Source organism: Atractosteus spatula, chromosome 6, assembly GCF_055471065.1.
Source record: "Atractosteus spatula isolate fAtrSpa1 chromosome 6, fAtrSpa1.hap1, whole genome shotgun sequence".
NCBI classification, from domain to species: domain Eukaryota; kingdom Metazoa; phylum Chordata; class Actinopteri; order Semionotiformes; family Lepisosteidae; genus Atractosteus; species Atractosteus spatula.
In genome coordinates, this window is record NC_142711.1 from 62387811 (window position 1) to 62964526 (window position 576716).

The 576716-nt window shown below is 41.8% G+C and overlaps 8 protein-coding genes across 14 annotated transcripts; 3 read left to right on the plus strand and 5 right to left on the minus strand.

Moving 5' to 3' along the window:
- Positions 1–7113: 7113 nt before the first annotated feature.
- LOC148833165 (receptor activity-modifying protein 3) lies at positions 7114–35105 on the minus strand. Its single transcript, XM_088919702.1, has 4 exons — positions 34596–35105; positions 17860–17889; positions 16731–16890; positions 7114–8497 (listed from the first exon to the last, which is right to left on the minus strand). The coding sequence occupies exons 1-4, from the start codon at positions 34645–34647 to the stop codon at positions 8242–8244; spliced, it is 498 nt and encodes a 165-aa protein (XP_088775828.1). The 5' UTR covers positions 34648–35105; the 3' UTR covers positions 7114–8241.
- A 10001-nt stretch (positions 35106–45106) lies between these two features.
- On the plus strand, positions 45107–51881 carry hus1 (HUS1 checkpoint clamp component). 4 transcript variants are annotated; one of them, XM_088918917.1, is made up of 8 exons: positions 45107–45282; positions 45835–45962; positions 46521–46697; positions 47551–47658; positions 47927–48001; positions 48925–49024; positions 49381–49512; positions 51203–51881. In XM_088918917.1, exons 1-8 carry the CDS (start codon positions 45231–45233, stop codon positions 51283–51285), a joined length of 855 nt encoding a protein of 284 aa, XP_088775043.1. In that variant the 5' UTR covers positions 45107–45230; the 3' UTR covers positions 51286–51881. The 4 variants fall into 4 exon arrangements, with proteins under 4 accessions (XP_088775043.1, XP_088775044.1, XP_088775045.1 ...); XM_088918918.1 differs by having other exon boundaries at positions 49384–49512; XM_088918919.1 differs by lacking the exon at positions 47927–48001 and having other exon boundaries at positions 51203–51423.
- A 56775-nt stretch (positions 51882–108656) lies between these two features.
- On the plus strand, positions 108657–116350 carry pdia4 (protein disulfide isomerase family A, member 4). Its single transcript, XM_088919165.1, has 10 exons — positions 108657–109049; positions 110287–110470; positions 110923–111128; positions 111415–111553; positions 111899–112104; positions 112394–112552; positions 113335–113486; positions 113639–113795; positions 113954–114187; positions 115689–116350. The coding sequence occupies exons 1-10, from the start codon at positions 108968–108970 to the stop codon at positions 116102–116104; spliced, it is 1935 nt and encodes a 644-aa protein (XP_088775291.1). The 5' UTR covers positions 108657–108967; the 3' UTR covers positions 116105–116350.
- A 6997-nt stretch (positions 116351–123347) lies between these two features.
- On the plus strand, positions 123348–152697 carry ezh2 (enhancer of zeste 2 polycomb repressive complex 2 subunit). 3 transcript variants are annotated; one of them, XM_088919166.1, is made up of 20 exons: positions 123348–123706; positions 132793–132916; positions 134767–134895; positions 137100–137219; positions 137683–137803; positions 137979–138149; positions 138451–138553; positions 139033–139196; positions 139496–139593; positions 143010–143253; positions 143704–143873; positions 144129–144223; positions 144416–144456; positions 144738–144863; positions 145329–145507; positions 146378–146473; positions 147096–147177; positions 147267–147347; positions 147472–147556; positions 148281–152697. In XM_088919166.1, the coding sequence occupies exons 2-20, from the start codon at positions 132800–132802 to the stop codon at positions 148339–148341; spliced, it is 2283 nt and encodes a 760-aa protein (XP_088775292.1). In that variant the 5' UTR covers positions 123348–123706; positions 132793–132799; the 3' UTR covers positions 148342–152697. The 3 variants fall into 3 exon arrangements, with proteins under 3 accessions (XP_088775292.1, XP_088775293.1, XP_088775294.1); XM_088919167.1 differs by having other exon boundaries at positions 123388–123706; positions 134767–134868; positions 148281–148788; XM_088919168.1 differs by lacking the exon at positions 134767–134895 and having other exon boundaries at positions 123388–123706; positions 148281–148788.
- A 3114-nt stretch (positions 152698–155811) lies between these two features.
- On the minus strand, positions 155812–196912 carry cul1b (cullin 1b). The gene is made up of 22 exons (XM_088918428.1): positions 196356–196912; positions 177821–178199; positions 170789–170966; positions 170057–170224; positions 169255–169305; positions 168530–168620; positions 168015–168178; positions 167271–167433; positions 166131–166261; positions 164399–164506; positions 164166–164272; positions 163349–163397; positions 162950–163081; positions 161989–162106; positions 160853–160929; positions 160338–160469; positions 159033–159125; positions 158408–158455; positions 157874–157956; positions 157388–157493; positions 157194–157307; positions 155812–156552 (listed from the first exon to the last, which is right to left on the minus strand). The coding sequence occupies exons 2-22, from the start codon at positions 177958–177960 to the stop codon at positions 156472–156474; spliced, it is 2334 nt and encodes a 777-aa protein (XP_088774554.1). The 5' UTR covers positions 177961–178199; positions 196356–196912; the 3' UTR covers positions 155812–156471.
- Positions 196913–206092: 9180 nt separating this feature from the next.
- LOC148833170 (contactin-associated protein-like 2) lies at positions 206093–249246 on the minus strand. Of its 2 annotated transcripts, XM_088918617.1 has the most exons (5): positions 249119–249246; positions 243931–244024; positions 215011–215241; positions 212304–212378; positions 206093–211387 (listed from the first exon to the last, which is right to left on the minus strand). In XM_088918617.1, the coding sequence occupies exons 1-5, from the start codon at positions 249179–249181 to the stop codon at positions 211188–211190; spliced, it is 663 nt and encodes a 220-aa protein (XP_088774743.1). In that variant the 5' UTR covers positions 249182–249246; the 3' UTR covers positions 206093–211187. The 2 variants fall into 2 exon arrangements, with proteins under 2 accessions (XP_088774743.1, XP_088774744.1); XM_088918618.1 differs by lacking the exons at positions 243931–244024; positions 249119–249246 and adding an exon at positions 222646–222818.
- Positions 249247–250913: 1667 nt separating this feature from the next.
- LOC148833171 (contactin-associated protein-like 2) lies at positions 250914–294826 on the minus strand. Its single transcript, XM_088918172.1, has 12 exons — positions 294770–294826; positions 294430–294544; positions 293443–293506; positions 292666–292836; positions 291781–291885; positions 291410–291465; positions 290690–290818; positions 275659–275846; positions 274930–275035; positions 260281–260499; positions 255599–255835; positions 250914–251173 (listed from the first exon to the last, which is right to left on the minus strand). Exons 1-12 carry the CDS (start codon positions 294824–294826, stop codon positions 250914–250916), a joined length of 1707 nt encoding a protein of 568 aa, XP_088774298.1.
- A 7914-nt stretch (positions 294827–302740) lies between these two features.
- LOC148833172 (contactin-associated protein-like 2) lies at positions 302741–467431 on the minus strand. The gene is made up of 15 exons (XM_088918173.1): positions 467368–467431; positions 464484–464677; positions 428551–428698; positions 421430–421633; positions 420677–420739; positions 420178–420362; positions 415373–415516; positions 410585–410843; positions 390038–390187; positions 380090–380261; positions 369519–369625; positions 368620–368739; positions 363041–363241; positions 308033–308189; positions 302741–304040 (listed from the first exon to the last, which is right to left on the minus strand). Exons 1-15 carry the CDS (start codon positions 467429–467431, stop codon positions 303749–303751), a joined length of 2460 nt encoding a protein of 819 aa, XP_088774299.1. The 3' UTR covers positions 302741–303748.
- Positions 467432–576716: the final 109285 nt, after the last annotated feature.

Sequence of the window (576716 nt, forward strand, 5' to 3'; positions counted from 1 at the left end):
TATATCACAAAAAAGTGTTTTAAACCTTTTTTTATCTGAATAAAACACAAGATGCTATGCAAGGTGAAGTTTGAGTGTCACCTGCATCTTTCTATACAGTATATATCTTTTCTTCATTGTTGAGCTTTCTTTTTGTGTACTTTCATTCTGATTTGAAGTTGTATTTCTGTACTTAATTAAAGTAAAAATGAGTCGAACTCTTCTCATAGTTGTAAGAGCATTGTGTGTTCAGACAAGATGGCAGGCCTGTCTGAATTACATTTCTCAGGAAGTATCCAGGGAATGAGCTGCTGCTCTCAGTCCTGACCAATTGTCTTCCAGCCTCTCGTCATGTGACTGGGGGCAGCAGCTCACCCCCCCCCCCCAAAGCCACCTGGGAAATGTAGTTCAGAAAAGGCTGTCCTCATGTCCGAACCTGCACTACGTTTACAGAATTAAATGACAGGAAATAGGCTTGGAGACGTTAACATTAGTTATGCAGCTCCCTTCATTAGACACTTCCCTGCTGTTAATAAGGTTCTAACTTTCCCTGCATGCTTCCTGGCTATCAGCTCAGAGGTACGTTTTCTGAAGCTACAGTATATTGCGTTGTTGTGGCATCTAGACAAAGGCATGTATCTAGTGTGGCAGGGCTCAGTGGCACTGAGCGGGTTACCTGAGTGACTTGAAACCTTGAAACCTTGGCAGTGTAGACGTTCTCCCTCAGCAGAAGGACTGGTCTTCTGGTGGTGTTCATTACTGTTAAGGTCAGTGTTTCTCAACCTTTTCCATCCCAGATAGCAGAACTGCAGCACGCTCGGGTGGAGCAACACAGGCCAAGGGAGTGTGCTGTCTGAGCCCACAGGCAACCGTGGTCGAATCAGGACCGGGGCAGAGCAGAACTGCATCTGGCTCATGGGCAATCCAATTGTTTTGCAAAAGATTAATACCTCCCAGTACGTCTAAAAAAGAATTAAATACCAAGAAAGTGAATATGTAATAATCCTCAATCTTATGTCAAATACCTACAGGAAGCGATGACCTTGGTCTGCCCACTTCATGGGGTCGTGAAATAGTACCCAGCTCTGAATTTTGGATGGCCTGTTAAATCATAAATTACTACTTACAGCTATATTGTTATGTAATGCTTTGCTGGATTATGTTCCTAGAAAATGTCCAATAAACAGCATTTTTTTAGTTCTTAATCTTGATTAAATTTTAAGTAGTGTGCTTGTGTTTAAAATGTTGTATACCAGAGCTCATGAGACAAGTTCATCTTGCCTCAGAAACAACAAGCTAAAGTATATCTAGAGATCTCACAGCTGCTTCCTCTCTCATTATTGAGTCCAGCCACTTCTTTTCCATCAAGGTCGGATCGGTCAGAATCCCGTACAGCCTCATGGTTTGCAGAAATCTCACTCCTCGAGTTGGCTTTCATTTCAGCAAGCCATGTGCGTGGAACACATCTTCGTATGTCTACAGGGCAGAGCAAAACACTGAGAAAAGCAAAACACTCTGCGGCAAAGTGTTGCACTCTAGCAATTGATTGATTGATTGATTGATTGATCAAGCTTAGAAATGTTTTGTGTGGATGCCGTGGAAGTTCCAGCTTTGGCTTGCCTGTTGTGAGGAACTTTCCACACCACGTGCTAGTGCCCCAGTACTGGCAGCTTACTGCCTTACCTGCTGTCCGAGTCCTGCAGCATGCCTTCGTCTTCCCCAAGCCCCCAAACTGGTTTCACCCCATCTGGCAGTGGAAAAAATCATCTAGTTTATTTTTATGTTCTCACACGTAGCCACAAGCTCACGTTTGAATCACAAGCGCTGTTGATAATGCGTGCCCAGAACTTGGTGAGACAAACCAGTTCACCAGACTGGCTTCTGCTTTCCCAGGCAAATTGACTGGAAATACACACCTGAATGGAGTGATTGCCTTTGCGTCACTGTTTCAAAAGACTTCGAGAGCATCGGAGAGATTCTCCTAGTAGTACCTCAGGGTCATAAACAGTTTTAGAAAGTCAATAAGAGCCCCCCCTTTAGGTCATGTTAAACTGATGCTCGTTACAAAATACATTTTGGTGTGATAAAGTATGCAAGCAGTATAACTTAATCTACAGTAACTGCTTGTGTTTTAATTGTACTGCTATCGTGGTTTTATACAGCCAGTCTGGAAACTGTTTTGCGTTCTGGGTGCAGTGATAGTCTGCTCTGAAGGCTGAACACAGGTACAGTTATGAGTGAGAGGAGGCTGCTCAGTTCAGGACCACGAAAAAGTCTTTCACCTGGGGGACCCTTCCCTTGAAAGCACTTTCTGGAGATCAGTTCAACCTCTTCAGATAACCTTGGTGCTGCCAGTGAATTTGAAGCAGGCTGGTGTGTCCCAGCCCTGGGAAGCCCTCCTTCCTCTCACTCACCAGAGCCTCTTCAGGGACGGGCAGTCAGCGGCTGTCTCGTCTAGCAGCCCAGCCGCCCCAGACAGATTATCCCATCCTAATCTCACAGGACGGCAAGGGTTCACTGCTTGTGCCCTCACCTCGCACTTCGTACTCATTCTGGCAGGACTGAATCACAGGAACATGCATCAATGTTAAACCATTCACTGACCTTCCAAAAATGTCACAAAAGGATTCCCAACATAGTTCTAATTCAATTTTCAGCATGCTTTAACTTTTTTTTATCTCTGCTTTAACTGTTTAGCTTGGAGCATCAGCTCAGGGAGATAGTACTGTATATGTACAGTGTGTATCCAAGTACATCTTATATTTAAGTACTTTTAATTTACCCTATCATAGTACAATATTATCTTGCGGGAAAGTCTGTTCTCTTCCTATGTGACACGGGCTAAGAAATGTGAGACAAACATTAGCGGTAGAATGCTCATTCCATTAAATCTAGCAGACGACAGCATTTCTTCTGAACACAATGTAGGTCAACAGGCAACGTTGTAGCTGGCTTGGCATGCCTCCAGAGCAGATGTGTGCTCTTGCTTTGTGCTGCCGGCCTTGCAGTGCTGCAGAATGAATTGGGCATAAAGACCAGAGGCCCTTTACAAAAATGCCAATATTTACTCAAGCCATCTTCTGTAACGACGAACTTCCTGAAAGGTGACCTGGGAGAAGTTTAGTCCCTGCTGGGATACTGCTCTTGTACCTTTTTGGAAGCTGCTTTACTCCGACTGCTCTGGTTAAATGCCCAGCTGCACACTTATTTATAAGTAAGCCCTCAATCTGCTGCAGTCGCAGGCTGGAACGATACAGGCTGCTTGGCATGTGATCACGCTCCACAGTTGTTTTCTGAAATGATTTTTAAAGAGTTACACACTATTCACTTGTACCTGCATGATGTTCAGGTACTTCATTCCCTTTTCCCTTGTCCAAAGCACAAAAAAACGTTTAAGCTCTCATATAAGCTCTGGTATTGTGGAATGGTCACAGTTTAGGGATCTGGCATCATGTTTGTCTATTGTAAGATGGGAAAATCATTCCTTGGGAAGTGATAGTTTCAGTTGCTCAACAAACTGCTGTAATTGGATGTTTTTTATTGCTGAGAATTGCACACTGTGAAGCAAGAGGTCATGGAAAACAGCTCTTTAACTCTTGCTATTTCTACGCTGGTGCATTGTGAGGAAAACAAGTTAATTGTTTGAGTTTATCCTGAAATGTCAGCAGTGCATGACTTGTCTGGATACCAGATTTCAGATTTCTATTACTGGGGATCTACCCATGTCAGAAAAAAAGGTTTCTTTCATAATATAATTATTGAATATACTGTAGGTTATCCTGTGGAAACAATCAAAACCACTAAGGAAGCTCTATGCAATTCCACAGGTTAGCTGAACACAAATTGTGCCTGGGAAGACAGAAAATACTTTATATTTCTCATGACTAATGAGCTACACTTTGCTGTTTCTAACAAGGACTGTCAGTTACTATCAATGTGCATTTAATGTGCACTATGTGCATTTAATTATACAGTACTTTTATTGGCTACATTGTTTTATTATTGAAATAAAACATGCTACTTTAACTGATAATAAAATTTAATTTAAAGGACAATCTTTGAGATTAGCACAGATCCTTTGCCTTGAAATTCACATCGTTGGATCATGATTCATTAAGTAAACAGGAAATAAAACTTGCCAGAAGCATTTTGCATGAAAAAAAGTTCCTTTGATTTTAATTCCCTTTTGTATGTGTATATCAGGATGCACCACCCTGATGAGCCTGAGAAAACCCCAATACTTGCTTAAGGAACATATTCAGTACTGCAGACCTTAGAGGTCATTTAATGTCTGAATATTGAAAAGTGAAACTAAAAAGTTTGATGCTGAAAGAAAACATTTTAATTTACTTTTGCCAGTAAAAAGCATACACATTGGTTAAGATTCTCAATCATTGGGTTGATATTAATCTTTGTTTTACATAACAAATATTTTTGGTAAGATTAGTAGGGGGAGGAAAAGTGAACTGAATTTTCATCTACACTGCCTGGCTTCAGAATCACAGGCAAACTGATGATTTGCACAGGTATGAATTGTCTTGAAACTGTGGTCAATTCCATTGTCAATAACATAACTTGTCCACTGTGCTCTCTTGTTTGCTAGACGCCAAGGGCATTAAATCAAGCAGCAATTACATAACCACACAGTTAGGTCCTGAACCGTGTTAACCAACCCCTTATTACAAGCAGCATAGCTTACTGATTCCCTTGTTACTGTAGAAGCAGCAGAGTTCAGTGATCCCCAGTCCAAGGGGGAAAGAGACTTTGAACTTTTAGTCTTTTTGACTATTGCCTGCTGCCTTGGTTTGGCTGGTGAAGTTAAACTCATTTGAAACTTCAAACAGCTCAGTGTAGCAAGGAAAGCTGTATGCCTGTCATAATAGAACAGAATGAGCAAGAGAAAGACAGAGACTAAGCTGGAGATGGTTCAGACTTACAGCACATCAAGAAGAATGGGTCAGGGCTGGACACAAGAAAAACTGACCCACTGACAGGCAGTCCAGCAGACAGAAACGCACCATGAAGATCTCTTCAGAGATGACAAAATGGTATCAGTGTGTTTGGAAGAGCCAGCTGGGTGAGGATTAACAGAAGACGGAAGTTTGTGCAAGGGGATTGGTAAAAACTGATGCTGTTAAGATCAGCATGGACTTGCAGTTTTAGTAGCTGTCGGAAAATAAAATAAGCACACACAGGGTTTCACATAACTGGTACTCAGATAGCCATCTCTGACTGCCTTTCGAGATCATAATAAATCTGGCACAGTGATGGTACAATGGTATGATTTCATGTCTCATAAGCAATATTAAAGTACCCTTTTATTTTTTTCAGCATGCACGTGTCTCAGTGCACCAGTTATTTGAACCCCTCAGCATATCAGGCTGTGCACTGTGATGGCAAGCTTCTCGTAGGACTTAAGTTACCACGGATAGTGTTGATTCTTCAGTGGCTTCTCGGCAAAACAATAACTTACACCAACCATTGTGCGTGTGCAGAACACACAGTAGAAACTCAAGGCCGTTTCCAACACAAAAGGCATACAGTACATACACTGAACCTCAGGTGATCAGGGTGGACTTCCTATGTGTTCTGTTGTTCATAAAGGGGTGAAAGCTTGGCACCTAAACGGTTTCAGTTTCCCATGCAATTATCCCCGAGTAAGTTTGTTCATGTATGTCAAAGGGATACAACAAATTAATTTTGTTATGAATTCCTGAGGGAACGTTTTTATTTAAAAAAAGAGCAACCAGACTGGACAGGGTCCCCGCGGATGGTCATAACCGTAACAGCGCGCAGCGAGGAGCCGAGGCAAAGTAACCTCCACGGCGCACTGGGGGAGAGGAAAAGGAGGTCAGGCCGAGGGCGCGTCTCGAGCAGTGAGGTTCTGTGGGAAGAGGGATGACCCCTGGACTTTGTGAGCGCCGATCTGAATTTAGCCGTTCTGCTTCTCGCCAGGGGGGAGCAGACGCCTCCCTCTCCTGTCCTCTGGCAGGGAGGGGGCCGAACACACGTTGTTCCGGCTATTGTTGGGTTTTTGTTGGGGGGGGGGGGAGGAGGAGGAGGAGAGAGCGCCACCACTGAAAAACACATCTGTTTTTAACACCCGCAGCCCCGCAAGCCCCCCCCCAGCTCCATGTGCCATAAATTCTTGAAGACGCTCGCATCCTTTTGTCTTTCATTGCATGTCCCTTGGAGCACCAAACACACCCCTGGCGGGGGGGGGCGGGGGGGGCGGCGACGAGGCCGGCCCAGCCATAACAATGAGGAGCGGGGAAGTAAGGTACTGTCGACGGTTCCTGTACCACTCTTGGTAAAAGCGTAGCCAGCCCATTTCCTGTAATTCTTCGCCTGCTCTGGGAAAGAGCCTTATATCCTTCCTGCCGTCCAGCTCTTTACCCGATCGGCTCCAAGAAGTCATCCTTAAGGGCACACACGAAGACGGCGCTTTAGAATGCGCCATTGTCTTCTGTTTGTTTCTCCACCACACTTACTTACCATGTCAAGCTATTCCTCGGCCCCCTTCCTCACAAGCTTACAAACTGTACCATTTGGGACAATCGGGTACCGTACGGTGTATGTAATGAAGTTGCAGTCTTCATTCTTATTTTTTCAATGGAGGATCCTGGTGCAGCATTACTGTGTCCACTGGTTGGACTGGAGAGGTGACAGCTTGACAGGGCCGTTTCCTCTGAGCCCACGGCCTTGCAGCCCCAGCTAGAAAGCTGTAGACAGCCACTGTGCTTGAACACTTCACTCTGGCCAAACTGTGGCTTCAGCATAGCAGGAACAGCAACATCAGGCGAACCTGTTCCCGAGAGTGCTGTGTCAGGCTGCTATCTGTATCCTTTTTTTATTCATTTGACTCACAAGTAATAATTTTTTACTCAAAATGCCCCCTCAGCATGGCGTGCAGTAAGGCATGGATATGAGCAGCTGTCACCACCGTGCCCTCGCTCAGGTCTCTCTGCTGGCGATTTGTGTAGTATTCACACCACGAGTCAAGAGGAGCCTTGCGGTTCAGCCACTGTTGTCACACCTTACTCGTGTTGCCAGGCCTTGTGTGTCAGTGCGAATTTCTAAATCTTTGAAAGAAAGAACCAGGACATCAGATGACGGCAATAAAACTCATAGCGATTTGTGCATTCGGTTTTTCTCACTTTAATGAGGCTCTTACTCAGTGTACGGCATCAGATGTGCTAACTAAACACTCGCCTGCGAACATTTCTTTGAGAAACAATTATACAATACATATTGCGTTAGAACAGAGAGTGCTTAAGTCTGGATCTAAAAATCCAGTGGTGTTGTCTCTGATGAATAGTAAATGTTGAAGTGATTACTTCTAAGCAAATTAATTAAAACATTAAATAGTAATACAGTACAGGATTTCATCATTCTTTCTTGACAGAAATCACATACTGGTAGCATACCATACTCTTAAAAATGATCAACACTTACAAACGATTTACAGTGTCTTTGTCTGCATTTTGAGTGATAAAACAGAAACACATTACAGACAGCCTTCAGTGGAAGTCCTGCCGAGTTTCTCAGAAACGCGGAGTCTTGCTGTCTGCTATTGTTCACCGACGTTCCACTGAATCGTAAAAACAACAAGCAAGAGATTCAAAATAGGAAATCCAAGCAGGTCGTGTCTGCAGCTTGGCCATATCCAAATGTATCGCAGTTCCCTCAGGAGGAGCAGGAATGCCCTGCCGTTCCACCCGCGAGGAGCTGCAGGTAGACCTTCCGGAACAAAGCTCCTCAACAAAAGCATCGTGTCCGGGGCTCCCCCTGCAGGCTCAGGGTGTCGGGATGCAGCTCGGAAGAGGGCGGCAGCTCTTAGGTAGCGCCGTCAGTTTCTGCGTTTTCTCCTGTGAAGAGTATCTCACTCCATTTAACGATTAACAAAGGCTGGCCTGTACGACTTCGGCCCTGCTCCAGCTGTGCTCTGGCCCTCTTGTTGAAGACAGCCCTGGTTGTGTCGTCCCCCAACCCACTTCCATTCACCTTGGGTGAGTTACTGTCATTAACCCCCACTGAGGTGATCTAGAGGGTCCGCTTCAGGCACCACAGCTCCAACACGTCGCAGAACACCTGGAGTGTTGTTGTCGTCCATCGTTGAGCAGCTTCTGGGCTTGAAGCTCCCAAGTTCCTGGGCCCGGAGAAGTGTGTTGCCTTGGAGACAGGGAAGGCGGGGCAGGGGGATGGGGGGAGGGGGGGGGGCGTGGGGTCACTGCGAGGGTCGGAGCTGGCGGGGCCCACGACCTACACCAGGATGTCGCTGCGCTTGCTACACCAGACCACCAGGGCCACCATGGCCAGCGTGAGCATGACAGGGACAAGCACCAGGACCGTGAGCGTGGTGTCCGGGGGGTCGAGCAGCACCATGTGGTCCAGGGTGCAGTTCGAGAAGAAGTGTTTGTGGATGGTGATGATGTAGCTCTCCACCTGGGGATTCGGCCAGTAGCAGCCTATCACCTCCGCTTCTTGCTCGGTGCAGGTGGAAAACGAGTAGTACTCCCTGCGGGCGAGAGAGGAATAGCGCGTGAGCTTGGGGCAGAGCCCTCGGGGCCAGGACAGCTGGAGCAGATGTTTGGGAAGTGTAATTCCCCTCTCAATCGAAGGCAAGCAGTTTGAAAGCAGTTGCAACACAAACACAGGTATAAACATGCTTCCCGATAGTCTGCAGGTGCTCGATTAAAAACAGACACCTCTGTTGGCAGTTATCATCTCTTAAAGAAATTCAGTAGCTTGAAAATGAGAAATCCATACAATGGTGTGTGTTTAAAACATTATTTTACAATGTGAGACAAGCACAAAAAAAGTAAAGGTACCAAAAAAACCTCCAATGAATAAGATATAAGAAATTGATAAATTGATAAATTAACCGACATTTCACTGGCCCGGGTTTAGTATTCTTGATGCAACTAAATTAGTAGTTGCATTGTGGCAGGATAAACCGATTTCTGTTTTGTCTGAAAAATGTGGTGGTAAGAATCCACATTTAGGGCTAACCATGGAGAGAAATCATTCTCTTTTAAAATAACTCTGTTCCTGTAGTAATACTACTACTACTACTAATGAAGATGATTTCTTGATATGATTCTCCAATGAGGAAAAGGAACAAAAAAAAAACAAAATTTCATTTCAGGCATGAATACAATTTTCTGTCCACAGACATAAACATTGCAAAATCAGCATTACGTCTCGTTCCGTTTTAATTTTCATCCCATCAGAATCAGATTTTGAAAATAGGAAAGAAAATCACCGACACGTTCTTCTGAGCTCTGAGCTCGGAAGTGAAGTTACAAAACCCAAGGGGAGCAAGGAATACATGGTCTATGAGCCCTGGAAGCACAAGAAATGGATCTCCTCCACCCTTCAGAGAGCAGGCTGCCGTCTCTGGCCTCTGCAATGTGTCCCGAAAGTTTCAATTCAATAGCTAATGGCCTGTTTATTGACAGGAGTGCAGCAGAGCATGTGGGTAGGCTGGGTTCACAAACCCTTTTATCTGGGACAGCTCTGGGCTCTTCTTTTAAATGCCACAGAAAGCAATCAAGTGAGGCTTTTAATGCTCATAGAACCCAGCAGAAGTTATCCGCTATCTGCCTTCTAAATGTCTTCATTTGGTCCTGAAAAATATTCTTCTCAATGCGTTGTGTTGTAAGCCTAAAGTGGCCATTAGCAGGGAGAGCCAACAGGGAGACTGTGCTGTTAACCCTCGCAACGCTGCAGAACCTCAGCGACTACAATCGCCCGATTCGCTCTGCTTATCCATCATCATTAACCTCAATCGGTTAGTATAGAAAATGATGTTGGCAAACGGTCTTAATTTAATTCTCTGCTCTTAAGTAGCTCTAGCAGCTTGGCTCAATCTTGTCCAACCACTATTAGCATCATAATTGGCTACATCACTCTGCTCTCCTCCCCACTGAGAGCTGGTGTGTGGGGAGCGTTCTGGCGCACTATGGCTGCCGTCGCATCATCCAGGTGGGGCTGCACACTGGTGGTGGTGGAGGGGATCCCCGTGACCTGTAAAGCGCTTTTAGTGGAGTGTCCAAAAAAGCGCTATATAAGTGTAAGCAATTATTATTATTATTATTATTATTATTATTATTATTATTATTATTATTATTATTATTATAATTATCTCAGCCCAAAATGCTCCACAGCGGGCACAATGTAATTTGATGTTCGTGTTTCCATAAGGCCAGTACTCTAGTCTGACTTAAAGCCTGCGGTCACACACATTCAAATGAAGTTTCATCCTGTGATTCATCATGTTTTTTTTATGTGAAGGCTAAATGTTTCTACATCCAGCGTTTGCTTTGGATTTTGGGTTGAACTATAATTTCCCTTCTGAAACTTCCCCTTTCCAAGTAATTGGCTTGCTTGTCTCTCAGGGTATGAAAGGGCGCACACAGCTCTAGGTCTCTTGTTCGCTCTGGAACAGTGGTGTTTTGGTTGCCAGATTAACGAAAAAAGAGAGACTGAGAGTGAGAATGTGTGGAAGAACAGCAGTGCTCTTTAGCCGCTGATTAAAGGTCAAAGGAAGGTTGTGCAAAAGCTTAGCGCCTGTCTGCATGTGAGAAAATGTGAAAATCTGCATGTGTAGCTAGAGCTAGTTTTTTTCTGGGAGGGGATTCTGGTATTATAGACCCTGGCTTTGTGCACTGAAAGTCCTGGTAGAAATGGAAGACTCTGTTACTTAGAGGAAACCATTGCTGTGGCTGTTTCTACATCTTACACTAGAAGTGAGCTAAAGGAGTTTGTCTAACAGTGAACACCCCCCCTCCCCATCCCAAAACTGTCCCAACTTAAAAATAAAAAGAACTACACAAATATGCCTCAGAACAAACCGTAGCATAAGCCAAAGTGAAAATATTGACGAAGCAGAGACTGACCCAGAATAATAAAACTAACAGAAATTACAGTAAAACAATCAGATAAACAATCAGATAAAGGAAATTCAATATTTGACTTTAAAAAGCTCTTCTCCATTAACCTGAAAACTAAAGTTACAGCTTAACAGAAATAAATGTAAATTTAAAAGAATGGCAACATTAATTTGAAGTCTGTGATATACTGTAAGCTTGATCCTACCCAGTAATTCTCCTTCAACGCTGTTAATTTGTATTAAGTGTCAGTATGTTTAACTTTTTTTGGAACTACTCAAACATTAATTTTACTTTGGGTCTTGCAGTCATTGTTTTTTTTTTAGACACGGTTGAAAGTCAGCAAAAAAACAGTACTCTCTGAAGCGAACAAGGTTCATTTTAAATTATCTGCCCACTGAAAGAACTCACTGTTGAGTCATAGCCGAAAAATTCAATTCATTCAAACTTGAGGAGTGTTGCACAAACACATTCGGCAAGACATTTAAAAATCACCTTCTGAGCAGCTGTACTTCTTGAATGTGCAGAACTGAAGCAGAGCTACAGCTCGAAAGACAAAGGGACAAATTATCATGTTGATAGTAATATTTTTCCTAACTATTGAAGATGTCTGTATGATAGTTTGTACAAATTCACCAACTACACAGTTTCTGCTTTTATGCCTGTCATACCATACTTATGAGACATTGGATCTTGTGAAGTCAACATTACTGAATTCAATAAATGGAAATGAAAGTGTTTAAAATTTTGCATCCGATATCTGTTGATAGCTGGACTAAGAGAGTTGAGATCTGTGATGTTCATTTTTAGCTCAAGTCTGCTTTTAGAATGATCCTTCCAGTAAACACTGGCATGCCAGTATCCAATTCCTTGAATTTTGTCCCACTTACATTGCAATAGCCTTAAAAAGAAAATTGGCACTAGTTCATATGAGATAGAAGGGATCGCAGCTCATTCACTCCATTGAGGAAATCTCAGGATTCATACAGAAATTAATTCGGTCAGAATGGGTAAGTTTCACAAAATGCTAACAGAATACATCCCCCCAAAATGTGTGTAGCTTCTCATTTATCTTTGAGCTTAATGATGGTGGACGTGGTCCATATTTAATTACAAAGACAAATGTAATGTAGGAACTGGCATTTAAAATAACCACACAGTTTAGTGAAATCCTTTTAAGACAGGAGAACTACACATAACCCTCTGGCATATGGCAAATCACATCATCCATTTTCAAGCAAAAAGCAACAATGGATTTGATCGTCTGACATTTTACCTCAATTACTGTGCTGAAACTATTGTCCTGCCAGTCAGTGTCACTCTTCCCCCTCTCATTCAGAAAAAACTACATTTACTAACTTTACCGGAAGCATTGTTCATCCCTCTCCTTACCTATCCCACATGCTCTAGTCACACAACAGATTCTTCCCGTTTAGTCCGGACTGGATGGATGAATTTCATTCCGCCTGCTTCACTTTTGTTTTTCATTCATCTGAACAACAGTATGTGACCTTAAGATGGGTTTAAAGGCAGGGAGGGCTCAGGAAGGAGACCAGGACATCGATTTCAAACCTGGGCTTCTTTCCGATTTTAAGTCATTTTTGGTTGCTTCGTGTGTCGGGTCCGTACCTTGGTGAAAAACTCAAACCTTCATTCGGGCGTCGCCTTCCAGAAAGTATTGCGTGATGCAATGATTCAGGCTAATTGAAAGGTATCATATTTATACATGCCTTGGCTTTGTTTCCTGCTTCTGTACAGGAAAAACCACCCCAAACCCTGACAACATATTAAACAGCGTCCTTACTCTCTCTCGCACGATACCTCTTCTTGTGTAATATTTCCTTCTGGGGCTGAAATCATGAACCATTGTTTTATCTGACCGCGACACTCTTCCTAATTGCTCCTGTACCCAGTATAATCTTGCGCACACTCCTCGGTGTGTACATTTGGTTTTCTCATCTAGGCAAAGGCTTTTTTGCGCTGCAACTCTTCCTCCTAGATCACGGGTCTACTAGACAGCCCCAGTTCAGCAGGGCTTGTAGATCACAATTTAATCACCAATTCTAAAACATCTGGAAGCATTTTATCACAAGAAACTAAACAGGTGAATTATCAAACTAAATCATTTTCAGATTACTCTTTAGTCCATGTAACCTTCAAAATCAAGGACCTGAGCTCTCTTAAGGGCACAGATTACTTGCTCGATACAGACAATTACTTTTATAATATTAATTATAAAATAAAATTATTGTGTCATATGAATCTGTCCTTTTTATTTTAATTATATTCTTATTGTAAAATAAAAAAGTAATACAACATAAAACTAAAACAGTAGTTACTTTTTAAGAGTTCATTGAAGTTTAAGCATCACGTTTGTTATTATTTATGTCATATATGGGGAAACATTTCCCCAAACAACAGAAGATAAATATAAAATATTTGCACAGGATTAAATATTAATTGCCTTTTCTCTATATCTGTGGGAGCAAAATAAATCTATATTAGTATTTGCTGAATTTATATTATTTCTGTTTGGCATTTCGTAACACTCAAGTGCCAAGTCACAGGAAAAAAATCATCATCTTATTTCTTTCATAAAATCAAAAACGTGTGACATTAGCAGCTTGTCTCTCACATTCTAGGACTAGTTAAATACTATACTCGAATACTGGATCAGTAGATGCAGAAGACAAATGCAACCCATCTTTACACAAGACCTTTGGGTAATACTGTTCAATGTATAGAAAATCAGCACAAGCTTGAGTGGGAATATTTCTATAATTTCTTTTTCAAATTTGGGGATTTAGCCGCAGTTAAAGCTAGGATGTTGATGGAAATGGGTGACATTATTAGACTGTGTTGTTTGGCAATGACTGCTAATGTTATATTCCCACAGTGACATTTTAATATATCAAAGGAGCTGTAACAGACTCTGTCAATAATTGCCTAGAGTATTGAATGTTCTATTTATACTTTTAATCATCTTCTTTTATTCCTCATTTATCCTCCGGTAATTTCACTCTGCTGTTTCAAAGTGAAGGTTTACAGTTTTAATCTGTCCTCCAGTCCTTTTGTTGAGAGCTCGTAGATAAGTAATGATTAGCGGCTAATGTCCCTAATTTATTATAAATGGCTGTTAATGTTGTCTCCAAGCAGTAAATTAAAGGGAGCGTAAACATGCATGATGTGACTTCGATTGAATATGACAAATATCAGACATTTTAAAAAGTTCAAGGCATTTAATCACTTGCAATAAATTTATTCCTAGTTTAACATCAGCTGTAATGTGTTGTTCTGCTCCAGCAGCAGTTGCGCCGAGGACTGAGCCACTTGTTAATCCCCTGCGTTGTACGGCTTTCACATTAACCCAATATTATCAATGAACTTCCTGCCCTGTCATTTATTCTCAGGCATTGCATGACGGTTCAGCGGAAAAGCTTTTAAAGAGAGAAACGTTCACCAGTAAAAATCTAAGAGTCTCCGGGATTTGGTGGTGACTCGTGTCAGCATGCTCCTCACGTCCAAGAACAAGTACATCAGCAACAAATGACTGTACCGCTGGCAAATGACATTCTCCAGGGGCCACAGTGGGCAGCTTTTTAGTTTTGGAAGCAGGTGTCCTTATCCACTGTCAAACAAGGAAATTCCTTGCTCTCATCAAATACTCGCTATCCAGAGAACGCCCAGTCCTGCAAGATGATGATTGGGATCTTGGCCTCTCAGGGCAGCAGAAGACCAATGTTAGCGCTGCACTGGGTGCACTTGTCTGCCCTCCGCTGGCATCCCTGTCCTGTCTTGACATCGTTTATTGGGAGTCTGTCAGAGCCAGCGCACCGTGCCTCTATCAGAGCCGGACCTAGGGACCACCACCCCTGCATGTAGTGTTGTTGGTCTGTTCTCATTTTGTTGTGTATAAAAATGGGAAATTAATGGAAAACTGGTTCACAAAAAAACGTGTGACTGCATGCAGTGCAGTACTGTAGGCACAGAACTGATAGGGATGAGCCAACTACTGTATCTCATGTTTTATCAAAGTAAAGGCTTGTGCATTGTTTGTTACTAGGGGGTTAAACCAGAAAGTAATGAAAAATTAGATAGGAAGTCTTATGATTTTACAGTGCAGGCTGTGCTAGTTTCAAACTAGAAACAATTTGTGGAAATAGTAGTTTGCATATAATTCAATCAAATAAATTCAGAAGTTCCTTTTCCTAATGAAAAATCTCCATGTTTTCATTTGCTTCAGGCGAGCAGCCACAGTCGACTCAGCCCACACTTTGTGTTATAATCACACTTCATACTCTCCTATGCTCATTTGGAAACATTCTGGCATTAAATTAAATGTCATTTATCCTTGTCTGTTTCCAGATGAAGAATCAATCACACGATTTTACAGTAATATTTATTTTTCTGATGCTCTAGGAATAGGTTATTCAAGATCATTTTCGTATTCCGGGAATTTACACACAATCTGAAATTTGTCTCGTATTAAAAGAACCATAAAACCATAAAAAATAATTGAACCACATCTCAAGGTAAACCTGTATATAATAATTGCACAGCTCAGAAGATGGAAGTTTATTCTTCCATCAAGCTAAAGCTACATTATTTCATTATACTACACACAGGCACAAGGTGTGTGTAATTTAGTTAGGGTGCCAGTGATGTGGCTATAACATCACAGAGTTTAAAATTGCAGATAAAATACAGAACCTGTATTGCACTGCAAAAGAGAATCTGAACATTTTTTTTACTTTGCAGAAACACATAATTTTACACCTCGAATGCTTAAGTCTGTTCTGTTTTGAAGGTCCAACAGTCTGCAGGGACTGTGTTGGAAGACTCTAGGTTAGGTTACACATTACATAGACAAGTTTCTGAAACCCCTGGCTATCCTGGGCAGGTTATGAGTATAAACGGTTCAGATTGAAGTTGTCTGTTAATTCCGTGAAGCAGTCAAACTTCTGCCAACGCACACAACACACACTCATACTCTTCAGATATTGCAGTAGGTGCCACCCACTTTTCTCCACTGATAGGTAGGTGAAGCTACTTTACTTTTTTTACAGTACTAATAGAGTGATGTGCAATGTCTTTCTTATTAATAGATAGATAGATACTTTATTGATAGATAGATACTTTATTGATCCCGTGAGGGAAATTGCAGAATAGAGTGATGTGCAATGTCTTTCTTATTAACAGAGTGATGTGCAATGTCTTTCTTATTTTTTTGTAATAGAATAATGTGCAATGTCTTTCTTTTCTTCTTTTTTTTGCATTCTATTTAAATGTACAGGAGTACTGTGTGTCCATCAAAACTTTCCCTCAGGGGACAATAAAAAAATCTTATCTTTTCTTATTTTACTTTTATCTAGGTGTATTACTTAACTATTTTAGACTTAAGAAGGTCAGGTTTCTTTGTAACAAGGAACATTGTGTTTTTGGAGCAAATAATAATAATTTAATAGGTGGGAGAAGTATGACAACTGACGACTCACTTATTCTGCTGCAGGGCACTTGTGATCCAGCACCCAACATCTGACGTGCAAGTGTTAATAATTTATAATAATATAATATACTGGGCATTAGGACCCACGCAGGGTGAGCGCCCCCTACTGGTCCCACTAACACCTCTTCCAGCAGCAACCTCAGTTTTCCCCAGGAGATCTCTCCATCAGGTACTGGCCAGGCTCACACCTGCTGAGCTGCAGGGTGATACAGCTGCTGGCAATGTAGCTGCTGTTACACGGTACGGTACTATAAGTTTGACTGGATTAAAGGACTTCACTTTGGTCACAACAGTGACTAAATATTAAATATGAATTCTGTATAATAATGTGTTTATAATAATAATATTCTTACCAGATAAAATGCGTCAAGTTACACCAGTTCTCCGGATCCACATGCATCATCTGATTCTTAAATTGCTCGCCACAGTCCTCCATCACAAGCAGCAGGGCTGTTTCGTTGCAGAGCTTTGAGTGGGGTAGCTGGGCTGTCTTCACACGTGTGTTTTCTGTTGCTGGAACACATCAAGTAAATCACGTGAATATTGCAGATACCAAAATGTGGGCTAGAGATTCAGCTAAAAAGAAAGCAGTGACAGAGAAATACTCTCAATGTTAATAATTCCTTAATAAGTTAATAATTCTACACAAAACGTTGCCGCATCACTCTGCTTCTTCTGCAGGGTCATGGCAATAATGTGTAACCACACTGTTTGAAACTTAAACAGGCAGAATGACAAGGAAAGAGAACAAGCTAATATGCCATCTGTCATGGTGATGTTAAAATATTGCAAGCTTCAGTACAATGTGGAAAAATATGCAAATACCCAGTTTTACATATAACAGAAACAGAAATCGAAGATGGATTGCTGATGGCACGTTATCGGCTGAAATGTTCCAGCTCTGGTGATGTATTGGTCTCAGAAGCAAAGGTCAGTAAATAAATTATTCTGAGAGATTCTGCTTCTCGACAGGGAGAGTTTCTTGATGGTGTTTCATCCTAGTTTTAGTCACGTTTTATCTTTCCTTTTGAGAAGAGGTCCTAGAAAACCGAGGTCACGACAGGGTAACAGATGAGCAGTTTTGAAAACGGTGGGTTTCGTGTGGTGTGCCTTGTCAAGAAATGTTTCGGGCGCTTGTGTGTCACACACAGCTCTGTAATCCACGGGCTGTGTTAGACACCTTGCTTGCTGAATAGCTATCCAGAGAAAGTCCAGGGAACAGGAGACATGCCACAGAAACGCTAGACTTTGAAACATTAAACTCGATATAAAATTCACTCTTTTGCATGGACTGTGGCATCCTGTCCCGGGTCCCATGTTGTGCCCCCATCCCCCGGGACAGGTTCCAGGTTTCCGGAATCCTTACTGGGAACAAACAGCTTTCTGATCGTGGATGGGTGGATGGGCCTTTGACTAGGTTTAGAGTCACTCCCAGGATCCTGAGAATCCTGTTGATGACACGGCACTATTGTGGATGCTTACCTGACAGCCCACTTGTCAGCAGGGTGTTCACTGCAAAATAAAAACACACCATCAGGTTACAGCACAATCATGCCAACAGGATGGGCAGGCAGTACTAGTGTCCTTGTACACTGCAATAATCCTGATCGCTGCAGTCAAGGAGCCCCCATGTCTTGGGTTTCTTCCCACAGTGCTATATCATGTGTGACTCATACTGTACAAGCAGCCAGAAAAACCCCAGCATCTCGTCATGCTACAGTATTTTGCAAAGAGCCTGTAGCAAATACGATTTTGTTAAATTTAATGAACTTTATCTAGTACGTGCAACAGCTACATACAATTGTGCAGCACTCTCACACTGAACATATGTTATAGCTTTGTTTTCTGAGAAGATGGAGGTGCGACAGTCGTCCTAGAAATTTGGCCTTGTGATATCAGGGAAAACCAGTCTACTGTTGACAAGGTTCTGTAATTACATTTATAATGTATGTTTTTGAATATTAAAACACTTTAAACATATTAACTTGTGTCTAAAAGAGTAAAATGTCTGAAGCTGAAAAATTGCGGGCTGATGTCTGTTCAATATACCACCGAAGAAAAAACAACTACAATGAAATGAGCACACTTTTTAATTAGATTTTTTCCCTTAACGTTTCCAAGATTAGCTCTTTTTTTATAAGATTACCTTTATGTGTGGAAAATCAAGAAAAATAAACTATTGCTATAAAAAGCAGCCTGCGGAAAAGGATACAGATTAGCCAGTAAAGTGTTTGACATGTAAATTGCCAACTATAATTAGTTTTAAAAAGACTGCAATAGACTGTGATGGGATAGTTCTTTTAAAAAATGTCTTTGAATTTCATCCATCTTCACAAAGATGGAGTTTTATACTTAATAATTGTGTGCAATAATTTGCAGAAGTAAAAAGGTCCCTTAACAACTCTAAAAGATCTCAGTGAGTGAACTTTCTTTCTTTAAAGTTTTTTGAAGCACATTATCTCCTCTCTCTCCAGACTGGAATTAATATTAGAAACTTGTGTTTGATGGACAGTCACAAGCAGCATAGCTTTAGGACACAGCCATACAGTGTTTCCACAAACACCAAACTTATTCCCCAGCGGTAGAAGGCTTACCACCCTAACCACAGATTTGATTCCCCATGCTGCATTTTTCTCCATAAGGAAAAAAAATCCTTTGTTCCTTCAGAGGCAAGGCAATTAGGAAGCCAGGCTTTGTCTGTGTGCTCTACAGAGTCCTTCACTATCTACACTGACCTCAGGTGAACATGTCCATCATGACACCTGACATCTCTCTCTAACACTTGATTGTTTCAATGGACAGTGGCGGGTTTCTGTCAGGCCCTCATCCCACCAGATTCCCACACGGAAGCGCACTCGCGCTAATCACACTCCAGCCCCGAGCACTTCTGCCAAACGACACCACTCCTGCCAATCAGCCAACCACGACACTCCATCAATCAGCGCTCCATGAATTCACTCCATGAATCATCAATTCCTCCTCTCACATTACCTAAACCCTCCACTCTTTGCCTGGTATTGGTCATTCTTTGGAGCTCCCACCTCGCCTTTGTTATCTAAACCGGCTCATCGCCCTTCACGATACGAAGCCTAGCCCTCACTTGCTCTGGAAGCTACCTGCTTGTCTCCTGATCACCTAAGGTACCGCACAGGGTCCGTCCTCTCGTTTGCTCCGCGGGTCATTCGTGACAGTTTCTCTGTGGAAGGAAATCTTTAAATAGCCCACATTTCTACAGTGCAGTGGAGATACTATCTCTATAATACACACCTTCAAAGTCGATCAGTGATTGTAATTATATTTTATCAAATTGATTTTATCTACTATTTTAAAGAAAACTTGTAATTTCTGCCCAGTTGAAATATTTATTTTTCATTAATGATACTTCAAAAATACAAAGCAAGCATGAAAATGCTGAATACTGCAAATAAATTTGTAAAATGACAAGATGAATTAATGAGTGTAGAAAATAAGTGTGTCATGCTGTGGAGATTATTATTGAAGGTTAATATGCTGCAAAAAACATAATTGTGCAACACTAAATATAGCAATTTCCTGTCACAGGACATGGCAAATTTCAAAGCTGAAGCCCTTTGATTGTTCAGTGTGATAACTTCAAACAGGGCTCCTTAAAATGGGTGGGGTAGTCACCAAAATAATACTTCACCATGTGAGATCCGTGCTGTGTTTTCAGACTGTGGTAGCTGCAGTTAATCTCAAACTTACAGAAAACTCAATTGCTAAAAACAGAATTTTGAAGCATTCTGAGAAATTGATTTAAAATTTCTCTTGTGTTGGGTGAGCCACATTTCTCAGATACAGCAAATTAAAGTAAAAAAATCAAAGATTTTCTTTTATGTAAATGTCTGTGTACCACACCCAACCACAGATGACTGTCATCTACAGTGCCACTAATTTACTGCCACTAATTGAATGCCTGTCACGATTATAGTCCCCCCTCCTTAAGGGTGCTCCAGCCCTTTCTCTAAGACTTTATTCTCTGCACCTGTTCCCTATTCCCAGCCCACCTTAAAAGCCAGGCGCTGACGCTCATCCGGGCTCTGCATCTGATTTCCATATCGTGCGAGTCCGGGACCAGGAGGCGCCTGGTCCCGTTAAGGTTTTAACCTCGGTTCCCGTTCCTGTTCCCCGTCCGCCGGTTCCGACCCGGTCTTCGTGGTTTTTAATCTTTCTTCTGATGGATCTCCTGGTTTTGGATTTACTCGTGTGTTTTGGATTTTCCCTACGGACTACTCTCTCGGATTGTTCGCCTCGGCCACGCCTCCCCCGTGCACCAGCGCACCTTGGACACGCCCCCCTGTCTTCAGCCCCGTATTCCTGCATGACGTTTCCCTAGTGTTCCCCCCACTCCGTCGGACTGTGTCGTCCGCATAGGGTCCGGAAAGAAATGTTCGTTACAATGCCTTCCACTGCAGCCTGGTGAAGCTGTTATCCTGGAATCTTTATTGATAATAACATGGTGAAAACACTCATTGGAAAGTCTTAAACCTGTTCAGAAAATGTAAAAAAATCTATACCCCAGGAAAAGCACAAAGAAGCAGGCCGTGCAGAGAACCTGGGCTCGGTTCTGGTGGCAAGAAAGGTACCATTCTATTAATGGAACATGCATCGCAGTTCCATTATCACAGCTTTGATCAAATCTGTGGCACATTCTCCCACAGTAGATGTAGAAAGGTTGAAGAAGATGCTTTTACTTTTCCCAGGTTAAAATAGGGCAGTTTTACTCCCTTTATCCAGGGGTTCACAGCAGACAAACCCACTGCCCTTGTCTCTGAACTGCTGACACTATTTAAAACCCTGCCTCCCAGGTCTCATGAAACACCCAGCCCAAACAGTCCTCATCTTTCATTTTCCCAACAACCTAACAATCTGCTGACTCTTTCTTTATTCCCTCCTGCGTGCCTGCTGAAGAGCCCAGAGTGTCCCAGCACTAAAATAGCCTGGTAGCTGTCTTATCTGGTACAGCCTATAAGCTAACCATCACACCAATATTTAATATTTTGAACACCATCTTCGGGTCAACTATAGTCCGTTCTCTTGCTGGAGTGTAGTCAGTGAATTCTCCCTCTATAACCATTGAAGAAACTCTACCGAGAGATGCAAGAATTACCATGTCCAGTCACACTCTGAAGGAATGCAGGGTCACTAATGGAAGTCAGCCTGTATTTTTTTGGTGTTATAATAGTCACGTCAAAAGCGGCGTGCCTTTTAATTGTACAGAGCAAAAACTAAGCAAGCACAGAGAAATGTATTTTCAAAAAGGGTTACAAATCTTATAATTCTATGATTCTGAGATGACAGTGATTCTAAGATGTCTCTACACGTTCGAATTCAAAAGCAACACATCTTATTAGATTCTGTTCAACAATGATATATTCTTTATCACGGGAATAAACAAAGACCTACTAACAAAACACATAAAATAAACATTTTATAAATCAAATCAAATCATTCACTGTGGCTTTGTCTGACTTTTCAGGTTGTTTTTCATCTGTTTGTTCATGGAACTGCTTTGTTTAATCAAAAACACATTATCAGATGAGCATATGGCTGAATTTAACCGGAATAATGCATGCTGGAAAACTTTGTTATTAGAATGAGTGTAATTACGTGTACGTAATGAAAAAGTAGATTTTGGTAACAATTTATGAATGTTCAACAAACTGACTGCTGAAAGCAAAACAAAAGGATTGATGTGGAAAAAATGTTTTCATTGTTTGTGTACGCTTCAATGTGAATGAAAAACCTTGTTTTGTTCAAAACAAAGTGAAATCAAGTTTTCTTACTTCAGATCAGAAAACAAAGAATCACATTGAATGACTTCTTCCTTACTTTAATATGACTGAATTTATTTTGTTTAGCTTTGTCGATATTATGCATAGATGAAAATGCTATTCGCCACAAATATGCTTTCAAAATTAAAATAACTGACTTCATCTTTTACCAAGAATTCACTGTCTGCTTGCAGTGTGGTTCACTGTCTTTGCATAGTCCTTTCTTCCACTTTCCATCAAAACACCAAATGGCATATCTCAAACTTGAATTCTTGAATCTCACTATACTCATGGAACACCTGGCCCAAGCAGTCTGAGGGGGTGTATCCTACTGGGGGGGGGGGGTGTATCAGGCTTGTAATAGTCCAGTACAAGGGGTTTCCCATTAGAATATGTCAATGGAAACAAAAATAGACATGGCCACTTTCTTCGTAACTTACATAAGATCTTGTGGTCCTTCAGTAAGTCTCCATTTTTTTTGTAGTTTCACCACTTTTGCCATTTTTAATTTAAAGGAGGTGACAACTAAATTGGTCATTACTATTATGTAACTGTGTGCAGTTGTTCTCCAGGGAGAAATACTCGCTGAGGTGTGCCACAGGGGTCATTACTAGGATCACTGTTCCTCATTTATATCAATGATCAAGTTTCCGGAGTCGTTGGTAATCCGCTACTCATGTTTGCAGATAATTCCAAATTAGGACGATTGGCAAACATTAATAAAAGAAAAGACATTCAAAAAGATTTAGAAAAAATTCATGACTGAGCTAATGTCTGGCAGATGACATATAGATTAATATAGACAAGTGCAGGGTTTTGCATGCGGGCTGTAAAAACGGTCTACAGTAAATGCAAAATGGGAAAAACTGAGCTGAAAGAGGCTACTTATGAAGAAGACTGAGGTATTGATGCCGACACATCATTTACATTTTAAGATAAGATCACTTTATTAGCCTTATACAATTTCTTGCATTAGGAATTTATCTTTTGGCATACTCCAGCTTGCTCTATTTTCTAGGCAACGTAGGAAAGTAATTAAAAAGGCAAAGAGCAACATGCTAGCACACAGTTAGAAACAGCTTTTTATATGAAGGGATGTAATAGTCTGAGAGAAGGACAAGACCCGGATTCAAATAAAACATCTCCTCTGTTCACCCTTTGGTGCCTGAACGATAATAGGAACATGGATCTTGCCACCCAGGCGTTCTCTTCAAGCCAGTGCCCTGCTTTCTGTTGATTTGCTCAGCATTGTGACACCACAACTATCACTGCCAGACAAGACAGGTCTGTGTTTTTCCCAGCTCCAGTTCTTTCGTGTGCTGGAATTACCCTTTTAAAATGATTTAGCAGCTAGGCCTTCCTGCTGGCAGACTGATTGGCAGTGGGAACCGAATGTGGCGAGAACGTCTGGCTTTCCTGCTGCTGGCTCTGCTCTCCGGCGGGAAACACACAAAGAGGATCCGATTTTCCCATGCCGTGTGCAACGAAGACTTGACCTTCCCCAGTCCCAGACTTGACAGCTAAGGTCCGTTATTCATATTCGCAATGAAGGCAAGCGACAAAGGCCGCTACCCAAGAGGCACTGCTCACCTTTCGCTTTAGAAAAGGAAGAGCGAAATGAACTCCATACGGATATCACTGCAGCCTGCAGAAAAGTAATCTGGTTAATCGCTGAAGGAGAATAAAGCAGAAATAAATTACTTTGCTTTAGTTCTGTTTTGATTTGATTTGTTAACTTTCATAAAATGTATCTTGCAGTTGTTTTTTTTTATCAGAATAATGAAGGCACAGTAGAATGGGCTGTACTCCCTGCATGGAGAAGTGCAAGGTTAAAGCTTTCCCATTGATTCTCACTGCGTCCTCACAGTGGGGGTTCCCAGCTCTTTGGCAGTAGCTGAAAGACTTTCTGGCACTGGGTGTTGTTGTATATAACGAAGTACAGCTGTTTATGGGTTATGTATAATCAAGCGCTCGTTGGAGCCTTCAGAACTATTTTAGTTTAAAAAGCCATTTATCATCTGCAGATTATTGTCATCTTTAAAAATAAGTGAATCTCTCTCTTTTTTTTTTTTTTACTCTCACAGGAAGCATTCGGTTTGGAACAGTTCCTCACGGAAAAGCAAGGTACGAGTTTTCTCGGGGAACATCCTATCGAAAAAAGAAACCAGACGTTCAGCTCTCGGGGGTTCCCACGTGAAAGACCGATGTCTGCCTTGAAGTGCAAAACGTGTCAGGGCTGCCAAAGCACAGTCCCTCCACATTCACCCATCCGAAGCCGCCAGCAGGCTCCCAGCACACCCCTCATCACGGCTGCCAGGAAGGGGCAACGCCTGGTCACGCTCGGGGCTCCTCCGGTGGCAAAGGCCACGTGCTGCAGGTGAATTCCCCAGCAGAATCAGCAGGCAGAATGGTTCTGCATGTCGAGATAAATGCTCGGCACGCAGTCCTTCCTGTGCTCACGGCAGGCAGCGTGTGATCACAAAGGGAGGCAGCAGGACCAGCCTGCCTGGGTGCAGGGAGAGTGGGGGTCCGCTAGATCTCCCACAGTGCTGCAACTTTCTGGGATGAAGCCCTGGTTCTCGAGAGACTGGAAAGTGAGGGACACACTGTAGCATTAGACTTGCATGAGCACAGTCAGAATAATGTTGACTTTGTATTACTGCTATAGTGTGTAATTGTAGGCTTGTTAATTAATGTCAGTAATTATGTTACGTAAATTGCTTAATCTGTATACAAAATGATTGAGGTAATAATGATATCTGATGGAATTTTTAGTTACAACTTAAATGACTATGATCTGTGTCCACTCCTTCATGCACAGGGCTGTGGGAGCAGGGGAGAAGCTGACCCAGCCATGTGGCTGAGGCTTCAAGTTGACATACAGTATGGGGTCAAAATGACACATTCCAAAACAAAACTAAGATTTTTAATGAAAATATGGATGTCTCTTACAATACGGGTTTGACAGATATTACTGCTGTCAGCTAGTGCTCAAAGCCTGACGATCCTAAGCACAGTGGGACCTTTTCGGTCCTCTTTATTTTCATGATAATGGTAAAGAACTACAGATATTCTGTACTTTTAGGAGATTTTTTTTAAAGACGTAAAACAGGCAACTCAGAAAGATTAATATATTTCCCTTCAGAGAACAGCGAATGAAGCTTGTGTTTTCTTGAATTTCATTTTAGCATAATTTCCTGATGAACACAAATTACAACTGACCTGAGATTAAGGCATTAAGTAAAATGTTGTTGTTATTATTATGGCTTTTCACCTACATTTTCCTGCGTATCATGTGGTAATCCAATCATATCATATCTTTGCTTTTATACCTTATTTGGATGGCATTCAAATGTGTGGCTGTTGAAAATGAGACATTAAAAATTAATTTAGGTGTTAAGAAAGGGTTCCTAAATTTGTTTCACCAAGAATTCTAAATTTCTTTTTTTTGACGGAATAACATATGAATGTTTCCAGTTTTAAATCTGCAGGTAAGCCATAATCCTGTACGTTACAGGTAGATATCTATCCTTGTTTATCACCTCAGCTAGCAGAATTACCACAAGGAAGGACAGCCTCTATTTCATCTGAGAGGTCTCCTAGAATTTGTAATCAAAGCACCTTGAAGGGAATTAACATCCATGGTTAACGAAGATTAAGCACCGAGATTACAGCAGAAAGAGGAGCAGAACAAAATCTTGTGCTTTTGAAGTGGCACTGGTGAAAGAGAATCCCGTGCTCTGACAATGTTCCAGTGGATCACTGACAGATCTACTGTCTCCCCTTGCAGCCCTGACAGATCCAACACTCCCTTGAGCCCTTAAATGATATCACTTTGAGCTGCCATCCGACAGAGTACAAGCACACATGAGAACTACAAGCACAAAGCAAAAGGAAAAGAGTATCCACACTAACACAAGACTCTGATGGAAGGCTGTCTTTTTCCACATTCATTTCCCATCAGCTGACAAGCATTTATAAGGTCTGACACAAAAAAAAAACATTTTCAAAAATTAGCAAAGATACATTTTAAGCAAGAAAAGGAATCATGTTTTTCCTGGAAGTGTTTAAAATTCCAAAGCAAAAAGCACCTTTTGCTCCATTGCCATGAGCGACTAATAGTTTTATTTTCGATCAGCAAGATCAGTAAATCTTTTTTGGTTGTCCCGTAAAACTGAAATGTCAAATCCACTTACTGTGAAAGAGCATCAGCTAAGTAAAATAATTTTCCATCCATCCACTTTCTTACTACACACAAAGACACAGACACCCGGCCCAGTCTTCCCAGAAGTCATCTAGCCTATGTTTTCAGACTGTGGGATGAAACCAGAGCAGCCGTAGGAAACTCATACAAATGCGAGGAGATCATACGAACATAGATACCTCAGGTCCTGAACTAAACACAGAGCCATAGTGCTGCAGGGCAGCTATACTGACCACTGTGTCACGGTGCCACCTGTAAAGTATAAGAATAAGAATATAGGGGGCAGGAATGTCGCCTAACTGTTGGGTCTCACATGTGAGCAAGGAAACATCGTGTTTTTTAGCCGCAAAACAAAATCTGAAATTCTTCCAAAGAAACAAAAGGGAAACTTTCAAAATACAGGATCCAGGAACTGCGAGGCATCTAAGTTAACGACCACGACACGGTGTATATTTGAGTCTGAAGGCTGTCATCTCTAAATTTCTAGAACAGCAAAAATGCAAAGAAAAATCCCTTCCTCCCGTTTAGTCCACCCCTTCTAGCGTGACACTAAAGCACCTGTGTGTGTTTACTGACTGCTGTACCTGGGGGTCTCTTGACACCACATCCCTCAGGGCCGGCTGAGACACCTCTCACCGAAACAGGGACAGAACCACCCTCTCCTGGGGACAGAACCACCACCTCCTACTACACATGATCATACAGCGTCTAGTTTTTTTTAAAACAAAAACCAAGAAAAACAAAGCTTTAAAAGTAATTCATCTCAACCAGACAACACAAAAAAATGATGTGATCATGGTCTCACTACATTTTAAAATGTTGAGTCCTTTTTCCATGGTTATGCCCTCCCAATTCAGTAGCGGTAGCAGTTGATGAATTCAGCTTGATAACAAGACACTTCTACTGCACGGTGCGAATGAGGACTTGTTACCGGTCAGGGTTATTCCTCATCTGCAAGGCTCTGTGCTCCCCAGCATCTCCCGGGAGAGTTCGCCCAGCCTGGAGGAGCGGTGCAGCACTGTCGGTCAGCACTGGAGCCTCACAAGTCCCGGGGGTCAGCGTCTGACATCCTCGCCCAGCCAGAGCAGCCAGCCCCACCGGAGCTCAGCCACCTGTGCCCTGACGCTAAGCAGCCCCCGCTCACAGAGAGCCACTGCACCGGCCCACGATCACACAGCTGACATCTGTGCGTTAGGAACAAGTGACGGTTTATTCCGTGCTGAAAAGAAACGAAAACAAACACAACGTTTCCGCTGTGGAGGCTTCCTCAGGTGTGCTTTAGGGCTAAGTCTGAGCTCCAGACAAGCATCTTTAACAGTGACGACTCTCAGAGCCCTGGGGAGACCTGTGTGCTCGGCCAGTAGCTGTGAGCTGTGTTTTGGAAACGTTCGTCCTCTGCCATTGTCCCATAACGACTGATTCGGTTCCCGAAGGCCGGGCTGGCGGAGGGCCCCCTGTCCGAGAACCCCCCCGCCATCTCCTCGCGGGAAGCCTGCACCTGAGCCGCGGGCAGGGGGCCGGACGCCGGCCGAGGGAAAAGCAGGCGCAGGGAAGATGTCGCCGGCCTCACGAAGCGCCGCGCTCTGGCTGGACAAAGGCAAGCCGGCAGAGGGTGTTCACGTGCGCTCAGGGACCGAAAGAGACACAACGAGCCCTGGCTGATCCACGGAGCATCTTCACCAGGAAGAGCAGCGTGAGACCTGCTCTATATCCCTGGGACTGCCAGGCCAGCAAGACGTGGCCAAGAAAGGGAAAACTAGGAATCGCGAGTTTTAAAATAGCCAGGGCGCTGAATTCCCCTCAATAAAACTGAAACCTTTTAAAATGCATTGAGACACACATCCGCTCCTCTTGACTGAAAGCAGAAGACTCCAACCATTTAAGTAAAGACAGCGATCTCCGTGATCCACACTCTCTCCTCTTGGAGAGCAGTGCTTTCTGAGGATGCCTGTCTGTCCATGTGAGGAGTCTCACTTCCTTGGCCACATTGTAAGATTCTAACAGGGTGTCAAATCACAGCCTGCAGAAAGGGTATATTCCCTGCTCAGTGTTAAAGAAAGATACAGACCTCATCACTCATTTCATTACACTACATCACTCACTAGACTAGTGAAAGTTACAAACAGATGTGCAGAAATAGTTCATGTCCTAATTTTAGAGGAATTCAGAATTTAAATGCAGACTGGTGAGAATAAGTCGGTGTTTGTGCTGACTTGGCCATCACCTAGATGTGCATGTTTAGAACAATTTACTAGGGGCGCTGAAGCACACAGGTCAACACAAGCACAGTTGCTTCACAAAAGAAAGACATCATGAAAAGACCATAATACTGTATCTGAGCTTCACTGCCAGCCACAGAAGATGTGAAATTATTTTACACTAAGTACACTAAATAATAAGACTAGCATGCAGACACAAAGAATTTCATCTCTTTATTGTTTAATTGAAACTGACTAGTCTTTAAAATATTTATATTTAACAGCACCATTAGATATCTTACAAAACACTACATCACTCTGATGTAATGTCCTGGAATCCTAATCCAGACTGATCCCTGTACCCTGTTGTAGGGTCTGTGTACGAAGCAATAAAAGAATCAGGAATGAAATGGTTTCAAACAGACTGACTGTCCACAAGATTTACTGCCATATAGGCATGGGAGATCTGTCACTCAGACTGACAGCTCACATGCATGGGGTTTAATAAAACACCACAGGACCTGTCACAGGTCTATGATCAGATCATGAGCTGACTGGGTTTGAGTCAAGTGCCAACGCTAAAATGGCAGCATTAATTCTCTTGCCAAAAACATAATTACATCTTCTTGCAAAAAAAAGATGTATAAAAAACTCTCATTCACTCATGATATCACGCTCATTAAACACCGGCAACAGAGATAAACCCGGAAGAAGTTAGAGGCTGTAAGAGGATGATGTCAACTGCAGCAGACATAATGCAGTGGTTATCTTCTTCTGCCCACAACATTCACTTTACAGGCTGGTCAGCAGACTCCTGTGTGAGAAAATGCACAAGATGTTTATTCTAAGCCTGCCTGCTCATCCAGATGCCGTTTCTCTCTTTTAATTCCTCTGCTTTTTCTTGTGCCTGTTTCCTGGATGATGAGCGTGAAGATGAATTCTACACAGGCAGCACTCCTGGGCCCCACACAAGCTCTTGTTTATTTCAGGATCGCATCTGTCCTAGTTTGACCGTTGATTTGCATATGAACACGTCCTTAAAGACGACAGATACATAGATTACAGATAATGAAATTATGTATAGTGTATAAATTGCAATTTTACAATGCTGAGTGGGGTTGCAGCCTGACATCGGCAACTTTTCACCAGTGAAACAGTCATATTTATTGCATATACACTTTTCCGCTTTTAATCCCAACAAATAAAACGGATACACATGCAAAACATAGATATTAGACCTCGTACCACTTGATTTTAAGTGCTTGAAAAAAATGACTGTAAAAGTTTTAAGCACTTCAAGAGAAAGTGTATTAAGATTGTAAAATTCCTTATGTTCAAACAGTTGTTGTTATTGGGTCTTTCCACTTCAGTCTGATAAACTCTACCATGTTTTTCCATCTTCTAGTCAACCACAAAAACCAAGGACTCACTGAAAGCTGTTTCGGAGCTGTTAAAATTAACGTTGCTGTGAAGCTTCAGAATATATGTAATATCGGGATTACAATCCGTAAACAGGCATTGACACTTTTAAAAGTACACACAGTATACTGCAGTAAGTAACAGTCGTGCCTTCAGTCCTGTAAAAAATTAAATCTAGAACATGTGTTGAATTCCTCTAATTTATTTGCAGATTTACTGTTTGGAGACTTCCTTTCGAAGTCAAAAGAGAAGTTGAACAATTCACAGCCGTCAGAGGGAGAAAGCGACCCATCTGCGGGGCGCAGCGCCGGGGGATGGACAGCCTGGCCGGCCACGGAGATCCACGGAGGGCTGGCGGAGAAAACGAAGAACCGACCGGACACGCAGTCCCGCCGCGGTCCCGCTGCGGATCTCAGAAAAGAGCAGGTCTGGCGGGATCAGGACAAGGAGGGAATATTCGCGGACTGGGAACAGGCACCGGCTTGTGCAGACCACGGAATAAGCTTTGTTTTCGGACGCCCAGAACCTCTCGATCCGGCGAGAGCTACCCGAACAAGGGTATCTGAATAACCGCGCACCGGGGCCGTGGCGAGTGGGGGCTAACTGCCTGGGTCATCGCTGGCAGCAGGTGGCCGGGAGAGATGGCCATACCGGGTCCGGGTGGCGCCGGGCGGAGACGAGCTGCGGGGCGGGCGATTGCGATCGGTCCCCTGGCGACTGGGAGCTCTGGAGTAACAGGAAGGGCTTGCCACAAGAAATCCGCTACGGCGGCGAAACTGAGGGAAAGCAGGCATGGCAAGCATCCTCAATATGCATAAGAAGGGCTACAAAACGGGGGACACCCATGGGCTCGTCTTGCCCCTTTGGTAGTTAGTAGCTACTTTGTCCAAGCGTCTCTCTCAGCTGGTTCTTGAATGAAGCCAGTGGAGGTCATCACGACGGCCGGGCAGCCTCTTCCACACTTGTGTCCTCTGACCTGTGTTTCGCCCTCTTATCTCCTTACGCATGGCGGAGATACAGAAAGTGAGCAGAACATGGGGTTGTAGTAGGAGTTGGGTCGGCAACGTTATGGGCTTCTTGGTGTCATCATCCGAAAGCATACATACACGTTCACACTGATGTAGCAGGTACCCGCTGCATTCCTAACTGTCTATAACTAAGGAAGGGATCGCAAGTATGAGTATGATTTTTTTGGGAGTATGAGCACGATCACAAAAGGGGACCAGGAGTATGATCTCTTTTCTTCTTTCTGGACTGTTTACTGAAGCCTTTTCTGCCGCTGCCTCCGACAGGAAACAACCGTTCGGATAGCCCGCGGCTTGCACAGAGCAGCAGGCCTCCTGGGCTGTCTCTGCTGAGCAGAACGCCAGTACGAACGAAAGGGCTTTCTCCAGCGCTGGTGCCTTCTGCCCTCTCGCTGTGACGGGAAGAAGTGGCTCTGATTTATTGCTCGCTCTCTCTCTCTCTTCGGAACCTCAGTTTGCTCCGTCAAAGCCAACAGAAGCTGCCATCGCTCCCCACTCCCCGCACCGTGACAACTCCGACTCATTTTTCCACTGCTTGTGTCTGAAAGAAAAACCAAGCCCCTCGGGTCCACCTGAAATACGTTTTACATGCCCTGAAAATTCAGTTGCGCTGTAAAAACTTGAGTGCTATTACTTGCTTCATGATGACGGCGTCAGCAGCAGAGATTGTATTAATTTAATCTCTTCCCAACCGCTACATATCAAATATAAATCTATACATATAATTCCTATCACAAAATAAATGCAGATTCTCCTCTCTGAAGATCTGACCAAATGATCAAGATCACGTTTGTTCAGAACATATAGAAAACCACATATTAACAATTGATTAGGAGTATTATGACTAATACCTAGTAAGAACGTTAGACATCTCCATTTGTAAGCCTTAATGTTGCTCGGCAATTCAGGGCTTTCGTCTGTCACAATGATTAAGCACATAACCTTCAAAGTGTTTTAAAACAATCGAAAGGCAAATCAGACACACAAATCCTCTCTGTGGTAGCGTAGCTGCTTTGCAGTTGTTAAATGTAAGAAAGCGAATTTTATACTGCCTCAGGAGACTAGTCAGTCAGATTAATACGGACAGTATTCAGTTTTTGTAGTTAAAAGCATTCGTAATTTTCAACCAATGTGGCATTCACTATTAAGGAGTAATGAGGAAAAAGGTAAAACCGTGTAACAAAAAAAACTCATTTTTTCCTTAGACGCAGTCATTTCCACACCGCTGCGCGTACACGCATTTACCATGTGGCCGAAAACTGGGGCGATGTTTTATTTGATAAAAGCAAAATGTTCTGAGCTGTTCCCTGTTCGTTTAAAGACGTGATGGTGTTGCGCACCACTTGCTTAAAAGGTAATTGGAGCACATCGCGAACTTCTTCATGAGCGTCACCTTAGAGAAACTGGATCACGCTTTATCAGGGCCGGTCCGGAATCATAATTCATGCCCACATAAGAAGGGGAGAATCAGCACAGGGAGTTCGTACAGAATAACAATCCCCTCGGTTTCTGAGGTCTTGCCTGCAGTTCGTTTGACTGCATATCTCACCAACCCCTTTCCAGAGCCATTCAAAAGTGTGTGAGGCGCTCAGTGTGTGTATAAAAATGTGATATTCAGAAACACGCTCCTTAAGGACATTTCATTACCGTGAATAAAACAGCACAGGACAGTTCTGGAGTGCTAAAACGGAATGTGTGAGTTGTAAGCTTTTCATTTTAACTTTCCCCAAGACTTATCCTGGGCTTTAATCCAGCAATACTCTTCCCAACTTTCTGCCAAAGAGTTAAGTATGTTCCTCTGAGCCTCTGAGCAGAGCATCCCCATCGACATCCCTGCCGACTGCGTGATCCCGGCACGCCAAGCGCACTCGCCGGCCAGCAGAAGACAAGGCAGGCTTCCTAACCAAGGGAAGGTCCTAAACTCCCGCGTATGTGTGTTTGTTCTGGGGTGACCTTGAAACCTGAACTCCGATATCGACTTTCGGTGTCTTTTCACCTGATTTCCATTTCATTTCTGTGCAATGCACAGATGTAAACCGTAGTTCTCCCAGAGCTGCACGGACATGCCTTCTTTTGCAGTGAGATGTAACACACAACAGCAGTTTTCCCCCCAATTCTTCAGAATGCAGTGACAACAACGTAAACACTTCATTTCAAAGCACGGAAAACACCGTGATATCTTTATGTTACACGGGTACCTAATGTTAAAAATGAAGTTTTTTTTATTTCTTTGAAAGGAATGAATGTTTCATGTCCTCGTTCATTAACTACAGGGCACGGAGCGACGCACAGGTCTGATCAGGAATCTGACAACGGCTGATTTCATACACAGAGAAATAAATACCAAGCATCGGTGACGTGTTTTAAACTTATTAAGGAATTACAGCATTGATAAATAATTAAAGCATCATTATGATTTGTCGTATTTTTACAGTTTCTCGCATTCATCGTAGCGCGCAGAGCTCCAAAATGATTGATACGAGCGACAAAGTAGCTCTCGGCGCAGGAATCACGAGTGTTTTTGCGTTTAACTCGCAAACAACTGCGGGCTGGAGAGAATAAGATTAAGGTATGAAAAATCCCTATACTGCAGCCCTGCTGTAAACATTTTTTTTCCTATGAGCTACACTAACGAAAATAAGAATACCGAGATAACCTCGACACTGGCGGCAGCCCTCTTCACACAAGCGCAGAGTAGCAAAAGCCTTTAACACAGATGCGAGCTCAGCGTGTCATTCAAAAACTGAAGCAAGACTCGTATCTGTAGCATCAACTACTGTACATGGTAAAAGTCAGGCTGTGTCGATTACAATGATAACAAATTATTATATCCTTACAGAAATCTTACATGTATCGTTACTATTATTTTATTTGCCTATGAGGCTTAACTGTACAAAACACAGTTACCTAATGTAAATGGTATATATCGTGCTCATGTACTCTATTAAAATGACAAGGCTGGCACAAACTGCAGATACACTGCCATTGCCGAACTCGGCTAAATGAAATATTAACATGTATAGCATCACACAGATAGTACGGAAAACAAGTAGCGCTGCGAGCTGCCTGATGGTATGTATCCCATATTTACGGTCAATAAAACCGATAAGAAAGTCACATCGCCTATCTGAAAGTTGAGAGCATCAGTTGCCGATTAATCTCATAACCCCAGTAACCAGATTCTAGAAGGAAGGGGTTCGCAATTAACACTTGTTTAAACGTTTCGTCGTCGGTCCCCGACCACATTACAGCAAATCCTATATGCTGTGACTCGGATTGCTGTATAATCTGAGCAGCACATACAGGGTGCGCTCAAGAAAATGCCTTCTTGAAGTATCGCGGCTTGTGTCGATACCGAGGTTATCCTTTCATTCATGAGAATTGTTCAGATTACTTACAGAACTAGGCGTCGTACCTTTTTCACGCTCCAGTTTATTAAATACTAGACAGGTTAAAGTAAATCAATCTGATGGTGAGGATTTCATCCCTCTTAGGGAGATGATGATCTTAAATGAAACTCACGCCTGTGTGTTCCTTCTGCAATGTGGTCCATGCAACAAAAAAAAAAGACAGTACTTACCTACAATCCCAACAATTAAAAGTTTTAACACAAAGAGAGCATTTTTATCCATTCCGATCAAAATGAGGATCCTGCTTCGAAAAGGATGCGTTCAACACAATTTCAACTAGCCAGTAAATGCCTGTAGCAAAACATAATTCACCCGAGTGGTCAACGCGAGAGCACGGGAAGTTTGTCGTTTGCGTGATCGATTTTCGTCCTTGTTTTTTATTCCAGACTTGTTTCGGGTTTTTCCCCCTTCCTAATTAGGGTCGCGCACAGCAGTCAGTTCCACTAAGTAGTTCAGGGTATTGATGTGCCCATTTTGACGCTTTGGGAAGTCTCCAGCCGACACGGGGAGGTACAGTAATCCTTGAGACTGTGCAGTGAAAGCAGCGGTATCAGGGGGTCGGAGGAGCTCCGCTTGTCCTCCGCCGGCGTGTCTGAGAGCGCTCGCCTGCCCACCTCCCGGGATGACAGCGTGAGGTCCGCACTGGCAGGTCACTGGCGCACAACAGAGAGAGGAAATCACATGGCGGCCAAAATAAACACCAGCCTTTCCTCACCAACGCGACGTCTCGCCGCTCCTGGGCTTGTGTTACGTCCCCTTCCTCTGCCCTCAGCAGAGACGAGAACTTCGTGCGGCGAGTCTCCGCCGAGTGGGAACACCCTAACTGGTGAACGAGCTGACCGCTTTGTAAACCTCGCCTGTGACGAAGTTTCTGTATCTCTGACGAGGTTTCTCTTCGTCGGACCCCTTACATGTTGAGGAGTAAACAAAACATCTGAATGAGCGGCATATATATAAAAAAAACAGACACATGCGACTGCACACTTCCTTTCGATGACGACATGTGCCCAACCGGTTTATCCTTGACCATTACCATTTATCGTTTGATGAACGAATGGTATTCAGCTGCCTGGAAAAAAGGCGAGGCTTGGCATTTTAGCTTGCAGTTAGAAGTTTTAAGAAAACGATTTTTCTTTGCGTCCTGAATGCAGGATTATTTTAGGTTTTGCAGCCAGCTATGCCACCTAGAAATTATAAGGGCGCTGGGACCTTTCTCCCATCTTCCATAGGTCCTTCATAACTCCTGCAACTACCAGTGTACCCACTGGCCAAACAGGACAGCTATGCTACATGTTTATGCCTGTACAGTCTGTCAATATACCCATAACACAAACATTTCTATCAGGCCCTCCAGAGCTCATGTGAGGCCCCCTCATTGTTTGGGAAGAGGGGTAAAACATGTTTTAATGTAAAGACTGGCATGGTGGGAAGATTAAGGCAGGTATTGTGAAACTCCTAAAGGAGGGTAGATTCAGCACTGAAAGCCGTGGACTGTAGTCGAGAGTCGCAGTATGTGGTAACAGTTCCAAATCCAACTCAAGTCGAGAAACAGAGCTGAAGGGTTGAAGTGGGGGACCAGGCACCCTCTCGTAGGGGACTGAGTTCTACAGCTGCCCACCTGTCACACAGAAAATATGAGACCAATTATTCCCAGGGTCCCGGGGCGCACACTCTCCAACCTCCATGTGTCCTGCTCTCCAGCATCTCTGTTCTTTAACACCAGCTGCCTCCTCCTGCCTCAGTAGGATACTGTCCCAGTCCCGGCCGTCCTGATCAGTGTGATCCATTATACACCCCCCCCAATACTCTGATTTTATTAACCAATAATGGCTAGGGGGACGGACGCTGGAGCCTTCAGTTTCCTCTGTTTCACCTTCTGTCTCAGAAACAGATGAAGTTACTCTCTGCACGGGTTTACACTGAACAAGGAAAACGGTACGCCTCAGGGCACCATCAGGTGTAACGATGATGATTCCTTGCATTGATACAATGCATTTCATCTCAAAGGATCCCGGGGCAGATCTCGTACACATAGGAGGGGATCCACTATATCTACTGCTGAAGTTCAGCCCCACCTGGGAGACACACAGTGGCCATTCTGCACCAGCAGCCCCACCTGGGAGACACACAGCGGCCATTCTGCACCAGCAGCCCCACCTGGGAGACACACAGCAGCCCCACCTGGGAGACACACAGTGGCCATTCTGCACCAGCAGCCCCACCTGGGAGACACACAGCGGCCATTCTGCACCAGCAGCCCCACCTGGGAGACACACAGCAGCCCCACCTGGGAGACACACAGCGGCCATTCTGCACCAGCAGCCCCACCTGGGAGACACACAGCGGCCATTCTGCACCAGCAGCCCCACCTGGGAGACACACAGCAGCTATTCTGCACCAGCAGCCCCACTGGGAGACACACAGCAGCCCCACCTGGGAGACACACAGTGGCCATTCTGCACCAGCAGCCCCACTGCACAGTGCCTCAGGTGGAGAAGTGAGATAGTACAGTACTTTACCAGTTGGATTTAGAGGAGCTTTATGGAGCTGAGACTGTATAAGACCAGAGGGGAATTTGTCTAGGACACTGGACTTAAAAACCCCAACTCCTTTAAAAAGTGCCAAGGGATCTTTAAAGATCAACTCCTCGGGATCTTGTTTTATTGGTTCATTTCTCTGATGTTCCGTTCATCAAACAACATTTTCATCAGTCATTTTGGAAAGAAAACTCTCATATGTGCTGAGAACCCTAAATATTTGTAAGCTAAGTTTTATAATGTAGATTTTTTTGTTGTGTCTAAGCGTTTTGCTCTGTAATACCTGTTATGTGTACTGTTTATACTAGAACCAGTAATATTAATTGTATTTTTAATACCTCTCAGAATATATATATATATAATAGAGAGTTGCACCAGAAATAACTGTTTATCAGGTCTTTACATTCTCACCATATTGGAATTTAATTCATTTTTCAGCTGCTATTATTACTTTTTATTATTGCCATTACTTGCTTATTTATAATTTTCTTCCCTTTACTGTTAAAATAGCAAACATCAATCTAAACACCTTTTTAAGTACGACTCAGCATCTGTTTGTGAGTGGGTGTGCATATTATTACTTGTGCCTAAGGAATACTTTTGGATGAAAAAAGTGCTAGTACAGCAAATATTGCTGCAAGTGATCACATCCAGGTGCTCTTTGAAGGGTTTTCATGCCTACAGCAAGTAGATTATGTGGGAGACTATATAAAAACTATATACTGTATAATGTTGTGGGTAAAATATAAAAAACAAGACACTGAGATCATGGTGTGAGGTGAAAATGCATAATTCCCTTTATCTTTGAACAACACTTTATATATTAAAACACATTCACTTCCTTTTATTTTTCTAGATAATTTTATTACTTTAGTTTACACCAAAGTCACAAATTACTCAGCCTGCCCTAAGGACCAGACAGAAAAGACTGTAAATTATAAAGGTAACCATTTTATGCTGAGTGGATTTACATAATATACTGTACAGTACATGCACACCTTCCAGATTTATTCATACCCCCGATGAAACAGGAACAAGAACATCATAAAACAGAATGCATTACAGAAAAAAATAGACGTATGTCACACTGTAATCTTCATAGAGCAAAGTCATATAACTTTTTGTCCAGAAAACATGAGGGTCATATTTTTTCACACTCCCATATTTAGTCTTTTATATTTTTTGTTTGTTAGGGTTTTCTGAACATGAACTTCATCTTTTTTATGCCAAACATAACTCTGATGAGCATGTCCTAAAAGCTCGATTTTTCTTTCATCTGCCCATGACACATGGTTGCGATAGTTTTTCAGGTGCAAACTGCCTCTTTTTCTGGCTTGCCCTCAGAAAAGGATTTTTCCTTGGGACTCATTCATGACTGCCACAGTCATACAGACAAGATCAAATTTCAGTTTTCAACACTCCTCCAATTAAACTACTGTTTATTTTTTTATTTTCCTTTGCAAATACGTAAACGAGTTAACTCAATTTCAGCAGGCCACTATGCATGTTGCCAACACAGGGAAATAACTGCAGTCAATAACATGCTTGACTGTTTTGATTGAACTTGCAATCAGTTCCTGAGCAGTGATGCCATCACAGAGTGATGCCTTTTCACTACATTTCATCCAAAGGGTCACATAAATGTTGATTAAGGGTGCAGCAGGTACTGTAAATTACCAAATGGCTGGATGAGAAGTGATAAAGTTACATCTTTGGGGAAACAGGAAAAAACTAGACTGGAAAAACACAGCTTTCTCTTCCCCTTTTGTTACATTTGTACACACACAAAACATCTCATAGAGGAATTTGTTGTGACCTTTTACAGACTTACTTTGCAAGAAAGCTGCTCAAAGGTCAGAGCAGTTCTTGTAAATGTGTTTTGGGACATTTTCATTCCTGAATTGTCGAACAACAAAGATATCAATTTCTGGACGAAACATTTAATCTCTGGAATACTACGGAGAATGAAATAAAGAGGTCATCTCGAAGGTGTAAATCAGGTGTAAATACTGTATATATATATTTTATGAGCACTGTCATTATTATACAGATATATGATTCAGTGTACAGTATTTTGTGATGATGACCAAATCTCTGAAATGTTCAATGAACTTTATTGTAGGTAATTTGTATTCTTTCCTCGGACCATTTTAAAAGATCACACATATGATGTACTAAACACACCCAATATGATTGGGAAATAATCTGCTATTTTGAAAATATTCTAGAGTTCTGAGGAGGTGACGTTTGTGTGAATCATAGGAAACAAAATCAGAACTATAGAATCTGTGGGTCATAATGCTGAAGGTACAACGCTTTTCACTTTTCGAGTCACAGTGAAAGCGGGCTACAATTAACTTGTGCTTCGTGAAAAAGTTGTTTTAAACAGACACTCAATGACCTGTGTGGCCTGATATATGAATTTAGACATTAATTAGACATTTAATGTTGGATCATTTTATTCAATAAATGCATGAAAAAGTAAATCCTTTTGTGTGTTGTTTGTTTTATTGGGTTCTCTTTGTCTATTTTTATGACTTAGGTGAAGATCTGATCACATTTTTTAAGTCACATTCATGCAGAAATTCAGAAAATTCTAAAGGCTTCACAAACTTTCTAGAACCACTGTAGTAAATAGAGATCCCTCTGTGCACATAGACCCAGTACCCACCTTCTAGATAGGGATTAGCCTGCTCTGGGTGATTACTCGCTGTTCCTAACGCCCTCTGTACTAAACTGCTGAGCTCGTCGCCTCACAACGGGCATAGGAGTGCGTCAGTGCAATGGGGGAAAAAGATGTAACCAGTCAAGCGAGAGCTGTGCAAGACAGGGACTCATTACACCAACCTTGCACACCATTCAAAACAAGGGAACAGAAAGCTGGGTGATGGAAACAGGGGATAAAACAGTGCAAAACCACCATCCGCATGCCTTCTGGAACAGCCAGTAGCAATTCAATTACAGTCTTCATGTCCACTTAATGAGCCCTTGGAATGTTTTCAGCTGAACTGTAGACAGAGACACAGCAGTGAAAAAGCCCAAATTAAGTCAGTTAATGATGTGCTTATAGCATCTGACTCGGCATCACTGAATAGTCTTCTCCTTCTCCACTTAAGTGCTGTTTTTGACAAAGTACAGCATTCTTCTGGATCACACCGAAATGTAAGTAGGAATGACTGGCTCTTCTCCTCCTTGGCTCAGATCCTACTTGGCGACCAGGAGTCAGTTATATTATTTCACACCATGGACTGGGGTTTCTCTGCTGACTACACTCAGATTTATGTGCAAACTAAATCAGATACGACCGCTGCAGTCTCTGCTTCACCGCAGCCTGTCCGATACTATCTGTAGACATACTTGTTAGACGCAACACAACTTTCTTGAGCTTAACAGTGACAAGTCAGAAGTACTGATCATGAGAGAGATCACTTTATTGGCCATATGCAATTTCTTGCATTAGGAATTTGTCTTTTCACAGACCACAGAGCGCAGGGTCAGCCATTCATACGGCGCCCCTGGAGCAGTTGGGGTTAAGGGTCTTGCTCAGGGGCCCAGTGCAGTAGGATTCCTCTGCCAGCCGCGGGATACAAACCGGCAACCTTCCAGCCACAGGCGCAGATCCTGAGCCACAGAGTCACCGCACCACCCCAAGAGCATCATGGGCTCCCAACTTCGGCTACACAAACGTGGTGACTTCAGTGATGCTGGTGGTAGTGCTGATGTTAAACCCTTGACAGAATTTAAGAGCCGGTGCTATTTTTAGTCGGTATTGTCATTACACGTGCATGGCAGGAATGTCAGAAGGGTGTGTTTCTTCAGTTAAAACCCTTGCTCTGTCAACATCAAGCTGAAAAATTGATATGCACTTTTATTTAATTAAAGTAACACTGCTTTAAAACCTTTTTTACTGAGTTGCCTACTAAAGTACTAGATGGAATCCAGAATTCTGTGGTTAAGGTGCTGACTAAAATTACTCTACTCTAGTATTTAACTCACGTCTGCTGTAAATTGCTCTGGCTTCCGATGAAATTTACAAATGGACTAGGTTCTCCTCTTACGTATTGGACACTATAGCTAATAAAAAAGGATTTATTAACATAAGTATAGCCCAAGGGAGGCATGGAGGTGCAGAGGTCAGAGTTGCTGCCTCACAGCACTGGGGCCCTGTTTTCAATCCCAGACTGGGGCTGCTGTCCGTGTGGAGTTTGTATGTTCTCCCCGTGTTTCCTCCAGTTTCCTCCCAGAGTGTGAAGACATGCTGCTTGGCTAACTGGCTTCTGGGAAACCCTGGTGTGTCTGCCCTTAGCCGGGCTGGAGTCCTGTCCCTGGCGCACCCTGGCCTGCGCCTGTTGCTTGCTGGGATAGGCTCCGGCTCCCCCGTGACCCTGAAATGGATAAAGGAGTTAGAAAATGGGAGGAAGGAAGTACAACCGAGGTCTTAATCCGAGACCTGTTGATCTGTGCCTTCTTACTCTGCCGAAGACTGGCTTCCCACAATCGGCACCAGAGCCTTCCTGTGAGCAGCATCGTGCCTGAGGAGCTCACCGCTCATATCCTTTAGAGACTCGGCGACTGCGCACATCTTCAGAACTGTCACTCACATATATATAAAATATACTGTCATTTAGTTTAGCAACCTGGTTTTCCAGGGTCGATGTGTTTATGCTTCTGTTTCTTTTTACTCATGTCCTATTGTAAAGCACCTGAACGTCTTGTGAAGTGCTCACATATAAAACTGTATTCATTGTATTACAATACGAACACCCTTGATTTTATATAACCCCTTTCATGGTACATAGTCTCAGGACACTATAAACAAATCGATATTGCAAAAAGGCCAGTGTCCAAAGAGCACAAACAAGACAGGAGTCAACAATTCACAATTGTGGTCATTAAGAGATTTATTAGTAGTAATGTGGACTTGTAGAAGGTCAAGTAGGTAGAGGTGTCAGCTTATGGTTATATGGATTTGTATCTCTGTCCATCTAATTCATACAATAGATTCTACAAACTAAAAAACATTTAGCATGTCCTCCCCAGTGAAAGACAACTTCACTCAATGAGGATTTTTTCCTGATTGAATGTAATTGCAAAAGGAAGACTGCCATGCCATGCATACAAAAATCACAAAATATTCAGAAATCCCCAGTCTGAGTCTTCTGATCTCATTTGCATGGCTTATCCACTGCCTTCATGCGCACCCCAGGAGTCTTTATTTATTACAACCACTTGAAACTCATAACAAAAGACACAGACTTGTTTATCTATGACATGATGTTAATGTTAATTGTACTTGACTTATTCATCTGGTGGTTACATTTTTGAAGACGATACTCATGATTGTATAATCAGATTTACTTAGTTTTGACATTTATATTTTATATGCCATAAATTACCATAATAAACCATCAGCCTTTTAATCTGAAGTGTTTTTCTAGTCTAAAATGTTTTAGCTGATTTGAGCATTTAACAATCAACTATTTGTACCATCTGCAAACATAATATAAACGTTATACACTCAGAAAATTCATCTGATCCTAATGTAGCAGAGAAAATTGGAAACTCTATATTGAACTTATGTGTAGCCATAGTGGTTGTTAGCAGTTTAAGTATTAAAAAAAATGTTACCATGAAAAATAGATAATCAACTGCAAATACTGACATCAAATATAAACGCTCCCAACTCCTCAGGAAACCTGACAACATTGACCTAAGGTTTCATAAACAGACAACAGACGTTTTGGACGTCTTTAAAAGAGAAACGTCGGAAAGGAGCAAGACGAAATGAAAGCTCTCAGACAGTTCGTCTTCCATCAGTTTCTTTAATGGGAGTGGTCACATTCATTTTCAACAAGAGCCTCGTGTGAAAGTGTGGGGAGTCACAATGGTTTTCACAGAAAACTGGAGACTGGAGATCCTGTCCTTTGCAACTTTCAGCAGCTGGAAGCATCAGACCTCTGATATCTGAGATGGTGATATCCAGGATGTCTTTGGAATTTGTGGTCAGTGTTCTGCTCACATGGAGAATAGAGTCCCTACAGTTCATAATAGCCACCAGATACTGTATGTACACTAAAAGAATACCAATACCTTGGACTCGGGGATATACATGGTTATCTCGTATGTGATACCCTGTAAGATGTTTTTCAAGCTAACCTGTGCAAGTACTGTACACACAGTCTTCTATTTGGCACAGTCAGGAGGCTGTCACATCCTTTGCAGAAGCAAAGCAGCCTGCAAAAAAGCTGGCCCAGAACACTTCTTCCACTTCAATCAACACGGTTACACCCTACTGCGTAAAAAAAAGTTTCTTATTTCATTGTAGCTCTGTATAAAGAGTAATGTCAGACTCAGTTACAGAAGTGGGAAACCACAATTATAATGATATTTCCTTGCATTGATATATCTCATTTCACAGCAGAGATCTCAAAGGATCCTGAAGTGGCTCTCCTACACATAGGAGGAGATTCATTACATCCACCATTGCCTCCAGCACAGTGTACCAGTACTGGTCTACCAGCACCACTTACTGCAGCAACCTGGATTTCCCTGGACATCTCCCACCCCAAACCAGGCCTGTTCATCACGGCATCACGTTTGACATGACTAGCCTTGCTTAGCCCGCGAGATCGGGTGACATCAGGCTACAGGGTGGTTGGGTTGATGCAATGTACAAACTAGAGAAGGATTTTATTAGTCTGAGATTTCTAAGTGTGAAATTTCTAAGATTTCTATGCTGAGACTGCAGTCTGAAACACTCAGGAAGAAAGCGAGCGAGCCTTGAGTCTCACACGAGGGACATGTGGCAAGAGGAGAACTGACAACAACTGCAGAGCGAAACGAGCCGATTAAACAGACAGCGTCTCTGGGGACCAGATCAGTCTGACAGATAACGATGTGTGACCCTGAGGCCAAGCACGTGAAAAAACACAGGGCACCTCTGCCCTCAGAATAGAATAACACTTTTAACATACGATTTTACCTCGACTATCTTCATTTCAAATCTCTGTCGGTCAGTCTCTGTGTGTCCTTGCACGGAACTGTAATGTCGGCACCAGCGTCCTGAAATGTTGAATGAGCTCCCTCTTGTGGACAGATGGTCGAATCATAAAAGTTGAGTTTTATTTAGCTCAGCAGGGCAAATGTTTAATACCTCCATCTAACTGTGACGTAATGATGATGATAAATCTGTTTTTTTTTATTTACGTTATTAATATAACGTATAATATTATTATTAATTGTCAAGCGCCACTGAGCACCACCATACTAATAATAATATTAATAATAAGAGGAGAGCAGAGTGATGAAGCCAGTTCAGAGATGGGGATTATTATAAGGCCAAGATTGGTAAAGGACAGGGGGAAATTTGTACAGGACGCCAGAGTAACACCTCTACTATTTTCGATTGGGAATTGTAATGACCGCAAAGAGTCAGGACCTCGGTGTTTTGTCTCATCCGAAGTACGGCGCTTTTTTACAATATATTATCCCCGTCACTATACTGGGGCATTAGGACCCACACAGACCGCAGGGTGAAGCTCCCCCTACTGGCCCCACTGACACCTCTTCCAGCAGCAGCCTCAGTTTTTCCCAGGAGGTCTCCCATCCAGGTACTGGCCAGGCTCACAACTGCTGAGCTCCAGGGGGCTGCCAGTGGTGAGTGGCAGTAATATAATAATAATTATATTATTATTATTATAATACTTTACCTTTGCCCACTGCCCGGTCTCTCTCACACCTGAAGAAGGCTCCACGGCCGAAACGTTGTGTTCTCTTTCTTCTTTTTTTCAGCATGGAATAAACCTATTACTTGTTCCTTTGCAGCCTACGCATGCTGACGCAGCTATCCACCTAATAATAATAATAATAAACTTTATTTTATATAGCACCTTTAAAGGTGGCTTCTCAAAGCGCTTATGATAATATAGCAGCAGGCAATTATCGTTTTAACTGTGGATGATAATTAGACTTTACGCAGTATTTGTTACGGTGGCATATTTCAAATAGATTAAAATATAAAAATATCTTTTCACAGTTTTGATCATGGATAAATATGTATTTACAAACTGGTTCTCGGATATAGTTGCGCCCGGAACGGATTTTGCCTGTTTGTCCGGCTGTGGAGCTGTTGGGATGATAATCAAGGTAGGACCAGTGGCGCCTCAGTTTGAATTGTCCTCCTATGCAGTAATTTTGTGGGAAAGAGTAGATATACGCTTGTATATATGTCTTTTGTTCGCTAACATTCTGATAAATCAGCTCTCAAACATGAAATTTCGGTCAAAAATTGTTGATGTGGTCTGTCTCCAGCATTTTACACGTGAGTACGATTGTAAATGTTAGACAGCAGTCAGCTATGTAGTTCACAAAACTATTTCTTATATACTGTACATACAGTAGGTATCTTGGTGTATATCGCTATGAGTCACCCGTAGATACCTAATATTTTAGCATGTAGATTGTCGTAGATGTATTATCAGTATACATGTTATTAGCAGTGTATAGTTTATCATTATTATTTCTGTTATAGAAAAAACAGCTTTTAAAATTTGCATGGTTAAATGTCCTTTGGTTGACTTATTATTGGTAGATACTAATCTACGTTATGGTTCATCTGAAATACTGCAGTTTCTTAGTAATAACCCCTTGAATAATTACCAGGGGATCGTAATTCTGAAACATTACTTTTTTATTTTTCCCCTGGACAGCAAGTACAGCTTTTACTGTGAACACTTTAATGAAACGTTTTTAACAACATTCTGATGTGATGCAATATTCTAGGACAATATGTAGTAAAGAGAAACATAACTGCTCAGCTAAGTAAATATTAGTCTATTGCCGTTTGTTCAGCTTTTTTTCTCCACTGGGGTAGGTGTGGTGAATACCATCTCGAAATTGACAAAGACCTGCACCCTGCGGCTCACTACCAGCAACCTGTATTTCATACTGTGTGATAAAGTTGCCAATGGGGGAGTCAGCATGTGGTGTGAGCTGTCTCAGGTAAGCTGTCCTATGTCATCAGTTTTGTCCTCTGGGTTTTGTTTCACTGTTCCCTCTGAAGATCTTCACTGAGTTGACTTTGTCCGTGGCCTTGAGGATGTTTGAAAAATTGAACTGGGTCTTCTTTCAGGATTGTCTGTTCGAGACAAGATTCTGTTCTTTATGTCTGTCAACGAAGAGCTTTCCTTTAAGTCCAGGAATGTGTCTGGGTGCTCTTTTCTGGACTGATTCCTGCACAGCAACATCTTATTTTGTAATGTGTTAACCAAAACAGTAACAGTGTAAACAGTATTTCATATGAGATCTTTGTACGGCATTGTACAATTTTAACATCCTCCCTGTAGATTTAATTTCTACACTTATAACTATCTATCTTCATATTCTTAATGCCTTTTTATTTCTTCCTACTATAATCTAGACACATAGAGTATGTTAACTAATGTCACGGTAAAGAAAAAACGAAGTCATTTCGTACACAAGTTTTTCAAGCAATGTGCTCTCTAGTTGATGTAGTTCTTCATTACTGAAAAATACTGATACGTTTCAATGTGTCACCAGGGCAACTTTTTTGATGAGTTTCAGCTGGAGGGTGTGTCGCCAGATGCCAACGAGATTTATCTAAAGCTTGCTCCCGAGAATCTCTCGAGAGCTCTGAAAACGGCGAATAATGCCAAATCCCTCAAGATCAAACTGACAAAAAAGCACTGTCCTTGCATCACTTTGGCAGTGGAACTGGTAAGACCATACATCCTCTAAATAGCCAATGGTGTTTCTTTAATTGCTCTGCTTGCAATTGATAAATGTAAATGGTCATTTTCTTAAAATCCCAGATACATAGCAGCTTTGAATTGAATCTCAGGGTATCTTGTCATTGAGTGCTGATCATTAGGCACTGAGCCAGAAAAGACATTTTGACAAGTGTTTGTTAATTAAACGGGACAGTTTCAGAGCCTGAAAGAGCTCGGAAACAAAAACTCAAGATAAACCACAGATGCTCTTTTCAACCTTATGTTTGTACCTTTTGAATAAAGAAAATTAGTCTGAAACGCAGCTGCTAGAATGCAAGTAATGTCCCCAGGAAGCTCTGATGTGTGCAGTCTTTTAGGAAGAACTTTAGAACCTTTTTTGTTTTACCTAAGAACATCAGTAAGGTTACAAACGAGAGGAGGCCCTCTTGATGGATCAAAAGTTCTTGTCCGGCCGTTTTCTCGAAGAAGCTGGGGTATCGGCTTCAACAACATAGCTGGGCAGCTTGTTCCACAGAAGTGCCTCGGTTTTAAATGCGCTTCAATCTACTTTTTACTTGGCTCACATTTCACAGCTCTTTCCTATGATGTCTGCTGGGCTGACCTTTTGTGCTTTTTCTAGGATTTAGAATAATTGTATCAGGACCCCTAGTAATCTTCTGTGTTCAGGATGAAAAGAGGTTTTCAAAGTAAATCGCTTCTGCGTTCCCTTACCGCACAGTCAGATGTCCTTTCAGTACTTACTGGTTTGAAGCAAAAGCACACCGTGTTATTGAGACTTGTGATGAGATTGAAGCTAAAGACACCCGTCGGTAACCCAAAGCCTTCTTGTCCTCCAAAAGCCATCCTTAACCACCTCCAGCCGCGTCGTCACGCACGATATTCCTGTCGACGTCATCCCCAGGAAATTCTGGAACGACTTCCAGGAACCGGCAGTGCCAGATTTTGATGTGAGTGATAAGCCTTCACTTCCTTCCAAATGCCATATTTTAATATTGAAAAATAGTTTAGGCAGTAGAAGTATATATTTTCAACAGTGGTAAATATTCCAAGGATATTGTATTTTATGTGTATGTTTTAAGAATATAGTTTATACATTCACAGACCTTATGTTGTGCATATTTTGTCTTTTTGTTTTCAATTTTTGGCTGTTGTTCATTGCTAGGATTTTGTCTCTGTCACATGGAAAGTTCTACCTGTGTGTTCTGAATTCGACAGGTTAGTATCAACCTGCCTTCACTGAAGATAATGAAGAATCTTGTAGACAGAATGAAGAATATTTCCAATTTTATTGTAAGTGACATTGGGGATCATTTCCAAAATGCTTTTTCATTGTAACATTATTCAAGGTAAAGAACATTTTTCTTGTCTAAATTAGCATTTTAATGAGTATGTTAACTCATGTGAAAAGGTTTATATATGTCAAATATAAAAAAACATCATCATCTTCCTCATTAGAAATAGTGTTAAAAGTGTAGCTGAGATATCCTAGAGAAATATGCAAAAGGTACAGTTTGCCATTTCAGCGAACAAACTGAAATCATGTTTGTTCACTGAAATGGAAAGTTAATCGTGTCAGTCATCACGGAGTTTGCAATTTAAGAACGGCATACGTAAAATTAAATTAAAAGGCAAGTTTCTGAACACAGCATTCATACCAAAGTGCCCTTCTCGTCTTTATTGTAGCATCTCATTACGTTTGTATTGTGACTATGTCGTACGTGTAAGATTAAAAAAAAATCTTAACTTAAAATGCTGGGAAATTGTCAAAAAAGATGATTTCTTGTTGTCTGACTTTACCTAGGAATTAACAGTTCCACACCTCTAGGTCACGTGGTGTAGAGAGAGGTACAGAGCCGAGGCACTCGACACTGTGATTGTAAGCGGAATCATTCGTGAGAGTGTATTCAAGGGTCACCCCACTCCCCTCATAAAGTCATGGACCCGCCTTGCGTCTACACAAAACATCAGACGAAGTTCCTAGTTTTAAAATAGTCCCGCTTTGCTTCTGCTTTTTCTTCCAAAATTGTGGATTAATGCATATTAATGCTGTAATTTAACGAGGCAAAAGCAACCTACACCACTTTTAATGGTGCCATTACTAAAACAGAAATATCAATATCGACATCATGGCGTTTTCAACACTGGGTTGGGTTCTGCCAGTGTACGCACTGTACCCTCTGCTGCAGCGCACATACTGCTCCTCTCTTTCACAGGTGCTGGAAGCAAACCGGAACGGCGAGATGAATCTGAAGATCGAAACCGATCTCGTGTCCGTGGCCACACACTTCAAAAACCTTGAAAACCCTCCCTGGGGTAAAGACTTTAGTGGTGGAAATCATGAATACAGTGGGGGGGGGGGGGGAATGTGTTCATATATGTTGCTGAGCAAAAAACCTGAATCAAAGGCACTTGTTAATGTTGGATTGTATGAAGCAAACTAGTGATTTTCCCACCCTTCTGCCCAATGCAGTTCATTGCCATGGCAGCACTCTCGTGTCACATCCTCCGCCGGTGTTTTAGTCAGCAACTGGAGCTAGCTGCTAGTAGCAAGCTACACTTGGCTTTTTCTGGAGGCAGCTTTTATTTTAATATTCATTTTGCAATGCAACCTTGCTGGCTGAGGGTAGAGCCTACTGTTCTTACTCTGGCTTGTCTCTGCCTGCCTGAAGCAGACGGCGACGAATCCCAAGGCCCCAGTCAGGACCGAGACCCCGAGACCATGGCAGAGGCCCGAATCGACATTAGGAAGCTTCTGCAGTTCCTCGCCGGGCAGCAGGTCAATCCTTGCAAAGCGGTGTGCAGTAAGTGTGTTTCAGCTGGCTACGTGTCTGGAGTGGTATTAAAACATTCCTGGCAAGTCCAGAGTTATTTGGTTACAGGCTTGGCTCTAAACTATTTGGAAGGGAAGACAATCACCTGCACTTTCACATATAGATAATACAACTCTTACTAAAAGGCTGGGACACAGTACAGCAGATAGCATCTATTGGGAAGGCCTGGCACTGTGTGTCATGTACTCTGCAGAGTGTGCCATCGTTGACCATGCCTGATGGTAACATTTGTGACACTGGTATGAATATACAGTGGTAAAATAAAGCTGAAGTGTGTTGGGAAGTGCTAATGTTACTACATCAGCATTCTGTATCTTTCCCAGAGAACAAAGGGAAGCGTGGTTTTTACGTCCTATATACTGTATATAGAAAAATAGCACAGGGTTCATGATCAGTAGTTCAGTTCTCTTTCTCCAGTGTACTGTCTGGTCATTTGTATGTGAGAGAAAGTTATTGTGAAAAATAGTTTTGCACAAGCCTGCATGCCCAATGAACTGTAAATAAAGCAGTAGAGTGCCGCTGTCTTTTTCAGCCGGTAAAACTATTTGCTCACGGGTGCAAAGACAAAACTGAAGAAAACCGTTTTCCTCAAAACAATAGTGTAGTGTGTAGGTATCAAAAGCAAGATAACAGTATTTTTTTACACGGTTAGGCATTTAGATTGTTTCCTTGGCCTTAGAAGACTTGCATTGTCTTTCCGCTGGTTGCGCATGACTGCGAGTCTGTAAGTGTGTGCAGACAGGTGCTCCTTCCTGCATAGATCAGAGCTCTCCCAGCCCTTCACACTGGAAACAAGGGCTGGTTCTCACATCCAGCGTCGTTACCTGGAAGCGCGAAGGAGGATCAGTGGCGTGGCTGCTATCTGCATTTCACTTCCTTTCACATGGTAACCTGCTGCAGAGGCAGGTGTTAATGGTTACACTTGCATGCTATACAGTTGAGGTGAAGGCTGCATTTCTTCTTTGCTCAGGAAAAGTAGCTGCGTTTTCATAAATCACACATAAATAACAATTGAACTTTAACTCCTGAAGTCGGGCAGCAAGAATGTTTGTGGAAGTTGCAAGCAAAACCCTTTAAACAAATGTGTAACTTGACAGGAAAGACAGTTCAGTTCAGTTTACTGTCATATGCACAAGTCCGATGAAATGCTTATTTGCATGTGTGCTCCAGTACAAAGACATTAAAGGAATCGCCAAAAACATGAACACAGATCAGCAGCAGCAACATGTTAAATAACATAACAACTTAATAAGATGTCAGACAAGCAGTGTGAGAGAAAAGTGCGAAACCAGAATGACTCATGTCCTCAGCGATACTCCCAGCCTTCCTGAGACAGTGAGTTGTAGAAATGAAGTAAAGGTTTGAGGGCTCACACCCAGAGAAGGCTCCACAGCTGAAACGTTGTGTTTCTTTTCTTCTCTTTTCAGCATAAAGAGAGTTTATTAGCAGAATAAACCTGTTGTTCCATTGCAGCCTACGCAAGCTGGCAAAGCTACCTACTTGAGTTGCAAAAATGTCCACAGTAGAGGGGAGCTGTACTCCAATGACAGACTGGGCCGAGCTGACCACCCCCTGTAATGCCTTCTTGTCAGACAACGAGCTGCAGCCAAACCATTTCTACGAATTACTTACTCTTTTTTTCCCCCTCCTTCTCGCTCAGATATTGTCAGCGGAAGGATTGTGCACTTCATTTTGCTTCACGAGGACGTGTCCCTGCAGTACTTTATACCAGCTGTGGCCTGAGGGAGGTTTTCTGAGCTGGCATGGCTGTGAGGGAGGTTTCTCTGCTCAGAACAATCTGGGTAGGTTCCAGAAGGAATAAGGGGTTTGTTTGTAAAAAGACAGAGTGGAGAATCCAGCAGGCATCTCTTTCAGCAGTTCATGCAGTGTCTGGAAACCTGAATTTTAGACTGCAATGCTTGGAAAAGTTATCAATAACATCATCAGAATAGAAAGGAAGAAGGCTTTTATTCATTATTACCTACTCCTCCAATAGCAAACTCTAGGTCCTGTATCCCTGATTTAATTCATGATCACATTCAGTTTAAATTTATCCATCAGTCCTTAGAAATCATTGACTACGACTTGGAACAGTCAAACATATTTTGATTCTTTGTTTTTTATAATTAATACTCCTTTCACGGATAAATGCATTTGATTGCATAACCCCAATATTTATTTAAGTAACTGCAATTAACTAAATCCACTAGATTTCTTGTGAATAATATTTATCAAAGAGTGAGCAGGTTGGAACTGACTTAGAAACTTTTCTTGTTTTTTTTTTCATTTCGGAGTTCTCTGTACAATATTTATCTTTTGTAAATAAAAAAGATTTTACTTCAGCGTGTCTCTTTCGTTATTTTGATATGAAATGATCTGTATGATTCAAGTGCTTTTTTTGAAGTTTTTAAAACCTACACCTGTGATAACGTGCAAGGTGGTTGTATTAAGTTTTTGTTTCTGACCGCACGTTTATTTTTTATTAGTTACTACGTAGTATTTCTTTGCTGGGGAAAAAAAAACCCAGCACAACTACATTGTGTATAGTTTACCTTTTTAATTCCATCTTCAACTCGATCCCTGTGTAATTCCACATAGCGTTTCACGTTTATTATCCGTGATTAAAATGTGTTTCCCAAGAGAAGCCGCCCTTGTAATGTGCCAAGTACAATAAGCAAGGAAGTCGCCACGGGGTCGTGTCGATTACGGTGCAATCATTCTTGAAACCCTTCTCGCATAGTCCAAGACGAACACGCCTCCTCCTCCTCCTCTCCGTGAGTCTGTCAGGCAGGTGTAGGGATTTGCTCAGGTATTACAGAGCGCGACACGGCCTCTACAAGCAGATGCGAAGTCCTGACTGAAGATTAGTTTTTGAAAAAGAATGAGGTTTGTTTTCCAGGACACAGCTCGCCTCTCTGTTTTATTTTTTCTGACACTGCAAGCTTCGCTCAACAGTGAGAGTAAAGGTGAGTGTTGTAGCATTATGCCCATGTAATGCAACCTTGCTTTCCGGTATTTACCGTTTTAGCCAAAAGACAGCTGTTTAATCGAACGGGAATTTAATAGTTAAAATATGGATACCCATAATAAATTGGAGAACGTTCAAATTCTGTCCGTTTCATTTTGTGTCGTTCCAAACACTTTTCAGGAATGTCTTCTTCCTTCTTGGTGATGAAATTTAAAGGTCAGCAATGAAATTGTAATGACAGTCGTAGCGTGTGGCGAGTTCCAGTTGTTGGTTTATTAAATGTTATGTTTTCCATTTTCTAGCGCTCAAGAGTCAACTCTTTCGATCTCATTCGTTTAACCGTCTAAAAAAACGACCGCATTGTGTGTATTTAATAATGAAAAACTTCTTACATCAAAATTACATTTAAATTGCAAGAAGTTTGGGATAAGATTAACTTTCTCTAGCGGTTTAGCAATCGCTAAGCAATTACATCAGCCTCAGGTTGCACATTATCAAAGCGTAGTTTTTATGACACGACGCTTAAATATTGAGATACGTGGTCATGTACGTTAATGCAGTGCAATTAAACATTTTGTTTAATTCCGAGAGCGGAAATGTAGAAAAGAATTGGTGCGCCTCTCTACAGAGACTTTACTGTTCATTCAGGAAGTAGAAATTTGTCCATTTTTGACACTAGTTCCTTTGAGTAAAGAGGTCTTCGTGTCCAGTCTAACACCATTAATAACTGAGCATATGACCTCGTGAAGTTTCTACTGGCCTTTGAGTGTTGTCTCAAAAGAAAACAGTTGTAAAAGGTACATAACATTTCTCAGCAAAGAGATCATGGGTTTACTGTATCTTAGGGTCGTTTGGGAGAAAATGCCAAAGAAGAATTGTAAATCTTATCACAGTATTATGTACATTAGTCTCTATACAAGTGCTGTGCTGGCTGAGAAAGACTACCTTCAGACCAAGTACAGTATGACTGTGCTTCTGTTTGTTTTCTCAAGCATTTAAACACAGGATGCTGTCTTTCACCTGTTCTTCTCATTGGAACTTTGTACAATAAATATGAATTTCCCTTTGGCTGCCTTCTTGTAATCAATAGGCCCAAATAACCATAAGGCCTAAAGAGTTCCCAACAGTGAACACAGAAATAAAAATATTTATTTTCATTTTCATTACGTCATTTCAACAGAAATGCAGCACTGAAAGCAAATAGTGTATTAGAGTGGAGGTATAACGTTACATTATGGTCACGACAGTAAGGGGAGAGTGAATGACAGGACAAAGCTTATTATTCTGCAGACTGAGGGTATACTTCAGCAGGCAGAGTTGCCAATTAATTTCTACAGGGCTCTCAGTCATCTCCAAGAATTAGTTTTCTGCTTGGTTGACACAGATATGTTGGACTGGAGGCTGAGAGAACGGTCCAGCGAACTGTGAGACCGCTACGTGAGCTGTGAAGTGAGGGTCTGCTTCGACTCCTCAATAAATAGAGAGACAGCGTAGGATGTCGTGCTGACTTTTCAGCGCTGGGAAAGCTGAAAACCAGATTCCCAACCTTTTTACATGCAACTGATTCTTTTTATGAGCTGATGTTAAGAGGTTAAAAACAATTCTACATTGAAAAATGCAAAAAAGGAACAATTAACCCGTAAGTATAAGAAACATTTGGATTATTCAAGTTTAGGTTTGGTCTGTAGCCTTTAAAAGAATGCAGTTCTCACAAGCCTTTTATATTTCTGATATCCTCAGTGACCTCTCAACTTGAGGGATATACTGTTTATTCCTTAGAAAGGTTTAGCTCCATCTCACAACTGATATATCACAATCAAGCTCGCTATAACAAGGCGAAATGGAACAGTTACATTTGGCAATTCCCTTAAAGTTTTCCAGGTGCCATCTTATTAGACCAGCAAATTGGGACCAAACAACATGGCCTCCCTGAAGTCTCGCCTCAATGTAATTGGAGAAACAATATCTCACTTCTGCACCTCATCTGTGGGGCTGCACTTCACGATAAGAGAGACATCACTTTATTAGCCCTATCCAATTTCTTGCGTTAGGAATTTGTCTTTTCACAGACCCCAGCTTGCTCTCCATGAGACACACAGACAGAGAGAGAAGCTTGGGGTCAGAGCACAGGGTCAGCCATTTATACGGCGCCCCTGGAGCAGTTGGGGTTAAGGACCTTGCTCAGGGGCCCAGTGGAGTAGGATTCCTCTGCCGGCTGCGGGACTTGAACCGGCAACCTTCCAGCCACAGGCGCATGATGAAATGGGTCTCCTCTTACATGCCATGCCCCTTATGTGGTTTGGGATATAAAGTGCTAAAAACTGTAAGCCCGACAAGTTCTTTATGGGGAGAATAAGTCTAAGGCTTCAGTGCGTGGTGTTCATTAATCCTGCTTAACGTTGTAAAGGGAGAGTGCCTGAGTGAAGAGAGAGTTTTGTTCTGACGGCTCTTTTTCAGGAAACTATCCTCAGTTACCGTTGTTTTTTGGTGACATATCGGTGATGTGCCGTGAACTTGTCAAAATGAGCTGACATACAAATAACAGCCTAAAGCGAGCAGATAAGTGGATGTGACTGTCTTTAATAATCTCGTTTCACATTGCTGAACAGAGTTCAAACCTGAGTGGAATCTGTCCTCTCTGTTCCTAAGCACAGCTGAGTCTAAACCTTCCTAAAATGGCCTAAAATGAGAAGTGGTGTTTATTTCTTCTTTCTTCCCACTCCATGAAGTTATTTGTCTTTGTATAATTCTTTGAAAATCCGTTATGGTAAGACAGTCATATCTGGATGTTGATATCATCACTCAGGTTTAAAGGAGTGAAGGAGCCGGGAATTTAGTCATACCTCGGCAACAAAGCTGCAACTCTTGTGTGCAAAGGCCTATGAGCTATAGGATGGCAGAGGTCTGTTGGAGGCCAGGGTACTGGCTTCAGCAACATGGCTGTTGCAACTGTGTCGCTCGTTTCACACCCTGACAGCGCTACAGTTTTAAAGCCCCATTTCAGATGTTCAATTCATCGGTGAAATGCAAACCAGAGCATACAAGTGGAAACTGTGTGGAAGCGTTTTTTAAAACGGAGAACAGGAGGCACTTCTTGACCCATGGGTTGTGGGTCGCTACTCAGCTGCGAACCCCCCGGGGAACTAGCTGGGCCCAAGGTGCTCCTCTCCTTTGTAACTTCTCACATGTTCTCATGTTCCAAGAGCAGGTACAATCAATCAATCGATCAATCAAAGTTTGTTTATCAAATCCACAACAATACAGCATGCAGCAGTGGTTGCTGGCAATGAAATGACTTTTCTACGCGCTCACCAAATTAGGGTTACAAAATAAGATGACATAATAATAGATAATAATGCAATAGAAATGGAATAAAATAAACTTGGACAAAACTCAATATAAATAGAGCTGTCCAGGGTGTGTGCGATACATTATGTCCAAGTAGTGCAGTGTGCCAAATACAATGAAAACTGTGTGTCCATGTAGCCATTACGGGTGATTTGCTGAAGGAGCTGCAGGTTGGCTGTTTAGCCGTCTTATTGCCTGGAGGTAGAAGCTGTTCCATAATAACAATACAATAAGCTGAGCAGGAAACAGTGTCCGCTGGAAACTGAAGTGAACAGGCAGAACCAGGTCGCAGGTAGATGAAGACTGAACTTAACAAAGAAAACAAACTGGCACAAGCAAGAGAACATGCTTGGGGAGAATAACAATGAATCACTTAGCTGTGACATCCCGCGAAACGACTGTGAAAGGGGCGCCAGTATTTTAATGAAGTACGCTCATCCCTTGCTACACGAGCACAAACTTTCTGCTTGTAGGTTAAAACTCGTAATATCAATGTTACATTCAGTCAAAGAGAATAAAAACCCCATAACTGTAAGTGAAGATAGAGCATCAGGCTCTCAGGTGATATTGATACTGTGCATTCATGTGGTGCATAATCAAAATAAAACATTTCATAGCAGAAAAGGATAACATTCGTGGATGAATATTACTTTTTTCAAATTATGCATTCAATGTATTATTCCACACCTTAACTCATATAAGACCCTTATAACTTCTCTTAGGAAAGATCAGAGGACAACAGCCGAGAGCAGCGAAAAATAAAAATGGAAGAACAAGCTGCGTGCTTGGAAATGAACTCTTATAACAAAATTATTATATATTGGTGTCAAAAATTTGACCGAGTACTTGGAGGTAAAGTGCTGATTGTATCGGGGGATGAGTGTCTGTGTGTTTTGTGAGCAAACGGGGTTAGTTTTTCCCGGCTGGCAGTCTGACAAGCGGATTTCTGAACTGATCTAAGTGTCCCTGGAAGCCTCCGTCTCCTGAGGTGCGACTTGGCGTCGTTGTGCTCTGTGTTTTTATCCACACAGGCCCGAGGTGGTATCGGGGCTGCTACGAAGGCAGTTCTCTTGGATTCCCTGATGGATGGCATCAGACGCTCACTGACAGAGAGCCAGACCCTGCCTTTTGCTCAAAGCTATGTTTTGACAGGGGGTAAGTGAAATCTATTGAAATGTTTCTTCTTCTGACTCAAGCAAAGACACTGATTCAGTTTTCTCCTTCTGCCTTTTTTTTTTCCTTAAGACTTTTCTGTCCCTCATTTATTAGCAGTAGTAGTAGTCATAGTAGTAGCAGCAGTGTTGTTATTTTCTTGCTGCTTCTAAGCATGGAAGGTATTCAGGAGATACAGACATCTCCCCAGTCAGCAGTGAGTCTCAGACCTTATTACAAGGCAAAGGGACTCTAGAGTCCCGTGTTCATACCTGCTGGTGGGAGCTTCTCCAGAAAACAAATAGATGATGAATACTAAAGCATGTGGAATGATTTTATAGTAGGACTTACAATGTAAAATGCCTCTCATTGTTTCTCAATCAGAATCACTTTATTTGCTAATTAAGTTGCATGTTAAAGGAGCTTGATCTCGCATCTCGGTGCAAAAACATAGAAACAATCAATAATATGAGATTAATTTTCAGCCCTGTCGTGTCAGCTACAATTCTTCCATTTTTAGTACCGTCTAGATATTTAGCAAATTTAAAGATGAGTAGTTAGATGTGTATTTTAGATGTCAAAGTGAAGAGACACAAGTTTTAAAAGGCTATCTGAACTGGGATATTTTTTTCTTGGAAGTGGCACAAACATGTAAGGAGGGACCAACAAAGAGGGTTTATAGCAAATTCAAATACTGTAATCTAATCCCAGCTGCACATTCCAAAACAACAAAGTGCCTTTCAAGAAAAGAGCACAGTGAACTGCTCAACTCTCACTGATAGCTTGGAAAAGCTCAAGTTAGACTCAAAAACACTTTTTAATTCTGGATATTTACAGCAAATCATTTAGTTAATCATTAGGACCAATCACAAAAACCAAAACTGTATAAGGAAAATTGTGAAGTATTTTTAAAACATCCTTACTAATGCAAATTAATATGGGTTTTTTTTGTCTGATTTTTAAGCACTTGCTGTTACTTATATCTCTTCCTTCTGGTACACGATCTCCAGTCTCCCACAGTTATAGCTCCTCCTTCTGGTACATGATCTCCAGTCTCCACAGCTCTGTCAGTTGCCTATATGCTGAATTCGTCCCAGGCCGCGAATACCCCTAAAGGTAAAACAGAGTCACATCATCAGAGCACAGGGTCTGACTTCAGTGTGTTCTTACGACAGACTTCTAGAGACATTGCGGGCTTGTCTAGGCCACAGAGAAGGACACAGAAGGAAAAGCAGTCAGCTCCAGAAGCCAGGGCCTGAATGTGTTGAGATTTTGCCTTCTGCATTCTCCTGCAGTGATCCTAATGAACACAGAGACGCACTGGACTCATGGCTCTCATTACACAAAACATTTTTACTCTCCCGGAATTGTGTCCTTAGGTCATTGGGCATTCCATACCCTCCAGGGGCTGTTTTACACATAACACATAATCGCTGAGATATGTTTTAACTATAAGTTTTACACTAGTTTTACAAGATAACGACCCACCTGTTCAAGATACTCCCCAGAAGGCCAGGGGGTGACATTGTAAGACGCGGCATTTGTCCAATGTGGAGCAAACTGTTCAAAGAGAGGAGGAGTGAATCACCAGAAGCATCTGTACAGGGGTAGCAGAGAGGAAAAAAACCCGTTGATCGACAGACTGATCTTCCTCTAGCATCACACCACTGACCAAAACAAACCCAATCACCCATTAGTTACAATCAATCAAACATGTACTATAGACGTTGTTCTAAGAAGTGCTACAAAGTCAACAATGTAAACTTTAAAGAAAGATAATAACAGGCTAATATAAGACTGTTCTCATTGTGCGATTGTCGATCTTTCACTAAGATATACTATGCTGATACATTGTTTACAATGTTGTATTGTAGAAGTTCCGATTGTATGGTGTTTTATTCACTTGGAACTCGTGTGCCCCATCTTACATTGTCTAATGCTTCTTAAAAAATAAACAGACACTATCAAAATCTATGACAATAACATCAGGCAGTAGGCTAATATCAGCCCATTGTACTATAAGTGCAGAAATGTGGTGTGCTTTAAAAATTACTCAACAGAAACTTTAGAAAACGGATTCACTATAACACACCAATGTGCACCCAGCCTTAGTATCTAAAACATGTTCCCATTAATTAATTTTTCATTTATTGCACTTTCATTATGGTAAGTGTGTATATTGTAATACTGTCAAGATAAAAGTAAGTACATCCCCTTGAACTACTGATGTGTTGCTTTTTATTTATTGACAATTTAATACAAATACCATAGAAACATAAATTATTAACACAGAAAACATCTTCTCTGCTGTGAATGTTCAAGACTTGACCCATCGCAAAGAGCCTGAGCCATCTGTAAGCATGGCTGATTCACTCCAGTGAGCACAGGCAGGTTTCAGCAAGTCTGTGGGTTGGATTTTATAAAACTACCCTTTAATGTTCTGCATTACTCAAAACCATGACAAGGAAAGTCACTAAATTAATTTTCTGATAGATCTTCTTCAGATAAAGCATTTGATAACACTTTATTTTTAGGTATTTTAATTAAAACCTCCTTCACATTCTTTATGATGCCTCCAAAATGAACACGGTCATGGTTCAAATAATGTAATATTAGGTGAGACCTGATAGAAGATGCTATTAGTACTGAAACATTTTAAAGGCTATTTTATAACAGTAAAGACCAATATGTTGTTTCCGCATTTTCTCTACAAAAAATGATGTGGGAAAACAACAAATTTCTATTTTAAAATTATTATAAATGCACTTGCAGCAAAAAAAAAAGACTCACAATCAAAAACTAGCCTTATACAAACAAAAACTGAAAGTAGATTGAAAAAAAATGATATACAGTACAATATGGGGCGAAGCAGCAAATAAAGGCATCAGTGAAACTTGCATAATCCAAATTGGCTCAGGTGTGTCTCCTCGTACAATTGATACTGAGCTCAGCTAGACACAGGTCTCATGCATTAAGGCCGTGTTCAAGAAGAGCAGCTTGGCTAGTCGGGGTCACTACACACATCACTGTGGGATGCAGACACTGTGGGGTCTGTCAGTGGACCCTGCAGAGAGCTGGTTAAGACAAGTGGTGTGAGGCAGGTATATTCCTTAATCCTATGGTGGCACATAGGATAGAACTGCCCTGACATTATCACGTTGTATAAACAACATATATACTGTATGTAGACATATATTATGTTATGTAAAATGTGTCTATTGTGTTGTTTTGCTCTCTGCTGCAGTTCCACATGCTTTCAGTTTCACTTCATAAACCCACTGTGATTCACAATCTCTGTTTGCTAAAATAAGCAGTCCAATCAAAATGATACACAGCACACGTTTTCTAGGATTTGACTGTGTGGTAAATGTAGAGAAAATAACATGGAAATATCAAGGAAAATGTGCTGAAGGCTGAGCCTTGTAGTCCTGTTTCCAATATAATACATTTTTTGCGCTTGACCTTTATTCCAGTCTATAAAGCTTGGTCCAAACAATTATAAACCTCCTTGTTTCTGAAAATGTCACTGTTTAGTCTGTTTTTATAGATGCCTGAGATTGGGGAATTTTGTTTTTTGCCCTTTCCTGATCACACGCCTCTCGGAAATAAGTCGTGATTGAATATTGGCTAGTACTCTGGAGTGCTCGGTGTTAAAAGTCAGTGAATAGTCACAAGCTGTGTATGCTTTTTCAGATATCAGATGGCTGCCTTATCTGGGCAGATGTGCTCCTGCCCCCGGACTGGTGCTGCCTCTCTCGACCAGCCGCTCAACAGCACAGTTAGTCTCAGTGACACCCCTGGAAATAGCACCAGGGGCTGGTGAGTGCTCTGACTTGGTGCATCCTGACCAGATGCACCTGTCATAGGGATATACTGTATACCCTGTGAGTCTGCTTAGTCATTTGCTGATATCTGCTTTCTGCATCTTACCACTATAGACTCGTTACAACTTGTGCTGTTCTCCAGCAGGCAATGGTTAATTTAATTTAACATAGTAAATTCTTGTAAGGGGCTTTTGTGGGAACGTTCTGTACATTTCCGTATTATTCCTGGACGAATTTTACTCAAGCGGTGGCGTTGAAGTGATGAATTTCTCCTCTTTCCGCGCAGCTCGGCTCACTCCAGCGAATCCTGTATGAACGCCAGCCTGTCTGAGCAGGAAAACGCCCCAGCGTCTGAAACCTGTCTTGACAGGTAGTCACCTCTGTTTCTTACAAGGCTAATCAGTGATTTTGTAAGAAACTCAGATTTATTCATATGAACTTTGTTGTTTTATCGTCCCTGCCGTTTTCCACATAACGTGCGCTTTTCAGGTCTTTCGGACAAAAGTAGATGCAATTCACACCGGCACCCTGCTCGAGTCAAAGACTCTGGGTTCCTAATTCAGGATTCATTCAGAACCTACTTAACCTTTCTGAGGTCGAGCTCGCAACAGGAGCTGCTCTTCCGCATGATAAGACGCCATTGAACACTGAACACAGGCATTGCTCTGACGTTCCACAATGACCTTCACATGCAGGTGTGATGGCCGGCTGTGTCTGTCCTATGGGACCCAAGGGAAGAGCTATGCTGTCTACAGCACCCTGGGACCATACATCCGGAACGTCAGCCTGACGCTGGGAGGAGAGAGCGCGTGGGCAGGAAGGCCTTTCACGCTTGAGGTGTCTGGGTATCTGGCTCATTCTTGGCGACAGCCTCTAGGTGAGATCACATTTACTGTCTCTCACTCCCCTGCAGTTGTATTTCCCGGATACCGCACATTCTTCATTAACCTTTCACAAAGCAGTCCTGAAACTCTAAACACAAGGGGAAAGCAAAGAGGTTTTCTGTCTGTAACTGATTGCAGGGGGTTGCAGTGCATTACTGAAATATGGAGTGTTTCCTCCTGTCGGATGAGGTGTGTGTAGCATACCTGACATGCTGTGATGCTCTGTATGTGCAATTTTCAACTTCCATTAAATTCTGGAGCCAAACAGGAGTACTCTAATTTTTACGTTGGTAACCCCAGCTATTGCTGTGGAAAGCAGTAATAAGATATTGAGAAGGTTTTCAAAGTAACTGGAGCTGAGAGGAAAAAATATGAAGGCACAGCTTCTATAAAGAGCATGACAATATCTCAGATCATTTGAAAAAAGCATGGAATCAATTTCAGGTTCAATTTTGTGCAAATGCTGTCTCCCTGTTTGGTTAAACATGACAGAATAATATTATTGTTGGTATAATTTGTGTTGGGTATGATGTTGGGATAGGTTAGATTTAATCCCATTCCTTTCCATTTTTTTAAGGTATCCCAGATCTGAGGCCTGACAACGTCTCTTCGGTTCAGCTTGTGATCAGATGGACTCCTTACTTTCAGAGCTCTCGGAGTGTCGCTGTGCTGGAAAATGGTTTTTTCTCCTGCTCCTCTGTCTGGACATTTCAAGAGCCTGGAATCTATAACATAAGTATGTCAATTATAAGAGGAAAGCTGTATGAAACAGAGGGAACAACAGACACACTTTTATTGTTTAATTTTTGTTTAAATTGCACATTCCATCACTGCATATAAACCAGATGAGAATCTTGGTTTCTATTAATTGTCATGCTCTCTATCTCCCAAAGATAAAGGCCCATGCTCTCTCCTGTCGCTGTGTCTGTTCCACGCCCAGGTGTGACTGTCAGCAACGCAGTTTCGCAGGAGTCTGGGAACGTCTCCGTCCTCACCCTGGTCCCTGAGCCTTCTGCTCTGGAAGTGACAGCGGTGCAGAGACCTCAAGACGTCCCGTCCTGTGTCCCGTTCCCAGTGAGAGGCACCGGATTCCCGGAGAAGGTCTTCCTGGGACGCACTTCCACTTTCAAGGCCTCTGTAGCGATGGGGGAGGATTTGGAATTTTCCTGGCAGTTCAGTGATGACGACTCCACACACCGTTCAGGCCGTGATTGTGACACCCTGTCAGACTGCTTAACTAGCACTGTGGTACGTTCACTGCGTCGTGCAGTTTAAAGTGGCAGCATCGCCAGTTCGGAGGTTTAAAATCACGTGGGGGCATTAAACATTCTGCGGCTCATCTTCAGAGCATATCCAGTACACCTGATGCTTGTGCACAATTACACCTGACTGATTTTTTTTTTCAGAACCATACATTTGAAAAAGAAGGGATTTACCAAATCATTGTGAATGTTTCAAATGCCTATAACTGGATTCGGAGAGTCATCAGCGTGGTAAGATTGGGCGAAAGCTTTCTCATTAGTGAGCTATTTGTTAGAGATTTCTATTAGTGAGCTGAAACGGCTCTAGGACTGTAGAACATTTAAATCACTTTTAACATCAGTTTAGTGAAACTGGAAGGCTGATTTGCGTGTTCAAAAAACTGCTTTTTAAAAAATAAACAACCTGCTTTTAACAACTGAATTCAGAGTGACAGGTGCCTCTTTCAAGACAGCAATCCAGCTCTTCAAACGACAAACAAAGCGCTCAGCCCCTGTTTCTTCTTGTAGGCCGTTGTTCCTCAGGTCCTCTCTAACCTCACCCTGGTGTCCAGGAGCGGCTACGCGGTGGCGGCGGGTCAGGAGGTCACTCTGGAGGTGGGCCTCTTCACCACGGTCCGCCCGCTCCTGCGTCTCCGTGTCAGCCTGCAGGCTGGCGTCTCCCACACGCGCCAGCTGGGGCACAGCTCAAGGCGCCTGCCGTGGGCGGAGACTCTCGGCTGGCCCGGCTGCCAGCTCCGCGCCCAGGTCATGCACCGGTACGGCACAGCAGGCAGCTTCCAGGCCTCGGCGGAGGTGTTCTCCCAGGAGGCCACGGGCCGCGCCACGCTGCCTCGGCCGGTGCAAGTCTACGAGCCCATTCAGGAGGTCCGGCCCGCCGCGCCGTGGGACACCGCCCTGCGCTCTGGAGCGAACTCGACTCTCGCTGTAGTGAGCTCTGCAGACCAGCGGGGCTCGGCTGTGCTGTGGATCGTCTCGAGGGGCAGCTCGGCCTTTCTCAGCACTACCACTCTGGACTGGTCGCTCACCCTCTGTCTTCAGGATGAAGGCCATTACACGCTGCAGGTCATGGCCTTCAATCCCATCAGTAACGCCTCCTTCACCACCCAGCTGCTGGTGCAGGATGTAATATCTGGGCTGTCTATTTTTTCTTCAAGCCCAAAGCACATCAGAACTGGCACCTTAGTCACCTTAAATGCAGCCGTGGTCACCGGCACAAATGTGACCTACAGCTGGAAGTTTGGCGCAAACTCAAGTCTTGTGAGTGACTCGGAGACCGCTGTGCATTTGTACAGCCAGCCAGGAGTGTACATCGTCACCGTGAGAGCCGAGAATCAAGTGAGCTGTGCTTTTAGCAATGCCCTGGAATTCACAGTTCAAGATCCAGTCGGGGACTTTGCAGTGCGTCTACCAAGGACAGTGGCGGTGAATCACGAAGCACGACCGTCTTTTGCCGTCCGGAGAGGGACTGACATGACCGTCACCGTGCATGCCAACGGGACTCTTGTGTACAACGATGACCGCTACGTGCCTGGAAATCTAGTGACCTTGAATTTCACTTTCACTCAGCTGGGGCCTGTTGACTTGGTGCTCAGGGCCACAAACCAGGTCTCTTCAAACAGCAGCACTGCCACGACGCTCGTGGTGAAAGAGATCCATGGGGTCACAATAGAACTGACCCAGCGGCCCGTTGTGGGTGAGAGCGTGACGCTTATTGCCAAGGTTAATGGTAAGCAGAACACACTTGTATCTGTAACAACTCTATTTCTGGTACATCAGGTATTTAGTAAGCCATTGGGAGAACCATATTCTCTTAGTAAGCCCATGGCAGAGAGCCATTAGGTTAAATCATTGCAATAGACTCTCCTTTAAACATGTGTGTTTAGTATGTGAATTTACAGTATTCTGCGTGATTATCAGAATTGGGATGAACTAAGCTCTTAAAGCAGATACTATGTTTGGTGACACTGCTGATGTCATCATCATCACTGCATAGGAATGTCTGGTTTGTTTAAGAGTGAGGGCCAAGCCTGGAAGTATACGTGTCTATAAGGTTGGGGGTTGGCATACTGGGACCCTCCACTGGGTCTTTCAAACTTGGCAGGCCCTGCACTGCACACACACACACACACACACACACACACACACACACACACACAGCCGTCAGGTTCAAACATCATGCCCTTTATTTATAGTGCAGGGAAAAATAAGACAAACCAAAACACCAAAACAAAATCCCAGCTCTTGGAGCTGCTGACTGACTTCTTCTAGTGCTTCTAGTGTCGTGCTGGGCAGCTGAGCGGTGTTCTGGCTTCAAAACAGATCATTCACAAACCCCAGGCTGTGACTGTCGTTTATTCCAGTGTTTGCAAGTGTTAAATATTTCAAACGGAAATTCACATGCAGTGCGTTGTCAGAAAGGCTCCGCAAGGGATAGGTTTAGAAATATAGCCATATCTGAGGTGGTTCAGCCAATATTCTTGACAGACCAGCAGAAAAGGGATAACATGACAAAATGATCCCAGTTAGATTCAAGATGATTATGTGTATTCCCTGGTCCCGCACAGTCTTGATTATATTAAAAAACAGATTTCTGCTTCGCCCAACATCTTTAAATACTCACTTAGGACAAGGGATGTCATTTGAAACTGCATTATGTATAAACAGATTTCTACAGTATATAACCAGCTTTCTATTCTGTACTGTGGATGCCTTTTATTTGACTTCACGGGGCACTAATGTGACATTCACCTGGGACATGGGGGATCAAACATCCTGTGTCAACAAAGGTAATCATGTGTCTCGCATGGGGGAAAAAGCAGAACTGTCCCCTGATGTGTGTGTGTGTGGATGTAGGTATTATCTCATATACTGTAATTGGCACTTCGCTCGGATAGCCTGTAATTGCAATAAAAAGGCCACTAGAGGCCACCCAAGAGTCAACCTCAGTGACTAAATGGCAAATAGATTCAAACTGGGACAGTTCTTACAAGCAGGTTGAGTTTTGTCCGGCGGGGTGGGGGGTATTAAAATCAGACACGTGTGCCATTTGTCATTGTGAATTAAGTGATTTGCGCACTTATTTGGGTTTGTATATTGTTTGTGTCTGGGTCACGTGAAAGGAAGTCAAAAAGGGAGAAGGAGAAGGGAACTTGGTTGTGTTGCTGTGATGAAAAACACATGTTCTGAAGGTTATTGTGTGTCTAAAGTAACAGCACTGGGATCCCTGTGTTTTTGTCCAGAACCCGTTGTATCCCACCAGTTCCTGACTGCAGCGAGCTTCGCTGTCACAGTGAAAGCCCACAACCACCTGGGGAGTGTGACGGCCAGCACAGGAGTCTCTGTGCTCCACAGAATGCCTTGTGAGTTCAGCATCTGAATGTCCTGTTCTGAGCTCCCTTGCGTTTCTGTGTCTTGGGTGCGCACGTTATAGCACACAGCTATTTGACTTCGCTTCACTGCAAAACCAAGCTTTCGATTTGGGTATTCAGTGGCCATTACAAATATTTGTTACAAACAAGCAATCCATCTACAGAAAGGATTGGTTGTTATCACCTTTGCTTCTTTCAACGGATACTTTATGACTACATTCAATAACTAAGTGTTTTATGGATGTTTTGCCACTGCCAATCTTAGTATCATTGCCTATTAGGTATCATAAAATCTCTCCTACTTGGAGAAACAAACCGTCTCAAGTGGTTTCACCTGAAGTGGAAACAGCCTTACTTCCCTCTCACTGTATCGGCTGCGTTGTTCCTGTTCAAATCTCTCTTACGATGATGTGTCCCCCTCTTTCCCGCGCCAGCGGTGGAGATCCGCACGGATAAGTCAGCGTATGCCACCGACAGTGAGGTGGTCTTTGTCGCTGTGACAGAGGAGCCCGGTCCCCTGGAGTTCCTCTGGCACTTCGGAGACAAGTCCCCCGAAAGAACCGTTTCCAGGAGGATAACAAAGAGATTTCCTTCTCCCGGGTGGTAAGGTCATTGTGAAGGTTGTGTACCACAGCCATACAGCACAGAGAGGTAAAACACAATGAGACTGTGGCACAAAACACCTGGAGGAGTGCTGACGCATGAAGCAGACTGTGGAAGGCCAGGTGATCTTTTCAAAAACGCTGGAGGCCTGGAGATGTACATGTTCCCATTATAAAGTTTTTAAAAAACTGTGGAATAAACTAAATAAATGCTCCCTCATAGAAGACATAAAAATATAGAAATCCGCAAGTAGGAATTTACACATCCATCATGTTATTTATTTTACCACGTCATTAAATATTTCAGTAATGCCTTGGTAAGTGTTTTTATGCCATTTGTATTTTCCCGAGTCCCTGAAGAATCAGAAAACAGAAAAGCACTTGAAATATCTATTTATTTCGTCTGTATGCTGTTGGTTGAACAACTGTAAATGTTGAATTTTCTGCAAAAGGGAATTGACGTAGAGCAATCTATTTTATGCTTCTGTAACAAAATGCTTGATTTGCATTTTCCAATAAGGACATTCATTTTTTACTGTGATCACTAAGGGTGTCTTGGGGGTAACGTTCGCACCCTGGATTGTGTTAATGTACTGTGTGCATTGCTGCTTCTCTAGGTACAATGTTATTGTCGAAGCTTCCAACCAGCTCTCCTCCTTCGCCTCGGGCATCTACCCCGTGACCATCCAGAGAGCAGTCCAGCCCAATCGCCTCTTCTCGGACGCCTCTGCACTCCTGAACGCAAACGTCAGCTTTGACTGCAGGATCAATGCCGGGACCAGCGTCTCGTACCGCTGGAACTTTGGAGATGGAAACCGGAGAACGGGAAGGAGCTCTGAATACCATGTATTTAACAGGTATCGCTCTTTCTCCGGCCTGTGCCCATCGGCAGTGTCGTGGGAGAGTTCTGTCTGCGGTGTCAAGCGTGGGTGAAAATACGCCAGTCAGGGAGCAAAGCACTGGTATCTGCCACGACTCCTACAGCACATAGTACGCAAGACAAGGAAGCCACTTCCTCTATACCACATGTGATGTTTGAGCCTGTGGCCATCCTTTCTAACACTTCTAAATGAGTGAATGCTTAGAGCAGGCGGCTCTAAACCTGATCCTGAAGAGCCCCCAGTCCAGCGGGTTTTACATTAAATCACCACATTGTAAAGATGTGCAGAAGGTGCTGGTGTTTCATTAAATGAAGCAACTAACAGGTCCTGTGGCACAAACCTCCTCAGCCTTCAAGGACGTGGCTTCTCTTCAATCAGGGGTCCCCTGGAGGGCTGGCGCAAGTTTTCTGGGTCTCTTTGAAACAGCGGTACCTGCTGCTCCAGTGAAGCCACTAACAAGCTGATTCAGATAGTCACAAGCCCCGATCGTTACAAACCCCTGTAGACACACCAGCCCTCCAGGACCAGGATTGGTGATGCCTGCTTTAAGCAAACAATTTACTAATAGTTTGCAAATGTTCCCAGAATTTCAAAATGAATGATTTAGGTGGCCTCTAAAACATATTGGATTGGGAATCTCCATGAGCCCTGGCTCGGACACAGATGCCCTCTCCTGTGCGCTGTGCATATTCAATTCATGCTGCGCCAAGCTAGTGTCTCTGTGCTTCGTTGATTTGTGTAGGTTACAAGACTGTGGCCTGCGTGACACAAAGTATATCAGTCCGTTTCTGTACCAGGTCGTCTTGAAATCGTTATGAACCAGTGAAATCTGGGCTAAATCACTTCCGAGTTACTGGACTTGCCCTCCCCTGTAGAGAAAGTTAGGAGAAATCACTGAGACCCCAGACACTGGAGAGAATTCACTTTCGTGTAACACCGACCTTAAAGGGGAAACAACAGTGTTACATGCATGGTGGAGGGCCTGCTCCCTCCCGATGAGTATCTTTTCAGCGAGTGGGCTGACAGTTCCATTGCGAAGGGGACGCTGACAGCCTGTTTCCATCTGATTTCAGGACGGGAGAGTTCACGGTGGAAGTGACCGTGTCTAACCTGGTCAGCTCAGCCTCGCTGACCAGACAGATCTTCATCGTTCCTGAGCCCTGTCAGCCTCCTCCAGTCAAAAACATGGGCCCCTTCAAAGTGAAGGTGACGTGCTGTCGTATGCAGATCCTTCGGAGGAATATAAGAATATAGAATGCAGCAGAATTGTCCAGCTACTCTCCTGGTCCTTGTGCATCACAGGGGTTGTAGCTAAGAAGCAGAGTTTAGCCGCATGTAACAAATCCAAGTGCTGATAAGTGCTTCTGATGACTGTAGTTTCTAATATAGTCATGATAGCTTCAATAATAGCTGCAGTAATTACTGGTGATGATGATGACTGCCCGAGAGAGCCTGGAGCTCTGGGCTGTGCGGTTGTGTGCACAGCAGAGCGAAACGCGGCTCCCTCTGCCTTTCGTGACACTCGCTGGAAACGCTGCCTGTCGCTCGGTTGTGCAGGTCAGCCGACACGGGGCCCTGCGCCTGGGGGTGACGTTTGAGGCCGATGTGCAGTGCGGCGGGTCTCGGGCTCTGCTCTACCAGTGGGCCGTGTACGACGCCAGCGGTGCGCCCGTGCTGCTCCCGCCGCTGGAGAGCGGTCGGCAGGTCATCAAAGTCCCGAAACATTCCCTGCACTACGGAACCTACACTGCCGTCGCCAGGGTAAGCAAAGAGACGCCATCCAATCACGGGACTGACGGGTCTGAAGCCGTTGGTTTTGGGGAAAAAAGAAAGACTCTGGAATTCTCTGTAATTTTCTTGACTGCTGTGTTTCTCGGTCTGAACACGTTGCAGAATATCCGCTGAGCTATTTCTGTCACCCCAATCTGAAAAAACGTTCAAGTATTTTGATTGTGTTCATCCACCTAATCCTTCGGGGCACAGTAATCAGGTTGTATGCTATGTGGTGTTGTATTGTGTTTTCCATTATTGTTGACTTTGCGAGGTTTCAGTTGGGGACGTCTGTTTAGACTGAAACTAATGAGCAGTGTTCCAACTCTCCTGCTGCAGAATTAGATGCTTAGATCAGTAAAAACATGAGAATTTAATTCTTGAACTGTTATTTGTAGTGCTGCAGAATCAATTGGAATCAAATCACACTGCTCCTTATACTTTTAAACACTTAGAGAACTTGCAGCAACTGTTTCGTGGTGATGAATTTATTTTTAATCCCATTTTTAATCACAACAGTTTTTTTTTGTCCTGCAGTGAATTCCAACCCAGTAAGTCAGAAAGTGATTTCTCAGAAAGAGTTTTCAAGCTTTGTAGCCAAGAATGATTTATAGATTACAACACAAGCGTCTCATGTTTATTTTCTTCTTTTTCTACTATTCTCGTGTGTTAAAATAAATGTTTCTTTTTTTGTAAGAGCCTCATAATTCTGCACGTAGCCTGTAGATAACAGCAAACCAAGGAAACAACTTTGCAGCAGTATCATGTATTCCTGAGGTTCACAGAGGAACGGTGAATTCTTCACCTTGCTGAAGAATTAGGTGATAGAAATGACAGGTCTCTTTTCCTTCTGTGTTTCAGGTCCAGATCAAAGGCAGCGTAGTTTACAGTAACTACTCTGTGCGCATCGAGGTAGTTCCGACCCCACCCGTTAGCGTCATTATTGGCGGCACCAACATCTTCATCAGCAGCAAGAACGAGTCTCTGCTAACACTGGACGGACAAGGGTCCTATGACCCCGACTACCCTCACAATCCCATGAGGTACAGCAGGCGTTCACAGATCGTAGGAATTGACTTAGTGGACAGGACGACTCGTGTTGCTTTTACTTTTAATTAATAATGCATTGGAATCGCAGGGCATCTCCAGTTTATAATGTCCATATCAACAGAGATGAATACATTTGCCAGCTGAACCTTCCTCACCCCGTATCTTAACATGATTAATTAGAATCTCTGCTGCAATGAATACGAGTCTGCTACATTTCAGAGGGGTTTTATTAACCAGAAGGTGATTTTACAAATCTACGTTCTGCATTCTTGTACAGTAGATGTAGGCTGAGCACAAATTTTAAATATGTCTAGATAACACTACCTATCAGTAAGCATCACGACTGTTTTGTTTGCGAATTTAATTAATTAAATTAATTTAAGCGTCTCCTGCAATAGTTTTCAAGCCGAAAGTCTGAAGAGGCTAAAGTAAATGGCAAAGGGATGTAACTAGCTAGAAGTGATCGCTACCGGACCGCGCGCCGCGGGTATTTTCACCAAGGGAATGACCAGCGGCTGCAGCGTTGCTGAGTGTGTGACGTCTCTCCTTGACGTCGCAGGTACAGCTGGGACTGTGAGCCGGTCAGTGGAGTGAAGTCCTCGTGCTTTGACGGCTCCGTGTCTCTGTCCTCGCCGGTGGTGCAGTTTCCAGCTGGCTTTCTCAAGCGCACGTTCGACCAGTTCAGGTTCGAGCTGAAGGTGCAGAGCGGAGACCGTTCTTCGGTCGCTGAAGTGTTTGTCACAGTCAAAGAGGGTCTGTCAAGGTTAGTCCCAGCGCCAGGAGCAAGCCCATTGACACTTTTTTACTAAATGGATACTAGTGTCGGATTTTTACCGTTATGAAGTTTGCAATTCTCCCTAGCAATTTTCCCAGGCTCCTGTGAATGTAAGCAGTCTTACAGGACAATCTCTTCTCTAGAACTCGAACCCTTGCTTTATCATGATATTACATGTTCAGATTAAGAGTTAAATTAAGAAAGACTTCTGTCCTAGGTTTTCTATTACTTACAGTAAGTAAGAATGTGTTGGCATTTGTACACCTTTGCAGCATCTTTTGGCAGATGTTAGAGATTTGAGCTTCTGTTGAAACAAATCCTTTACATGCTTTTCAGAAAGATAAGAGTGACTTGTCCCAAGTGCAGAGGCAGCACTGTTAATTGGAGTGAGCAGTTTTCTGTTCAGGCTCTTTGTGAAAACTGTGGTGAGAGTGAAAATGTCACATTTACCTGGAATTTGTATTTGGTAAATGCATCTAGCAAGATCGTTCTTGAAGGTAAGAAAATTGTTTTACTTCAGAGTTTCTTTTCAGAGATACAGAATGGACAAAGTTGAAATATTACCAAATGGGGGGAGGGAGACACGAAAGAGAGAAATTGTACAGATGAAAAAGAGGGTGAAGTAGTTCACGTAGGGAGCTGCGTGAACATGTGTAGGTTGCAAAGGAACAAGTAAGGGTTAATCCACATGCTGAAAACAGAAGAAAAGAAATATACCCGAAGAAGGCTCCACAGCCGAAATTTTGTGTTTCTTTTCTTCTCTTTTCAGCCTGGATTAAACCTTTACTTGTTCCTAAAAAAGAGCATTATGTTTTCAGGAAGAGGGATTTAGAAATAATGACTCAGCTCTATGAAGGAGCTTGCTAGAGCTGAAATGTTCAATAGGAAAACTAAATAAATAGATTGACCTTGTTTTTCATAATAGCTATTGATTTTTTGTAAGGCTGTATATTGACTTATGTGAAGCTGCACAATAGCTTATTCCCATGACACGAGAAAGTTTCATTCTTGATGCATTTTTAATAACCGCTGTGTAGCACAGTACCCTGAGCAGAACAGATCTGAGGTTATCTGGGCCGCCGTCCTTTTTCGTGCGTTAACGTTTCTGTAACGGATGTGCCGGGTTTACTCTTAGACAGGCGGTGAAAGAACGTGTATGTCTGTGTGAGGGGCAGGACTTTTATTTTAGGGATTTGGAAGCAAATTCCTTCATCTTCATCCAAGGGCGGGTTCTGTTCCGAACAAGATCTAAAAATATTCTTTGAAAGTTTAGCTTGTTTTTTTTTTTGCCATTTCCTTCCCCAGTTCCTTTCTGCAAGACTCTCGACGTCAGCGTCCCTGCAGGCTTTCTCAAAGAGCCCCCGTCGGCTGCACACACCCCTCCGGCCTCCTCCAGCGCACCTCCTCCTCCTAGGTCTCCCCCTGTCTCTCGCTCCTCTCCTCCCTCTCGGACCTCCTCTGCAGTGTCTGCTGCTCCCACGGGTGCCTCCGTCTCCCCAAAACACCCAGCTGCACCCCTCACGGCGGACACTCCGCCCACAAGCCCGTTGTCCACTTCCGGCCCCTCCCTGACGCCAGTCACCTTCTCCCCCGCGGACTCCCTGCCCTTCCCCTTCCCTTTCCCCGAGGAGGGGGAGCCCCCTGGTGGCCGGCCTCGCCGCGAAAGGTCACCGGCGCCCACAGGTCCGGAGCGCCGGACCAACAGCCCCACTCCCTCGGGCCCGGCTCCAGGTACTGGTAGGACCGGCCCGGAATTATCCCCGTTTTATCTGTTCGGTTTCTTTTTCAGTTTCCTGTTTTTTTTTAGGAAAAATGTGTTGACTGAGTAATTAACCACGACCCCCTGCTGAAATCCATCCCCACCCACCCCCCTCAAAAAAACCCAAAAGCCTGATTTATTATGAGTGAGAAGAGCTGTGCTTGTGTCCACTGAGCTGCAGAGCGCCCCCTAGCGACAGTATAGCAGGCACAGCAGCCGGAGAAAGCAGAGCTTTAACTCTACTGGAAGAACTAAATGATGCTCTGTCTCACAAAACTCTTTGTTGCTTTTTTTTATCTTCACCCATTCCCACACACTAATTTTGTATTGAACATATTGTGCCTACAGGATGAAACACATGTAAAAGCTCACTTTTCACACAGGCTGATTCGAGAAAACGTCAGATTTTTATTTTTTCAGATTGGTTATTTGGAGGCCACTCCCTCCCTTCAGTTGTTTCAGATTCATACAGATATTCAGACAGTCCTTAATAATTCCCAGTAAAATTCAGATCAGTCATTCCGAGACATGTGTTTGTATTACCACGATGGGGAATAACATTATCTGAAGATATTTTATGTGTTTAAAACCACAAAATGCGAAGTAGTTAAACAAGTGTTAGAAAACTTCCTTTAAAAATGATTCATATATAATGAAATCCTGTATTGTCCATTTCAACTGTTTTACACTTTTGAATTTACAATTTTTGAATGTAAATAATGGTTTTGACTGCTAATCATATCCTACCCACGTGTTTAGACCTTAAGAGTAGCAGCTAGTTTGTTTTTTTTTCCTCCTGTAATTTTGATATTTGTATTATATTTTGCCAGACTATGAATTATATTACAATGAAATTGAAGAAGCAGACTCGGGAACCTATGAAGGAAGACCTATAGGTAGGACATTTTCCTGACGGGGGTTGTGTGCACCATTTAAAGCATATTGTTAATTAAAAATAATAACCAGCAAGATTCTAGCCCTTGAGAATATTTTTAATGAATATAGGCGAGGTGTCACTCAGCAAATTTGCAAATTCCCAGGTTACACAACTGTACACAAGTGTTGTTTATTATATTAAACAAGTATACAAATACTTTGAACTAATGACTTATTGAATGCTGTGATTCTATTTTATTTTATGTTAGTTTGTTGAACAGTGGAAGTTGTAGTGTCTAGAGAGCGATGCAGTCAGACTGTGTTGTGATCCCTCTCCACGTCCGTTGTGTGTTCAGTCACATTCACCCCCCCCATGTGTTTCCTTGTCTTAATGTGCAAATTCATATCCTCTGAGCACAATTTTAAAATATCTACACTGATGTTCCGTGGCATGATTCAGGATTTAAGACTGAGGCTTGCGAAGCTGAATGTATTGCCAGTGCTTGATCATGATGTTGAAAGATCCAGAATGGCACCTTGGCATAGTCCAGTTCAGATTTCTGTAGCATTTTCATTTTGCTCCCCTGCGGATATCCTCACGGAATAATCTCCACATTGTTCCAGGGTCTGGGATCAGCATAGAGGAGCCCTGGGGGCCTGAGCCAGCCGAAGGGAACGACCTGGTGGACCCCCACAGCGCCCTCGTTCAGCCCCCCGTTCAAACCCTGCTGGACCTGGACCGGCAGCTGGTGGACAGGACTGTCCTCCAGACCTTCACGCTGAGTGGTGAGGACGCATTCTGCACAGACAGGGCGGCCACTCTGCCAGCACGCTTCAGCGGTTTTATCCGTGTTCGAGGACACAAAACTGGAACCTTGTAATCACAAAAATAGTTTTTAAGGATTTCTAATTTTGCCAAGGTATATAACTGCACAGGAAGAAGACAGATTGGTTTCAAAGATTAAGTTTATTTTTGTTTTTTATAGTCACTTTCACCATTTAACTGGATGATAGGGAATCTTTATCACAAGGTTCTTCTGCAGTTTAAGGACTATTTTAGCATCGTGCTGTATGTGTTAAGAATACCACCAGAACAGTACCCATTTTAGCGTCCTCGCGAAGGTATTTTAAAGGATATCTGGTCTGTTTATTTCAGGGATTTCATCGCCTGTCATAACGTTTAAGCCTTTCATGCTGAAGGCGAAGAGTCTTTACATGCTGGAGGTTACGGCGGGTAAGCCAGACGTCTTTAACCTTTTTACTGTCCAGTACTGTGGTGTTGGATTGTGCGGGCTGACTGTCTGACTCCTTGTTCACTGGGCTGCTGCTCTGAAACCGGACAGGAGTTTGAAAGTGTCCCGTTTCGTCGCCCCATGATTGTTGTGCAAGTGGGAGGAAGGAAATCTGCCGTGTTAATTAATATGTGTTTGTTCTTCCACAGCTTCTAAGGAGAATTCCCTGGGTAAAACCCAGTTCTTCTTCTCCACTAATGAGGTTCCTGATGGTATGACCTGCCAGGTTCAGCCCAGTAAGGGATATGAGGTCCACACAGACTTCAGCATTTTCTGCACTTCAGGAAAAGAGGTGGGAGTCTGGGGTGTGAGACAGTGCAGCTTCCTCCCTGGTGTTCATGTTCTTATCTGACTGCTGTCTCTGGTGACACTGAGGCAGTGATTCAGCGCCAGATTGGAAACACAGCATTACTTCATGACTCACTTCATTTGTCTGTATTTTATAACCAAATTAGTGCACATGGATTTGGGTGTTCAGGTCAGGCTCCTGAGTTCAGGCCTAGAATAGACACAAACAAAACAATGACAAGAATGATTTTGTATCATGTTGGACACGTTTTCAGTTGTTTTATTAATGATAAGAAGTGTGTGAATCACACACAAACACATCATAATCTGTCATTCTGTTCTTCTAATGAAACCTTTTCCCTTGCAAGGGGTGAACTCGTGATCATTACGAAACTCAAACATTTTAGTTAATGGGGATCCTAAATCAGAATCTAGAAAGAGTTTACAGGGCTGTTCACAAGTGCAATGTGTCTTTTTATTAGACAGCCGGTGTGAATGTGGAGTTGTGGTCACGGTTGTGGTATGAGCGCCCCCTGTCTTCTGCTCTCTCCATGGTGTTATACATGTTAAAGGACCTCCTATATGAGTACAGCTTCTCCACTGGCCCCTCTCCGAGGACGGTCCTTTATCGAGGATGGGACTTTCAGTATTACTTCAAGCTTCCTTCCGGAGACCCGGCTGATAACTATAAAGGTACTGAAACAAAAAAAAACGTAGAGAAAGCGTTTTATTTCTTCTATTCGATTCGTCGACGAAGACGACGAAGAGAGATGGCACCGTCTCCGAAATGTCACAGGTGCAAGTCGTGAAAAAATGAAAAGCAGTAAAATAAATAGGAGAGTTTCTGGTGATTAAATGTCATTTGGACGGGCTTCTGAATCAATAAGCTGTTTTAAGGTGTATCATTGAGCAGACATGAATCCTATAGTGAATATTAGATTTAGTGTTTACAAACTCTCAGCTTTAAAAATTTGATTAATCATGTTTTCTACTTTAAAACAATCTTCTATGGTGCACTGTTTATGTGTTTCCAGAAAAGAATATATATATAGTGTATATTGTTTTGGTTTGTTCGTAAACATCAGTTCGTAAGCGTCAGTGTCCGCGTTGTACAGTAACTCACTGAAATATTAAATCAACACAGAGAAAGATCTGAGATTAAATAAAGTATACAGAATCAGATGAATTGATAATATAGCTTTTGTTGCTCTGCTCTTTCATTGTTTAATGTTTAGAGTAACTCATTTTTTTTCAGTTACTATTTACACCGAAATACGCAACAGATTTGGTTCTGCAACCAAGCTGTGCCCAGTGAATGTGACTGTCCTGCCCAGTTTCCGGAGAAACCTGTCATCCATCTACAGTCCTGACCAAGAGCTGTAAGGATTCATGTGTTTAAAGGAAATTGAATTTTTAATTAAGAAAATATAACCATAACGGGTTTCAGGCTCTGATAGCCTTCGGAGGGTCCAATCCAAGAATATTAAATGTTCTGCAGGGGTTGGTGGCCCACGTGTGGCACCCAGCGAAAACTGCCATTCACCAGACGACGTGTTGTTTATTTATATTGTGTCTTGTGAGTGCTGAGTGGTTTCTGTCACCTCTTCGGTGGTGGAGAAACTCTTCACCGACTTTGAGAGGAACCCATTGTGTGTCTCTCTTCTCTTCAGGTGCCTTTAAGAAAGACACAGATCTAGCCACCAGTTATTTCACTACCGGACTGTGAAACTGTGTCAGCAGTTGAATAAAGAACCTGTTGCTGTGGTGTTTGAAGCATTGACCATTTCGATTTGAATAACTTTCATTTCAAGACAGGGCTGTTCTCTGTTTGTGCACAGAGCAGCTGGGGGCTCAGAGAAAGTACTTCACCAGTTGAATTAAGTTGGAAATTTCCAGAGCTCAAACTGGAGAAGCCCAGAGTGGAATTTAATCAGGTTACGTACATTAGCCACCCCACTCTCACAAACAGAGTGCTGGCAGCTTTAATGACTAAGTCAAACAGCAGGGGCATGGATTTGAGACTTTGCATCTACTGTATGTCCCCTACGTGCCCAGCAGCACTACAATAGAGGTCCTAAATACTGATCAAGCCCAGCACTGCTTAACATCTAAGATCTGACACGATCGGGCTTCAACACAGAAATGCTGCTGTCAGTAGGGTCTATCACAATGGTCATTACTTGGTCTCCCAGGTGAAAATGTATTAAAAATATTCTTTCAGGATGCATTATCATTCAGTTCTGTTGTTGCTTGATTTTTGTGGCTTTCTAGCTACGTTGATGGTTTGAGAAACCTTACAGCCCTCCTGCAAATGGGGAACATCGTTGAGACTCGAAACTATGTCATTGTGCTGACCCGCATCCTGAACCGGCTGAGCCCAGGCCCTGCTGCTGTGAGGGAGCTGCAGAGACGGATCAGGATGGCCTTGATCTCTGCAGTCTGCCAGCTTCCTGTGGATGACCAGGTACAGACAAGAGTGTGTTGTCCCCACGGTTCAGGCACTTAGCCTCTCTCTCTCTGCTGCTCCAGGCTAGATGTCCGACGTTACTGGGGCCTCTGTTCAAAACCATGTGAATGTCATTAGTCCGAAGGCTCTTTGTGCAGGCTGGCACAGTGGCACAGGGGTGAGCCTTGGCTGCCTTGCAGCACTGGGGGCCTGGGTTCAGTGCTTTTTGTATTTTTTCCCTTGTTTGCATGGGTTTCCTCTGGGTGCTCTGGTTTCTTCCCACTGTCCTAAAACATGCCGGTGGCTTGTGGGAAAAGTGGCCCTACATGTCAGTGAGGACGTGTCTGTGTCCACTGTCTACGTGTGCCCTTCGATGGGCTCGATGTATACTATGGATGTACGCTGCCCCACACCCATTGCCTGCTGGGATGGGCTCTGGCTCCCCTGTGACCCTGAATTGGGCGAAGTGGTTAGACAATGGATAGGCGACCGTTCCATGATGAATCACGTGACTTTCTTCAGCCTCTGTTCTGAATTGTGCGAATTCCCGAATCTGAAGAAGACGTTGCATCATGTGTGCTGTGAGAGCTGGGATATCTCGTAAGATTCCCTCCGAGGAACCTTTTGAAATCCTGTGTCCGGAACTGGTGGATGGATTTTATGATTTTCCCTATTTTTGCTCAGGCTTTTTAAATCTGTTCAGTATTGAGGCGCAGGTGAAGGGAGCAGTGCTCTGTTAAAACAGCTCCTTGAGGCCAGCACGCCACAGGGGGCTAATGGCACTTTCAGCAAGAGTCTAAAAGAGCTCTGCAGTGAGGTGTGTCCCAGGAGGAGGGCTGCAGTGGTCAGAAACCTGTCTGAAGCTCTGGCGTTGTGCAGAGAACTTTCATTTATCACAATTCGTCTGAAATGATCGCTGAGGAGCAAAAATCCCAAGGGGATCTCTTTTTTAAGAGAGCTGAAAACTTTCTGATCATCTGATTAATAAGAAAGAAAAATGTGCGTTTTAGTGTAAAAAAGTATTGTGTGTATAGTACAGATAAAGCAGCGTGAGAGGGGGAAAGTGTAGGAAAATACTGCAGAATAATGGATTTTGTGTAAAGCGTCAGTTTTGCTTTTTCTTATTGTTAACGAACAGCGTTAATGATCAGATGAGTCTGCTTACTGTGTTGTACAAGCATAAGCCATGCAGATATCATTTGAGCTGAGCCCTATCCTCCAGAGTGAAGAGACATCATGAACGGATCAGATACGTGGGTTAAAGACGGGCCAGATCAGCGCTCCGGTTTCTTGTCTTGCTGACCCTCTCGAGAAGCAGCTCATTAGATTAGAACAGTGACTACCCTTTACTCTTTTTGCAGGAATCAATGATTGATAACCTCTCCATGCTTAAAGATCTCATTCACGTAACTGACCAAGTAAGTACCTTCCCTGTCATGGCGAAGTGCCTCTTCAGATTGTATCAGTGCTCCTCTGTTTGACATATCAGCCATAAAACCTACTGTTGGTCTTACTGAGTGAAAAGACCGAAAAGCTAATTTCCCGCTGGCAAGTCAAATACATCCAGGTGTAGACATTCAGTGCAGGAAAGAGTGTTTAGTAAAAGGTTATATTTGACTTTTTGAAAAATGTTTATTGAATGTTATTTGTTTATGCAAACATCAGCGAGCAGATTATCATTTGAAGTATTTCTATAGCCTTTGTTATGCCTGTGAAAAGCCCCTGAGCATGATGGAATAAATCATCGGTAAAGACCGATTCGTCAGAAATTAAAGATGGCAGGGCTCTGTACACTGTGACAGCCTCTCGCCACCTCGGTCCATTTTCCTCCTGACATCCAGCAGGTTTGATGGCCACATGACTTCTAAACTGATGTGAGGAGACAGACCTGCATTGCAGGAGATTTGTTTCGGTGCTGATCCTTGCTTTCCGAAGAGAATACGTGCATCATTCCTGTTCAGGACTCCGCTGCATCGCTTTGTTTTCGGGGTTTTTTTTCATTGTTGCTGAGCAGAGAAACGTGACCCTGAATGCAAACAATTACACGACTGGAGAGAAGGGACTTCCTAGCCTGTAAACTTGAACTCAGCAGGTTTTACTGAAAACATTGACAAGCCTGAATAAAAGAGTGCAAAACATTTTTTTTAAAAAAGCAAAGGGCAAATAAAAGTTGGTTAGCGTGTTACAAATGCGCCGTGAAACATGTCTTTTGCTGTCCAGTTTCAGTGTCCCAGTGAGTTTTATTCATGCGGATGGCGAAGCTGCTGTTGAAATAACCCCTCACTTGCTGTTGTCTCGATCCACATGCAAGCTCACGCTGGACAGCGCCCGACGTGTCACCAGTCATATCCAAGCCACGGCCGCCCGGCTCCACGAGCCCGGCACCCACACCTCCCTCTCCCTGGACGAGTGGACGACGAACGCGCTGGTGTCTCTGCTGGCCGGGGTCCTGGAGGCCCCGCTCGACCCCGGAGAGGAAGCGATCCGGCTGACCACGGACAGCCTCAGGACCGCCTCGGACCTGCTGCTGGTGAGGCCGCTCCTCGCTTGTCTGTCGACTTCAGGTTCCATGTGATAATTCATAATAATAGTTGCTTACACTTATACAGCGCTTTTTTGGACACTCCACTCAAAGCGCTTCACAGTTAATGGGGACCCTCTCCACCAGCACCAGCGTGCAGCGCCAGTCCGCTCCCCACACACCAGCTCTCAGTGGGGAGGAGAGCAGAGTGATGAAGCCAGTTCAGAGATGGGGATTATTAGGAGGCCATGATTGGTAAAGACCAGGGGGGAAATTTGGCTGGGGTTTTTAATGACCACAGAGAGTCGGGACCTCGCTTTTACGTCTCATCCAAAGGACGGTGATGGTTAATTTGCTGGCAGGCTTATTCTGACAAATCACTAATTCCCAGGTGGAGGGCAGGGATGCGTCCCTGCCTGTTCAAGATCCAGTTTGGAAGATTTTAATTATATTGTGGGGGTCTAATTGTGTGGGATGCACTGTGTGATACTCCCCTCCATCCATTAGTAACGACCCGCTGACCAGGCTGGTCAACCTTAGCTGAAGCTCTTAACATATATGAATACTTTTTTTTCTCAGTGTTTGATCACTTTTGAAGTTGTCAGAGCCAGCAAGTTCTAAATCCTCAGGTCAGCTCAACACTAGTGTTCACAAGGCACCTTTCTAAGGTTTTCTGCTCCAGTTCACGTTTTTCTTTTAACTCCAGCTAATTTTCCAAAGCTATGTTGAAATAAACTGAATGCGTCTATGTACAGCACATATTAAAATAGAATATCGTTTCTATATATTATGTGTACATCTATTTCTGTTTTCCCAGAACTGTTGAAGTTAGGTTTGCATCATTGATTTTTTTCTGTTGTTTTTGGAGAGAAAAAACCTGGCAGTTTCCCATAAACTGTAAACCATGTTGCTAAAAACAATATTGTGGTCACAGCCTCTGTTACCTTTCTCTGACGTCGGTGCACAGGCACCTGGCCATGGAGGTAATCAGAAAGGAAGACTCTGTTACGGACTCCTGGGGAGTGAGATAAGAACATGATCTTGTTGGCAAGCGAAGTATTTTGCTGCTTTTTTCCATTGAGCCAACTGTCTTGTTTAAACCCACTTACCCAGAAAAGGAGCTTCACCAATGCTTCTTTCTTCATGGAGCACAAATCTAATTTTGACTGTTTATTGAAGCGTTCTCGGGGTTATCTCATGCACCTTTTCCGGGCAATTTCTGTGCAGTTAAACTATCGCCTGCCTCCTGACTGTCTCTTGACAGCTGCTGGGATTACTGTAGAGAGAAACCAATTTCCCTCTCCTTCCTTTAGTTATCGAGGCTCAGAAAACACATTCATTATTAGGAAACAACTCTGACCTGTCTAACAATCATGGCTACTCTAACCAAGGACAGGAGGCACTTCTTTATCCAAAGGGTGGTAGGAGTGTGGAACAAGCTACCCAGACATTTTTTTAAGCCGATACCCTGGTTTCCTTCACAACACAGCTGGATGAGATCCCAGGATCAATTAAATCCTTTCTTCCCAACTGGCCAGATGGGTCAAATGGCCTCCTCTTGTTTGCAACAGTTTACATGTCGTAACATGGTGTGAAAAAGAATCTACACCCTCTTACAGTTCCATGGTTTTACATATTAGACAAACTGTATCTGACCCTTACCTAGTCCTCACCACGTCCTGACAGTAGATGGCCCAGGAGCTCCACTGTGTGCAGAATAGCTGCTGCCTTTTCTAAAAACTGTCTCCAAATAAAAGAGCATCTAAACTCCAGGTAACTTTCAAGATGGGATAAACCATATCAAAGTTTATTTTGAACTGTTTTCACCTTACGTTGATAAAAAAATATATTTTTATAAGTATAAATAATAATAATACTCTTTTTCTGTTCACAACATACAAATGCGTCTTTGTCGTGTGGCTAAGTGGGTGACTGTTCTCCCTGAGCAGAACGTTTTCTTGTGGGAAATCAAGCACATACGTACGTATGCGATGGCACCATTTTTCATCGGGGTGATTGTGCAGTAGCAGGGAACAGTTGTTTACATGCTTGCACACAGAGCAACAGAGTGGATCTGCAAACAGGAACGTGCCATGATTTCACCAAATCAGTTGGGTAGTGATTTCTGCGAGCGCAGGAGCAGTCAGCGATTTGCCCTCGGGAGCTCCTCTCAAGCCTGCTCCTGTTGTCCTTTATTCCAGAGGTTCGTTCTTTCCAGCGATGCCGCGGAGCACAGCGCGAGCACCCGCCTGGTGGAGGTGAAGACGCGCCGGCTGGCCCGCTGCGGGGGCACGGTCCTGGGCGCCGGCCCGGCCAGCTTCCGCCTCCCCAGCGCCCTGTCCGGGCACGGCGGCGCCGGCCCCTGCCTGGTCGCCCAGCTGGTGCTCCTACGGCGGGGCCAGCGGCTCTGGAGCAGGCCGCCAGCTCAGGTCAGCTCTCCGGCTGCGCAGAGTTCCGTGGCCCACCGGGGCCCCCTGCTGGCCACTCCGCCGGCACAATCACAGAACGGAGCCGTCTGCTTTCCTTGCTTCGGAGCAGCTGCCCCGCTGATCTGTAATTAATAGCTCTGTACCAGGGTGCTAGTTCAGCTGGATGTGTGGGGGTGCAGGAGGACACCACCCACAAGACGCAGGCGAGTTCCTGAGTTAAAACAAATGGATGGTAGAACCTGCAGATTTACTGGGACACTCAAAGGGAGCCTCATAGAAGATCTTTAAATAGGTTGACTCACCAGTGAAACACAAACCAGGGGTCAAAAATGGAAACTAGACTGAGGTGCACTTCTTCACATAGAGGGGTGTGGAAGTCATGAATGGACAACATACTGTAGCCTTGATACTGAAGGCGATAACCTGACTCCTTTCAGGAGGGATCAGTGAGCTCCTAGCTACTGAACAGACAGAGGCAGAATAGCCTCTTCTACTTTGTAACTGTTCTTGTGTTCTTCTATTAGAAAAGGTCTTAAACGTCTTTGTATTGCAGTCGTTTGTACAACGGTTTTTATGTCTGTTCCCCATGAAATCGTAGCACGCAGTTTTGTCATCTTGTTACAGATCGATGGTGATGTTGCTGACCTACATCTGTATAACTGCACCACCAGGAAAGAGATAAAAGTGCGCTCGCTGTCCACACCGGTCCACATTGAATTTGAGAAGAGGAGGAATAACGTGAGTTAAAAAGTCTGAAAATCCGATTGTCGGCACTTACAGTAGGAGGAATATTCACCGCTGCCTGGGAAGTGAACGCACCAGGTCAATCTCTGTCCTTGTTGCGACAGGGAAGCAGCTCTCCAGAATATTCTCTGCTGCGCAGTCAGATGAACGTCCACGAGTTCAACGTGACAGCAGGACACCAGCAGGAGGCGCTGCAGATCACAGTGCAGCTCACTCGGCCTTCCAGCCCACCGTTTCCCGTCATGCTTTTGTTCAGGTGCGCGAGGACGCTCCCCGGGCACACCTCTGCCTCGAACTCGAGCCGGCCAGGGCAGGCTCATACTGTCTCCCGGATGGGCTCTTCTCAGGCCACCTCCTGATGACGTTCTGTAGTCATGTTGTTTTTTAGCCTGTGAGGCACGCATAGTTTGAGTACTTTTCTGCTGGCTTCACCGCTCTTCAAAACCCACGTTACTGGGCAGGTTCTAAAGTAACAGAATTCAATAAAGAAATGTCACTGTGAGAATCCAGTATACTGTATGCAGCATTAAAAATATTGCCCATGTGTCTTTGAACACGTGTGCTTTATTATCTTTTGATTTTTTTCATTAACATACAATTGGCAACATATTGTCCATCTAACGGGCCATACATTTTTAAAACCTGCATTGTACAGCATATTCATTTCCACATCTATCCATTATATAGTTGACTTTAAAATGCGTTTGATCTCAAAGAAAAGCCTCGGGTCTGTGATGTGCTCGGCTCACTCTCCAGTGTGTGTGAAGTGACATTTTCCTTGTTTCCGTTTCCCATGCAGAATGTTTGAAAAACCAACTCCCAGCTCTTACAATGTGAAGAGGATTCACAGCTGGGAGGGAAATACAGTCCATATTTTCATGCCTCCTTTGTCTGTGAAAGGTTGGTCTTTTCTTTCCTGATCTTCCTACAGTAGCTTAATGTATAAGAATGGCACGGTAGCATCTGCATTCATGTCTTCTGCACACTGGGCTTCTTCCATTTTCGGACAGATCCTGGCAGTTACTATGTGGCTCTCCTCAACGCTGATTACAACAGGACTCCCACCAACAAATACATCGCCAGTGCTGTGAGCTACACCTTGAGCATTGAGTGGACGCAGTGTCTGTACTGGGACGGTGGTAAAGACTGGAGGTCAGAGGGCTGCTCTCCTCTGCAGAGCTGGTCAGCCAGTAAAGTGAACTGCAGGTGAGGCCGTGTTGAAGCTGATATCCTGTCTTCTTTCAAGAAGCAGCTGGCTGTAATCCTCTCGTCCGTTAGCTGCTCACTACCAGATGGGCTAGACGGACCGTATGGCCGGCTCTCGTTTGTAACCTTTCTTCTGGTTCTATAAAAGTTAAAGCTCACATTCTGTGTAAACAGTGAAACTCAACTTTTTTTTTCCGAGTTCACGTTTCACAGAATAGCACGGATCACCTTTTCTGTTCTGTAAACTGTTTGGATTAGCTTCTACAGTACATTCTATCTGGCCTGGTGCCTGTCCAGGTGTTAGTTGTCTGGGCATAACTGGTAAGACCACATGCAGCTAAATAACAATAGTTATTTTTATTGAATAGTATGAGGCACTTCACTCTTTAGTACTTTAGGAAAGAAAAATAAAACCAAATCTTTGGTTGGCAGTGTACAAATAACTATTAATCTCTAGGAAAACAGGCTAGAAAAAAATGTTTATGGCAACACAGATTACCTGTAGAGTATTTGCTTCTGGGTGCTGCATTGACATTGTGCTCTTGCTTCTTGCAATCAGGTATGAAGGTCTTAGGTCTTGTCATGATTTATAAAAATAAAAACAAACAAGTTGCACATAAGATGAGTCACCCTCTGGTACAGTAGATATTCATTAATTCTTTTTGGTAGGGTTTGTGGGGTAAAATGTAGCTGATTTAAATGTAAGTATTTATTTTAGTTGCAACCATCTGACAACTTTTACCATCGCATACCAGGAAATCAGCAGCCATTATTCCTTCACAGATGTGTCCCAGTTTATTAGGTAAGTATGGATGGCAGATTGACTGAGTGTTGAGATAATGAACAGGTAATGAACAGTTCTCTGTATTTTTTACTGAATTCTACATACGTGAATGTACCAGAGATTAATGCCATATAGTGCATATTCCACTCCAGGTTTACAGCACACTAGAGACTCCTTTGCACCACAGTACACAAGCACCTTTAACGGCATCGACAGTCTCACTGGTGATGCATACAGGGCTGTGTTTATCCAGATCAGGTTCAATTCTGCTTCTGTTCTGATACTTTTGTTAAAAGAGGAGAGCAAGCACTCATGTAAAAAATAAACATTTGAATTTCCTGCTCTTTGGATCAAATAAAAATCTGTAAAACATTCGGTATATTTTTCAGCGGTGCTGTGTTCTTTTCCTTCTGTGGAAATACAGCCAGTGTAAAAGTCAGGAGAAGCTGCACAGTGGAAGCCCATGTTTGTCTTGCAGCCTAGTCGATAACCTGGTTCTGTGCAGCGTGACTTTCGTCTTCCTGGGGATCTACCTTGTCCTGGCTGTTGTCTGCAAGCGAGCTGATCTGGCCAGTGAGAGGAGGAGCGGATTGGTCTTCCTGCAGGACAACAGCCCGCTGGACCGGCAGTTCTACGCCATCACCGTCGACACAGGCTTTAGATCCAGAGCCACAATGACCGCCAAGGTACTGTTAGACTCCACAAAGGAAACCACGCATGGTTCGGGTTGTGATTTCTGGATCGCAATAAAGAAAGGAGGTTAACCTTGTCTCTCACTCGCTTTCCTAAGAGACAGGCAACAGGCTTTTATTCTTGAAGATGAGCAAAACTTTCCTACAAAAACATCCGCGTATGATGGGTCGGTAACAGTTTGTTACCTTATAAAGTGTAAACAAGGTCAGAAGGTCAAGGGCAGTTAGGTCAGCCGTGGGCAATTAATCAAGACCCTAATCGGTAGAGACCCCTGTTCGCTTTCATGTTGCTAATCACACGTAGGATACATGAGTTACACCTCCACTTGAGAGACCCTGGGGAAGCTGGGAAAGCACAAAACAGCAAAAGGGCTTAATTTCTAACTCATAAGAGGCATTGGTTCCTTCAGGGCCAGACTAGACAGCTCAGGAAATCCAGAGCCGCAGCCTTTGCTGCTAGGATGTGAACTTTCACCCGTTGTGCTCCGCGATGACACAGGGCTGATGTCTTTCACGGGCCTGGCTTGCGAGGCTGCCATGGCGGGGGAATGGCAGTGGGCTTTGTTTCTGGGGCAGGTCCACATCGTTTTACATGGCGAGGATGGGACTTCGGAGACCAGAGAGCTGAGCTGCTCCGGCAAACTGCTCTTCGGGAGAAATTCAAGACACACCTTCATCTTGAGGTACCTCTCATCTTCCTGCGCCTCTGCTCGTCTGGTGTGAAAGTTTCTCCATTATTTCAGAAACCTTAAAGTTGACAGGGGGTTCCAATTTTGATGTTCTGGAGGAATGAAATGGGATTTGAGTACTGGCAAGACCACAATTTCAGAAACAAGAGGAGAGAAGCCATTTAAGCCATTGCCCTTTAATTGATATTTTTTCCTGTAAAAAAGCAGGACAGCTGGTTAGAACCGAAGGCCAACGTATTAACCAAGTCTTTTACCTGTCTTGGCTATAATGTTCTATGAATCTGGCAGTGACAGCGAGTAACACTCGTGTGATATATACCCCCTACATGTTACATGAGGTGTGTCCAATGGGGCGCACAGTGTCTGAAGGTTTTCTCTACAACAAGCTGCAAATGACCTAAATTGGCTCTTTATTGGCTTAATTGGACAGACTTAACGACTTCTCCCTGCTCTTCGAGTGCTAGAGCTTTAAAGAGGCACAGCAGCCTTCCTGGGCCAGGATGAGATACTGGTGGAATAAGTTTAATATGGTGAACTAAAAGACCAACGCCCATTGAAAAGAGCGCGTCAGGCCTTAGAGTACGGGGACGCGTTCTGCGTGCCTGAGCCGAAGGCTGAAGCTGGACTCTGTGTCTCAGCGCTCCAGACTCCCTGGGCCCCATCTGGAAAGCGCACATCTGGCACGACGGCCGCGGCCGCTCTCCCAGCTGGTTCGTCAGCCACCTGGCGGTGCGGGACGTGGCGTCCGGCACCGGCTGGCTCTTCCCCGCGGAGTGCTGGCTGGCGGCGGACGAGGGCGACGGGAAGGTGGAGCGCGAGCTGACCCCTCTGACCCAGAGCCCCGGCTTCGGAAAGGTAGGCGAGCTGCCCGCCGTGCAGACCCAGGCGCGTTCCTGCGGGACACGAGTAAGACCTTCTGGGCAGCCGGGCCTGTCGTGAGGGCTTTCATTTGTTTGCTCACGTCACTAATAGAGGTTCATTTCGCAAAGTGGAGTGAAAAATTAGCTGCACAGTAAGGTGAGCCATGCAAAATAATTTTTTGTTGGGGCTGAAAAAAAAATAAGACAAAGTAAAAGGCAAGGAAGTTCTGTCTTCCCGATTTTTAGAGCGTACCTGCATGCCGGGCTTTTTCATACAGCATGTCAGATGTGCGCTCAGTTCCAAATACTGTACCATCTGACACCTGTGGTTCATCAAAAGACAAGCAACAGCTTCCATTCAGTCTGTTAAGGTGCACACAGGCAGTGTTGTTGCGCACAGCCTTTTCAAGTTGTTTGTTTATCTGCAGACAGATATTTCCCGATTTGAACGAAACCGTCTATCAATCTTCACGACAGGAAATCTGTATGATTGGTTAATACAAGAAAGCCTGTTGGCAAGTGAAAGACTGACCCTCTCGTGTGCTTTTGAAAGATGATTACCTCATCGATTCGTGGAACTTCATGAGTTTAGTTAGTACTGTGTGAATGAGCTTTCTGGTGTGTCCGTCAGTCGGTTCCTCAGACGTTTTGCAGGCCGCAGCTCTTGAGGAGCTTGGGTCGCAGACGGGGGCTGGGGAAAGGTGCTGAGCTGTCTGTCTTCGACGCCATGCCCCCAGCTGCTGTACGCCACGCTGACGGAGCTCCTGGAGGACTTCCACCTCTGGGCCTCGGTGTGCACGCGGCCTTCCCACAGCCCCGTCTCGCACTCCCAGCGCCTCGCCCTCTGCCTGCTGCTGCTGCTGGGCTACACCGGTCTCAACGCCCTGCTGGTGGGCCTCCGGGACGACCAGGTCAGCCCCCGCTGCCCCTGCCTCCGGGCGCGCTTCAGCATTGTAGTTAAGAGGTATTGAAGGTAGGAAAGTCAGTTTTAAAGGACCTCCTTCTGGAATACTGGGACCTCCTCCTGGAATACTGGGGGACTCCTCCTGGAATACTGCTGTCTCACCTTGGCAGTCCAGACTCCCTGAAAGAAGTGCCCATTTTTTCCCCGCAAACGATATTGACAAACTGCAATATTGTGGAAGTCAGACGATTTTAAATTAGAGGCTGTTCTGGTGCAGTATCCCCCCGAAGACCACAGAAAATCCCTTTGCTTCGATTCAGGTTTATGGCAAATGTGGGAAATAAAATATTAATATAATGAGCACACTGTAAAAAAGAATGCAAGATCTTAAATACTGTAAGCATTAGCTATAAGCTAGAGGGTGACCATTTGACCATCATGCTTAACGGGTTGCTTGTGTCTTCTTAATATGAAGATCCCATCCACATTTTATTTATTTTCTTTCATTTTAAAATTTGCCGTTTTTAATTGTTTCTCCGCGCTGGCAGGAAGACAGCGATGAATCAACACATCGACTGCTCTGGCCCTTTCGCCAGCTGCTCCCTCTGGTGTCTCATGAGGCTCTTTTTGCTCCCCTGTGTGTGGTACCGTCCTCTGTACCTCTGTCTGTCTTCCATTTCGTTGGCCAGATGTCTGCTCAGCCTTGGGCGGGTCTTATTATTCATCAGGGCATTTTATTTCCTCTGTCATACCTACCGTTTACCAACCCTCCTCCTGTGGTGTCTGGTGGAACTGGTTTGTGTGTGAATTCTGAGCAGTGTTTGCTTGTCTTTGTGCCTGATGGGTTTATTTGCTGGCCTGTCTTTGCAGTTTTCCGCTGCGCTGGGCCTCATTGATGTCTCCTGTGATTCCCTGGTGATGGGAGTCTGCAGCACCCTGACTGTGTTTCCACTGGTGGTCCTGGTGTCCCTGCTCTTCCGGTTCAGTGAGGCAAGTCTGGTCACAGGGACTGGCAGACAAGGCCTTTCTACAAGGAACTGTGCCACTGTGAGCTGGGAGTGATCAGTATATGTAGGTTTCCCAGCGTTTCCAAAAAGGGAAATTCTATTTTGAAAATCTACAAGCTTCGGTGGGCTTTTCTTTTTGGGTATCCCAAGTTAGAGTTGAGGCAGATCCTGATGGACGTACTGTAACTGGGTCTTTAGTCCCATTTTCCTTTGCTTCTGAATCCCCGAATTACCTGTCTTGCTGTTCATTTGCTGGGTCCAGGTGGGTCTGGGAGGGAATAGACTGTCCAAGATCAGAAATGCTCTCCAAACAGCACTGAGCCCATCCCTGGGTTCTGCGTTCTCCTGGGGTCAAGTGCAGTTGGGCAAGGGAGACTGGGGGTGTCCTGTTTCTTGAGGATGGTGTGAGGGATGGGGAGGAGTCTGCAGCAGAAACTGGGGTTGTCATTTGAGGTTGTGTTGCCGTTCTGTGTTGATTATTCCCTGCTTCGAATGCCAGGTGACTGATCATAAACATACCAATACTGGAGACCACAGCGCTGGACGAGCATCAGACATCTTCTCCGTGGAAGGTACAGACTCCGGCTATCTCTCGTCACTGTGGTTTTTCTGTCAGGACTGAGTCTGTCAGTGCCTTACCAAGGTGCAGCATAGCGCAGAAATCCACACACAGCCCCACGGTCACCTGCTGAAACAGCCTGCATGTCCATTTCAGCTCACCTGGATGGCCTGCTGGCAGAGGACAGTCTCTTTGAGTCTTACCAATCCTGGCACAGCCTCCAGCATTGGGCTCAAGAGGTCTGGAGGAAGAAGTATGAGGTAAATAGCACACAGTATGAAGTGTGAGGCAAACTCGTGGCCAGAAACCTCAGATCCAGCAGTGATTTCTCCTGCACCTCAGGTAGTGACTGCATCTTACACTTCCAGAAGACAATATGGAGTATAAGGTAAATAACACAGTATGAAGTATTAGGCAAAAAAGCACTCAGTATGAAGTATAAGGTAAATGGCTTTCAAGTGCTTGATTCTATATTTCTGGTGTGAACCTCATAACAGGATAACATTTAATTGATAATTAATGTCGATTCCATCACGATGAAGTTCCACCCCTTCTATGAAGAAGCAAACTGAAACATCCAGGGATCCAGACGGACATAGAGACGGGATCCCACCGAACCTCCCTCTGGTGTCATAAACATCAGTAACAATAATATTCTCAGCATCAGTCCCAGTGGTAGAAAAGTGTGCCTTAAAATAATGTTATTAATTTAGTGCTTTGTTTAACTAAAAATGAATAATTGTATTATTTAACACTAGAAGGAGCGGAATAAGATATATGACCAGTTTCTCTACTTGAACTGAAGACGCAAAGGGAAATTAAGAATATTCTAAGGCCGCAAAGCTCAGAGTGCCACTACCCACCTATGTGGCTAATATCCATAACTATCCATTGTCATTGCACTTGACTGACACTCTCATCCAAAGCATCTTACAAACGTTACAGTGACCTATCTGCCTGTTAGCTGTGATTCTCATTTACCCATCTTGGCAGGCAGGAGCAGTGTGGGTAAAGCACCAGGTCAGGGGCTACAGCAGTGTTTCCCACAACCCTGCAATCAGAAGGGCAGAGTCCTGGCCCCTGTGCCACGCTGCACCCCTCCCTGTGGGCTGACCTGCAACAGGGACATCACGATGGGCCCGACAGCCCCCCCTCCCCCGCCCCAATTGTGACCTTTCCTATGTCCTCTCTGTGGCAGCGCGGCGATCCGGACGGGCGCGCTGCCAGCGTCGTGTCGCTGCCTGGCCGCGGGCCGTCCAGGAGGCAGGGGGGCCAGTGCGGGTCAGAGCGCAGCTCCAGTGGCTTCGAGGACGGCAGTCCTGCGGCCAGAACCCTCCGGTCCAGCAGTGAGCTCTCCTGCACCCCCTCCTCAGGTAGCGACCTCTCCTGCACCCCCTCCTCAGGTAGCGACCTCTCCTGCACCCCCTCCTCAGGTAGCGACCGCGTCCTGCACCCCCTCCTCAGGTAGCGACCGCATCCTGCACCCCCTCCTCAGGTAGCGACCTCTCCTGCACCCCCTCCTCAGGTAGCGACCTCTCCTGCACGCCCTCCTCAGGTAGCGACCGCGTCCTGCACCCCCTCCTCAGGTAGCGACCGCGTCCTGCACCCCCTCCTCAGGTAGCGACCGTGTCCCGCACCCCCTCCTCAGGTAGCGACCTCTCCTGCACCCCCTCCTCAGGTAGCGACCTCTCCTGCACCCCCTCCTCAGGTAGCGACCGCGTCCCGCACCCCCTCCTCAGGTAGCGACCTCTCCTGCACCCCCTCCTCAGGTAGCGACCGCGTCCCGCACCCCCTCCTCAGGTAGCGACCGTGTCCCGCACCCCCTCCTCAGGTACCGACCGTGTCCTGCACCCCCTCCTCAGGTAGCGACCGTGTCCCGCACCCCCTCCTCAGGTAGCGACCTCTCCTGCACCCCCTCCTCAGGTAGCGACCTCTCCTGCACCCCCTCCTCAGGTAGCGACCGCGTCCCGCACCCCCTCCTCAGGTAGCGACCTCTCCTGCACCCCCTCCTCAGGTAGCGACCTCTCCTGCACCCCCTCCTCAGGTAGCGACCGTGTCCCGCACCCCCTCCTCAGGTAGCGACCTCTCCCGCACCCCCTCCTCAGGTAGCGACCGTGTCCCGCACCCCCTCCTCAGGTAGCGACCTCTCCTGCACCCCCTCCTCAGGTAGCGACCGCGTCCTGCACCCCCTCCTCAGGTAGCGACCGTGTCCCGCACCCCCTCCTCAGGTAGCGACCTCTCCTGCACCCCCTCCTCAGGTAGCGACCGCGTCCCGCACCCCCTCCTCAGGTAGCGACCGTGTCCCGCACCCCCTCCTCAGGTACCGACCGTGTCCTGCACCCCCTCCTCAGGTAGCGACCGTGTCCCGCACCCCCTCCTCAGGTAGCGACCTCTCCTGCACCCCCTCCTCAGGTAGCGACCTCTCCTGCACCCCCTCCTCAGGTAGCGACCGTGTCCCGCACCCCCTCCTCAGGTAGCGACCGCGTCCTGCAGCTCCAGGAGGCGGCAGGAGCGCAGGAGCTGACCAGCGGTCGCCAGTTCTTTCAGGATCGTTACTCCGATTGTTTTCAGCTTCACAGTGTAAGGAAGACAGACCGAGGACTGCATTTCGCTGACCCTGCTCGGCAAAATAAAGCAAGGAGTTTGGACGGGAGAGACAATGTCATCAAGTAGTCCCTTCCCTCTTTACTTTGCACTCATGTACAGCTGTTTCATGAGACAGAGCCTGTGAATTTCAGGACACAAATCCCCAGCAGAAATGTATTTTTCTGCACAGTGTTCCAATGCTCTCCTGTTGTGTGTTTCTGTTATTTCCAGAGCAAGGCTGCGGACTTGAACAGCACACCTCTGGAGGCAGGAGAGCTCTGCCTCCCTGGTGCCGTCATGTGGCGTGGGCTCTCTGCTTGTCCCTGTCTGCCACCTGCGCCATCGTCACTGGAGTCCTGGGAATGAAGTAGGTGCCTCTTTATTCCAGGACAGTACCACATGTTCTAATTTTCAGGATCTGAGTCCAGTTCTGAGCTGCTGTAAAACTAAACTGTTTTCATCTTGCATGTCTTATCTTTGTTATTGTAACTGTTATTGTCATTTAATGTCCAGTTAGGTGCATGTATGGACAGGTTATATTGTGGCCATTAACAACATAAAGAGAAATGTCTAAACCTGTGGTTAATATTTTAGCTTCAGACTTATACCTTATTCACTTTTTTGTCTGCAAATTCCTCAGTTTCTAGCATGATATAACAATTGTAACGGAAGAATGATTGCAGCTGTACAATGTGGCATAACTATCACAAATCTGTCCAGATAAGACAGTAGGTTGTGCACTGCTTTGAGGGTAAAAGTTCAAATCTGTTTTTGCTCTTGCTCATATCATGGGTTTGCAAATTATGCCATACATCATTTTCTTGTTGCAAAGTTTCTGTTGTAGAATGTTTTTTTAATCGGAAGATGTTATGCACAGCTGGCAGAAAACTGTCCATCTGGAGAGCGAACCGTAGACACGGTTAGCCACTGGAAAATAAGGAGCATTATCTATGCTGCTTTTAACTGTGCTTCTCTTTCTTTGGTGTTCACTAGGTTTAGCAGTAGCCAGTGTCTGCTGTGGATCCACTCCGTCTTCGTCTCTTTGCTCTTCTGTGTTTCTGTACTGCAGCCCGTAGCGGTGAGTCCTGGTGAAGGATCCAGACTTCCCTCTGCTTTGCTTTGTGTTGTGTCTGAGGCATGAAGGCCGTCCCCTCTAATACATGCTCCCACAGCTCCCGACTCCCCAGGATTACGACACTCCTTCGGGGCCGGTTGCTTTGTCAACTCCTGTGGTGCAGGGAACTGTCATTACACTTGGGCACCTCAAAGACCTTGAGCGGGAGAGTCAGCTGGTACCCTCTGGACCAGCGCCAGATGAGCTGGCACCTTGCTGGGCTGGCCTGAACCCGGCCAAGTAGGGAACCGGTGAAGGCCATGTTCTTACTTGTCCTGGTAGTGTCACAACACGTAGATGGTCTCAACGTCTTTCATGCCACCTTCTCTCCAGCCATCTGTAATAAAAATTACGCATGAGAGTCTGTTTGTTTTTTCCTTCTAGATCTTCATCATGGCAGTGGTGGTGTCGCTGAAGAATAAAGACCGTTGCGACTTTTACAAAGGCCACGAGGAGACGGGCCCTGCTCTTCAGATGGTGCAGAACTGGAGACTGAGGGGAGGCTGCGCCCCTGAGAGTCACCTGTACAGCCCATACCATCACCGGCAGCATGGACACACTCACTTCGACAGGGTAACGCTCTCCTGCTGTCCCGCAGACCAAGCTGGGGACATAAGCGGAGATCTTGGTGCTTCAAAGTAGTGAACATGAAACTCACTGGGACAGCCAGCAGCTGGCTAAATCGAAGTCCGTTTTCCACACATGAAGGTGGGGTATTGCATTGGTGGTATTGTATTGCTCTGATGGTGCAGATTCCTGTGTAGGGTCCTGGGTTGTATGAAGGCAGCTGTGTGACCTCATGCAGCTCCTCATGAAGGCTCTTCAAACCCAGCACAGCCATAGAAGTCCCCTGAGGCCAAGGGCAACCTGCACCTGCCGACAGACTGATCGATTCCTTCTTTTAGGTTCTGACCAATGCAAGCTGTCGTGCCTCGAGCAAACTGCATACAGTATGTTTCAGCTCAACGTCAGTGCTTTTACTGTTGCACAGTAACGTTTGGAAAAGGTAGCTCCTCCAGGAGATGCATGAGAGCCCACAGCCATGAGAGAGCAAAGTGGTTGCCCATTGCTTTGTTTATTAGCATGTGTGAAACTCCATAGCTCTCTGTGGGGTGTTGGAGTCAATTTAATAGTGTCCCTCTTCAGATGCCCCCCTTTAATTAACAGGAAACCCTAGATGAGCTTCAGTTTGTTACCTGACAAGCTTCTTCACCCACAGATTGTAGCGGCTCGGCAGAGAGCCCGGTACCTGCGCCTGGTCAGACCGCCCTCCCCCGCACAGCTGAGGGAGTTGCGAGACAGGATGAAGAAGGAATCCCTGATGCAAAATAATTTCAGGTACAGTGGGGAGTGTCAGTGATGTTCTGGTAAAACTATCTGGTAAAACTATCAAACTATCATACCAATTCAAGCCATTTCCAGAAGACCTCCAGCACAGTAATTCAGTTGCGCAAATTTTGGATGAAATACCACGAATGCCATGGATTTCTTTCTAAACATTTTGTGAAGTAAAGCTAAAGTACATTTTGTGAAGTAAAGCTAAAGTACTTTTCTTACACAGCACAACCAAGAGGGTTCTGACCCAGAGCAGGTGATGTCCATCTCTTCATTGACCTTCCCAGTAGTGTGATGTTTGACAGCCTGAGATTATTCCAGAGGTGTCTCAGGGCTCCATCCAGATGTCTCGTGTCTTGTTTTAGACCAGGGTAGCTTGGAAGGCGTAGACATATCTTCAACTGGCCCATTTCTCCATTTCGAGGCCATGAACCCAGACTCATCTCCTGTGTTGCGCAGCCCAGAAAAGCATCAGGCCTTCCTGGCAGAAGGAGCGAAGCCATGACTCTGGGCGTGAGAATGCTCTTGACAAATCCAGGAGCGGAGAATGGCAGCACCTGACCCCTTTCTCGGTCTCAGACTTTATAACTCCCCTACTCTCCTGCCCTTCTTTAAACTCCATGGCAAACTGTTTTATGAGTCACTGATCCGAGCGTACCCCCAGCAGGTTTCCATCGGGAGTCACATGCTTTTGCTGTTCCAACAGCACACTAAACTGCGGTTTTCCTTCCTGACAGGGAGCTCGTCCTTTGCACGCTCATGTTACTCCTGCTTCTGTTCGTCACTTACGGGAAGTTCTCCAGCAGCCATTATCGACTGAATCATGCCGTCCGGACTGAGTTCACCCGGTGAGTGACCCAACCCGTCCCCCGTGATCAGTGTTAGGCAGAACACATGGTGATTTGCAGAAGAGAGGTTCCCATTTGGCTCATGTAGTTCGCTTGCTTTTTAGTAGCTAGTTCACCTCAGGGTCTTCTACAGCCATGTCTTGAAAGACGTCAGGCATCACCTTCAACAACATGGCTGGGAAGCCTGTTCTTTACTCCCATAGCCCTTTTGTATAAGTAAAGGCACAAGTGTTTCCTAAAAATGTAAAATCTCACATTGGTGAACCAATTTAAGAACATTTATGTTAGGGATCATAAATAATAATTTTTTAAAAGCAATCCAGTTTTTACCAGAGCCATTAGATACACTATTGGAATTGTTATTCCTACTTCTCCTGGGTGATTTAGATGAATGATACACAATTCTGCGCACTTTTATGAGAAATTTCCCCTGTCTGGGTGGTATGTCAGGAGCTCTGTGATGATTATAGTCATTTAAGAAGGTATTCACTCCCTTGTAGTGATGTCTCCGTTTGCTCAATGTGTGTCAGATCTCTAACTTGTGTGTCCGCTGAATAAAATGTTGTTTTGCTGCACAGTATGTCAGCTTTCATTTCTCCTTTTTCTGCTGAAATGAGATTTCAGCTGGCTTTGTGACAAAGTGTGGACTGAGAAGCTGCAAAGACCGGAGTTTGAAAATGAAATGGTTTGTGCCAAACGTTTATGAAACCGAATGGCCCGTACACCCACTGCTCTCTTACCGATTATAAATCGGTGATTGCAGCAGAACCAATGTATGCTCTGTTTTGTACTTTTGAAGGAGTCCAAAGCACCCATTTCTGGAGGTGAAAACACACGAGGACTGGTGGAACTGGTGTCTAACCACTTTCCTGGATGGTCTCTACTGGGATACATGGTACAATAACGCTTCAGCTAGAAACAAGGTACAACTCATCTAAAAGATAAGCTAGTTTAAATTAAATCACAAAACAATCGTTAAGCCACTTATCGTCTCTTCTGGAAATAAAATACACTGCAGGCAGGAGCAGCCCTGTAAACGGGGGTCATCTGGGGACGACAGTCCAGCAGCCTTTGTTGGTCTTGAGGAAGAATGAATTCAACCCGATGAAGCTAATGATAAACTCAGTTGGGCAAAACAAGCCCGGGCAACACTTACAGGCATTTTCTCCACCGACATGCCCACGCCAGCTGGCGTCCCTCTCTTGGCACAGATCCACACCAGAGTCACCAGGCGCTCGGCAAGGGAAAGAGAGCAGGCCGTTTGGAACGAGGAAGTCCTCCTGCTCCAGTAGCGAAGTCCTTTCAGTCCTCTGTAACCCTAGCGATCCCGTGCCTCTGTGTCGGCAGGCAGGCGCTGTCCGGGGAACGTGCGTTCTGATTGGAGAGCCGACTCTTAAGAAAGTAGAGGCCACCGCCGATGCCGCGTGCGAGGTGAGCACAGTGCCATCGGTTCTCACGCAGACTTTCACCTGACGTGCTTTCCAGAGCCCAGACACTGAGGGGAGCTCTATTTTTTTAATCATTTGTTTTTTCATTAACGAGACGTGTTGATTTACAAGAGGTTTCCCATCTCGGGGGCTCTGTGACTGTGACTGACGATTATAGTAATCTGCTCCACATCTTAAAAAAAGTATTAAGTCCCTTGTAGTCTCAGTTTATTGAACAGCAAATGACATTTACACATTTTTTTGTTTTTAATCAAAACCTGAATGCTCAAAATGAACACTTTTGTGGTAATGAGATAAATGTCTTTAAAAACTGCAAAGAAACATCAAAAAGTAACAAGTGTTTCACACACGTTTGTTTTACACACCAGGGGTCTCAGTTCTGTTACACTGGTTGTTGAAGAGCAGCAGTTTGCACGTCTTGACACTGATTTTCTGTCAGATCCAAGTCAGGGTTTAAGCCACTGTGGAGTGGCCTTGGTCTTGTGCAAAACTGCAAAACTGTAGTGTTCCATTAACTGGTATAAAACATCACCTTTTCTAAATTGTCAGTAATTTTAACTTTAAGTACAGAACAATTCAAATCTATAGTGCTTACATTTCATCCGAACCTTCCCTTACATGACACATTGTTAAAAAAAGAGGCTAATTTTCTGAGATAATCCGAGGATAGAAGAAGTGATTTTAAGATTTTATCCCGTCATTGGTTTTCAGTCCAGATGTAGAGAATGCCGTTCTTTGACCTGCTGGTTCTTTGGTCAGCAGGTCATTCTCCTGCTGAATGGTAAATTTGGTATTCTCAGAATTTGTGAATACTGTATTGTACTGAAATTAGTATGTGTTAACTGGTGAGTATTTACAGACAGGAATTTAGGAATAGGAACGTGGGATGGGCCAAAGTAAGACTTGTGAAACCCAGTGCTTGATGGGATCTTTCCTGTGTGCGGGAGGCCTGTTCCTGCTGCTGTAAGGCACTCTGTGATCAAGCGGGGAGGAGGGGAGGGGTGGTTTGTGATTGACAGGTGGGGCAAAGTTTTCCATTGGTTCCTTGGTTTAATACGGGTTTACATTCGACCAAGGAAGCAGTGGTGACCAAGGACACTGTGCTTTAGGAGAGATACTTTCCTTCAGAGACATCAAACAGATCCTGCCTGACTTGGTCATCGAACATCCCTCAGTCCTGTTCGTAAAAGAACAGATCTGTGGAAGATCTGGGCTTCCCAGCCTGGGGAGACAGAAACGAGCCGCTGACTGAGCTTCACTCCTCACCTCCCAGGCCGAAGTCCCGGGGGCAGACCGCGAGCTCGTGGGGTGCCGCGGTCGGTCCGAGCAGGGCAGACACGGGCCGTGTGGCCAGATTTCCTGCTACGGTGGAAGAGGGACACGGGTCAGCCTGGGGGGAACCAGGTGAGGCGATGTTTTTGGCACCTCATCCGTGCAGTGCAGCCCAGAACAAAACCTGCTCAGTTAAAATGAGTGTTGAACCTTGCATTTAATACGACGCATAACATCAGCCTCTTTACACATCGATCGCTCTGATTCATCTACTTAATGTAACAGACGTGCAGATAACAACTACATGAATAGAACCTGACATTCCTGGGTACCAGAAGGCTACATGGTGCTTTTTAAGTCAACTGTATTGTTTAAACATTAATTTCGAGGATGTTGGAACCATGGAGCGTGTTTTTTTCCATGTTTTTACACTTTTCAGCACTAAGCTTATTTTGTGTGGTTAAGGGCGGCTGCCTCGCTCAGGCTGCAGCAGCTGAGGGCCAGCGGCTGGCTGGGCGCAGACACCAGGGCCGTGCTGGCGGAGTTCACCCTCTTCAACGCGCCCGCGAACCTCTTCGCCGCCGTGTCCCTGCTGGCGGAGAAACCGCCCGCGGGGCAGCTGCTGCCCTCTGCGTCCGTCGAGTCCGTCGGCGTGTACCGGCTCAGCTCCGGCCTCGGGTACTCCGTCCTGGCGTCCGAGGTGAGGTTCCCGCGCCGCGGGGGCGACCGGGCCGCCACGCAAGCCGCAGGGCCCCTAGATTCGAGCTCATGAACCCCTTGCCCTCCTCCTGCTCCTCCTCCCCCCCCCCCCACACACACACACAGACTCCCTCGTCGCCCCCCCACACACACGCACAAACACACGGACTCCCTCATCGCCCCCCCCACACACACACAAACACACAGACTCCCTCATCGCCCCCGCCCCCACACACACAAACACACAGACTCCCTCATCGCATGCACACCCCCCCACACACACAGACTCCCTCATCGCCCCCCCACACACACACACAAACACAGAGACTCCCTCATCGCCCCCCCCACACACACAGACTCCCTCATCGCCCCCCCACACACACACACAAACACACAGACTCCCTCATCGCCCCCGCCCCACACACACAAACACACAGACTCCCTCATCGCATGCACACCCCCCCACACACACAGACTCCCTCATCGCCCCCGCCCCACACACACAAACACACAGACTCCCTCATCGCATGCACACCCCCCCACACACACAGACTCCCTCATCGCCCCCCCACACACACACACAAACACACAGACTCCCTCATCGCCCACCTGCCCCCCCACACACACACACACACAGACTCCCTCATCGCCCCCCCCCCCACACACACACACAAACACACAGACTCGCTCATCGCTCACTTGCCCCCCCTACACGCACAGACACACACGCACAGACACCATTCTAGGCTGCCCTGTATAATGGTGGTTAAAGGTGGATAATGGCTGCTAAGAAAATTATTATTAGTATTAGAAGCAAAAATGATTACATTTAAGTGATAAAATATTTGATTTAGCGTATTTTAATGTTCACGTGCCAGTCTTTGTTCCTTCATGTCTGTGTGACGTTCAGAGGAATTCCAATGGCTGTGCTTTGTTGTTCCGCTGGACAGATGCTCTTCCTGGTGCTCATCCTGCTCCAGACGTACTACCAAGCCTGTGCCATGATGCAGAAGGGGCTTCTGACCTACTGGCAAGACCCCTGGAACTGGCTGCAGGCGAGTTGTGTGGGAACTGTGCTCGTAGACGCCTCTAGGCCTGGGAGAAGGGGTTATCTGTACTTGTTAAGTGGCAGTGCTCTTGTTTGCATCGTGCTTCTCTTGGGCTCAAGTGCCTTGTGAAGCCACATTCGGTTTGCCTCCCCTTCTGGACCTTCTCTGTTTTGTCCACATGGGACAAAATCCTGTACGTGGAATCCTTCGGGATGCAGAGCAGTACATAAATGCAATTAATAATAAATACATCTTGGCTACTGTGTACATGTGCCGATCTTTACACTCTCATTGGTTTGGACTTCATTTCTTGCCCGGGAAGGCCAGGTTTATTCAAGGAGCCTCAGGGTCCCTGAGCTCCTATTTGAAAACCATTAAGACTTTGTCTGGTTGGTATTGTTTAAAAAAATAAAACCTTTTTCTCATTCTTTTTTGACAGGTCACTGCCATCCTCATCAGTCTGCTCTACTACGCCTGTTCCTTGTATAACTACATTCTGACCGTCGAGTCAATAGACCACCTTCAGAGGGAAAACTTCAAGGCTTTTGTGGATCTTAGTCTCCTTTCATCTTGGGAACAGGTTGGCAAACACACCTCTGTTCTCCACGAGTGCAGATGAACTGACTTGAAGTGATTCTAAAAGATGAGGAGGTTACAGAAGCTCTTTTATTAAAGATGCACCCAGTGTCCAAATTCAAAACTCCATGGATTTACATTTTCAGCTCTTCTTAGTTCTTTTTTTCTTTCTCCTTTTTTATTTTTTCAACTTATTTTTAAAAATTAGAATTGTGTGAAAACCATCTTACCTGTTAATCTTAGTCTCAGTCTCGATTGCCGTTTCATCCTCGAGAGCTTTGTTTCCTGGCTCTCGGCAGATTGCTCACTGAAATCCAGCAGAAACCACATGTGTTTGATTCCGTGTTCCCAGCTGAGGCGCGGTCTGCACGGCCTGCTGGTGTCCCTCCTCCTTGTGAAATGTGTCTTCGTGCTGCGCGTGAATAAACTGATGGCCCTGTCTGTGACAACGCTGCGTCTGTCCTTTTCTAGTCTTACAGGGCCTATGGTAAGAACTTCGACCTCTGGAGAGAAAACACTTTTAGCTACACCTGTTTTTTCCCCATAGTTAATAACTTCACTTTTTTTTTTCAAACTGGCAAGATCGGGTAGTAGTTGGGGCTGTTGCCTTATACTGTCCTGGTTGCGGGTTCAAATCTCAGGTGTGTACACTGCTGTGTACCCTTGAGAATGATGCCTCACTCAGATTGCTACAGCGCCCAGCTGCATCAATGTGTGTCAAATAAATTAAATAGTATTTCACTCACAATGAAACTTACAAGCTCACGCATTCAGTTTTCAGGTAGCTTGTGCTGTGGCCAGGCCAAAAAGTAAAATATATATTTTATATACTAATATATACTAAAAAAAATATTTGGTTAAACTCACCCTGTAATATATTTTTTGTCATTTGACGTGCAAATATTTCCAAAATGCAAGATTTGCTATTTTCTTTGCTCCAGGTGGCAGGTGTTATAATCATAGCTGCCTATGCCTGCCTGGGAAATCTCATATTTCTGCCTACCTCGAGGACATTCAGCACTTTCACAAGGGCACTCCAGACTCTCCTCACGCACCACATGGGACAGAGACGGCTACAGACATTGTCCTCACCGCAGAGTGCCAATCAGCTGTTCCTGGCTGTGTATTATGGGACATTTTCCTTCATTATAACCACAGTTTGGACTGCAGTGGTAAGTCTGTGCTTTCTCAAGACACATTCATGAAGGGAATCTTAAACTCCATTACTTAATTGTTGTGATCATCTCTCAACTGCGGAGATATCATTATTTCAGCCCGGTTGCAGAATTATGTCAAGTGCGTGTGTATCCATTTTAAAGGACTTTGTTCAAACAAACGTTAACAAATGGACTGAAAGAAAACCAAGGAACACTTGGACCCAGAGGAGTGGGGTTTGGGATGTAGGATTTAAAAGAAACATTCAAAGATGTTCAGCCACTGCTGCAGGTGTGCTTGTGTGTACATACGTGTACATGTGTGTGCACGTGTGCCTGCATGCATGGGTTTTTGTGTGTATGTGCGTGTACATGCGTGCGTACATCGCGTGTGCATGCCCAATGACAGATTGACGTCCCATCCAGGGTGTGTCCTACCTCATGTCCCACCGTGACCCTCTCTGGATAAAGCACTTACTGAGAATGACTGAATCAGTGATTGTAACATGAATTCTCTCTCTTTTAAAAACAAACAAACAAACAAACAGATCATTGGAATTCTCACGTCACTGGCAAGAGCTGCCAAGAGGTGCTCAAGGAAAAAGCCATTGGTGACCTTCTCGGAAGTGTGGGCCTTCCTTCGGGATAAAGCCCTGGAGCTCCTGGGTCGAAGGAGACCCAGATGGACAGACAGCTCCATCCAGAGACATGTGAGTAAATGCCATGCGTGCACCCCTGTGTTATATGTAGTTAGAAGTCAAAAGGAAGAAACCAAGGGACAGTAAGCTGATTCATTTTACATTGTACAGTACCTTGCGTTGTGTACTTATCCCATTTTGTCACAGTCACACAAAGTACTGTAACTGTTTTATAAACACATTAATGGCAGAATATACTTTACCTTTCGAGGTGAGTAGAAACTTTTTTCCATTTCCACATCGCAGTACGTTACCACCGTGCTTACTTTCCAATATGACAAACACAAACAAATTTTGAAATCAGGTGAATTCTACACATCGAGTCCATCAAGACTCTCTAGCACCCAGTGGAGCTGGGAATGGCCTCCTCTTGTCTGAAACTTTCCTGTCTGTACAAGAGCTGGCTCCCCAGTGAGTGCTCATCCCACAGAGGAAAGCAGGCTTCCCAAAGTGCGGGTCTTGTTTGTATTTGTCTGAATGCTGTCAGGTCGGCGTGCTCGCATTCTTGAAGGCTGTCTCATTGAACAACACCTGCAGCAAGATGTCTATACACCCTGTGCAATATCTCGTACTCCACATCGGGCGCTTTCACAGTGACCCTCCATCCCACCCGGCAACACAGCTCCACGTGCTCCGTTGCCGAGGTGACCCAGCCGGGAGCTGCCCCTTGTCCCAGCTCAGCAGAACGACAGGTAACTCGCAAGGGTGCTTGGTCAAAACGACGACCCCAAGCGCAGAAGCAATGAGAATTCATAGCGGAGGGCAAGAATAACACCCCAGTGGCTTTGTTTGCACAGAAAGATTAACCTTTCTAAGTTCGGCCAGATCTCAGGCTCACAGTTTACTACATCCGACTCGTTTACTGAAAAGCCCATCATGTGGCGTTTGAGGGAAGGAGTTTTGGGGACAAACATCGGGGACATTTTGCTTAGCTGGAGACAGTGATGCTGTCATGTTTGATTGACAGAACTTCTACTTGGAGGAATTCGACAGCCTCATGGATGAACTTTTGTTCCGGCTCAACGCCCTGTCCGACAGTCTTCACCACACTCTGCCTGCTAAACAGCCGGCCTGCAAGGAGGGCGAGAGCTCTGGGCTCTGTCAGTCAGACTGTGACTGCAGCCTGGACTCTGAGGTAACCGCTCCGGCTTTGACATGAAGCAGATGATATATTTGCTCCTTCGTCCGTTTCCCTAAGCCTGCTATCACTTCTCCTTCCAGCTGTACTGTCATGAGGTGTCGGTGCGGTAGGTCACTGGCCCTTTCTCTGTTGTTATACCATTCACATTTTTTTGTTTTGTGAACAAAATTCTTTTACTTTATTGTTTACCTTCTTTTTCTAGGAGGTTGCTTTTCTTGCCCATTATAATAAAAGAGAAACATAGCAAATGCAGATTGAGGTTTGATTTGGATGACTGTCTCCGGGGACTTGTTGGTCCTTTAAAGCCCTTTAAAATGGCTCCTGCAGTACTGTAATGTGTGCCACTGCAAGCACTTGATCCACAGAACCTCTTCTTCCAAAATTCAAACAGCCGTGTTTAATATAGAGGTTTCTTACTAAATGAGCTGTGCACACACACTCTACTCCAAAATTATTATTTTTTTAACAGTACTCAACATTTTTGCATGCACACGGCTAAAAGGAAGTGTTGCATAAATGTGCATCTGCCTGCTATTCTGTGGAAGAGCGGGTGCTGGTGTAATTGCATTCTCTCCCACTAGAGGGCACTGGTCTCCCAGTGAGAATTACCTTGACTCTTGCACCCAAGTAGACGTTGATGAAAACAACTTCAATAGTCAATAGACTAATGTCTAATAAAGAGACAGTTATTTTCTTGACGGAGCGACTATTGCTTTGCTAAGGCAGGTTGAAGAGAAAGCTCTGAACATTCACTCAGGGGCCTGAACTGTAGGGCCCAAGATAGGTTATTAGGCTGGTTGTTTCACTCCACCTAGGCACTAACTAACGGCCCTCAGTGAAACACCGGTGTCTACAGTCCAGACCCGGCACTTAAACTGCAATTTCACTGGCCAGGTATATGGACATAAAAGAAAAAAAAAAGCAAATTCGTTCCAAAAATCATCCTCTAAAATGCGGCTTTAAGGTTCCTTCACAGAGGAAGTTTCTCTCCTGTGGGTTTGGACCACGATAAGCCTGGGCAGACTGAGCCTACGCCTGGGGAGTAGATGCTGTCAAGCTGTTTAACACCCCCTCCCCCCCGGGTTCTTCCTGGCTTGCAGCACGCAGGTGACAGCGAGGGTCAAGCAAGGAGAAAGGGAGGGAAAACCGAAGGACTCCTGTTCCAGGACGGCCCAGAGATGTACCACGCGTCCCTGCCCCTTGAGGAAGGCACAGTGAGGAAGGAACAGAATCAGCTGAGGTAGCACTTTCCATGACTTCCACAGCAGGGAGCTTCAGTGTCCATTCAGCCTTCCTTCCAGGGAGAACAGTCCCGCAGACCGTTACAGACACGATCGAGGAGGGGGCAGCCTCAGCACGTGCAGGCACAAAGGAGCAGGTGAGGGTTTATTCCCTGCCCGAAGGTAAAGAAACAGGTGACACAAGGTTTCAGCAATAGAGCCTTCTTCACTCACACCTGAAGAAGGCTGCACAGCTGAAACTGTGTTTTTTTTTATCTGCCTTTCAGCAAGAAATGAACCCTCACCTGCTCCTTTACAGACACTTAATGAAGAGGAGGCACAGTGTCTCGTGTCATGTGTGTGTCCTCTAATGCTGGTGTGAAAGTCACCCATTTCAGAAGATTTCCACACAGAACAAGGCTCGTCTGTGTAAGCTGGGGCCGTGCCATTTTGGCACAGTTAGTACGGAACGGTCATCCCTGATCCTGAGCGTTGAATCTGCACCTCCTGTGCTTGTTGATTATTGAGCAGAAGCTCCCGGTCTGCTTTCTGTTCTCGCCAGATCGCAGCTTGAATGGGAGCCGCTCCGGCCCCTGCAGCGGAAGGGAGAGGGAATCGCTCTGACGGATTCCCAGGGGAGTCCAGAGGAGCCCAGCTGTTCCCCAGACAGGGCAGGCCCCCCCCGCGCTGGGGTCAGAGCAGGACTCCCCGAGGGCGCGGGTCCGTGGCTCCGCGCCTCCGCCCCCGACTCCCGGAGCGCCGCGGCCGATCCCGACCACTACAGCCTGGCCAGCCTCGGACACGACCTGCCCCATGTCCTGTGCGGGACCAGGTGCCCCGAGAAACGGGCGTCCCAATCCGGGGCCAGCTGTCCGGGGGTCCCCCCGACAGGCCTGCCCGCCCGGAACCACAGGGTGCTGACGCGGTCCCGCTCCGCCGTGATCCAGACAGCGGCCGACACAGGCCCGGCCCGCCTGCCCGGACTGCGGTCCCCGCCGGGGGGCAGCAGGAAAGGGGGCCGGCTCAAAGGCAGGTCCACAATCGTTCCTGCTTCCGGGCCGACTCCCGAGCCGCGGGCCAGGCCGGCGAGACAGTGCTGGTGACTCGATTCTGAACGCAGGTGCGCGCAGTGGAAGAAAGGGCAGGCTCACGAGTCAGAAGGCGACCAGGCCAGGTCCCAGTGGAGAGGCCTGGGACGCAGTCTGGGAGCACTGGAGCGACTAGAGGGAATGGACTGGGAATGGACAAGAACTGCGAAACAATCTGTGCGTTATAGAAATACAGAATAAAAAGGCAAGAGAATGTGTGGCTTAAATATGCTGAGTAAGTACCTCACGGCAACGTAATAAACCATAATATCTGAGTACGTTCATGCTTTTACATTAAGGAACACTAGAACAAATTTTAACTCGATGTGTCATGAGGCTTTTACAAAGCATCAGCAGCTTTGTGATATTCCAGTGATTGTTGGAAATACAGTAATTCACCAAAGGTTTCAGTTTCAAATCCCCTAAGCTGACTGCTACTATTGTTGATGAAGTTCAACCTGCTATGCACCTGTCCTGGAGGTACCTGTTATTGAAAACACGTGATCTGTATGTGCTCACGTGCAAGTATCAGGCTTCCCTGCCGGGCTGCGTGTGCAGAATACGCTGCTCTCCCGATGTGCTACAGGTGCTGAGGTTTATTCCACACTGGACACTTCTGGAGTACGCATGATAGAAATCTCTCCTCTGTTCTCAAGATAATTGTTAATAGCACCGAAAACAAACTTTTTATAACAATTAAACAATATTTTATAACAAAATCAAGAGTCGCCCATTATTTTTTATCTGAAAGTGCCCAATGGGGGCTGTAGGGACCCCCAGTCCCTACAGTGCGAGAACCAAGAAAGGCTCAAGGCCGACCCTGCGTGTCCCGGGACCACTGGCCCTGCTCACCCTGCAGACCCCACTCATGAGACTGCTTGTGCCCGGACAGCACTCCGGACCAGCGGGCGATCCGCACGGATTTCACTGGCTCCCAGTGCTCTCTCTGAGCGTGCTCTAAACCAGTCTGAAAATGGGAAGTTGTTTTCTCCCCCGGTTCCCTCCAGCTCCGCGGGGGGGGTTCCCCTGGGTGGGACGTGGCGAGTTCTGCTGTGTGAAGACAGCCGATGCAGTCTGTCTGGCATCTCTCATCGCCGTGGCCCGGCCTGGTGTGCTCGGCACACGGTCAACACGGCTGACGAGGCAGAGCGGCATCTCTCAGTCCGTTCAGACCGATCTGACAATCTCGCACCTTCCCGTTAAGGCATTGTATTGCCAATGAAAGCTTTTGATTTGTAATGATTGATGAGTTACAATTGTCTGTTTCTCTGGGTTTTCTGGAGCAATCTGGGTGAAGTATCTGTTGGGGGTGCACAGCAGCAGAGTCATTAACCAGGATATGGCATCCTTGATTCTCTAATCCCAACTCCACACTGCACTATTTAAAACCGTCTTCTCTTCCACATCAACGCTGCCTTTATTACCACTTCAACATCTGCTTGTGGCACGACTATAAGGGTATAAGGGTCTACACAAAAAAATAAAAACACCTCATCATTTAACTGACGCCGGGGAAAAAAAAAAAGATGAAAATGAAATCAGGTAGGGAAACGGAAAGATGAATAAACCTCTTGGTGAACAATTCCTGCTTCATGCATTGATGCATGGGTGGGCCAAGCAGGCTTTTGTCCGTTTATTTGTGAAACGACCTCCTGTCGAAGTCAATACCTCATCTGGCACAACCCGCCCGCTGCTCTCCCGTCCACGCATGGGCGCAGACGCCTCAGGTACAAGCGGACAGCTCTCCCTGTCCTGGGCGTGTCCAGGAGAACTCCCGCCCCCCGCCCTCCGTGGCCTCCGCGTCCGGCCAACGGGAGGGCCGCGCATTGTGCGGGGAACCAATCGCCGCCCGGAACGTGCCTGGCTCCCCGGGACCCAGTGGCACGGCGCGATTGGTGGAGCCCCGACCCTGAGAGGCCAATGGGAGCGCGGCACCTCAGTGGATTCCAGGTCCGACGCCCTCAAGTCAAACAGCGGGGCCGAGTGCGCGTCTCTCTTATTGCGGGCGGCTGGGGACGGACCCGGGCAGAGTCTGCAAGCGAGAGGTGGCAGCTGCGTCCAGTGCGCTGCGCATTGCATATTGTGCACTCACTGCAGGTACCAGGCCGGCCGACAGGCACCCCACTAGCGTTAGCGCGGCTGTGCACCGCCCCCCCAGACAGTGCGGGTCGGAAGAAGGGGACCTTCATTCGAGACGCTGTAAATCACACGCACACGCACTCGCAAAATAAAAATAAAAATAAAAAAAAAACCTGCCATGAAGGTAAAGAAGGCGTTTTTGCTCCTGGCGTTGCTGGGCTTGGCCCATCTCGCCCTGCTGGCCAGCTGCGAGGAAAACGGTAAGTTGTACTCGTCTGCCTTTTTATTCCACTCGTTAAACGTGCATTGAATTTCAGATTTAATTTTGTTTTTCCCACCCCCGTTGTTCGTAGCTGTTGTTACAAACGTCCCGGAATGCCAGTGTTTGATTACGCGCAGGGAATTTTCCCTTGTGACGCCTGAGTTGATTGGAAACGAATTCGTAAGCGAAATGACCCAGCGAGCGATCTCCCATCAGTTATATTTTTCATCCCCAATGCGTGTTTTTCTTTGGGTGAGAAAGACCTAGCTTGGTAACAATTCGGCGTGGATGAAAAGGCATGCAGTTCCTATAGGATTTAGAAGTGACGAACTATGTTTGTTTTTTTTTTTTAGTTTAATGTTTACAACGGCGCGTATCTTTGAAAACCCTATTTTCTATCTTCCAGAACATTAATGACTTAATGAACGAGCGGTTATCAGTTAAAACCTGAACTGGCCCTCAGTGCTCACGTCTAGCGCTACCTGCAGTACCGTAGTAGAGAGGAGAGGACCGCATAATAATACGACACCGGGGCTTCTGGTGCCGAGGGCTGTGTTGAAATTGGGTTTTAATGCTTTTAACGACTTCTGTACAGTTGGTTACAGTGGCAACGATGTCGATGATAACATTGTTTCTTGAGTTTTTGTGTTTCGGGCAGCTGGTATACCGTCGGTACGCCGTATTAATTCTGTTTGTCTTGAGAGCTGTTGGTGGCGGAGGGCTTGTCGCAGTCCGGAGACCTTTCCAGGTCCTGTGTAAGAAGGATACGCGACCTGTTCCTTAACAGTGGTTTGTAGCAGACCGTTGAGAAGATAAGGCTTAGCTACAGGTGTCGCTTAGTGGTACAGTTTTTTTTTTTCCCCCCAGCAAGGTCTCTCTGTCCTCGGCTCCCTGTTGACTTTTGATCTTGCAGGTAAACGCGGAAAAGGAAAACGTGTGTTGTCCTCGTCAGCGTTAGAATTGATTATGCGTTCTTCAGATACTTAGCCTATAGAAATTAAAAAATGTTTTGTTGTGTTTTACCTTGGTGTGTAATGTCACACAAATGGGGATGAGATTTAAAAAAAAATAAACGCAAGATAGCGGTACCCTACCCGTGCGATGCAAAACACAGGGTTAATAGCTTCCCTGTGTGGACTGTGGGTCTGGAGTCTGCTTGTCCTGTAAACGGATGGAAGATATTTTCCGGTACTCTTGCTTTCTGCCACTTTAAGTCATACAGCATTGTTTCACAGATGATGCTGGAGATGTGAGCGAGGATGAGGATGATGGCGAGGAGGATGATGATGATGATGACGACGATGATGATGATACCACCGAGGTCAAAGAAGAAAACGGCGTGCTGATTCTGAAAGACTCCAATTTCGACTCCTTTATCGCGGACAAGGACACGGTGCTGGTGGAGTTCTATGCTCCCTGGTGAGTTCCCAGCACCTTGTAATCCGTGGGGAGAGCTCGGACGGGAAAGAGCGTCTCGGCCCGAGGGCGTCTGAAGGCCAGTCCCGGGAAAGACCACCTGAGGGTGGTCCGAGTGGCCACTTGAGTGAATTGATTAAACCAACTTCGTAAGAGACATGAAACCTGGAAGCAGAGGGGGCTTGGCTTTGAGCACCCCTGATGTTGACAGCCTCCGCACTAGAACTTTTTTTTTTTACTTTCAGATTTAAGGAAGCTGTGACTTTGTTAGTTTTTCTTTTCTGCGCCTCCGTGCTGCGGTCGGGTGTCGAACGCTGAAACCGGCCGGTCGCGGGTCTCGTTTCTGTGTCGTGGCTGAAAGCGGAAAGTCGGTTTTTAAGATCAGCTGCGCTCCTCGGGTTTCCTGTAGCACCCCGAGGTTGACTCTTCTGTGACTCCACCTCGCTGCTCTCCAGGTGCGGACACTGCAAGCAGTTCGCTCCCGAGTACGAGAAGATCGCGAAGACTCTGAAGGAGCACGACCCCCCGATCCCAGTGGCCAAGGTGGACGCTACGGCCGAGAGTGGCCTGGGCTCCAGGTTCGAGGTCAGTGGATACCCCACCATCAAAATCCTGAAGAGGGGCCAGCCGGTGGACTATGACGGGGAGCGAACGGAGCAAGGTTAGTGCCCGAGGGAGGGGTGCTGTCTCTGCTCTGAGCTTTGGATGGGTTAGTGGGGGTGCTTTCAGACGGTGAGGTTGTAATCGGGCGTTTCACTGCTAGGAAAGCGCACAAGGCGAGTTTGAGTTCACTCTGTTGTCCGGGGCCATGCTGCACATCATCTTTAAATCCCAGAAGTGGTTTTGCAGTCCACTGTCGGATTTGCTTCTGGACAGCGCGTTGCCTTTGATGTTTGGCGGTCTTCCCTAAGTGCAGTGACGATCCCTGCCTTTCCCCCCCCCCGCAGCTATCGTATCCCGAGTGAAGGAAGTGGCCCGGCCGGACTGGACCCCGCCCCCAGAAGCCACACTAGTCCTGACAAAGGACAACTTTGACGACGTGGTTAACGAAGCTGACATCATTCTGGTGGAGTTCTATGCGCCCTGGTGAGAGCCCTTTATCGCCTGGTGAGGTGGTTGCGACGCCCCAAGTATTGTGCGCGGTGCCGAGAGATCCTCTCGTTATTTCCTTCGTCTTAATTCTGTAAACTTTTTTTTTTAAAGGCCGAGTTGAAGCTCGGCCTCTGGCACTGCCTGTACGCTCACTAACCCCGATTAGAAATCTGCAGGGGCCAGTGGTGGAGGTGGCCTGCGTGCTGGGTTTTGTTTCCTGCCTTCGCTGGTGAAGTCGGCGGCACGCCTCTGTCCGCTTGTCGTCCGTTTCGCTGCGCCGTCGTCCGGCCTCACTCTCACCATGCGGTGAATCGCCCGGCTGCCCTTCCCCTTGCCCAGGTGCGGCCACTGCAAGCGCCTCGCGCCGGAGTACGAGAAGGCGGCCAAGGAGCTGAGCGCGCGGACCCCGCCCGTCCCACTGGCCAAGGTGGACGCCACGGCGGAGGCCGAGCTGGCGACGAGGTTCGACGTCTCCGGCTACCCGACGCTCAAGATCTTCCGGAAGGGCAAGGCCTTCGAGTACAACGGGCCGCGGGAGAAGTACGGTGAGTCTGGAGCGCTCCTCTCCCGCAGCGATCGAGTACGTCTCTGGTCTCGGGAGTACTCTTGGGATCTTCTTCATCCCTTCATCTTAAAGGAATGGGATTGGCCTCTTTTTATATATATCCTTTGTACAGCACTGCCCCCAAATTGCTCGCTGGGCTTTGTCCCGCAGCAGGCCAACAACGAGAGTCTGGGCTTCAACGTGACACGGATGTGATTCGGAAAGCCTGCGCAGCGGTCTCCGGGCAGCCGGTGGATAATTCCAGCGCGTGTTGTCTGCTCTCTACCCAGGCATCGTCGATTATATGATCGAGCAGGCGGGCCCTCCCTCAAAGCAGGTCCAGGCGCTCAAGCAGGTCCAGGAATCCGTCAAAGACGGAGACGACGTCTTCATCATCGGAGTCTTCGCTAGCGATGAGGATGCTGCCTACGAGATTTATCAAGAAGCATGTAAGTGCAGCACTTGGACACTACACATCGGTCTTTCAGTAAATCCTGTCCATCTTTTATATATAGAACAATCCTGTTGCATTTTATAAATCGATTTAGCCTCAAGTGGTGGTGGTGGTGGGGTCTACAAGTTTGCAACATACAGCTGCTGATAGTGGAGTAACTTCAGCTTTTGAGCTGTTTTGAGGGGTGTATTTCAGTGTTGCACTGTTTAAAAGAGGTTTTATGCTCCCAGACCTGATCCCATCTTGCAGACCATCAGTGGCGCTGGATAAAGCTCTCCTGGCATGGCCATGCCCCACGCTCCACAAGGGCAATTATTCACACAGGCGAATGCTCCTCATGCATTGTGCATAAAGAAAAAAGGAAAAACATTCAGCCCATTTTGGCTCAGTAGCTAACTGATCCTGGGATCCCCTCAAGCCATTTCGTGAAGGCATTCGGGGTCCTGGCTTTGACAAAAAGTCTGGGTAGTTTGTTTTCCCACAAACCTCTTTATTTTTCCTGTTTTTTTCATGCTTGTGATTGGGGATCTAAGCTCTCTTGTATCAGTACCTTAATCTCTAGCAGCAATTGTTTTTTTTTCTACTACCGAGCAGAATTTAATGGTTTTATTTATAGCAACTTTTAGTTGCCCAGTTATACGAATGAGGGTTTACTCAGTTCTTGCAAGCTGAACTCGAATGAAGGTTGAAACTTCCAAGATGACTTGGGGGGGATTAAGAGTTCTTACGATCCGTACAGCTGCGTGTACGACAGCCGTTTCTCCTTGTGCCTTGTAGGCAACAACTTGAGAGACGACTACAAATTCCACCACACGTTCAGCGATGAAATCGCCAAGTTTCTCAAAGCTTCTCCTGGACAAGTGATCATGATGCAACCTGAAAAGTTCCAGTCTAAATATGAACCAAAATCCAGTACATTCCAAATCAAAGTAAGTGGCAACGTTTGACCAAGACCTGGTCATGCTTAAACTCCTGGTAATATCGCCTCCTCTTTGCGTGCAACGTGTGTGTGGCAGTCGTGCTTTTTCCTCCAGCTCAGGCTTTGGTTCAAGGTCTAATGTCTTTGTTCCCTGTGCTCTAGGATTCTACTACAGCCTCCGAGGTGAAGGACTTCTTTACCCAGCATGCCCTTCCGTTGGTTGGCCACCGGAAACAAAGCAACGACGCAAAGCGCTATACGAAACGGCCCCTGGTTGTGGTCTACTACGGCGTTGACTTCAGCTTTGACTACAGAGTCGGTGGGTTTGGTTTTCTTTAACGGGTCACACAGGAGTGTCTGTGTATGATGAGCTTGTGCACAGCAGGTATTGTTAGTTTTCAGGATTGGGCATTCGGACTTCTTTTTACCCATCTCCGCCTCCCGCTCACAGTTTGAGATATGAACCCTTCCTTCCAGCCACCCAGTTCTGGAGGAGCAAGGTGCTGGAGGTGGCGCAGGACTTCCCCGAGTACACGTTCGCCATCGCCGACGAGGAGGACTACGCCGAGGAGCTGAAGGCGCTGGGCCTGGCCGAGAGCGGCGAGGAGGTGAACGCCGGGATCCTGGGGGAGGGAGGCAAGAAGTACGCCATGGAGCCCGAGGAGTTCGACTCGGACGTGCTGAGGGAGTTCGTCACGGCCTTCAAGAAAGGTGAGGCCTTCAGCCCTGGAGGGGGTGAAATGCCGCAGCGCCTGGAAAGCCCTGACTCAGCCTTGTGCCCGTAGGTGTGCAGCGGCCTAGGGGTCATCGAAATGCGCTGGGCTCGGTCCGATTGCCAGCTCGGGCGGTGGTTCTGTGGCTCGCGTGTTAGTGTCCCGCTCTCCAGCTCGGAGCTGGGGCAGGCTGAGACTCTGCACCCCGTGTGTGTGTGTGTGTGTGTGTGTGTGTGTGTGTGTGTGGTACCAGACGCTGGTGCCGACGCGATGAGGCATGGACTCAGTTTCTGTGTGATGTAATGCCACAGAGCTTTAGCGTCTAGAACTTGTTTTCCGGGGCAAGTTAGGTGGCCTTTCCCGTCGGTGGGATACACGCTGCTGGAGAGCAGGAACAGTTACGTAGAGCTCTAACATACCAAACTGAGGGAGCGCGAGTTGTTTTACGTTGGGCACATGTAAGCCCGATCGCACGCCCCGCGTCTGGCATACCGCAGGAAGCAAATGCACGAACTTGCTCGCAGCTGTTCCTTGCGCAGGCGTGGTGCTGCCACAGCAGGTCTGAGCCACCTGGACACAGACGGTGCACGTGGCACTTCGGGTTTCGGAGGCTCTAGTGAAACAACGTGCAGAGAGGCTGGTTTTCCTGTCTACGGCACTGCAGCTGTGCAGGAGTTTCATTAGAGGTCTTGGTTTCCTGCAGTCCTGGTCTCCTTTGATGACAGGCATCCGACCGTAAGGAATCGGTCAGTGTGTTTAGTGTTGAAAAAGTTTTAAATGACTGAACATCCAATGTTCTTTGCAAACAAGACGCCTATTAGATTCCTTCTGTTCAGTAAAGGATTTGCAATGATTATCTGTATAAATCCGCTGCGAAGACTGGGGATACAAATGCAGATGTAACTTTCATGCGCAGATGAAGTAAAACCTGATCAGACTGGTTCCACCTGGAGTAACTAAACAAGTTATTGTCGTCGAGCAAATACGAAAGGAGCCTAAAAATGTGCCTAAAAGGGTGAAATTAATTGCGAAGGTATTTAAATAGTTTTTTTGAGAACCAAGAGACGGAGGTTGTTTCCAGTGTTAGTGGGCAGTCTATAATACAGAATTATTTAGTTTTCCTCCCTCCTGCTCTCAACCGTTAAAGCTCAGGTTACCCTTGTCTGGAGCTCCAGATGTTGGTACTGGGTCCATGTTGTTGTTGTTGTTGTTGTTGGCCTTCCTGAATCCCGGTCCTGAAGTGACCGGCGTGTCCGCTGGCTTTCATTCCAGCCGCGCTCTCGGGAACTTCGCCGATCGTCCGCCTGTTCTAGAGCAGGAGCTGCACGGCGCGGAAGGGAAGAGGTGGCTCCGTTTTACCCTCTTGTGTTTGTGACCTCTTGACCCCCAAGGTCGCTTCGGTAGAAGACCGGGCGTAAACGGTGTCTCGGACCGTTTCTTTCGGGGATAAGCTTCTGGAGGAAGACCGAGACCTGAACGTTTTTCCCCTTCTCCCGCAGGTAAACTGAAGCCGATCATCAAGTCCCAGCCCGTGCCGAAGAACAACAAGGGGCCGGTGAAGACGGTGGTCGGCAAGACCTTCGAGGAGATCGTCCTGGACCCCAGGAAGGACGTCCTCATCGAGTTCTACGCCCCCTGGTGCGGGCACTGCAAGAAGCTGGAGCCCGAGTACCTGGAGCTGGGCAAAAAGTACAAGAACGAGAAGGGCCTGGTCATCGCCAAGATGGACACCACGGCCAACGACGTGCTGCACGAAAGCTACAAAGTCGAGGGGTTCCCCACCATCTATTTCGCTCCCAGCAGCGACAAGCAGCACCCCATAAAGTTTGAGGACGGAAAGAGAGACTTGGAAGGCCTCAGCAAGTTCCTGGAGCAGCATGCCACGAAATTATCACAGAAAAGGGATGAGCTTTAATGCCTTTCAAAACCACGGGACTTGCAAGGAGAACCAAGTATTAATGCAGTAGAAGGAGCAGCTTGGTGGGTTGAAGACTGTAAACTCTTTCCAGTGTGTGTTCATGTTTAAGAGATGAATGTCTGTAACAGCGGTAATTAGTGTCTTGATCAAGAGATTTCACTTTTCCAAAGTTTGCACTGTTTACCAGCTGAGTTTATTTTGTTACAAAAATCTTTTTAAATAAAAGATTGTAAAAACAACTGAGTTTTTTTTTTGGGTTTGGCCCGGGGTGGGAGTGGTGTAGATCTCCAAAAAGGAAACTGATGTTTTTGACAGGTGGAGGAGAAAGTTTCTGGATCCAGCATTGCCTTGAATAAAACTTCAGATTGCCAGAAGAAATCAGCTGCATCTTGTTGACCAACAGGGTGTTTATTACATCTTGGAGGGTGCACAAAAGCTAAATTTTATTAGGATTGACTATAAGTGAATATATTGCCATATATAGTACTCATAATGTCAAACTTCCCAATCCAGTAGCAGACCCTTCATGAAATGGAAGGTAGTTGCTCACTAAGGAGATGCAGGGATTTTCCTCATTGTGTGTGGAATGGGCTTCAAGCCACATTTGTAAACCTGACTTGGTGATAAACGATCCGTGCTTTTTAAAACGCAGGGTAATCTCATCCAAATACTTGTGTAAAAGGTCTGAATGACATATGGGGGAAAAAGTTAGTGTACGTTGTATTTCTCTTCAACTACATCTGCTAGATGTTATCGGCCAATTACAGATGGTGTGGGTGTCAAACTTTTTTAGATGTCATTAATGTATGGATCCATAAATTAGTGTGCTGTAGGGAGTAAGGCAGTAGCCTGTGGTCCTGTCGCTGTGGGCATTAAAGATCCCAGGGCATGTTTAAAAGAATAGGGTGGTTAACCCTCATGTCCTGCCTGAATTCCACCGTGGGCAGACAGCATCTTCTACAATTCGTGTTCCACCTTGACGCCGAACAACTCGCACATAAGAGCATGTGAAGGTACGACACAGCAACGGTTAAAAAAACTGATACAGAGTTCAAAAGGCCGGTCGAGAGCAGCAGTGGGAGTTGGAGGGAGAAAGAGCAGGGATTTCTGTAACTGACTGAAACAATCAATTGTGGATTCCCTCTGCCTTCGGACCGACCGTAAGTTTTCTGGGGCACCCTTTAATATATACCTCTTATATGTAAAGCTCTCCAAGTATATGGGAGTGAAAAAAAAGCAAGTCTAAAAACACATAAAATCAGGAAACATAAAACTGCTTACAGTATTGACTTGTATAGCTGAGCAGCTAAACTCTCAAAGTCTAAGATCGTGAAGGCTGTGAGCCGAGCTCTTTCACTTTGCTCATGCCGGGAAGTGCATGCCGGGAACGGAATATATTAACAAGCCGGAAATGAGGCGTCCAGCCCGGGGTGAGCTTTAGGAGTGCAGTGAGGACCATGTGTTCGTTTTTAGTTTTCTTTTTAAAAAAGAAGTGGGCAAAACTGACTCCGATGTAGTCGGAGAGATACGTGTAGCTGATTGTAAATGCCTCTAAGAGGAAACTTTTTTCCCCCTTTACCATGACTAATGTTTGTATAGCTTTGTTGCAGCAAAGTAGGTCGACTGAGAACCACTTTTGTTTTTTTTAAATGAGTTTTTATTTAAACACCAGAAATACAAAAAAGAAGAGAGAATAATGAAATGGATACAGAAATAGACACTTCACAGCCAGAGGAATTCACAATTGTAAAAACTAAAAATTATTCCATTTTCATTGTATGTCTTGCCTTTTGATTCTTTAAATTTCTAATGGAATTTAAATAAAAAGGAAATTCAACTCTAAAAGCATGAATAGAGGGAGCAGTATTAGACCATTTACATTTATGGATAAAATATTTAGCCAAAATAATTAACAGATTAATAATAAAAACATATCCTTTATCCAAATCAGATCCAACAAAATATAACATAATATCAAAATCTTTCAATTTAACATTTACCTTAAAATGTTGAACAATAATATTTTGCAGATCTACCCAAAACAGTTCTGTCTATATGCAGTTAACAAATGTAGTGACAAAGATTCCTTCTCATTACTACAAAGTACACATAAGTCATCTTGTTCATGTTTAAATCTAGGAAGTACAACATTTGTTTGGTGTTTACTGGGGCCGTACTTCTGAAGGATATCACGGTAGCATCCTCAGAGAGACTGGATCGAGAGATGCAGTTTAAAACGAACGGGTGCGATTGTTAAGTGACACAGGGGATTCTACTTTAAAACGACTGCCCAGAAAAGCATGGTACTGTCATTGTTGACAGGAGGAGGGGGGTGGGGAAGCACTTTTTTACAAAAAATTAGCAAAAGACCAGTCAAATTGCGTAGTGGGCGGGAAAGGGAAACAAACGAGGAGTTAAGTTAACTGACTGTGAGAAATATCAATTGCGATAACCCACTACAATCGGACCAGTCAACTACACCATCCGCTTGTATTCCTAAATAAACCCCAAATGCTAAGTATTCGTTCGATCTAGGGCTATAGTTCAGATTGTATTAAAAACATCATGGCACTAAGAATCACTTAATTTATCCTACAGATAGATGTAGTGCTCAGTGCAAGCGAAGATAAAATTGATAGCGCTTCACACCGAAGACAAAGCTCGTTTTTTTTCCCATCCGTAAACCTCGTACTGAAGCATCACGGGATATGCAAATCGTACGCAACTGTATTACAGGCACATGCGGCCGCGCAACTAGACAACTCCTAGACCAGCAGAAGAGAAGACGGACGATTATTGGGGGGAAAAAGTCAATGACAAATTAGCCCGTCCGAATCGCATTGTGCACAGATGACCTCACTCCTCCAGCATTTTTGCATAAAACCATTGCACTCGATAATGAACCAATCCATCAATCGGCTGCATTTTTCACAATGAGACAATTTATTGTGAAAATAAAAAGTAACAAATAATAATAAATAATAAAGATGTTATTAACGTTATTACTTTTGCTTTGATCTCCACACCTTTCAGTCCTACTTTTTCTGCACATATAATCGCAAAGCGAGCTGCCAGTTTTACAGCTGCAATACCGAGAACTGACCGCTGGGAGGAGAGAACGGTTTGAAAAAAAAATAATTTCAGTGCTGATGAGGACAAAATACTGTTAAAAATGAAATTAGTTTATTTTTTCCATACTACTGCGTGATTTACCCCGCAACTGAAAAATCCATGCAAAACAAGGCAATACTTTTCATACTCGGTCCAGCGATTTCATACTACGCTCAATGCACACGTGTTAGTCAAAAATGAATGCAATATTATACAGAAAGTCACGCTTAAGCGATAGCAACATGTGCTGTAAATAACGGATCACGCAAATTACATTTCTGAACATTCCTTGAAAATGGAAGACATTTTAATGAAAAGTTAAATTCGGTACCCAAAGTGAGAGAGTTTGTGAATGTACCATCTTTTAATTTTGTGAACGCAATCGTTTAGCAAAGCAATGCAGCGCGAGCTGCCTTTGATAAAATAAAAAGTGCAAGACACCAACTAGCTTAAAAGCACGTGTTCTGCACAGACCTTTGCAATCGACGTAACAATTGTAATTTTTTTTCCATGTATAAAGAATTTACAAATACAAGTATAACTCAAGGAGCAATTGTAATTGACCAATCAGGAGCGCGGAGAGTGACCAAGGGCAGCAGCAGGTACCTGAACTGCCGTGCTCATGGGATCGTTATCCTGGAACACTTACACCTCGGGCAATCAGTCGTCTTTACTGGGGGTTATCTGTTCTGCATTAAACAAAAAAACACGATTAAACGCAACACGAGCTAAGACATCTCCACGACCGCCGCCTTCCACGCGGAGAGACTTCAAAGCGGCTCGGCGGGCGGCCCACGCGTGGCGTGGCGTGGAAAAAATTCATATGTGACGCAGTGCGAGGCGTTCCGGCTTCTCGCAGCGGTGAAACACGAGGGGAGGGGAGGACGCCGACACCGCGTCAATGAGGAATGAAATGCTTAGGGTCATTAATAACCCTTTTCCCTCCCTCTCCTGTACTCCTTAGGCGGTGCTCCGCAGCGTGGGTGTCTTATGACCTGTAAGAGACAGAATATCAAAATAGATACAGAAATAGGCACTTCACAGCAAGAGGAATTCACGATGCTAAGAGCTGAAGCAGTTGCAAAGTCTGGGAGCAGGTCCTGAAGATGATGAGGAAGACGGCTGTGCTTTGTGCAGCTCGTCCGTGTGGGAGCAGAAGCCCGTGCGGGAGAGCTTCTTGAGGTGGGACAGTCCCACTCTCTCGCCCTCAGGAGCCTGGGTCCAGCGGTACGAGTAGTCGTCGCGACCGGAGACTTCCTCGGTTGCAGCGGATGGCCACGACGCCTTTCTGTGCCTTGTCTTGCCCTCCGCTTTCCACGGAGCGTTGTAGCGGTATAGTGTCCCATCACACTATACTGGGGCATCAGGACCCACACAGACCGCAGGGTGAGAGCGCCCCCTGCTGGCCCCACTGACACCTCTTCCAGCAGCAGCAGGAGATCTCCCATCCGGGTACCGGCCAGGCTCACAGCTGCTGGGGGCTGCCAGCTGTGAGCTGTAGTAATATAGCAGCAGGCAATTATCGTTTTAATTGTGGATGCTAATTAGACTTTACTCAGTATTTGTTACGGTGGCATATTTCAAATAGATTAAAATACAAAAATATCTTTGCACAGTTTTGATCATGGGTAGATATTTATTTCGACTCTAGAGTAGTTTTGGAAGGGGGGGGGGGATCTATCAGCTGTTCATTTCCATTTAATTTTAAGATTTTCTCTTGTTTCGAGAAGAAACCCAGTCCACCTCTACGGGGTTAGCGAGCTATTCCCTCTTTCTTTTTTTTCCTCCGTTGGTTTCTATGGACAGACATTCCCTCTCCTGTCTCCTTCCGACCCAGCAAGTCCAGTCGGGCCGGTGTCCCCCGTCCGGCCCGCCGAGCCCCATTCAAAGGAGAAGGCGGGGGAGGGCCGTCCGCCAGCCGGCCAATCACGGCGCGAGTGGCCCGTGGCCAGAGACCAATGCCAGGGGAGGGAGGGATTCGGTGAGATCCTGTCAGCCAATCGGAGAGCCGCTGAGCTCGCTTTCAGCCAGGCGTGGGGAGGTCGACTTTGTAGCGTGTTGTCAGAGACAGCTCCGGCAAATCACAGGGCACGGAGTCTGGGCGAGATTGTAGATACAGCTACCCCCGTGTTTTAGAAAACGACCCCTCTCTCACATAGAGTAATATAATCCCTACCTTTTATTATGGCAAAATATAATAACTGTTTGGGTTGGGCTGGGCACACCTTTCTCACGATATAATGACTGTTGTGAGCCCGGACTGCCTTGAGAGCCACTCCATCCAAACATCGACACTTGTAGCTTTCCGATGGCATGACAATGACATGTTTGAACCTACCATCTCTCTGTGCGCCGATATGGATCTTAAAGTACCCTGAAATTAACTCATTAAATTAAATTAAATTAATTTAAAAAATGAAAGAAGAACATACGCGATTCGGAGAACGAGGCGGAGGATGGTGAAGTGATTTCTCGTCTCTGCCCCTGGTCTGTAAAGTCACTCAGGCGGGGCTTGAAGTCTCGTACTTGTTTAGTCGAAGTGCCTCAGGTCCCTCGGCGATGAAGAGCTCTGCACATGGCGGTGTCTAACGATGGTTAAAGAACGTGACTTTTGGGAGTTCAAATCTGAAATCTGGGATGGGAGTCAAAAATGATGAAAACAGACCTCGATAACTCCGTGACGCACTCAGGTAGAAAAATGATTGTGTGAGAACAAACCTTCAGACCACTCCAAGTTGAGACAGTTGCAGGACATCCTCCGTTATTCGGAGAGCCGGAGCTGTAATTCACGTGCCTCTATGTGTATTTGTGCAAGCTGACTGAATATTTTTTCTTCAGTAAAACAGAATCTATTTCCAAACTTATGTCGTATATCTACTTCATTTAATGTATTTTTTGAGATAGAGTAATGTTGATTACAACTGAGCTGTTTGATATTCTACTTCCAATCGTCTCTAATTCACGGGTGCAAGTCCAGAAGAGGTGTGAGTTGTCTCTATATGCTGTATACAGGAAGGGCAGAAAGCAGTTTCTCATAATCACTGAGCCCGATCAGTTTGTATTTAAGCTCATGTTCATGAGAGCCTACTGGATGGGGAGATCCTCGGTTAACTGACCGTGAAAAGTGCGTTCAGCTGTTTTTCACGAGTTCCCTTTGATTCGGGGAATTAAACTAGTGTCTTCAAGAGGGATTTTACAGTGGGTAAGATACTGATTAAAGCGAGAAAATTCGCCGGGGACAGAATATCAGCAAATACCTTTCATGTTGTGAAGTATAATTCCATACTTTTTTCCCCTCAAACTACTTTAACGTAGTCATTTGGATATTGATTCCAGTGACAGAGGTTAATGCACAATCACTAGAAAACGACTATCTTCTGTGTCAAAACCCACCACTATTCCGGTACTATAACTGAACGGACATTTTTTTTTTTAAAAAGTCCGTGCTTTCCAGTGAATAAAATAAAGCGACACGTATCTGTATAAGTGACATTATTAGTTATTTCGTCAACAGGCGTCAGCTCTGCATAATTACAGGGCTGAGGTGGATATAGTTATAGCTCCCTGTCTCAAGAGGTGTAGTCACAAAAGTTTTTATTAGCTGTGAAAGTGATTAAACTAGGAAAGAGCGAAAGAGACTGGAGCGTTTTTATATCCACCCCCATTCCTTGACACGGCTCTTCCACATCCTGGGAGACGTATATTATACGCTTAGACGTTTACGATTTAATAGTAAAAGTTATTTTAATCTGCTCAGAGCAGAACAGTCCCCCCTAATTTGCCATTTCTCTGCAATCCGAAGATGCACTATAAATAAACCAGCTGGAACGCGTCGCTTTGCGTATGCCACGGCGTAGAACACGAAGAACCTGTCGATTACATTAGCATGACTGTTCGTTGTTTTTTTTTTTTAGTGGAAACAAAAAATTAGGCATCGCAACCGCCGACCTTAACAGCACTTCACTGAACAAGCCCAGGAACAAAGGCAACTTCTCCACATGTCCCCGCAGGCGGGGCCCCCTGCCGCACAGCCGCCGCTGATTGGCCAGCTCCCCGGCGGCAGCGGGCCATTCGGATCTCCCGATACTGGGGGGGCTGAGTGTCCTCCTCGCTGATTGGCGGCAGCGTTTGGCGCTCGCCAAGGCCCCGGTCTGGCGGAGCGAGGGGCGGATAGCGAGCGGAGGGAGCGAGCAGAGGCGACGGGCGGTGAGCGGAGAGCTGCCGGAGCGGAAATCGTCGTGCGACGAGGGGACTCCGTGCCGAGGCGAAGGCGACCGAGTGCCGGCAGCAGCGGAGCGGAGCGGCCCGCCGAGCCGGGGGAGGGGGCGCCCAGCGAGAGGGAAAGGAGGAAGGACCCGCCGGGCCCCGGCGGCGCTTCTTTGTGTGAGCCGTTTACCCGGCCGGTCCCCGGAGCCGCGGGAGGGTCGATCGACCTCGCCTCGGTACCCCGGTGGCTGTGGACCAGGAGTCGAGTCGGCTCTTCGACAGGTGAGAGGGTTTTTTTTTTTTGGGGGGGGGGTTGTTTCCATTTAGTCGTTTTTCCATTCACACGACTACCCCCCCCCCCCCGCTCTCTCTCTCTCTCTCTCTCTCTCTCTCTCCTCCTCCTCCCTCCCTCTCCCTCTCCCTCTCTTTCTCCCGGCTCGGCTGGCTGGCGGAAAAGGGAGAAGAAGAAACGGATTTCTTTTTGTTTCGGGCGGGCTGGAGTTCAGACCTGTGGGTCGGAGCGGTTCATACTTCTTGTTTTGTTGTCGTCGTTGTCGTCGTCGGGAGAGTTCGCAGCTCGGGGTGAGCTTGAGCCGGCGGCACCGGAGCGGAAGTTTTGCGCCGTGCGGTTCCCTCCACTCCGCCGGGACGTGACCCCCACGCCGCGGGGTGTCACCCAGTTTGGGATCGGGGGACCGGTATTGTCTCCCACGGGTTCCCCGACAGGGACGGTGACGAGTGTGTGTGTGTCTGCTCCCTCTCCGGCACTGGTGGTGTTGCCTCGGGGTCGTCGTGTCGTGCCGATGAAGTTGCCTGTCGCGGTATTGATCCTGGCAAGGCAGCGCGTCGTGAGAGCCCGTTGTCTCTACCTGTGTGTGGTTACCCGGGCTGGCGAGGGCTCCGCGACAGCACGTCGGGGGACACAGGTTTTTTTTTTTTAAATTTTAATCCGATCCCCCGCTGTGTGTTGCTGTTAGATTTTGTTGGGTTTTTTTTTTAAACAGAATTGGTCTGACGGGGGGTTTTAGTAAAAGGTGACTGGAGGTAGGGTTTGCACTCTGTCTGGACGACTTTTGCATTGCTTTCCGATCTCTTGTGAGGCTCACGAGGTTGGTTTTCGATGGCTGGCAGCGAGCGGCCCCATGTGTGGAAGCGTGCGGAGCTGTTCTGGTGTTCCTCCATCAGAAGGAACTGGTCGTGACCTCGGGGCATCGAGGCGAATGTAGAAGGCTTGGTCTGAGGCTAACCAGGTGCACTTTTTTCACTCTTTCATCCTCTTCAGTTGTTTTTTTTAAGGAGAAGGGTCGTCTGATAGTCTGCCTGCAGTGTAAAGCTGATGTGGTGTCATTTAGGTTGTGGTTGTTTGGGTTTAAGTGTAAAAAAAATGTGAAATGTTTTGGAAGTTGTAAATAGATGTTTTTAAGAATGTATCTGTAAATTCATTAACATACCTCAGTTGTTCAGTAATGATTCCAAGGTAAGGGACTGTCTCATTGTTTCCACACACTAGCAGTACTGGGTGAATTTGTACACAGAAGGTGAGCACTACAGCGGCCAGCCTGGCTGTGTTACACTTGATGTCAGGGGTGTTCTGGTCCTGGAGGCGTGTGCTGTCATTCAGCACCACCTGATTGGCCCAACATCCCCACTGCTCCCAGCTCTGCAGAGACCTGGAGCGTGAGACAGTGGCCCTGCCGGACCAGGAATTCGTGCTATGGTCTCAGCCCTCGTCGCCTCACGAGAGCGAGGGCCCGCGCGGTTCAGAGCTCTGAGGCACTGCGCGGTGCTGAAGACTGACACCTCCTTACGTGTCGTCCTTGAGCCCCGAATGGTTACCATGTGATGGGTCCCTTCCTGAAACAGCTGCGCGGGGCGGTCCTGGCTGTTCCTCAGGGCTTGACAGGCTCCGGGGTCGTGCTGCCCGCGTCTCTGCAGGGTTCTGGCCCTGCAGCGGTGATGTGGTCCGCACACCCGCTGTCCCGGCTGCTTGTTTAATGTGGGCGGGGAGGAGCCGGGGTTGGCGGGGCCTTTCTCTGATCCATCTGGACCTGGGGTGAGCCGAGTGCTCCGCCTGGTCGGGGTCCAGCCAGCCACCCGTCGAGCTTGCAGCAGCGTCCCCCCTGGGGACAGGGGTCTCCCCTCCCTCTTTCTGGGAAGGAAGCGGTGCAGCCGGAGTGAGCCGAGAAGGGGAATTATGCTTGTGATCAGTCGCACCCCAGCTGTGTTCTCGGGGATGGCTCATGTTTAATGTGAAAGTGCGCTGCCTTAGAAGCCGATGATAAGGACATGCAGAAGAAATGGGGGTCGATTTAAATTGCTCGTCTTTGCACCGCATGTAGTAATTGAAATGCTTTGTCCTTAAGAATGTAAGGAGGTAATAGTACTTACAGGCTGTAACAGCAAGCAAGGTAGCTTTTTACTTGATCAGTATGACCCTGGAAAGGCACAGACTGTTCAGTTACCTGAGGCAGTAAAAGCCTGAAATGAATTTTGACAGGAAGCAGTCTCTTTTTTTTCCCCAGCATAACAGAACATTTAGTCTCAGTGAAACGAGTTAAAAATGTGATGACTAATACCGAATGTTCCATGAAATAGTAATTGTTTACTTCGAATTTGATTTTGTTTAAAAAAGTTCAGTTTTTCCCCATGAGATGTTCTAATGGATTTTTGAATGCCACATTCTGTTTCCTTGGATCGCGTGTAAGGTAATGGGGTTTTCATATAAACTAGCTGGAAGTGGATCCTAGTGTGGTTTCCTTCAGAAATTTGTGCCTTACTTAAATGTCAAGATGTGCATTTTCAAAGTCCCAGTTGCTAGTTTGATTAGCCTCAGATATTTGGAGTGATTTATTTTCAAAGTGAATGAAGTCCCCACTGTTTCTCATAAGCTGCCTTGTATGTTTAATTGGGGTTGTGACTCAGACCATCTTAAATATTGTATAATTTGAGTTTCTCGGATAGGATAAATTGCCCTCAATTATTGCTGCCATTGTGTTATTTCTCCTGGGGAGGTCTGTAAAAAAGTTGATCAGGTCCTTCAATGTCATGCGAAGTCTGCATTTTCATTGGAAAATTTAACTTTCATTCAATGGAATGGCGTTTCATGTACCTTCCTACATTTGACTGGTTCAAAGTTATAGTCTGGTGTCAATATGCATAAATGATCAAGATCTCATAGTATAGCTGTAGTATAGCTGTTTTTATGATCATGCCTTAAAAAATATTAATACTGTAACACTGAACTTGGCACAATACAATGACTTTGGAAATCAAACTTAAAATAAGTTAAAATAGCTGAATGCCAAAAATGGAAGATGGCAGAAGTAAATGTTATTGCCAGAAATATGCATTGAAACAATTTTAAACATTAGATTGTTTTAAATGTTAGATCGAGAAGATTCTTCTTTGTAAAGGACTTTGAATGGCACCGTGATGTTCTGTACCTTCTGTGAACTGCAGAAACCGGTCATTACATAATTTGGTCGTGCGTTTCTAGTTGAATCAAATCCTTTAACTTGAAGTATCTTGACTTTTGTTGTGTAAGAATTTGTTTTCCCACTTTTTGGAAGAACAACATTTGTTTCACTTCTAAGTAAAAATCTTGATTTTTAGCATGCAGAGAATGGCTCTTTTAGTTTTGAGGGCTGTATGGCCCGGTGTCGGCAGTTCTGCCTTTTGAAAATGTTTTTATTGAACGTTTTTGCCAGCAGATGTTTAATTGTGGGCCGTGGGGAGTCCAGCTGAGCGGAGACGCCCGGTTGTTGTAAAGCACCACGTGCTCAGTGCGACACGTGAGGGAACAGAAACTCAGCTGGTCTGCAGTGAAAGCAGCGATTTATCTGCTTCAATGCTTTAATGTGGGTGGGTGGGGGGGGGGGTCAGAACTCGCGGGGTCTTCACCAGCCTGATCGCGTACTGGGCCGAACCCGAGCTGGGTCAGCTGGAGCAGTGTGGCTGGGCCCTGTGCTTCATCCCTGCCCTCATGGCCTCCGGGAGCACCCCTGGGTTTTCAGACTCCTGCGCCTCATCTGTCGGTGTGAGCGCGGGTGCTTCACCGTGCACGGGCACGAAGACGACGGGCGTGGGTGGCAGGCGAACGCGCGAGACTTGCTGTGGGCACTGTGAATGTGCCAGAAGAACAGCTCCAAGGCTCAGCACACACCTGGGCTGTAAGTTGCCAGTGTTTTATAAGGCAGAAGGACCCTGTTGGAAGTTCCCCGGACTTTCTGATTTCTAGTTCTGGTTGTCCAAATACATTTAAGGACTGTTTTTTCTTTATGTGGTTCTGTTACCACTTCAAACGCACAAGGCCAAGGCTCTCTGAATGATAGCAGACCTCTCCGACAGCAGTCTTATCTCCTCCAAGCCGGCGGTGGAGGTTTTTGTTTCTGCTCCTGGTGTCTGCGGTAGCGTTTTCCCAGACTCCCAGTATCCTGATGAGCACGGCCACTGCTCTGGTGGTCTCGCAGACACGGGGGTGAGGAGGACCCCAGGACAGCGGGGCTCCTGCAGACTGGGTGACCTGGGCACCAGTGCCTGTCCTCTCTGCAATAGACACGGTCCTGTTTCAGAAGATATTAGCAGGGCATCTCCGTTTTTGCTGTGAGCAGCTGCTGTTGTGCTTCTCAGCAGATCAAAGAAACTTTGTTGTCCTGCGCCTTCCTAGCGCCTCTTTGCCTGTGCTCTGGGTACAAAGCAAATCGTTTAGATTGTGTGCTGTTTGTACTCTTCCTTCATCCTGTGAGCGAGTAAAGAACCTTCAGTCACCTCTGTGTTAGAGCAGCCTCCTCAAACAGACTGTCCTTTTCCTCCCATGCCTTTTTCGTAAGGCGGGCTGATTGGAGGTTAGGTATAAAGGTGTTTGGAACTCAGACTTGGAACTGGACACGTGGAGTACAAGGAGAGATGCTGTGAGGTAAGGGGAGTTCTTGGAGCAGGGCGGGCGCGTGCAGCCTGGGAAGGGATCGCTGGCGGCTGGTGTCGTTATTTTTTCCCGGATGGCTGTGCAGCTAGGGAGGGGGTGCTGGCAAGCTCTTATAGCTGTGACGTGACTGTTCTGTTGGGTTCCTTAGCATGTGTACCAAGCAGATAAGTCTTTTTAGGAATGCCGTTTATAAGCAAACCAGTGCAGAGTGCAGCAGAGGAAGAGGGGTCAGTACCCTTTTCTCTCCCAGCCTCCAGATACTTCATCTCAAAACATGACTTTCATCACCTGCAATAGTTGCATTCAGTTAAATTTCGGGTGAGTGGGTGACAAAGGATTGAATTGACGCCAACAGTTCCAGAATTAACTTTCAACTTAAAAGGTGAAGTCTATATTGTTCTGTGTAACCATAGTCTTACTATCATGATAGAAGCAAGACCGCAATCTTCAGCTCTGTGTAAGGCAGAAGATGACGAAGCTGACAGTGGATTTGATCAGTTCTTTTTTGAAGTTTTAGTTTCTTTAGTTTCTAGGATTTTACTTTCTGATTTATATGTGCGATCTTTGGGCCAAGTATAGTGCTTGAAGCTTTTTATAAACTCGATAAAGCAGTCACACACCTGTGTAAACCTCAGGGGGTGTTTGGGATATTGCTGATCACTTAAATCTTGGGGTGACAGGTCCTCTGTAACTATTCGCCCTACTGAAATGTCAGTATCATTACTTTCAGCACTGTTGTGAGGAAATGCATGAAATGTCAGTTGAAATGGGAAGAAAATGAATATTCATCCTTCCTTTTAAACAATCCATGCATTTTTGATAAGCTTTGGGAACTTGTTTTTTGGCGTCCCATTATTTATGGAAATAGTTTCTTTTGTACTGAAAGTTCCCGGTTAAGAAACAGCAAAGACTGGGTGCTGAGTCTTGTCCTGTGGTTAACGGCTGTCAGGCTGAAAAGAAATCTGATTTCCTGTTACTGCTCTTATTCCTGTGAGCCTAGGTGGTGCCATACGTAACGTTCTCAGAACGCCGGGACCAGAGCTATTGAGTGACCTTCATATGCGAGAGCTTTGACTAGAGATTAAACCGCAGGGTATCCTTTAATGTATCGACTGAGAGCTTAGTTTTCTACTCCCCGAGATGAGATCTGCATCTCCATTTTTATGCTGAAAGTATCTTATTACACTGTAATGGCAAGTGTATTAAAGCTTAAGGGGGAGGGTGACTAAGAAGTCAATATACCGATCGTTTTATCTTTGCATCAGGGTTTTTTTTTTATGTGACAGTAAATGCTAATGGAACCCTGTTTTCTGTGCACAGATGCACGTGGGGAAAGAGTGGTTTTCCAAAGCCCAGTTGTGCTTGCGGGCAACGATGCAGAAAGCCACAGGAGCTGCTGTGTCTGTCGCTCCTTCGCAGTCTGACAGCACGATCTGCCTGCCTGAAACCTCGTGCTCAGCCCAATACTCTGGCCTGTCTGAAGCATGCGGCACCCGTCGGCAAGAAGCCCAAGAACAGATTTTGTAGCTTTTTAAAAGACCTCAGGTCTGCTTTTCTTTTTACAGTTGACCTTGACATTTTAGGAACGCTCTTGTGTGTCAGCAGTTCCTCTTCACCATGTTAAGTTTAGAAAGCAAGAGACAAAACCGTATTTAGTTGCCAACCTTGGATCTCGTTATACTTGAAAAATCTGATTAATTCTGGCTTTGACAGCTGAGTGGGTTTTGTATATTTTTCATTGAATTTTTTTTCTCGGTTTGTACCAGTTTGTATAAGTCTGGTGGGGGGGGGAATTACTTTCCAAAAGCTCTCTTGTGTCTGTGTCACGTAGTTTTAAGCATATCAGACTAGAAGTGAGCATAGCGTTCACAACATTCAGACACCAAAAGGAGGGAAGGGGGGATCTGTAACCTGCGATCATACCAAGGTCTGTGAAGCACACCGGGTGGTAGAACAGCTCGCTGTTGAAGACCCATGGCCCTGTGGTCAGAGGCGTGTTCAAGCGAGACGTGCATCTGCCCGATCAGGAGGGTTTAGTGTAGAGCAGGTGCCGGATCGCATTTCAGGCTGGAAGCGAGGTCGCCGCCCTTCCGCGGGATTACTTTGTTTTTCTTCTGGATCTCGGGCGGAACTGGCCTGCGGTGGCCCCCGCCAGAGGAGGAGGGGGGGGCTCTTCTCCGTGAGAGGTGCGCCGTGGCGGGTCTGCGAGACCCCCCTCAGCTCCGGCAGCAGCGCTGGAGGCTCTCACTGGCGCCGAGCTTCCGGGGGCCCGTGGGTCGTCCCGAGACGCTGCAGCCCGAAGTGCGCCCCCTACTGGGGGGAACCTCTGCCGCGGCCAGGACGTCGCACAACCCAGCCCTGCAGTAGGCAGCGAGCCTCCGTTTGTCTGTGTGTTTGTTGTGCGATGCAGGTTGCTGGTTTGGCCTGTAGGAGAAAGAAGACCATGTGAGGTGAAAAGCTTTGGAGCACCCGGGGGAAAAAAACAATGACTATAAAAGTTTTCTGTTGCTGTTAGGTTCTTTGCTTGTGGATTTTATAGAAAGTTCTCATGCTTGTGGACTTTTCGCTTTCCTAAGACGGCAGAAGCTCTGGGGTTGTGTGTTTTCTCTCTTGCTGTTTGTTGCTCTTCTCAGCTGATGACTTCTCTTTTGTGCCAACAGAAATATCTTTGCATTTGAAAACTGCTGCTGGCTGAAGCTGATATTTGTTTTGCTTCTGAGACTGGTGCTGGTGAGCAGTGAAATAACTGTTAAAAGATATTGCTCTGAGTGAGACCAGATACAGTTACCATAATTTTCTAAAAGTTTTAATTTTGCCGCATTTTTGTGTCACAGCTGGATTTGGTCATCTTTTTTTGGTAAAGCGGATCTTTTTTAAAAAATAAAACAACAATCCATATACATATTAATTGTATGTCAACTTCCTTAAGAGAATTAAGAGAAATTAATGACTTGCAAAGTTAATCTTTCCTAGAAAAAATGTAACCTGAATCTCCAGGTATAGATCTATGTAATGTATTAATCAAGGAGTTGTTGATTTTGAATGTTCCTGGTAACGGAAAACCATGTTTAAAGACGTGATGTAATCTGAAGACGAGTAGGACTCACCGTGGGTTAGGGTGACCAGTACAGAAACTTGAATGGTGATGATTCAGTGTAGGAGAACTATGAGCTGGTGCAGTTCACAAAGAACAGAGCAGGATCTGCAGAACATGACTAACGATGAAATGTAGGAGTTGTGAGCCTGTTTCTAAAGGGGATGTGAGTGTGTGGTCATACTGGTTTCAGTTCAGCCCACAGTGCCTCCCGGGAGATTAGTTTGCCGTTGCTGTGCAGGTGCGAGAGTGGGCACAGCTCGCTGTCAGGCTTCCCTCCTCGGCCTGGGGGTGGAACAGCGCCTTCTGATCTGACTTCTCGGATGGCTGTGTGTCCCGCGCCTGTCCTCTTCAGGGACTGGCAGGATCTTGAGCCAGACCCCGAAGTGTTTGGAGTGGGCTAGTTAAAAGTGGAGTTATTGTGGAGTTGAACACAAAGGAGATCATGGCAGTGATTGCCACAGGTAGACCATGTGTAAGTGCATCAGGTGGGCAGCTGCGTCAACATGCGTAGGCTGCAAAGGAACAAGTAATAGGTTTATTCCATGCTGAAAAAAGAAGAAAGAGAACACAACGTTTCGGCTGTGGAGCCTGCTTCAGGTGTCACACCTGAAGAAGGCTCCACGGCCGAAACGTTGTGTTCTCTTTCTTCTTTTTTCAGCATGGAATAAACCTATTACTTGTTCATGTGTAAGTGCCCTGCGAAGGTATTCAAACTGTTGACGATTTTGCGGTGTTGCTTTAAAGCGAGCAGTCATGACACTTTGCTGTGATAATAGATGTAGTAAGTAAATACACGTATACCCACAGCCTGTTCCACGTTTACAAAAGACAAAAAGGGAAATGGATTTAGTATGTTTCCACCAAATATTAATATCACACATTTTGTAATGTCACAAAATGGGTCTTAATGAAATGTTTTAAATTCAAAACCTTTGTTTTCTGTCCTTGGATGTGCGAGATCTTGTTAATGTGTGAAATGCCATGTTCAGCGTCTTGGTGTCTTATTTTCTGTCCTCGTGAGCAAGGAAAGCTGTTTGCCTGTGCTTGCTTGCTTGCTTTCCCCGGGCTGGTTCATTTTCTCTTTCGAGCGTTCTTATTTTCTTGCTGATGCTAAAGGCAGAGGTGTCCGGCGAGTTAAACCACCGGCCGTCATACGTAGGACATGTACAAGTTGGACCCCCTTTTGCTGTTTGCGTGCGGCTTCTTGACTCTTTAACAAGTGGCCGCAGCGGGTGGCGGGCTGCGTCTTGCTCCCGCGCTCCTGGGGCCGCTGGGCGCGGGGCGAGCGTGTGGAGGGGGCTGGCCTGCAGCCTGACCCCCGCCTTCTGCTCTGTGCCTCGGCTGCAGGGTGACCATGGGCTTTCCGGGAAGGAAGTCGGAGAAGGGGCCCGTGTGCTGGAGGAGGAGGGTGAAATCCGAATACATGCGGCTCAGGCAGCTGAAGAGGTTCAGGAGAGCCGACGAGGTCAAGGTAAGGGTCCTTATTCCTGCCGCTCTTCAACGGTTTAGCCACTAGCCTGCCTCAAGGGTCACGGCGCATGCACGTTCCACAGTGCATCCACATATAGCGACGCTGTATGAGAAGAATAGGATATAATGTTCTCTGCACAGATTTCCCCATCACGGGTCACTTTGATAACTAACACAGTAAAGCCCTCGGAAATGTATTTCTTTGTATTGTATGGGCATCATGAACTGCGGTGTGTTTTAAACTGTCCTTGCCGGTTCTGTGAGTGTTCCAAGTGTCGATTGTTAGGGGCATATCAAGGTGTATTTAAAAAAACACAGCAGATGTGTTCACTTCTAGCCTCGCTTAAGACGTTTTTTCAGTGTTGCAAATACAAAAAAAAAAGAGCCTTATGTTCTTGGCGCCTGAATTAAAACCGTTGCATAACATTTTGGAAGATCTTAATCTTTTTTTTCTTCTTTTTAATGCTTTTTCGAAGGGTTACTACAAGAACCTGACTCGGCAGACACCATGGTGTATTAATGCAGTACAACAAAGGGTTGTCCATTTTCTCTACTAAATTCATTTTACGTTTGGGTAAACCAGCAAATGTGTACTTTTGTGATCTTGTACGGGTCCAAGTGAAGAGTATAAAAACTTCCCGTGAAATTAAAAGACAAGCAAAGTATAGGTTAGGTTTTTGAAATGGTTGAGCTTTATATAGCTACAAGTACCAAGCAGCCCAGCACTGTGTGCACTTAGTGGTGCTGAAGTTCCTTTTCCAGGTATGCGATAAAAATATGCCCAGTGCTTTATAGAAGGAGGCTGGCAATTTACATTACTAGCCCTAGACAAACCCAGGAAGCTTCCTTTTAGTATACTCTGAACACTTTTTTTTTGTCAGTTACCTCGCTTCATTATCTGCAGTGTGACAAGAAATACATCAAGAAAGTATTGGAATTAATGTAGATACCAAATATTGAGACCTTGCAACAGTTAGTCATTTCTTTCTGTTGTTTTAAACGATGCAAATCGCAGCTTCAATGCTCTAAAGTTTGCATTTGAAAGATGTTCTTTTTGATGATAGTAGCTTTGTGTTGCATAATTGACGTTTAAGATATCTAAGTTTTCAAGGCGATGCCACCTCTTTACTCCTGAGATTAAATGCACCATTACTGCACTAAACTGTAAGATATGCATTTGCAAGAAAAATCTTCCTATGAAGTTTACATATATGTAAAATAAATGGTATAACTGAGTAGTTCCTGTCCAAAGAAAACACCTCTCTGGCTTCCAGGTTAGGAGTTGTCTGTCACTAGAGCAGATGGAGAATAAAACTCAAACTCCTCTGTATCAGTATCGTTGCTACTTACAGGTGGTTTCCTTGTGTTTAGTGTTTGAAGCCCGTGAGGTTCATGGTCAGTGCTGTAGTTTTTCAAAAGGTCATACCTGCTGCAGTATTATGTATGCACTCCCTAATCAATGGCCTAGTGGTTGCTGTGAGCATCATTCATAAACTTATTCTTAATCATTTGTCAGCACAGAACTCCAGAGCCTGGGGTGTATCCAATATCTATATTCCAAAATAGTGTTTGATCTTTTACTGTGCGGGCAGAAATTGACACTGTGCGTTTTCTTCCACATCAGTCTCATTCCCTTTTTTTTTATAACCTGTCTGCTCCTCCTGTTTTGGAAGGTGGCTGAAGAATAACTTGGCTTTCCCCATCTGGCGTTCAAAATGTGCCTGCTGTGTTAGTCCTTTTTATTTATTTTTTTCCCCCATCGGGACCTAACGGCTGAACAAGTTTTCCTCCCGGAGTCACAGTGCTGGTTGAATGGTGTGTGAATGCACCTCTCTTCCCCCCTCTCTCCAGAGTATGTTTAACTCCAATCGGCAGAAGATCCTGGAGCGGACCGATATCCTGAACCAGGAGTGGAAGCTGCGCCGGATACAGCCTGTGCACATCATGACATCTGTAAGCTCCTTACGTGGGACCAGAGAGGTCAGCACTCATAGTTTATCATCTTGGTTCTGCAGTTGAAAAGCACCACAGACTGCACCAGCTGCAAATGGTATCCACTTCTTTTCTTAAAAAGAAGAGTGCCTCTCATAAACTAAGAGCACGCAGTAGATCAGATGCCACACCGCAAAACACTGGTGTTATTCAAGGCTTGCTTCTGAAGGTACTCCTAAAGGCAGTTAAGTCCAGGCTTAACTTTTTGCGTATTGTTTCAGAGTGCGGGGTGTTTTTTCAAGTGTCCTGTGTTTTTCAAAACCCAAAAGCGTCGGATTAAGAGTCAAGTTTGGAAAAACTAGTTCCAATCCGTCGGTGACACTGCATGTTTTTTTTTCATTTAGCAAAAATCATAAATCACATCAAGGAAAAAAATGTTCCCTGTAGAAAAGTATGAGTATGATACAGTGATGACAGAGGCGTGGATTTGGCGAGCTCCTCGACCTGGGCTTATTGTGCATCTCTGTGGGCCCACTCCTTGCTGGTTCATGCACTGCACTGCCTTAGTCATAGTGCAGCTGGCATGACACAGCAAAGAGAGGCTCTCTCTAAGGTGCATCATTCAGTAAACAATGTAGTCTGAGAAAGCATGTACTGCAGATGTTCCACAAAAACATTTTTACTGAATCATACAGAAGGATTTGGGAGAAAGCAGGCTTCGGTTGGCCTCATGCTGGGGATGTGAATCACAGAATTACACAGCATTCTATATTTGTAGTAGCAAAGGTGGTTGAGGCGTCCTGAGTGGCCTGATCATAATGTCAGATAATTACATGCTTAGTTATAAAATCTAATATCCAGTTTCGTCTGTGCCATCACATCTGATGGTTTGGCAGCACATTACTATTTTGTATAATATGGTGTAAAGCAAAATCTGCATGCAGGTTATAAGGACTTAGTTTTTCAATACTTTTTATACTCGTTTTCAAATCCGATTATTCTGTATTTACTCTGATTTTACCTAGATTTTTGACTAGGCAACCTTTCAGGAACAGTTTTAGATGCTGCAAGGGGCATATAAACCTTGTCAGTTACGCAGCTTAAAATCAGTGCCTTAATTTATTTCCTGAAAGCTCGTGTTTACATTGAAACTACTGTAGCATTGGTGCCTCAGTCTTTCAGGTAAACTGTACATAGGGTGACAGGGTCATAGGGTCTTACTTCCGCTTTCTACATGAAAGCTGTGGTTTATGAACAAGGTGCACACAAGAAGATCATGATGATGCTGTCTCAAAATAACTTGCGATCCATCTTACCCTCCTTTTTTGGACTGATGCAAACAATTATTTGATATTAAACAAATTGGCATTCATACTATAAACTGACCCTTTTCCTAGCCTGCTCAGGTCACTGGGTCACTCTCCAAGCAGAAACGATGGCTTCTGTAAAGACTGCTCTTATCGTGCTGTGAACCTCATTGCGGTCTCCGAGCCTGACTTGTGCCCTTGCTGCAGCAGTGCTTGCAGGCCTGTTTGCAGCTGCAGTCAAAGATTCCTTTAATCTCCTCGGCTGTTCAGTGTCCTGCAGCTGCCATGAAACAGTGTGCTTTGAAAGCACGGAGAGTGGCGCATCTTTCCAGCTGCCGGCTGGCACAAGCTCTGTGCTTGTTAAGCCTTGAAAAGAACCTTGAAAATGGGTGACGAATAGCCACGACGTCACAGAGAAAATGGAACACTAAGTTTAGTTTGTGAGTAATATCAGTTCAAATGAAGGGAGTCATTACATTTGTCTGTGACTGTGGAATCGGAAAGCTAAATAAACTGTACATCTGCATCTCTGTGAGGAAGCTGGGTTCAGAACTCTAAGTTCTTGCTTTTTCCTCTCCTATCTCATGGGAACTTGTCATCTGTGAGCTGCAAACACTTGTTCTTTCAGCTTGGTACTACCCACTGCGCGGGCTTAGAGGGGAAGAATTTGGCCACAGAGCCTTTACCGCGTGTGTGCCCTTGAATCTTTAACTGGGTTCAGATTTGTGTGAAACTACTGTTTGCTTGTTTTTGTTGATGCTTGTGTGCTGTGATGGGAAATCCGAATGCTCATCCCATTGGTGTTCATCATGAACAAAGTATAAATTCCAATTGCTTTTCCAACTTTCTTTTAACTTTCCAGGCCAAGTCGCCATAGTAGCGGTGATACTTGTAGCCCGCCAGGCAAGATAATGGCTTGCGATAATGGTGATATTTTCCCCGCAGTGCACTGTGGACAGTGGATTCTCCGAGTTCCCCAAGCAAGTCATTCCTTTGAAGACACTAAACGCAGTTGCCTCTGTGCCCGTGATGTATTCATGGTCTCCTCTTCAACAGAATTTCATGGTAAAGTAGTGACTTTTTTTTGGCTTGTCAATAGGGTACTAAGACTTCTATGGGGTTTGGGATTAATGTTAAGAAGCGCACAGAAATGTGATGGCTTGCAGAGCGGAGCATGTCGAAATGGAGATCTGTTTAAAAGATCACGTCTTCATAAATGCTGGTTACAAGTTGTAATGTCTTATTGCTAAAATGCTCTTCTGACTTAAAGGTCACACAGCATGTTGTATAATCGGTAGGAAAACAGATGCCTTGTGAGAATGATTTTGTTGGTATAGTTAAGAAAAGAATGGGGTCAGAGCACAGTTTTTTGGGGAAAAGGGTGTGAATTTCTCCCCTCTTTCAGCCTTTGCAGTTTTCTTTTTTGGCAGGGCAGAGAGAGGTTAAGATAGAGTAGTGGTACAGACATGAGTGCTTCTCATTACTGCGGCTTTGAGAAATTGCTTTATTTTGGCTGTTTCGGCCGCAGGTGGAGGATGAGACTGTTTTGCACAATATCCCGTACATGGGTGATGAAATTCTGGATCAGGATGGCACCTTCATCGAGGAGCTCATTAAAAACTACGATGGCAAAGTCCATGGAGATCGAGGTGAGGGTGACCGAGAGGCGCTTGGGAGGTCTCGGCGTGCGCAGAGCCCCATCCGATCGCGCTGAAGGTTGAGATGAAAGCTCGAAGTCTTTTTAAATCTGTCGTGAAGAATCGCGTTTCCTTTTTTTTTTTGTTTGTAACTCAGTTTTTGAATATGTTTTTGAATACCATGAAGAATGTGGCTTCATCAATGATGAGATCTTTGTGGAGCTTGTGAACGCTCTCAATCAGTACAGCGACAATGACGAGGAAGAGGAGGAGGAGGAGGAGGATGAGGAGCAGCTGGAGAAAGCGGATCTGTGTGATGGGAACGACCCCAGAAAGGAGCAGGCTCTGAGCACCGAAGGTAGAGCATGACTCTTACTGTCAGTCGTAAAGGAGTCGGGATGACGTGCGCTTAATTACCACAGTCAGCTGAACCTGAACTCTTACAGTTTGACTTAACCAGTTGAACACATCCCTGCAGAGATCTTCTAAATAAAGAGCTCAAATCTTTGAAACGTCTGAACTAAAACCCTGTTTTGCAGTGAACGTCGTCCCGATTTTTTGAATGTCTAACTTTGAACGTTGGGGTTTTGAATTGGATTATAATGCTCAAACGGGTCTCTGACGTCTTTTCACCACCGGGTCGCCATTTTTATTTTCAGGCAAAGAGCGGGACTTTTCTAAAAGGTTTCCCTCTGACAAGATATTCGAAGCCATTTCGTCCATGTTCCCAGACAAAGGCTCCCCGGAGGAGCTGAAAGAAAAGTAAGTCTTTCTGCTGGTTTCACACGGGTTTTCATTCTTGCAGTTCACATCAAATCAGTTGTATTGCAGGCTTCAGCGTTAGATTTCCTGTCCGTGACTGGTGCTAGTGCACTGCTCGTATTTCATTTTGTCAGCGTTTGCTGTTGCGCTTTGTAGTTGTGCCCGTTCATCGTGGACAGTACGCGGCTGATCATCGGCGATGTGCCATTGCTGATGCACATGACAATCCAGAGCGCCACGCGGTGTGTGGGGCTGTGCTCTCACCTGCCAGCATAGTCTGTATGGTGGTTCATTTTTGAGTCTCTGCAGTCTGGGCAGCATCCCTTCCTCCCCCACCACCACCTTCCTTCACACCCACTATGAGCTTTGTGCTTCACATAAGAAAACAGGTCAGGAGGGATCTTGTGTGTCACGCAGAAGGGTAGAGCGGCATTCTTGTGCGTTCTCACTCAGCCCATGCGCCCGCCTGTGTCTCTCAGGTACAAGGAGCTGACGGAGCAGCAGCTCCCCGGCGCACTTCCCCCAGAGTGCACTCCCAACATCGACGGGCCGAACGCCAAGTCTGTCCAGCGGGAGCAGAGCCTGCACTCCTTCCACACGCTCTTCTGCAGGCGCTGCTTCAAGTACGACTGCTTCCTCCACCGTGAGTATCCCCGCGGCCTGTCCCCGGCAGGGTGCTCAACCCGCCCCAGGAGGACGGGAGTTCAGGGGGACTATCGAGGAAAAATAATTGCAGGCTCTCTGGGAGGCTGGCGAGAGGCCTCTGCAGAACGTTAACGTCCGAACTGAAAAGGGCAACTATGATTGCTTTCTTGCACGGCTATTCAAGTTTGCTTTGTTTTTGGTTTTAAAGATCCCCACTAACCTTAGAACTGCTAGGAGTACGAGCTGAAGGTGTAAAGCCGGCTGACGCCAGTATTTTGTCTTGCCTTTTCTTTCCAGCTTTCCACGCAACTCCAAACACGTACAAACGCAAGAACATGGAGAACCTGGTTGACAGCAAACCCTGCGGCCCAGACTGCTACATGTATTTGGTGCAGGCAAGTTGTTTTCAAAATCCCACTCTGCACACAGTTGGCACACCATAAAAGTGAGTCATTGCCTAGTGTACAGTCCAGCCCCAACTCCCAGAGGTTTGTCTCATATCTGAATAATGATAATAATTCATATTATGTGTTATAAAATGAACCCTTGGTTTGCTTTGAGTTCCACATTTTGCAATAAGATATCAAGGCGTACGTTAAAAGCAGCATGTTGTGCTTCCACTGGGAAGCAAAACCTTCATTCTGAATTAGCCCTGGAACTTGGCAAGGGAATTTTCCTTAAAGAGCGAGACAACGTGAGATAGGACCTAGCACAGCTATTTAATCACAGTCCTCTACACCCTTTTATTTCCGGGCACAGAGCCTTAGTTAAAACAAGCTGTCGACTGCAGAGCGAATCAGGGACCCAGTCATCAGTGACTGCAGAAGTTGCTTGAAAGTGCAGTGCTGAAAGTGTTTACTTCCTCACGAGACTCTATGTGCTGCGAAGATGCTGCTGCTTCTGGCAAATGGGGGAGTCATAAAGTGTGAGGTGTGAGATGAGGGAGTGGTGACTCTCCTGTCCCTGAGCAGTTCTCGTGTGTCTGGAGCTGGAGGGGTCAGGGTTAGGCATTGCGAACTGTGAGGTGTGAGATGAGGGAGTGGTGACTCTCCTGTCCCTGAGCAGTTCTCGTGTGTCTGGCGCTGGAGGGGTCAGGGTTAGGCATTGCGAACTGTGAGGTGTGAGATGAGGGAGTGGTGACTCTCCTGTCCCTGAGCAGTTCTCGTGTGTCTGGAGCTGGAGGGGTCAGGGTTAGGCATTGCGAACTGTGAGGTGTGAGATGAGGGAGTGGTGACTCTCCTGTCCCTGAGCAGTTCTCGTGTGTCTGGCGCTGGAGGGGTCAGGGTTAGGCATTGCGAACTGTGAGGTGTGAGATGAGGGAGTGGTGACTGTCCTGTCCCTGAGCAGTTCTCGTGTGTCTGGCGCTGGAGGGGTCAGGGTTAGGCATTGCGAACTGTGAGGTGTGAGATGAGGGAGTGGTGACTGTCCTGTCCCTGAGCAGTTCTCGTGTGTCTGGAGCTGGAGGGGTCAGGGTTAGGCATTGCGAACTGTGAGGTGTGAGATGAGGGAGTGGTGACTGTCCTGTCCCTGAGCAGTTCTCGTGTGTCTGGAGCTGGAGGGGTCAGGGTTAGGCATTGTGAACTGTGAGGTGTGAGATGAGGGAGTGGTGACTGTCCTGTCCCTGAGCAGTTCTCGTGTGTCTGGAGCTGGAGGGGTCAGGGTTAGGCATTGCGAACTGTGAGGTGTGAGATGAGGGAGTGGTGACTGTCCTGTCCCTGAGCAGTTCTCGTGTGTCTGGCGCTGGAGGGGTCAGGGTTAGGCATTGCGCACTGTGAGGTGTGAGATGAGGGAGTGGTGACTGTCCTGTCCCTGAGCAGTTCTCGTCTGTCTGGCGCTGGAGGGGTCAGGGTTAGGCATTGCGAACTGTGAGGTGTGAGATGAGGGAGTGGTGACTGTCCTGTCCCTGAGCAGTTCTCGTGTGTCTGGAGCTGGAGGGGTCAGGGTTAGGCATTGCGAACTGTGAGGTGTGAGATGAGGGAGTGGTGACTGTCCTGTCCCTGAGCAGTTCTCGTCTGTCTGGCGCTGGAGGGGTCAGGGTTAGGCATTGCGAACTGTGAGGTGTGAGATGAGGGAGTGGTGACTGTCCTGTCCCTGAGCAGTTCTCGTGTGTCTGGAGCTGGAGGGGTCAGGGTTAGGCATTGCGAACTGTGAGGTGTGAGATGAGGGAGTGGTGACTGTCCTGTCCCTGAGCAGTTCTCGTGTGTCTGGAGCTGGAGGGGTCAGGGTTAGGCATTGCGAACTGTGAGGTGTGAGATGAGGGAGTGGTGACTGTCCTGTCCCTGAGCAGTTCTCGTCTGTCTGGCGCTGGAGGGGTCAGGGTTAGGCATTGCGAACTGTGAGGTGTGAGATGAGGGAGTGGTGACTGTCCTGTCCCTGAGCAGTTCTCGTCTGTCTGGCGCTGGAGGGGTCAGGGTTAGGCATTGCGAACTGTGAGGTGTGAGATGAGGGAGTGATGACTGTCCTGTCCCTGAGCAGTTCTCGTGTGTCTGGAGCTGGAGGGGTCAGGGTTAGGCATTGCGAACTGTGTGGTGTGAGATGAGGGAGTGGTGACTGTCCTGTCCCTGAGCAGTTCTCGTGTGTCTGGCGCTGGAGGGGTCAGGGTTAGGCATTGCGAACTGTGAGGTGTGAGATGAGGGAGTGGTGACTCTCCTGTCCCTGAGCAGTTCTCGTGTGTCTGGCGCTGGAGGGGTCAGGGTTAGGCATTGCGAACTGTGAGGTGTGAGATGAGGGAGTGGTGACTGTCCTGTCCCTGAGCAGTTCTCGTGTGTCTGGAGCTGGAGGGGTCAGGGTTAGGCATTGCGCACTGTGAGGTGTGAGATGAGGGAGTGGTGACTGTCCTGTCCCTGAGCAGTTCTCGTGTGTCTGGAGCTGGAGGGGTCAGGGTTAGGCATTGCGCACTGTGAGGTGTGAGATGAGGGAGTGGTGACTGTCCTGTCCCTGAGCAGTTCTCGTGTGTCTGGAGCAGGAGGGGTCAGGGTTAGGCATTGCGCACTGTGAGGTGTGAGATGAGGGAGTGGTGACTGTCCTGTCCCTGAGCAGTTCTCGTGTGTCTGGAGCAGGAGGGGTCAGGGTTAGGCATTGCGCACTGTGAGGTGTGAGATGAGGGAGTGGTGACTGTCCTGTCCCTGAGCAGTTCTCGTGTGTCTGGAGCTGGAGGGGTCAGGGTTAGGCATTGCGAACTGTGAGGTGTGAGATGAGGGAGTGGTGACTGTCCTGTCCCTGAGCAGTTCTCGTGTGTCTGGAGCTGGAGGGGTCAGGGTTAGGCATTGCGCACTGTGAGGTGTGAGATGAGGGAGTGGTGACTGTGCTGTCCCTGAGCAGTTCTCGTGTGTCTGGCGCTGGAGGGGTCAGGGTTAGGCATTGCGAACTGTGAGGTGTGAGATGAGGGAGTGGTGACTCTCCTGTCCCTGAGCAGTTCTCGTGTGTCTGGAGCAGGAGGGGTCAGGGTTAGGCATCGCGCACTGTGAGGTGTGAGATGAGGGAGTGGTGACTGTCCTGTCCCTGAGCAGTTCTCGTGTGTCTGGAGCTGGAGGGGTCAGGGTTAGGCATTGCGAACTGTGAGGTGTGAGATGAGGGAGTGGTGACTGTCCTGTCCCTGAGCAGTTCTCGTGTGTCTGGCGCTGGAGGGGTCAGGGTTAGGCATTGCGAACTGTGAGGTGTGAGATGAGGGAGTGGTGACTCTCCTGTCCCTGAGCAGTTCTCGTGTGTCTGGAGCAGGAGGGGTCAGGGTTAGGCATCGCGCACTGTGAGGTGTGAGATGAGGGAGTGGTGACTGTCCTGTCCCTGAGCAGTTCTCGTGTGTCTGGAGCAGGACGGTATGCTGAGGGAGTACCCAGCTGGCCTGGCTGGGGAGAGGGCCAAGACCCCTTCGAAGCGCAGCGCGGGCCGCCGCCGGGGCAGGCTCCCGAACAGCAACAGCCGGCCCAGCACCCCCACTGTCAACATGTCGGAAACCAAGGACACGGACAGCGACCGGGAGGCCGGCGGCGACCCCGGGGGTGACGCCAACGACAAGGACGACGACGACAAGAAGGACGAGACCACCAGCTCCTCAGGTGCTGCGTCTTCGCCGCCGTCAGCTGGGGCGCCTGCTGGAACTGCCTGGTTTATTATTCCATTTCTCTCCCGGGACGCTAAGTGGGCGTATATATAAAAAAAAAAAAGATTAAAGCAAACCAAAGTCACCTTTCATCAGCACTCTTTGATCAGATTGACTTCTCTTCAGAAGCGCTGGGGAGAGTAACTTGCCTGTTTGAAACAAGGAGAATATGTAGGCTAGTTGGTACATACCTCCATAAATCATCTGTGTGTGCGAAAATGGTTTAGCCATCTATACACCTCTATTTGCTTGACTTTATTATATCACAGTCGACTCAGTCTAAGAGAAGCATGACTTTTAGTACTAAGCCTTTTTGGGGTGCAGTTATTCATCCCTTTGTGTCACTGGGCAGGAGGGCCTTGTACCACTGCTAATGTCAGGTGTCTTTGCATGTTTCTCTGGACAGAGGCCAACTCTCGCTGCCAGACCCCGGTGAAGCTAAAGCTGAGTTCTGAGCCCCCCGAGAATGTGGACTGGAGTGGCGCTGAGGCCTCCCTGTTCCGAGTGCTCATCGGCACCTACTACGACAACTTCTGTGCAATAGCCAGGCTGATTGGCACAAAGACCTGCAGACAGGTGAGACTCTCTCTCTCTGCCCTCAGGGAGGACGTCAGGGCCACCAAGATCACGTACATTTCTGAGGGCTGAAGCCACGTTCAGTTCATTTGAAGTATAGCTCTTTAGAAATTTCAAAGCAGGCTGTTTGACATAAACCAGTTTCGGAATAAATTCGTCACAACACCTCGCCTCACTTGTTTGAGATGTGTTTTAGTACACTCACGATTCTTTGTGGCCTCACATCCGTTGACGTTGGTTTTCTTGCTTGCTTAGGTTTATGAGTTTAGGGTAAAAGAATCCAGTATTATTGCACGCGCTCCTGCAGAAGATGTAGATACTCCCCCAAGAAAGAAGAAGAGGAAGCACCGGTAGGAGATGCTCTTGTATTTTTGAGAGTTGCAATGTATAAAAGTCTCTACAGGTTTGCCCTGTAGCCCTGTTACACACACTTGGCTAACACCTGTCTTCTGTAACATGATCAAAATGTAACGTCTAGTTAATGTCATGTGAAATAGCATGCATCAGGTACCTAATTTTGTTTCTGTTGGTTATTGTTTTAGGTTGTGGGCTACGCATTGTAGAAAAATACAACTGAAAAAAGGTTTGTGGGTTTTATTAGAGATTTAACTTTTCTGACAGTCTCCGTGATTTGCTTTACGTATCTAAAAGAATCCAGTTGTATAATATGGATAAGTTCCCTTAGCCTTTCCTAAAGCAGAATTTCCTAAACCATTTTTATCAAGTTCTGATCATGCTCTTAACATAAAAAACCGCTGAACCTTGCTTTACATTTTTACTTATAAAAAGAAAAAGGTCTGTGTGTTGTATAGACTTTCTTCAAATTCTCCAATCTGTGAACTCTTGAATGTTGAATGCTTCCAGATGGCTCTTCGAACCACGTGTATAACTACCAGCCCTGCGATCACCCCCGCCAGCCCTGCGACAGCTCCTGTCCTTGTGTCATTGCTCAAAACTTCTGCGAGAAGTTCTGCCAGTGCAGCTCCGAATGTGAGTGCAGCCAAGAGTGTCGGATTCGCTTCACACCCGCGTCCCGTGCCCGCGTTCGGCTGCCCTCAGACACGGCTGGTCTCCGTAAAAGCTAGTGCCCTTCTCTGTGTTCGGCATGCGGTACGAGATCAGCCGTGAGAGAAGCGCTGTGCGAAGACGCGATGTATGTGCGGGAGGGAAAGACCCTCCCGGGTGTTATACTGTTGTGTTTTACACGCGGTGTGCGCAGCACGCGGACGGGCCACATGGCCTTGGCGCTTGGTGGTACGAGGTGCTGACCTTATGTATGGGTGTCCAGTCCTTCCCCCCCGCACCCCTGTTGTGTAGCGCCAGCACCGATGGTGCGAGACCCGGGTTTCCCGGCGCGGCTTGATGCCGCTGCCCCTCTGCGGAGCGGCGCGGAGGCCACCGTGGCCCGGCCGACCGCTCCACTGTGGGTCTGAGACCGCCCTGCTCTCCCCGCAGGCCAGAACCGCTTCCCCGGCTGCCGCTGCAAAGCCCAGTGCAACACCAAGCAGTGCCCCTGCTACCTGGCGGTGCGCGAGTGCGACCCCGACCTGTGCCTAACCTGCGGGGCGGCGGAGCACTGGGACAGCAAGAACGTCTCCTGCAAGAACTGCAGCATCCAGAGGGGCGCCAAGAAGGTGGGTGTGGTCGGCGGGGGTCTCCTCCGGGCGTGCGCTCCCGGGGGCTGGCGGCCTTGCGGCCCTGTTGTCTGTCCCGCGTGCCTCATGCTGGTCAAGAATGTCCCGGGACGTGTCCCGTCCAGCTGTGTCGGGAAGGATCCTCCGGTGCCCGCCCATGCCGCAGCTCTAGCGGCCCGCCTCGTGAGTTTCCTGGGGAGTGTGGTATTGATTTGAAATGCCCAGTTGGCCCTATTGTTATGCTTTGGTCCCCTTTTCAAAATTGTCGTTCCGTTTTCCAAGGTTAAAACGGTGTGAGCGAATATTTTCCGGGCTGAAAGGGGAGAAGAAAAGGTTGCCACACCCGAAGAAGGCCCCACAGCTGAAACATTCTCTTTTCTCTCCCTTTCCGCGTGGAATAGACCTTTACCTGTTCCTTTGCAGCCTATGCTAGCTCCTAACTCAAACTTTATAAGCAAATAGATTTGATTTAGTCATTTAAGAGGTTTTTGTTGTAGAAGCTTCCAAGTTATTTCTGGAGCACATTCCAAAGATAGCAGGGAGCTTACAGCTTCTCAAGTTCTGGAGAAATGAAAGCCCTGAAGAATGGGGGTACTTGTCATATATGTGCACAGAGATATAGTTAATTTTGAATTTTTTTCAGGATTTTAAGAATACGTTTGCGTCTTCTCAATTTCCCTAAAGAGGCTTTGCTTGACTATTCCATGTTCAATGAAGTAGGGTCTCTTAAATGTAGTGCTTTGTTGTGCAGGAACATATTCTTTAGGTTCTGTGGTACCTGCTGTATTGTAAATGCAACTTGCAGAGGAAGTATCTGCGTCCTGTCTTGGTGGGGGAAGAGTCACACTGGTCTCCTCTCTCTCGCTTCAGCACTTGCTCCTGGCTCCCTCTGACGTGGCCGGGTGGGGCATTTTCATCAAGGAGCCGGTGCAGAAGAACGAGTTCATCTCCGAGTACTGCGGAGAGGTCAGTGTCATCTTCAGTGGCTGGTTTCCTTGCTGTGTTTTGCGCACATCGACGTGTGGTCCTGATTTTGCAGACTCACTATCTGCCTAAAAGATACGGAAACATTTCAGTAAATGCACCGTTGTTTGTATTCAAACCTTTTCTTAATGTTATACAGAACTTTTGCACCATGAAGTTAACCTATGAATAAAAAGACACTAATTATTCAACATCGACTGGAACACATTCCAGCGTTATGCAATGATCACACTTCCCACTGGGAGAATGTCTCTGTATTTAACTTACCAGTGTGTGTTATCAGTTTAATTACTTTAGAAATAGTTCACTTCATTGCAAAAGGAAAACACGTTTTATGTTAAAGATGTAGGATTAAAAAAATCAGATTACTGGTGACAATATATGACATAGTAGAGTATATTATTGCCATAGGAGCTGTATAAAGATTTCCCACTGTGCCTGTTGAACCTAAAACCCAAAAAGGGACTAAACAAAACCCTTTAGCTGTACTGCTATTTCACATTTTGCGCAAGCACATTGGTGTTGTGTCCTGCCAGCGATAGTGTATCTGTATGTGAACTTGAAGATACTTTACAGGTGCTCTTTTTTAACTTTTGAATTGCAGATCATTTCCCAGGATGAAGCGGACCGGCGAGGGAAAGTGTACGATAAGTACATGTGCAGCTTCTTATTCAACTTGAACAATGGTGAGTGGTCATCCCACTAGATTATAGTCTTCTTTCAACAGGTTTCTCTCCTCACGAGTGTCAGTTGAGCCTCCTTTTTTTCCCCCCAGACTTTGTTGTGGATGCGACGCGCAAGGGCAACAAGATTAGATTTGCCAACCACTCTGTTAACCCAAACTGCTATGCAAAAGGTAAAAGGTGTTTTTTTTTCTTTTGTACTGTGGAATAAATAAGAATGTACCTGCTTTGAGTTGATGAGAGGGCGGTAGACTAGTGACAAAGTGTGGTGACTTCAGATTTCTCCCTCTGATGCAGTAATGATGGTGAATGGAGATCACAGAATAGGTATATTCGCAAAGAGAGCCATACAGACGGGTGAAGAACTTTTCTTTGACTACAGGTAAGGCACAATCTGCAAGTGCTAATTCATTTGTGGGGCTAAACTTCCTTTCTTATGCAATCACTAGCCACTGGAACTACAGAAGGTATTTAAATGTACTCATACATCATTGCAATTTTGAAAGAGGAGTAAAAATTGTGTTTTCTGCCCTGAGTACACAGTCTAATAAGATATAGTTCAAGTAGGGAGCTGTGTCAGCATGCGTAGGCTGCAAAGGAACAAGTAAAGGTTTATTTCATGCTGAAAAGAGAAGAAAAGCACTATAACGACAACATCTGTAAAGGATGTGCTCGCACCCAACGAAGGCTCCACTGCCGAAACGTTTTCTTTTCTTCTCTCTTCAGCACAGAATAAACCTCTACTTGTTCCTAATAAAATACAGCAATATATTATTACCTGTTACGCTTTGGACAGTGTTACTCCAGTATAATTTTAATATTTAAAAATATATTGGCCAAAGCTGCAGCATAACAGTATTTTGGGGTTGGAGTACTGCTCACAATGTTCAATTCATCAAAACCCTGCATTTTATGTTGCAATAAAACTGTAGGGCCTCTGTAAGCCTCTAAAGAATTACTTCTGCAGTGTCAGACACCGTGGTTTCTTAAAGCGACACATCAAGGCTTCAACACTTGAATCCATTTCCAAACCTGGATACTAGCAAAATCCTGCTTTTATACAACACCCTCTTCCTTACGTTGGCTTTTTTCCCCCCTGTTTTCAGGTACAGCCAAGCAGACGCTCTCAAGTATGTGGGTATTGAAAGAGAAATGGAGATTCCATGAACCCATCTACCTCCTCCTCAGCCAATGCCTTACCTTTTTCAGGAATTTTTAGTACACAGTACATTTTAAAGGATGTTTGATACACATGGAGCTTGTAGGGTTATATGAATACTGGTTCTGATAGTAATTTATACATTTTCCGAATTATTTTTTTTAGGACCTCCCCTCCTTAAACAGCTGCAAGTTTTTTTTTTCTTCTTCTTCCAGTCAAAGGGTCTTTTTTTTGGGGGGTTGTTGCATCAGTCTAGAAATGTGGCACCATTTTTAACAAAAAATACTTGAACCTTCATTCCAGTGTTTACAGCCATCTGCAGGAACACACTGCAAGTCGGACTCTGGTCTGCGTCAGGCCAGTAATGCTACTTTGTGCGATTTTCTTTTTTTTTTTGTCTTGGCTCTCAAATGTTGATCCTGCCATTTCCTGCACCAATAAAGGAGGAGAAAGGCACTTTTGTGGCGGTTCGAGTAAGTACCCTGTTTACACTGACCCCGTGGTTAGGTCGGCTCTCGGCAGGCTCGGGACCGCGTGGGTCCGGCTCTGATCCGCCCTGTAGCCTCGCGCGGGCCTGCCCAGAGCACCACCTGTCTCGGCGAGGCCGCAGGGCACTGCCAGCGGTCACACGGCTCTCCGCCAGAAAGATCTGTCTGTTGCGGTCCTTAAAATGGCATTGTGTGCCTTTCCTTTCAAGCTGTGTGGTTTACTTTTGAACTACAAGGCAAAATTTTAAACAGAGATGGGTAACTCCACTGCCAGAGGACCTAGTAATGACTTAATTGGACTAATAGTTTAGTAATATAATTGGTCTGCTTGTTTGGTATTTACTTATTTGGATTACTTATGTGGATACGAAGTCAAATCTCCTGTGTTTTTTAGTCATAATCCATAATTGGGAAAAATTGCTAAAAGGCCTCCATCCTTGAATATTGCAGTTGTCCCTGGTTTAAACTCTTATTTAACTTAAATTGCCACATAGCCTGCTCAGAAATCGTGCTGGTCTGTGGTCGACAATGGAATTTACTATACAGAAAAATGACCAACAATATTACAGAGCCAAGCATGGAGGTCCTTTAATAATAAGTCTCCAAAACAGTCAAGAGAGTAGCTGGAGTTTTGTATGCCGTTGAGAAAAACGTTTAGTATTGATTTTTTTAAAGTGGGATCCGGCTTGTTAATTCCAGTTTTACTTTTTAATGACTTATCTTTTCTAATATTTAGAACTAAGTGTTTGACTCCTCTGTTTCCAGAAATGTAAGATGGGTAATAGATCAGTGCAGCTGTTTAGCCGCTCCATCTCCTTTGCAATAACAAGCCCACAGCAGAAAACGTTCTTTCTGTGGAAAAAATGTAGATCAGCTAAAACCGCAACAGTCCAATTGAGCTGCCGTTTATACAAGACAAAACAGATCGTAAACTTTGACAGCTCTTCTCCGTGTTTTCTTCTGGAGGCATGCCATGTGACCCAATGACTAAGCACGTCGGTGGAAATAGAAACTTGCAAATCATGTTCTTGTGCATTTGCGAGGGTGTAATGGGAGGGGGCGATGCAATGGAACTGGAAGTTTTTTTTGTTTTTCCCCCATAACCATTGAAAAAGGAAGATGAGGGGTGTCCAGTCGCTGAAGGTACCGCGCGAGGGACAAATGGGAATCGGTTGTGCTGGGACAAGCTATGTAATGATTTCTTAAGAATGATAAGATGCAGAGCAGAGGGGCAAGGTTTTGGCTCACGAACCATTCCTTTTTGCCAAGCTAAAAGATCATAAATCAGAACAGCGACAAATGATAATTACTTTGCATAAGCTGTAGGTCATTAAGGAGGGGTTAAGCCCTACTGTGGAACAGACAGGTAGCTAAAAGATAGCTAGAGGCAATATGCAGACCACACTATTTAAAAAGAACTGATGACTCAAAGGAGTTTGAGAACTGTATATAAATAGTTATGCTCTAAATTAAGACTTGCGACTGGACTTGTCCAGCATTAAAAACAAACAGTGGGAGAAAAAAGCCCACCTTTTCGGTTGTAGTTATTTTTTCCATACGAGTTCTTCACATGAGCTGGGACCATGTGTGCGATGTTTTTACTTAATAAAAAGTAAATGGATATTTCTAGTTAGTGCTTGTTTGCTTTTTAAGGTATTTACAACTCCTAGCTTTTTAATAGTTGAGGTGAATCCCATGGTCAGACTTTCAGACATGTTTTTACTGGGTTCATGCATGAGGGTCCTCGGTAGAAACAGGACATAAGTATAAGGACTTTTTATCACCTTACCCTGGTCAGGCCCAGCTCGTCAGTGTAAATGGGGTACTAGACTGATGACATTGAAAAGATGTGAAAAGGACAGCTGGTACTGGAGCTGCAGAGTTCTGTTTTCAAAGGAGAAAACCGCATGCATTTGAAAACCATCACAGACCAGCCATTTTAATGCGCAGGGGTTTGTCAGAGAGTTCATGGCAGCGATGAAGAATGCCACTGAAAAGACTATGAATGACTCTGAAGTGCTGCTCATGTTCCGCTGTCACTCTGCACAGGACTTTGTTGAGAAGAATACATTTGAGCAGAAGTAATTTTCATGAATGAACTGTGTACAATTGGACCGCTTTGTGTCAGTCATGGTGAACAACTCCCATTGGGCCTGTTGCTCTCTGCGTTTTTTCATTACAGCTCAGCTCCTTCGGTTGTGGCCCGGATGAGTTAATGGGCTTAATTGGAGCCCTTTGGGTGTTGCTGGCTTAAAGAATCCCCGAGACATATTAAATGGCCCAGTGGCTTTTCCTAAGAGCAGGTCTCCTGGGATTCAGGCTCCTTTGCCCAAGGTCAGTTCTCCCTCCTTCCCCTGCTGTGTGTGGGGGCTGCAGGGCCGAGGTGGAGGAAGTACATGCCATCCTGTGTCTGAAGCTCCGGGCGCCTTCAGGATGGGCGCAGGTCATTGTCGGAAAGCCACGCGGGTCTGTCCAAGCAGAGCAGCTGTGAATGCGTGCCCAGCCATGGTCTGCGCGCTCAATACCATGCTTTCTGGAGCAGACGTGGTGTGTGAAGTCGCCCCCAAAGCAGGGCTGAAACTGATCATGGGCTGTAGCAAGTAGGGTTCCTGCAGGAATAAGATGAGATCCGAATTTCTTTTATTAGAATTTAAGTTTACAGTCGAGAGGAGGCCATTAGGCCTATCTAGCTCATTTGGGAGTTTATAGCTAATTGATCTAAGTATCTGTCTCTGGTTTCTTTCATGAAACAGCTGGATATTGGCTTCAACGACATGGCTGGGTAGCCTGCTCCAGAATCTCGTAACCCACAAAGTAGTCTGATTTTGTTTTAAATCTGAACTTTGCGGTCTTTGAGAATAAGCCTGCTTGCTCTGTGGAGCAGGAGTCCCCATTCCTGGTTCCAGAGAGTCTGGAGTCTCTGGGGGTTTCTAGGTCCTGCTGAAGCTGCAGCAACTGAGAAGCTGGGACTTGCTACATTGATCTCATTAAGCCGGTAATGAACTGAGCTGGAACAGAAATGCGTGGAGGACCTGGACTGAACATCTGCTCAACGTCGGGGGAGGAGGAAGATCACCGCGCCAAGAGGGTTATCAAGGCACTGTCGGGATTGTCAGTGTATTACGGCGGGTTTTGAAGTGGCGTTGGTTTTCTCTGCCGTTTGATCGGTATGGGAGTCCAGCTACAGCTTCTCCAGCTCAAAATAAGTCTTGGGGAGGAGTGGAGAAGAGCTGAGCGGACTAAGAACAGTGTGGCTTCAGCGGTGATGTGCAGTCTCGCCAGTCTCTCCATTGATGTTCAGACCCTGATATCTGGAAAAATATTGAGGTTTGTACCTCTTGTCTATATTGGAGATGTGTTCCCCAGGCAAGGCCACAACGAACCGGACAGAGGTACTCCTCTATTTGTTAACGAACGTGAGGAACCTGTCATGGGGGTCTGTAATGTCTGGGTTACGTGCAAATGTCTTGAAGGTTTTCAACCTGTTTGAATTTCAAGTTCTGAGCCTGAAGTTATTTTATTTAAATGCCTTTTATTTTCCTGTGAGAGTCTAACTTGAGTTAGTCTTGATATTAGAGAGTTTTCATATATTCACATATTCCTGTGAAGATCCCCGATTCCCCCCGCCCCCCTGAAATATAACATTTCTAACTTATTCCCGTTTCAATGCAAGATAGTAAATCTCCCTTTATTTCCGCAAATGTCATGTGTAATTTTAAATCTAAGCAGTTTGTTCTCAGGATTTTCATTGAAGATTCCTTTGTAACCATTCCACCACTGATACTGGTGATGCCTCTAAATACAAGGTGCTGGATTTACAGTGTTTACAGGTGTAGTGTTGCTTAAATAAATTGAATTTTGACAAACATCTAAAAACCGTTCAGTCTACATTTCATGTGGTTTGGGGTGGGCTTTTGTGTTCAGTGTGCTGCGGGATGTCATAGAAAGGCATCGTTCTCAGCCAGTGGTCTTGGCAGTGGTCAAGCCATTCATTCACACTAGTTGGGCAATAATTGGTTCAATTAATATAACTCAAGTGGACCTGAAACCGACCTTGTAATTCTTGGTCAGACCACCTCTTGGTCCGGTAACCTCTACAGTAGGTATCGATGCATTACAGCCGGCTTGTTAAGCTGTTCAGTTCAGAGTCCTTGCAGATTTTTCTGCAGCCCAAAGAAGATGGGGACTGAGCTGAAGGTCATGTTTATGGAACGCATTTCCTGATTTCTGGTGAGTAAATCCTGTGTTTGTGTTCGAGTCAACATCTCTGTGTGCTTCTGCATCTGTACCGCTGTGACAGCTGGAGTAAAGTGAAGGCTGAAGTGGCTCTTTGTTGGCATGAAAGCTGCAGAAGTATTCCAGCTTTAAAAGTTATGCCCACGGGGTTTCTTTCCGAGAAAGGTCATGGAGCGGTTCTGCAGCGGTGGCGCTCGTGGGCTTTTTACTCTGGGGCTGGAAGATACCAGGGAGGATCTATGAGCTGCTGTGAGACTGTAACGGCTCCGACCCCGGCAGAACCCCACGAAGTAGTGTTGCTCGTTAAATTGGGCTACGTGATGAGCTGTAGGTGGTATCGGTGAGGCGGGTTAAAGGAGAAGCCGGAGTCATACCTTCGCCCCTGCAGTTCACCGGTACAAGAGTGCAAACCCAGTTCGGTCAGAATGGCAACGACCAGCTTGCTGGCACGGGTGACTTCAGTGAGACACGGTGTAAAGGGAAACATCATTTATGAAAGGACCAGAGCAGGGAAGAGGCGAGTTAGTGAAGAAGCATAGAATAAGGCCTATCTTGAAGTTCGCGATTGGTGAACCACAGTAATTAGTGGCACCAAAGTCTCATTTAAGAGTAATTTTTCAGTGCTGACTGCAGTCCTTCAGTTCATTCAGAGACCTTCCCTCAGCAGCAGTTGAAGGGATAACTGTGAAGTTGCACAGCAGGGTGAGGATATGATGAACTGACCTTAGTCAGCACTTCGAAGATTCAGTTTGCCGTAATCGGTTGCTTTTCCCTCATGGACTTCGCAGGCTGTCCTGCTTCACTGAGCTCATCCGCTAAACTGGACAGGGTGCCGTGATTAAGGTTCAGCCTCAAGGATTGGCATGACCTGTTCCAACAGCAGAAAGACTTCTTGAAATATATATTTTTTTAAAAAAAAACTCCTGCAAAGACATGGAAATGGATTTGTACAGAAATTCTGAACGTTTCAATTTCAGTTCTTTAAAAAGAAAAATATTTGAGCAAAAAATATTTTTTTGTTAACATCAAGAAACTTCCAGATTCAATTGTATGATAAATGTTTTTTTTTAAAAAAATTACATTTTAGGGCTCATAAATGCAAACGCATTTAAAGTTAAGAGTGAGTCTAGGACGCACTTGGGAGACCTACTCTTGTCCTCTCGCTCTGGAGTCGACGTGTCGAATGGCTCAGTCTTGGCTCGGCGGGGAGTGCTGTTGCCTTGTTCCGCCGGCAGGGGGCACCCGCCTTCCGCGGCCACTCACCAGCAATGCGATTGCTGCTCCTGCGGCTCCAGCTCAACGCGAGAGCTCAGTAACCTGCTGCAGGAGGGTTTGGATGCGGCTGAAGCGCAGAGCTTTCCGTGGTGCTGCGTTGCTGGGGACCCTGCTGTCGGGGCGAGAGACGTCCCCGCTGGGTGGCTGAATGCATCGGGGGGGGGGGGGGTCCGACAGGAAGATGGAGGGAGGGGACACAGGTAAGACCCGCCCCTGCGCTGGGGTCCACAGTAACGAGAGTGGGCTGATCACAAGGGGGCAGCGCAGGATTGAGCTGAACAAGTTCTGGCCGGACGGGAACGGGAATACAAGTTGATGGCTTTTTTTTGTTGTTTTTTTTTTTTTAAAAAAAAAAGCTCTTAATTTCGCACCAGTGGTGATGGGGTTGTGGCGCACAACCCAGCTCCGCCGGACAAGCTCCCGGTCTTGATTAAGCTAATATACTACACAGCAGGCTCAAATAAATTAGCCACATTCTCCTTTCACCAGGTCCACCACTATACCGGCTCACCCGCTACTACAGCTTGTATCATCTACGGTTAAAGGTTCGCCTCTCCTTTGCATGATAACGTACTTATGCTTGGGCTTGACGTTAATTAAAGCAACAGCAACATGGAGCAACTAAAACCAAGTCGTCTTACGACCTTGTAGCAGCCAGCTGACCGGCGCTCCCACCACAGAGCCGTGTAACCGGGCGGAACCCGTGCGGGTCAGCGGGCACCCGGGCAGGCGGAGGGAAGCGATCCGCCTCACGGCCCCGCTGTGCGCCGACTGCGAGAGAGACTCGACACCCTTCTGCTCTTCCACCTCAAGCCCTCGTCGGCCAGGCAGGATTGAGAGCGAGCGAGGGGTAAATGGGGCAAGGACGAGACTGCACGTGATATTATTTCTACTACAATAACGCGAAACGAGGCGTATGCTTTTAAGCGCTTTTGCACTTGCATACAGAATTAAATAAGAATTCATGCTGTTTAATTACATTACCCATACATATTAATACAGTATACTGAGCATTTAAGGAAAACTCACATTCACTTAATAGGCACATATACCTTACTAATTACTAATATACTTTATATATTTTGTTATTCATGACTGACCATATATTTGAGCAATTTTGAATGGCTGCTTGAGCACTAGATTTCCTCATAAAGAAGTTGTGCTGTGATTGAACCTGCTGAACAGCCTGTTGCAAATCAATGGACAAAAAAACCCCTGAGAGGCCGCAGTCCACCCTGCTGATCAAGGGAACGCCCTCTGGCCGCTGGGCACAGTCACCTCAGCGCCAGGCTGCTCAGTCAGTTTCTTCATCTGGCAAGAGGTCCCAGCTGCACAGCTCGTCTGGAAGAGCCAGGCCAAGCCCCCCCCCCAGGGGTACCCCTGACAATTACTGCTCCCTTCCAGTGTTCAATGACTGATTCCCGTCCCCTTTAAAGAACAACCCACCAGCCATTCAGAAGAATGGAGAGGAAAACAACCTTACAGAAACTTTTAATTTTTATTTTTCACACAATTAAAAAATGAACGCCACTATACAAATGGTTTTTCTTGTAGCAGGTAACAATGCAGATCACACAGCTCTAAGGGCCCATTCCCACACTCTAGTATGCTCTCTGAAAGTGCTGCCAAAATTGCATTCATAAATTACTTTTATTTTTAAATGTATTTAACTTAAATTGCAACCGCCACTAAAAGCAGCAGTCATTTTTCTTTTTCATAGCGGTTTAATTTCATGTTTTAGTTTTTGCTTATATGCAGATAGGCAGTAGCATGCAACCCCTGACGCAGGTGGTTTTTGGATCCGGTCTGTAATGTCGAGTTCGCTAGGTAAGAGTAGAGGTCTGTGTCCATATTTACACATTAAAATGCAGAGATCGATCCTGAGCAGTTCGGGTGTGAATTTCGGACACTGGCTGGCAGCTTTCCCCAGTCTCGGAGTTTAAAGGGAGATCCGGCTCTGTGGCCCCAGCGAGCTGCAAACGGAGATTCAGACTGCGGTCTCTTCCGTTCTTTCCCACTCTGTGCTCACATTCCTAAACGCTGGCCGAATGTCAAAAGGAATGAAGTTTATTACTCAGACACTTCGAAAAAAAAAAACAAAAGAAAAAATTAAAACAGGGAGGAAAAAAAAAAAAACATTTAAGCCAAGTAGCTGTAGGTATCCTTTTCTCCATCGACGCGTTCTAAATATTCCTTTTCTATCAGTATGTCGATGCATTTCTGGGGGCGAAAAAAAACAGAAAAGTGGAAATGAGCAAAAAAAAAATAAAGGCAGGAGAGAGCAACAGTTTGAAGACCTCTCACTCCACAAGGACGTTAATAATAGACAATGCCACAACTCTAACCTCCCTCCTACCCAGCCTGCCCGTGTTCACTCCCGGCATGGGCTCCAACAGCGAGCACTGAAGCAGCCCCAGTCAAAATCGTAATCTACTGCAGATGTATTCATGTCTAAATACGGAATATCTGCTACACCAAGCCGCACAGAATCAAAAACGTGTTGCACATTTCACACCTTGGGGAGGAAAAAAAAAAAACTCAAAACCAATGCACGGTTCAGTCTGGAAAAAAAAAACAAGCTAGTACAATCTTCCATAAAGGAACAAGTAATAGGTTAATTGCATGCTGAAAAGAGAAGAAAGCACAACGTTTTAGGCCGTAGAGCCCTCTCCAGGTGTGCGCAGCCTACACATGCTGACACAGCTACCCACCTGAACTTCTATAAAGTACATTTTTACATCGGTGAGAAAATCAACTCAGGTCTCTGCTATACTTAAAGTATTTCGGTCGTCTCAAGCGTCAGAAACGAAATGAAGACAAACCCTTCATAAACGTCACTGATCGATCGATCGCTCGCTCACCTTGATTACGGGCACCCGGGGTTTAAACCTAGAGGACAGCTGGTTTAGTACCTCTGCAAGCAGCTGCTGGTGTTTTAAAACTTTCCTCATCTTCATGATTCTTACGATGGCAGCCTGCAGACGGAAAAGCTCATCGTTAAGCGTTCGGTCCAAGTGGCATCGCCCCTGCGCGGCCGGCGGCGGGGGACCCCCACCTGAATCAGCAGTTTCCTGTCCTCCTCGATGTTTTTGTGAGTGGTCTCCTGCTCCTGCTTCTGCTCCGTCTTCATTGGCACATTGATGTTGACTCGCAACTTCTTACTGCAGAGACCACACAGCGCCCATCAACACCGCGCCCTCCGAATCTCAGCAGGGACACACAGGCACCAAGCAAGTCCCCCCAACCCCATGCTTCAGCAGCGACGTGCTTGCCAGTGTGTCACACAAAGGTCACATTTTATTTTCCACTCATTTTCACTTTTTTTCTTTAATAAAGATAAATCTTTGATCGTTCTCAATTAAGTCTTTGTTGACACTGATGTACTGTGCACCATCGCTATAAATAGTACTGTCAAAAATGAACCAGCAAAACGTTTATTCACTATGCATTAACTAGATTCAAGTATTCTGAATTACTTAAGAACCTCCACTGCTCCGTTTTTAATTTTTCACTATGTACCTTAACCCCACTAGTTACTTACTTTTTGTATCCGAGAAAAAGTTTTATTAAAGTATCGGGCTTGAACTCAACTTCGTCAACATTTGCGTTTTCGTCTTCCAAGACCTACAAAACAAGAATCCAGCATCTGAGGATCAGGTGGGGGTCAAGAGAACAAGAACTCCTACACCACTTCTCAAAGCGAGGCCACATTCTGAACCTCAGGTGGTCACGAATTCACACGACACGTACATATAATATAACAAGGATATATATTGTTCCAGATGATTTTGTAGCAGGTTTATTGAAACAGCAGGTATTTAAATTGTGATGATTGAACTAATCCTTGAGAAGATGAAATTTAAATTAAAGTATGTTAATGTACAAAACTGCACCTAATTCTGAAAACACATGAACTGAACTCTTAATTAAAACACCAAGAAGGCACGTAGTGGACACAGTAAAGAACTGTTCAAGTTATTTATACTTCGGTAGAAACCTTTTTTAATGGCTTCTAGTACTGGTCAAAAAAGCCGTCCTTAAAAACTAAAGCAAAAACAAAAATAAAACAACTTACCAGTAATTTGGATTTTAATAGGATCTGTAATACCTGCACCAATACATCCTGGAATAAAAATTAAAAATCTTTTAAAAAGTGACATTCACAGTCATCTACATTAGTCCCTGTTGTACAAATTGTGGCAAACCATTTTGTTCCTTTCAGAGATCCTGTTTCTCAAAACAGCTCAAGCCGAAGTGCAGTATGTTTCCTGTGCCCATGCTATTAAAAGCCCATACTGGTAAACATGGATTAACATGAACACTGGATAATCAAGTAACTTATATGTAGACGATTACCACAGTATATCCAACGTTGATTAGAGTGTGCAGAAGTTATGTCAGATTTCAAAATGTTTACTCATTTAATATTACATATTCAATTTTTATAGAACATATTACCTTTAGTACACTTCTGGGAAGGGAAACTAAACAAAAACTCGAAAGAAGGAATATTGCGAATCATAAAGCAAATACAAGTCATAGTCAGCTGGACCTTGAATTTACATGGACAAAGTGGGCTTGAAAAATAAAAGAATTTCCAATATCATGTTGTAAACCGTGTGTTAAGTTAGCAAACCTCCATAAAAACACAACTGAAGTGCTTCCTCCAGCCTCCCCGACCGGGACCGGCGGGCACTCACTGTCTTAATCTGCGTGCTGTCCGTCAGCTGCTGCACGGTGTAGATGTCTTCCGTGTTGTACTGCAGGAGGATCGCCATCTGGAACGTGGACGCCTGCAGCAAGGGGAGGGAGATCAGCGTCACCTGCTGTTCAGCGCTTGGGCAGGAACCGGCGCTGGAGCCCTTTGGGGCAAAACTAAACCAAGGCGACAAACATCTTTGTGCTCATCGCGGCATCACGAAGCCAATGCGTGGCGCGGCTTTGCACACTGCTGCGGAGCTCTCCGGGGCTGAAAGTCATGAGTATTCACAGAGGGTTGGGACCAGGGGAATTATTTTTTGCACCACCCCGGAGGTAGTGAACAATGATTAAGTGTTACCCCTCATTTGTCTTCATTTGCACAGCTTTGTGAGCTCTTTCTAGGACAAACAAAACCCAACAACTTCTAAACCCAGAGGGCACACTGAGTGCTCTTCTCTCAACAGAAATCCTACTCTTGCTGAACACAGACACAAAAAATCAAAACGTTTTTATGCACACAACAGCTCCTTTAATACAGACGCTCAATATAAACAAGCAGATCAACATGCTCAAGGAGACTGGTCTATGGTCTTCAGCACCGATTGGAATGAATCCACTGCAGGTGATCCGCACAGCTCAGTGGATGTGAAGCCGTCTGGAACACCTGTTTCCCACTGCTACTGCCTGCCGAGTGCTTTTCCCAGCCAAACTGGAAACCACCTGCCACTACTGTAAGCAGCGGTTGTAACCGCACGCTAGAAACAATGCTTCATTTAATAAAATGACTTGCAGTGAACCTAAGTCATCTAGAACAGATATTGCTATCTGCACAGTCAGATATCCACATCTTCACCACAGGTTTATTCTTCTAAACTGAAGCAGGCATTGCAATATCACCCTGCTGACAAAAATATATATATATTCTGAAATAAATCTGGACATCAGAATTCTTCCATACTATTGCTAATCCTGCCAATGGAGAGCCCCAAATCCAGCAAGTCTCCCAGTTAACCCTAAGTGCCTTTCTACTGAACACTGGGAACTGATTTAGGATGTTGTAAATATCTGTAGATCAGATTTTCTGACCTGTGTTTTATGTATTTGCAGAAATTAAAGAATGATTGTAAAAACAGTCAACGTCTTTTGGTATAGACAAGGGAAAGGGAGTAGTTAAACAGGATTAGTCACTGATGAATACAAAAACAACAACAGTGCCCAGGGCAGACACTGCCAACGGGCTCAAGAACAAGAACCAGGACAGGCGTCCAGGCAGACCTGTGACAGAGAGCCCAGAGGAAACTCACCTGTAAGGTGTACCTGTTCTTAAAGCAGTTGGTGACCAGCTCTCCTTTCGATAACTGGTAGAGCCAGGTCAGCTTGCGCCCACTGTGTCTGCTGGCATAAAAGGCTGTGAATCTTTGGTAACTCCTTTCCAGCTGTGAAGAGGGACAATACAGGCAGGTTTAGGGAGAGAGAGAAAACAGAAACATCTGGCACTAGTTCCTTTTTTTCCCAGTAAACATTAGAATAACGTGCATGATGCGTGCCTGTGTGGCATCTTCCGTTCTTTGCCGTTTGCTGTGGGTCTCCATAAAAGAACAGCGTACACAGTCTCAGGCCCCCCGATGTCGGCCTTGCCTAGCGAATATAACCCCTGTTCCACCCCAGTGCTGCTGCACGTTCCCAATTATCTCACACGCCTTCATAAAAGACCAGGGCCTCCGCCTCACAGTGGCCAGGGCGGAGAACCAATCAAGGCAGACAGGGATGGGCGGAGGAGAAGGAGGAGCTGGGAAGAGTGTGTATCGGGACAGATTACCTCAGACGGCAAAGCAAACGTGCAGGACTGCTGGAACGGCCAGGAGCCCGAGCTGAGAACCTGTATGCTGAAATCCACTGCAAGACAGAGAGACGAAGAAGCCAAGTTAAATGAGAGCAACACTAGAGCAGGGCCACTGCACCCCAGGAGAGAGCAGGGCGCCACTGCACCCCAGGAGAGAGCAGGGCGCCACTGCACCCCAGGAGTGCAGTGCAGGCGACAAAGGGCAGGAAAACACCAGCTTTCAGGTTCTCTCAGAGCAACAGTATCGCAAACAAGACTCAACTGACACTTTAATTTAGTCCTTGCTTACTAGCTAATACATGAATAACCTACCGTTTCTTTAAATAAGGTAGCCTGATGGAATTGTTTAAAATGAGTAAGGATATTGTTTCCAAAATGATTATGGCATTCATTTGGTAAGGAAACTGATACTTTCAGTCATGTAAAGGGTTTTGTATGTTTGTGGATTGCCAAGAGACGTGTTTCTGTTTATCTATAACATCAGCAAGGAGACAAGGAAAGCAATGATCCACCTAGAAATTGTACTAAATAATTATTTTAATAATCACATACCCTGATTTTTAGCTTGTTGAAAGTTCCTAAAATGGTGACAATGTTTAATGAGAATATTTTGAGAATATCAGAGCTTTTAATTTTTGGATAACAGTAAGATTAATATCTCAATTATAATAAAATCTAAATATATTGCTTTTAGATGTTCCCATTACAACATCTAGAGCATATAATGGTTAAAAGGAAATGTTTCTTTTAGTCACTGTCAAAGCTCATCCAGTCTCTGCACTGCTACTGTCAAATAAAACTGCTCTTGCACTATTTCTAGAAGCCAGCTAAATGAGCAAAAACTAACAGCAACCATAGAGCTGCAATCCAATATTACAGACTCAGTATTTTCAAAAATAACCACATCAGTATTGCTGCAATGTTGCAGAAGTATATTATCTCTGCAATGTTGTGCAAAAGAAGAGAAACTGGAACTGACATTCTTCTGTATCTGTGACTGATGTCAAACCCTTAATGTAACCCTCCCTGGTGTTTCTCTTTCAGGGTGTCAGGCAGGGCAATGCAGTGCCATCAGAGCTGCTTTGCTTCGTCTTTCAGCGAGAGACACTCACAGTCCAGGGGCTCAGAGTTGGACAGGTGCTTTTTAAACTGCTCGTTCAAGTCTTTGCTGACGCCGATGTCCTGGAACATGCGCTGCAGTTTGGAGGTGTACTCGAAGCCACATGCTTGCTGAAAGGAGAAGAGCACACTGTCCACGTCAGGTCCTCGCCAACACTGCTGGCAGGGCAGCAGCAACACAAAACACACCCTATGGGCTCTCAGGGTCAATATGGATTTAGTGTTTGGAAAGAGCAGCCAAACAAAAACACCACTGCAATGTGCCTTTGAAGGAGCTGAAACAAGTTTAAAAGATATCATTGGAACGTGTTCATACAAACTTCATTTGTTAGATAAAACTTGTCCCATTTCTACTTTTGCCTTTCCCCTGCTGAACCCCCAAAATCACAGAAGAACCTACTATCAACAAAGATTAAGACATCATAATGTTACACTGCAAGCCTTCGGTGTCATTAATAGAAAAGAAGCCCACAATTATTAAAACAAGATCCAAGCATAATCAATGAGTTCCACTACAAAGTGTCTACAAATTGGATTCTGATTCCAAACACTTCAGGGCTGTTTTTTTATAGTCAAACATCTCCACAAATACTGCCCAGCATTCAAGGTGCAGTATGTTTAAAAAGTTGAATAACTTAAGAACCTAACACTTATTACTAACATGTTTGGTACAATGTTTTAATTAAAACTGGCAAACAGCATCTTTTGCTGAGCATAGTCAAACAAGAATGAACTGCAAGCTGTCACAAGGGACAGTCTTGACAATCATTCTTTACCCACAGGTCTATGAACCAGGTGGCAATTGTCAGAAAGTCAGAAAGCATAAGATGTTCACCAATAAGACATCTGCTGTGTGCTTGTATTCTAATAAAAAAAACAATCATCTGAGACAGCCAAGTCTGAACAGCTCAAAAACATTAAACCGGTACAGATGACACGTAAACTCAGTCAAACCTTTAGCTTGGAGATCATGCTGGCCTCTGCATCATCACTGGCGCTGTTCTGATGCACCAATCTCTTTGCTAGCATTTTGGCATAAAATTTTTGAAATACATCTTTGTCTTCAATGTATTTAAAGACCACCATCTACAAAAGGGAGGAAGGAAGATAATAAAAGTTCAGAGCCAAAGAAAGCGCAATAACAGGTTTGCAGGATGTTGGAAGTAAATTTAAGTGTGGCTATCTTCAAGAAGAAACTTCAAATGTTTAAATGTCTCTCTGGAAAATACTCTAACCCTACAGCAATGTAAATCATACACCATTTGTGGGGAATGGTCAGATTTCTTATTCATGTCCACAACAACAAAAACATGCAAAATCAGGAAGCAGCCGTGAAGATTTGACAAAACCTACCACTTGGTTTAAGGTGTCCTCCAACTCTGCCTCTTCAGGGTTTTTAGAGCTAAAAGAAAAACACTCAAATTACAAACTAGTAAAGACCTCTCCGAGTCACGTTTCGATGTTCCTGCCAGTGTCATGTTCCCTGTGTTTGCGCAGGAGCTATCAGGGGGTCTTGCTCATTTACAGCCGACGCACCCACACACCAATCCTGAAGCACACCACGCTTTGTGCATTGCGCGCGTGTGTTTTAGAAAGGCAAGCGCACAAAAAAACCCACAAAGGCTTAAAATGCTACCAGCTACACTGCTTTGAAAACTGCCTTTGAAGAGGAGTCAATCTACACATGAAACCCATTCAGGGAGCGAGCCTACAGCCCAGGCAGGCAGTGCTGCTGACAGTCTGAGCATGTTGTAAGCAACCAGGAAAGGAAACAGTCTGACCTCTGGCGATACCAGGGTTGGGGGGAAAACTCCAAAATGAATACAAAATCGAGGCATTTCGGTATTCTTTGTTTTTATAACACACCCGTATAACACCTGTTAGCCCAGGTGTTCCTAACGATAAGGAATGATTAGACTCGCGCTACAGCACGGCTCTCGGAATTAATTTTCCCGCTGTCCAATCGGTTTGCTCTCTGTTCCTGGTTTGGGTTGACTCGTGTTTCTGCACACGTTCCCGGCCGATTCGTTGTCTTCGGCGAACGGAACGCGCTGTGATCTGGCGTCAAGCTAACATCGGCGGCGATTTCGCAACTGGCACCGGAGGAACTGGCTTTGCCACCTGCGGGGGCTACAGAAACACGGGGCACAGCCGGGACAGAGAGGCGCACCTTTTCTTCAGCAGGGAGTCGCAGTACCGCGCCAGCAGCTCTGGGGACTTGCTCGAAGACTGGGCCATCTTGGTCACGGCATTGTTATTAATAAACCGACCGCAGGCCTGCAGTGGGAGACAGAAAGGTCCATTACGGGGAAAAACAAAACAGGCTCTTTCCAGATCTTGTATGAGCTGAGTCTTAGAAGAAAACTGGGAATTCGCAGTAACATAAGGCATTTAGTAACGTACCTTGTCTAGTGCAGCCACAAAGCCGGCATCATTGTTGAACGCTGACATTACTAGTGCATTGTACTTCTTGTGAACGTCCAAAATAGTCTGTACATACATCTTGGGATCCTGCAGGTATTGAAAACGCGCACGATGGTTATTCCCAGTCAGCTCAATAACACACCTGAACAGGATGGCCACCACAGACAGCGAGATGACCGTTAACAACGCATAATAATGGTTACCTTTCCTGAATTACAGACTTTGCTAATGAATCAACACCGCAGGAATCAAGACGTTGTTTGATGTCATTTCCATCACACCCATCTGAACAGTGTCCAGTGCCCGAGTGCTGGAAGTCTTAGTTAGGGGGGTGAAACCACCACTGACCTCCAAGTGGCTCCCAATGTTAAACTCCACCCCCCTGGAGTGAACTCCAAAGAGCACACACCGAGAAACGTCTGCATGATGAAGTGAGTGACGCACAGATCCAAAAGTTTAAAAGCACAAATCAATGCGATTCTCCAAAAACGATGGAAGACGACAATTCGGAAAGTTCAGGGCTATTTGCTGGATTCATGTCCCGTAAAATATACGGGCAGTGACAGCCCAAAGGTACTTTCACAGAGTGATGAAGAAAACAGTCATGCCTTTAACGGGGGTGCAGTTTAACACAGCAGAGTGCAGTTTAACACAGGACAGGGACAGATAAGTAAGGAATGAACAGTGTGGAGACAGGCTGTGTGGGTTATGCTATATAAAACAGGCAGGACATTTTACAAACATCCTGGTCAGTTATGCAAAATGTCTTTGAGGATTTATAAGCATGCTTTCCTAGCACATTAAGACAGCACTCCAGCATTTTTAAATCAAGTTGTATGCTAAAGAGCACTTCTTTTTAAACGGAAAGTGAAAGGATATTTGGCACATATTTCTGCTACAGATCAGCAGGAATCCCTCACATGTACTCTCTGATGTATCTTTTGCAGTACAACCGCACATGTACTCTCTCTTGCTCCAGGATGTATTTGAGGAACAAAATCCCATTTCAAATGCACTCCCTAAACCTGAAATTTCTAACAATGGAGAAATATGTACTATACTGCCTCCATCATGAATTTAAAAAACAACAAAACAAGAATAACTGTTAAGTTACTTAAGTCTAACATTAATAAACAAAAACATTGCTACATTTTGCATTGGACAGAGGAAAAGAAATGACCACTATCTCTGAAGCTCTGGATAAGTGACAATTAACTAAACAAACTTGACTAAAGCTTTGTTTCAGAGGAATCGTGTTGCTGGGCAACAATCCTGGATACTGGTAGCAAATTCTTCTACTGTGATCATGTGAAAACTCAAGCAGTGCCAGAGGCCAGGTGGGGCAGAACTCAAGCAGTGCCAGGGGCCCCAGCATCCTCTAGTGCCCTGAAACACAACTGCCCTGGCTCGTCTCCTTACTGAACGGGATGGGTGAGCAATGTCCCATCTGTCTTAGCCCTGTGCAAACTACAACAGAAGGCCGAGGTCACCTGTACCAAGAGGCGCCAACCTGTTGCCAACCAGCCTCCATCACACAACGGCCTCACAAAAACCACAAGGAAAAACCTAAACACCCACATGGCAACAAAATCTCCCGGAACCCGCCCGCCCATCAACACCTCCAGCCGTCCACTCCTCTCCCCGGAAACGAGCAGGTCCTGCAGAAAAGCCAGCTCCCTCCCCGGACCGCTACTCTGACTGCAGTACTTACATTGAGGGCGGCTTCTCCACACTTCTCAATGGCAGCGAGTCCCTGGTTGTGTATGTGCGTCTCCAGCAGCTTCTTTAACTCCCCCAGACCGTCCAGGATTCTGGAGACCAGATTGTACATCCGGCCCAAATCTGAGGAGCGAGCAAGCAGCAACACTGAGACTGCTGCTCCGGATATTCATGGATTTCCTTATTCATGTAACCAGAGCAAACTCCCCTGTAACTGAAGGCACTTGTGTTTTATCAGTTCAATGAGTATTAAATAAAAACAATAACAATAAAAAAATGTAACATTAACATGGCACTAAAGCCATCTGTTAATATGAAATAGGAGATAACCACCAAAATCTGGTGCAACAACAGTATTGTAGAAGATCTGAAAAAAGTAGAAAAAAAGGTGCAAAAAAATACTGAGGTTACTGTTACTAATTAGCCTGGGATGAAGAATTACATTTCCAGCTGTTTTACACAGCAAGACGTTTCACCAAATCAATCTGATTAAAGTTGCAATGCTGCACCTAAAACGTCAGCTCAGTGACGCTGTTGCGTCTTAGTTCATTGCCGCTTTTTGTCTACTGTCTCTGAGCAAGTGCTGAGAAAAAAAGAAAAAATTAAAAGTGGATGGAAACTGACATTACTACCATTTCAAATGACAAAGCCCCTCAGTCCGTGCTGCATCATCCCCAATAGGGATACGCTGGTTTTAATTGCGGTCATCTGAGATTTATGAACTATGCTACACCAGCGTATGAGTAATAAAACCACAAAGAACCTCTTTTTTAGCCAAACCACAGGTTTAAGGGCTTATGTGTGATGCTAGGTCAATCATCCTCAGCTACGATGGATTATAGATCAAAGCAGATATCTGTCGAGTCCTACAGGCAACTTTCCGACCTTGATGTTCAGCGCCACGCTGCATTCAGCAAACCCCGGCCTCTTATATATGCATCTTCCCTAAATATGTTCCCTCTTCAGAAGATGGAATGACAAAGTGCTGAGTTCCCTTGCCAGGCGTAGAAGACCTGAACAGCCTGACCCCCCCCCACCCCGCCCCCAAACGAGCCATTAAGGTCGGAGGGAGAAGAGAGAGACGGGAGCCACGTCAGTGCAATGGGGGGTGAAGAGTTTGTCTCCAGCTCACCTTCATTCTTGTCGGCGTCCAGCAGGTTCTGGAACTCGGTGTGGAAGATCTCCAGGTGCTTCTCGATGAGGACCTGCTCACACTTGCGCGCCAGCTCGTCCTGCGTGCTCTCGTGCAGGTAGACCTGCACTCGCCTCTGCTCCTCCAGCAAGCGGGCCTCGGCCTGCGGGGGGACAAGCACGGAGGACACTCGGGCGGCTCCAGCAAGGTCACGGACGGCCCGCTGGCAGCTAGCAGCTGTTTCTTGAAAGAAACCGGGCTATCGGCTTTAACCCCCACGACTTGTTCCATGTCCCCGCAACAGACGCGGCGTGCTCTCCTCCACAGGCAAATGTGTGGGGAGACAGCTACACAGACAGGGACTGAACGCCAACAGCTCAAGCCGCCATTACCCCTAAAATCTGAGTCTCGCCAACAGACAACTGAGCTTGCAAATGAAGAGTGGGGGGCAATATCTGCTCTTAAATTATACTTGCTTCACTTCTTTTCCCTGCAGTGTGGAAAGAAACTTGCCATTCCATACATTTACAGAGCTGAAGATATGAAAGGTGCTTTTACTAGCATCAGGAGTCCAGAAAAGGAGATAAGGAAAAGCCTTAAACATTCATTTCTTAAAATATTTTTATACAGGAGGAGTGAATGGTAATTTCAGAATTGGTTTTATTTTTATGCTGATGTGCCTGTTCAGAGAAGAGCAGCCTTGTTCACAGTCATGTCTCCATACATTCTTATTCAAGGGCTCACCTTTTTCATGTACTCCGTAACAGGATTTTGTTGCAAGAACTCTGTGCTTTCCCTGGTATAAAACCGCTCGGTATCTGCTAGGAACTGAGTCTCAAAGTATTCTTTGTACACAGATAATGTAGGTCCCTTTGCAAAGGCATCATCTTCATTCAACCCAAGCTCAACTGTAAGGGAAGACAAAAACATCAGCAGGACTTTGGAAAAGCCAGATACCAGCAGCGCTTATGCAGAATAAAATTCAAAAATAAAAGCCTGGCTCAATCAGTGCTCAGCTCACAAAGCTTTGATGGAAGGTATTGTAGTGCACCTGTATCAGATTTTCTCGACATTTGCTGCTAGATAAATGTTGGCAACTGAGGATGAGGAATTATCTCCAGGGCAGCTGGGATTTTGTCAGCATCAAACTCAATGAACGCAGTCTCCGGAAATAAAGGAGCAGAGTGATCTTAGTTTCTTGCTTTTCCAGACTCGAACATCATACAAAAAACAAAAACAAAATGCACTAGAACATTTACCATAGGACTGGACTACTCCACTGATCAGCCTTGTGTTGATGGTCTCCCCATTCCTTTCCTTTTCAATCAGCTTCAATACTGCATTTGTCACCTGCAGAAGAAAACAGGTTGGGCAGCATGTGCATGAGTCATCTCAAGGAGCAGACCTCAACAAGCTGTACATGCAGCACATTGCGTTTGTCAGAATTTCAATGCATAATTGCACAATAAGTAGGTACACCTAATGAAAGAATTTAAAAAAGCTTCAAAATTAAATACAATGGGAGAAGCACTGCAATGAATATGAAGAGATTTGCCTGTGCAAATGTGATTAAAATCGGTCTTTTTCCAATTTTACAAGAACAAACAGCACAACCATCAGCCCCCAAGGGCCTAAACATCAGCTGCTCAGTTTATAACAAGAAACCCCTTGCACCTCAACTGTTCAATTTCCCCAATTCAAAAACTGGAATTCCCAAGCGGATTCAGCTTCCTAATTTTATTTTTCTAAGACACAACTGCATCAAAAACCAAATGTTTATGATCTTCATGCATGGCGCTTGAAGCATGTAGAGGCACAACAGATCATGCCTTTGTCCAGCAGAAGCTGAAAGACCTCATGGACTGATTCATTCTTTAATAAAACTTTACTCACTCGGTCTGCTGCATCTAGTCAGTGTTACACCAAAAGCTTTACCACTGTTTAAGACAAAGCTGAGGAAAATCCTCAAAATAAGCGCACTTACTTGTTTATTTAAAGGTCTAAATAAGCATTCTCTCCATGTCACCAAGGCGAGCTGGAAAAGAAAAACAGCTTATTGTGCTTCTGTGCAAGTGTGGCTTAGATACAGGCAAAAGAACAAGTTACTGAAGAAGCAAACTGACTGTGCAATTCAACTCCCCACCCCTTTCAGACAGTTTAACAATAATCTTCCACAGAACCTTTCCTATTCCAAGTCATTTAGTTTTCAGTTACAATAAAAACGCTGTTTTATGCTGAGGGCATCGATGAATCAAGTGGATTGTTACTTGAGGAATTTTTAAAAAACCAGGACTAGATTGTAATTAGATTTATTTCGCAATAAAACTCTTGTCGCACATCCATTCAGAAGGAGCGTGCAGAAGTCAGGGTTCTCTGATGCCCACATGCGTAAGGAAAAATAAGAAGCCTAATCCCTCATTTTTCAAGATCACTGATTTATACAGGATAGGCCAAAAGTCTAGCAGGTGCTAGACTCACTAAGGTATGTGGGCACAAATCGTTTACCACTAAACTCCCCTACCAATCTATTCTAGCAGCGAAGCCTGGAGTGTGAAAGGAGATAAAACACGTTTGACGGAGCAAGAGAGTCCAAATGATTATCGTTTTTCCTATTAGAGATGAAAACGTACACGACCTCAAGACCAGTGCGTGAAATTCAGTAGCAGGTTGTGTTTCAACAACAACAACAACAAAATCATGCTGATAACACTGTGGCCCCACTGACGGCCTCTGATCAGCGGCAGGAGCCGGACACTGGGCTGCGTGGAAAACGAGCAGACCCTCACCGAGTAGATTTCGTAGATTCCCTTGCGTCCTTCATCACATTCGCGGCGGACCCAGTGTCGGTTGAGGTAGGCACAGATACCGTTCAATACTTTGCTGGAGAACCTGTAGTCTTCCCACTGCTGCGTGTAGAACTTGAGAACGCTCTCGTCCATCAGGTCTTCCCCATCCTGGGGCAGGGAGACAAGGCACGGCAAGTTCAGAGTCAGAAGCGGCCTGCAACAGGCTCACCTGTGCCAACGCTGCACTGCAGAAAGCGAAGGAGGAACGCGAATGAAGCGCAGCTCTATCGCCGTGTACCTGCTCACTCCACTCAAGCTTTACTGCACACAGCTGAAGACGTTTCACTCAGTACCCATCTCTTCCTGGGGCTAGAAACAAATCCTACACTTAGCTGGAATATAACATCTTTACAAAGAAAAAAACACGAAGAAAAAGACAGTTTCCTGTGAGGCTGCTGAGCAAAGCGAGAGTACCATTACTGGGGAGGCTACAGCAGTGACTCAGACCTCAGAAAACAAAAGATTACTTCTACCAGAACGCACCAAAATGAAAGAAGAGAGCCAAGGCAATTACAGCTACAGCTCTCCTTTTAGCCCCTATTTCATTTTATTCTGTTTCCACCTTCAAATGTTCTTTTCCCATGGCAGATACACACACCCCGAGGAAAAGGTCAGCTCACTGCGCTGGAGAGGTAAGAAAGACGGGCAGTGAGGTGGACTTGGAGCAGATACCTTGAGCAGGTTTGTCAGGTAGTTCTTCAGGAATTCCTTCAGTCTCTTGTAGAGCTCCAGTCCCACAAACTGAGCCCCTCCAGGGGTCTGTGCCTTCTTGGAAGGCCGGGAAGGGGGAACCCCAGCACCTCTGGCCTGGTTTGACTGATGCACACTGGTACAGTAGTTGTAGACATGTCTGAAGGGCACGTTAAGGCATGAACATGTGCTCACGAGGCAGTGCTGAATGTAACACACACAAGGACCTGGACGTCAAGGCACACTGTGCAATGACATTCGGTCAACAGAAGAACATTTTCTTAAAGGGGAACTGCAACCGTTTTAATATTTCCAAAGCCTTTCTTCTCTTTTCAGCATGGAATAAACCTTTACTTGTTCCTTTGCAGCCTACGCATGCTGACGCAGCTCCCTACTTGAACTAAGTAATTACAAAACGACTATGGCTGCACTACAAGTGTGTGCCTGCTGTCAGACTGCATTATGACGTCTGTCTGTTCAGCCAACACAATGATCCACGCCTGGAATTCCACAGCAACGCTGCGGGCAGCTGATCCGGTCTCTGACATGCGACACTGCGGTTCCTCATTCCTTCAGCACCTTTTCACACTGCAGAATGGCAGCTCCCGGCTTTTAGCTCAGCGAAGGTTAAGATGAGATAAAAGCAGACACACAGGAATGCTGCGATTTAACATGGACACGATTTTGTGCTACATTTTTACTTCCGTGCAGATAAGGAGCGTCGCGTTATAGACTATAGCCCTAAAAAAATCTCTTGTCCAGTCAATAAAAACACAGTTAACATTTGATTTTTCTTACATTAACAAGAAGGTAAAAGTGAGCAAGTAACTGCCTGCTTCTAAATCTTAATTTCAGTAACCCCTTAAGCACTTCCCTTGCTGAGAAATTACAAAAGCAGTACACCTACCCTTATTAAAAAAAATTCAGACTTGAACAAAATAAGGGAATCCCCAACACACAAGCTGAAAAGACGAAAGCCTTGAAAGACATGTTACAAAAACAGAATGGACGGCTTAAATAAAACAACTTGTGAAGTAATTCCTATTAATTTTATACGGGTTAACTTTCACCTCAGGCGGAGCAGAATTCTACTTATAACGCAGGCTCCCGGTGGCAACACTTAAAAACAGCTGGACGGTGGCTCTTTCAGAAGCACGCACAAGCACTCAAGCTTCCTTTTAACAAGGAAACATTTTCTGTTCTCGTGCTGCTAGATGCAGCCAGTCTTGACACCTGACACCACCAGCAACAGCACCCGAGTCGCTCTGAAGGTGTGTGTGTGTGTGTCTTTGCTTTTATGGAGAACAACCACTTCCCACAAAGCTAAGAAAACAGGAGAAAGTAGAAAATTTGGGAACGTCACAAGCATTTTTGAAAAGGCAAAACCTGTCCTTATCAGCTCTGTAACTTTGAAAGTTTCAAGCTTCCCTGTGTTTTCAGTCTGCCTTTCCCATCCTTAAAAAAAAGTGTCAGTGATACATCGTCAAAGAAGTGCGAACTGAAACGCTGCGTTTGCAATCGAGGGAGAGCAAGATCACAAGGGCTCATCATGAGATGCGCGAGCAGGCATGCAGACCCCCCGCTCCTGCCGGGAACGCCATGCGAGGACTGGAGGCGCGGGCAGCGCTGACGAGAGCCGGCAGAGAGCGGACGAAGAAAGGTGCCGTTCTCGAAGGAGAGAGGGAGAAGAAAAGGTCCACAGGGACCGGAGCCCCGAGTCGCCGAGGGCAGGGGGCGAGGCAAGCCCTTTTAGTGTTCTGGAAGAGAAGAAAATCCATACTCGAGGCAGACTGGACGGAAGTACACTGCTGGCTCCATCTTCTCAACCGCTTCCCTGCCTGCTGTGAGCCTGGGCAGACTCACCAGGCTCCAGTATTTCTGACAACAGCAACCCAAGGCCAAAGCTGGCCTTCAAGGTAGATGTCTGCTGCATTCGAGTTTGTGCTTTCCTTTTTAATGTACGTCATTACACACATACACCGTATGAACAGTACACACAATCTTCGACGGCATATTCATTTTGTAGATTTCTAATTAACTCAATTAGCAAAACTGTTATGCTCATTGAGACTATTTTATTATATATATATATCTTTCAAAAGAAACCAAACTGCCTCCAAATGCTGACTCTCCTACACATCCCCACACAACACATCTCACTTCTGCTTAGTCTGGGGACCAGGTGTGTAGAATCTGCAGCCTAAAACACCCCTCAGTGTTGAGGACCTTGACATGAGAGCTGTGCTACTTCTTCATATACAGCCTTTAGATAAGGTTTACACCACCTTGTGATGCTGGGAGTTAAGATAAATAACCATTTTATTATGTCTGCATAACCATTTGTGCTTTCACAAGGGTGAATGTCCTTTTTTAACACTTATAAATCCACACTAAAGGCAGAGCACACAGCACTTCAGCTCACACCTGAAGAAGGCTCTACGGCTGAAACGTTGCGTTTTCTTTCTTCTCTCTTCAGCAGGGAATAAACCTATTACTTGTTCCTTTGGAGCACACAGTCTGGTCTTAGCTTTTTTATTGAACTAATTTCTAGATGCTTCAACTTTAACTGTAATAAACACCTTTCTGATGACAGATCAATTTGGAAGAGGTAAACTTACTTTTCAATGGGGCAACAATGGACTGGTATAATTTAGAATGTAATAAATTATGTTAAAGCAACAAATCACCACAATCAGAAGCAAATGAATGTTTTTTCCCCACTGTTGTATTTGACAGGGATAATCTTAGTATTGTATAAGTTCAGACGTTACCGTTTTACTATTCAAGACCCCAGACCATGACTGGAATGGTTGCAAATACGACAAAATCATGTTCGGCATTTCCTTCAGACAATAACAGTGGCTCCGATTTTAAAATACATGCACGATTACTAGCCAGTGCCAAATCGCTCATGTCCACCTGCTACCCCCCCAGACACCACACAACTGTTTTCTGCCCCAGGTGACTCACCTGGCACCCAAACCGCTTGGTAGTGAAGCAGTAAGACAGCAATGGGCCTACTCAGGAACAGTTAGCAAGCACGTAAGCGTATTACACATTGGCCAGGGGCGACTGTGACATGAAGAACAGAGACGAACAGCGAGCAGGGCAGAGTCTATGGTCCAGGCACTGAGCAGTGAAAGCTGCTGACTGAACGCCTCACTGGGGACAGCAGACTGATTCCCGGGAGCAGATTTGCAAGACAAAGTGCGGTTCAGGTTCCTGTGTCCTTCATGGATCCCCGTTCATCAGTGAAGAGATTGTTTGCGTTGCTTGCACATTGTATTTATAGTTCCAAAGCACATGTGCTTCGTCATTTTGCGAAATGCAGATGTTAGTCTCTTTCAATCTGCACTGTGCTTGATGTACCAAACTCTGTCCAAATTCTGAGTGCATAGGAAATGTGTACAGGTGAGTGTTTCAATTTAACTTTCTGAATCCCCAATATAGTTCTGGGAATCACAATTTCTTGCTATGGTACCATTGTTGAATATAAACAGTACCATTAAAAAGTTTTGTATATTTACCAGTTCAACATTTTTTTAGATGCAATAGGTGTATGAAGTAGAAAAAAATGTATGTGGAACAAGCAAACCCCTAGTTTACTTAGCGAAATTAAGGGGTAATTAGAATAAGGTGATTAATCAATCAGGTAAAAGGACTCAGTTTGGGCAGCAAAGTTCTAATAGTCAGAAACATTGTGAGTTAGGCCTTCATCACACAGGTAAACGGATATCTCTTTGATGATTTCAGAGCACCTCAGAATAATTGTGGTTAGTGCTCAACAGTATGAAGAGGATTACAACACCATTTCTGAAAATGTGGGGCCCATCCAGCCACTGTCTTGACAGTCTAAAAACATCAGCGTCTCTACTCCAGAGGGATCATCCTGCTAAGATCTCCACAAGAGCAAAGTGGAAAATCATTCAGGAAAACCACAGAGTAACATCTAAGGATTAGGACCTGATGGCCTCTCTCACTGCAGCTAATGTCTGGCCTGTGTTCATGCCTCAGCCATCAAGGAAAGACAGAATACGAATGATCTTCATTCAAGAATAGACACTACTCTCTAAAAAGAACACTGCCACATGTCTCGGGTTCACCAAAGAGCTTCTGGACGATCCACAAGACTACTGGAAGAACACTCTCTAGATTGATGATTTGCCACCAGTTACTGAACCCAAGCGCTCACATGCTTTTTCATTGGAGGAAATTTACCGTTGGATCATTCTATTAATTAAAATGATCGAGATATATCTTATGTTTGTATTATATGTTTAATCAGAATACTGTCATCTTCTATTAAGACTCTTATGAAGATTAAGTTTTGGATCCACTTAGCAGAACAGACATTTTTCTCAGCAGTGTGCATGGTATCACAAATAGCTCTGAAAGCAGCCAGACTCCACCTGCTTGTTGTTTTCATCCTGCTGAGCCTGTAATAGCCCTGCACTACTAGGAAAGCTCTAACGACCGCAAACCGTTTTTGCAGAAGGTTCAACACCAAAACGAGACGCACCCCGCGCGCAAACAAGACTTTGCCCATCGCCGTCATCGGCCTACCACGACCAGAACTTTCCAGGGGTGTCCTCCCTCACACACTCCTGCAGCAATTCAGAGAACAACCTGGCAGCTGACCGTGTCTAGTGCACTGCACCACGCGTAGCTCATGGCTTTAGTACAGCAGGCAGGGCGATTTCATTTATTTCCAGGTCTCGGGCTGCGAAGCAGAACAGTGCAGCTTTTTCTTGGGAGCTGCAGGTATCCCAGTATCCCGCAGTATTCTTTGCTGACATTCAGAGAGGGGATGGCGATTCCTGATCGGGTGCGATTCCGTTTTCCCACTGTTATACTCGGCACATTATTTCGTACGCCGTTGATATGCGTTCGCTCGCCATTAAACCGGACTTCTAAATCCCGTTGTTATGTCTGACATTATGCAATCCTCACACAGAGCCAATCTCCCCTATCACAACTCTTGCAATTTGCGTTTTTGCAAAGTCACTACCACAGACGAAGGATTCTGCCCATATAGCACAGCACAACTGCTTAACACTGAAAACTCAATAAGTCAACTAGATGCAAAGGCAGATGAGGTTTCTAAACGGTAAGTTAGAGACTTCTCGTACCTAAAAGTATGCTGCAGAGCTTGGCGAGGAGTCCTTTTTGTTCAGGTCAGTAAGATGGGCAGCAGTACAGAACCAGAAAGTTGACCGCGAGACTGCTGCACGTCTCATATACATGTATATGTAGCGCCTAACAAAATTCAGGTATCTAAAAATACATGTGCTTATTTCATCCCTAACATCCGTCTGCCAGTCTCCTGCTCATGGTGAATCCATAAAGCAACAGACTAGGAACAGAAAGCGGGACGACAGCGAAGCTCTCTCTCGCTCAGCAGGTTCTTCCAATCCTCCCAGCACTGGCAGCAAGGAATTTCACTTTCCGGTATAATCACTGGAAAGGGAACCCCTGCTGCGTGCTGCTGCTCCGGTCATGAGCTCGCCATCCTGACCACCACACACTGCAGAAGCAGCTACAGCACAACGGCGTTGTGAACTGCAAGTTACGACATACGGTAGCGATCACGAAGAGGCACAAAAAACCTACAAAAGTCATTCAATGAGGAAGCTGAGATTTGCAAAAATATAGCACCAACAGCACAGGCTCACTCTGTTAAGAGAGAATGACTTTTGGGTACTCGGTATCATATGTGGCGGCGAGATGTGCTGACACATCAGCAGCAGTCATGCTTCATTTTGTACTATATTGCATGATTCACAGTTCTGTTTTTCACCTCATCTGCTGTGCAGTGAGGCTGCTGGTGCTGAATATCTGTCACTTGTCACCCAGGTGAGTACCATACTTCAGTCCTGAATGAAGTAGGTCCCCCCCTAGAAATTGCATCACATACATGCAATTCAATTTATCCAAAAATATCTTGTATCTGAAACGGACCCAGCATCTTTAAGAATTTCTAAACTGACACTCAGCATCTTTGCTTCTTTTAACCCAGACAAACAGCTTAATGCTTAAAGCTTTTACAAAACGTTTAAGCTTTTATTATTATTGATTTTTTTGGAGGGTTGCAATGCAAGTTTGTGTCTGTGGTTAATGCTATAATTTGCTTGACAGTTCAAAAACACAGTGTGAAAAATTCTGAGAAGTCACAAGGAAAAAGTATAATATACTTAATTATACCACCTTACTAAGAAGTCAGTTTAAAGACCAATGACTTTTACAGCCGGGCAGTGCAAATTTACTTTCTTAAAATCAGATTCGCCACGGTGAAGTTCACAAAACTAGATAATTATCACAAACACCACAAACACGCGATTAGCTACTGTATATACTCCAAACACAATGAATACTTCTTATATGCCTTCCCAGTACATTATGTGATCTTTGCTTATGCTACAAAGAAACAGCTTGTGTGGCTGTGGCTTATGTTTCCCAACATCTCCCAGTTGTAGGACAACACTTTCCTAAAGCAGACATAACGGAGAGAAAAAGAACTGAAACATTATCATCTTAACCAGTTTGCAGAAGAGGGTGAAACAAATCTCAGAGCAGTTCCTTTACCTGTACTCAATGGGACATGGGTGGGTTTGGACAACTCTCTGCACATCACACACCTCATCATCTAACACCTGACCCAGGTATATCCGCGTCTGCACCCAGCAGATACACTCGAAAAGGGAGAGAGGTGTCCTGGCCTCTGTACTCTCCCCCATCACCAGTCACAGATAGGCTATTTTTTAATGAATCTTACTTGAGTAGTCCAAAATCAATCTCATCAGGGGGGGGAAAAATACGTAAGAAAGCTTAAAGAACTTAATTTTTCCACTCCTAGAAAAAGGAAGCCGGGACCTCAAGAGAGTGATCCATATCCAATCTGCAGATCCAATTCTAACCCAACTCCAGTGGCCCACAGCTCTTCCTCCAGACTCTCCTGCTGTGCAGTGATCCTCATAGCCAGGGCTCTGCACAGCCCCACAGCACAGGGTAGGATACGTGTAGAGTTCCATGTATCGAGACTTGGCCATGCTCTGTCTGGTATAGACCTGCTGTATTCCCGCTCGAAGATCATCCCAGATCTGGTCCAGCCCAATCTGTTTCAGCCCATGCGGGTTCTGACTTCTGTTCGACGACATCCTCTGTCCCTTTCCGTCGTTTTTTCTTTTTTTGCTACCGGTTTTAAATATTCCTTCCTTTTAAACGAGACAATTAAAAGCTACTCCCCCATGAGGCGCAGCGCTGAAGAAACAACCACGTCACCCCCCCCCCCAAAAAAAAGTATTAAAAAAATCCCGTCCTTTCCTCCAAAACACGTGTGGCGGCTTCAGCAGTTGCCCCGCGAAACAAGCGTTAAGAGCCCACGTCACCAGAGGACCTGCAAGAAACAAGAGGAAAACAAAAACACAAATCAAACTTCGGACTCTGCAAGCTTTCCGTGTTGTTCTGCTCTTTGATGATGTGCTAAAATGCTCAGTGTCCTTAAGTTAAAGCACTGCTGTCAGTAAAGCACTAAAGCACTTTACAGCACTAAATATAAATCAAGTGACACTGCATTAAAACTGTACTATACACTGGTAAGGCCTCGTGTAGCATACTGTGGACAACTGTGGCCACCACGTTGGGGGAAAAAATGCCTCTGCTCTGGAATCAGTCCAGGAGAAGAGTTCCAGGGCTTAAGGTGTAGGTATGACCCCGCAGGTGGAAGGAACAGAACCTTTTTATTCTTCAAGACTAGACTGGAAGAAGAGTATGAGACCTGATACAAGAATTCAAAACCTCAAAGTTCAATTAACTGTGAACATTTAAAACTGCGAACAGGAGGCGCTTCTTGACACAAGTGGTTGTGGGGACAGGGAAACGATGCTAACTACCCAACAGGCTAGAGGGGCCCGATGGCCTCCTTTCGTGTGCGTCTATTCCTATGTTGTGTGAAAACAGCGATGAGACAGAAGTCGATGCTCCTTCAACAACTTTACCACGCAGTACATGCAGAAGGCTGCCAACATCACCAAGCAGTGTCTAAAACACTTCACATGGCATTTGCATTACAAAAACACTCAAACTACTTAATAGTGTTATTTAGCTGAAACCCTAAGAACCTTTGGCAGAAGTGTCCGTCTGTGATTCCGTACAGAAAATATTTCAGCAAAACCATAGTGGATTTTTTACAGTTCTCGAACGGTCACTCGCTGATAATTTTTTGTTTTATCTTAAGTTGTCAATGATAAAAAAGTTAACTGTTTTTCAACAACTGCTTGGCGATTGTTACTTTACAGTTCAACGCAGCAAGACAGTGACAACAACATCGACAGTTTAAACTAGAAAAATAATTGTAGGTGGGCACACTGGCGAAAATTAACATTGTAATGTTAAGAAAAAACGATGCAGAGAAACAGGGACTTAGATGTGACAAAAAATGACAGGAGTTCAGATCAAGGAAAATGCTCAAGATGAAACAGCTCATTTTCAACACACTAAGCACTGGTTAAAAAGCATGAAACAGGGTGTTAAGTTCAGGATTTTCACAACACAAACAGGTAAAACTTTAAATTCTACCCGTTTGGTTACACAAGTACGAACTGGCTACACTAATTTGGGACAGTTCATGTTCCGAAGGTGCAAAAACTGTATGTTGCAGACTGCTCATCTATTATAAGTATAAAAAAGCAGAGAAAAAAAAGAAAAGCCAAGTACATTTGACACACCTGTTCCCACTGAACTTGATTAAGAAAAAAGAAACAATTCTGTTTAACAGCTTTAATTTTAAAATGTAATAACATGAAAATTGTGGTGTAAAACATTTTTGTGTTTTTAATTTTAGCAGTATTCCACTATGGCTTTTATTTTTTTTGTAGAAGATGAAAACACTTCAAACCCAAAGTCTTGTCTTACTTAAACTACGCCGTTGTCTGTCTATTTAAATTACAAGGACTCTTATTTTAAGAAACAATGGTAAATATAAAGTACTTGGAAATGCAAGACGTAATTTCTCATTCTCAAAAGAAGATGTTATCATTATCTAATGTATCTTACTGACAGAGCCTGTCTGTGCTCTTCTGTATCAGACAAAAGTAATCTATTTTCTCATTATCAAAACTACTGAGAGGCTCCTTCGACAGCATGTATCAGCAGTGACTTTTCCTCTCACCAGGGTCTGTGAGAAGTCTGTGCTTGATTTCCTCCTGCAAACTGAAGAGGAAAATAGGAAATAACAATAATGATTAAAAACAAAACAGTAGAAACAAACAACCTCAATCCTTTGAAGAGTTGGACCTGCCTTTCTATGCACTTTTTTTTTTTAAATGTAAAGGCATTAACACGTGTACTTACATAGATGAAAAGTGTAAGTGATATGCGTATGAGATCTCTGAATACAACTGAAAAAATGTTTTACACAACTGGAAAAACGGTTACAATTTAGAAAATACGATGCCAAAAATTAAGATAACAGTAACATGGATCTCAGAACTACTTGGCAACTTTGCTAACATACAACTTAAATGGTGAAATTATACCATCGACTAAATAATTTTTCAGATACAGAGCCACCAGATCACAATAAGAAACCCTTCAACAGTAACCTAGGAAAAAAAATCAATGCACAGATCTGACCACTGAGGGCGATTAAACACAATGTACCGATAGTACTTCAGGTAGCCTCCTGCTGTTTTTCTAAACCGAATACCAGAGAACCAGAAAGTGTGCAGGTGTAACTAATATTTGATGGGGAAATCTGAAACTTGCACATCAAGTGTGATCAGAGCTGGAATTTTACTGAAGTATCCAGAAACGATAACTCTCATCTATCAACCAGCCACTAAAAGTCTATTTGCAACACAAGCATGTTTGCAGTTAACATATATCAGGTGTGATGCCTGGCTTGTATACTGCATTCGTGTTGGTGGTGCTACTGCGCATGTTGCCCATTCAAACTGGTAAAAAGAAAACCCAGCAAAAGTGCTCGTTTAACTTTAGCTTTTTAGATTCTGTACTGATGGTGCTATTGAATGATTTGCCCGAACAGAACATAGGTTATAAAACTTAAAAGTGAATTGCTAAATTTTCCATCACTAACGTCTGCACTTCAGCTAACGAAAAAGTATATAGTTTCATCTAAGGAGAAAATTAACGAAAAGTACAAAACTACAGGGACGACAGGAATAATTCATGGACGGCTGAGTCTTTAATGTCTGAGGATCTTTAACATTTAATTCAACGTGAATTTGCTCACTCCTGTCTTTTAAAAGCTGGAGGAACCTAATCTCTGACTTTTTAAAATTTAAGCTAGTATGTTTTTTTTGCACGGTCATCAAATGATTTCGTGCGTGCGGTGCCCATGAAAGAAAGTTAACTTGCAAGTGTGCAGAAAGACCTACACTGACGTCTGGAGGGAGACGGGAGCGTCCGATGCTGCCGAATTATGCAAGGCAATGAATTTAACTATTGATAAGCAGCCATTCACCATTCTCCAGCGACACAGGTATCCAAAGTTAGCTCATCGCGCTCCTTGACGCAAACATTGCATGTGGACTAGAACTGATCACCACAGTGCAATATATTTTGTATTTTCCAGCCTAACGGAGAATATTCAGATCCATTGCAAGTTTCAACTAGAAACAGCACAGCTGCGCACTGGGCTAAATACCACCACTGGGAAATTAACCCGGCGTGTGCAAAGTTAGATGTGGATCACTTTCCTCATCTGACTGCAGAAGGCGGATATCAAATGAGCAGAAAACAACGATGGGATACTTCCCACTCTGTTGACACTCAAAACTGAGCCGCAGGGCAGTTCTTCGTCCACAGTCACGGAATTCTAAACAAAGCCTTCACACGACATCGGAATGACTCGTTCGACGCGTTCCTGTACAGTGGCAAGCTGCAACCTCTTCTCCCATGACTGGAAGACGGGCATATCAAGTTCCTCTCAATCTCAGGGCTGACAGATTCGCCCCAGCTGGGTGACTAAGCAGTCGGTGGAAGGGAGGACTGACACTGAATGGTCCCAGTGTGACAGGCTGTGGTTCAGCCGCGCTCGGTGCCATGCCTGTGCCGGGGACTAAGGATCTCGCCCAGACTGACAGGAAGTGGCGCAGACTGGGTTTTCCTCCGACTAAGAACAAGAGCCTGCCTTACCGCACGCCTCCCATTTTTCCTCACGTGGGCAAAAAAAAGTACTTAACAGCACCTTCGAAAGAGAAACAATTTGTTACTGTGCAACGGTACCCTGGCAGCGGCAGCAACACTGAAGTCCAGACCGAAGGATTGCCAGATGAGAAGCCTTGCAAAATCGCGGCTGGAGGACAGAGCAGCTGGGACAGAAGGCAACAAAGCAACAAACACCAAAGGGGCTACAGACACCGAAGCACCTGCACTCTTTTAACAAACATTAGGCAATTCCCTTATACTACAAGATCAGAATAATACAGGCGTTGCAGACAGAAAGCAACTCAAGTACCTGGGAGTAATGAAGATTGCTGAAGTGAGATATATGCCTGCAAATTAACCTGATGAAAAACAAAGTGAATCAAGTCCCACTCACCCTTACTACAAGTGGAAACATGTAACATGTGGGGGATGATTTCCACACACGCCAGCCCACATTTATTTTATGGTAACAACAGAATCACAAAACATTCTTCTATTCAGAATTTAAATAAAAACAGGCCTGTTGTTTTCCAAAATGTATAATTACATTCTGCACATGCACTCCGAATACTCTCTGCAGTGGCATTACATCTAAAGCAGCCAAAAGCATCTTTAGGCCGCAGTGCACAGAAGCAGTAAGGATCATCCACTGTGTGTTGAGCAGAAAATATTCAAGCAAACAATGCACAGTTTCCAATATTTACCATTTCTTGGGGTAAGCACAAAAAGATTTCCTTCTACGGCCCTAGGACTTGAACAAAGCATAAAAAACCTTGCGACTCGCAGGTGTAACCTGCAAGGCCTGGCGTGCATGGCTTTCGGAAACAAACACAACATGTGATTAACGACCAAGCAGTCACCACGCTGTCGGAATGAGTGTCTGAGCAAGCGCACGGGCCGCGCTGCTCAGCTCCTGGACAAGAACGGGCTGTGAAGCCGTGTGTTCTACTGGGTGCCACCGTTAGCTCGACGCGCTCTGTGACCCTGGCCAACAGCTGGAGCCGTCCTCTCGTGAGCTGGCTGGGAGAGGTAGCAGAACTTCCACCAAGTGGGCTTCTGCACTCACAAACAAAAATCTACGAACAATGTTTCCCTCTCAAACTGCTCTGTAACTGTTTATTAACCCACATAAAAACAGTTAGAGGCATTAAAAATGCAACAAATGCTATTGGTTCCAATTATAATTTGACACGTCTTTAACTGCGATCTCCTGGAGGCAGCCTGAACACGTTCAGGGTTAGAAAAGACTTTTAACCATGCTGCCATAAAATGTATCAGGGCAAGTTCCATTCAGGAAGTTCTAATCCTTATATTGTTCTGAATTTAATACATCAGATTCACAAGACTTACATACAACCTGCAAACAATCCTTACACAAAACATTTATGATGTTTGTATCCACCTTTATCTTTTAAAAAGCCAACTAGATGGGAGAAATACACGTATATTTGATCAAATTTCCATGTACAAAGGGCAGCTTGGAGAATAAGCTTTTAGGCACAATTCCAGCCTTACCAGACCTTGTGAAAATCTAAGAGGCTGTAGTGAAAGATGGAAGCATTTCAACTCGGATTTTAACCAACAATAACGATAACGATAACCAACAACAAATCTGATCAGGGTTGCAATGCAACATTAAATCTTTATGGTATGAGATTTAACAGAGTGGATAAAACTGTAAAGTTCTTATCTAAGCACTGTAGAAAATACTGCTGCAATCAATACATAGAAGACCACTGGTATAAATGTAGTCTTCCCTTGCTGTCTACTCAATCCTGAATTCTGAGCTCCATTCTTCAGCAAGGCTTGTTCCTAAAGGAAGCAGGTGAGCCACAGGTCAGCAAAATCTTTAATCTCATAAAAAGACTTTTCAGCGGAGGCTCCGGCACTCTGACAGAAACACTCTCTGCCACTGGGTCAGCAATATATATACGAAGAGCTGGCTCCCGTCCACGCTGACACAGATCAGAGATCAGTGGAGACTGTCTGCCTGGGAGCTCTGCAATCCTGTGATCTCGAGCTCAGGAAACCGATTTTTAAATCCCTCTCTACAAGGAAGGAGACAGAACCCTGTCCTTATTCAGGTCAATAGTCTGCCCCCGCCAAGATAATCCCATTCCCTCCAATCCCAGGAAACACTGGCCTGGTATCCCAGACTCCATAATACAACATCCAGATAAACTTTTTTCTCTCATTTGTATGCAAGACAACAAATCTGTGTACTATAAGTGCAAATCTTTATTAACCCTTTCTGTATTAAGCATTTCCACCTGTTTTGACTAAGCACTATCCAAATCCAAACCCTTCGCTCACAATCAAACCACCTTGTATGAACAAACTTCCAGCAGGTAGAAAAAAGGCTAAATGTGAACTATAACAGTATCGACAAAATAATGAATAGGCTTATTCCATGCTGAAAAGAGAAGAAAGAAAACAACGTTTCGGCTGTGAAGCCTTCTTCAGGTGTAAGCAAGACCTCACACCCGAAGAAGGCTCCACAGCCGAAACGTTGTTTTCTTTCTTCTCTTTTTAGCATGGAATAAGCCTATTACTTGTTCCTTTGAAGCCTACGCATGCTGGCGCAGCTACCCACTTGAACTACTTGACAAAATAATGCTGACTTCGCACACATGGACAATTCAGCAGCCCATTTTAAAATGTAGACCGATTCCTAGGCACCTGTTGCCTGGAAATGACATGGCTGCTGCTAATTAGGTAACAACAAATAGGCATTGTACTTCCTCCCTGCTGTCGCTAACTTCTCTTCTGCTCACCACAACCTGGTGCTATACGAATCTATGCTAATCCTGGATCACCAGACAATTACCCCCGTTAAGACCAAAAACAGGAAAGAGTCTCAGGAGTTAAATAATTGGTTAATTTGGCAGACTCTGACAAACACCAGTCCCAGACGTGCTTACCTCAACTAACATTAGCTAAACCCCGGATTAGGGATAATGAGGGTGTGTGAAACCACTGGTACAGCGGGTTAGCGAGCACGCAGAGTAAAGTGCTTTACAAAACGTGCCGACTCAACACTCAGTGGTGGTCACCTGGGAACCGAAACACACAGTGACCATACCAGAACACCCGAAAAACACCGGAAAAGGTTAACTGCTCGTTCACCTCAGGAGCACTCTGGCTTAATCATTAACTTCTTTCATGAGAACCGATACATTTCATGCTTTTTTGCTTTTTGTTTTCAACCTATTTCAGTATAGCTTGACTGTTCTTTGGAACACAAACTGCTGAATGGCCTTAATCCTCATTAATTTGGAATATTTTAGGCAGACGCCATTATCAAGCACACCGTCATCCGAAAACCAAGAGAAAGGGGTTTTCGCAGCATAGTCAAGACTACGGTCACATCGGTGATAGTGGGCACTGCCATGATCACAAACTTAGTCAACTATAAAAACACTTTCACTGTAACACTTGAAGACAATTGTTTCTTAAAGAAACTGTATCGATTGTAAAAAAGTTTTTTTCCATTTAAAAGCCAATTAAACTACTGCCAGTCAGAACCAAGACTACAGGAAAATTTCAGTACAAAAAAAACACTGTATCCCATTCCATCACAAAACACTGGGTATTAGTGGAAAATGTTTACAGGCTTTGGAATTCTCCCAAAACTATGGAATGTCCAAGTTTTCCTCCAGCACAAAACTCCCATTTAAGCTTGTTCTTGTGAAATAACTTCCTGGGATGTCTTAGCATGAGGGAAAATGCATTTCCATCTATGATAAAAGTGAAGGGTCGGGTCTCTTACAAAGTTTGGAAATGCTCCAAATTAAATTAAAGGTTTAATTAAATTGCAAGGAAACCTTTAAAATGAATAAAACGATTTAATCCTCTTTTTATAGACTAAGCATCTTGTCTTTTCGGTCAGAAAGAAATTTAATTTACCGCTTCAAGAGCCCCCACACACACACTTGGAGTCTACATCAAATCGCTCGCGTTCCGCAAAAGAGCACAGAAGCAAATGAGAGAAATGGGAAGCAAAAATTCCTCAAACCCTCAGTCCACTCACACACAGTGGTACAGCACTTAAAGCTTAAAAGGTTTCAGAACCACGGCAGGAAACCAAATCTCACTTAAAATGAGAACTAAAAACTCACAACCAGGCTAATGCAGTCTCTTAAAACAAACAAAGCTGTTTCTTTTGATGGTTATGACATAAAGCGACTGTTTTCCAGCACCTTTTCTGAAGGACAGGATAGTGCTTAGTAAGGACCCACTCCACCCATGAACAGCACAACCACACTACGATCTGACTACATGAGGTTCCCACCCACTGTGACTTAAGCTCACGATTCTTACGTTACGTCAGACAAAAGCAGGAGGTGTAAAGGTGCTGTTCCAGGAAAGCTTCTCCCCCTTAATGGGGAATTAAATTGACCGAAGTGATGTAGACCAAAGGGTAAAGGCACCCTAGACACAGAAGCAGTGCAGTTCCAGGGAGATGAAGAGGCACTGACTGCCTCGCCTGCTCGCTCAGCCAGATGTGCACAGCGGCTGAGCGCGGCCAGCCATTGCTTCTCTCAGCCACGCCCCTGCACGCTCTCTTACAGGTGACAGTGCAGCACTGAGCACTTCTCCTCCGCCTGCGCTCGTCTCCGTCGCAGAACCGGCAGCGCCTCAGGACACCCACCAGAAACACGAGGAGGCTCAGCCCGGGCTGCTGAGGCAGGTCATTCGCCAAAGAACGCGCGTCAGAGGAAACGGCTTGTAAGAACTTTGCCTGCGGCTCAGCAAGCCAGTATTTTACAAACAGAAAACGAGCACATACCTCGCCCTCCAAAAGGAATGCTGCCGTCCGATTTTCAATCTTCAGAAACAGAAAATTGCTCACAATTTGTCTATAAATCCCTCTGCTGGCAGTATGCTGCCAATCGGAGCCAGCGTTTCTTCCGCTACGTAAACACAGCTTTGCTGGTACTGGAAACAGACCTCTTGGTAAACAAGCTCCTTTGGACATTTTGATGTCCCAGCCGCTCCTGCACAGCAGAATGACTTTCCCAGGCTTGCGACACACGGAGCTCATGTGAGAACGCCAGCGTCCAGGAATAAACCCACGCCCGTCCAATCTTGGGGGGCTGTAATTTGATTTCGCCCAGGGATGCGAAACATTTCATCAGGGTCAGCTGCAAGCAGGGCCCAGGGACGAGAGCAGCATCGCCGCTGGCACGCCGACGCGCAGGACAGCACGCGCTCAAGAAGATTAAGGACCGGCCTGAACATCAAACCCCCCTCCTGCGGGCCATTTCAAAGTGTCTTTTCCGGTTTAGTAAAGCTTTGGAAGAGCCTCATGACACAAGGCAATGAAAGACTGGTCATTCTAACCCGTCCTCAACCACAAATGTATTATCCTCATCGCTACACTGTATAACAACAAGAGCAGAGCAGGTCTGTACAGACCTCAGGAATGGACAGGTCACGTAAAGCACTCCTACCCCTTTTCTGTACATAATGGGAATACGTACTCGGTCTTCAAATCACAAATGGGTCATGTTCCAGAATACTTCTGAAACCTTTGACACGCGCCAGAATCCTCTCTCTGATCTTAGTAACCGGCAGACGTTTATGCCCAAGAGCACTGGCAACACCAGGCAGTCTCACCTTCGCGACTCCTCCTGACCTCCACTTTTTATTTCAGAGGTTGCCGTCCTCCTCGTCCTCCGAACCGTCGCGTCCGTCAGCCATTCTGAGGGGCCATTAACACACCAAGAGAACCCAACTCGCAGAGCAAAAGCCAGATGTCAATGCGACCAGTACCGGGCTGCCACCAAGTGAGCAGCTCGCTGGACCCAGTAACCCTGAGCCAGCAGGGGGCGAGCCTCACCATGCGACTTTCTTCTTTCTTATGGGAACCAGTTGGCACCTTGATCACTCGTACCTTGAGCACAGATTGCGACAGCTCATGGTAAAAACCGCTATCGGTACTCAACACCGCCCGCCTGCGGAACACAGGCCTTCCGCACCCACGCTGCGAGCTTCTGCTCCTGAACTTCGCTCCACTGAAGATGAAAATGCTCTCTCAGAAGTTTCTTACAGCAGCGAACAAACCTCTGCAGGGGGCACCAGGCGTCTGCGTGGAGACGGGGCCGAGCAGGGCTGTCACCCCTACATGATACAAATACCGTTTCTTACTTGATTTGGCAGCTTGTGTTAACATGTCAATTGCATGCAAGTTACTTTCATCCATTTGCTTCTGTCCACAAGACCGAATACGTATCAGTTTGCTACGCTGCAGCCTCCCGGAGGATCCCGAGTGTAGATTTTTTAAACTCGGCCTTGAAATCCTTTCAGTGCCATATGTGCTTACTTCAAGGCCCCCCAGGGGAATACAGCTCGATCGCACAAAGGGGAAACACTGCTGTAAACGACACGGCTCGATACATGCAGCCTGAAAGGGATGAACCCCTTCTAGGAAGTGGAAAAGGGCAGAATCATTCCATCACATTAAGTAAATTCATCCCACTGCAGAAACCACTAATTACTTTCAAAACGGGGCAACCTGATGCAATATGCTATTGCTGAAAACAATGTACACTATTGTTAAGATCAACAAACTACAACTAGAATTGAAAAAAGGAGGAGCTTACAAAATCTGATTAGTCTGGCTCCTCAGAAGCTGCTCCCAAACTAGAAAATGACTTGTCACTCACTCGCTATCTCCCCCACTCTGGGGCCTGCACCAGGGCGCCCCCACGCTCCCTCTAGGGTCCTAAATATTTTGTTTATATCTAAATATCCAGAGCTCTTGCTTGCTTGTTTGGATTCTCCCTTTAAGTCAAAGGACCAATACCACCACCAACATGGCAACACACGAGTCTGGAAAGACTCTGAAAAATGTTGATTTAAAATTTGAAATAATTTACAATCATTTCATTAATTGTCAGAGAGTCTATAATATATCCTGGTTACAGTCATATAGCTGGTGCTCATGACTCAAAGTATTTACTGCAGCAGAGAGATGACAGGAAGGTTACTTGACATTTTCAAGCATACGATTCCTCTGCCTTAATAAGACTCGCCCACTATTATTTCGATACAGAAAGACAAAAACAAGTCAGTTGTTTTCACACCCAGTGAACTAGTTCTGAGAGTGCAAAGTGCAGACAAAAGCATAAAACACATTAAAGAGGGAAACAATACGTTTTAATTACCTATGAAGGTTATACAAACCTCAGGCCTGTGGTTATGAATGAATAATAATGTCTTGTTTATATGGTGCATTTCACCCCCAATATCTTTGCATGTAGAATGGGACTTCTTTCATCCACCACTGAAGTGCAGCACCTATGCACTACAACAGGAAGGAATGTGAGAAATTACTTTTCCAAGAGAACAGTGGAGAACTGTATAGTGCCAGAGTGGAATTTACACAGGACAATGGGATTAAAAACCCTAACGTTTAAGAAAGGCGCCAGAGGGTCTTCAATGTACAAGCAACCAGGATCTCGGTAAAATGTTTCACCAGAAGGACTGCACCTCCTGCAACACTGGTTGCAACACTCGCCAGACTGGAGAGTCTGGTCCAGAGGGAAGAGCACCCCCAACTGGTCCACCAGCAGCAGCCTGATCTTCCCGGGAGGTCTCCCATCCCGAGATCACGGAGGCAGTGACACCGATGTGAGCTTCTGTCCCGCACACACAGGGCGATGGGCCATCACAGCAAATGAATGATTTTGATTTTTAAAAATATCAACACCCCCTTAACAGCATTCAGAGTTCCCCTTGGACCGCTTGAAGGGTATCTACAACAACAATACATGTTACAAGCTCTGCAGAGCTATAAGCTTAGAAACTCTCTTTATATATATGTGCTCTCAAACATGACATTGTAAACTAGCTTTATAGTCTTGCCTATCTTTTTAGTCAGCTGACTCTGATACATACACAGCAGTGTGCGTTTAATGCACTTCTGATCTACTACTTCAGCCTTAAAAACAGAAGTTTCACCTGGGGGAAACTAGTAGGTTTTTCTCTGATTGTTTTCTTCTGCTTTGCACTTATTCACAGTTAATAGACAAGACAACAATGATTTAATACACAAGCTAGCTCGATCATTGTCAAGATAAGAAATCAATTAATCAGCATCCCAGAAAACTAAAACTCTCAGCACTGTGCAAAATGAAATATTTGACATGTTAGTTCTTCAAATAGAGATAATTCGGTCTGTTTTTGGTAAACTATAACTGGTTTTGAAAAGCAAGTTAAGTATAGACAACAATCATGTGTAACCGATAGTGCTATTTATAAAGCCAGAGTAAAGACTAGTAAAATCTTCAGACATGCACTGTCTAAGTGCTTCCTTCAATTATTTAACTATCATAATTTCTCAGTTTTTGACTTTTTCCACTTCAAAGTTAAATTAAGCTTTTGTATCTCTTTGTATTCTGCGATACTTCTGATGGGACATACTGTATGTCTCACATGAAGCCAATCTTAAAGTATCCTAATCAAAGTGAAACAACGTTTGAGGAGTCTTCAATATGAAACACTAAAGACACATTGCTATTACACTTTTTTTTTTACACAAACCTTTCACTTAAAAGTCAGCACGGACATACCAGACTTCAATATTTTGCAAAAACCCTTTATCTTTAACCTCAGATTTTATCATAACATATTGCCTGAAGAAAGCTACATATGCATCATATCATCAAGATCTAAAGGAGCTTCATTAGAAAGCTCAGAATGATTTCACAGAAGTACAACCACCCTCTGGGCTCACTCTTAACATGATTACACTGTTTGGACAGGAAGATTGGGAAAATCATATTCTTCATGCGTATTTCTTCACCCTTTTAATGAATGTATGAGAGAGCTAAGACAGGACAAGGCATGCAGCCCTACTCTCATTTTCATGACTCAAGATTAGATGAGACACAGGAGGTCTCTGCTGTACAGCAATAATAACAAGGTCTCCTCTTCCACCATTTGCCCCAAAAGTGAGTCTTTCTGGCCGACAAAAGAATCCTCAAGGATGAATGTGCAGTCTTGATATTTCTCTCTGCGTCAGGGGCTATGGGCATGATGTCTTGCTGAAGGCCTCTAGGAAAACACTGCACGAAAGTTATTAAGTCTCACCACATGCCTTCACAGTACCATGTTCACATATTCACAACACACACCCACCCGGTAATGTGAATTGACTGAAGCACCGGGTTTCCAGAAAAATGGACGTTACACAAAAGACTGTCAGCAAAGTTTAGAAAAAAACAGCAAAACAAATGTTGAAACCCTAGTCTACTTTATCTGCTATGCTCATTATATGGGACGCATCACTTTCACAGTAAGATGACTTTCAGTTATTCCAAGTGGCAAAAGTTACTCCCCCCCAAATATATATATATAGGGCACACATATACAGAGCAAAACTCTAAATTTTCCTGAAATGCATTCCATATGCATCAAAACAACAGCTAAACACTGACACAATCTCTGCGAAATTCCTTCGATGCACGCTGACATTTTTTCACAGAATGATTTGCTGAGCAGAGGAGATGCGCATCCTGCATGACCCCGCGGTCTTTGGGAAGAATGCCCACGAAGCACGGGGACAGGACGCCAGCTGGACGAACACAGCCGCAGGCACTCCCACTACAAGTCATGAGCTCCCAGTGAAGTACTGGCCTGGCACGAGGAAGAACTGCAGGCTCGCACCTCGTCTGGCCAAAATCTAGAGTAACACAGACATGACCACTTCCTCTGGGCTCACCTGCCACCTGCCTAAATAGTGGTTTGCAAACATGGTCATTAAGGATGACACGACTGAAAGGTTAAATACTTAATGTTTCTTAAAGTACGCTGCAGCCTTCCTCCCAAAAAACACAAAAATAAAGTCTGCTCATCTCTAAAAGAGTTCTTAATACATGTAAAAGCTAACATAATACATAGAAGACTTAAGGCAAAGTTGCATTACCTGTCTTGACAGTGAAACTAACATTTCTTAAATCTTCTATATTTTTTTAGCTCCTCAGGATAATTACAATCCTCACTTCCCCTCCATCTATTTTTAAGCTCCACCTAACCCTCACCTGGATTGGTGCTTTTAAAGCATTTTAAATCATTCAATAGCTCTCAGGGTAAAAATAGGTCACTGCAGGTGTTTGCTGGGCTGTGCACTGCTTCTGTGTTCGCTGTTAGAGAAGCGTTAGGGAGAGGATTTACACCATGGGGGCTGGTAAAGACCAGGTGTGCTCACACGGCTGTCAGGACTAAGGCAACAGCATCACCATTTTCCCCTTAACACAATGCAGTGCTGTTTCAAAAATCAATCTTCTTTGAGCTTAAAGCTAGGAGCCAGACCCAGGCCAGCCCTCCGCACAGTGCCTCGGCCCTGCTGACAGGACGAGATGGGCAGGCTGCCTTCCTCTCTCCCCCCTTCAAAGCAAGGGTGTGCAGCAGAGAGTCAAGCTGATCAGCGACAGGCCCTTCAAAACTACAATATTTCTGACTCACATCTGTAAAATCACTCACAGAAACCTGAAATCCAGGATCAGCTGCTTGATGCAGTATTTATAATAAAAGAACTTATAGGTGGCGCAGCGGTTAGCACTGCTGCCTCACAGAGCTGGGCCCTGGGCTCAGTGCCGAGCCTGGGGTGCTGCCTGCATGGAGTGTGCATGTTCCCCCTGCGTTTCCTCCAGATGCCCTGTCGCGAGTGTGTGTGTGTCCAGATTGTATCCTCCCACTGCTTGCCAGGATAGGCTCCGGCTCCCCCGCAACCCTTAACAGGAGGAAGCGATGAGAAAATGGATGGCTGGATAAAGTGCTTATATTGGGAGAAGTTCACTTCAGTTGAGCATGCCACCCCTGGCAGAGAAACACACACCACACTGACTTGTGAGGGGTTACAGAACAATACTTTTCACGCAGACAACACTCCTGTGCATCTCAGCACTCTCCACGTTGTCAAGGTCTCTCTATTGTGCTTAAAGTGGTGTCTATTAACAGACCACAACTAAAAAGTTCCCTTCTTTCCCAAGGATACAGTGTCATGTAATGACAATTACAGGGCTGTTTTGTCTCATACTTACTAGCTAAACAAGCTTGCTAAATCATAACCTTTTGGGAACAGTTCTGGAGTGTTTAATTAGGTAGTCTATCACTTCTTAGTCAATGTAACATCAGCACTGTGAACAGAAATGAATGTCCTGGTTCACCTGTTAGTGTTGCAACGGTTTTTGGTAGAAATGAAATCAATATCTAAGCCCGCTGCCAAGCTACGTACGAAATCTGTGATCTGCAGAAAAGTTCCAATACTGGAAAGACTGCTTATTTGACACCCAGGTTTTCTAGCAGAATATGTGCTGCAAACTTTTAAACAAAGTTTAAGTGAAATAGCAAAGCTTGAAATGGAATCTGCACTCCTCAATAAACCTTGGGTCGGATTCTTTGATGTCAGCTTCTCGCATTAGAGAGTGACTAGTATCTTGCTCCCATGCATTAAAAAAAAACTGTGAACAAGAAACACTAAAATATGACAGAGATCAATGCACAAAAATGATTATGAAGTGATGCAGAATATAACCCAAAGTGGAAAGGCACTGAACAGTCCAGAAGTGCTGAAACAGTCAAGACCGAATTGCATCACTGGACACTGGCAGAGCTCCTTAAAGAGTTGAAGGATAGAACATTTATAAGAGATGTGGCACAGAGGTTTAGGTCGTGTCAACAGTTTCACTATTTTACCAGGTATACACAGGTAAAATATACAAATAAACATCACTACATTTTGAACATTTTGATCCGTATAAAACACTGTTAATATGCTGTGTATTTTTAATGCTCAAATGTAGCTACAGATTCAAAAACAAATCGCTGACCACACCTGTGGTTGAGTATTAAAATTAGGCTCACCGCCCAGTCAAATTACTTTTTACCTGAATCAGAATTAAATAAGGTAAGATAAATATATTCCCATGAAAATTCAATTCCATAAGAGACATTAGTTTGCAGTCTGGGTTTATGGAAACAGACTCCTATTCAAGTTTTTTTTATATTGTATCAACGGTACAAAAACCTTGAAAATGATCGAAACACCAAAGAAATCAACTCTCCAGTACCACAACCACTTCGATTTATGATTTTGCCTACTAACTGATTAAGCACTTGTTGCCAGTCTTTGTCCTGACTATGGGCTGTATGGGTAGCACTTGCAGACTATAACAACAGCACAGCAAATCTAAGGCAATGCTATCCAATCAATAGAAAGATCTATGTGAATAAAGTAAGACAATGATTAAAATAGGAAATAAATATAAAATGGTCATATTCACTGTCCCATATTATACTTTGGAAATATACTCAACATATAAAAAAGTGACAAACAGACCCATTCACACCAGAAGGAAACACCAGTACAGCACAACTGTTCTCATCACAGAAAAACCCCTCTAGTGAACCTGCACAATGTAGAAGCAATCATGTGTATTCCAGCACTCATCGCCACATGACACTACAAGATGCCTTGTTCTGTGATCATAACCTTCACAAGTGTCAAGAGCTGAGTAGAGACATGTTTGGCTGTCTGAGATTTGCGACTGGCAGCTTCACAAGCAGCATTAAACAAATATACCCGAATTCCTCAGACAATCCTAGTCAGGACAACTGCCACTAGAACTGCTTCCAGCTAGATGTGAAGAAAGGCCACCTGCAGTCTGCAAACCTCATGTCCTTGTGGGAAAAACTCCAGCAGTATCTTTTGTGTGTCCACAGCTATGGTGAGACAAAATCGGGCAATTATTTTAATCCAAGCACCAACAGACACAAACGACATGCCTGAGCACTTACATTAAGTTAACAAGTGGAATGTGTAATACAGTTCGATAAGTTCTTTCCCTGAAATTCAGTGCAGGAAGTTGCTATTTGTTAATATCTAGAATTCAAATTTAAAAAAAGACTGATGCAATGTAATTGTTCCTTTTCTTCACGGCCAGTGAATCACCCCTAGAAGTCAATTTGACAGAAATCCAGTTCTTACAGTGTTGGAAAACGTCATTAAAATTGAGCGCCATAAATTAAAAGCACTATCAACTCCAGGTTCGGTTCACCACAATCTTCTGCATGCCTCGCTTTCTCCTCTTTTGCACTCATGTCAGGTCTGTGTTGAAAACCACTGTCGTCCCACTTCCAAAAGAAACACATGCATTTAAAAACTAGCTGAGCACTGCAGATACACCGTCTCAATGCGGGACCTACATACATCTACACATCACGACACAAAACCATCACGAGTTCGGGAACAATGGAGGCTCACCACCAACGTAGCTCATTTTCAGACGTAACGAACCTAAAAAGAAAAAAACAGTGTTTCCACGCCATCCGCAAGCCAAGGACACGTTTGGTCACAGGGAAGAAACCTCCACACACACACACAAAAAAAAACAAAAACAAAAAAAAAACAGCAGCCCGCACTTCAGCGCCGTAACCAAAATAAACCTGCGCCACACTGCTCGCCAGCAGCGGAAGACGAGCCGGATTCACACTCGCCCTCAGCGGCTGAATTGCACAAAACCAGCATGATCGGACAGGAGACACTCAACATCGCCTCCACCACTCCCCCCACCCATACCTCAGAAATAATAATAATATTAATACCGACAATAACACACCACAGTTGCCAGTCGTTACGGGAGACGCGCCGTCTCGGGGGGTAGTAACCACACGTCTTCAGCCTGTGACCGATCACCGGGGCTGCCTCGCCGCGGGTCCCGCCGGCTCGTCTCGACTGCGACCCGGACTGATTTCACTGCCAGTTCATGCTCACGGACCGGGGGGGGGGGACCTCCAAAGGCAGCGCCGGTCTGCCACAAAGCCAGCCTGCGGAGCCAGGAAGCCTTCTCCCTCCCTCTCTCCCTCTCCCTCTCTGCGCGAAACGGGAAGCGTGTTTTCTCGGCGGCAGAGGCCTGGCTTGCGCGCTTCACGTCTCCAGCGGGGGAGAGCGGGCCGAGAGGCGGAATCGCTCGATCACGCAGGGGCACTTGCGCCGACACGAACCCTCCTCTCTTTTTCTTTTTTTCTTTTTTTTTTTGGAGGGAGGAAAGTGCCTTCTATTTCAAAAGCAGAGGATCACTACCGAACGTACAGATCTTTGAACTCTAGTGGCTGTTGGAGAACAAAAAAAAAGAGAGATACACGCGTAGCTAAACAAAACGACTAACGCAGCAGCGTTGGTCGCGCAGACTCTCGCCGATGTTGTAATCGAGGCCTGTGAGGTCCCGTTAAGAAGGAGCCTGTATACAATTTCTATAGATCCGAACATGGCCTCCTCCTCCTCCTGTACTCAGTGAGTCAGGATTATTCACAAAACATTTCGCACTCGGGAGCAGGGAAAGTGGAAACGGGGTGGTGGGGGGGAAACCGATCTTACCATCGCCCGACCGCCGCCTGCCCTTCACTCCGAATCATGGAAATGCGCTCCGGACGGAGATCTTTCTGTTTTCGCCACTCGTTTCTTGACAGGATTGGGATTCCGTTTCCTCCAAAGCTCTCTACCCCCCTCCCTCTCTTTCTCTCTCTCTCTCTGTCCCTTAGCTGCGTTGCTCTGAGCGGCGGATCTGATCCGCCGCTTCTGCTGCGGTGGAGGAAAAAAAAAATAATGACGTCGCCAGGAGGTGTTCGGCGAAACACGTCCCCCGGTGCAACCGCGAACCCCAAGACAAAGAGTTCCGAGTACAGCAGCGCACCCGGGCATAAGGTTTATCCCTCTGTGCGTCTGTGGTTTTTGTTGTTGGATTTTATTGGGTTATGATACAAAAATCCCCACCACCGCCTATATTTTTAAAAGTGCACGGTAACGGGACGGTGTCACGGTGCAACGTTTTTACACCGCGGTTTTGTGACGCAAGTGCAAGCTGATGAATCGTGATCTCCGCGGCAGCCCCGAGAAAGCTGCCGAGCCAGCGCCGGCCGCCGCCACAGACGAGAAATGTTCCCCGCTAAACCCCGGAGTCTCATCTGACTGAATCCTTGATGTGGAAAAAGTTGGATTCGTGCCGAATGGCGCGGCATTCGTCTTGCTAGTCTGCATAGCAACACGCTACCCACTCTTCTTGCTGTCAGCTCGCCTGAATACAAAAATAGACCGCGGCTCCCAGCACTCAAGTGGCGATATTCTTCATTGTTGTCTTTGCAGAATATGGAAGGAGGAAGGAGAATGAATAATGCATTCCCTGTGCCATTTCTGCCTTGATGTAACGTGTGAATCACAGAATCTCACGATTCAGGTGCAAGGGGTCATTCAAATACCAGATTATAATAATAATAAGTTTGGGGTGATTGTGCATCGGTTATAAAATAAACATCATGCAATTCATAGCCTCACAGGTACGTGGGGCAGGTGTATACAGAGAGTACAGACTGAAAACAGCCCCTGTCCTTGAGAAACTCAAACACTTACAGTACATCGCCTCTCGATCACTTCTCAGCAATAAAGAGCCTGGACTGGAATGTCCTTAAATTGCCGCACAAATCAAGACTCTTTCCCCGTAATTAAAAGGCAACTGGAAGCGAAACGTGCCTTTGGGATGTTTGTGTGATCGTTAACTGTTCTGCTGCAACACTGTACAAGGACTACTAGTCCACAAAGTGTTCATTCAAAACGTTTTTTCACCCCCCCCCCCAAAATGGGTTTATTCACCCTTAGAAAGGAAAACGATTTAAATAACCGAGTAGGCGATACCCGCGAGTTTTCATCTGCTACTGAAAAGGAGAATTGTCATTTGAAATCGTACTTTTCCACAGCCGCAGTCTGCAGAGCACGTTCAGGAGGTTTTGTATTGAATCTTAGCGTTGTAAGCATCACTAACATTTGAGAAGAATCCCGAACAATAACATGTATCAGATCTCCTGCATAACCAGAGGTATCGAATGTGTTGTCCCTGCTTCCCTGACTTGCTCAATGTCTTGGCTTCCCCTATCAGTGAGTACTGTTCAGCAGAAGCACAGTCGCATAACTGTATTTAGCAGCGGTCATCAATATTGACTACCCGCCAGTTAAATCAGTTAATTTCCTGAATAAGAACTCATAATGCGAATGTTTGTTGTTGCTCACAGGGATGAACCATCGTATGATTGTCTTTGAGAAGATATCATCAATAGTTTCATGACTAGTACGTGATTAACATGATGACGGCCGTTGTTTCAGATTCATTGGCTGTATACAAAAGAACTTAGTGAAACACACCTTTTCATTGAAGCCAGTATTGCTTCACTTTTCTTAAAGCTCTACAACTGGGCAGGGTACGGAGCTCATATTACAAATCTATCAATGTTATATAAAACACACAGTTTCCATGAAGATTGCACAAATAAAAAAAACAGAAAATACAGTTAATATAATATTTACAGTATGTGCTATAATGTAGCTAGATGTTCGTTACATAATTGCAAAAAAAAGCAAATATGTGATGAACATCTGTTTACATTAATTCATGTTAGCTGTCCATCTGCTAATGACATCCCCACCCTACATTTTACTTTGCTAATGATATTAGATCATTAACAAGATATTCTTTTGGGTCCCTATTGATACCTTTATTGTCAGTGTTACTAAAAGATATAATAAACAGTATTATTGATATCAGTTATTATTGGTATCAAGATCCTGTTACTCACATCTTACGAGTGTGGACGCGAAGTGTTTGTGTGAGCTGTTTATGTTTCCTATAATCATTGTACTTAGTGTGGATAGTGGATAGTGTAATTAATAATAAATGTAATAAAAACTTTGCATTACTGCTGTAAATATCTTTATTCATTCAGAATCAACAGAAAACAACAAAAGGAACATATCTTCCAAATTACATCAGCTTAAATGTCTCCATTCATTTTTTTATCCCGTTCAGGGTCACAGAGGAGCCAGAGCCCATTCCAGCAATCAGCAGGCACAAGGCAGGGTACACCCTGGCTCATCACAGGCAGACAGACACACTCACACCAGGACCAGTTTCCCAGAGCCAATCAACCCAACAGCATGTCTTTGGACTGTGGGACATCACCAGAGCACCTGGACGCAACCCTCACAACAACAGGAAGAACTTACAAACTCCACACAGACAGCACCCTGAGTCTGGAATCAAACCCCGCACTGTGCGGCAGCAATGCTAACCACTGGGCCACCATGTATTACAACACATGACAACTAATGGCGGTGCGCTGGCTCTGTGGCTCAGGATCTGCGCCTGTATCTGGAAGGTTGCCAGTTCAAATCCTGTGGCTGGGAGAGGAATCCCCCTCCTTTGGGCCCCTGAGCAAGGCCCTTCACCCCAACTGCTCCAGGGGTGCTGTATAAATGGCTGACCCTGCGCTCTGACCCCCAGCTTCTCTCCCTGTCTGTGTGTCTGTGTCTCATGGAGAGCAAGCTGGGGTCTGTGAAAAGACATATTCCTAATGCAAGAAATTGTATAGGGCCAATAAGGTGATCTCTAATTCATACAGGAAAGACATCAACCAAATGTTTTTAATTAATTACTTGTATGTCTGTCTAGTCAGACTTTTCAACTCACCAATAAACTTTCATAACAGGACTTAGTTAAGATTTGTGAATAGAATTGAAAAAAAAAACATGTGAATACAAATAAAGCAATTAGTAAACCCAACTATAATCCCAGAATGTGATGGCTGATTTTCGTAAGGGAGAGTCTCAGTCTTTCCACACAGAAGAAACCTGCCATCAGGCTCGGCTAGTTTGCAACGTGCAGCTGATTAGCGTGGAAAGGTTTGGCTTTGCTTCTGATCGTCAGGATCGCTCTTCATTTCAGCTGAGTTGATGTGCATTCAGCTGCTGGCAGAAAACAAAGATACACGGGCTGATGCTTGAGTGGCACTTCAATTGCGCTGGCTCAGTCGCTGTCATCACAAAGTGCTGTTTTCTCCCTTCTGCCTCCTAAACATGGATGAGAAGAAAGATCTATTCGATCCACATTTTGAGTTTAGATCAAATTATGTCTCTGCAAATTTTTGGCTTTCACAATGCAGGCATAATTGCTTCCATTGTCAAACCAATGGTTTTAGAAAACTGGATAAAAAGTCTTGCTAACGAGCTCAAGCACACGCAAGCAGGAATCAAACAGTTTCAAATTAGTCTGCGCAAGCGCAACGTCTTACACCAAATAATACCTGTTCAACATCTAAACACGCTGGAGTGTGTGTGCGGTGTGTGTGGAGGGGTTGGATCCTAAGAATAGTGAACAATGAGCAATGACTCCAGCAGTGATGTGGATTCCAGACTCCCATACATGACTGGAGCTCTGCCATGTGGTGTGCTGATACTGCTGCCGGCCAGCCAGTGTATGTTGGCTAGAACTATTGAATATATAATCGAGGTAGAAAAGAGATGAAATATAATGTTACTTAAAAATAACAGACATCACTCCCTGGAGCTGGAAAATGTTCACAGTTGTACATGTCCTGAAATTTTTTTTTATGGACGAGACGCTATTGGATACTTTTTTTTTCCTTCAGTATGTCATTTTGAAAACTCCACCAGCACCACTGGTCTGCTGGTCTGGTCCATCAATACTACTCGCAACAGCAACTTGGTTTTCCTTAGTGGTCTCCATTCCCAGTACTGACCAAGCACACCCTTGTTTAGCTTTCACAATCACACTGGACTGAGTCAGATTTTTAAAAATCTCTTCTCTACCTTTCACCAGATGTGGAAATTCATTACTATCTTGCTGAAACATCTCGAACCTGGGCTGCACATACAGTAATTAGGACTAACAAGCGCCGTGTTCCTTTCCAAAAATATCCCTGACCTGCAGTGATTTAAAAGTCATTCTCACCCAAATAACAAGTTCAGTTTGGGCACCACTTTAAGTCTGAGCTCAAAGGTCACCTCTAATTATGCTGCATCAATTATAGCTCTGATGGGGGGAGTAATTTTGAGGGCTCAACATGTCTGTAGATTGTTTGAGCCAAGTTTATATCTCTGCATCACAATACAGACCCATTCTCTAGTAGTGCCCACCTTGTGTACTCCTTCGTGCTTTGGTGCTGTTGTACTATAGAGCACATTATTCTTTCAGGCCCTTGTCATCGTGCTAGAAATTTAAGACCAACCTTTTCACTGATACAGTAGCTCCATTATTTTAATTTAAATTAAATAGGGCAAAAACAAAATCCTTCACAGGATTAGGATCTGGATTTTTTTCCCATCACACTACAAGCAACGCAGTGCTGATGCTACAAGGAAGGTCAGTGTTAGTCCTTTTAATTGTATTTCCACACGTTTTTATTAATCTTATCAAGCAGTTTAAAGTGTATTTTCTGTGTCCACAACACGACCGTAAGCTCATTTTATAAATCTAGAATGCGCTTTACAGTTTTGACTATTTTTAAAACTGCTTTTTCAGTTTTTATCTCCTTAATCAGGCATCTGGACATGGAAATACAGTATATCAACCTTAATACAAGGTCTTAATACTTACAGACCAGCAATTTATTTGTTTAAACATGAATTTTATTTGCTATATTTTCAGTGGTAACAGGTCATGGTATAATAAAGTATTTACGAAATCATGCATCGGTTTAAAAAAAGGAAGGGAAGGTTTCAGACTGAAACGTATTGTCTCCACCTGGTGGTCTAAAACTTAATTTACTGTGCTTGATCGATCTTGAGATCACAGGAATGTGTTGATTTGTGCACCGATCTTTAACAAAAACCTCAGTTAAATCATCTGTTTTCCACATTCACGATTTTATTTTCAAAACAATGGACAAGATACACATGCCTCTTGTCTGTGAGCTCATCCCAAAGAAGGCCATAATCACAGTTAACTCTTTTAAACCCCTGGGCACCGGCCGTCCTCCGGGGGATATTTGAACACCCTGACTCGCACAACCTGGACGCGTGTCACACACGCTACTCCAAAGAGGCTGGCCCCTGCCTGCGGGAGGCTTCTTCGAGAGCCTCAGGGAATGACGTCACTCTAACACTGCCCTTTTACACCTTGAAGCCCCGTTCGCAAGCAAACAAAAGGCAACAACAACAACAACAAAAAAAAAAGACTTCACTTCTAAGGAAAAACGGATATATGCCAGAATTCAAGTGCTTCCTCCTGATAAAACAGTGTCAAAAGCATTCATAACCCTAGGGTGAGGTAGTATTAAGAACATGAATTTTGGCACAGCCTGTGTTATGGGTGGCATTTCACGCACGCTCGCCGTGGAGTTTGTAATCCTCCCGGTCACACAGATATTCTGAAATACTGTATGTCCTTTTTCTCAACCTCGCTGCTTGTTTATACAAAATGTTTATCCTTGCCGGCTGGTCTCGGACGACATAGCTGGCAAGTGGCCGCGGTGCGAGGAGTTTGGCAAGCGCAGCGTCGACCACATGATCAATATAATTGCCAGTAAGTAATATGGCCTTGAGGATCTGTAGTTTCCCAATTGTTCGGTCATGAGATCTCCACGGTCTTGCCCCAACACGGTAAAGTCACAAGCATTTTACACTGGTGCTAGCCTCTGACCGTGAAGCAGGACGTGCGATTGTCGCGGATCTGCATTTTTTAACAAGTTATTATTTTCTTGAGCTGGTTAAAGAAACAACTCCATAATCAAAAGCCATTTATCTTTCCTTAAAATTCTATCACCGGCACGGCGGACGAATTATTCTGGAGCCTGGTGGTCGATGACCTCAGTTTCTGCGCACAATTCCTCTGGATCTGCATGCTGCGCAAACTTTGCCACAAGGTGGCTTTGCATGACCGAAGGAATCACTTCAGCGGCTCACCAGCAGTGTCTGCTGTGTTACAACAGCGATCCACCCTCGATGGGAAATGACAACAACCTTGAACGGCTACTGCAGTTTCCAATTCAGATAAATGTAGTTCTGCACTCCCCCTGGACACAGTATGTTGCACATACCACTGTCACTGGACACCAGATGTAGCTCGGTGTATATCAATGTATTTTGGTTGTGTGTTCTTTCATAAATTGAAATGTTGCAACACACGAAACACAGATGATAAAAGTAATGATTGAGGTGGTACGCCTCACTTAGCTCGTTAGCGATTTGTCTTTTTGTTCAGTTAACCCTGTTTTTCAAAATTACGCAAGCAGACGTCTAACGTGAGAAGCATACCTCGCGGCAAGTTTTTATATCTACTGTATATAAACATTGGCCACTCTGGAGACCCTTTCACAAAGCTATATTACTCAATTTCTTTTAGAAAAAAAAAGAAAAATGAAATTTGAAGGTGGCAGTAAAGCCGCATTAAAATACTAAATATTCTTAGTCAAACCAGTAGCATTTCCGAATTTCTAGCGCTCTTTGGCTTTTACCGCGCATTTCCAGATCCTAAATCTACCCTTACAAATGTATGGACCTGTAATAATTTAAAAAAATGTTTTTCCCTTCACATCTCCAATGATGCCTAGCTTATTCCCAGAGGGATTCCTCTAGGCATGAAGGCAATCTTGCATACATTTTCTGCTCGGAAGAGTAAATGTTTCAAAGAATTCTTTAAGCACAAAAACAATCGTATTGTCAAGACGTTACAGTAATCAGACACACGCCGCTGTATTCTCCACGTTTTAAAGACTCTTGACAACTGCACGTCTGTTTTGTTAACAGTTTCGCACAGGGACAAGTTGAATGACACAAGGAGGGAATAAACTGCAAACGTGATTTCAAAGGTCTGTACAAAAAATAGATGCGATGATGTGACATGACAAGACACGGAACTACAGCCACAACGAAGGGCAAACAAGACCAAATTGAATTCAGCGACTTCTTAAGACGTCGACAATCTCCAAACTGGGATGTTTGCCCCGTCCTGCAATGAGGAATCCAGCAAGCACGTTACACGTTTCTTCCACATTTCCAGCTGAGCAGAATAAAGCCAGAGAGCAAATGTCTCCTTCCATCACGCGTGGCCATGGAACACACCCGCTAGACTCTAGACTAGGCTGAAGAAATGCGATATCATTATCAATAGAGTAACGTATCTTGTATCAGCACTTTGACATTTTCTTCAAGTCCTGTGTCCTGGGTATTGAACAGTAATTATCTGAAAAAGCAGACTCAGCCCCTGCTGATATACCCAGAGGAATTTTATTCTGAGATGAGAATCTGGAGTATTTTGAGGACACGGATGAAACTGCTAATGAAAAAAGTGCTTATCCTGTGTCAGTCTCTTCTTCATGGATGGGTTTTAAATGCAACATAACTGTAGAGGAATTTCTCTGATATCTACGTATTAATGTGATTGTCATAATTGATTTTTGATAAATTATGAGCAGTGCAAAGATTTAAGTTAACTGTATTAAATAAATGTGTAGCTGTATTATTTCATTAGCCCACTTAGCTATCAGGCAAACAAAAGGACGTTTGTCGTTAGCACACTTACAGCTCCACACACTATGCTTATCTCAAATATTAAGTCAAACCATCCAATAATTATGAGTTATAGACTAGGATTTAACCTTTTCATCCAGAGTGGGGTGAAAATAACAGCCTTCATCATTCATGAAATGTTCTCAGACATTTCGAAATGTGTTTGGTTTCGGCAGCAGATAAGATAAGGTCAGTTTATTGGCCCTATACTATTTCTTGCATTAGGAATTTGTCTTTTCACAGACCCCAGCTTGCTCTCCATGAGACACACGGACAGGGAGAGAAGCTGGGGGTCAGAGCGCAAGGTCAGCCATTTATACGGCGCCCCTGGTTCGCAGTCGGAGAGAAAGTCAATACCTCAACTCCTGCCGATCACCTGTCCACGAGTGTATCAGCGCGGGGCTTTCCTTCCCAGCAGTCCTTGCTGAAGCCTCCCAGCATCCCTTTGGCTCATTTTGTGTCTGTGTGGGGGCTCTGGCTGCCAGGCTGTGGCCCCTCATGTCCTGGACCTATTTTGGCACCTCATTTCTTGTGGTGCCAACGTGCTGCGGGTTGGGCGTGTTGTCTGTGACTCTTCACTCACCTACTGGGTCCTGCAGACCTGTCTGTATTTATTCAGAAACTGGAAGACACATTACACGGACGTTAACACCTCCCCTCTTCCCTCTTGCCCAGCTCTGCCTATGTTTTCTGCTCCGACTAACCTGGCAGCCCTGAATTCGGCAGCTGAAGCTGCGGTTCCTCGTCTCTCCAGGAGGGGGGGGGGGGGGGGCTGCTACTCTCCAGGGGTGAAGCGCTGCGGGATCCCGTCGCATGGGACACACCGGATAAACATCACCAACCCACAATCTCCCCGATCTCCCCGCCGTGATGAAATAAGCCGTCTCTTTAAAGTATCCAGAGCAGGAGTGCAGGAAGACTACCGACCTGGAGAGACGGGCGCATTCGGATCATTTGGCTTTCGTGGTATGTAAATATTCACAGCCTCCGTTCTCTCTCCCTCGCCTTTTCTGTGTCCAGCTACTCATTTTCAGGCTGCCCCCAATTCTCCGGCCACCTCTGAGCCCCAATTCCCAGAGCAAGGCAGGCACCAGCCGCACTGACCAGCCAGCCTGCCAGCTAGTGTGCTCAACGTAGGGGGAGGAGGCTGAATTATCGACTCCCAAAGGACCACCTGGACAGCAAGTCAAGAGCACCCCACTGACACAATCTCATCCGCCCTTCGCACTGCACATCCAGAAGCATGTAGTCGGATATTGCATTTTATATATATATATAGATTAGTGACACGGGTTATCTTGCATCTCTTTCTAGGTATATACCAAAGAGCGGCACAGGCGCACTGGATCATGGGCATGAATATGAATTAGCCTGTCGTCCAATCACAACGCCACAAGAGATGCTCTTCATTCACTGCCCTTGTTCTATTTGTGCTTGAAGTTCCGTCTCCTGCAGCATTCTGATTGAACGGAGAAGCGATTCATATTCATGCCCATGATGCTCTTAACTTCCCCCTTCTTAAATGGTGTTTATTTTATTATAAATACAGTAAGTGCCACATATAAATTTATGCAATAAGGGGGATGTTTTTTAATTAGATTATAATAAAAGGAATCAACGTCAGCTTTTCTGCCTTTTGGCTAAAACCGAGACTTTATTTTATGCCAATAATTCAGCATTTTCTATGCATGTTATACAAAGTTAATAATAAAAAGCGTTAATATTGTTAAATAAATGCAACAGACAACAAAGGTCACAATTAATTTATGGCAAGGCTCTTTTAATGTTGTTACTTTATACCAAACCACATTACATACTCCAAATAAGGCCTGACAGATTATGTAAGCACTTTAAATAAAAAAAAATACAAATTCCACTCATCTCTTAAAGAGACGACAACTCTCTTGGATGGATTTGGGTTTCAACAATAAATGATCTTCACTTCTGTCTTCTGATGATTACAATATTTCTGGCCACTAACAGCAGCTCTGCCCTTTTTCCCCCTAAAATGTATTTCCTTTTTCATCTCTTCTAAATCTTAGGAAGAGTCTCATTACCCAGATATGTTTTTTGAATAAATAAAATAAACTGCTCATGATTTGTTTGCAATAGATTTGTCTGTCATCACTGCTTAGAAGTGGAAACATTCAAATATAATAAAATGATTTATTTAGTTTATTCAGTAGCACTTTTTTAAAAAAGGGTTTAATTCTGCCTTGTCTCCATTATTGGAAAGTTAAAAAATATCTCCTACAGAGTATATATGTGACCTTCACTAGAGTCTACAATACAGTATGTACAGAATTCCACATAGTGGTCATGCTGCCATTGAAACTGGATGGAGAGCATGGATACACAAGCAACAAACCCATAGTCCTCTTGTCTTAAAAATGTTCAGATAACTCTGTAGTTATGATGATCAGGCTTAGTGATGAACTATCGCCCTGCCCAACAGAAAACGTTGTTAACAAACTTTGCTTTGTCTGGCTTAACTGTATTCAAGTAATATAAAGAAAAGGTTTTTAAGGATAAACTACAATGGCTGAAAGTTTTACATACATAATAGTTATACTTTTTGATATATATTTTTTTATTTTTCTTGATAGAACCACTTAAACTTCAGATAGCTTGTGCTTTGTTTTTTTTAATTTTTGCCCAATGGAGAAATGAGAATTAAAAGACTATGTAGAGAATCATTCCTTCAGATGGATTTTGAAGAGGGAACACTGCGCCTCTTTATTCTGCCTAATTCAGCAAGTCCTTATTATCCTAATCAAGACAGTGGCACGCAGTGAAACTTCCTTTTCCCAAAGCCAAACAACACACGCCCTCTCGGCTCCGATAAGGTGTTTTGCAAGCCCGCAATAGCCAAATGACATTGGTTTAACAAATTAAAAATGATGACCTAAAATTATTTTTCTTCCCTGGCTGCCAGTGACTTTAAACGTGAGACTGTACAAATCTCGGATTGATCCCACAGGGCAAATTCTTATGCCTTTATACTGGCCCCCTTCCAAAAACAGCTTTAACCCAGGATGCATGATACTCAGACGGGGCTATTATTTACAAAATTTCTCTGTAGAAAACATATATACACATTGTGAAATCAAACACAGATTTGTCTTAAATAACCACTGTACACATCCAGCTGTGCTGTACTGATTGTGTCCTTATGTGTGATTTTAGATAATTAGGGAAAAAAACAATTAAAACAATTATCCCAGGTCTGACTAGTGACAGAATTTCAACTAACTTGTGCAATACTCTTCCTACGGTTTTCATATGAAAACTCGTTAACCCTTGCACACCTGCAGACATGTGTTCGATTGTAGGCCAGTATGAACAACTAGCTGAATATATAAAACTGTAAGACTGACTCTCAGGTATATATCTTTTCAGCTCAACTAATAACACAACCCCTAATTATTAAAAAACAATAGTTTCTTTGTATTTTCTGAAAAAAATAAATAAAGCAGCATGTAAAAATATATCAGTGCACAACTGTTAGTTCTTTAGTAGCTCGTTGCTATTTCTGGAGACAAATCCAAGATTGATACTTCCAATAAATCTGTTAAAAACAACAGGTCCAAATTAAAATAAGTGGGAAACTATAATGACATCATTCCTATACAGACCTCAAGTGCCCTTGATGATGGAACGTCTGTCTTGGACTTGAAAGACAAGGGATTTAGTTATATGTCTGACTAACAGAATTAAAGAACTTAGGCTTCTTAAGAAATTATTTTGGTATGCATTAAAATGCATGGTCATATAATTTCCTGCCAGTACTTGTGAAAGGACAAACTTCTTCCCTAGGAATTGGAAGTAAATCTATATTTAAAAAAAAGTAATGGTAATGACGGCACAGATACGAGCTTTAAAATCGATGTTTCAAAATGAAGAGAGAAAATTTGAGATCAAAATAAAAAATTGCATTTTGGGGTCGTGCTGCTCCTTTTATCCACCTCTGTGTAAACTAGCAAGGAAACACTGATACGTTATAATTAGCATGTATTCTGGCAGGGATAAATGTATCAGGAAATTGACACTGTGTGACTAATGCCGTCTGCAGCCCAAGCAGATAATCTGTCTGCTCGGCGCAGGAGTGACGTGTCCAGAGGTTTTAAGTGACCTTGAAATCAGACTTGCTGCTCGTCACAGAGGTGTCTAGACCTCTCATTCTTAACTGAGCTAAAGTGACAAGAACCAGGGCACTTCAGTCCATTATCTGCTCTGTGTGGGTCACTGCTGGAGGTCCAACATTGATCCGGTTGTGTGATGAGTTTGTCATAAATGCACATTAAAAACTCAACCAAGAGTTCCACCAAGCAGAGAAAGCCCCCGTCTTATTGTAGGCAATCCATTTTCAGGACTTTCACCTTTCTGTTTCATCCATATTTTTGCTTCACTGGAATTACTTCAGTCTGCAGCAGGTCCAGAATCCCAATATCAGTACAAACAATCCAAGGAACAACTACAGGAAAGATTTGAAAATTAAACAGAGAGCACAGCGTTTTCAGTAGCACTCTCAGCAGGACATTAAAAGGAGAACCCAGATGCAGTTACTGTGAATGTTTTTTTAGCATATAACAGAAACATAAAACATATTACGGAAGAAAAAGCCTTTTAAAAATTGCAACATCACTTATATTTATCAATAACAAGTACTGTATGCATTCGGAGGGTGGGCAGATGAGGAAAAAATATTTTCCTCTTAAAATAAATTAAATCTGGGTTTCCTGTTAGAGCCTAAAGGCTGCTGTGAAGGGGCTACAGTCCCTTTCTTTCTCCAACAAGATGAATCATCTTGTTTCCACAATACACTCCGCCTTGTTGTGGAATCATTGCTTCCCTTTTGATTCCTACTGTGGGCTCAGCTGAAAGAGGGCTTCAGCTGCAGTAGGCGCCAGTGCTGTCCGTAGTTACATTCTTGGTCTGAATTTTGCCGTGGAGACACATGAGGCACATGACTATGGAGACACGTATGGCCTGTTCACAGGAGGGAAACAGAAATTGTTCTGGTGAAGCACCAGCTAGGAGATTGTTGCACTCCTGGTGGTCATCCGGTACATCCAAGATCCACCAGATGTATGATTACAAACAAGAAACAATCTGTTGTCGTTATACTACAGGCATCAGAGGGAAACTGATCCTGACGCAAACCAGCAGCTCAGAGCCCACAGTGTTTCCCTTTTCCCCTCTACTCTCCACCTGCAGTTTCCTCTGGGTGGAAAGCTAGGATCGGGATCATACACACAAGCACAGTCTGCAGCACGGATGGGCTAGCTATTGGAAACTGGGGGAAAATAGAGGCATATGCATTTGAGGGCATGGAGAACAAGTGTTTTATTTTTTACAATGTCAAATTTAAAACGGAAGCTAAGAGTTACATGTAACTGAGCATTTAATTAACCAGACACATGCGGTGTGCCTGTTTGCACTGAAAGCCAAGCTGTCGCAGTCGGGATTCAGTGCAGGTGATTATAGACTAAAAAAAACATCAAAATGTTCTTATCAACCTATCAAGAAAGAGCCACCCCTGAATAAAACTTCAAATAAAGCCAAGGAAGCTGGTAACTTGACAGCAGACCCTAATCAAAGCTCTGCGATTCGAAAGGAATATTTGTTTAGAATCAAATAAGATTGTTAAAAAAAGATAAAAGGTTCAACATTGAATTTCTTTCACTAAATGGTTATTTTAATTAGGCAAGGATAGAAGAGTAATGGACTGTAGTGGCTTGTGAGCACTAGTAGATCTTCATATTGCATTTGTTTGCATGCAATTTGTAAAAAAAAAAAAGTACATGTATTTCTTGATTCCAAGGTGTCCTTCTAACAGAATTATTCTGAGGTCTTCTTAGACCCTCATATCTGTACAGTGAGAAGTCACACAAAATAAAAGGCTGAGAGGCACCTTGGAATGAGCCAGGTTATCGCAACACTACTTCCTCTGCAGACGTGTACGGTGCAGGACAACATTTCATGGTTGAAAATTTCATGGCGATCTACAGACTCCCCCCCTCTGCCCAGAATCTCATGTGGAAGAATAACCGGCCGTAAAATTCTTGGAACTGCGCCGAGATAGAGAGCGAGAGAAAACAAACACCAAAAGCTGCACTTACTGCTCTTCTGCGCCTTTCAGAGCCCAACAGCAATGATTCCACAAGAGAGGGTACAAACAAATCTGAGTTTTTGGCTGCTGAAAATACAGAATCGGTTGGAGTCAAAAAGAAAGAAATAGTGCATTGAACACTTTCAATTTTCTGTAGCATGCCAGTGACCTTCTCTCGGTCATGACTGCAACACCCTATAAAATACAATCTAAATGTCATTTTTTGTAAAGTAAATCTCTATTTTATACATGTACTGTATTATGTTTTAAATAAAAATATTTACACAGGGCATTTGGCATACATTGTTTTTTAAAACACTTTTCTCTTGAATGTACGGAATACTAAGTTTGGAAGCTTAAGGAAGAAATTTGCTTAAGTGCTGGCAGTCCATAAAGATGCAAAAATCGGTTTGTCTTTCCCTTTAGAAAAAAGGTGACCAATTGAGGAATTGGCTGACGACTCTGTTTCACTGTTGGTTCAATTCCTTTCTCAGCTTGAAAAAAAAAAAACACGTCCAGAATGGTAAGCCTCCAGATTTTCAGTGCTTAAATATTCAAAGGACTCCTCAAACTCCCAAACACAACGTAAATACGGTAAGAGACAAGCCAGTCACAATGCGCAGTCCGTCTTCAGTCGCCTCCGGTTGCTCTTTCTCCTTCCCGATCTTCCCCAACTGGCACTGGCAGCGCTGTGATAGTCCCCCCCACCCCTCCCCTCCCACCCACACCACCCTGACGCTGTCCCGTTAGATAAACCACTCTTTCTTGCTCTCGTCGATGGTCTCGGTGAAGTTGGGGTCGTGGCCGATAATGGCGGCGTCGGCGTTGTCGGCGGACTCGGCGCCCTTGGCCTCGTTGGTGTGGTAGGTGCCCTTGTGGCGGAACATGTAGCGGATCAGGAACACCAGCGTGCACAGGATGGTGAAGATGACCACCGCGATGACCCCTGCGGGGGACAGCAAGACTGGCTTTGAGGAACAGGCGGCGCCCCGCGCCCCGACCGCAGCGCTCGCCGCCCCAGTCGCGGGGAAGGAACCGCGCTCTCAGCCAGCCGCCGTGGCGACTAAAGCATCTGCGTAGGCGGAGCTGCGGCCTTCCCCCAGTGCACTCTGGGATCGAGGCAGGTGGGCAGTCCTGCAACCTCTGCGAGAGCAAACCGGGGGCGAGCTTCTGGCGCTTTCGATTTCACTGCAATTATATTCTCCGTAATCAGTATCACGTCACCTGACGTTTAAAGATAACATCTAGTATATAATGCTGCTATAATGTCAAATCACATCCATCAGGCTGAGTGATTCCCATTCACTTTGGGGGTAGATTTAGCTAGAGTAATATCCGTTTTCGTTAGGACGCAAATTGTGTGTCTGTTTGGCGTTTTTGAGGCGTTTCAAATGTGTTTTTGGATTATGTGAGCAGAATTAAGAATTCTGTTTTCTGTTTTTTAGGCCTATATGAAATAAGACTCTGGAACACACTGTCTGTAAACAGCGGACTTTAGTGTAACCTTTGTGAAACAGTTATACAGAGTTGCAATTATTATTAATGGATATCTGTTTGTCCTGTCTGTTAAGGTTGAGCCTGGTTTATTACTCTCTCACCAGAGCTTATCCAAAGAATAAATAGGACTCACGTGCCTCACATTTTACATAACGCTAGTTACTGCTAGGGTTACTGCTAGTTTGTAACAATATGATATGTAACATTAAAACATACAATAGATACTCTAGAAATATAACTTATTTTTGTCACAAGCCTGTGACAGACTGACTCTGTCTGCAGGTAGAGCTGCAGGTACAAATACAGTAGCAGAGCTATGTAATGATTCCTCTCCAACGCTTTGTCCAGATTGCTAAACAACATACCTCCAATGATAGCAGAGTTTCTGTTGACTCCATCTGGTATCACCCTTTCTTCATTAAAAGGAAAATCGGCGCTGGCTGCAAGATTAAAAGATTGTTATGGCTGAGTCTGCAGAGGGAAGAGAGCACAGGCTATGAACAAGAAGAAGTGTAACTAACTCGATTGACCACAGTTGTAATTTTTCTGAATGGATTTGTGTTGTCACCAGGTTTCCCAGCCGACATCACTGATGATGCTACTGAACGAATACACTGGAGTTCTTCTTAATCAGAGCTCCAGGAGAACTAGATGGGGCGGCTTGAAACCTGATGAGATAGCGTAATACTGAAAGACAGACTCCGGGCTGGAGGAGGTGGACACAGCTGCACACGATCTGCGAGCAGCAGTGGAGATGTGCTGCAGGAACAGGGAGTCATGGTGCCCAGGAAGGCGCCCTGCAGTGCAGAAGCTCTGAGAGAGTCTCCCATGTCTGTTAAAGGGCTGTGGACTTTGTACATCTGCATCTCTTTTAGGTTCTTTTTAATCCTTGTGTTGCACTACTCCTTGTTATAGTTCTTCATGTTGGTCATCCCTGGTCAGTACCTGGATGGGAGACCTCCTGGGAAAAACTAAGGTTGCTGCTGGAAGAGGTGTTAGTGGGGCCAACAGGGGGCGCCCACTCTGCGGTCTGTGTGGGTCCTAATGCCCCAGTATAGTGATTGGGACACTATACTGTAAAAAGGCGCCGTCCTTTAGATGAGACGTAAAACCGAGGTCCTGACTCTCTGTGGTCATTAAAAACCCCAGGGTGTTTCTCGAAAAGAGTAGGGGTGTAACCCTGGCGTCCTGGGCAAATTTCCCCCTGGTCTTTACCAATCATGGCCTCCTAATAATCGCCATCCCTGAACTGGCTTCATCACTCTGCTCTCCTCCCCACTGAGAGCTGGTGTGTGGTGAGTGTGGGGCTGCACACTGGTGCTGGTGGAGAGGATCCCCATTAACTGTGAAGCGCTTTGAGTGGAGTGTGCAGAAAAGCGCTAAATAAGTGTAAGGAATTATTATTATTATTAAAATCTTCTGTTTCACAGTCTGTGTGAATGGACTGCTATCCTTCACACCTACCCACACCTACCCTTGAAATAAGGCCCTGGTTTATTTGTTTGGTGTTTATCACTACCCCGAAGGCAAGTCGTGCTGATTTCTCTATACCACCTTCATTGACTTTTTTTTTTTAAAAGAAAGCTTAGATTTCAGCATGCTGGCTCCCCCTATTTAATTTGAAATCGGACACTTAAGGTACGTCTGTCTATTGCAGCTTTAATCAATACGTTTACACATGGGGTGACGTCTGTTCTCTTTCATCTCACTGGTGTCTGATGTTCATAGGAATGTGAGAGGCTGGACACAGACTAAACTTATCCAGTTTCCGAGATGCCATCAGTCAAGTCATGGGCTGATGTTCAGTGACTCTACAGTCCACTGTTTCAGGGCGACTGTGGTTCATGTTTGGAATTCTGTTTCTCACAGCGTGTGTCCATATGTTAAACCACCTTGATTTTAAAAAAGTGCCACTTTGGAAGCTTGATGAAGCTTTTTCTGTAAGAACTGAAAGTCTCTCTGGCATTGAAATCAATCCCCAGCCGCAGTGTCAGTCATTCCACAGACTGACAAGACACCTCCTCGCTAAGCCCTCAGTGCACAATCGATACCTTGAAGTGCACGCTGTCAGAGAAATACTCATTATGTTCAATCATCTCCTTCACCTGAGCTTGAATAGCTATCACCCCCTGGGAACAACACTAATCAATTTTCACATTTACTGGAGTCTCTGTTCTCTCAGAGCAGTTGTGTTTTTACGATGTAACATGCCCATTAAAAATGAAGAGGACATATTTCTTTATTGCATTTGATCGGAAAACCAGTGAACAAAAAAAAACCCGGCCTGGATCAGACCATTAGCAAGTCAAGTTTTCCATGACTGCTTTATGGGACACTCCTGTAATGACCTCTTCAGGACCTCTTCAGCCAGGTCTTTATTTCAAGGAAGTGCTGGGGCAAGACAGGTGTTGAAGAAAATACCGCAACATGTGCGTTTGAACTACTGGAGTCGTATAGAATCATGCGCAGGCAGCTAGATATTCATGTACTGGAGTCACAAACCAGTATCCCCCTTTGCTTTCTCATAATCACTTCTGTTCTGTCACCAAACACACGCAGTGGACCTTATGACAGCACATAATGCTAATACTCATACTAATACTAATTTAATTTGTCTTCTTGTGTAGCTGGCACAAGTGGAGGTGTACAGTACATGAAGTCTGCTCTAACCACCAAATATTCATAATTGATTTCCATAAAGTCATAACCAATCAAGGGTTGCCACTGTGTCTTTCTTAGATCTCACCTTAAAAAAAAAAAACTTGAATGTTTTCGATGGCCTTTCATTCTGTAATCTATTTCTTTCTGTTCATTTGCTCCTTGACGCCTGGTTTTATTGCGTATTCTGTGCACTGTACTTGAACTGGCTTTTACTGCGCAGTTTATGTAAAATGCCCTGAGAGTGCTCTGTTTTGAAAAGTGCTACGAAAGAATAAAGCTGACTGATTGATTGATTGATTGGTGGATTGATTGATTGATTGATTGTTGATCGATTGACTGACTGACTGGAGCAGCGAGAGCGACAAGGCCGCGTGGCAGCCCCTGTCAGGGAGCGCGACCGCGCCGTCTTACCCGAGTCCAGGTGCCAGGGGTCGGTGGCGGCGGACATTGGAGGGATGGTGAGAGGGGAGGCCCCACAGTTGGACTCCACCAGCTTTCCTTGAACCGAGACCGGCAGGCTGCCGCGGGACCTCAGCGCAGCTTTGAGGGGAGCGACGCGGTTGAACTGCACCCGGGACAGGCAGCCCACGAACCCCGGAGTGTTGTACTTCTCAATCAAGACCGGGTCGATCAGGCCCGTCTCTGAAAGCCCAAAGCAAAGGCGGGCAGAATCAGTACACAGGTCTCCCGCTGTGAATACCGAATCAGTACTGGTGTGAATACAGGACCAGTACTGGTGACACTGGTCTCCCGCTGTGAATACCGAATCAGTACTGGTGCGAATACAGGACCAGTACTGGTGACACTGGTCTCCCGCTGTGAATACAGGACCAGTACTGGTGTGAATACAGGACCAGTACTGGTGACACTGGTCTCCCGCTGTGAATACAGAATCAGTACTGGTGACACTGGTCTCCCGCTGTGAATACCGAATCAGTACTGGTGCGAATACAGGACCAGTACTGGTGACACTGGTCTCCCGCTGTGAATACAGGACCAGTACTGGTGTGAATACCGAATCAGTACTGGTGACACTGGTCTCCCGCTGTGAATACAGGATCAGTACTGGTGACACTGGTCTCCCGCTGTGAATACAGGACCAGTACTGGTGACACTGGTCTCCCACTGTGAATACTGAATCAGTACTGGTGACACTGGTCTCCCGCTGTAAATACAGGATCAGTACTGGTGACACTGGTCTCCCACTGTGAATACCGAATCAGTACTGGTGACACTGGTCTCCTGCTGTGAATACCGAATCAGTACTGGTGACACTGGTCTCCCACTGTGAATACCGAATCAGTACTGGTGACACTGGTCTCCTGCTGTGAATACCGAATCAGTACTGGTGACACTGGTCTCTTGCTGTGAATACCGAATCAGTACTGGTGACACTGGTCTCCCACTGTGAATACCGAATCAGTACTGGTGACACTGGTCTCCCACTGTGAATACCGAATCAGTACTGGTGACACTGGTCTCCTGCTGTGAATACCGAATCAGTACTGGTGACACTGGTCTCTTGCTGTGAATACCGAATCAGTACTGGTGGCACTGGTCTCCCACTGTGAATACCGAATCAGTACTGGTGACACTGGTCTCCTGCTGTGAATACCGAATCAGTACTGGTGACACTGGTCTCCCACTGTGAATACCGAATCAGTACTGGTGACACTGGTCTCCTGCTGTGAATACCGAATCAGTACTGGTGACACTGGTCTCCTGCTGTGAATACCGAATCAGTACTGGTGTGAATACAGGACCAGTACTGGTGACACTGGTCTCCCGCTGTGAATACAGAATCAGTACCGGAGACACTGGTCTCCTGCTGTGAATACAGGACCAGTACTGGTGACACTGGTCTCCCACTGTGAATACCGAATCAGTACTGGTGACACTGGTCTCCCGCTGTGAATACCGAATCAGTACTGGTGACACTGGTCTCCTGCTGTGAATACAGAATCAGTACTGGTGACACTGGTCTCCTGCTGTGAATACAGAATCAGTACTGGTGACACTGGTCTCCCGCTGTGAATACAGGACCAGTACTGGTGACACTGGTCTCCCACTGTGAATACCGAATCAGTACTGGTGTGAAAACTGAATCAGTACTGGTAATACTGGTCTCCCGCTGTGAATACAGAATCAGTACTGGTGACACTGGTCTCCCGCTGTGAATACAGGACCAGCACTGGTGACACTGGTCCCCCGCTGTGAATACAGAATCAGTACTGGTGTGAAAACTGAATCAGTACTGGTAATACTGGTCTCCCGCTGTGAATACAGAATCAGTACTGGTGACACTGGTCTCCAGCTGTGAATACAGGACCAGTACTGGTGACACTGGTCTCCCGCTGTGAATAGAGGACCAGTACTGGTGACACTGGTCCCCTGCTGTGAATACAGAATCAGTACTGGTGTGAATACTGAATCAGTACTGGTAATACTGGTCTCCCGCTGTGAATACAGAATCAGTACTGGTGACACTGGTCTCCCGCTGTGAATACAGGACCAGTACTGGTGTGAATACAGAATCAGTACTGGTGACACTGGTCTCCCGCTGTGAACACAGGACCAGTACTGGTCCCACCTGGGTGACACACTACTGCTTCACTGCACCAGTTTAATGAGGAGAAAACGAACGGGAAGCCAGACTAAGCAAGCCAGGGTTAACACCACTTCCTACAAACAGCAGTCAGGATCTTGCGTCAGTGTCTCTGAAGAAGCTTGCCTCCTAGACAGCATCCTGGGGGACCTGTCTGAAGCTTCTAGTCCAGAAGGAAGATCGAACCCTACAGGTCCACTGACTGCACTGGTAGCAGCCACCTGTTATTCCTTGGCTATCTCCCATCCCAGTGCTGACCTGACTCAGCCCTGCTTAACTTCTGAGATCTGACCAGATCAGGCCACAAGGTGGCAGCTAAGTAGTGAAACAAGTAGGGAGTAATTCAAGTGCGAGGAAGGCACTGCTACCGAAATATTTTCTACCTGCTTCCTTCCCACCTGGAATTATCCACTACCTTTTCTTTTGAAGCCTGTGGGTTGTCAAAGCTCCACGCCCCAGTGTAAATACAATATGAAATATACGGTAGATATTCATAGAGCATATAATGTATAATTACTTTAAATAAAGGGGTATGAAGGGAAAGTGGTATTGGCACCCGCACACAGCGCGGAACATCAAATTTGCATGGAAGGTTTATTCTGCATTTTCCAGCACTCAGCAACTAGAGATTATTACCATGGACCTAATTTTATCAGTGCTCTTCAATGCACCTTCACGCTGCAGTTGTATAAGCAGACTCCCTACATGAAAATATCAGAAGTATTTATTATACTGACAAGCAGAGAATTGGGGTGGAGTTGTAATGCGTTTCCCAGGGGCTTTGTGATTCATGCACAGGACAGCCTGTTCATAGGCTTCGGACACATGGAAGCTTTGGTTTTTAATCTGGCCCTTCCTTCATGTCTGGCAAAGGCACTTTACAGTTTACACTTCACTTTTAAGGTTGAGTCCACACTCTGTGGAGCAAAACCCCCAAAACGTGCAGCTGTCACAGACTAAACACACTAAATCCTGGAGGGGCCTGATGTCTCCTAGATTCTGTTCCACTCACACTCACTTACATAGTTGGTCTAATTAATTAGCTGAATAACTGAATAATTGTAACACTTCTGGCCAGGCTCCAAGGCAATTGATGACACTCAAGGCTTCATACTGTAAGTGTGCTTCCTGTGCTACTGCTGCAGGCTACAATCAATCACTTCAGAAGGAAGGTAAGGGGTTATTTCGGCAAGAAAACATGCTGTTAAATATTGATCATATTATATTATGATCAATATACAGTAATAATGACTGAGTGCCTCACAGGACAGCAAATACCAGTGCAGACTAGGATGGGTTTTCTTTTTTCTTTCTGTTTTTGTGAGTAATGGGTCCAAAAGGAATTGAAGTACGAACCCTCACTGGTGTCTCTTTGTATTCCTTATTCTAGGAGATAAGAGGGGTGTCCTGAGAATATAGACTAAACAGAAGAGATAAGAAATGTGTTCAGGATGCATCTCATATTAACCATTTCATAAATTAAGTGGAGGACTCTGAATGAGCTATTGTAGATAAAAACTTGAGTGTCGTCTCTAAAAGGCACAGCTGAAAAATGCAAACAAAGATAATGCAAGCCAGCAGTTTATTTTTCAGATGGATCTGCAGGTCCCTGTTAAAAATGATCCACTCAGTTCTTCCACGACGTGCAATGAAATAATTCATTTTTCTCTGCCAAAAACCCACAAGCCCAACACAATCAAATTCCTCCTTAGTCAGCTTTGGGCACCTGGGAGTGATGGAATACTCACAGCAGCAGCTTTTAAAAAATAATCACATCTGACATGTAGCAGCAGAGGAAGCTGAGACTGGGCTTCAAATTAAAATCCATCTGAAACCCTAGGAAACGTCTGTTCAAGCCATGAGCGATCTCTGTCCTTGGTCTTGGCATCGATAGCTGTTTTTGTTTCAGCCGCCAGATTTTAAGCCTTTTATATCTTTTCAGTGTCAAAGAGGTAAGCCATTACTGTCCCCTGAAGTCACACTGAGATGCGCATCTGAGCCTCCTGTTACTGCTGGATCCGATCAAATTCATCCGAAAGATGGTGGCTGCTAATTGTAAGCACGAAAACATCAAATACAATTTAAGAATGCAAGAATCAATCTGGTATCATTCAAACAAAGGCTGGAAGGTGAAAAATGGAAAAAAACTCACCATACAAGACATCATACGCCTTTCATATCCTCACACAGGATGTTTTCTGAGAGATCAGTGACGTATTGTCGTCTTCATCTTAAGCAGCCAAGCATGCAACATCTTAAGCCCTCATCTGAAGCCAGCGCCTGTGATCTGATGAAAAGGTTACTCCAGGAGGAATTTGATCTTCCAGCATGTTTGGTTGTTTCAGCAGAATGCTACCAGCTTTGCGGAGACAACGTCTGACTAGTGCTCAGATTTCTGAGTTGCGATTCATAAACTGGAGAATATTCCACAAAACTAATAAACCAGACTAACAATGGGTGTAACAATTACGGAACACAACACAGGCAACAACCTAAATTTAAGCAGTTTTTTTTACGTCTAGTCTTTTCCCATGGGAACATGTTGCAGAATTACTTCTAAAACCTCCTCTGATAGCAGCTTTTGCAGAGCTATTCATCAGAAGATAAGTCTCACTGTTTCTTCTGAAAATTATTAAATGGAGTTTTTTCAGCCTAGGCAGTTATACAGTAGCTATTTCAGCTGTGGCTCAAGACAAAGTGCACCTAGGAAGGTGATTTATTTCTTCTTCTTCAGCAGGTACAGAATGATGAGCTCAGTGGGTCTGCATCCTATCTCACTCCGGTCTGAGCAACAGCAGGAATACAACACTCATCTGCAGTTTTTAACAACAGAAAACTTTTTGCAACATCAACCGACATGAGAGGCTTGATAATGTTTTGAGTCATATATTATAACCCAAAAGTAATTTATACCTGAGAAGATTTTCTGTGTTGGATCTTTGTGCCTGTAATACTGTGCTGTTGGATGTGAAGTCTTTCAGAAGATATATTAAACCAAGACTGTGACTACTTGGTCATTAAAGAACACATGGCACTGTCCATAAGACTGGGGGTGTTGACCCCAATGTCCTGACTAAATTCCACTCTGAGCCTCCACAATCCGGCCTACCTAAAGTTCCCCTTTTAATTCTATTGCTGACCTGGTTACCTGTCCACCTGTTCTGCTGTGAAGAATGGCTGCCCCATATACCCCAGCGGGATAAAATGGGACTCCTTCTAAATGTAAATCACTATTTAAAAGCAAAGAACTAAAGAGCAAAGAATTGTTACCTAAAATCCAGTTTAAATTATCCTGGTAATGCACTGAATTGTTAAAAATGAGGTTTCTGCTTGGCATGGGAGGGCTAAAAAATATTTTAAAAAATATTTTACAAAGCCATGTAGCATAATGTATGTTGTCAGTTCGCAATACCTTTGGTAAACCAGTTGGAAGATGCCGAACATTCATTCATTCATTCATTCTGGTTAGTTTATTGCACCCGTGGAATAAATCGCTACCTTGTTTCTCAATTAAAATTGAAACTGCTAGAGGATATGTCATCTGCATAAGAATGCAGGTCCAAAATTTTGAAATATTGTCTGATAGGAATTTAATTTTTAAGACTAAATCCAAAGTTCATATGAAATGAGATGTTCATTACTGGTTTGTACTTCAGGATCTTCAGGATGGGACTGACTGAAACCCAGAAAACGGTGTTTCAAGGATGGGATGGAGAAAGGGTGCTGTTTTGCCTCCGGTCAATGCAGTAAGGAATATAAATTGCTTCAGGAAGTCCTAAATGCTAAAATATCCCCTTAGAAACTGAAGTCGCCTGCCGCAGAGTCGCACACATTTCTACTCAGCAAGTTTTTTGCACACAGAATAAGATTAAGGCATCACTTCATACTCATACTATCAAACCTCGAAGCAAAACAATCACTTGAAGATGAAGATTAGATCTGAAGGTCTAACCTGCTGCAAGCACACTGGTCACCATCATGAAACTGGATTGCTTGTGTCTCGGGGGGGGGGTCCTAACCCCCACGGACACAAGGGGGGGAATCTCATACAACATCGAAGTCCGGAATCTACAGTAAATAACGCAGAGACGACAGCCTTATAGAAAGCTGCTCTTTCCCCTCTGCCGGGCTGGATGGGAATATTGGACAGCATTCCCGTAGGTTTCAGGGGCTGCTGCCACAAGAAGGATGGCGAACAAAAGATATTTCATCCCAGCCATTCCCAGGACGGCGTCTTTCTTCTCAAGTTGAAACGGCGGCTCGTGAAATGCAGTCGCCGCCTCCTTTCAGACCCCAGCCGTCTCCTCACCTCTTCCCCTTCCTCCGCGCTGTTCCTTATCCACAGGTTCCAGATTATTTCTCCTGAATAATTTACCACCTCTATGGTAGGCAATGGCCCCCCAGTCAAAGAGATCATTGGAGATGACATGGGGGTGAGGGGTGGTGTGTGTGTGTGTGTGTGTGTGTGTATGTGTGTGTGCGCGCGGAGGGCAGGCAAAGGGAAGCAAAATGAGAGATCAAAGGTGTTCCCATGGAAACTAATAGGAGCTTGTTGTGGATGGCAACAAAAACCTAACAGTCCCTTCTGAAGCAATTTAATACTGATAACAAGAACCGGCACACTTGTGAGCTGCAGCTTCACAAGCCCACATACTGACCACCACCACTGTCACTAATTTCCCCCGCCGGCTGTTTTAATAATTACAGGAATGTTGCCTTTTCTCTCCCCGATTTTGCTGTATTTCTCCACAGCGTGGAGGTGGGGGGGGGGGAGGGGAAGGGGCTGATCTTTTGATATCACAGCACGATGCTCCGAAATGTTAATGAATCTCTCCACAGGATAATGAAGAACAGGCAACGTGCTGCGACAAAAGGCGATCAAGAAATCCCCACTGAAATTCACACACACAGCCTTCCCCAGCACATCCAAATCCTCTGCAGTCCTTTTCATCCGCAGGCTAACTGCATCTCACAATTAGTTCTGTCGGAGAGGCAGCGCTTTTCTCCACAAAAAACCCAGGCTACCTGTCCTTGCGGTGCCCTCTCACTGCATTCCTGCCACTTTCAAGAGATCAAAGCAACACAGCGCAACCTGGGCAGGATTCAGGATGGAAAAAGATACATAAAGCTTTCCAACAGAAAAACTAGACAATATAAAGACAGCTCCTCAGCCTACAAAAACCTAACCTACAACAGCACTCAAAATGAAACGGTGGACAGCAAAGATGCACTCGGCTGCTTAAATGCTATGCATTGTGTAGCTGCTTACCAGCATTTTCATCTGCACAGTGGCTTCGAAAGAAAGGCAAAACACCTCAAGCAAAAGATACAAAAAAATAAATGCAACAGCCCCTGACCCCCTGCATTCCCACATCTGCAACAGCCACACGGCCACATCCTGGTGTCCATACGGGCTAACGGCCAAGCAGAGGGAGCGTTACCTGTCTGTGCTGTGCAGGGCGGGAGGCAGGGATAGGGCTTCCCCCCACAGAACACCTGCTGTCGTCCCCCTTCACTCCAGCGCACTGCTGCCTGTTGTATATCTTCCTTTGCAGGAGCCCCCTCTGCTGAGCAGCACACAGATCCCAGACTCCTCCTGCAGCGTCTGCCTGCACACTCAGAATGCTGCTCGTGTGCTCCAGCCTGATTAACAGGAATCCAGAGGAAATCCTGGAGCCAGGATACGGATTAGGAGTCTCAGTGACTTCATCCTATAGAGCTGATGATCCCAGGGATCAGGGCTGTAATTCACGTGTGGAGAGCCAGGCTTAAGAGCATTACAGGGACGGGAGAAAAATACGTTTTAATCCCTGCGTGGCGAGACAGGGAGAGCATTCAGTGATGGCTTGTGTTGCAAACTGGGAGAAGGAATTACACAGATGCTAAATTAAAGTCACGAGCGTGTGATTGGAAGAACCTGAATATACGATAAATCTAATCAGCTAAAAAAATAATAAAATTTGAGATTGTCACTGAGGTTCTGTCATCTAGTGACAGCATTATGAAAAGTCTAGCACAAGTTGTGCACCAGAATTTCAGGTTAAAACAATTCTTTTTCATTACACAATGTACCATTTAAAGGTCCAGAAACCTTTTGAAGTAGTACAGTATATTCAAAAAAATAAATGAACACGCATTATTATAATGATTATTAACAATAGTTATTCTCATTTCTGTCAACTTGATTGAACAATGGTATAAAGATATTCATAAAGCTGAGTTACGTTTGTACCACACACTTCATTATGTCCTTATCCAAAAAGAAATCAAAAAGAAAAAGTACTTTTGCTCCTGTGACCTCTGACACATCAACTGATCTGACAAGTGCAGACAGTTTGGTTAAGTGATGTCACCAGAATGTCTTGAATTTAAATTGTCTTTGGGCTTAAACATGATGAAAACCCCATTATGAGTTTCCCCTGACATAATTCATAATGAATCCATTAAGCAAATTAAATTCTATATAAATCTGTAAATATACACATCTGTCTTGGAAGGCACGTACAGTATTGCCTTTATTGGTAATGAAGTACAACAGTTATACTTTACTAAAAAAAAAATCTTTGCAGGTGCTGGTAGCCAAATTCTGTCCATGTTTTTCAGTTCTGTGATACAAAGCGCCATGCAGATCTCTTGCATGCTCTGGATGAAGAATACGAGCTCGTGCCTTCAAACAGCTGTTTTAGAGTTAACAGAATGAGGGATTCTTTAATTCCATACCCAGTCAGACTCTTCTGATATATAGAGGAGTATAGGTTTATGGGCAAGTGCAATAGGAGTAATTGCAGTTATAGGGGCTTATGGTGATTGTGGGTGAGTAAATGTATCATTATCAATCCAATTATCATATCAATTTGTCTGGCGCAGTTGTGGGGATTCTTCTAGGAGTGGTGTGAAATGATTATGTATGTTATGTTACCTGTAAAGCGCTTTGAGTGGAGTGTCCAGAAATGCGCTATATACAGTAAGTGCAAGCAATTATTATAATAATTATTATTATGTAAAGTTATATTCATTTTTTATGTAATGTTTATTGGTACTGTTTTTGTGTATTTTGTAAGTTCCTGTGTGTAAAACGCAGCTGCCTGGATTGTAAAACAAACTTCTGAGAAAAGAGAGAAAGTATCGTCGTATTATACTCTATAACACGAATGCACACGCGTCTCCTTCATGCTGTCTGCAAACGACTCGCAAAGCAAGTAAGAAATAATCTGAGAGGCTGGGAAGCAGAGAGCTGGGTTGCAAACGCTTTGACGGAGCCCTGGGCCATGCTGTACCTCAAGGGACTAGCTTCTGCGGTCTCGCAGCTTCCCCCGAGCCAGCAGGGGCAGGGCCGCACTGCCGTGGTCTGAGCCGGCTCCCCCTGGGCAAGCACAGCCCGCGTTTTCAGGGATCAAGACCGGGACAACAGCCGATGACCAGAGGGCAGGAAAAGACGAGTGTGTGGGTGTTAGCACCGCTGAGACCAGCGGCTACCATCGGCAAAGCTGGACTCAGAGAGAGCCTGGCAGCGTCCCCTTCGAGCAGGAACCAGGGAAGAGCGGCACAGCCGTATGTTTCTGTCAAGGCCTCCACAGAACAATGCCCTGTTGTTTTCTCTTCGGACACATTTTTCCAAGCAGCTCCTGATAAACGCAGGTATGCGGACATTCTGCCGGAGGACAGTTAAAACGGTCGAAGCTCCTGCGCTTGTCAGCCTCCCGGAAGAGCCCAGCATCCTGAAGAGTCTGTCCCTAGAGCCAGGGGGTTGGGCAGGCTAAAATGCAGCCAGCTCAGGGGAAAACGCTTTTACTGTTTTCACGACTCACGCATTCTGTCCTCAAATATATCTTGAATTGTGTTGAGTAATTTCACCTGCTTCCCACATGAAAAAAAATCCTCATCACAAATACCGCCGAGCGCAAACTATGACCTGCGTGATGCCTTGTTAACATCCAAATCAACTGTTACCAAGGTCTGGCGTGTTTTTCATGCCAATCCAGCCCTAAATAAGCAAAACCAGCTGGTTACTGGCTTAACTGGACCAGTTTAAACAGCTTCTCCCAGCTCTTCAGGTGCTGCTGCTGCTGCTTTAAAGAACCCTTGAAAGCCTGCACACGCACACTGAGCCTCCAGGACCAGGACCGGACACCCCTGCTCTCGAACAGCAGACACTGGCCCTTTCTGCTTCTGTTTGTCCAACATTAGCAGCAGCAGCAGCAGCAGCAGCAGCAGCAGCACAGCACACCTCTGGGAAAGAGGACCAGCTCCGGGCCCACTGTTCCAGCCCTGGTTTTCTCCCCAGCCCCCTCCAGCGGCAGCTGCACACGGAGAGAGTACTGATGAATGGGACGGCACTTCAGGTGCAAGTTTGAGAGGAAAACGGGGCCCTGATATTCATGAAACCGGGCAGGCAATAAACACAGCAGCATAGCCCTTCCTTTCTCCAAGTATCCAGGTACAGTGAGAGCGCGTGTAGAAACATTCTCAGCCTTTCGGCCGACACTATTACTAGTTCATGCACAATTTGACATTGAAAACATGATTTTTGAATCCAATTTAAGTCACATGCTTTCACATACATAATGCAGACCTGTGCAGCCGGTATAGGTGAAAAGGTCTTTATATACAATTAATAGTTACAGTAAGAATGTTAATGAGCATCAATAGATTACTCAGATTACTTCCACTAGTGTTTTCTACTATTATAACAACTTTGGCTATTCTTACTATTATTTTATACAATTTAACCTTGATGAGGAGAAACAAGTCTTGTCATTTAGCATTCTTCCATTCACATTGCCCAGACGTCACATCTACCTCACGATAAACTACACACGATGAGCCAAAATGAAGTGTTGTAGTTCAACGCATTCCTCAGTCAAATCTAATTTTGACGCGTTGTAAAGTGTTCCTTGTCATCAGCCTCATCTGCTCCTCCCTTCACATCTTTAATCCTTAAAGCCTCCTTTACACACTACAAAATGCAGGTCAGGATTATCTGCTGTTCTAAAACACAATAGAACTAAAGGTTCAGTGGAAGATCACTATGAGACTGTGTTCCTGCACAAAACAGGAAACACTGAGTGAAAAGAGTAATGATATCTAAACCTTTTGCAAAGTGATGTACATGTGCCAATGTTCGGCTTCAGAAGGAATGCCAAAAGTCTCATATGGATTGCGTGTTGCTTTTGGAATTGAGTACATTATCACATCCACATCCTTGTATCTACTGAGGTCATGTCTTCCACAGTCCTAATTGACTTAAAGCACAGGAGCTTGTCCCAGTTTCTGGAGTGGTAAGTGGACTGAGCACAGAACTACAGTACCTCTGTGAAGCTGACACAGGTGAAGTCAGTATATAGATGACAGCAGCCATTTAGACAGTAGCTGGATTGATCAGAGAAATCAGGGTAGACTTTTTGCTTAACATCAGCAGTGTTGCCTGAATCTTCAACCATGTTGTGATCTAACCACAACCACTCTTTTCCATGTGCCTTCACTGTTACAAAGCCCTGGGTCCAGAGTTCAGGCTTTCCCTTTAAATCCTTACGTTTACTGACCTTTATTTAACTTGATTATAATTCGCAATGAGCATCTGATTTTGCATTTTGACGTTGCTCCTGTTCCTGTGGGGTTTGTCTGGGTGTTCCAGTTTCCTCTGGGAGACATGCTGGCTGATTTAATTGGTGTCTCTAAATGATGTTAGTGTGTGCCCTGTGGTAGACAGGGTGTGATCTGGCCTTGCACCCCAGACTGCACACACAGGCTTTGGGTCCTGTCCATTCTCAGGAGTAAACTAGCTAACTGATGACGGGTGGATGGCCAACTGCGAATGCCTTGATAAATTCTTTTTCATCTAAAACATAAAAATCATTACTGTCTTTTGCGGCAGTCAGAATATTTATTGGGCACTAAAGGCTTTGCAGTCCGGGATGATTGCATTGCAGATGACGGTTCTACAGTGAAGGTGAAAGGGCACATAATGAATCAAGCATAACTGCTACTTAACAAACAGGCAGCAAAATGGGATTTGCATCACACCAACTCCATTAGCACAGCAATTATTTGACACGTCCCGTTTCATGAGACAAATGCAGAAGGAAGGCGCGATCTGCGTTGAGGCTATGAGCAAGTGACCAGGATAGGAGTGTTTTAGCTACCTGTAGCTCTCTGATGCAGTGACAGCCTTCCACACTGGCCAGCAGACACAGGAGGAGGGAAGTCTTTCACCAGAGCAATTACTGAAGTTGCTCAACACCCCTAACCAAGGAAGTGGTGAAGGAGGGTGAGACTTGGGTCAAGGTTTTTTGCAAAGTATTCTAGGATTCTGAGCCTATTAAGACACGAAAGGCTCTGTCTGTCTGTAGGTCTGAGCAACTGCCAACTAAGGATTAGATCTAGTTCTAGTGACCAGATAAAACAACTGACCACATCTACAGATGCACATGTGACCGCCTTGGTTCCGCGCGGGCTCGTGGCCTCCGCCGCTCCACCCCGCCCGTTTCGTCCCGCAACACCTGGGGCGCGAACCCGGGTCTCCGGCGTAACGCCGCAGCAGGGAGACCTCCCTCAGCCCAGGCGGCTGAGGTCCCTGCTAGGCGCAGGGAGGGCGCCGACGGCACCGTTTCCAAACTAGCTCCGTTACACAAAGCATTGTGCAGGCGCCATGAAAGTGCTTAAAAATGATAACTAGTGCTCTGTTCTGGAATGTAAAAAGAAACCCAGAAACTAATTAAGGAGAAAATCGCCAACATGAAGACCGCAACCTCTGGAAATATAAACGTCGATCCCACATGAGATGAGCTCAACTAAAGTAAAAATAGCATCAAATGATTCTTAGCAGCAAGCTGCGCACAGTATAAGGTTTTGGTTCTTCTCAGAAGATAAAGAGGTTGCTATTTTAATCTTAAATCATAGAACAACATGCACTGACTGCAGAGTAAATGCAAGACTAAAAAAGACTAAAATGCTCTGAAGTGTGACTAACCATCATCTGAAATCCCAAACAAGTCATATTATTAATAAGGAATAAACAAAAAAGTTCAATGTGTCTAAATATAGAACTTGGTACATAAAGTAAATCTTGTCATTGCATCAATCTCTTCTTCGAGGTGGATTTTTCTGGGTTTGTCAGGTCAACATGTATCACGTTCAGTAAGTAATGATATAGTTGGATAAGGCGCTTCTTATTGCACAAGAAACTTTCTGTGAATGAGGCCCCATAGCTTTCACTATAAATGGCAGGTTGGGTCATATTGTGATGGGAGAGGGGAAGGGGACAGGCAGCTGTGTCTGAACCAGACCCCGATGCTCGCAGGAGCTGCTGCTGCTGCTCCCTTCAGGAAAAGCTCCTGTCAGACATCAGAGGCCGGGGGTATAAATGGAGAGCACACTACCCTGGATGGGGGCTCTGATTCTTGAAGGCGTACTAGGCTGGTGTTTGTATTGTTGGTGCCCTTTATTTCAGTAAAATAAAAGCTGCACAGATAATAATAATGCTGGCACTCAAACAGAGCTTTTCTGGACAGGACACTCTGCTTAAAGTGCTACACAGGTAATGGGGATCCCCTCCGCCACCACCTGTGTGCAGCCCCACCTGGATGATGCGCTAGTCTGCTCCCCACACACCAGCTCTCAGCAGGGAGGAGGGCAGAATGATGAAGCCAGTTCAGAGATGGGGATTATTGGGAGGCCATGATTGGTAAAGGGTAGGGGCAGAATTTGGCTAGGACTCTGTGCAGCCAGCAGGTAAAAGGCAATCACTGGATATGAAAACATCGGTCTGAATTGACACAGCAGCTTTACCTGCCCAGTCATACTCCTGTACCTCGACAGTGAGTGAATATATACTCATTTGCGCAGCTTTTGACGTACCCATCCAATTTCCCACCGCAGATCCAGACTTAACCAGGTCTGGATGTGATAGATAACCACAGACCTGCGATACTGCGTTTCACAACTTGCACTGAGGTGGAAGCCCAATGTGAACACACAGTAACCAGTTACAATGTATCATAAATATCAAACATTTAAAGCAACACGTTACTAAAAACAAGCTGTCAAGCGTCTGTAGATGTAAGAAACAAAAGCTCCAACCATTCCCTACTGTTTGCTTGTATTGGGGAGCGCCTGGGGATTAAAGATTGATTTAATCTGTTATACTGTCTGATGATTACAGGCTTTAAAGCGGTGGATGCAATTCGTCACAGCAGTCCCAGATCCCCCTGCAGATTTTCAATGCTCCTCTTCGTATCTTTATTTTCCTGTCTGCGCCAGTAACAGCTCCAAAAATCACGTAAAGGGCGTCCTATATACACTGTAGTGCAGAGAAGGAAAGAAACTCCCCAGTTTGCTTGATGAGCTCTCCTCGGCTGCAGCCTTGAAGCACCTCTCTTCCTGATGTGCACCAGGAGGAGGGTGTAATCACATCACCTTTTCACACAATATCGCCTTTTCTTTCCATTCTCCTCAGCTGACAACCATTTCAGTGTTTTTGTTTTGGTGTGCTATATATATAACTGCAATCACGATGGAGGTCTGTGCTCGGCTGGGCTTCAAGGTCTGAAAGAGGTGCCCCTTCCTGAATGTCACTTTGAGAAATCAGATGAATCCTGTACACAAACACATGGGGTCACCCCGCCTACATGGGGCTGCGGACCTGCTGGGTAGCGAGAGCCTGAGCCTGAGTTATACGCTCAGCAGACACTGAGAGAAAGGTTGCTGCTTAACTAGGTGGTATCTCACACGTACGGAGCTGTGGAACACATTTCCACAGTTCTGTAGAGAACATATTTCTTTTGACATATTTCTCCTGTGCTGAAAAAACCCACACTGGCTACCAGGGCCTAACAGGACATACTTTAAAATTCTCTTGCTGAACTACAAGGAGTTGAATGGTCTGTCTCCTGTGTAGCTTCAAGGGTTACAATCCCCACATGTCCCAGGTCACTCACTTCACTCGGCTAGCTCGAGGCTCCTCAACATTCCCGTTCCAAGGACATCAGGGGACGGATCCTGTCCTGCAGTAGTCCCCCCTTTCTTTGAAATGCACTTCCTGGTCATATGAAGCATGCGACTTCTGTTGATGTTTTTAAATCTCACCTGAAGACTCACACATTTTTAATGGCCTTTAATTCTTAAGCTATTTCTTTGAATTTACGTCTGGGTTTATTGTATATTCTGTGTTCTGTTCTATTCTGTTTTTTTATTGTACAGTTTATGTAAAGTGCCTTAATAAGGCTCTGTATTGAAGAGAACTACTGTATATAAGAATACAAAACACACCCTGCCCTGCTTGGTTCTGTCTCTGGGGGCCTAACTGTGGCCCAATCCAGCCTTTCAGCCATTCCCACTGAAATCCCACCATGGTTATAGGCTATAACCACGTCACCCATGATGAAGGGTGTGTCAGGGATGCATGGTGAAATCAATTGAACTGATTTGACATACTACTTCAGCAAAGCTCAGTGGAGACTGTATTACTTTTCAGAGAACTGAGAAAATCTCTCTTTCCAGAGCAGTTACTGTATGACTGACAGAACAGGTATCCCCGCCCCTTGTGTGCTGTTACATCCTGATTGGCCGCAGCGTGCCAGTGGGTGGGGAAACAAACCCACTGCAGAGCATGGTGGGATAGACTGCCTTTCTCCACTCTGGTCACTGTGAACAGCCAAACTGAAATACTGTTGGAGAGACTTTCTTTTTTTTTTCATTTTCCCCTTTACCTACAACACGCCACGATTGTGTAATTCTACTTAAAAAAATGCTATATTCTATCTTCTCTGCATCAAATCCTTTTCTTATGTTAACAAAAAGAAAAAAAATTTAGGCCTCTTCTAAAACTCTTTTGTGTGTCTCGAATAATGCCAGCAGTGAACTTTATAAGTTTATATGTTTACACTTTGCTCTGTATAAATGAAATATACAATATACAGCAAACAGTACCTTCAGAGGGCAATTTAAGAGCAGGCTTTTAATCAAACTAAATTGTTCAAATCAAAGACAACACATTAAATGTTCATTTGTCAAACTCGTTTGGTACAGTTTTACGATACTCCGGATTTCAGTCCGAAAATGCATTGCGGTGTGCGTGCTTTCTCCATGCCTTTCTGAAGGCAGTGCAACAGTAAGGCTGATTCTGACATTATTCTCTGTTCAACTTTCACCCGAAAGCGAGAGAGGGTTAGCTCTTCCAAAGACAGAGCCTGACACCAGGCTCAGAAAAAAGAAAGAAAGAAACCACGAAGCAGAGGACCTCTGGACAGGCTCCCGGTCAGAATAAGGGCGCTGAACGGCAGCCGACTGCAAATAAATCTCACGGAGGAGGTATTAGAATTCCTTATAAACCTCAAAAACTTGCTATCTGAACAGCGCTCAGAGGATTATTAGCGTGGAGCTGCACCTCATAATGACTGGCTCAGGACCACAAAGCTTCCAGCAGGGAAACAGAAGCCTTGGGACTCAGAACTGCAGCTCTATTTAATCACCAGGCAACACTGTTTCTCTATTACTGCAACTCACGCAGGCTAGCGAACGTCCGGTGGGATGGACTCTATGACACCGGCAATGGTATTGATTATTACTTTGACTGCATCTTGTCTTCTGCAGCACCAGTCCGACTCAGCAAAGACTTAGCCGACCCTGCGAACACTTCTTCAAGCTCTTTCGCAGAGCGGGTCAAGGAGGACTGCAAAGCCTTCAGCAGTAGCTAACAGAGAACAAAAATACACAGAAACAGAGAACGGAAAAACAAAGCCAACTTTGGAAGTTAACAGTAATAATCAGCCACACCAGCCTTCTGAATGGAGTGACAGAATAAATGTTGAGATGTGCTACTGTACAGTTTTTTCATCCAGGAGCTAATCTGGCTTTTTTTCCCTGGTGAAATGTTAATAAGGCCCGTTCAGATGGAGCTGAGGTTAGGTCACTGGCCTCAGAACTGGAGGGTTTGAGTGGCTCTGTAATAATATTACAGATCGTCTTCCTTTTTGTACTGCCTGTTCTGACTGTTGTTTGTAACACAGTATTCAATATCTTATTAGAGGCACAATAACCTGAGGGACTGATCCTCACTTATGCACAGGGCCCACAGCAATGTAGCACACACTGTACGGTTTGAGATGATATTCACATTAAAGTAGATCTATTCCGTGCTCAAAATAAGAAGCCATAATGTTCTCGAAACTCTCCTCTTCACTTGGCAGGATGGACTTAACCTCTCACGTTCCTGTGCAGCTCCCTGGTCTGAGCTAAGCAGGTGATGGCTACTTATGTGGCTCTGTAAGTGTGTGCTGTACCTGCACCGCTGCCCCGTGTTGCCAGACTGCAGACGGAGCCCCTGTGTCCAGTCAAACGAGTCCATTAACATTCAGGACTGTCTAGGAGCAAAGTAAGGAGGAGAAAAACAAAACAGTAATGGCTGTAAAAATGTCATCCAAGTTCAATCGACATGGGAGTCTTCTGTTGGTTTACTCTGTTCATACATGTAAATCACCTGCAGCCACAGGCTTTGAACACCACCATCACGGACCAAGACCTTAAAAGTCTTCCCTGCATAGAATCTAATTAATGCAGCTGCAGCGCGGCTTAAAGTATCACTTCATTAGCAAGCCCAGCCTGGTGCGGGTGTGCGTTTCATCGACCCCTCTTCTGTGAGCAGCTATGTCTGCTGCATAATATCTGCTGAGACAAGGAATTACAGGGTTCAGGATGGACGTTAGTAATACAATACCACACTAATCCTTTTAATGAGCCTCAAGTGATTAGGCCTGAACAGGGATATCAGGGCTTAGGAGCGTCGCAGTAAGCAGAATGAATTAACCCTCAAACCCTGTGTTTCAGTCTGAGCGGGCAGTCCTCTTTGGGGGGCCAAGAAGAACTGGCTCTTGGGACTCCTGCCATTAACACCCCAGGCTACCTGCTTTTAAAACGCGACATAAAAAGTAGAGTCTCCGAATTTGTGTAAAGGTGGAGAGCACACCGTTAGAAACAAGAAGATACCATTTGGGCCATCTGACAAGCTTGGAAGTTGCTTATTGATCGAAGGATTATCCTGCCGTTTCTTGAATGAAGCCAACATATTGACTGCAACCACATGGCTGGGCAGCTTGTTCCAGACTCCCACAGCCTAGAGGAGTAGGCTGCAGTATGTAAGAAGAAGGCAAAGAAGCAGGTGAAGAACCTTAAGAAGTGGGTAAAGAAGTGTCCTTGGTTTTAAATCCACTCGCATGTAGTGACCTCTCTCCTCTGGTTTGTGTTTCACTGTTCACTTTGAAGAAACCAACGGAGCCCAGAGGAACTCGTAGCCCAGAGGAACGACAGTCCCCCCTGACAGCTGTCACAGTGTTTATCGGGGTGTGTCAGGTCACTGGCTCTCACACTTCAGTCTGATCCATCGCTCTTCTAACAAGAGTACAGGGGCAATCGTCACCTCCCTCCCCTTACTCTAAGGTTTCAATTTCATCAATGTGGTACCATCCCAGTGAGCTGCACGCCTCATTAATTATCGTTCTTCTTCTACAGGCCGGACTGTTGACAGACGACTGCTGTACGCGCTGTTTTTACTCACATCTCTGCATGAAAGTGTGTCCAGCAAATCACAGGATAAATATACAAACTGGAAATGCTGCTTTTCTCTACTAAACAGCAACAGGAAATTCTAAATTAAGCCTTACTAGTAAATTGTACAATTGTACCAAAGCATGGAAATGTTAAAAGTGCCCAGTGCACTAGTAGGGAGATCCTGCATAGTCCTAGTAGGATCTTACTTAGAAGAGTATTGTTTAAAATGTTGGTCACCAAGGTCCAAAAAGATTTTCTTGCTATGTATAGTATGATTGAATTAGTTCAGAGAAGAGTGACCATGCACATTCCTCAGTAAGAACTGAATCTTTTAATCTTCATCAGAGAAAATCTACAGAGGACATAATTTCAGCATTCATGCTACATAACCTTATGTTCTATGTACTGTAGTACAGGTTATGTTTGGTTCGGCAGTCAAGATGAAGTATTTTTTAAAGTTTAAGTTCCCTTTTGACTTGGCAGACCATGTTTAAATTGCTAGACTTCGCAGAGAACTAACTTAGCCCTAAAAGAAGAACTGTTATTTTCCTATTGAATTAATACTTTTTGGAAAATGGAAATTTGAGTGAAATGACAGGATATCACTTTTAATTCCTTGCGTTACTTTAAAGCAATCCATGTGCTTTGACAGTAAAAGTCAGCTCTAGTTTCTAAGGCGATTGTTTTCTTTGTCGTACAGGCAGGCTGTCAAAGTGCTGTAGAATATTAAATTGTTCACAGATTGAATCATAAAATTCTGAGGACTATTTCTAGCTAGACTGAGGCCAGCGATGTGAGAAGGACGTCCCTTATGAATGAAGAAATACAACATTCTGAGTACTCTTTTTAGGAAGAAAGTCTTGTTGCTGTTTAGACAACTAAATCTGAGGAACTGTGATAAAAATAGAATTTTAGTATGTCACGGATAGAAGAAGATCTCTTTAATCCCATGTAGTCTCAGATACCATCATCTCATATGATACTCATACTGATAACCAGCTAATCCACAAAGCCTCCTTATCCACAGATTCCTTAACTTTCTTCAACTACTGTCATGTCATACTGCTAACTACCTAATCTATACAGCCTAGTTGTCCACAGTTTCCCTTTCATGTGTTGAGCCACCATCATCGCATACCACTGACCATATAATCCATACAGCCACACACACCTTTTGGTGTATCAGAAGCTACTGTACCATTAAATATATGCATCTGCCACAGCACTTAGATATGGGGTCCCCTTAGACATTTCAGGCTTGACCACTAATGCCACTCATTGACTTTCCTGTAGCAAATACCCTACCATGTTCGCTCCTGAAGGTGTCTGTTTTAGGGAAGAAGTCACAGTAGTGAGGATCTCTATCTTCAAGCCAACAGTCCCTCATTTTGTCTGTTCCAATCATGATACAATGACCTCTCTGTGCCCTTTAAAGATTCAAAGCAAACTGTACTTATTCATATTTACAGGGCCTGCCAAAGCAATAACAAATAGGAGAATATGTCAAACAATAACATTATTATCAATTAGATTAACGAATGATTATTAATAATACTCAATACCCTCACCCTGCCTTGTGCTCCCCCCCTATGGATTGCTTACCTATTCTCAGCCTGCTCTCTCGTCTGTGTGCTGCTCTCCAACTCTTCCTCTCCTCACTCTGCTCGTGCTCGCTCCCTCTCTCCTGCCTCACAGCTGAAACAAATGTGCTTTATTCTTTCTTTCCTGCTCTGGCCCAATTACAAAGCTGCTGAATAACGGGCTGTAAGTCTGGCTGTGAAAAAGTAAGAGCCAACCACAGATTTTGTGCCACTTAAACATGTCTTTGAGGGAAATGATGCACCCTATTACAGAGAGCATCAGGTTCAGCCTCTATGCACATAATTCCACAAGCAATATTTGATGACTTTGCATTTCAGAAATCTAAGCAGAGGGTTTTGACAGTGCATACCAATGGTGTCTCTTCTTTGAAGAGTTATTTCTCTGTCTCCATTGAGACAAGACAGGGTGAATGATTTCTTGATCATAAAGGGAACCTGTAATCTCTCTTTCATGATGGCTTCCTGCCAAAAGCTAATGAGAAAGGGTTTGCTTTACCAGATCAGTCATTTAAACCCAAATGGTTCCCATCCAGCCCTCAGAATTGTATTTTACATTATGAAATACAACTATGAGCCTATAGCCGAAAGTTGAAAAGTAGTAACATATTCTAAATGCTATTATTAACTGAAGAACATCGCAGTACGCATGCAAATAAATATGACAATACTTCCTCGAAAGAGCAATTTGCCTTTTCTGCTCTGGCTTGGAGACTAAGATGTAGCCAGTCGTTACCAGCTCAGAGCCCTTGGACGCGCTGGGAAGAGAAAAATCTGGGACAATTCTTGCTGTCTGGGATTAAGCAAACTGCAGCACAGGGACTGGCCGCTTGCCCTGGCCAGTTGCCAGCGACTGCCCCCTGGTCTCTGTTCTCTGCAGACAGGGGACGGGCACGAGCATTGCTGTGGGGCCACCAGAGCAACACAACCACCTCCGCTAAGACACGTCGCTCTAGATGGGACTGGCCTGAATGAAGACAGGGGTGGGGAAGCTTTTTAGGTCTGTGGGTCACAACATTATCTAAGAAAGAAGAGAATCTAATGGGCCAGCATACTTTGGTCCGAGAGTATTTGAGCCTCAGATCCTATTTATGATTAACATCAATGTTAAACTTGAACCTTACAGTGCCCATTATATCATTTAAGCACCACTACCAGCACATGTAGGAACCCGGAGAAAACCCAGACAAACACAGGACGCATGCGCCAGCTCTACACACACAGGCACAGGAGGCTCAAATTCAACTTCATTAGAACCAGACTTGACTATTTTTTATTTTATGTTGTCATACTTTTGTGATCGTTCTAGCACTCCTCATCTGAGATATAGCCTGGTCCCCTTTTAGTTCAGTATTTAAATACATATTAAATACATCCATAAAAGCACCCTTTAAAGGAAATCATATTGGTTCAAATGACTGTGACACCTCTTAGCTGCTTTCACAGTCTGCCAATAACTGTCAATCATTAAAACTAAGAGGTTTCCTCTATTTTACTTGGTTTTAATCCAAGATCAAAAACTATATTGATTCACTAAATTTATTCCATATACTGTCTGTAGGAGAAAAACATCATCATTGTAGTCTTTACATACTGTATGCTACTACATTAATTAAAAAAAGGAAATTAAATGCTCACATTTTCTGAATAGTTATCTAATTTGCAAACCTTCATTTTTCTTGGCTGTACCACCATTTGCTATAGGTGTAAAACTTGTCAATTGCTCAGATGTGCTGAACAGTTAAAAATTAGGTTAAAATTAAGAAACAAACACAAACCCCGCAGACTGAAAAGGTCAGTATTTTGAATGCTGCAAAAACAATCACTGGAAGTGAGCAATCACTATTAACCTTTATTTCTTACAATGTAAAATCAATTCTATAATTGACTGATCAATGCAGAAATGGCTTTTGACTGTTCCCATTAACTCTGAGTGCTGCAGACAAACCGCTTCTAATTTACGTCTGTAGTGAGTACAACGAAACAAGGAAAAATACATAAGTAGTATTTTTCATTTTCGAGGTTTATCATTCTTACCAATACCTACATCCATTGTTGTCCTTCTGAGTGCTGCTTAGCCTTCTAGGAGATGAAAGAAGTTACCATAACAAGTCTTCCATGTCATCATCCCAGACCACAAAATCATGACACGAGCAATTTATTAACAAATTAATTAATAGGACTGTTTGCCAATTACTGACAACTCACACCAATTACTGAATTACTGACTGAAACTGACTTTCCTTTCTTGAGAAATTATGAATGTCCCAGTAAAACTGACAACACGCCCCTGTTTTATTCATGGGAACGACATCCCACAGCATAAATCTTTAACAAGGTACAGTGAGTTTCTCCTGGGGCCGCGACTGTGGTAGAGAATTATGAAAGGGCACTGAAAAGGAAAGACCTTCTGCTGAGCGATGCTGTTTCGAACTGTCTTTTAAGGCTAGAGCATTCTGGGATTGCCTTGGTCTTTGAGACGTGAAGACATCCTCACACCTACAGTGTGAGGTGACAGTCGACAACAGCGGTGTCAAAAGTGATGCACTGTATGTGCGTGCATGGATACTAATAAGTATTAAGAAGTAGGTATGAATATGTATGTCCTAGACTGCATATTTTTAGTTATAACAAAACCAAACTTCAATGCTGATTGAAACACATTTTCTGCCAGTTTTTTGTGAAGACAGATAACAAAACCATAATCTAGTACAGGAGTCTCAACCCAAACCCTGGGGTCCCCAGTGCAGTTAGTCTTATATTGTACGTCACCTTAAAACACTTCTCTTGTCATAATCAAGGGCACTTGAAAGTTATAAAGTAATTTGTTCTTTTCAGGAAACTGTTGTCCTTGAAGTCTGAAATTCCATTAAGAATCTGGGAAAATCACCACGGGCTCTTTCTAAACGATTCTATTTAATGATGCGATGAGTTCTCTTTGGAGTTGAATGTTTTAAAACTCATCATTGATTTTAGGAAAAATGTAGCCCCCCTCCACCCCACTGCAATTAATGGTCAGGCTGTGAATGATTACAAGCATTTGGGATTGGTCGTGGGTACAAATTGAAGATGGGACAAGATGTTGTGAGACCCTTTATAAAACAAGCCAATAGAGACTTTTTTCTAAGTAAGTTTAGATTCTTTAAGGTGGGCAGAACTAGTTTAAGCCTTTCCTTTATATCTTTTACTGAATGTGCCATAATGTGCTGTTTTACCCATTTGGTTTGGTAACATCAGCACTGCAGATGGCAACAGGCTGGGGAAAACAGTCGACACAAGTAGCAAAACTATTGGGGTGCACCAGAGTGCCCCACATTCCCTCTACAGAGGGCTGAGGGCATCGTGGAGTGTATGACACTCCCCCTCCACTGTAAATTTACACAACTCCCTTCCGCAAGACACCTCTTTGTCCCCAGGCGTAAATGAAATAGACTTAGGAAATCATCTATCCCCTCTGCAATTTACCTCTTTGATAGTGTCAAGTAATTATTTTATTTGCTAGACTGGGAAACCACTGCTCCAGTGTGTGTGTGTGCAGGTTTTAGAGCAGGGGTGTGCACCTTTCATCCCAGAGAACCCATTTAATTAAACAATGAGCAATTAAGCAGGTAATTAACCAATTCAGAGAACTTTCAAAATAAAAAATGTTAATAGCCGACATCCCTCAATGACCAGAGTTCTGGAATTGAAACCAGGGCTCCAGCTCTGCAAGGCAGCACTGCTGACCACTGTGCCACTGTACAGCCCACGTTACTCTCTTCTTTGGTCAATAATTTTTAATTATTGCCAATTTATAGAAATTTACGTAGGTGGCTTAGGTTGATACGTAAAACTTGCTCAGCTGGGTCAAGTTTTGAAGGCCAAGTGTGGACCCCCTGTCTCAGTGTACGAATACAATTTTGCATGAGGGCATATTTAAAGAAACTACCAGTTATTTTATTTACACCTTCCCCCAGTTTGGAATTCTAAATTGTCAGTCAGCTCAGCTCCTCATGCCAACAACTAGTGAGCCCTCTGTACACATTCCCAGCAAACCCACACTCGTTAGAGCCGCCCGATAGATTTCAAGCTTCCCATCCGACAGTGCCCGCCCAAGACTGAGCACTGATCGATGTCCAGACTCCAGCTGGCGCATTCCTGAATGGATTTCTATTAGCGCAAGACAGTATCCAGTATACTTGCTGACTCCACTGAAACAGCACTTGGCAGACCTGCCGTGATTGACCGACAGGAAACGGGGGCACAACAGCTGTCTCGCTTGTTAGGAGGCACATGGTTTTGCCGTTACCTTGAGAGCTCAAAGTGTGCCAGTGCACAGGGCAGTGATTAAATCCCCCCCAACCCGGATAAGAAGCCTTGAGAGCTTGTGTTTAGACAACACCTGCGCTCTCTCGCTTTGTCATGATCGCACACGTCTGATGCTGCCCTCTGCTCCATGGCACTTCTTCTTCACTGTAATCAATGACTTCTCACCTACACTTTGTTCCCCGCACGATGGACATTGTTTTCACGCTGCCCTGCACTTCTGACACGAAAAACATGAACATCTGTTTGCTTGTCTAGGTCTTTCTTCTGTGCTCGGGCCTTGGGTTTAAAAACACCTCAGTGTTTTTCTATTTACATCAATGTTTATCCATCTATTTTTCTGTTTATATCTACTACATTTTCTTACAGCTCTTAAAAAGCTGACAGATTTACTATTTCGTATGAAACCTAAGTAAGTCAAAACTGTACCCAGATGTGGTAGCTCTGAAATATAACCAACTGGACTTGTAAAATGAGGTGAAACGCTCATTGTAGGCATGTCTGATACGGAGACCATCCCATTGTGGGAGTGCCCAAAATAGTGACACCCCACTATAGTGGCCTGTGTCATACAGATGCACTCCCCTTATGCGCATGTCTGAATCAGTGACACTCCCATTGTGGGTGTGTCAGACACAGAAGCACTCCCCTTATGGGCGTGTCTGAATCAGCGACACTCCCATTGTGGGTGTGTCGGACACAAAAGCACTCCCCTTATGGGCGTGTCTGAATCAGTGACACTCCCATTGTGGGTGTGTCGGACACAGAAGCACTCCCCTTATGGGCGTGTCTGAAAGTGACACTCCTATTGTGGGTGTGTCTGATACAGAAGCATTCCCATTGTGGGCGTGTGTGATAAAGTCATGTGCTTCTCCATCATCCATGATCACCTATTAAAAGCAGTTCAGTTAGAAATAAGAGAGCATATTCTTAATCAGCAAGTTGAGGAGAGATTGAATAAAGTTGTTTGTAGAACTTGGATGGAAATAATGCACTTAAAATAGGGAAATATATTAAACCAAGGGAGGGAAAAAAAAGTGGAAGTCAGCAAGCAGATCAGTTATAGGCACCACTAAGTACTGGTGATTAAAAAACAGCACAACACAGGACTGGAACTGAGAACCAGTCTTCCAGAAGCAGGACTGATAACCACTGACACTGCAAATTAAAGCAGAAACTCCAACAAAGCACATGAGCCCGGGCTTTCAGAGGACATGGGGCAGGCAAAGAGGGGGAGCTGTGTTTTCTTGAGCCTGGCTGCTGCTGCTGAAGACACAGGCCTCCTGGTGCCCTTCAGATACCATTGACTAGCGGCTGCGCCTCTCCTCTCCTCCACTGGCAGGCTGGACCATCCCCATGGGAACGGAGCACCGATCGATGTGGGCAGCCAGGGATGTAAGAAGCTTCTCGTTGCACGAGCTGCGCTGGACGTGCACATCACCGTGATCTCATCCTCACCACCGACCGGGTGCCGCCTCTCGTGCTGTCACACAAAGTTACACTTCCTTTTTGAGCTTTTAAATGTCAGAATTTCACGCAGGCTGACGTTTTTCTCCTCAAACCCCTCCTCACGCCAGTACCCAGCCCAACTCTGCCTGTTAAAGCTGTTCAACACTATGCTCCTAAATTAGGCTGCTCTGTGTCTTTAAGCTGTTTTGTCCTTTGCTGGACAAATGCTTTTCTTTTTAACAACTGTAAGAAAGCAGAGTCTGATAACAGCCCCTGATCCACTGCACTTATGGAGTAATCCAATATTCTGAGGAATATGAGGTAATGCAGAGAGTTCAGTTCCCGGCCATTTGAAATAAAACAGACCTGCGATGAACGATAATCAGGTTTGGGCAGTATGGAAAATGTACGGTTGTTTTTGCCAAAATAACTGACTGTTTTGTTGTTAATAACATATTTTCCAAAAGGAAATCCCCATTTGCTGAAATAATCTGCGATTTGAATAAAATGCATAAGAAAACAAAAGTCAGGATCGATATTGTTTCTTTAAGAATATTATTTAACTGCAGTTCATAAGAATTTTTATTTTGTAATGTTTTTAATCACCTCGAAATAAAAGGCGTTTTGCTGCTGCTATTTCCACCATATTGCGGAACGAGACGAGACCTGTGCTGTAATTCTACACAATGAGTAAAAAGGTGATAACGTTTGTATTGTATATTGGATGATGCGTATATTAAACTCCAACGAAACACATGAATATTAAAGAATACCCGAATTTCACACATTTTAAGATACATTTAGGAAAATGTTCACATAACACATTTCAGATATTATTAAACGCACTACAGATATTAAACACGAGCATTAAAGCACAATTTCGATTTACCTTTTCACCCGCGTTTCACTACTATGTCCCTCTGCTGCCCCCTGCTGTTCATGATACCCTATTACACAGCCTCTTAGTATCACAGTTTGTAAAGTATATACCGTAGATAAAACCTAATGACAGTCTTACATCTGCGCAGATGTACATCGGGCCCTCTGTCTGTAGTTCAGGGCCCCTGAAGGTATATGGTTTTCCGTTTCACACACAAGTTCTGAGCATGCACCAAGCTCTCCAAAACAAGACCGCGCCCTAAAGCGTACAACAGATTGATGTGTATCATAAAGGTTTATGGGGGAAAAAAAACTCCTCTAATCTTCACGAAAAGGAGCCACAGACGACACCAGACTGTTAAATAAAGCTCCAAGCCAGCAGGACAGAGATTGTTTGCACTGACGACTGCCTGTCTGAGACGGAAGGTCTATCGCCAAGTGGGAAGACTATAATAGGGTGCAAGATCTCAGAAGTGCTCTATGCGTCTGAATCTCTCTTCCACGGTTAACCTGCAGCCTCTGCAGTAATCGGCGCTTCTCTGAAGGCGCCCCGCAGATCGCCGGGGGGGAGGGTGTCGCTTCCCAGCGCTTGAGTCATCCTTGCCACCATAACTCTACCGCAACAGGTAACTTCCGGTGTGTGAGAACCTCAGGGATCAATGTCCTGCACCAAGGCGCACTGAGCTTGTTTAAAATCTGTTCTCCATCGATCACGGCACGGAGCTGCATGCTCAAATTCCGTCTCGCTATTCACTTACCGGCAGCTTTTTAAGGTAATTTTTATACAGTAGCAGTTCACTTACCGGTATTATCCCGGTGATCATATTCTTAATGTTATCGTTGTATGGAGGCCAAGGAAGATGATCTGATCTTGCCTTAACAAGAGGTCGGAGTTTATAGATTTCCCCTCACTGCACTGCCCGCTGTAAACCAAAACCCCCCCTTTTTTACACAAATCTATTTTGCGAAAAGCAAACTGCCGAGTTTATTTTTAATGTATTCATGTACAGTATCTTACAGGACCTCTAGACGCTTCTCAATTTTAATGTCGATGGGGGGACATGTGGACTGCCCTCACCACAAAACGGCCATCGGTGAGTGTGGGGGCTTCAGAGAGGGCACCTCTTTCATGATGTCTGCTGTCTGTGTTTTGTGTCTGCAGCTGCTGCATCACTCGCTTTCAGTAGAAAACTGGACTGTGGTACATGCAGCACAAAATCAATAAATGCGAGATGAAGCCTGTTAACGCTTATCGGAAACCTGAGCTACTAAGCAAATGTAGCAAACCTTGCCCGACGCAGTGATTTAGAGGAGGCACTGAGGTGGGCTGTGTCCTTTCAGTGCCAAAGTCCGGCAGGTCCTGCCAAGTCTCCGCTGCAAACTGAAACTGTCATGTGGCTGACTGGACAAAGACAAGATCACTGGTCAGAGTGGAGAAGAAGGAAGGAGCAACGTCAGAGGACGTACGGAGCAGGTACACAGGGCAAAGAACAGCAAGTGGACCAGAGGAGCGAAGGGTTTCACCTGGCCTGTAGGATGAAGGAAGATGAGTGGACAGAAACCCGACAGCCTCACCAGAACACTAGGCGGTACCCCTAAGAGTGGGTCACCCTAGCTTCAGCCACTCCCACAGCAGTCGTTTCACAGGGGACATACTGGCCCCCTCAGTCAACAGCAGTGGATGCAGCTCAGCCTTCATAACTGTCTCACTGCTGGTATTTCATATCGCAGCACAGTGATTGATTAGTCGTTTCCTTTTCCCATAAAACATTTGTGTTAACAGTCTTTTGCGAGGGACAACAAAACGACAGCCCAACAAACCCACCCTTCTTAGAAATACTGTAGGTTATTCATAGCTTGTTAAGGGCCTTGTGAAGTGCCTTTACAAGAGTAGGTTTTTAAATAAGAAAAAAAAAACGGAGACGCATTTTAAAACAGGCTGGATGGACTTACCAAACACTTTGCCCAGGAACAGTGTCTTGATTAAGTTGAAGTGGACGTCTGAGGCCTCAGGCAGAGTGTAGCTCACCGGAGGGTAATGATCCAGCTATGAGAGAGACAAGATGCTCATTTCCCAGTGCACGCTCCAGGTCCCGGCACACAGCCAGCTTCAGACCGGCGTCTGCACAGGCCGTGTCCTTCTCTGCCCCCGCGGTCACGAGTCGGGGAAGCGTGCTCGCTCCTCTGTACGTGGAACTCTACACGCCGGACATGTAAAGGAAGAGCACAGAGCCCGCAGTGTGTGATGCCTCCTTGACTTGGTCGTTGAAAGGGGCAGAGAAGAGAAAAACCTTGCAGAACGAAGGTTAGCGGAACAGTCGGCACAACTGGAAAACAGACTCGGAGTGTGACGGTCAAGGCAGGTGTGCTGACAGATGGTACTAATATATATTGTTTACAGGAGTCCGCACTTTATTGAAAGAATCACAGGTAGATTAAATCATACTCTCTCCATTTATATGATTATGATTCCCGGGATTTCAAAAACAGAGAAGCAAAAAGGTTTCCACCTTAGGGTCTCCCTGTGGAGAACCGATAAACAATTTAACATTTTATTGACATGCTGTGTACAGTTAAGAGAACAAAAGGTCAATGGTTCTTGACGTGCCTGCAGAATACTATAAATGAGCAGACGTTCATCAGAACTTTGTCTCCCCCTGGTGGTAAGATTGTAGTTTTCTTTCCAGAGCAAAATCCTATGTATTTACAAACATACATATTGAATAAAAGTGGTTTCCAGCTGTAGTCCTTGAGGACAGCTGTCTCTAGATCTGCTGGACTTTTAATTATAGGCCAGTTTCTATAAACGTTCTAGCTATGACATAGTCTTTGATTTCTGTTGTTAAACACTGAATGGGATTTGTAATGGGTACTAACCCTGTCAAAATTTCAGAGATTCAGAAATGCCCTTGTTAAGGTGTGACGCCTGAAAGGTGACCAATCGGACCTCTGCAGAAGGACTTTGTGGGAGTGTGTTACATTCTCATTCCCACCTGTGTTTGTTCATAAATTGACAATCTATTAAGACTGTCAGAAATAAGGCAAGCAAGTTGTGGAGAGTCTGCCTCCAGCTCTGGAAACTAATGTTGTTGAAAAAAACTAAAATAACTAAAAGTTGAAACATGTTATTGGCATACTGTGGGGTGGGTGTGTGGGTGTTTGAGCTGAGCTGGAGAGAAGACCAGCAGACACAGTGACCGCCCAGAACCAGCAATTGAGGTTTGCTGCGGACTGAGCTAGTCCTGGACCTCCTGCCTTCTAACAGCCCCAGTAAAATTTAATCTCCTGATCCTGGATTTATAAACCAGATATTCAGTCAACAACACAAACCATACAAGACCGCCTCATGCCAGATTCCCAGACAGTATATTTACTGCTTTAGGACATCATGATATGATTTAGGGGCATCACTGCGGTGCAGTGGCTGGTATTGCTGCCTTGCAGTGGTGGGGACCTGGGTTGAATTCCAGACCTGGGGTGCTGTCTGTGTGGAGTTTACATGTTCTCCTTGTGTTCCTGTGCCTTTCCTCCTCTCTGTCTCTGGAAAAGTGAGGAGTAGCATCCTGGATCCCTATTCTGAAGTGGGTAGTCGTACAAACACCTTTTCCTTTTGAGAAATTGTTTTGTATTTGAAGATAATTTTCCAGATCTCATTGACAGCGCATTTGCATTTGATAAAATATGTGTGCACTTAACAATGTTTTATAAAGGTATAAAAAAAAATAAATGCGTGTAGTGTTTCATCTGAGGTGTTAGCCGTTGAAGTGCGTCAAATTGATTGATGTGATGCTTTCTCCCAGAGTTCCCAAAGCCTTTTCATTTGCTAAAATGACTGACAGCCTCCCCCCTTTTATGACAGTAATTTGATCTCACTCAAATTTTATAGTTCTGTCTCTCAGGAACTTCGCCTGGTGCTCACTCCTGTTAATGGAAAGAAGGGAAATAATGTTGCACAATTAAATAGCTTCCAGCACATGTACCTTTATCTTAGAAAACAAATTGCATATGTTTAGAGATGGCAGGATGCCCCTATCAAACCCCCATCCCTTCAAACTGCTCTTCCCATTCAATCTCCTTTATATTTGATTTCATTCTCCGGAAGGGGAATTTATCACCATTCCAAAGAGTCTCACTCTGAGGGAGGCTTCCTTCTGGACATGCCCTTGAAAGTAACTATCTCACATCTATATCACGCAAAGAACTAATTGGCAAGGGAACAGCTATAAGCAAAATTAATTGAACATTTTTGTTCTAAAAGGCTGATGGAGTGGAATGTCAGCGCTTCAAGCACAGTGCTCTAATATTCATGTGATGTCCAGGCGAGGTGAGAACAAATTTAGAGTAAAGGAACATCGATGAGACTTCTGGGAAAGGTCTGAGAATCTTGTTCACCAGGGGAACTGCATTTTGGAGAAAACATAATACGCACTAGGCACTAAAACACTTGTTCTTCAATACGAATTAATGGAAAGAAAATAACAGTGAACAGAACAGGCTGTTCATTCAACAAGACTTAAGAAAAATATGAAAATAGATTTAATTTTCCTGACTGCTACTGGGCCTCATCACATCTCTCCATGCTTGTCATCTTTAGCTTCAGCAAATAAATCATTAAAAAAGGAAAAATCTACAATAAAATCCCAGTTTATTTCATGTTTGTAGGCGTGTTTGGACAACATCAGTGACTGTGAGAGACTGGGTGTTGGAGGCCGTACAGTGGGTGTCTCATGGATGGATATTTGGTTGGGTTAAAGATAAAAAAAATATATGATGTCCTGCAAACTGACACTCAACTTATTTTTAACTATCTAGCACCTTTGCACATGCAACTCATGGGCACTGTCACAACTACAACTACCATTCAGAGCTGGCATTTTCCCAAGTAGGCTACTATTTATCCTAATGTTCAGTCCAAGCACTTCTCTTCCAAATAAAAAAAAAATCAGTTTATTATCAAGGGTACAACCAAGCTATAATCTTATTGTATACAGCCAGTGGTGCCTTTTACTTTTTAAATTGATCCTTTTTCTGTTTGTTCTGTTTCCAAGCAGTATACCAAGGCACTGAAGCATGCATGGTGCTATAATAACATTAGTAAAAACTAGATATAATGTATAAGAAATCCTACTAACATTTCAAGGTTACAGAATAAGTGTTTTATAGGCAGTAAAAGGCACGCTGAAACCAGTTCCTTATAGAATAGTGCAAAACAGGGGAACACACTATGATGGACCAATTGTAGTGTATCCATTGTCACCTCATTATATCAGTAATCTCTGTATGCTGGACTGTAGCTTTTAGATGGCAAGGGAGTGGCTGGCAGTAGACCGCACACTGATCCATGTTGTGGACTGTGTCACGGAAAACCCAACCTTGGAATTTACAACCTCTGCACTACTCTGATACACGGTTAACATCCTGACATTTTGGTGACATTGATGAAGCTAAGAAGTATGCTCTGCAGGTACTGTTCCTGCAAATTTCACTGGGCTTTAGATCATGATTTCACAGTGTTCAGTTAAAAGAATGAAACTGATTTCCCGAAGAGGGACGTCCAGCTGCTATTCAGAAGTGAATTCTAAAGAACACATTAATTTTGTTTAATGTTTAATAAGTTATAGTAGGCTTTCATCTTTGATCAAGAGACATGTTCAGAAAGGACAGACAGCAGGCATTATCAATTGTAAGGGCACTGATTTTGATTTCCTGATAGACAAACAAAGAAAGAAACAGCACTATTTTTTTCATCATCATTATCATTGCTTCCTATTATTTTAAACAATCATGTTTTCAAAATAATGGCATTTATACATGTACAGCTTAAAGTTTAGGAACAAAATCTTAGTCACAAAGTTCTCTACTTGACATACTAACACAAACTGAATTCCCAGACTGAATCCAAACTCTCTTCCCTCGCCAGACCTGAAAGATCGCAGGTCTGCGTCTTTAACACTTGTGTGCCGGTATCCTGGGGAGTGGAGCTGGCCCTGTGTCTTAATTTTCTGGCTGAAAAGCCAGTTTTACAGAACTAAAAACAGATCCTTTTAACGAATGGACTTCACACTGGGGATGGGAACGGAGGAGAAAACGCAGCACCAGGAGCTCAGAGAGTTGATTGAGAAAAGAAGAGCCCACTGCTTCTTATCTGAGAGCTGAGAGCTGAGAGCTGAGGCAGAAGCAGGCTGGCCTCACACACCAGGGCTTGTTCAGGGTGGTGGGGCTACACCGGGGAGGGGATTCGGACAGAGGGGAGGTCTTTCACGATGACAGAGCCCTGCCACCCCCCAGGATGTCCCTTTTTGTGCTTCTTTCTTTTTGTTAATCTAAACTGATAAGACGGGGAGCAGCAGCCCACGGGTTGACCAGGGAAACAGACAGCCTTTCGCGTCTATCCACTGCCCTCTTCCTACTCCCTTCCAAACTCTTCCTGGCTACTTCCATCAAAGATCGCAGAGATCAGTGTGACGCTGTAGCTGGGGGACTTCACACTTGACAAAGAGGGAGTCACTGCATTTTCTATAGCCATTTTTAGAAGGCCAGCGAATGCCGTCTTCTATTTTGATTAATTAAACAAGCCCATTTATTTAGACCTTATATGTAAAGGTTCAAGAGTTCCAGGATCTTGCAGATCCAACTCTCCAACAGCCTTATTCTTATACTAAGACGACATTACTTGGCAGATGAATGGCTCATCCTCCACTTACCAGCTTGTTCACTGCTAGGGGACTTTCAATCAGGCAGACAGGTTTTTGGTCAGTTCTCCTAAATATCAAATGTCCTAAAAAATTTGACTTTCTGCCATTTAGAGATCACAATACCCTAATAAGGGTTTTCACCAGTGTCTGCACAGCGTATTGGACATCCAAGAGAGTTGAATATTCTGGTTTTTGTGGCTGTATTATGACCACCAATGTTCAAAAGTCCGTACCCTGGAAAAAGAAGCAACCCAATAACATCTGGATCTTTCTGCATCCCAGCGAGTTGAATACTCCTTGCCCGGTCCTAAAAGAACACAAATAATTCCGCATCGCACTTTATTGCGGCTTTCATCTCGGAGGCTTTGTTCCAGGCCTTCAGAGCCTTCTGGTGCTCATTATGCCTGCCAGTGTCAGCCCCTGTGCTGGCCGCCCGTGAGGTTTACCTGCAGCTGTATGGTTCTCTCCTCCCGTGAGATGTTCACGCTGTGGGGCTGTCCGTTGGCCATGTTTCTGTGGTCCACGTCAATCTTGAAAGGCTCCCTCAAGCCGCCCAGGTTGTAGCGGATCTGCAGAGTTCCTGTCAAGAAGATCAAGTCTGGTCTTAACGACCTCTCCAAGGAGTCCAAATTACCTGAGCTCGACACTTCAACCGGCTCACGTATCGAAATGTAAGGGGTGATTTTATCATGACAGGTTGTGGGGAAACTAAGGATCTTCAACATGAGAGTCAGACCCATGCTGTACTCTACGCTGTGCAAAATGGGATTAAATTAACGGCTACTAAGTGCGGGGATCTTCAAAACAGTGGTGATGGGAGAGTTCTGAGTTAAATGATTTGAAAAGCTCCTCGTCCTGAAGATGTTTTCTTTAAAAGTAAGTTAAACTTTGCAGGTGTGTGATAAGTGAGGCATAACACTCTTTCCCCTTTTGTCTCCTGCGCTGCTTTGAAGAGAGACAATTATTCACCTCATGACATTAAGAGGTTTATTCCTGTTGGTATACCTAGGCTATCCCAAAGGCAAATCCAAGTGATAAATATTAATACTTATATGATAAATATTTATAAAGCAACTTTAATAAGGTAATAATATTCTATAAACCGAGTGCAGCTCCTTTGAAGAACATCTAAACTATGGATGTGAAGAATGTTTTGACATAAACATTTTCTTTTTAACATCAATGCAGTATATATTTTACATGCATTTTTACAGAAACATTGGCTCATTAAACATTGTTATATTTTCTAGTAAAGCAATTTGTGCATCATTTTCTTAAGACTCCTGTCGACTCCTAATGCTTAACATCATTATGGAAATATTGGTGGTGCAATTGATTTAAATGAAACTCCTTAATCAAATCATATCAAACGCAGCAAAAGCATGTTGATAGCACATTTCTACAATTTACCATTAATTCAGAAGTTTATAGTATTTCAAATATACAGCTGAGTAGAAGCAAACATGTTCAAGTCATCAAAGTATCACTGTCTACTCTGGAATCACCTTCAGCTATTTAGGCTCCTGTGAGCAGCTCTTTTACAATTCTGTTTGCCACATGTACGGTTAATGTTGCTGTACAGATTGCATGTGACTGTGATTGTGTTCTGCTTGGCTTTTCATTTAAGTTTGTATTCACTTTTTAATATTATATGTAGTGTTGTACATCTGCTCCATCAGTGTTCCCTTGCTGTACCACAAAGCAAATTCCACTAGTACCTGGATGGGAGACCTCCTGGGAAAAACTGAGGCTGCTGCTGGAAGAGGTGTTAGTGGGGCCAGCAGAGGGCGCTCACCCTGCGGTCTGTGTGGGTCCTAATGCCCCAGTATAGTGACGGGGACACTATACTGTAAAATAGGCGCCGTCTTTTGGATGATACGTAAATCCCGAGGTCCTGACTCTCTGTGGTCATTAATAATCCCGGGAAGTTTCTCGAAAAGTCGGGGTGTTACCTGGCCATATTTCCCATTGGCCCTTACCAATCATGCCCTCCTAATAATCCCCATCTCTGAATTGGCTTCATCACTCTGCTCTCCTCCCCACTGAGAGCTGGTGTGTGGGGAGAGGACTGGCGCACTGTGGCAGCTGTCACATCATCCAGGTGGGGCTGCACACTGGTGGTGCTGGAGGAGAGTCCCCATTACCTGTAAAGCGCTTTTAAGTGGAGCACTATATAAGTGTAAGCAATTGTTATAAATTATCCTTCTGTTCTTTTAGCATATTGATGTGGACTCCCGGTTTTCAGACGCGGATCAGAGCTTGGCGCTCCGACTTGCCATTGTGTCGCAGAACGACGGCCATGTAGTCCTGGGTCTTGGAGCTGATGTACACGAGAATGCAGGGGGTGTTGGTGGTGCTGAAGCTGAAAGCCAGGTCCTCTCTGGTGAGGTTGAGCTCGGTGGGCATGCTCTGGGGGGCAGCCTTCCCGTCCTTGCCCGCCACAGCGTCCCTCTGGAAGCTGTACTTCACCAGCGTTCCGGCCTCGAAGAAGCCGCCCACGTCTGACAGGGGGAAAGAAAAAACAGGTTTATCGGCTGTGAGTTGGCTTCTACTGCGGATAAAATTAATTCAGGACCTATTCCTTGCCGACACCCCAGGCAGAGGCAAACATCTTGAATTGATCACTGGAGAGAAAACCCAGGGGTGCAATCGAAGAAAGGGTTTTTTTTTTCCATTGGATCTGCGAGCATGGAAATTAAAACAAAATGCAGAACTTGTGCACGCTCTAGAGAGCAAACCGTCGTCTCATTATCTACTGTTTTGAATAAGCAAACAAACCAAGGGTAATTAAAGCAAAAATTGGTTGAACACTCCTCCACATGAATGTCTAGTGTTACAGTACCAATTTACACCTTATTGGCTGATAATAGTGAATAGACTCTGACCCCTGGTTTTCCATGCGGGCACACCCATAAGGCATAATCTCATTGCTAGAGACCAGTACAGCTAATGGTGGTTGCAGAAAGCTGGGTCAAAGGGCAATAAAAAGAATTAACATAAGTCCTCCCAACAAATTGATTTGCTCTCAGAAACTTTTGTAACACTTGGGTGGAGAATGAGCACTGCAGAGTGCATGTGAGACAGAAACAAAATATCTCAAAAAGAGCTAATTAAATACCAGGATACAAGTATCAGGATCACGAGAAGCCACTAGGAAACTGGAATAAGCCTCCGAGTTGGAAATCATCAAGCCCTTCTCAGTGAGCTTTCAGAACAAGAATGCAGTCAGAAGAATGCTCAAATATGGCTTTCTGGAGTAGGAGTAGGAGAAAATCACTGCAGATAATCGAAACAGGTGAAAGATATTTACTGCTGTTGTGCAGACCATCACATGTCATCATGTCTGGAGCAGTGCAGCATTTGGATGGATTGTCTCCAGTAGCCGAGCATGACTGGTACAGAGCAGAGGAGAGGCTGAGGATAGAAGGACATGCCCACACAGGCAGGGGGTAGGGAGGACCTCAGATCAAGAGCCACGAATGGTGTTAGTCATCTTTGAAAGCTGCATTGAGTTACAGCTCCTTCTGGGAAGAAGCTGATCGTATTTCAAGGAAATAATCGTGAGTATAATCCTGAATACAAACTAAGCTAATTATTAATCAACCAACACTGCTTAATCGATTTATTGATTAATGAATTTACACTGATGATGCAACTTACAGCCTACTCTCAACTTCCCATATCATCGTATTACATCAGTATATCATTATCTCAAAAGCACATTTTCCCCAAACTTCTGATACGGCTTTTCCTGTATCCTTTGGTGACTTACCACACTGTTCTTGCTGACATACACTCTTACATGCACTGGCTAATGTGATGTCTGGGCCTTGCACATGTGTTTCATATGTGCCACCTGACGCTGGCGAATTGCTTCTCAAACTATGCAGCTCTAAGACTCTGCAAGCTGATTCAAAATGCATCAAGGTGGCCTTGATTGATGCAACTGAAAGATCATATTGCAAAGCAATAAAAAAACTTCAGATGGGAAATATTAAACAAAAACTTAACAGTGTCTCTTCTTCTACTTAGCCATGACACCACTCACTTTCTTATTCAGTGCTCTTTAGGCAGGTCAGAAAGCTGATCTGCTACAATACGTTTGAAATTACAGCCGAACATTCACTCAAATCTCATTAGTTAGCATTGGGTGAGCAGTAGAGGTAATTATGGAAAATATGCTAATTCTGTTGCAGTGTTTTTATTAACTGACATTAAAAATGTAATATGCATGAGAAAACAGACCATGGATATGTCTTACCTCTGTATCTCTTGTATTCTTTTTATACTTGCAATGAGTTTAGTTCCAGAAAACAGAAATCAGGAGTCTCTGAGGGAAAACCAGCACCGCAAAATCAGTGTATCCCATGTGCATGGTTACATGTTAAAGTTGTGTTTTTAACTCATCAGCATCAAAATTACCCTATCATTGCATTCTTTTCTCAACAGGGATAATAAAGATCTCACTGGGTCTTTTGAGACCGTATCGCCATCTAATTAAGCAGGCAAACAGAAATTCGCAACTTCAGCTGTGTGTGTAATTAAGCTCAGATGCCACAGACTCAAAGCATTTACTGTGATCATCGTAAAATGTGGTGGCTGTGGTGTATTGGAGGCTGCGAGCACTCCTCTTCGGGAGTTTCATGTGAAGGAGATACTCGAAAGCAGGTGTGAAAATTGTGTATGCAGAATGTGGTGGAGAAGTGAGAGCCAAGGAAGAATCACATAGCCTTTTACACACAAAACCATTCATGGTTGGCATGCATATATTTATTCATGTGTATGTACATGTATACACAGTATTTAACTACTGAGGAGTACACACACTGAACACCTGGCGCTTGTTTCAGGGTTCTGTGCAAACACTCTGAGGTACAGTAGCTTCTTGTTGGTCATTCTATTAAATATTCATAGTGAAGCTACTCCGAGGGTCCTTACTGACAACTTGTATCAAAGGTAGGTAAGTGTGGGGCTCTAATTAGGGGTTACAGATCTTTCTGTTTCCTTGAGACATATTTATTCTGTCTGAACCAGGTTCAAGTTTTGCCAAAATACATTGAGTGGTCACACGTGAACTGAGCTGTGACAAGCTTATAGAGTCAGACACTTCAATGAAAAGTGTAAATAACTTTAAATACGTGTAAATAGCACTGGGTAATGAACAAAGACCTCTGTCTCTAGGATACCTTAAAAAGGTTAAAAAGTTAAAGAGGATTTCTGCTTCCCTGAGATTGTAATCCAGGACAAGAAAGATGGCTAATTCACAAACAGCCACAAGGAGGCAGGAGACGAATCCACACCCTTAGTATAAATAGCACTCGTTGGCAATTTCCCGGGAAAAATAATCTGCTCCATTTCTCAAAAACTAACGACCAAACAAAGACAAAAAGGCAACAGGACGTCTCTCAGAAGCCGTGCTCCTCTGATCCAAACACAGAAAACCATCAGAATGCATGTCAGCTCCGCGCCGGTCAGCCTTCCAAAACCCCACAATGGGCTGCTGCCTTCATCTTTCTGGTCATGTCGAAAGTATCAGTTTTGCTCAAGCTGTGAACAGTGCTTAACCTCCAGTGCTCGCCTGACAGAAATGACAAACATCTTGGAGGGGAGCGCGTCAAGATTGGAGAGAGAGATAGCTGCGAGAGACATGATGCTTGTGCTGCTATCACAGCCTCATTACAATGCACTGAGTCTCCATCACTGCCGCAGAAGCATTGCCCCACTTTATCACCAACCTGCTCGGGGCTGTTTGCAGCTGCCAATTCAGGGAGAAGGTGCACACAATTAAAACACAATGTGCCCAGTGCTCCTAAGTGCTCGAACAATTTATTATTTAGCAACTACTTCTTTCCAAACTGTGGAATGCAATTACTTTAACCTGCAGGCAAAAAAGAAGGAAAATAAATTATTGACTGAACTGCCCCAGAATCAATGTGTAAAATATGTAAAAAATGTAAATCAGCGCTAACGTGGGATATTATGCATTTCTCAAACATGTACACAAACCATACACTGCAGCAGCAGGCAGGTAACAAAAGCTGCTCTCTCTCTGGGGATTAAGAGGAGGAGTGTGTGCAGCTCCACCAGGGGCTGGGAGTACTTGATCTCAGTCTCAGACATGAGCAAGAAGAACTTAAGAGGCCCTTTGATGTTAGCAAAGCCATTACCATATTCAAATTGAGGAAAACCACTCATGATCTACACATGTCATTGTCACCCATCATTCTCCTGCACATACTGTACACATCACCTCAGGCTTACTGTGGCAGAAAACATGAAAAGAGCCAACATCACGTGAAGGAATACCACAGCTGATTGCCTGTAGACCTGCAGAGCTTTCGCTCTCTTGTTTTGTTGGGACAGAACAGAACACAAGCTTTTGAGCTGAGAGACAAAGCCCAGTTTAAGTACTATAGTATCGTCAGGAATCACAGGGGAACACTGGAATCAGAAGAGGATTGTTTCTCACTAATCAAACAATCAAATGATCAGTGTTATCACTGAAGACTTTGTCTTGAAACAAGAGCAAGCTGCGTCTTGAAGCACACAAGAAAGACACTAAAAAGGTAGTTTGTTTAACTGGGAGTGAGTAAATAAAGCCTCATTTTATTCCCATGTCCCTTGGCACATCTCTCCTCATTTTCACAGATCTGCACCTACAGTGCTTTGAGCTGCTGACCTTGACTAAGAGCCAACTTAGACATCTACTTCACCACTATCCTTCTTTAACGTGTGTTGTATCGCGAATTCACAGAAAACAGAAAGAAACAAAGAGTGCTAGTTTTGCAGAGAACAAAGGACTAATGAACGTGTTACAAAACACATGGCCTTATGCCATGCAACTGCTGTTGCCCTTTTTTAACTCCACTCCCAATATGACGTGGTCTCTGTCAAGGACAGCTCGTTCCCACAGGCTGCGGATTTACCTTTGGTACAGAAGGGTCCGTCATGTGCTGTCGAGGAGCAGTCACAGGAGTAGCCGTTATATTTCTCCACACACTTCCCTCCGTTCCGACAGTACATCCCATAGCTGGTGCAGTGTCCCGAGCAGCCAGGCTTGACGCCTGGGGTGACCTTTGCCCTCTCCTCCAGGTCAAGGGTCACGCCATTCATTTTCAAAGAACGGATACATCCCAGGAAACCCTTCTGTCCTCCTGCGGCACCTGTACCAGAGAGCAAGAGAGCCGAAGCCTTGAGGCTTTTGACAACAAAAACAGCATGAAATTCTGAAATTCCAGTGAGTGCATCTTCTAAAAATACATCAGACTGAGCACTGGGTGATTTTGATTATGTTTTTTAATCTTAAAATGCAGAACACATCCAAATACTTTAACTTGTTAGTCTGAAAAATAGGTCTAATTATACTATACAGGTGATAATGAAGAACATCCTCGAAGTCTGGATTTATTTATTTTTTTATAGTTCAATACAGGAGCCCCTCTGGGATTTTTATAGAAGTGCTCCTTTTCGCTTTTAAGGTTTGCATTTCGAGCACTGTTTTTTTTTAAGTTTAAATAACACACAGAGAAATCCTGACTGACTTCCCACAGAAATTATCCTTCATGGAATCTCTTCCTTGTGTTTTGCATATGGTAAAAAACAAACCAATGAACATTGACCCCAAGTTTCCAAAATGCAATTGTCTGGGCTCCGTCAGACTACTTAGAGTACATAACTGACTGCAGGCTGCCTGAGCTTGTGATCAGGCTCTGAAACTCCCCTTTGTAACAACATTCTCAGTACAGGGATCTGGGCCTTTGCTTCACCTTGAAATCGAGCATCCCACATCGTGAATAAAGCACAAAACAAGGTGCAGAGAGCAGATAACAACAAAGGAAGAACAGCAAGTACAGCTGTCAAAGAATTCAAAACAAGCACATTTTCTGTTTTTTGAACGTGACTGGATTTTAGCCTTGCATTGCAGCAATTTGTTTGACCTGCATGCAAACTGGTTTCTATAAGAAAACAAAACATGTTCTCTAAGAGTCGCTCATTCCGGCTTGACATCCTGCAAGAAGGATCGTGTTTCGCTGGGCATGCATTAAATTGTATCTGATGTAAATCTTCTATTTGCATGAAAACAACCTACCCAAATATGGAGGGAAACAACCATAAGCAAAAATTAGCTGGATTTATAGCTCAGAAAATTACTTGCTATTTCACTCACTAGTTGAGCACACTTGGATTAATTAAAACACGATAATCACTGAACAACTGATAACTGACAAATACAACTGCAGATTTCTCACCTTTGAGGATTAAGAAAAAATTAGACATGTGGCCTGCTCCAGTCTTATCAATTATCTCTTGCAGCCTTGAATGAATTCTAATTTTGAATTAGAGAAAACATTATTCCTGTAACCCAGGTTGCTGAAAGAGAAGAGAGGCCATGGATATTACCGCTCTCTGTCCCCAGGGCAGAGATCTCTGCACTTCTGCCATAGCCAGTAATAGGCCCAAGAAGACCATGGTGCCCTGTCCCCCTTCCTTCTCTCAAAGGGATATCACACTGGCGTGAGTCCTGCACATCCACTTTCATTGAAGAACCCAGCGTAGGGCAGCCAATCAGACCATGGGACTTGGTCACCACAGAAATAACCTCCTATTCAGTTCATGTCAAAGAGCAGCCGCCACCCAATGGGACAATGTATTGAATATAAGGCATCATGTCTCCAACCTGGCTGGAAAAGGCGTCCAGACACTGTTTCTAAACCTTAAAGAGAGAGACAGTGCCTGAGACATGGACACACCCATAGACTAATAATGCCTCTAGCATTCAATCACATCCCCAAATCCAACAGGACAGACAGAGACATTATATGGGCAGCGTGTCATCCAGCACTGTAGGGCTCCATCAGTGGGTCAGTATGGGTCAGTATGGAGTCCAGCCTTCGCAACCACCCAAGGCCTGCTCAGGACACAACGTGTTCAGGTGCTGATCGTCACCCGAGAGGAATGGAGGAACATGGAACATCTTCAGCTCCAAGTCCTGCTTCAACGTCAGTCAACACAAGACTGCAACACCTGCAGTATTCAAACTGCACTGAAGCCTTCAGGGCATCAAAAACTGGCACCCAGTGTGATGCTCTACGCCAACGGAAATCCCTTCATTTTTAAAAAAAGTAATTGGGGACAAAAGAACCTACTTTGTCACCCCTATATTTTCTATTCAAATTACCTTATATATATATGCATTCATTCATAGGAATACATGCTAGTAAGGGGTTTCTGTACTTTCCCAACATCCAGTCCATTAATAGATAGCTCTCTTTCAGATCATTTAAATATTCATGGACCTGTATGGCGCACTGCGACTGCTTTTACTGAATTAGAAGAATAAGAAATTTCTAAGTGTCATCAAAGGCTGTCATTGCTTCCATTAAGAAACATTCCAATCATGTCATTTCAAACACAAAAATGGAATGCACTTTGCAATTACCACGACCCACTGTGTGTCAATCAATGGCATTGTTCAGGATAGAAGGAAAATGCACAAAAATAATGAAGACAGACGTTCTTATAGCAACGCTAGCTGGAGTTTGTTCAGAACTTAGTTTGTTTAGGATTTACTGGTCACAACACCTGTCCAAACACCCAAAAGGACTGAAGAGACTGCCATTGCTGCGAACCTCTTGCCAAGCTCCGCGGGTCAGCAATGATATTCCTTCACACGACCATGACTGGAATTACTCCTGATGCAGGGAGGAGGGGACACACAGGACGTACTGTATGTGTGACGCAGAAAAGGTACCTACTAGCCTGACAGGACCATGGAGTCCGTTTCCCTGTGTGGCAGCCCAGTTACAACAGACGTAACGGAACAAAAAGAGAAGAAAATGAGAAATCATGAAAACAGAAAAAAAAAACAAGTTGAGCGAAGTAATAATTCAAAGAAAGTTTTTCAAGGACTCAATGGAATATATATATATAAATGATTAAAGACAGACACACAGCAAAATGATGGTAAATGACACATTCAAGTCACCAATTTTGATATAAGGCAAGAAGATAATAAAAAATCACGTGCCATGATTTACCGCCAGAGACAAATCTTTTAAATAAATTGACATTTCCGACTTAACGTTGCCTTTTCCGTTTTGAGCAGAAAGCATTTGTGAAAAACCAAAGTGAATCTAGGTAGGAAGAATTGCTCAGGAAATCTGAGCAGACGGTGCACACAGAGAGTGAAGCAGTGGGTATTGTCATTAAAGTATGGTATAGAATGTGTATGCAGCTAAAACATTCACTTAGGAATACTAGTACACAGGCAGTTAGATCGAAGTGGTACGTCTTGTGATCGGTATAATCATTACTTAAGGGTTTCAAAAGACAGAAGATGTTTTTCTCTAAAAGCTTTCTGGTCAAAACACCAAGAAGCTTTGGTTACTGTTTTATACTCAAACAGTGAAACAACTGTCTTTTGAATTGGTTTGGTGTTGGTATTCTATATGGGAAATGACCGATTTGCAGGAGGTGATTTTGTAAGCTAGTGTAAAGGACAGAGATCTGGGGTTTTTAACTCTGTGTCTACATCTGGACACAGGAACACATTAGATGTGAGTGATATTTTGAAGACCGTGCAAAGAAGAAGAGGAAGTATTTGGTTTGGTGTTGGTATTCTATATGGGAAATGACCGATTTGCAGGAGGTGATTTTGTTAGCTAGTGTAAAGGACAGAGATCTGGGGTTTTTAACTCTGTGTCTACATCTGGACACAGGAACACATTAGATGTGAGTGATATTTTGAAGACCGTGCAAAGAAGAAGAGGAAGTATTTGGTTTAAGTTGTGATGGAGGACGATCTCGTCTCAAAGCAGCTCTTAATGACTCGTCCGCATGGCGACACATAAACCCGGGGAGATGTGAAACAGTGCTTCTAGCCCAGCCTGGCTTCTTCCCAACCACATCCGATACAACTTGAAGTAAAATACAAAAGGTAAAGATGGGGGTTAAATTAAGTCCTTTCTGCTTGAAGATTAGACTTCTAAGCAACAGGAGTTTATGGCAGGAAAGGGAGAACTGATAAGGATTCCAGATGTGAGCTAGGAGAGCTAGGGAACCCCCTGGGGACTTAATCCCTGACCACTTGGCCAAAAAGCTGTAAACTGGCCAAACACGTGACCTCCCCCCTTTACCATAATAACAAGTGACGTCAGAAGCAGTAGGAAAACCCTATATAAACTGGAAGTTTGTACCGGCACTTTGAACAAGACTTTGGCTTTATTGTTCCTTGCATGCAGTAAACTCATCTGTTTAACTTCTTCTCGGGATCCAGAACCTTATTCTTTCTGTTACAACAAACTGCAGCACCTCGCAGACACCCTGCTACTTCATTACAGTAAACGTGTCTTTCTTCATCGCCGAGGGTCCACCTTTCATTGAATTCTTTTACATGGGACCAACAGCCCCCCCCGAATAGCGAAGAGCTAATGCTCACAGATTTATCAGAAAATTGAAAGAACAAGCAGCTCCCAGCACTGCGTGACAGCGTGGCCGCCACATGTGACGGCTCCCCCAGGAACGCAGCGGAGAGAGGGTTCCGGCTGCGTGCAAACGCGCCTCCCGTCTCCACGCCGTCCAGCGGGAGCGAGGGCTGAGACGTGCGTACCGACGTAAAGCTGGCTGTACAGCTCCAGCCTGGTGTGTCCCTGCGGCGGCGCCTGTCGGACCTCCTTGTAAAGCTGGTCCAGCTGCAAGACAGCCTGCTTGACGTTGCGCTCGGCGCTGACCCGGTGCCACTGGTCATCGTTGAGCGGCGCGGGCGACCTGACCGTGAGCCCCACTGGCCCATTCCCCACGTCAAAGGAGAAAGACACCACCGTAGGGGCTGGAGGAAAAAAAAACAGGAGGGGGGGGGGGGAGAAGCAAACTCAGACTTGATTTGACGACAACAACAACAACAGCAACAGCAGCAACAACAACAACAACAACGCCATTTTCTGTAAAGCGCAGTCATGCACTCTGAATTTAGAAAACACTTTATACTAAAATATCCACCCGTTGAAGTAACAATTTCAGCAGAAATGTCAGTGTGTGTTTGAAAATTGTTTTCAATTAACGCATCAATTAATAACGAGACGGGAGAAGAGCGGGTCATTTAAATAATTGTGTTTGTACCTCTGCACGTTAAAGATTTCAGTTTTGAATGATAAAATATGTGAGGTCTGGAGAAACATGACCCACATGAAGTTGGGCACACGAAAAAAGGAAAAGGACTTTTCTCGTTTTTCTGGTACTCGTCTTTCAACACTTAGCATTCATGAGCAGGGTGCCATTCTAGTTTTGTTTCTGAATTGCTTCCATTAGGAATATTATCTCCCCCAAAATAATCATTCACCATGATAATGCAAAACAGACATTTAATTAAATATGTTTGACTTAGACACGTCGGACTGGCATGAATTAAAACTGAAAGGGTGATTTGAATTCTGTGCCTCCCAGTGTCTCTTTTAATTTCGGTCCTTTGTAGACACAAAACACTCATGATCACAGAGGGAGAGGAAGTCAGGGCAGACTGCACAAATAACAGTCATTCATTGTATTTATTTACATATCCAGCCCTGTGATCTGGGTCTGAAAGATACATTTGGATAGCAACTTAATAATTAATACAGGATTTATCATGAAGTAAAAGGGGCAATAAAATATACATCACCACAACATAATCCATGCCATTGCGACTTCCATGTGCTCTAGTGTCCATTAAAAATGTGGGAAGCAGTGACTATTTTCTTATATTGTACTGGCCCAGTGGAACTGGCCTTCTAAGAGCCTCTGTTTTTTACCGTATTCGGGAGAGAAAGGGGCACATGAATACACCTCTCTGACACGCCCACCAGCAACATGTGCCACTTGACATGCTGTGAGCTCCTTGGAGCCTGACAGGAGAGGCGATGATGATTAGAGGAGCCTTTCTTACATCATCATCACATTTAATCAGGCAAGGTAACAACACAGGAAAAGCCAGTTTTATACTGTAGACATCCATGGTAGAATTTCTATTATAATTATATTATATATTGATTTATGACATGTAAAACTTCACTAGTCCGAGTGAGTACAGAATACGCTGGGAGGCATTAAAAATGCAACAAGTGGAATCAACAATGGATCCAATAGCATTTGCTACATGTATGATGCCCCTCATGACATATGAAGATCTTAGACTGTTCTCTACATGTCCAAGCAATTTGTGACGAGGCACAATTTGTGTACGTAGCCAGTTCACAAAATTCCCTGAATCCTGCTGTGATTCTAAATTCTTTATACAAGTCGCTGTGCTCTATCACTTTCAAGAACCAATACTCCCAGTATCACATTAATAGATAAGGTTCTTCAATTCGATATGTCTAAGTGTAAAACCGGTGGAAATATTTCAGTTACTCCGTAGCTGCTACAAAATATATTACCTTATTTTAATTAGCATCCTTGAGGAACACAAGCTATATTGTTAAAATAATATGTTATTATTTCTAATCTAGTATCTAATTGCTATTTGCTATTCCAATTAACTAACACTGTCAATATACCCCTGTTATCTGAACTACGGATAAGCACATTATGTCCTCCCCTGTGTTTATTTCTAGTTAATTCTACAAATCATGATACAGAACTATCAATTTAATCTGTGGTATTGAACAGAGCAATCCAGTTATACCTAACACTTGTAAATCATTTGTAAAACTACCTGGATTATCTGCTCTGCAAATTTGGTAATTATGTATATAAACAGCTACAGTAAAGGAGTATAGGTGATTGCAGATTTTTAAGTGAACCTGTTTGTAAGCATACTCATCCCCACCTTGAATGCCTATACAAGCCTGATATAATAAATATTCAGTGGCTAAGTCCAATCATATTGAGTTAACTTATCATAAATTTCCATCCGAGATGGACTGTGATGGAAACCCCACTCAACCCTGAACAGGAGAAATGACAAACATTCTCTGTATTCCTACGTAATTACGTAATTGTTCGGGAAGGGTGTGACGTACAGTACTGTAATTGACCTGCGATGATCAAGCATGTCTTCTCTGTGCAGCTTGTTCTGCAGCAACAACTTACTTACAGCCTTAAAAACCTAAGTTTGAAGCATTATTGAGCTGTGCTGATTAACAAATTGCGTTTGAACGTTTCCTGCTATTAAAGCTGTAACTGCTGTATCATTGTACTTACTACAGCACTGTTACTGTTTAACCCCCCTCCTCCTAAAAGATTAGCTGCTGTCAGTTCAGTTACAGATTCAACAGCCTTGTTATATGAGACGGCTCTACAGTAAGTGACCTTTCCACATGTTAATAATAAGGGTTATGTAACATAATTATACATCTGTTACATGGACTTCAGTGCAGTACAGTATTTCAAAAAGGTCAGAATCGATCTTACGGTGAAGACTCATTTAGGTGAATTGGCCCACTCAGCACTACTCCAGTCTATCCTTAAAACATTGAAAATTGAAGCTTTTTTCCCTGCATTGTACAGAGGGACAAAGTGATGTAATCTTCCTATTCTCAGGCAAATGTCTGATTTCAAAGCAGTCAGAGCTCCACTGTATTCTAGTCATTCCAGATGTTGCACTCTCCCAATGGGATCGCGGAAACAACAATTCATGTATCCATTCTCTTCCTAAACAATCTTTAAGTAAATGCGCAGCCTATCACTAATACTTCTCTCATCCACTGAGTATTTCAGCTGTGGGACTAGGCCGACTCCAGCCCATAAATCAGTTTTTCTATGCACATGTCAGTGCAGCTTTGTTGTTTGTTTCTGCTGGTGCAATTGAAAAATATTGAATACTGCAGAACGATGCTGCTTGAATGCCTTGCAGAAGGTGATAGTGGGTGGAAAAAGAGTCTATGATTTCATCTTAAACTGCACAAGCAGGTGACCCCATCCAGTCCCCAGGTGTAGGGGGATCTGAATGTAATGGCCAACGGCCTGTAACAGAACTCCGTGACTGAACAGTGAAGTCTTAGGAGTGAAGTTTTTATGGATTTATTTGTGCTATCATTGCCTAGCATTATCAAGGCGGCTTTGTGAAGCACTTATATTCATCTCACAAGCATTAACCAATACAGATGGGAGATGTATCATCGTGTTGTTTTTTAACCCTAAACGGAGCCCCACACAAACTGTAATTTACGAAATTCAATTGTGAAAGCATTACGCAATTACATATCTGTTATAAAATGACCAAAATTGTTTCTTAAATCTGCCGGATGTTTCTCTTCTGCTCTTTGTATTAAACGCATTAAATGTACAGAAAAGCTAAAGGAAATTTAGATTGCTGTGTCTTGGTACCGCCAGCATGCTGTCTCAGAAACTGGGCCTGGGTTGACTTTTTTACACTTGATCTGTTTAATCAGATGACCAGCACCACGGAAAGCCACATCCTCAGTGCCTGGCGGCTGAATGCTTTGAAACACACACAAAAAAAACAATGTCGAGGAGTTAATATGCAGCCAGAAGAGACTCATGAAAAGTGACTCATTGAAAAATAACATCTTGTCAAAGCCGCGTCCTGCTGGGCGAAAACAAGAATTTCCCAAGGCTGTGTTTACCCTCCTCTTCAGACAAACACCCCAGAGGAAAACATGAAAACCTGTTAAGGCAGGGCTCTGAATCCGTTCTGCATTCTGTACAAGGCCCCTGCCTTTTCATTTATCCAGCTGTCAGTCACAATTCCTCCTCCTGATGCTGGCGTGCCACCGGTGTGCAGACACCTAAAGCTGCCTGATGTGAACCGATGACAAGCAACACCCTGAAATTCCAGCACAATGCCATTAAAGTACTGCACCACCCTTCCACATCACAGACGCTGTGCTGTAGCCGAAAGTTAGGACCAGGTGGGGACAGACAGAGAGAGAGTGGAACACAGAGAGAGGTGGGGATAGCCCTCACTTTTCTTGTTTATGAAACTATACTGAGGAGGGAAGAGGCAACATCGTCCTGCCAATCACCGCGCCTCCTGCTCGGAGCAGATGAGAAAGCAGAGGGGAGCTGTGGTGCAGTTTTCATTAACAGTCTCCTGCCACTTCGTCGACCATTAGCCCCACCGATAACAGACTTTCTCCTGGTTCTTACTGCCAGGAAATAAACACTGGAGCGGTCCTGAGAGGGAAAAGCAGTTCCCAATATACAATTGGAAAATAACACCTTATTATTGTCGATGGAAAATACAAAAACATACGCCAACCAAATGCATGGATTAAGGCAAGATAAACTGAATCCACTACATGGAAAACTGTGCTTTTGCAACTTCTTAGTTTTTAAATTGATAAAGGTTGCGTCATTGTGCTGCATGATTATATCAATTTCGGGGGTTTGGTGGAACTAAACTAAAAACAGAACATTTAGGCTTTTGAGGCTTCTTCAGGTGAAATAATCTCAGAAAGATCAACTTGATCAACATTTCTACATGATTAAAAACGGGGGTTTTGTGATTCAAAAGGCGGTAAATGTTTTATAACATGGAGACAGACTGACTGGACATAAAGACCTTGACAAAACCAAACCATCACAGAGACATAGCCGGACATTATTTACTCTTATCTGGTGGTAACGTGAGCGCTTTGAGAGAAAATGAAGGAACGCCAAAATATGTTGAAATTAAAAAAAATAATAATTGTGAAATATTCAGATGACATAGGGTAGCTCAAGAGATGTTTTACAGGCTTTGTCACTGACAAATATAAGTTGAATGGTCTGGTGGTCGAACAACAGTCCCTGTGATGGAGAATCACACATGAAGCTTCACAGCTCTGCATGTGAGCAGAGAAAGGACACGTAGATAAAGGCGCATTTACCCTGCAAAGTGAAGGAAGCACTTCCCTTCAATCGACACACTGATCTGATCCTCCTACACCTGTTTTTCAGCTCATATGGGAGAGCACAGGGGTGCAATAAGAATGCACTTTTACACTGTCGGTAACGTAGCAGTTTCATTGCCATATTTCTACTAACAAACACTGAATCAATGGCTTGATGGATCACAGAGAAAAATTAGAAACACTGCATAATGTGCAGGAGCCAGTATCACAGCAGCCAAATGTGCACCTGTGTTTCTTCTCGAAGAGAGCATTGAGGAACACATCTGTCTCATAGCTACAGTAATGTCAGTGTCAACGTCAACAGCTGCTCGGCGGTGTTTTCAGCCGTTGCCAGGAAGGAAGTGAGCTCTCTCAGAAGAAGCCACCGTCTATGTAACCTGCATCTCCTCAGACTCGGGCATCTGTCTACCGTCCGCACCATCAAGGCCCACACCTTCTCTGAGCGCTGCTCTTCTAGAAAGGCAACAGCAGAACGTGCGTTTCAGCTGGAGTCCAGGCAATCCTGTAGCCTGTAGTGCAGTGCCCAACCAAGAAGGCACCGGACAAAACTGGCTGATGTGTAGGAAGGCGACAGCCACCACTGCACTCTTCCCCGTCTCAGACTGCACTCCTATGTGTCATCTGTCCACAGCCTGGAGGTGGTGGACCTTGGATCCAATCTTTCAGCTGTGGGACCTGTTGAGACCCTGCAGGAAGTGAATCACTCTGGAGCGTTCAGGTAAGAACTGACTAGTGCAGGAGAACTGTAGAAAAGGAAATTATGTCTTGTCCTTGCCTTTGCTCGTAACAGCACAGCATCATCTGTTACGTTCACCCCTTGCTTAAAAAAATAAAACAGACTAACAAGCATTAAATAAACCAGGAAAAAAAAAACAAAAGAAAATGAACCAAATATGCAGACATAGAGGACAGAGGTGCCTGGGACTGAGGAGGTTTTAGTAGGAATTTGACAATTAAAAGCTTTCTGGGATCTGTGATAAAACACAGTTGTTTCCAGTCCAGTGTAAAACCTCTAATCATGTCTGAACCCAGTTCAGTCCTGCTGAAGTCGCTATTGAAATCACTAAAGATTAATTTACGGAAATACCCTGTTCAGTCTCACAGAAGCCATAAGGTGAACATGCAGTAAAAGAATACAGAACTGGTAAACACCACACAGCAATCAGCTCTGGTCCAGTTCTCCAGAGAACCGGATCTAGTATAAATCATTCATCCCTGACAGGCTTTCCACACCACTAAATAAAACACATCTTCAGTCAGATCATAAACAATCGTGTGCAGGGCAGCTGGGAATAGCATCAGTTATGCTAAATGTGGGAACAATAGCCTTCCATAAATCAGAGCATGATTACATTAGAGATCAGTTATTCATAAAAAAGGGAGAGATGGGAAATTGTACAGGGTATTTGTTTTTCTGCATCATAAAACAAAGAGATGAATTAGCTGCAGGTTCCCTTTTTGTACTCATAAGAGAGCAAAGCACACAGCATTTGTCTCCCTAAGCATTGCAGTAGCACTGAGTATGGAGAGCATTACAAAAACAAATCAAGCTCCGTGAAGTCTGATATTAAAATTAGTTTTTTTTCCCAAATATATATATTATCTGGATTGATGAAATAAAACGCAAGGAGATGAGAGGAATACACTTAAAATAGTGCTTTTCTCACCACTCCACGGGTTTTGTAATGTAATCCAGTGAAAGGAGAGACATCCACAGGAGTGATCTCTAGTGCAGATGATGTAAACAAATCCTGACTGTCTGCTTAGCCTTAACTGTGCGTGGTGATTACTCCTATCCACACAGCAGGGGGATGAAGCACGTGTAAGCCTGTACTGTACTTTGTGTTAAACATCTTCATAAGAAATTTGTTATCTCAGATCCTCTGGTAATGAACAGTATAGTGGGTGGCTGTTCCTGCAGTCATTGTGAGGAAGTTTGTCCATGGCACGATTTAGGAAAAGCTATAGTCTGCCTTCTTTGATTCGCTTGTTTTAGACTATAAGGAATGCTAAAAAGGAGACCATAGGCAAAAGCAGAAGGAGCTTACTTATTAATTAACCATTCTGGCCACACCACCACCTGAAGCTAATCTGCCAGGTGGACAGGGAAGGAGGCAGCATGACTGATAAACACATGAGCAATGCACAGCCCTCCAAGCCCTGCTCCTGAAACGTTTCGCAGGTAAGCCTGGGCAGGTCTGATGTGCAGTCATGGTTCATCCTGCACGCTGCCTTATAGAAACTGCCGCTGCTGTATCATTAAAACCTCACTACGATCTCACACAGGGAAAGACACACAACAGAAACCTTCTCTTTTAAGGTCTGTAATCCCCATTAATGAATATCCCACTTTGCGTACTTTGTCCGTGGTTTGAAACTCTGGTTACAATGGTGGGATTGTGACCTCTGACCTCATTTCACATCGGGGGCAACGGAACATCAGGGGGCATAAGAAAAGCAGAACAACCTTGGCTTCAAATGATGTTTTCCAAGAGATGTCACTGGCACGAGCCAGTAGCATATCTGCACATTGTTCAAGGCTGTGTATCGAAATGTGGACAGACAGCACAAAGGAAAGCAGTAGGAGCAGACGAACAAGTAAACTATGATGTAGGTAACAGTATTTTCAGTGTTATTTTCTGATAGGTCTTGCAACTCTGGCATGCTGGGTACCTTGTCTGCGCACATCCCCGCTGGCTCGCCATGATCTGTGTGGTCAGAGGTCATAAAACGGCACAAAGAGGCAGGGAAAATAATAGGCAGATAATAAAGTTATGTACCTAAAACAATTTTTTTTACCCTGTCTGGAAACATGCACCAAAATGTTTGCAACAGTAGCTCAGGTTCATGCACATTCAAAAAGGCAAATCAAAGTGCTTCACAAAGGAATCACAATACAAGCAGACTGTTCTGCCCACACATCATGGTCAAACAAAATAAGCTTCAGCAAAAGGTCATTCAGCTTCATTCTGCTTTGCAATGAGCAAAAACAACAAAACTAAGATTTAACTTTTTCCTTGTCTCTTCCCAGATTTTACAGGAGAGCTGAGGGCTGCTCAAGGAAAGAAATTTTTGTGAGAAAAAACTAAATGAATGTTTTAGTCCCTTTAATGTGGATGGTCATATTATGGTTCCCAGTAATCACAGAAAAAATTACTTTTGCCATCGGGTATTGCTTTTAGGAAAATGTGTGTGCTCGTGACTTACGACCTGTGACCTGCAACCTTTCCTTGATACACTCATGTCTTTTCCTCCCAGAGGTGTCCTGTATTAATTTGTCTAATGAAACTCACTTCACTTGCAAACGTTCACTTGCAAACAAAGAGATGGAAATCTTTCGATTTCTCTTACAACCTGTGCCCTGTTCATTATTGTAGCACAAGCTGTCAAGCAAGAGGGCTGGTGCTCATTCCAAGCGCGGGCTGAGCTCAGTGGTCCAGACGCGGTCATTTCACCAGCTGACCGAGACAAGAATTTCCCACACTGCAGTGCACAACTGACATGAGGGTGGGGTCAGTCGGCCAGTATCCTCTCAGCCCTTGACTTTAAAACACGTCCTGCGACTTCCTGAGCTCCTGAGGTTGCAGGGATGCTGGTGATGGAGGCGAACCCTCCTGCCAGGAGCTGTGGAGCCTGAGGTGTGTCCGAAGATGAACGTCCCTGATCAGAAGAATCCCTCTTTCTCCGTGTGCAAGTACAGGTGAGAAAACGGAAAACAAGCAAGTGGCGCTTCCGAATCAGGTGGGTCTAGAACTAAAAATCGAAAAAGAACGATAAAATAAAGGGTGAAAAATATTCCAGTCCCCTTCTGTTATTTTTTCCACTTATTGCACTTGGAGTGTTATATAACCATGGTCTTTTGTCTCACTTCCACTACTTGCCAGACAGTGTGTTCCCTGCCTGCAGAACAAAGCTGTCTGCTGGGGGTGGCCTTGATCTTTGTCTGTTACCCCAGAGCGGATCATATGAAAAAATGCATCTGAGATTGTCGAGTCCACAGAGTGAGAGGCACCGTTGTGTCCCTGAATAACTAGGCACTAACCTAAAGACAAACAGCTTCTTGTCTGCTCTGGATTTTTGAGCCAGGATATGTCAAAGACTGGGCACTCCAGCTGGACGAGCCAGAAAGGCCAGTGTCGTAACAGAAGCATGCCTGTGTTTGGGTTACAGCTCTGAGGAGCATCATTGATCTAGTCAACTTCTGCAGGTTCTGTAGGCTGCATGTGGGTGATTTCACTTCACTCTAAGGCCATGTGGCTGTAGACTAGCTAGGGCTACGCATGCTTTGATGCATAAGTCTAGTGCAAACAGAAATGCATTTAAAAGTGATAATGAACCCAGAAGTACAGTGCTTGTATTTGATGGAAAGCAGGCCTACAAACATGAGAAATGGAATAATCTATAAAACGGCTTTAGTAAATGCGCCTGCTGAGCAAGTGCATTTAATGATCCGCTTTGGACACTTTTCTCCATTAATCGCCGTTTGAGCAGAGTACTTCCAAATATTTGAGTGAATGTTTGAAGCCGCAAGAACATTCGCTTGGAGAGGCTGTAACAGTGGGGAGTTCCAGGAGCTGACGGGCTATGGTGCGACCAACACTACTTTTCCGAGTTTTCAATACGGGCACTTTCTGTGCGCGTGTGAATACTCTCAGTGAAGTCTCGGTTGCTTTTGCCCTTTGCACATAACTCAGGTAAGGACAGCTGCTCCCAGAAAAGCAGATCAACTTCTTACCCAGGCGGAAGGGTGCATCTTGTGGATCTGAAAGCTCCCAATGGGAATATCACTTCTGCAGGATGACTGTGCCTGCTAGTCGTTTGTGTTGTTCCAAATCTGAAGATTGCGGTGTTCCTCTTTCGGGTGAATTCATCTTAAAGAGCGAGTGTATTTTAGTGTATACTGGCTGTGCTAGCAGAGGCTCACTCTGTCCTTTAAGTGTTGTTTTGGAATACTTCCACTAGTATGGGAAATGAGTAGGACTGTCTGGAAGACGTTCTCTTCTCATAGAGAAAAATTGTGAAGCTCTAGAAAATCAAGTAATAGAAATAGAAAAGAAAAAACCCGAAAGCATCAAAAATGCCATTATTGATTACATTTACAATTACATCATTTATGTTAACAAAAAACCCCTCAGAAAATTATAATTTTTAAAGCCTGTATAATATGAATACAAATAGATAATATTTTACTTGGCTGAAAGTTAGATCAGGCTTCAAAGCAAGCTCTGTGAGGCACTCTGGAGTCGGTGAATAGCAGCTGAATTCGACAGCTTATACACAATCAGGTAACACAATACACAGGAAATTTCAATAATCAAATGCAAAGGTTTTTTGACAAGTAGAACACACTGCTCTACTCTACAGAACAGAGGTTCCTCCACTGTGCAGTCTGACCAAGAAGGAAAGCCACTGTAGTGTGGGCACAACACGGCCGGAACTAACAGGAAAGAATATCGGGAGGAATGTAAATGAAAAAATACCTTTTCAGTAGCTTTGATTAAAATTTCATTCACTCCTATAATTAAATTACAAATTGTGCTTCGTTTAAAAAGCACAGCCCAACAAGTGTCAGGATGGGACACCAGTCCTAATTAAGCTTTGGGTATGAATCAAAGTGATTACAAGTCAAGAAATTTAATGAGCACTCTGCAGCCCATCCATATTGACAAGAGTAGTGTTTAAAACATGAGAAGACAAGAGGCATAGGTGCTGAATAAATAATTTCTTTTTCAAAATTAAAAGCACACTAATGCCTCAGACGTTAGTATAAATATTAAACAATACCTTGATGTTATAACTTAAAATAAAATATTACTTCTTTGAAGAGAGCAGGAAAAGACCCACTGTTTAATTTCTGAACAGATAACCATCAACCACAGACCGTTCAGAGACAGAACGGTAAAGGGTTTTGTCTAGACTAGGTCACTCTCGAAGTAGCCAGACCATCTGAAATCTGAATTTGGTCAATGCACTAACGCTTTATTGCCAAAAGAGGGCACCAATGTAACTCGAGCAGAACTTCTTCAATACGAACAACTTGTTTTTTGAAAATAGTCAAGAGGCCAATATGGAGAGAAGAGAGAAGAGCTTTCTAAAAGGCCAGGTTTTCACACTGAACAGGATATGTTACTATTAACTCATATCAATAAAAGTGAAATCAAAACCGAGTACTTAAGTCTCGAATGTGAATAAAGGTTATTTATTATTTTATAACAAAGTTATACTGAAGAATATCATTTAGATCCATATGGTAAGATAGAAGGTTCAGTCCAGGCTCCTCATCCAGGAGTTATGAGTCTATGACAATCGCAAATGTAAACTTGCGAATTTAAGTGATATTTAAGTGAGTGACCGACATGTTCCTGGCTAGGCTAATATAATATAATAATAGCCAATCATTTGCAGGGCAGCTGGGAATAGCATCAGTTATGCTAAATTTGAGAACAATAGCCTTCAAATATGGTAGAAATTAAATATAATATAATAGTATGGCACAAAAATAAGACTATAATTCATCCTGATACTCATTTTGAACTTAAAACTTAAAATGAAATGAAAGGCAGCTAAACAGATGAACGCATTTTCCCTGTTTCCTTGGCACAGTGAGAGGGCAGAGCAAGAGGGCGGCACACACTTCATACAAGAATCCCATCAAGTATGAGCCATTCTCACTGCAAACTAACAGAGACAAAGCAGTTTAAGGAGACGATACTGGTTTCTACGCAATGTAAGACCCTCATTAACTCAGTCAGCTCTCCTAAACTGCGATACAGTAAATCCAGAGATACAAATTCTGCCTAGATGGTACTTAAATGGAAATAACCCTTTCTTCCGATACAGAACACACAGCATTTCCAACCCCGGATTTACTTCTGGTCTCTGCTGCGATGAGGGATGCCTGTTATGCTCACATCTACAGAGAGCTGGCCAGACGTGTCTGGCTTCTGTAGACGGATGGGACTCACTCACAAGGCATTACTTCTCCTTCCTTCATTTCAAGGGGAGACAGAGAAGCCTCCTCCACTCTCTACTTCTTACACACTAAGCTGGTGACCGTGGATCGGCTATTCATCAATTACGACATCTCAAGCTCTGGCCTGCCCACGCTGACAGACCTCCTTTTGGCGGAGAGTTGCAGAAGACACATCAAGTCACTCCCCAACCTGACCTGGGACTACGCAAACAGGGCCCTCAAAGCATACAGTAGCAGAGCCACTGAGCAGGAGGCCTTATAAAGACATCTGGGTGCTCCCTGGCTTGTTCTGGCTAAATATGACTGAATGCAAAATGGTCTTTTCACAAAAAGCTTATCATGCACAAAAGCAACAATTATATAATTAACATAATATGATATCTCATAATAATATTATAGTACTGCATAAGGCATATATAATAAAGCATATTATTAGGATGTACGGTAATAATATTATTTTATTAATTATACAATTGCTATTTTTGAAAATAAACATTTTGAATGTTAATAAACATAAACCTCTTTTAATAATTTGAAAAGATAAAATGTGAACTTTCCACACGACCAATTTCTTATTTAATTGGTGTAGCAAAATCGTACTTTTCATTTTAATTTTAGTTAAAATTTAGTGGGAACAAAAACACTAAAGATACATTGCAATAGTGCAAAACATGCTCTGACCCCTATGTTCAAATGACCATTAGCTTCAAGTAATTCAGACGATCACAAACTCATCTTCATTTTGCCTTTTTACTCCAGGATCTTAAACCGCCTTCATTCTCTGGGGTGCTAAATCATTAAAACAGGTGAGCAGCAGGCGCTACGTTTAGGCGTTGATGAAAAGTTAATAACACAGATCATTCAAGCTGAAGTACTTCCTTTTGTTAACTTCAGCTGCAAATTAACAATCACTCCCTTAAAGGACGACATTTCACTTCTTTCACTAATTAACCCGTTCAATTAATTACGTTTATTAGATTTACTAACTCCCTTTTTTGAACTTAGTGCTTTTCATTGAGTAAGCAACAGTTTTCTGAAAATTAGCTAAGGTGGGTGTGTACAGTTCATTGAGGGTCAATCGCAGTGTGGTCTGGTGGTGTTTACCCAGCATCTTCGTCTTTGCAGTAATCCACAATCATGGAGAACTGTGGTAATATCAAAAGGTATTGCAGTTTCATGAGGCCATTTCATGGTTTTGACCGCATTAGGGTATGTGTCACAGTAACAAGAATATTGTAGAAAAAATAAATATTATAACCTTTCCTGAAACTGATGAAAGCTGAACCAGAGAATCCTGAAGAGAGATAACTCAAGTGGGCTCTGATTGGGAGTGACAACTCCATAAATACTGCTTTCAACTTTATTTTTTAATCGTATAGATACATTTTAGCCACAGGGCATTCATACTTTCATTAATGATTTCTAAATGCAGCTCAAACTGCCTCTGTGAAAGTGTATCAACAGCTGGCCTTGATGTTTATGTTCTTAATCTAAGAAACTCACTGATAAATACTGTATATGAATTTTCCTTCCCATGCACTGTATGGACAGTGTTCTCTAGCACAGAATGTTTATAAATAAAGAAGGATTCATTGTTCCAGTGCCTTCTGTTATTATATTGTAAAAAGTCCTGTTACTGAACTTAAACTATACCTACAGAATTTCAGTCCAAGAACTGTGTGTTATGTGTGCAAGATAAAGTAACAGATATTTTTGCAAAATGACTTTCTAGTACTACTAATGATATCTCACTGATGTATAACCTCACATCTGCATTTACACCTATGCAGTTATGACCTTAGGGATGCAGAAGACAGTCCTTGACTCACATCTGCCCTGCAACACAATCAATATTTATATGCAGAATACGTGGCGAATTTCATTTCTCATTTTAGCGCCTCTGTGCCTGCATCTTCTGATTGATAGCTTCCTGTCAACGACTTCTAAAAAAATACTAACCACGCTAGCTTTTTCTTCCCTGTCTTGCTTGCTGTCTCCGGTTCTCGCTCACTCTCCCAAAAATAAGTGTAATTTTTTTTCTGAGCCGCGGCGGCTGACCAGTAGGGTGTAAAAATAATTAGGTTTCTTTGGATTCGGAGACGTATGTAAAAACGCATGGACATGGCTACTCTCAATCTCTGCCAAGGCTTCCCTGCGATGCCGACAGGGGAGAGGGCTCAGGGGAACCGCATGACAAATGGAACAGCCAGGCCTCTTGTGCCTCCTCACTTTCTCTCTGGGCGCCTCTGCCTCTCTTTGGGGCCCAACGAGGGCTCAATAACCTCTTGATTAGTGAGGGCGCCCTTTCAGATTGAGGCCTTGGGAGAGGGAGCGGGCTGGACAGGGAGGGAAGACCCGCCGTGTCAAGTGCCACTCACACATTTCACTGTCAGGGCGAGCTTAGCTTTAGACGGTATGGTGAAATAATTAATCTAGAGCTAAGAGTCCAGAGTACAGCTGACGTTCTGCTTGGCTGGTGAGAAGCACGTCTTGTGCTGACCTGAGGTGAAATAACTTGGTTCTCTTGCTGTGCTACTGAAGACATCAATGACACAGAAGCCCTGAAGAGAAACAGAGCTGATTAACACTATTCACCTTTAACCTTGACAGGTGGACTTCTAAACCATCAGCATTTGCCTGTTTTATTGCTTCAATCAAGGCAGTATGAATTTTGCCCGTTGCTCACACTGTTCTTCGTTTAAAAAATAATGACGGCAATTTATGCTAAACAATTTAAGTTGTTTCGATTAAACCAAACGGTCACTTTCGAGCAATGAAAATAAAATAAAACAGGAACAGCTGTAAAAATGTAAAGTATTGATTAGTTAATAAAATGTAAAGCACTGTTCTCTCAAAGATGTCCTCACGTTCATCGTTAATGAAAGGTTAAATCAAAGATTTAACCAAATTGATTTTCTTTTGTTCTTTTAGTCCAAAATGAATCTGATGTTTCTATTTACTGCTGTTTCGATCAGAAGAAGAAAGCAACCAATGAAAGAGATCACTGTCTGGAACTGCAATCAGGCCTTTGAAAGGCTAAATTTACTTACATGCACAGAGCAGGCTAACGAAAAGGCAGTGCCGACGTGGCCATGTAAAGCACATGGTGCACTTTCTCAGGAAATAAACTCAGCACTAAACCCCCTGAAGCTCTCAGGCAGGAACCTAGCAGGATGTATCACACCCAGCAGGGCGACTTACATTTCAATTCCAGGCGAATGAAATCGGTGTTGCCGAGGTTCTCCAGGAAGACGCCGTAAGGAGCCGAGGTCTTGAAATAGAAGGAGATGTCAGCGCTGGTCTCCCCTTGAAAGGTGGAGAAGTGGAGGTACGAAGACGGCGTGTTGAAAGACGCCGCATTCCAGTAGTTACCTGATTCCAACAGAGAAAGGAAGAATTTATTTATTGATTAAATTAAATGTACTGACTGCACGTCTGGATCTTTATGTAAACATCCAATAATAGCACGAGATTTGTAAGGGGCAAATCTCTGCATTTTACTGTAATGTTTTATCATGGTATAAAAATGTGAAATACTGTATGACATCAGTGGGTTTTGAGATTCTGTATAATGTACAATAATTTACAATACATACATTCAAGAGAGGATGAGCACACATTTATCCACAAAAAGCTAAAAATAACACATAAGGTGCAATTGTGTTTCTTGAACTCCAATTTTCCTGTGACTGAAGCTCAGATTATGTAACTGTCAACCTACCTGCAAATCATCCGTTCCAAGCACGTTTCATGATAGTGGTTTTTGTCTGTCAGACATGTCTTATAGATACTGTACATACCATTGAATGCTAGGCTTGGATTTGGAGACTGCTATGAGGGTTAAAGCTTTGACTGAATTCAGTTCTTGTAAACTTACAGTATTATAATCATGACTGGCATAAAAATAAAATGTATCTGTTCCACGTTCGCGTACCGAGTTTCTACAATTCCTGAGAAAAGGGGAAAACTATTTAGATATTTTGCATATTCTATAAATCGTCACTAAAAAGGTTCTTCAGTCCTAGAATTATGTGTTTTAAAGATTTCCTTAAAGAGCTAATCTTAAAGAAAAACAAACACAGATGATGTTTATACAGCATATGATTTTGCTTTCCTGGAAATTGACCCAGAATGACATACATTGATAATGAGTTCTCTTAGATGATGTACTGTAACTTTGAACTGTAACAACCATATGCATCTACATCCAATACATGTAGGAGAGTATTAATCTTATGGACTATAAAGGTTCACTGGTAATGCACAAAACATCTTCAGATAAAAATAACATTCTAACAGCATTCAAAATAACCTGTGCACCTAGTATTGCATTTGCCTTTCAAACACTTTTTTTAATGAACGTTAATTCCAAATAGACAAACATTCAAAAACATCTAAGTGTTCGTGATCAGAAAGATGCCTTTTCTTGCTCAGGGTTGTAGCAACCCAGAGAAGAAGAAGTACAGCCCACAGGGAGTGAGGGGCAGTCCTGGGAAAACTTCTCTTCATTCTGAAGGTCAGCGTGGATTCAGAGCTCTTACTATAAACAGCATAAATTGCAAGAGAGGGATTATTCTTCAATTACTACTGCAAATACATGCCCATTTCAGAATTATTAAAGGTCTTTTCTTTTACCTCATAGTCACTGCTTTTACTCTTAACTCCCCACAAAGTTATTTTCTCTGTGGAAAGTGAGCAGGCAACATTAATAAGTGCTAGTAAAATGTTCTGTGAAGTATGGAACAGCTTTGCTTGGCACCATACTGCGGTATTATTGTTTTATGGGAATGACTGACAGGGACAATTTGCAGAGGATTATGAGGATGAAGGGGATAGAGCTTGAATTTAGAAACTGCAAAGAGCTTCCAGAAAGAAATTGCAAAAGAGCTACCAAGGACAGACTGGCTGCTGTCCCCTAGACTGGGCAACTGTTTTGCTTTTACCATTTACTGCCTTTTATGTATCTGTTGTTTCCCTCAGCCCTCAGTCTTAGTCTTACACTTGGTCTGTACCTGCCTCAGAAACTCACGGTTGTCAAAACCTCAACCCCCGGATAGACCCGAACACACAAAAAAAGAGCAAAAAAGAGAACAAAAAAAGGAAAAAAGGAGGCAAAAAAGGTGAGAATGTTTCTCAGTGCATCACACTCTAGGGATACAAGTGAGAATATCACAGACAATTCTCACCTATATCTTCTCACAATGTAATTCTGAGCTCCATAGTAAGGAACTAAACATCATCCAGGAACCCTCCAAGGAAATAGCGGCTTATCTCTGAAAAGCAGGAACCGCTGCAGAGTAATTATCTCCCCTTTCATGGGGGTAGGATTGTTTTCAGAGAACAATAACACAGCAAAGTATTTTCACCCATTCTATCTCGACAGGAAATGGCTTATTTGTATTTTTCTGAAAAAAAATTTCTTCAGGACAGATTTTTTTTTTTAAAGAAAGGAGGCTCACATTACAGGCCTCCAACAGGCCAGCCCTCGTGATTTTGCAAAACCAGTACAAGAATGTCTTGAAGCGGCAGAGCTTTAGAGAGCGGGCTTGTGGAATAAAACAGCTGAATAAAAGGATGAGTGTCTAAGAAAGTGGAGGGTTCACTCTATTCAGCAAGCATGGCAGTGGAGTAGGTCTGTGGCTACGAGAAGGTTGTGGGCTTACTTCCTGCATGGGGCACAGCTGTTGTATCCTTGAGCGCAGCGCTTCCCTCTGAAGCCCTGCTGTGCATATGGGCACAAACGTAAATATCTTTGGATAAAAGCATCAACCACGTAAATTAATAATATAACAATATAAGCATTGCGCCTGAGGGAGATTAATCAAGAGAGAAATGTCACACTCACAATTACCTCAAACCAGCAGGGGCTTTTAAGATGGAGAAGCAGAATGAAACTAGATGGTCAGGGAAATGCCCTAGATTTCCCACACAAGTAGGTCTCGGAGTCTGGGTTCAGAATTTCAGTCTTTATCCTAGCTTGGCTGAGAAATAATATCTCTATCTTTATACCTCAACAACATGGCAGGCTATTCGAGCGTGAAATTGTACACAAAAATGGGACTTTCCTGCTTTAACTGAGGTCCTTCTGACCACCGTTAATGTCCTTCAGAGCTTTTCTGTAAAAAAAGAGTGGTTCCGATACACCCTGATAACTTCTTAGAATGTTTCTCCTCAACTCAGACACACAAAACAGCTGCACCAAAGAATCATCTTCAAAGAGAAATAACATACTGACATTTACAATGGAATTAGCGAGCTTAAACAATGCTTTTTCTGTCATTTGTTTCTCCAAACAATTTCGGCTTTTTCAGATCTAGGAAATAAAGCCTGTTTAAACACAGGGTAGTTGTATAAAAAGACAAAAAAAAGGTATGTGAAACAATTTTATTTCAGTCTTTTGTTTCCACAGTCAGGCATTCTCGTGTGATCTGTCTCTTTCAATGCTTACACTGAGAAAAGGAATTCTGGATAAAAAGTAACACCCAAACCAAACCATACTTTGATAGCAATTGTGCCCAAGAACAAATTCCCAGTTTGCCTGTGTGGTACAGTACATATGCAGCTGCAAGAGACTAGGTGACACTCGGGCCAGACAATTAGAAAACAATGCATCTTCCAGTGCAGCTTTTAAAGCAAATACCCTGCTGATGCTGTTAGACTAGTGCCCTGGATTCACAGAGCAGAGTCACATGGTGTGATTCTTCCTGTCACTCTCTGCCGGCCTGTGGAAGGGGCGGTTTGCCTACAGCTCACATGGAAGATGTTTGCTGGTGTTGCACAATTATCCCTCTACATTTTTTAAATAAGTAAAACCTCATTACTGTACATCTATGAATACCATCTCAGGAATGTGCATTACAGAAACGTGTTCTGAGTAAATGTCTAAATTTGATTAACTAAACGGACAGCAGCACACTGCGTACAGTATGTCAGACACGTACTGTACTCCCTTTAACTCAGCACTGACAACATGACGACTGCGGAAAGCCAGTAATTGTATACAAAAACATCCACGCTTTGAGGAGTCCGTGAACACCCATGGGCCAACACCACCACAACACAGGGAGATGGGTTGAACCCGGGCTTGTCACTCTCGGCTGTGCGGTACTGTGGATGTGCCCTGCGGTGCTCAAGAGACCAGCCTGACAACACATGACTCTCGATAAGCCTTGTTCTCGTCCTCCGATTTCGAAAGTGTGCTGGTATTAAAATAAAAAAAACATACTGGTTGTGCAAAACTAAAGTCTTTTAACTGAGGTCCTTCAGGCGTTTTTTCTTTTATTGATATACTGTTGATAAGAGACAAGAGCTCAGGATGGCGTTTTGGGACTCCTGAAAGGCGTCATTATAAATTATTAGCGTAATGGATCCTGCGGAATAGGTATAAGAATAATTTCTCTCTGCTGTAAAGATGTGTTTTTGTAAGTTATCAAAGAGAGAAAAATCATAGTAAAGGTACAATCTAACCAATCAATAGGCTGTAAGATTACATTTTTCACTTTATAAGAGTTGTTGTCAAAATAATGTTGCACATTTCTCAATTGTCAAGTGCATGTAACTACACAATTAGAAGTTTATTAGTATTTGAAATGAAATTATTTACATGCTAATTGAAATCATTATGTTATTATGACTAATGATGGCTTTCATGAAACACTCGAAGCAGGAGAGCCAGGGGGGATGCAGGGATGGGACAGAGCTTGTCGGTTTCCCTATGCAGTGTTGTTCTAAGGTGGAAGGACAAGTTTAAATAACACGCAGTGGATCAGCTGAAAGATCGGCCATATGGCATGGTTGTTTTTAGGTAGTATTTGCAGTGGGGTAATATTCCCTTTCCAAGCCCTAACATATACAATAGAGCTCTTTTGCTGAGTAGGATTCTGGAATTCTTCACAGTTTTAACTAGAGTATATTTTATGTGTCTTTCTTTAATAAAATGTGCTTCACAGGACACAAGAGCAATACCTGGAGAGCCGAGGGAGCCAGTGTGGTCTTGATTCTGTCTGTTTCTGAGTTTTTAGTGACTGGGTGAGAGATCAGTCCAATCCCTGCAGTACAGAAGAGCTCTCTGGGCTCAGGAGCGAGGCACAGCAGATTCAGACTGACTAGGAGCAGTATTTTCTTTCTGTTAATAGGGGATCAAACTCGCCAGTGTCAAAATATGACACTGGTTGAAACTGACCTAATTTAAAAATACAACAACAACAACAACAACAACAAAAATAGTAGCATAACCAAGATAAATTTATTAGATGATGTGCACCTGAATAACATCATCAGAAAACCTTTCTTATTTTCAAGACTCGGCAATTTTAGACAGAACGTGAAAAGCAGTTTCGCATTTCACATGGAAGGAGCTCAACCAGTTTAGGCAGCTCAGAGGCTGAATGAGATTTGTGGAAAAATTATGACATTAAATAATTGTGATAAAATATAGATGAAATGTAAGAGAACATGAGACATCTGCCGTTTTAAAATTATAAATGGTGTTTTTTTCCAAATGACATTTTAATGAAAGCACTATATAAATGTAATCAGTAAGGCGTTCAATCTGACACATTGAATTTGTTATTCTCTTTACAGTTCTCTCACATATTCTGTTCCATTAAGGCTTGAGTTGCACCAGTACACTTTGTTACAGGGTAAGAAACCTCGGGAGACAGACTTTTACTGAATACATCATATAAGAAGATGACTAAAACTACAGTAGACATTTACAACTGCTTATGAAGATTATTAATGATATGCAGAGAAAAATGACTGCTTGGGTACTGTATTTATCATTTGATATCCAGCTGGAAAAATTATTATTAGAGCTACCTGTAAATATTTAATGGTTTATCCAAAATATGAATACAATTATTAACATCATTATTTATAATTATAAAGCTGCCATTTGTAATAAATTGAAAAAAAAAAAACAAATTCTGGTGCCATACCCCTTGAGCAAGGTACTTCACTCAGATCGGTCCAGTGAAATGCCCTATCTCAACTATGTGTTTGAAATTGTTCTCGTTTGAGAGTGGATATATATTACAGACACATTAATATTAAGTTTCCATAGCTTACTCAGCATTAAGCTATAACTTTGTTAAGGTCAGAGCTACAATCTTTTATATGGATTCTTAACTTCTTTCTTCACTGATGAACAAAAAATGATCCCTTTCACAATTGTGTGTTATCGCAAAAAAATAATTACAGAGCTTAAACGGACTTTGGCAGTGATAGAATCTACAAGAGCTTAATGAAACTTTGTCCAGGGACTTAGGTCTGATAAGTGGCTAGGCCAGTAAGGGCTTTGTTCGGAGCGCAGGCTGTAAAGTGTACCTTCTGAATACAGGGAACAATTTCTTTCCCTGCTTGGCACTTAACAGATTGACTAAAATGATCGGAGGCAGTCGGTACTAACGTATTATAAAGCTTGTGCTATATTTCTATCAAAGGTTCAAAGTTCATCAAAGCTGAGCTGAAGCACTGCTTATCCTTCATATGTTCCAACCTGTGACACAGCAATACTGTAGAAAGGACCTTGTATCAATAATTGTCCATCCTGCTGCCCTCAAGGCTGAACTGAACATTAATTGATGCCGTTTCCAGAATTTATGGTGCACATTAAATTTGCTTTCCCTCCTCTTAAGCTCCAGGTCAAGATCCTCTCTTTTCAGTTTGGATTTAAGGGGCTCTTACGGAGATTTCCTGGTTTTAACAGGGACCACTTTGTCTAACACGCCTGACATAATGCAATCACATGTATCTGCTACTTCGCTGATTTACTGGAAAGTCGGTTCAAGACGTTCATCTTCACACACGAGGAAGGGCTGGGGGATTTATGACCTGTTTTCAGATTCCACCTACCGGAGCTGACTGGCCTGGTGCAGGCAGACTCCATCCGAGACAAAAAGAGGAGCAACCACATAACGGACACGCGCGCAATGCCATAAAAACAGAGGCACGACTTAACCAAGCCGCAGCTGCCAACGATTCACAGGCTAAAAAAGGGCAGTTTGCCCCCCCACAGACACAGGCTCGAGCCTTGGTTGCTCCACCTGCTGGCTGTGACGCGGTAGGAAACTGAATGTCTTCACAACTCTTAGTGGAAGAGCCCCCCTGACCTGTCGTGTTGTGGATTGACAGCAGCGAGGGCTGACCCTCCTGTGTCCTGCCAGGGGTGGTGGAGCTCGCAGAGTGCCCAAGGTACGAAAAACCCTGGCAGTGCGTCAGAGGTGCAGAGAGCAGGGCCTCATTCTCCCTGTGCAGTACAGGAGGCTCGAACCCGAGTCTCAGCCGGAGGAGGGTATGTACCAGAGCCAGATGATTAGGAGATAAGGCGATGCTTTAACATTCACAAAGTTCCTAAAAAGAATTAAAAAAGGACCTTGGATTGGCTTCAAATCACTGGTTTGATTGGATCATTCTGCTACTCACTTCGGATGCATGTTTCTGCTACTTGCGTGAAACATACTGCGCTTGTCAGGAGTTGTGAATGTCCTGTGCCGCTGCACATATTTGCCCAGTTTGCCCAAGTTTTTTTTTAATTTCCTTTCCTACTGCTTTGCTGTGCTTGCAGATTCTGCTTTTTTGACATCATCTACAAACTTGACTAAAGTAATGTAACTAATTACACAAAAATCTAGATGACTGACATTAATTAGGTGATCAGTGGTTCTCATACAAATCCTTAGTAGTTAGTACACTAATTACACCATTCCAGTTCGAGCATTCAGCTTCAGACTTTATCTGTATTCCCTCTTTCCTATTCATTTTCTAGTTCTAACACAAATGTGTGCTGTGCTGTACCATGAGAGCCTATGGCCTTCAATTTAAGAATCCTGTATAGGGAACTCTATTACATTTCTTTTAATATACCATATTATAGTTTCATATCCATTACTGCTGTTACTTTTTCAAAGAATAACCAGTTAAGCAAGTCCTGTCTTGTCTATGGGCACACTGACCATTCCAAAGAGTGCTATTCCCTTACTTATGGTCCTATAGGTTTATTCTGATTATCATAACCTTACATACAATAGAAGTAAAACTAATTTGTTCCATTTTCGTCACCTTCTCGAGGATGGGCACTACATTATCCACTTTCTAATCAAAGGGTGTTGTCCTTGTCCTCGGTGCAAAAAACGATTTGCAGATTGAAAAATAAGAAGACATGGACTCCCATCTTAAACGCAGCAAGTTTCATACAGGTTACTCCCTATTTTAAAAGATACCTGTCAACCTAAACTCCACTTGAAGGGATGAGATATTTGGAAATCCCACTCAGTTTGGGTTGTCACATCTCCTGTTTTTACTCACTTTACTTTTGTAGCTTAGTCTTACCGGGTAAGTCAATTGAGGACAAATTCTTATTTTCAATGACAACTTAGAGACCCATTTACATGGCCGGGAAATTACTGGAGCAGTCTGAACCAAGTGCCTCTCTCAGGGGTATTACAACACAGTTCAACAAGAGATTTACCCAGACGGTCCAGTTTTTGACCCACTCGCTTAAGGAAAACGTCTCTTGGACTTGGAAATGGTGTAGGACAGGTGAAATACAGTGGGAATGTCAGAGTGTGCAGAGAGAGCCCCAAGGAGATGCAAAATAATCCCAACCCTTTTGACAGATTTTTTTATAATCCACTTTGGTAGGCAAATCCGTGTAGCTCTGTGTGTTCGACTGCCTTGTTTTTGTGAATTAAGGCTACAATAGCTTTCATTCAAGCATATTATTCCCAGGTCAAGGGAAAAGGCTATAAAAACTGCTACGTTTGGGTTCTTAAAAGGAAATCTTTGTCTTTGCTCAATTGTAGCAAGAAAAGTTTTGCTAAAGAAATGTTAATTTTTGGCCAAAACACTTGTCTATGGAATAAAAATTCACCGTGTGCATGCTCTTGTATTTTTCTTATATACTTTAGTACCAAAGCCAGCAGCCATATCACCCTGCAGCTCTCAACTGGCAGCCCACTGAAGCCCAGGAGCATTGAGCCTGGTCAGTACCTGGATGGGAGACCTCCTGGGAAGCTATGGTTGCTGCAGGAAGTGGTGTTAATGGGACCGGGGGGTGCCCACCCTGTGGTCTGTGTGGGTCCTAATGCCCTGGTATAGTGGTGGGGACACTATATTGTAGTAGGCGCCATCTTTCAGATGAGACATTAAACCGAGGTCCTGACTCTCAGTGGTCATTAAAGATCTCCCGGCATTTCTTGATAAGAGTAGGGAGTTATCCCGAAGTACCGGCCAAATTTCTTCCCTCGGCCTTTACCGTGGCCTCCAAATTGTCCCCATGTATGATTGGCTTGCACTGGCCCTGCGATGGACTGGCGCCCTGTCCAGGGTGTGCCCTGCCTTGCGCTCGTTGCTTGCCGGGTAGGCTCCAGCTTCCCGCAACACCGTGTGGTATAAACCAGTTTGGCAAATGACATAACATGACCTTAGTACCAGTTTATCAAATTGGTGTGCTAGTCCAACGTCTGCCTGGTAAAATGTCTACTTCACAGGGACAGCTACAGTGTTCCCACCTGGGATTGAACCCACATCCTTCGGTACTGGAGCCCAGAAGAAAGGTCTACCTCTTTATTTTCCACTGGACTCCTCCTCATCCTGCTCTTCCTGTCTCTCTTTTGTCCTCAAAACTCTCCTGTCTCTTTATCTTCACATATAAGCTTCAGTTGACCTGTTTGGAAGTAGCCAGCACATGAGGCAATAACTATTCTCTCCTTAGTTAACAATGCCATAATATCCCCTACTTTGTACTTTTCCTACCAGACTGAATAATGTGAACCACAACTATCAGAGCATTAGTCCAAATATTTATCTTTTTAGTGTCAATAAGCCTACAGTGCATTAGACTAATGACCTAATTGATGAATTAATGATCATACTGTATGCAGATGGTAAAATATTAATCCAAAACCTAGCAGAGAAACTCCTTTCAAGAGCTGTAACAATATGAAAACATTATGTATATATTCTTCATATTCAAAAGAAATAACTGAATGAGGTTCTTCTTTCAGAATGTTATGCAAATATTTTTTCCTAAGTAAACTCCTTAGGATCTCCTAAATATTTTGTCTTCAAGTATTTGGTTTAAACCATCAGATAGAGATGAAATGAGGAGAGCACAATTCAGCTTGTTGTACCTGGAGTAAACCTGAGCCTTGACATAGCTACACAATTAAAATCAAACTAAAATGTCAAACGAACTGAACACGCCTCTCTGGTTTGATGGGAGACGGCACTTCCAATGGGGAAAATTGAGATTTTAGGTTGCAAGACATTAAGCTCAGGTATACAAAAAGATTTGAGCAACTGGCCAGCCTGCGCATCACGTCACAGGAAGCTCAGAGATCATTATAATCAAATAAAATAAATAGTAAAAAATAGTAAATAGTAAAAATGTTGTGTCCCGTAATGATGGTGAGATTGCCAGGGGGCATGGCAGCTAGCACTGCTGCCTCAGAGCTCCAAGGCTGGGGGCTTTGGGTGCCTGTCTGTGCTCGCCCTATGCTAGCCTGGGCTTTCTCCCGACACCCCGGTTTCCTCACAGCTCCCACACATGTGCAGGTGAGGTCTGATTGGCAGCACTAAGCTGTATCTTTTGCTGTCAGCGTTACCCGTCGTGGTGATCTGAAGAAAAGCACGACTGGCCTAACGGCCTCTTCTTGTTCGAACACCTGTTCTGATGTTCCTGTGTCCTCTGTCCCCTGTGTCCTGAGCCAAAACGAAAGTGCAAATGCACTGCGGAGATAAAGACGCGATTCCCACCTTTGCAAAGTGTTGGAGAAGAATTGGAATCTTGTGCTTGGCATGTAGACCCGGTACTTACAGTATGTCAAACATGATACAGTATATTTTTATACACGTGTTATACAGTGTTTCATTAACAACTTGTTATATAGCATTAATGCAAAACAGTTTGATAGATACTGGTGCAAATACCCCTGTTCCTCCCTCTCAACAAATAAAAGAGTTTCCTCTTTTTTGAACGTTGAAATATGGGCAACACTTCAGAACACAGACAGCATGGAAGATGAGATGACAGAATAAAAAAGATCAATAGAATTTCTGCCACATCAGGTGGACCTGTTGAATTTCTTTCCCTTTCTCTCTTGGTTGTGACATCACTGTGAGAACAAGTTTCTTCTCATGTTAACTATCTGTACTTGAGTACTCTCTGACTAAGTGACTGTTTTGGGGAACTAATTTGCACAGACTGTATTTTCAAACCATTTCATACACATATTACTAAGACACTTGAAGTCAGTTTCTAGTGTTAACATAAGCTCCAGTGTTCTAGTGATTGTCTTCCAAATCTTAGTATGGTGATTGCGCATGTAGGCACACATACTGTGTAACACTTCCATTAAGGGAAAGTTCTTTGTGAAATATGCAGAGTTCTTTTTCCCCAAAATTTGTTTATTCCCTGTGTTTATACGGATGTGGGTATTAATTTACGGCAACAGGAATCATGAGATTTTGAGCACGAGATGCAATATTTATAAGAAATTATCTTGGAGCCGAGGTGCAGAAGAAAAAGGATATTGCATCCTCCCACCAGCCTTACTGTGAGTGCAAGAGCCTCCGGAGCCTGACTGACGCCGAACAAAGAAAAGTGTTAGAAAACACTGTAATGAAAAGAATGTGAATCTGATAATGATCGAGGATCTTCCTTCCCCAGAGTTATTAAGGGACTGCAATTCAGGAACTGAAATGAAACAAACACTCATTACTGCATAGTGTTCTCTTCTACCTCTGACTTCAAACTAATGTTTAATTAATGAAGTGATCCCCTCAATTCACCTTTCATTGTTACTGCTGCCGTAGTTTGAATCTATTTGGGTAAGGGTTGCCAAGCTTTCCGTGAGAGCTGATGAGAGCGCAGCTACTGTATCGCTGGGCAGTCTGGAAGAATCTAACTTGCTCTGAGGAGAGAGCCACACCACCTAACTGTGCAGTTTAAAGGTTAAACTCACTTCAAATTAAAATACATCAGCTCAGAGAACAATCATTCGTGATTGGCTACAGTCTTACTGGACCTGCTTGTCAAAGCAATGTGTCAGATGTCTGTGTACGGTCTCCATTACTCCTGGGCAGATTGTGAAAATAATTATGTTCTTTCATTTTTGCCAAACACATATGACATTACATTTTCAATTCTGAATATCCCCCATACTCCCACAACCCTCTCAGTAAGAAGTGCCTCCTTACAGAGCACTTCCACATAGTTTCCTTCCTTTCACCTGTCCATGTGAGTGGGCTCCTAGTCAGAGTTCTTTGTATGGTAGAAATACCAAGTACTTGCAGTGCCTGGCCAGCAGGGGGCTTCAATCACGCAGAGCTTTAGAGCTTCTCAATGGTACCATTCTTCAACCATTCTAGCAGTTGTAGCAGCCATTATCACATCCATTTTCTGACAAAGTATCTATGTGAAGTATAATTACGAGTTAAAGGCCAGTTTTAGAACTAACACAGAAGAAGTTCTATTCATTATTCAGCCTAAAAAGACTAAAATTACCAAACATTATTATTATTATTATTATTACTATTATTATTATTGTCTGCTCTGTGGAGGTGTTCTAGGCAGATTTCTCTTTCCATTATCATTATTGTATTGAGCCAAAAATACCAAATGACATTCTGGGATAAATAAAGTTGCATGCTGAGATATGCACTTCTGTGCGGAAATGTTCCTTTATTCATGAAGAAGCCACGCAATTAGACAAGCAAGATTGTGTGGCATTATTCAAGAGGCTGTGAGATGCTCCTTGCAAATAAGCATTCGTCAGCATTTTTCAGAACTCATTTACAGGTTTCTCTGATTGCACAGATCAAACAACTCAGCACCTGCGTCTGACAAACAGACCAGCACTATGACTGTTCAAAATCAGTCATCTTGGTTCGCTGGAATCCAGACTCCCCTGACATTTTGCTGTGCAAATGAGTTAGACATTTCAGCATTAATTTTCTAAAACAAAATCAATCAGACCACTTCTAAGAGTACATAGAAAACTGATTCTACCCTCACAGAGGACGGTTTTTAAGACCTAACCTGTAAAATGTTCTACGAGTCACACAACGCACAAGTAAGGCAGATATAAGTTATTTTTATTCATCTTTCACCTGCAATGATACAGTATGCACAACATTGCTAAGAGGAGACCTATCTCCAGTACCTGTGGTGTCTTTTTCCCTTTCATGACCATGTGGAATTGTTTCCATTAGCACCGATAATAATAATAATAATAATGGTAAATAAAAAAGTTTTGTGCACTGCAGTAACACTAATAAGAAAACGTAAGACAGAAACGACTGCATCTTTTTGCTGTTTTTGGTGATTGTGAATGTAACCATCTTCTAATTAAAGGACTGCTCATGCAGCTATCCCTTTACAACCTATCATCTAACAACAGCAGGTCCACTGGGCCTTGTTCAAATTAATTTAATTACAGGAGAAACAAGGATACACAGTTCCTTTGGCGGAAAAAATAGAAAACCTAAGAATCAAAAGCTGCAAAACTTAAAACAGATACAAAAAGTATAAAAGTGTGTAATAGTCAAACTATGTACTGTATATCCACAATATACTGCACAAGATATACAGTCATAGAAAACTAGAAGCCCTAAAATGCAGTTTTACAATCATTCTTAAAAATCACCTGTATCATATAAGATTTGTCTAAATTAAAGAAAATTGTAGTGAAAACGTAGTAAAAATGAGCATTTATAAAGAAATGCCACAAAGATTACTGATAGTAGCTAGAAATAAAATAGAAAACTAGCTACATTATCGTGTTAACTGTGCTGATAGACTCAAAAATGAGACGAACTATTGTGTGGCAAACGCAAATGAGCAATACTTTGATTTCTTTAACAAGAAAAATGCAAGACATTTAATTCGCACTGCAGTACAAAGCTATAAAGTATTTTAAAATTCAATTTAAATGTAAGTAATTAGTATTGCACATACTGTACATTATTTTTTCACTATACACATGACAAAATATTTATTTTAGACATACAGTATACACAGTATGAAGTATCTTCACAGTACTGTGGCTGTAGCCTCCTGATCTTTTTTTAGTGGCTGTTTGATAGTTAACACTAAATAACACACCAGTGCTGGAAGAGAGAATTTTTGGGGTGGTGGAGGGTATGTTTTTATATTTAAAATTTAGAACCACCAAAAATTACACACATACAGTAAATATTTTGAGCTTTCCTGGTCACTAAATAATTCTGACCCTATCTGGAGTGAGATATATTTTACAGTGAGTCATCGGAGTATTTGACAGCTTACTATTTTGTTAACAAGGTGCACTATACCATGGTACCAGATAGTAGTTCTGTGGGTCATGATTTATTTAGAACTAAACCGGAAGCACAGTAAACTACTAAACTACTGGCTTCACCACTCTGCTCTCCTCCCCACTGATAGCCGACGTGTGGGGAGCGTTCTGGCGCACTATGGCTGCCGTCGCATCATCCAGGTGGGGCTGCACACTGGTGGGGGTGGAGGGGATCCCCATGACCTGTAAAGCGCTTTGAGTGGAGTGTCCAGAAGAGCGGTATATACAGTAAGTGTAAGGAATTATTATTATTAAATATTGGACAGAAAACTTCTGCTACAAGCTTTTTGCCTACAGTACTAAACAATGTTTTTACGAAGTACTTCTCCTGTACAAATGGTGTACTAAGTAACTTACTTGACTGATGGACCCATTTACACAGCTGGGCATTTTACTGGAGCAATTCCGAGGAAGTACATGGCTCAGGGATGCAGCAGCAGTGGCACAGCTGGGACTTGAACCCACAACCTTCCACAGCCCTGTCCTGGACCCTGAGCACTGCTCCGCACAGCAGCTTCTGCACTGGAGTTTTTCCATCGCTATCGAGTTGAGCAGCTGCATCGCAGGCACCTCTGGCACCTCGAGCCATCTGACACAGCTGAGCCAGAACCCTCAAATCGTTGAGAGAGTGCTATAAAACACTGACAAGTCACTTGAAGAATTATTAAAACACATTTATTTCCTGACATCCCGCAGCCCATTTTTCACGCTCAAGCGTCTGTTCTGGGAATTCAGCACTCTTTAGGATTCTGTCAAATCGAGCCCTGTTTTGTTGCGCTGGTTGTTAAAAATGATAAAGAAAGTGACTGCAGGGCTAAGAATGTTCCTCACTGCCATCGGGCATTATCATCATAACGCTCACAGGCCTCGATTAACCTGCCGGCTCCACGAGAGGCTTGTACTCAGACTTCATCAGCGGGTTTTTATCGACAGCGCAGACAGAGAACACCTCGGTCCCAGAGGACAGCCTATCCCTCACCGCCTGCACTGATAGGCCTGGCCTTGCTGGAGAAAAGGATGACACACTGTTCAAGGCAGTGCTTGACGAATGCTCGAAAACTAATGCCCAGATCACTCTAGAAAACACAGAGAAGACGGCTGTTTAAAAGGTTCTTGTGATATCATGGTGCACTCTTAATGCCTATTATTCCATGGGACAGAACTGAGTCTTCTGCATTGAATAAAGGTGGCAGCACATCAGTGGCTCATGATGGTTGTTTGGCTTCAGGAAAGTTTATGGAGCTTAAACAAGCTAAAATAACGGCTAGCACAGACTGATTATCCTTTAAATATCCTCTTTAAATGATCCCTACTGTTGTGTTTTCACTCATGATAGTGATATCCTAACACAGAGAGTAGATTGGCTAACATTTAGCCACTGGAAACTGCCCATCTTTTTCACAGCCACAGTCATGTACTGTAGAAACTGTTCGGTACACAATGATTATGTTGCTTCCTCCTCTAAGTACTAAATTAGTTCAGACGAATGGGAATGTAGTGCACGTTAGGAGCTTGCCCTCTGCAATGTCCTCCACTGGTCTCCACAACCTCCCATGAGTCATGTGTGATCCAAAAAGTCCACATTTGCGCACACACACAGGTGCCCCTCGTCCACAATGCTCTTTGAAAGGCCCGCTCCAGGAGAGGAGGTTCTGTGGAGCAACCGGCCACACAGCAGAGCTTCATCCGTGTGTCGGAGGAAAGAAACCCAAAGACTTAGGATTTTCCAAGATTCCAAATCTTGGTAGCAGTCGAGGAGGAAGTGCGGATATCGGGAGAAAATCAAGGGACGCAGATCTGACCCTTTTATCTGCAAACATACAGACAGGGGGTGTTCCATCACCCCTGATGAAGCATAAAAAAGCGAGGTTGGTGCTTGGTCTGGGGGAAACAGAGCAGATGCCCTGAAAAGGAGCGTGTGGTCAGCAGGAACTCCTGTTCAGCAAAACGGTGGGTCCAATGCTCACGCCACCAGGGGGGGCTTCCTTTCGTCGGACTGAGCAGAGCCCCTAAACCTCACAGTCCAGGTCAGGGCTGACCTGCAGCCCTGCAGTCCCACAAAGAAGAGGCATCTGTTCACATCAAAAAAACAAATGGGGCACTTTATCAGCACTCTGGGTACAATAAATATCCACAAGATGCTTCCTGATTTTCTCTTCATGCCCGTTTTTTTATTTTTAAGGACAGGGGAGGTTTTTTCTTCATTTCAGTGAAGCCCATTCTGTTCGATAAGAATGCGGGCTATTTGTCAGTTCACAATATTACAGTGAACTTACCTGGCTGTCTGTGTTTAAAGAGCAAGGCACAAGCCCTGTGACATTTTAAAGCACATTTTATTTCTCTATTAGCCTTTGTTTTGCTGTGGTATTTAGAAAAATCATAGAGATTTTTGCGGTGTCATTTACTGTGTTAAAATCCTCCTTCTTTTTTGGTTCCTTAATTTTGAGCCTTCTAGCTTTCCCGTCACCTTTACGGAAGACCCTGGCGATTATGAGGCGTGAAAGAAGCCGCCGAAATGAAATTTAATTATAACAACTGTCACTATCGTAATCCCTCCTCTTAAGGGCGCTCCGGCTCTTTCACATTTTAGTTGATTTTGTGCACCTGCCTCCTATCCAGCCAGACGCTCACTCTATTCCGGGCTCTGAATTGGAAGTCGCCTTCCACCAAGTCGCCCTACGCCCATGGCTTGAGGGCAGAGGCCTCCTATCGGCGTCCCGACCCAGCTGAGTCCGGGGCTCGGAGCGCCTGGCCTCGTCATTCCCGTTTTTATTCCCTGTCCCTGCACCGGATCCCGTTCCGGTTTTTAACTGTGTCTTGTTTTGTCTTGGATGGATCACCCGGTACTGGACCTTCGGACTTCACCCTGGATTTCCCTTCGGACCCTCCTGGACTTGTTCGCCCTGGCCACGCCCCCCCCCGAGCACCAGCGCACCGTCGTCACGCCCCCCTGATCGTCAGCCTGCCCAGCTCCTCGTCGTCTCCTCCCCGTGTCTGTTTCACTCCCTTCCGGATTCTGCCGTCTGCACGGGGTCCCGATCAACGCTTCGTTACAACAACAGTTACACATAAATAAGAAAAGCTCTTCAGGAGTGGCACAGCGACAATTAACAAAAAAAAATCCTGCCTGTTTCCTCATAAGCCTTAAGGTCTCGTGTTACTATTAAAATATTCTAAAAAAAAAAACAGCTTGCACCAAATAGTTCTAAAAGAACGACTTGAACAATGACTTTTCTAGGGAGACCTTACCAAAGCCCTGCCTGTGCATTATGGGAGCATTGCAGCTGCCCTCAATACGAACAAAATAAGGCTATGTACTGTAGGTAATAGTCCCTTTACATATTTCTTAAAGATGTAATATCGGTCCAAATGTGACCATGCTTTTAAAAATGTCTTAGAAGGTTATATACAGTATAGTATGAAAGAACAAAAGAGACATTAGCCATGATGTTAAAGGTGGTAGTTATAAAAAAAAAAGTTAAAATTGTTAGCAGAAGGCAAGTAGAGGTGTGCAGGGACATATTAAATAAATACAGGATTAAAAATACAATATTTTATTTTTTCTGTGTCAATCAGCCAAGATGTGACTCTTATCTGTGAGGGGAAGGTGTGAGTCTGGAAAAAGGCACCCAGCCAGCAGGTTGAAGGCAATGCCCTGGCCACTTTCCAGAAACAGCTGGGTGAGCTCCTCAGCTCAATCTGCTGCCAGCAACCAGATGAGGTAGAAAGGCCAAACGCTCTCCTCTCATTTGTAACCTTTATGTGTTGTTATGATGGAGAACTCTAGACTTCTTTTAGTCTTCCTGGGGGAAGGATTCTTTTTTTTTTTTGCTAAGGGCCACATTTGTTCCATTTTGTCATCCACAGTGAAGCTTTAAAATGCGTTCCTTGTCTGTCAACGAGTCTCCAAGGAAAAGGTACAGGGATGTAGGAATGGGATGGGGCTGTGGTGCTGCTGTGTGAACAGCTGCCTCCCATTTTACAAGGCAACAATCTTTAATTCACATGATAAATCAACAAGCCCTTGAGATGAAACCTTTCGGTTACTGTGCAATCCGAGGAGGTCTGACACAGAAAATGAGGGAGAAAGAGACTTTGGTTTTGTATTAGTCACCCTATATTACATTCTCATTTTAGCCTGGCTTGAATTCACACCGTCTCAGATAAGCTTAGAATATCTCTTGCACTGAGAATTAAGTGGTCTTTTCATTTTTCACTGCTTTCAAAGAAAAGAGACATCTAACGAGACACGATTAAAACCTGTCTGTAACTGTGAAGACCTTAGAGACCTATAGAAACTCTGCTGAATAAAAGCAAATAATTAGACACAATGCACCAAGGACTTCCTGTCAGACTGAAGCTTATGTAAGAAAAGTAAAACTTTTTAAGCACAGGTGTCATGAAAGCAAAAGAAAAAAAAAGAAGTGTTGGAAATTACATATTTGTGGATTTATCTACAGTACACATTTGTTGCATTTATGTGCATTATATATACACCCACGGTATATACCGTACATTTACATGGAAATGGTCTTACATCCAAAAAGAGAGTGGTTAAGTTTTTCATAAGCCCCCTGTAATATTCCTGCAGAACTCCTGTAATAAATCAACAATACTGGCCTTCGAGCCCCTCCCAGGGTTGAAAGCCCAGACATAGACCAGTGCTTTATTAAGCAATAGATACACGCAGGCACCAGTGCCCAGGACTACCAGCATGGCCACCCGAACAAACTGGCCCCACGGCAACAACACAGCCAGACACAGCTCTCACACAGCTGAGCAAGGCCCTCGGTAACTCACAATCAGACCATGACTGCCCCGTACGCCCGAAAGAGGCACACACTGAGAAGAGATACACCACACACAGCAAGACATGCTAGGACAGACACACAAATATTCAACTACTGAGCGCAGATGGCACGCAAACAGTTCTTTGGAACCAGTCTGCTTAGATACCTGCAGGGCCTCGACAGGTATCTCTGGGCACTGTCCTGGCAGCCAACCAACCCACATGGTCACAAAGACTTAGGCTGCAGATACAGCCAGCCAGCCAGGAGGAGGCACAGGGTGTGGCTTTGGAAACACAGTGCAACAACGTGGAAAGCACAGTGTTGAGGCTGTTAGCTCAGCTGCCACCCAGCTCTTGGTCCTTGGCTCATTACAGACTCGGGTGCCATCTGCATGGAATGGGCATACAGGCATTTAAAACTGAGAGGAGGCCAACGGGCTCACTGAGCCCTTTTGGTGCCGTAGGTAGTAATTAGTTGATTCAAGGACCTCCTTCAGCCTTTTTTTTACAAAGAAACCAGGGTGTCGGCTTCAGAAACACAGCTAGTCAGCTTGGATGCCCTCCTTATCGCCAAAACAGATTTACTCAGGTGCTGTAGATTCCTCCCACTGCCCACAGACATGCTGGTGAGGTCAAGGGCGGTCAAGGGCGGTCAAGGGCGGTCTGTGAACTGTGTGCAGCCCTGTCTTACAGATAAACTTGTCACACCCTCTGCAGCCAGAGGACGCTCCTTCTCTGTCTTGTCTCTCATTTCCGGTTCTTTGCTGTCCTTCCGGTGTTTCTCTCTCTCTGGGGCTATATATTTCCGGGTCTTTCATTCTGCCCTCGCTCAGCATTGACGTTCGGATGTCCTGAAACCCGCCTAGCACCAGGTCGCCCCACGTCCGCTACCTGAGGGCATAGGTTTCTATACGGCATTCCCTGAACAGCTGAGCCCAGGCTAACCCCCGTCTCGCCGCTACGCACAGGGTCTTTTCGCCCTCCCGTCATTCCACGGTTCGTCCCTTCCGACATCCGTGATAAAACTGGGGTTGGTAGGAGCTGCAAGGTGAGCGTATCAGACAAAAATGGATCTCAAAATCTCTAAATCATCTAATTACAGGACTGAAAATAGTAAAACCCAAGTAATCATCTGGATTTTAATCAGGGATGTTAATCCCATTCAAAATGTCAATATCAAGCCCAAATTCCCCTACTAATTATTATTATCACAATTATCATCATGTTTTTGCCTTATAAAAACATTTTGTAAATATTATGTTCTTATGCTGGCTCAAATTATTTTTTAATGTCTTGAGAAATCAGGGCTTTAGGAGGATTAAACTAATACTCAGACATGAATTTAAAATGAAAGTCTGGAACAAAGGGTAGAGATGCAATCAGTGATTTTTAAACATCATGACTTTACCATACTTTTAATATTTTATTCTATTACAGGTTCCACATTTTTGAAGAATAAAAAATATATTTTTCTTTCCATTAAGATTTCACAAATGATTTCAAAGTGGTTTCTTATCTCGACTTTCTTTATCACAGAAGCAAAGGTTTGAGGTGAATAATCCAGTGATTTCTGAAGCATTCTGGGTTCTTATTGTAGCGCAAGAGTAGCGTCACAGACTCACACAGGCATCACCTGAGAGTTCAGAAACTTCCTTTTCCGAGATTAAGACTGACATGTTTTGATCACGAAGGACGCTGGCATTGACCAAGCATAATCTGTGCCTAAGGAGCTAAAATAATTAAACACCTCCCTTTCAAGCCTGAATCTGCACTTTCTGTGGCTTCGAAAATAAGCATCAGCAAATGTATTTAGAAAATATTAATCTGTACATGTGTTATTGTGTTCAGGAAGGAATTCCCCCTTTAAAGCACTGGTTGAACATCTCTTCTTGTAATTGTAATTAGTAAAGTATGCACATATCTGTTCCAATAGAATCCTATAGAAAGGCCCAAGTAGCAGTATTTAGTAAATTATATACAGTAAAGCACCTATTCAGCTAGGTGAGAGTCTTGGAGTAATTAGCTACCAACAGCTAGATGGGCTGAATGGCTCATTAATTATTAATTCTATAAATAATATGATTGAGCCTTGTATTTGAAAGTCTACAGAAGACTGATCAGTGAGTAATCAATATTTGGACAGCTTCAGAAAGACTCCAGTCAACACTTTATGTAATGCTGTATGTACAACTTGCATTGGTTAAGCACACAGCTACTCATTAACTATAGAATTATAGTGATTGAGGTCAGTGATGAACACCGTCTTTTTACACCACAGATACACAGATGTTTAATGCGCACATTTTGTGGAGAGATTTTGCAAGTTTTCCAAACGTCTGGTGTAGTTTCTAGTTGGATCTGATTCATAACAATGATGCAAAGGATTTTAAAAACTGCATCCCTCATATGAAACAATTAAATTAATTTGCAAAAAATAAGCTTGTTGAAAATTGAAAGACACGGTTTAAAACAAATTAAAACCAAAGTGTCTGGAGAGCTTCTGCTAAGAAGAAACTTGGCACAGCTGTATACTATAGTTGTGAAAGTGCACTTGTATACAATGTTTTGAGCAGTTGACAAAAACTTTGTTTTAATTTGTTTCCCAATATGTCAAACAAAAGTTATAAATATAATCTTTCAGTGCAATGAGAATTCTAACCTTTTATTTTAGAAATTAATAAAGTCACGTACTGATTTTATACAGTGGCAAACTGAGATTGACAAAGCAATCTTGCATCCTGTTGCCTTTTCTATGACATCCCATCAAAGCACTGTCAGCTCCAGAATGACCCCAACGCCCCGAACACTTCATTAAGAATATGATGTATAACACCTAAGAGATTCATGCTACAAGGTCAAACCAAGACAAATGACTTCTTTGATGATAAACACGCTATACTTCGCTAGATCACAGGCAATAAAACAACTCCAGCTACATCCATTTCTGGGTCTGAAGCAGTCAGGGACCTATGGTGATGGCAGAACCTTTATTTCACTGTTCAGTGATTTCCTAACTGTGTGCCTGTGTGCATGTTTGTTTCTACATCCATCAAAAGCAACGATGGATATTTTTTTCTATGCTGAAAAAATTTATAAATGCAACCAAAGCCTAACAGCAGGAGAGATAAAGTCAGATCTAAAGTCAGGTCTATGTGTTTCTATTATGTTATTTGACCATTTGTAAACATGACAAGCTCTTATAATTTTAATAATAATTGTTTACACTTATACAGCACTTTTCTGGACACTCTACTTAAAAGCGCGTTGCAGGTAATGGGGACTCCCCTCCACCACCACTGGTGTGCAGCCCCACCTGGATGATGCGATGGCAGCCATAGTGCGCCAGAACGCTCACCACACACCAGCTCTCAGTGGGGGAGGAGAGCAGAGTAATGAAGCCAATTCATAGATAGGGATTATTAGGAGGCCATGATTGGTAAGAGCCAATGGGAAATTTGGCTAGGACGCCAGGGTTACACCCCTACTCTTTACGAGAAACGCCCTGGGATTTGTAATGACCACACAGAGTCAGGACCTCGGTTTTACGTCTCATCCGAAGGACGGCGCCTTTTTACAGTATAGTGTCCCCATCACTATACTGGGGTATTAGGACCCACACAGACCGCGGGGTGAGCGCCCTCTGCTGGCCCCACTAACACCTCTTCCAGCAGCAACCTTAGCTTTCCCAGGAGGTCTCCCATCCAGGTACCGACCAGCTCACACATGCTGAGCTTCAGTGGGCTGCCAGCTGTGAGTTGCAGGGTGATATGGCTGCTGGCTAACCCTAACCCTAAACCTAACCCTCATGTCAGGCACCTCTACATTAGTGATCAATACCTGTTGTGTCCAGTATGAGCTCCAACACAGTCATGCAGCGATTGACAGGGATGGTACACAGGGATCGTTCCCTATTCAAAACGTAAAACAACTCTTCAATCTGCAAGCTGTTGAGATGCGTCTCTTTGTGTCCCTTCAAACACAGGTGACTGATTGAGTTAAAATACTGTCAGAGCCAGAGCCACTGAATATAAATGATCCCAGATTGATGCAAAAAGTCCTGAGTGATTCCTGGGAGTGTGGAACAAGCTGCCCTGTTCCTTGCACAGAAAGTGTTTTCGGGGATTAATCGAGACTTGTGGAAAAGGTGTAGCTGGTCCTTCAAAGGGAGCAATAGACATTTTTTGTGCTGTTTGAGCTGTTGCAAACCCAGCAAATGAGCTTGAGAACCAAATGCCTGGGCAACTTCGAAGTTAGATGGAAAATAAGTATAACAAACTAGTTAGGCTCAGCTACATCTGATTGATAAATGTGATGGATGAGCTAATACAATATGCCATTCTGGGGACACATGTAAAGTTGGGTTGTGATGAGGTGTTTAAAGATTATGATTAAAGTGACTTAAAAATTCCTAGAATATTGATCAAAATGTAAAGATAGAACATGATAAATCATGAAATATTGAATTATTAAAATTTAAAGCTTATTCATCAAATTAGGCCATGTTGTGACAGCCCAGAGATGTTTTCTTGTTTTCTTAGCTTAGCTCCTGGGACTTTATTAAAACATGATGGTCGAAGTGGGTTATGTACAGTATCCGAGATATCCACTGTAGCACAGGAATACATACTGCATAAAATGGAAAGTGCTGGCAAAACTAAAATATTCTACAACACTACTAAGAAGCCAAATGTGGATATCAATGAACTGACAGATGTCCATAAGATATAACGTTATTAATTTCTCACAGAAGCTTCTAATTGTATTCAGCAGATATGAAAACCATAAATCACTTCTGCAAACCAATATATGCAATGAAATGTTAATAAATCTTCATGGAAAACGTGTCGTGCATTTTACATTCCAACAAATGGTTACCACACCCCTGACTTCACCCCTCATTTACTGTTTCTCACGTTGTAACTTAATCGTGCATGGCAGCAATATTGACTCCTCGCACAAAGCACAAGATTATCTGTCTCTAATAATTTAGAGAACAAATGTATTAAAATGTTTGCACTGAAACCTTACATCCCACTGAAAAGCAGTACTTTCAAAACCATGTACTGAGTAATTTAAAACGAGAGAAAAATTGTTTATGAGCATGATTATCTTTGAGAAAAGTAAGGAAATGTGTGAAATGGAATTTCTGGATGAACATTTTGGAGCCTTATGCTAAACCTTTTACAAATTAATTTCTTTCATATTTTACTGAATTTGCCCTAATATGTGTTCCCAAATTGTAAAAATCATAAAAATACTTTTTTTTCCCTTGTACTACACTATAAGTAACATGCATGTTTTTTTGGTAATGTTTCAACTGAAGTAGTGCTTCTCTCACAGGGAACAGTTTTTAAAATGTAATTATATTGCACTTTTATGAAATTTCAACCACCAGTAAATATAAAAAAAAATCAGCTGCTTTGTAGCTGTCTCACTGAGTATTATTACTCCCTTCGTCACCAGAGGACTCAAGTGCAAACTGTACGGAAGTAAAACCAAGAACAGGTGGGATTTCGCTATGGGAGGGAGAGCTGGACAAGCTGCAAAGCCATGCTGTGGATCCTGATATCCTGGTTTCGTTTCAAAACATCTGGATGAGATACTTGGATCAAGCAGCTACTGACTACTGTTACGGATGTCGGAAGGGCATGCCGTGGAATGGCCAGGAGGGCAAAAAAGACCCTATGCGTAGCGGCAAAAGGGGCAACATGGGGGTTAGCCCTGGCTCAGGGGGTCGGATGGTGTCGCTATAGAAACCTATGCCCTCAGGCCACGGACGTGGGGCGACCTGGTGCTCGGCGGGTCTCAGGACATCCGTACCCTCAGTGCTGAGCCAGGAGCAGAGCAGACACAGGAAGTAAACAGGCTACACAACAAGACACACCGGAAAGACATGAAGAATCACAGGGAACTAGGAACAGGACAGAAGTAGAGCGCCCTCTAGGAGTACAGGGCGTGCCAACGACCAAACGGGCCAGATAGCCTAAATGGCCTCTTCTCGTTTGTAAGCTTTCTTCTGTGCATTGCAAAGTGGAAATTTCCTAATGTCTTTAAAGGACTTCGAGGGGAACTGGGCTGATCACAGCTGCCTCATGAAATTAACCAGGACTGACTAGAACTAACACATGAATTAAGCCGTACAGGCATCAGGGAGGAGAAGAAGCCTTGTGGAGGTCCTTACTGTTGGTTACAGTTGTACTGTATGCAGAAGTAATCTTGTTCCAGAAGCTTTGAGCTTCCCTCTGTTTTGGAGCTGTTCAGTATTGTGTGCAATCTGTAGCACAAATCTGGCTTTAACCCACTGCACGGAACTTCAGCTATAAACTATTAAAATCTACTCCAAACTCAATAAAACATCTTGCAGTGTTTGCTTGTGCTGGAGAGAAGATGCCTTTTTAATTATTGTTTAACAAGGAATTAGCATAACTTTGTCTTACCGCTGTTTCCAGGAAGATCCTCAGCCTCTTTGTATTTTCTTGCTTTTGTTTTTATTTATATTTGTTCTAAATAAGGGACAGCACTGACAGGTACTGGGTTTGGGTCTGTTAAAGGGACTTTTCTAGTTTTCCCATTAACATATCACTTGATGGCATTACAGTTCCTTTCCAAAAGCTCAATCCAAGTCAGGGGCTCACAACTGGAATCCAACAGGCTTTCCACATCTCTATGAGCTGTTAAAATCAGTTCTCCACATGCGAGAGGAGTTAAACTGATCCAATTAAGGCTCAATAGGATCAATTTATTCCTTCTCCACAGCCTTAAACTGTTGAGGATTAAAAGAGGTCTAGTAAACCTGCTGCGTTTGGGATTTACTAACGTAAGTCATGAACCTGTAAGCAGTGCTTTGAGTAGTTCAAGTTACAATGGGCTTTACGGAAAGTCAGCTGAGAACTCTGCCTTTCAGCTGCTCCTTGAGCATTTTATTCCTTTCTGTCTTTCTTATTCATTATAACATGCCGATACAAAATCTCAGATTTGATACAGGCAGTGAATGCGCAGGTTCTCCAGTGCTGCCATAACAGCCCAGTTATTTTTCACTGGTGTGTTGCTATTTGGCACTTTTCACTTTTCCATTTTCACTTATGCACCACAGTTCGTGTCGCGTTCCTTTTTGAAACCTGTTCTGCACATGAAAGAAAATTGTAGAATGTAGTTTTCTGAGAGGGAAACATATACCAGCAAGCAACGGGTACAAAGAAGGGTATACCCTGGACAGGACGCCAGTCCATCACAGGGCAGATACACACACTCACCCAGGACAGGACGCCAGTCCATTGCAGGGCACACACAGACACAGACACGCACACACTCACGACAGGAGCAACTCTCCCAGAAACCAATTAACCTAGCCATTTGACCTGACTGTGGGAGGAGACCAGAGCACCCAGAGGAGACCCACATGAACTCAGGGAGAACGTAAAAACTAGATACGCCCCCAAGAAGTTGAACCCAGGGCAACAGCACTGTGAGGCAGCAATGCTAACCTCTGCCTCACTGTGCTACGCACAAAGAATTCTGTGCAGCAGAATCTGACAATTTGGCTGCAGCAGCTGGACAGCAGTTCTAGATCACACCTGGCAAAGCCAAACAAGCAGGGCCAGGTGAAAGTGGCCAACAGGGGCCACAGAGCCAAGCTGCTCCATTGACAGAGCAGCCTCTGTTCTGTTTTGTGGCTTCATCTTTATCTCCATCAGCATCTATCAAATCTCAGATACTGCAAACAAGAAAGCAAAAAGAAACCCTTTGTAATGGTAATGAAAATAAAAGAAAAATGGAATTTGATCTGACACACGGGTCAGCTCAGGTCGAGAACGTTTCCATGATGTGGCCCTTATTTTCTCAGAGCGAGAGACTGCGTGACATAGAGAATGTGCAGAGAAATCACCAGCAGAAATGTATCAGTAATGGCCCAAATGTTTTTTCTGCAACTGCAGAAGCCCACAAAACAGCAATAATCCTCCTGGAATAGTTTTTGGTGCATCGGCATGTATGTACTTCAATATGAAATCAGCTGCAGTCACAGTACATCTTGTTATCTTACAAAGTCAATTTAATTTATGCCTGTGGTGCATGAGAGAGCTGGCACTCAGAAAGACATGATTGTTCTTGTTTGACACAAAACAACATTCATCAATTCATTTGTTTTTTTTTTATTTTTGTGTAAGAATAATATCACACTAATACTATAGAAAGTACATATTTGCTATCTTTTTACATAAGTACCAGAGAAAAGTTAATTAAAAAGCAACCGCATGTAAAGTGATTTTTTTATTGTCCATACTTTATGTTACTGTTTTTTTCATTATTTTTTAAACGTACTGTATCATCTTGAGCATACATTGTCTCCATAATTTCCTACTCCACTTTCCCATGACAAACAGTAAACTTTATCACCCTCTGTTGTGCAATTCAGTCTATCTTTACAATTATACACTCATTTAATATTTAAAAACAACAAAATGTTTCCTTTACCAGTCCAGGACTGAAGAATTTCTCAAAATATTTTGCATTTTGAGTTTTATTCACTAATTAAATCAGTGCTAAATAACACACACACACACAGTCTCAAAAAGTACTGTATAAGCAAAGCCAGAACTGCTTATTTTATTCAGTCAAGCCATTTGATCACAATTTGTTTTTGTGCTCATGAGATATGAGTGGTAAGTACCATAAATTATGTATTTTATGTCTGTGCTATTCCACATACCTATTTAATTACATTAGAATAAGCCTAATGTCAGGAACCGAGAGGTTGAACAGGGTGATCCTACAGTATGTGTTGCTGTGAACCCTGTGGAATGCAGAGTAGCACTGGGACTATATCCGAGACACATAATCCAGAGGCCAGGTCGGCAGGAGATGTAGGAATGAATCTGGTTACCAGAGAATCCCGAGGAAGACAATCCAAAAACGATATCCGATATAAAGGCGAGGTCGAAAAGGGAGGGGTTTAGATCAGGAACCGGGAAATCAGTCAAGAAAGTCAGGATGCGCACTACAGAAACTCTGCGGGAGGTTTTCCCAATAATGAGCGCGGGCTGGTGAGTGAGGGAGGTTCAAATACTGAAGGGAGAGAGAGGTGGGGAGGAAATCGGTCCAGGAGTGAGAATCTGCGTAAACCTGGCGCCTGTGAGAACATGGTGGCTTCAGGGGGCATGAAGGCGAGAAACGGGGGGTTTGGGAATGCCACGGCATTTGTGAGGAGGAGCGCGAGACGGGACACCTGACGTCCCAAAGTGACAACACAGAAGCCACTCTCTCTCCCAGACCCGTGGGGACTTGGCTGAAGAGCCAGGATAGCTGCACTTACGGTCTCCTTGACAGCGCAGTGGTCCAACAGTCAGCTTGGCCTCAGAGCCTGGTCTGTTTGTATCGCCAACTACCAGCTGGCTGACGGGCAGGTGGTCCTTGTACACCAAGAGACCAGCATCCTCCCTCCTGCAGAAAGACAAGTGAGACATCGGCTTAGCAAGCTAACCAGCTTAACCAGCTTCCGTCAAAAGAAACACCCTGAGTTTAAAAAGTGCAAGAGAGGGCAGAAATAAAAGAGACCTCTTTGCGACAAAAAAAAAAATGCTTCTACTGCTGTTGGGACAAAACAACAGAAATGAAAAAAAAAATGTTCAAAAGTGGTGTTGAGACTTGTCAGGTTGGATCCTCTCCAGGCAGGGTAAGAAGATAACAATAAGGGAAAAAATGGAAGCCAGAACTACAATACAGGATATTAATGGGGACAGTGTGTACAGTATGTTGAGAAATGAAAGACTTGAACTTGCAGGAAATCCAAGTTTTTCTTCACTAAAGCATAAAGAACAATCATGCTACAGTGAAGTGGAAGTGGAAATTTGGGTTCTGTGCTTGATTCCTAAGCAGGGAGACTTATCTACAGGAGAAATGGTGCTTTCTGTTGGTCTACTTTAATGGTCTTGAATCTTATACTGTCTAATATCTAATATATTACTAACTTAATATTATTCTTTAAAACTTAAAGAGTAACCAACTCAACAGGTGGTTACTTAAAATGTGAAGAAAACTTTATTAAACATGATTGTAAGAGCATTTTGTTTTCAGTATATAATTAAAAACTCAGGCTGTGTTATCTTTTAAAGCATCATGATTTAAAAAAAAAAACTCTTGGTTTTCCTTTATAAAAATCTGTTGTTAAAAGTGTGACATTCAGCCTATAATCTGTCTGAAATGTATCTGTCAGTTCTGCTTTTCATGGAACAAAGGTGATACCCCACCACTGTAATTCACTTTCACACAATTCACCACGCTCTGGGGAGTGAAAAAAAAAACAACAATCTCCCTCCCTTTTCTGATCTGTCTGTTCTTTTTTTCAAATTGTCCGTTTTTAATGGAGCCCTGTTTTTGATGCCTGCATTCTCTCTCAACCGAGATGTCTCACAGGAGATTACAGAGTGACTGACAGTGGTTGTACACACTCAGAACCAACACTCACTGGGGGCTTTAATGGGAATGATACAAGTGGGGAGTTTTACCGAGGACCGAAGATACATCACATTACTGTGACTGCATTTACATTCAGCAATTCTCTTAACAGTATAATGTGTTTTACAGCAAGTTCCCCGCTGGTATTTTCAAACCAGGGAAATGTGGAGAAATCACAAAGGACAAACTAAAACAATCCCTCCTATTTAGGCAAAGGCTTTAATTGCTGTAATTGCTGCCCAAGGTGGTCCTTCGCAGTATTAACTCTGGGGGGGGGGGGTGAATACGTACGCATTCAATTATTTTCTTTTTTTTATTTTTCATTAATTTAGTAAAATGTCTGGATTTGTTTTTTACTTGGACATTATAGAGTACTTGGTGTTGATGAGTGGCACAAAGTCTCAGTTAAATACATCATGGTTCCATGCTGTAACACATTAAAATGTGAAAAAGTCCAAGGGGGGCTGTAGGACTTTCTACGGGCCCTGTATAATCCTTGAAAGTGACGCATGCAGGACCAGAAACAACCAGGCTCTGCCATAAAACGGCGTAGCGGTGCGGGAGCTGGCGGAGCAGCGGTGAACGCAGCTAAAAGTCGCTGTCCAGCTTGAGGGAGCGGAGGCACACTACAGTAGGTGGGAGGCTAGCAAAAACCCAGGGAAAAAAAAAAGGAAAGAGAAAATGCACCGCTTTGCACAGCAGCGTCCGGGCCGGGCTGTCCCTGTTTAGCGGGGTCCAGCCCGGGGGAAAGATAAGAACCGCATGGGACAGCGATACCCAGCCTGGACTGGCTCTGTCTTACGGGGCCCAGTCTGGACAAACTCAACCTGCCCCGGTGAATCCTCACAGCGGGACAGGAGAAGAGAGAAAGAAAAAGAAGCAAGAAAAAGAAGCAAGAAGGCTCTTCCCTTAATCCAGGGCTCCACCTCCACCTCCTCTTGTGTGGCTCTTCAAATTAGTTCACCTCATTTTTGGCACAATTTCTGAGCTTCTGTCCTTCTCCAGACAAAACACACACTTAGATCTACTTTGGAGGAATGGCCCCTCCATCAGAAGGGATCACAAATTACTTTTTTTTCTGTATCCTTCAAAGGTTTATACGGCCAACACAGTTTTCTTTGACATGGCAGCAATATTTGAGTGTCCGCGCCTGCGTTGTTGAGCCCTGGTCCCGGAGAGCCGGGCTGTCTGTGGGTCTTCATCCCGACTCAGTACTTCACAGGCAAGCCCAGCTGGTTACTGGCTTCACTGAGAACTCAGCTCTTCAGCTCTTCAGGCGCTGCTGCTTTGGGGAGCCCTGGAAATCCTGCAGACACGCCGACCCCGGGGACTGGGACGGAGCACCCCTATAGAACACACCCGAGCAGCTGGAACACGATAAGGATGTGATTGTAGCGAATGGGCCCGCGGGTTATTACAGCAGGCATGGCATCTGCCACTCTCACCCTGACAGGAATTACATCATAGTCTCCGAGAATCGCTGGGGCTGAACCCCACAGCGTTTCCTCTGTGCCAAAAAGGCGAGTCTTCCCGCTGTAGAAGTTTCCTAAGTTTTCTAGTGAACTATCCAGAGCCTTCCTTTCGATTAAAGAAGGAAGATCTTGGGCACTTACTTGAGCATGCCAAAGACAGCCTGATAAAGTCACGTACAACTTATTATTCTCTAAATTATGTCCAAAGCATTCTTTTATGAATACTGGTTTTTCACTCCATTTGAAGATAATATTCTGATAATGAAATATAAATATCCAATATTTGTCTTTGATATTGTCTTTCCTTATGTGATTCATTATATATAAGGCTCATTGATGGGAATTACACTTCACCTTTAACCACATGTGCTTTAGCACGGCCATTCGATTTAAACTTCTGTTTTAAAATGTGTTAAATTCTGCATGGCCTTAGTCATCATGTAATCCATCTCACAGTAAAACCAGGTGAATTTAACAGGGGGTCTGCATATCCTTGTTTTTATACTTCTTTTCCAAAATAAAAATAGCGTAAACTCCAAAGATTGCAGCATTTGACTATTTGTGACCCGCACCAAAGGTCAAATAAATCAAAGGCGTTTATGAGTCCCACTGCCAAACTCTTCTATTCTCCATAGACTAATTTGTATTTGTATGTATTGTAACAGCTGGTTAAAATGCAGAACTCTTAAGTACACGGCACACAATCCTCACAAGGATTAATTTATCTCTTCACTGAGCAGTGTTGTTTTTGCCAATTCAAAATAAAAGCATGGTCACAGACACTATTTCCACGGAGGCTCATTATTGGCAGTGGAGCTTCCATTGAAGAATGGTATTCTCCGAAGACACCCCTCTTATTCCAGCATCTACAGGAAAAAGCAGTGTCAAAGAGAAGACATGGCCTAGCTGTACTCGACGGAGGACCTTGACAGCTCTCAACTGGCCACTATCCATACCGTCTTCTAAGCCGAGACATTATTTCGTATCTTAAATCTAAACGAAATAACATTTGAGAAAACTTTGCTCGTTGGCACACTCGTCAAAGAATGCTACCTTCTGCCGACCACTGTCCTCTGGGTAATTCTCAGCAGAGTGTGTCAGAACTATGCTTGGAATAATTTAATCCAGTGAGTACGGCAAATCAGATTAAAAACTTGTCTGCTGCACCTGATCACACAAATGGTTCCCCAACTCCCCAATGGTTCTGGAGACTCACGCACCTGCTGTTCCTTGTTCTGCTGGGGCACCCTAATGAAACCGCCGAGTGCTTAATAGACTTAAGTAAAAGTAGATGCAAACCGGCCATCTTTGATGGTGACCTTTGAGCAGAGAAAAATTAAACTCGCAAAAAGGTTCCAATCCAGCGACCTGCCCGTTGAAAACGCAGGATCCGATTAAGTAAAGGACTTGGGTGCAATGAAAGCCAGCAGCTGTGAGGGTCCCCGGGAGAGGGATTGGGATCGGGAGGGATCCCTTGAAACTGGAAACCAGGCGCCATGAACTCACCACTGCTTCTGGTCAGCGTCACAGTTGCAGTAGTACTTGGGGTCGGTGCAGTTCCGCTCAATCCCACAGGCACACTTCTGGATGCCGGGGCTGGAGCCGCCCCAGTAGAAATGCTTCTCATTGGACTTGCCAACCCACCAAGTGTAAGGGGCCCCGTCTAGAACCAAAACGGAAAAAAAAACATCAAGCATGTTTGCGCGACTATGGACATTTTCATGGCACCATCCAAGCCCAGCAGGGGCCGGAGTACAGGCAAGCTTGAGTAATCACCTGGGGGCTGGAGAGGCACACGTGGGAAATCACCTGTTGGACGTATTTGCTTGCAGGTTACAATGCTGGGTAACCAATTTAATTGGAACACAGCATTTGGAAATCTTGGAAATTAGTCTTTTAAACAACGCCTTGCTGTAACTGGCCCCCAGAGCCGATTTCCCGCCTGGAATTTTCTCCCCTTAAACATTTTGTTACATCTCTGCAGCAGAACATAGCAGAAGCCCGGTTCAGGTCTTAAATTGAAGCTAACCCCCTTGGAAATGAGTGTAAACAATCAAATTTATTTTATCTCTTAATGTGTCCACCCACATTAGCAGACATATACAGAAAAAATAAAAAACTAAACAGCAGGCAAACCTTTCTCCATGTCTTTAAAGATAATTTTTAATCAAAAGTTGTGGGCCTTCCAAATAGCTGAAATTGCTTGTAGGCCTTGCCCTAGGTGTCTGCTAGTTAGAAGACTGGACCTGGAATGAAATTTCTTGCATCCCCCAAAAATTTATAAAAAAATGTAAAATTACTTAAAATAAATCAGACCAGCTTTTTCGAGGTGGTCATTTTCAAAATTCAATTGCAGTAGCCAATACCCCTCAGTTCCCTCCAGGTCTGGAGATGAGTAAGGTGAGTGTTTTGTGGATATATTTCTGGTCTTACAGATGCCCCGAACAAGGTAAGAACCTGGGATATATACTTTTTTTTGCTGGTTTTTGCTTTTGCGGTCGTGTTTTGCTGGGCTATTGATTATCGGCGTGCTTCGGACGTTTGCTGAAATGTGTCATCAGATGAAAAGTGTTCTTGCGATCGACGGCCTCGGTGCTCTTCGGTTCTGAAGACCGAAGTTTTTGTGAAGCTCCAGTTGTCTATTTTCGATTGATATGAGGTTTTCTGTGAAGATTTTGGGGTTTTGTTGGTGAAATACTATGAAACGTGATGCTTGTCTTAAGTAAATCTGGACTTTGTGCTCAAGCGCTCGGCATTTTCGGGGGACAGGGAAAATGGCTACGTCCTGCGGAGTGGAAAAAGCATTTGCACACGAGTACTGTATGTGAAGGGAGTTTTGCTCATTACGACAAGTAAAAACAAGTAAAAACAGTCAGTTTCCTTCCTAAAGTACTGGAAACAAAGGGAAAAAAAACAACAACAAGTAAATGAAAGTGAATACGCAGTACTTGAATTTATGAGCTGGAGTCAAAAACGTTTTCGGTTTGTGTTTGCTTGAAGAGTAATTTTCTGGTTCCCCTAAACAAAAAAAAAATCCAGTTCCATGAACACTGAGGGTTGATTGGTCTTTGGATAGTATCCATTGTCTGATCGAGTGCTCACCCTGCACAGGGATTTTCATAAATGAAATGTCAGGCAGTAACTGCCATTATCAAGGCAAGGAGACGTATTCTGTTTGTATTGTGTAGGAGGTTGTGGATTAACCATCAGTGTAGCTGCAATAAAGGACTATTCAGTAATACTTATGCCACTGTGCAGCACTTGTTAAAAAGAAGTTAGCATATTTCTTTCACGAGTCTCCACAGTGTATGACTTGCTAACACAGGGCAAGGCTGAGGTCACAGATTTTTAATAAGTTGTATAAGATTGCTTCTCCCACCTTGATACCAGCACAATATATTATATCCAAGCTTGCTGTATGAAGAACTATTCATCAGTTTAGCATATTGAGCAGAAGGTCTCCAGAGAGCATAGTTAAAACAATACTCCTTCCCTTTCAAATGAAATTTAAATCCTTCACACTCAAAAATCTGCTTTAGAATAATTTTAGCATATCCATATTTTGTGTTCTACGATAAAATGTAACACACAAAAAGTATAATATACTGTATATTGAATTTTGCAAAAAAAATATAGTTGTTGCCCCATCATTTCATCTGATAAATTTTACTATGTATTATTTTATAATGTTCACCTTTAGAATGTTATTTCCATATTAACTTATATAGCGGCAAAAAAAATGGAAAGACTCCTAGGACCTCCTGAGCAGCTCATCTAAAACAAACCTCCATGAGTGAGAATTGGCAAGTCTTGTATCTTTGATGCTATTAGGCTGTTTCCACTGCTAGCCTGCAATAGTGTGTAGCAGAAGCAGAGCTGATGCTGAGATCTTAGATTTGCACACATCAATGAGAGTGATGGGACAGTGAGTGCCGAAACTTGCAAGGACTGCGAGCTATACATTAAGTCCCTCGTCTGCCTCCTGTCATTTACAACACAAAACACTGATTGGGACAGTCCAATTAAAAGGAGGCCACAGCAGCAAGACTGCTTAATGCAGCAGCAAGGCTTGCTTTTTCAATCTGTTTGTTCGTTCTCCAGTTGGAGAGGTAGCTGATCTGTTCCTTCTTCTCAAACACACGGGACAGGTTTCATAACCCACAAGTAACTGTGGGGAACAAATATTTTTAATAAGATTGCACAGGAGGTTGTAATGATTCAAACTGCAGAGCCAAGTAATGCAGAGAGTCTGACAATAAAAAAGGAACAACATATACAGAATACAAAAGACAGTCTACTCTGGGTATTTCCCGAAGACCTGGACATAAAATTTATACTAATTAAATCCTAAAGAAAGATGAGCCTAGAGCAAAAGTTTGCTTGACTCAGTGTTATAAACTATGTAAATCCTTGATGGTTAACAACTCTCCTGAAGCAGATTTCCCACACTGCTTGGTTTACTAGACCATACAACTGAGCAGATGTGTGCTCCCGGTGTTATTATAAATATGCATTGAAGCTGCATCACCAGCTGCCTTGTAGCAGCACAGAAACTGATACTTGAATATATGAATCAGTAAAATGAAAGATCAGGTCACACATTGAGCGGAAATACATCTTTAGGAAGATGACCTACAGGTATTATTAAAAAGATCTATTTTAATGTAAATTAAATTTTAATTTCTACATTCCACTCTGATATAGAAATATATCGCTCTGTATATTTATTTGAAAGAAATATATAGAAATAAATATATATAAATGACAATATCTGGTCCATTTTCACATGTGCAGGACAGATAAATACACTGTTTCTCTGAGCTTCAGTGACCAGTGACGTCACCAAGCCAGTTCGGTTGCCTACACTGCTCTTGCTGGCCAGAAACTAAAGACACAGGGAACTGATGAAACACAGGTGGAGGGCATACTATAACAAAAAGAAAATGCTACAATAAACATGACGGCAGATGGTTCTTTTCCTAGGAAGAGCCTTTCAGGAGAGGAAGCTGAGCTCCCACCACAGGCGTTTGTTAATGAGCTCCTGTCAACCTGACATGGAGTTGTTGTCCAAGCGCTAAGCACAGCAGTGCTGAGCACAAGACCTACACCTCTGTCGAGGGGACGCATCATTGGGCCCGAACGTAGTTTCTGTTGCACGTTTTGCTTGTGTGCACATTTTTTCATTGTTTCTGCAAATATTCGCGATGATACACCCAGGGGTTGTATCTTTTAGTAGGTGGTGTCTAGGCAAACAGACACTCGAAGGCAGCTGTAAAGTCTGAAACCAGTGCAAGAAAGAATAGCACAAACCTCTTTGAGCTTCAGACTAGACTTCTGTTCCTTCACTGAACAACACCAGGCAGCTGAGCTGCTTACTGGCTTCACAATCACAGTCTCGTCGCGACTCTTCTCAAACCCAGGTTTCTCTGCGAGGCTCCCAGAGGCTCTCCTCCCACTGCTGTGATGCAGTATAGTGGACCTGCCCTGTCCCGGTCCCCAGACAGCAGAACAACGTTCTCTTTCTTCACTTGCTCTCTTCTTGGAAGTTTTAGCTGCCTGGCTCCTAAGCTGTCATCCGACCAATTACCTTCGCCCAGCTGGGAGAAGGGTGGAGGAACACCTCCCCAGCATTCTCGGAAAAGTAGATCAGAAACTATCTTGTCTGAATTTGTCATCTCCTAACACATTGCATTGATCAAGTCATGATCCTGCAAATCGTATTGAGATTAATTTTGACTTAGTGAAAACTTTTTGTTTCATTGTGGTTGAGATTCTGCTGTGAAATCCAGAAAGTTCAGTGTTTCTTTCATTCAAACCCTGAAAAAAGAACCTTAAATCACCTCACTGTAAACTTTTGCATGTCAACCTGAAGCACCAAAATCTTCAGATTTAAAAGTGAAGTTTACCAAAGCAAATTTCTAATTTTGATATTTTATAAAATAATAATATATTCATAGACTTGTACATACAAATCAGTTCCCTATTTTTTAGATATTTTGTATTTATTTCATTAGAGGAAGAAAATGAATTTATCACAAATTAAGAGTCAAACCTATCCTGCAGAGATATCTGAGTTTCTTTCTAACTTTTGTGCATGTGAGGCAACACAGAATTTGTCTAGTGTAACTATTAGTAGAGACAAATATTTCTGCTCTTCACAGAAACTTGATCATGAAGGCCCAAAACACATTTCCATGGTATAAAGTTATTTTTCTTTTAAACCAATAATACCTTTTCTTGCACAGATTTCATCCCTCTGTTATTTTAAAGGACAGATTTTCAATCTTTATTATACAACCCCAGGTTACAGCTGCCTTAGATTTCCCCAACCATAAGACAAGCGCACAACCAAAAGCTGTGCCTCTTCTTTTATATATAGAATTAGAATGCAGGAAAGAAAGGGCTGCTGTCATGCGTAAATGGCATTGCTTTGCCTTCTTGCAGAGGGCCTGACTGACAGCTTCATTTCCCTGTCGGAGAGATCGCATTTCTTCCTCTCAGCTGAACGCTGGGTCTCGAGGACTATTATACTGCTGTCAGCAGTCATATTCGCACGCACAGCGGCAGAAATCCCTGTTCGTTTCTTGGCTCACAGTTTGTTGGAGGCTCTGCTGGGATAAACTCCAACCAAACCCTCCACAGAAATACATCGCACAGACCAGGTGGAATGTAGGAAGGGCTGCTCCTTTAGTGAATTCTATATAGTTGGAGCCATGATATTAAACTTCTCACAAATACTGAATCTTTTAAATATCTGTGAGCCAGAAGGTAAAGATGACTGCGCCTTGTATTTGCACCGGTGCTAATCCAGGTATCGCCTGTTATGGCTCTCAAGGGCTGCACCTGTGAAGAATGGCCAGATTTGCCCGATTCTGAGACTTAATATACTCTCTTTCCTCGGGTCCTAAGATATGGATGATCTGAGGCAGGGGCGTACAACTCTCGTCCAAGAGGGACACAGTCTCTGCTGGGTTTCACTTCAAGATCTTAGCTGCTTAACTTGATCTGATCATTAAATTCATCAGACCAGTTTGAAACCCTTCCCCAATTCTTTAGGAACTAGACACCCTCTCGGGCCATTGGGGAACATAGTTCCCATTGCACTGCATCACATTAATAGAGTGCACTGGTAAGTGCCACAATGGGTGTAGTCCTCATGCTGTGTGTGGAGGAACTTATTGAAATTGTTCTAATTGATGCCAATTAGCAATAGGACAGCAGATTCCTATGCCTTCAGCCAGGGGTTCCCAGTCCTGGTGCTGGAGCCCGATACAGCTGCTGGCTTTTGTTTCAACTCTCCGGTAGACAATGGGACCCTTAATTGACTTAATAATGGGATTAATTTTCTGTTGCTCACACTTGAGTAAAAGTGACACAAAAGAAAGGGAAATAAACCATGTTCTAAAATTGCTAAAATTGGATCATGGAAAACAACCTGAACCTTACTTTCACTCTCCAGGACTTTTTCTCAAAACAGCTCTCTGTTACAAAACCGAACCCTTAATTGACTTCACTAATAGGATAAATTAGGACCATCTGACTGTTTTTTTTACCTATTGCATTTCATGAGTAAAATGAAATTCCAAACTTATGAGGAGAGAACTAAAAACATGCAAGTATTCTGGTCAAGCAACATGGTAGTTTCAATTGAGGTTTCAATTTGGTAATTAATACTTTATTATTAATTAATAATGATATATCAATATTATACAATAACAAACCCAGTTAAGCTGCACAAGCAGTCAAAGCAGATGGTACGTTGTCTTCCAGGACCAGAACAGGGCACCCCTGCCTTAAATGATCACCTTGTTTACATACTGTAGCATGTTTCTCAAGTACAGTACCAAGGTTAGTTTTACCTACACTGAAAGGCTGTGCCTTCTAACTTAGAAATGTTGTTGTTTTAATCTATTTTAAATAGACTTTTGTTAAACGTATAGTTTAACTCTTTTTAAAAAATCTAAAATGAAAACTTATTTTAAGGTTCAGAAAAAGGCTCCCAAGAAATTTTAATATAAGATTCTGTTCAAAATATTTATTTTCTGTAATAATGCCCTACTGTTTGTGTACACCTCTCCAGGCTCTCCTGATTGCCTATCGCAAATATCAAGAAGAACAAATCGAAATGCAGAAACACAATTCTTGACCTTTACTTGGAAACATTATTCTTATGAGAAAATAGAGAAATTTCAAATAAAAATGTAAACTAAGCATAAAGCTACCTAGAGAGAAACAAGGAAAACAGTTTAACACGGTTCAACACTTCTTCAAAAAGCCCCTTCCCGGAAACTTTCTTGCTAAAATACAAAGAATAAGCTTTGTAGCATAGAAATCTGCTAGCTATGTCTTTATTGATTTAACTAATTATATAATGCAGCTGAGTTTGACTGTGCTTAATCCCGATTGAGAAAACATACTTACTGTACACTGTGGCCTACTATTACTGTTCCATTGTTACTTCCATTTTCACTGAAGACTCCAAGTAAAAAGCACAAATCAGATTACAGATTACAGGCACCACCACTGTTGGGTTTTTAGAGGAGGAGAGAGGGCAGCTTCCTCTCTCCATTACTATTGCACCCTAAATACAGTGTATACTCTGTCACTTGCTGAACTATTTCTGATACCCGAGCTCATGCACAACAGCAATGGAAGACAAGAAGACAACATGATGCACACTATGAGTAACAGCCGTACAAGGTTATAAGGACAGCATATCATTCAGTGAATGGGAAAACAGAATTAATCACAGAAATTGATTTAAAAATGAACAAATATTGAAATGGTGAAATCCAGCTCAAACTAGCTTTTATACAATACCTACATTTATACTTCATTATAAGAACTGGATAAGGCAGTGGCTGTAGGCTGTGGATTAAGTAATATAACCTTTATTATTTTACTTCATCCTGTATTTTATTAGAAACTGGATTTTACATACAGTACAAAAACATGTTGGTTGGGCAGACCTGCTCAGTCTTGCATGAGCTCACGCAAAGTGACACGGTTGTATTCTGTAGGCATAAGACTAATACAGTTCTAATATTTAAGGTTATAAAAATGTGAAGAAACTGACATTATTTCATGCAGGGTTTATATTAAAAAATGCAAAAAAAAAAATGAAATCCAGACCTTCATTCAATGCTGCTGGATTGGTGATTGCTCAAATACGGGCTGTGAGTTTGCAAAGCCTAGAATTGTTATGATTCCCCTCCAATGTCAGATATAAGTAAAAGAAAGCGAGAGAAAAATAAAAGAAATTAGACGCCAAAGGATACATAGTTTCTTGAAAGAATTAATCCAGTACTTTATTGCTACTCTTCATGGACACTACTAGAATGATCTACAAGGCCTCCGTAGTAAAACAAGTGGATCTCTGACACTCGTGAAATCATGGTCAGCAGCCGTACCACCCAGATGCATTTCAATATCTTCAGGGCTTTCTAACGAAACCCCTGTTGCCACTGCTAAATATTAAAAGTTAGAATAACCGCAGGGTTTTCAACACAGTGCATCTACTCATCTCAAACCACCAAAATGCCACACACTTTCCAAACAAATGAAACCCAAAAAACTGCTGCATGGCTTCCAGCCAAAGAAATCAATCCCTTGAACTTTATTACAACCAAAGAACTAAAAACCACACTGCATGTACGTCCTGTGGGTGCACTCCAGTAATTAAGCTGCTGCTGACTAGTCTTTTCTGAGGAGGGCCTAATTATATCAAGATACAGTTTATAAACATGTTTGTCTTTTTAACAAAATAATGCAGATACACAGTATATTGCCACATATATAATTCCGCAGTTGCAACTACATACTCTGTATTACTCTTACACTGGATACACTGTAAGAGCAATTCATTGCAATTCTAAAGATGTTATTTTCTCCAGTCGCTGTTCTAAGCGGGTATAAATAGCTTTCAACTGGAGCTCCATGTTCTGCATTAGCAATTCACACCACTATGCCCGGAAAACAATCCTCTTCCTTTTTATTTTCAAGTTTTTAGCATTTGGAAATGGCAGGGCTCTGAAGGTGGCACAACTTGTGTGAAGAATCATAAACATGAATCAACTTGAAGTGCTTCCCTCTGAAGTGGGGCTTGGACACAAATGAGATCATTGATCAGTTCTTTGCTGTCAGCAGAACTTTCATTGTTCATCACCAAGTTTTCACACTCGCAGGAATACTGCTTTAAACCCTGCATGGTAGGCTTTTTTGAAGACTTTAGAAAATAACCACACTGACTCTACATGGTGGTGTTTTTTTTTAAATGAAGTCATTAAAGAAAGGCACAGAGAAATGGGGCTCCTTCAAGTAAAATTAAAATAATAAAGAAACTGTACTGTTATTCTTAAGATTTTTAGATTTTGTCCGTTTTAGGATTACTGTTAGAAGCATTCCTTATTGAATTCTAACCTGTAAGAAGTGGTAGGAGAAACATAATGGAAAGGTGTCCAATTAATAATGTAAGACTGTATCTGTCTCCTTTAAAATTGCCTTTACTTGGGTCACATGAGACTGTACCTGGGTCAGGCTAGGTCAGTTAAGCACTTTCACATTCCAGTTTGAGCAAGTTGGCAGGACCCAGGGTTTTAGGAAGTATACTGTATAATGAACAGACGTAGGAATGTGCAAGAAACACTGGTTCATCCAATTACTCATTGTCAGTAACCTTTATCCTTGAGCCGAGAACTAACCCAGCAGGCCCAGGGTCTAAGGTGGGACTACTCCCTGGATGGGAAACCAGTCCGATGCAGGGGTGACCAGCGGGATGTCTTTCGTAGAAGAGGAGAGTTTGTGAGATTAGTTGTTCATGAACGGCTAAAATTGCATCTGCTTGATTGTCCATATGGCTCTTTATTGTTATAATGTAGAATGCTCAATCACCAAACCAATAAACCCGTACAGTTAAATGAAGAAAAGAAAATTAAAGAAAGTTATGTTTTGAAGGCGTGTACTCCTTCTGTGCTGAGAAGGATAAGGGATTTGATGATTAGGGAGCTGAGTCCTTAGATCATCTGTGACTACAGATTAAAAAAAAATGAAAATCCAATTTTTTTGCTTCCTTAGTGTGTGATGGTGTGTTTTAAGTATGTCTACAAACAGTTAAACATAACCTGTCTATATACTGTTACCACAGTGTGAATGGAACGGTCAGTTCTATCCTGGGACATTTACCTGGAAGACCTAATCTACTATAACTCGTTTATTCTTCCTGTATCAGCAGCAACTACCCAGAAACAGTATCTTTCAGCATGATTTTCTTCACAGAGATCTGCATGTGAAATTCTCGCCTTTGCTGAATGGGTGTTGGTTTTTACAAAAGGCATTTAGTGCATATCGGTTTACTATACGTCTTTCTCCTCCCCTACACCGCGCTTTCTCTGCACAGCATAAAGATTTGGGGTTAATGAAAACTGTTTAGAAAAGGGAATTAAGATTAATTTAGCAATCATAATTAACTCCTACTGAATGAACAGAGTAAATTATCACTTAGTTGGGGTTTAAGTTGCATCCATTTTTCACTTTATTTATAATGACAAAGGCATCACTGCTGCCCTGTCTTTCCTTATAATGAAGTGCATGAAAATAATAATTATGCACTGTTTTATTCAGGGTTATTTCAAACACTTCCTGAGCAGTGGAGTGATTATACAGCGTTGATATCAATCAGGAAACTATCAGGCACCAAGGCAGATGTGCTACAAAGGTCTGAGGCTGCATAGTTTAAATTTCATTCATTTTTCAAAATAATACCGGAGACATTCATTTGCTAAATATGGTGATAAAACAGAACTTACATTGCTGTAGATAATTAAGGAGTGCAGTGCAGTTAACTGAAGGTAAACACATTAGAGAGTATGACTCTGAGGTGAAGGTGACTGAGCAGAGAGAGTTCTAATGAGAGACACAGCAGTATCTGTGTCATCAAGTAGTTTTGACTTTAAACCTTTACTACAGTAAATGCGAGTGTTAAAATAAACTCCACCAGATGATCCCTATCTTACCATGGCAGGTTAGGATTTAAATGTTAGACAAGTGAATGATGACAAATTAGACTATACAAATAATAAATATTAAGTATGAAATAAGAATAATGAGAAAACAAAAACATATTTCATTTATCTTTACCTATATTATTCACAGCATTTCACTCCATTCCAAACAGGCTTGACTTGCCTTTTGTACAGTGAACACATTTTCTTCTCTGAAGTCTTCTTGCCACATCTTACAGAGAAAAATATGGAAAAAGAGAATAACTCAGTCTTCCTTTTTATCCCCTTGAACACGTTTACTGCAGGCAGGGCCCTCTACACAGTCACCCTCTATAATCTCTTATTGTTTAATTGCTAACACATATTCAAGTCAGGGGCAAACCAAACGAAAAGAATTAGTTGTGAAAACTCACCAGCCTTGACAGATTCATTCAGTGACTGACTCTTTTTTTAATATGTTCTAGTTTTTTAGAGTCCATATACAATAGTCATGGCCTGTTCCAATAATGGTTCTTGAATATTGACAAAAGACGCTTGTTAAAGGTGTTTTAAGCAACAAGTAAGCTGGTATTTTAAGCAGACCTGGGGCATGAAGGTTTTCTCAGATTTTAAATTCAAGTCTATTAAATGAACTTCATTTAACAATTTAATATTAAGCATTCATGCAGTCGTTCAACATTTAAAAGAACATAAAGTCAACTCAGAGGACATAAAAACCAACCAAATACTTTGCAGAAGGGCAGCACCATTTGTTTAGAGTTGGTTGTGATACTGAAAAAAAATACTCTGCAACTTCTGCAACAAAATGTGCCAATTTAATGAGTATTCTTTACATCTCGGAGGTTAAAAGAAAAATTAACGCAAGTTGTCTACATATATGAAAGAATACCATTCAGCCTATTTCCCTTTTTTAGTGGGAAGAAAGGGATTTCTGTTTTTTTTTTTGAATAAATTGGAATTATATAGAATTATAACGGAATTCCCTCTGTCAGGAACTGCGGAAAAATGTGTGAAAAGATGGTCTAACACTCTGAAGCAATGCTTTGGTCTTTCGTAAGGTAACGGCACTCTTCTCATTAAAGGACTCCTTGCAAGTATTTAAATACAAAAAAGGTAAGAATCACGGAAAGTAAAACAAACAACAACATGACAAACCTGTACCAGGAAAGAGAGATTTCAAAATACTCTTAAAAACATACTTTTGAAGAATAAAAATGTATGTTATTAAATAAAAGCTGCCAGCTGAGGAGTGAACTCGATCTTTTTAAGTTTTGCTTAATGCATAAGAATTTTAGCTTTATGTTTTATTAAAGTATATTCTTCAAAGTGCTTTTCTCACAAAGCCTTCTGCAACTTTGATGGTAAATGTGTATTCTGAAACAAGAAACAATCTCCTTTAGAAGGAAACATATGACTCACTCTGCTAAAACACAGCAATATGGAGTTTCATTACAACTTCCAAGATAATGTTTGTATTGTGCTGAGACCAGAACACCAAAATTATTTACTTCCATTACACATTACAAGTTGTTTATATTGAAGGCATTAAAGGAACATTTTCTGTAAAAAGTCAGCTTCTCTAAATTAAAACATAGCTTCAGTGTCCTGCATCCTTGCCACCATTAAGTAATGCAAGAGTGGAAAAGGTGACGTTTTTCTTACTATCTCATAAGTAAAATGATGAGATTGAAAGGCGAACTGCACAGTAATTCTCTTGATTTAAAGATCAGATTACTGTTACATCGTGGAAGAACTCAACACTCTTGCACACACACTGTCTATAGCAGGAAATGAACAGTCCTTTATCCTCTAAAAAAGCAGCTTTTTTGTCTGGACTTGCTTTCTTGGTATTTATGATGCTACTACTAGGTTAAGATGGAGAAGTTGTAATTTAACTACAGATATGTATCCAGTGCAAATCAATGTGTATTTCTCTCTCGCTTTTTGAAGGTCCCATACTGAAATGCTGACAAATTCTGAGACGTGAAAACACTATAGGAAATTCATTCTGTGGAAATGGCATATTATGCTATGGAAAACACACAAGAACCCTACTTTGTTCCGAAACAAGATTTATCAAAATGACTTTCCATCCAATGAAACCTTGAAACCAAGAAAAATAAAGCTAAGTTAAAATGAGGCTGACATACAGTAAGCTACTTTTTGTACTCCATAACAGAGCTAAACTTTGATGAAGAACATAGAAAATAGACATGAGGATCATTAAAACTAACACAACTAACACAAATGAAACAAAGCCATGCACCAGAAAATTAAAACACTCCGAATTTTCAGCTTGCCAGTAACGCACGAACCATTGCTCATAAGCAGAAGCCATTTGAAAAGCGCATCTAAATTTGAGAACACGAGTCAATTCTTTGCAAAGGGTTATATGAGAATGAACAACCAAACCATGCTTTTGAAGCCGTCTGGGATTTTAAGAAATGGCCGGACGAGATCCATGGTTCAATTAACTATCAGACAGGACAGAGGGGCCAAATAGCCTTATCTCGGTTTTAACCTTTATTATGTTCAAATATCCATTAAAGTGACCCTGCCAGATCCCTTAAAATCTTTACAATGTGTTTGCAGGCATTCACTTGCCATGCACCACGGTTTTTATGTGTAATGTGAGGTGTTAGTGTTTTGCCTGGATCAGACTGTTTCCTGTATCTAAACCTGAACCCCAGCAGCCGGGCTAAGCCGGGCAACCCCAAGCACAATCACAGAGCGGTGCACTTCGGGGCAAAAGCTTCCCAAGTTACAAACGCATGCAGCGAGAAAATACAACCATGGCTGCTTCAAGCTCCATCAATAATTTACTGTGTTTATATCATCCTATCAAGACAAACCTGACCTCCAGGCACAAAGTTTCCCGCTGAGAAAATAGGGTGCGTTTATGCTGCTGTTCAATTCTAATCATTAGCAAGCTCAGCTGAGAGAGGCAGCAGCGGTCTGGAGGCACTGCTGTCTGCTGCCTGTATCCTGAAATGGGATGTTGAAGATGACAGTTATAGAAAAGCAAAACAAAACGAGGCAAGCAATTTACTACGTTGAGCTCAGAGTGTAGAAAAAAAGAGAGTTCCTTTGAAGTGACTGACAGCATTCTTCTTCATAACACTTCATTATCAGCAAGTAGTAACAACAGAACTCAAATTAGTTTTCAAGTGTATGAGAGGGTCTTCTGCAAACAGAAAGTAATTTTGCTAAGACGTGCCATGGAAAGTTAAGCTAATGAGTGCAGTGCTTTCTTTGTATTTGACCATAGTGATTCAGAGAAGACATTCGGATTTCAGATTTAATTTTAAAACTATCTCTGCCGTGTGCCATCCTATAGGATGAAAAGAACTATATGATATGATAATTATTAAACATAAAATATTCTAATTGGAAGCTGTGATGCACAAGGAAAACGGGCAGTTGGGCATCCCAAAATAAGGAACGCGTTTCAAAAATCATTTTGCTGATAATGAACATTTTTACATTATTTAAAAACATCATACTGCACACAGACCTCCCCGAAGACTAAATCAAATTGCACCCGAGGGAGGGGTTCCCAGAATCCCAGCCCTAGGCAGCAAGGGCGATGACAGGAGTTTTGTTTTTAAGAGCAGCGGGCTCTGTATGTAGAAATGCAAGGGTTTTTCCCTGAAGTCTCCCTGAAGGTTTATCTTGCATAGGAATGTTATTTGCGTGGGTCTGAATATTGCCTGGGGGCAGGTTATAGTGTAAACAAAAAAAAGTTTCCAATCTGACAGAATTTTAGAAAGTTAGGGCAGAACGAGGGCTGGATTATTCCCACCCGTGGGCCTCCAGCATGGAGGTTTCTGGGTGATGGAGCTGAAAGAAAGAGGGACAGACCCGCTCCGGAGTTATGAGCCCTTCTCCGTCTCTCCGGAGCACGATTAGGCAGCTGCTGTCACTGAGATTTAGTAACCGGTCTAAGAAATTGGGAGCTCCCCATCACATGTCACGCTTCATGCTTAAATGCCAATAATAATAATTAATAATATCTTATCTATATTAAAAATACTTTTAGTGATTCTGATCTGATTCTGAAATGTGAAAAAATGTGAAAATCACATTTTAAAAAAACTGAAACATTTTTGTTAGTCAAAAACCATTGTTTTATTGTTCAAACCAATCATTTGGAATAACATCCTATTATGCAGTTCTTAAAATCTGAACATTTTAAAAAGAACAATTAAATAACCTTGTATTAAATATTGAATCTAACTGTTATAGGAAAATAAATGATTTATGTTTAATTTGGAATTGTGAGATATATGAATATTAATGAGCCCAGACCATATCACAACCAAATAAAGCAGAACAATCTAGAGAGACCTCTTGCTCTGCTATGCATATACTTAGTCAAAGTAAGTAAGCAAAACAATCCGGGCTAATTAATATTCATATATCCCCACAAGTCATTACAAAGTCTGTTCTTAAAAACACTGTATCAGTAAATGATGTTTCTTATTAGATAATTGTTTCTCCATCTCTGCATTGATAAAACAGAGTTCTGGGTTTGTCAGACCTTTGTTTCATGACTTCATCTGAAGCTGGTTATTATACCTTTTAAAACTGTTTTGTTTGACAGCAGACAAGCGGGCCTTGACTTCAGAATGTGAACGGTCGCAGCGGTATGACGTCCAGCATCACTATACGGTATGTTCGACCCTATACTGTATATATACCCTGTATGTTGGACCATATACAGTATATATACCCTGTATGTTCGACCATATACAGTATATATATCCCGTATGTTAAATAATAACAGTAGCGATATAAATGTGTGATTGCATTCCGTCTTATTTTTTGTGGGATGGAATATACAATTGCAAATGTATTTAAGTTAACATTTTAATAATGGGTATTGAGTGTGGGTATTGTTACTGTGCATTGAGTCCTCTATCGTATCATAGCCTAATGCAGACAGCACTGGATTTGGCAAAGAGGACATCTGCAAGCTAATAACATCAGCGATATGTATGTGACTGCAGCTCATTATTATTGAATTTCCTTCTTTGTCTTGTCACTTTGCCAGTTCTAAGTCGGAGCTCTGCTGTCCTTCAGGTTCTTTACTCATTGCTCTAATTGGATCTTCGGATACTTACTAATGATCATCCTGAGAGTGCTTCTTCTGACTTCTAATTCAGACAGCAGGCCTGTTTTAGACAGTTAGTGCATTATATAAATTAGAATCAAACAGCACTTATTTTAGTTTTGACTCATGAACCCTAAATTCAATTAGGTTGGTGTTTAGCCTTCGCTAAAGGCTGCTTGTAAACCTATTACAGCCACTGTTTTCATCTCTTCTACTGCTAATAAACAGAGTCAGACTGCACCCTACAAATTGAGGCAAACAATTGGTCTCTCGGCAGGTTTACGCACCTGGATGGAGGTATTCTGTGGTTCGTGCCATTTGTCTTTAGACTGAATTCCTGGCCAAACTGGCAAGACAGAGCTCCAGTGGGAGGCTCACTCTACAAAATGGAAAAGTTTTATTTGGGAACCATGTGTCACAGTGGAAGGGTGGGAGAAGAGAAAGAGATTCTGGGACTGGAAATTTCTTGTGGAGCTGAAGTCCCCAAAACAGCCCACAGAACCTTTCTTCAGGACTATCCAATTAGCTCAGCCTTCTTGTCTGCAGTTCTCTTAAGCATCTGGATCTACCAGCCATGGCAGGTGATTGTCACTACAAGAGAAACCACTGCAGCACCTATGGACTCTTATCCAGCAGCACACGTGTACAGCAAATGAACCTGCTGGCCATTCCAAAATCACCCAAAAGGAATCATTATGGAAAGTGCGCTAAAGATTTAATTGGAAAAACAGAAAGACGTCTGGCTGGTATTCCTAAACTAGACCGACAACAGAAGCCAGGCTTATCCACAAATGTGGTTCCCACGTTATCCCAGCACTCAGTGGTGGACTGATCCCTTTCTAATCTTGGTGGGGATTTACAGATGGTGGGCTTGGAATCGGTCGCCCAGATTTCCGTATCTTCAGCTCCTGTGGGGCAGGAGGGCAGAGCTCCTTGGCAGGAGCGGATTGACCTGCATGAGACGGTGGATGTGTGGCTGTGTTCTTTGCCGTGCTTGACCGATCGGCCACTCATCCTGTCCGTGGGCTCACTTCCAGCCATAGAACCAGCTGCTTGCGCAGCAGACAAGCGATGAAAAGGGCAAGCAATATAAAGAGAGAGATCTAGCTGAGCCCAGAGGCCATAAGGACATTGCGGTGAAGAGTTCTACTTTGTGTTCTCTTTTTGGAGCTCTCCCTCAGTTTTTTTGTGTCATTAACGTTTTACAAATAAATACCTTTATTTTTTAATCTGAATATGGACCCTGTCTTCTACCATCTGGGTCATCTGCTGTCACAGGCCCACCTGGTAGGGAATTGCTCGCAATTTGAGCTGAAAGAACTATTGTGCTTGTTTCTAGAATTTCTTGAAATAAAGTGAGAAATAGAGAGATGCCGAAACTGTAAGGAATAAGGTATCTTTGGTTTATTCCTCTTGCTCAGCTGGGTACATTGTACAGACAGGAGTATCTTACAGTGATCTCTAAAAATCTCTAGGCAACGCATCTCAAAATGCCTAGAGGGAATTATGGAATTATTGAATTTGACAGTTTTAAAAATGTGCAAAAACAATGGCAACATTAAATTTCAGGGTGATTTTTAAGTCATATAATGATTATCACATTCAGTTTTATATTTGTGAAGCTAAGAGGTCATTTTTTTAAAAGATGTGTTGTGAAAAATAAAAGTTGAGTAGGAATTCTCTTGTGACTGCATAAACATCTTGCAATAAAAACACAAAGCCAGCAAGTTAAGAAGTTAATTGAATTTCGCCTCTTGTGCTTCACTATGCAGTGAGGATTTTTGCTATTTTAAGCAGAGGAGATCATATTAAGCACCCTATTTTCAAAATATCCCTGTGATTAGGGATAATACCATGTAGCTGTTAGTGTCAACAAATGCTTTTTCAAATCGTAATCGGGTTATTTTATTACAGGCGTCTTTTCTGTGTGCCCCTGTATTTTATTTATTATACATGAGAGATGGTATCACTTGAAAAGTAGTATTTCATTTTTCAGAGAAATGAAACATTTATCTAATGTACTTTTACTACTGCAGTACATCTCTCATTTGAAAACCGCCTTGATGGTTATCAAGTGGATGCGTTGGTTATTTTGTCTTGACATTTTGAGTTTTTAAGCTGAAAAATGGACAGTCATGACATTGAAATTCACACACTTTGAAACATTCTGCTCCTGCTCAGCCTGGGAAACTCAACAGTGGAACAGCTACCCAAAAGGCAATGTCATTTAAAAAAAAAAATATTCCTTGGCTCTGTAACACAGCAAACTTTGTAACAGACATGTTCATAATCATCACTTTCTGTGTTCCTGCTCAGAAAAGCATTGGAAGGCTAGACACTGTTCCTTTATATACAGGCTCCCTAGAAGAAGCAAAGGAGGCAACCACACACACACCGCCCCAATAAAATCCTAACAGGAGGAGCCAATTATGAGATGCCAGTAATTAGTGACATGCATTTCTGCTCATGTTTCCAAATGAAAACCACAGCGCAGCATAAAAAAGAATCTGAGATTCCCTGTGAACGATGTAATGTTAGAAGGAAATGCTCTACTAAGTAAATGAACTGTGAATCATGATAATTAGCAGCTCCACAGTTCAGTGTGATATGTGGTCTTCCAAACTTGATTGAGAGAGAAAAAGTTTTCTGCACAAATAAAGACATGTGAATCATTAGCGGGTGCATCTGTAATCTGACAGACTGGAGAAAAGAGGAAGTTAAATTGGTTTCTGAGGAAATCGGGGTGTCCTTTATCAACTTCATATAAACTGATAGTCTAAAAGATAGTAAATGGTTCTTGGCAGAAGGGGTATTATGACATCCCCAAACCCCATTTCTTTCACACAAGCTCCACCGAGATCCCAAACTGCATTAAAAAACAGATGGTTAATTATTAAAACGAGCTGTCTGCAGTTAATGGAGGACATTAATTTGCCTTTTCCCTCCTCAACCTACTTTTCCTATCCACTAAATGGTGCTATTTTTTAATTCCCCATTAGATGCAACGCAGTAGAGAAGAAAGATATGAAACAAGCTGAGGATAATTCACAATTTTGTGCATAAGACCTCTAGCCCAAAAGCAACGTGCATGACCAAAAAAGTCCAGAAGCACATCATAGATGAAAAATCACTAATAATGAAAACGCTCATATTCTGTATGTGCCTGTGTCATAAATCCCAGAACTACCATCTAGGTACATCTACCAGCGTGGTAGTGGCTGGCTGAATGGCTGTTTTCTATAAAGTAGCTCATGGATGATATAAATAACAAAAAGTAAAAAAAAAATGTGTCCCATGTTGATCTCCAACACAAATCCTACCCACATCCACTTGGAATTCTTTCTTTCTGCCTGAAAAATAGCCATATAACAGGTTTTTGTTTATCCACCTGCTTATTTATTTAGAATTTCCATCCAGAGTTGGTTACAAGTTTCTCTGACTCTGCTGCTGTAGGTGAAGTTTCCTCCTTTAATTATTCATGAGCGTTCTCCGTGTTTGCATTTGTCAGTCAGACAACCCCTTATTTAGTAGTTAAAATTGGATAGTTCTGAGAAAGTGAAAGCCAACAACAAAAAAAGCTGATGTCAATCACTCCAACCACAAATGACAGAGAAATATATTTTCCATGGAATAGAATGGATATTTTAAGTAATGAATGAATTTAAAAAAAGACTTAGTCCATTCTAAGGTCCATTCGAATTAATACCACCTTTCCAAGTTCCTGTTTACAGTCACTGTATTTTTGTTTCAGACAGTGATATACAATATATAGATTAGGAATAAATATTGCATATCAGAAACATCAACTTTTTTCCTCCCAGAATTACAGTGTTTATTTCACTCAGGAGAATGTGGAGCTGCCTCGGTCCTTCATGATTCAGCAAGCAATCATACTGAATAAAAAATCTCATTGCTTAAACCTGCTTTGAAAAACGCAGCACAGTATGAGACATAATTTATGATTTGTTGCTCCAACAGTTTTAATTCTTATTCACCAAGACCTGCGTTTGCCCATAAAATCATCTAAACGTATTTAACAAAGGCAATACGTACTGAGGTGATGGCAAGGTGAAACTCCATTCTCCCAGGTGCTATTGGAGACCTGGACTGGGAGACCATGGCTCCACAAATGGATAAACACTATTTGAAATCCTGATTTTAATATTAGTGAAATTACTTCGTTTCTTAATATGATAATGATAATGTTGCTTTATTAGCCCTATACAATTTCTTGTATTAGGAATTCATCTTTTCATATACCCCAGCTTGCTCTCCACGAGACACAGATAGGGAGAGAAGCTTGGGGTCAGAGCGCCATTGTACAGCACCACTTGAGCAGTTAAGGGCCTTGCTCAGGGGCCCAACGGAGTAGGATTCCTCTGCCGGCTGTGGGATTTGAACCGGCAACCTTCCAGTCACAGGCACAGATCCTGAGCCACAGAGCCACTGCTCTGCCCATACTGCAATGACCCACTCCCACCCCCAAAATAGATGTTCCTGTGCCCTTTCCCCTTTCCCCTCTGGCTCCCTTTTCCGAAGGCAAGAGGCCTTGGGCAAAATGCCCTTTCTTCGCTGACTCGATCACGTCCGGTCTTCTCCTTATCTTGATGCTCTGAGCGGTAGTACGTGTGAGTTGGATGTAGTTGGGAAGAGCTGGGAGCACTGACGAGAGAAAGTTCAGTGTGATATGTGTGCAACATTTTAGGGCAAGTAAATTATTCTTGTACCTTATTTTAAAATGTGGGGCTGGCCTTGTTACAGACACCCCTGTCATTTCAGTAGAATGACTCTCTCCCCGGCTCTGTTGAGAACCAATATTTCTGTAGGAAAATAAAGTGTTTTAGAGGATGAGGTCACTCCTAAATGTATTCATTTTTCCTGGTAATGAGGCTGTATCTCATAAATTATATGTTTCTTCAAACTCTTGTGATTATCTCCTTTGGGAGTACGTCTTTCTGTTTTGCTTTTTATTATGTTAAATAGAATCTCTCCAAGTGCCTGTGAAGGTTATGTGTTAAGTGTTTCAGCAACACATTTGCCACAGTGGCACCAGCTAATTGGTATTGTTGGTGACCTGGTTTACTTAGAAGACAATCTCCTAGTTGTTTTATCCTCTGAGAATAAAAAAACAGGTCTTCCAAAGAAAAGGTAATCTGCTAGGCATAACCCCATCTCAAGGCTTCTTTTTTTCCTGGTGTTTAGTGTAGAAATGAAGAAACAAGACCCACAAAGACTTCTGGAACCTGAAGGTGGTGGTGATGGAGTTCATAGTTCTGTAAAAGTGCCTTTTCAGGATGAGCTGCAACACTTACCAAACTAGATTAGACAGATGCAGTTTGTTAAAGACAGGCAGAAGAGCGCTGTTTTCCATGAAGCATTCATGTGAGCAAATTAAGATAACAAAGAAACATTTTTTTTATAAATTGCACTTCTACTGTGTGAAGGCTGTGCTTCATCAGTATCTCTTCCTGTTTGTTCCTGAATGTACTCCTTCTATTTTATAGTTTTAAAGATTCCCATGAAGTTATTCTTTCTGTGAGCCACTATCTTCACAGCGTCCCTTGTACCGCAGCTTTTGAACACGCAACTTTACAGCCTCATAACACAACACAAATCGAAATCCATTTGATCAGAATACGGGATGCCATGCTTTCAGATGAGGCTGCAAGAAGTAATTTATTTGACCCCTGGAGAACAGCAGAGCTGCAGCAGAATAATTTCCCAGAAGGTGTGCACCGTTTGCGTATTTAACCCCATCTGCCAATTTAGACAAAATAACATTGTAGCCCCACATTTTATTTAATAACAGTATTAATAATAATATTAGTTTGTTTAAGATAATAGTATGATCACTTTTCTCTTGAGAATTACAGTTTTTAAGTAACTTTTTTTCTAGGCCATGAAAAAAGGATGGATTGTATTAATTTACACAGAATCTGATCACTCCAGTTCCATTGAAATAATCCAGAAAACTAAAAGCCATGGTAATTAAGAAACTGCAGATATGGCATGCCCATGTGACCTGCCTAGAGTGCAACCCAACAATATAGTTTCTAACCACGTTGTGAAGACCTAACAGTAACATTAACAGTTCAATTCTGTTTAGGAAGTACCAACTATTAGATCGGCTAATAACACAGGAGTATAAAGGTTTTAACCAACAGGATGCTTGTAAGCCTATCCTGCTCCTAAGGTAGTTTAGAGGCTGGGTGACTCGGACGTTTTTTAGAAGAGTTTGGCCCTGAACCACCTGGCAAGGAATACTGCTCAAGAAGCACTCTTTGCACACAGAAGAAAACTCTTGAATAACTACACAGAAAAATGGTGTTCCTCTTCATCGTCTTAAAATGAATTCCCTCTTCATATCCAACTATCCTTGCTTCGCTATGAGGTATGATATAGTCCACATGCTTGCTGGTTTCCATACCCCTTAGGATTTTATATACGTAGGTCAAATCTCCCCTCAGTTCCTTTTGTTGTAGACTGCAGACAATTAGCTCCCTTCCCCCGTCCATTTAAGACATTCAGCCGCGACCAGGAATCACTATTCTCTCTTTTCCTTTATCTGGTCTAGTCAGTAACTGATTACAACAGCACAGGTGAGGTCTGATCCATGCATTGTATATCTTCAGAGTAACGTCCATAGTTCAAGTTCAACACTTTGCTCTACAATACAAACATTCTGTTTGTACTTTATTGCTTCCTCACATTGTTTTGAGGAGGACAGAGAAAGGTCTATAGGAGCACCAAGATGCCTTTTAATGCATAATGCTTTCTGTAGCTTAGAATGACTCGTGTGTATGTTCCTTCTAGCAGTGTAGTTTGCTCTTTTCACGTCTAAATTTTATTTGCAAAGTATCCACCGGATCTATGATTATGACCAAGTCCTTCCTCCCCTTCTCGGTGTTTCTGTGTTTGCCACTCCCTGTTTTTGTTTCTACTGCAAATAAAACTAGTTTGCTAACTGTGCCAGATTTGAAAAGGTGGATTTACATCTGGGAAAGCAATGAGCCTGAAATGGATCCCTGCAGCACACCACTGCAGGCATCTTCCCTATCACTGATTGTGCCCCTTACGAGGGGGTGCTGTTTCCTGTTTGTTAATCCTTTCTCCATCCATGTGCAGACATTACGTTGGATTTCTATTGCTATTTGAGAATTAACTTTTTTCAGCTGTGCCTGCAACACGGTATACAGGTAAACACTTTTTCTGCCTCTGAATCTTAGGCTCCTTAATGCATTTATCTGTCCATTCATTCATCCCATTGACATTGTTTACAGATCTGGACTTAATTGTTTTAGGGGTGAATTAGTTCTGAGCCTTTATGGTCATTCCTTCCTCCTCCTCCTTCCTCCAGAGTCCACACATTCCTATTTCACCACTTGTAAACACTCATAATCTCTTCGTCATAAATCTTAATTTTAGAAACCTGGGGTTAAGAGATTTAAGTATATATATATATAAAATCGACCAAATTATGGTCACATTTTTTCTAGTGGTTTTATCAACTCTATTCCCAGGGTAGTACATGTTATACAACAATTAATTTAAATTATTTAATTAAATTAATTCATTAAAAAAAGTTATATTCATCTCATCTAAAAAGCAAAGAAAGTTGCATGTCCATTAGTGATGGAACACACGTTGCAATCTAATTACGAAGAAAATTACAAAGAGGAAGAGTAATATTTTGCTGAATATAAAAACCTATTAACCTCCGGGTTAATACGTGTAAGTCCTGCATTCCGAAGAAGAAAAACAGCTTCATAATCTTTCATTAGGTGACACAGTTTTAAATAACATTATAATGAGAAGAAAAAAATAACACTTCATGCTTTTCCCAGTCATCCCAGTATTGCTTTTAAAGGTCCAAGCCTCCCAAATAAATGAATTACACGCTTGTGATACCATGTGACAAGCATCACCTTCTTTTTGACACCCAAAAGGTCAGGATTCAGTTACCTCTTTAATGAATCTCTACTGACACACCATTTAATGCACTGTCTTTAAACCTAATGAGTCAGCTAATAGCTAGGAAACTTAATACCAAGGTCACGACTGAAAAAGGTAAAGCAGTAGAGCACACATATAAAAATATACAAGGAACCACAGTATCAGACCACTGCAAGCAAACTATTATTTGTAAGGTTTTCTGGAAAGTAAAAAATAAAATGAGGTACACTGAAATAGTACCTGACTTCCTCTCCGTCAACATGATTTTGGATAAACAATTTTCACAGCCTGTCGTGTCTTCACGTGATGTCACAGTTCAGCCAAGATCTTATACCAATTCTATTTCATAGTCTTGCCTGTATCTTCTAATTAATTAATGGGTATTTGTTTCCTACTGTTCCAGGTTCACAATTGCCTGCATATACTGTACTGTCACAGTGTAAGATTGCGCACATTTTTCTTAACACTAAATAAAACCATGAAGAGGTGTACTGTAGCTCCAGTCTGGTTTGTGCTGAGAGATAATGTCACTATCACTATACAAGTATGGGTGTCCATCACCCTGCAGCGAATTTACAACATATCAGACTCCACTCTGAGCATTATTACGGGATGAATTTCTAAGCGAGACTTAAATTATCCTAACTGTGGTCCTATGAATAATGTCCCTCATTATTGTTTGGGGGGGGGAACACCTAGTTCAGAAAATGCATTCGTTTTTAGACATCCCAGCCCCTGTAGATGCTCAGTCCTGGTTAAGCCAAAACTACCCTATACTAAATGTGTTACTCCCAATTATCTGGGATGCTATTATCATCTTCTACTGGGGGGGGGGAAGAGCTTGTGAAGGAAGACCAGGGAGCTGGCCAGAGAATGACTTTTACCAGTCAGAGAAACGAAAAGAGACTGGCAAGCCAGTTGTGCCGAACAGCGAATTGGGTTTTGATGGCTTCATCCAGGAAACTCATAACAAGCTCTTCCATTGCTTCTATATCGCTGCTGTCACAGCAAGGACTAGAAAGACTCATGTTCACTTTGTGCCGTTTAAGGGGAAAATAGGCAATTGTGTACTACCTGTTGATTGAAATACACAGTTCTCTAAGCATCACATAACCCCCCTTGCTTTGATAATAATCCTCACATTTTCATTTCAGGCAATGTTTCGGATAGTCACGCCTACTTTAATAACTGGGATCTGTCACGATCGTTACTCCTCCTCTTAAGGGCGCTCCAGCCCTTCCTCGTTCTGTCCCATTCCCCACACCTGTTCCTTATTCCAGCCCCTCTTTAGTTCCACCTTTAAAGCCAGACGCAGGCGTTTGCTCGGGGCTTCTCATTGATTTGCGCATCGTGAGAGCCCGGGGTCCTGCCGCGTCTGGCTCCGTCATGGTTTTAGTTTCCTGTTCCTGATTCCCTGCCCCGCCGGTCCCGACCCGGTTCTGGTTTTAACTACGGATGGATCCCCTGGTCTTGGACTAAACCTCCCGTCTTGGATTCCCCCTCTGGATTTTCCCTTGGATTGTTCGCCCTGGATTCACTCCCCCTGGACACCTGCACTCCTCGGACACGCCCCCTGTCTCCTGACCCTTCTCCTGCATGACTATTTTCCCAATTGTATCCTCACATTCCGGATCGTGTCGTCCGCATAGGGCCCGGAAAGAACTGCTCCTGACAGGGATCATTTTAAAAATCATTTGGTCTAAGGAGCTATCACGCTGAAGGCTTGTGAAATGAAAATGCAGAAGAAGTTAAGCCCTCACAAGGCCCTGGAAGTCTCCAGGAAGAGCAGCAGCCTCCATCTCCGTAATTCTATTCAACAACTGAAACGCAAAGCAGCTCTAGTTCAAAACTGACAATCTTCCTTGTTTGAGGCAAAGAGGAGCTTTTTCTTCTGAACTCTTATGCTTAGAGGAATATACTGTATATGAAGTAAAACCCCTGGGAGCTAGTTACCTTTACTTGTCTTCATAACAAATTATGAGATCTATAAATTCTAAAAACAGAACTAAAAAAAAATAGAATTAGCCTTTTACATTAAGGTTGCACCAATAATCGCTGTTAGATTTTTTTGGTAACATTGCATGTGATGTTAAACCTGTTAAACATGAGATGACAAATGTGTTCTCGTTTTTATTGGCAAGCTGTATTGTAACGACTGTTATGACTTCTTACAGAAAGATGACGGATATTGTGTCATCAAACTTGGGTGCAGATGTGAGGTTATTTTGTCATAAAAGAAAGATTTTCAGTCATACTTATTTTCTGCAAGATAATATACGTATCACCAGTGATTCCCGTTTGTATCTTATCATATCTTAATATTATCAAGACACTATCTTCCTTAAGGGAGCTTGTCGTCACCACAATTTATAAGGCCATGCAGACTCACGACTTATCTTGCCTGAAAAATATTCTCTTTTCCACTTTCTGAATATTCTGTCTCAGTAACATTATTATTCAAACCACCGCATCAAGCAATAAATTACTTTTTTTAAGCTGAACAGCAGTTGTGACAAATTCCATCCAATGTTTTCGAGCAGGGTTCGCTTGAATGCCGCTGTAACCCGCTGCATAAATCACAGAAAGCTAACCCTTAAAAAAGTACTTTTCGTGGTTATGAGGGTCTTGGCTAATCAAGTAACAACGTTCTGCAAATTCACACTGACGCAAGCAGAGGAAAAACAAAGATTATTGCATGAGCATTTCTGCATAAATGAGATTGTCTCTTTTTTTTCCACGAGTCTACAGAAAGTAAAAAAAAAAGTTTCCCCAAGTACATACTTGTCACTTGAAACAAGGTCAGCGGGGCCAAAGAGATGAATAAGCCCTGCAGTTTTTCTTCTCTCATACTGTATTCCTCTAAACTAAAGCTATATCGTTTTATTTATTTTTTTTAATTCACATGGAATTACGTGAGTGCGGCAGCCGTGCTTTCTATTCAGGCCTGGCCTTTATTACACCTGAGGCCCCGTGGTTTCTGAAAGAGCCGTCTCTCTGAAAGCAGCTTGCCGGGCTCGTGCATTCACCGCGCTTGTTTACCTGCGCGCGAAGGAGCCGCGGGGTCAGGGCTCCGCGCGCCCTGCCGCAGCAGCAGCAGAGGCGCCTCGTGTGAGACAGGAAGGGGGAGGTTGCTCCGGCTTCATTCAGAGCTGTTTAAGCTACTGTTCGGGCAGCAGTGCGGCGCATCGCCCCCTTTCTTATCTACAAGCCTTCTCTAATAGGTGTCGAGCTGACTCGTTTTGTCAAACACAATGCAGGCATCGGGCTCCATTTCTATCGCGGCGCGACAGGGACGGGCCCTTCCGCGCTGGTGACACGGAGGAAAATCAGCAACAGGAACAAAATAGTTAGTTTAAGCTAATGCAAAACACAAAATAATACTCCACATGCCAGACAGATGTGCTCATGTATACCGCATGTATGTACAGCACATGCACGCCTTCAGATACAGTCTGATCCTGTTATAGCATTTACTCAATATTACATTTTAATGTTCTTACTTATTAAAGGGCAACTACCATAGTTTCTAAAAATATGATCTCCTGCATCCTCACATGCTATTAGGTGTAATTATATTGTCATTTTCTTTAATTAATCGCATTGTACTGTACTGACAGTAAGCATGTTATAATCTTACAGCATACATCAATAATATAATTATATTACTTTTCAAAAGCCTTTGAAAATTGATTCCTTCGAGCCTTTGCATTCCAAGTATTTGAACTGAAAATTGGTTACTGGTTATTAAACAGAGGGAACAGATAAGGGATGAATACTCAAGCTGAGTTTCTGTAATGGGTGGTTAAGTGATGGACTCTCGGTTAACCGATGTGTATCAGATCTGACTGATGGCATGTCAGCAGTGAAAGCGCATGGTAGCTGCTCGCTGGCGAGTGACTACATGTACGTGTAGTTGCCTGCGCCACACTCGTGCGTCGTCCGTTACTGTTATGAACACAACAGAGAGAAACGGAAGTCGCAGGTGATCATAAAATCATCGGTTTCATCACACCATGTAAACGGGGAAAACAAAGAAAGGCTGATGAGGAAACCCCCTTTTCCATTCTGTCCCCATTCTAAAATACTTTGAAACAAGGTCTGGATTTGGGAATACTTAAAACCATGTGCCAAATGCTACACATGCCACAAGAAATAACTTAATAAACAGAGGCATGGTTAGTGTTTTTGAATGGAGACTGGATGGTTAATAAAAATCTTTAAAATCGGGCATTGATTAAAATTCAACATACTGAAAGCAGTGGGGCAAAGTGTTTGGCCTCGCTCTGTGATTAACCAATCCAGAAGCAACATTTATTTTACATTGACAACACTATTGTCGTATTTTGTTGCTTTTCATTTTTATATTCAATATAAATAGTTTTTTTTTAAAAGTAAATCATTACTATTCTCTGTAGCGTCTTCATTCCTCTTTTACTTTTTTAAATAAAAATCTCTCCTATCTAACTTGCATTCTGTAATAACAGCAAGCACTGTGAATCGAAGACTAACACTGGAATGAGTGGAAGAAATCAGGTGAAGTAGAGCGAAATAAAATTGGAATAATGGAACAATATGAAAAGTAACAACTAACATGGATACAAAATATAAATAAACATGGTATGACAGAAAATAAAATTAGGAACGGTAATGTAGAAAAGATACATTTGCTTACTTTTTGCACAGGAATTGACTATTTGCAACAAGGAGTAAAATCTTTCATTATTCTGGACTTCTCACTAAATAACCTAGGCTGTGTATGATTTGTTTCGATTGTGTTTTATTTCATATACTGTATGCTTGAGAGCCACAGCTAAAATACCCATAAAAGTTGTTTCATTGTCAAAAGTATCAGAGGCGCTTCTAAATTTTTTCATGCTCTTGGTAAAGTATCAGTACTATCACAGTATCAGTGCGATCACACTCAGCTAATGAGTGATTAGGAGATTTTCTTGGGTTTTGATAACTTCAAGAAGGTGCTTCCTGAAGATGTTTAGTCTGGACTGTTATCATTCTGGAAATTCCATTTGCTGAGCTTCTTGATGCAAGGCATTTTAGATGTTGGCTAAAATACCCTCTTGAACGAGGGAATCTGTCCGTCCCTCAGCTCTGTCAAGGACACCAGGACCAGAGGATGCAAAACAGCCCAAAGCAGGGGCTTTGAGTCTGATTGTTGTAGAACTGTGATGCAGACAGCAGATGTATGAGGTTGGTGTCAAATGGAACGCACGCATGCAGAAGCTGCATCCTGATGAACCCAGAGCTTCTTGAAGATTCCCATGAATGCAACACATCACCAACATGTTTTGGTAAACATTTTGGCAAACCCTTTGGTTATACTAAATATGTTTTAGATCCAGCACTGAAGTTATCCTCTAAGTATAAAAGTTAATGTGAAATGAACAGCTCGCGCATATCAGTGTATTTAAAGCAATGTATTCCCCTAGCATTTATTTTGAGGATCCGTCCCAGTCAATACAGGATCTTAATGAGGATTTTGTGCCCTTGAAATGGCAAAACATTCCCATTACAGCTTTGCATTTGCAGCTGACCTAAAATTGAACTTGATGCGCAAATGGAAAATGTATTCTGCTGAGGCAATAGAAAAATGACTTTAAAGAATGTTACTATATACAAGAATGATAAATGCAAATTCAATTTTTAAAACATTTTAACAACTTTTCATTCCGTGTGCCAAGAATCCATTTTATTGTCACTTAAGATGCACTCATATTGCAAAGAGAACAATCGTGCTCACTAACAGCAAACATTATGCAGATGACGAAGTAATTAGTGTGATAAGAGATGGGAACAGTTTACTTCTCCCTCATTGCTTCTCTGCTGCGATGTAATTTTGGTCACCTTTGGCTCACATCTAGCAAAAAATAAAACTAAAAACGAGCCTTCCATTGTGTTAGGAGACAAACTGACATTATCTCAGAAGAATACACAGATTTTCCAAAAAAACCTCCACAAATTACACGGTATCAGCTGTGTTTTTTTCCTCCTCACAGCCGTCCTTCTACAAAAAAAACTAAAACAAAAAAAAAGCAAAACTTTCAGGTCAAAATCTTAACCCATTAACACCATAAGGGGTGAGAGGTTGACTCTGTGATTTCCTGAGGAAGGTACAACCACAACAAGTGTGCAAGGACCTTATTAGCAGGCTAAAGCTCTTAACACTACCCAGAGAAACCGTTATGAGAAAGGTTTCAAGGCATCTTCCCATCTCTTGTCATCATCTCTTTGTTGATACGAATGGGCATGTTGTAAAGAACTATGTGCCGGTCGCTCTTCTTCAGAAGAATCGGGGGTGAGAGACGATGGGCAAGAGGGTTCGGAGCCCCGCCTGTCCCTTCGGCCGGGCGGCGGTATCCGCTCCCAGACGCCGCTGGGCCTGTATAGAGATGTAGCTCTTCTCTGCTTCCCGCCCCTCCTCTCTCTCTTGCGGCTGTGAGGCGCGGATCTCGAGAGCCCTGGGCTGGACCTGCCACCCCCCTCTCCTTCCCGCCACTGACCTGTGTCGGGCTCTCTGATGCTTTCTTACACTGCCGTTAATAGAGAAAATTTATCAGCTGGTTACTGAGGCTGAAGAGAGCCTCTGATGTTTGCCAAAGTCAGGAGATTGATGCGGTATTCGTTTTTGTTCATTTATTTATATACCGTATACATAAATGTATTTTCACACCACTGTCCTAGCTGCTTGAGAGCACTTCTGAGACTACTGTACATCTCAGGGACCTGTTCACCTTGAAATGACAGCTTGGTGCCAAAGTCACCTCATCCTCAATGCATAGATGGCAAAGGCTGAGAGGGGAAAGAGGTGTGAAGCAGCATTCTCAGGGTAAGGGAAGGGAACGAGTTGACAAGGCTCTATTGGAAGCATCCATCTTTACCAGATGGTCTCATCTCTCCAGCTGTTTTCCTCTGGACAGGTTTAATGACTTGTTTTACACATTACAACACTGAAGTGCTAATTTGGAATAAGAAGCCCAAATGTAACAAAAGCAAGCCAGAAAGCTAATGCACAAGAAAAAAGCAAACTGAAACTGTAAAAGATGTATTTGAATTTGATTTTACATATAAAAAGATAATCAAATAACAGAGAAAAGATCCATAAAAGTCAAAATACAAGAAAAAATATACTGTGGCTGGCGGGGACTGAATAGGATCACAAAAATGGACAATAAAATAGTCTAGCTTTCTAGCAGATTGATGACTGTGAGCATCTGAACTACAGAACAGAAACATGGCAACAAGAAACGAAAACATGGCAAGAAGACGCTTGGATACAAGCAAAGACAAGGACCTCAGTAGGAAGTGTACAAAGATGGACCTGGGCACCACTGGCAGTAATGTATATACTCATAGACGAAGCATGAAGGAGGCCTGGACAAATTCTAAAGAGTCATTTTAAGGGTGTAGTACAAAAAAATTAATCCCTTCTGTCTCAGTGCATCAATCTTAGAAGATTCTTGGCCAAACTGTGAAGCATGCCAGCAGACGGATGAAACAGGCTTTTCTCTCCTGCATGAACCCTACAGAGATACGGGGGAAATGCAAAGCACTGAGAACTGAGAAACCTGTCTTTGCTTTAGCAGCAGTAATAAGCTCCCTATCCCAATATGGATACCAATTTTTGTGCCTCTCTTGTTTTCGCACGTCGCCAGTTCCTGGCGCAGGTAACGCACAGTAGCAGATGGACCTGCACCTTTGCCGACCGCAGTGGTGGCTGACCAGAGACAGGCCCGTACACCACTGACATCAAATGGCTCCATTTACTCGCAGTGGCAGATGGAAAGAAGACATGAGTCACTACTGGCACAAAGCTGAGGTTATTACAAGAAAATGAAAGGGAGAGCGTGAGGCCTGGGCTATATTTACACAGTGATGGGAGACGGATCCCCAGTCAATTGAGCTGAGCAGTGAGCCAGATCACTTAGCACAGCCACCTGCATGCTGCCTGCTTGGGAGATGAAGCACAGGCATATGGTTAAAGTGGTCCTAATGTGCTGTTCCTGGTGCGCTCACCTCTGAAGTGCTGTCAAGCCTGCATGACGCGAGTCCAGCAATGTGCATCAGGCTTATTTCTATATAAAATCATTTCATGCCCGTGCTACCATTATTATTTACATATTGTTACTATTGCAAGACAGAAAAGTATTAACAGCAATCGATGCACACAGGCTGTAGGTGCTTCTCTCCCCAGTAACCAAAAGCTGATTTAATTGTCTGGGAGGAATTGCATTGCATTTGGATGCAGCTGGTTATTGTCTGATAATGACTCTGCATAGCTGTGTTAGTCAAATGTAGCTCACTTGCATTATTGCGTCATAGAAAAACAGATTTCTCTGAATTTGAAAGAATTTCCTGTCTTAATATTTTACTTTATTTGAGCTTTTCTGTAAAGTTTGCAGTGACATTCTGAATACTTGTTTCTCAGGTGCCACAGCATTTTTCAACGCATGTCCCAAATCATAATAATTTTAAAGTAAACATGTGAGGGCAAAACTAAACACAAAAAAACTCAGAGGAAACCATGTGTTCCATCTTCATTTGGAAGCTTAGTAGCTAAATAAATCTAAAATTTCATTCATTTATTTCAAGCCATTCCTTTGAAGAGCTCAGAGTCTGGACCTCAGCCACCTGGCTGGTTAGCCAATTTGTGTCTGAAAAAACAAACAATGCACAGGCTGAAACACCTTTAAACAATTTTAATTACTTTATGTCCCAGTGTTACTGTGTATTTGCACAAGGCTCTCTTGAATACATTTTAATCAATTTTTTAATGAGTAAGTACCATTAATCTAAGTCAATATGCCAATTACAGCCTTTAAGAGGTATTCAAAGGGTATTTATAAACGAATTACTGTATATATGAATTGATCTTTTGAAATCACCGGTTGTCCCCACCTATCAACCCCAAATCCCCACAGTCCCATCTTCATTTTTCACTGCAGGCACAACGCATCATTCTGACAATCTCTTGCCTTGCTTTCTTTTTCTAGGCTATTTCCTATTGACGCTAAAAATATTTTCACAAAGCACTTTGGGATTCCTGTAGGAATTGTATTTCCTCGAGTTGCAGTTAAAAAAATATTAACATTTTAGAAGACAATATATTTTCCTTTCAGAGTGCTATTTGTGAATACCTTTTAGCATAAAAGAGTGATTTGTACCCTAATTTTATCAGGACTGAGTCTTATTTCGAGCTGGCCCAGTCTTGCTGGCCCATCCAACCAAATGGGCTGTTGTGTCTGAGCTGGCAAATGGGACTTCTAACATGTTTTTATTGCTATGAGCAAGATAGTGGCTTTTTGAGGAGTGAACATTCAAGTGTACATGAACTGATAAAGCACGAGGATATACTGTAGATACTATGCACATTGTTGAGATGTTGATATATATTTATGAACTTTATTGTGTATTCTCAATTATTTTGGAGGCATTATTGACAGAGTTATTTAAATATGAAGTTCTATTTTCTAGAGGTCATTAGAAGTATCACTCTGCTGTCTGTAATAAAAAGAAGGGACAGAACCCACCAACCAAAGAAAGAAAGAAAAGGAAATAAATCACTCAGTTGTCCAATATTAATACAGAGAAAATTATTTTTTCCAAGCCTACAACTGCCTGGCGCTGGAGGGCATTATAAAATAAAACATAAGCAATAAACCTGTACTTAAAGATGATTAAAAAAAAAGGCCGTGAAAAAATAAAGTGCATCAGGTTTGAAACTGAGGTTTGCCCATTTTGAATGTATTAACTTCCTCAGTGATAGAATTCCAGGTCTGGTTTTTCACACCACGTGCCGTTTCTTACCAGCTGCTGACGTGTGTTCATCACTTTGGCAGAAGGTACACACTGTTATATTTAGTAGCCCTAGGAAATGTTTTCGCCAGCACAGTCTTCATTGATAATGTTGATCCATCATCTTTACACTGCCTGAGACTTGCAGTCAAGGTAGACATCCACCCTTCTGAGTTCTTATTGCGCGACTGGAATTATCTGTGATTAATCTGCGGCCCCGCACTTTTCCTGGTCTAAGATAGACACAGAGGCTCGGGAGAATCCACAACAGGTTACCCATCTTCCTTCTGGAAAGGGAAGGATGAGATCCTCACATTAATCACCTACAAAAAACCAAATAACCTAGAATGGCTCAATGACCTCCTGTCATTTATGTATAAAAATGTATTTTACCGCACGTGCAGTTGGGCTAAAGCTATTTAAGAAGGATTTCTCATGCCTTGAGGTGATATGCCACTATATAAAATAAAATGTTTTATCATGTCTGAATATATGTTCTTTACACACATTTTAAACTGTTAGATTTCACAGACTATGCCTATTAACACATAGCATCTCTGTGTTTCATTAGGCTATTTCATTCTCACTCTGCTCTTTATAATAGCCGGCACTGATGATGGTTTCTGGGGTTGCCGTGCACTTACGAAGGTATTAAAGTAACAGGACATGTTTATGTGCAGTATTGGAAGAACAACGACGGCCAACAAGAACTCACAGAAACACAGAAATCATCCCTTTCTCAGCAGCGAGTGGATTGAATTTCTCTACGGTGAGACATTAAAGGGTTTTTCATACTCTCAATATGAATGTGAAGATTATACATTTTCAGCAGGTCCTGGAAGGCACTGGCATTAAATGAATAACCAATACATTTGTTTCCCAAAATTGAAAAAAGGGTGTTAGTCCCATTTATGAGTAGAAGAATCTTATAATCAATTCTGAATTTTCCCATAAGCCAGTACAGTGGCTTACCAGTAGAGCTGTTATGGATATGAATAAGCTTTCTGAGCAAGCTGGTGCCAGCGGTTTAGAATCCAAAGCACAGGAAAACAAGGCATTACATTCACCTCATTAAGAGGCAATGCAAGCTTACCAAACCAAACAATGTAAATGTTTGTGCTCTACAAATATTACTCAAGTACAAAGTTATGTCTTTTAAAAAAGAGCTTTTGTTGTATGCAGCTTGGAGGATATACTCATTACAACATTACTGTACATTACAAAAAAGTCACCATCAGAGGGGATTCCCCTACCGTACAGTAGGATTTAGCGGACCTACATGTCAAACCATGTGCTCATAAAAAAATTGATTTCTCTCGGGCACCTAAAAAGCACAGAAGCAGACATCTCTGTTTGAAAGGAGTAATTGGGTGTTATAGAAAGCAATAAAAAACAGCTATTGTAACTGATAATAATGGAAATGGAAGCCAAAGTGGGCAATGATCGAGGAATGACCTCCCATCAACTCATTAGAGAAAAAAAAGTTGCTGTGGAGGCACTAAATACTTTTCCCAAGTTTTAGTCTGGGGGGAAAAGAAAACCCGTTCGGAATAGCAGTATCCAGTCTGGGGATAAATAGGGATAGTCCAGACTGGATATCGCTGTTCCAAGCGGTCTTTCTTTTCCCTCAGACTGTACCCTGTTAAATAGAAAAGGAGTGAGGCCAAAACAAAAGAAAACTCAACCTCTCCTGGCGAGTCCTCGCTGCAGGCCAGGAGAAAAGAAAAAGAAAATAAAATGATGCAAAAACGAGGCCTTAACGCTCTCTCCACAATCCCCCTCCGGGACTGTCGCTGGAAGGTCCTCCCCTTGCGGGGGTCTGCTCGTCTCTCTGGGAAGGAGCTCAGTGTGTCTTCTTAATCAGCCAGGGCAGCTGTGGTTGCTAAGGAAATGCGCCGCCCTTAGTCCACGCCCCCATGTTATTCCACACAATGAATGATAGTCGGGTAACATGTTACTAGAGACTGAGGGAAACGTGAATAAGATGTACAGTTGTTTAACTATTCAATTTATAATTCAGAATACTTTATTCATCCCCAGGGGAGAAATTTAAGAGTCAATTTATGTTTCAATAAAACTGAGGACACTGGACTGTAAAATAATAAAATATCTGGACATTTGCTATGATGCCTATGATGCCCTTTGCTATTTTCTTTCTCAACTCTCAATTTCCTTGGTGTTTTTGATTTAGAATAAAACTTGTTTGCAAAAAAAAAACAGATCCAACTTCAGCCCTTTGTACTAAACTCAGTGAAGATGTGAAGCAAAGCTCGTGAAGTATGGTATTTCTAATGTCAGATAGAGCAGTCCATCCCCTGAGTCTGCTGTCTCACAGATTTCAAGCACTGGTGGTTTTTGAAGAGATTCTGGGCATACCTGACTTCTTCTGGTTTCAATCAATGTTCTTTGAAACAGAAAATAATACAAAGTGCTTCTTCTGCCTATCTCTACATTTATACATGCACGAGATAGAAATAATCAGCTCTAGGTCAATCAAACTGCAAAAACATTACAATTAAACAAACGTGTTGACATTTGCCTACTGTACATTTCTGCACTATTTATAGTACATTTAAAAGAGAGAGGGTGAGCAATTGTTGTTCCAATTTTAAAGGGAAAGGGATTCTGAACACGATATCATAAAACATCAAACATTCTGAACCAGGGAAAGCAGTTGTTAGGGTTAGAGCGGTCTATGTTTTTGAACCTCAATTTTTAATAATTAAGAAATGCACGAATGTCCATAGCAGGGAGAGGACACATTCTGAGACTTCTGTGCTTGTTAAAGAACCAGAAACAACTTTGTCTCTCCTACAGTACACATAAAAAACTGTGCAAACTAATTCTAGATAAAAATATAGCAACAATAAAAGCAATTGTACATTGCTGCTCTTGTTCTTAACATTTAAGAACATTTCAGACACATTTCCCTGCAGCGAGGGAAGACAAGGGCTAGTCTCTGGTAGTGTGGAAAAGCTGCGTCTGGCAAGGGGCATCATTGCCTTGTGCTTCTTGAACTTCTTGAACACTTTCGGATTTCTTAGTCGTTACAAACCGAGCCTCAGAACGTGGTGAGATGGTGCAGGGTATGAATACAGATTGGGACACGGAGCTCCCTGTGTTCGCATGTGACACAGTGCTCGGCAGGTCCTTCAATGCGGCTTTAAACAGCCCAACCACTAAACGTAATTGTGTACCACTAAAGCACTATAAGCGTAAGGAGTTATTATTATTAACAGAAAGCCACTTATTCCTGGAGGAGGCACAGGGCCCGAGGAGGGCCTGCAGCCTAGAGTGGCAGCCAGTCTGTCACAGGGCACTCACACTCAGGCACAGAGAGACCAAGCGGAGGCACCGGTTCATGTAGCCGGCATCTTTGGGAGGCGGGAGTGAAAGAGAACACCTGGCACAGGTCCGCACCTGCAGCACTGGATGCAACTGCCTCGACTACCTGTCTGTAAAAGGGCCAGGGGCTGTAGCAGGTGAGCATACAGCACCAAGGCGGCACAGAGGCACAGAGGTGAGGCGAGCTGATCAACAGACGAGAGCTCCACATGAAAAGGACAGAAAAGGAAAAACAACTGGCACCTCCAGCTTCTTTTAAAGTTAATTGTAATGCAAATGATGGATTTTACTGCATAATGTAAAAGCTGTTAATTGACAGATCCATCTGCTTGTTTGTTTGGTGTACATGTGATACATCCAGGGCATGCAGGAGCCCCTGAAACGGCTGTCATATTCAGAGCCCCGAACGCTGTAATATGACAAAAATCAATCTATGCTGCCCTTTCGTCAATGTGGCACATTAGAAAAAGCTGGTAAATGCTCACCAATTCAGATACTTTTTTAAAGCAACGTTTACCGTTACTAAACTGCTTTATTTTAGTTGATGCTGTAGCGTTTCAAGACCAACTTTGAACAAAGGAAAGTTCTACAATAAACTCCTGCTACTTCCCTTTGGAAGAAGCAAAATCTGTACTGTGGGGTCAGTTGCTTTTTTTACTGCTTTCCAACAGTTCCGGTAAAGTGCAATATTATATTAACGTGAGACTTCACAGAATGGACGTCTGACTTATGTATAAATATTAACAGATGTACAATTATCTTTAGACAATAAACAGCTGCATATAAAAACTGAACCATTCTGACACACAATAAGACTGTTCACTTTCAAAACCACGCTCTAAATCATTGAAAATTGGTAAACTGCTCATTCTGAAAGTGCTATCCAGTCAAATAGACGTACTTCCTTATGAACAGTCTTACGGTACATGCCTATCTCAATGATCCTACTGAGTGGGCTAGAGTTGTAATTAGCCCCCTTGCAAATGTCTTTCTGAGCCTTCTGTCTGTTTTCTGTCACCTCTCCTCTCCTCTAACTTTACCCTTGGAATTTAGGTTATTTTTCAGTCGTAAAAACCCAACGCCAGACAGCAAAAGAGTGAAAGACAACTTCTACTTTTAGTCTCCAGGAAAAGAGGAGCTGCAGAGTGGGGATCACCGTGTGCTGTCGACACTCAGCACTCGTGCAATGCGCTGTAATGTGTTGCAGATTATCAGTTAATAGAAAAAAAAAACTGCTGCAAAAGAGCCTTGATGCCTCCTCCAGGCCTCAGGCTGTACAGGGACACACAGTCCCTGCACACACAGGCGCACTGCTGAGTCACGGTGGCTTTTCATTACATTTCATTGCTGTTCCAGAGTCCCAGTAAACCCGCGGTTATTGGCTTTTGTATCGCCAAGCGTTCCACTCGTTTGCTGCAGTGTTTTGACAGTGAAAACCTTCCTGATGATATCCAGTCTGTTAAAAAATGTGGGTCCGGGGCTCTGGCCTGGGGTGCATCCACACACAGCACAGACTCGAGAGCCGTCTGCCCTCCGCGCTGCAGGAAAGGGATGGGCCCTATCTGAATGCCACCTCTTTTTCTTAAAGAAAATCTCATCTCGTCAGACAGGCTTCCTGTTAGGCCCAGCACTTTGCAGCCTGATGTGCAAATGAAGTGTGTCTTTGAAGAAATCCTTGGGTTTTGTTGTGATGTACTGTACATTTAATTATCACTTCCTAAATTAAGTTTCATCACAAAGACTCAACAGACCTACATAGCCCTGTACACGCATTATTAGTACGATCATCGTTATTGCTATAGAGATAAAATGTGATATGACAGCTCACAGTTGCGATTTTCTGCATACCATATGTTTGCATGTAGTATCAGAGATCATATTCCACTCTTGGCTACCTGTTGCAGGTAGAGTAAGGCAGTGCTGTAAATCTACTGTAAAGGTCTTGCATTTTAGCTGTAACTTTATTGCAGCTCCATAATAGATTTTATTCTTTCGTAGTCTAGCTAATTGTTGTGTTAACATTAAGTACTGCGTAGGTCATATGCACTGATATGATATTCATTAAACTCCTGGTAAAACTCTCCTACTTCCCAGTGTCATAGTCCTCAATAACATTATCCACCATCTATTAAATGTCAGAACATGCACGGTTCAGCACATTATTTTCATATCTCTAAATATTCCAACTATCCTTCTCTGCATGTTTTAAGATTAACACTTGAATTATTTTTCTTTCACAAGATACATCTGCAGTCCTATCAACTAAATTCAAATGAGATCAAACTACTTTCAGTGGAACCAAGAATTAAAAATTAAGTCTCATTTCTTACATGTTTTTCCTACATATCTACAGTATTTAGTTACATTTTGAGAGCATAACATTTATTTTCTCAAGGCACCTACTGTATGCTATCCTTTCAAAAACTCAAACTGCACAATAATGTACTAATGATCTTCTCCTACTACTCTGCTTTGTACACTAAAGATTTCAGTTTGTTGCCATTAGCCTTGTGCTTAAACATGCCTAGAAAATTAAAACCACAACATGAAGCAAAAAAGATCCATTTGAAAGGTAAACTTTCACAACGCAGCATGCTTGCACACAGCAAGATGTTGTTTTATGTAGTATGCTCTATAATTCATCACTAATGCTATTTTTTAAAGGTTGTTACTTCACTTTAAAAATTAAACAACTGAAGCACTGTATGTATTGCATCATACTGTATAATCAGTTTTCGAAATCATTCATAGCACTGGAAAAGTTCTATGTTCTAAGTTCTATTTTGTGGCTGGTTACTAAAATATCTGAGATTAAACCAGAGCGCACTGGCATCTGTTGCGGTCAGCTGAAAAAACAAATGGAATGATCCAGGCAGGGAAAACAAATGCCAAGCCCGCTTGTCTGCTCTTTCCACAGCACACACACGCTGTAATTGGGTTTCTTGTTCACACTGGGAAGCTGGAGTGGCATGCCAGCGATAATGTCGGTGACCATGCAGATTAGGAAACAGCTTGTGCTGGCCTACAGCATGTGGGCCGCGTGAGTGCTTGGCGTGCCGCTGGCCCAGTGCAATTATCTCCAGCATCTTCTGTCAGGGGGGCTTGGTTCACGTTCACACCCCTTCCCACTGACCGTCCCGTCCAGCCTGCGCCGAGAGAACAAGGCCACACACGGCCCCTCACCCCCGCACAACCCGCATGGTCTCGGGAACTTCTGATGCCACATACTGGGGCAGGTTCTTCAGCAGCTGATGGGGGATCGGGAGACTTTATGGCGATATTAAAGGAAAGACTGTATTCAAATCACCCCAGTGTTTTTTATTTGCGGAGAATGTATTAGGGAGCATCAAGCACGCAGAGGAGGCACATGTGGTGGTGTAAGCATGGGGAAGGAATACAGAAACCAGGTCACCTGAGGGCCCTTGCCTGCACCCTGCAAATGATAAGCTACAACATGATTCATTTCCAGGCTTTCAGCTGGAAGACAGGATTAGAGAGGCGCCCATTTTTCAAGCTTCTTGTCATGCCATTTTTTTCCCCCTGTTCCTGGAGGGCGGTCTGTACGTTTATGAATTACCCAGCCAGCAGAATGTGTATCCTTGTCAGGTTCAGGCTCAGTGAAATATTTTCAACACCCGGATTTTTGTCGCAAGGCTAATTTCCTTTCATTTAGGTTCGTATAACTGGCTGCGTTGTCCTCTGCAATTTTAATAACTCCAGAAGACTGTATAAGATCTGAGACATGACACTATAAAATGCACAACATTATTGAACGTAATGATGCATTTACATATGGAAAATCTAAATAAATTGTGGCATATAAATAATTTGAGTACAGAGCTTCAGGTATGACATATTACCTTGTCATTAACTCGGAGTGTAAATGACAATCTCTTGTAGCTTCTTGCAATATGAAAATGCTTCTTATCATTTCATTAAGTTTGTTAAATATTTTTCTAATCATTTTTTGATCCAACATCATTTTAAAAAAGGCTAATCCAAAAAACCTGCTTATTGCAAACTGACACTGTAGCACTGAAGTCTGCTTTTATGTCTGCGAGTTTGTCTGTCATCTGTCTCAGAGAATCACAACATTTTGTCAAAAGCTGAGCAGTTTCTCAGATCTTTCCCTGACCCATCTTATCAAAAGTGAACGAATAGGACATTTAAATTATTCTATTACAATATGTTACAAAGTAGCTTGTGGATAGATTAACCCCTTTAATACACAGGATTAAGAATCCTCAGATGGTTACTTTGACTTGAGTATGGTATCTGTTGTTTGGTTTTACTCAAGCAGAGACCTGAAATCGCAAAATATTTTGCGAGTCATATTATGAGTTACCTGCCAAATGAATACACACAAACTACCTGGTGAAACATTAAATGTTGGTTCTCATGCACAGATATCCATACTTACATAATGGGAGAAAGTTAATTTCCGAGTAAGTCTTTCCTGTTTCTCTGAGTGCTTATCAGCCCAACACTGTTAGAATGTGAACAAACACTCTGAAGGCTACAATCCTTCATTCTTTCATTTCCAGTAGTGCTGTTTTTCTCCACTGGTGTTTGGGTAACATCATCTTTTATGCATAAGGCCCTTTGTATTTTGAAGCGAAGATGGACTCAGTCTGAAAAAATAGCACTTTGAGCACATTTTTCAAACTTTTGTAAATTTTCAGTTAGATGAAAGCTTTAAAAAATACAAATGCAAAATAGTCAGTTTAGTAGTCTCTTCAAAAAACATCCTTTATATTGTGCATTGGGAATAATCCTTTAAAGTCTCCCACTGCAGATTAATATTACTCTGAGGCATTTGGGATAATTTTAACAATTAAATTGCACGCAAACTCACAGACAGAACCTACTTTTTAGAATATGAGCTTCTGGAAGGTTTAGACAGCAATGTTGTCCCTTGAAACCCAATGTGAATTCATTCCTATTCAGAAAATCTTTCCAAAAATAGCACACATGTATATGCTACAGTACATACTGCTACTGTATATACAGTAAGTAATTGCAATACTGTACTTTAGCTTGAGTGTTGTATGCAAAGTCTTCAAATTGATTACGTAAATAAAGTTTGAAATGTTCATTTGGTAAATTTACTTTAAATATAACTCCAGGACTGTAGTGAAAAGCCACTTGAAAACCAAAGCTGAAGCTGTTATGTGAGAACCTAGTGGATCCAGCTGGGGCTGGTGGTGGAGGGGAGTCCCCATGACCTGGGAAGGATTTTGAGTGGAGTGTCCAGAAAAGCGCTATAGAAGTGTAAGCAATTATTATTAAATATTAAGTGAGAATGGCCTTCACAAAGTCCTCATCCACACCCGGGTGAGACCATGTGCGGCTATCGGGAGTCAGACCGAGTTTCCCCGATGCACTAATGCAGATCAATTTCACCACCACTGCTTCTGCTGCTGCTGACCCCCTTCCACCGAGATTAGAAACAAGCTTCTTTTAAACACATGGGGGGGGGGTCTCACTGCGGGTCCCCCGAAATCCACAGCCCGGGGGCGCCCCACCCTGGTCCTCCATGGGCCGGCTTCCCTTTCGGAGAGAAGTGGGTTCTGGTGGTTGTTGATGATGGGAGATTATGTTCCATCACGTGATGACCAGAAGACCGCTTGGCATGGGGGATATCTATCGGTTTAAAGCAGCAGCACCTGAAGAGCTCACTGTGAACTTCTATCTCAATCATATACAGTAAATATGTCTCCCTTTTCCATACTAAAAACCCCCAGACACACAGATCCTCAAGGAACAAGATGGGACACCCCTATGAAAGGGAGGGAGTTTCAGAAGGGCGTGGAAAAGGGAGAGAAGTAATGGGAATGATGGAAATGATGCCAGTTATACGAACGGCGCTTTGCTGTGACCATGCAAAGGAGCTAGAACAAGCTGCAGCTGTACACTCCACGACCGCGTACAGCAGCATGTCTCTGCAGCACCGGACTCATTAAGTATGTTTGTAGAGGGAGGCTTTATCAAGCGCAGCTGTACGGATAGTCAGTCAAAGGAATGCCAAAAAAATGAAAACAGTGTTTACAATGCATATCAATACGGAATATCAGGAGTGAATAGAGAAACTGTTGACATTTATTTAAAATAGGATTTCTGCACTGTAGAATGCTGCTACAGATTTAGTTAACATTTCGGAAAGGTTATCTCTAAAAAATATCTTCATAATTTGAAACCCAGTGTTTGTGGGGCGTCTTAGAAATACTAAGAGAGTTACAGCAACACGGAAAATCATTTCTGTGGACTCCAAGGCTGTTGAGTTTTCAAAGTCACTGTCTTTTTAAAAAGTAATTGACTTTCATATAGGGCGAGTTGTAAAAACTGCATTTGCCAGCCAATGTGATTGAAAACACAGTATTTTGAATGAGGGAAAAACCGTGTGTGATTTTAAACATTAAAAAGTCAGGAGATGCAAGTAATTCCATTTGGGAACAACTCTGTGACACACAGATTAAATTGAATATTTAGCTTATATTACAAAAATGCAATACTGTACTTTTGTATCACATTTGTATATCAATGATGATAAAATTGGTTTTGTGCTCAGGGTAATTGTAAATCTAAGAAAACAGAGTATCGGTAAATATACACATTTAAACTACACAGGAAATTTGTTTTTAATAGACTGACCTACTGTATGCAAAGTGAAAAAAAACATTTCCATTTTAATAAAACTAATAAAGCTCTAACACAGAACTATAAATACAATATGGTTATATGGCAAATATAATTTCCAGTAATAAAACGATGGTTGAAATTATAGTGTAACACCATATAATGAAATAAAGCACAATCCATACCACAAAAACAGAAGCCGATGTAGAACAAGGATCATTCACCCTTTAATTAATCTTTTGGTGGCTGAATTCTCCTACGTCAGCTGTAAGGATGCTCTATATTTGTGGATACACAGAATCTAACGTCTTCTTGTATCATCTGAGTAATTCTAGATTACACTGTAATCTCTGATTGCTGACTGACATTGTTAATTGCCTGTACAGATGCTGCAATGGCCACCCATTACTTTCATTACAAATGAACCTGAAGTCACAGTCATAGTTCAATTGGGGATCTGGGGCTTGTTACAGCTTTCTAGCTACTTACAGTACCAGCTGAAAGAGCCAGTCTTTTGAGATCCTGATTTTTGAACAATAAAATAGTCTCTCAACGGCACAAACAAGGTCCTTTTAACCTGCATGCCATTCAATTAAAGAGTTTATAGCTTCATATGATTTCACCAGGACAATTTCAAGATGGCGCTGCCCCACGGCAACATCTAGCGTGTAGCTCTCGCGTTTATGTTGTTTATTTTCATGTTTCATGATGCGACCATCATCTATGACCCACAGTCTTGGACCTGAAATTAAAGCTTATTTTACTGAAATGGGGCTCTAAAGATACAGTAGGGATCAGTTTCCTGCATATCAATCGAGTTCCAATCCAGTGGACAAAATACAAATGAATTTTGGATACAGATTGAGGATCTTGAGTCCCTGTCATTAAGTACTGTATGACATAAATACATACTTTTATACATAAAATAAATGGGACGGTGAATGTTTTCTCACTAAAATGGTGTTTCAACCACAGAAACTGTATACAGTATTACTTTGTGTGAAAAGTGTTAGAACTGTCTCTGCACAGAATGCGGTCTATGACAAACTACCAACATATTTGTTTCTTGTGAAATGATTTATGAGTATCAAAGACCATTTTAATGAATTAATTTTGGAAGCATAATAAATATCTATTTTAAATACATCTAATAATATAATCTCTGTGGTAGAACAAGAACATTATTTTAGCTGTACAAGAATTAACATTAAAGAAACAAGAGGAACGAAGAATGGCAACTTCAAATTAAACACCATATTGCATCCATATGGCTTCATTGTTAAGGATGATGATTTCTTCTGCTTTTTTCTCCCAGAATTCTTCTGAATGCATTAATCAATGCTGTCTTGATTTATTCGCTCCTGTTTTTATCCACCCCTTTTAGAGATACGTAATGTGCATATTTAAGAAGAGAATGAAACAGCAGAAAACTTAGTTCCTCAAACAAGGACAGAAAGATCAGCAAAAAAAAAAAAAAAGAAATACAGTGTACCATGACGGACATTTACCATTCATGTGATGCACAGATTAAGACATATTTCAAGAGCTGAGGGCTAAGCCTAGTACTGCATTATCTACTACTTACTACTGTACATGCGATACAGATTTGACTCTCACCTGCTTTGCTGAGAGAACAACGGCCTGGCCATAAAGATACTGCAAACCTACTGTATCAAACTCTTCCAAACTTGATGGGATAAGACATTAGAAACCCCCCCACAGACACAGGAGATGGAATGAGCCGTCAGAACCCCTCCCCCCCCAAATTGTAATGAACCAGATTAGAAAAGTTTGAGTTCTTTGAGAAACTATCAAATAAATGTTAAAACAAATTTATTGAGCTTGTTAAAGATGATCACATGTTAAAGGTGGGTCATAAATATTCTCTCTAGGTTTCAAGCAGGCTAAAACTTTTGGCTAATGGTAACTAGAGAAATTCAGTTTTCGGAGTAGCTGTGCTGTACATATACTATTTTTAATAAAATTATTGAAGAGAAACGTTTTGCTAAAAACAACATTGTTTAACATTCACTCCACAACTGAGTAACAAAGATCATATAAACTGATTGCTCTGTTATTAAAGCAGAAGAAAAACAGACTTCATCATGTCTATGAAAATCTTCACCAAACGTCTTCCAGCATGATTATATTATGAATGTAATCACAGTTTATGTTTTTTTATAGCTCACTGGTCTCCATATGGACAACATAATACTGGGAAAACCCACAAGGGTACTAAAAACTCTCAGAAAAAAAAAAACTTGTCAATTCCAAAGGTTTTCCCTTGCTGTGCTGTGTATACAGTATATATTTACAGTATATGCACTGTATACAGAATATTGATATGTGTACTGTATGTATACTGTACGATATCTTGGAGGGCTTGATTAACTGTTCCACTGTTTTATTAATAGCGAGAGAGGATGTTAGTCTCGTGTGATATAATTATTTTCCCAGAGATAATGAAGTAAAGCTTTATTTTATGAAAGCAATCTGAAGAGCGTGAAGGTAGAGGAACATGCTTGATAAATAGACTGGCGGCGTTCGTGAAATCAGATAAACGCATCGCATTGCTGCCGCCGAATGAAGCGTTTAATCAAAGCGGATTGCACGGCGGTGCGGCTGCCCCGGCCTCGCGCTGCTACGGCCCTAATTTGCGAGCCTCGGCCTGTCCCCCCCCCCCCCGCGGGGCTCCGGCAGTCATTATCCACCCCAGCCTCGCCCCACTCCCGCTGACCCCCATTAGCCCCCGCTCCATAACGAGAGGCGAGAGGCGAGAGGAGCGAGTCATTACCTGCCGCCCTTCCTTCGCTCGGAGCGCCTCATCTGCTGCAGCTCTTGCGATATTCCGGGGGGGCGGGGTTGGTGCATTTCAATCATTGCACGCACAGGTAAATGGGTTTCTCTTCTCCTCAAAGGTGAGAGGAGGGAAGGGGGGTGTTTTGACTCTGGCCGTAGAAACTAACTCCACAATAGCCGGTTCCGAGAGGCAGAATAATGATCTATTTTTATAAAACGGAAAGATTTTACTTACCGTGCAGTGGAATCCAGTTAAAGGCCTCCTAATTCCAATATCCCCTGCACTTGTTTTTGCTTTGCTGCATATCCTTTTTTTTTCATCCCCCATGAATGACACGGACAGAATGAGTTTTGACAATGCTCGCTGTAGTTTTCCAGTAGCGGAGCTCACTGTGCACAAGCAGCTGCTGCTGGCTTGGTACTTCAGGCCTGCAGAATGACTGTGTCTTACTGTGCCAGTATTGTCCAATTCAACGTGCTTGTTAAGTAAAGGTGTGCCAATCACGATTGTACTTGGTCATGACATAAAGGAGTGTAAAATGTACTAAACTAAATGAATGCATCAATTTATTTACAAGATACCAGTAAGAAAACCTTGAGCACAGGTAGAAAAAGAAAGAACCAGACCTGGTCTTTGTCTTCTATCTAAATCATATACAGTAAATACTTCTCCCTTTTCCTTTATGATGAACCTAAATTATCAAGGCAACAATGGGAAGAAACGAGCACACTTGTTCGCAGTGAATTACAATGCCATTCATTTAAGTTATTCAATTCCACTGTCTCCATTCTAGTGCAATTTCTGTAAAAATTCAATTTGAGCAAGACATTATGTTCAACATGATTACTACTTGATAGATTAAAAGCAGATTTTACAGCTATTTTAAAGGTCTGACCATTCTTGTAGTCTGTACATTCACACATGCAGTTGTTGTAGAAACATCCTAGTAATCTATTCGTAACATAAGAGCTGTTTCAAAGTAATATTGTTAAAAAATCTAATTTCTGCACACTTTTCTGACACTGGTTTTCCACTACAGGTAGATAACTGGCCTTCTTGTTCGTACTAAATAGTGCCTGTGTAAAACATGTCCAATATGTACTTGTACACCAGTTGTAAAAATAGCCTGACCGATCCTGTGCTGTTTGCACCTCGGTTTTATTTGTTCATTGTGTTTTGAGTCTATTATCTGTAGCCTCATGGGTTTCCACTGTATCATTACTTTCATAGTGACTCCAATATACATTTGTAAATGAGGTGGATAGGCGCTGAATTTTGCCTACAAGTTAGTTGTATGCTGTCAAAGACATTGGCACTGGCACTGCTGGGTTGAAATAATGTTATTTGATAATACATTTAAGAGAATCCATTGGGTTTTACCTTAGCAAATTGCAGAGAAAACGGTTCTAGGAAAATGCACTGCGTTCATAAAGCAGCCACATGTTACATTTCAAGCTACAGCTGATAAGGATACCTCGGATACAGATACGTTCCTGCTGGATAATAAATGCTGGCTTGAACAGAAGCCAGAAGACATGGAAGTCCTTGAGAACCAGCTCTTGTTGCACATTCCTACCTGCATCCCTGCTGCTGCCCGTGATAGTGGAAAGATACCCCCTTTTCACCAGTCAATACCCAAAAGAGCAAAGTCACCCAGGGGTTATGAACAAAATATTTCTCCCCTTCCCACAAAAAGGAAAAGAGAACATCTTCTTTTCCCCTTTCCCCCATTCATGCTGATATTTGTTTCCATTTTTTTACCATATATTTGATCTTTTAGTTTGACATTCAAACAATTTAGACAACAACTCTCAGCATTACTGAAACCTGAAACCTCACTTTTCTGTTAATGTTCTCAGATTAATATTGCAATTGCTCCTTTGAAAACCATGTACAAATATTCAACCATTCTTTGTTTTTTTTCTGTTTTTTTTTTAAAGCCCACTACTTGTTGAATTCCCCTCTAACTTCAGACATGTACAGTACGTGAAAACCAAAAAAAACCCCTCAAGATCGGGCAACACGATAAGAACTCATTACTATTCACACCCATAAATCACTGGGACAATCTGATAACATGTAGTGGGGAAATGATGAAACTCTGAGTTGCTCTACTCACAACCAGTTTATTATCGCTGACTCGCTTTATTTGCAGCCAGTATACTGTATCTATCTGTAAAGACAAGATTTTTTTTTCACTAAATTTCTGAAGCTGCCTTTCCTCAGACTCATATCTTCTGTTTCAATCATTCAAACCAAGAGCTTTTGTTCAACGACTGGATTTTATGCTTTAAAACCCTGTGATAAATGTATACAACCGTGTGCGTACACACGCAACACCAGAATATGCCTTTCCCGACTCTCGCTGATTTAAAAAGAAAAGACACATGTGAGTTAAAAGACCGAAGAACAACTTCAGCATTTCAAATCTGCACTGTGAAACAACTCGCCTTTTCTTCTCTTGGGACTGTGGCAGCTAGCAACGGTGTAGGAGGTAAAGACCATTCCTCAAAGTTGGGCATTTAAGTGCACTCAGGCCTTCATGGCAAAATAGTCGTGCATACTGTAAGAGTAGCCAGTCAGTATCCTAAAGAAACACGAGTGAGAGAAATAAAAGCCACATGAAAATAAAAAAATAATCCTCATTGCTACATGAAGAATGATGCTTGAAAAATGCCTTTTAGAACTTCTCTAGGATTTGTTTCCTGTGAATTACAACAGCTTTGAAAATTGCAGGATGTTGCTGGCACAACCTCTTAATATGAAAGAGTGTGTGTCTCCAATGAGCAGCACTGCTTTACTCGAATCCTGCTCCTGTGATTGATTTGTAGCCTGAAGGAAAGAGTGCTCTAACAAGAAAGCACCACATGTGACTTAAATGCGAGCTGCACTAACTTTATATGCTAAGGATTTGACAAGATTCAACCCATCTCCGCTTCTGATTCCCTGAAATCACATGGGATATGAATAATTAGTGTTATAGCTGGACACGGCATGAATGATTTATTTTATGATTTCTTTCATGACTCTGAATGTTCAATCATTTCATTTGTAGTCCAAGCATGTTCATTGATCTAGTTGAACTCTGTAAATGGAAAAAGTTAAAATAAAACCTGAAAATTATTCAGCATGCATGAGGTTTATTCTCGATTAAAAACATGTTTTTAAGTATTTTAAGAGGTGTCCTGTTTACATAAACATATACTTCAGATGTAAGTGAGGTAACAGTAAAGACTTTTTTCACTTCTTTCAAGCTCAGATGTAATAGGCTCTGAAGTTCATCTGTGAATATATAGTCTGAAATTGAAGGCAGTTCATTAACTCAACTTTTATCCTAATGTAAAACTGATGTACTCTGTTTGATTTTTAAAATCATATTTTATTAATAAATTAAAAGTAAAGAGAATTACCAGTAGCCTGAAAAGTTCCGGGAAGATCTATTTATTAACATACGCTACCATATTATATTACAACCAGTGTTCTTTTGTGTTTTATAAATCTGAAGATAAGGGTACTGTTATTAATCTTGTAACATTGAGCACTTCTATGGACATAGCTGTAATAATGTAATTAAATTCTTTCTCCCCTTCCTTTTTACTCAGGCTTCGGGGAAACCCATGAATTCGAACAACGCGAGTGTATGAAACCCAAACTATAAAATACCTCTCACAATGAGAGCCACAACAGACTTCCCACAGCTCTTGTGTTTGACATTGTTTAACATTAGTTTAACGTCACCAAAGCAGGCATTATTTGAACTGTTAGTTTATCGGAAGTGTTCCACTGCTCAGGGTGTATTTTAATGACTCAGCACCTGCAGGACCTCGTGGAGAGCCCTGACTGTGCGGCTGCATCAGAGCGAGGAGATCTTTGCATTTAAACAATACACAGTTCTGCATGTGCCACCTGCAACAGCCTGGCAGTACCACCTGAAGACTAACAGTATCTGCATTAGCAGTCTCCGGTCTGCTGGTATTATATAAACCCCCTCCAAGTAATCTCATCATTAGCCTTTCCGGTTTGGTGAAGGAACTACCCCTATCTGCAGTACAATCGCTGAGGAATTAATTTCGTTTCGGGTGATATCCTTCAGGCTCGTACCCTGGGTTCTTCCAAGAAGAGATTTTGGGATCAGTGATCTTCCAGCAGCTCAGTGAGCGAGATGGCCCACATGGCCTCTTCTTAGGTTCTTGTAATCACACAATGGGGCCTTTTTTTGTTAACTCATTCAGCTTTTCCGCTGCAACTGCTCAGCAAACACAGATTTCTAAAACTAAAACCAGCCGCTTTTAAATTTCATTCTAGGATTTTTAATCAGATGAGTGAAAATCTTTAACCTGTTCCTGAAGAAAATGTTGGGAGGTAGTGACGTTGTTGAAGGAAACACCCTGTCTCCTTATAAAAAAAACAACTTAATGAGATCCAACAATTCCAGTAATTGTAGTAGCTACTAACGACCACGTGGTACAGAAGGTTGCCTCCCCACATTTAAACCCTTTCTTAGGGTCTTATGTGGAGTTCGAACAGGACTTGCACAGGCCAACAAAAGTCACCTTACTGCACAAAACAGTCAGAAAATCAGATACAAAAAACACAAAAAAATGGGAGCTCAGACATAAACAAAAAAAAAGAGGTGGAGGGATTAGGAAATGAAGGCTCCTTACTGAAATCGAAGTAGACAGGTTGTTCATCTTTCTTTCTGTTAAAACACCAGTCCACTTATGCAAGAAATGAACTGTCATGAGTTAAATGCCCTCATCATTAGCAAGCACTAAGTAATAATTTTCAAATAATATAAATCACTCAAGTAGCGTGGGTTTATTAGCATGTATTGTACCACATCCTCTCTGCAGTACTTTGAAATCTATTTTCTAAAGAACTGCAATTAAATTGTTGAGTTAAATTACCTCATACAATACAGGATAATAATAATTGTTGCTGCAACGTGGTGGTTTCAGACTGGGTGTGTATAAAATAACTAATGCCAAAAACTGTTAAATGTTCTACAGTATTTTATATATTGTGATGTCAATAAATCCGATTTCTTGGAGTAGTCATTGCAAAGACATAAAATCATGTTTTTGTGAGACAATTTCAACAGTTTCATTCCAGCTCTAGTTTCACGTTGAGGGAGGACTGAAAAAGATCTGACTAAGAAACCAACTAGAAACATCAACTAGAAAATGACAAAAAAACAAACAAAACAAAGGACAGACACTCAGCTCCCTCAAAACCTCCAAAGACACTACATGGGTACTCTACTAATTTTCCAACTATAGCATAGTTTTTGATTTATCACAGCAGTTTGAACATTCTCAAAAGACGGTGGTGAGGCAGTGAGCGCTGTCACTCCCAAACTCTTGGGTCCCAAGGTCTGCTCTGGGCGTGAGCTCCTTTAGTATTTACTTTGCTTGTCTCCTCTCATGTGTTTGGCTGGGATCTTTAAGATCCAGTTTGTCACATTCCTCACCGGTACTAGAGCTCTTCTGACAACAGACAGATGCAGAATTCTTTCACTACTGTAGGTATTGGACATCTTCAATAGGTAAACCGTTCAAATTTTCATACCCTTTTGGAAATGTACAATAGGCTTGAGCTGACTGTGCTAGGACACATTAATGGGCTTCCAGATTGCACTAATGAAGTTCCCCTGCACTTTTTATGAGTTATGAATAATTACTGCTCTGCTGAGGAAGTCAATAAGAAAGCAATGTTGGAAACATTAGCTGAGCGAGTCAGAGCAGATAAATCCCATTATTACTCATCGTGCTAATAGCTTTGTCAATAGGGAAGTTTAAATGATTAAAAACTGTAATTTCAGTGACAAATGAATGTCCTCCAGCAAAGGATATGTGGATTACAAAAGTTGTGCTTTAGTGAAATAAACAAATAAACAGAAGAAGGAGCACCCTTTGAGGATAGGAGATGAGTGAGGAGTATATGGGTATGAATATTAATCGCTTCTTGGTCCAATCACAACCTTGCTGATGGCATTGTGATTGTCCGCGTCAAAGAAACAAATTAAAATACAAATTTAATATATTTTTCTAGATTTTATAGGACCTTTCATGAATGGAGCCTCACCTTAGCCTCTTGTTTTTAAAACATTATAATTTGGATGTTTCTGAGTCATCAGTTTGATCCCATGCTCTTTTTCTACTTGAGATGGCACAAAGAGAGAGGACACTAGTATTTCCTAATAATCTGTATCAGAATGATGTTGCATAAAGTACCGTGTATTATATTCCAGGTAGTCTTAGCTTTCACTAAAAGCAGAAAATACAACAAGCAGTACAAATACACTGCAATGATGACAGATGCTCCAGGGACAGTGGAATGGTACGGTATGTTACACTCCTCTCCTATAAAACACCCATGTTTCCCTCAAGAAACGACAGGAGGAGATCCTCAGATCAGTTAACTGCCAACTACGAAATGGCCCCGAGTGGCCGAACAGCTCTGCTCACCTGCAAATTGCCTTCTGGGCCTTCTTTAAAAAACAAAGTATAAGGATTCCATTTTGACCCCTAAAAATCTTAGCAGACAAAGCAATGAGTGGACAATGAGTGTAGTGTCTAAGTATAGTGACGTTTGCACTTCTGAAAGGATTCATTTTCTTTTAATTGTTTTGTAGTTCTCTAAGCACAGGCAAGAGTGGCTTTTTTAAATTGTTGCAATAAAATCCATCCTTGTAATAAAGAAACACTGCTGAAATCACGGTGCTGTTGCACTCCCATGTTGCAACCCCAACGTCGTGTGAAACACTGTTCCTTCGCATCTCCTAATTAAAAAGGAAATGATGTGCACAAAGGGATAACATTGTTTTTCAGAACCTTTTCATGATACCATTTTTTCAAATGGGTTAGTGTTGTGCTGATAAGCTTATTTTTTTGTAACTTGCAATAATAAGATTGTCTACAACCCTAAGAACAAACAAAGCATTAAAAATCAAATTTCACATAAAAATACCAGAACCAGTTACCGAGCTGTATCTGCAGAAAGTGCTTGTCAGCCCTCACGTCCTTAATGATGTCTTCCATCATTTTCACCTGACTTCTCTGTACCTGGAGCTCTGCTTTTAGCGTTCAGCTGAAACAACGACTCTTTGTGAAACCGTTACAAATAAATGGCCTGCAATGTCATTTTTACAAGTGGCTGTAAAGGATTATGCATACTGTTATGTATTGTTTATGGAGCAGTTATGATGGTGTGTTTTAGTCTTATTCAAATGAAGCATTACAGATGTTCTTTATCCCCCCAAAAAAAGTTAAAATAAATTTAAAACAATACTGTGATTCACTGAAACCATTAGGAAAAGCAAGATGAGGATACAGGACACACAGCTGAACCAGCAAGAGAAACTGAATTTCCTGTTCCTACTGTACAATATGTGTAACTTTTCTCATTTCCCTTTTGTACCAACCTTTTGTTACCCTGGAAAATGTGCAAAAGTCCACAGAAATCAAATCAGATTTCTGCCTGATTCTGATTTTTTTTTCTTTTTTCTTTTTTTAGAATTGTATCAGTTTTAGCATATGTACAGGTGAAAGAAGATAGATTTCATCTGCTCCTGAACCACATTTCCTATGAGGACAGTACACCCGTGCTCACCCAGGTATCCTCTGGCAATTTGCAAGTCAAATTTTCTCTCCCACAACATGAGTATTAACCATACTTTTTAATTCCCATTATTAAGTGTTAATCAAATTAAATGTTCAGTGTCAATCTCTGATTCATTTACTATTAGTTTGCAAAGAGTAAGGAACGTTAGTCAATCTTAAAATCTTTCAGCAAAGATTTTAGTAATAAAGAGAGAAAAGCAAAGGAAGGGAAACCTTCCTCCATTCTAAATTTGAATCAAAAGCAAACAAAGGCAATTTTAAAATGTTAGGAAGTTTGCACAGTGGCACTAATTGATTTGTGTTCTGCTCTCTTGAAGTAACAAGCTCTTAGAAGAAAAAAAACAGTAGATAAGAAACTAGACCAATCCCAGAGCTGATAGGAAGGCTGAGCGTGAACCGACTATGAAAAGAGCACAAAGACAAGGAGACGAGAGTCCCAAAGAAGGAATTTTGAATTCTGAAAAGGTAGATAAATTAAATCCTAAACTGCTAGTTCACACCAAGAGAATGGACTAGGCCAGCACATGCTCGAAGCGATGTGAGGCAGAGAACTAGGGGTTGGAGTTAATGTATATGCCATTAACGTAAAAAAGAAAACTATTCCATTTATAATACATACTGAGTGGCATGAAAAACACAACAAACAAGTACTGGAATGAATAGCCTTCATTGCTTGTATGCTGTTTGTGTTTAAAGCATCTCAATACTTATTGCATACAGTATATGCTATATATATACACACAATAATTGAATCCTTCAAGAACTGATGCAAATATACATTGAGCAATCAGAACTATATACTGTACGTCAGATCGGACAACATAATAATTATTTACCGTACGTGTAACCTGTGACATTAGACCAACAGTAGGCTCACTGTCCAAGAACATTGTCTTAAGAATGCTGCCAGAGCCCATGAGTGGCCGTGTATAATCACGGCACTCCATAGCAATCTACAACAGATATTTATGTCCATTTCGTATTGTGTGAGAATAACACCAATTTAGTCGCTGATTCAGGCAAGAACATTCTGCAGTACAGACATCTAACTGCCAATTACAATGTCACTGATTCCTACCACATGTTTTTCTCCAGTATACAGGCTCGGTTAGACGGACTACCGCGTGCCTACAGAAATCACAACGCTGAGGAGTAGTAGATATTCAGAACAGGGCGCGGTGGGGCAGTGGCGATCCTGTGGGGATCTGTGCAGGACAGGACGCGGCCCGAGGGTCTTACCGGGGGTCTTGAGCAGCCGGGACATACGGCAGGAGTAGGACACCTGCTGCTCGCAGTGCTCGGCACTGCCGGTGACGGCCGAGATCTGCTCCATGGTGGCGCTGTAGTTGAGCTGCAGGACTCTCCTCCTGTCCTGGCTGGAGCCGCTGACGGAGGTCTGGGGCTGCAGGTCGTGGCCCACTGTGGTCCACACCTTGTCCTCTGGGGAGAAACGTGCACACACGCGCAGGGTTGGCAGGGCACATACTGTACAGTCCTATCATACTTCAGGCAGATAATAACAATAAGCTTTATTTTACATAAATATATATACATATATATGTATATGTACTGTATACACAATACATATAAAGGTGGCTTCTCAGAGCGCTTTACAGAATTAAAAACAACAACAAAAAATACACAATATATACACAATGAGAGGAGACGGTATGGTAGGAGCAAAGGGGTACCAGTTAAGTAGAGGCTCTTCTAAGGAAGAAGGTTTTGAGTCTGGATTTGAAGGAGTTTAGAGAAGGTGACTCTCTGATATCCTTGGGGAGAGAGTTCCAGAGCTTTTGGGCATCACAGGAGAAGGCCCTGTCACCCATAGTGTAGACGGGCTTGGGGGACAGATAGGAGACCAGAATTAGAAGAGCAAAGGTTTCGAGGTGGGGAGTAGGGCAATGGTAGATCAGACGGGTACTGAGGTGCCAAGCCATGCAGAGCCTTATAGGTGAGCAGGAGGATTTTGACGTTGACTTGAAACCTGACAGGAAGCCAGTGTAAGGACTCAAGGACAGGAGTAATGTGATCACTTACACTAGACCTGGTCAGGATTCCGGCTAATTCTTTTCTGATTGGGGCTCACTTGTGTAGAGAACAGCAGAGAATGTCTTTTTTTGTCCTTTTTAGATATGCTGGCAATTGTTTTTGGAAAGGGAGAAAAACAAGTGTTGATTTGTAGGTCACCTACAAGTGATGGGGATATCTGTATCTTCCAGCACTGGGTTTAGGGGATAAAATCACATTCTTACACTCCTACAAAGCAAAATGGACTACAGATACATAAACCCACCTTAGCTGTGCTACTGCAATGCATGTTAGTCTTCAGCTTATCTACTGTAAAGTGTCTTATTAAATGAGTCATTTCTTTATATAATAAATTTTAGCTCTTGTGCATGTATCAGAATTATGCAAATCATTCCTGAGCTACTAGTATGATGTTTCATTGGGAATTTCTGAGAATTTTTCCCCCTGGGGAACTATGACATCGCGTTGGTAAAATTTCTCATTCTCTTCATGGTTTTTCTTCACAAGTTAACAAATTAAAACTTGATGACCTTTAAAATGGTACTTCTCAAGGCTTAAATACCTATTACTCAGGACTGCCTTCAGTTTACAACAGCTTGCAGTTGGAATATTCCTCAAAAGAGGACAAAACTAAACTGGTGCTTCTATCTGCATGGCAATTTATTTTTAATGATGCTTTTGCATGAGAGTTCTCTGTTTTTATCTGCTTTACGGCTTTGAGCTCCTTGTCCAAGTTGTCATTTTAAATGGGAATCTGTTCTCAACTGAATAAATGGGGTAGAGACTAGACTGAGCTATTGATTGAGATGTTATTGCGGAGTACTGAATTTCTATTTACAGACCCATTCTTTTCTCTGTCACAGAAGAATAAAACAAAGTCTGTTATCAAATGTTTCTAAAACAGGGCCCATTCATAAAACACTCAGCTAAGGAAACTGACTTTTTTTTAAGATGAGAGCTGAGACCACCATCAAATAAGCCATAAATCTGAGAACACAGGTTTCTCCAATTAGCAGAATGTAGGTTTGAACGAGCTTTTATCCCTTCTGAAACAACCCCTCACAGGCTGTGACAAGTCAGAAAAGGGCACCAGGAAAACCGTAACAAGGAGGGCTCATAGTGGCACATCCACAGAGACAGAAACACAGACACGCTGTCTTTGTTAGCCTGGGGAAAGGGCAGTCTGACCTTGTGTATCTAATCCCTGGATTGGCAGAGAATTTCCTTGTTTAAAACAGTAGGAAGTCAAACAGCACAGAACCATGAGCCCCACAGGAGAAAAGCTGAGTAGCAAAGGTTACTAAAATAGAATTTATCCTAAGAGACTTTGTTTTTTTAAAGTCTTAAGTAGGGCAGCAATCGTTTTAAGATCTGCTTTTATATCACTCAGGTGCTAAATCACTTTGTTTTGTTGGAGTGACCAGCTGTCTAAGCCTCTTGTGTTGAAAACTTTTTAACACATCCAAAGGTCTTCTTTGCAACTTCCCCCTTAAAATGTTATTGTTTTCTTAAGTGGCTCCTTCTTCATAGTGTGAAATTTGAAAGCTAGCATTTGCTTATATACAAAACAATAAACCTCATATTCTAATGTTTGAGTTTATCATGAACACCAGTGCAGCCTTATCACAAGCTATTTATATTGTCTAGACATCCTCCTAAAATTATTTTCAGAAAATAAAGGGAATTTGGCTTTTAGACCAAAATAAATTGAAAATCATCCTGTTGATTTTCTGTTGTGGATGAGAATATTTGAAATGACATTCTACAACATCTAAGATAATGAAGAGCTTAAACGCCATTACCAGCAATAAACTATTCCAAAACAACATTTTCTTTTGGCAAAATAACTCATTCATTATTTGTCCCTTTCATTATGTCAGAGATTTCTTTTAAAACCTAAAGCAAATTACTGTTTTGTTAATGCCTAACAGAGCAATTTTCTGTAAAGCTTACTTGTAATACTGGACTTGAGAGCAAGTGACTCTGTAGTGGGAATACTACAGAAGATAGAAGATAGATACTATAGAAGATTCTGAAATTAAATTACTTATCTAGACGATAATACCGATATGCAGCATGACAAGATACAAAACATCTGCAGCTTGAAACAAAATTAAATTCTGGAATTGCTAAAGAAATGTTAAAATTCTTCTCGAATCACTGGAATGAGCTGAGGATAATTTGCTGTACGTGCTACTCACCCTGTCTGATGGAAATCGAAAATTAGCCTGATACTCGGCATATGATGTCAGTCTTTGGGCTGTGGAAGCCTTTTAAGTATATGATTTGCATTCCTGCGCACTGTTCAAATTCCAGGGACTGATTAACCATGCCTTCGCATATGGTTTAACACGGCAAATAGTTCACTTAATACATTAAATTTATCTAAATTGGATGCAGTACCTAATTTGCCTCACCACTAATCCAAAATGAACAGAGGTGTACATTTTTCTAGCTACTTAAGTTGCTCATCGAATAAGACTTTAATATGAGAGGGCACCATTCAAATGGGCAAGTGTTGTTCCTGTTGGGCATTAACGCACGATGTACTGTAAGACAGTAACAACAACAGAAAACTGTGCTTGATATTTTTGTTGCCAGAGCTGTGGCTGTGAATTTGGAGACGGGAGTGGCGCCGTGTGGCGGCGGGTCGGAGTGGATGAATGGACACCGAACCGTGACCAAGCAGGCATGCTGGCGGCCTGAGACGCACCTCCCCTCCCCTCTGGCAGCACCCGTCTCTTCATTACTTCCACTCCCCGGTCGCCTCCTGCCTAACCGATCACTGGAGAGCCAAGTGCTGTCTGAGTACCGTAGAGCATGCACCCTGTCAGCAGAACCCTTCATCCTGCCGGCCCTCAGACTGGGCGATACCAGTCTTCCCATCATTAACGTTATTATTATACTCCGCCCCCGAAGCCACCACAGGTGCACTGCACGTTCGCCTGTGATACGACTTGTCTACTGTAAATCAGAGGCATGGCTGCTTTGCTACTGTTTAGAATGTTACTACCCTGTGTGTTTTATACATATATGTTGCAAAAACAGGTCTCAGATACTGTAGGTTCTCCTTTATTCACAAAGATAACTGCATGGACTCTCATAAACCTGATTTTGCTTCCTTTTCTGATATCATGGGTTCCCTACTTTGAGAGTTTTAATACAAGACACTTTTTAAACTCAAATATAACACCAAGTTACTTTATGTGCCAGGATATTTTTAATTGATATTATCACAATGTGACCCAAAGGTACTTGATAATATGCTGGTACACTGAAAATCGTGTAAGAAAGAGCATGATTTTTTGTGTTTCTCATCTGGCGTCACTGGCTGGAGGCTCATGTCTCTGCACTGCTTGGAAAGAATGTGCTCCTCCGACCCACCCAACAGGCAGAGCCGTTCACAGCTTGACGGGATGCAGGCTCGCCAGCACCTCGCTGCAGAGCGCGCAGTGACTGCAGGAGCACGGGTGTCAGGGCGTCAGGGTGTCAGTGCTGGCTCACTGCGAGTTGAGAGAGCGCTGGGCAGCTGTTTTCCCAGCTGTGCACCTTCTCTTGGGGAATCCGTCTCCTGTTTGACCGGGGACATCAGCCTGGGTCCAGCTTGTGATGTCTGAGCCATAGAACATGCTGCCCTTTCTGTGTAGATGCCTGCCTCTCCTCGCCAACAAAACAGGCGATCACAGAGATCACTTGTCCTCTGGGCCTGACAGCCCGAAAGCTAAGCATTAAATCAAACAGACGTAAACAGGAGGAATGTATCCACCTACGCATCCTTCCATTTTCGAATCGCTTCAACCAGTTCAGAGTCATGAGGGAGCCCGGAGCTTATCCCAGCAAGTAACAGGCGCAAGGTGGGATACATCCTGGACGGGACACCAGTCCACTGCAGGAGTCACACAGCGCAAGTCATTTGTAGCGACTACAGCAAAAATGGGAGTTTCAGATCTTCTAGTATCTTAAATTCTCCTCAGAACACATAACTCTTCATTTCTGTGTGGAAAGGGAAAGACTGGAACAGCAGACTGAGGCGTCCAATTGTGCTGTAATGGTTGGGTATAATGGAGGCCATGCTCTGAAAAAACCCAGCTTTTACAGCTATAGGCAAGAGAGCATGTTTTAAAAACAAAATTAGCTTTTTGTGGTCTACCATCTGTCCAGCTCTAGGAGGGACACTAATGATGCAAATATTGAACTTTGTCATTTGGTGTTCTTTCTGTCTTGCTTTGTCGGTGCATGTGTGTATCATGCTTTATGGTCTGGCAGCGGATGTGCAATTCAATCCCAGGCTCCAGGAGATCTGCTGGAGCTTCCAGCCAGACTGAGATGCTCATTTATGGATGCCTGCTTCCTCCAAATTTTAACAGGACCAATGAATTTGCTGGATGTTTAAAGTAACACTGTGCTTCGTAGTGTACATTTCAGTAGGAGAAATATTTTGACTATCGCTTCAAAAAAGTCTGTACAGCAGAAAATAAGGCAGAGTAAAGAGAATTAGATTCTCTGCTAGAGGTGTTTTTTCTACTTCTGTCAAAAGACACATTTTCTTTAGATTTTTGTTAATGTCCCCCCGGCTGTCACAGGACTCACAGGAAATGCTTCTTTTGTGAGAAAGTTCATATTGCCCAGGAGCTCAGCAACTAGTTCTGTGTTTGAGGGCTCTGACAAGCATTACATACACATATTCAACATAGTGTTTGTCAGGCTGTGAGATGGCGGATCTCACCCTGGCATACCACAGCCTCTGATGACAGAACAAGTGTTATTCTCACAGGGCCGTCTCTTACCTGTCATGTTACAGTACACCTTAAAAGGCCCAAGCGGTCCACTCCCATCTGGGTCGATCCAGTACGAATCTGAAGTCTTACCGAGGTGCTTGTAGGCTTCGCAGGACTGTTCATAGATGGCTAGAGAAATAGTACAAGCAGGCCATTAGGAGCCACGTTTGTTCCATAACTGAAATGTCTGAACAGTGTCCTTCTCAGCACTTTCACTGTGAATCAGAATTATTTTTTTTTCTGTTTAATAAAAGTTTCAATGTATACTGCTAGTCTCCTCAATTTCACAGCGTTGATTTCTGCATGGCCTGCCAGGAAGCTGAAGATATAACAGATGACATTGCATCTCTGCTTGTGCTTTGCTAATGCCTGCTGCTGTGATTTGTTTCTATGCTGTGTGAATGCCCATATGCTGTGAGGACAGCAAAGAAAATCAGGCCACACATGCTCAAGGCTTTTAGACACAAGTGGGCTATGAATTCTGCTATGAAAGCAACTGCAGGATGAAAGACAAGGTGATCAGTGAGGGATTATGCTGTACATGATGTACTGACAATAATTTGAACAATCTTTTATACAGGTGCTCTTCAAGTCGTTTGAGGGCTCTCTTTTTGTTTTTTTTATGAAACAATTGGTTCTTAGAATTTTTCACAGAAATGATTTTCAGTTCTACATTTTTACCAGCTTTGGATGATTTTTAACATTCTTGTGTGTGCCAACCGTTAGCAGACCATGGCAAATGACAAATTAACAAAGGTAAATGAGAGAAGTAAAATGTCTATCTTTTCCTATCAGATCAGAACACTTATCCGATCAGAACCACCACAGTTAATCTTCCTTAACTATGGGCCACAGTGGCAGAGAGGATACTTGTAGGATGGCTGTAATTGTGAAGGAGGTATCCTTACAGGTGTGGCAGGTAGCTCCAGTGTATCCAGTTCCATCGCAGCTACACCCGAAGCTGTCCCATGTCTGTGAACACCTGCCTCCATGTTCACAGTGATTGGGCATGCACCTGTGCAGACAGAAAGAGAGGCTGAAAAGCACCACCTGAGGACAGACACTTTCCACAGTTGACTCCAGAGGGCGCTCTGTTCTGTGACTTTATTTGAAAGGAAAGTCAGGCTTCCTCTCAAAACCAACCTACGGCCTATTTGTTTAGACACGATAATATTTTAAGTCTATGTGAGCTACTGTATCATCATGTAGGAAAGTAAAATAAAATAATATTTTGGCTGTGGAGCTTTCTTTGGGAATGTGAGCCAAATTTATTTTTGCTTTTCAGCGTGTAATTAACTTGTTGCTTTGCAGCTCACACATGGGCTAATTTACTTTAATGATTTAGAGATATCCCCAGATATGATTTCCTGAAAAGCAGTTTTCTGAGTGATAATTCGGCTTGCCATAATTTACGAGCATCTCCTATATAGAAAACTGTATGCAAATGCCCTGCACCAGACTCCTAAATCAAGATTTAATTATGCCTGTGACCACCCTCAACATATCCAATGACTTGTATTCACATAACTGATCGATTCACACCCTGGGCTGGGAAGCCATAGTCCAGACAAACAGTTTCACTCTACAGTAATGGCTTTGATCTCTAATGGTGAGAGACTGTGATCCACCTAGCACCCGAACCCGAATCAGTTTGCCCATTCTCAGAAAGCCGTTCTGAAAGCACAGCGAGCAAATCGGCAGAGCTACTGTACATACCTGCTCTGCACACGGGTGGGACACCAGTTCACAAAGGGGTCGCGGAGCGGGAGACAATTTGGAACAGCCAATGAGAGCTGATCTGCACACGCTTGGGAGTGGGAGGAAACCAGCTCACCTGGCAAAACCTCACCAGACTAGGGGAGAACATGCACACTCAGATGTCATGAGGTTGTGCCCAGGACCCAGGAGCAGAAGAAATAGCCAACATGCCAATGTGCTTCTGGGGTCAAATTCAGCTTCTTCTACTGCATCACCTCAAAAATAAAGTACTCACATGTTCTATTGGTAAATGACTGTTACAGTGCTTGGACCATTTTAGAAGTATAGTGTTGATAAAAGCAATATTCTTTTTTTCACAACTATGTGCTTGTGCACTGTGCTATTTCATTAAGAAGCTCACTGGGTATTTCGTATTCTAAGAGGAAAATGATCTCAGCAACGCTGAACTGTGTTTTTAGATTGCAATTATCTTGATATAAGATTAGTAAAGCCCATTTTTACAGGAAATTAAGATGTGTGCATGTGTGCATTTTGCACAAAACTCGGTAAGCAATTAACCTTGAGGGGGGTTGAATTAGAAATGTATTTCTGGCCTTGGATGTCAGAAAAGAAGGAAACTGATTGGAGCTTCAAATATCACTATCCTTGCTTTTTTTCTTGGGTGTAATTGTATGGTTCTGCCTTTGAGTCCATTGTAATGAGTTTTTTGTGTGTTCAATAAAAAAATGTGTTTGCTATTCTAACTCAGTCCACAGCACATCAAACACTGCTGGAGTCTTGCCTTCCACCTTACAAACACTGACATGAAGACTGGACACACTTTCAATGCACACTCACATAGCCCAATTTATGCTCAGGCAGGACTCTCAATAGTGCATTCTTGCAATTTCCACTTCAGAAAAATAGCTGGAAACTGTTTTATTCACAAAACTTACAAGAAGGTATTGTTTCAAAACAATACCTTCATAAATTAAATTTGATGAAGGAAAGAAGGACTAATTAATCTTTTTTATATGAGGTAAACTAATTAGTTTTTCTGGCTGTATGCATATGACTTTTTTTACCATATTCTTTCCTAATGCTGAAGAGAGGTGTGTTCTACATACATCTTGAGGAAAACATAAAAAAAACTGTAGAAATAAAAAAATAGAAGTTAAAAATCACAGTACTGGCACTATACATGTCATATACTGAAGGGCACTGAAAATACTATTGATCTCAGGTGTGGCACACATGAATCTATTAACAAATATCCAGATATTTTACTATGTTTAATGTGTGGATTTGGATACACTTCCACAATATTTAATATTGCTGTGTTGCTGGTAATGATTGGGATTATGTATTTGGTGTGAAATGACATATTTCATAGGCTTTTATTGTGCAGTTTAGTCTTGGACACTGAGACCTGTTGCTTAAAGAGGTTTAAAAATGTGGAAAAACAGTCTTTGGAAATACAGTCATTGATTGCCTCTATGGTACTGTAGAAATGAACAGAATGCTTAGATGTTTATATCAATGATTGTTGAGTCTATTTTATATAACCATTTTTATTACAGTTGAACCGTGTATCAGGCATTGGTTGTTAGAGTTTTTGTTAACCTGAAAAAGAGCATATTATTATTACTGTACTTTAAAAATCAAAAATAAAGAAAGCAATAATGTCATCCTGATATGCTGTTCCAGTGTTACATTTTCTATATTTCGAAATAATGATAATGGGATTGTGACCTTCAATGCATTCCATATTTTTTTATTGCACAGCATTAAGGGAGGTAAATATTTTGTCTCGACTGTACAGACATGTACCTGGGTATATACTGTAGAAATCCTTGTACAGAGCACTAGTCAACACTTATGAATGAAAGGTATTGCCATGGATCTTTGAAATGATAATTTTATTACTAAGAACAAAAACATTTCCTTAGCATTTTGTGAAAAGGGAATCTTTGCGGTTGTAATATACATTCTTAAGCAAACATGCTGAAAAATTTATGACTGTGCTTGTACAAGCTTTTATGGGCCGTTCCTTGTAAAATGTGAGGTGAATGGCACTTGTTTATGACAAAGGTGGTATATTCATTAAATTACTCAGCCATTTAATTTCTTTTCACTCAGCAATAAATACAAAAATATTGTGTGGGAATTGAAACACAGTTCATTGAGTATTCAAGAACCAGATATGCTGCAGCTTTCTTTTAATAAGGAAGGGAATATTGGAAGACCAGGACTCCTTGAAGAAAGGTGTTTGTATTGTTTGGCAAGGACCTGTGCAAGATTGTGTGCCACTTCATTAAGGAATGAATATTAACTATTCCATCTTTCGTCTCCCCAAAGTATTAACTCTAGGAAGAAAGCTCACTTTAAACAACTTTAAAGTGCCGCAGGTGTACATGAACAATATAAATCACAAAATCCAATTACGGTGCTATTAATTAGAAATTTCACCCTATATCCATTGAGTAGTTATTTCTTAAGCCAAAGCGTCACTCCAACAAGATTCAGGCTCATACAGCAGGTTTAAATGTCTAATCAAGTTGTTTATTAAGGTCAAGAAGATTCATTTATGGAGGTAATCAATGCCTCATACTGGATGTCAGTCCGTTAGCTCTTAGAGGACACGGCAGAAAGCATCATTTATTTAATTTTGCACCTCTTGCCCGTTTTTAAGTGCCATCCGTTACTCACCCAGATATGATCAGTACAACCCTCTTTCTAGACCTGCAGGGACTCGGGTACGATACATGCAAAATATGCTTTTAAACATGTGCGGCCAAGTCCGCTTGCCACTCAATCAGTGAGCTCACCTCCAGTCCACAGCACAGTTAGCACCAACTGCTCTCTCACTGATACCCAGGCTGGGCTGCTGCCCGCAGGCCAGAGGGGCAGTTGTTTCTGTGCCCACTGAAGAAGCTATCACTGACTCAACGTCAGCGCTCAACCAGCAGAGAGACTCATGACTCTTGGGAAACGCCAGTCATAGTCAGACAGTGACAAACTGCAGACTGGACTTGAAATGGAGATCACTGAATAACAGGACATTCTACCTTGTAATGGACAAGTAGTACAGTACAGTGCTTGTTGTATAATGAAACTGTTCATTAATTAATTTCCGAAATCAAAATAAATGAAAAATCACAATAAACAGATTTACAGCCTGGTACCCTTGGCTTCTAGGCTAAATGGCTTTCTGATAATCAATGAAAAGATGGATATACAAGGAAGAGCAACAGTTTATTAGTATTATTAGTTTATTAGAGGTTTGTCGGCTAAATGTTTTGGCAAACGTAACAATAAAGCATGCTTTCTTGAAACTGCAACAAAGTAATCAAATAATTAATTAAAAATGGCTAAATGGCTTTTAATAAAATTGTTTCACAGCTGTGAAAAAAACAGATTTAACTGGATTTAAAAGGGGAGTGGCGCTAACTTGCATGTGCAATACTTGGTTAAACGATGAAAAAAAATATGTTGTTTACGATGATGCAAGTTTATGAGGGTGTAACTGTGCTAACATCCTGTACAAATGCTGAGAGGGTAAGGTTTTTCTGAATGAACTCCAAAAAACAAAGATCCTCATGGTAACACAGACTCCTCTGCTCAGGATCCTACAAAAATTAGCCGTGCACTTAATTTGAAACTGATGCACTTTGTAATTAGAAAGACAGTAACATTTCAGAGAAAATTCATAATAATTATGAGAAAGTTTGATAAACCAGTCACAGGAATTGTAAATCTTCTCTCATTGAATGCTGCAACGAAATTTAGAAGAATCTCAGAGGTTTTATTCATCCAAAGCAAAATGAAGTTTTTCACAGATCAAAAGACAGGTAGAACTGGCTCCCAGTAATTGGCATCACAGATGCAAAGGAACATCCTGTGATCTTCTTCCTAAGTTTTTGTCATGCTCAATTACACACAGTTAGGGATGAAAATTCAAAAAGAGCTGAGATGACATGTGTGGTGTTTTCAGATTATTACAAATGCAATCATACTGTATGTATTCCTGGTGGGATATCAAAGGATCTTATTGATCATGGCTGGAAAACACTATGGCCTTGTTTTCTTGTACAGCCAAGAACCTCAGGTGTAACTGATACATTTGGAACAGGTGGTGGACACATGTAATTCATTTCTGTAGTGTGATTCTGTGGATTGAGAAATGCAAAGTTCCGTGCATTTGAGAAGCATAACTAAACGATAAATGCTATTTTTAAAAACCAATCTATTTGTCTACTGTCAACCCCCGCATACCCTACGTGCAGCACAGAGGATAAGCAAAGGGCCATTAACAATAAGGAAAACAGTTACGGAACAAATGTTGAGTGAATTTCAAATTAGTCACCAAGCCTCCTACACTTGCAAACATTTGATGTTTTGAGAACACAGTCTTTGTGATTTAAAAAAATAAGCTCTGTTGTTTTTTGAAAAATCACAAATATCAGAGCAGCATGTAAGATCTAACAGTTATGAATTCATTATCCCAGCTGTACTAAAGCCAAGGCTTGGAGTGGAACAGCAACCTTTCCTTTATCAGCTTTTATGCTACTGCCACATCCAAAGAAACACCGATTGTTAAATTAGTTTGGGTGCAAAAAGATAAAGTTCTCTTAATTATAAGGGTTTTACTAATCTATTATTTTTATTAATTACACAAAATCTGAAAATATTACCAGGGCAGAAAATAAATTGCATTAAGTCAAGATGTTAATCAAATGATTGAAACTACTGAAAATATTAATATTAAGATTAGGTTTACAAATGAAACTGTTAACCTACCAAGTGTCTCTCTCTTCTTTCATGGAACGAGTCAAAGTCTCATTAATGCTGTAGGTTTAAAACAATCAATGACCCATTCTTCACTTTAATTGAGAAACATGATCATGTCCAGAGACTTAAATTAAGGCTGAGGGATAAAGCATTAAATCCAAAACTAAAGGACACTTCTCAATTTCATTGCCTGCATTTTTGTCTTGTACAATATTGAATATGCAGTACCTCAGCCCACTTCAGAGAGCTACCTGTCTCTCTCCCATTTCAAAATCATTAATGCAAATGCAGTGAAAATACTGCACGACATAAAAATTAATGAGTGATCCTCTTAGTGCAAGCAATTGTGTAGCACTAGAGATAACGGCATGATAATCCCAGCAGAATACAGTGTTTCAGTGGTGACAGGAGGGTTTCATTTAACATTTTCACTTCTTTCCTTTCTTTGTCAAGAAGGGTGTCTTGTCTAGCGCTTTGACTTCCATCCATGTGATATCATGAAGCTGCTAGTCCTGGGGAGGGCCAGGACAGAAGGTGTGTCTGAGAGCACAGGGCTGCTCCACGCTTGGATGACACCAGGAAAGAGCAGTATGGGTTTGGGGGCGGCTGTGCCCCAGGTGACTGTGGGGTGGGAGGCACCATTCAGGCTCCACACAGACCCTGAGGCCAGAAACCTTTCCACGTGGAAGGAAGGTAGAGCCCAGGGTTTTCTTATTCTAAACAGGTTTGAATTCTGGCCTGGGGACGCTTTTGATTGAAGGCAAAGACTCTTACATCCAGCCCTGTCTGCTGTGCCTGTTTCTGTGTTGAGCTGAGCTTGCCTAATAGAAACTGACAGTTTTATAATGCAGCTATTATGGACAATAACAAAGTGATGATGTTAGTTTAAAATGCTCACAACAGATTAGACTTCCAGAGGTGACGGGGACTGCATAGAGTTTGATATGTCCTGGGAGATGAGCACATAGCACAGAAATCCACTCCCTTCACACATCACAGCTACTGACACTTTGCCCAGCCATTTAAATTGAGTATTGATTTGAATGGGCACTAATACAGAGGCTGATAAACACCAGCTTCTTTTTATTTTGATGTGGTCGGCAACATTTAGAAACACAGACGCTGACTTCATAAAAATAGTTTTGCTTCATGCCCTTGTGTCGGGATGAAGTGCTGCTTTCTTTTCCATCCGGCCTCCAATGGGGACTTAGCTCATTTGTCTAACTCAAGAGAAGTCAAGAAAACACAGCGCATGGAAAAGAGAATTCTTCACCTACATCAACACTAAAATGCCTGGAATGCCACAAGGCAACAGCTTTTGAAACCTGACGCCTTTTTCAAAATCAAACAGCAGATTAAAAAACAATTCTGCCAGAGCAGATTGATAAATATTCTGATAGTAACACAAACAATAAATCCTTCACTGCTATAAAATAGTGCAGCTCCTTTTATTAGGAGTGGCAGTGCTGTGAGATCTATACACATTATCTAATGGGTGTGAACAGGAACGTTTCTTGTAAATAGTAAATAGCATAATTAAGTTATGACTGCAATAGCAGTTAGACAGCAACTACTGTTTGAATGTGTTGGAATGTGGGTTATGGTACAGGGACAGTGTCCTTCCATTATGGCAAAGGGACTTCTGTGTTCCCTATAAAATATAACTGGACTTCAAATCTATAGGGCCAGACAAGAACTGACACCCCTCTTAAATGAAGAAATAGTGTGTAGTTATAATTAAGATCGTCTGTAGAGAAGAGACCAATCTGGAGGAAATAAGGGATGCATAAGATCCTGAAGTTACTTTACTTTTAAAACAATGTTTTCCTGAATGACAGACACATTTGTAGATAAAAGCGCTAGTGCTCTCAATCATTTCCAGCTCACGCTGAGGGGTAAATGCGAGTCGGAATGCATTCCGGAGTCAGAATCTTCAGTCTGGCAACACGCTCCAGGAAGACCGAAGTTTGGACGTTATGTGTTCAAGCTTTGGTGAAACTCCTATATGTACAAAGGGCTGTGCACACGAGCTGGCATTCTCTCTAGCACACACAGCATCTGCACGTATATCATCACTTGCGTTTCTCACCTCCAGTGTGCCTGCAAGACCTATACTGCAGTTTAAACGACAACACATAATACTGTATACACTGGTGGGAAACGAATATCCACGCTTCATTACATCTGAGCTCATATCATCCCAAAAAATACTCATTTAAACTTCATAGGCTTTGCCTGCCAAAACTATTACTTTCCGTCCCAGGTTGATATAGACATTTTAAACCTCAGTCAGGCTTCACTGTACAAGACTAGTTTGGGCACAGATTTGATTTTTTTTTTTTTACGCTGTGCTGCGTATCTTTAACATCATTAGGCACAGAAGGCTGGATTTTCTCAACACCTGCTCAGATACAGGCTGTGAGCAAATCAAGGTCAAAGTAACCAAGTTCTCCATCATTAGTACAAAAAATCCTGTCTAATTACTGAACAGCAGCTATGGATCTGCTACACCACTGGCACAATGAGATACAGTTGGATAAACATTATTAAACTATCATTGTGAACAGTGAAAGAGCTTTCCAATTCCACTCTTAAAGCATGTATATTGATGCCAACCGAAAGCTATGGGTCTACACAATAAAAACCTGTTTGTGTGTCTAATTTTCTTTAATCTCTCAGTGATGGCAGTCTTGACACATCTGAATCTTCACATCCGTGCGGCTGTTTATCTGTAGGGTTTCTCAGTGTTTATGTTTAATGATCCCGATTTCACTGCCCTTTATTTCAAATGTTATTAACAGGTCTTACTGTAGGTTCACTGTAATGAACTATCTCCAGAGAGTGCATCGCCCTTCTGTGAAAATGCTACATTGACTGAAAGGCTAGAGCAGGTCTTCTCACTACTTCCCAGCGGTGCCCTCGGGACCTTGTTCCGGCCAGGATCTTAATAATTTAATTGCACGCCTCCTTGTCAATTAAATAATTAAGTGGGTGATTGCAGCAGAGGCTTCCAACTGAAGAGCTAAAGGTCAGATCACGGCTCTTGCTTATCCACCGAGGAAACAAATTCAGCTAATTTTAATTTAAAAAAGCATTTTTTTTTCTTTCAGCGAGGTAAAAGGGTGGAAACCACCGCATCACTGATTGGGGTTACAGTGTTCTGCCTGGCTTCTGCAAACAGTTTAATCCTGAAATGTGTTGCTCAGGATGAGCACATGCTAATTAATGCAGAACAAAAAAGTGATTAAAGTACATCACCTCTAATCTAATATTTTCAATAGCAAATAATTATATTTATATCAATATAAAATATGCATCTATAAAACCACATTAATAAACATTCTAAAAGATAATCTATAATATTTAATGGTAATTCTAATATTTTGATATAAAATATATTTATATTGAATATCTGTTGTGTGTGGTTACATAATACAACCCAAAATATTAATATAGTTTATACTGAAACTATTAAAATATTTCTAAAATAAAAATATTACCCTTTAGAATGAGCTATAGAAAAGAATAGGAAAGACCGTTCAGACTGCTGCAGCTCACGCTTCATTAAGCGCAATAAACCATCTGATTATTTCTTATTAATAGTTAACTAAAGATGCAGAAGGCCTGGTTTCTCTCCATTTATTCGCCGTCTAATAATTCCTCGTTGCCGGCAGAAAGCAAGTACATCGTAAGGAGCAAATAAAATTAGCGACTGTAATAAAACTGTTCCCAGGAGAGAGCAGCGCCGATTCCCAATGCAACAATTCGATTTAAATGGCTGTGAAAACTACAGAAAAAACTGATTAAAAACAACTGAAACAGAAATTGGGTTACTTTAAAAATCTGATTAGGAACAATTAAAAAACAACCTTGTGGGGCCTCTGTATCGAACATATCTTGGGAATGCAGATGTTTTCTCTGGACCTAAAGAGGATTTAACCCCGGTTAGGGGACTACTGTCCGTTTATATTTCCTTTGTAAGTCCTAACAAATTCAGATGCATATTTGCGAGAACATTATTTGTACTGTTCTTAATGATGGCATGCTGCATTCAGGAAACTGATCGAGTTTCTTGGCTTCCTCTTTCTGGGCCTGGCTGGGGCGGCTGGACCCCTGCTGTTTGATCCCAGGAAGACTTGACAGACTATCAAACTGTCGATTACACACCCGGCAGGGGAAGGTGTCACATGTCTTGGGAAGTCTTCACGGGTCTCAATAGACGCGGTGAAATGTTTATTGATATGGTAGAGTTTCAATTAGAATTTCGTGAAGAAATATGACTCCCGCAGCCTCTCCTCTGGCAGTATACACTATGTACCATTTTCTTTATATCTGCTTGAGGTTTTTTTTTGTTTATACTTTAACCTAATGTCAGAGTTTGTAAAATGCCGTTCTTTTTCCTTGTGATATTTGTGTTGGTCGCCTCCCAAGCACTACCTTACAACCCAAGCACTCGTTTGCAAGTTACCTTAGGGAAAATTAAATTAAATGCCTCATCCAGGTTGGGGTTGCACACTGGTGGAGGTGGAGGAGAGACACCATTTCCATGTAAAGCTCTTTTAGTGGAGTGTCCAGAAAAGCGTATATATGTAAGTGTAGGGAAGAATTATTATTATATTTTTATTATTAATAATAATAATAATAAATTGGTGTATCACTGTTAATTTCCAGGATCAGGTACAAAAGAAAAAAAACCCAGCACAAATGATGTTACCCAGATTTCTTGAGATTAAACGTACAAACTCCTTTTTTTTTATCTTCCTTCGGAAGAAGCAAAAACACCGACACCCGCACGCAGATCCTGCCCGCACCATCAGCGCGGCATCCCCAGCAGGCATCAAACATCCCGAAGCAGCTTTGCGCGGCGCAGTTCGGGGAGGGGGATGCGCACCACACGACACCGGCCGCTGCTCGGAAGATCGGCCCCCCCTTGGCCTGGCTGTGGGCCGTGCGCTGTGCCGCAGGGTGCCGGCGGGGCCGGTCGCCTTACCGGTCTATGATGGCGCACATGTCGATGCTGACGTTCTCGAAGCTGCCCAGCCTGCCCTGCTCCACGGCGTGCAGGTCAGCCAGCTGGTCGTCCACGTGGATCAGCTGCATGCACCCCTGGAAAGTGCGCTGGGACGGCAGGGCGCTGGGGCTCCGCGCCCGGGGCAGGTAGCCTGCAGGAGGAAGGACAGTTGAGGGGGGTTTAGGGACCGCTTCTCAGCGGACAGGAGGAGTCCGCAATTCACCCTTTGGCTTCTTACCATACTGTAGGTCAGTCTTGTTGTGTGTGTGTTTTGTTTTTCCAACATCCCTCATCTCTTACTTACCGACTTTCTATTTTCCATCTAAGGATTTTTGGGTAAAGATCAGATTCGTAAAGATTACGCTTCTGTACCGATTCTTTGACTTCATTTCTTCATATGAGAATTCAGTTTCATCTTCGTATTTCAATAACCCAGTTATGTATAATAAAATGTAAAAAAAAAAAAAGAAAAAGAGCTGGGAACAATAAGAAGACAATAGAAGCTGTTCTATGGCAAACTGCAAGAACATTCCAAAAGGACAGAGAGTTTATTCTACAAATACAAAGAGTCGTTTTAATATACCACAAAGTCTTATTTCTGAGTCAAAGTTGGAGTAGACTTCTAAGTACAATATAAACAAACGGAATAAAGAAAACTATGGGAAAAATTTATCTCTGCTCAACACTGAAGCTCCTTTGAAGTGTTTTTCCTTCGTACACAGACCTAACTAATGCCAGTGTGCATCACATTCTGAAAAGTTTCCTGTTCTGCTTGAAAGCACAATAGTTCATCCACCGTACCTTTAAACAACACAGCTTGCTTTCAAACTCTCAGCTGAATCTTTGCACAGAGCTGATAGCTTTCAGGCACCCCCAGTGAACCCCCTTCTGCTGACCATTTCAATTTAAACACAGAGCAAGGCATGAGCCCTTTAAAACTCAGCATTGCTAAAGCACAAGACATAAAACTTCCTCGCAGCTTTCGAGACCTGCTGTTTGTTCTAAAATCAATTTGGTGGACGTGAGGGAAAGGTTCCTCAAGATGTAATGACATCTGTCTGCTCCACCTGCTCCAGTCCCTGTCCAGCTTTCCTCCGCTAGGCAGCACGCTTCAGCCAGCAACAGCTCAGGGTCCTGTTCGACACTGAGAGAACCATTTCCCTTTAGATGGAAACCCATCTGTTTAGGACCACAAAGAAGCACTCTCAAATCCTCCTTGGAGTCACGTTTTGTGAGATGGAGACCTGATACAAGTATTTAATATCCAGAAAGGCAGTGCCAGTCGCCCCAGGAGATTTCTCCAGAGCGAGGAGTCAAAAACTAACCCAAGTGGAAGTGGTTTTAAACAGGCAACAGGGTGCTCCTCTTGACGCACAGAACCGTGGGTACTGTACACACGAGTTTGCGTGCGCTTGCTGAATGTGCGTGGGTTCCAATGACAGGCGTGCGCATGCATGTACAGTACGAAACGCTGAGTGCTCAGCCTTGATAGCGTGACTGGCCACTGAAGATATAAGCGTTGTTCTTGATGACACAAGTGATCATGCCTCCTTTTCCTAAGGAGGTCGGCATTCCCACGTTTCATCACAAAAGAAGGTATTCGCTCAACACATTTCGTACGTTAACCACCCTTCTGCAGCCTTCTCATAGAGAGAAGAAAAAAGTCTTCATGTTTTTCTGGGTAGTTTCATCCTATTCACACTCACAACAGACAAGCAATTTATTCATGCTTGTTAAAAGTGCTGTTACTTATATAAGACCCAATTTTTTTAAATGCACATATAGAGGTTTTGAGAGCTTTACTGTAACTGGTTTAGTGCATTTGGAAGTTGCAGACATTAACATCCTATGAACGTATGTATGACAGAGTGAACCGTCTTTCCAAGTGCTCCTACCTGTTATTTAGAATGTTTTATTCATCGTATAATGTAAAACCTGTAAAGTCTGACCTGATTTCCCATGAAAGACCCACAGTATGAAGCAACTGCAGTGCACCTTCTGCAGGTGTGGAAATAAGGCCGGTTTTGTCAAACCTCTTTGTTTTAAATGATAATGACTTCCCTCACCCATGCCAGTGAACACCTGTATGACAATACGATGAAAACCATCACTTAGTAACTCCTCTAGAAAGAGACCTGGTCCAACAACCCACTCGTGGATTGTCAATAACCTGTTGCATGCATATGGCTCAGAAGAGCTTGGTGAATTTCTCCTTTAATCTGTTAATACTTCTCTATCACAGTGCATTCAGGAGTGCAGACTGTCTCACAATCATATAATTAAAAAAATAAATAGTTAAATAATTTAAATCATATTTGAAGCATTCCATTTTGCTGTACATCCTTGCATTCTATTATTTGATTAAAGCTAACCTTTCCAACTCTTCTTGACCACACTTTTGTGTTACCCTGTCCTGTGTTTCTCTGCTCTTCTGGAATTCTCGTTTTCTGAAAACATTCCTCCCAAAGACACCAGAACTGTTCTCCACTAACTGGACAGTGGAGATAAGAGACGGTCCCCATTGACACTATGGAAAAGTCGGAAAGGCTGGGTGTAGAATCCAGATCCGAGACCTGTCCCTGCAGTGTGGCGCTCTACAGCGAGCACGGCTGCTGGATATGGATTTTCCACGTCTCTTTTTTCCACAGCGTGGTTGAAATGGGTGATAGCACAAACAGCTGGAAAGGTAGGCTTGACAGAGACAGCTTTCACTTTGAAACGGGCCCCCCAGAGTCTCAGCTATCGTGAGCATTCTGATTCAGGCATCTGTAGCAAGTGTTATTAACAAACTGTATATGTTTCACTCATTATGCTATTAAATGCAGCGGAACACTATCTGAATATCAATTTAAAGCACTGTCTGTTTCTGTTTTCCCTATTTCCCTTTATCCTTCTCCCTCCTCCAACCTCAATTAAAAACATCTTTAACTCAACTGTGTGTCTTACATATGAGATTAAATTATATATTTACTCACACAAACACTTTCGATGTTTCAGGCAAGTTGTACAGCAGATACCACTGTTCTAGTCATAATGCTACCATCTGAATCAACATGTGTACGGTGTTTACAGTCTTCTGTAATTGAGCCCTAAACTGCAGTGTAGCCCAGTCACAGAACACTGTTGGCATGAATTAAATATTTAGAATAAGAATTCTATTATTTAGAACAAAATTATTTGGTCCATCACTGCATTATGGCAGTAGGATACTGACTCCCAATTTTTGATGCCGATACTCAAGTGTTTAATGTGTTCGAGACACATTTTCTGCATCGGAACAAAAAAATCTGCAGTAAAAAATGCAAATACTTGTAGCGTGAGAACCTTTGATTTAGTCTAGGCTAGGCCTTTGCCTAGTAAACAAATGCCCTATTTGTTTGCCTTTGTTGTTTCTTGCATAAAGTGTGCTAGATGCTAATGACGACTGAAACACTTCTGTGGTTAAATACAGTTTCGCAGCCCATTTTCTCAGTACAAAGGAGCTACATTCGGTATTCCAAGGCTGTTCCCCCACACAAAGCCTAAACAAACACTTCAATTCTTCTTCATCTGCTGATACTTGACCCTGCACGACTGGGGTATGAAGATAAAACACATATCACTCACACTGACATGCCTGACCTCAATTCTGGAAGAAAATGCCAAGATTCATAAAAAACATCTCTGCACAGAGCAAAAGTGACTTCTCTTTTAATGAGGCACAGGATGAACTTGGCATACACCAGTACTCTACACAGCACCTTATCTTCCCAAAACATGTGCTTCTAGCCATTATGACTTAGCATAATGCATCTACTAATAAAAATCCGCCAACCTGCTTAATATTTTTTTCCTTGGAAATCACAATACGACACACAATAGCTTGCTCGCTTTCACTTTCTCAGGCATAAAAAAGTGTGCTTGCGTTGCTTTTTCTCCATGAACAGGTTAAAAACTCTAAAGAGCCATTGACAGAATTTGAGGGCAAATTACCTTATCTTTCTAAAATATTACTGTTCATGTACTGTAACAAGAACTTCTCATTACAAACCAGAGACGGGCATTTGGCCCAGCTAGCTTCAGTTGCAAGTGGCTAATTAATGCGAAGATCTCATCCACCCTTTTCTTGAAGGAAGTCAGGATGTCACCTTTAACAAGATGGCTGTTTGCCTGTTCCATATTCCCACAGAACGTGTGCGGAACTGCTATGTCTTTTCAATTTTGAATGCACTTCCTTGAAGCTTCCAGTTTTACTCCTCTGGTTCATTTTTCATAGTTGATTCAGAAGAAGTCCATTGTATTGACTTTCTTAACTTGACTTAGAAAACTTGGGATACTAAAATCAGGTCCCCCTAAAGAGATTCAATTCAATTTTTCAACCCTATCAGCACAGGACTTTGGCTTAAGCCTAAGAGTGTTTCTGGTAGCTCTTCTCTGGATTAAGTCCGAAGTAGCAATATATTTCTTATAATATTGTGACCCAAATTGTGCACAATGATCCTTCTTGCAATGAACAGTTGACACTTCCTAGTGCATTGTACAATGTCAAAAACATACAGTAGTATCCAATGATTTAAATCAACCCTTTTTACTCTGTCTACTACTGTTCTGTTTGCATTTTTATTTTTCTACATTATCTAGAAGATATAAATGATACGTCAACTTAAACACCCATACCTTCTTTAGAATTAGACAATTCAATCTCTGGATTTTCCACCTTATATTTACAGTTTGTTCTGAGATCTTTTGAGATATCAGAAGCAAAGAAAGGTCGTGCGTCAAGAGTACTGGGATAAGAAAACCAGGTTGTTACTAGTGGCGTTAGTAGTACAGCAAATGATACTCTTCACCCTGGACAAGAATGCCCAAGTCAATGGCCCAGGATGACACTCTTCATGAAAGGAGCAGTATTCACTTTGGTATCCTGGCTAAATTCTGCCCTGGGCTTTTACCTTCAGGTTCTTAAATTTCTCCATTAATTCGATTGGTGAACAAATTCTCACTTCCACCACCTGATCTGCTGTGTGGTGGTGTGTCAAAATAAATTCTGTAAACGGTAAAATGGCCTAGTCTCTTAATAAAGTCACTTGGTGAGACTGATAGTTGTTTAAAATACTACAATAATAATATTTTTTTTTTCCGGGGGGCAACGTATGTGACATTCTTTAAGCTTACCATGTATGGTTTCCGTACATGTTAGAAATTCTGGGCCCTCAGGGCAATTCTCTAAGAATATGTGCTCCATTTAATGAATTCTGACTGCAGTACTATTGCAAAGTATCGTGGTACAGTTTCAAGCCATAAAAACCAGTCACCATGGCAGATGATCATGTCATGATTCATGCAGCTAATAGGACACAATACAGAGATTTTGGAAGATTGAGTCTTGAGGTCACTGTCCTTTCCACACACGAAAAAAAGACAATTTATCAGCAGAACATAGAATCCCTTGATGTTTTTTTCTCATACACCAATGTATTTGTGATAATGTTGCTACAGTATGTTAGATCCGTATTCTTCCAAATATAATTGGAAAGACCATTTTAAAATTAAATAAAAACTTTAGACCTGCATGCTTCTTTATTATCTGAAACACTCCCAATCTGCAAAGAAAACATTTTCTTTGGACAGCCTGTGGTTTGTTCTGAAGTTCTGATTTCAGCTGGGAGTTTTAGCAGGACCCTAAAGATCAGAATGTTTCAAGTACTGTACTTAATTTACAAATGGGCACTCTGTGGGAAAATTTCCCCATCAACAGAATTTAATGAGCAATTCACCTCTCTGATTGCATTTGCACCAGCTTTTTAATTAAAATCACACATTTACATCATTGCTTATTACTAAACAACACTGTCAATTCTACTTGGTTTATGAGTAAACATTGCTTCTCTTCCTTTAAACTTTTCTTTTACCAAACATGTTTCAAACATGGATTCCCAAGAAAGAAGCACTCTGAACCTTTCAATCATATATTCCATGTGTGACAGCTATGCAAGTTCTGATCTAGAATTCATATGATTTGCTCAAGGAAAAGATCGAAAGATATCACTGTCATAGAAATGGCTATATTGTTTCAAAACATTGTAAGGATGTGATATCAGACTATAATACAATGAGCATCTTATTTATAAAACTTTCATATTAAATATTAGTGTAACATACTCATGTTGAGCAGAATTCAGAAATGATTCTGGGAGAATGTAATTTTAATTTCATCAAATATCATCGTATATTATATTGAATAAATGTGGGAGTAGTAGTTAATATTGTAACATGCCACTATGTTCTCTACAGTACAGAGTATTCTTTTTGATCTACTAATATAACTATTCTGGGATATCGGATGCTCTTTGTTGCTTCTGTGTTCATAAAAAATACAGATATCCTTATTAACACTTTATGCTCTTTGAATTTTAAAGGCAATTTCAAGACCAGATCTATTTGCCCTCTCCCAAGTGTATTCCTTTGAGCATTCATATACTGTATGTAACAAATTCTTACCCAACTCAGGTAAATCAGGTAAAAGTGATTAGGAAATCAGGAGAAGAGCTGCCCTAAAATGAGCTGTGCTCCTCATGGAACCTTTCTGAGCCAATACAGACACAATCATAGTTTTATAATGACACTTCCAATCAATCAATCAATCAATCAATCAATCAATCAATAGATGACAGGGGAAGAGGATAAAGCTTTTTTATATCTAATTTTTATGCCTGTCATCTGTAAAAGTGCTGTCAGGCTGCAAAAAGCCAAATACCATGAAACAGTCTCTTTTTTCATTCAGTTCTTTAGAAGATGAGTGGGCCAGCAAAGCTATCAGCGGGCTGTCCCTCAGCATTAACTGGCAGTTGAGTTGATAGTGCCAAGCAATGTAGACTATAGGAAGACAGATTGGATTGCTTTTTTTCCACATAGGTCCTGTGCTGCCTATTTCCACTGGAACAATCTGTCTTTTTTAAATTGACTGGTATTGGGCTCAGGAATGGACTGGATAGAATCAGGATGACAATTTGACTAAACCTGTCTTCTCCTTTTTGGATGGTTACTCCTTTCTCTTTTGCATTCTTTCGCTTTCCTTTGCCAGTTCTTAGAAAGTCCCCTAGTGTACAAATACATGAATGTCCTTAAACGTCAGAGGAGCGTCAATAAACTATCCAAATCCAGTAACAACCAATTAGAAGTACATGGTGTCTGTAACAGATTCATTCTACTGAACCATGCAAATAAAATCTTTTTTTAAGTATCTTAAATCAGCTTTTTTAACTAAATATTCATAAATATTCTATTGATAAACAGGTCTGAAACAAAGAATAAGAACCTTGCTGTTCTCACACAGACATCTTATATCACCAGCTCAGCTGTTCACACTGCTCAATACTACACTTGCAGGAGGTTCCACAATGATCGAACCCCTGAATACATCATGGCATATACAGTACCACTGTGTTCGGTGAAATCACAATCATCAAGTCAACTTGAAATTGCCTGCTGAATGCTGGTTGAATAAAGTAGGAAGCTGGTGCTTAGTTTGGTAAGGGGTTTGGAATATTGAAGCATTTCATATATAAACACATCCCAGGAAACAGAATATGCACAAGATTTGTTTTCTGAGAGCATTAGCCAAACAAGTGCTACAGTAGATGACAATGCTGCAGAAAATTTAACACAATATCATACAATTTAAATAACCAGTTAATTAGTTCCAAGAAATGGAAAACCCATTCTAATGTCTTGTAACTCTATAGAGGTTAATTGAATGAAATCAATTGTTAATATGTTCAATTAGCAATATTAGTGTGCTGACCCTTCCAGTTTTCTGACATGATCTGAAAATGATTATCCCTTGCGTTTATTCAAGAAGCTCTGAGACTATCAATGGCTTAGAAACCAGTAAAGCATGATTCGCTAATTGGCTCCTGCTTCTTTTAACTTTTCTTTACTTTTTAAGGCAGTTATTTTGGTCAATAATGATACAGCCTCAGGCTTCTCAGAGGCAACCGTTACAGACGGGATTACACAATGCTCAGCATTTCATTACATCTTGATTAACATTTCAGTAAAGACATTATGACCCTTTTTATTAAAAAAAACGATGGACAGATGAACTAACCAACCGAGAAGGGTTTTGGGTTGGTACTTACTTCAGTTTGGTTGGTACGTGTTTAAGCCGTTTTTCAACAACAGAGATAAAATCAGAATGTTGCTGATTTAGGAACGGGGCCAATATCCTCAAAGGTAAAAACCTCGATTAAAAGTCCAGATGCGTATTTGGAGGATCTAATGTTCTATCTGTCAGATAATGTTAGTTTAGGAAAAACAAACCCCCAGCCTCATGTTCACTGGAGATATCAAAGAACTAGAAACTAGACCCAGTTTCTTAAATTCATGTAAACACCAAAATAGCTCTGTCCATTCTTAATAACCAAAGCTGTTAATGAAAAAATGGGTCTACGTTTCAATGCTGGGTGGTTCTTTGATATCTCCAGTGATTTCAACAAATTAACCCCTGTGAAAATGTATTTTGGCTTGTCCATCCATTTTCTAACTGCTTTATCCAATTCAGGGTAGCAGGGGGTCAGAACGTATACTAGCAAGCAACAGGCACAAGGCAGGATACACCCTGGACAGGACACCAGTCCATCACAGGGCACACACAGAAACACACACACTCACCTTGGACAGGACACCAGTCCATCACAGGACACACACAGAAACACACACCCTGGACAGGACCGCCAGTCCATCACAGGCCACACACAGACACACACACTCAGCCTGGACAGGACGCCAGTCCATCACAGGGCATGCACAAACACACACACACCCTGGACAGGACGCCAGTCCATCACAGGCCACACACAGACACACACACTCAGCCTGGACAGGACGCCAGTCTATCACAGGCCACACACAGACACACACACTCACCCTGGACAGGACACCAGTCCATCACAGGCCACACACAGACACACACAAAGACAAGACATGGACAGTCTCTCACAGGGCCAATTGTCCCAGGAGCCCATTAATGTACCAGTACGTGTCTGGACTGTGGGAGTAAACCAGAGCACCCAGAGGAAACCCACGTGAACACAAGAGGAACCTAGAAGCCCCAGTAGCGCCCCCTGTCCAGCATTGAGCCCAGGCCCCAGAGCTGAAAGGCGGCAATGCTAACAGCTGCACCACCATGCTGCCTAAATGTATACTTTAATTAAAGCGAATCTTCACTTTCTACTCTACTATTTTGTATGCACTTTTTATTGCTGAATTTAATTTTCCTAATTAAAAAAAACCACGAGTACCATTTCAATGGCTGCCTTTCTGATAAAAAATAATATAGTAAATTTTCAATAAATATGTTGCTTTTCTCTGTCTAAATGTCTTAATGGCTGAATTCCTGCTTTAGGGGGGGAAGTGTGTAAGTTGTTTGCTACAGTAGGGCACGTGCTGTAGACACAGATCGATTGCAACCTGTTATATAGAATCAAATGGCATCTGCTACTGAAGGTGATGCAATAATAAAATCTGGTTGTGCTTGTAAATTATTCCCTTCAATATTGTTTTTCAGAGTGGGGTATAATTGTTAGAAGGAAGCTACAAAAATACCCATTGCCTGTAAATGCTAAATCTTTTCAGTCTCATACATTTTTAAATATACAGCTTCAAGATCTGCATTAGGCACCTTTTATTCTTGTCAGTGTGCAGTTTTACTTAAGCTTAGTCCCTCTCACCATTGAGAGATTAATGCCTGCACTTAATGGCCTCTGCGATTTCTCCTACCTGAACACGCAGGGGTGCTGTCAGGACAGGAGCCTTCGGCTTCAGAGAGAGTATTTGATAAAAATGAGGAAAAATTAAAACATCGCCTAGTTTAAATGCTGACGGGAGTCTGTGCTGCGAGCAAAAAAATCAAAGATAAGCCAGAAGAAAAGGAAAAAAGAAATATACCTCCAAAGTAGTATTTGTCTCCCGTCTTGATCTGGACTGGAGTGTTTGTCCTCACGGCCGAGGCCTCGTCTCTGTCGATGGTCAGCATGACAAAGTTCTCTTTAGCCAGGAAACGCACATCGTGCCACTGACCATCATTGAGTCCTAACCCTGGAATGACAAAATACAAGCAATGCAGATGTTTCACAGAACAGCTGCTGGCTGGATGCACGTCATATGAGGCTTTCCTGCTTTCCTCACATTTCGGCCACTTTTCCCACTCCAGCACTTTCCCACAAGGTTTCGCAATTGTACTTTGTATTGTATTGTAATTTGCTTTTGCTTTCATTTCTACTGAACTACACTGATGGATATCCATGTACGTGATTTTTAACATGAAAATAAAAGTTATTGAATTCAAATACAGCGCCTTTCCGTGTCGTCCTGGTTGCCTGCTTGCCTGCCCATGAGCTGCTTGATTCTGAAACAGATTTTAATGTACTGTAATGGCTAATTCCGAATGTAAAACACTATACTGCCATTGCAACTTTAGCGCAGATTTTCTTGCTGCAGTACCTTATGACACATTAAATTTGCATTAGCACAGCATCTACCAGAAGACTAATTGAATTTAGAACCAAACAGTTGCATAAGCCTCATCCTAGAAAATTACCCTGTCTGTAAAATAAACATTTAATTTCATGTTAATAACCTCAAGCCTGTGTGAATATTTTTATATTTCCCCTGTAATGCAACAAACCGGCAAATATCTTAATTCTGATTTATTTCCATATTAGCAGACAAACTTTCCATTGTTCATTTATTTGCAATCAAATCTGTGTTTGCAAAAAGGCTAAAACTGGATTATTGCTCAGTACGAACAGACAAGGCTGCAAACAAACATGAAACAAGAAATCTCTCCTGATAGTGAGCCCAGGGTATGTGATGGGTGAAACTCTGATACACCAGACTTCATTAAAATCAAGTGGAGGCTATTTTGCCAGAGTATTTTCTGTTTAATAATGTTTACTTGTTGATTATCAGTTAAGTTCACAACAAACTAGTGGCAGTTCCTCTTAGCCAACTACACACCACGTGCTGTTTAATTAGTTTGTAAGCTGCTGAATTTTAATTTAGACGTAATCAACTTTTTTTGTTAAAAAAAACAAGTGAAAAACGGTTCTGTGCCTGTTAAGAGTTCAATTAGCACTCATGCAAATTAAGGAAAGAGGTGGGGCCTGGTATGTCAATTGGTCGCATATAGAGTTCAGCCGCCACATGGTGGCGCAGGGGTTAGCGTTGCTGCCTGGCCATACTGGGGCCCTGAGTTTCAAGCTCTGGGGTGCTATCTGTGTGCAGTTTGCATGTTTTCCCTGTGTTGGCTTGGGTTTCCCCCAGGTGCTCCGGTCCGCAGACATACCGGTACAGTAATAGGCTGCTTGGAAGAACGGCTGTGGAGTGTGTGTGTCCGTGTTTGTCGGGCGGTGCTGTGTGGTTGTCTGACCTCTGTCCCAGGGTTGGTACTGCCTTGCTCCCATTGCTTGCCAGGATAGGCTTCAGCCCCGTGTTACCAAGAACTGGATAAGGCGGTTAGCGAATAGTTGGATGGATAGATAGGGTTCGCTGACTTCATACACATTCATGGAAGTGGTGGGTCCTGGTAAGCAAATTAGTCTTGTGTAGAGTTCAGGTGTTTTCTCAGGAAAAACGTTTGGTGAATGAGGTTTACTGTCCTTGCGCTGAAAATACTTACATCAGAGATGACACACCATCTCACCACATGGATGTCAGGAGACAATTGCTTTGGGTTGAAGTGTTTAAAGCACGGTGTTAGCAAAGCTGTAATTTCTAAATGTATGAAGCCTGTTTTTTCATGTTACTGCTAATCAAAAGAGCTTTTCAGATGTCTTTGATGGGACAACATGTTATTAGTTGAAATCAATTGAAGACTGATAACTTGTACGTGACACGTCATTATAGAAATATACAGTGTACATCTTTCACATTCACTCCCATGATAGCACAGAGGAGTAATGACTTGATTCGAGTTTCCACATGAAATGCTGATTTCCATGCAGGAGTGGGCTGGGAATATTGGCATTAGCCACGTGAGAACTGGACGTATTCTGGCCTGCTGTGTTGGTACTTTCCTTCCCCAAATGTGCCCAAGAATCATACATTTACAAGCAAGTAACCAGGCATAGAAACTCTCCCTATGTCAGGATACAATCTTATTGTATCTCACGCCAAGAGTTACATCTTTCAAAGTGAATTGCTGGGTTCATAAATTCCTAACACAGGGGCACGCAAGATCACAGACAACAAGGGGGCATTATTCTTCATCGTTTGCTTCTAGCTTCTACCCACTGGGCAGCAGTTCTACGGTATCTGTGACTATCTACAGTAGGTTGTACTAATACTAGCTTTTGGATTTTACAGGCTAGTTACCGTGATCCGAACAGGTCATAGATTTTGTAGAAGCATGAACCTGCAGCATGGAGAGGTAACGTGCACCCTAAATAGGTTCAGCACCCATAATAGGGGTGAGCTGGGAGCTCCCTTGTGTTGGGTTGGTGGGATAATCCCTGAAACAATGGCTGGACTGTTGTGTCACAGAAAGCACTCCAGGAACACATGGCCAAGGTCCTTGAATCAGGCCACTGTCACCCTGGTGAGAGGGATGGATGAACTGTGTTTTCCTGGGTTCTGCACTTGCGTACTTCACTGTGCAACTCCCAAGAACAACAGCAAGAGGGAAGTCGGTCTTGTGAGTCATTTATTTTACTTTGCATTTGTGCCCTCTTTCACGTTGTTTTTGTGACCCTAAGCAATTTGCTGTACTTGGAGCTTTAGGTTAACCGTTGTGCTATTATTTGTGATTTGACAACAAAAACCAATAAATCACAGAAACATATTATATTTATTCAGAAACCTCCATAAAAAGGATAACAGCAATCTGCATGTAATAAATAGAGTGCAGCCTTCTTACAGAAATAAATTATTTTACACCATTAATCATACAAGAGATGTTAAAACGTTGCCTAATTTGTGGTCCCTGCAGACCAGTTTCCACTATCAGTCACAGACCACAAATCTTTAAACAATTGCTCACTTTCTAGATAAAGTACATCCTAGAGAACCACACCAGCAGGCAATAACATGGTGATCATAACCACTGTCATCATGGAAAATTAATTTACAATACAACCTTCATCGAGCTCCGTCCTAATAAGAAGAAATGTATGAGAATCTCATGCTTCAGATCAACCAGCACATCTGCATGGACACACGCTAAGTCTAAAATTAACACGGACCTCTTCTTTATGTTTTTCTTTACAAAAATAACTTTTTAAGAATGTAAATGGTAGGAAAATACTCTTTAAATTTGTACCTCCAGTTTCTAATCAATATTTTTAATTAAGATTTTTAATTGAGAGAACTGTTGGGTATACAGTATGGAGTTTCTGGTTTAGAGTATCTTCACTCATGGTTGCATGGTTGAATATAGTGGTGCTTTGCAAAAGCATGAACATGAGGAAAGCCAATAACACTTTGCATTGTCTGAAATAAAACCAGATGGGGCTCATTGCCTTGCCTTTCAGTGGACAAGATGATTCTGTAACTGGCTAATCCTGGATAAACAGTATGTATCAGAAATACAGGCTTTATCCATGGTTTCATAGTGGGCTGTGTGCTTATTGAAGCCACAGTTTCTTGGACTGATGTAAGATGTTACATAGAACAGGTAAACAGCGCTTGAGCACTGGAGTGGTATCAACGGCCTTTTAAATACCTTCAGTTATGCCTGTGCCTGAAAAAAACAAACATGGCTGTGGACATCCAAACAATTTTAGTCCTGTATCCACTGTAACTTGCCTTTTATTGCGAAAATTTTAGAACCTGCTGTTGCAATACAATTTAAAAATCATCTCATTGCATATAACTTTTTTGATCCCTTTCAGTCTGGTTTCAGGCAATTACACAGAACAGAAACTGTCCTTGTTAAAGTTACTAATGATCTTCGTATGGCAGCTGATTCTGGTTCTCTATCTGTCCTAAGTCTCTTAGATCTAAGAGCTGCTTTTGACAATGTTAATCATGACATTTTACTCTCCCATCTTGAGACTGTGAATTGGGGAGACTAGGAAGCTGGTGTTTGGAGACATCACACTTAAATGGATTAGCTCTTATCTTACTCATACTGTAGCTGCCACTTTATCTGTCTTGGGAGTTTCAGTTCTCAAGTAAGGTTTGTTAAGTTTGGTGTTCCTCAGGGCCCCCTGCAACTCAGGATCTACATGATCCCACTTGGTCAGCTATTAAGATAACATGGTCTGAATTAACTTTTCAAAGCTGATAATACTCAAGTCTATGTCCTTTCTATACCTGACACTGACATAGCTGTCTCTGCAGTCTCATTTTGTTTTCAATATACATTTTAAAATACATTGTTATATACAGTATTTGTATTTATTGAGATACTGATGTCACTGCAATTAAAGGTCTTCATGTTATTTTCCATGGGTAATATATAAAATGTGTGAGAGACATTGATTTGGGGGGGGAGGAGTATATTTATTCTCTCTGGAGAAAAATATGTCAGAGAACATTTATTTTTCTGCTGATATTCAAAAGTTACAAATTAAAATATTTTATGAAATCTGGTCTGTCTTGATTTACAACATTAAATAATAAATAATCACTAATTAAAAGATAAATGTTGCCATATTTCATAATAAGTAAAGCAAAACTTAACCTCAAGCACATGTTAGACAAACGCTTGATCCACCCACCCACACGCTAGTGCGTCTTGCGGAATTTGGTTCTCACACTCCATGCCTTCTCATTTAATAGCCTTTTTTTATCAGCAGGTTAGTGGAGTCGCCATGGGCACCAGGATGGGACACAGCTATGCCAATATTTTTGTCGGCTGGGTAGAAGAATGTTTCTTTGCTTCCTATACTGGCTTTGTCCCCGACCTCTACAAGCGATACATCGATGACTGCGTCGGTGCTGCTACATGCTCTAATGACCAGCTAAAGCACTTCCCACATCAATTCACTAACTCTCACTCATCCCTCAAATATACAGTTAACATATCTTCCACCACTTTTCCATTTCTAGACATATATTTATCTATTAACCATCCTTGACTCTATATCTTGGTCTATTACAAACCCACAGATTCACACAGCTACTGTATCTCCTGTACAGCTCTTTTCACCCCTACTCACACCAAAAACTCTCTCCCTCTTTCACATTCCTCAGGCTACGTCAGCTCTGCAGTGACGACATTGATTTCCAGAACCAAGCACGCAAAATGCACTCCTTTGTCATCAACAGAGGATACCCCACCCAGGTTATCAATAGGGCCCTTGACGAGCCAATACCACCCCTCGGACCATCAACTCGATCAGGAACTCCAGTCACACAACTGCATTCCCTTGGGGCTTTCCTACCACCCTAACACACTTTCTATCCCCAGGACCATCATTAACAACTACTCCATTTTACAGGACGATCCCTCCATCGGTACCTTTTGTTCCGACAGCCCAATCATCTCTTATCGCCGACCACCCAATCTACATACTGTACATCTTGTTCACAGCTCCCTCGACTAGACTCGGCAATCATCCCCACCAGGCACCTTCCCCTGCAACAGAACTCACTGCATCACCTGCAAATACATATCTAACAACACGCTGATTCAGGGCCCCTCAGGTCAATTCCGGATCACCCAGACAACATCCTGTTCCTCCAGCAACCTCATTTACTGTATCTCTTGCACGAAATGCCCAGCTATCTACGTTGGGGAAACCGGAAGGTCACTAGGAGACCGCTTCAGGGAACATGTTAGGGCTGTGAAGATGAAAGATTTCTCCAAGCCCACAGTTTCTCATTTCACCTCAGACCGCCATGATCACACTGATTTCTCTGTCTCTGTTCTCAAAGAAGGGTTTCTCAACTCTCATAGCAGAAAGACGTCAGAAACTAAACCCATCCTGAAACTAGGTTCACATCTTCCCCCTTCTCTCAATGACAGACTTATTTTCATGTAATCTTCTCAATACTCATGCAGGTTTTGACTTTCCACCCTTCTCCACCTCTCTCCACTTTGCACTACCTGAGTGGCCTCTCTGCCTCTCCCCTCTCCCTCCTCCTCCACTTTTTCAGCTTTTGTTCTCCTGTGCTATTTAATTTTTGCCATCTACCCTGTCTTTCTCACAATTGAAGATGGCACCACAGCCGAAACATTGTGTTTCCTTTCTTTACTTTTCAGCATGGAATAAATCTGTTACCTGTTCCTTCAAACCAAAACTCATTAAAGGATGCAAATGATTTTAAAATCTGTTAAGAGTACATACAGTACATACTCTGTTGGAGTACCTAAGTACTGTGTGTCAAATATATCATGCATGATCCAAAATGTGTCTGTACATTTACCATTTTATCAAACAGTGTATAAGTATAGATTCAAATGTTGCAATGATTTGCCAGTGTGTAATATGACATTTTACTTCCCTACTATGATACACAGAATGCTGTTGGGCGAAGTCACCTGACCAGTTGGGAATAAAAGATTGGTCAGGTGACAATTAAAAAAAACAGGAAGCTGAGGCTTAAATGAGGTTTCACATCTGTTGTCTGGTGAATGTTCTCTCAGAGAGAGACTGACCTTTCGAGTCAAATTGCATCACACACCTACAGTTGTATGCAAAAGCCATTTCTTCTATTCCTGACAGTGCTGTAGTTTATGCACTTGCATTTTTAAACCCTACAAACCTATCTGAATTAACACATTAGCCGGTTATGATGTTGACTGTGATGAAGGACAAGAGGCAAGTGCACCAGTTATAGTGCCTCTTGTGAGATGAGATAAATTCTTTCCCATACCACAGTGAAAAAGCAGCCTGGTTTGCTGCTACTTTATAGGAAAAGTTCACTCTAATGAAATATCTAATTCTGCAATATTTTAATATTTGGAGAAGGGGACATATAATGCACATTTTATTTACCTCAAACTATATTTGTATTTGTTACGAATAAATGCATAATGCCTGTTTGTTTAAATAGCTTCAAACATTTTAGTAATTCCTAGCAGTAAAGGGTAGACCAATATAACAAGAGTACAGAATACAGAGTAATGGTTAAAAAGAACAAAAAGTCAGAGTGAAAAAAGAGCTTCACTGCTCAGGATTTTTTTCATTACACATTTTAATGGAACTGTAACAGAAATACTTTGCCGCAGATTCCTTTAATGAGCTATCAGCAGTGATTCAAACACTGTCTAGACCTTCAGAATAAAGTGCAAAATTGTTTGTCAGTGTCTTGCTGTTCCCTAAGATATAATTATTGTATAAAAGTGTTGAGATGCTCCTGGGGGCATCTTTTCATCAAACAGTCTCCATCCTTGCTTGTGGCCTGTTCCTGCTATCAAATCCAGCCTTGCTGAAAGACAGACCGTTGGTGTGCTGCTTCTCCAAACCGCGGGTAATTACAGCGACATGATTCTAAAGGGCACGGCATCCTGACACATTCTCCGCAAAGCTAAATGATAAGTCTCTTACCATCGAAAAACACCGGAGCTGTAGAATTAAAAATGGCTGAAATCTCAGTGAATGTAATATCAGGCTTAAAATTCCAGATACAGATTATCTAGAATATCAGGCCTAACTTTTGCAAAAAAAAAAAGGTTTATCTACCTATTAAAAGGAATGAAATGATTGAAATGATAAAAAATCCAGTTTTATAGAAGTTATTTGGTATAATAAATTGTTGGTACAGTTGGAAAACTATAGGATTAGCAAACATTAAAGAAACAACAGATGACATTGAAAAAGACTTAGACAATATTCAAGACTGGGAACATACCTGACACTTCTTAATTTACACAAGTGCAGGGTTTGAATGCAAATAGCAAAAACAAACCTACATATACAAAATTCTATACATAATACAGAAGAAACTACTTAAATTTTCAGTCAAGAAAGAATCAATGCTTCCCTTTCAGTGAGTACACAATTAACACAATTAACACTCATTTCTGTGGGGCAGAATGGGTAACTGCGAGAATTAAGATACTGTTTTACAGCCAATTTCAAATTCGATAAGTGCTGCGTAATGTTTGATATCATAAATAAAAAAGGACTGGGAACTCAACCCCTGGTGAAATTTCAGAATAAAAACTTTTCAACAGATGCTGAAGAATAAATTTCTTTATACTATTTTCCTATACTGTATGAATTCATACAGTATAATAATAGTTCCTTACTCTTATATAGCTCTTTTATGGTCACTCCACTCAAAGTGCTTTAAAACCCATTGGGGACTCCTCTCTGCCAGTACCAGTGTGCAGCCCCACCTGGATGATGCACCAGTACGCTCCAGTTCAGAGATGGGGGTTATTAGGAGGCCTTGATTGGTAAAGGCCTGAGGGAAATTTGGCCAGGATGCCGGAGTTACACCCCTACACCAAAATTTAAATTTAAATTCAAGTATCAGTACAAATTATGTGAATTAATGCTCCATTTGACTAGTTAAAAAGATTGTTTTGGGACCTTAATTCAAATTGAAATAATAACATGTAAAATGAAATATTAACATTAGGAAAAGACAATGAGCTAAAAACCAGAAATGGAATCAATACTGATATTAGCTTCCCTGTATTAATAAAAACCCTACCCTGGGTGACATTAAAAGGACACAGAGTGATTGTGCTGTTGTACCCCAGAGCAAGCGACTTCACCCCAGAAGTGATTATGGCGGGGGCCTGAGCATGAAACAACTATTACAAAAACATCAGGAGTTCCTGAGAGATAAAAGTGTACAGTACATTTTACAAGTGACCCCGGCAGCACTCCAGTATAAGAAATTGACTTTTTGACTGGGTGTTTTTTAGAAAGTGCCCAGAAGCAATTTATTAGCTTGTAAGCTCAGATTCTTGAGTTTGTCACCCAGTCATGCCCTTTATATGAGTTAATATCCTTCAGAGGGTAAAAAAAACCTGTCATTCTCAAAGTGTTTCCAAAAATGAAAAACTACTACTGCAGGTGTACACTGGTCTTGTTTTAGAGTACCTGGGCTGCTGTTCTAAAGGTGAATGGAGGCTTAGATGGGTATTACCCTGGTTCACAGACATGCAGATTCTAGTCTTAGAGCAATTTATAAAAGCACCTTTGATGTTTTTCTGTGTCATTTTCAGGGCAGCCACACATCTGAATTAAGCAGTATACTGCTGCGGCCTGAAATGTTCCCCCAATTCCCAGTTGCTCCCTCCGCCCCTTGCAAAACTCCAAATACAAAAGTGTTGCTGAAAGTTACCGTCATGTAAGCTGTAAAAAGAGCTGTCATGTGCACAATGCCCATTTGGGGAGAAATCAGGAAGTCCAGAGAAGAGCAACAAGATGCATTCAGGAACTGAAAGGACTGTCCCACACTGACAGGCTGAGGGAAGTGAACCTTTTTAGTCTCGAACAAAGAAGCCTATGTCGGGATCTGCACAAGTATCCAAAATCCTCAAAGGGATAGACAGAGTCAACCCAGTGGACGTTTTCAGAATGAGAGTGAAACACCAACCATCAGTGGAAACTGTGGGGGCAGTTCTCACAGCTGGATGAGATGTTGGCATCTGTTAGCTACAGTAGCAACAACTGAGCAGGCCAGATGGGCCAAAAGCCTGTCACTGCTCTTTGGTTCAGCTTGGATTCCAGCTTGCTCTTCCATCAATGGCAGTGTGGCTTAATCAGAAGAAGCCCTCGATGGAAATAAGCACCTGAGGCTGCAAACTCTTACTGTTGGTATGCTCTGTTGTTTTTAAGCATGCTACCAACTGATCACATTATAAGAATGGAGCAAAATGTGTAAAGTGAATGATACGGAATCAAGGGAAAGAGCCGTAACAAATATGGTGTCTACAGCAGTTAAATTGTTGAAAAATGAAAAAGCCTCGCAATGCAGTTTTATGCATTAATACTAAACTTAAATTTGAAAAGATAATGTCAACTGAAAAAATACACAACAGATCACAGAGACGGCAAATTTCAAATTTTCTGATTCAATAATATAACAAAATAGTTTAAAATAAAAGCTATCTGACCCATGTACCCACACCAATCTAAAAGATTTGACACATCATATTTTACGGAATTTCACGCACAGGTTTTTCAGAGGCAATTTATTTTCTCACTTAAAAATTGTGTTTCTTTGACAAGCTTCTGTTGGAAGACAAACCTGCAATGTAGCAAACAGATTGAACATGGTGGAGACACACTCTGAAATGAAAGGCGCAAGATTTTTAGATGGGGGCTTGCAAAGCCAATTTCTTAGTTTTTCTTTACTGGAGAATATACTTCAGAGGTTGGAGGATGCAATTTATCCAGTAACACATTCTTACACTTAAAATAATGAAAACAGCTGCAAAGAGGTTTTGTGAATTATAGATCATCATTGTGTCAAACTGTATGTCACAATACATTTGCAACACCACAGGATTAATCCTGATGTGAGCAGGCAGACCACGATTCATAACTCCCTGGGTCAAGTTTTCTCAGTAAAATGCTGAGTGGATAATACACCACTTGCCTGAATATGGTCTCCTTCCTCGTTGTTACAAAGGTTTGGATTTCTTTAATTTTACTGCTGTTGTCTTGTAGTCTTGTAACCTCTTCCTAAACCCCTGCTCAAACCAGCAAATGAACAAATAACAGCAAAACTGGCTAACCCTGAAATCTGGTTTTATTCCTGTAGGATTATTACTGTTTTAAAACCTGCTTTAAAACTACTTGGCCTGGATTTTGAAGTACTTAAATAGTGCCCTGTTTCCAAACCTTCCTAACTGAAATTCTGAAACAGGCAGGGTCAACTTTCTTTGAATCTTGTTTTGCAGCTTCACTTTAAACATTTTCAGTTAGGGTTAAAACAAATTCAGCACCGAAGTAGCCATTAGTCAGTCAGGAGATCCTGTGGTTTATTTTTGTATTTGTGTGTGAGCAAATAAGAACAAAAATTGGTTCCCTGTATATATACAGTGGGTATTGTACAGTATATGGTTAAAAAAAGAGCATAAGCCTAAAACTAGAGTAAAGATTTTTTCAAGGCAGGTAGAGCTCTTTAAAATCCAATGAATGAAAACTGGAATTCTGAGTTAGGAATAACTATAGGATGAACTGCATTTTTTCAGCTCACATGTCTGATTAATCCCTGTTTTCAATGACATCTATCAAAAAGCAAAACTTTTCATTTCACATTTCATTATAAGCAACCTACTGTACACACCATCTTTTACTGTTTCAGTATCATAAACTGGCTGTTGGGTCTTCTTCAGAGTGCCTGTTGATATTAAATTGGAGAAGATGCTGTCCTCTCTGATAACTGATACTCTGATAACACCAACACGCCACATTTTACCACACACTCCCTTTAGTTCTTTGTTTTGTAAGGCGAGTATAAGACGACGGACTATTCTGAAGTAAGAAGAAACGAATTATACCATTTCCAGATCTAGGGCTACAAATCAAAGTACCAAAAGAAAAAAAGGCTGATAGGATTGGATATTTTAAACGGCTTTGGCCTTTATTGACTTATAATTAATAGAAATCTGCTAATAAAACTCTCAAGCTGCAGAGGTTCCAATTTATGCTCCCTTCTTAAATTATATGGTGAAGCACTTTCTCTTCTCTCCTCCTGGTCTGCTGGTACAGGAAGACAGAATGTGATCAAAGTGAGAGCTGCTCTGCAATGGGAAAGTGGGTCTGTTCCTGTATGTGAAGAGATCTGGGATTCTTTGGGAATGCTAGGGATTATTGTCTTTGCTTTTTGTAACAGACCACGGCCGGGATCAAAATTTCCCACTCACCAATTACTGTACAAACCCAATACTGCAGGCTTGCTGTTCTTGGCCAAAGCTGCTTACCTTCCTCATATGGAAACTTAGATGCTGACTCTGGGCTGGCTTCTATGAAACACTGTTTTGCTATTTGCAGTCAGTGGGTGAGAGAGAAAGGAATTATAAATACTAATTAACATCGGGCCCTGATGTGAGCTGTGTGACACTGACACTCCCAAGACATAGTATCAGTGCTCAGCAAGGCTAGAACTGCACCACTGAACTATACCTCCCCAACCGGGTAAGTACAGTGTCATAACTTACAGTGAACTTATAAGTATCAGTGCTACTTACAGTACTTCCTGTACTGTAGCACTACATTGGGACTAAGGACTATTTATACTGTTCGGATATCAATTCCTTTGAAACTGAATTATTGGAAATTAAAACCTGTTATTGTTGCACTAAAAGGCTGGAGTTAACACCCGTGATGCTAAATTGCTTTTTTTAGACCACAATAATGTACAGGTAACTGTATACAGTAATTGTCGACGTGCTTAAGTATTTGCAGCTTAAATCAATGAGTTTGGCCGAGCATCATACAGTATCTACAGTATATATATATAACTTGCTAGGATGTAATATCACTCAGTACACTTGTAAAATGTCGAAAAAGTCAGGGACACAGGACAATATTTATGATTGCAACAGTTAACAGTCTATGCAGTAGGATGGCACAATGACTTAACATTTTTTGCACTGCTGCCTCACAGCTTGATTCCGGGCAGGAGTGCATTCTCTGTGGAGCTTACAGGTTCTCCCTGTGTGTTAGAGTGTGTTTGTTTCTCTAAATCGCCTCTGTGCATGTTGCGCGTGCCCTGTGACAGAGTGGCACCCTGCTGTCCCTGTGCTTCCGGGATTGATGCTTCCCTTCCAATCATTTCCAATGCTGAACAGAAGAACAAAGAGTCAAGTCAAGAAGTGCCTGGAGTCATCAGAGAATCTGAACCACAACCCCGGCTGTCAAGAACTGGATGTGACTGCCAACTTCAAAAGGCGCAAGTCAAATCACTAGCAATCAGAAGTTCGGCTTTGTCACACAACAGGAGTTATGATGGAAAGTAAGCACTGACACCCAAAAGCCTGTTTACTTGATTGTAATGCGCTCCATAAGGAAATGTGATATTATGCGCTACAGTATGAGAAAGGTTCCAAGTCATTACTCCAGTAAAGCACTCTGCGATCGCATATTCTGAAAGCGCTTTAATAACACCAGCAGCAAAGCTTCCTGTGGTAAAAACCTCCTTTTCTGATTACAGCCATAGAATTTCATTTTTTTTTTGGGCTAGACGGGGGGAAAAAATCCCTTAGCACTTTTTTGTTTATCTTCAGTGATTCAATCCACATTTTACATTTTTAAATCCACAAACAAAAGTATTTAACCTCCAACAATGGAAAAGGGAACAATGTAATAAGTCCAAATTACATTCTTTAAATAAAAAAAACAACAATTTAACAACAGGCATCTGTTAAAAGATCAGAATATTAACTCTCAATGTCTAGTCTTTCACTCTATTAAGTCAAAACAAACAACTGTTGGCAGCTGTTTCAACCTTTGAGCCTCATCGGTGTGGTATAGCTGTATCATATCCAGTGAAACCAGCTTTATATGATTAAGAGTGATCAGACACTGCTATGAAAAATATCTTAGAGGACACAGGAGACTGAAACAAAAAGAAATAACATAGATAAATATGTACAGTAGATAATATTCACCCCTCTGTTCTCAGGCCTCTTCATAACGGCCCAAATGCTGATGTGATCCATTGCAAATGCGAGTTTAACTATTGTTTCTCTCCTTACTCCAGAGTCAAAGGCAGTCCTCCTGGCTGCATGCTCTCAGCATTACATTCATTATTTCAGTCATCAAGGCAAGTCGCTCATTAACAATGCAAACCTGCAGATCAGCCTGAAAAATCAGGGCTTCAAATCTTCAAATCTATCATACAGATTTCGTACGTGTCAAAGAGAAATTAACAGTTAATAAACTGTCCTTGTAATTCAGGTCCAGCTGATTGTCTGTAGCGTAGGGAATCTGCTCTTTAGCAATAAAACAGTATGTGCTTGAGGTGAGATACAGATCACGATTAATAGAAAGATACCAGTCCATAACTAGAGAAACTAATTAACCCCCTATCAGGAGCTATGGACTGCACATTCTGTTCCAATGAGTAGGATGCTGAGTAATTTTCAGATCCTATTGTTGCTTGCTTCTTGTACATTTCTAGCATTTGTACTTTGTGTGGATGAAAAGATGCTGTAAGTCTACTTAAGCTTAAGGAATGCAGAACTGGATACATGAATGTTTAAAAGAAGCACATGCACTCTGCTTGTTATACAGGCATTAAGAAATTCTTATAGTATGACAGAGTTTTCTCAATGCATTAGGAATGCTACTTGCTTATTGCAGAACATTAAAATGACGAAAAATACCTCACAGGCATGCAGAGAAGAGGTTATTTTTCCATGATTACAGTTCGTCTTTATTGTCTCAGTTATATTGCAAGTAAATTGCCTTTTGTATCAGTTGTAAAGCAGCATAGATTACCCTATGTAGGACCAAAGCACATAACCAACTAGATTTCATAGGAGCTTGGGGGCTCCATAAACATCAGAGAAAAGCATCCATTATGCATTCTGGACCAACATGCTGGTAGAGCTTTGCAACATTATAGAGGTTGTGCAGGGAATAAAGTCCTCACCTAAATAGAATAATTTCATGCTGCAGGGAGGCCTACTGCTTTTAGACCCAAGAACAGACTCTGGCAGTGCGCGTACAAGTCAGTCGCTATGTATTGTATCTGCACTGAAGCTGTGTGTTGAGTGTGTCATTCAGAGCCTGCATTGCACTCAGCACTGTTCTACAGGATTATTAAATTTATTTTGTGCTGTCAATTTAGAAAGCACTGTACAGTATACATCAATATTAATGGCAAGCAACTGCAGCCCCTAAGAAGGTGCTGTTCTGGCTACATAAAAGCACTTTCAAATGAAGCATTACCCAATATCCTAATCAGACTGGAACACTCTATTCAGCTCAGTAACACTGTCCTTAGGAAGATGAAAACAATGAGATACAATCACAGGCTAAAGGAAATAAACCACTTAACAGCAATGACTTGTGGTTTGCTTGACTAAAGTATTGAAAACACTGAATGAGCAAAGTAAACTCATACATCCAATCTGCAACTCTGTTATTCTGCAAAACTAAAACAGGAAAATCTCAAGAGATGCATCCATTCATAAATATACAGTATAAATAAGCATTTGCACAGTTAACCTTGTGATCAATTTCAGATTCTACACTCAAGAAATAAATACTGTATAATGAAGTTCTGTAAAAAAGCATGAAAGAAGAATCATAGACAAAGATTAAAAACAACTAAAAAGCTCTAGCAACAAATACATGTTAAGAGGGTATTATGTTTAAGTATTCAGAATCCTGCAACAAATCTACAAAGTCACAAAAAACTTTCTTAAAGTTAAACATCAGAAATAGAGGACATTCGTGAAACCTGAATTCAAGAACTGAAATGTAGGAAATGCATCTTCCACTTCCACTGTGTATTGGAAACTGATTCAACTTAAGTGCATCAGGAAGCAAATTGGCAAGTTTCTCTCATCAATAATTTACGAGTAGCCAATTAAACAGGATGTGTCATATTATTAAACTTTTGTATATTAATCAAGAACACTTAGTGATAGGTCTACAATTAGCAATCATTCTAACACTAAATGATAATTCTCCTGTTAACAAATCACTGTAGCCCTTAGCAATAGTTCTTGATCCCTGTAGCTCTTAAGGGTCTCCACATAATCTCACTAGCACTTTGGGAAGATTTTCCACTTAACACTCTTAGTCATAATACTGTGTATGCCATTTACTAACACTTTGTATTAGTTCTTTATTTAATGTCTTCAGCACTTAGTGATAGTTCTTCACTTAATCCCTGTAGTCTTTAGTGGTAGTTCTTTACTTAATCTCTCTAACACTTAGTGATAATTCTCCATTTAACAATCCCTAACGCTAACTGATAACCCCTCACTTAATAATCACTTAGTCACTGATAATCACTGATACATTTAGTGACAGGTCCCCACTTAATAGCCATATAACAGTGAAGATTCTCCACTTAATTACTGCAGCAGTCGGTGAGGTTTCTATTTTATGTTGAATGCTGTACGGCTTGTTGCTTCACCACCAGATATCTGGCAGCAAGGATGGACTGGATGACCCTGAGTCTCCATCAGTTCTGTAGGGAAGATAAGGGCAACTAGAGGGGGGGCTGTTGGTGTCCCCATTGCCCTCAGGGGCTCCCCCTTCAGACAGGTAAAACAGTAGGCGGAGAAGCATTAACTCTAGAATCTCTTTATTTAGACTTCATTTCTGGGTGTGTTTGGTCTCCGTCCTGGTGGAAATAGTTAAGAGCATCAAAGTTGGTTCTCTGCACACCGACTGGTGTGCTTGGGTTTTTAAAATTAGCCTCACACAACAACACGGCACAGCACGGAGGAGCTCCGCACGACACGAGCAAGTTGACTAATCCTGACCACCAAGGAGGAAAAGGATTTCCACAGAGTCAGCAAGAAGAAACTTTTTTTTTTCAGTATTAGCTCGTTTTATTGAACAGTCTGTGTTTAATAGTGTGTTTAAGCCTGGGAGTGATCTCTGTATTTTGCATTATAGAGCCTGGATTAGGGCACGGTTCTGCAGGGAAAGAGCTATTGATGTTAATCAACCCAAGAACAAAAACTGATGTTGTCAGCAATACGAGCGAGGCCTGTTATTGTGGTGGGAAAGATGGGGGCACACATTGTTAGGAACAGAAGCTTTTATATTTTCATGTTTTACTCCCCTAAAAAACAGAGCCTGGGCACATACAAAACCGCTCTTGTTTTATCGACTGAAACAGGCTGGACATCCTTTAATAGAAAGCACCCAAACAATTTATTGCTACTGCTTTTATGGGGAATGTTGTGTAATAACATCAGTGTGTTTGAGACTTATTATCCACAAGGTTCTTGAGAGCGGCAAAGAAAACAATGCCATCAGACACGAACTTTCCAGCAGCATCATGATGTCTGGAACAACAAATGATAAGTGTTGAACTTGGGGCTAAAGAGTCTATGTTTTTAAAAGATGCTTACAAAAATGTCTTTTCAACAGCAAAGCCCATCTCCTTAGTTACTTAGGCTTTGAAACATAAAAAAAATAAATAGCTCAATAAAATACAATGGAAACTGAACAACTGTGGTTAAGGCACTGACAGAAATGGCTTGAGAGAAGGATAGGCACCGAGAACTCCAAATCACACACCAGGAAAATAAAAATCAAATAGAGAAGGGAAAATCTGAACTAATATCAACAATGTCACAAAGCACTCATTGAATTTTGCACAGGAAAGACACAAGGGCAGAAATCTAACGTATTGTGAGTCAACAAACACGACATTTAAGCAAAATTGAAAGCCTCAGAGTGAAAAAAAATATGAAGGACAGCAACGCCACATCAGGTGTGAGATGCAGAAGTATTTTTTTTAATGGATTAGTTAAACTAGTAAACGTAGCAAAGTATTAATTAGCCATGATTGAAAAAAAGCAGGAATCGTAAGCACAGTTACAGGTGTGTCGTGCGCAGAGAGGCCTGTTTGGACCTGAGAGCCATGGAGCTGTGAGCCATGGAGCGAAAGTGGTCCTGTCTTTGGCGGCTTTGTCATAAGACACCTGTGAGGTACTGTACAGTAACAAGCCAACCTAGATTCCTCTCCACTTCCGTACGCGTGTAATTACTCCTCCTGTCCTGCGGGTGTCACTGTCACCCTCTCACCTCACTTCTACATATTCCACGTACTGTATGTGCGGAGCCCAAAGACATAAAATACCAGTCAGATAAGTCCATCAGGGAAAGTTTAACTGGACAGTATCTAAAATTGGACAGCATCAGTATTAACTGGACGGTATCTGAAAATGCATGGATTTAATTTCATACGACGACCTTATTTCGTACCTGCAAAACTCATTTACGCTCTTGCACTGGAGAGAAAGTACTATGCGACGTACTGTACCGATGCTGCTGGGAGACATGTGGGCAAATCACGAAATAAACACAACGGAATAATGTCAACTGAAACGGATACGAACATCTTAAAAGCAGCTGTTGGAAATACAATTTAACAGCCCTGAGAAGCTAGCAGGATTTTTATTTTTCATCTCTCATACCTGGTCTACAGTGCGTAGTAAAATGTAGTTTATGACCACAAGTTCCGTCTACCAGCCCTACCCTAAAGGAGAGCTGTGGTAATGAGGAATATTTTAAGTCAGCTGCTATATTTATGTCAGCACGAGAAGAACTCCTTTCCATTTGCTATATCATTGCCTGTGCTCTTGATATATGGTGCGTAGTTTTTTTTATTGCTACTGATTTTGGCAGTATTTAAAGTGCACCAATAAAAAAAAACCACACAGGAAGGGCATGGTGTGATCCATGATAAATGGCTATGATCCCTCCTACTAAAAAGTGCCATTTTAATTTTATGATTTTGTTTGCACAGTTTAATACGCTTTATACCCCATCACAGATTACCTGCACCTTCCAGTTAAACCTAAAACAAATGACAGAGGCAAACGAATAAACATGTCTGTGGCCTGGATACAATGGAAACACTTAGTTTACAGGTAACCAGGCAGATGTACGGTACCCAATTTCAGATGTTATACTGTAGCATTATTGGAGTTCTGCCATGGACAATGCTGTACATACAGTAGCTCTACTCAGTTACAGATAGTTGAAAACATTTAGTGGTTTAATATATTAAGTGGGTATAATTTACTGTGATATGTTAGAAATAGGAGAGCCATACGAGGCGTGTAAAACGTCTGTTTCATTACGGTATTCGTCATTCATCTTAAGCCGTTTTAAAAAACTGTCACCTGGGATTTAAAATCTTTTATTTTCTAATTATGGTCAAGTCACATCCCAAACTTTATGATTAAATACAGAATAAATGACTACTATAATTTTCCTTGCTGTTACAATAATTCCAACTGAGGGGTGTAATAAAACAAATTACAGAAACTGTGGTAGATCATTTCTTCATATTCGTTTGCTTTGTAGTTTTTTTTTCTATGCTCTGAACGACAAGGAACAACCACAATAAATATACATTTACATGGGATTAATCTTTTGAGCCTGAGCGTTTATTTTAAATCTGATTATACCGAGAATTAAAATGCTGAGTTTCCATTAACATTTATTCCCCAGCACACCTGTTTCATTAAAATGGAGCAAGTGTACTGTAGCTCGACATGTTTTAACAATTAAGTGATTAAATATAACGCCTTTCATTCCCAAGCACCCTAAAGTTCTTCACATGCAGGAAAGGGACCCACTGTATCCACAGCGTAACAGCTCCCACCAGCCCCACTACAACAGGAGACCTGCTTCTCAACCCGCAATTTCCAGAGAGCTTTAATCTCTCTTTGCTTTTACTAACGATTGACCGCTGCTCCCTGTATTGAATCGGCTCTTAAACAGGTCTGATAAGATGGCTTCGCAGGTCATTACTGCATTTAATGAGTTTAATGAAAGTAATGAAACATGAGCTTGTACTGCCCATTAGCTGTGTTTCTCATTATTAAGTGATGCAATTTTTTAATATATATATTTAGACTCCTTTAATCATTTTTCGGGTGCTGGAGGCTTGGTACTCATTATCTGAATTCAATGGATGCTTGTTTGCTGCAAGCCTGGGTGACATACAGTATTGGCCATCATCGAGTATGTGAGCAAAGTGTTTCTTCTGACCCGTTCAGCTGATCAGTCTGTCAGCCACCACAGACAGACATGGGAGGGAACTGAGCTGGAGAGGTCTGGTCTCCTTGGTGAACATAACACAATGTCAAAGGGCACTATAGCATGCTTCCTCATGTTTAGCAAATTATCTAAGGTATTGTGTTGATTTCTTTTTTCCAAATCATCACTATTAAAACTAGTGGAAAATGGTGGGCTTTAATAAACATGAACCCTGAGTTATAATCCACCCGTGAAGTGTCCTCTGTGTAGAACCAAGATAGCTTGATAACTGAATCTGCACCTATACGTGCTGAGTTTCTTTTGGCGCACTGCCACAACATTTGCAGAAACTTATAGATGGTAATTGACGGAGGAAAATGTATTATGTGTATTAACATTTGCTGTCAACAGGTCTGATTAACAAGGAACCTTCAGTGCAAGTCACAGCCTAGAAAATTCTTAAATATTGCCTGAAAACCACTATAAACAGGTCCATGCAAAAGTGCTTAAGAACCATTTCAGAACAGCAGTATGAACACAGAATAACACTATTGCAAGTGAATTCAGTTCCTGTATCGCTGACTGTGCAGTATTGAAAAGGACAATTGGGGGAAAAAAAGTCTAAGGAACAGTAGTTAAAATGAGGAAACACGAACTACATATTTTTGCACTCAGTGTGAAACAAATCACAGGGGTGGTGAAATGATTTTTTCCCCCTCCGAAGACCTGCGTTTCTCTGCTTGAGAGAGAGGTTTCCCCGATTTCAACACCTTCCGCGGATGGTGTCAGAAAAGCCCCTCCCGGTGGCTTGACCCTGCGGTCCCTTGAGCTCTCCCCCCACCCCAGCCGCTGCTCTGAGACACGGCTGGCCGCCACGCCGCTCCCCGCCTACCTGAGGCGATCTCGATGGGCGAGCTCTTCATCTGCGTGCTGTTGACATGCAGGGCGACCTTGCCGTCGCTCAGGCACGCCTCCGCCATCCCGTCCTCCACCGGCATGTAGAGCAGCAGCCCGCTGGGGTTCCACGTGCGGAACTGGAAGCTGACGGACAGGACGTCCCGCCCGGCTCGGCCCGGGAGCTGCAGGTAGCTGGTGGCGTTGAAGAACACGGGAACGGTGTGGGACTCCACGCAGGAGAAATTCAGCTTCCCCTGTGCCCAAGACAAGAAATGACGGCGCTCAAGCACTTCCAAGGGTGAAACTTTGAGGATGTTTTTTTTTTTTGAGAAATCCAACATTTGGAAGACACAGACTGTAGATATACCACTACTAAAGATTGCAACCACAGCAGGTTTGAATCACAGCGTGCAGGGACTCTCCTGTTACTTTTTCTGCTTTCTAGGGGGATGGAGGGTTGTCTTATCAGCTGTGGTTTTTACATTGTCCTGGCGACTTCAAGGTTTCCATTACAGCCTTTTCAATTCTCGAGAGGAGAGGGACCCCTGCAGCCATTTCACATTCTGGATAAATGAAAGCATTCTTTATATGTTATTTTTTCATTGAAGCTTAGAAACTGGGCTAAATCAGCACCTACTGTACATGTACTATCATCACGATCTGTGCCTGTCCTCCGATATCTGAAAACAGACAGGACTGGCAAATGACAAGTGCACAAGAATGGACTGAACTGTTTAATCAGCACCATGGTGTCAGCGCTCCAAGAGAGAGAACCTCAGTCACTGCAGGAAAACCAAAAAGCTTCAGGTCATATTAGGACACACATCTCCTCACTTTCTCAAGCTGGACGTAGCTTAATGGTTGCCAAGATAATTAGTTCAGGGTTTGTTTTCACAGAAGGAACTAGGGAAAATTGGAATATTCGATTATGTGTTTTCTGGGAAGGAGGTTGCAATGCTACTGACTGAGGAGATAATTACTTAAAACTCAGGAACAGCTGCCAGGGATTTTACTGATTAATCAGCCCACAGTGGGAAGACAAAGAAATTGCTTTGCCTGGGAAGAGAGGAAAGAAATTGTTCTCACATATTCATATTTGCAGGTTAACATTCCTCTTTCTAATGAACTACAAAACCGTTCTGAATTTAAACAGTAGTTTTCAACTGGGAGCACAAATGGATTAAACTGACAGATAATGTGCAAGACAATCTGTACACACAAGACACAAAAGTTCCCCTCAGTCAATCATCTCAACTCCTCCTACTGAACGCAGCATAACATTTTTTATTTTTATTTTACAGCTGGAATGAAACTTAATAAGAACAATTTTGCAGTTTGTTTTTTGGGGTCACTATTCAAGCAATTAACAGCAATGCTCTAAATATGGGAAACCTCAACACAACACTATCCCCCTCACTAAAGCTAAATTACTCGTTCTCAGAAAGGAACACTACAGGTCCTGCAGCTGATCTCCACATCACTGAAAATAGGTGACGTAACTTCGAAAATGTGAGTGCAGCCATCTAAAAAAATTAAAAGTTACAGCTTTGTGACAGCGTACTGAGATTATGTTCAGCACTGAAGACCAGGAATAGGGATAGTTTTTGTGCATAAAGTTTCAAATGAACTGCCAGCAAAACATTATGGTTTTAAAAGGAGAAATACACTTCTCTATGAATAAAAAAAACAAACAAATTCTTCACCAAGCTGGATAGCCCATTTCCCCCTGTATTCTGGCCACCAGTGTTTGTGGCTGTAGAACACATGCAGATACAGTATGGTGTTTTTTTTTCATTTGTTCATACAGTCACATAGCTTTGTTCTTAGTCTGGACAATCCAAAGTCAAAGGCCCGAATCTCTGTATAAGACCTGTGAAGCAGAACACCAAGTTTTCCAAGTTTAAGAAAGACTGTGATAAAAGTATTTTACAGGCACAGGATGGGCACCAAAACATGCTGACTTTTTAAGCCACAGATGGGATAATCTATTAGTAATGTAGAATTACACTGCAGTAGATTGTACATTAGGAGGGTAACCTTTTGATAAGATAGTTTTGAAACAGTCCTAAACTATCAATTTAAGAACAGAACATGCCGGATCATGGGTTTTAAGGTCTTTTTAAAACACTTGAAATAACTAGCAGCTTAAATGGCTAAATTGTATATTGTATTTGAATACCTTCTAAGGATATATGTGTTCTGCAGTATGTGCCAGAGTTATTTTTTATTCTAATTTCAATGCTCAAGAAAGGTTAGAATAAGCATTAGAATCTGAAACCAATTACAGAATGTCCCCTAGAAGAAAACAAAAATTGGTTTTATATTTCTGTCGCTTCTCAGCAGTTCTTATAAAAACTGCTTTCCTTGAGAGAAATCTTCCCTGTGTGATTGACTGAATTGAGTAATAACTCACATTTGCCTACACAGCAGATGCATCACATTGCCAGAGGAAGAGACTCCATTTGTTTGCCTCTGGTACTGAGCCAGCCTACTGCTTTGTCAAAGTTAACAGCCTGAGAAGATTCTGGCAGCACCATTTGTGTTTTTATAAACACAAAACTGATATTTGTTAAATGTTCAGCAGTCTTGCAATTGTATTATGGGTATACATGTTACCCAAATAAGAAGCCAAATTTCTTTTCTATATACAGGAAAGCCTTAGTCACTGTTTCCAAAAAGCAAAAAGTTTATTCTAATTCAAATGTTAGATTCACCACTCCCTACTAGTATTCTGAATTAAATACTTTAATATCAAATTGACTGCAGCAGATCCAGACACGGTTCTATGGCACAGCCCATTCTCCTTCAGTTTTCCCTGACAATGATGTCCTGAACCAGTGACAGGGAACGCTACAGGAGCGATGGATTTTAGAAAGGAAACTTGGCCTTTGCAGATGACATCACTCGACTCATGATAGTGATGCAATTTCCTGCAGTGTGTAAATACATGGCTTCCTTTCTAAATCCCTTGACTCCGCGTTCCTCTTCCACCACTATATCGGCCCCCGGCTCCCTTTGTGTGAGGTGCCTGACTATCTCATCCTCACGGCCGGGCTGTTAGCCCTCAGTCAAACACTTTCACACCAAAGTAGGCTGTAGGCACTTGCACAGCCACATGAATGAATCCCATTGCGAGGTGTAGTCAGGCTCTCCTAAACAGATGTCTTACCAAACTTGGAACGACAGAATCGCCGTCTCTTCCAGATCAAACTGTGGAGACAGTGAAGCTAGCCCTTGGCTATTTAAAAAAAACAGGAAAACAACCTGATAAGCTCCCCTACCTGACACGGAGACATACTGACATATGGAAAAAAAAATTAATTAGGATTTCTAATTAAAACATGAATTAATTAAAAGGGAAGAATAGCATGAATAGCCTTTGGTGTAAAACTGTGAGGGGGGGAGAAAAAATGCCAAAGGCACAAGCATGCAGAAGGGTCTGCATATCAGCCGGGAAAGATAAAGAGGCAGCTCACTACATCTGGTCCTGTGGGAGGACTGAGTGTTAAAAGGGCAAATATTTGATAAGAGGCTGTACCCAGAGGACTCTGCACGTAGTCGAGTGATTATAATTCACATTAGTGGACAAAAGGGATAGATTCCTTTTGTTAATACTGGGAGGGCATGGACTAGGGATCATGAACAATAAAAAGAAAATCAATTTTTATAGCCTAACCAATAGTGTCATGTTTGCGGTATTAATTACTTATCCTTTACCAAGGCAGAAAGTCCTTCTTTATTGAGAGTGACGTGCACCTACAGACCTAAACCACAGGTTTTTACAAGATGTGGCTTGATAATATTCATATTCTACAATAAAAAAACTCCTTCTTGTTTAACTTTCTGTACTGCTTTTCATATTGAACAATTGTTCTGGAAAAGACGGAATTAGAAAGCGCAGTACACAGACATGATAAAAATATATCTACAGTAACAAGGACCACCATTTATGGTTATGATGTTGCTTTTTCAAGATCAAGCAGTTGTTACAAATTATGGGGATTTGAATATTAATTATCTCAGGCCATTTCATACTTCGAGGATGCAGGAATGCATAACCAGATTTTCAGTACCATTTTTGTGCATTTTTGTGTTTTGTCCTTGATAGAGCTCATCAGTGTGACATAGCTAATGTTAACCAGTGAAAGGTGTTCTTTGTAAGACACGAACACTGACTAGTGAAACAGGTATGAATTACTGATATTACTCTTAGGTCGAAAGCCATACATAAACCAAAGAAATGTGAATTATATATTATATACAACACAAAAAATGGTTTAAGAGACAAATAGATTGTTTAAAAGGAAGTAAGATAAGATACAGGTCTTAATAATTCCACTTAAGTGCATGCAGGTCTGTCTGACAAATTAGTACCAGTGCGCTACAGCCGTTATTTTAAATATGGTTTCACCATAAACGCTTTGTAGACATGCTGGAAAAAAATCTCCGCCTTCAAAGCAAACTGCTCCAGAGGCACGCATTGCAGTCTTAATGGAGACTTCCGATTCTCAAATTGTTTGATTTACCTGCATCGTCAAATCGTAGGTCCCAGCCATGCTACAATAAACATGCAAGATTTATATTCAGCCACAGGCAGCGTTAAGATTGCAAGTAACCAAGTAATCTATTTTACAGCCCAAAACACAATTGAGCTCTGTGAAGGGAACAGTTCTGAAAAAATGAGACTAAAAATACTGTCTTAAGGCTGCAAGTCCCCATTGACATTAGCTAACATGCTATTACCATGCTATAGGTTATTAAGTAAAGATTGGGGAACCCTTACCACATTGGAAGTGTCTAGCTTCTTCCTCCTGGCAAGGTCAGTGATATTATTCCCATTGTAGTTGATGCTCTCCATGCAGCCTTTGAAATTCTTTCTGTTGCTGGATGTGGGTTTCCCAGAAAATGGCATTCCCCCAAAGCTGAGCTGTATGAAAGAAAGAAAATAATGACAACTGTACCGTTGCCCATATTAAGCTTAAGATTTGTTTTAATGCCTCTTGCTGAAATTAATGAATCCCCAACCTGCTTCTGGGGATTCAAGGGACATGAGCAGAAAAATATTGCAATGTTCAATACTAGACAGTGCAGTAGACTTTATTACAGAAAATACAATAATCCACTTTCCAAAGCAGCCTTCTTAAACTGCTGTCTATCTAGCTCCTAAATAGCACTGTGACGCAATTTATAAAACAAACACTCATCTGAGACTGTAAACTCTAAACCCTTCACTAGTTATCTAATTATCACCCAGTGTGTCTATTTACAGTAACAGAGTCCTTCAATGACCTCTTGTGGCAGGTTGGCTGACAAAACACTTCTCTCAAAGACCTGCCCACCACACCTTTGTTTTACATATGAAGTGTTAATGGTATATCTGCAACTTTCCAGCAAGAGAAAGTGCACTAGCAGACATACAGGATTTTTATGTACAGGGTAACACAAATGATTGTCAACGACTTGCATTGAGCATTTTCAGTGATTACTTGATTGAGCTTAATGTGCAGCTTATTCAGTTATACACTCTTCAGCCAGGTGATCAGATGAGATTACTTAAACTTTTTTCTTTTTATTCTGAGATCGATTTAAGAAGTGAAAACAGGACCAACTGCTTAGTTGCATCTTTGCTATGCCATGCTTTTTGAAAGCTGAAAGAAATTCAAATCCTAGGACAGTGGTTAACAATCATTTCAGTCGATTTTAATTACTTAACTGAACCGTCATCTGAACTAACAAGTTGCTGACTTGCAATTTTTGCAAGTTTTCCTTTTCTACTCAACAGTTTGGAATATTACGTTAATGTTAATTATGAAACGCAGTGATTAAAATGCAAGCCCCTCTACATTATGTTCAAGAGCTGGAAATGATCAAACAGTTGAAAGCAATCCTATTATTAGATCAATTAAAGGTTCCATTGCATAACAGATGTTGGATGGAACCAAAACCAGCAGGTATGTGGGCCTCCAAGATCAAGATTTGGAACCCCTGTCTTAGGACACCTACAGGTTGGCTCCAGTAGCATCCATGGTGTAAGATGTCTCAGTGCACATGTGGTACTGGGCACTTTTCAAACAGGGAACTGGGACCACGCATAACTTGCCATAAAGTGGACGGTCAAGCATTACAACAGCAGCCCAGAAGCATTGGAAGGATATCTGTGAAATCACTTCCAAACAGTTCAACAAGTCACAGAAAAAATCCCTGGACATTTTAGGGATTTGTGTCCATGGTATTTGAAGGCAATGGGGAAGAAGGAATCCATACACATTGATCTGTGGAAAGGCCATGTGTTGCCCATCCACATGTCCATAGACGTTGGGTTCAATATGCCAATGTGCTTTTCTCTCATGAATCAAGATTTAAAAACCACTATCTCCGGAAGATCTGCTGTTTTCTTTAGGGACAATGTAGCAATTAACACAGAAATCATATTGAACAATTCAACCAGTACTTCAGTAAATCAATCAGTGACTGGCTAAACCGTACATCCACCCATTTTCTGACTGCTTTATCCAACACAAGGTCATGGGGAGCCGAAGCCTATCCCAGCACGCTATGGGCGCAAGGTGGGGTACACGCAGGACAGGATGCCAGTCCATTGCAGTGCACACACACAACTTTGGATTGTGGGAGGAAACCAGAGCACCTGGAGGAAACCCACACAAACACGGGGAGAACATACAAACTTCACGCAGACTGCGCCCCGGGATCAGAACTGAACCCAGGGCTCCAGTGCTGTGAGGCAGCAGTGTTAAGCATGGTGCCGCTATGCCACTTGGTTTTACTGTGCAACATAAATAAGATCCATTGCATATGAAATAATGTAATTTAAACTACAGAAAGAGAAGAAAACATAGCCTAGTGGATAAGGACATTCCATATTGAGGTGTAGATGGAGTTCCCTGTTATGCTGAAAAACAGATTTAGAAGATAGTGTAGAGTTATACCGCACATTTCAGTTCTGCTACACACAAATAAATAAACTGAAGTCTTCCCATAATACCAAGTATTATCTATTCTCTGCAAGATGACATTTAGACTACAAATAAGTACTATGAAGGCTGAAATAAATACTAGTAATCATTTTAAGTGACTATATTTATTTTGTGTTTTGCCTGTAGGGTCTACAATACTGTACGCTTATCCTGAGTGCCAAAATATACACAGTGCTTAGAAAAATAGGCTAATAAGCTTTTGTTTGATAAGAAATTAATGAAAATTTTGCTCTCATCTAAATGGCCCAAGGAGTATTTTCCATCCCTACCTACTGTATGTTTCCCTTTTTGTATTTGCATGTACAGTATGCATGCATCTTTGGTTATTTCATGAAATATCTGTCCTATACTTTATGGAGTAAAGTCCTGATCAGCCTTTACATGCAAACGTCTTGCCTGTAGTTTAAGTTTGCACCGTTTTTCTTATTCTGAGCTGTTCTGTGCATGTGAGCTTGATGCACATTGATCCATTTATTCTGCAAGGACATCTGCTCAGGAATATAAAGAAAGACTGTGACTATGGGCCTCCCTTTATAAATCCTTAACAGAGCTCTACACTTTGGAATTACTTCTTTGTTAAACACTTATAAATCAGTGCATGATGACAGGATTTGGACAAAAAGCATTCATAATCCATAAGTCTTTGCCACAGTGCTAATCAAAGAACAATTCTGCAGTCAATAAAGACTGCTGCATCAGGATTGTCTGAATTATATATAAGAAGCTCTATGCTAATACAGCAGTTTGCTGCATGTCCAAAATCCACACTAAGTTTAACAGTTTGCATTATCGTGAGGTTAGGAATTTTAAATAGATTTGCTTTGAGGTTAACTAATTTGAGTTAACATTCCTCAGACCATTTCAGCCAAATTAGGTAGCAATGCATGCTGAATACATGAATTCTTCAGGCGTTTGCATTTAAAATGCATGGGAACCCCCTTAGAACCAAAGGCAATCGCTACATTCTTTATGCATGTTTTTTAGTCATTTTTTTTTTAGTTACTTCATTTCCAAATTATATAATTATATACGTGTAAACGTAATGCATGTACAGTACAGTATATAGGATATTTTCCACTGCACAGCCATTACTAATTATACTTTTTAAGAAAAGTAACACCAAAGGGAGACAAAGAGAAGCAAAACAGAAAGAAATGAATTTCTGTATTTGTTTTTTTAGATTCTCGATGTATAAACACTGGAATGAACGGCTGACTTCACACACAGTGCTGTCCTGGTAGCTGTCTCAGCTTATAATTGTAAAGAACATGGGAGATGGCACACCGCTGCCACAAGGGGGTGTGTCAGTCCCTGCTAGCTGACGGATTACTCTGTGGGATCTCGATACCCTCCCTACAAGACAGGAAAAGTGCCCAACATTAAGGACAAATATTAATAGAGCACTGCAAAAGCTTCACATGCTTAAACTGAAAATTCATGTGCTCAGATGATTTGGAGTTATTTTGTCATAAGCTTCTCCTATTTTGCAGTAGCCAACATGTCTTGTTATACAGGACGTTGAATATAACAGTCATTTTCTGTGGAGGAATAATAAAAACCCACCTGCCAGTTATCTGAATCAATCCCTTTATCATTTGCTGAGGGTTGATTTTCGGGCCTAATCTCCTAGTTCTTGGGAAGTAGGCAGTATTAAATAAAGAGCAATTTGGAAAGCGTAGTCTGCCAGTAACTGGTCCTGAGACACATAACCAAAAGTCTCTATACACCATTAAAACATGGACATAGAAAATGCCAAAAGAAATTGTTCTGTATTTTTCTCCTTTTATTTTCTACAAGATTTTACAGATTACATGTTATGTTGCATAAGGATGATCTAAAATGAACAAATAACAGCCAGTTAAAAAAAGCAGCACTGCCGTGTTTAGAATGTTATTTGGAGAATTTTGCTGACAAGTTCAAAATGATAGTTTTAGCAAAATCTTAGTACACACCTTTATCAGTGAAAAATAAAAACAGAAATTTAAAATATGTGGGGGAGCAAATCTGTAGCCTTGAGGAGCCTGATGTGGGGAGAACAGGCTCAACACACAGACCATGAATGGATGAAAAAGAATAATTTAACATTATTATCCCACATAGTGCCAGAGGGTGTATCAAGTCATAATTAGTCTGAGTGTACGAGAACCTTGGCCTATGTACCTGTAAAGAATTTAGCTGATAATAACATCAATTACTAAAGAGTTACATGCGTTGTAGAACGGCTGACGTTAGCCCAACATTAAGCAAACAAAGATGACAGAAAATTATTTGGGGGTCTGTTGGAAAATAAATGATTATAGAGATTGTGGTGTGTAGTTCCCATATTTTACTACATCTTTTTGCACTTTAAATTGATTTCACTGCGATTAAAAACTCTTGGAATGCACAGCGCTGTACTGTACTACTTTTGAAAGGGACACATGTGTCATGTAAACGTTACATGATTCATGAAACACAGTGGGTTTAAATGATATTGGTAAAGAAATACACCAAACCAACAACCTATCAATGCTGCCCATTTCTGCATTGATAGCTATTATTAATTTGGTTTTAAGACACAGGGATTCTGCCTAATGTTTGCTTTTACTCTCACCTCATAGTCTAAGTCAAGGTGGTCAAATTCTCCGTTGGTGCGGAAGTGCTGCGCGTGTCTGTCCAGCGTGAGGTTGATGCTGCGCCCGTATCTCTCGATAACCACAGAATGCCAGTGATGATCGTCCAGGAGGCTGCCACTTGTCACCGACGTGTGGCCAAAAATAGAGCCATACTGATTGCTACCTACAGCAGGAGGGAGGCGAGAAATCCAGATTCACAAGGTTGCAAAGCTTTTCACGACCCAGATAATCTGCTGCTTTCAGAACTCCTTGGTCTCTTCATTTAAAGGGCTCTTTGGAAGGTTTTAGCTCTTCCCAATTCACATACCTCGACGAGCTGGATTCATAATATAACACAGTAGTCACATTTTTACAAGATTTGTGCTCCCCGCCAGTTCTTGTTTTTATTGTGTACCCATCCCGTCTGGACTCACAAAGTGTGTGAGAGGACTCAGCCCTCCGCCAAGGGCTCCTGCAGCCCTCCCCTGACACGCCCACCTGCAGATCTGATCTCCGCTGGGCCCACTGCAAACTCCACAGCGGCTCTCAGGAAGGTTAGGACTGGGTGGGCGGACCAGGACATCTCGCCTTGACACTACGTCACAGCAGGCCTGGGGATGCCTGGCAAGCCAGGGGGGTCTGCTCGGCTGAGAACTGAGAGAATCCGACTCATCCTCACCCCAACCCCAGAGGCTGTTGGGCACTTCCATTCGCCAGGACCGGTATTCCCGGACCCAGACCTGAACTACTGACGCCTGGACTATAGAGCTTGCTTGTTTGTGTCACTCGGGATCCCACAGGTTCACAAACGGTGCTACTCAGGGAAGGATTTAATGGATCACCAAGTGCACTCTTTGCACACACACCTCTGTAGTGCAGCAGGGATTGAGCATCATCATGCAGCAAGCGTTAGCGTTGATGAAAAGAATAATTGAAGAATATTTTTGATGTACAGCATGTGTTGAGTCGCAAACCATAGAAATCTGTAAATTATGCTAAACGGTACCGAGTAACAAGAAATGCACATTTACTAAAAAGTCATCAGAATTATCCAAGTGACAGAATATATTGCTATCGACAGTGTAGAAAAAAACAGCTTTTTGGCATTACACTGCACAAGGAAACCAAATCACAGATAAAATTGTGCTGCTGCTTACCTCAGAATTTTAATTTCAGTTGTGCATCTTATCTTTGATTGGTAAGTTAATGGAGACTTAAATAAAGATTGAATACTTAAAAGAAAAAAACTACCTAGATTTAACGAGAGCACCAGCTTCGCTTTCTGGAGCTCCAGGGTAATGTAGTCGCCCTGCTGTCCCTCTCCGTGGAAGATTACCCCTTCGCTCTCCGAGGTCTTAAACTTCAGGGCAATAACGTCCTTCAGGGTTTTCATCTTCTTATTTCTGAACCGGTACGAGATCACCCCCTGGCCATCGAAGTTAATAACATCAGCCCCTAGAAAGGAGAGACCGATAAGAATTCAGCGTCATGCCCCGTTTTGGATAAACGATGGGCTGAATGTCTGCTCACTGGATTGCTCTTTATAACGGGTCGCATTCAGAGATAAATTCCATCTGGAGTCTACTGATAAACCACAGCGTGGGGCTGGGAAATAAAAGCCCAGCTCTGCTAGCAGACAAAGCTTTCTCGGTAACTGTACGGTGTCATGTGAATTTCGAACCCAGACAGTATACTAAGTGATGCAAACTGATGTATTGAAATGGAAATGCGTTTAAGTATGTTCCTCTCCCGAACAGACATGAACATTTCCTGTCAACAAGACATGAATTTAAGTGTTAAGGGATTCGACATACACTCTGTTTCCCAGACATGCTGTAGGACACTTTGTGATCTATCCTGACCAAGCTCAATCACAATCACAACGTTGTGAAAGAGATGACGTCTTATTTTGGAGGAAAAATATCATAGTGGCACATTTATTACTAAGACATGCTGACAGGCTCATCTACTCTGGTGTGGTTCAAAGTGACATGTTTTTCTCCTTTTAAAAAGCAATTGATTTCTGTTGATCCATTCTTAATTAAAATGTAAATGATCATGTTAATTTCTCTGTTGGGCAAATTATGGCTCGCTCTATAGTCACAGCCAGTGAAATTAGCTGCCAGATTTGGACATATCTATTCATTGTAAAACATAAATGCACCTGCTGTCAGTGGCACCATATGGAATACAAACCTTCAGTCTACTGGAGGCTCTGGTAAAAGAGTGTTTCTTGCACAGTTCACTGGAACAAGTCAGATACTGAAAGAATTTTATTTTTTCTTATACACATTTTCGTAATGTAGTTTTGTACATAAAAAAAAAAGAAACAGGACAGTTTTACAAGAAAATGAAGTGGTACAAATCAACACTGTGATTCTTTTCTTTCCAAAGCACAACATTTCACTAATAGCTTACATACAGTAGACTTTCAGAACCTGCTCTTCTGCTGCTTTGTGCAATATGACTAAAAAGTACCAAACCTCTCGCCTTTATTAATGGATTCATCAATTAGAAATGTATTGATCAAATTCATTTGATTTTTTTCTGGCATGAAAATAGAATCACTTTAAAGCAGTTGGCACCTAATTCATATGTCTCTTTTAATGCACTTTACAGTGCTAATGCAATGCTAATTACATGCTGAAATTTAACTTGTAAGAGTGGTTTAAAATAGAAGGCGTATTATTTTGATATAGTGCTTGGTGGGAACATTTGCTTGTAATAAAAATGTCACTGCTCGATGTGCAAGACTAGTGTGGGCATTGGCAGAAAGATACAGTATGTCATAAGCACATGAGAGAGGGATGTCACCTACCCAAGGTTTAAAGGATTCTCTGAAGCTTTGTCACTTTTTATTCAATCTTCTGGAGGTACTGTACATACAGTACATGCTGAGGAAGACTTGTGACCTTTGACCAATTTACTGCTGTAGCTGGACCATCTCAGGGCCCTACACTGAATGTAAAGATACAACCCACCTCCTTTGTCCTCCACTCCTGTGCCCCGCTGAGAAATGATTGCTACTTGTTTTGTAATGTGTGAAAGTATGTTCTGTCTGAAGGACAAGGAGCAAATTACTCTGTTTCATCCCCTTTGGCACTGGCCTTCACTATTACAGAGGATGTCTTATCCATTTATCTTCATTAACAAGATCAGGGGACAAACTACACTCTCATTAGTAGCTTGAACTCTGTCATTGACCTGCAAGTGACCTTACTATTGTTATTATTGCTTTTCCTTTCAGCATTAGCAAATCCTTTTAGTGACAAGTTCGTACTCTTACACCCAGGAAAGGAGGAAGAGATTTTTATAGTGGATTGTGAAAAAATATATATACTAGGTGCCAAAGAGTATACATGAATTGTCCAAGGTTTAATCTCCTCACTGCTGGTGTCCATCCTTATCATTGTCAATAATCAGCAGTGTTTGATTGGTGCAGTCTGGGGGAATCTGGCAGTGCTGCCTGGATGATGAGGAGATAGGCACTGACAGGAAAGTGAGTTAGCACTAAACAACTGGGTTAGTTTAGAAGGAAGATATGAATGACAATGCTCCTCTGATTCTATCACAGCTTACCTATACCTGTCACAAATGTCTTACATCATGAAAAACAGGTTCACTCTCCCATTTTACACCTGAAACCTTATATTACAAACCTTTACAGAGCTACAAAAGTAGATCATCTAAAGAGCCGTGTCTCTTGTGGACAGCTGTCTATTTTACCCCCAAGCACAGTAAAAAAGGTTTAAAGCTTTGCATTTTGACTATTTTTTTTACAGACGCCATTTTTGAAACACATTAAAATTAATGCTAACCAACCAACCGATAATAACACAGAATAGTGCGGGTAACATTCAGAACATTTCAACATGTAGTAAAGTGCAGTCACATGCTGTAGAACATTTTTCAAATTAAAATTGCATTTCTGTGTTTCATTTCATTTTTTGCTGTTTAATGTAACACTAAATATCAAATGATAAAACTGTAAATGTTGCATTGTTTAAATAAATGCACACCGAACACAATCCACAGACATTGCACTCCTCCAAGCTTTAATAACCTTTTCAGTCTGCTTTTTTCTGAGGGAGTGAAACAGGGAGCCGTGTCAACATGCAAGCTGTAAAGGAAAATGTAGAGGTTAATTCCAAGCTGCAAAGTAAATATAAAAGACACAATTTCTCAGCCTTCTTCATTGTTGCCACACACACCTCCACAGCCAAATCACTGTGCTTTTTATTTTTTTCTCTTCACATTTTCAGCATGGAATTAACCTCTACTTGTTCTGAGACATGCAATCATTTGTTTTAAGCTGACGACTCTTAACAAAATCAATTTGATTGAGCTTTTCTGATTATTATGCTGAATCTGTTAGGAGTTTAATCCATCGGTTGTGAGTAAGTGTTTATAGCTACGCATATTATTTCTGTTCCGCACGGCCGCATTTAAAACATGATAAAGAAATGCGACAGAAGCAGAATTAGTTTTCTTATTCCTTTATTTCTCCCGGTAAGGCAATTGAGAGCAAATTATCATTCGCAATGATGACTGGAGCTCCTTTTCCACAGCAGGGCTTTAACTGGAGCGGTGTGAGTGAAGCATGTCAATTAAGTATACAACAGCAACGTCACAGGTGGGATCTGCACCCATGACCCTGTAGTCCAGAATCCTAAACTCTAAGCAGTATTTCACACTGCTGTCTAATTAAAGTGAAGAAGGCTATGATATTGCAAGGGATTAATTATAGAATTACATTTGCCCTGCAGAGCTATAGGTGGACCATTCAATTAATTAACTATATGATAGAATAGCTGCACTGCTTTATTAATTATTTTGTGAACCTGTGCATGGAGAGTATTCTGTTTTTAAGTAGTGAATGCTCCTTCTGAGAAATGATAATTGTCAATGTTTTCCTGACCTTGGCTTTCCCATTTTACTTACTGAACATGACAGAATTCCTCCTTGGTTTTTCTAATAGCCCTATTTCTTTAAAATACCTTCCAAGAAAAAGACAAAAAAAAAATACTGCTGAAACAAACCAAAGAAAACAGATGTCACTCTGTATGCAAATGTGTTTGTAATAATTAACTATCAGTATGGTGCTTTATGGAAAACAGTTGCAATATTTTTTTTCTTTATTGGATTAATCCATTCAAACCAGCCTTGTTTTCAGTTTTAGAAAGCAAAAGAGATTTTTTTATGTTGGGAATTAACTATTTACAGTAACATACAGTACTAAGTTAAACTTGTTCAGTAATGATAACACTAAAACAACAGACTACATGGGCCATCCCCTGGAAGATTGTAATGCAATATCGACAGGTGTCTGAAGCCTCTCCTGTCATAAATTCTGTATACTGTAGGTAAGCAGAATGGAAGCACACAAGCTAAGACCTTCACCTTCCTGGTATCTGCCTCTCTGTTTTTATTCTGTATTGACTTGGTTAGCACCGTGTTCACGCCATTAAGTCTGCTTAAAGCAGTGCTGACACACAGGAGAGTTGGTATGTCTGCAGGTTTTCTAGGTCTCTTCAAAGCACCAGGACCGCAGAGCTGGGAGAATGTATCACACTGGTCCCATATTGACCTGATATGGAAAAAAACATGCAGACACCCCCCCCACCCCAGGCTGGGGACACTCCTGGTGTAAAGTGTGATCAGAGTCAAATTCCACTGCTCACACGGGGTGAACCGGTACAGTGTGTTCCAGCCTTTCACTTCATTGAATATCACTGCATTCCTACTGTGTGCAGAGATGTACTATTAGTTTAATTGGTGGAATTGAAATGCAGGGCATTTAAAAAACAAGATAGGTTAAAACGAATTGAATTGGCATTCTGGAAGAGTATACTGTAATGGGTGATTTTGCAATACAAAGATCATATATACTGTACCACCTCTGTAAGATAATATTATTAGAATTAATGGCAGTTTTAAGTATACAGTTTGAGTCAGACTATCCATACCACAAAATTCATGTGTAGTCTTTATTTTTACACATTTTTTGAAAATTACATATATTCTCTCTAAGCAGAATCATGGCCTCCTTGTGATGTTTAAGAAGGAAAAGTCATTAATCAGATCGTGGGCAACATTTCTAGCAGAGCTGGCAAAATGCTACAATTTGTCAACATGTGTCTCTGTGAAACCAGCTCTGCTGAAAACACAGAGCCAAGAAACCTTCGGCATGATTGAAGACAATGCAAAAAGGTGAAAAAAAGGATCTGATGGCATCAGTTTAAAAAAAAAAAAGATAAATCTGAAATCTGAATCTTCCTTTGGAGACATTGATCCAAGACAACTTATAATTGCAATTTAAATTACATACACTCTTACTCTGAGCTTTTCATTCCCCATGTGAAATCCATTTTCTCCTGTTGGAATGGTTTTCTTACTGTTTTGCATCTTCATACAGTCTGAGCTCAAGCCTTCCTTAAATAGAAAGCTAATCCTGCCATATAGAAGCTATTATAATAAACAAGTGGCTAGTCTTAAAAGGGTTGCCTGCTCTCCACATTAAAATGGCGTTATTGTTTCATTTATTCTGTCTACATAATAATCAGTAGCACTCTGCCCTCTCACAGCATTTGTGCATAACAGGCCCTTACTGGAATTGAAAAGATTAACTTTCCTTAATGTAAGTCACTCTAGGGAGCACAAGTGTTTTGAATAAAATTTTCAAATATGAAATTGCACAAAGTGCCTCTCATGCACAAGGTATGCGTATAATCTCCATTTCCTTTAAAATGTTTCTTTGTGGTACAGGAGTTATTTTGAAGAGTGGTTCGGCGTAGCAACACCATTACTTCACCCTTTTTGTACTTTAAAAGACTGAAAGAGTATTTTCACAAGGATGTGTTGATTTCAATCTTTCTGCTACTCTAACAACGTGTTGTCGCAGGATACTTATTGAACTAAGCATCTGAATCTATTTTCCAAAGTGCTGGGAAATGTTATTATCCACAGGTCTGCTTCCTGTCACATTTAGGCTTGTCCAATCCAATGAACACCAGTAAAAACAAGAGATGTTGTTTAGATTGAGTTGCCATTGGCGAAATATTAACTGCAGTTAAAGAAGATCCATATTAAAAATGGCAGTTAAGGCCATAGCCCGTGTCAGTCTCGACCACATGTTTAAGCCTGTATCTATACTTTTCTTAGATACAAAGACACGCTATATTTATACTATACTGTATATGCTACAATTATTAAGTTTATATCATTTCACTTTCAAGAGGGTGATCCAGGATCAGTCTGTGGCAGCTCAATTAACATCTCTTCTTGCATCTAATGAGCTCTTTGAACCTATTCAGTCGGGAGTTTAGAAAGAGTATTACTGATACAGCACTTGTTAATGATTTGCAGACGGCCTCTGATTCTGGCTCACTTAATATTCTTCTCATTTCGATACTGTCTTGTCATGTTTTTACCATGAGATTGTGCTGGATCACATGGGAAATCTTCCAGGGATGACTGGCATTTCCCTTTGTTCATTTGGCTCTTGTGTAGCTTCCAGGACCAATTCATAAACCTTGGCTGCTTTGAATTGCATGTGTCTGCACTTACTCAGGGTGTTCCACAGGGTTCTGTGCTAAGTCCTTGTCTGTTTAGCATTACCTAATGTATATTCCTCTTGATTAGATTATTCACCATCATGGATGCTCATATTTTCTTGTAGACCAAATCAGATACTACTGCTGCGGTTTCTGCACGGTACAGATGTCTGTCTGATACTAAGTTGCATATGCAACAGAATCTTCTTGAGTTAAACTGTGATGTAAATGATATTGTGCTCATAGACTCCCAATGTCAACTCTTTGCAAAGATGTGGACTTCAGTGACGTGGCTGATAGGGCTGAAATTAGACCAGCCATCAAAGTTAAGATCTTGGTGTTACTTTTGACCCGGATGTGTTATTTGAAGGTTGCAGGATAGCAACATCATATGAGTGTTTTTCTTACACATCCTGTAACTGCTCATTATAGGTCTGCCTGTCTGGAGCTGGAATATTGGTACCTTACTCTATTTTAAACTATTGTAATAGATTACCTGCTGGGGTATCTTCTAAGTACAGTATGTCCAGAATTCTTAGCTCATCTGGTAACTCAAGCATTAAAAGATTAAAAGAGTTTTAATGCACTAAAATGCATCACTCTTTGTATACATTACTTTAAAGAGCAAATTCTACATTCTACGAGAATGCTACTGGGAAAATTAAATACCTACAGGTACTGTACTGTATGTATGCATTTGAATGGCAAAATAAAACCCATCTGTCAAAAAAAATGGCTAATGCGCTCTCTGCATGGGAATGACAATGTGTTTCGTACAAGGTGGAGTTGCAGAAAAATGTTCTGTGGCAGCAGACTCACAGTAAGGACAGCCGTAGATCTCAAACCGGAGCCCGATGCGTCCTTCTCCATTCCAGTCCAGGGGGATAATCCGCAGGTAGCGAGCCACGACGGCCTGCTGGAAATCGTGCCGGACTACGCTCTCGGTGTTTGTGTTGCCTACAAACGCCTGAAGGAGATCAAAGAGAGAAACGCTGGTTAGACGGCCAGTGTCAGCAGGGTCTCTGACTCCGTGCTTGGCCCCCACACACAGATTCCATACTCTCCTTGGCCATATTTCCTAATAGATTATTTATTGCTTTATTTATTCCTCTCGTTGTCGATCTGCTCAGAAGATGCCCTCATCCAGGGCAACTTACAGAATAAATGATGCAAAAATAAATGATTAAGGTGCTGTATGGTGTGGAAGATACAGTAAATGACGAGAGCGAGGCAGGTGCATGTCAGAAGTGCAGGGCCTGAGCAGAGTGGAGTGAAAACAACGTCTATGGAGTGGTAACATGTCAGCAAGGAGTCACCAACCATTCTCCAGTCTGATTATAAGGGATGTATTTAGACATGAGTGTGCGCTTGTGTATATTGGAGCTGGAATTTCTGCCATGGACTTCTTTAATTTTACCATAAGGAACGACAAACAGTTGAGAACATACAGTATACAGTAGAGCCAATGGTGTTTTAGGCATGTGATAATGCAAAATAAAATAAACCCATGATAAAGCTGATTAAAAGAGAGAAAAGATAGCTAGATAAGAACTGGAAGACAAACTGTGTTACATGCAAGTGTTAAACCAAAACAGTATTATATTTTCACTACAACTACAAATCATTTTCTACTAAATAATAAGAATAAAACTGTGCAGTTTTAATACAGTTTAATACAGGAAATACAGTATTTCCAAGTACTTCCTTCTTTACCGACTGTTAAAAAGCGACCGCAGACTTGAACAAACATTAATTGTCTTGATTTTTTTATTAATTTCTAAAATGGTAAATTTATGGTATGATAAAGAGGTGTAACGGTTAAATTTTGTTCTGAAAAAAAATTGAGTTCTAAACATAATTGAAAGTCTAAAGCATCAGACACAGAGGTGACTTCTGAAGAGATCACTGAAAGAAAAATAACTCATTTGGAGTACAAAGCAGACTGCCACAGTTCAATCACAGCTGTGTCAATCTTTCATATGAAGAACACTTAGCTCTATCAAGGATCCCAGGTGGACATATTTCCTCCCTGCACTGTCAGGAGGTCAAAGATAAAGGGACATGAGAGGAACAAAGACCAGTGATGCACAGCTGGCACATCTGCCCGGGGGTGGGTCACTCATGTCCCAGGAAACAGGCCCCCCAGGAATCTTTAATGTCATGGTGAGATGGAACTGGAACTACTGTCTCTTCCAATTCGGTGGAGACAGCTTCAGTCCCAGGACAGAGTGTGTGATAAGCACTCACACACTCTGCAACTGAAATCATGTGCTGCAGTGGGATGGCAGCTCAGAAAGCATCTGTGCAGTGTAATATTGTACATACAGCGCAAAGTCGCTGGAAGAAAGGTGTTGCTGCGTTGCTCTTAAATGACTGTTGAAATTAACTGTCTGATATAGCACATTAGCTATAGCACATGCTGTGTTTTTGAGACAGTATGTTACTGTATATCCATACAGTTTCCTTCATGAAATCCTCAAACCATTTAGTCAACTAGCAACCAAATGATCTATTTGGGCCAAAAGGCTCCACAGCTGAAACATTGTGTTTGTTTTCTTCTCTTTTCAGCAGGGAATAAACCTTTGTTACTTTGCAGCCTACGCATGCTGATGGAGCTCCCTATGAACTAAAAATCTCAAAGTATCCAGGTGAACATGGAGTACTATGGTCACCCATAATTTTTTTTTTTTATGCAGCTTATTACTTAATCATCGTCTCTTCTTCTGTGTCACACTGTCACTATACTAATACATCTCAAATGCTCAGTTCCCATGGTTTTCTTCTACAAAATATTTTGCAGCTGGTAAAGATGCTGAATATCTTCATGCAGAACAGAACTTCCATGTTCATTTAATCTAGTCATTAATTAGCATGGGGCACATACAGTACATAACACGATCGAAGTGCACAAACCTGTAAATAAATAAAAGGGGCAACTCCATTCATTATACATTCTTACTTAAATATAAAAAAATGTAAATATGAATTATAATTTATATATTATATATTTATATATTATACATTATTTTGTAAGTATACTTTAACTTCTCTATCATACTAGGTTAACTTCTGCATCATATTGGATCATATTAAAAATGTAGCAGGCAGTAACAACCTTCATAAAAATTGATTGGGTACTATTGAAGTTCCATGTGTTTGCGAAGAATTCTCTGTCAGATAACGTATTACTTATTTTCTGTCATTTTACTTATTACTAATTGGGCTAACTTTAAGACATATTCTGGGAGAGGTTGACATATCTGTCATTTAAATAATAAGTGCTCCACTTCCCACAAACATTTGTGTGTTTTTAAATGAAGAAACATGGAACAACTAGCCCATCACGAATATAGTCTTGAACAGACTGCAACTCCAAACAATGTCTGTAATTACATAAAACCTGACACAACAAATCAAAGACTTATTTAAATTCGTTGGATTTTTGTAGGATTTTTCACAGATAAAAATCTGAATTGTTGCTCCTATAGTTAATATCATATGGATCTCATTTGAAGTATTTGTTCATTGTTATGTTAAAAAGTTAGTATAGCATCATGCGATAATCATTTTAATAGAATTTGTTGCTATTTTTAAAAAATATGCACGTTTTTTTCTGGTTGAATAACAATACAAGTGAAGCTCATCCTGTACATTTCTCATGAAAATTATGTACGCCCTACAAGATGAAAAGTTGTTTTATTTTGCTTGCCCAAAAACTACAGTACATGCTGGGTTCTGTTCGAGTGAGCAGGAGTATTGGGCTGTGCAGAGGAACCCAAATCTGTAATGACTCAAGTCAAGACTTTTCAGTGGTCAGCAAGTATGCAATTAGTTGGTCATATCTGGAGCTGCCCTGAGAGCCGAGCTTTGTAAAAAAGGACCTTCACAATTTACAGGACAAAGGCCAAGCTTCTTTCATTAACAGTGGACACCACCTCCAGGCAGGATACCAACTTTTACCATCGGATTTTCACCGGATTGCTGCAATAAACAATGATGATCCAACAAAGCTGAAAAACCCAGGCAAAATGGATTTTAGCTTTGTAAAGCTTAAAAATAAGCAATTCTTTTTAATGTGACTCAGAAGATTGTATTTCTTAAATAATCCTAGAACTCTGAACAATATTTAGTATATAGATTAAAGCTTTTAATATTCTATACTATTGATGTAGTATCGATACTGTTTGATCCAGCTGAATTGTCATCTCCTCCAACCCATGTTTATTCCTTTCTTTCTATTTTCAGATCCTATTGGGTGGCAGGCTATCACCTTGCATGGGCAGTTATTCTCATTTTGTTCACATGGTATAATAAAGATTTCATTTGACTGCTTTATTGATTGTTATATTATACTTAGTATTATATACTGTGGAGCAGGAAATATAATTCAAATAAATGTGGTACAATTGAAGTCGAGCTATAGTTTTATGCAAAAAAGTTGATTATATTTATTAACTACCAAAAGTATATTACCTTCACAAAAAATCTCTCTGGGCAGGTAGTAAAAATAAATAAAATGCAAAATGACTTACTGATAAATAAATGGGTTCAGTTAAATTGACCTCTTTTCTTTTCCCCATACAATTTTATTGTGTGTTTTAGATATGCATGTACTATCAAAATACATCTTAGAAAAACAAGGATAATGGTTTATTTTTTTATTATTTTTAGTATTCTAGTATTTTTAGCAAATAATCTTAAGCATACTCATTGTCCTTTTATTTGTACTATTAAAACACAATAAGAAACTGTGTACCAGCCACTTACATCTAAGTTCCAGCAAAAAATGCAAGTCAATGTGTAATATTCTGTGTTTACTAAACACTATGAGCTCCAGCTTGTTACAAAAACAAAAGCTATACAAACATCAATGACAAATTAATTCTAATTGATTCAAGTGCTTTTGGAGAGCACTGGCCCCTAGCATCGGCAGTTGAAAAACAGGTCAGGATTTGTCCCCTGAGATATTCATTAAATGTTTTACCTTGCTTCTGCTCTAACCTTGATCCTGCTTCTTTCGAGCTGGAGGACTGTTAACCATGGAGGGCATTATGCAAGCCACGCCACTGAAGCTTAAACAAGTCTATTGCTCAAAAATGTTTTTACTGCCTTGTTTGTTTTTGTTTGTTGTGAACACCTCAGCAGTCAGGTGATAAACAGTTTAGTCTGTCCGTTTGCCTGCCTTTTTCAGCAGCGAAGGCGATGTGCCCACCCTGTCAATGGTTTGCCTGGGAGCCTACTAAATCCTGCTTACTATCAATTCACAGCTCCTTACAGTCCATTGAATAAAATATTGATAGAACCTTTGGGGGTTACATCTTCTGAAGAAGTAAACTGAATCTCTGATCAGTAATACTGACAACATATATACATGTTTTCCACTCGTATATATATTGTCATATATACGTCGGGCACTGCCTCCTGGGTAATCCACAGTCAGAGACGGTCAATATCCTCACCCAGGCTCCTCACCTCCTCCCTGACCTCTGACCACAGGACACAGTCTGCGCTCCCAGTAACAGCTTTCTGCTGGCTGATTCTCCTGGAAGACCCAGCTCTGACAAAATATTGCCCCACTTCAGCTGACAGAACCCCCCCCAAGAAATGGGGAATTGTCAGAATTACTTCCCATGTACAGGAGGTGAGCCCACTATTAAATCAGCTCCAGGTTCAACATGTGTAATTTCATCACAGAAAGACAACAGATCCTGCTAGCATGGAGCCCATGATCCACCTACACTAGGTTTACAGTTTATTTAATTTTATATAATTATTTCTACAGTTTAAAACACAATCGATTTAGGGTGAGAAGCAGAAGCACCTAAATTCACTCTCAAACTAAATTTGTTTTTCTGTTGTTTTTTTTTACAAATTTAGTGCATTTTGCAAATTAAGATAAATATACTGTTAGGAAAACATCAAATGCCTAGAGAGCTTGGATGCTCCTTAAGTTCATGTCAAGGCAGAATGTTAAATACAGTAGCTTTTTTCTTCTAATCAAATACAGTTTAATGACTTGTTAAACCAGGATCCTGATTGTGTTTATTCAACTGTTATCTAACACCATAGATCTCTGGCACATGCTCATATTATCAGGAAAGCTATAAGAGAAATTAATTTCTGAACTTTCTTAGTTGAGACTTCAAGGGCTTACACAGCAGAAAACAGCTGACCTCTGTGGTGTTGGTGTCAGGGGAGATTATAGGAATATTGAGCATCTCTTTAGAAGATTTTCCTAAATCATTTTGACAAGACACTGTAGTTTGCAAATTGTAATTTCACAGGATCTTAAATCTGTGGTAGTCAACATGTTTTAACCAACATGAAATGTATCTATAAGACCTTTAGCACACTACAGATCTAACTGTAAATCTAACATAATCTTGTTTCACTAAGAATGAAAAATGCCCCTAAAGACAGTTGTTCATGAAACTATATTGTTTATTAGAGGGTAGATGTCATGTCTGTGTAAATTAATACTGTGACTTAGTCGGACATTTCTCTGTACAACATGAATGATTTGAGTCTCTGAACAACTTTCAATATGTGAGCCTAAAGGCGTGTAGTAATTTGTGAATTACTGTACGCATCCTCATCCCCCTTTGAGCACAGCAATAAATATCTGATTCCAATAAATTTGCTATGACACAGTATTTATCTGGTAACAGTATTTAACAGCAACAAAGTAAATGTTCAGGGATAGCAATCTCTGGGCAGACATTACTAGACCATTACTTCCCTGAGAGCATCTGGCACCTTTTCCGTTTCTCGTTCCATTGGAGCCGGCATTGATAGCTAAATTGCAGACAGCTTCCATCACTTAAAGCTTGCTGCACCTCCTTCACTATTTGTAAGGATGGCAGCCTCATACATAACTCAGTGTATTCCCTGCAGAAAACTGCCATTTCAACGTGACATTATGACATGTCTAAAACTACAATCCTCCAGATAGGAGACCTTTATCTAAAGCTACAAAGCACTTAAGAACAGGAATAAACATCCCGGAAACTCGTTTACATATGCTTACAAAGATGCTGAGCAAGTTTTGTGCTCAGAGCAGGCTGATTAAACAGCATCTTGCAAGGAAGTGCAGGATCCTCATACTCACTTCTAAATATGTCCCTTTAAGTCATGGACCTCTGAAGATAACAGTCAAACCTGAGGAACCACACCCTAAACATATACAGTAAGTAAATGGAGAAAAATAAGTATAAAGTAGGTGAGTCACTGACAAAGACATCCGTTGCCTACAGTATATTTGTTGTAGACATTTACTTTTAGTGACATTAGAAAAGTATCTTTACTTTATTTTCAGCCCATATTGACAGCCAGTGTGTTTTAAAACATGACATGTTGAGTACTGAAGGTCTGAGCTTTCAGGATAGGCCAAGTCTGTCACAATGCACTTTTCCAGCCATGGAAAATGACGGAGTTTGCTCTTGGCATCAGACCTTGAAGTCCATTAGACCACTGTTTTGTACAAGTTTGTTTTTCAGTATGCACTGAGGTACAGTACCTATTGAAAGAGATGAGTTTGTGGGTAATTGACCAGAGATGCTTCTTGTACTGTATGTCCATGACCTTTAATGCTCATCTGGGTTTTGTTTTTCGTGGGGTACACAGATATCAGTGACACCAGTAACTAGAATAAGATGCTAGTTTTGGCAAACAATATTCACATCCGAACAGGTGCTTTTGTGCAGAATATCCACAGAAAGGAAAAGGTATTGATCCATTACTTAACTCTTTGTGGAGTCACTTCTGATTACTGATACTGTAGTCATGGGATTTAGGGTGTACAAAATGTCTTTTGCTAAATGGGCATACATCGTCCTTTAAAATAATCTGCTCGATGTTGGCAACTGTTATTCAATGGCATTCTCATGCTCCTGAACTTCAGAGCACCTCAAGGACAACTTAGTTCCTCTGTAATTCTCTTCACCCACTCATACAGATTCTAGGATAGCAGCTCATCCTTATATCCATGTTTCAGTGTTTTGTGAACTTTTGGTCATTTTGTGAGGAACTATGTTTTCTCTATTCAAACATATCCATGCACAATGCCATTTGAAGTGTGAAGCCAAAGCCTTCTTATGAGTGAGACAAAATATTCAACTACATTAATCATTATCTGCTGACAACTAACTGTCTGGATAGTATTTTATGTCTGAACATGCCTTTATCAAGTAGCAATAATAGCATTTTATTCATGTATTTTTCTAAATTGCAGACTTAGGTTACACTTGAATGTTTTATTTGAATTAAATTACACAATTAAAAGGCCAGCAGTGTTATACAAATATATTTAACAGTGTATAAACTGTATTATTTTATGCAAAATGTACATAGTTCCTTTATTCCATTCTGAATGCAGCAGCAAAGTAAGACTTTTCAACAGGATTTAAAACAGCTGGAAACCAACTGGTAGCAGTCTTATTACACTCAAATATATGTATAATAATCAAGGTGGAGTGCATTTAAAAAGATTTTATAAATTCTACTGAGACGGTGAAGCTCACAGTTCAGTTTCAATTTACCCATTCAACAAACTATCAGTACTAAATACAGTAAGTATCTCAGCAGGTATGCAAGCCTGGATAGAGAAAAGAAAAAAAATCTAATTCTTGCCTTTGTTTTCTTATATATTAACAGTAGCTTCTGTTCTTTCACAACAATGAAGAGAATACCATACAAACAACCTCCTTGGATACAATTAATTGAATATCTTCTATTCAAATGTTCTAAACAGAGCTGTGCAAGGTCTTTCATTCTCAAGTATTGTTCTCTGTCTGTTATTTTATATGCACTGAGTGACAATTGCAACAGAACTGAAACACTATCCACGACCATTTTCAATGCTGTTGAACTAAATTATCATCACTAATTTATTGGCATATTCATTAGTTCATAATTTTACTGTCAGAAATGTTAGTGCTAATCATTTGACATTAGTCTGCACTTTGTGATGCTAAATTCATTGGAACATAGTTTAAAAAAGAGTGCTTCATACAGTGTTTAATTCAAAATTGTACCTTTTGTTAGAAAAAATTGTACAAGGGAAAAAAATAGGCTGGGTAAAAAGTAATTCTGAATAACAGTAATTTTTAAGAGAAGCATCATCTGGTCTGAGCCATCTGAGTCCAAAAGTTGCTATAATACATCCCTTTCTCTCTTATCAACATAATGTTGATGAGATCATGTTATGTGGTGTCTTTAAGCACCTCTATACTCCTCTGACTCATCCTGGACCACTGCATGGGTTCAACAGTGAAATAGCAGACAAACTGGTTACATGTTTTCCCCACCAGTACTCTCAGGGCAGCTGTGAGCCAGGGACTGTTTCTAAAAGGGCTTGCTTGTTAAAAGCATGCATAAGAACACAGGTACAGTTACAAATGAGAGCAGGTCATTCAGTCCAGCTAACCTGTTCTGCAGTTAGTAGATAATTGATCCAAGATTTGTTGAAAGAAACCAGGTTACTTGCCTCCAACAAATGACTGGATAGCTTGTTCCAAACTCCCAGTGATGTTCATTCTAGTAAGATGGTAACAGTATTGACTATGTAAAGATGCATGCAATGAAGAGTTCACGGACAATGATAAAATGTACTTTATTTTGTGCAACAATAATAAGTACTATAACAAAATTGTGTCTTTTTAGGTGACCATCCATGAGACCCATTTAATAAACAATAATCAATAATCAATCAAAACTATTTATTTACAGGACACATGAGCAACAGCTGAAGTCATGCTGAACACTGCTGTTGGTTTGGAACACTTGAATGTAAAAGTTACAACAATGGCATCGGCAGACTTTGTCTTCTCAAATAAATAGCCAAACAAAAAAATGTCACCTACAGTAAATCAAGTGTCCTTGATTAAAGGACACTTTAATCAAGTAAAATCAAATCAAATCATTTAATCAAATAAAAAGTTTTAAGGATACATTCTCAGGGCTCAACGGAATTCACCGGAGAATGTAAGACACATAGCCTGGACTACATACAGTGATGGGATCTTTAAGGTGGCGCTGTCGGGGAAAGTGGAACAATTGAACAGCACAGTCTTGCATCACAGATCCTGCAGTCTGACATCTTGAGCCAGGAGCTTCTTTGAAAAACCCCAGGGGAGCTTTTCAGAGCTCACTTTATACAGACACCAGGGGTTCACATAGGGCCTAATATACTTCCCACTCTATAATTTACTGCTGTTTCATAAAAAAAAGATAAAAATTACCTGTTTGTTTGATTGATTTACATAGCTACAAGGCACCAGTTTGAAGAATAACTTGGAAATATGTCTTTCAGCTACAGGAAGGTATTTGGTGAAGCAATAATATTATAAAACACCATGAGGCCCTAACAGAACATGCTGTAAAGGTACTGTAACACAATTGTGTTGTATTTCTTAGGTGACCAAACAAAAATCAATCAAAACTATTTATTTTGTATATTTTCTTAAGTACAGTATAGTGGTACAGTTCTATATACAGTATGTTCAAGTACAGTAGGTCCAGTAGCTCCATCAGCATGCGTAGGCTGCAAAGGAACAAGTAAAGGTTTATTCCATATAAAATGCAAAGTTTTACAAAATGTGCAAAGTGTGACATCCGAAGAAGGCTCCACAGCTGAAATGTTGTTACTTTTCTTCTCTTTTCATCATGAAATAAATGGAATAAGCCTTTACTTATTCCTTTGCAGTTCTGTATAAACTGTACTATAGTAACGGCTATGGTACAATAAGTGAAGGAACATGACAGAACTTTTCATTTATTTGGATATCTTTTTATAGTGTAAAAAGATGAGTTATTTAAAGAAAATATGACTTGAACCTGAATTATCTAAGCACATTACAGCTATTTAGTTTTCTGCTTTGGCATGTAGATTCTCAATTAGTGAAAAATGTCTTCAGGCTGTACAAGTGAATACTGAACAGCTCAAATTACCCGTCTTAGGAGTCAGTTAGAGATAAACTGGAAACCCTTATACTTACAGTAGCTAAAATATAACAACGTGTGTTGGGGTAAATAAAAATAACTTGTTTCCTTATATAGGACCTTAAGTAAAGATATGTGATAATAAATTACATTAATTGACTTGCTCTAAATGAAGCCATGTCAAAAGCCTCCGAAATGATGTCATAAAAAACTATGATAAATTTGATATTGTATACAGTAGCACTGTGTAAATGTACTGTACACTGCTGTACAAGTGTCTCAGAAAATCTGCCCAATTCTTCCTTGCTTCTAAATATTTTTCTTTGTTACGTGGAAAGATGATTACTGTATGTTGTGGCTGGGGTTCAGTCATTGTGTCTTGCTACAGGTTAACCCTGAAAGATCTGTATGTTGTAGTACAAAATGTTGCTTTTTAGTTCTCTGGATGTGTAGAGAGGAACAATGAGGAAAACATCACTACTACAACACTGCACCTGGGCTTCTTGTGCACAGTGCTCTGCAAAAGTTTTCAGCCCCTGTCCCATTTTTATTGAATGAGAAATGTGTGTACATTTTTTAGTTTCTGTTTTTTCTTTGCACTTTTCAATTACATTTAACTAATTTCACCCTCCCTTAAAAGTATTCAGTTTGGGCATTTTACTACAACATCCACTTTAAAAACGTGCATCCATGATTTGTAATTCAACATTCATTTGTCATTGGAAAGGGGTGAATACTTTTTGCAAGGGCACCGTATAGTTTACACAGAGTGGCTTTGATCATGTTTTTGAAGATATAATTGTCAAGACTATCAAATGACAAGGTTTGTTTCCTCTCACCAAAATGAATCTGTTTTAAAAACATTTAAAGTAATTTATAAATAGTAAAAAAAAGTGAAAACATTGATGGACTATTGATGCTCGTTGAATATGTTGTGTCTACGATGAATGCCAGCATTTTAAATACCTGGCACACAAGAGTGAGTTATACATATAATGAAAAAAACATAATTTTATTTACTCTGCTTTTGTTGGAATTTTAGTATTTTTTATTTACAGAGAGCAAAAGACATTACAACTCATGATTCATTAATTCTTGCTAACTTGGAGGTGACATATGTGTTTCTCTTGACACAGTGATTGCTTTATAGCTTTGCTTAATACTATTAGCCTCAGTAAGGAACAGTACAATCAAGGCTTAATTGTTTGCAGCAATATGACTGAGCATGTATTTAAAATGTGTTTTAAATATCTGGATGGCATTTATGAGAGATTGCACTATACCATGAGGATGTTCAGCAATATACTGTATTTGTACCATGCTGAGATTTCCATAGCATCACTGCAGGTCATAATCCTACTGGAGGACAGATTGCTTGACACACTGGCTTTGCTAAAACCCCAGCATGTTTCTCTATTTGCAGATAGCTTTTAAGATATTGATTAAAATCTTGCCTTCCCAGCATTACTTGTTTTTGCTTTAGGTAGAAGCTATAGCCATATCAATATTTTCTTGACATCCCTTATGATATTCATAATTCAATTCCACAATTCAGTACATCTACATATTCACTTCTGTAGGCTTTCAATATGTGGACAGTAGCACAGAGACAGCTGTATGGCAAATGTCACATACAGTACATGTGTATGAAATACCCAAGCTGTATATTTACTGCTGCTGTGAGAAAGGTATACAGTATGTACTGTGTATATATACACAGTACAAATTAGACCTTAAATTCAAATTTTGAATTCATGAATTTTGAATTTGTATAAAATTTATGTAAAAGAATTAATTACTGTAGTTGTACAGTATATGCATTTTGTAAATGGAAATGGTACAGAAAAAAACTAATTACGCTTGCGTAATTAATCTGGGAAATGGACACATTGTTTCTCGTGTAAATGAGAACAGCAGTCAACACCGAATTAAATGGATATTCAAGCCACAAAATGAGGCCTTTAGTAAAGCATTGTACTTGTGTAATATAAGATTTATTCCAAATAAGTGATGGTCCATCAGAAAGTACACTTTTTATATTAATGCAAACAAATTAATTCACTTCAAATTGTTCCTGGCAGATTGGCTGTCTTCCCTGGATGACAAATGCTGGTGTAATCATATTAATTATTGGCCAGTGATTCTGCATTAAAAATCACATTGTGCATAGAGTTTAGACAACCGCATTCCACACAAATGTGGGTCAGGAGACCATTACCAACCTAAAAAGGATAGAAATGTTTATGGGAATAAATGAATGGTTCAGTTCATCAGCTAGAAGTCTTGAAGTGCTCAAGGTCTGAGAGAGAAAGTAAAGGATTGGAATCACCGAGCAGATCAATCGCATATTTTCTGCAGACAGACAGAGTCATGTTTCAGACGTCTTAAGCTATTAAGGTCATCCAAGACAAGAACGCTCGTGTCAGCTTCTAATACAGACCAATGAACATAAACAGGGGGAAAGGGACATCTGCGATAAGCCAGTGAACCATAACAGTATGAGCTGTGTTTTGCCAATGCAGTCACTAAAACATTCATACAGGCTCACACTTGAAAACTACTGTGAGTCTTCTTCACTCAATCAAAACATACAATGAATAATCTTGATCAATCTCAAAAGAATCCCAAAAGTAATTTCAGCAGAGATTTCCAGGAACATACAGTAGAAAAGATTACATTTAGCCCATTGAGCTAGTTTAGCCACTAGTTTGTAACTGACCGGTTTCAGACTCTCACGCAGCTTCTGAGTTTCTTAAAAAAAGCCAGTGTTTGAGCTTCAGCTACAGGGAGCAGTAGCTTGTTCTAGACTCCCACATTCTTTGTGGAAAAATGTGCCTCCTCTCCTCAGTTAGAAATGAACTTCCCTCTATGGTCACGTCTGCCTTCTGGTTTGCATTTTCACTATTCATTCTAAAGAGGTTCACTGGTTCGACTCTGTCAAACATCCTATAGAACATTAAGTGCTAAACAACAAGCGCTCTATCATGTATTGTAATTTACAAACTCTTTTAAATATTTTATTTTTTTTACTGTCACTTCCAGGATCCATACGGCGGGGGATTCAAATCGTTCTTTATTGTATTTTATGTTATAAACAAATAATTGTTTGGATACGTCGCTGCAAACATCCATCTGTCCACTGTGTACAGAAAATAAATCTATGCAATAGTTTTCCATACTATTAATTGAGCTCAACACGGGGAAAAAATATATATACAGTATGTGTGTCACTAATAATGGCTTACCTATGCAATTTACCAGCGCACACACTGTCCTACTCAAATAATATTCAGTGTGGAACCATTCAGGAGTGTGAAGAGTTGCACCTTGAAGACTCTAAACCTTACATTATCTTAGGTTCTGGTGCAATATTTCAAACTGTACAGCAAGACAGACTGCAGGGTGGCGAACTACAGCGGCTTCAGAACAGATATATATACTGTTCTGTATATACACAGCACCCAGAAGGCTGACATGACAGTGCCATCAGCCTTGAATAATCATGCAGAGGCAAAGTAGGCGTGTTCTTCCAATGCTGGTGTTTGGGGAGATGTCATTCACGTTATCACCACAATACAGCATATATATGTAGCGAGAGAGCATATACTGTACCACAGAAATGAGTATCGTGGTGACCCTACAGTAGGTGAAGAAGTGTGCACAAGCAAGTTCATGCACTTATCTGCGAGTGCAAACGGGAGAGAGTTCTAACAGTGAGCACACGAGTGCCATTTTCCTGTAATGAAGTGGCACTTGAAGAATAAAAATGACTTTACAGAGGTGTATAATTAAAGCATTAAAGCTGACTGGTATGTTAAAGTGCTGACTGATGCAAGGCTGGCAGTCTTGTCTGGGGGTGGATGGAAGACACAATACTGACAAAGGCTCTCCCTGGGTGAAGGGTTAGAATAATCAAGATGTCACCCTGGTGAGTGGGTGTCCAATACATTCAGGGCTAAATCTTTCAAGGCAATCAGACTCATTGTATGAAAAGAGAATCTATCTAGCTGACGAGAAGTTACTGTAGGTTCACTTTCAAAAGTTGGTATAAAAACGCATGGCTTTAATTAACAAAGTGACTGGATGATTCATGTACAAAGAACATAAAAATGCCTGCAAGAGCACATTAAGGCATAATACATTCATCTAATCTGTCTTACCATGTACTGCACAAAAAAGGCTCTATTTCTGAATGGAAACAATCTGAGAAAATTAGATAATAGAGAATTATATCCCCTTACGTATTTATTTCTATTCTGTTGATCAATTCAGTCTCTATCAAAACAATCAACAACTTAAAAAGCAATTCAAAACCTACAATCATTCACATCACATTGCCACAAAAATGAAAAGTTGAATGAAGTTGGACAGGGAAAGTGAGGTACAACAAACAATTGCTTGGCTGTTCAATCTCTAACGTATAAAAGGCGATTTTATTTAGTATACTGCAAGGTGATCGACTTATTTAGTCCTTCAGCAAGTTTGTAGCTGCCTGTTTCACTGATGATTTAAAATGCCTTCTCTTCTTTCTCTCATTTCAGCTGATTGACACCAGCCTCATTTCTCAACGAGATTGGTCTAACAGAGCTGTAGAGCTGTTTATCCAAGCAAGACAATTTTTAAAGCAAATTGTGTATTGTGCCGTAAAAAAACACATACTGATTAAAGAGCAGAAAAAGGCATGTCAGCTAATATAATTCATCTTGCGCAGTTAACAAAATGAGATAGAGAAAACTAGGGAGATATATACAGTACAATGCATCTACTTGAGCTTTGAACTGCTGTAATATCACAAAGACAATATTAATAAGCGCTTTTCATACATGTTTTCCTTGGGTTCTCACAATGATGTTTGTCTTTGAATAAATATCGACTTAAATAACAACTGTTTTTGTTGCATAACATGCATGATAATATGAAAACAGTTTTAATTTACCAACCGATGACATTTGTCACCCAGCCTGGCTGCTGTGATTCCTCTTCCAGCTCTTTAAAGTTGCCTTCTGAGAGATCCCTTTATTCCAGTGCCAGGGAAGTTAAACAATTCATCAGACCAAAAAAAAAATATGGCTGCTGAAACACAAACTAAAATCATTCCAGAATTCAAATCACATATATTATGTCTTGCAGGCACTATTTTCTCCAAATTTGTTCTCATTCTGCATTGCACGTGAGCATACAGTACTTCAACACCCATTGTGACAAATCATTATTGTGCAGTACATACTGTACAGCATCTATTCAAGAGGTTGCTTTTAAAGTTGCATGATAAACCAAGCATTTAAAGAATAATTATTCAGACATATACTGTATGTATTTAGGAGGATAAAGTCTACAGATTTTGTATTTTTGCTTAGGCAAAATATTTATTGAGTGATCATTCATGATTGACACCGATTCATTTTAAAGGCTGAGGCACATAAGAACTAAACCACCTAATTAGTGAGAACGTGGATTGGGCACACATGATGAAGTGATTTAGCCTTTGAAATTGGTGAAAATAAAATAAAAAAAACTAAAAAGAAACCCATACGCCCCAGCTGATCAAGAGCCTCCGCTGTGCCGGAAGCCGGACGCAGTCACTTCAGGAGGACTGGCAGAAGCGGAGCCAGGGGCTCTTCAGTGCTGAATTGAGTGCCGAGCCTCATCGGTGAGCATCAGTGAGCGTGACGATGACGTACAGTACAGAGCAGCAGACTGTGTGCAACAGACCAGTCGATGGGGAGGTCCAAATGTGATGGTCTGGGCAGGTGTGTCTTAGTCTTTACAGAAGGCCATGTGTCTTGGTAGATGGCTGCCGCACTGCAGGGCGCCACATTGATCAAGTCCAGAACCTCACCCCCTGCCGTTCCTGTGGGCTCCATGTTGTTGCAACAGGGCGAGACAGCACATCGCTTCATGCCACTGTGGGAACAGCGCCGCTCTTGGGAGATGAGAATGCGACAGTTTTGTCTCAAATGCCTTACTCACCGCACCTGAGCCCCAGCGCACGTTTGTCCTGCAAACAGCCTGCTTGTCTGAGAGGAACGGGGCAGCAGAACCTCACGAGACAGCATGAGTCACAGATGTACACTACCAGCCCCTGACTTTCACAGTCACTCCCTGATCATTGTAACTTAACAATGGTGCGTCTGTTTAAAAAAAAAATGTTTTTCCTCCCGTAACATCTGAGTAACTTCCTTAAGAATAACATAATTTGTTGAAGTAATAAGTGGTACTGTAGGTTTCTTTTGATTCTGAGTATACCGAATAACATGTGAGAAGAGGTCACTGACTGGGTGACTTCAAAGCTTTAGTTACCTTTATGTATGGTCATTCTCTGGGTTCCTGTATCTGTTTATGGAGCTATAGTTAGGGCCATAGGTCATAACCCCAAGGTTACAGAGTCAAATCCCAGGTAGGGCACTGCTATTATAACCCTTGACCAAAATACTTAATTCAAAACACTCTAGCAAGTTCCCTCTTGAGTAAATGGGTTGCCAGGTTGTCAGGGTGTAATGAGATTCTGTTCTGAATAAATTTATCTGGGGAAATGCAGGATTATTACTTTGCTGTAATTGTGTACACATAAAGTCTTTCGGATCTAGATGATAGCAATATTTTATTTTATTCCAAAAGTGATTTGGAATAAGAAATACCGTAGGTTACATAATATGTACTTTAAAACTGAATTTAACGTCTCAATCGATCAATCATAAAATTGAATTTAATGTCTCAATCGATCAATTTAGGCCAGTTTATTACTATTATTACTAAATTATTACATTATTACTAAAGCAGATGTCTAAGGATTTGTCAGAAGAAGAATATCAAATTCAGCATAAAAGAAACACGTGTAAAGAAAACTATGCCTTGTCCTAGATCCTAGATTTTCAGCATAACTTGGGAGTGTTCTCTTAAGTGATAATTTTCCACACTCTGTCAAATCATTCTGGAAATTCTTGCCTGTTACTCCAGGGGTTTTACTGATCTGTCAACCAATTTGTCTGCTTGATTTTAGATATACAGTGTGTATAAATGTTTTTATCTCAGTATTCCCTCTTGAGTACCGACCTGGTTGCATAAATTCTCCATCTCAATTACAGCCCTTGTTCTGGATAAAATATACTATTTCTCCATCTTACCTTTTCCGTATCGGACACTTCGGAATGAATGGCTTTGGGAGTTGTCTAACGGATTTCATAATTGCACATTGTGAAAGTATTTGATGGCTCACATCATTTTCTCTCTCTCTGTGTACAGTATATACTGAATGACCACGATGATATACTGTGTATTTTTATTCAGTTTATTCAGAGTGACTACCCCAGAGTTCATCTCAAAAGCAAAGGGTGATAACAGGACTTCACCCTGAACAAGACGCAGGATACACATACAGACCAGTTTAGAGACTATTTGCAGGATTCTCCAATGCATTTTTTGCAAAACCTATGCAATTTAACCTCATTTAAGGACACGATTCTGACCTTTAACGTATTGTGCCGCATTTCCAACTTTCCGGTTTTCTAAATTCAGCGTGGAAAATGTAGCCCTGCATAAAAGTTTCAGCGCTCTGACTCATAGGGCTACCTTTATTCTTTTTTTAATGAAGAAAAAAAAAGACACAATAGTTGTTTGGCCTCAGAATCTGCCCCTAAGACTTTAACAATTAAAAATTTAACTATTAAAAAATGTATTAACGTTACTGGTATAACATCCCATTGAATAAGCCATTTTTTTAAAAAAATAGTGTAACCTATTACCTATTAAAAAAATATATTTCACTACCTTGGGCATGTGAATCCTGTTCCCGCCTGCTCAAGATCGCTCATTTGCAAAACAAGTCAAGATTGCACAAACATTTATTAAATGACTGTACTTATTACTGATTCCTGAAATACGCTCCCTGGAATTATCCCCCCTCCTTTTGCTTTGCTTCTGTTAAGAAAGATGGAACTGTAGTGTTTTACTGTATTACCAGGACTTCAGTGCCTTACTGCACTGCATTCATTAACTTTGTGCTGTCTATGTTTTCAAGCTGATTACATTCCTGCGTAGGCTTGAACACTGCACAAAACCGCAATGCTTTATTTTATCATTCAGAAACGCAGGTAGGTATTTTTTATTTTTTGCACAAGATGGTAATCACTACTCTTGATTTTATTTGGGCTTCACAGCATTATCCAGCACTTCTTGGCCATAGCTGTTTTCCCCAATTCCGAAGCGTAGAACATAACACATCGTAAATAAAGATGACAACGCGCAGCCAGTTTAATGTTTTTATCATTCCACGGGCAAAACGTGTTTTCTGGGGGGTTATTTATACACACTACCACGACACTAAGGCAGCATCTTGCTTTGATTTCACGCGTACACAATTTGATTCACAGTATTTTTGTTTCCACATGGCTTTGTTGGTGCAGTTTGTTTGTTAATGCTTCAGTTATACACTGGTTTGCTACTGAATCAATTTTCAACTTTCTGTGTGTGCCTCCACCCAGTATCGGTGAGTGTGCAGACTGCATACGCTCAGCAGTGGGACATGAAACAGGGGAGGCCAATGGAAACTACAGTACATGGCAGTGTGGGTAAAACTGGGAGCAGGAGGCACTTCACTCAAAGGGTTGTGGGTGTCTGCAACAAGCTGCTCGGCCAGTGTTGTTGAAGCCAAGACCCTGGCTTCTTACAAGGAATGAGTGAATGAGGTCTTTAATTCAATTACTGTAGCTGCAGCTTAATGGGACAAATGGCCTCTTCTTCTTTGTAACTGTTGTTATATTCTTACAGAGTTTTCACCAATACTGTAGGTACTGTACCATACTGTACATAGACAGCATTCTCCTTGCTGTATTAAAACCACAAATGTCCAAGCTTGCCCAGGATAGTTTTCTCTCCAGCTTCTGTCATGTTTTCATGCGGAAGATGATTTACATGTAGTTTTCGTGAAGATTTTTTCAGATATGCAAGACTGATTTAAGGTTACACCTGCTGACTTTGAAAGGCATAATTTACAGAACGCTGGCCAATTTAAACAGAAAACAAATTCTACCATATGAAACCAGGGTTTTTTCGAAAATTTTGTAGATTACGTGGTAAATTCATTATTTATATGGGTCCTGTTTTTATCGTTTATTTTGTGTGAAATAGCTAGAAGCTACATATCAGCTTTGCCCCTTTCTTCATTACTCCCTGCCAGCATATTCCCAGAGTGCTGGCTCTGCAAGCCTACAGTAATTGCCCGAACTTAATTTATGAATCATTTCATTCAGGTGTTAAAAATATCAGCAACATGTATCATACTTGGAATCCATGGGGTATTTATCAGACGGAAACGTTTTTGTAAAACAAGAATACTGATCTCTAACTGCTCAGTTCATCCCTCCCCCCTGCCAGGCACCGAATCTTTCTGAAAGGAAGTGAGAACTGCCTCCGTGACATAACGCTCACGGCAGTGAGTGGTCACCAGTCACCAGTCCTGCGCTGTCAGCGGCTGAGGATTGCTCGCATGCTCCAGCAAAGTTTAACTCAACATGTAGACACAGTCATGCGTCTTGCAATACAGCAGATGCTCTCCAGCATATGCTGCAAGATCATACAGTGCTACACTGAGAAATTTATTACCCACGCTAACCAGCAGGGGTGAAGATCGGGATTTCTGGAAAGAAGCGAGCATTCCAGATTCAATGCGAGGATAAGCATAATTGTTATTTTTAATATCATTCCTTATTTTATATTGTAAACAAATTCCCATTTACCAAGGCTAACTCAAAACCCTACACATAGCTTTTAGAATTAAACACATTCTTGCCCATTTCCACAGTATTCTGAATTCTATACAGATTTAAATACAGTTATGCATGATTTAAATTACAAATGCGTATAGCATGTGTAGCGGAGCTAGTTCTGACACGGGACCTCAGCCACCTGGGCTGGGGGAGGTCTCCTTTAGCTCATGCGGCTGGCTCCCTGTTGCGTTACGCCGGAGACCCGGGTTCGCGCCCCAGGTGTTGCGGTACGAAACGGGCGGGGTGGAGCGGCGGAGGGCACGAGCCCGCGCGGAACCGCAACGGTCACACACGTTCCGTGTCTATTTGAACACCTTGTCTAAGTGTATAAGAGAACCAACCCCAGCCAAAGCCCTAACCACCACACCATGCACCTGTATCTTCGACCTTTTACTGCTCTGCAGTGCTGAAAAGATGCATGCCTACATCCAGTGCAGAAGAAAATACTTGCTCAAAGCTTTTACACCATTGGAAACACGACAGCTGATACAAAACACAATCTAAACCTAAGCCAGTGGTTTTATGGATAAACGTCTAGTATTTTACGATAAAACATAAACTTAAATATCTATCCAATTCACTGCAGCTGACAGATGTGGAGTGTTTAAAGCATAATAAACATACTGTATGAACTTCACCTTCAGTACTTGTAATAACATTAAATCGCAAGGCTCTGGGCACATCACAATGGTAATGCATGGTATAAGCCAACTCTGAGAACACCAAAAAATGCATTCACATTAAAAAATAATGAAATCACCAACCTTACATATAAAGGCAAAGCATCATAAAATACTGATTTTTAATGCGATCTTTTCAGCAGGGCTAAACTGTCTGTATGATAAGTAAAGTAAGTTAATAAATAAGTTAAGTATGTAGAGTAAATAAGGTAAGTTAAGCAATTAAAGTAAGGAAATTAAGTAATCAAGTAACTAAGTTACTAACTAACTAAGATAAGTATTTAACCTAACCTGTCTTTATAAAGCTTATTTTGATTTTATCAGCAGTAATATCTAAGGGAAAATGCCATTTGCATGCATACACACTTATTAATCTGTGTATCTGTAAGTGTAAAACTTAGACATACCATAAAGAAAAAAGTGGTCAGCTGAGAGATGACCAGCACAAGCACAATATGAAAATTTACCATCATACCAACAAAAACAGGATTAGGATGCAGGATTGGTAAGGATCGGTTTTGCTATTTTGAGTCAGTCTTTTACAGAGCTCTATCTGGTGAGATGTCTAGAAAGAGCCCCTGTTACATACAGTATGCTTTTCAGTGACAACATTTTAACAAGGTTTCATTTCCGTCTCCTGTACCTGTGATGTGCCAGTACTTACATTATCGGTCAGTGATTTGTTACATTATTATGCAAAACATGTTATTACATGATCAGCCAAAAATTCTTACATTAAAGGACTAAAATGTATCTTACATTATCAACTGAGTTCTTACATTATTAGTGATTATTAATGACTGTAAGATTATGCAGCTTTATTACATTACAAGGGGATTACTACATTAATAGTCTTTACAAGTGCTTTCTCTCACAGTAATTACTGGATATGGGAATCCAGGAGTTTTAATAACATGTTTTATAAAAATCAGCTCAAGAGCAAAACATGATTTGACTTATTCCTCATATATGACTATGGATTTCTGGTTCACATAGTATATCACATTTGTAGTTTATCATTTCCACAAAAACTGAGGTTTTTAAACAGTTAATAAATTAATACTAAAGAAAACCCTTTTTATACATATTTAAGAATAAGTGCATCAATAGGAATGAAATGCAATTATGCATAACGTATGAAGCCAAATTTATTTCTACAATTCTCTTTTATAATGTTAGCTGACTACTCTTATTTCAGCAAATCCTTCTGGGGATTTTAATTCTGCTTGAACCTGTTTTTAATTATTCAAAAGCAAAGGCACATCACAGTATTGTGTTCAATGAACACTGTTTTCATGTCTTCTATAGCCGTCTTTGTACACTTTAAAAATAAGGAGGATGCGCGTTTTTAGTCCATTGAAACGACACATTACCTGCTGTGACACAGAGTTTATATCCATGAGTCGATGGAAACGTTATTAGCAAGGTTACGTTTGCCTGGCATACTCTTTGTACTTTGTAGTTCACTGCCCTGATGCAAAACCCTGTGCATGTGTTAAAGTACCCTTTACTACTGACACTATTATGGGATCTCTGCATTCTTATATAGTTGATTTCCTCACTAGTTACAGTGCTCACTTAGGTTGAGCTGGAAGACAGCAATTCCCCAAGTGCCAGCACACAGTTGTTACAGCAGCTCCAGTTAGGGGTGGAATCAACTGGCGAGGAGCTTACTTGGCTTTCACTGAAACAGCGGCTCTCAACCCTGACTCTCCTGAAAGGAGCTGCGGAGCCAGCAGAGCATCTACAGATGAGTGATTCTGACAGATGGGTTCTGTCAGAGAAGCGTGTCCGCCAAACCTCATTCTCTCCATGTGGGCACAGGGGTGGCCATTCCAAACTGGGCGAGCATAAAATTAAAAAAAAAAAATCCATCGGCAATTTCGATGTTTCTTTTCTTTGAGAAAACGGAGATAAAACACGACCGTTGCAGCGGTGTTCAGTAATGCGCGTGACAAATGGACATACAAGTATGTGGTGTTCTCCACCCCCGTTTATGATAAAAATAACTAAAGGTGAATGACGACCATCAGATATTGATTGTAAAAACTGATTGATACATTTTAATAAAATGTTTGGCAGTCCCTGCTGGTAATCTATGTTCCACCAACCACAATGTTCCCACTGCCAAATTCAACAGTTGGAACGCTTTCAAAATGAAATGCCTCAACAGCTCTCCATACAAATCACTGTGAATCCACTGAATTTTAAAACACTGATGGGACTGATAAACTCCTATTCCAGATCTGCCGGTCATGTTAAACAACATCCTGTGAGGTTTTGTACGAGCACCTTGCCTGATGTCATTTCTCCTCATTTTCCTTGCTGACCTCTGCTCTGAGCTTTGTCTCCAGATAACCTAAGCTTGTTTTTCACTTTACAACCTTCGTATCTCTCTCTCTCTCTCCATTGAGCCACCTTGTGACTATTCAACCATGTGAGCCAATGTTCTCCTCAGCTAAAGAAATCTCTGAAGATGCTGACTGGGTCCAGGCTCATGCGACGTTGTATGGTATCATTCTGAGTCAATCTGGACCGTGTCCATCTAGCGCAAGTAGTCATCTTCCAGACTGTAACATTACATGAGGAAAGAAGCCATCTCTGAAATTTTTCTCTTGCTTTTGCTGAGTAGAATTTCTAATTCCCTGGTTTTGTCTTGATCATCGTGCTGCACAGTAGAACTTAATCGGGAATGATATTATCTGCATATCATGCTCATTGCCATTATGCATGAAAGGGTGTTAGCTAAAATGAAAAAATAATAATAAATGCTAACAAAAAACATAATAAGGTAAATTATTTTATTCGGTAAGTGACATGCTTTAATTTATTTTTTTTATTTCCCGAACGTCACAAATTTTTCATTTCATTCACTCAAAAAAATAAGCCGTTTTTCTTTTATTAGAAGTAGATGTAATTGTCCTCTCCCATTAAACATACAGTACAGTTGTTAATTCCTTAATGCTGGACATAATTTTCACTTTATCTACAAAGCTCAGACAGCTGTCAGAAATAAAGCTAAATTTGATGTCTCCTTTTTTTATGTGACGAACGTATCACTAGAGGATAGCAAAACACTGCTGTTAAGTTGGAACATAACATTAATGAAAGGCATAAAACTGTCTGAAAAATCAGTGGATATGCAGGAAATACAAGTAAAATATTCCAACGTGATCCTGCTTTTCATTTAAAGCTTTGTTCCCTACTTGCCACAGACTTCATTGCCATAGAAACGGCATCCTCTCTTTAATATAGCTAGCCAAAACAAGTGACACCTGAGTGGTTATCCAGAAAAACACTAGTTTTTAATATCGTTTAATATCACACTGCTGAAGAACAACGTTTTTTCTTTGATTTCTTAATGCTTTTATCCAAGCTTATACCTAACTTTCAACATGATGTGTCGTTAGGTTCGTTTAATTGGCTGTGCTGAGCTACCCCGACACTTTAGACCAACTAAGATTAACAAAACAGTGGAAGAGAGACTGTCATGTCGTTTAACATGAATAATATCTTATGAGTCAAAAGTAGCAAATAATATCCCAGCAAGTAATATCAAATTTCATAGGAGCATCATGTATCTGCAGAATAGTAGCTGGTTAATGCATCCACTGGCCAACACAAAGAAATGTCCTGAAATGTGCCATACATTTGTCAACACCCTTGCAAAATTAATAACAGAAGAGCTCCATCTTTTCTCACTGGGATTTGCCCTGAGTGCTCAACAAGCACCCTAAAGCATAATAGACTTTCCATAACGTTATAGAGTATGACAAGAAAACTGTAAGAAATTCTTTAAAAATCTTTTGATACTGCAGATTGCACTTTTATCTCAAACAAATTAAAACAAACAACAGATGGACATTAGATTGCAGTAATAAAGGGTTATATGTTTATGTTACTGAGAGAAAACAGTCTTGCTAGTCAAAATAATACTTACAGGTGACACAAACACAGGAGTGGTGACAAACTCTGTGGCAATGGCAAAAGAAATACCAAGACTGAACCAGTATGAGAGACCAGGCAGGTAGGTGGCGAATGCCATTCAATGTGGAAAAGAGCAAAGTAATACAGGCAGCTAGTAAAAATGTCCCCTATAAATATTCTATGAGAGACATTGAACAGGAAGAACAACCCATGAAAGGGATTTTCTACATTTATATTGCTTCATTATTGTCATCTTCTAGACAATGTGGAATTTAAAAAGCCAACAAAAATCTAGGCTATACTGTATAGTGAACAGTGAAGAATCAAACTCAAAGCAAGTAATGTTAAGGATGTACGCTGCAGTCGAAGAAGAACGTGAAAGCTCTACTGGACGGCTGTTTTGAACTGGAAACAGTGGGGGGTTGGTGTCTGGACCGAGGTGTCAGACCTCCTCTCCCAGGACCTTTATTTTGGCACATTTTTTGTGTTTTTAAAATCAACGCCCTCCCATCTGAATTCAGAGTACTTTGTTTCAATTGGGATTCTCCAGGCAAAATATTCCAATTTAGAAATAATGAATACATAATAACAAAACAATAATTTATGTTTGCTTACAAGGAACTCTTATGATATATTCCATATGACCTTACCCTTGAGTTCTCCTTTTGGAGTAAATTGGAAGACATGGGAAATTATATTATTAAATTAAAACTCATAAAACCCAGTTTAGCATGTTGACGTCTTGATCAAATGACGACTGTCCACAGGGATGCAGTGTACCTGCGTCCTCCAGTACCCTTATGAAATGCTGACTATCAAGAGAACTTACAGGTCCTGAGAGTCTTTTTACAGTCCTCATGTCTATTTTTTCTTAAATGGCAAGTGTCTCGTTGTTTCCCCTTGAACGTGCTACAACTGCTGATACTTCGTCTATTTTTTGAATCCTCAAAGCCACCAAATCAAGCCACCAGGTTTGCCAATTTCATAAAACATTGTCAGTGTGTATAAAATATTTTGTTCCATAGTCTCTTTAGCACTGGTGATATAGTGGAAACTGTGATGGCACAATAAAATCAGAATAAATTGCATTAATACCATGGGTGCAGTGGAAAGCAATACAAGATTTATCAGTGGAAAGTATACTGTAAGTAGTCTTGAGTAATAAGTAAATCATAAATAATCATAGGTAATAAGAAATGGGAAACTGTGATGCACTCTAGAAGTGATTAGCTGGTCCATGGTGATACAGACACATGCACAATCACCATTTATCACAGCCCCTGCCATGAAGAAAAACTGCAGTCCCTCAAGCAACAAAAAGATTTACCCAGCTCCTTTGCAATATTTTATTGGACTGAAACATTTTGCCTATTCTTTATAATGAAATTCTGCTGTTTTGTTTTAACTTGAGAGGATATTTAGAAATGGGAACTGACGTTTTCTTCTTCCTCATTTTTTGGACTATGATTTGCTGGGGCGAATCTTTGAGGTGACTATAATTGTAATGATGGCGAACATGCCACTAGAGGTCACACAAACCCTCTATCTTTTATAAATAGACGCATTGGGTGACTATAAGTTATGAGTTAGATTACTGGTGGTGATGGACTCTACATTAGTAGATTTTTTAGACGTGTAAAGGTCTTTCATGGGAGTTGGGTAATTGAAAGCTACCTCGGGCTACCTCGAAGAGTCTGTTGTAATAGACCTGTGTGATCCCTAAAATAATAAAATAAATCATCTTGCACTGTCTAGTGACGTCACTGTAAATATTCATGTGGTTAGATTCCTGCAGTCACCTTAGATACAAAATGACATGTTGTATTGAGAAGTTTTCATTATCTGGAACTTTGTGACATAAGAAAAGTTCATAACAAAAACAAAATGTTCTGAATTCAGTGTTCTATTTTTCTTTGATGCTTTGTACCCGGGTAATCAGGTCCAAGTTTTTCCACAGTTACATTTCTGGGTGCCTTAACTTCCCAAAATAACTAATGCTCTAGTCACAAGTGCATACAATAAAAGCTTATGCAGCCTACTGTTCACATACTGTATGAAAAGTTCATAAAGTGAGATTAGAACCACAAAATATCACAAGAGCTTTGTTTACTAAATCAGATACTTAATGATTGATTTTAAAGTTTATTTTTATATCATGTTCTTGCAAAGAGAATAATTAATGCCAAACTACCCTCTTCTCTTGATAAATGGTCTTCTACTTTCTTAAGTAAAATATTCTCTTAGGAAATACATTCTGCACAGAGAAAAACAAAATTCAAGCTCATTTTAAATGCAGTTGCAGTTGAGCATCGAGGCAGAGAGCGGTTTTCACAAATGCATTTAGATTTGGTTCCCCTAGAGAACTTTATTCATCTGAGCCCTGTCTGGAACACAAGGATTTTGGGACATAGTTTTGCCAAGTAACTAAGAAAGGTAATAGTTCTGAGCTGTCAAGAGAGGTTGGCCAGCACAGATATAAAAACAGTGAAAAGCATGCACTTACTGTATAAGCAGAAAAATAAGTTAAGAATGCATTTAACATTCTCATTTCATTCAATATATAGGTAAGTTTTCAACTGCTCCTTGAGCCCTAGTATGCTTTCACTTTGCATCTGCTTTACATTAACATTTACAAAAATCCTAAGTGAAAATAATTCTACTGTATATGGTTGGATAGCAAAACAAACAACATCAGTGTTACCCCCATAAGTAAACACCAAGAAGGGCAAACCGCATGTGAATCAAAGATAAATTGGGCAACAGATTCAAGCTTCTTTTGATTCAGATTTTGATTTCTTTAGAAGAATAAAGAATGCTGTTAATTGTTACACAGACAAAATGAACGAACTGGAGTATCCTATTTAAGGGACAAACTAGTCATACTTTAGGTTTTTATTTAAAAGTCTAAATATAATTCCAAAGTACACTTACTGCATGATATAAAGCTATCTGTCATGTTTTATTCAATCACACCTACAGTACCTTGAAACCATAGGGAAAGGTTCACAATGCTTAATAAATGTGATTGTTGATTTTGAATGTATAATACCACTCAACATGGAAGTCAAGCATACAGCCACACCAGAACTGCATTTCAGTAGTCTTCCCATGCTGAAAATATCTATTCCCACAGTCACTATGAAAACCTCTTTATTTTACATTTCCGACAGAATCTTGGCTACCGCCATATCTCATACCACAATCCGCTGTATCAATGGCATCTTGTGCTCCATGATCCCTGTCACTAATCTCAGGTGTCCTCCCAATCAGGCAGCCTTGGCTGCAATAAATACCTCTTCATCTGCAATTTCCTGCAATTTACGTCAAGAAATTCAAAGTGTCCCATGAAAGGAACTGGGAAATATTGTATTGCATTGCCACTTGTATTAATCTATGCTATATCAACACTCACTGTAAATAGTTAATGAGATATTGCTCACCATGCTGTGTGCTGCTGCTTTAGGATTTTCCAGAATTACAGTATATGACTGGAGGCCAAAGGAAGGAAGTGTGTCAGACTTTAAAAGCATGAGTTAATGATTGGATATAAAGCATTCGGATTCTTTATGCATATTTTGGCAAGAAAGCAAGAGAGCTATGTTTACATTATAACAATAGCACTGCACCTTTTTGTTTTTTGATGAACTGAAAAATTTGCACAGGCTGTTGAGTTGCTGGTTTCCAGGGTTTTCATTTGATTTAAGGTCAATGGTGAGTTCTGGGGCTCATTTGCTGTCTTGCAATCAGATGGAGCTGAGCTGCAATTCAGGTCAAGCTGCAGTTGTGTGTGCTCCTCCACGCTAGCTGTGATCACACTACCGGTTCCTTTGAAGAGTGCAATCCCTTCGCTTTTAAATGGGCATGACTGAATAAAAATTGATGCTTATACAGTAGGGAGGTAACTTTTAACTGTAAGCATAGTGGTTAATGCAAATTGCACTAACTGATTTATAATGGGTTATTTCATCTGTTCTGTCATTGATTAGAGAACAATGCACATGGCCACTTCATCATGGTCTGTTGCTGGCCCTAGTGGAGCCATTCCATGTCTGAGAGGCACAGTTAACACAATATCCAGTCATCTGCTGAGCCTGATTGAGCATAGTACTGCATATATTTCCATGCTGCAAAGCACAGAGAAGGAAGAAAATGATAGGTTTCAGCTGGGCAGATACCTTCAAGTATTTACTGGGTAGTGGCTGCTAATGTGTTGTATTGTTTTGCTGTCATGGGAAAAGGTAAGCCATCTTTTCCGATTATGATTATCATGTTGTACTGTACATCACCCATTGTAGGAACATCTAACACTATAAAGTTGTGTTAATGTGCCAAGATCTAGCACATGTACTATACTTATGTACTGTATTCAGACATATGACGGTTATGCATAAATGTTATGAAATTTACACTAAAATAATTTACCATTATAAATATAACATGATCCAATAAGAATCCCACATTTAAAACAGTACCTAACATTTAATACAGTTGATTTGCTGCATGTATTGTAAACTGAAATAGATTTTAAATTCTTTCCCAGTCAGCTGCCATGAATAAATGCCACATAAATTGCATAGCTTTACAGAAACTGTAGGCACTAAAACTGCAAATTACATTCCCAGCACATGCTATTTTACATTTCTAAGGATTAATTTCCCATGCAAAGGGAACTATATGAGATTACTAGCATCAATAATGTACCCAAGTCTGCAAAGCCTGCCAAAAAAACGCATGTAGTTTTGCCGCTTTTATAAAATAACTTCTCCCTTAATCACACACTGGGAACATCTTAGAATGCAATATTTAAGAGGTCATGGAAGCTTGGTTGGAGAAGCATTTGAAGATAAGGTATTTACAGATGAAACTGATCCATGTTATCAGTCAACATCATTTCCCCTGCATTAAAAACCCCAGATGCTAATCAGTGGAGATATGTTTTTGCAGAATCTAAAAGTCATCCAGGAATCTGCCACACATGTATTCATCATACAGATAAAAATGAAACCTGACCCCAGGAATATGTTTAATTCTACAATATTTAAACAGAAATTATCTCTTGACTGTTCATGGGAATATGTTTGCATCAATATCTATTGCACTGCATTGTGTAATTTACATTTTATCGTTACATATAGTGACTTAAGGTAGTACTTTTCAACCATTTCAGGAGTGCCAATCAGACTAAGGTTTATGTTCTAAATAAAAAACCCCAACAATTTCCCAGTTTTTAGATATATTTATATATCTTCATAATGGTACTGCGAACTGGAACTGGAAACTGCGAACTGGTCAAAGTTAAAACATAAATGTGAGAACACGTGGCAATTCTTTACAAAAAAGACTGTCTGGAACAAGCTCTCCGTCCATGGTCCTGAAGCAGATTCCCTGGCTTCTTTAAAAAGTTTGGATCAATTAGCCACCAGCAGAAACGTGAGTGAGATGGTCCACACTTGTCTGTGACCGCTCGTACAGTATGTTCCTGGATTCTTATGACACGGAGGCAGTGCCAGCCAGTCAGGTGTGGCTAATTTCATGGCAGAGAAACCCAAACTTGCAGCTCCTGAGGTCAACTCTATTTCAGAGGTGTGCGGTAACCAGCCCCTTAATGATTTCATTCAGAATTAGTGGGGTCCATCAATCGCAATGGTATCGATATCCATCCAAGAGCTGGTTGCATCAGAGCACTGTAGTGGGATGGAGTGGAAAGGCTGAAGGCTGAGAAGCTCTGCTGTGCACTCAGGAGCTCAAGTATGAAGGCACATAAAAGCAAATGAAAGGCTTTTCTTAATAGAACACGCAACCGTGCTTGTTCCCCTTTTTTCACCTCTAGGTGATGAAAGGGAAATTTCTGATGGATTCCTGATGCTACTTCAGTCCTGTAATAACTGCTGCTCTCAGGTCTTCAGCAGCCCTCGGGACAGCAGGGTGGAGCAGTGTCTGAGGTGCTGGACTCATAACTGGAAAGCTGTGGAGTCATGTCCCAGGTGAGACACTGCTGTCATACCATTAAGCGCAGCTCTTCACCTGTTTAAATGGTTCCAGTTTAAGCCATTTGAAAACAAAAAGAAGACATTTCTTCATCCTGGACCACAACTGAGAACTACTGATTTAATATACTATTTTAAGTTTCTTACATGTACAGTACATGTGTGTTTATATTCTTAAAAGGATTTAAAAATTGCAGTTTTCAAAAATATATTTTTTTCAGTTCTTCTTCAGGCAGCCTGTTTACTTTGGCATCCTTCGTCTTCCATAACATACACACATTTTACTGCATGGTCTTTCATTCTAGGCTCCAAGATTTGATTGCTTTATCTGTCTGTATTCACCACTCAGGGGACTGAATGAAAGGCTCGCAGCTCTAAATGTGCAGCACAACAATAATAAAAAAACAAGCAGGCAAAAACAACACGACCAAACACAGTGGCAGAGATCGGTTTTTGATATGAATTACTTTACAGAGGAATATGCTTTTCTAGTTGGGTTAGGAAGATGCTGAGGTGGAAAAGTATTGCATTACCTATACAGAAAGTGTGATACTGCTTGTGAACAATATGTGCATGGTGATGAAGTGCTGTAGGGGTGTCTCCTGTCTCCCTTCCCATCCGGAGACGGGTTGCTAGTTTGAAGCAAGAGCATTGCTAGGCAGAGAGGAAATGTTTTATTTAGATGTCCTGAACAGAGCTGCAGAGCTGTGCTTACAGTTGTACACACTGACTCACGATGGGCTGATGTCCAGGACAGTGACTCTGAGACCTTCTTGTGCATGATCTCCAGCTGACAAATTCCTCTTTCCTTCCTGACATTTTCTGATCCAGACGTAGCTTTCCCTTCATCTCCACCTCCTTACTCTTCTTTCTTTATTTCCACCACCAAAAAACAGGATTGAGGTATAAATAACAGGCAAGGAAAGGAGACCAGGAGGATGGAGGACATACCATCAGGTGTTTCCTTGTTGGCTGTCACAGGACTTGCTCTACCTATTAATGTAAAGTGGCTTTAAATACCAATAGCTAATGCTCACATATTTCAGTCATCCTGCATCAGACTATACAGTTTAAAACCAATGAAGTGTGTTGAGTGTTTGCCGTTAATGTACTTATCCACATGGATTCTAAAACTAAACTACTGTAACTAGCTACGATATGACCCAATGGGATTCCTTATTGGTTATAATAATAATAATAATAATAATAATAGTAAGAATAATATTAATAATTGCTTACACTTATATAGCGCTTTTCTGGACACTCCACTCAAAGAGCTTTACAGGTAATGGGGATCCCCTCCACCAGCACCAGTGTGCAGCCCCACCTGGATGATGCGATGGCAGCCAGAGTGTTATACAAGAAATCAGGCTCAATCTAGCACCACGTTGGCTAATCTATTCAAGTAAAAGCATCTTGCTCTGGATATGTTGCTTAGTTCACAACAGAGTGTGTTGGAGGACAGATGCCTAATTGATTGATCCTTTGAGCAGAAACATCAAGCGCTAGCCTGCAGTGGATGTTGCTAGTTAGCAGTATCACCTGCACATTTTGGAAACTGACTGAACTGAATGCAGACCTGAAAGAAAATATGTCTCCTTGTTGAAATTCATCAGCATTCTGGTGGACTTATGAGATTAATGGGAAACTGGTTTGTAAAAGAAAAACCTATTGAAGTCAAACTATGAATCTTTCCTGCAGCTTCACAAATCTGTGGATGACAACACAATCCATAAAGGTTTCCGCAAAGGAGAACCTCAGCTGGCATCCTTTTTCTTTGATTTAAACGTGTAGAGATATGATTTGGAGCAAAAACCCTTGAAGTGCAAACCTGATGCATGGATTTGCAAGAAGTTCAAGCCTAACAGCTCCTTGACATCTAATCTGACTGAGGAAGACTCGCTCAGCTTTCTCTGCCAGAGCTCTGGTTCTGTGTCAAGAATAAATAGCCTTCACTCCCCACACCTTGCAAAGTCATACTGAGAGCAAGCGTTTGTACAAAGCCGAGTTCATTGCTCTGCTGTGTATCATGTCACTTTACCAAGCCAGCCTGGATGCAGCATAACAGAGTTAATATGAAATTTTAGCCACAAGCTACAGGGATGTTGTAAATCCATGTGTTGCATTATATATGTGGGTACAAGTATTAATGTAATCAAAGCTGTTTCCAGTGCAAATTTCTGCTGTACTCTTATGATCTACAAATAACATATAAATATTAAAAAAAATGGAATATTTATAATTTCTCATTGGAGCATCTCCTGATAGACATAAAACATTCAATTTTACATTTATTTTATTAACATTACAAACAATTTTTACTCAAAAGCTTTACAATTCATGTTTTGAATATGCTGGCTGCTCCCTTCCAGTTACTATCTTATTTTTGGGCATGTATTTCTGTTGTTTTGGTTGCTAAGCCATTTTGGTTGCTATGTTATTTTGGCTGCTGTGTGAACTCATGTGAATTTTTTAAGACTAAATATTTGGTTGCATAGGAAACTGGGCAGGAAATGGGTTAGGGTCAAAGGTATAGTTAGGGTAAGGGTTAAAATCAAATTTAAGGCTATGGATACGGTTACTATTAATGTCAGAATAAGGCTCTGGAGTAGCAGGACCAGTAGAGGTGCTTGTTCAGAGTAAAACACTAATATCAAGATGAGCACTGGTTCATCTGGTGGCTATTTCATTTGCCACCTGTCTCCATGATACCCTGAGCGTCAGAGCTCACAAAGTAAGAACTTCAGACTTATAGGTAAGATAAGAGAAAATTAAAGATAAGGCCTTATTACAGTTCTGATTAATGTTAGGGGTCGGGATTAGAGGTACTGTAGACTGGGATTAAGGTTAACAAAAGTGTTAGAATTAGAGGTTACATTAGGGAGAGGATAAAGAGTAAGGCTAGATAAGGTTTATGGCTGGCGTTAAGATAAGGATCAACGTTTTTGTCATTGGTAAGATAAAGATCTGAGCAGGGCAAGAGTTAAGGCGGGCACAAAGATTCAGATCTGGGTTAGGGCTAATGTCAGATTCAAGGTCAGAGCTGGTGTTAATGCTGGAGTCAGTTTCAAACTGTGACTAGGATTAGGATTAATGTGTAGGGTGGAGCTGAAGACAGGGCTGGTTAAAGTGAAATAAAAATGGAGGCCTGTCTTAGCCCCAGAAATTTTCAATGCCATACCTAATAATTTATTTATTTATATTTCAAAAGGTGCAAGGGCAGCAAACGTAGTCTTGTTGTTCCACTGTGCAGCCAGAGTAGCAAACAGGCGAATGCTGCTTGTCTAAACTATCTGTGTCTTCCAGAGAAGAGCACGGCAGTCTGTAAACAATCTCGACCCCTTGTGAGATCATACAGCAATTTGCACTCTCTGATGCCTGTGCGTTTTTATAACCTCTGACAATTCATTTCACTCTGCATGCTCCTCTAACAGAAATCCTGTTGTTTGATTTATAGATTTATGATTGGGAGGTTCCAAAGCTGAATTAGTTTTTTTCTTCAGAGGTTTAAAGCCATCAGTTTTCATTTGCTTGATGCACTCACTATCTCTCCAGAGCTTCCTCAGAGAGCAAGCAGGGTATCCTGGTTGGGTTTCATCAGAGTGGATTCATTTGGCTCATTTAAATGAAGCCCCAGAGAAACCACAGCTCTCTTGTAGGCAACTGTAGGTTAACAGAGAGATAAAAACAATCGGTCCCTTGCAAAGCACACCTGTTCAAAGTGATATCTTAGCTTAGTGCTGTGTTAACCATTTCATAGGATCTCACAGTTATTTTGCATCTGTGTTAACTTTTTATTTTGTTAACGGTTTTAACTGTTTATTTTTTGTAAACTAAAAATAAAACATGTGCGTGGTGTGTTCACATTATGGGAGGTGTGTACAGTAGTTGTGTTTGTAGGGTGGTTTGCAAACTGATGGAACACAAACTTCTTTTACTGCTTTGTCACAGATTAAGGTAAAGAAAGTTACAGGATTCGTGCCTTTTTACAAGTAATAGTGATACATTTTTCAGTCCCTCAGTAGCTCACATTACTAAGCTCAGTTGTCTTGTGCTGCTGTGTGCACAAGAAGACATGTTTGTCGGAGATAGCTGGCTTATGTTCCAGGAACACACACTTGCAGATCTTGGCTTTAGCATGAGTGAGGAAATCAGTGTGATTTGACTAGTCATGTGGATCCTTTTGAAGAGAAGCCACAGATCGTAGTCAAAGTCTGTCTTTCTTAGGTTAAATAGCTTGGCCTCCTCCACTGACAACATTAGCATGATGCAAAGAGAAACTGGTCAAATCAATAAGACTGGAAGATTCCTGCTGATCTTTAGCTCTTCTTGGAGTGAGATCACCATGCTGAGGCTGAATAACAAACTGGCAATTCCAGTGCAAAATGCAAACAGCAGACAGCAATTAACACTACTAATAATAACAGCCAATCCAATGATTTATCAATATAACAGAAAAGTTGGTCCTTAAATAATGTAAAACAGCACTTTGCATTCAACTTCATGAAAACTGTTTTTATCAGGGTGTCAAGCACCAGATCTTAACAGAAAATAACAAAACCTTATCCAGCTGTGCATAACTTTCTCTATTAAAACAGTATGGATCATGAACAATAATGCAAGAATTTCAATTGTTTTCTTATTCGTGTTGCAAAAAACACAAAGGCAGGCAGTGAGAATTGGATTTACTGTAATGAATATACTTTACTGAATAAGGTTTAGTTGGAATTTGACACCTGCTTCCTTCTTTTGAATTGGTTTGGACTGCTGGTGGGTAGATGTTTAACACCAGAGCGTGTTCAAGTTTCACAGTGTCAGGCTGCCAGGAAGAGAGGATCTCTCAAATGCAGCCTTGTGCACAGTTTCAAGGGACTGAAAGATAAGATGAAGGTGTGAAATTTCTGTGCATCTCCTGAGCTTTGTTTCCCACAGACCAGTATTCTGTACATGAGAGGAAAAGTAATTGAGAGGATTCCCTGGTGTTTTTCAACAACGAAAATACCCAGAGAGAAGAAGGTGACAAAAGGACACAAAAGGTGCTCAAATTAAATTTTTCATGTCCTTAAAAGGAGAGATGAAATTGGGGAGTCTTGCTCTTTTCCACACGTTAATGTCTTGTGCAGCTTGCTGAAATCTTATTTCTTCCAGTAGAGTGCTTTTAAATTATATACAGACATTCTGTTATAATAGACATGGTATTTATAATGTATACCATACAGTATGTGTTATGTGTGTAGCCCTGCTCTGCTCACAGGTCGCTCACAGGCTCAGAGTGGACACAGCACCGCACCCTAGACAGTGGCAAACTCCTCTAGTCTAGAGCCCAGGTTTTTTGCTGCAACAGACTTCGACGCCATCTTTGGAGAAGTTGCCATCACATCTATAGCATGCCCACTGCGCTGAGCGCGGTCACAGTACATGTACTGTATATAATGACATAGTCCACATGCACTTACCCAGATATTTCCATCCTGGTGGTACGGCTTCCAGTTTGTTCCCGTGTCGCTATATAGCAGCCGGTATCGGGTCACCCAGTCAGAGCTGCTGTATCTTCCCTGCGTTGCTACAGCTGTCACTTGCTTCCGGATCCCCAGGTCCACCTGAAGCCACTGGTAATGGTCACTGTCCAGTGGTGACCAGCCTCCTGAACCTGAAAAAAAACAGTCAGGCATCACATTTACATTTCTGGGAGCAAATACAGATTTAATTTAATTTCAAATTGCCAGGTTTTGCATATATATATATTTTAAATTTAAATATAAAGCCACCCAATTTGGAATCGCCAATGGTGGTTTTAAGTCTGGGGTCATGGCCATAACTCCTTTTAACAAACACCTGGGGACAATGAAGAAGAGGAGACAGGCTCCAATGACCTCCTCCCTTTTCCCCATTGAGTCATCCATCACTTGACACATAGCAACAAGCTCTACTAGGACTTACGACCTCAGACCTCAACCTGACCAACTTTCAACCCCTCCAGGTTAGGATTTTCAGACAGAAATATGGTGTTGCTGTCAGGCATGCTTGATTCATGTTGTTGCTGCTTCACTACAAAGTTGTACGAAAGTACTCCCATAAGCATTTCAGCCCTTCTAGTTTCTTAGCTGTTAGTTTCTTAACTTGCGTTTGTCATTATGTTTATAAAGAAGTACCATAAAAAAATTACACAAATAGGAAAACTTTCTATTGTAGATAAAAACCTTAACTGGAAAGGCAATTACTTTATAAAAGTAATAACATGCCTTCCACTCAATTTATCACCATTCATTTAATGCTTTAGAAAATTGATCTTCTTCTACAACAATGACAGTACAGTATGTCTAGTTTAAATATAATGTTAACCCGACAAACTGCTAGAAAGTTCATCCAATGACTCAAAATTGCTTTTATTCTTTATGAATCTCTTTCGGATGTCCTGAGATATCACACCAGCAGGAAATGTTCCCTGTACAAAGATCCCATGATGCACTACTGTATGTCATCTATTATCAGAAATCCCTGTGGGGGTGCAGGAATATAAACTGGATGGGAGGTTATTGCATTGCTGGGTGGGCACACACACACAGGGATGATTTAGAAATACCGATTAGACCAATTACCAATCTTTGGAAATGGTAGAAAGCACAGGCAGCCCACAAACTCCACACAGAAGTCTCCCCAATCGAGTATTGAACCCAGATCTCTGAAGAGCTCTCAGGCAGAAAAGCTAACCAGTGCATCGCCTGGAAGACCACCTACTTAAATTAAAAAAGAGGGAACTTTCTTGGATATTTATCTAATTGTTTTCTGGCAAAATGAGATGGACAAACACACTGCTCCTGTAAAACTCCCTGTGCATTGCTTAGCAGGCATTAGAGAGAAAACCTTATAACGGACTTGAGTAGATGTTGACTAATGAATTGTTTTCAGTATTGCTATTTTGCATGATGAAGGGACTAAAAAAAGCCACATGGGATATTCAGCTGGCTCTTTCCCATTACCAAGACAGAAAAGTAAGTGATACTGAGTGATTAGGAACTGCATTGCCACCAGAACAATCCAATATCTAATCCCATTACATGGCCATTAATCGCAACTATAGTCCAACTAGATAAACACAGAATATCATTGAAAAATCAATGCTTTTAAATCTGAGCTTAAAAAGAGCTCAAGGTATGTAACAGCATCTGGACGAGGAGCTGTGCATGTGTTGGACTGTGAGCGCCGATAACACTGAAGAGGAAAAGATAAAAAATGTGTTAAAGTGCACTGCTGCCGCCTGCTAAACCCACAGGGACACTGGAAACTTTGCAGCATTAGGGCAGAATGAGAAGGACAACAGATTGGGGCATCCAGTGAGGACGGCAAAATTAAACATGTGCGGTGAGGAGCCTGGAGACTTCCAGTGCAACCTGCCATCCAGGCAGATGTTTGCTGGAGATAAGCAGAACAGAGGAAGGTCAAGGAAAGGATAAAGTAAATCAGCTTGCTTGCTGAGCCGGGGCGAGGCACTGAAGAGAACAGGGCTTTGTAAGTACCGTGTTTACTCGGTTCAGGACAAAAGACCTTAACAGCAGCAGACCATTTCTCTATCACTGTGAGCTCTATCACACCTTGATCTCTAATGAAGTAATGTGACAGATAATATGTAATGACATAATGTGGTTTCAAAACAACTTCAATAATATGTAATAAAATGAAACTCACTGGCCCCAACATGACAAAATGCCACCAAATACATCTTGATCCTGAATTGATTGGACTCCTTTTCTCTTCATATTGATCGCAGAAAGCACAAGACCCTGTTGATTGAAGGAATTTCATCCTCTGGTAGAGGGTAGTACTCTATCTGTGCTACAGATTTCAGGATCTTTGTCAATTGAACACGAGGTTCTTTGACACAAAGGAATGTGGGAGTCTGGAAAAAGCTAATCAGCTACATACGCTAAAGCCAGGATCCTACTGTAGGATCAATAAGCTACTAGCAATAACAGTCTCTCGATTGTTAAAAAAAGTGTAAAGGACAAAGTGCAGACAGCGCATCAAGACAATATACAAACAAACAGTAGACAATGTACAAGTAAACAAGTAAACAGTTTGAATGTAAACAAAGCAGACATGTAGACAATGACTGCAGATGTGCAATAAATAAAATTACAATGAGGTACTGTAGATGTGTGGGTGTGGTCCAAGGGGCATGGCTAAATGTGTTCACCAAACGCACTGCTTGTGGGTAGAAGCTATTGAGGAATCTGGTGGTAGGTGTCCGGATGCTTTTGTATCTCTTTCCTGAGGGCAGTGGGGTGAAGAGCTCATGCCCGGGGTGGTGACTGTCCTCTGTGATGGCCAGAATTCTACTACGGCAGCGGGCCTCATAGAGCTGTTTAATCTCGGCGAGACCACAGCCAATGATCTTGTGGGCCATATTGACCATTCTCTGCAGTGCCTGTTGCTTTACCACACATCCCGTTGGTGAGGATGTGCTCGATGGTGCAGGGGGGTGAAACAGTATGGTGTGGTTTGATGTCCTGAAGAAATACACAGCAACTATACATCAGATGACCTTTGTAAATATACAGCAGATTCAGAAGTCAGCTCCCACCTCTCATGACCTTCATTTCAATCTTTTCTTTTATTTACCACCTTCCCTGAAGGCCATCTTGGCTTGCCTCTGAAGCTGAACATGAAGACAGTTACTACTTAAAAGGTAAGTATATCTGTAAGATGTTTTTTTTTTAATCAATCAGAATGGCCGTCCTTGGTCATGTAATTCATATGCAGCATCCATGATCAGTGCACAGATGATTAATATGTGCTTTTAGAAGTCAAATGCAATGAATGAAATTCATTGTAGTTTTTGACTCTGCGTCCCATGTTTTTTAACATATCTCTTTTGGGCTTAGTAACATTCAGCTTGCAAACAATATTTCTCCCTTTTGAGGCCTGGGAATCAAAGGGATTTGAAAAAAAAATACTGAATGTTAGACTGTAAACGTTTAGGAACAAGCTGCATGTTGGGATTTGTCACGGTGGGTTGTTACAGAAGGTTTCACATTATTCTGTGAGGATCCTGGAGATCTTAGCATACCATTTTATGCAAGAGTTCTGCTACTGAGCTTCCCAGGCAATAGGTTTTACTTACAATACCAGAAAACACGACAGGATGCTTCATTTCCAAGTTTTGAAGCAATGCCTTTGCCCTTGCATTTAATGATAATTTTGTGAGAAAGAGACAAAGCATATTCCCTTAATAGTAGCTCACAAAAGATATCTCTCAGCAAACAGAGGTTTCAAAGTTAAAAGCGAACCCCCCAAATAAAAAAGCAGAATTCTCTGCTGACAGGTTTGGCAGGTTCCTATGCGAAATATGGTTTCTTAAGTCACTTTGCACCATGTCCTAGAAATTAAGTGATTGTACCTTTCTTTTTTCATTTGTAACCTTTACAATGTATCCTGCAAACTGTGGAGCAGACTGATTGGGATTGAAACTCTGAAACAAATCTGAATCTGACCTAATGCCAGGAAAAGACATGACGTGTAATTTCCTAACAGCTCACATATTTTACATGGCTTAAGTAGATCATCCTGTATACTCCAGCTTGCAAGAGGCACCAGTCTGCACCACGGCCTCCAGCACCTGCAAAATCAACTTCGCCTTTCGGTTTTGCAAATGGGCAAAACACACACACTCACTGGGGGAGTCTCCATCAATTCAGAACCTTATAGCAGAATGAATACTGGAAAAAAAGACAGCAACGAATAATGGACTCCAGGGCTCATCTTCCTACATGCTGATTATTCATATTTAAGACCTGTGCATGCCTGGATTTCAAAGTTTAAATGGTTACGGAAGAAACATTTCTTCTGCTATAGCCAGCTTCAATCCCCTCAATTGGTTTTCACCCCTCGCTCCCATTAGCTTCCCACTGACTTTCCATCTCTTTCTGCTCCCAGCGGGTGCCTTCCAGCTGTGGAGGACAAACAGGGTTCTGCTCAAATAGGATTTGACCTTTCCTTCTTCCAGAGCGCTGCAGCTGCCCTCTATCTCACCAAATAAGCGTCACTGAGATCTTTCTTCCTTTCTTAATGTGGATTTATTGCGAAGAAGAGAGTCCATGAAATACTTTTGAGTTCAAGAATATATTACTATCTAACTTGAAAAAAAAACATATTTCACTCCGAGGAACTGCAAAAGGATGATTATGCATAGCCTAAATTTGAAAGTGTCCATAGGTAGCTGGCATAATGGCTTCGTAAAGGCAACACACAATACTAAAACAACAGTCATGACCCTTAATTACCTTTGCTTCACAAGGCATTGCAGATTCATAAGATCTGAAAATATTTATTAAAGCACTTTCTACTGGGGTCATTAAGGGCAAGTCTCTTCAGATTTAACCTTATAATACATCTACTTTGTGTCAACATGGGTGCTAACTTTGTATGTTCTCAACGTTAATAAAATTTCAGCCAAAGCAACACATGTGCAGCACAAAAAACAAATCCCACATCAATACAAATCTGCTGTCTCTTTAATTTAACTTTTAATTTCATTATCTTACAATAAAATACATATACGGATTAAATATTTTATATTTGGAAAACAGAAAACAAAGGGCAGCAATATGATTAGTTTCTAAAAATGAGGATGTTGAAAATTTTACCTTTCATAAATGCTTAAACATCTCAGCCTGTCGACTCAGGTCATTTCACTCAGAGTGTAATTTCAACGAGAAGGTGATGCATGACTTCTGCTGCTATAATTTCCTTTGATTTCAGTACCCATTGAAAACACGTTTGTACACACCAGACACTTCTCTGATCACAACCCTTGCTTCCTCTAGGGACGACGATCAAAGTTCCTGTTTCAAAGTAATGCAATATGTACCCAAAACAGCAGAAGCTAAATTGTAACTGTCACACGTACTGCAAAAAGAAGTGATTTCTTACACAGGCAGCACTGGGCTAATGAACTGCCATGTTTTTTAAACAGTAAAGAGGAATTTATTGATGGATACATTCTGTGCAAAAGTCCTAGACATCTTACACACAAATAGTAGCTACAGCTTATGTACAGTACTATACTGTATATTATGAGCTTCGGAAATGTACATGAATTCTCCATTCCGACTGTTCTTAATCGAGCTTAGTATGGGAAAGACGAAGCCAAGCTCATCATCTGCAATTCATAATGATCATGACACAAAACGGTCAAAATCTATCAGTGCACAAGCAATAGAACTTATCAGCATGCGACAACTATTAACACAAACACACCACCCTAATTCTGCTTAGAGTTTTGCACTTCAAGTGGTCTGGTTGTTTGGATCCTCCAGGATTCTTGAACTCTTGCACATTGTTCACTTCTAGTCAGCCCTGGTTCGACCAGCCATGCACTTCACCCCCATCGAACCTGGCAAGCAAACTGCCCATAAAGCCCCCCTATCCAGCACCTCTGCCACCCCTCCGTACAGCCTAAACTGGATTTTCCCAAGCATCCTTAGCTCACACTGTCCCACAGGCCTGTAAAACACTCCGATCCAATAACAATGAATGCTCCCCTCCGGGGCTCTCAGCCTCTGTCTTTACGGGCTGCATCCTAGACGGAGACTGAGCACCCTTTGCTCTTTAAAAGCTTCTTAATTAACCCAGAGGAGTGGTTAGCTCCATGCAGAGACTATCCTGACACCTATATTCCATCACGTGGAGTTTCACTCCCTCTGAGGGCTAATTACTCCATCCGTACAGCCGTGCAACGTTCCGCAGCTTCTTCCAATTAACAGGTAGCCATCGTGGCACTGGGCTGAAGATCTGAGCAAAGACGAAGATCTTCTCACACAGCCACTTATCAACACGATGTATCTTGTTGATGAAATGCATCAACACCAACTAATTTTCCATAGAAAGCTCAGAATTTACTTACCAACTGTCAAATAGGTTTGCTACCACAAAAGCAAGAGTACACAGACCCTCACTGCACTCCCGAAATGCACTGATTTTTCAGAAGGAAACAAACATCAGTTTTTCATACTTTGGAGTGTTAGTCTTTTTTGCCATACACCTGCCCAAACTGGAATCATCAACTGTTTTAAACTCAGATCATGGCTGAGACATGGTCCTCCAATGACTATTTGTCATTGATCTTCAGACACCCTGCAGGCTCCCTTCTGCCTTACAGGAGAGTCAGCACCAGCCAGATTAACTCTACCTTTCTCACTGACATCACTGCCAGCTTGCAGAAGCCTGACAAGACACAGGAGTCGCAGTTTCTAAAAAAAGGCAGGAGGACATCGCAGGCAAAAGCCCACCACATGTGGTAATACAATGCAAAGCCAACTGCACAGTGGCACTTGGGAAATAAGAGCCCAAACTTGACATGAGCCAGGCTTGAACCAGCAACATCCCTGCAAGATAAGGCTCAACTTATGCACTGAGTGCATGCCTTTCCTGGATGATTCACTTGGGAGCTTGTCATACTCAGTGTTTTTAAGAACCTTTAAAGCCAGTGTATGTTTTTCTCAGAACTAACAGTACACCTTAACATCCCTCTAATACATTCTGCGAAAGCAGAAAAGTAATCAATCAACTCCAAAACAATAAGACATCTTCTAATCTTTTTCTGCTTATCAGGGGCTTTTGTCATGCCAAGATCAGAGCAAGCAATAATAATGGCTCTGAAAGTCTGTGAATCAGCTGACACTAAGATTATCCACTTCATGTCTAGCACTGAGGAGAATGGGTGTTATCTGAGTTAAACAGAATCAAATGATAGGAAAATGGTTTATCACTGAGGGGTTGATGATATGTAATCAAGCTATGGGTTAGAAGAGTGATACAGAATTTGCAAGACAGCAAACAAGACTTCTGTAACTATTGTAACTAAAATATTATGTCACATTTGCAAGAGGATAAAAATGCATTTAAAAGCGTAAATAGGAAAGTGCAAAGTGAGACATTGATCTAAACCAAGAAGAAAATAATACTAAGGTATGCAGCAGTATGCAAACAAGAAATATAGAACAAACATAAAATCTACAATTTGACTTAAAAATATTTTGTATATTACCCTCAATACTTGATATATCTTGTCAGAGCATCAAATAATCCCCTTTTGAAATGCACAGATAATATTGATCCATATATATGCAATTACTTTTACTTCACATTCAGCACAATAGGTTCTGACAGCCTACAGAATACACATCCCATGATGCTCCAAGCAGTTTGACATCTTTTCAAACTTTTGGAGATACTCAAGAACATCCATTTCTTGAAAAGTATTATGTTTCTTGTATGAAACAATCATAAAAAAAACCTTCCCTAGATAATAATTGATACAATTGTCAATCAAATTCCTAGGTCTTTTTTCCCAGCAGAAGCGCTTGTCCTTTATCGACAATACTCAGTTCACACACAACCAAAAAAAGTGAAAAGAACAAATATGGCAGAAAACTATTCAATTCCTTTACTGAAAAGAATGGGGTAAACAAACAGTAGGATCTCTTATGAGTTCCTGAATTGAACATGTTTAAAGTGTCTAAGTTGTCACAATTTTTGTTCTCTATGAAGTCACATCCTGTACAAATCTACAGCAGCCATTAGTACTTATGGATTTCTAAAAAATTAAATTTTATTAGGTAATTAAATTCAGCTTTGCGCTGAATAAAAATCCAACATTTCCTTTTGGATACAACCCTGACACATTTTAAGCATTTGTTTTATCCTACAAATAATGAAGTTGGAAAGTCACGTTGACATCACCTTAGACACCACTGCTCATGGAATAGTAGCGTGTTTTGGTCATTGAAACTCCTGCCAAATGACCCTGTGCATGCTGGCATGTTATTTGTTTAAACATAGCGTGCCTCATTTACTAATTTGTTTCAATTTTTGTCCACTGTGAACTGTATATCTTAATCAGGGGATTGTGTTAAGATTATGGACAGCAACCATATCATCCTGCAACTCACAACTTGAAGCCCACAGAGTGTTTCTCAGCAGGTTTGAGCCTGGATGGGAGACCTCCTGGGAAAATCTAAGGTTGCTGCTGGAAGAGGTAATAGAGGGGCCAGTAGGGGTTGCTCACCCTGCAGTCTAAATGGGTCCCAATGCCCCAGTATAGTGATGGGGATACTGTACTATAAAAAGGCGCCGTCCTTTGGATTAGAAATGACCACTCTCTGTTGCGATGTTACCCTGATGTCCTGGCCAAAATTTCCCATTGGCCTTTATCAATCATGGCCTCCTAATAACCCCCATCTCTGAACTGGCTTCATCACTGTGCTCTCCTCCCCACTGAGAGCTGGTGTGTGGGGAGCGTACTGGCACACTCTGGGTGCTGTCATGTCATCCAGGTGAGGCTGCACACTGGTGGTGGTGGAGGGATTCCCCATTACCTGTAAAGTGCTTTGAGTGGAGTGTCAAGAAAAGCACTATATAAGTGTAAGCAATTAATATTAACAAACCTCTCAAAACCTGATCGTATGGGTACAGCTACCATATTATCTACTATATAAGGGTCCTGTGCAGCTGTGGTTGACTATATCCATAGTTTTAGATAACACCCCTTTGTTCCCTACTCAACAAGGCTTATCTTGAGGGAAATTCATTACTGATATGAAATGCAGAAACATTTTTGGAAGACAAGTTGAAACAGTCTGTGAAGGCATATGGAAGAGTCCCGTGGAGTTACTGATAGGCAATCCTTAGTTTTACTTTGGCTCGACCCATCTTGATTAGTGTGGTGACAATCTGGCCAATATATGTGAGAATAGTATGGCAGCCTAGAGGGAGACAAGCCAGCAACGTTTCCTAATTTTTCAGATAGTGTACGATACCAAGGAAAAACATCAGGTTTGCCAGAGAGCAACTAGATGATTCACAGGACTACAAGGAAGAATGTTCTGTGGATGGATAAGTGAAAAGTATAACTTTTGATCACAATGGGAAATCATTTGTGTGGTAAAAATCTAACTCTACCTTGCAACAGAAGAACCTGTCTTGACCATCATGCTTGATTGTACAGTAGGAACATCATGGCTTGGGACTACGCTGCTGACAGTTTACCTCATTAAAGGTAAACACTAATTTAGAAGTGTGTTAGCAAATTCTGAATGAGACTGTCATCTGAAGCTGAGCCAAAAATGGGTCATACAGCAAAATGATTATCCTAAACATACAAGCAGATACTGTATACAACAGAATGGCAGATATACAACTTTAATATTCACATTCACCTCTTGTTATTAATATACAGAGTTTATTTATTTTTGCAATGTTATAGAACATTCAACATTCACTATATATCTTCATAAAATAACAAGCACTATAATTAGCTCTGATATCAAGTTTTTGAAGAACGCTTTTAAGCCAATTGAGAATCAGAATATCCGTTAAATAACATGAGAACAGTATCTTTAATCAGCTGAAGAGTAAAGAGAAGCTCTCTTTAAAAAAAAAGCCTCTTGAGGAATGGACACTTTAATCCCATTAATCTTGCGGTTGCCAGATGCATTCCCTGGGTGTTCAAGTCCGAGTTTCAGTGTAGAGGCAAGGGTCCATATCGAACTAGCCACGAGGCCCTCAAACACTAAATGAAGTGCAGTTGAAGGGTGAAGGTCACTTTTCCAAACCACAAGTCAAAGTTCAGCCTTTCACCCGAGAGAGAGTCTAATAGTCTAATGAGGGGCAATTTGTTTTTTGTCTCTGTAACTCAGAGACCTGCTTTTCCAATGAGAATTACGGTGTGGAGGAAAGGTAGACTGAGCTGATATGACAACACATAGCGTATAGTATTCTTTGCTCACTAGCAGACCAAACAACCAAATCAACATGGATTCAGCTGTAAATGACAACTCCACTTTTATTTTGATGGGGTATCATCACATCTACGGTAAATCCTCACAGTACTAAGATCATATTAGGTGTCTTCTTGAATTGACTAGCAGTTGAATAGCTTTGGAAATAAAATACAGACTCTATACTGTACGGTACTATTTGAAGTGTGGTGAAAGCATTACTTTGTGTGGTGCTGGTCCTTGTTGAAAATCCTTATCCCATCCAGTAGTGGACCAATATGCCAGGAATGGTTCAAAATATGATGAAGTAATCTCTGAATCTATAGTAATTTACTTGAAATATTTAAACTTTTCTTTATCCATTCACCAATTTATCACAGTAAAGTGTGCTTATGAGAATCTTATGGACAAGATGTCAGAAAAAAACTAACTGAAATGTCAATCCAAATGATCTTGCATTTATAACAAATCTATTTTTTCTATTACTTTAAACCTGGGATTTTCTTTTCAAAGTGAATATCACCTTGATTAATTTATGCTAATCTGTATGGAAATTAGCAAAAGAAAAGTCACCATTCTACTGACATGATGGCCTTTAAGTGCGATGCAACCTCTAACATGCTGATGAATTGAGCTACACATGAAGGTGCTCAATGTATCATAGGTGAATACCCATGAAATTGAAGTTTATGACATACTCAAAGAGAAAAAAAATAAAAGTACAAAACCTGGACATTTACTGACCTTCCGTAATTACAATAAATGCAATAAAATGGCTGTTTCCTCCCCTTATCTCAAGCTAGTCACCTGGCTTTCTGGAGCGAGCCACGGCCATAAAGCACAGCAGGGTGCAAGGAGGTATCGGAGAAGCAGGACTGCAGCTGGTTAGAGAAGGGAAGTACAGAAGCTGCCTATAGCAGGAGCCTGGGGAGGCGTGACTCCACTTACCTCCGCGCTTGTTGAGTTTGGCGTATCCCGGAGCATAGCTGCTGGAAAACATGGAGGAGCTGGTGAAGGAGCTGTGCTGGAGAGGTGCTGCCATCGGCTCGTCACACTTTTCTGGAAGAGACAAAAAAAAAACAGAATAAAGTGAAATTTAGGCCATACGAGGTCTCAGAATAGGCACAATGAACACACGGCGCCGTGAACAATGACACTGTGCTTCGAACGCAGATTGGGTTCTGATGAGGTCTGAACCAACACAGCGCAGTGCAGAGGAATTCTGGGAACTCTGTACTTGACGCAGGCCACCACTCCATCTGCAGGCGTTAGACAAGCCTTTCCTTGGCCAGCTCACTCCAGACGAGCTTGCCCACACCCGGCTGACTGAGGTCGAACTAATTCAAGCTCGCGTCCGAGAATTTTAGAGATAAAGGCAGAGCAGTGAATCAGAAAAGGATCTCACTCAAGCCAAAAGGAAACTAAATATCTAATTTATTTCGACAGCTTTGCTGGCATCCTGCACTCTGCCCTCCAGACGGATGCTAAAAATATTTTGCCACTGGCAAGAAAACACCTTTACAGTAGTTAATCAGTTATCCATAAATTATTGTGAGCACTTCCCAGGATTTCAATCCACAGGATTCGGCACCATAGAGTTTAGCAACTTTTTGTCACACAGATGTATGTCTGTCAGGGCATACAACACCACACACAAGCATGTTTAAATTACCTCAACAACATGATCATTTTGAATATTTTCAACACCTGGCACATTGGCGAGAATATTCTGAAGCCTGGACAGTGCTTCATCTCTCTCCTCTGTCTCCTTTCAGTCCAGTGCTGGAGCTGTGAAGTCCGTAGGTGTTTAAAATTTAAATTAGGCATGGGCAGAAAAAAAGCTGGTTTCTGCTCGACTCAGATAAATGTGGACCAGGGGAAAAATAATCTAATTTATGTGTTATACACCCCATTATAATAAATTTTGTATTCCAATAATGGCAGCATGAGTACCAGGCATATAATACACCTGAACATCTTAGTGCTATTGCCAGGAAATGAATGCCTTTGGCACCATGAAGATAGTGATGCACTGCAATGCTTCGCAGACGATTGTGGCTAGAAGCTCAATTAACTAACCGAAACATTAACGTCAGCAGACTTTAGAAAGATGGAGCTCTTTTTAAATGAATGGTTCCTGGGGTTATTACTGTGGCACAGCTATTGTTTCACCAGCACTCACTCTCATCGAAAGCCAGTTTCTCCTGCAGCGTTTTTAAACTGCCTTTTAAAGCACCGAACATGGCTGCATCATTCTGTGGTTTCAATTACCTGTGGCACATAAACACAAACATGTTTGTAAGGGTAACAGACTTTGCAAAATGATCACTCAATTGTTTATCTGGGAAGGTGCTGAAAATATTTCATGGTCAGACTTCTATTCCTGCCAAAAACTGCAGAAGGTAGTGACATAGATTAATGGGTGATTTTCCACAGATTACAATGAACTTTAATCTTCTTCCTGTTACTGCAGTCATCAGCTCACCGTGAGGCATCTTCTGTATTGTAATTATAATTAGTTTATCATTATTTATTAAAACTGAAAGTTCTATATTTCATTAAAAGATAAGTGATTTATAAATCCCGAAGTTATTGATGGCTTTTCCAAACCCTCTTGAACTAAAAAAGACATTTGTACTGTGTGTTTAGGCTGTGCTTTACAAGTAAAGTACTTCACGGGGCTCTGCTTTGATTTCACATTTAAGCTATAAGAACATGCTTTGAAATATTTGTGATCCAATTAAAGCGTCTGTGATCCAATTAGAGCAATTAGTCAGCAGATAGGAAAATGGGTTTGACAGTCTTGTTAGAAGACATTGCATTTGACCCCAGGAAAGCTGAGGGTTTCTTTCATCTTCCTCAGGACCTCACAGATTGATGTCAGGTGTTCCCAGTCTGCAGTGGCTCATCAGCCGCTTGGTGAAAAGTGGTCTTTCACTCATGCTTATCCTCTGCAAGGCCTGCTGGTCCAGTGAACTCACACTGGGCAGGTACTGTATCATTCTGGCGGTAGTGCATTTATCATACACTGTAGCAAAGTGGGGTTCCAGTGTAACCAAGACGACTCTGTCATTTTGTCACAGTATCTAGTGCCTTTGACGGTTTACTTAGTTGTTGCCCACACCCCACCAGTGAAGCCCACATGCCAACCCCCCTGTTCTCTTGTCTGTGGCATCGCTGCCTACTGGTGCTTCCACTGGCCTGACCTTGTTCAGCTAGCGAGCGAATGTGTGCTTATCATGTGACTAGGAAAGCCTATTAGAATCTCTGCTGTTGTTCAATTTACTGTGTCTCTTACATGCGCTGATCTTCAGTCATACAACACATGCAATACTGTACATGAGCATTTAAGCGTTCGATGTGAAAACCCTTGTTATTAAGAGGCTGAGATAATGAGGTTCATTTCCTAAATCTTTTGTCACCTGTGGGGTAAGGTTCCAATTTGTCTTCAATCACATGCGCAGTGAAATTGAAGTGCTAATCTTAGACCCAGGAGGATTTCTGCTCACAGCATAATTCAGTTACATTTTGCCTAATTTGACATTTATGTATGTACGTGGGAGAAATGGGAAATGGGACCTTTTTTTAGGATTAAACACTTCTTAGGGAGCTATGACAATAAGCTGCAACTGTTGGTATTGAATTCAACTTAAAAAACAACCTCAATTAATGCAAACCAAACAGCTAAGATAAAGCATCCTGTCATATTGTCATTGATGCCAAGCACTTTGTAGGCAGTATATAATATATTTATAAGACGCAAAGTCTTTTTAGGAGATTCTGGCTTCAATGGTTAACAAACAGCCCGATGTATTACGTTTAGTTAAGTAACAATAAAAAGCAGAGAATAAAGGAGTTGTAGACACATAAATTAAGTCAAAGAGCTATAGACTGTCAAAGAAAACATGTTCTAAAATATAAATGGACAAAAGAGTGCAATGTATCACATTTGATTATATCAATATAAGATGCAACAATAAAAGCATTGTTTACTTTAATGAGTAATTACTTGTTTCTAAAAAGATTATAAGAAAGTGAGTTTAAATACTGTATCATATATCATATTTTGTGGGCAGTGATAGAATTAAAAAAAGTAAAATAAAAATAAAAATGTAAAATGTAAAATAAAATATAGATATAAAATAATTTTAACATACTGTATGCCACACATGGTGAGAAATGCTCTTATGGGGATAAGCCTACACATAAATGAGTGAAATGACCGCTTTTGAAGTATTTTGCAATAGCTTAAGTACAGTATGTGTGGGCACACAAAGCCTTCTTATTTTCAATTAAAAGGTAAGGAATTTATTTACATACTGTATAAGAAGCTTTTTTACATATAAGCCCTGCAGCTCCATCACTACTTAAGACAGTCATTCTTCATGACATTTTGCAAGGCACTCTTTTCTTTGCCTAGTATGAACTGAAAGATGGTAGAAATAAAATTCTGTACATAAAATAACCTGTTAAATAAGTTCCACTTTAACGCTAAATCACAAAAAACAATCCCTGATTTTTAAGAGTGGTGTGAGCTTGAATGTACAGGATGTATTGCTGGGCAGAAGCACAAAGGATGAAGGGTTTTCATGCACATACTGTACATCCAAACTCTTACAAAGACAATTTACTGACAACAACTAGCCTGCTGTGCAAATGAGGAGTGTAATTGTTTATAATGGATAATATTCTCATCTTCACATCACTTATTGGTGTTAATCGTGTTTTCATTTAATTTTTTTCTTATTTTCCATATACTTTGTGTATAGTACAGTAGCCGTAAAGATTGTTCTAAATAATTCAGATGGAGGCATCTTCATATACAGTATACAATATATGAAAGCATTTTTCAGCACTTTCTTTATTAAATATGTGTGTTTTGCAGTTGTTTCTCACTGCTGACATACAGTATGGAAATTTTACTGGCATCTTGAAAACTTTCTATTCTACACAGAATGGTACAATACATTCTCTCAGTGTGAAGTCTGGAATCCATCCCCAGTAAACCTTTAATTATGTTTGACAAGGATATCCTCAGACCAATTAGCTAATAGCAACCAAACACTACAAATGAGAATTTCTTCTCAGTTGACTTACCTGATACAATAAAGGAATAATAAGCTACACAGGGTGAATTGGCTTATTTGTAGTCTTTCTTACACTATTGTACAAAAGTCTTAGTCAACTTAAACACATTTAGGACCTACTGTATATTGTATGTACCTGTATGTTTTGAGCACCACCAATTTACTGAAAGCCTCCTTTTCTTACTATCGGAATAAGTTTGGCTTTTATTAATACATCTTAGTTTGGATAAGAAGAAATCAAGCTGGTCATCACAATTCTCTTACACTGATCAGAATCTTTTTCATCAAGTTTTGATTGCAACTCAAAGTCAACTATACTGTACATGAGCAGCCAAAATGAAGTATTGTAGTAGCTCATCCATCACATTCGCCAGTTGGGTCTATTTGGCTCAGTTAGATGTTTCTCTTCATTAGCATCATTTGTTTCTTTCCACAGCTCTACAAAGTCAAAGGGTTAATTTTAAAACATTCTACAGCTAGAATTTCTATTGAAGATCAACAGAGGGTTGTATTTCTGCATAAAGAAGGAGAGTCAACAGATGCCGGGAAAAAAACCAAACTTGTAACCATGCAAAGAAAGTAACTGAAGCAGATTTACACTAGGAAGCCAACATAAATAGCTTTTGTTCAGAAAAACAGTCAATCATAAATGATCAGAGCAGCCATTAAAGTAGCACACCATGTGCTACACACATTCAAAGTGCAGTGGAGAATTGTGTTACACCCATATGGAACACTTGTTTCACTTTCCAGCTCCCAGTGGAAACAGGGCATGATGTTAAGAAACCAGTCAAGAAGTCAGGAATTACACATACAGTAAGAGCAGTTACAAACGAGCAGAAACATTCTGCCCATTCAGCCCCTTTGGTAGGACAGTAAGTAAATAAGCGATTCAAGGTTCTCCTCCAGTTGTTTCTTGAAAGCAACAACCATATTGGATTGAATCACATGGCCGTGTAGCTTGTTCCATACTCCCTGCAACCCAGTGAGGAAAGAAGGGTCTTCTAACTGGAGGGCTGGGAGTTACAATCCCAGATGGGATGCTGCTGCTGTACCCCTCAGCAAGGTGCTGCTGCAGTAACATGCCCAGCTGTGTAAAAGGGTACAAATGCAAGTCAGCTACAGTAAAGCAGGGCTTCTGTTTCTTACCAATAGCACTAGATTTCATGCTTTAACCTGGAGTGCTTCAGTGCATTTGGCCGGGGGAGTGAAGTGTTGAAACGGATCCTAAATTAAGTGTGATCACAATATCCCTAGGATAAACCCGCCCCCTAGCCTGCTCAGCAAAGGACTCTACTCCACTCTCTTATTCAGTGACACAGTCATACTCTACAACACAGATTAGTGATTCTGCCTCAGGGCTGTTCTTTAACATCGCTCAGCTTCCTAGAGTTACGGAAAACACTGAATGATCTACTTTTTCTAATGATTATTAGAGATGTGAAGAGTAGAGGGAATTCTTCTGCCCCTGTGATACAAAAACATTTTAAATGAAAACGTCTTGTGATTTGTATCAAGCACTTACGGTGCAACATCTTTGATTCGGGAGATTAAAATCTTAAAAGCACAAGCAAAAACACAGTGGGATAGTTTTTAAGTATCTCTGCTAAGGTAAACACAAATCAAAGCTGAAATGAAAGGGCGCGATTTGGCACGTTTCCATTACAGTTATTCCTTAGCCTCTCAGCATTCTTGGTAAGGCTTCTGTACAACACAGACACACAATACCACACACACACATCTGTGAGGGAGGAATACTTGAATAATAAACACATTGCAACACAGAATGCAATTCAAGCAGTCAAAAAATAAAAATAACAGTTCTGACGTCTGTGTGACACATTGACATTACAGCACTAAGCGTGTGGTATCACAGCTGACAACTGTGTGGTTTGATCCTTGTCACTTACTTCAACAGTTTGTCATCGCATCTCTGATTGAATGAATAATGTGTTGCCAGACAGATTATTCAATGCTGGAAAGATGTTTAGTATTTTGAGTGAACTTTATCTTTGACTGTTTTCCAAATCAATTTACATATCTATCACAAATAGGAAAAAAAAACAGCTCTTGAATGGTTTAGTGGGAAGGAGCTGACAATTTTTCATTTTTGAGATGTTAATTGTAATATGTGATTAATTTAACTATTTGTACATTTCAAAATGTCTAACTGAAACAGTATTTTCTTTCTTATACTGTATATACCTTTTGGTATGTCCTCTAGCTTCATGTTTGAGACAGCACATTTAGTGTATCTCACAGTGCCATGAACATTTTTCACAAGCCGATACTTCTTACTTCTTATGGTTGTTCACCATTCAGTTTTCAGTCAGTGTTGTATCATTGTAATGACAACGCAACTACAATTCAGCAAAACAGGGCTCCTGTGTAAATCAGAATGATTTCTTGACCACTATTTTGTTTTGATGATAATATGCATCATTTGCCACAATGTTATCCTGAGCAAAAGCTGTTTGGCCAATGATCTCCACACCTGCTAGGTATAGTGTCAGTGACAAAATTAACATCAAGTGCTGTATGTCAAAATTAGCAGCACTATCAAGATCTAGATGGCTGTCGACTGACTGTTATTTTGTTCTCAAACTTCAAACTACTACTGCTTACACTAACTGACTTCTTCACACTGAAGCTTCAGATTGGCTCCCCATCTACAGTACTGCACCAATACTTCACAACAAGGAAATGTGCTCCACACCCTTAACTGCTCTCTTTTCAGAAAGGATTTTGTCAATGAACTCCTGCATTGGTCAATCTCATTCTAGTTAGCGCTTAGCTGAGCATGTGCATGTGCTTTACCTGGCCTTCGGAGTCCTTTTGCAATCCAAGTCTCCAGATGTAATATCTAGTACATGCTTGAGCTGTTAGTGTGTTTGGGATGGCTCTCAGATCCGATTTATATTTCACACGTGTGTTTTTTTCCCAATAAACACTTTAAATTCTAGTAAGAAAAGGAATGCCGTGTCTGAGATCACTGACTTTTACTTGAAACTCTACAGTGCGGGAATTAGAAACAGCACATGCTCCCGATGCCTACAGTCATCACGCGTGTTGTCTGAGTGAACGAGCAACTGTTTCCAACACCGTGCTACAGCACAGTATGTCTGTTGACTGTATCCTCTGTATCCTATCCAAATGACTGTCTTCATTTGCGTGTGTAACATGATCCTGTTTTGCTTTGGCTAGGGATGGCCAGTTGTAGTGTATTGCGTGACACCATGTTTGTTCTCTTCTGTATGTCCCGTAGCTTTGCTTCCCCACAGATGTCTCAGACTGTGCACATGCTGCGAGGAGCATATGAGGACAGGTGAGAAGCACGTTCTCTTTCTACCAACAGCTGCTAAGTTGACAGATGATGAACCCCTTACTCTCAGCTTTGCATGAGACCCAGTCGCCAGTCGTTTATTGATGGTATCTCACTAGAGCCCTTCCAGGCATTTCCCAATATCATAATGAATGATTCAGTGCTTCTTCAACAGTCAGCATTATGAGCTTGCTGCTTTCTAATGTTCAAGTTCAATTACTTGCCTCTTTGGCAGAAACTGCCTCTTGAAAAACAGTTCTATAAGCAATTCATTGTTTTTATATCCTTCTCTCTCATGGCAAATGATCCCAAGGAACAAGAGCCCTGCTCCACATTTAAGGCAAGGAAACCTTATATATTCAGTAATTCAGAAGATATTGTACACTTTCCTTTGTATTGAAGTCATTTTCCCCATTGAATTTAATAATACAGTAAATATATGAAAACCATAATAATAATTTCACCCCTTGAGGCATTAGGTATTCTATAATATCAACATAACAGTTTCCTTACTTTACTCTTTTCCTTCAATTGTGTCCCTCCTCAGTGTATTGCATTTTCTCATAAATGGAATATCAATGCATTTAAAGTGTGTGTGGGGATCCTTACTGCACATTCATCTGCAGAAAAATGTTCAAATGCAGTTTGTTCCAAAAAACCTTCAAAAAAGGATAAAATGAAATAAGGTTATAGGGTTTTCTTCTTAAACACATTATTTCTCTGTGACTCAATGTGCAGAAATTTACTAATAAGAAACACGGCTTTGAATACATTATTTCAGGATCTGCGGAAAACGTATCCTTTCTCTAGATTTGCTCTTTTTTATTGAATCTCTCTTGGCCCTACCCCCACCTTAAAATATGCAACCTTTAGCCTTTACAGCATATTAAATCATTCCTCTGATGCTGTTGTTTGAGTGAATAATTTCACGAATGTATTTGTATTTGGTTTACGAATCCACAGTTTTAGGCACATTATGATTCGCCAATTTTGTTTAAGCCAGTTTAATCTTCCTTTTGTCGAGAACGAGCTGTGTGCCCATCGAGTTTCATTGCACTTGTTCGTGTGAGAGAGACAACACTACACACATACTGTAAAGCAATAAAGAAGGGTTGGTATCAGTAATCATCATCATCATCATCACCATCACATTGCAGAAGACAAGGAGCTAACACATTTATACTATTGGTGTCATTCAACCATGATTAAACATTTCCATAAACATACATCTACAGTCCTTTATACTAAGTGTACTAAGTCCTTTAGTATACCTGAGACAGTTCCATGACACACAGGTATTTGTGTTTTGATCTCGTTGATGTTGTTTTTACTGGTAATAGCAGAAAATACAATACTTACTGAACCTGAAAAATAAAAATTCTAAAGCTATGTATCCACCATATGCCCAATTAAATGCCTCATACTGTACCTTAAAAAATCCATTTAGCTTTTATATTTTTCCATATTTTTAAAGCTCTGTCAAATAGATCAAATAGACCCTATGGCTGGTCCATCACACACGTTTGCAATATGATTATTATCCGTGATTTCTTTCTTTATATTCATCTAAACTGAATTCCTCACTGTGAAATTGGTTTGGTCACCTCTCAGCTGTATTTTTATTTTTTTATCCACAATTTAATTCATGGGTACAAATATTTGCCAGATCTGTGAAATATGAAGCTTCCAATGTATTAATCTTCATATTTCATGACATTTCCAAAACAAGTAAAATTATTGCGAGTCAAAGAGGCACTGCAATAAATCACGTAATTTTAGCTCTGTAATCTTCATTTGTGTCTGTTGGGTGTAAGGATTCTACAAACCTATTAAGAACATACTGTATTTAATCACTGGAGTTCCATGAGCACTACACTGAGTTTATTTTGTATATATTTTCACATCTCTCAAGTTCCCAGAGAATATGGGGGGGAATAGCCTTCTCACTTGTCTTTATTTAATTGCCTCCACAGAAGGAACAATGAATCTGAATTCCCTCTACAAATTGAATTTTTTTTTCAGTATGCACAGCAAATTAAACTCTACTCCCAGGTCCCAATGTGCTAATTATCAATTCCTGCAAAAATAAAAACTAAGGCTCAGATTAGTAATATCCAAATAATTCTGTAAAAAACACCCAACAATAGCTGCATGTTATTCCTACACTTTGTCATGCCTTCAGAGTACCATAAAAATCTTCATCTTGATCTTGTTTTCCACTGGCTTGCTGCAGTCAGGGAACTTGAGAAAGGAAATGACTTTGGAATTAATACACAAGGTAGGGTAAGGGAATTTAAATACTGCTGTTTAAGACCTCTACAATAGACTGCAGGGAGTGGTATCAAATGAAATACATGATTGACCTCCTGAGAATACAGAAATTGAGTCCAGAGAGCCAGCGTCACGTTTAGGCTGGTCTGTCAAATCCTCTGATGGCCGTCCTTAACTGCTTGCGCCTGTTGATTGAAAGTGCATGAAACAAGCTTAATCAATGTCAAGCGTATAGCCCCTGCCCTGTCTGCTCCTCTTTATACAATCAGCCACTATGCAAGATTGAATCTGTTTTTGCTTGTCCAATTCAGTAAGCCTCTGTAAAGTCAGATTTGCTGTATCCCTGAAGCATATCCTCTTGTTCTTTGCTAGGGATTTCAAGCACGGATGATGGATACACTGTAAGAGAGCTGAAAGCTTTTGAGCACCTGCTCAGTCTTTTCTTTTTCTCGTGTTATCAAAACGGTTTTCCAGGGGGAAAATTATCAGGGCAACGTGTCTCTCTCAACAGCACTAGCAGGAATCATGACCTCCAAGTCAATATTATTGAGGAAAGTCTCATTTAGACACTCATACTGTATGAAAGCTTTATTGTCTTAAGTGTTTAACATTTTTCCTTATACTGTATATACAAACTTTTTTTTCGAACGAATGTTTAATTTTAACGTCATTGTAAATAAAGCAAATAAGGAAATAAATACCAATAGCAAATTATAGAAAGTGAAGAGAAGGAAATAAGTGATCTTGCAAAATGAAGTATGGAACTTCTGAGTGACAGAAAAGTCAAACTTTTAAAGTCAAACATCACCTCCTACCTCAGACTTGCTCTAAAAGGAAAAAAAATGATCGCATTCTTCTTTTGTATTGGAAAGACGATACAAAGTGCTCAACCTCAACTGTGGAGAACATTTCCTTGCTGAAAAGAAATACAGGTTCTGGAAACTATAAATGTAGGTCATACAGCAGTTGTGTCCGGCCTTGTCCTACTGTATACCCGGCTCAAGAACTCAAAGCTTCAGTCAGACAGATTGCCCTCATTTTACTCTCAAAGCCATAAACAATCTTGTTGCTAACATTCAGATACATAAAGGACACCATTCACTGCACGAGTGCTTGTGTCACAACAACCCATCCGAATGCGATGCATTTAATAAGCACTGTTGCTGAAGCCCGATGTAAGAACGTGTTTGTTATCTCATACTGTATAATTATGTGTAGCAGACCTTGTTATTACAAAACATACACTTAATGATAAGGATCCTAAAAAAAACCTTTTTACAAGTATGATGTTCCAGGTGACTCATGCCGACAAAAAGGGAAGCTTGGCATTTTAATTACATCTTTTTAACCTTGTCAGCTTTTAATATACAATGCAGCCTGTACTAAGACATCTTCCTCTTTATGATTATGTGGCCTCTGTCTCACCAGATCACCGAAGGCAACTAGCATTTCATGCTAAGTGGCAGAAGCCTCAGATAATGCTCTCTACATTTGTGTCTAGGAAAAAAATGATGGAAAAGTCAGTCTTTTGGAAATTGACTTGATTGTGTTTCCAGGATGTTCTGGGGTGCAGCCAGTGAATTAGAGTGAATTAGGAACACACTGAATGAATATCTTCTGAATATACTTGAAGTAAGACACAAGATGTAAAAAGGGTTAACTTAAGTCAGTTCTGCCTGAAAATTAGACTTCTAAGCAACAGGGGTTTATGGCAGGAAAGGGGGTTAACTGATAAGGATTCCAGATGCGAGCTAGGAACCCCCTGGGGGCGTAATCTTAAACTGACCATTTGGCCAGGGTCTCTTAACTGGCCACATACCATAACACCGAATGACGTCCGAAGCAGCAAGGAAGAACTATATAACCTAAAAGTTTGTACTGGTACATCGAACAATACTTCGATTTTGTTGTTTCTTGCGGGAAACAAGACTTTGGCTTTATTGTTCCTTGCATGCAATAAACTCATCTGTTTAACTTCATCTCGGGATCCAGAACCTTATTCTTTCTGTTACAACAACTGTATGAAGAATCAATCCTGAAGAGATTGCTGTGTCAATACGTAAATTTGATGAGCCAATACACTGAACTAAGAAAAAGCCAAGTGTGGACAAAATAGTATTGCAGGTGCATTTTGGCTGAAACTCCTGATTTTACCCAATGGAAAACCAAAAAACATGGCATCACAGAAAATCGATTGAGAAGTTATTCCAACTGAAACATGGTCAATATTATTGTAAGATGGTCAGCCAGCACCACTTTTTCAAGTATTGCAGCAAATAAAAATTTGCTGAAAGCTCAGAGAAAAGCAGGCACAATAAAAGGGAATTTAAAAAGTACAATATTTACTGAACACATTACACTGATTTGAGGAAGTGAACTGTTTTTGGATAGTTACATAAAATATCATTCCATATCAAAGGAGATTTGAGAATATCTTTCTGTAAGTGATACTAGTATTCTAACATTGGAAAATGATACTTGAAACAAACTTCCTGTTAGGAATTTATCAAGGCAAACCTCTTTAAGCTTTCATAGTTGTTTCTTAAAGGGTAAATTCTGCATATTGCTCTCCACGAAAGAGTCCAGAGTTGCATGGAATAATGCAAAAACCTTCAGTAAAGGGCGTAAAGCACATCCCTGCTTAGAAAACATAAAGGTTAGCCCCATTACCTGTTATTTCAAGAAACACAGCCCTTTGTTTTCCAGATAAAGGGTTTCATATCCGCTGTGCACTCTTTATTCAGCATACATAAGTAAAATGGCTCTTTTGAAAGATGAAAAAAAAGGCGCCCACTTTGTAAAAATGCCATAGCATGGTATACAATAATAAAAAATAATGGTAACCTTTATATGATGAATTTAGAGCCACGCTTGTGCCACTGAGCATGTCTGGAAGAGAAGAAAGGAAAGTGAAAAGGTAGCATTCTGTGGACTGGGCCCTGGAGTACAGCCTAATTTCCCACTGTCTTGTGGAGCACTTTGCTGTTGAACAGGATTTTATCATTTAGAGCTCTGAAATGTCCAGTGAAGAGCAGGCAACGAAGAAGGTCATTGATTTTTGTTTTGGTGCACCCATTATTTAGAAGATGTACGCGGTATGAAAGAGACACATAAGGAGATCATACAAACTGAAAATCAATAGATTTACAGTAATTACATTTAGCTGATAGAATTATTTATTGTCCAGCTTACAGGTACACCGACCAATCTTTTTCACCTTCCTCAGCAGACAACACGTTTCATTTCTAAAGGACTTGGAAAAATAACGTGAAGTGTCAATATCAGAAAGCGTGCTTATCTTTCGGGCCCCTCTGTATTTGACAATGCAGATAATGCCAGCTGCCAAGAACAGCAGTTTTCTATTTTATCTCGCACTCAGACACTGCTTCCCATTCCTAGCCCCAGTGCAAGCATTCCACATGGCGTGAATCTGGAAGCACACAAGCCAGAAGTGCAGCAGTATTCCTCTGTCACTGCAAATAAAGCAGGATGACAACAAAACAGAGAAGTGATGGCAAAGAGAGCTGGGGGGACAGAATCTTTGTTTCTTCCCTGTCTTTCTTTGGTTATGATAAAATATCATCTGATCTACTGTAAATCCATTATCCTAACGACAACTGCTGCCTAATGAGCAGATATTACCATGGCTGACTGTACTGTTGACTGATTAAAGAGAAAGGACACCAGGACTGGACTGCCTCTCTGAAGGCCAGGTCTCAGTGCTGCCTAGGATCTAGACAGGCAGCTGGCCCTGAGATGTGTGAGAAACTTCCCTCTGACCTGTGCCACCTCCCCGTGTCTGCATGTCGGCAGCTCGCTGCACACTGTCGGACCTAGAAAATACAAACTGTGTAATACTGGCTGTTTTTTTTACCATCGTGATTTCTTTGATTGTAATTATTTCTTTTAGCTGTGGATGATAAAAAAGGGGTTAGATATTCTCAAGAAAAAATGTGTGTTTTGTTAATTTTAAGGAATTATGATAACACTAGAACATTTGCAATGTAGAGGAGTCATGTGGCCCGTCTTTCTCATTCAGACGTTTAGCAGCTACAGTAAGTGGATCTTTTAGTGCATCAGCGACCTCAACTAGCGTGGGATCTATATCCCTATATAACTATAATCTGGATCACAGCTAAAGTTCAGGTAGAACAACAGACAAAAATGTGTTGTACATTGACAAGCTCTCCACAGTATTTATTTGAATACTCTACATACTTTAGATTATTGTGGTTTTTATTTTGAGGATTAACTTTTTTATGGGCAATCTTAGCAAAAGTATTATGGAGATATAAATGTTGATTTGGACATCTTTAATTCTGTTAGCTCATGGTGATCTTGTTGCTTGCTCAAAGAATTCTACTGAGGTAAAAATACATTCTCTTTCTCTGTCCTTGTAGGCTGTCTTTTCAAACATCAGCATTTTGCAATTTTTATTCTACAGTAGTTAAGATCTTTCATTTAAAAAACTTTATTAGTTACAGAAGAAAAGCTGGTTGGCATTTACTGGACTGGTTGAGATTTGTCCACCTTTTTATGAGCTACAGTAGTTCTACACCTGCAATTCTCCAGTCTGTAGGTTCTGCTCCCATTCTGAGTGAGAGCTACAGTATAATATCATGACTAGGGGTCTATGAATAATATCTCTCATTTACTTATTATGACCAGAACAATTCCATCAGGACCTGGTGATTTCTTGGGTTTTGTCATCCGAACCTGTGTCTTAGATCCCCTGAGTTAAAATTACCCATCACTAACTGAGCTTGTTCAATAATGCAGGGAATGTGAGTGACACGCTGGTAAAAAACCTGTGTGAAATATCAATATTCCAGTACTTATTAGATTTAATCCATTCTGACTCCTGTAGAACCTCACTGTTATAGTAACAGTATAGTAAGATGTATAAAAAATGCAATATTGATTTAACATATTAACTGTTTATTTGTTAATTTTGTATCTATTTATATAATAATAATGATAGAAACTCTTTTCTTCAGAGCTTACGGTTCTTTTGCCATTGTAGTAGTGAAAAACATGCTATTTATTATTTCTTGTCTCTGTTACAATATCGTTTTCTCTCTCTTGGCAATTCTAATGCCTTTTTTTCAGTTGTGCCTGCAGGTCAGTATAAATGCTGCATTTAAATGTTGGATTATTTTCTGCAAATTGTTTTCTTCCAATAACCTCTGATTTTTTCCAATAAGCTCTGATTTATTACTTATCAAAGTGTGGTATTGATTTAAAACATAAAGCGACAAACATTTTAACATATGTTTAATGCACTGTGTAAATATATTACAAAATCACAAAATAAAATAGCTTAGTAGTTTGCACGTACACTGTTTGTTGCTGTTGTGTTTTTGCACCTGTACATCTAATCACAATTTCATCGTATACATGTTGCAACAATTTTGTACTTCCATTTCATTAGTCTCGCAAAACGTTCCTCAGGTTTAAGTTTGTTGAATTCCGGATATTTCTCTAGGTAAACGTACTGTATATGGTTTCAGTTAAAATTAGTACGTCTGGCCATTCATGCACAACCACACCACAAGCTGTTACACTTGATTTTAAATACCACTAAATATTGGAAATATCGACGGTTGCTTTGCTGGAAACATTCTGATCAAAGTCACAAAAATACAGTAGATTAAATCTAAAATAAACCCAGAATACTTGCAGAGTCCTGTGCATTTCTCACAGCAAGGGGATATTCACCGATGGGCAGGAGATCGCAAACAGACGAAGGAATTTGCAATAAATTCTTAAATATCAATGCATCAGGCAGTGATGACTCTCAATGACTCTCTCAAGTTCTCTCAGGGTGTTGATGTGAGTTATGCAGGCATTTTTCCCACTGTCTCTATCAAGATCATGATGTGTAGCACCCTAGGAAATTGGCTGAGGGATTTGATGCCATTTCTCTTGAAAAGGCTTGTTTGCTTCCTGTAGATTCAGATCTGACAGCATGTGAAATGGGCAGACAATGTAAACGGCATAGTCTAACTCGAACTTTAGAGCTCGATCCACTATATATGATGAACACTATACAGTGTATACTGTAGAACTATGCAAGATAAATAAGGAGATACCAATCCCTATAAACAATAGTCCTTAATTTACTCCTAAATTAGCTCATTTAATCTGTCCTCATTATGCTTGACTAGTAATGAAAAAAATGGAGATTAAAAATAAAAACCTGTAGGAAACCTGTTCACATTGCCATTGCCAAGTCCCTTTCTGTATTTTTATACAGTTATAAATATATATTTAATTGCATTTAATTAAAGCTTAGAAAACAGCTGTGAAAAGCCCTGTCACATACTGTATGACACGGATCCTTATATACAGTACACATACGATAATCAAACATTAAAGAAATACATGGGTTTAGAGAAATTACATGAATTCAACATTTAAACTGAAAATGCTAATTATAGTACTTAGAAATGTTACAGGTTGGAAAAATATTTTAAGCTATTTATATGTTTGACAGAGATGCTAGCAATTACTTGAAAATCAATTCCCATATACAGGGGCAATACCTGTATTGTCCCACTGTATCATTTCTAGCAATATTATCACAATTTTGTACATGGAAAATTATAAGCTTTAGAATTATTCCATTTCAATGCCAAAAGCAATTATAAGGAGTATTTTCTCAATAGCAATTCTAATAAAAAAAGTTTATCCTCCAGGATGTTGAAGGTCCAGCTGGGTTTTTGTCTTTTTTTACTTTCAAAGTTTTGAAATGCGAAAAATCATGTTTCAAGATAAAGAAATTGCAAGATAACAAGATGGCATTATTAGTGCATTACGCTTTCAGAACAAAATCAAAATGCTGCCTTATGAGCTCTTATAAAGTCATGAAAAGACTTGTGGCTTGGTTTGGTTTTCTAATACAGTAAGTGGCATGTTTTCTTTGCAAGATGGGACTTTCTACCTAAATACAATTACAGTATTTAAAAAAATCACTGCATCTGTCATCTGCAGCAGTACACCTGCAACCAGTGGCCTCATAGCACACACAGAATGAGCGTAAACCAATCGCAATGCAATGAGAATGACCCATTACTGATGATTTCGTCTTTCTCAGAGGTTATGTGGAACATAGCAAGAATAACAGATCCATTTTCTAACCGCTTTATCCAGTACAGGGTTACTGGGAAGCCAGAGCCTATCCCAGCAAGCAACAAGGCACAAAGCAGGGTGCACCCTGGACAGACACCAGTCCATCACAGGGCAGACGCACAGACACAGGCACACTCACACCAGGGGCAGTTTTCCCAGAAACCACTGGACCGACTGTCCACACAAACCACACAAACACAGGGAGAAGGGAGCGATGTTCAGCTGTGCAGCACCCTGCTGCCACATAACAGGTCTCAGGGCACAATGATGTGAGGCTGTTAGTTCTCTCCACAAGCACAGTACTGATTATGAAGCTTTCTTTCATGCAACAGGTGCTCAGTGGGGTGCAACCACCTGCAGTATGCAGTTGAACAGTTTACACAAAAGAAAATACAAATTTGCCTGAATGTGTGTCTGACAAATTAATAAACGCAAGAGCCTTTATCTTTTACTCCCAGTCCCACCCCTTTCATGAATAATACTAGGTACAAATCTGAAGAGTGCAAGATAATGAAATTCACTGGATATACTGTATCATATCTTTAAAGCATCTCTAAAGCCGTACTAGTGAAAAATGGAGTATAACTGCAAAGGAGCCCTTACCATTAAGTCTAAAAGCTCCCCTGGAAATGTGGAAGATTCTTCAATCACTTGCTTTGCTATCTGAGTAAAACAGTGTCAGTTGCTTCAGATCTTTCGCTAACTCAATTCTCACTATAGAAGTCTTTTAGTTCAAATTGATTCAGTAACTTTAACAAACCTCAGCTGACAACAGCCTTACTAAACAAATCTCTTTAAGAGACAGAATTTCTGGAGGTAAACAGGCACCATCATACTGACTTTGACTTGCTGCTGTTTACAAGTTAATATCTTCTTATCATCTGCATGGCAGTGTATGCATTAATTAAACATACTGTACATATAAAGATGATCTTTTCTACAGCTTGGGAGAAATACTTTGAGAAAATTATGATGTTTATGATTCATGCTATCAAACTTCTCCAAATATATCTAAGCTTCAATATAAATGTGTTTCTTGCAGTTGGTTGAAAAGTACTTTACAAGCCTTTTTGAACCCATCTTTTCATTACTAGTTGGCATAAAGATTTAATCATGCTTTTTTCATACACAGCTAAATACCTGAAATATCTGAGACCTTGAGGATTCAAGATTAAACCCCAGTGATAAATTAACTGTGATTGTTTTAGGTCAGATATAAAAAAGGGCATTCTGAAAAGACATCGTTGTTGAAAATAAGGATGCCTATAAAGCAGGGAGTCTTATGGGGAAAACATCCCAGGATGGAAGATAAAAGGAAAATACAGATTTCAGATGTAAACGAGGTTTAAGGTAGATCAGTGTGTATCAGACTTAACAGATTACAGTAAAATGAATATGCATGTTTGTTTTTCTTCTCTTCATTTTTGTGTTACTTTTAGCTGGGCACACAATATTATAACAGACAGACATGTTCTTCTGAGTTCCATTCCAAATGGGCAGAGGTGACACCTTCTACTGAGCCTTCACCTATTGCCATAGTTATATTAACTCTTTCACTCAGTCATTTTACAAAACAGGTGAAAATCATATTTCAGGTGCAGTTGCAAATTACACTACAGACTTTACAATACAATCTTGCTCTGTAATTGAAATCAAATCTCTTTTCCATTTTCTACTGAGTCTGGTTAAGAAAATCACACTTTGATATGAAGTGTTTTATTATATGGTAACTTTATAATAAAACTAGTTAAAATAGATTGCAGGCATAGATTAAAATAAAACAAAAACAGCATATCAATGGAATCATTTTATAATGATAAAAAAATATGTTTAATAATGCTTAAGTGAGCAGAACAGTGCGAGCATTTTAGTGCAATTGTGTATTAGTTTTTAATGTAACAAGTAATATAATGTTTCTTAAACTAAATAAAAAGATTTACTGTATATAACAAAATGAAGAACTATTTGTTAAATAATAAAAATGTTAAAAATATAAAATACAAGTTGGTAATGACTTATTGGCACAATGACCTTTGTATATTGTGCCTATTTGTCATTAGTGAGTTATATCCTCTGTAAGTACTGTAGCTCTAAAAAACTAATCATGCCGGAGTAGCATAAGCATACAGTAGAAAAGATTCTACCCAAATGTCTCTGTGCAAGATTTTTTATTTTCAAGCATTCTGCTACTAATTCTGTTACTAAACCCTTCATTTTAGTCTCATCTGCAATAATTGTATAACTTTAGCAGTATGATTCGGTTTGCAACAAAGACATAATGTTAAGATTATAACAGCACTCCTGAGGTACAGCATAACAGAGTTCCGCTGTTTCAAGGCTCAACTAAGAATGAAACTGTAGAAGTATTTAAAACTTCGTTTCCAGATTGGACAATAGTCTACATCCCAATGAGAAGTATAGCTACAGTATTAAGGACAGTACCAAGAATGTACTGCTTTTCGTGATCCATGGAAGAAAAAGAAAATCCATCACAGTTAACATGGACTTGACTGGAAAATTCTCTTCTATCAGACTGCATGGCTGTGCCACAGTGTTTCTTGAGAAGCTATTGCAGATTGAACAGAATGCCAGCATCGTCATGAGTTATCAATCAACACAAACCTAGTGACAGACTGGAGTATTCCTTCAGTTATCTGCAGCTTGTCTACATGACTTGCTTGGTTTAGTCCTTTGTGGAACTGACCATTTAATTAGGTGGTATTATTATAGTATGTTTTTAGCTTTTAACCTTCTGCGCTTTTCAAGTTAACCATTACATTTTGAAGACAACCAAAAAACTGCAACCTTTTAACAGCTGAAAAGGTTGACAAATACTCATAAAGAATTACTGGTTCAGTTAAGAGGATGAAAAGATGGCTGAACAGCTCAGGAGGAATAAAATTCTGCATGTGATAGTCACAAGGACCAGGGCTGGGTATCCACACACTGTATATATTACATTTTCCCCCTTATCCTAGTTGAAAAAGAAAAACAATTCTATAACATAAAACATTTGGTAGAGCTCGTCATCTGTCTTTCTGCTTATGACCATATGGTCAAAACAACAATACACATTCATCAAACATCGGAGTCCTCATTGGAAATGCACAACCATTTCTGAATACAACCATATAAAATCTTGTGAGGCGCTAACATTTCCCTGACTAGTTCTTTTTTTTCTCTTTAGAACTCACTGTGACTTTTCTCTGTCTGTAAAAAAGTTCCATGAAACTTGTTGTCTCTTGTCTTAATTTAGAGCAGCACCGTTGAATTCCTAAATAAGCTAATCATCAATACTCGTCTAAGAGACAAGGAGTTTCAACTTTATTACCATTTCCAGTTAGTACTCAGGGCTGGTGGGGGAGCTTCCACGTTTACATAGTGGCCTGAGGAGTTCATTGTGACACCATTCTCAGAAATACAACAAGTCCTCTCCTCTTGTTGACCTTTAGCTCCCAATTATTCAGACTGTAGATTTTAAGGCATTATATGCTATAGGCATTGAGAACTCTTTGTTCTCACAATATATAAAAAGGAAAGGAACCAAATGTTAGGACTTCCCCCTACACATAACCTCATGACTAACACGAGACACTTTAAAATACAGTTGTTTTTCTTTTAAGTGGTTTTCTCCCTTCTTTCCCTTGTTCTGATACAGATGAAACAGGCTGGGTGATGTTTTACAGTGCTGAGGTGACCTGACAATGCATCTCGCCTTCATAAACAATTTTTCATGTTGGTCGGCCAATTTATTCGCATGTGAAGAAAGGAATGGAGCCGCAGCTTGTGATGAATTAAACAACAAGGTTCTGGCATCCAGCTCAGGTTATTCGTACCTGTTTTAAAAACCTAGACATGTCAGTAAAATAATTACTACTGTCCCTTTCCGGGATGTTTGAAATATCCTGTTAGGGTGGGAATATACAGTAGCACAAAATTTAGGGAATGAGTCCATTCCTTTTGGATGTTATACAGTAGCTCCCTTTAAGGAATAGCTACATAAGACTCTATTAGTTACCATACTGTACGTAGCCAGTCAGGGCAGATGACCTACTTCCATTTGCAGAGCTTTTCCATGTTCTTATGACATTAGCTCAAAATATTTCAACTAGATTCGATCCTTGCTGCAAAGATTATATTTTTGTGTTTCTCTTAGACAGCCATGCTAAACTAACTCCATGACATTCTTGTCTGCCTCAGATACATTACTTCCCTTAAAATCAATGAGCTCCGGGGTTTTCAGAGTAATTGGGTTTCAGATGGTGGGCAAGCTGTTTGTTTTGTAATTTTAGAGACAATGCTTTGTTGGAGCTCCCATAAATAAAATGTTGCCAAAAACAAGGGTTGGTGTGGATATTTTTGTAACCCACTCCATCTCCTCATAAGCATTACAACCTTATTTGGTTAGCAGTTTTCTCAGAACCTAAGCATTTCAAAATAATTCACAATTACACTCCAGCTGAACAAACAGATGTACATGACTAATTCGTGGCCATTGCTGGACACAATATTTCATCACAATGACTGTTTCCTTGCAGCATGAATACGAATAGCACCTAATTATCAAATATACAGTATGATAAAGAAATTGAAAGTGATTCTATCTCTGTAATAATGTCCACAACCAAACTCCACTTTGGTATGGGACTAAAAATCAATACCAATGTCCAAAATTTTCAGAAGTCTGTCTAAACGCCCAGTTTGGGGGTTTTAGGAGAAACTGAAATCTGAATCCATTAAGTGGTGATCTTCAGTGTTGTGTTGCGTACAATGAAACCTTCACCAATGAAAAAGCAGTGTTTCCTTCTATAGTTAATTATATTAGATGAACTGGATACAGACTAATGTTCCTTAGTGCATTTTTTACCCCTAAGTTGCTATACTGCTACATACTGTAGAGTAATTAAAACTACATTTTTAAATTGTTCTATGCTTCGTCTAATAACATTTTCCTTTCACCCAACATTATTAATAATCCTAAAATTATACATTTCCTTCCATGGGATTCAGTTTGCAGTACAGTATATTGCAAAGCAAGATAATGAGAAATGATTGATTGGGAACAGTACGTCCTCATCTGATTTAACACAAATTTAATCACCGTCCTTGCTGGATTTGCTAATTGATGGTACATTTTAGAGCCGCGACTTTCTTTCCTCACAGGCTCTGTGTTTCAGGGCAGTGCATCTTAGATAGGCCTCAGGTGGACACACTGCAGCACTCGAGGTCTGCAGTTCCATCAATCATAACTGCAGCTGCAGCCTAGCTGCTGAAGAGGCAACTGCTGGGGTCTGTGCAGTCAGACAGCTTTCCTCCAGCCTGCTCTCCAGAGGATGAGGGAAATAGCCCCTTTCTCACCAGCACTGTCTGAGAATTTTAATAAGCAGAGGTCTTGTTTAGAGAATGGCATGTCCCCTAAAACACAAGACACGGTGTAGAACAAGAGCTAAAGGGAATGAATTGTTCTCAAGGTTTCTTTATTTACCAGCAATAAACAAGTCCCGAGAAGCTCGGAAAAGGCAGCATTAGAAGGAATGTGCTGTACCTTCAGTCACAGCTACCATAACCCTTGTGCAAACCCAAACCCTTAAAAGACTGATGCGCTGAAGGTGGAATAGTGACACAGATTAATGCAGCATGATTTGTGTTTAGATAGTGCGCAGGCAAATAAAAAACATGAATAAGGGGCATGCAAGTATCACTAATTTAAGTACAGTAGGACTGGCATTATAACATCCAAGGAGGTGTTGAAAAGAGGTGTAAGTCTGCAATTAAAAACGGGTTTCGAAGCAGAGATATCTTACATGGTTTGTCAGGTCTGCTTTTGCATCAGAAGAAATCCTCCTGCTCAAGGCACTATCAGTGTTGCAGTAATTGTGGAAAATACTGTTTTTGAGCATGCTGGAAATCCATGCAAAAAGAAGTATTGTTGGTTTTTCAAACTTTTGAGTGCTTTTGCATGTGACCCACATGTTACCACTTTTCACAGCGGTCACAGGCTTCAAAGATTTTTTTTATAGGAATGCTAATTAGTAATAATACTGTACCTGTACATTTTTCAAATTCAGTTTGATCAGGTACAGTATAACCTGGAAAGGGTTCACTGCTGTTCCAGTGATCCCACTGAATTACCATTTTAGCAGGCAATCATACATTAACTAGTTCACATTCCAATGTACTGTACATTATCATGATTATAGGAAACCTCTGACAAATAAGTTGGCATTTTACACATTTTTTAACAAAAGAAGAAAAAAGTTACAACAGACAGAGCTATAGTACTTAGAAAGTACTCAGCTCTGAAGGAAAGTTAAAAACACTATGCAAAGCGATGCTCTCATCACTGGGAGTGAGTGTTCATACAGGGTGTAAGAGCAAGTTGGGTCAGAACAAAAAAAACAGTTACTAGAATTTAAGCATTTCTAGTTACAAACATTTAACATACAGTATACAGGACACATGCCCTGGAAATATTTTTTTTTTGCATATTTTGAAGATGAAAAGCAATATTTAAGTACAGTAAGAGGACTCCAAGGAATATGATCTTTTATTAGAACAATAAATACAACTGTTTCCTCACAGCAGGTGTTGTGAAAACGAATGACTTTGCTAGTCAGGGGGGTCTAGTGGGAGGTCCGGTCTGTGTGGCAGAAATGTAAATAGAGTGAGAGCTGCCCGAGACAAAAGGACAGACCCTCGAGTGCGGCAGAAGCAACCCAACTGCAGCCTGAAGTGCTGTCTACTTCAGTCTAAACAGTAAGAGCATTCTCAGAAATGTGTACCGATATTTTAAAATGCATTCATTTTTTTAGCTTATCTGTGTAGATCATGCTGCAACTGGCAAGCACTCTGTTACTCATCTATGTATCTGGTGTTTTCATTAAATTCTCAGTCTGAAATGATAAGACAAACAAACTGTACAGTTCTATTAGTGAACAGAGAACCAGGATCAAAACTAATTTTCTTACTTAGACTTTTTTCTTCGCAAGCATCTGCATTACTAATCTCATAACTGGAAGGAGCTGTGACAGTCAAATTAAACACCAGGAAACTTAGTCATTCCATTCCACATAATTAATTATACTGCATACCGTATCAATATCACATTCCTCATACATCTTGACCATGTCTTGTGTGTTTTCATGAATCAAAACTTTTGGTGAGCAAATCTCTTCTTTGAAGGGTAACAGAATTCACAGAGAGCTGACTATAAGACCAAATAATAAACATTTATTTTTACACAATATCTAAAGGCACGAGCGGAACGGTGATGCAGTGATGAGTCTGGCTGCCGTGCAGTGCTGGAGCCCTGGGTTGAATCCCACACCTGGGGTGCTGTCTGCGTAGAGTTTGTATGTTCTCCTCATGTTCACTGTGGAGTTCCTCCAGATATACTGAAAAGTAATTTGGCTTCTGGGAAATTTGGCTCTGGTACATCTGTGTCCTGTCCTGGGTGTACTCTGCTTTACGCCCGCTGTTTCCCAAGACAGGCTCCGACTCCCTCGCCACCCTCAACTGGATGAAGTGGTTGGAATATAGATGGATAAAAATTATCAGGATTTTTTTTTTTTATTCTGACCCATGCCTTTACCAGCCCAGTGTTTTAACACACTGGTAATGTACTTTTACTTTATATTCAGAGTACAGCATAATATGTCTTATCACATGGGTGCATGGAATTATGTACTGTATGGTATATAGTTTTGGCCTAAACTACTAAGAAGCTGCAGAATCCATTCGCATTCAGAGTACAGTGCGGAAGCAGAATAGGGAATTACAAGTCATTATTGCAAGTCTTGCTCAGAATGTCATCCACTGTATTCACTCAATGCAGCTCACATTGCTATACACCGATAAATGTCCACGCGCTGACACATCAGTCATAGCTCCAAGCTGAGGATCTCAATCTGATATTAGAACATTAAATACGTGTCTTGCTTCAAGAGCAGCACGCTGCTGAAGGCCCATCTCTTGTCTATCTTTCACATGGCTTTAAATCACTGCAATTCTTTTTCAATCAAGTTCATCGGCTTTTTAAATGTTAAAGTGGAGCCAGATAAGAAAAAAAAACTGTTCCCACCGGCCTCCAGGTACCTAATTCCACTGTAAGGCAGCCCTGAAGTAACACTGTGCTGGATTAGAGTTTTCTTACCTAGCAGGTGAGTCGCTCTTTTTTTTTACTAAAGTGCTCAATCATTTAGAATAAATAGATTTATGCCAACACAGCAAAAGATAAAAGCCAGCTGGGGATTTGCTTAAGTAGATGAACATGCACATACACCTCAACCCTGCATCTGACACCTGGCCTCTGTATTGCTTTGTGTTTATTCTGTTGAAATAGATGCATGTCTCAGACTCATCATGAAAACCAACCTATTGTATGTGCTGTGCTGCTTAATAAATGATTTGTTGAGGCTACATGGGGTGGCGAGATGAACACTGCAAGGGATGACTCTTGTTGAATGAGGTTAATCAAACATTTGCCCTCATGCCTGTGTGAATGTTAGGAAAGACACATGCTACACGTTGGGTCTTCGGGTGTCTTGGGAAGGCTGTACAGACTTGCTGTCCTTGTGAGCTTTGGTGCATGACCTGAGCTGTGGATACTGTAGCTCAGCTTGCCCAGGCTGAACATGTGAACAGGACATGTGTCTGACATGGCAAAGAGAGCCATCTTGAAAACAAAAGCTACCGGGAAAGAATAAGCATGCAGAAGGCTAATGCCCAATGCAGGATCTTAGCAGGGGAGGAAGTTACTTTAGTGTCAGAGAGCATGAGAACAGGAGAAAAAAACCCATTCTACAGAAAGCAAGAGAACGCACTTGCACACCCGCCGAAGGACAGTAAGATATGATTAGAAAGGATTTGTTTATAAAAAGCAGTGTCCCAAAACAAAAACATGTGGCCTCTATTACACATGCAGCACATGTTGCTGTGACTATGTAGTCTACAGTAAGTGTATTTTTTTCCATACAGTAGTCATTATCAAGGAAAATTACTTCAAGTCGAAGAGATGGAGCATATCTCCGTTTTCAAGATATTTTCTTCTGTCTGCTGCTCTTTCAAGAAATAATCTGCCAAAGGGAAATCAGCAGTTCCCTGACATTCTCATATTGGGCACTGAGAGGAGTGTGCTTCTCGAACCTTTCAAATCAAAGTTAAATCCAAAGTGTTTTAATTTTTTCTACTGAAAATTAAGAAAAGGGTGTTTTAAACATGTTTTTTTAAATTACAATTAAAAGCAAAACAGGCATAGTGAATGGATTTCACCTGTAAATTACAAAAAAGAAATACACTGTATACTGTACTGTAATAAGAATAATGAAGGTTCCTATGGGTAAATTACTCACAAATTTGACTTATATGAGGAATATGGAGCAGTGTGTATTGTTGAACTTTTTATTGCACTATGAATCAATACACGTTAATCCATATGATGAATAAGGGCACTCCAAAAAGCTTTAGGAACACCATCAGACGGACAAAGGCTAATGTATCACCAATAACGAGAAACAGGAAGGAAACTCAAAATGGAAAAACCTTGATCTGTCTAAATCATTTCTGTCTCCTTATTCTCCAATCTGTGAGGTCTAGTGCAGAAGAATAGGACAGCCAAGCAGAAATTACAGTGCTTTGCTCACAAGTTATCTATATCCTAAACATAGATAATTTGTGATCTGCACTATTAGAACATGTCAAGTGATCTGTTGAAAATCGGTATTCAGTTCTCTGGGGCTTGAATTTTGGAGTTGTAAAACCCTCAAGCACAACAGGAAAAAGCAAAAGTTCTTAATGACATGAAAAGCTGGCTTTCAATTTCTGTAGTCACTGAATTTTGTCTTCCTCCTTCATAGCTATAGCCTTGAATTAAATGTATCCTTTCAGTAGCTGTAAACTACCTTCCCTACTGTCTAACATTTACATTTTGAATCTATGCCATCATTAAGTGAGAAGCAGACACACCAAGGCTCATTATTTTACAATGAGACTTCTGGGCACTTAATGCAGAAAACAATTAAATCGCTTGAAAGAACAATTAGCCTAATTAAGGTTTTTGCCTTTAGCTAGGTGAGATAAGATGAGGAGAAGCATTTTTCAGTAAAAGAGAAAACTCCCGCTAAGGTGCACATGAACATTATGTGTATACAAGCGAGTACACAATTAAAATGTTGACATAAAATACTTCAATAAACATAAGAATTTCAAGAAATACTTCATATGTTAACACCCAGTTAACATATACTTGCCATGCTGGGCTGATTGCCATAAGTTGTTTTTGAAGGGCAGTTTTTAACAAATTACTGTATACTGTGTCACTGTATTTTATTAAATACCAATGTGTTTAATGCAGTAATACAGTAATGCAGTGCAGTGAGATATGTGCTTTAGATTCAGAATAGAGAGCCCCATCCTTTTTTTTTTCTTATACTGTACAGTAGGTCATCAGTTTTGTACAGATTAGGAAAGCTTTGAGCTATTGAATAATTACAAAATCTGTGCATTTAAGGGAACCCTGATTCTTTAGGGATGAAAGGTGCTCAGATAAGAATCATTAATGATGTCTAAATTATTTCAGAAATCATCTGCTTAATAGATCCAGTTCTTTAGAATTTGGTGATGCAGCCACGTACAGTATAAATCATGCCGAACTCTGTGGCTGTGGTGGGGGAGCCCTCCTCTAGACTTGAATTCTGCTTGAAAAGGAGCAGTCATGAATGAAGACTGTTTGGCACTAATAAGATCATTTACCAGTCAGAGATAAAATCCATCCACACAAGAGTTCAGCTACAGTATGTACTGTAATTGCAATATCAAACAAGCATAAATTGTTAAAATCTTAAGTATTTTATTAAATTATTAAAATATTTATTACATTATTATTTTATTAAATATTAAAGCATAAGTGAGACTTTGGTGACCTATTTGCTTTCTATTTTGTAATGCATTCATAATTCTACATTTTCCCCCCAAGAAAACTGAACTTTTAACTGGGACGTTTGACAGGGTGTCAGCTATCGTTTGGCTGGGAGACTCATAGCTGCTGCTAGTTACTGCCTTGACAGGCCACAGCTGTGACTCTCCCTATAGAAGCACAGGTTGTCTTCAGTAGGGTGTAGGAGCTGAGCTGGAGGATTGCCACCTACTGTGCCAGGGCTCTGCAGGAGCACCGAGGGACAGCAGCCTGAGAAAGTAGTAGAGACGCTGATGTTGGGAAAGCAGTAACACAACAAAAAGAAACAGAAGAAGATGACGGACAAGCCGCGGTAAAAAACAAAAACAAAAACGTTTGCAGTCATCATTTCCCAAGCCTGTCGCGGAGACACAAGTGAGTAACCACTTCTGCTACAGACCTCCCGCGATGGGACGCTTTCAGTTTTAAAGCCCCAAATCCTCTGAGGCGGAACACCCAACCAGTACAATCCGATGCTTCTGAGGTTAAGAAAGGTAAGAGACAATCGGTCTTTAATCTGTTAATGTACTGTAGTTCTGGGATGACCCAGGAGAGTAACTGGTGATTTTGATTTCACATGACTGAAATCGTATCAAATTCTACCTCATCCCACTGGCCCTCATCTCGCTCGTCTGAAGCATATTTGTCTGTTAAACTGATGGATGGAGTTGCAATAGCACAATCAGAGCTTTCAGTAAAATGTTATTTAAGCACAATAAAAAATAACTATTTCAAAACTAGATCAATGGATGAGTGAATTAATTTATGAATATTGATCATTTAAATATATCAACCCTTTTTAATGATTTCAGACCAATTCACATAAGGCAGTTTCTCCCAGTCATAATGCATCTTTTTATTTAAGAGTCCAATAAAACAGCTTGGACATTCTCATATTAACACCTTTTTAAAAATCACATAGTCACATAGGCTTGCAAGCCTTATTGAAAGAAACGCTAAATGATGGAAATTAATTGAGAGGCAGATAGCATTGTCTGCATCTAATAATCTGTTAATTAAAACACATTTAACTTTTCAGCAAAGATTTTAAAAAGACTGCAGCAAGCATCCTGTATCCTTTTGTATCCTCCACATTCAGAAAGAAAGATTTTTTTAGTCAAAATGAAAGAATCAAGAATCAACAGAATCAAGAATCAAGGTTCTATACTGATGTTCTAAACAATGGGAAAACGTCAAGCTTTTATATATTGTTTAATTAGATGTTACAAAAGATTTCTGGAATAAGAATAAATAATATTTTATTGAAGACTGAAAACTGGGACAATACAGCCTATCATCTTTGACCGTTACTGAGGACTACACCAATGGGACAGTAACTGAAAGATGAAATCAAAGACCACCTTCACAAGTGGTATTCACACAACTTACTGTCTTAAAGGAAGAGCTTACCTCTTAACTCTCCTGATGTCACAAACTCAAAACGGAACCACCGGTCTACAGGAACATAGAATCCCAAGAGACATACAATATGGGACAAGTTACAACTTAATTTCATTCTTCAAAAGACAGGGGTAAACTGTGTGAAACTGAATTTTACATTTAGGAGATAATAATAAACTAATAATATTAATAATACTTAAAGTTTTCTTCCAGTTGTTTCTTCTGTTCTTCTTGCACGTTGAACTTTGAAACACTGTTTCATGTTTACAACAAAAAAGTGAATGAATCTGTAAAGTCTATAACTTTTGTGAGATGATTAAATTGGCACTTCGCTCCACATCATTACAGTAAAGTAGAGCAAATCCCCAATAATATCTAACAAGTGTTTTTTTCCCTACACAGCACATCACTGAGCACAGGACAAGGAGGACGGGGAGGCCAAGGGGCAGGGGACCTGAAGAAGGCTTCACAGCCGAAACATTGTGTTTTCTCTCTTCTCTTTTCAGCAGGGAATGAACCTACAGTATTACTTGTTCCTTTGCAGACCATGCATGCTGATGCAGCTACCCACCTGAACTAGAAATAAAGTGGCCTGGTTGTAATCATCCCTCCCAAACTTGCATTTCATTCTGAAAACTACCAAAGTGGCCACCTGTGCAGCCTGTAGAAATCAGCAAATGAATCTCCGGACTGAGAGTGGTTGATCCTGTTCAATTATACAAAGCAACTCTCATGGAACCATGTTGATCAGTAAGACCATGTTTTGTGTTGTTTTAGCAGAAACAGCAGGGATAAGAGGGGTATATTGAAACTACTATGAAACACTAAGATTTTCACCTACAGGTTTGATCTGTGTTTGCATTTCCAAGAGGGAGCCAATATTATGCACCATTCTAATGCACTATTCTGTCATGCAAACCACTACTGAGATATTATCTCTACTACAGCAGAGCTACTGCACAGTTTTTCTTTGCCTTACAGACTCACTGAGCAAGTTGCTTTTACACACAGAATAGAAAGCTAACACAAAACGTAAGCATAATTACAATGCTTATGTACCCCTTCCCTTCAGGAGGATTGGTAGGTACTGTAGGTAGATTATGTCCCCTTTTAATGCCATAAAGGCCCATGGGGGAATGGGAGGCAAGGGCCACCATTTTTCTCAACCATCCGACACTGGAGGTGGCGGTGATGTGGTCAGCATCACACTCCGGACGGCCTGTTACCCCCAGAAGGATTAACCGCCCGGTACTCATTTGGAAAGCAGGCTGAGTGGACCTGGGAGCTGTCTGGAAGGAATTGGAGCAAGCTACATCGCTTGAGGAGGATAATGCAGTATATTTCAAGGGAACATGTTTGTAACAAACTGATGTACAGTATGCCTCCAAACACCCTGATCATCGAATGATCAGGATGTATCAATTATATTGTTATTATTAATAGGATATTTTCAACCCCACGTGCTGTCACCTGCATCAGTGTTCAGGCGAAACACTACGTAACTGAATCTCCTCATTCAAGCAGGCTTTTTAGCAATCCTTCGACCAGCTCTGTCTTTTCATCAGTCAGGTGAGTTAACTCCAAAGTCCTAAGCTTATGATCCCTGTACATCCGTCGGCTCGTTTTGTCATGGCTAGCATTTGACTGAACTTCGCGAGTGGTGTTAGGGTGGAGGTCAAGTTTTAATGTTGACATTTGAATGTTGACCCATTGTAGTAAAGATCCGATATAGGAAAACATGAATATTTTCTGTGACTGCTAGTAAGGATCGTTTCAACTACAGTATAACTTTGTTCTAGAACAAAAACAGACTTGAGATGAACTCATTACAACCTAAAAAAAAAATCTATTACTTTATTGTCTCACTCCTAATCTCCACAACTACAGTAAGTGTTTGAAAATGATACAAAAATAAAAAAAATCTATACATGGGTGGACCTACGGAACAGCAGAAGATTCTTGTTTAAGCGCAACTTTGACCCATGTTCACTAAATGAAATCATTATAAAAGACCAGAAGCAATTAAAAATAACTCATGATATGTGAAGTGGATCTAATAAGCAGCCTTTTGATTTCAGGGAAGCCTCAGTTTGATTTATTACGCCTGCCTACATTATGAAGGATTCATTGGATGGTACATAAGACTGTACAATCCTGGCAATTAGGGGCTGCCTGGCTGTCCTAAATGTAAATTAGCAGGTTGTCATCTTTGATTAGCACAGGAGTTTCATCTGAGAATTAATTTGTATCAGATCGATGAGTTTAGCTCATTAACCTTTTCAGGACCAGAGAAAAATACTGATACTACAATCAAGATCATCTACTTTCAGTGTGTGTGTGTGTGTGTGTGTGTGTGTGTGTGTGTGTGTGAGTGAGTAACAGAGTACAAAGCCTTCCATTTATCGGTATCTTCAAAGGATCTCTTTTTTTCCAGTTTTACATACAGAATAAAAAAAACCTGATGTTTTTGCACATGTTAAGAAAAACTGAAGTTTGTTCTCTGGATAAGTATTTTTTACAGTCCCAGGACTACAGATGAAGTCAAAATTACTACTCCCCTAAACCCAGCATCTGCAGTAATAATTTGGAACACATCAAAGGAAAAGTCATTAGGTATACTTTAATTGCAACAAAAACAAGATTTGATTATTTTTAAGACTTCCATCTGCTTTGATTGCTGCTAATACCCTTTGGGACTCATTTCCATGAGCCATGGTATGATAAGCTGTACAGTATTTCCAAGTCCTTTTTCTGTAATGTTACTAAATGCTGAGAGATGCATTTTTTTGCTGTTTAGACTTACAAAACTTTACAGTATGAACAGGTCTCTACTAAACTGCAGGAAGTAAGTACAACTGCCTTGTTTGACTGGACAGTTAGCAGGAACCCATAGGAGACCAACTGCAAAGGGGATTAGTATTGATAAAATAGCACAACAGCTGGACCAAAGAGAAGGAGGTAAAAGTGCTTTGCTCTGACAATAGCCCAACCTCATATTAATCACCCTGATTAACTTCCTTAGTAAGGTATTTTCCCTCTCTTCCATAGAAGGTTTTGCTAGAAGTCTTGCCTGAAGAAAAGCTAATGATTTTTTAATACACTGTAAACTTTAAAAGCTTTTGCATCTCAATGTCTTGCACAGCACCGTCCTTGCTTCGTGTTTTAAGTTGTGTCCTTGTCCCTGACTCTACCTCCTTGAGGGGAGAAATGAGGAAGTATTTTATCCTGACTGCACTGTCCTTGGTACCACCATGGGCAGTGGAAACGTTACCATCAGGAATCGCTAGCAGAGACTGAAAAGGGTTGTGCAGGTCTCCTTAGCTCCATTAATGGAATTACACTCCATCTCAGGCTCAATCACATCAAGAAAATACTCTGTGCCACATATTCTATCACTGCAGATATGGTTTGCCAGAAACCAATTTACCCCACACAGCCGGTCTTCTGGGTCTTCTGATTAATTTGATGGAATATTCAAGAGGAATTTAAGTAACAGAGGAAGGAAACAGAGCAGAAATACATGTAAAAGTGACAGAGGAATGGAATAGAAATGGAAGTGTTGCCACCGAAATACTTTTGGGATTTAAACCCCGAAGGCTCTTGCCAGTAATTAGTAGAGCCCTCATACAATATTAAATCAGGCTTGCACTCCGAAAAAATCTCTAGTATTTTTCCATTGATTTATAGAAACACTGTTATCCAGCAACCAAAATATGAGACAGATACAGTAGTACTTCATTAAGAGAAGTACCTGTATAAAATTTCTGGTCCTCCCAAAAAAAACCTAGCAGTACTTAAGCACTGAAATACTGTATAAGAAAGCCCTAATAAAGTTACTTGTTACTTTATAATAATTATGTTAAATGTTGTTTAAATTAATTATAGGTATCAGCTACAGTAAATTAGTATAAATGCAAAGGAATATTATGCTGATGTTTAAAAAAAGATTTAAGAGGAATTCCAAGAGACACTATGCAGTTTAATTTGTGTATTCCAGCCTCACTGGTGCAATTTACAGCATCTATACTTGATTTTAAAAAGCTAATGAGGTCAGTTTGAGCTAGTGTTCACTGTTGTGTTACAGTGCCTGACAGTATTAGTTGTGTTTGTGGTTCCCGTCTGTAAACCTTAGAAATAAGTAATGGTTTAGGTTATCATCTACCGGGTATGCTTATTTTAGTATATCTCATACACAGACAACATAATATGTCCTGTTACAACTAGTCTTCTTTTTGAAAATTGAAATAACTGTATTTCACAAAGCACCTTTAAAACAATCATCTTAGAAACTGAGAGGCTGCAACAGAAATGTGAAGACACATTCACAAATATTTTTTTAAAACTACATTAATTCTATTATTAATAACTTGTTTCCATTATTAAAGTATAAACGACTTAGATATGATTTTACAGAATGCATTAAGAATGAGCAATTGAATGTGTCTGAGACTTTCATTTGCAGACATTTTCCAGATTGCTGACCACTGTGTCCTGATCTTCATTGTTATTTAGATTCCTGAGAAGTTTTCTGCATAAAAATATGCAAGACTCTAGAAGACATGATCTAACCAGTAAATTCACTCAGGACATTTTAAAATGTCACAGAAATGGATTTTAGAAGTTAATAACCTCTGCTATATGACAATATATTGCCATTAAACATAGCATTAAATCATTACAATTGCATTTTTTAATTAAAATTGCTAGAGGAAATTGATTAACAAATGCATAGGACAGGGTAAGAAAATAATTCATGAAAAAGGATATGCAGAAGGTTATTGATTTTTCACTTCCATTGATTTTATAAATTCAGAATTAACCAACCAAATATTCCTCTGCATTCCACATTATCTGTCATTCTGCGCTCAATATTCTATTAACACACTGTCATAGGGGATAATAACAGAGAGTTATATCTAAAAGACTGTCCCAAAACTAAAAAGCAACTATCACCAAAATAAAACCAATAGAAAGACTTCCCATCTGTATGTACAGTATAACACAGAATTATTTAAGATGAATGTATATAATGTCTTCCGTTTTCCCCTGTAGAACTCTGGAAAGAGAAATTTCCATTTTACCAATATTCTTAGAGTTGGTAGTTACACTCGCTGTTGCAGTCACTATTTTGTTTGCTGCTGCTCTAGTTTGTTTAAAAATCTGGCTTGCGAGAAACTAAGAGCTTAGGGAGGTGGAGGAGAGCCCCTCTCGTTTAGGAGCGCTGACAAGACAACAGGCTTGTTATGGGATAAAGAGCTGGTTTGGAGTCCCCACTGGCTGGCGAGAAGGATTGGAAACTCACTCTGAGTGCTCTCCTGTTGCGAAGGCGATGGTAATGGCAATGAGCAGTCGCCCATCAATAACCTGCACGCTGGTGATCCATCATGCCCCTGATTAGTATCATGTAGTTTAAGCGTGTTTCCCTCTCTCCCCACCTCTCTCATTGGCTAGGGCGGACTGCCACTTACATTCTGTTCTGCAGGGCTCGCCTGAAATTCAGCCTTACAGACCACTGCCTGACTGCCCCTGGCACTTAACGAGAGCCTTGCAACATAAGCGTTTCTGCAAATTTTTTCTCCCCAGTCCAGAATATTGTAAAGGTTTACAGTTTCATGAAACCACATTAGTAGAATAAAGTGAACACATCGGCTGAGCCTTGCAAATTTATCCTCTACACGCATCCCACATGATGAGTTATTTTCTAAATTACTTTGGACATCAAGCAATATAAAATAAACTGTGATAAATTGTTTGACAGAAGTTTTCGTTCTCAAGGTTTTAGGGACCACTAGGTTCTCTTCTTCCTGTTTGTGTAACGTTTCTTGATTGCACTCTTTGTTCTGTCTGATGCTGGTACTGTACATACATTTACATCAAAATTAAACTAAGGTACTAAACAGACTTCAGTATGTTACAAATTCCTGTTGAAATATAAGGTATACAGTACACTAGTCCAGCTCCAGGTTACCTTAAGGTTACATGTACTGTATATAGAGCAACACTGGGTCAGACCAGGTTCCACACAATGAGTGATAGGTCTTCTTTTGTGGAATTCGTTACCCAAAACTAACACTCAACACTAAATCAACATTCTTAAAAATTTGCTTAAAATGAGCTTTTCACTATCTTTATCCTGTAGGTTTTGATGTACAGTAGAACTTAGCTTTATTAGGTCAGGTGAATGACGTAGACATTTAATAATACAGTATATAATGTTAAACTATTAGCTATGCTCTTCATAAACAAATATCTCAAAGTGATTTACCTTAAAAACTCAAGAAAAAAGACAAAATACTTATGATTCTGAGCCTCAAAGTCACAAAATACAGACACATGTCTGTGCCTTACCTGATCAGAAAAACCCTGCTGAAGAACAAGTATTGCCAGACTACTATGTGCCTAAGATTTAGTTATCTTTTGAAAATGGACACACGTGATTTCTTGACATCTCTGTGTAACACCAAAGTAATTGGGCAAATAGGACTTTTGTACTATTTTCTGTTTTGGGCAGCTAGATTAGAATACATTAATTGTAGCATGCAGCAATTTCTTAATAAGATGGTGCAGAATTCAAACGGCAGAGTTAATAATGATGAACTGTTTTGTTAACCCGCAAGTGTATCCATTGTATTTCGGATCAATAACATTCCAGCAGTGAGGCATACAAGTTGGGTGAAAGTGTGTTCTATGTGTTTTACATGTTATTTTCTACCACTCTGGGTTTAGTCCTTATCACTAGAGGAGATAATATTCTTACTCGATGAAGCTTCTTTGGAAAACAATTTCTAACTCTAAAATCTCTTTATTAAACGAAGGACCAGGATTTTTGAGTAGCTCAATTAAGTAAACTTACTGAGTCCTTCAAACACTCTTTCAGCAGTAAAGTGGCTTCAATTTAGAACTATCAGACTTTTACTGTCAAAGAAGCTCTCAATTCTTCAAAACTGAGGTCATTTTTTTTATCTAGCTCTCCGTTAACCTGGACTAATATTACTTCTGGTGCGACACTGTTCTGTAACTGCAGTATCGTTGACAATTACTGCTTCCTTTTCAGCTTCCTGAAGCATTAAAAAATATATATACTTTCCAATTTAGCATTTCTTGTGCCCACTGTATGTCAAATTCACATGACTAAAAAAAATTCAGAAATGCAGCACATCCTCACATTGCATAAGGAAAAAAGACCTGCACTACTTGTTCTTTCAAACCGTCCCAATAAAGAAAAGGATGGCATCTTTTTAAAAAACATCCTCTGTAGACTTAGCCCTCTGGGTTTCTCTAACAAACATGAACTCAGATACATGTACATTGGCAGGAAAGGAACAATGCCTCTTTCTGTGGAACCTGAACTCCTAAACAAGCAAGTTCCCTCAAGGGATTCCATCTCTATTGCTGCATCTCTCACAGCAATGCGGTGCTAAGTTTCAGAACAGTGCATTGAGAGGCTGCCTTCAAAGGTCGACATCAAGCTTGGATGGTTTCCCAAAGAATCAATTTTTTGGCAACAGTACAGCTGAAAGAGAAACAAACAAAAAATCCCCGGAACGCAGGGAATTGTTGATGGAAATGTAACTGACCGCACCTTCACAGAGAGGCACGTGGAAAAGTAAACCCTGTCTGAACACGAGCAATCCTGAACAAGACAACACAATTCTGGATGCACATACTGTACAGATAAACTAAATAGGACACCAAAGCACAAAGAAGATTTTACGATTGATACACCATCTGTTGAGAAAATGTAGGTGCACTGCAGTAAGATCTCCATCATGAAATGCAGATCAATACGAATTCTAAAGGCGATACCTTATCAATTTTTATTAAATTTTCGTGCTTGTGTGTTGTGTGAAAATGGCAGTCCTCCAGGATTGTATGTTTGATGACAGCAGGTCTAACTGCACAAAAGCATGAACCAGATCGCTTGGAATTCGATTGAGAGGAAATTAACTTCATATCTTTTGGCATAGAGTGTGGGTGAGCTGTTGGGATTTGTAGACATCCATGAGGCTGTTTCAATGTTTATTTAAGTATAATTTTTGTAGCACTCAATAAGCATGATGCTATGTTTGTGCACTACTGAAACTATGTTACAGTGCTATTTTCTCCTCAGAAAATGTACTCTTCACACAGTTTAATTGTTTTCTAAGAGGTTCTAATTTTTTTAAAGTGGTTCAGCTTCGCTCAGGGTAAACAGAGAGAGAATATGTTTTTTTCTTCAGTTTGTGTCTTGATACGGTACAGTATGTGGCATTGCGCGGGGGTGTGCATAGTGTGGAGGTGGAGCCCTGGTAGAAAGGCGACGCCTCGGCTTTGTAGTCCCAGCTGTTCCAGCTTCTAGATGATGAGCCTCAGCTGGGCAGGTCCTATAAAGGCACACTGGACACCCCCCTATGGGACGAGCAGGGACACCCCGGAAGGGGGAGTTTTACACCGACAGTCTCGGAGGGTATTGTACTGTACCTGTGTAAGGCGTTCATTTTCTTTTTGCCTGTCCCATCAAGTACTTTCACCGGGGCAGGCACAAACACACACTTTTTTCACGCACTAAGTTCTAGTTGTGTTATTCCCTGCTCACCAGACTAGACCCCGCTAAACAGGATAAACCCACCCTGGAGGTCACAAGGCACCAGGGTACACTTTCTTTTTGCTTCTTTGTTTATTTTTCGTCCCTGCTAACCTCACACCAGCGCCTCTGTCCCCTTACCTGGGGCATTGACTTTTACTGGTGCTTGCCACGGCACCTCCTACTACTAACTACCAAACGAGCTAGATGGGCTGAATGACCTCCTGTCATTTGTAACTAATCTTATTTTTCATATGGAGAACAGACTTTGTATTTTCATATTTGTAAAGCATTCCAAACCTTAAGCTTCAGCCTCATAACTAGAAGGTCTTGGATTGAAATTCCAGGTGAGACACTGCTGTATCCATTATCCGGGAGAGAATTCTAGCTGTATTGGACACTTGGATGAAAGTATAACTTTGGATAAAAGTGCCATCAAATGACATTAGTAAAAAAGTACTTTATTTTAATTTTTTTAGTAAACTTTTACTCACCTTAAAAATTCAGTATGTGATACACACAGCTTAGAACAGTATAACTTGGTTTAAGAAGCTTGAGAAGCTGGTTTTTCGCTCATGTTTTTATTTATAATGTACTAGATAAAATATACTAATATGCATTCTATATGTATACTGTATATTTAGAAATAAGCTAAATAGCTAAAATATCCAGATAAAAAGCACAGCCACAAGGGCTCTTTGTAAATCCTTAGCTGAAATGTGTAATGAAACATTACCTTTTTGGTCAATAAGGTAATTACTTTTCAAAAATGACTAATGTTTACCATAAATGATCTCAGCTCAAATCTGATTGCTATAGCCATTGGCTGTTCCATTTAATCCATTTTGTATATACAGTTGAACAGCCTCTTCAAAACTCCACAGACCTCCTGCTTTAAATTACATCCTGACTAGACATGACAGCAAAACACTTCGTGTTGGTACAGTGATCGGTTGGTTCTCAACGTTGTCCCTAGCTTATAATATGTTCAAAAGTCTGTACAATATGCACCAAAGCTGTGACACTTTTCAATGTATTGACTGATTGTATAAATATTTATCATTTGCCCGTTACATTTATATCTTCCTACAAACCTCAAGCAAATATATGTAAATGAGTAAGTGTTTATAGAAGCAGTCTGATGTTGGGTATGATGTGTAGCTCCTTCTCTGACTGTTTTGACCTCTTTTGCACACGGGCAAGCAAGATGACCTCATCAAAGCGATTTATGTTGTAATGTTTCTGACAAGTTTAAACCTGACTGCTCAACTGGAATCCATATAATGACCTTTACAGTTAGCATGGTCAGACATCACTGGCTAATTGCAGAGCACTTTATTGGTGCAGTGATCTTTAAAACTCCAAGAGAGATGAGTACTAAGTACTTAGCTTCTCTCGTAATGATGGATTCCAGTAAATACCATTTACAATCTAGGAATAATAATTTGTTAGTGGCTCTAGCAGTCCTTAAATACTTAGTAAGACAATCTCTAAGTGTAATTTCTTATATTATTACTTTGGAACAGACTTTATCACAGAGGTGAAGACTTTCAGTCTCCGAATTTTCACTCCGTCAGACAAATGTGGGTCATGGTTTCAGACACAACACTTTAGTTTCATACATTTGTTTTTTTATTTTACCCATTTCCATTGTGTTTCATCACAAAGATATGTAATTATTCTTATCCTCATGACCTATATCCTGATAGAATATATAGATACATTAGCATTTTAAGATGGTTTTAAAGAAGACCGGCCAATACATTCCAATGTTCTAATGTTGACTGTGCAAAGCAAAACAGAAAACATTACTGTATTTACAGAAAGTATTGTAACGCTTCGGGGTTCACGTGGGCGCCCTCACCGCTGCCACATCAGGTCAGCACCCCACCATCAGGGACTCAAACCCTGGCCTCCGGCATCACTCAACAGGGACCCAGCCTCTTGAGCCAAAGGGAAATCTCCCTTCAGTCCAGCGGCTGTGGTCCCTGCTATCCACAGGGAAGGGTAAGCCAGCTCTCACAAGCAATGGAGGCCGTATGCGTTACAGTATTTTAGTACTACTGTCTACTGTAAGTCTTCCATCACAAGTACTTACAACAAAAATCCATGACCGGGAGGGTAATTTTAATAGGATCTTAATTAATAAATCATGTTAGATTATTTTCAGGCAAAGTAATTAATTGTATTGATATAAAAATCTACATACAGTATGATTATTGACTTTGTTGCTGAGCAGAAGGAAGGAGGAGTAATATATTAAGACAAATTAATGCAACTTTGATTTAATTAACATTATAATGTGATTATTTATCCAGTTTGGAGGAGTTTTCGATTTGCATATGAGACCTTTTAAACAAGACTGAACAAACATCTGGCAAGTAACATTTATGTCATTTAATACACACACTATTACTTGCAGGTAACAAATCAAACCACAAATACAAAATAGGATACACTGAGGTAAAAGAAGCAGCTTCTGAAAAAGAATTGGGTAGTGTTGTCTTCTAGAAAATTGAAGAAGCAATAAATAAGGCAAACGGAATGATAGGATACATTTATAAAAAAATCAAACAAATTTAAATTAAGAGTGTTATGTAATAGAGGATATAGGATACAATTAATAGAGGATATAGGATATGATTAATAGAGGATAGTAATGGAGTACCCTCACTCAGGATATGTTATACAGTTTTCTCAATCTGCCATGAATCATATATTTCTCGTCTGCAATCAGGCAAGAGAACAACAACCAGATACATTTCGGGGCTCAAAAAATATCCTACACTGACTCGCTACAAGATATGAACCTTTTTAGTTTAAGAAAACTAAGGGGGGACCTGAGTCAAATATTATAAATCCTCGAAGGCAATGTCAAGCTAACTCTACTGGCTTATTCATTATCAAGTGAGAAATAAGTAATAAAGCATATTCTCCTGAATTCACATGATGGATACAACACAACACTGGTGCTTTGGAAATAAACTGGAAGAACATGAACACAAATTGTATCTTAACATGATGTACAGTACAGCTTTCAAGAAAGGGCCAGGCACAAACGAGAGAAGGCAACCTGTCCTGGTCATTTAGTCAGTTTGGAAATCTAGCTGCTTCTTGAAGAATCCCTCAGTGTCAGTGGTTCCTGCAGACGCTGTTTTATAAGATCACTTTATTGGCTAGATTTACTTTAATTTTAATGCTTAACTTTACATGCCTTTAATGCCTTTTTTTCACAGCTAACGAAGACAGCATTAACTGACCATAGCTTTGGACTGTTCCAGTCTGGTAATTAACCCATTAACCAATTATTAATTCCAAACAACTAAAGTGCCTCCAAACGTTAGTTTTGGCTATTGAGTGACTTTTAGTTAGAGTTTCTGTCAAAAACAGGTCATCTTTCAGACAGAGATCCCCTTACTCTTGGTTCAGTCAAATTCAAACTTCTTTTTAGTCCACTTTTAGATGAGATTAGATCACTTTATTGGCCATATACAATTTCTTGTATTAAGGATTTGTTTTTTCGCAGACCCCAGCTTGCTCTCCATGAGACACACAGACAGGGAGAGAGAAGCTTGGGGTCAGAGCACAGGGTCAGCCATTTATACTGCGCCCCTGGAGCAGTTGGGGTTAAGGGCTTTGCTCAGGAGCTCAACAGAGTAGGATTCCTCTGCCGGCCACGGGATACAAACCAGCAACCTTCCAGCCACAGGCGCAGATCCTTAGCCACAGAGCCAGTTTTGTGCTCTGAACAAAACACCCTGAGCTGACTTCAGTTCAATGCACTTCAAGATCTGGAAATCCTGAATCAATTATACACACAATTGTCTGTTTCTGGACAAAACTGATTCAATCCCCTTCTATCCAGGAGCTAATTTGCTGAGCAGAGCAGCGATGCCTTGCAGTGCAATGACCAAAACTGAACTGTTTCCTGCCTGGACCAAACCAGCAGCCGGTACGAAGAAGTAGTGAGAACCCTACTGTATGCGGAAACCAGAACGATATCCAGAGGCGTAGTCGAGTGAGCAATCCGAGGTCCATTAGCCGTAGGTAATCAAGCCGGGCCAAAGTACAAAAACCAGAAGCGGAGCCGAAAGCCAAGAGTCAAAACCAGTACAATCAGTATAAAGCCAAAACCGAAACCAGGAGACGGAAGCCAATAACCAACTAGAAGGTCACAGCGATAGGAAGAGTAGCTCTAGCCAGGATAAACCTAATTCTGAGCAGGGAGAAGTGTGTGAAGCAGCCTTAAATAGGCTGAGGTTAATTGGCTAATGAGGAACCGCACTGGAATGTCCTCCGGGGCCGTGGCGTAGCAGCACCTGCGGATTTCGTACTCTGCATAACACTTCAGGGATTCTAAGGAGCCAGCTGAGCTAAGATGTGATTAACATCGATTTTTTCTCTGATGTTTTCACTGGTGTGAGGAGGAATGAAAGGGCTTTTGTGCATAAAGACGCAGAAATAATACATCATGCCTTGGACGGATAGTCATCAGATTGGGTCCACACTGTAGCTTTTCAGAAACCTTGAACCCGTACATGTGTACAATAAAAAAATAAAGATTTCTTTTTTTCTATTCTGCTTACAGACCTTATCTGATAGACGAAATAATTTCATCAAATTAGTTTTAGAACCAGATAATGTTCCAAATAATCCCTTTAAGAAAATAATTCCAAAGACAATCATATTTCAAATTATACTTTTCATTACTTGTGCAAAATCAATACATCTCTGGTGTGAAGCAAATTGACTGATCTATTATTACTGTATGGATCAAATATTTATCAGACTGTCTAATTCAGTGTGAAACCTTTGAAGTATTAGAGTCCTTAAGGGGGTGAGACAAAACAACTAGCTGTTCCATATCTAATTTTCCTCTTTACTTCTTACGTCTGCATTAACAGGATTATGAGAACATAGCGTTAAAGACAGTCTTAAAAAATAAAGATAAAAAATTATCCTTAGAAAGCGCGATAAATAAACAATCAATGTCTCGAAACATCTCAAACCTATTATTTAGAAAACACAAACAGAACGGTACAACATGGCTTGTTCTCTCCACCCAAAAAGGACCTCCTCACAGCTCTGTCACCCTGCCTGCCTCAGTGGTACCCCCATCCCAGTGTCCACACAATGGACCTCTGAGCAAGATGCAGAAGCGCAGGACACCTGTCACGGCGTCAGACATGACAATCCAGCCCCTCCAGCACCATGGGCCTGAGCTCTAGGAAGCTCCCTGCAAATCACAGAGCAGCAGAAGAGGAACAGGGCCTTCGCATGAAGATCAGTGCTGGGGATTCTCGGCTCCAAGTACAGTAGCAACTGCAGTGACAGAAAAGGGTAAGTATAGGAGGGGGGACCCTTTTGGCTTTTGTTCCTGAAGCTCAGTAGAGCACTGGGTTCTGAGAGTGCAGACACCCTCAGTCCCCGGAGGTGGTCTGATTCAGCCCTCCAGAGGAACCTGGTTTGAAATTATTCTTCTGTCAGTAAGGCTTGCCAGAGGCCTACTGAAACTCTTCACTGCTGTGCCCTAGAGCAGCTGAAGAAAAGAGGAATAGATACCTTTGGACATAAAAGATTCTTAGTTTTATTTATTTTTGTTAAACTGTAGCTATCTATTTGTATTCACTTAAACGACACTGCAAATACGGATCAGAAAAACGCTTCGTCTGCCTTTCAGAACGATTCAGCTTATGGGAAAAAAAAATGGAAATAAAGTCACTGATTTGAGAGGCAGATTTTTATTCACAAATCTGTCATTTTCCTGAAAAACATTTGACATTATTAATAATGCCGGTACTGCACTTTTTTTTCCACACCTCAGGATTCGCACATACAGTAGCTAATCGCAGACACAGTATTGAATATTTTACAATAAAAATTCCTATTAGACCTCACAATCCAACAATATTTATACAACAGTCTGTATATACAACAGTCCGTTTTTAAAGATACAATAAATTAAAAAGCACCAGAAAGCATCCCCAGTTTGTCATATCCTGTAAATGCAGAACCCAGCCCTAGTTTGCCTCTGTGTGTTTCAGTGCACAGTGTCAGTTTAGGACAGGTGCTGCCCCACTTTGAGTACAATCTGCAACAGACACTTTAGTACCCAGTACGTACTGTATGTCACCACCTTACAAATGAAAGAAGACCTGACCTCCTCCTACTTAACTAAAGATCTCTTAGAAATGGGTGCTGTTTCTCTGTGCAAAGGATCTGAAATAAAAAGAAAATACGACTATAAGGGCAAAGACAGAAATAAAGCTATTCCCAGAATGCTGAGGTCTATACTTTAGGTCTATTATGAGCATCTTTCTGATAATGGATGGATAATATAGATTTTTAAGTACTATGAGACATTAATGGCAGGGCAGTGTGATGGCTCTGTGGCTAAGGATCTGTGCCTGTGGCTGAAAGGTTGCTGGTTCAAATCCTGCAGCTGGCAGAGGAATCCTACTCCGTTGGGCCCCTGAGCAAGGCCCTTAACCCCAACTGCTCCAGGGGTGCTGTACAATGACTGACCCTGTGCTTCTCTCCCTGTCTGTGTGTCTCATGGAGAGCAAGCTGGGGTCTACGAATTCCTAATGCAAGGAATTGTATAGGGCTAATAAAGTGATGTTAATACCCTATGAGAGTGGTCTTATATAGCTTTTAGAGCAACATAATTAAGTACATATAAAACTAATACCACTCTATATAGTCATCTGTTTCTTTAGAAACATAGCGTTATAATTTAATTATTCAGTTTTGATCATGAAAGTATTCTACAGTATAATAAGTATTCCATTCTAAGTTCCCTGACTTCCTTACTTGCTTCAGCAAGTGGCACACATTTAAGCCCATGGCTTGTTGAACTCGTCACTGTTTTCTTCACCATTTTGGGCTGTGGCCTTCTGAGATAAAAGTAAACTGCAGTGGTGCAATTTTTGGAATATATACGCTTTCAAACATCGACCATTACAAAATTAACTTAGGATTTTGAGTTTTGATGCCGAAGAATTACTCACAGTTTCAAGAGCAAATCAATGAAACTTAGTGTTAGTGTTAAATCACTTTTAGGATAAATCCTTGATAATAGAAATTTGTGCAGCGTGGAAATATATCTTCAGTAGGAGCACCCCACCTCCACCATGCAAAGCAGACTTGAGTTATCAAGCAAGCAATGGGAAGTTGTCTAGGCCCAGATTTACTGTGTTTAGAAACAGGCACAGCATTTACAAAGCATGACCTGATACGTAACAGAATAAAAAAACAACAACTTTTGTCAAATCAAACTTGGTTGTTCAAAGTGTTTCTGAACATTTGAATTTTACTTTCAACTACCAAGTGTAATTCTAAATTATAAAAGGCCTGATCTCTGAGAATGAAAAAAAATAACAGATGGTTCCAAAACATTGATATGAAACCTGTTTTCCATACAAATACTGAGCAATTAAAAATGAATTCTGTGAGAGAATTCTGTGAGAGGCTACTTGGCTGAGCATCTGTCTGGACTGGGATGTTTTATACAGAGAGCAACATCTCTTTTTGTGATTCTACATGCTGAGACAAGAAAGGTGTTTTTCACTGTGTTCAATTCAACACGCTGCAATCTTTAATGAGCAGGTGTACGACAGAGGCAGAGACAGGGATTGGGTGGGAAGTAAGACGTTGCACTTGAGCAGCTCAAGGTCTTCTGTTGTTTAGCTGTCCTTTGGTGACAAGTGACCATCTCTAGGAACTCGGAAACCAACACCATGGCTTCCATACAGCTCATACAACTTAATTCATAAATATCTGTAAGTGACATTAAGCACTGTATCATAGTAGCATAAGCATACGGAAACAAAATTATCTGCACTTTAAAAGTTAAACTTCTAGATTTCTTGAACATGACATAATCCTAGCAAGAGTCACTTAGCATTTCTATTTCTAATTATTCTCAAGTGTGAGTGCTTGTTTATGTACAGTACCACCAAACACTTTTATAGAGTTTCAGAAGTAATTATCTAGCGAATAGCTTTTCGCATGTTATTAACCACTAGAAAGCAACGTACTGAAGTCCATCCATCCATTTTCTCAACCGCTTTATCCAGTAGAGGGTCTTGAAGGAGCTGGGGCCAAACCTGGCAAGCAATGGCCTCAAGACAGGATAAACCATGGACAGGACGCCAGTCCATCACAGGGCACAGACAGACACACACACTGACCCTGGACAGAATGCCAGTCCATCGCAGGGTATAGAGAGACACAGACACACACACTCACCCTGGACGGGAAGCCAGTCCATCACAGGACACACACACACACACACACACACACACACACACACACACACACACACACACACACTCTCTCACCCTGGACAGGACGCCAGTCCATCACAGGGCACAGACAGACACACACACTGACCCTGGACAGAATGCCAGTCCATCGCAGGGTATAGAGAGACACAGACACACACACTCACCCTGGACGGGAAGCCAGTCCATCACAGGACACACACACACACACACACACACACACACACACACACACACACACACACTCTCACCCTGGACAGGACGCCAGTCCATCACAGGACACACACACACACACACACACACACACACACACACTCTCACCCTGGACAGGACGCCAGTCCATCACAGGGCACAGACAGACACACACACTCACACCAGGGCCAGTTTTTACAGAAGGCAATTAACCCACCAGTATGTCTTTGGACCGTGGGAGGAAACCAGAGCACCCAAAGGAAACCCATGTGAACACAGGGAGAACATACAGTACAGAACCCCGTGCAGATGGCACCCAGGTCTGGAATTGAACACGGGGCCCCAGCGCTGCGAGGCAGCAAGGGTGACCCCTGCACCACCACGCTATCCACATACTGGAGCCTGACGGATTACTGCAATTCTAGGCACATACACTTCCTAATACAAGAGCGACCCAATATCACAATAGACATTAAGGGAACAAACATGATAGTCAATCAAATTAAGGTTTGTATGATGATATATGTCCAAAGGGTGTCTGCAGTCTGGAGTGATTTCATACATCTCAGACTCAAAACTATTTAAAATAATAACCTGTATTTCGTGTACTAATCTTGACAGATGCCACTTACACCACCTTGTTTTATTGTGACATTTAGCAGACATTTGCCGCACAGGCCAGTATAAATCCTCAACCCAACACTTAAAGCACCAAGCGAGGAACCACATACCTCATATTTACAGTCTTGCACTTATAGCAGGTAATAAACATCCACGACAGCAGCAGCATAAAAAAGTATGTACTTATCTCCAGTTAGAATGGAGAATAATTGGATATGTTAGAAATAACATTCACCATCTGTAGTGCTATCTTTGATCATTCCACATTCTAACACTGTCATCGAATTGATGGCCCTGCCAAAGGTCTGTAATGAAGCAGCTGTGCGCTACAATACTACACACATACATGCGCAAACTAATAAACAGATATATTAACTCTTAAAACTTGTATATTAACATTTACTGTAATATGTCGACTTGCAAATTTATAACATCACAAGTTATAAAACTGAGTCCATTCCACTGTAATTATCGTATAGCATTAAAATTATGCAATATTTTAGTTGTGTGGCCTTGCTGTCAGAACACAAAATTGTTGTAGTCAGTCAGACACAATGAACAGTATGAGCTGCCGTTGCAGGAAGAAGTCCATTTCTTCAACTAAAGGTCAGCAGGACTGAATAGTCCATATTACTAAACGTATCAAATGAAAGAGTAACTGTAAATGTAACCAACTGAGAGGAGTTGTACTCAACTATCAGCGAATCTGTTTTTCTTTTTTATTTATTTCCCCCAGATGTACCCTTGTTTATGTTCTCATTCTTGCATAAATGTATTATCTGATGCTGGGAAGCATGACCAATTAAGAGAGTCAGCTTAGAAAAACACCTTCAAGAGAAAGTATGTTAAGGTGCAAATCTCCGCAAATGCACAGTTTGCCAACGGCAGCCATCAGGGGTTTCCAATAAATCTCTGAAAGAGCAATCCACAGGGATTTCTACTTGGAAATAACAGACCTACAGTAGTATGGGACTAGAATGGCTGGGTGTGCTATGAAGCAAAAATCAAAACAAACTGGGCTGGAAAAGAATCCCTGTCAAAAACAGATTGTTCCAGCTCACAACCGCACACCTGAGTGGAGAAACGCCATACTGAGACACTGCTGGGTCTTTGTTTCTCTTAAAAAAACAAGATCTGCAAATAACGTCCTTACACATGTTGCTGCCTGTGTCACAGATGTCAGAAAGGGCAATCCGCAGAATGGCAGGAGAGCAAAACAGACCCTATGCGTAGCGGCAAAATGGAGGTTAGCCCGGGCTCAGGGGGTCAGACGATGTCGGGTAGAAACCTGTGTCCTCCTCAGGAGGAGACGACCTGGTGCCAGGCGGGTCTCAAGACATCTGAACCCTCAATGCTGAGCCAGGAGGAAAGGGTGACCCAGGAATATATAGCCCCAGACAAAGACACACCAGAAGGACAAGCAAAGCACAAGAAACTAGGGACAGGACCGAGTAGTAGCGCCCTCTAGCTGTAGCCTGAGGTCCTGCCGACCCCCAGGACTGCTGTCCAAAGTGAGATAGTGCCTCTCATTAATGCATCATTAAAGGACACACGTTCTACATGTGACAATCGTCTTCTTTTCAATTGACCAACCGAGTACCAAGACATCAAAGAATGGCACTGCTGAGTTAACCAAAAGAGGCACGGCTTATCTAGTGGCGCCTGAAGACAGATCACATTTTTCGGGAACTCCATCAAAATTTAATTAATAGATTACCAAAAGGAAACGGGCAAGTCAGAACGAAGAGGATTTCAAAGGAAGCTAACGTGACGACAAAAGAAAGGAGTTTGCCCACTTCCAGATTCATTTGTTTGCCGAAAAGCTAGTCAATGCATATCTTCCAGCTTCCGACTCGAGGGACGCCATTGAGCAAATTGAATGACAGAGAAATCTTAATTAAGAACTCTTCATTCCGTCTCTGTTGACTCCTTTTGTGTTTACTCCAGATTCCACAATCAAGCGGAAAGAAAAACCAAAACCAAAACAGATAAAATACACTTCAGTTGCTTTTTTTATAAGCTGGATGACATTGAAGAAAATTGTATTTTACAAAAACATAAATGCAGGCTTGTCTATAAGATCAAAGATGTCAAATTGCTTAACAACATTTTGTTCTTTAAGCACAAATAGGCACTGCAAAAATAGTTCACATACGGTACTTTTCATTTCCTTTTCTGGATCATAAAATGCTCATTTTTATCGCATAAAGCAGTCGTGCTTATCAACTAGCATTTTGATAGAATCATGTCATTAACTGAATAAAAAACAGCTTTGTTAATACTTCAGCTGGTCTATTAGCAGAAAACAGCTAATATGTTTATACTGTACATGATCAGAAAATCCAGCAGCTAAAAGGGTTTAAAGCCATTAAAATTATTTGAGGGAAAGGGCACTATAAAGATCTCCGTTTAGCTGATGTATTGATATTTCCATGCCACAACAAGATTAATTTCTCAGCAATTATCAAAGCAGTATTTTTCATCAGTAAAAGAATCCACCCATAGCCATTGAATCTCACAGATATGTACTAGTTTACTGATGCAGAGTATGGAGAGGAAAAAACATTAAACTGAACTAAAAATCTGTGACATAGAGAGAATAGCTAAGAAGAAGGCATTTAAAGCAATCACCATAATATTTTAGTTCTTGTACAGTATTATGCTTAATGATTTATTTGGCTTTAAGATACGTAATTAGGGGGGAAAACACATTATACTTCACAATTTGGTAATAAATAAACTAACACAGTTGGGATACTATATATTGACAATGATGTGTAGAAAAAACCTAAACTGTCAACAAAATCAATACAAGTCCTGCTGGCGTATCCTTTGAAAAGGCAAAAAAATATATATTTTTACAGAGATTTACGATTCTCTGTCTGGCAAGTACATGAAAATAAACACTATTAAAATGAAAACAGGAAAACAGTTCACAAAAGATAGATTCTATATAGACAAAACTACCCTCTACTCATGATGATGAGGAAATATTTTCTAGAGTTTGAATGAAAGACCACAACTAGACAACATAATGGGGTAACACAGAGAGTGATGTTGTTGAATATTTGTCATGTAATCTGTTTCAGTTTAAAGTGGGGCTGTGCACACATGCATCAAATTGTGAAGTGTACATAAAAACGCATAGGCTGACAACTAACAAACCTATCAAAATAAGGTTTTGATACAGTAAGATTTATGCATATCGATGCCGACTCCTGAATACTACTGGATATCGTCTCAGAATCAGAAGACGGGACTGTTTGGGTCTTGTTAGGGACCAGGTGACACCAGGCACAATTTCATTGTAAAGATCATAAAGAAACATTATTGGTCATATTATTAAATGTATACGTGTATTTCAAAGTGTGAATTCCAAAACATTACCAGGCAACAAAGTGTACTGTACATACACTGGAATTAATTACCTGTATTGTGCAACACGCCCAGTTTGTCTTATACAGCACTGTAGTTTTTTTGGGGGGGGTTTAGATTTACCATCATTTATCCAACACAGTGTTGTTTCAGCAGAGATCCAGAAGATAGTGTAATTAGTTATTCATTAATTCATTCTGGAAATAATTTTGCAAACCATCATTTGTGCCTTAATGCCTAGAGGTAAAAACGAGCAGAGCATAAGAATGGAAGGGAAAGTCTCAGGAATAAAGGACTCTGGGCAGGACGCCAGTTTGATGTGGACTGTGGGCCTGACACACACATCAAATATTTAAACCCATTTTTACAACAAAAAAATGCCATTTGATTGTTGTTTGGTTCCATAGCTCTACTGCACTGCTAATTTGCAGTTCATTAGAGATTTGCAAGTTCTATTTGTTTGGCATTGCACATCAGCAAGACTGGTGGCAAGGAGATGATGTTCACACATATTTCTGAAACTGAGTAGGCCTTGCACTGCCTACGGATTACCTGAAGATCAAAAAAGACTGGTAATGACTGCATAACATCTGTTCTGCTTTCACACAGATCCTCCACAGTTATTAGTCAAATATGGAGCCATAGTACTGGTGTCTGGAGGTGTCCATTTCTTCACTAAACAGCTACAGAGATTTTCACTGAGCTGCACGGACGTTTTTTTCAGTGACAACAAATGGATCTGCTGCTAATTCAATACTTTAGTATCAATACTGTAGATGTCAATGGTAATAAAAGTTTCAGTGTTTGAAATGCCCATCACTCAGCATTTCATGAACATATTTCTGACATTTTCAAAATCTCAAGTGATGGTTAAGGGAAGAAAAAGGACTATCCTCCTAGAAGTGACCGAGAGCTTTGCTTTTGACTTACCACTGTTCAAATGCACGGTAACATTCTTATGCAGCACTGATGTACTTATTGTACTGTAAAAGAAAGGTGCAGTTTACTCAGATTGTGAGATAGTCATAACCCCAAAATCCCAAGCGCCATTTCTTACGTCTCTATTGTGAAGAACACGCAAAAAAAGCTCTCATTCCAGTTTTAGAAAAGTCATTTTACTTCCGAGTGCTCCATGCCCCAAAACTCCACAGTCGGCGGGTTCGTTAAGTAGCGGATAACTGTTTGAACTCACAAAGGACACTCAAACCCACGGCAGTGGAATGAAAATGAAGGCTTATAGAACATTCATTCACAACCCACCAGAGATCAAAGGCTGTTGAGAAATTTGTCAAGTGTGGTCGATGCCTCACTAGTCCCAGGCAAAGCTTTTAGCAGGGAGCCAGGGAGTCTCGATTATTTTGACATGGAAAGTGGAGATTTCAAAGCTCATGTTCTCTCCTCCAGGAAAGGTCTGGCTCTAAAGGGATGCCCTTCCTTCATGCATGAATCACAAGAGAACCAGAGCAGGACTGGTCATGTTCCAAACCCTTTACAAGTCAGATGTGCAGATAAAAGCTAATTGACTTCCGGTCATCCTCATCTCCTCATGATGCTTGTGCCAAGAATTTCGAAATCAAGCTGCTGCAAATTAAATACACTAGGAAATGTAAATACAAAGGCAACCAAAGCACATTAATAAAAAAACAAGCCTTACAAGGTTACACATTTTAAAGAGCGCTGATAGAAATTATAGTGCCTTTTTCTCAATATCTTCTGAAACATAACCTCTTATTTGTGTAAACACATTATTCAGATGTTGCTACTGTAAGTCTAAACCATTCCACAATAATCAAATTGCATGATGTAAGTAAAATATCTGCAGAAACAGAAATGAGAAACAATTAATGGCAAAATATGTAATGGCACCATTCTTATTTGGACAGGTTTCACAAGCTTCAGTCTTTCCTGTTTTTTTTCCCCAACACGCTTCAGAAAAAGAAATTGTTGTTCACATCTTGCCTGCCAAAGACCTGACATAAGAACATGGGCTGTTTGATCTTGGCTGCGGAGAACAGAGCAGAAACTTCTTTTGTCAATAGAAAAAAAATCTGCTGAACCAATCAAAGGAAGAGGAAACAGCAGCTGAAAGTCTTATTTTTTGTCAGAAAAACCTTGCTCTCTAAGGAAAACTTTTTTTTTCAGATGAAAAGCTCTTTTTTTTTCAATTTCTCATAGTAAGTCTGAATGCTGTCTTCTAGTGCATTGGCTTTGTTACCATCAGAGCTGGATTTATAAAACGCTAAAGAAAAGCTGATGAGAAACATACAAAATAACTGAAATTACATCTTACCAGATTCCATTGTTAACTTTTATCTTCCAGAGATTAAAAGCAATGCAACGTCTGAAAAGTATCCTGGTTCTATGAACTGCATTTTCATAGATTCATAAGCTTGAAATTAATTTCAACTTAGTAGCTTTACCTTTGCAAAAAAGTCCAAATGTTTTCTGAATGAATGTGTTCAATGTTGTAGGAAATGTACTGCCATATATTAGTAAATGTATATCATGTACAGTATACTCTATGTAGTATGTGGATTATGGGAATAAAAGTATTAATTAAGCTCTTGCCAACAGACTTCAAATACCAGTTACCAAGGTCAGCAGTCACTGCCTTCTCATTATCTAATTCATATTTAATTCCATAATACTTTGCTCTCAAAAACCAGTATAACCATAAATGGTTCAAGGAGTTTTGCTACAAGGTACTCAAGTAAAATTAAGTTGTACACCTGTATCACCATCACCTGTTCAAAGACACACCCTTACATTCACTACTAATGGAAGCAGGCAAATAATGGGCATTATTTATTTTAAAAAATTCAATTGCAATTAATGTTATGTTCTCTTACAGATCAGAGCCTTGGCTAAAGTCATTCAGACACTGGAGTGTAATTCAAAATCCATTTTCCTCCTCCTCTCTCCTCACAGGGCGCCGCTGAGGCTCACGCAGTTTCTAGCCGGCAGGGGCTTCAGAGCAGGACCTCGCTGGAAGACTGCAATGAGCCGAGCCGGCGCACTGCTGCCGCTAAACTGAAGTGGTCAACTCCAGGGGGAGGAATCGGCCCCGCTGTTTATGTAAAAAAAATAATAAAACAAATTTACGCTGGTGACAGAGACTTCTCCGTTACCATTCAAAACACGTTCTGGTGTGATTACACGGACACAACAGTTTGCGCTATCTTCCCCTTTTATTTGCTTTTTAGTTTGAAACAGCGCTGTCGCTAAAATATGCACGAATCCCTCACTTGAACGAGGGTGGCCTTATTTGTTTTAGAACGGTTTAATGGAGCATTGACTAAATTAATCCCAAGCAGCATTAAACACTTTCTTCATCTGAACACAGAGTAATTAACATGAAGCAGCACCAGGGTAGTGGAACCGCCCTGTTTTTGCAGCAGGTGATTATGCCTCCTGTTCTGCATCCAGACGTGCAGATGCTCAGATATATCTCCCAGGCAGACAAGGAATACTTCACTGCACTCTTCTCATCCATGGTGCTGGTTATCTCTCTATGGCCATATACTGTATGTCTGTGACAGACCCAGCCGGGAATCAGAGTGTGCACACACAAAAGCCCACAATGGCCCCAAAGTGAAAGCCACAGGCTTTAGTTTGCCAGAGTTGTCAGACTCAACCATTGAGTTGTCAGGCTGAAAAATATATACAGTATAAAATGCACCCTAATCAGGAAAGACGTTTCTAACTGAGGTGCCAGGAAACCCAAGTTCCCTAAAAACAGAAAAGCACGCTCTCTCCAACAAGGTCTCTCACTGTTCTCGCTTGCTTCTACAATAAGATTTCTTTGCTCAGCTCATTCTAAAATGACTTTGTTCTTCCCCATCCGTCCATTTCCGTGGGGGAGACGGGGCCTATCCTGGCCAGCAGCAAGCTCAAGGAGGGGTACCCCCTGGACGGAACGGCAGTCCATTGTAGGGCGCACACAGACACACACTTACGCGCAGTTTTTCCAGAAGACAATTAGCCTACCGGTATATTTTTGGACTGTGGAAGAAAACCCCACTACCCGGAGGTAACCCACATGAATACGGGCAGTACAAACTCCACACAGACAGCACCCCCGGTCCGGAACAGAACCCAGGGCCCTGACGCTGTGAGGCAGTAATGCTAACCCCTGCGCCACCCCTTAACAAGTTCCAATACAAAACAAATTCAATACAGTTTCACAATGAACGCCTAACTACTGTATAGAAAGGTATGATCGTTCAAAAATGTGTGTTTCAATTTGTCACTATCTATTTTCAGAGACAGCGACAGATGGACCAAAACTGTCGACAGCACCTCCTTCACACTATCTAAAAAAAAAAATCATAAAACTATTGTACCCGATAAAACTATTGTACATAAATAATTGATTAAAAATGTTTTTATCACAACACTGCAAGTGCTCTAATTAGCTCAGCAAAGGGACTAGCAGTCTTGTTTACAGTAGGGGGCAGATGGGTCAAATTTGAATCAGGCCATGTAATTTCTGCTGCATGACTTAAACCCTACAGCATACAGTATCTGCTGTAGCATCGGAGGTTTTGAAACACCTTTCTTGTCCTTTCTGTTTCACTCAGAGGTGCACTGCGTATCCTAAGACACAATAAAACTAATTAGTACCGTGTAAAAGATCTGTCAAACTCAAAACTCAGTTTTTTTGTGCATATTTTTAAAGTGCTGGAAATCAAGAGGCAGGCTGGTTGTTTAAAATGTACAGGCTGGCAGAAAGTTATCTTTTCCAATATTTCTTCTTCATATCTTTTTTCCCCTAGGCAAGAAAGAGTACTTGTATACTCACTAGTACACTCAATTTATTTTCCACAGAGTTTGCGTTTTAGGAAAACCAGAGACCTGAAGAGGTCCAGGAATTACTTCCTCTTTGTTAAGATCTGTCTCAGCACAACTCAGTAATGATTGTTACTGTCTTTGCTACTGTACTTGAGGGACATTACTGTAGAGTGAGCATGTCTGAATGTCCTGACCTTTACTGATGTATTATTTAGTTGAGTTGTCATAAATATAATTTTAAAAATTTGTTGCATAACAAATTTGAAGAATATTATTTTGGATATGAATATGAATTCTGTTCAAGAAAAGGAGCCCCATCTATTGCACTGCCCCCTCAGGAGACATTTTGCTCAAGACAATGAGAATTGTATGCTTTTTCAGTGTACAGCTCTTTAGCAGTTCCTGGTTTGATCATTTTTCTACCTCAGAAGATGCCGCTAAAAAAGAAACTACACAGTTCTGGTGTCAAGATATTATTGATTAGGAGCTTTAGTCGCTGGCCCTGTTAAGGTCTCCATCCCCACTCTCGAAGATTCCTGTGGGAGATTCTTAGCACAGCAGAGCATGCACTCTGCCCTCGTTAGTGCTTCTTGGGGAAACAGATTTCACTGCAGTCATTAATTAAATCCAGCATTCATTAGTGCACAGAGGTAACTGCTGTCATCGGCCACGTACTGTACTTCCTAATGCAGGGCGTTACAGGGCCTTAACCTACAAAAACACACATTTAGGAAATGTGGAATTTTTTTAGAAACAAATGGACCAAGTTCTTGAAAATCTATTCTAATGCAATCAAATCAAAAGCCCACAGACTTAAAACAATTCATACAAACTAAAGTTAAACTCGTGCAATGTCTTTCCACTACTTAAAAGTAACAGCTATTAATGTGGAGACAGAAAACGAAGTGATGCTTAACTTACTGGAATGAAGCTCTATGTGTCTGGCATGTCTGTCACACTGGTCACCGAGGAGGCAGGCTGACCAATCAGATTGATTGACAGTTGTAAAATATCAAAAGGCACTAATGTACTGTGATTCAGTTTAGTGGTTTGTGTCATTCCAAATTGGTTGTTTGATTGTTTACTTCTTTCTCCAGTTACCTGAGTGAACATTAACAGCCCGATGGGCTCTGAATCGATATAAGCAAATCTGTGAGACCAGAAGTTATGTTTAAGGTTGACTAAAAAAAACAAAGCTGGTTCATCTTTTCAGTTAATGTCACCGAAGGGCTAGTAGTTTGTATGGGAACTACCTTGACTGTTCCAAAACTACAAAGTACAGTAGTAAAATACTGTAATAGGACAGTACAAAAAGAAAAATGTTGCAATTCTTTTATTCCAACTACCCTACAGACTTTTTTGCTAAGGATTCACATCTACATACAGGACACAGAATCCTACACATTGCTTTAAGATTATGTCTAAAGCATAGCAGACATTTGAATTTATACAAACACTGAGAAAAAAAAGGTAGATATACCGTACAAGAGTGGAACACAAGCATTCAAATTAGAAAGTGTATGGCTTCCCTTTGTGAATCCAAAATTGACCCGGTGAGTACTCAGGATCTTGGGAAAGGTGGTGGATATTATTATTATTATTATTATTATTATTATTATTATTATTATTATTATTATTACTGCCCCTGTCTCCCACCTCCAGATTCCTCTGGTGGATGAATTCAATTCCAGAACCAGAACTGCTCAGTTCCTGACCAGCGCCTGCGATCCCTCAGGTCTCGGTTGCTTTCTTCAGTGCGCCCGTGACGTCCAGGCTGGCACTGTGATTTGCTTAGCACTCCCGTTCACTGTAGGCATGAAGTATGCATGAAGCACGAAGCAGGAATGGGTTCACTGCAGCTTGTTATCCACCCTCTGTACAGGGCTCTACTTCTTGCTCTAGCTCACTGTTTGCACTGCACTTCCATCCTGAGTGAACGTTATGTTTCCATGTTATTAAATTCTTGCATTGCGTGAACAGTTCAATACGGTATGTGGTTGCTACCCACCTAAAATGATTTTTAGACAAGAATTTCTTACACAGTAAGTATCGCAAATTGTCCTGGATAAGTGTAGCTACAGCACTAGGCCATCAAACATCTCGTGATTTTACTGCCTTTGGTTTCTCACACTGCCTCCTTCCTTTCAGTTTCTGTCTTCCTGTCTGCCTTTGTGATGCGGTGTCAGTGGATGGCTGTGCTTTCACAAAATCTTGGAGAACTACAGTGTCTGTGACTCCCTGACTCTACAGTACATCACAGAAAATGTGCAGACGTCTCCGGGTATATGTTCTCTGAGAGAAGTCATTTTATGATCTTTAATGTGTCATTGTATTGTGTGTGTTCGCTACATTACGGGAACTAGTAAAAATTAGCTTAGCAGGTATTAGGATGAAGGGCAATGACTTTCATTGACTTACTGACTATAATGTAACTTCCAGCATTTTTACCCACTGGGAATGGTTTAATTTAAAATCCAAGCAGAAAAACACAACATATCTCATAAAATGAAATTGTCCAATATTTAATTGGCACACTACAGAAACCCATGGAATACAACTGGAGACCCTCTCTTCTCTTCCCTCAGCATCTTGTCCTCAGGGTTTTTCTGATTTGCTAGTGATTGAATTCTCTCTCTTTGAAATTTTATTGAATCATATTTAATTACATTGATATCCTTTCCAATATATCCAGGCCCGAATTATTAGTTGCATGGGAAATCTCAGAATGCCAAGTTGTACCTTTATGTTTCAATATCTATATTTAATGAAAATGTGGAGCATGGGTTTATTGTCTTCAATAACACTCAATAAAATAGTGCTTATTGCTAACGAGAGATTCAAAGGTGGAAGGGTATTCACATATTTGAAAAGATCCATGAGACAGTAATTTCTATTTCAAAATTTAAATTTTCAAGAATTTTCTTACAATTGTTACACTTGGTAGTGGATGCCTCATCGTCTCTCACTGCCTGAACGCAAATGAAAAAGATTGCAATTAATCTATTTTCTTACAATATTAATTAGTTATTTTAATTAATCCTTATTAAAGGATATTTTATAGTGGAAACATTAAATGTGAAAGCCTCCACAGGTTCGGGTCAACCAGGAAAAGGGCACCAAGTCATTTCCATGAATCAGAGGGGTTAATTTACAGTATGTTACCTGTTCATTTAAAATACTTTTTTTGTCTACCTGTTGGTTTATATTTCAGAAAAAAAAACTAGCTGCAGAAGAACTGCTCATGTTATTTAATTTCGCCGTATGATAATATGCATTGGAGAGATTCCAGCTGTGTCTCTTTCATTGCTCTTTTTATACCAGTTGGTAGCTTTCAGAGCTCAGGGTGGCATGCTCCATTGTTCTCTTGAATGGAACCCTGGGACGCCCTGAGTGCCCAGCTTCACTGCCAGGACGGCTTTATTATAAAGAACAGGCGGACTGGGCCTGCAGCTGCACACTGCTCCTGCTTGGCACGCTGCATGAATTTTCAGCACAAAAAAACAGAATTGACAGATGATGATGATGATGATGATGATGAGAGCAGAGGGACCCCACTCCTGGTCCAAGTGGGCTATCCTTTCTGGGGGTTTTCTACGTCTCTTTTAAGCTCCCGATTGGTCCAGTTAATTTAAGCCAATAACGAGCTGATTTACAGTAGGTCATTGAGAGCTGAAATGAAAGCTTGTAGACACTAGTGTGTGGACTAGAGAGCAGATACTGTCCAGTATTTTTATTCATTCCAGTTAAAATGTATTTTAGGAACACAACATGAACGTAACTTAAGCATTCAAGAAGTAACAGGTAGCTTTCTAAGCAAAATGAAGATATTTAGCAAACAGCTGGAGGCATAAGTATCTGTTTTTCATTCCAGCCGTGCTCAAAGTGTAGTTATTTAATTAGCTGTGTAACTGCACTATTTTTAACCAGGTTCTGAGCTGTTTTACAGATAATAAGTGAAATGAATGCGTTGAGTTATCAACTGTTAAAGAGCTTAAGAATACTTATTTAATAAAACTGTTCAGGTTGGAACAGAAACCAGAACACACCCGACTCTTCAGGTATGATGAAGAAAGGTATTTAGTAGAGTTATAAAGTAAATGACAGAGCAAACGTCTTTTCTTGCAAAAGAGGGAGAGCTTTGAAAATAAGAATAATAATAAGGTGAAGAATACTGATTTTTCCAAGCCGTCACTTTGAAGTCCCTTTCTTGCCTTATAATACTATGTCACTTCAAGAGCTGTACACTTCTGCGCTGCACAATCACGTGGCAACGCGTCTATTGTTTCCCGATTGATTTGAAGTCATAGCAATTTCTTTCGCACTTCTCAGCGCTGACCAGGTGTGATTCACCTCACTGCCTGTGCGCCTGAAGTTCCGCAGCTCTCGCACCTCACTGCTCGATCACAACAGGCCTCGGTGGGGGCTCGGCAGCAGATGGCGCAGGTACGGCTGAGCGGCAGGGCAGTAAAGGGCACGAGGCTGATGGCACAGCAGTGTAAGATCCGTACCTTTTCCGCCGTGATAGAAAAGTGCAAGACAGAAGAAAAATACTGCGCAGATCAGCCAAAGACGTCAACATTTCATTGTGAAAACGCTCTTCTGTTTTTCATTCCCACCACCTATTAAGGTCTATATGCACACTAGGACTTCAAAACCCTGTGACACAGCTGGATCTGCGTTGGGTGATTAATAGAAGTTTCACTTTGAGGTGACAAAGCTGTAGGTGCTGCGGGAGGCGCCAAAGACTCACAATCACCTGCGTGAGCCATTTGAACCTGTCAACACTACAGCTGAAATGTGTCTGATGGGAAATCTTCTAAAAAGAAACTGTCCTTAAAGCACAGCCCTGGCAACGACAAGCTTCAAGTCTTTGTCTGAAAGAAAAACATCGGCCCGAGATTTTATTGTAAACCTTTTTTTCAGGCTTTTGGGGTACCTTCCAAAAGCTGCGACTGACTTAATTGCCGCTCAAGCAATACAGGTTTCCAGCTGAGGGGAGTGACAAAGGTGCTGTAGCTGCAGCTGGGCCAGGGGGCCAAGGAGAAAGGGATAAATCACAGATTATAACGTGAAATAAAAATGATCGTTCTGCACACTGTCCACCGGAAAAAAAAATCTACAGGGGAAATTGACGGAAGTCCATTTATTTGAAAATAACCAGTAAGCTACAATAAATAAAAAATTAAAACACAGGTAATGGAGAAGGAAAAAACACTAGCATTCCCAGAGCATAACGGAGATGGAAAACTACTTGTATTCTCAGAAGATCCAATGTTAAGGAAAGCATACAGCCTACCCATCTCCATAACCCACTGAAGCGACTTTCACCATCTAGCCAACCACAACTCACTCATCATTGTCCTATCTTATCTTTCGCCACAATTAGAAGAGCCAAATACAATCGTTTCCTCTGGGTTATCTGAGGAGCCAGGAAGCTTGATGTTGCTCTGTCCGCTTGAGAGCAAATGCAGTAAAAACCCATTTCTATTTGGTCCAAATTCCCCTTCAGACTAACTTTGGGCTAAGAGAGAAAATAAGGACTAACGTTTTTAGTGGGTCAAAGGTGGAAAGCTGAGCAAATTCTGGCACACAAAAAATGCAAACTGTATGAACACAGTCAGTTTCTCAGCTTTTCATTTATTGGGAACGGCACAATGATCATGTTGTTATATACAGTACAGTAAACATGAGAAAGAAAAGCACTTTTTAATCTTTGGTTATCATCTTGTTAACTTGTATCCATGTATTATAGATGATATAATTGCATCCCCGGGGACCTTCTGTAGCCTCAGTATTTTCCACAGATTGTGGTAGTAAAATGCAGGCCAGGGAATTATTGATAATGATTTATTATTCCCTTTCAGCTCCCCTACTGTTACAGAAGGGACACCGCGTAAGAGTTCTTGTAAATTGGCTATTATTAGGAACTCTGTCCTAATGCCCTCTCATGCCCAATTAACGTCATTTTGGAAACATTCTTCTATTGTAAATCCCTACTACCACTGTGTACCACTGTGTGTCAATGGCAAAACTACTGTACAGCTTAGAAACCAGCTGCTACCCAGCCACCCTACAGTAAGAGCCTAAAGGGACATGAGCACGTAATTCCATTTGATAAGTTTAAATAAAGGATGTACTGAATGAGCTTTCCTGCAGGTCTCAAGGAGCACAGTTTCACAGCTTTGGAACTGCATCATACCTTAAGCCGAAGGGAGCAGAATACTCAAGTTGCTTATCGGCAGAAAGCGAGACTACACCAGTCTGTGTTCGTAAAGAAGCAAACTACAATCAAAAGGAAAACCAGGCTCATTCAAACAGATAAAGGCAGTCATTCACTAAGGAACATGACTTCTAAGCTGCTGACAAATGGACGTGCAAGAATCGCCAGGCTATCACTTATATTTTCAGATGAAATTTTCTAAAAGAAAACTTGACTCGTGAAGAATTATAATTCAAATAATTACTTGCATTTCTACATTTCTCAAAATACTTCATGGTTAAGAGGAAACCCAGTTTGTCCACTGGTGTGAGGCCCCACTGCTTGCAGATCAGTTGGAGGCGTGAGAAATAACTTCACAAGTTACAAGTCACAAACGTCACAAGGGAGAATGTCAGAACGTACTGTAAAACATGGAGTGGAATTTTACCTGCACATACTGTAACAATCCTGTTCTTACAACCATGTGCCCCAGGCATGTCCAAGCATTCAGGATCTCAATGCGACATTTCATGTGAACAACGCACACTTCCTATAGCACAGTGTCGCTTGTCACTACACGGAGGAACAGAACGTAAGATTATGGGAATGTTTTAAACACGAGAAGACCATCTGGCTCAGCTGGCCTGCTTTGAAATTTGTTCTGGAAATCCTGATCCAGAGGGAAGAACACACCTGCTGGCCACCAAGACCATTTTACAGCAAGGACAAGGCTCTCTTTAAATGTCTCCCAGGCAAGACCTGCAAAGCTTCTGTGCAAAAGAGCAAAGAGTAACTACAGTAGATTCCACATAGGACAACTCTTGGAGATGACTGGAGCCAAACTCAGTGGCTGAGCTGTGTTAGGTGACAGTCAATGGCAATGGTGGTCAATGGATAGATAGTATGAGCCAAACCAGTTTTCTTGCTTTGATGTTATGACAAGCAACTCTCTCCAAAGCTGGAATTTTACCCCTACATTTCACCTATACCTTTCTTCTTCAAAAAATACTATGGGGAGAAATCTACTGGCCTTCATTCAATGCCATCTTAGTACTTCTTTTAAGGGAATGGAAGGGATGTAAATCCATAATATCCAGTTTGTGTTACAGTACATCTGTTTTTTACAGACAGTTGGCAAATTCACAAGTGAAATAGAATAATTCACATTCTTCTTACATGTTCTTGAAGTAAAATAGGACACATTCAACCTGCCCTATTTTGCTAAATCTTGCACATTTGTACCTGTGTGTGAGCTTTGATAAGGACACAATGTGGAGTTATGTTGAAAAGCTGCTGACAATAATGTTTCAAGGTAAATGAGAACACTCATTTTTTTCTATCTGTGGCTTGGGGCATATTTCATAACAAGAACATTTTAAAATTGAAATGTGACAACCATTTTCCTTTTCATTTTTTATAGTGGTGGAATAGACAAATTGCATTCTATTTTGGATAGGTGTTTAGCTGGACTACTCAAAACTAACTTCTCAAATTACACTAGATGTCCATGTAAAATGGACAGAGTCAGTAAGCTCTTTTTTTACTTTATTATCTGACATGGACTTTTGATGCTGTGTATAGCCAGCATCTTGCATTTGGACATTTTGCAGTACAATGATTACTTCATGCTCAAATTACGATGATTTCTTTTTAATCTGTGAGACTTTAGAAATGACAGAACATATTTCCTTATTGGAGTAATTGTGCAGCTTAAGAGTTTCACTAATAGTGTTTATTAATTTCAAGTCATAGTGCATATCATGATTTCACAGTAAGCAAAACTTTCATTTATAAAAAATAATTAAACAATATAGTCTGCTAATGATGCAACACAATTATGTAAACTATTATTGCAACTCAAAACTATTTAAATGTTCTTAAAACATTTAAAACCATGCAAGTTATTGCATGATTTAGATTTCCAAACACAGGAATCCTATAGAAATGGTATGTATTTGTCATTCAAAAGACTTGGTAGCTAAGCAGGCATACGGGGACAATTGCATCCTAAACCTGGGTTATTGCATCAACCAAGGTGAGAACCTGCCTTGCGTATCTTAGAACCCTTTAAATATTTTGTGAACTGCTGCATCGATCGAATCTCAGCATATTTCATCAACAGCCAAAGATATTTCAGATTTGCACCGGATAAACTGATGTGATACGTTTTACACCCACACAGGGTCACCAGCCTCTTTACAAAGTGTGGCCCATAGCACAAAGCACAGCTGTTCCAAAACTAATTAACTGTCCAATTAGCTTCAGATTCGGCAGGTCAGAATGCAGTGATGACATGATGCAATATGTCAGGACAGGTTTTCTGCTAAAATCAATGTAACGTAGGCTCTGGACAGCAGTTTTATTTTGTTCATTCTTGATACACAATTCATACCACTTATCCCTCGTGTTCAAAAGCTCTTTGGCCAATTAATTCCAACGTTCAGAGGTGTCATTCGAGTTTTTATACAATTAGCACATGCTTAACTGGCGTTCCTAAGAAAACCACAATTTCATGTCAACTACTCCACAGATTGAACTGAAACTTCGAACTGTTCTAAACCTGTTTGGCCATTTAAGTACAGACTTCATTGTCATCATTTTGGAAATTGCAACTACAGTATTTACTACACAGCCAGTTGATTACCAAAGGTCACCTGACCATTCAAATTGCTTGTGGTCCAACATCAAACACTTGCTAATTGACAATAATGATACTACAGAAACCAACTGAGCCAATTTGCTTTATTGCAATATTTCATAACAGGAGATCAACTGTAAAACATAAACCTGAAAATACCAATGGATATTAAGGGAAAGTGTGTTTTAAACAGGAAGCAGGAGGCGATTCCTGAGAAAACAGCTGGATGAGATCCTCTAATCAGGAGTCTTGCTTTGAGACAAAAACAACTTGCTTTGAGACTGAAACAAGCCACCCAGCCTTGTTCACAAGGCTGACACCTTGACTTGAGTCTCAAGAAACAGCTGGATGGGATCCTGGAATCAATTAGCCACTAAAAAGAAAACAAGCTAGATGCACCAAATGGCCTCTTAGTTGCAAACTTCATGCTCTTATGTGCTAATTTCCAGACAGCAGAACTTACTATACTTGCAAGCCTTCAACCAGCTCACAGTTTTCGACTTTTTGTTGTTTTTTGTTTAGTTTTGCTAAAGCTCCAGAAGCCCAACAGCTGGCTTCTCCAGTGCTGTGGAAGCTGCTGACAAGAGTATTTAGAGATGTGTTGACAGCCCTCGTTTCTCACCTTCTTCTCGTACTCTGGGCACATTTCATAGCTGAAGCGGTTTTTCTCTTATTAGCTTGACAACACTATTTCTTTCAAGTTTTCCCTGCAGTTCACTCAGAGGGGAATTAATTTCTTCCTCCCAGATCACAATGCCAGCTACTGTACGTGGTCCAATTTCTGTAAGATTTAGATCACAGTTGCCACTTCATAACCAGAAGTAACAGCATTGTTTTCAAATAAACAAACAGAAACATAAACATAATGCACAAGAGTACTGGTATTCCTTACTAGAATACTTGTTTTCCTCATATAATGTTTTAAAACATTGTACAGTATATAGAAAAACATGAATGTTATTATTTAATAAACCATGCTGAATAGGAACACAGAAGAACCAGATATTGTGGAACTGCTCAGTTGACACCCCAGCTAGGGTTAGGGTTAGGGTTAGCATTCCCACAGGACTTACACTGTTTTTAATGAAAATATTACATTATACAGTACCTAGGTAGTCCTTCTGAACTTATTGACTTATATATTTTAAAAGACTCATGGTACAGTAAATAGTTGCATGATTTTTTAATTCCCAATAAGAACAACCTATCCAGAAATAGAAGACGAGAAGGAGAAAAAGGCAATGGAACAAACTCCAAAGGACACTTTCCCTAAAATGGCTAGATGGATGAAGAGTAAACCTGTTCAGAAGTCAGCTTTATAGAAGTCAAGCCATTCAGCTGCAGCTTAGTTACATGCCTGAGCAGCCAGTAAGAGAGGCCCTGAACTGTAGATAGAATAATAGAAAAAGATTAAAATGTTAGTCATTTCCGATATGTACTTAGGCTGGTGCCTTCCAGTCAGTAATGTTCATATCTGAGCCACACAGCTCACTGGCTGCTGGTTTCTGTGGTGTTAAGTGTACAAGGGGAGGGCATGAGTCATCCAGGCGACATCTCAGGCATTACCCCTTACAATTATACTGCTGGGCGGATGAGAACGACTGGGGCAAAGCACCTCACTCTGGGTAAAATAGCAATGTCTGCACCAGGGACTGAGACCAGAATCACACTGTAGCAACTACGCTAGGCTGCCCCCTCATATACTGTAAACTGTAAGGGTTTGAGTTTTATCAGATGGAAATAATTGAATTTAAAACCAAAAGTAGGAGGCCAATATTTATATCGTGGATGTTTTTAAAAGACTTGGCATTCATCTGTTAACCGAATTTATTTTAGAGTGTGCACACAATGTGATGTACTGTAGTAGTCCAGGCACTGGGCATGAAACTGGAGAGTCATGGGTTTAAATCCAACTTGGTACACTGTAGTTGTACGTTACAGTATGGGACAGCATTCAGATTGCTTCAGTAATATACTGAGCTGCACAAATGGAGTGCACTTTGGACTGAAATATTTCCTACTCTAAATAGCACCCCCTCCCACCCCGAGAAACAGAGCTGTGATACAGAATGAACCTTTATGGATGAATTCACTGAAGATCACGAGAAAAGCTCTGGGTCTCAGAGACTGTGCAGGGATGATATAAAACACCTTTCTTCACATTCAGACCTGACAGGACACCCTGAGAATTTTTAGCAGGATATTTTGCCAAGGTACATTTCTGCATTTTTAAAGCTTCAGATTGAGAAACTGTAACCTAGCAAAATACTGACCCTACCAGTCTACAGAATGTACTCCAAGCCAGCCCTGCATGAGTGATACAGTACAGTTTGTTGACAGAAATTAATCAATTAATCAATTGTAGCAGTTTGGTTCTTTGGACTTAAATACCAGTATTTAAAATGTTAGACAAAAGAAAATGACTGATTTGCATTTAGTTTACTGCATTTAACCAGTCCAAAATCTTTACTGAAAGAATGAAAAACGTTCTGTATTATGATCTGCCATAAATTTCCCTTAAGTAGTCTCCTCTAGACAGCATGGCTGCTGTTATGCCATTGAAAATGAAAGGATTTATTGGTGTTATTAGAATGTGAACATAATCAAAACAGGCGAATATATATCTCTCTTCTTTACTCCTTTAACTGAAGGGCAAGAAATTGAAGAGAAAATTACCTGCAGACCACCACAGGGTTTTTTTTATAAAGGGGTAAAGCACACTGAGAGGTTCACTGCAAGAAAATCAATCCCGCTTGGACAACATCCTGGGACTCAATGAAATAAAATATAAAATCAACGTCAGTGTTTGATTGTGCTGCATTATTAATCAGTTTCTAAGAGTTACAGAAGTGGTATCAAAGCTCAGGCCTTGTCACATGTATTTATAATACCAGGAATAAAAGTCTAAAACTGAAAATTATGGGAGATGTGTTTGCACCCTCGTCCAGTTGATCTCTGCTCAATTTCTTTTTTCTGTCCTCTAGGGAAAGCACTTTAAATCCCACAATCCCTCACTCCTGGAATGTAATGGACCATCATCCCAGAGAGAATCCTATACCACCAGAAAGCAAACTTAAAGACTCAGGAGGCAGCTCTGCGAAACCCAGAGCACACATACTGTACTATAAGAGCAAAGGCAGAATATTTCAATGTCAGGTTTGCTACATTAGGATACAAAAACATTTCCAAAAGTCCTTCGAAAGGACAGACTGGAAAAGCTTTTACAAGCTGTTTGGCATCCGCCTGTCTGTGAGGAATAGTGGCAATGCAGGGATTATGGGATGACCAGGTTGTCTTGAGCAAGACATTTTCTCTCCATGCTGTTTTTTGGACTCAACCTTCATAGCTCCAGTACAGTACATGCAGCAGACGGGCAAGTGCCTAAATGACTGGAACCCTGCCCACCAGGGACGTAATAGGATTCCAGCCCAACCCCTTCCATCGGGGGGAAACTCCCTTACTCTGTAAAGATAAGAACAGTTACAAACAAGAGGGGGCCTTTCAGCCCACAGGGCCCCTTCGGTAGTTGGCAGCTAATGGATTCAAGGACCTCGTCCAGCCTTTTCAGGGAGTAAGCCAGCGTAACAGCTTGAGTCGTATGGCTGGGTAGCTTCTTTCAAACTCCTGCAACACCGTATATTTCGTATAGTCATTCCTCCTCTTCTCACCCACTCAGTCCTGCGGGCAGAAGACGGCCACCAGGCTGACTGACTGTCAGGGCCTGTGAGTGTTTTGAAGACTTGCGTCAGGCCTCCCTGACAGTCTTCCCTGTTCAAGACCAATCGTGTCCAGTGCTGTCATCCTGTCAGTGCAGGACATTCCTCTTAGTCCAGGAATGCAGCTTGGTTGCTCTTCTCTGGATGGATCCCAGGGTGACAATATCTATTTTTGTGACATGTTGATCAAATTGTACGCAATATTCTGAGGTCTTACTAGTGCATTGAACAATAATAACATAACATTAGCCCTTGATTTGAATTGTACGCTTTCACTATATAGTCTAACATTTTGCTTGCCTTTTTATTGCTTCTCCAGCGGAAGTCTAACATACAAGGCAGTGAGCTGCGAGCTTTTTAAAATAACATTCCATTGTGACGGAAAACACTGCAGAATGTAGCAGAAATGCATTCTTTCTCACATTAAAGTCATGATATTGTCTTTAAACATATTTGTAGAATTCCTTGTCTGGACCATGTCAAATTTATAAAAATGATCAAAATATATTCTCCCGGCAACCAACATTAAAATGGGTAACTTCTATTATAGCTTGTCTTTACTGCACCTTCAGGGACATGTACTGTATATGAACAGCAAGCCACTGTAATTCAGTGCACAAAATGACAAAAAGTTTTTTGAGTCTATTTCCCCTGAATGTCACCTTATGCATACTTATATACTGCAGAGGGATTAATATTTCAACACCATGAACACAAAAGTATTCTCAATGTCAATAAATCACAGTGGACAATTGCAAACATTTCTCCTTTGAACATAAATTCCAAAAAAGGTTACCTTTTAATTAGCATTATATTTTCTTCTAGAATAGCAACCCACACCAGGACTAGTGGACAGAAAATGGGTGGATGTTCTTTGATAGATACTTCAAATACCTGATGACTCCTGTACCTTAAATCAATTCAAAAAGATTATCTGAAGGTCTTTCTTACAGTTTTCAGCATTGCCTTAAGCCCTTTCTTTCGTAACAGTATATTTTTATCATTGCTACACCACCTTTCCTGAAAGGCATTCATTCTTTCTCTAATGCAATTAGTGAAAATGCTGATCAGAACAGGCTGCTGTCAGTTCGAGTCTCTCTCAAGGTGCCAGTTGGAACGAGTGGCCAGCTGCAAGGAGGACTTGCTGTTCTAACAAAGGGAAGAAGTTAGATTCGCAAGCCTCTTTGAATCATGTTCCCTCTCTGACAAGGTGACACTTCCACCAGATGATAACGGATTAAGAAAAAGCCAGTGTTGGAAGGAGCCACAGAGCCACCTGTACTACTGCAGACTAGCATGCCGTCTGTTAATAATTACTAATTGCTGTCAAACTGATGTAAATTTAACAAGAGACTTCCAATTTACACCTGCAGATCTGTCTGGTTATCAGCTTTATTTACTCAGCACTGTGCTGCAGTTCTTCTCAGGTGAGAACTTCTCAGCAAGAGTCCAAGGGTTTAACCTTGCCGCTGAGCACAATCCAGTAGGACTGTGCAATTTCATGTTTCTTTTCTTCTCTAGAGATGTGAGAAAAGGTTTGGTTTCACTTACCAATTTTCATAATGAAATTTGCTGTAGCAATATGTCTAATACTCCAAATATTGTAACAGACTTGGCATAAATAATTCACATAACAGAGGCCTTGATTATTATGCACCAGGCTTCTTTCTTTTCTTTCTCAGGGTTTTATCAACATTAGAGTAAAAGGCAAGCGGCTTTAAACCTTGAGATGAGATAAGATGTGCTCATTGATGTTTTTTTTACATAAAACCATGTAAGAATCAAAGAACAGCAAATTGCAAAGCTGAGCCAATGCATTTTGACTTTTTTCCAAAACTGTTATTCGAACATCCAGTTTTCATCGCGTTAAGGTCAGTTTTACACAACACAGAACATAACCAGCTTTGCATAAAACCTGGCAATGCTGCCCTTACACTGTATATTAGCACCACAAAAGGATTCAAGCAATTACAAACTTTTCATTACACTGGCCTTTTCTGCATTGCAATTCTCCCTCAGCTGGAGAGGGGAGCTCTTTGGTGCTCTCCATACCTGACTATCTGGTGTAATGCACTTGTAGGCATACATTAGCTAAAAGGAACTTTGCCCTCATCTGCTCTCTGCCCTGCTGAAATGATGAAACTGTCACACACAAACTTCTACATATTCCTCAGTGTTAAATATAGCTATTAGAGATCTTGACCGCTAACTGGGTGTCTGTCTAGGATCTGAGGAACATTCAGCACATCACCTTGCTTTTCTCTCCAGTTTCCTCAGTAATGCTGAGAGATTTTGAAACCTATGGCAACACAAAGAAAAAGGGACTCCTAGGCCATTCAGTGCTGAGATCGCTAGGCAACTGATAAGGGAAGACAGCGCTGTGATTGTGATATTGTGCATCGCTGACCTGCACAAGGTAATCCTCACTTAACACACAACGGCAACACCGCAAGTGATAAAGCGCCAAAGCATGAAATAAAAAAAGCAAATCATAAAGATACGCATATTGATTTAATGACAGCTGAAAAAGGAAAAAGGTGAAAAAGCATCAGAAGTGAAACTTTGAGGCTGTCTTGAGGATTATTAAGTATGATACAGGACGAAGTCTGAAGTGAGAGGTACTGTACAGTCCCGTGGACAATACTGTGAGAACAGAGCAAGTATCAGGATGGGAATCCATGTATTCTACAGTATGTGCTCTGTGCTGATCTTCTATGGAATGAAAGCTCTTTTAAGCAGTGCAAACCTGAGAATGAAGATATTGACAGCAATTGTGGGCGGCCTCAAGTTAGGTTATTTTCTGTATTTCATTTGCAAAAGGTAGAAAGGCATAAAAACTGTTAGTGTGGTTTATAAAGTCACTATTATAAACGAAATCTGCAAATGAAAGTTATCTATTTGATTGTAGTGTTAGCTGTTAAGCATGCTTAATTAGAACACTTCGCACAGAAAGAGCTTGATGTTCAGAGATTTCTGGAAACTGCAGTAGCTTTTGTAACATATCACATTGCAACTATTAAACTTCTATTGTTCCATACAGTACTGTACAGTATATTCAATTAAATGTGTTACGGTCAGACGAAAGGAGCTCAATCTTAAATTGTAATCCAAAAAAAAGTGTTTCATTTACGATTCAGTTTGAACATTTCTAGTTAATATGTATTTTATTCCCTAAAAGTCATGGACTCCAGCTGTGGTAATGTGTCATTCATTACTTCTGGATGGGCTTCTAGCAATCTGCTTGTGTCTTAAACGGTCATGGAAAAGAAATACATTTACATAAAGAAATTAATCTGTTAATGAAATGACGGTATTCTTAAAAGCGCTTAAACATACAGTATGTAAACAAAATGCTAACATTTTAGTGTAAGAGTGAATATTGAAGTCCATTCAATATTGATCTCTTTATAACCTGTAACACATGAAGAGGATATTATTGTCACCAACTTGTCTTTAAGTGAACCTTACTAATAATTAATTGGGTTATCATGACTATCAACTGAAGCCAGATATTAGTTATTTAGAAATATTTTATTTGTGCCTATTTGTCTATTAACATGCAAGAACACCATTATAACAGCAGCTCTGCATCCCCTAAAATAAAGTGTCACTGAAAGTACTGCAGCTTAGACCATGAGAAATTGCTGTGACTGCAGAGAATAAATGGACAAAGCCACATGTTCAATGTTTAGTGGCTTTCACTACATTCACTTGCACTTTTTTTCTTTTATATTATATAAGACACTGTAACAAACTTTAAAGAAAACCAAAGGACTGGAGAAATCAGAGAAGTAAGAAGTCAATCATTAGTGTTGTATCTAACTATCAATGTGCTTTAGGGAATGATAGAAAGACCCTTTCTGGCAGTGGGAACAGACAGCACATAAAGTACACCCACACACAACCACCACTTCCAACCACCACAGACCACATCGCTTATGAAAATGTATTCTATTAGACTTTGAATTATCTGTCAATGTGTGAAACAAGCTGGTGACTGGCCCTTTGTATTCTGTAACAACCTTGTGAGTTTTTAATTCACTCAATTCACGAGGTGCCCCTTTATTAATAAGTGAATTTAATAAATAATACTTATTCAATACACAGCTGTTTATTTAAAGCGCAGTCTCCACACTGTAACTAAAATGAACAAATGTAGTACATTTCTTGGACTTCAAAAACTGTAGTAGTAATCTGTTAATTACTATTGCAGGAATGTGCCACACAATGTCAACAAATTTGCAGTGCGACACTCAGGGGCAATAAAAAATACATCTATGAAGGATTCTTTCATGCACAATGCTGTAGTTGTTCACATACATTTAAATACAAATTATGTTTTTAATTCCTTTATTTTACCCTACCAATGGGTCCTTAATTACTCCGATCACTTACTAATAGAACAACGTCAATTTTCAAACATATCATTTTCTATTGCACCATATTCCTTTGCAAATGTACTTTGTTAAAATGTACTTTTCTTTTGGAGATAATAAACAACGTACATTTAAGAAATATGTGGTGCCTTCTTGAGATGGAACATTAGATAAGGAATACAGAGAGGGTGAAATTGCGTTAGTTCCCATTCTTATGTTTTGACATGTTTTAATGCACTGGTAGCCTACTGATTGGAGATTTGCAAATGCAACTCCAATTTATTTTTGAGACAGAGGTAAACAGGAAAACACAGTTGCCTTACTAGAATCCTTCAAACAAGTTACAAGGACAGCTGTTGACATTAAAGCATTAAACATGATATATTCAGATTTCCAGTAAGCTTTTAATAAGGTGCCTCATGGCATGGAATAAAGTCACAAATTAAAAGCCAAAGGAATGCATGGTAATGCATGGATGTGGATTGAGAGCTGGGTAACAAATAGGAAACACTGAGCATAACCTTTCAAGATCATGTGAGCAGTGGTGTTCCACAGGGGTCTGTTTTAGGCACATTGCACTTCCTGATCTATACCAATCATTTTGATGCTGGTATACAGTAATCAATAAATAGTTGCCACACTCTTGCCTTTTCCTCAACGTATTCACATTTACAAATGAATGTCACTGCAATTCTAATACATCAATACAAATGTAATTGTAATAAGTATTATTTATATGATAATAAAATGGAATCATTAAATTAAAACAAAGTACACTTGTGTGGCATTTTATGTATCTTCGTAAGGGAAGAGAAAGCCCTTCTCTTCATTTCTAATATCCTGAAACCTCGTGCCAACCAAGTTTTCCAAAAACAATTAGAAATATGACATGTAAAAAAAAGAAAGCTTGTGCTGACAGATCTTATTGTTCATCACAGTCTGACAGCAGCAATTCAGCGATGAATGGAAATGCACTTTAGGCTATTTACATTCTACAATCTAATGTCTGCATCTTGTACATGAATGTTAATAATCTTTTTGTCACGGGCTCTATTCTGATTTTGTTGCATTCAGTATGGGTTTTGAGGAAGAAAATAAAAGTCAAGTCATTAATGCCTGTAATTTTCCATAGCTGTTTTTAATGTAAGCTTAGGGAGGCTGTTTTGAAAAAAAATCATAGCTGCTTGGAGAAAGTGAAATTCAATCTGCGCAAAAATAGACAAAGAAAAGAATGCAACAGTTTAAGTGCTTGTCTGTTAACTTTTAAAGATAATTTATCTACTATATAAACAAAAAAAAGCTTCCCACAGGAAACTGTAAAAAGCAAACTTAACCATTTACATTTATTGTACATTTTACAACTTAGGTTATGTTGGGACAGCAACATCATGCCTGCTTCCAAAGGGTTCCAGGCCTCCAGCTGCTGGCAGACTGAGTAATATCTACAACAGGACTGACCAGCTCTGCTCCTGCAGGGCCAGTGCACATCTCCAGGTTTTCAAGGGCTCTCTAAAGCAGCAGCAGCTGCAGAGGTGGGAAAGCTGTTAAACTGGACTGTTTAAGCCTGTACCTGCTGGTTTAACTCATTGAGAGTGGAGCTTGCATTAAAACCCACAGACACACCAGAACGCCTAGGGACAGGACAGGACTCCACCGACCCAGAAGAACTGAAGAAAAAGCCTGACTCATTTTCCACGTCAGCTAAGATGTCTAATTAAAATAACTAAAAATAGAAATTAAAAATAAACATCATGAATAGGCTGCATGAATAATCTTTATTTTCTTTTTTCAAAACACAATTACAATCCATAGCTGCACCTAACAAAACCTACATCCCAGCTGGATATAAACAGCATAGTTCAATATTGAACTTGTATTGAAACAATGACAGAAAACCATCACAACAACTCCCTAGTTTACTTCCCAATCCAAAGTTACAGCGACGTCGAACAGTTTTTAACAAAAGAAGGATCGAGTGTTGAAGTACATACAATACTTCATAAAAGATTCAGTCTGCCCAACTAATCTATTGCCTTTTCACAGCTCATTTGTACTCACTAGTATCTGTGCATTTCTGAATTAAACTGAAGCAGACAAAAAAGAGTTTTAAATGTATACCATAAGGTAAAGAGAAAGAGTCAGCTTCAAGACGAAAGACAGGAAATTAATTTGAATAATCTTTAACAGAAATAACTACTGACAATAAAACATAAATAAGCCATTTTATTGAACACATAACAGATATCTGGGGTTGTAGAAGTTACTAATATCAGATCAATAACACATTTACAGGTACATCCTATAAGGCATTTCAAGCATGAATGTACAGTAAAGGAACAAGTAAAGGTTTATTCCATGCTGAAAAGAGAAGAAAAGAAACAACGTTTCAGCTGTGGAGCCTTCTTCAGGTGTGACATTACCGTATATACTGTACAGTATATATTAACTTTCCCAAAGATCATTCAATCTTCATCCTGTAAGAATGCTAACTTCAGTGTCACATTACAGTCAATTTACATGGGATTAAGAGTGGAACAGGACTAACAGGCTCTTTCCACTATTACAGGGACTGATAGTTGAAAGACCTGCTAGGAAGGTTCTTCAAAGATACATCTTCTCATGTAGGTGTTGTTATAAAGCCGACCCGGGGAATGTCAGGTGTTTGTTGTTTGTTATGCTACGGAATACCTTTAGTTCAGTTATATTCAAATATAGGTCAACTCAACATTTATTTGTAGCACAGCAAACAATTTTGTCATACAGAGTAGAAGAAAGAAAAATGTAAGAAGATTAATTTTCATATGTCCGGTGTTTATCACCACAACACAGAAAAAGGCTGTTCTGGGGCTGGTTGAAAGGAGGACATGAAGATTCATTCTTGCTCTTAAAATGATACAATGGGACTTCACATACAGTAAGTATCATGAAAGGCATTGTGTGAAGCAAAACCCAGGAGGCCGGTCCAGAATCAATTGCAAAACAGGAATCCAGAGACTCAAGTGGCAACTAAGAAGGTGTCCATTTAGGACTGACATCAGGATGCATTTACACAAAGAGTGATAGGGGACTGGAACAAACTGTCCAGCCCCATTGTGGAAGATTATTCCTTGGGACCTTCGAGAAATGACTTGGCGGTTGTAAAGCTAGCACCAACCAAAAAGGTCAAATTCTAGTTGCTTTCTCCTGTTCAAGCATTGAAAGACATTCAAACACGTTTTTTAATGAATGGAGCATGATGTTTAACAACTAAACCCCTTTGCTGAGGCTGTACCCAAAACAGTCCACTTGTCAAGCTGATCAGCCCATTCTCTCCCAGACCCTGGCAGAAAGTCATGAACGGAGTGCTTTCCTCCTGGTTGCGTTTACAGAAATCCTACTACTGTATGTCGTCCTCTCACATGGTTCGCACACCTTCATGTGCCCAGGAATGGAAAGGAATTGGTAGTCTGAGAAGAGGGAATGTGCCGAGGGGGGTGGGAGGGGCACAGCCTTGGAAAACAGCTCTTTGGAAAAGCAGGGGAGAAAAAAAAGCTGAATGGGATTGAAGATATTGAGCAACATAAGAAAAAAAAGAAAGTGAAAACTGAGGTGACAAAGCAGTCTGAAGTCTCATCACAGAATTATTGCAGCCAGGCTTATTTATATATATACTGTATATTGTTCAGCATTAAAAATACATTGGCAAACCTTGCAATTACATTTCAGGAGGAACAGAGCCATTGTACTACAAAGCAGCAGGAACTGTTGTTCCCGCAGGCTTGGAAACTATGATTTTAGCCTTGCTGATGGTAACACAAAGGAAAACTACTGTATGCTGACAGGAAGTCTTCCCTTTGTATCTTACTTTTGTTAGAAACGCCAGATCATTCAAAACACAGAAAGAGCCTAATTGTTGTATTGTGTTTTCAATACACAGCATATGCAGTGCACATACTGTACATAAAATATTACATCATTTAAAAATACATAAATGCAATCTAAATATATGATGTGTACAAAAAGGTGTCCAGGTAAAGGAACTAGGGAAAGGAGGCATGTGTTTACATAAATGGTTATTTGGGTGTGGAACAAGCTACCCAGCCCAGCTGTTGAAGCTGATATTCCAGCTTCTTTCAAGAAACAGCTGGATGAGATCCTTAAACTAGTGGACTACAGAAGGCGACAGGCTGAAAGGCCCCCTCTCATCCGTAACATTTCCTAGGTTGTTATACATTGCAATTAAGTTGCACTTCTTGTCATTTAAGAAAAAAAACAACAAAGTCTTTAAATGTAGGGAGGGGTGCAGATTGGTTTCCTTGCTGCCTGCAAATCAAACATCAAGGGTCAGGCTGCAGCATGCGCCAGTTCTGCTTATTTAAATAGTGCTTTTCTTGCATGATCTAATTACAAGTTAAGAATTTTGTTCAGTATTGACCTGCATTAAAACAATGTTAGAATTCGACAACATACTGCATTATTCTATGGTTGTAATTTTGTATTGACAGTTCCCCACAAAAAAAGCTTTGCTAGCTTGGCTTTTTTGGTACCCAAAATCTGGAACATTTACTGAAGTGCACAATTGCAATTTGTAAAGTCACTGTACCGTATCACTCTCCCTGTGTTTCTGAAGGCCCTTGGCAAAGATTACTGTAAACCCTTGTGAGATTTACAAACCACAGTCAAGTGTTCTTTTCTCTGACCCTGAAACTAAAGCCACACTCAGTCACCGTCAAAGAATTAGTACTTAACAAATTTCTAAAACAAGCCTGGATTTTCACTGCACTGTCTGAGATTAAAGAAAAGCTCAAGTCTTCTTAATATAAGAAAATAAAATATTTTTATAGTATAGTATATGAAATGAAAATGTATACCAGCCTATAAAGGACATCTTCATTTTATTTAGGAAACTTTTCTCCTTCGCACAAAATTACTTGTTTTTCAGCACACTTCCCAAAAACACAAAACAAAACCCAGTCTGGAGTACTGTATGTAACTGCAAGTGTGCATTTCTTTTTCAGAAAAAGAATAGCGATACTGCATATCTCTTTTGTGAAATGAAGAGGATAACATTAAAACAAACACTAGTTAAATTCATAAAAAAACATGCAATATTGGTAAATAGCTTTTGGTAAATCCTTTTAAGATTTCTGACATTGCAAATTGATGCAATTTGGGTCTAAAACAATTTTCTCCGATGTTAGTGGCTTTTTACATTCTTGACAAGTGTGTGCAAATGGAATTCATCCAGGATGATTACCAAGCTAATTTACATTTAAAGCACACAAGATTAACATTTACTCTTTGAAATGATACCATGAAGAAGTCTATAATTATAACAAATGTTGTATATACATCACCCCCATTCTGCCTTGAGTAAACAGGCTACAGAGCAGATAAGCTGGGTGGCTCAGTGGGCACATTTGCTGTGCTTTAAAAGTAAGAGTTGGATACAATGATTATCCCTTCATTTTGGAGAGACCAAAGTTGTAAAATGCGAGTGTTTATTTCATGATCAAAATATATAATCAAAACACATTCCATTTTTCACTTTGAGTGAGTGACAGTGTCATTGTCAATTTGGCGACTTGGCAAAAGCCTGACTATGCAAATTCTGCTGTTATGGTTATGAGATGAAATACTTTTACATTTTGTTGCAACTAGTAGTTGGTTACATGCAATGGTCCAGTAAGTCATAATGTCCTTGTATTTATGGCCTTGTATATAATTTTCCAACTGGATACGCAATTAAATGGCAGATGTACAGTAGCAAACAACTGATGAGGAAAATCTGTGATTCTTCAGGATAGTTTTCTTTTCATTAAAGAGTTATCCTACATTTTGGACCATAAAGAAAAGAGTTCTTCTGATCTACCAAACATTTCTACAATTTACTTACATTCCATTTACCTTAATAGTAAGCTACCGAAATTGAACTGAATATTATCATTACAATATTATGTTATTTCGCTGACATGTAAATGGACTTTAAAATCACCTATCCTGTAGCGATTTATTTCCTTCCACTAAGCCCAGGGCTTATATATTGTCTCTAAACAAGCACAGGCATTTTTTTATTTAACTATGTTTAATTTAAAAACAAAAGTGCCAAAGGTGACTACCGTTGACCTGGAGTGGTGAGAAAAGAGACCAATATTCAGGAAACATTGTCCTTTGAAATACTGTCTAACAAAAGCCAAAAAGAAGCGACTGTATCTGTTAATAAGAGTTTATCATAAATGTCATAGGAGCATGAATCCAGTCAGGGTCCCTCGTGACCACAGAGAGAACGATAGCTACTGTATAGTTACAACTATATTCAGAAAGAGCTTTACACAGTCTTTGAAAAGAAAGACATTCTTCTTAATTTTATAAAAGTTGCTGCTTATGTGAAAAAATCCAATATTGGGGAAAAAAAGCTAAAACTTTATGAAACAATAAAATTGCATCTACAGCATACCAAACCTATCAAAGAGAAGCACTGCATTTTCAGTATGGGGTTTAAATAAGTTTAATATATGAAGGATTGAATTCAGTCCTGAATGAAAGTGATTGAGGTGATTTTTTTTAATCGTATTTTTAGAAACATCAAGAGAGAGGTTGACATAAATCATTGCACTTGTCTTAAACGCTGCTCCTCTGAGCTTTGGCCCAATCAGCTTTCTGAGCTTGGCTGCTAAGACTGGGCACAAACACCGTACAGAGAGGAGCTATAAAATGACATACAGTACAGTAAACATACCTCAGCAGGTACTGCAGTGCAAGCAGTTTACAAAACCGGGTGGTGACTGAGAGAATCAAATTCCTCTGGTTGCCCAAGGTTTATAAGACCTTAACAAGATCTGGTTGAAGGTCTGTGAATGGTCAGCAGAATCTAAACCATCTATTTGGTTCTGGGTTATATGCATAGTAGGATGAAATCTGGATGAGTTAAAAGAGTGGAATGAATGAGTTTTTTTTTTACTTTTGTTAAACATGATCCATTTTTGTTGCTTAAAATGGTTATTGTGTTGTAATTAGTAACTTACTAACTGACTGTCAGTAACTGCTTACTAACTGACTGTCAGAGCAGAGTAGGGATCTGTTTTTAACTCTCTCTGTGGAGAGTTATGTACGTTTAAAGTTGTTTGTACTGTAAACCCCTGAACTGCACACGCAGGACACAATAAAATGAATACTTAAGAAAAAATTATATTCAAAATTGAATTGAAACTGTAGTTCCAAGTTTTACTCCTCAAAAATTATTGAATGTGATCATTCTTTCATGTAATTTGTTGACATTTATTTTTATATATATATTCACACCTGAAGAAGGCTCCACGGCCAAAACGTTGTGTTTTCTTTCTTCTTTTTTTCAGCATGGAATAAACCTATTACTTGTTCCTTTGCAGCCTACGCATGCTGACACAGCTACCCACCTGATTTATTTTTATAGTTCAGTATAAACATTTTTTTGCTATATTATGAAATTAACTTTTTTTTTTACTTTTCTTAAAAACCTTGCTCTGCTGATTCTCCAAGTGGCTTTGAAAATGGTGGTCAGTTTCAACAATTCAACAATTAGGCTCCAGCTGCACATGTGTATTTGTTAATCAGCCCGTTAAAGTTTATTGCATTATCACCTAGGCACTTACTGTACAAAAAAACTAAATGTGTTACTTTACAGTTCTAATATTATATGGTGGTCTTACAAATACATAACAGTGCCTATATACAGTATACTTAGTAACTATGCTACAACTTTTTCAGTTATTTACTACTGCTATTATCCCACAAAGCTGTATGATGCTCTGGATAGCTAGTGGTGACACAACGTGTTAAGGACCATTGTGGTCTATAGGAGCCATGTGTAGGTGCTTTGCATGTCTCAGCAAGCATTTTATGGACTGTAGAAAGGACCCAAGAAAAAGGGGGGAAGGCTCAGGGGGAGAAACATCAAACTGGGAGCATCATAGGATTCATCAGTAGAGCCACCACCTAAATCAGTGACCTCAACCCTGGAATGGTTAAACTTACTAGACTAGCAGAAAACTGAACAGCACTGCAGCAGTAAAGGAATTCTCTATAGGATCTGCACTGCATCGATAAATGAGCAGATTCACAGCAAAAGAAACCCAGTAGAGACAACTAGAAGGTTAATTCATATTGATAATATATGCTTGTACTTGCCAACATGATGGACAATGGTTGAACATCCTTTAAACTTTCAGAAAGTACTCATACCGCTTCCTTTAAAATGTTCTGTTTTGGGGCACAGCTCCACACCAAAAATATATTGCTGTGGACAAAAAAGACACCTGAATAATCACCAAGCTAACCATGCACTCCAAACAAAAGAGACTTCCCGTGGAGTTCATTAATGTCTTCAAATTCCTCAAGCAAATTGGAGAAGCTAACCTAAATAATTGACCTAAACCCCACAAGGATACGAACACTACAGCACACAAGGGAAATTAAGTGCAATCATGTTAAGGACCACTGGCCATGTGAACTGGATTCACTGGGATTGTTCTTGCAGAAACTTCAGACTTCTAGCAACCTGACACGCAAGAGGGCCTGATCAATCTCCATTCATTTGGAAATTCTTATGAACTTCTGTCCTGGGTAAAGTGGGTCTCTTCCGGTATTTAAAAGTGATCTGGGATCTTCTGGGATGAAAAATACAACCTACTGTATTCTGTATCAAGGTTACTTATTAGCAGTGATCTTTAAGCCAGAAAAAGAAAAGGTAGATTGGCTATATTTTAACATACAGTACAATCTTGACGTGTTTCAATATACTATACAAACACCTTTCCAGCAGTAAGTCAGGAAAGCACTAATTAAGCACGCCTGGCTCTATTAAAACACACTCAAATGTGGTGTGGTCTGTAACATTAACGTTTCCCTTTGAAGAGTGGAGCTGTATAGCTTTCAAAAATAAAACAAGGATTAGATCTCATGTGACAGACAGAGAGAGAGTGATAGCAGAGACAAAGAGACTAAGAGAGAAAGAGATCCATGCCATCAACTCCCTCTTGTGTTGTGTTGTTTTTTTTATTAGATGTGTTTTTTTTTCGATTGTGAAGAAATAAAACATGTTACAGGAATTCAGCATCCTAAGGGACTGCAGCATTCGGAAACATGCAAGGAATAAACACTGCTGTCCAGCTGCGCTTGTCTGTGCATTACTCTCTGCTGTAAATCGGGATCATTTTTAAACAAACACTGATTGCACAGGGTGGCACAACAGCCTCAGTGTGCAGGGGGCCCCGGGCCCCATACCTGGGGAGCTCTCTCACGGGGTTTGTATGTTCTCACCGTGTTCATGTGGGTGCCCCTGGGTGCCCCAGTCTCCTCCCGCAGCCCAGAGGCTTACCAGTAGGTTAATGGCTTCTGTGAAAGTTGCCCTGGTGTGTGTGCCTATGTGTCTGCAATGCAATGGACTGGCGTCCTGTCCAGGATGACTCCTGCTCCGCGATTGCAGTGTTTAGAAAATAGATGGATGGGCTGATATTACATTAATACTCATATTATTAACTGATATTAACAGATACTGTATACAGTACTATTACTGTACATTGTGGATGGCAGCCTACAGCTTTGCAGACTGAATCAGAGACTATGAATTTTGCAAATGCTGGACAAGATTGCATTCTACTTGACCCTTCAGCCTTTCTTCAGGGCGCAAAATATGGGCCCTCCACATGATTTTGGTTTGCCAAACACGGCACATATTCATTGTAAAAAAAATCAACTGGAAACTGGAAGTGGATCATGGATATCTACACCAAACAGCACCTTCCCATCCTGTACACCCCCCTTCCTGTGGTGGAGAATAATCACATCAGCATAATGGCACCTGCTTCGATCTGCACAGAAACAACAATTCCAGCCAATTAGCAAAGACACACCTGGGCAACTGTTGCTTAATTACATGTGGAAAACAATTCAGTGTCAGCGTTTAGAGGCAATACAAGAAGACAAGCGCTCAAAAATCAAATTCCAAAGATGTTGAGAACTTACGTTCAACCATACAGTATTCCTTTTGATCGAAATGCTCGTTTCAATAAATAACTTTTTTGCATATGTAAACAAATACTTTCACGTCTTTTATATTTCACTTTGTTCTGCTGCATTCTGGTAGAAGGAATCTTTTTTTAAGATTTAGAAAACAAACTACAAAAGGAATAAAAATATCTGGAAAAAATCAGTGCAGCAACCTTTCAAAACAACATCTACAACTGCAATACCTTCTAGTTTCTCTTTTGAATTTTCTTTGCAAAAATTGATGCATTACCAATGTACTGTAATTCCATCTGTCATAGTTATTTGGAAAACATATTTGGGGTTTAATGGAAACAGAATTTTTTTATCTTTAATAGAACAATTAAAATCAATTTCAGAATAATTTCATATTTTGACCTAGTTTCACCATTGGTCTTACATGTTAGCATTGATGAAAAGTATAATTTTTACACAGATGCATAGAAGTTCACAATAACTATCAAAAAAGGAATCTAAATAGCTCTGGGATCAATAAGACAGCAATCTGATGAGCTCTGTTTCCGCATCCAAGTAGTTTTCATTACCCACCCCGATTATAATCACTAGTGTTATTTAGTTTACACTCCATTCAAGGTGACTTACAATCAGAGAACTGAAAAATGATTAAATTTGGACTGATCTCTTGTACTAAAGGGGTAGTGGACTGCTACACAAAAACTGCTGGTTGAAGGCAAACAGCACTGTAAGTCAATCAAAAAACATTAAAGGGAAAACAATGTTATAATAAAAGCAAACAAGCCAAAGGACGGTGGCAGTATAAATCAAGACACCCTGGCATTCTGCTGAAACTGACACCCTGGATCCTTTCAGAAAAAAGCCAGATGAGATCCTTGGATCAATCACCTACTAACTACCAAGCTACCACACACAGGCGCACTGGGCCGAAATGCCCCCTCTCATTTGCACCTGTTCTTACGTTCTAACAATCCAATGCGTTGCAGAAGTTTGATCCCCAAAAACACAGATTCGGAGGGGGCTTGGCTTTCTGCGCATGTTCACCATATCCTGGGTGGTACCCATTTACTGTTGGAGATGCAGAAAAAACGGCAAGACGCAAACAATTTCTCAACTCAATGATTTGAAGAAATAATTGCCTCTCTGCAGCTAGTTGTCTTATCTCATGGACAGGCTCCCCCTGGCTACAGTATCCATCATACTCCTAAAATCCTCATTCGTAAAGACTGAGGACAAGTGTTCCCCGTGCAGCTAGACATCTTCACCCTTCATCTTGTCACATTTTTAATTCACGCTCTGCGCTTCATCAGAATGCACTGCGATACAGTCCTCACTGTCAGATTTAGTTTGACCTTTACACAACCTGAATTTTTGATACCATCCGCATGCAACAGAGAATAAATTTATCCAGAAAAGGAAGTTTAGAAAATCTATATATACGATATGAATAAAAAAAAATAAGTGTGGCATTCTTTTTAAATTAATCATTACATACACAGTTTCTGCTCATATATTTCTCATCCACTCTCTTTACATATTTCTCATGAAGACCTGGTACAATATTTAAAACTGAAAAAGCTAGAAGCAATGCTCATATTTTTCTGTTCTACTGTACATACAGAAAAATGCAAAGTTACTTCAGAAAATTAAATTAAAAAATAAAACATCTTATTCACTGAGCTCCTTCTCACTTTTATAATGACTTTTAATCTACTACCCCCAATGTTCTCACAGCTAAATAAAATGTTTAGAATAGGCAGGAACTGTTCATGGGGCCTAGCAATGTAGGTCAGGGCTCTCTTCCATCAAATTCTGTCAAAGGACTCCAAAGCATGAGTGCCCCCTTTAGCGTGTCCCCCACAACTTATCTAATCCCTTGGGGTTCATGGCCCCTTCTGGTCCACCACCACACAATTTTAAGATCAGGAATTACCCATTTTGTAGGTGTCAATGCATTGTTTTTTTTTGCATTGTATTGTTTCAATGCAAAGCATTTTAAAGGCTATAACAGAAGCCAAAGCAGGTGCAGACTGGAGCACAAGCTATGGTAAGCGCAGCACAGACAGCTGTTGTTTCAGACACCTCACAGTTTAGCCCAACTGGAGGAGACTGACTTCAGTTCATGGGTTGATACCATAGAACAAACACCCTCGCCTAAAACTGTCACGTTTTCTTTCTCCTTGCTTTCAACGGTGTTTAAACTCAGGACACCATCCAAGTTTCTGAAGAACACCTTCTATTCCCCATTACCTCAGAAACAGTCCAAACAGAATTCTAGACAGTAGGATGTGGACAAACCCATAAAGAGCTGTGTAGCTGATTTCAAAACATTAAAGTAAAATGTTTTGTTTCATATTAATCTATGCTGACTGATGGCTGATGTTCAAATTTAAGTAAAAGACCATTGGCTTAGTTCTGATATTTCTGCCCAGATCAATCCCTGATCTCATACCAGCTGAGAAGTGCTGGAGGATTTCATTCAGAAAGGAATGAGAGGAAGTGAAGAAAGGAGACTGAGCTTCGGGAAATGCCAGTACAGTGCATCAGGAATCTCATCTCTTCCATGAAGAGGAGTTGTTGAGTTTTTAACTAAGAGAAGTCCACCCTAGTGCTCATGTCTCTTATTTAGTTGGGAGTATTAAAGTTAATTCTTTAGCTTCAAATGAACTACCAGACCTTGTTATTAAGCTGATGCAAAATACAATTGCTTTAAAGAGCTACATTAGTAGTGGGGCACATAATACTTTACTGTATGTACTATACATCTGCGCCTGTGGCTGGAAGATTGCCGGTTCAAGTCCCGCAGCTGGCAGAGGAATCCTACTCTGTTGGGCCCCTGAGCAAGGCCCTTAACCCCAGCTGCTCCAGGGGTGCTGTATAAATGGCTGACCATGCGCTCTGACCCCAAGCTTCTCTCTGCCCGTCTGTATGCCTGTGTGTCTCATGGAGAGCGAGTTGGGATATGCGGAAAGATGAGTCCCTAATGCAAGAAATTGTATATGGCCGATAACGTGATCTTATCCTATACAGTACTGTATTTTCATATTATAATACAATACATGTACAGTATAAAAGTGTACCACATCCACTCCCAGAATGTCCACATTTGAGGCAGCGGTCAGGTCCTCAAGGCTGCCTGCAAGTGGCTGCTAGGGAAATCCTTTTCTTGCATCGAGCTTTTGGAAAGACATGCTTCTGTAAAAGGGGTCAAATGATGGCAGCCTCAAGCACAGAGCCTCAACGTTGTCAAAGCCAGTGTAGTGCAGCAATCTACCAAGCACAAAATGTGACAGCCACAATCACACCTCCATATTTATGTCAGAGTTTAGTCTACTTACAGGGTATGCAAGTCTTGACACATGTGGTCATGTAGAGAGCTGATGTCACTCTGCCTTTATTTTCGAGGTTGACTCAAAACACAGCCCTTGTTAGCTGCAAGCTTTTTTTTTTTTACTTCCGTGCTAAATGTTAAAGTGAACTAGTTTGCTATCAAAGGTTAGATCTTTAAAAAGATGGATCTCTTGGGTTATTCCGATAAGCAGAGTACGTACGAGAACCATTATCTTGAGTAAGTGCTGCTGAGATAATCTTCACAATGAGGACAAATTCATTATGAAGCCAAGCAATTATGTAAAACATTATAGTAAGCCACCTAAAAACACAGACTCCATTAATTTTCCCATCATATTTACTGTCATTGAGTATTGATGTCATTACATTTGTGCCGTTTGTGCAATGCCATTAGTATTAATGAGGCTGTTGTAATTATACATATCATTTTGTTGAGCAACTGAGATGTTTAGAAAAAGAATTCCCAACTGTGATCGATGGGTCTTCAGAGCCTTAAGGCTTCTAAAGCGATTATGTTGTGCAATAAAGGAAAAGGCATTGTTGTGACGGAGCAGAGAATGACAATTCTATCTGGTAGCACCCTACAGAGCCCTCCAGAGGAACGCACAAATATGCTAGTGCAAGAGCTGAACAATTTCAACGTGGTCCAGGTTGAAAAAAAATCACAGCCCCCATCCCCTGTATCAGTCCGCATGACCAAACAACTTGATGGTTTGATCATCTTGGTTTTCAGATGGGTAAATACGAGAAATGCCTGACAGACAGAAAGCCACTTATTTTAATATCTTAGCACTGCAACCCCTGAGCATCGGATTGGCAAATGACAGGCACAGGTCAAGGTTCTGATGTGATGCGGGCCTACCATACGTTGCAGGTTCTCATTCTAACAAATCACCGCTTTGCAATGACAGCAAGAGCAATTCAGTGAAACACTAGTTGCTGGCATTGACTATTGTAAGTACAGTACATGCAAAACAGACCTAAATGTCTCCTTAGATGGATCTGCTTTCTAACACTCTGAAACGGTCATAGCTAATTAATATTCAAATTGATTCCAAAACACAAGTTTGCCGTTAAGAGATTCCACATATTAATAAAAAAACAGCTGGCAGTAAAGCCTTTAGCCAAAAGGCCCCTAGTTTATGGAACAGTCTGCCAGCCTACGTACTGGATGCCGAGTCAATGTCAGGATTTAAATCCAGACTGAAAACCTATTACTTCGCCTACTCACACCTTACATCATAGCCGGTTGCAGCTATGGCTGCTGGTGCTGCTGTACATGCCATCGTGTGTCTCAGTGCTGGCTTCCCAGGTAGATACATCTGTTCGGACCAAACTATCCGATTCTCCTCCCCAAATGTCTGGATGGTGCCCGAGCTGGGCACCATCTGAGTTGGATGCTGCATCACTGCCATGGATCCAAGAGGGACATCACGAATACAGCTATCGTTTAGGAAGATTTGCTGATCTACAGAGAACTGCATGGAGTACTTGCACACAGAAGGACATGATGGAAGACTCCACATTTAGTACTTTTTTTAGAACTGTATAATGTTAGCATGCCCAGAGGGTATGTTGACCTTGGACACCTAGAGGTTTTATTTCTCCTTACAGAGGAGTAGGGGTGGAGCGGTGGCACTGTGGGTAAGGAGCTGTACTGTATATACTGCACATCTGTGCCTGTGGCTGGAAGGTTGCCGGTTCAAATCCTGTGGCCAGCAGAGGAATCCCACTGTGTTGGGCCCCTGAGCAAGACCCTTAACCCCAACTGCTCAAGGGGCGATGTACAATGGCTGACCCTGTGCTCTGACCCCAAGCTTCTCTCCTGGTCTGTGTTTCTGGGTCTCATGGAGAACAAGCTGGGGTTTGCGAAAAGACGAATTCCTAATGCAAGAAATTGAACATGGCTAATAAAGTGATCTGATCTTATCTTAGTTTTTGGCTCCTCTCCTCCGTTGTCTTCTGGCTTTTTCTCTTTCTGTATTGTAATGTCATGTACTGTTACACAGCTTTGTTAAGTGCCTTGGGACAACCTTTTTGTGAAAGGCACTATATAAAAATAAACTGAATTGAATTTAATTCATTTTAAATGAAAGATGAAACACGAGCGTCTGATCGATATTCCTTGGTGAACTAAAGTAAGTCATTATTGGCAGTGGAAAAGGATAACCCATTAGAATTAACAATTCATAAACAGTTAATTACAACAAGGCAATCAAGGAGAACGTCATTGGAATAACAAACACCAAGCAGCTTCACATTCACCATATTGATCACTGACCAAAATCTATATTAAGACAACAATGTAACTCAACTTTAGTAGCCATTTTAGTCAATAAATATCAGCTCTAAACTGAAGTGACCTAGTGGTAAAGGCAAACGTCCAGAGCTGGTAACATACAGTAGGCTTTAGGATAATGGAAACTGTAATAGGTGCAACTGTATATATACTGTATAATAAATGTTTTTAGCTGCTGTAGTTAATGGCACACTGAGAATACTTGTCAAAAATAATAATGCATATGCTGACATTTGACTGGATATAAAATAACACCATGTGCTATAAATTGACTGAAAACAGTTTAAGCTAAATAGTTTCCAGCTTAAGGCTGTTAAAAAATGTTAACCACTACTCTTGCAGGCTTTCATAGGATTTTAGGCTTTCTAGAGAAACTCAATGGAACCTATTTATTAAATGAATCTTAACTGTCAGTTACCAGTCAATTGATTGATAATAGCACCACCTTACAACACCATACACAACAGTTCCAGTGGCCTGGTTTGGTCTAAAATGGTATTATTTCAGATTCTCTAAACATGATGAATAGATGTTCCTAGGGGCTACCTAGCTGTACATAATCCAGAATGAGTTAATTAGATTAATGACAATGGTAAGAGTTGCACATCAAGAGGTTATGAATATCGTTACCTTGCTTGTTTTTTAATAAGAGAATATATATCCACAGCCAACAAAAGAAAGCTATTATTGTAATGTGAGTAGGAGCACCAGTTTAATTAAAATGTAAAAAGAAAAATCCACAAGAAATCAGGGTTATGCAAAAGTTCACTGACAAATTAACAAAATAACTTTAGGGTTGAGCCATTGCTTTTTAAAAATGTTTATCTGTACACACAAATGTTTTAAAATATTTTCTCCCTTATTTCTTAATTCTCATGTAATGCGGAAACATTAGCATCCTTAAACGTGATATTGTGAGAGGCTGTGATATAGAAAGTGCTAAAGCACTCATCCCCTTTAATTCCTTGTTACAAAACGTAATTAGTATGAAAGTGTACTGTACCAACACAGAGATTTTCACATGGGTTTACATGAGTGGAGTCACTGAGGCACACTGGGGTCTAAGAATCACAGGCTTCAAGCTGCATGAAGAAAACAAGATTGAACATTTTTATAAGGACCATACTGTATAATGTACTGTATTATGTTATAATCTAAATATATTATATAATTTAATAATCAGTGTCTGGTTATCATGAATTTAGTATTTTCCTCCTCACGAGCATGGTTCTGGCAGAGTACATCTTTTCTTGCTCTTCATACAGAACACCCTAGGTGGAATCCAATGTATCTGAGATAGCCCAGCCTGCATTCTTCCCTAAAGGAGGAGCATGACACTCAAAACGCCATCACAGATACTCGCAGGACATGACTAGGAGGCAAACCACATCCAAAAGTAGGATTCCTGGGAGCAGATGAAGAATATGGTTGCTATCCAGTAGACCACTGGAGGATAGGAGGGGACTATCAGTATTCATGGTGTTGGTAAGATAAATCAGCCCTTGTTGTACCACTCCCCGCCCTGTGTGCTGTTTCCAGGTGAGAGCAGATGTCCAATAAACCTCCAGAGTTATATCAGAAGTGAAAACTGCACACCTTCTGCTCTGTAAAATATTATATTGGACGGTATATGTGATCTGAAGGCTTTCATCGCTCATAAGATTTCATATCCTCAATCTGTCCACTTTTATTGGATCCTTTAGCAATTTGCTAAAGAGAAGAGAAGACAAAACTGTGCATGAGTGTTGATCACACCCAAGAGGGAGATAACTGCACATCTCTATAAGTAAAATCTCTTTATTAGAAGAGATTAACATTCAGGACATCCATGGGGTCACCTGTCTACGAGTCATCGGCCATATTTATCATTCTGCTATGTATGCACTGTAGGTGGCAGCTTTGCTATAAGCACTTCACCACGTATCAGCAGATCATTGTTCACATAGTCAAAAGTACATGAGAAAACGCAAAATGAAAAAAGTGGCTAAGAATTCTTAGCAATTCCAAAAAGACAAAGGAGTAAAGATGTTCAGAAAACGTGCATCTGTTCTAAAGTCTTGTCATTTTTAGAATCTAAACTTTAAAGGCCTTCTGTAAGCACTTGTGAAAAAAACTTAGAAACACTCATTTGTTCTCTGACTTTTGTACATGTTTCTTCACACTCATAAATGCACAGATACTGTATATGTCTCCGGAGTACATCAGACTCATTTTCAACACTAATCGCTTACATCCTTGACCCCCAATAAACAGCATTTTACAGTGATTGGACGCCAGAACAAAGCCCTCTCTTTCAGCAATGACCGCGATGTTAATGATAATTAGACAAGAATAAATCACTGTACTGAAAGCTTCCATCATCTGTTTGTGCCATTTACTGTATGCATCATGAGTCAATAAAGTGGAACAGTAGTGCGCAACCAAGCAAGAAAAGCAAGAAAAAAACAAAGTCTTGTTACTTTCAGGCTTTCTGCTGTGTTGCTTTCCATAAACCATCTTGCTCCTCCAGTACCATCTCTGGAGGTTACAGAAAAACATTTTCCATAGCATAAACAAGCAGCAACAGCACAACACGCTACTTTCAGAGCTTAGGCTAACAAAACACGCTGCTTTTCTTAGTTTAAATCTACGTCTGGGGGGAATCATACCACATCACTGTAATTACACTGACAGGCCAGAAGAGAACCCCTTTTCATGACGGATTGGGATGGCTCCATCTTAATAAAGAAAACAGACTTCTGATATTGCAAGGAGGAGAGTTAATGTGGGTAACTCCTCTCCTGCTCAATCTGTACTTGTAGATCAGAGCTGGTGACAATGTGGATTTCAGTGCACTCTGGAATGAAATGGCAGTAAAACTGTTTTCTAGGAGACTTGGAGAAATTAACCACAGATGCCTTAACATCTCCTTCTTCTGATGGATTGGTGGATGAATTGTACTCCCATAACTCTGACCATGAAACTGGGCAAGCACTGACCACAAAGCAGCCTGCAGCCAAGAAGGGGATTGCTGGCAGAAGACAAAGACCTCTGAGGCTACTGTGAGAGATAATAAATATCCAGGGTGCTGGCAAAACAAATAAGCCCTAGTTGCCTCCTTGTGTGCAGCACCCTGTTCAAGGCAGATGTCCTATGACCAGTCTAGTGACTAGACCAGCATGCATTAGTAGATACACATACATATCACTGTGTACCAGGTGGACAGTAAAAGCATAATTTAACACTTCCTTAAAAAACAAGGGATCTTCTGTGTGAATAAAATGAATGCCATAGAAGAGAAATACAGATTTACATGGAACCACAAGACTAATACACAGATAGTATTTTAATACAGTAAATACAGTGTACATACAGTATCAGTTAATTTATGTGCACCATTTACTGTATGCATAAGGAGAATATTATTCCATTGTTCTTATCATCAGATAATATAAATATGGGTCTGCAAAGCTGTTGAACACCTAATTTTCTAAAAGATATTCAACATTCATGGTAAATTTTAATCTTTTTTAATATCATTTACACACACAATTGCTGACAGTAGCAATAGAAAAGGCTGCAACATCCTGACTGTACAATCAGGTGCACCAACAGTGAGACTTGATACTGACAGATGTGTCTCATGAATTTCAGTGTCTTGTATGCTGATGCTCAAATATACCCATCTGTATTGGGATATAGCTTGTGCTGCATCAGCAGAGCTCAGTGAAATTGTCAGATGGTGCCAAACCAGCCTTGTGAGGTGGAGCATTCTGCCATACACCAACTCCCAGAGCTGTAGGAAAATCTTCAAACAGGCTTTTAAAGGCAGGAATGAAACATCATAGGTCACCTGGAAGAGCATATCACCATCAGCTAGAAACATGTGGATTGCAAGCTCTTTCATGTGGTCTGTTGATTTTGAATATACTGTACTATACAGTATGTAAGAACTCTTTAGGTTTATTTTGGAGATTATATTCATGGATATTAATTGATCTCTTGTATCATAAACCAAGTGTGATTTGAGCTTAAGGGAGACAATCTTTCTTTTCTATGGATCTGTCTGCACCCCCTCCAACAAGACTGCTGAAAGCAGGTAGAATGAACAGATTGATTGCATGTAAAGGTACTGTTCGATTACAGTTCTGTTCAAACAAATTATTACATTATAAAAGCAAATGTATCAAATTAATTGATTTTCAATGTAGCAAACTGATCAGATTTTGTAGAGGAGATTAGATTTCATAGTCTGTGTCATTTTCCTCAGCTGTGGAATGGGTAATGCCTTAGTTGTTGGCGGAGAAGTCGAGCAGTACAGAGTTGCATTTGCAAATACTGCACCTGCAAAGCACGTGTTCTTAGTTCACTAAAGAAACAAACAGCACAGGATAAGTGATCCATGCTGTAATTAATTAAGATTAACTATGCTATACTGGAGCAAGTGCATCAAAGACAAAGCAAAAACAAAATAAACAAATCTTTAATCTGCAGTGGGTCAATAATGGTTGAAAATGATGAAATGCAGTATATTCATACACCACACAGACCCATGCTCTTGCAAACTCAATATAGACTGAGTCTTGTCACCCTTGGGATAAAACGCATCATATCACCAAGTAATTACTGCTACACCTTTGTTTCTGGCCTCATTATAACTACTACAAACTGCGGTAGACCTAGCTGAAAGAGTTTCAACCTTGGGGATGTCTGAGGCAATTCATTAGTTTTCCATCTCTGCAAAGATTTGCTTTTGAAATATTGATGTTGACTCGCAAAGTCCTCCAGGTCTGATTTCACATATCATTTTACAACGGCAAATTCTGAAGATGGCCCGAGTCTTTCAGTCCTATGCTGCCCTGGCTTCTGATTGAAACCTTGAATATCAGCCTTTTTCCTACACAGCATCTACAGTATTATCTGTACATTTGGCTGTTGTAGGTGCAAACATTGTTATAAACAGTAGACTGCTTACTAAAAACTTAATAATGAATAGAGGGGATGGTTTTGCTCACAATAGTATAGGGTCCAATATTGCATTTCAGCACCTCATACTGTAGCATCATGTAACATTTAATACAAAAAACAGAAACATCAGTGCTTTAAACCAATGACACCTGCATACTGCTAATATTCAGTGGAGGGTAGTGCTTTACTCACATAATTACATTACCTGCATCCAAGATCATGTGAACCAGTAAGGACAGCTCAACTTCCTAAATATCATGTCAGCAAATCCCATTTGCAAGAAAGGCCACAGGGAGTCTCTACCTGTAACGCAATCCAGCCTTTAAACTGATGAAGCCCGCACATTCAAAACAGCATTAGCATTATCTTCTTATGATTACTTGATGCAATCAGGAAGCCCCACAGAGACTGCTAAATGAACAGATTTGTCAGCGAGCAAGGTACTGCAGGGAATGACTGTTATGCTCTCACTTCTAACAAATCAGTTTATACTGTACCTCATGTTTTTAAAAGGGCCTTCACCACATAAGAGTGAAATTTTCTATCTATACAAGCTCCTAGAAACATTGTTATAGGTGCTTTGCTTTGAGGATACAATAATAATTAGGAGTACAATATACTAGTATCAGAAGTCATGCAAAGCAAAATGATTGAACCTGGGTTTTTTATTTTTTAGGTGGATGATGTTCACCAGTATTCAAGCTTTAACTTGTGAGTGCATAAAATGTCGTTTAAAAATCATTACCCCACTGCACAACTAACAGCAGTCACAGAACCCAATGGAAATGTAATGTGCAATCATTACTAGAGATACAGTATATAAAAGATCCAAATGTTGTGCTACCTGTACTGCATTCCCCTTAAAAGGTTTTCCACTTTTTTCCAGCCTCTTACTTTAATGAGTTTAGATGAAACAGACTAGGAGGGAAGCTAGTTTTGTGTAAGTTGAACTGTCCCTGAACAACTGCATCTGTTATTCTCCATTAAACAACACCTGTCTACGTGCACATGCATGAAAGATTATGGTTACAGCTTTTTTTTTAAAAGTCACCTCCATGGCAGAATGAAACACTGCACCCATGCAGTAAATGCATGACAACATATACATACTGTACACACACTCATCTTAACCATTATGTGACAGCTAAAACAAACTTTTACAGTAGTAAATGTTCTACTACTGTACATCCAGTGTAGGGAAAATTCTGCGTACTTTCCAAAATGTCAAAACACAGAAACGCCTTTTATTTTTATTTTTCAATTGCTTTTACAACCTCCACGATTTGGAATGGGAATTTGTTAAATCAAGTGACCGCTCTGGGCCCTGGTAAAAATCACAGGCTGGCAGCCGGCTCTTCGGAGTCCATCGCAGCTCTTCAAGCCAAGAGCTCTGCTGCACTCACAGCAGTGTTGGCGATGATCACAGGACTGTTGCTGCCTTTGCTAACAGCACTGAAGGCTCCCAGGCTGCTGGCACACCATGGGGTCTATGTTGCTTAAGAACTCAAGGTCCAATCAAGACCACCCAACACAGTGGTACTTAACCATTTCTGAGGAATGAATCTGAGAGTCCTACAAACAGCAAACTTCTACACTAATTTACCCCCCGATTCTCGCCAGTGAATCCTGCTCTATGGGCTTAAATAAAGCCCCTTTTTTGGAGCCAAGACAGGAGTCTCTCAAATGTACCTTTGAACTTTGAACACCGCTCAGCTTAGCTGACTTTTGTTTGCTCTGTGGAGTCACAACCATAAACGTGGCTCTCAAACAGTCTGGAGGACAAACCACAGCAATGCCTTCTTGCCCTTAAAAATCTCTAAACACGCACTGCCAGATCTGAAAGCCTGACGTAATTGGCTCCCGATGGAAATTAAAACATTTGTCTTATCACATTTTAACAGTGAGGTGCTATACACAGAACCAATTTTACTTTGTCAGCGATGAAGGAACTGCAGAAGTTACTTACAAGGTGACCTTTGTCACAGTCCCTTTGACATTTTAAATGCAAATGTTAAAGTTAAATGTTAAATTTTGTCTCGTCAATCAAAAGGTCCTGCTGTGCACTGAATGAAACAAGATGAAAAGTGGTGAGATGTTCGTTATGTTATGATTTTGGACATTGGGGTTCACCGCCATGTTTCACCCTGATTTCTCTACCTGCAGTGCTGTTTTCCTGATGAAGCAGTCACTACACAGTAGGAGGTTCCCTTGAAACATTTCCCCTCTCAATGGGTCAACATTAAAATCTACAAGCTGTGGTCTGCAATGTGAAGTTTTTACCTATATCCTTTTATATGTTAAACTGCACTTCCAAGAAGTACTAATGTCACTTTTAATTAGGCTGAAAAGGCCTTAGGATGAACCATTTATCTGAAGCTAAGATCTGAGAAAGCAAGCATTTTAATTTAGAAAATGTATTCTTGTTAATGATTCTGCCTGCTTTTCTCACGGTCTGATCAGTTTGCCAAAACTTTTCAATGAATGATTTCTTTTGTCGTTTTTATCATCAGGAATTCCTTCTACAGCATTTTAGGAGCTCACTGAGATGGATTCTACAGTTTTCAGAAAAAAGGTTTTTATTATTCTTATCAATACTTACAAATGACATGAACAATACTGCTGTCAGATATTATATATGCGCATTAGAATTATTTTCAATGTCAAAGCTACAGCCGGAACTCCTTTTTCTGTTTCCAGGTAAAAGTATGGATGTTAAAGACTTTATACATACACATACTCATTAAAATATACAAATGTCAACCACGTACAAGTACTGAATGGGAAATAATTAAATCAGTGGGAGATAAAATCTAAGGGGTGGATTAAAATAATCTCTCTCTATATACTGTACAGTATATGTACAGAAATGATTTATAGTTCCCTCAAATATATTTGTACCCTTGATACAATGTATCTAAAGTTCAATTAGCAAGAGAAACGCTGATGCACATGAACTTTCCATTCTTTTCCATTCATTCTAATGTCGAAATGTGAAAGAATGAATGCAACCATTGTATATCAAAAGCACATGTCAAAAACAATTACATGTAGCATATATCTAAATATACTACACTGTTATTCTGTAAATGGCACGAGAAATTCTGTAAATGTAATCCTATAAGGTTTTTCCCCATCACCTGGCAGTTTCTCATAGCCTCTAGAAGTCACCTTGATTGCTACTGGGTATAAAAGGAGGCTGAACACAGAAGCAATGGAGTTGCTGAACATTTGTCATCATAAGGAAAGTCATAGCATTGTCAGAGCTTCGATAAAAGGTTATTGACGTGCACGGGTCTGTTGAAGGCTGTAACGCTTCCAACACAAGATACACCTCCCAATTTATCCAATGGTTCATCATTTAGAAGTTCAAGGCTGATGGGGCCGCTGCTGTCCCTTGCCAGGAAGACGGATCAAAAAGATCGGAGCCAAATGCAAGTTCAGAAAAAGTCTGAGAATTGCTCAAGGGCAACGATTAATCTCGACACAGGTCTGGCATCGCCAGGTTATGACATTCCACTTTTTGGTGCAAGCCTGACGAATCTGCTGCCTGGGTTCAGTGAAGAAGCATGCGCTGATGTGCAAACGCAAAAGGCACAAGCAGGATCCGAAAAACAATGTTCTGTGGCCAGACCAAACCAAGAGCTGGGCCTGGTGGCCAGACCAAACCAGGAGCTGGGCCTGGTGGCCAGACCAAACCAGGAGCTGGGCTTGATGGCCAGCAGCAGGTTCAGCACAGAAACGGCGAAGCTCAAGTTGGGAAGGAGATGCTCTGCTCTGTGAAGTGTGAGGGCGCTTCAGGGTGTCTTCCATTCCTTAGGTTCAAATGTCCACGCAGGATCTGAGTAAGGGGTGGATTTCGAAGCAGAGCTGGATATATTACAGTATGTAAAATCCTGGCGTATCCAAAGTAGAGGGACAGAGCGGTGGCTCTTTGGCTGGAAGGTTGCCAGTTCAAATCCCACGGCCAGCAGATGAATCCAACTCCGCTGGGCCCCTGAGCAAGGCCCTTAACCCCAACTGCTCCAGGGGTGCTGTACAATGACTGACCCTGCACTCTGACCCCAAGCTTCTCTCCCTGTCTGTGTGTCTCATGGAGAGCAGGTTGGGGTATACGAAAAGACAAATTCCTAATACAAGAAATTGGATAGGGCTAATAAAGTGGTCTTATCTAGAGCTGGATATATTACAGTATGTAAAATCCTGGTGCCCCTTGTCAAGGACTTGTTAGTTGAAAGGTGATCCTGAGCACACATGCATTTCTAAGACCAACTGATGAAGGGTGAATGGAGCATGAAAGCATTACAGTCTCTTAACCTGAATCCAACAGAACACTGATTTTAGCACCTCGACATAGCAGTTCACAGGCAGAATGGGCCTAACATTGATGAGATAGTTAGGATCTGCTGAGTCACAGGTCCCTCCTGTTAAGTGCCTCAACTTAAACAGTAAATAGGCTAATAGGAATAGGAAGCACCTTCTCAGCATTTTAAAAGCAAAAGTGAGTAGTAGAGGGGGTCAGAGAAAGACACAGACTTCAGTCAACTTACAACTTGGGGCCCATATACTGCCTTGTGTGCTTGTATACATGTTCATACGAGGTGAATTATTTAAAAGTTTCTTAGCTGGTGAAAGATTTGCACATGGATGTAAATCAGAAAAAGTCTTTCAGGGTGTAATTTGGATAGAGGTTACTGACTAACTGCCCCTTACCCTGCAATATTTGTGCCATTGTAAGTTTTAATGTGTTCAGTCATCTTGAGCCACCTGGTATAGGCTGAGGCCTGTCACGATGAGTTTCACAAAATACTGATCACTGGGGAACAAAATGAAATAAGATTGTATAGAGAAACGTGCATAATTATTTTGGGTTCCTGTTATTGATATAGCTTAATGCTTCTAGGGATATATTTTCTTGTTGCAAGCCATCCTTTATAACCCAATCAATGCTTGTTTTCACAGTCTTTGCATCAGTAGTATTCAACAAACTTGTTTTCTGGATATTTAAAATTGTTTTTTAGATATTTAAAACTTGAAACAAAATAATTAAAGCGTTAGACACTACAATCGTTTTCATGCGAGTTTGAAACAGCTACACACAAGAGTTTACAGTAAAAAAGCAAATATAAATCTGCTTATTGGAAAAAAAAAGAATGAAAGGTTTGGAGGTAAGGTGTCAAGCGATTAGAATCACCTGTGCACTCTTTTCTAAATTACAACTGTTGAATCAAGATTAATTAATGGATTATTGTTTTAATAATCAAACAGCATTGACTCAAACTATCCTTAAAGAGAGCATCAAATGTCCTTGTTTAGTCAACATTTAATTAGGCTACATTAGGAGTACAAAAATACTGATATAGAATATACAGTAGCAACTGTGTGCAGTGTATGTACATTATATACTGTACTGCACTGTAGCACATATGCACTTCATAGCTAATAGTAATGACACTTAAACAACTGTTAAACCAACATTTCCCTTATCTACACCTCTCTCCCCAAAATGAACTATTAAATAACATAATTAGACAAACTGTATGTAACATGAGAGTGAAATCAGTGCCTTTTCAAGCACTTTACTACAATCATCATCATACACAGTGTGCTGTCCTTTCTACTTCTGAATGTGGAGACAGTGGAGTTTCCTTTTTTGAATAAAACAATTTTAAAACTGGGTAACTTATGGAAACTGAAAACCTTCTGAAGATTGATACTACAATGTTGGAAGTTTTAAAAAATGCAAATAAGGGTTTTGAAATGTTTCGCTTCTAAACCTCTTTTTTATCCAGATTTTCTTCCAGGCAGTTTAGGTTTTTATCATTTCTGAAAACTGCAACAAACCTCCAGCTAAGAAATGGTTTCAGAAATCATTTTCTGTTCTGTTAAATGCTAGTGAGACACAGAATCCCGCTTGGAAGGATTACCTTGTTTTTTTTTTACTTTAACCTAAAGGCAGAATACAAAACAAGGAGAACAATCATGATAATAAGCCAGTGGTGAACAACAGTGATCTAACAGTGTCTATCAAGTGTTCACAAGGACTAAATAGTGACAGTGATGTAGAACTCTTACAAGAGTCATGAAAGTGAGTGTTTCACTACAGCCAAGGGAACATCTTTCAAAGCTTTTGTTTTTTGCTTGAGTACAAAAGCTGCTCCAATTTTCCAATCCCTAGAGACCCTCTAAAATACCTTTACATTGTTTAAAAGGGGGAAAAAAACTTTTATTAGTTCTTTTCCATGTTTACGTTTTCTTGTGCAAAGCTTTTTTCAGGAGGCCATGCAGCTTTAAAAGAACAAGAGTTTTAAAGCAATACTTAAAAGTTAGAATTGCTCTATAAATTACTTTCATTGCATTCCTGTTACTTGGAAATGTCACCCAAAACTACTGCATACACATTATGCTTTATGACTAGACTCACAAAGACTAATTGTCAGGAACTTTTTAACCGATATATACAGAGAAATGACACAGAGTATTATAAATTTCAGTTTCCTTGCATTTCATACAACCAGAAATTAACAGCATGCACAAAAAGCAAATGTTTCTCTACTTATAGGTCTTAAAGGAATGACAAAGCACCCACACAAAACCCAGGGGGGGCAAAAACAGCTCCCTGCACTGACTGGAAGCAAATCTGCAGTACGATCAAAAACTGAGCTACAGCTGCAGTGTTTAAAATGCATCACTGAAGAAGAAGAAAGATTCATTATGATTCAATGGTGTTGCACAGTATGGGGTATGCAGTAATGATGCATTGTAACTTGCCTTGAAAGACTGAATAAAGGAGCAGAAATATTTTATATGCATGGATAAATTATTATTAAATTAAGGGGGGGGGGGGTCTTGGAACAGGTTATTGATATAATGACAAGAAGCAGGGTCATCAAATGCGGTTAGAATTTCACTGGTTGGCTCGTGTCTTTTGAATTAGTGTACACAAAAATATACTGTAAACAAGTTGTTTACGCTTTGCCTAATTTCTAAATCCTTCAGGGATACTACAGACATAACAGATCAAAGTTTTCAGAAATGATCAGTTTCATGAATTTCAAGCAGTTATTCTTTGCTCTTGCTAACTTCTGTTTAATGAAGTCTTTGCTCTGACACTTGAGAAAAATAAGGCTGAACTTTTACAGCACCAAACATTTCTCATTTTCCTTAAATTCCACCCAGTCCTTGAAGAAGTACCATTAAATATACAGTATACAGTATATCGTGCACTGCAATCTTACTTGTTCAAAAAGTTACACTGAGAAGTTGCTTGCAATATCAATTAATAAAGATTTTTTCGGGGTTTTTTTTGCATTGTGTTTACGTTGCTTGAAGAAATCTACTGTAGCACTACTTCATTCAGCTAAGTTGCTCAGATTCTTCTAATGTGTGCAACTTTTTTATTCATTTGATCACTCATGACTGACCACGATACACTCAAGAGGCTGACTTGCATACCTGTAAGCACTGAGTCACGTTACGCTCAGTTGATTAGGCACAGGTATTTAGGCAATTTAAGTTGTTAATGTCATGCGTAGCGAAAATAAGAGAAAAACAAAATGGAACTAAATTGTGGAAGTGAAGTTTGGGAGGGATAACAATAGACAAAGACAATGTCACCCAGTTTAAATCACAATGACTACGGACTTTTCTACAGTATCTCTCGCTAACACCTCTTCTCACCTTTTATTGCATTCAATTTCCGCCTGGACCGTGCTCCGAAACTCCTAAGAAAGAAAGCGAAAACAAGACAGAAGGAAAGAAAAACATTCTACGTCTCACACTTGCTCCGCATATTCTCTGTAAACGAAATGTTCTCCCAACGACGGGGGAAAAGAAAGAAAAATGGATTGCAGCGCCCTCATCAGGCAGCGATGGGGGCACGGAGCAGTCAGGCAGTGGGGCTGGTGATGTCAGCCCCAGGAGACCTTGCTGGGATCGATGGGAACCTGTCTGGGATTGTTGGGAAGTATCAGGGACAACGATGCTAACTCCTGAGACTCGGGGGAGAAGGACAGGGGTTTGTTACAGTACTTGGTATGCGAATGTGGCTGTCCCGTGTTTCTCTATCCGGGTCTTTGACTTCAAGTTTCCGCCCCGACAAACCGCCTCTACAAGGTGTTGTATGCGGTATTTTGTAGCTGTTTGATGAGAGCGGTTGTTGTACAGTATGTAATAAAAGCGCTTCCATTCCCCTTGTTCTGCGTGTTTGTTGCCTGCGCTTAAACATTCTGTTTCTGATTTTGACCGTGCCCCCTAACGATTGAAGGAAACAAAACAGTTATAGCAAACACACAAGACCGCGGAAGGAAAAGAAAAACGCCCCAAGAAGGAAAGAGGCTCAGTGTGTCCTTTTTAAAAAGTGTTCCTCTTCACTACGGATTTTTAGATGTGGTTGAATAACTACTGCAGCACTCGAGCAAGG

Excerpts from the sequence above, each read along its gene's own strand:
- hus1 (XM_088918917.1), top strand. The coding sequence starts at position 45,231 with ATGAAATTTCGGTCAAAAATTGTTGATGTGGTCTGTCTCCAGCATTTT. Across the intron at positions 47,659-47,926 it reads CGGCAGTGCCAGATTTTGAT|GTTAGTATCAACCTGCCTTC; the intron begins GTGAGTGATAAG and ends TGAATTCGACAG. Across the intron at positions 49,513-51,202 it reads TCCTTGCAAAGCGGTGTGCA|ATATTGTCAGCGGAAGGATT; the intron begins GTAAGTGTGTTT and ends CTTCTCGCTCAG.
- ezh2 (XM_088919166.1), top strand. The coding sequence starts at position 132,800 with ATGGGCTTTCCGGGAAGGAAGTCGGAGAAGGGGCCCGTGTGCTGGAGG. Across the intron at positions 144,864-145,328 it reads CTGCCAGTGCAGCTCCGAAT|GCCAGAACCGCTTCCCCGGC; the intron begins GTGAGTGCAGCC and ends CTCTCCCCGCAG. Across the intron at positions 145,508-146,377 it reads TCCAGAGGGGCGCCAAGAAG|CACTTGCTCCTGGCTCCCTC; the intron begins GTGGGTGTGGTC and ends CTCTCGCTTCAG.
- LOC148833172 (XM_088918173.1), bottom strand. The coding sequence starts at position 467,431 with ATGGCCCACAAGATCATTGGCTGTGGTCTCGCCGAGATTAAACAGCTC. Across the intron at positions 369,626-380,089 it reads ATGTGCGCCATCATAGACCG|GTGCATGCCCAATCACTGTG; the intron begins GTAAGGCGACCG and ends CTGTCTGCACAG. Across the intron at positions 363,242-368,619 it reads GGTGTACTGTAACATGACAG|AGGACAAGGTGTGGACCACA; the intron begins GTAAGAGACGGC and ends GTTTCTCCCCAG.
- cul1b (XM_088918428.1), bottom strand. The coding sequence starts at position 177,960 with ATGTCGTCGAACAGAAGTCAGAACCCGCATGGGCTGAAACAGATTGGG. Across the intron at positions 168,179-168,529 it reads TGGAGTAGTCCAGTCCTATG|TTGAGCTTGGGTTGAATGAA; the intron begins GTAAATGTTCTA and ends CTTCCCTTACAG. Across the intron at positions 159,126-160,337 it reads AGAACAGGTACACCTTACAG|GCGTCCACGTTCCAGATGGC; the intron begins GTGAGTTTCCTC and ends CCCTTGCTGCAG.
- LOC148833165 (XM_088919702.1), bottom strand. The coding sequence starts at position 34,647 with ATGGATAAAAATGCTCTCTTTGTGTTAAAACTTTTAATTGTTGGGATT. Across the intron at positions 16,891-17,859 it reads GCTGACAAGTGGGCTGTCAG|CAACAGAAAACACACGTGTG; the intron begins GTAAGCATCCAC and ends GATGTGTTCCAG. Across the intron at positions 8,498-16,730 it reads AACTTGACGCATTTTATCTG|GGAGTACTACTCGTTTTCCA; the intron begins GTAAGAATATTA and ends TCTCGCCCGCAG.
- LOC148833170 (XM_088918617.1), bottom strand. The coding sequence starts at position 249,181 with ATGGCCAACGGACAGCCCCACAGCGTGAACATCTCACGGGAGGAGAGA. Across the intron at positions 212,379-215,010 it reads CCCCTGGCACCTGGACTCGG|CCAGCGCCGATTTTCCTTTT; the intron begins GTAAGACGGCGC and ends TTAATCTTGCAG. Across the intron at positions 211,388-212,303 it reads AAACTCTGCTATCATTGGAG|GGGTCATCGCGGTGGTCATC; the intron begins GTATGTTGTTTA and ends TGTCCCCCGCAG.
- LOC148833171 (XM_088918172.1), bottom strand. The coding sequence starts at position 294,826 with ATGTGGGTTGGTTGGCTGCCAGGACAGTGCCCAGAGATACCTGTCGAG. Across the intron at positions 290,819-291,409 it reads TGTGGACGAGGGGCACCTGT|CAAGGCCAGGCCTATCAGTG; the intron begins GTGTGTGCGCAA and ends CCTTTTCTCCAG. Across the intron at positions 255,836-260,280 it reads GTACAGCCAGCTTTACGTCG|GTGCCGCAGGAGGACAGAAG; the intron begins GTACGCACGTCT and ends TCTCTGGTACAG.
- pdia4 (XM_088919165.1), top strand. The coding sequence starts at position 108,968 with ATGAAGGTAAAGAAGGCGTTTTTGCTCCTGGCGTTGCTGGGCTTGGCC. Across the intron at positions 109,050-110,286 it reads GGCCAGCTGCGAGGAAAACG|ATGATGCTGGAGATGTGAGC; the intron begins GTAAGTTGTACT and ends ATTGTTTCACAG. Across the intron at positions 113,487-113,638 it reads CCAGTACATTCCAAATCAAA|GATTCTACTACAGCCTCCGA; the intron begins GTAAGTGGCAAC and ends CCTGTGCTCTAG.